General features: G+C 48.1%; 1 protein-coding gene, 2 long non-coding RNA genes and 1 pseudogene across 8 annotated transcripts; 2 read left to right on the forward strand and 2 right to left on the reverse strand.

The window, feature by feature from the left end:
- Positions 1-957: 957 nt before the first annotated feature.
- Positions 958-469,945, reverse strand: KAZN (kazrin, periplakin interacting protein). Of its 5 annotated transcripts, XM_082417173.1 has the most exons (16): positions 469,759-469,945; positions 469,384-469,636; positions 125,557-125,748; positions 69,195-69,331; positions 62,888-63,058; positions 55,125-55,314; positions 52,963-53,093; positions 50,065-50,115; positions 48,464-48,587; positions 25,196-25,401; positions 24,702-24,820; positions 16,652-16,883; positions 15,259-15,360; positions 14,596-14,762; positions 6,327-6,441; positions 958-4,718 (listed from the first exon to the last, which is right to left on the reverse strand). In XM_082417173.1, exons 2-16 carry the CDS (start codon positions 469,619-469,621, stop codon positions 4,557-4,559), a joined length of 2,337 nt encoding a protein of 778 aa, XP_082273299.1. In that variant the 5' UTR covers positions 469,622-469,636; positions 469,759-469,945; the 3' UTR covers positions 958-4,556. The 5 variants fall into 5 exon arrangements, with proteins under 5 accessions (XP_082273299.1, XP_082273302.1, XP_082273301.1 ...); XM_082417176.1 differs by lacking the exons at positions 469,384-469,636; positions 469,759-469,945 and adding an exon at positions 159,439-159,899; XM_082417175.1 differs by lacking the exons at positions 469,384-469,636; positions 469,759-469,945 and adding an exon at positions 153,623-156,202.
- LOC309639834 lies at positions 132,169-139,043 on the reverse strand. The gene is made up of 2 exons (XR_014251885.1): positions 134,052-139,043; positions 132,169-133,904 (listed from the first exon to the last, which is right to left on the reverse strand). It is a non-coding gene; the product is annotated as an uncharacterized lncRNA (long non-coding RNA).
- LOC309639810 (large ribosomal subunit protein eL39 pseudogene) lies at positions 161,125-175,836 on the forward strand (annotated as a pseudogene). The gene has a single exon. The product of its transcript is annotated as a large ribosomal subunit protein eL39 pseudogene (transcript).
- Positions 243,976-262,719, forward strand: LOC309639821. Its single transcript, XR_014251870.1, has 3 exons — positions 243,976-246,708; positions 255,009-260,272; positions 260,612-262,719. It is a non-coding gene; the product is annotated as an uncharacterized lncRNA (long non-coding RNA).
- Positions 469,946-576,716: the final 106,771 nt, after the last annotated feature.

The raw sequence follows: 576,716 nt of genomic DNA on the forward strand, positions 1-576,716 counted from the left end.
TGCACTGGCAGACAGATCCTTAACCACTGCGCCACCAGGGAAGCCCTCCCACGTGCATGTTAAAGTTTGAGAAGCACCGAGCTAGGACACCTGTGGTTTTACCACTGCTACGGACTGAATGTCTGTGCCCTCCCCAAACTCTTATTTGAAAAATTCTAACCCTCAATGTGATGGTATTAGGAGATGGGGCCTTCCAGAGGTGATTAGGTCATGAAGACGGTGTCCTCATGATGGGATTAGTGCCCTTATAAGACATCGGACAGCTTGCTTCCTCTCTCTCTCCCTGCACTCTGGGGGGACACAATGAGAAGGCACCCATCTGTGAACCAGGAAGAGAGCTCTCACCAAGTGAATTAGCTGGCACCTGGATCTTGGACTTCCCAGCCTCTAGAACTGTGAGGAATAAACGTCTGTTGTTTAAGCCCCCATAGTCTCCGTTATTATGTTGTAGCAACCCGAGCTGACTGAGACGACCGCTGAAGATCTATTCTGACAATCTGGAAATGTGAATACCCTGGAAGAGGGATACGGTGAAGCAAGTGATATCAAGGGAGGGGTGACTGGTCCGATGTTCCCCTCCTGACAGCGGGGTTCTGGGACAGGAGGCAGCACTCTGATGGGGACAGTAGGTGCCTGACTTTTCCAATAGGACAGAATGCACCGGAGCTCCATTTTGAGTGCTGCCACCTGGTAATGTAAGTCCTGTGCTGGAAGGTGCGGGTGAGGGTGGGAACACCAACATGGTAGGGAGATGTTGCTCAGCGGGGAGGAACGAGCCTGGGATTTGGAGGCAGGTGACTGAGCTGGAGTCCTGCCTGGTCACGTCTTAGCTTAATGGAGCTGGGCAAGCCCCTCAGCCTTAACCTCAGTTTCTCCATCTATGAAATGGGTTAATAATCACCCCTCAAAGAGACTAAATGAGAACACACAGAGAAAAAGGCCAGCTCATCAATGAAGTGCTGTGTAGTAGTATTTATTGTTACAGTGTTAAAATTCACTCTTGGGAAGACATTCCGGGCCATGACCAGTAACTAAAGGTCAGGAACATCATCTTAGCTCATGGACAACTCGTTTCCTTTGCACCCACAGAGTCCCTGGGGTGTTAGGGCTCAGGAAATTCTCATCAGCCAGCCACTGGGAATGATGTGTCAGAAGATGCTATTTCCCACAAGGCTTCTTTTTCTTGCCATTCCACTGCCAGGAGCCCATTGGACCCTCGAAGGGCAGAGCAGAAGTGATGGTGCCCAGAAAATATGGGTTGTGATGGGAAGGGGGAGAGCTAGGCTTGGAGCACCGAACACGGAAGTCACATCTTGCCAAATCGTCCTGTTCTGCTGGACCCAGCCCCATCCGGTGACCTAGAGATTGGGGGTCACAGTTCTGAGGTCCCTCCATGCTGGCTGGGCTGTGTGGAGACCCCTTCCCCTCGACTTCATCTGGTCCAGGTTCTCCTGTGGCTTCTCCTTGCCTCCTGCAGTCTGGGCTCCGATGATTGCGATGCTGACACGGACAGATTTCTCGGAGAAAAGCCCTGCTCAGCCAAGGACAAGAGAGCCTTGTCCACAGACAAGAGGCGTCTGGCATCAGAAAGCTGAGTCCACCTGGCAGGTGCCGTCTGATGGCTCCGGTCCCCAGCTTCTGGGAGGAACATGGGGTGTCTCTGCCCACCCCGGTTCTCCCCAACCTCTGGCAGCGACTACCTCTTTTTAAGGGGCCAGCACCCATGGGTGCAGGCGACAACAGCTCTCAGAGAAGCACATTCACATGGTTCCGAGGTCCAGATGCCATGTCACTCTTTAAGGACCAAGACCATGACTCAGGACATTTGGACAGGACGTGGCAGGTCACTGTTCTGTGGGTGGCCGCTCTGCCAGCGTTTGTTAACCAGGTACCAGAACCTCTCTGCCAAGTCTGCACCCCCTGCTCTTCTTGCCCGCTCTTGAAGCAGAGTGGACATTTAGGATTTTTCCAGCAGACAGAGCTCACCTGATTTAACTCTGTATGGAGGCTGTTCATTTATCAGCCAACCCATCCTCATGTTGCAAAGCCAGCTCCAAACGCTTGCCTGGCTGCCAGGGATACAGAGCATCCGGGAGGCGAGAATGTGCTCTTAGGGCATCGTTTGGACCAAAAGGGTATCCAAGTTTGCCCACGTTGCCCCAGGCCTGCCGGCCAAATGCTGCGAATGTTTTGGGCAGTGCCATCCCTGCCAGTGACCCGCCCCCCCAGTGGTCCACTTGCCCATCTTGTCCCCAAGGGGATTGAGTCGGGGAACAATGCACTGGTTTCAAATAATCAGACCTGCATTCAGGCGCCTGTCGGTTTGCCATTCCTGCTCACCCTACGGGAATAACTGCCTTCTGGGTTTGCTCCGTCCTGAGAGGCAGATCCTGGGGTGCCGGCTCAGCCAGCCTGGATGATGGCTGGGGAGTGGCCTGTGGCATCAGGTTAGATGGAGGTTTTAACTCCTCTCTCCGGCTGCGGACTCTGCAGCCTCCGATCCCGTGTGTATGGCTGAATGTCATGAAGTTACTGGGTTTGGAACCTCCGCAAAGCTTCACCCCTTGTCCCAGAGCTTCACCCCTCGGGCCCTGGAATCAGAAATGTGTCCCTAGGAAGCCAAACATTCAGACAAAAGGGGGCATCCACCTGTCCACAACGAGGCATTAGGTTTCCGGTGGTGAGAAAAGCTGTGCTTGTGTTAAGGTTGGGAAACCACGGTCTTAGGCTTCGGGGAGGAGGAATTCTCAAGTTCATCAGGCCTCGGGTTGTGCTTTTCCTTGAGGGGAAGTAATTCATTGGGTTGAAGGACGCGCTTTGACGGTTCTTGGAGGCTGACCCGGCTTCTAGTCCTGGACATTCAAACCTCTTATAGACTGTTGGTGCCAAAGGCTTCAATGGAAGTCGAGCATCGTGGTTCCAACAAATGATTTGCTTTGATAACCTAAGTGTAAGTAGAACTCCAATGCCGTGTGCCCTTCCCTAATCATTCCTCAGCATCGAGGTCAATGAACTCAAGCCTGGACACATGGATCAAACTCATTTTCAAGGGTTATGTACGTGGGATTTTCCTCTTTTGGGGAAGTCAAGTCCTACTGGGGGCTCTAGAGAGTCTGAACATTAAACATTTCTTGCCCTCCTTTTGCATGTTGCTCCAATCAAAACAGTTGGAGAGGACTTCCCTGGCGGTCCAGTGGTTAAGATCCTGCCCTCCCATTGCAGGGGGTGCAGGTTCAATCCCTGGTCGGGGAAGTTCCGCATGCCGTGCAGTGCGGCCCCCAAAACAAACAAACAAGCGAACAACAACAACAAAAAACAGGTGGAGAGAACCAGTACAGTATCAGTACAATATCAGTTCTGTGTTGTAAATGGGAAATTAGACACCCACCCTGGACCCCATAACTTCCCACCTGTCTCCTGAGAGGTTACAAAGTGTTACAGACGTTAGCAAGTGTTAATCCTCACAACATCCCTGGAAGGGAACCAGAAGTATTGTAGATGAAGACATTGAGGCACAGAGAGGTGAAGCCACTGGGAAGAAGCCACACAGCAAAACAGTAGTAGAGTCAAGAAGAGGGCTGGGGATCCTCTCCACCATCTTAGTGACCTGTGCGATTCAGCTCGGTTAGGGCACTGGCGAGCACACCTGTGTGTCAGGTGACAGACGTCGCAACAAGGTTTGCTGGGTTAACGATGACAAGCGTTTCCCTGCTCCCAGTCCCAAACCCACTGTCACACTTGGTACAGTTGTCACGGACCTAACTCAGTCAACCCCGATCCTATCGACACGATATCCTTCATCCTGATGACCAGATATCTGCATTTCCTGGCAATGTCGCTGCTCAGCCCCACCCCCGCAGGGATGTCACCTGCCTCCACCCAGGACAGCCACTCCCGGGAGGAGGGAGCAAGTAGCCCTTTAACATGTCCACCCGGATGTGACACACGGCTTTTAGGATGGGAATGACCTTCCCGTTTTGCCTTCTCCCAAGAGAGATTCAGTGACCCAAGTCAGAAGCCAAGTTATTGGTCATGGGGGGCATGTATGCTGGAGCTGAGACCTCCACCAGGCTGGCCAGAAGGGTCCACGTGGTGACCGGTCAGCCCCCAGCTTTGCTAGCTCCTGGTGCTGTCACTGCTGGGCTCTGCGTGTCTGGCTGGAGTCCCATCTGCTCCTCCCGGGAGGGTGTTTTGGGGAACCCTGTGCCTCTTTCCATCCTGGTGGCTCAGTTCAAGGTTCCCGGGACCACTTGAACCGCTCAGTGGCTGAATCACTCCGAGGTGGAGCCTTGATGACAGAGGCGCCGGGCACCCTGACGGGCGCTCTGGGCCAGTCTCCCTCCAGTGAGCACGGAAGTGCACAGCCCGCTCAGGTCAGGCAGGCTGGAGCCCCCTCGTTCCTCGGGGTTCCCATCCGAAGTCACAGCAGTCTGCTGGGATGTCCCGGGGCTAGAGGAGCATCCTCAGGCCGAGATCACTATGTACAACAGCGACAGTCCCTGGCTGTCCTTCATCCCTGCGTCTCTCTGTGTTGGGTCTGGTGGAGCATCGGCTCCTTACACGTTGGTGACCTCCAGGCCATTGTAGCCTTCCAGACGGCACTGCTCGGGCCTGCCCTGGGAGTCGTCGTCTCCGCAATCTTCGTTTTGAAGAGAGCCATAGTCGTCGTGGAAATCGGGGTCTTTGCTGAAGCCCCTTCCTATCTTTCCCAGGGGCAGCTGAGAAGAGAGGAATGAGAACAAAGGACAGGAAGAAGAGAAAAAAAGAACTGAATGTTCTTGGATCTGGGAATGGTGGGGTCTTCAATTTCAATTGCTGTGTGACCTGACCTAACTACTCTGTGCTCCTCCTATTAGTAATAATACTCCACTCCTCAGGGAGACTGAGAGGATTCTTGTCAGTTAACCTTAGGAGAGAGCTCTGTGTCCCCAGCTGGAAGGAACCAGTTTGTTACTGAGGGTGAGGGCAAATAGAGTCTTTCTGATTATCTACCGAAGTCTCTCACCTTCCTCCTCAGCAGGAGGAGTGGGGGTGAGAATGAGTGTGGGCGTGAGGTCTGACTGCATTCCCAGGTCAAGAAGAAATATTCCAGCATTGCCTGGTGTGGCAGAAAGAGTGTGGGTTTTGGAGACTCACAAACTGGGGTTTGGATCCCTGCTCTGCCATTTCCCAGCTGTGTGACCTTGGGCAAGTCACCTGTCCCCTCTGAGCCTCAGTTTTCTTAGCTACAAAATGGGACTAATAATTCCTTTCTCCCAGAGTTGTTGCAAAGAGTGGAAATCCATCTGGAAAGCACACAGCAACGTGCTGGCAGACAGTAGCTATAATCATCAGACACAGTGGCCCCTCAGTAAATAGTTCTCTCTTATTTTGAACAGATCTCTATCAGGGTAGTCATGACAGTGCTTTGTAATTATTTATTTATTTGACCGCCTTTCTTTCTGGACCAGTGTTTCTCAACTTTTTTTCATTACTGCCCCCCTTAAAAAGAACTTTTTAGACATTTTTTCCCTAATCACACTCCCACTATGAAATTTTCATGCCACAGGTATACTGTGCATCTGTTTATGTGCCATGTGTATAGCTGTGCTTCATGCATAAAACGAGTAAGGTTTTTTGTGCCCTCCCTGAGCCGAACCAATTTTGACCCCTTCGGGGGTGACAGCACCCCCAGTGGGAGTGCACAGTCTAGACTGAGAGCATCTTAATGGTGAGGGTGGTCATTTATTCATGTTTATCTCCCACACTCAGGACCTGCCTGGGATGCACTTAGTACCCGAAACTATCCGCTGAATAAATGGAAGAATTTTGGATTATCCGCTTCTGTCGTCTGTGTCTATACACCTCCGTTTAGGAATCTGTGTCGCCCTGAGTCCGCGTGATCAGACCCAACTACACATGTTCTTATGCACCAGAGTCTCATCCGCTGCTCTTGGTCAGGCCATTGGAGTTCAAAATCTAAGTCAGTGGCCCTTAGAGTTTAGGGTGTGTTGGAACCCTCTGGGCAGCCTTGCGGCATGCGGGGTTCCCCTTGCGCCAGAGGCCCTTGCATCAGGAGGCCCAGGTGGGTCCCAGAATCTGTATGTTAAGCATCCACCCAGGTGAGTCTGATGCAGGCAGGTGAGACCTGCACTTCAAGATACAGTGACAAAGGCCCCACAAGGCTGAGTGTGTCTTAACCATCATGCAGGTCCCTTGAGGGTGGCTTCCAGGGCCTCTCTCCCAGCTGCACCTGTGACCTGGCCCATTGGCCCCCCTCCAGACGACACAAAGACCTTTCTTTCCCAGGCTGGGGGACCCCCAGGTAAACACATGGATCGACCTACCCGGCCAGCCTTGTACTTGATCCCACCGCTGTTCTCCTCCTTCCCCGCCCGGGTGATGCTGGAGGCCCTCCCCGGGGGCGTTCCGAATCGCTCAGCCTCCCGGATGCCTGTGGAGCTGAGGAGAGACCCAGTGCAAATCAGCAGGGCTGCGGCAGCCGGGGCTGTGTGTCAGCTACTGCCATCCAGAGACACAGACACTCACTCACTCACACCAGGAACAGTGACCGCAACTGTGGTTTACTGAGTATCTCCTACGCGCCACCACCGTGCTAAGCACTTTACAAACACAATCCTCACAGCACACCTAGAGGCCAGGCTGCCATCTCTCGCTGCCGATGAGGAAAAGGGGCACAGAGAGATCAAGCGATCTGCCCAGGATCACACAGCTGGAAGCGGCACAGCCAAGATCTGAACCCTGGTCTCAGAGACCCCAAAGTCTCTCTTAAGCCCCCAGTGCCCTGCAAACCCTATTAGGAGAGGGGAGACTTGATGGGAGAAGACCCACATGTCAGCTCATTAGGTGTGACTTGAGAAACATCAAGAAAGCTTCCCCCACTCTGCATTTGAAATCTGGGTCCCCCACTGACTTGTTACCCCCATGGCTCCCTTCCTTGTACAAAAGCATCAAAGGCTTCTGTTAGAATTGGACTTGGCAAACGACAGCCTGTGGGCCGGATGCAGCTAGCTGACTGATTTTGTAAATAAAGATTTATTGGAACCCCGTCCATTGGTTTGCACGTTGTCTGTGGCTGCTTTCTTACTATCACAACAGAGTTGTCTACTTGGACACAGACCACGTGGCTCCCGAGTGCTAACATCTTCACTATCTGGCCTTTTATGGAAGAAGTTGGCCAGCCCCTGCGTTAGAATCTTAGTGCTGGTGCGTATGGAGTATGGAGTTGGGGCAAGAAACTGGTTCAGAGCCAGGAGTTCCGAACTTAGTCCTCCCACCTGCCTTCCTTCTCTTTTAGATTTTGGGTGAACCAGTGTGTCTCTTGGACTCCTGTCTTTCTCTGCCTGCAGGGTTCGCCCCAGCATGGGCAGAGCCTTCTGTACCTTCCCTGTCAACCTCACCAATCCCAAGACGCTGGTGTCCAGCATCTTTCTTGGAGCTTTAGTGGCATTGAAATCCTGGCTCGACTCTCTACGGGCTGCATGACCTCGAGCATGTCACTTCGTTTCTTTTTTTTTTAAATTTATTTATTTTTGTTTATTTATGGCTGTGTTGGGTCTTCGTTTCTGTGCGAGGGCTTTCTCTAGTTGCGGCAAGCGGGGGCCACTCTTCATCGCGGTGCGCGGGCCTCTCACTATCGCGGCCTCTCCTGCCGCGGAGCACAGGCTCCAGATGCGCAGGCCCAGTAATTGTGGCTCACGGGCCCAGCTGCTCCGCGGCATGTGGGATCCTCCCAGACCAGGGCTCGAACCCGTGTCCCCTGCATTGGCAGGCAGATTCTCAACCACTGCGCCACCAGGGAAGCCCCACTCACTTCGTTTCTTGAAAGCTGGGTTTCTCTATCTGCCAGATGGGGATCGTATTAGAGCCAACTTCACGAAGTGATCGTGAGGGTTAGTTAAAAAGTGCTTTCGAGCTTAGCTGGAATCCAGTAAATGGCTATAGTGATAATAAGTCATATTAACAGTAAAAACTTATTACAGAGGAATTGGCTCTGGCTGACGGGCGGTCAGGAGGTGGCTTTACAGGAGCTGTGAGCCTCGGCTCAGGCCACCACGGAGGTGGACTCATGAAGAGAAATGAACCTTCTAATATCTTTTAAGCTGCCTTAGAGAAGCTCTGCTTCTTTCGGGGCAAGTTCTGCTGAGAAAGTTCAAGGGAGGGGAGGGTGCTGGGCAGGGGACCGCACTGGCTGCTGGGCGGCAGGTGAAGGTGAGTTCTCAGATCCCCGGGTGCCAGGGCATCCTCGTCACAGGGAGGATCTTGCTCTGCGGCAGGTCAGGAACTGAGGTCTTCATTGATGACCTCCCTCTCTCCTCCATCTGGGGATGGAATGCCCTGGGTCTAGTGGGGAAGCTGTTCTAAGTGCAGAAGCCACGAAAATCTCAACTCATGCAGCCAGCTGTGTTTGCTGTCTTGTGGGAAGTGCATTAAACCCCCCTGACTCATGGAACATCAGCTGTCTGATGAGCTTGGGAGAACTCCAGAGCCCCTTCTTTTGTTTTTCACTGGAAAAGAGATGGAAGTCCAGAGGGGATGTGTGTCTCATCCAAGGATACACAAGACACACAGTGGCAGGGATGGAACTTGAACTTGGGCCTCTAGGAGCAAGATCTAGACCGTGTTTTTCCCACCTTGGGGGTCAGCGTAGGACCCAGAGGAGGAGACAGAATGTGGAGTGGGGTTAATATCAACATTTCTCTTATTAAGGTCATGGGAGGCTTAAATGAGAGGACACATATAAAATTCTGAGAAGGGGCTGGCATAGCATGAGTAACTGCTGTGACCAACACAGGGGTTGAGGGGTACAGACCTGGCTTGAGTCCCTGCTCAACCAGCCCCTAGCTGTGCCCTCATGTGAGCTGATTCCCTTGCTGGGCCTCAGTTTCCTCATCTGTACAATGGAGCCCAGTACGCAGCTCTGGTCTTAAAAAACCATCCCCTGAGCAGAAAGTGGCTGCCTTTGTGGTGTAGACAGAGGAGCACAGGGCAGCTCCTGCCACCATTGTGCCAAAACACCTTCCCTTCTAGCTTTTTCCACCGTGGCTAAAACCGTACCATTCCTCCTACGGATTAAAAGTCACGGAAACGTAAATAGGCCGAGCGCAAGGTTACGGTCTTTGGAGACTTGAAATGTCTTATTGAATATTTCTACTTCCTTTGTCAGACCTTGAGGGAGTGGAATGCTGGAAGGATAAGTTTTAATGAGGGAAGTTTCTGGAAGATAGGGCATCTCTGTTGACTCATTTCCTGAGTCAATGTAGAGGGTGTCCTGGGCACTAAAAAAGGCATCGTGTGCAGGAAGGAAGGTGGCAGGGTGGGAATCAGCCTCTGCCAGTGGGGCTGGCCTGAGGGCTGAGTCTCACCCAATTAAATGAAGGTTTACGAGGCCCGTGAGGTGCAAGATGCTTTGGTGGAGCCGAGTGAAGTGGGGGAGGACAGAGTATTAATTGGCCGCCTACTGTGTTCCAGGCATGATGCCAGGTCCTTCCCCCGAGTCAGCTCCTTGAACCCTCCCGAAGCCCTGGGGAGGAGGAGTGATTGTCCGCATTTCAAGATGAGGGAACTGAGGCTCTAGAAAGCAAGTTTCTTGCTAAAACCACAGATGATGGGAGAGGAGCCAGAATTCAGCCCCCAAAGGCCCTGCCGTGCCCCCTCCTTACATAGGACCACGACTCCATGGACCACACCGCCCCAGGGCCTGGTCTCTGGGCTCACAGTTCAGTGATCATTTGGGGGTGGGGTGCAGCAGAATATTATGAAACATCACCTTCTCGTGGGTGCCTGAAAATCTCAATGGGCCCCTTCCCCCACCTGGCGCAGGTGACCTGCCAGGGGGCCCAGGATACTCCCCCTTGTCTGCTGCCTGGATCTCTCAGACCTGGGTAGCCTGCCAGCCAAGGAGGTAGAGCTGTGACAAGGCCTCTTATTCTGTGTGCTCCAGGGTTGAGTCTATTTGAGTTCATAATGGAATTGCTCTTCCCTGCTGAAATGCTAATGAGAACACTGGAGCAAAGTGACAGAAAGGGGAGCCCCATGGAACCAACTCCAGAGGAAACTGCTTCACTGAGCCGCTCCAGCGTTCCTGTGAGGTCAGGGGGCGGGAACTGTCAGTTATCGTGGGGCATCGCTGTGTCAGGCTCCACGTTCACTTTGTCTCACTGTTTATACTTCGGGATGGAGGCTCAAAAGTCCCCTGGGAGGGGCCCAGGGAGATGAGACCACTGCTTGACACGGTTCCCCTGTTGTTCTGGCCACTCTTTCTCTGCCCTTTAGGGAAGCAGCAAAGCATGATGCTTTGAATCCCAGCTCCTCAGTTTATCGGCTTATGGCCCCAGGCAAGATATGCAGCCTTGCTGTACCTCAGTTTTCTCATCTGTGAAATGGGGCTCACGCACCTGCCTCTAGAAGGTGGTAACAACGTGCTAGGTTCTGAGCCTGGCCTGTGGCAGAGCTTAGCAAATGGTTATGGTAGCTTGATAACCCCACCTTATGACTGTGTCTGGAGGGGGAAGGAGGAGGGGAAGGAGGAGGGAAAGGAGGGAGATGCCGGCTGACTCTTGCATCCTTGGAAACAAAAAGGGGCACTTTGGGGCCATGGGTCATGAGGCCACAGGATGCGGAGGAGTATTTACAAGAGAGATGCAATGTTTGTCTGATGCTTCCGAGGCCTAAAGGGGACTCTTCTCAGGCCTAACCTTCAGAGAGAATCTAAATGAACTACAGGCTGAATCCGCCTGATGCCTGACCCTGTGTTAGTGACAGGATACACCGTCCTTCAGGCAAGTGCTGGAGATGGTGACACATTTTCATTAAGGCTTTTTTTTTTTTGCTCCTGTGATGCTTTGGAACAGCTTGGCTACTCCCTGCATCCTTTTGGTCCACTGATTTATTTCTGTGGATCTTTAACGCACGGTCCTATGACAGAGTTGGTGCTAGAACGGGATTTACCGGGAGAAGCAAGAAGTCAGTGTGTGTCAAAGTAGACATCACAAGATGACGTCAGAAACTGCTCCGCCTCAGTCCCATTGGTCCTATGGTTGTCATGGCAACGAGAGGAGGCTGGAGAACATGATGTCATATTAGAACCTATAAACTCTTGGTAAATGTGCCTTTCCTAGAGTTGGGTTGGGTGCTGATGTTCCCTGACTTCCTGGTCACGGGCCATTAATACATGGGGACTATAATCTCCCAAGATGCTCTGAGCTGACTACACCCCTGTGACTACAGGCATCGCATCTACCGGGTGACGTGGGATCACAGATGTGATCAGGGGTCACGTCTCCTGGGAAGTGGAACCAGGTGCTCATCAGCCCCCACCTCAAGCTTCCTAGCATGGTGGAGGGTCACAGGAGTCCTTGCTGGTAGATTCCACCACTGCCACGAACTCCCATCTAGTCTTGAGCAGGTCACAGCACCTCTCTGAAGCCTGTCACCTTATCCGTAAAAGGAGGCAACGATTCCTTCTCACTCAGCTTCCTTCACAGGGAGGAGGAGCAAATGAAACAAGGGATGTGACAGCACTTTGCTGATGATGACATATGGTATCAGTGTGAAGGGTTGCTGTTATGACCATCCCTCTGTTCCACCCAGCCTGGGATTCAGTCCCAGGGTTGGCCTCTCAAGTCTATTCTGATGGTTCGGGATGTTTCCTCAAACTGGAATCTCTCTACCCAATCCAAGCATTCTGGGAGGACTCACCCAAAAGACCTGCCCTGCCCTTTCTCTTTCTGGAAAGCTGAAATCAGCAACAGAGAAGGAAAAGGAGCAAGAAGGCAGTAGACAGGATGAGATACCTAGACCACTGCAGAGATGTCCTGGGCAAAGCCCAAAGATCTTGGTTAATATAAACCCATCAGACCTTCCCAAGCATCTCACCACCTGCCTGGGGATCACTGTCTCCCTGGTGTTTGGCTTAGCTGGGGACTCTTGTACCAACAGCAGCGGGCTCTAAAATTCCTTAGAAACTCATGGAGTTCTGTCTTCCCCCAGCTAACTGAAAGTCTGATCCCCTGGCCCATGGCAGGGTCTCAGCAACGGGCCACGAGGTTCCAAAATCCCACATCCCACGTGGAGACCTTGACTCATAAGCTATGACCAATACGTGGAGAAAAGCAGCACCAAGGAAAAAGTTCCTAACAGGGAGACAGGTTTGGGGTCTGGTACTGGCACTGCCTCTTGGTTCCCTGGTTGAGCAGCCTCAGATTCCTCAGAGGTAAAATGAGGAGCCTGGACTGAGTCCGTTTCCCTCTTCCTTGTCCTGACATCAGGAGGACTGCTTTCATCTCGTTCCTGAAGGAGTCTCTGACCTCCCAGCAACCTAAGAACCCACCCTATTTGTGCCCCGTTGAAACTTCCCTAGTGCTCACCCACTAATCCTAGACAGTCCTCAACATACCTCCCACCTCATGGGGGGTCAAGGGTTTAATCAGTCACACAAATGTTAGTCACATGGCTAATGTTTAGCTAGAGCTGCCCCTCCAGGGCTCAGAAGATATTAAGACTGTTACAGATCACATGGCTCCAGAAGGGAGGTAAAGGAAGATGGAAAATTCTGAGGAGAAAAGCCTTTTTCCTGCACCTGTTGATTCATGGCTCATGGAATAGTGTTCTTGTCAAAACCACCTCAGCATGCATAAAATGCTGAAAATGTAGATTCCCGGGCTCTGCCAGCAAATTCTGGCCCTGTAGGTCTGAGTTGGGGATGAGGTATCTGCATGTTACAAGAGCACCGATGATTCTGCTGCAGGGTCTATGAGAACTGCTTGGGTATCAGCCTGCCAACAGGGGAGGGCAGTCCAGGGCACCTGGACCCTGCGACAGATGCACAATTTTCTCCCACCTGCATAACATGGGGTGTGGCTCAGCTGCTCCCTGAGGCCCCATGTGGTTTGGGGGTTGAGCACTCAGGCCTGACGCAGAGAGCCTCAGGTTCAAATTTGGCATCTGTTAACAAAATGAGCTAACCTTTAGCTAGACTGACCAAGAGTTAAAAAGGGAGATGACTCAAATTAGTAAAACTAGGAATGAAAGAGGGGTAACTCTACATAAATAAGAGGGATTACAAGGAAATGGTTATATGATCAATTGTATGCTAACAAATAGCTAACTTAGATGAAATGGACAAACTCTTAGAAAGATATAAACTATACACACTACTATATGTAAAATAGATAACCAACAAGGACCTACTGTATAGCACAGGGAACTGTACTCAATATTTTATAATAATCTATAAGGGAAAAGAATCTGAAAAAGAATGAACATATATATATAGATAAATAGATAGATAGATATACACACACACACACATATATATGTAGAAATGAATCGCTGTGGTGTATACCTGAAACTAACTTGATATTGTAAATCAACTATACTTCAATTAAAAAATTTTTTTAAAAAGTAAGAACCTAAAAAAAGATATAAACTACTGAAACTGACTCAAGAAGAAACAGAAAATCTAAATAGACCTACAATGAGTAAAGAGTTTGGATTAGTAATAATAATAATAATAATAATAATAATAATAAACTTCCCACAAAGAAAAGCCCAGGACCAGATGGCTTCACTGGTGAGTTCTACCAAATGTTTAAAGAATAATGAACAGCAATCCTTCACAAACTCTTCCCAAAAACAGAAGATGAGGGAAAACTTCCCAACTCATTCTATGAGGCCAATTTTACTCTGATACCAAAACTAGACAAAAATATCGCAAGAAAAGAAAACTACAGACCAATATCCCTTGTAAATATTGATGCAAAATTCCTCAACAAAATACTAGCAAACCTAATCCAGCAACATATAAAAAGATTATACACCATGACCAATTGGGATTTATCCTAGGAATGCAAGGTTGGTTCAACATCTGAAAATCAATCACATAATATATCACCTTAATAGAATAAAGGACAAATCTGGGCTCTGCCATTTACTAGCTGTTTGACCTTAGGCAAGTACCTTGGCTCCTTCCAACAATCTTCTCCATCTATAAAGGAGGGATAGTGAAACTAATTTATTAGCATCATCATGAGGATAGAATTAGTGCCCATAGCATGTGCTCAATAAATGGTCATCTAACCCTAACCACAATCATTTTAAGGAGAGAGTCCATTGGGAGTTCATCTGTTCAAGTGTTTATTCTCTGGCCACTTTTCAGATGAGGAGACTGAGGTAGGTGGGCTGACATGGTCTGCTCACCTAGATGGTAAAAACCACTAAGACGCCCATCCCTGTCTCCGAACCTTCGTCCCCATAGTCAGCCCTGCCTGGAACAGCCATCTCAACCTCTTAGGCCAGTGTGAATCCTCCCCAGCTCAAACCCCACCCTCACATGGTCTTCCTCATACACGCTGGTCACTCTCCCTTCTCTAAATGCCCATTTTAACCATACTCTTTATTCAAAACCTGACTGCTCCTCTACCTCTTTCTACTCTATGACGTTCAGGCTAAAGCACTGCACTTCTCTGAGCCTCAGTTTCCGGATCTGCAAAAGGAGACCACTGTGTTGCAAAGGAACCGCTGGGATCCAGGAAGGAGGGGCCAGGACCATCCGCTTCCAAAAGCTGCGAGCTGCAGCCAGCTGCCCACACTCACTTGGCCGGGTGGAAGATGGCACTCATCTCCTCCGCCAGGTGCCTCCGGAGAATGTGCTTCCCGCTGGGGATGCCCAGGGCCGTGGCCATGGCCTCAGCATTGAATGTGGGTTCCAGCACCAGCACGGCGCCGTGGACACCACTGTTGGTCAGGTTGTCTGCGTACTCCTGAGGGCAAGACACGAGGCTGGTGAGCCACCCTGCTGGCCTGAGGGGGCCCCACCTCCACGGGGGATATGCCCCCAGCAGCAAGGGCTTGGCCTCCGGGGACCAGTTCATTTAATACTGAGAGGGAACCCCACCCCACTCTTGTAGGGCCATGAGAGCAGCGACTGGACTATTTTGTCACTGACATACCCAGACCTAGGCAGGCAGCCCATAAATGCTTGTTGAGGGAGAAGACGGATGTGGATTCAATCCCACCCTGGCTTCAGAGAGCGAGAATGGCTCAGCATTCCCTGCTGCCCCATGAGATGGGGTGCTGCTGGGGGGATGGCAGGAGGGGGGAGCAGTTCCCTCCTCTTGAGTGACAGGAGGCAGGTTATTCTTGCCAGCCCGGGCAACGATGCCTCAGCCCACGCAGAAATGGGTATTGATTTGCACACACACAGACGTGCATGGGATTTGCCCAAGGGTCACCCCCAGCCCCGCCATCTCCCCTCACCTTCAGGTCAATATCTCGCACCCACTTGAGCACCCGCTGGTTGGTCCAGACCACGGGGTCTACGTTCTGCGTCTCGCAGCGAGCCCGGCGCTCCTGGAGGGCCTGTTGGGGTGGGGAGGGGGGGTCAGCCGGGGGGGTGAGGGTCCACGGTGCTGGCAGGGACCTCAGCATGCGGATGCGAGGCTCCTGGCCAGGCCATCCACGGCTGCTCTGGCCACGTCGATCCTTTCATTCTGGAAAATGCGGAGAAGCCCACTTCCGGGGTGAAGGAGCCTGGAGGCAGAGCCGCCGGCATCCGGAGGGTGGGGCTGCCTGGGACCCACGGTGGCTGCCTAGCTGTGTATCCCAGCCCCCTGCTCACCTGACTTGCAGCAGAAGCTCGATGCGTGTTTGTGGAGGGACGTCCCCAGATGAGGCCACCCATTTCCACACTTCACCATCATGATCTTCCCACTCGTCACCTCCTGTACCAGACTGGGGCTCCTGGGCGCAGGGCCTGTGTCCTCATCACTTCCTGTGCCCAGGGCTCTGCGTTGGGTGTTTGAGAAGGCCATGAAGACCCCTCTTCTGTCCCTCTCCTCCCACCCCTGAATTGCTTGTGCTCTGACGGTGCTCTAAGAAAAGTAACCCGTCTGCACTCAGCCCCACAGACCCCAGCAGCCTGGGGCCCCTCCCTCGGGGGAATATGTGGGGAGAGGTGCCGGGAGGCCTTGGAGAAGCTGAAGCAGGTGCCCTGGGCTCTCTGGCTTGGTGGCACTCAGAACAAGGGGCACTCAGAGTCCAAACTCTACATGCCCTACAGTCCCCCGGTTACCTGTTGGCACTCCCGTTCACTCTCCCGCCTCAAACCCAGCATGGGAACCACACAGGACTCTCAGTTCTTCTGCTGCCACAGATCTGTCCTCTGGGCCTTAGTCTATGCTGTGCCCTCTCTGGGCTGCTTTCCCCCTCATACCTTCTATTGACTGATCCCTGAAATTCCTCCTTCAGGTCTCACTTTAGGTGTCACTACCTCTGGGAGGGCTTCTCTGATCCCTCTGGAAGCTTCTCCTTTGGGTTTTCAGAAAACCCTGGGCTTCTCTCATTGGGACAACCTTCCATGATGTTGTGACCACAAGCTTCCTTCTGGTTTCCCCTGAGAAGCAGTGAGTCTTTGGAGGATGAGTGCTTCCCGTTTCCCCTGAACTGAGCACAGGGTCTGGCCCACCCCCAATAAGCAGTTGTTTAAAGGAGGGAGGGAGAGAGGAAGGGATGGATGGGTGGACAGGTAGAAGGATGGATGGACGGATAGACAGATGGGTGGGCAGATGAGCAAGTGGTTGGATGGACAGACAGTGGATACAGAGAGGAAAGCAGGGCTGTGGAAGGTGCCCCCCCCCACCCCGCTTCTCACCTCCCTGCTGAAGTTCACTTGGTACAGCAGCTCGATTCCCAGCAGGATGCTGATCTGGTGGAACTTCTTGGACACATTCAGGTGCTTCTCCAGGTCCCGCTTCATCAGGGAGTTCAGCATCCGCCCATCGACCAGGTGGTTTTGGAAGGCCTGGGAGTACTGGGACAGGCCGATGTCATTCAGCCAGGCCTTGGCCACCCAGTGATGGTCCAGGTCAGCGGCTTTGGACAGGCTGGTGAGGAGAGACACAGCCAGCGAGAGGGGTGGGTGGGGAAAGGTGGCAGAAACAGAGGGACAGGGAGAAATGGGGCAGAGATGAGCAGAGATGAAGAAAGAGAAGCAAAACAATGGCGGGGAGGGGACACAGACATAGCAATGAACAGGGATGGAGTGGAGAGACAGAGAGGAAGAAAGACAGAGGGCAGAGGTGGGGAGAGGGGGATGGAGGGGAGAGAGAGAGGAGGAGACAGGGAGAGACACAAGGAGAGAGGGACAAAGACATAGGAGAGAGACACAGACACAGAGGAGACAGAGAGATATAGACAGAGAGAGAGGCAGACAGACACAGAGAGACAGAGACAGAGGGAGAGACAGAAACAGAGAGCAAGCCCCAGAGGACAAAAAAGGGATCAACAGACAGGCAGAGGGAACAAGAAGAGAAGAGACCACGTTCAGACACACTGAGAGTGGAAAGGGACAATGACAGAGCCGCAGGGACGAATGCAGCAGTAAGCAGCACCTCTGGGGACCCCGGCACCCCCCACCCCCCAGAGTCACACAGTGACACGTCTTGGAATCAGAAACAAACCCCACGTTTTGCTTATTCCAAGTCCTCTCTCCTCACCGCCGTATCTCAGATGTTCTGTATCCCACCCAGAACTTCACCCAGCGCCACGCGCATGCGCACGTAGTAGGTGCACAACGAATCCGTCTCAAAAGGATAAAAGTGTGGTCCCCTCAGACGTCATTCCCCTGCTCGCCACAGGGTGGCAGCCTCGCAGAATGAATGAGGACAGCGCCTCCCACCTGCGGAGGAACTTTGAGAAACGACCGGAGGTGATGCCGGGTAGGGAGCTGCCTTGCTGAAGTGGGAGCCTCGGGGGACCACAAAGGGATCCTGATGTGAAAGAGAAATAACGGGCTTACGGAGTGACGCCGCCCTCCTCCCCAGGCCTGGGATCTGGGCCGGCAGAGGGAGCGCCCCTCACCCACTCCCCAGCTGGGGTGGGATGGAGGCTGTGAGTAGAGCACCCTACCGGCCAAGCTGGAGACCCGGGTGGGGTTTTCACCCTCACCTGACTCCGCTTCCTCCTTTCTAGTCTCCACCGCTCACTCTACGCACCGTCGTCTCCCCCCGGACTTCGCCTTCTAACTGGTCTCCCTGCCTCTGGGGCCCCTCCAGGCCCTTGCCTAGGATGGAGATAGCGGATCACGCCCCTCCCCCTCCTGCTGGTGTCCTCGATGGCTCCTCGCTTCCTTCCTCCGCTCCAAGAATGTGTACTGAGCAGCTACTTAGCTCCGTGCCGGGTAGATGCGGCCTTACAATGGGCACATCTCCCATCTTCACCCCTTCCCTTCCCCACCCCTACACTCTCCCGTCTGGGGCTGACCTCCATTTCCAGGGCTCTGGATCACATCTGTTAACAGGGACTTGCAAGTTCACATCTCTCCTCGCTCGCCTCTTCTGAGCCCCGGATTCTAACCAGCTGCCCTCTTGACATCTCCTCCTGGCACGGGCATCTCAAATTTAACAGGGTCCAAATGAAATGCCCGTCCTCTCTCCCATCTCCCCATCCTCACTTGCCCCGCCTCTCCCCTCCCCCACTCTGTCTATCTATCAATCACTCTGGTCAGTGTGTCCGTCCCCCTGTCTCCTTTTCTGGGGTCAAGCCATGGCCATCTCTGGCATAGATTTCTGCAGCTGCCTCCTGACTGCCCCCACCCCACCCCCTTGCCCCTTCTAATCCACTTACCCCGTGGCTGCCAGATGGCCTTTTAAATACATCCATCAGATCATGTCACTCTTCTACTTAAAACCCTCTCTTAGAGGAATCTTCAGTGCATATTACTAAGTGAAAGAAGCCAATCTGAAAAGGCTACATACTGTATGATTTCAACTATATGACATTCTGGAAAAGGCAAAACTACGGAGACAGCAAAAAGACCAGTGGTTTCCAGGGTTTGGGGGACAGGGAGGGATGAAAAGGTAGAGCAGAGAAGATTTTTAGGGCAGTGAAACTATTCCGTATGGTACTGTAATGATGGATGCACTCCATTATATGTTTGTCCAAATCCATAGAATGTACAGCACCAAGAGTGAACCCTAATGTAAACTATGGACTTTGGGTAACAATGATGTGTCATTGTAGGTTCAACTGAAACAAATATTCCATCTGGAGGGGGATGTTGATAATGGGAGGCGAGGCACCTGTGAGGGCAGGCGGTTTATGGGAAATCTCTGTAGCTTCCCCTCAGTTTTGCTGTGAAACTAAAACTGCTCTAAAAAATAAAGTCTTTAAAAATGAGGGAGGAAACAGAGACTTTTTTAAACAAGCAAAATTGAAAGAATTCATCATCAGAAGAATGAACTACAAGAAATGTAAAAGGAATTTCTTCGAGAGGAAAGAAAATAATGACCACATGGAAATTTGGACTACACAAAAGAATAAAGAGAACTCCTAAAACTCAACAAAGAAAACAAACAACCTGATTCAGAAATGGGCAAAGGACTTGAATAAACGTTTCTCCAAAGAAGATATAAGAATAGCTAATAGGCCCATGAAAAGATGCTCAATATCACTAATCATGAGGGAAATGCAAATCAAAACTGTGATAAAATACCACTCCATACCCATTAGGATGGCTACTATCAAAAAAACCAGAAAACAAGTGTTGGCAAGGATGTGGAGAAATTGGAACCCTTGTGCACTGTTGGTGAGGATGTACAATGGTATACCTGCTGTGGAAAACAGTATGACTGTTCCTCAGAAAATTAAAAATAGAATTATCATATGATGCGGCAATTCCACTTTTGAATATATATCCAAAAGTATTGAAATCAGGGTCTTGAAGAGATATTTGTACATCCAGGTTCATTGCAGCGATATTCACAAGAGCTAAAACGTAGAAACAACCCGTGTCCATTGATGGATGAAGAGATAAGCAAAATGGGCTACATACATAAAAGGGAATATTTTTCAGCCTTAAAAAGGAAGGACGGGCTTCCCTGGTGGTGCAGTGGTTAAGAATCCTCCTGTCAATGCAGGGGACATGGGTTCGAGCCCTGGTCCCGGAAGGTTCCACATGCCGCGGAGCAACTAGGCCCGTGAGCCATAATTGCTGAGCCTGCGCGTCTGGAGCCTGTGCTCCGCAACAAGAGAGGCCGTGATGGTGAAAGGCCCGCGCACCGCGATGAAGAGTGGCCCCCGCTCGCCGCAACTAGAGAAAGCCCTCGCACAGAAACGAAGACCCAACACAGCCAAAAATAAATAAATAAATAAAATAAAGGGATTCCTTTAAAAAAAAATGCAAAATACTCCATTATATTTAAAAAAAAAAAAAAAAGGAAGGAAATTCTCTCATATGCTACAACATGGATGAATCTTGAGGACATTATGCTAAGTGAAATAAGCCAGTCACAAAAAGACAAATACTGTGTGATTCCACTTATATGAGGTACTTAGGGTAGTCAGGTTCATAGAGAAAGCAGAATGGTGGTTGCAGGTATCCTGGGGGGAGGGGAGAATGGAGAGTTAGTGTTAATGGGTACAGTTTCAGTTTTACAAGATGAAAAGACTTCTGGAGATGGATGGTGGTGATGGTTACACAATAATGTGAATGTACTTAATACCACTGAACTGTACACTTACAAATGATTAAGATGGTAAATTTTGTGTATTTTACCACAATAAAAAAATTTTTTTTAAAAGAAGATGATTGGAAATGGTAAATAATCTCGGTAAATATTTTCCTCATTTGCTAATCTCTTTAAAAGATAATGGCCAGTTTAAAAGAAAAATAATAACCATGTATTATGGAGGATATATATATATGTATATATACAGACAATAGTACAAAGGGAGGAGGAAAAAGCATGTAACACTACACACAGAGTTGTATAATATTATTTGAAGATAGTGTTAAGCTTTCTGTGTATTGTAAACTATAGAGCAATAATTAAAAATAACACAAAAAAGTATAGCTCATAAGCCAGTAGTGGGAACACTCAATAAAAAGCCAGTAAAAGAGGGAAAAAAGAACAGAGTAGATTTGAATAAAATAAAACAAGGTAACTCTCCTGTGGCGCCCCTTTGCAGGGATAAAATCTGAAATCGCAAGTCCTTGGGGTGACCTCACAGGTCCGGGCTCCCCCTCCCACCGGGCTTGGGCTGGAAGCACTTCCGGGACACCCTGAGGCTTTTGCTCCTCGGGTGGTGGGGGTCCCCGCCTCGCCCGGCACCTATTTCCTTCCAGCCCTGCCCAGGTTCTCCCCTCCCCTCCCCTCCTCTCCCGGGTGTCAGCTCCCACCTTGCAGAGGCTGCCTCTGACTGTGCCGTCTGAACTTGCCCCCTGACCTGCTGCTCTGCCTCTAACAATTCCCTTCACAGCACCGATCACACATGGAACTTTACAAATGAATTATCTGAGCCCAGGAACTATGTTCTCTAGGCTCTGAGTCAGCCTAGTGCCGAATGCGTAGCAGACATATCATGGGAAGGACTGAGGGCAGAAAGGTGGGCTCCCGGCTTCGCTCCCCTCCTCCTGCCCCTCGGCCACCCAGACCCACTGGGTCTGCCCCCAAGGGCCAGGGCCTCCTGGCCTCCAGGGCTGTTCTCCACCCTACCCTCTTCACCTGCTTAACTCCTGCAAGACTCTGTTGAGATATGGCTCTCCCCAAAGCCTTCCAGGACCCCTGTGCTAGGTCAAGACCCTCCTTGTGTCCAGAGCCTCTTCAGAGCCCTCGCATTTGTCACACTGGGTAATTGCGGCTCGTCTGGCCAGCTGTCCAATGGACCATCAGCTCCTGGAGGGCAGGACCGGGTGTGGCGTATCTATGAATGCCCAGCCTCCCCACCTGGCTCAGAGCTAATGCCCAACAGCTTCTGGTTTAGAGTCCAGTGCAAGGAAGACAGGGCAAGGCTGGGCGAGGGGGGCACCGGCTCCAGGTTTCCCAAAGGCTGACCAGCACCCAGCTCCTGAGCTGGAACCTTCTGGCCCAAGACAAGCTCCCTTCTAGGATGAGAAGGTGCCTGGGTGACCCGCTCCAGCCTTGTCACTTCAGAGGGACTCTTCCCAGGCCCAGCCGTCATTGCTCTCTTCCCTGGGAAAGGGGCTGAAGCTCACGGCCTCTGAATCAGATGTTGTTGGGCCTTTGATGGAGACCAGAAAACTTCTTTCCCGTCTGAAGGAAGGGTCTGCTCAGCAAATCAATGGTGCAACCAGACATGGGGTGTGGGGTGGGAGGGGGCCCATTTATAATCAGCAGTATCCCTCTGCATGCTGATAATTAATGCACTCCTGCCCTTCCAAATAGTTCTCTTTCCATTAAAGTTGTCCCCGTGCGGCCTCAGCTTGGCAACACTTTCCCAGCTGTTGGTGTGAGCCATTGTAAGCGCCGAAGGTGAATAAAACAGAATGATTTTAAAAGTAATTCAATCATTTTATAAAATTTGACACTGCCCCCTCCTCAAACTGGGACCAAATAAGATCCTGAAATCCGAGTTTGGGCACAGAATTTCAATGTCATCTGGGTCATTATTCAGCACAGAAAACACGAGGCCACTCTAGCTCCATCAGCCTTAGATGAAAGACCTCGCGCCTCTGTACCTCGGTTTCCTCTTCTGTAAAATGGGGCTACTCCTGCTTGCCTCCTGGGCTAAAAGTGATAAGAGAAGGTAAGAGAAGGTAAAGTCCTTAGCACAGGGTCTGGGATGCATTCAGTGTTCCAGAAATAATAGTAGCAGGAGCTACATCATTGATGTTTTGAACACAAAGGCAACTTCGGAGAGTGGAAAGGGAATTGACTTGGAAGTCAGATCTTTTGTAGTGTGACTTTGTGTCCATTATTTCTCTGGCCTCACTTTCTCCACCTTTAAAATGGGGGTAAGAATGTCTATCCTGCCTTGATATTGTGATGGTCAAATAAAATCATGTCCATAAAGTGACGGACAGGTTGTCAGGGGTTGGCAGATTTTGTTGTCAGGATTTTAGAGGTAAGGGGAGCCAGGCCCAGAGAGGGCAATGTCATGCCCAGAGTCACACAGGATGTATTCTCAAAGATGGTCTCACCGGGGTTCTTACCCTAGAGTTCACAGCCCCCTCAAAGTTCCACAGGTGGGTCAGAGAGCCCCAGAATGCAAAGTTGTGAAGTTTTGTGTATTTCTTCTGGGGCAAGTTTCGGAAGTTCTTATTAGATTCTCAAAGGGGCCATGATCTCGCACAGTTAAAGAGCCACTATCCTAATTTAACCCCCTTTACTTCACAGGTGGAGAAACCAAGTCCCACAGAGGGCAAGGTCACAGGGCAAGTTAGAGACAGGCCAGGATTCCTTAGAGAATGGAGCTGTTAAATGAAGGCCCCTCCCTGCTCTAGGAGGCCCTGGGTGTCTAATGCCCAGGCCGTGGTTTTGGAAACAGTCCTGCTTGTGGCTCTCATAAGTTTTCAAAATCCGTTCACATCTGGCCGCTGAGTTGAATCCATCCCTTTCCAGGCGCTACGAGGTTCTGAAGGGTCTGCTGAATTTGGGGGGAACTTGGGCAGCGATCCCACATTTTTGAGAGGTGAGACAGGCAGCCCCACCGTGTTCAAGTAACCATGATCATGTTGGGAATGGGAGGGGTTGGGAGGTGTTTCTAGCTTGTATGACCCAGGATGGTGAGCTCTGGGGGATTGGGGGAAGGCACTGGGTAGGGGTGGGTGGTGAGTGTGAGGTGCTTGTGGGACCCTCAGGAGGGGAAGCTCAGCTGGGTTGCAAGCTCCTGCCCTGCTCCCCACTGCCCCCAACTCTCCACTCCTCCACCCCTCCCCCACCCCAGCCCTGCCATCTAGGAGGGTCCAGACCTGCTGACAGGGCCCTGCGCCTTCTTGCTTTGCTTGTTGTGAGTTGCTGCCTGAGTTTCTGATCCCATCTCATCTCTATTTCCTGTCACCACGGAATCACTCTCCGGGACACCCAGGAATTTGCTTTTCCTGCTTCCAAACCAGCCTTCTTTTCTACCTCCAGCCCCCTCTTTTTTCTGAATCCACAAAGCTGCTTCTGCAAATAATAAATAGCACACACCACCAGGTTTGATTAATTAACTGCACAAAAATGCTGGGGAAACCAGTGAAGGAGATAATTACGCAAAACAGATAGTGTCAGGTTTACCAGCTACTTTTCTTCCCCCTCCTGCTCTCTGAGGACTTGGGGGAAGCGTCCTTCCCTTTTCCCTGGAGCTGCTTGGTGAAAGAGGGGCTCCCCAGTAAGTCCTGCTCACAAAGGTCAGGAGAGAGGCAGGCGGGGGTGGGGGTGGGGGTGGGTAATGAGCAATGGGGGCAGGGCGGCCGCGCTGGGGACACACCTGATGGGCTATCTTCGGCCATTCCCAGGTGCGCTTGCCGATAGACGCCCCCTCCCACCTGGCCCCAAACCAGGCCCATTTCTTCTCTTCCTCCCTGCTTTAGGCTCTTACCTGGAATGGTAAGAGCTGGGCTTTGAGGTGGGAGTAGGTAGAACACACATTTTGGCCAAATTCCCCAGATCCACTGGGGCTGCCCCACCTACCAGACAGAGGAGTTCTGGGGGGCGTGAAGCCCCCTGACTGCCGCACCAGGGAGATCATAGGGCATTTGGGGCCTCACTGAGTTTGTTCTCCATCTTTCTACGGGGAGGGCCGGCCCAGAGTGGGGCTAGGCTGTGCTCGGGCCCCTGCCCAGTGGCGTCCCGGGCCCTGGCACTCCTCCCGCCTGGCCCAGCTCACAGCGCCCGCTCCCTCCACCCGTGTGACCCCCAGGAGGCGAGGTCTCGGGTGGGCTCTCTTCCCCTCCCCCCGGGGCCCAGGCGCCCGCTCACCTCCTGCCCGCCTCGGCGTCCCGGTAGTCCTCGATGGCCAGCCGGAGCTTGCGCCGGTGCAGGGAGCTGCACACGCCCAGGCCCAGCTCCAGGTCCTCGTCACTCAGGCTCAGCAGCACCTGCGCCGGCAGGTGGGGAGGCGTGGGGGCGGGGACCCCAGGCACCGCTCCCCTCAGTGGGCACACGTTCCCGGGAACGTCTGTGCAGCCGCCTCGCCTCCAGCCACTGGCCCATGAGGCCAGGCGGTGGGATCGCTGACCTGGCTGAAAGGGCCCCCCAGTCCTGCCCTGCGTCCCTCCAGCCAGGTAAGGGAAGGTTAGTCCCATTTTAAAGACGAGAAGGCTGAGGCTCCGAAGGGCTGTGTGTCTTGTCGGAGAGACACAATGGTTTACTGGGGTCCCTGGAGCCTGAACCCGGTTCAGCCAGCTCCTCTAACCCGGACGATGGGAGGGGTTGAGGGGGGCGTTCCCACGGGGGCCCGGCAGGTGCCCTACCTTCCCACTCTTGACGTTCTCTGCACAGGCCTTGACGTACATGGGCATGGCCATGACCACCTCCAGCCAGGCCTGGACGGTGCCGGCCTTCCAGTGCGACATGGGCGTGGTCCTGACCAGCTCCACCTGCTGCAGCCGGTCTGTCTGCTCCTCGCCCTCCGACAGGCTGAGGCTCTGTCGCGTGGGGCTGCACTGGCTGTCCGAGTCTGCAACACACAAGCACACAGGGTCGTGGGGCGAGGGGCAAGGCAGGGGCTGCAGGGGGCAGGGACTGGGCAGGCTGTGCCCCCTGAGTCTGCACCCCTGGGGATGCAGGGGGTGGGCAGGGATGTCTTTCCCCCCATACATTTCTTCTTTTCAGAATCCAAACGGCTTTTGTTTTGTTTTGCTGCCCCTCCCCCAGTCCAAAGTAATCTGTGCCCTCTAAAAGAAAAGAATTTTAAAAACTTAATCCAGAAGAGAATAAAAATAAAATAGAAAGTGAAAATCACCCCAAATCCTACGCTACCCAGAGACAGCAGCTGCTAGTATTTAGTTAAATGGTCTTTGGGATACACAAATGCCTACGCTTACAAACAAACACAGATCCCCACATTTACATGATGTGTTCCGTTTTGTAATATGTTGTTCTCATTTACACGACGCAGGACACCCTTCCGTCTCAGCAGAGACTGCACAGGATTCGTCAAAGGGATGCTCTGAATCTATTTCACCCGCTGCCTGTTGATGGGCCTGGGTCGTCCCTCATTTTTCACTATTGTAAACAACGCCAAGGCAGTCATCTTTGGGCAACAGGGTGATTTATATTTTTAGGATAAATGGAGCCCCAGCTCTATTCCTTAACACACCGAAGCCTGTTTCTGGAGTGGCCCTCACAGACAAAAACGTCTCTCCACCAGCATTTTCCAACCCCATTCCTTAATCCATGGTCGGCTGCATCAACACTTGATAAATATACCAAGTTCAGGTGGTGAAGAGTCAACCGAGAAGGGAAAAGAATCTTTCTCTAAAAGCAGGGTTAAATGAAAACCCAAATGGATAAACTCAATACCATGAGAGATGACAAGTATTAAAAAATAAGCCTGATTTGAAATGACTCTATATTATATTGTATATTATAAATCATTCTAATATGTAAACAATGCGTATCCATCAAATCGGCACATAGTAAAACAATGGGTGTGCAGAACACAAAAATGTTATAGTTACTGAGTTTGGAAGTATGAGGTTATTTCCCTTTTGCTATAACTCTGGGTATCATCAAAGTTCCATAATAAACATGTATAAGTTTATAATGAAAAAATTGGAAAAATTAAAAAATTAGGAAGCAGTTATGGATGGGAGTTTGAATGATGCTCCGTTCGTATGTTGGAATATAAGCAATTAATTTAAAAATCTGTCACAAGAGAATAGTTTTGACATGGGAAAATGTTCACAATCTATCGTCAAGTGTAAAAGCACAGTACAAGATAGCACGTACAACGTAATCCCAACCACATTAAAAATATATATATATGATTATATATAATGTATAATATAATTATGTATATGTAATATATACATATATATGTAATATATTACATTATACTAGGTGGGTAAATGTTAAAAGTCTTTATCTCTGGAAAGGAGTGATAGGTAATTGTGCATGAATGTGTGTGTGTGAGTGTGCACTTGTGAGTGTGCCAGTGTGTGTGCATGCTTTTCTAGCTCCCACGTTTTCTGCATTGACTATATTATTTTTGAAATTGAAAAAAAAACACAGCCTAGAAATCTTACTTTTTCAAGTCACAAAGCCCCTTCCCCCAATTCCCTTGCCTCCCTCTGTTGAAACACCTTGGATGACTCTTGGGAAATGGCTACACCAGCTTGGTGGTCACACACTTCTCCTTCATCCCAGGTCCACCGAAACTTTTCTCCCCAATGCTTGGGGGCCTCTAACTGCCCAGCCAAGAGCCCTTCGGGGCCCACAGTCACCTGGCCTGAAAGATGCCATCCCCGGTACAGCAGGGCGCTGGGCAGAGCGACCTAACTCTGGGTGGGCAGAGATGGTGCCTCGTGCCTCAGTTTCCACCTCTGCAAGTTGTCATGATGCTGCTCCCGGCCTTCTGCCTCCTTCTCTGGGCTGCCCTGCAGACTCAGTGACAGTGGGGGTGATGGGGCCTATCTATACTGGATGGGTAGGGGTGAGAGGTCACTGCAGCATCATTATATTTCCCTTCTCAGGTGGACGGAAGGCGACCCCGCACCCCCCAGCCCGGAAAACAGCAGATGGCACAGACTATGTGCAGGTCACCAATCTGAGCACACATGTTGCCATGGTGCCCCGGAATGCGGAAACAGCAGCTGCCTCTGCAGCCCTGACTGGGGGCTCCAAGACCCTGCCTGGTAAGAGAGCTAGCTGCCTGGCTAGGGGCACAGACCTCAGCCTAGGTGTCCCCTCCTGCTGGAACCGTGCTCCCAAGGACAGGCTTGGCTGGCAAGGAAGCCTTTCTGCTTGGGTCCTACAGGTGTTGACCACTGGCACCCAAACAGGGTGTCCTTCTTAGGTTGGAGAGAGCTGAGAACCTCTGCCTTATTCCTGTAGTGAAGTCCTCTCTCTGTTTCATGATTCTGGGAAGATGAGAGACCATGTGTGGCTAAATCTGGTTACCCCAGATCTCAAGACACAGCCCATGTTGTCCATTTGGACCAGCCCTGTGGGAAGAGACCAGGCTTTGGAGTTGAATAGACTTTGGCTTTAGGCAAATTCCTTTACCTCTTCAAGCCTCGGTTTTCCCATCTATAAAATGGGAATAATATTCAATAATAATATCTACCACCTAGGTTAACATGACTCTTGTAAGTTCTGAATGTGAAGCCATAGTAGGCACTCAGTCAAGGGTGACTATTATTGGTAATAAAGGGCTTCTCCCCTGGGGCTTGGGCAATTTTTTTGGCTACACCTAGAATTTAGCAGTCGTTGCCTCAGTCCCTCCCTGTATTCCTGGGATGAAATGTGATTTGAGCTCAGTTCAGGTGCTTAGGGAGGGAACCCAGTCCCACCTGTTGTCAAGCCCACCTGGGCAGAAGTTCATCGTCCCAGTCAGACTCCGGCCTGGCTGGGAGGGGGCACCTGTGAGGGGAGGGGCGAATTTGTGGATTCTGTACCAAGGTGGGGGCTAGGGGTGTGTTTGTGGTGCTTGGCTATATGTCCCCAGTAAGGGAGATCAAGGGGCATAGGATGGGGAAAGACAGGAGAGAGAGAATGAAAGAGAGACTCAAAGAGCAAACCTTCAGGAAGAAATAGTGTTACAGAGACACAAAAACAAGAAGATAAACAGGCTGGAGAGACTGAGTAGAGAGGGAATGACAGATAAGTGGACAAAGAAAAAAAGCAGACTTCCGGGCTGTGTGTGTGTGTACACACTCGTGAGTGTGTGTTTTCCTGAGCTTGGTGTGTCTTTGTGTATGTGTGCAGGTTATTCTATAGCTAACAGGCCTCGGGCCTGTGCGGGGAGCTGGCTTTTCAATTCACATTGTTTATGGAGTCCAGGCTCGAGGAATGCCAGAGGCCAAGCTGGGTTCATATGAGCAAACCACACATTTTGGTTTCTGAGAAAAGACAGCTATTCACCAGCCCACCTCTTTCACCCCCTCCCCGCCCCAACCACCAGGACTGACGCCAAGGGGAAGATGCTGCAGAAGGACGGAGGGTGGGGGGGAGTCTTTGCGGCCATAAACCATTAATTAAAGGCAATTTCCAAAATGTAGGCATTATGGTGCCAGATTTTATGTCTGGGATTCCATCAGTCCTGGCTTTTATTTCCCCTCTGTCTCAGCCCTGAGAGTGGGAATAACTCATGTTTATGGCCAGGAGCTCAGAGGAGGCTGGGGAGATAGAGGGGCTGACCGAGCCCCTGGCAGACTCTGAGGAGGTGCCAGCAACACGCAGCCACTCTGGATCCTTCCGAACACCAGGAGGACCGTGGTGATTCTGGAAGGAGTGGGTCTCATCCTCCCAACCACCCCCGACACGCATGCACCGCAGAACCTCAGCAATTAGTCATTGAGTTCTCCCTCAAACTGGGCCTACAGAGGCAGCTGTGCTAGCCTAGCCCAGGGGTTGGCAAGCTACAGCCCAAGGGCCAAATCCAGCCCTCTGCCTGTTTCCCTAGATAAAATTTTATTGGGACACAGCCATGCTCATTTGTTTACACATTGTCTAAGGCTGCTTTCCTGTTACAATAGCAGAGCTGAGTAGTTGTGACCGATTGGTCCAAAAAGCCTAAAATGTTTACTATCTGGCCTGTTATAGAAAATCCTTTACAGAAACCCTGAGGTTCCGAGGTGGCAATGGACTATGAGAGACCTTGGTTTGAAGCCCAGCTCTGCTGCTTACCAGCCAGATGATCCTGGGGAAGTGTTTTAAGTTTTCTCAGCCTCGCTTTCCCCATCTGTGAAATGGGGTGATAATAATGCTAATCTCACAGGTCTATGTGGGGATGAAAGGAGATGATGTATGATGTAGACAAAGTGCTCAGCCCGGTGTCTGGCATACAGTGCGTGCTCAGTGACTGAGCGGGACCTCTGTCCTCTGCAGGCTCATGTCCCTTACAGTCTAGACCCACTCTGCCCAGTGTAGTAGTCACAAGCCACATGTGGCCATTGAGCACTTGCAGTGTGGTTAGTCCCCGTTGAGAAGTGTCGACGGTATAAAATACACCCTGGATTTTGAAGACTTTGTACAAAAAAAGATGTAAAATATCTCATTTATAATTTTTATATTGGTCACATATTGAAATGATAATATTTTGGGTATATTGAGTTAAAAAATATACATTACTACGACTCATTTCACCTGTTTCTTTTTACTTTTTAATGCATCTACCAGAAAATCTAAAACCACATATGTGGTTTACATTATATTTTACTGGGCAGAGCTAGTCTGGATGGAAGATTTTTGTTTGTATTCTCATTCCGTTTTACCCCCTCTGTTTGTTTGGAAGTGAAGCACCCTATTTCTCTGTTTTTGGTTCAGTAGTTCTCTAAGTGTGGTTCCTGGGCCAGTAGCAGCAGCAACTCCTGGGAACTTGTTGGAAATGAAAATTATAGATTCCCACCCCAGATCTCCTGGCCCCCAGGTGATTCTGATGTACGCTGAAGTTCTAGAACCTTCTTTAATGATTACTCTTTGAGATTTACTATGCATATTTAACTTAAAACCTGGGGTTATCAATATCTTAATGCCCTCTCCTAAATGGTAAGAGTTATTTAACGCATATTACTTCTTTTTTTAAAAAATAAAATAAATTTATTTATTTATTTATTATTTTTGGCTGCATTGGGTCTTCACTGGTGCGTGCGGGCTTTCTCTGGTTGTGGTGAGCGGGGGCTACTCTTCAGTGTGGTGCGTGGGCTTCTCGTTGCGGTGGCTTCTCTTGTTGCGGAGCATGGGCTCTAGGCGTGTGGGCTTCAGTAGTTGCAGCACGTGGGCTCAGTAGTTGTGGCTCGTGGGCTCTAGAGCGCAGGCTCAGTAGTTGTGGCACATGGGCTTAGTTGCTCCACGGCATGTGGGATCTTCCCAGACCAGGGATCAAACCTGTGTCCCCTGCATTGGCAGGTGGATTCTTAACCACTGTGCCACCAGTGAAGACCCTAAAACATATCACTTCTGATCACTCTTCCTGACTTACACTGTATCATGTCCAGTATTAATTCCATCCTTTAAAAAAAAACCCCACAATTTAGACATTGTCATCATGATTACTTTATACTGCTAATATTTGCTTAAAATAATTTACCTACATGTTTACCAGTTTCTTTGTTCATCATTTCTTCTAGTGTCTCAGACCTCACTTCTAGGATAACTTTTCTTATTCCTGAAGAACATGATTTAAAAGTTCCTCCATAAAGATTATTTTGATGGTAAGCTTTTATGACTTATGTTTACCTGAAAAAAGTCTATATGTCATCCTTGTTCTTAAAGAGCTTTGCTGGGTACACAGTTTTAGGCTGACAGGTTTTTTTTTTCTCTTTGCACTGGAAAACATTGCTCCACTATCTCTCTCTCGTTTTCACTAAAGAGAAGTCAGCTCCAGTCTGATTGTTGTTTTGTTAGCTGCTCTTCAGAGTTTCTCTTTGTCTTTGGTTTTCAGTTTCATTATGACGAGGCTAGAGGTAGCTTTCTTTTTATTTATCCTGATTGATATAAATTGTACTTCCTGCATCTGTGGGTTCATTTTTGGAATATTCTCAACCATTACCTCTTAAAATATTACCTCTTCTCCATTCTCTGTTTGCTCTCCTTCTGGGGTTAGACTTTCTTCCCTATCTTATAACCTAGTGCTGTCCAATAGAACTTTCTGTGATAATGGAAATGTTGTATATAGGCATACCTTTTTTTATTGCACTTCATTTTATTGTACTTGCAGATACTGATTTCTTTTTACAAATTGAAGGTTTGTGGTAACCTTGCATCAAGCAAGTCTATCAGCACCATTTTTCCAATAGCGTTTGCTCACTTCGTGTCTCTGTGTCAGGTTTTGGCAGAAAATATTACGTCAATTCTCGTAATATTCCAAACATTTTCATTATTACATTTGTTATGGTGACCTGTGATCAGTGATCTTTTATGTTACTATTGCAAAAAGATTACGACTTGATGAAGGCTCAGATGATGGTTAGCATTTGATAGCAATAAAGTATTTTTAAATTAAGGTATGTACACTGTTTTTTAGACATAATGCTATTGCATACTTAATAGAGTACAGTACAGTGTAAACATAACATTTATATGCACTGGGAAATCAAAAAATTCATGTGACTTACTTTATTGTGGTATTTACTGTGGTGGTCTGAAACCCAACCCATGACATCTTTGAGGTCTGCCTGCAACATACATTGTCCAGTGTGACAGCTGTTAGCCACATGTGGCTATCAGCACTTAAAATGTGCTCATAGGAACTGAGTTATAAATTTAATTTAATTTTAATTGATCCAAATATAAGTTTACATGGCCGTATGTGGCTAGTGGCTAGTGGGTATTGTAGTGGGCCAGAAAGCTCTGATTTCTCCTTCATGGTTTTCATCAACTTATCTCTCTGCATTGCATTCTGGGTAATTTCCTTAGACATATTTTCCATTTAAAAAATTCTCTCTTCAGCTATTTAGTCTGCTGTTTAACCCATCCTTTTTTTTTTTTTTTTTTTTTTGTTACCAACTATATATATATATTTTCATTTCTAAAATTTCTATTTGGTTCTTTTTCAAATTCGTCTGGTCTTTCCAGATAGTCTCTTGTTATTTGTTCAGGTCTATGATTTCTTACACTTCCTTAAATATCCTTAAATATTTAATCTTACATTTCCTTAAATATGGCATACATATTATGTTCTATTTGGTATTGATCATTACTGTATCTGAGAGGGCTTGGAGGGTCCAAATTTGTTGTTTGTTTCTGCTGATTCTCATGCATGCTGAACTCATATTTGGTCTTATTATGGGAATCTTTAGGTTCTAAATAAGAGATGCTTTCCTCCTGAGAGGATGGACGTTGCTTCTGCTGGGGTGGGGAGGAGATAGGGCGTGGGGAGCAGGGACCACTTCACCCCCGTCAGAGAGGCCCTGGAAGAATGAGAGAGTCACAGTTTCTGATGCTTCGCTTTGCACACCCCAAGGTTTACTCCCCTGTCACTGGTCCTGATATCAGCATCTGTGTCCAGGACAAACTCCAGTTTTTGCCTTTGGTTATCACTCACTGCTCCTGTCCTGGTATTAGTTCATGGCCTTTTATTTTTGGATGGAAGTGCCTTGGGAATTTCCCTTATTTTTGATGAGGCCAGCGAGGTATTGAAAAGTATGTTTTGTTTCAGATGTAGTGGTTTTGTAGCGGGAGGTCCTTCAGAGTCTGCCTTCCTCCACACTGCCCTGACTGGACACCCCTCTTGCTATGTGCACTGTTCACCCAGCACTCTTCATGTTCTGCTGGCACTGCCGTGCATGGGTCTGTCCACCTGCCCTGCCCGAAGGGAATCCCGAAGTCAGCAGTCAAATCTATCCATCTCTTTATTACCCAGGCCTGGTTCATGGTGTTGCTTAATACCATTAGTGGTGGTAAAAGCCCAAGTTATGGGAAGGGGATGGACAATACCACTTTGCTTTGTTTTTATTTGAATCTGCCCAGGGACCTTCTCTGCTCAACACCCTTCACTGGCTCCCTGGATAAAACCCAAGTTCCTTACATGACAAGGCTCTGTGTGGCCCAGCCCTGCCGACTTTGTCAGCTTCTCCTCGGTCTGTCACCCCTTCCCTGGGCTTCTTGGGACCACTTCCCTGGTGCTCCTGCCTCTCCCACCCACCATCTCCAATCAGCTGTGCCTGCTCCCCTCTCTGCCTGAAAGGTGGTCTGCTGCTGTCTCCTCTGCCGGAACTCCTATGAAGCCTTCAGGGCTCTGTTTAAATGTCGCCTCTTCCAGGGACCCCTTCTCTGGTCACCTGGCATAGGTCAGTCACCCCCTGCAACACACACCCCTCCACAGCCCTCAAACCACACTCACACAAGCTCTCATTCCAGGTACCGAGCCTGCACTTCTCACAGCTGAAGTTAATTAATGACTGTGTAATTGTTTGATGGGTGTCTGGCTTCCCACTAGATGTCAGCTCCACGAGGACAGGAGCTGGGCCCGTTCTGCTCTCTGGGTGTCCCTGGTACCTAGCAAGGGCCCAGACCAGTGGTGTGCTGGTAAACGTTTAACAACCAGCTCTCGTATTTTTAAGAAGCGCTTTGGGAAAAAAAAAAAAAAAGAAAGTATTTGGTTTATAGCATTTGTTTGCCCATCTCTGTGGTGTAAATATGCCCATTGTGGCCAATTTCAGTTGCCAACATGATGCCCCTGGGCATGGGGTTGGAAATCAGTTTGTGAGCCCGTATGAGCTCCAGCCCACTGCTGCCTGGAACAGAAGGAGCTCTGTACATTTTGGTTAAAAGAAGGTAGGCAGGACGGGAGGTGAGGCCAACACAATGACTGTCTCCAGGCTCACCTTCTGCCGGCCCCACCTCCTTTAGGCCACCTCAGGATGCTGGTTCCTCGAATGTGCACATGGTCTCAGGGCCTGTTGACCTTGGCATTACTGAATGACATTTGGGGCGAGACCATTCTTTGTCGTGGGGGCCGTCTGTGTTTAGCAGCACCCCCGGCCTCCACCCACTAGAGGCCGGTGAGCACGCAGTGTGGCTGCTCCCAGCGCCCCCATCCTTCCGCCCCCCGGGCCCCTCCGTCCTCAGACCAGCCCTGCTCGGGCAGCCGACCCCCGTCAAAACTCCCTGTCCTTGGACAGTGGCAAGGGAGCCCCTGTCGGCACTTTCAAGCCAAACGCTGAATTCTCATTTTTTAAACACTGCATTATAAGGTGAAAAAATGACGTTTTATGGCCTGATAACGGCCGCTGTGTTGGAGGGAGATGCTTTGCTCCAGCGCCCGGTCACAACTCCTGTGAAATACTAGGTGCAAAGGTCAGGCCCTCTGAGCCTGGGCCACCGGGACCGGACAGCGTGGTCTAAACGGCATCAAGTCACTAACTGTGCAGCTGCGGGGGCAACAGCAGGTCCCCAGGTGGGCTGCCACCAATCCCCAACACCCCGACCCCAGGTGGGCTGCCACCAATCCCCAACACCCCGACCCCAGAGCCAAGCAGGCCGTTGGAGGCCCTGAGCTAAAAGCTGATGGCACTCTCACCCCACGTGTCCCTTCAAATACACGAAACCATGTGGTACCCAGAAAAATCCCACAGAGCTCTGCTCTCACCAGTGATAACTACTTAATGCTTAACCCCCCCCCCCCCCCCCGCCGCATACTTCCCTTTCCCCTCATTTGAGCCTAAGTTGTGCTCGCTGTGTCTGTCCCCAGCCCGGCAGGTCCCCTGCCCCCAGCCTCAGAGGACACCCTCCTCCAGCCACTCTTCCTGCCAGCTGCTGCTCCCCACACCCTGGGAATTTTCCAAGGCATCAGGGAATTGACTTGGTGGAGTCGACAGGTCTCATTTCCCAGGTATACGCTTGGCAAGTACTTTCTAATTTTACAGACTTCAGAGGAAAATGCTCAGAAGAGGTCCAGGGAAGGCAAACATACTGTGATCCAATGACAACTACTGTATGCTTCAAAAACATGTATCGAAACGTTCCTTTTTCCTCCTTGCTAACCTGTTGTAATGCTGAATAGTGCCCACATTTGGGAAAGTCCTTCTTAGACTCTAACTTGCAGCTGATGTCTCCTCCCTTTTTTGCTTCCACCAGGCAAGTATTCCAGCTGGCTGCTGGCCTCCCCGTGTATTCCACAGCTAGTCCTCTTTTTCAACCTGCTTTCCTGGCCAACTTCTCTGTTGGTGGATGGGCCTGAAAGGTGAATTCTGTGAGAAACGAGGGGGCTCTTTAAGGCCACGGGCAGGAGGAGGATTCTTCTCCACGTGCCCATGTAGGGACAGTAGCAGTTTGTGTCGGTGCAGTTCTTAGAGGCAAAGCTGGAGGCGATGGACAGCTGTGGGGTCTGAGAACCCCTAATGGCTCTGCAGTTCCACCTCTTCTTCCCTTCACCCACCCTCCCAGCTCCCCTGTGGGCCTCAGGACATCTCTGCTCAGCCTGCTTCCATGAGCCACATGAACTGTGGTCATTGTGTTGGCCGTGAGACCCAGTCCGTTTGCTCGCTGGGCACCACAGCTGAGTCAGATCCGTGAAGCTCTGGCTTGGGCGTGGCCTTTGGAGGCAGTGCCTCCTTTGGGATCATCCTCATCGAATGATGCACCTGTCCGACCTCCTGCCTCCTTGAAATGCCTCACAGTGCCTCCTGGAAGTTTCCCGCACCGGGGGCGAGCGACTTTATTTCTTGCCCAAAGGGCAATAGGAACAGCAAAGATGTTTAAGGGCAGTATTCGTTTAACTTCCTTCAAAATGAAGAGCACTTTGGTGAGGCTTGGGCTGGGGGCCTTCTTGCAACTCAGATGCTATGGGAAATGTCAGGGAGAAAACTGGTGCTAGCCATGGCTGTTCGTCATGCATCCTGAAACACGATTCCTGGCGGAGTCTGGAGCCAGGGCTGGTGGCCACCATGCTCACTGTGGACTGACACCCCTCTCAAACCCACTGATATGTTTACCAGAACCTTGGCACAAGGCAAAACATCCTAGGAAGTTTCCACTCATTTGGGGAAATATGCCTCTCCCCGCTTTTAGATGACCTCCTTTAGTTGTGACACCTCTTCTCTGCCTCCCTCCAGGACTAGATTGTTCTAACGGCTCACGGTTTTACCAGCTTCACTCGCATCTGCCTGGAAAGTGGTGTAGTGCAATAGTCTGCTGGACCCCAATCCTTAGCCTTGTTCCGTCGCTGACTACGTCTCCTTGGGCCATTTATGTTGCCCCTTGGGGCCTCAGTTTCCTTATCTGTAAGGTTGAAACAATAACACAACACACACTTCATATGATTTTGGTGAGGACTATGTTAGAATAATTTATGTCATCTCGTCATTTACATCTGCACCCTCAGCCCTTAGCTCTAGGCCTGGCACATAGAAAGTGGTCAGCCAGTGTTTGTTGAATGACTTAATGAGCGTGTGTAGAGTGCCTACACACACCTGGCACAGCAGGCCCTCCGTGAAGGTCAGCAAGTCATATTGTACTTCTCTCTCCCAGCTTCCATCATTGCCCCCAACCGCCCAGCAGCCAGTCTTTGTCCTCAGTCCTCAGCCTGACCCCCTCTCTATATCCCTGGGTTTCCAGCTTATGGCTTTCTTCACACTGATGACCGTGCATCCCGCTGAAATTTCTGGGAGAGCAGAGCGTCACCCTCTTGTCAGGTCCATCAGCACCTTCACCTGAAGTGCTCCCTCGCCCACACCCTCTCCATCTCTGAGTCCCACAGAGCCCGGCCAAGTCCACGAGAAATGATTTAGCTGGGCTCTCAGGCTGCAGGCGGTCTGACCCCGAGTCCTGCCGGCCATATGGGCCCCCGGGAACTCCGGTGCTGATTCCAGGCTTCTGAGGGCAGCTCCCCCGCTTCTGCCCAAACACCCCAAGCCCTGGGGACACTGCTCAGGGTCAGAAATGAGTGCGGTCCCCCTGCTGCCTGGCTGTCCAGGGAGGGAAGGGCAGGAGGGCCCTCTGGTGAAGGAGGACGTGGGCCAATGAAATGGGCACCTATGGCCTGGGACTCACTGGTCAAGGGGAAGACAAGGACCACCAGGGCTGGACCGGCCCACAGAGAGAGTCCAGAAGGGGAGGTAGCGGAGCCGGTGGTCTGGAGACATATTGGGGCCATGGCATTTTTTTTCCTAAAGGACACTAAACTTAAAAACAAAAGTAGTTTTCAATATTAAAGAATTGGGGTGTATTATATGACGTTCTTGATTTCTCTTGAAAAACCAGGAGCTTTGGAAGCACTAGAGCCCAGCAAGGCCGCTTCCTTTAGACTCGGTGGGCGTGTGCGAGCCCAGTACAGGGCTGGCCGTGAGGGCGCTCACAGAGACGGCTCCTCGTCATCGTCACCCGCAACACTCTGCAGTGGGGCCCCTTAGAGCTGATCTGAGACAGCAGAGACCGGCAGTCGCTCTGCTCGCCCCCGGAGGCCTCCGCATCAGGACAGCGCCGCCTGGTGCTTCACGACGCGTGGGTGTGAACGCACTGCGTCCTCCCCCTCGAGGTGGACACGGGTTCCCAGAGGCCCATGTTATAGATGAGGAAAGTCGAGCTCAGAAACACCATCGGTTGTGTGCACAGGGCACAGCCGGGCCCCAGAGCCTGTGTTTCGTCTCCCTGACCCCAGCTTCCTGTCTCCTGAATCTCCTGCAGTGCTGGGACAGGCAGCTGTCACATGCCAGATGCTTCTACCCATTTCTGATTCCATCTTTGCAACAGCCCTGTGAGGTAGGCAGTCTTATTTTCATTTTACAGAGGGGGAAACTGAGGTCCAGAGAGACTAAGTGACTGGCTTAGGGTCACTGGCTAAGTGCTGACTCTGGGCTCAAACCCAAAGATCTGGCTCCAAAGCCTGGCTCTTTCCTCGACACCCCTCCCTGATTGCTTGGTTTTGATCAATTCTGCTGGGTTCAGGCTGTCACTAAAATGAATGTGTGTTTCTTGCACACACAGGAGGAGACGGAGGGGACCTGGGAATGATTCACACTCCTGCGCTGCACTCTCCGACGCTCGGTTTGTGGACAGCCCTCAGGTTCCCTCCTCCTTGCAGAGAGCTCCCTCTCCTGTCACCACAGGTCTGGTCCCCGCAGTGACCGCTGACAGAGTCGGCCTTCTCCCTGCCCTGGCCCGCGTGCCCCCGACCATGAGCTCCATGCCACCCCCAGAGACATCAGCCTCCTAACAAGGAAGGAAGCTGGCACTGGGCAGGCATGGGGCCAATTTGGATGTGACTCCAACATTGCTGGCCTGTCCCAGGGAAGGCAATTAGTCAGCTCAGAGCTGATAGGGGGAACAGGGCAGGTGGGCCAGATGTCCCAGCAGGATGGCATGCCCATTCCTCTCCATGCCCCAGGACCCTGTGGCAATAGATTTGGCCGTCTGCCTACACCTGGGACAGCAGCAAAACAAACACCTGGGCCTGGCATTTCTCAGCCAATCTGCGGGGGCCCTTCTGCCTCTGCAGATGCTGTGTACTGACCCAGCTTCTTTCTGAGCGAAGCAGATACTCAGACAGAGAGAGAGCCCCACTCCACCCGGCCTTGCGCCAGGCTCACCTCACTTCTTAAGGCCCACGGGAATCCCACGTGAGCCATGGGGACTTTCCATGGCTAAACCACGTTAGGAATGAGGCGAGGCCGCTTAGAGATCACCAAAGAATTACTGACTCAGCATCTCCAAGCACAGAGTAAAGGGGGCTGCAGGAGCCACCCATCCCTGTAGCCCCACAGAGCACTCCACGGAACCAGACTCAAAGGCATGGTTCTGTGGTCAGTTAAGTTTGGGAAACACGAGGTGGAAAGCAGTGAAATGATTTTCTTCACTGCAGAACTTGCTAGAGCCTTGAAAAGCTAATGTTCATTTTGGAGATACTATGCATTGTTTCTAAAACTTATTGACCCAGGGATTTTTTTTTTCCCCCGGCTGAATCTTGTGGCCTGCGCCAGCTCGGGGCACTGGCTTGGGAGTCAGCAGCCTTGGGTTCCAGAACTGGCCATTGATGCCCTGCCTGGCTGTGATGTGAGGGTAGTGGGCGAGAGGCCACTAAGAGCCCTCTCAGCTCTAAGACTCTTGCTCCCTCCGGCCCTCTGCCTGGGCTGGCCCTGGAGGCTGGGGTGAGGTTGCTGAACTAACCTGAGCCATGCTTGGCATCTGTACAAAGGGGGCCTGTTCTGCCCATCTCATGGGGCTGGTGAGAGGCCGAAATGAGATCATTGTCGTCACCATCACCATTGCCATCATCATCGTGGCTGACATTTATCGCTACCTGAGCTGAGCCTTTTATACGTAGTAACTCATTTTCAGCTGCTCTGACAATCTTACTGTCCCTAGTGTACAGCTGAAGAAACTGAGGCACAGCATGGTTACCAGGTAGTAAATGTCAGGACTGAGGTTTGAACCCAGAGTTTGCCCAGAATCTACATCTTTCTTTTTTTTTTTAAGATTTTTTTTTTGATGTGGACCATTTTTTAAAAAGTCTTTATTGAATTTGTTACAATATTGCTTCTGTTTTATGTTTTGGTTTTTTGACGGCGAGGCATGTGGGATCCTAGCTCCCCGACCAGGGATCGAACCTGTACCTCCTGTGCTGGAAGGTGAAGTTTTAACCACTAGACCGCCGGGAAGTCCCTAGAATCTACATCTTAACCTTGACCCTAGTCTGCCTGTGAAAGGGCTTTGTAAAGTGTAAAGGGCTGTGAACTGGGAGTGGCATTGTTCAACGTAGTCTCACTGTGGTTCATCCAGGGCTTGTGCATGGCCTCTTGGGAGGACCTCTGGCCCTCGACTTGCAGGCTTTCAGAAGTTGGGGGGCCCGTGAGTGGCCCCCACTTTCCAGCTCTGCCAGGGTTGAGAAGGGAAGGGGCCTGTACCATCTCTCTCTGATGGGGAGGAGGGGTGAGCAGGGAAGTCCGGGGGTGCCCTCAGGGAGTGACTTTTCCACAAGGCTGGGGCAGGAGGAGGCCTGAGGCAGCCTGTGCCTCCTGTTGTCCTGGAGGGCCCTGGAGGGAGCTTAGATGCGACCTAACCTGTGGATTTCCCACGGCCTTCATGTTGCAGAACTTTTGTCCAAATGAAATTGTATCTATGAGATACACAAGCTGGAGCTTTGGGCTGAAGGGCAGTGAGTGTGGTTGGGGAGGTGGCCCAGGACACTGGGACTCATAAGACTCCACAGGCCACAAGTGGGTAACTACTGCCCTGGCCTGTTTTAGAGGGGACCTGAGGCCCAGAGAGGGAGACTGACTTGCCCATGATCACACAGCGAGTCCTTGGCCAAGCTGGAAACTGGGAGTCCAGAGCTGGGCTCAGGGCTCCTGACTGCGCTGGGCTGGGGGCGGGTGGGCCTTCCGGAGTGGAGAAGGCCAGGCCTCCTCCGGACCCTGAGGGCAGGGTCTGGGCAGAGCCCTGCCAGGCCCCTTGGTAGCAGCTCCACCCCGGACCGCTCCACAGAACACGGCTTGAGCTGCCTTGCTCCCAGTTTAGGGCTCATCATCCGGGTCCAGGGGCACCACTGGCCCCAGGCCAAGGCCGGCAGGTCCACCCAATGCTTGTCAGAAGCCTCTGTCAGCCACAGGTCAGGTAACGTCTGAGACGGTGGGTGCCAGGCTCAGGACTTGGAATTCAGCCAGGTTTGACCTCTGCCCCCACCACTTCCTGGCTGTGTGCCTCTAGGAGAACCTGGGACCCTCTCTGTGACTCTAACAGGGGTACAGCTGGGGGCTTCTGAGGCTGCCTGGGAGGCAGCAGGTACTCACAGTACAGTACACAGTACAACACAGAACCTGCCAGTCCCCTTGGCTCTCTGCTTTGGGGGCAGCCTGGGGTCTTACCTGGGGGTGGTTCCTCCCTCACTGGGGGACCATGGAGCTGCCCCAGGAAGGTGGCCTCCACCTACCTTATGAAGGCCCCCTGGAGAAGCTTCCTCATGGCAAGTCTGTGCTAAAACCCATGGGTAGGATGCTGCCCTCGGCCATTGCCCCATGTGACCTCCTGCAACTGAGTCCACAATGGGGAGCTGGTCACAGATCCCAGGGCCTCACCCTGGACCTTCTAATGCAGTAGGTGCGGGTGGAGCCTGGGAATCTGTATCCTTAAAACTCAAGGCTTGACAACTACTGATCTATGTATGGTTCTCAAACCTTCTCTCATTCTCTTCCTCTCTGCTCACTTTTTTTCTATCATGGGATCCTTCCAATGGACTCTTGCATGTAGGTCCAGTGTGTAACAGATAAGAGCAGAGCTTCTGGCAGAAGGTGGGGCTGGAGGCCTGCCTGCTCGTTCTTTCACCAGCTATGGCCACCTCTTGAGGGATCTCTGAGGAACCCCCATGGAACACAGTTTGCAAACCCCTGCTTATTCCAATTTCTTCCTCTGTTGGGTGGAGAAACTGAGCCCCAAAGAGCTAGTCTGTACAGGACTTGGCTAGTGAGGCTTTCTCAAGTTCTCTTAAGCTTCTTGTTGGTCAGTTGTCCCTGGGGGAGAAGTTGGGGGCCAGTGGCTGATCAGAGACTACATAGCACAGTTACTGAGAACATGAACTCTGGAGCCAGACTGCTGGAGTTGAATCCGGGTTCTGCCTCTTCCTAGCTGTGTGACTTTGGGCAAGAACTTCACCTCTCGGTGCCTTGGTTTGTTCATCTGTAAAATGGGGACAATAACAGTATTTATCTTGGAGGGTTGTTGGAAGGATTATATGAGTGGGTATCTGCAAAGGGCTCGAGGCACTCCTCCCTGCCAGACCAGGCTGGCCTTGGGCTCTGACACACGTCTCCTTATAGACATGCCACCCTGGGGGGACCCTTGGGGCTTCTGCCTCAAGAACCCAGCCTTGGGCAGCCTAATTGCTTCCCATGGTCTAAATTTCTCTGTGCTAGCCACATCAGAGTATGTTTCTATTTGAACTCAAGAAAGACAGAATGTTTTCAGAGCTGGTGGATTCTAGGGGTGAACATGTCAAACCCTCCCTGTTCCAAGGCAGAGAAGTCAGAATTCTCTCACAAAGCAGCAGTGGAAGGGAATCTGGACTCCAAGGGCTGTGCACACAGCTGGAGGAATGTCAGGTTCAGGCAGCCGGATGCCCTGATTTCAGCCCCAGGGATAAGTTTTGATCAAGTCACCTTTGGGCTCAAGATGTATGTCAAGCTGTTTCCACACTTTTTTCCTACCTCTGGTTGAACTTAAATCCACTCAAATCCTGGAGAACACAAGCCTTGGGGCCAGTGCTTTCCAGGCTCCAAAACACTTTCAGCTGGCATTTCTGAGCCCACAAGGAGGAAAGGGTTGTTACACCCACTTCATAGATGAGAACGCTGAGGCTCACAGGTTAAACAACTTGCTTGAAATCAGATGCTGGGCCAGAGCTGGAACGATTACCCAGGCCTGGCCTGGCGCCACTAGTGGGTTGCAAGGGTCCTCCAGATGGAGCAAGGCATGCAATTTGAGATTCTCTTATTTGGGTGCAATTAACTGCTACGGGTAACCTATTAAGAAAGCAATCAAAGTTTTCCAAAACCTGAAACTCAGAAATGCAAACGAACAGTCCGCCATTGTTTTCCAGGGACTTTGCTTCAGAAGCATGGCTGCTGCACCTGGCCTGACAATGTCACAAGACTCCCCTGGGGATGTGCTAGGGAATAGGATTCCTGCCATTTCCAGGAAGGAAAGGTCAAGGTTTTCAATTGCTACTATTTTTGCTTCTTAAAGATCAATCCTCTTGGGATAATTTTCTTGCGGATTCAGTTTGTTGGGGATGTAGAGTGCAGGGCTGCATATTTGCATATTTTTCAGTAACTGGGCTTTAAGACAGCATGCAGCTGTGGTTCAGGTATGCGTTCTCCATACCCTAGCTGCCATCAGGATGTATACCCTCAATCTGCTTATATGGTGACACTTCATTACGACTTAGATATTTAAACAACTTCTAACATACAGTCAAGGTCAAACCCCTAAGTTATTTTTAAGTTTATAGGGCATTCTTTTATATATAAACTTATGAATCTATCCTTTTATAAGATAAAGTTAATTATATGTATTCCCGCTTGATTCTTTATTAGTACATTTTTTTTCCACGGGAAAACGGGAACAGGTGGGAGGTAGGGGAGTGTGGCACGTTCTGCCCCACCTGGTGGGGTTTGAGTTGAAAAAACTTGAGTCGTTTGTTCAGAGCAGATGGGCAGGGGGTAGGATGTTTGGGAGGAAATGCAGGGTTTTGATGAGAGGGCCAGTTGACATTATTTATTTTTAAAAGTTTTTAATTAAAAATTTTTTTTCTTTTTTCTTTTTTTTGGCCATGCCAGGCAGCTTGCGGGATCTTAGTTCCCTGACCAGGGGTCGAACCCGGGGCCCTGGCAATGGAAGCGCGGAGTCCTAATCACTGGACCGCCAGAGAATTCCGAGATACTTTCAAACTCATATCGTCACAAGCCTGATGACCCCATCTGATGCAGCCCCACTACACCTGGATTCCCTGGGAGCCCAGGTTGAGTGACGCACACAGCAGCAGCCCCATAACCTTGGGGGACAGGTGTGGGGCAGCTCCTGGGACCCCCGGGCCATCCTGAGGGGACCCCCCCCACCTCAGGAAGTGGCAGCTCTTGTACGGCGAGGGGTTCCGTAGCAGGGCAGATGGAGACGTCCCCTGCCCAAGATGGAGAGCTTGTGCCAGACCACAGCTCGTTTCTGCTCTGCCCCCCCTGCCAGTCCCTCTCTGGGAGTGGGTTTTCTGGGCTGGAGGTAGAAGGCTAACAGATAGACTACGTCACAAAAGCAAGGAAGTGCTAGGCTGTGGCAGAGGCTACTGGTGGGTGAGGGTGGGGTGGGGTGAAGCTCAGAGCAGGCCCCTCGGAGGCACTGGAGGCGCCCACGTGCTGGGTCCCAGCCCCTCACTGCCCACACGGAGGAGCGGTTCAGGGCACTACAGACTCTGTAGGTTGGAAACCCAGTTCTACTGTTTCCTGGCTCCTTGACCCGGACAATTTACTTCGCCTGTTTATTCATCGATCATGGAGCCGTTGGAGGATTAACTGAGTTAATACACGTCAAGCACACAGTATGGACCCTGGCCCATAGTAAGTGCCCAACAAATGTTAGATGTTATTATTGTTATTACTACTGTTAGGTTACGCCAGTTAGAACCTGCCAGCACGGGTAGGAGAGCACGCAGGAGGGCCACTAAGGACAGCCACGCAGGCTGTGCACTGCACAGCTCAGGGCACCGTCCATACAGGGGTAATGCAGTGTACAACCTGTGCAACTGTCCACCGGCCCTGCAGCCGGGGCAGCCCTACTCCAATTTCTGACTAATAGTGACACTTGAAGTTGGACCATTTGGGGCAAGGTCTGGAGAAGATTAACAAAGGAGGTAGTGTGGCTTTTGAGTAGAGCTATTCGGATTTGAATCAGGTGTGGCCTGGCCCTTGAGAAGGCCACGGGATTGAAGGAGCGATAGCTAGGATCTTGGCCAAATCACTCCTCTCTGGGACAAAGTTTCCCCCATCTGTTAGGCGTAGTGGGTTGAGTTAGTTTGGTGAAGGCAAATAGGCTTTTTTCCTTGGACGCCAACTCTGACTGATTGGCGGTGTCTGTCTGAGGCTTTGTAAAGTGAAAAAATTAAAGGCCACTTTGGGCTGGGTAGGAAGGGTTCTTTAATTGATTAGTGATGTCTGCTTGAGGTCAGGGTGAGGGAAGCTGTGGCATGTGTGTTTGGGGCCATTTGCCCTCCTCACATCAGCCCAGTGGTTCTCAATCCTGGCTGCACCAGAGAAGGTTTAACCATACTCTGATTCAGGGGTGTAGCACCTGGCATTGGTAATTTTTTCTAGAAAGCTCGGCAGGTGATTTTAATGTGTGGCCAGGTTGAGAGCTGCTGGGGTAGATGCCCCTAAGTTCCTTGCAGTCCTGAGCTCTGTAACTTCTCGGCATGGTCTATACGTTATGGTGCTTTGAGCTCTCTTCTAGCAGAAATGCAAGGGGAGTTAAAAGGCTAGTCTTCCGTCAGTCTTACTGCTGGAGAGGATTTGTTGTTAAGTTGGGAGAGCGAGGTTGAAGGCACTGGCTGTGATCATGGATTGGGGTATCCAGGTGGTCTCTTCTCAGGCCACACTGTGGAGTTTCACGGGGGCAGGACTGGCTTTGCATCTGGTGAATCTTGGGTCTTGGAAAAGCCTGGCCCACTCTGGCTTCATTAGGGAAGCCCTGGGGCTCCTTTAATTTCTCTCTAACTCCTCTCAGTCCCCAGGGATGGCGGGGAAAGTCGGGACAATGCAGAGGCCCACTGAGGTCTGCAGGAAGTAATATGCCCCAAACTCATGGGGTCCCGCTCTGGGTCTTTGGAAGGAGCGCCAAGGGGGAGAAGGAAGCAGATGAAAGCTGACTGGGGCCACTGGGCTGGAGAACGCAGGGTCAGGGCGCCAGGCTCGGAGGTGGTGCATTAGGACCACGGGCTGCCCTGGATGCTAACGGCTCCTCCAAATTACAGCCAGGGTGGCAAAGATGAGATATTTCTGGGAGGCCACCCCGGCCTCAGCCCCTCGATGGGCCCAGAATCCAGCCAGCTTTCCTCGGCCCCTCCCATCACCCCCTCAGGACCCAGCCCTGGAATTCCAAGGAGCAGGTCATGCCAGGCTTTGCCTCCCACCCGGAGTAAGATAGAAGCAATCAAATAACATAGAATTCGATCATATTTTAAAATAAGCTTTATTTAGTTTTTTTTTTAATATTTTATATTTGCATCCATGCCTTCGAGAAACCTTTCCCACGGGAAAGGTTATTTTCATCTACTGTTACCCATAACTCATTCGCTATTTGACGTAGTTCTCTTAAATAAATCATCCTTAGTAACTCTTAGAATTATCTCCTAATTTCCAAAAACTGAAATGAAAATGAACTACTAAATCATTACCAGGAGGGGTTGCAATCTTATTTTCTTGTAAATAAAGGGGAAACAATAAAAATCAACCAAAAGAAAAAAATTCATGGGGGGAGAAAAGTATTTCCTAAAATATCTCTCTGCAGAGAAAGATGCCAGCTCCGGCCGCTCTCCCTCGCCGCCAGGCTGGGTGAAACGGCTCAGCCAAAGGCCAGAAAGATCCTTATTAGGTACCCTGCTTACTCCTTTCCAACCCCCCCCCTCAGGTCAGAAGGAAAGGGAGCAGCCAACTGGGGCTTTTCTGTTTGTTTTAGAGACTTTGGACAAAATATCCTATCCCTTCTGATAAGAGATGCTCCAGCATTTAGAATTCTCCTTGTTTCTTGGTAAGAGCTGAAAACGTTACTGCTAGCAGAAAGCACAACTACTGTTGTTTAGAGGGTGTGTGAATTGAGCTGTTAGTATTTAAGGTGGTGCAGAGGCGGGGATTCACAGGTTAAAAGAAAAGGGAAAGCTAGTTTCAGACTGCGGGAGGCCCTGGCTTAGAAGCTCACGTGTTCTCCATCACCCGGCGTTTACAATGCTCACGGTTCCTTTGCTGGTGAAGCCTCACCGGGGCCAACACTGCTCTCCAAAGAGGCAGATGTTCCTGCCAGCCCTTCTCTCCTCGGGTGAGCAGGCTCAGGCTGCTGTGACAAGTTGGAGGAGGGCCCGAGGGATCCCGAGAGACTCTGTGAGATGTGGCTGGAGGAACCAAGCAGAATGGGGAGGGCAGAGGTGCTGGTGCTGGACGCTGTGCCCCCAACAGGCCGCCCCTTGAGATGGGCGCCTCCCCCATGACACCTGCCTGGCCAACATGCAGAATCAACCAAGGATGAGAGAGACACAGCTGCAGCGAGGAACGCGTGCCGCTCCAGGACCCTCGGGGAACCCACTCGGGCCAAGGGTCCCTGTGGTCGTACCCTGTGGTCATGCGGTCGGCTGTCTCGCCCTGTACGCAGCAGCCTTTCTCAAAAGACAGACTCAAGAGAAGGTGACCATGACAGCAGGCATTCTGTTCACTGAGGTCAGTGCTCTGTTATTTTAGATAAATAAATATATATAGAAAGGCCTGGAGAGAGCTACAGGCGGGAAGAAAGGCGGAGCGCACTCCCATGCAGGGATGGGAGAATGGGGGAGAGAGAAGAAGAAAGAACGGAAAAAAGCAAGCTTGGAAGTCCAATGGTCCCTGGGTTCTGGCCACTCTAAACTCTACCTTGCACAGCTCGGCAGCAGCATGATCATAGAACAGACAAGTCAACAGAGAACCCGCCTCCCGCCCGCCCCCCGTGGAAAAATATACATTCCAATATTTACGTAATAATTTAGATAGAATAAGTCTTCTGCATTTGTGCAAATAAATTAAACGGAACAATTTTCTTTTCTTTTCCCCGTAAAGAAAGAAACGGCAACGCAATTTAAAAACTGGCAGGCCGTTAGAAAGAGCCCCTTTGGCCTCTGACAAACCGAGACAAGACAGGGCCCCTGGGCTGGGCTCGCAAGTCTTCGCGGAGAGTGGACCTTACCCTGATGACGATGGCGTTTGGGGGTTAAAGTGACTTGGGCGCACCCCGAGAACAGGGTCTGGTCCCACACGTTCACACCGGGGGGACGGGGGGGCGGCGGGGTGCCATGGGGGGAACATCAAACACAGACTACATCCTCGGGGAGACGGGCTCCAGAAGTAGCAGTTCGGACGAGGGACATTTACAAGCACGGAGTGCACAATAGTTTTGTTATTTACAAATACACAGCAGTCCTTCAAGTTTTCAAGTTTCATAAAAAGGGAAGGGGGGAAGGGACCAAAAAAAAAACAAAAACAAAAACCCCAACGAACCAAAAAGCGAAAAAAAAAAAACATTGAAAAAAACAAAAACAAACCCAGATTAACAACACAACTGTATCGCTCCGAGGACAACAGAGAGTTGACATGTTCACACACGTTTGTAGTATGTACATCAATTACAGAGGTGGTGACGCCGGGGAGGGGCCCACGCGAGCGGGGCTCAGCCGCACCCCCCCCCGCCCACGTGCGCGAGAGCTCCCACGCACACGCACACGCACCGCCACGCACGCCCAGCCGCGCATTCCCCGCTCGCACGCACGTCCACACGCACAGACACGCCCGCCGGGCAGCAGGCGAAGGGAGGCGGGTATCACCAGTCCGCGTCCTCCTCTATGTAATAATCAGGGGCGGTACCATCAAAGAGGCCGGGGTCGAGGGACTTCCGCTGCTTCCCTCTGGCGAAGACACGCGAGATGGAGCCGAATCCCATCTTCTCTTTCTTCTTTTTCCGTTTTTGGTCTTCAAGATCCTCTAGTGACTGAGGAGTCAGGCCGAGTGGCAGAGGTAGAGGGGAGAAGAACAAAGGCAAGCTGAGCTGGGGCAGAAGACAGGGAGGGGTGGGGGGCGGGGGATGGCTGGTGGGGGGCACCAGTGGGTAAGGATGCCAGGGTCTGCCCCTCACTCGCTGAGCGGACTTGGGCCAGTTACAGAATCTCTTGGGGACGACACTAGGACGCATCCAAGACTGTCATGAGGATGTTGCTAAAGTGAGGGTAAAAACGCTTAGAACAGCGCCTGGCACATAAGCAGCATTCGTAACGGCTGCTGGAGGGGTTTGTACTATCATCATTTAAATTCAGTTTGCCTACAGCCTTCCGGTGCTCGTGGAGGGCTTGCAGAATCGCGTCCATGCATGCTGCCACGGCCGACCATAGGGCCCATCTGGAGGGGGCATCGCAAGTGTATTAAGTTCACTGTGGAAAAAGTCCCCTTGGAAAAGGGGGTATAGGAGAGCGGGAAAAACCAGGAAGGAGGAAACCTGAGCTTCATGTCAGCCGAGAGCAAGGACCTCAGACCTTAAGGCCCTAGACAAGACGCAGGACTGGCCTCGGTAGAGCGGGGAGGCAGGGGTTTGGGTTCCAATCCCAATTATGTCACTACCCATGGAAACGTGGAGAGCCCCCAGCCTCTCTGAGCCCAGGTTTCTCGTCTGTGACATGGGGGGATTGTTAACAATAACGACAAAGACGACGATGATGATGATGATGTGGAGGAGGTCCTCCTGTCGGCGTAACTACGGGACTGGGGTGGTGTCTGCAGGAGAGCTTTGCAAACTGTCAAGTGCTTTATACAAAGATGCAGAGTGGTGGTATCGGTCAAAAAGGTGGAGGTTAGACTAGACTAATGGTTCCCCAAACCATGTCAGAATTACCTGAATTCCAGCCACCCCCCCTCCCCCAACCTGGTGGATCAGAATCTCTGGGGTGAAGGGCCCAGGAACCTGCATTAGAAAAATCTTCACTGGTGGACCCTGATGCAGACGAGCAGTCCGGAAGACCAGCATGTGGGAACCCCAGGACTAGAAAGCTGATGTCAGAGACCCCATCTGATCGTCAAATTCATGTTGTTTTCCTCCCTACAGCCCCCTTCTCACTCTGAGGATAGAGTATTGAAAGGTTAAAAATGAATTTTAAAAAGTTTCCTGCAGCAAGGGGCCCAAAGAGCCCAGGGCCCACGTCATTAGCCTTTGGATGCCAGGAGAAGACACTCTCCCGGGATGCGTGATGCACTTAGTAGGTCCACAGATCCAGAAGACGACATGGAAGCGCAGACTCAGGTGCTGAGCCTGGCTGGGGCACCGACCCATTTGTGACTGAGGTAGTGGCTTAACTCCTGTCTGCCCTGGGTGGCCAAGTATGGACGTGGTGGTGCTGAGGGCCGAGGAGAAAAAGGGTGAAGTCACGGTCAAGGTGGGGTGGAGGGAGGGCCTGAGTGGCCAGGGAAGGCACACCTACCTGTACAATGGGGTTGTGCAGGTTCTTCTGAACCGGGCCGGGACTGTCGCCCTGTAGTCAAAGGAGAAGAGGAAGATGAAACAGCAAAGACACATAACACATAAGAGCAGAGGTGGCCTGTGGAGCATGGGGTCTTCCGTGGAAGGAAGCCATCCCCTAGGGACCACCCTGCCTCTGTACTGGGGAATCCACCCTCCACCCCTGAAGCAGACACTTCCAAATGGCTCAATGACGACACCTGGGGTTCAAGAAGATGCTGCCAGGACCAGGGGTCCTGGCCAGAGGCCCTGTGGTGCTCTCCTGCCTGCTCTGGCTTCTTGACCCCTAACACCCTCTGACCAACAAATCAGTCACTCAAAGTCTTCTAAGTTCCTCTCCCAATTGGTCCATAGAGTTAGAACTGAAGTTGGTTATACTTGGTGCTTTTCATAAAGAAGTATAATTTTATAGAAAAAATAAAAATAAAGAATTTTGGGACAGGAAGACTTGGGAGACTATGTAGCCTCTTATTTCCCCCACAAACAACACAATGAATCTCTTATTTTGTGGAGGGCCAAAACAGGACTCATTAGCCTGATTTACAGGTACACAGAGAGGTTCCAGACAGTCCAACATTATAGAGCTAATTAAAACCAGAGCTACAACTCAAATTCAAGACCGTCTGGTTCTCCCTGGTCTAGTGCTCCTTCCTGTGAGTGTGCAAAAGCCCTCACCACATCCCAGAATCAGTCTGTCCTGCCTGGGGGTGGGTACCATACATCATTGGGATCACAAAAGTCATTACTAGGGATACCCCTGGTGGTCACTTCCAGAATTGCAGGCAAAAGGCAAGAAATAAAGCATGTGTCACCTGAGCCAATGTCCATCAATCTTCTCCAGCCTCTCTGTGCTGAGTCCCCACCTCTGCTCTAAATAAGTGACTAGAGCATGAAAGGATGGGGAGGTCCTTACTCCAGGTCAGGCTGTTCCTGCTGGTACCAGGCCAAATGCCTGAGCACAGACAGTTACCCGGAGCTATTTTCAGGCTTTTCCTGGCTTACCTGTGTGCACATCTGTTGAGATGGGGGATGAAGGTGGTTGAGGGAAGGTGGGGATGGAACAAATGGTAGTTTAGTCTTTAGTCCCATCTCAAGGTTTGCAAACAGAACCTATTTGGCAGGCAGCTAAGGTAGGTTGGCCCTGTACAAGGCCATCTTTGCCAAATTTATGGGGAAGAGAATGAGGTCAGAGCCAACTGAAATGCCTATGTGTAGACAACTGGCTTATCAAAGCACCCATTGCCTGGCACCAGGGCCCTGTGTGAAGTGAGCTTGGGAATAAATATGCCAGATCTGCTGCCTGTAGCCTCAGGTATGTGCCAAGGCCAAGCTGGGCAAAAGGCTAGGTCTGAGCCAGATGCAATTCAAGAGGGAAGACAAAGTATGGCCCTTGGGAAGGTATTCTCAGATGCTACGGGGTATCTGGCCCACACTAAGAACAAAGGACACTGCTGGCTGTAGGTATAACTCAACAGTGGTCCCTCAGAACAAGATAGTAACGTCAGAGGCCCCTCTACTGGCCCACCTTCCTCGCCTTGGTTCTGTCAGGACAGCCTTTGTCACCAGGGTTCTCTCCTGGGAACAAGAGAAGAACAGATTGCTTCCTTAAAGCCCCAGTTAAAACAGAATCCCAGCCCCGAGAGGGATTCAGGCCTGAAGTGACCTCCTCCCCATCCTGACGTGGCTTTGCGAGGCCCCGGCCAGCAGCCTCTGTTGTCCATGTCACCACGCTGAGGCAACTTATTTCAAATTTAGTCTTAGCTATTTTTATTAAGTGCTTTTCATTGTTATTATAGATTTGAAAAAAAAAAAAATGCTTCCATTGGGATTACTAGGATAGAATAGTTACTGATTTTTATCAATTGATATTCTACCAGTACCGTTCTGTACTTCTATTAGTCTAATGGCTTTTCTGGTTATTCTCTTGAGGTTTTCCGGGTAGATAATCATCCCACTGGCAAGTAATGGTTATCTTGTCTTTCTTTCGCACTATATCCACCTCATTTCTTGTTTATTATCCATCTCGCTGGTTAATAAAACATTGACTGAGTTTTTGAGAAAGGCTTCCTGTGCATCTGAGGACCCGAATCTACCGTGTCTTTAGGACGCGGCAAGGGAGCCCTCCGGATTATCAATCGCGTGATGGAACACTTGTGAAAAGTGGTCCCCACATCCTGACCCCAGTGTTTCACATTAGAGCCTTGACGTGGCGTCTTCCTGTCCTCAGATGCTTGACCCACCCATCTTTGTTCACCCCCTCACTCCTGGGGAGCCTGTCTGTCCCACCAGCCATCAAGAGTTAGGTGGCTACGGACCTGTGCCTCTTGGCAGCTGGGACCCAGTATGAAATCAAAAACTGTGTGATAAGTAAGCAAAGCAAACATAACTTAGAACAAATTCACCAGATGCCTCTCCAGAGGCAAAACGTGCAAAAACTCCTGGAGATTCAAAAAAAATCTGGCTCATTCCTGCAGGACCAAGAGCTGGCTCTACAGGGAAACAGGGGTGGTGGTGAGGTCCTGAGCCCTGGAAGGTATGGTCTGGGAGGAGAAGCCTACGGTCCCAGACATAGCCCACCAGAGATAAGCCCAGGCTGCTCAGACCCTGAGGCCGACCCAGGCCTGCCTTCCAAGGATTTTCCTTGCCCTCCCGGACACAAGGAGCCAACAGGCCTCATTTCTTTCTCTCCCCACATCCATCTCTTCTTGCAAAAGGAAAGAACAGAACAGGAAATGCCTTCGCCAGAATGCTTCCTGGGTGGAAGAGAGGAAACAGCGGGTAGGTCTTCACCCCCTCCACTCCCACCCCTGAGGTTTCTGGGCAGGGCCCAAGGCCCAGGCCCTGCTGCTGCTGGCCTTACGTTGCAGAGGGAGTGCGTCCGGTGTCGAGGGGAGTTGATGTCGCTTGGCGTGGACGACCGGTCGCCTTCGGCGGCAGATGCGTCAGAGATGACGGAGGGCTGCCGGGAGTGGCAGGGGCTCACCCTGACCGCTGGAAAGCAGGGACAGCTGGTGAGTGGGGGATGGAGAGAATGTCCTTGCCTTCACTGCCTTGCAGGTCAGTCCACCCAATGCCCCCATTATACAGATGGGAACACTGAGACGTAGAGAAGAGACTTGCCCAGCTCTCCGCCCCTCTATTTCACAGCCCCACGGGTCACCAGAGAGCCACAGCAAGAATCTCCAGCCTCTGGATCCAATTAGGCCCCCTCCTAACCAGGGTGAAGGGGAAGGGGCAGGAGTCTCCAGGGGCCTCGGTGACTGTCCTCACAGTGCTCCAGCCACCTGGACGTTCCCTAGGCCTGGTGCAGTCCTAACCCATGGTCAGTACCAGCTTCCCAAGAGAGAAGCCGTGAGGCTACCACCAGCTCCTCTCTTTCTCCCACCCACTCACCCCACACCCGATCCGCAGCAGCACCTCCAAACACAGCCCCAAATCTGGCCACTTCTCTCCAGCCCCACTGCCACCACCCAAGCCCAGGCCACCACCTTCTCTTGCCTAGAAGACCATGGCGGCCTCCCAGAGGGCCTCCTTGCCTCCTCTCCTCACTGCCATGAGAACCAGGCATCCGATCTCTCTTTACCTGGGGGTAGATACGTGCGGTCCTCCTCCAAGCCGAGGGGATACAGCCCTGCCCACCCCACCAGCCTCGGCTCACGTCACACCAGCTTTCTGATGGTGCCCGACATGCGCCATCTCCCTCCTGCCTCACCCTTTGCTGGTCCTGCTGCCCATCAGGCACATTCTCATCCTTCAAGTCTCAGCCTGTCCCGAGAGAAACCTCCCCCTACTATCAGCTCTCCCCACTGTCTTTTCTTTCCCATCAAAGCACCTGTTTTCCGTTGATTTCTCTCCCTGCACTGAATATAATCTGTAATCATTCTTTGTCAGTTTAGTTACGTGTGTTTTCTGTCTTCACACCTACAATGCCAGCTTGATGAAAGCAGGCAGTCTGGGTGTCTTAGCCATGTCCAACCCCAGAGCTCACGGTGCCTGGTGTGTAGTAGGTGCTTAATCAATAGTAGATGAATTTCTGGAAGCCCACCCAAGTCCCCCAGCAGAGCGCTCTCCTGTCTGCAGGCGCTGGATGGAGAAAGCACTTTCTGCTCGACAACACTGAGGACCTACTGTGTGCAGGCAGCATGTGAGCAGGGAGGGCTACATTACTGAGAAAGACAATCCTTGCTGCCAATGGCCATATGGTCACACGTGGGGCTTTGGAGTCAGGGACTTGGGTTTCCAGCTAGGTGACGGCAGGACCCACAGGCTCCAGAAGCCAGCTGCCTGTCGCCAACCTGCATCTGTCACACAAACGCGACCACTCATAGGAGGGACAGAAAATGGAGCCAAGTGGACCGCAGATGTACAGAGGAGTTTGGGGCTTCTACTGTGGCCCATGGGTACAGATGCTGACCACAGGCTGGGCCCCTCTTCCCCTCAGTGCCTGCAGCAAACACCCCTAACACTTATTTCTGGCCCTCCCACACATCCAGTGATTACCTGGAGCTGTCAATCAAGGAGCTCTCACTGTCTCCTCTGCCAAAGGACCCCCATGTGACCTAGACTGGAGAATCAGTGCATCCACTGCCAGACACAGTGATTGGTCCAGAGGTAGGCATGTGACCCTGGCTGGCCAATCAGAGTCCTTCTTTGGGATTTACTATCCACACAGAGAAAGATTTCTCTTTCTCAAGACTTTTGAGCTTCAAGGGCTCTAAAAGCCTGAAACTGCTGGAGACTGTTTTCTGCTTTGTGAAAAGAGGTGGCCTAAAGATGAGGTCGAATGGAGGCAGGCAGAGCTGAGAGATGGATGGAGAGAGTCAGACAGACCCAGGTATTGTCTGAACCTTGGTATCCAGCTATGCCTGAGGTCCACCTCTTAGACTTTTCAGTCCCCTGAGCCATGGCCGCTGCCCCACACCCCCCTAAAAGCAGCTATAGAGTGAATAAAGAGGCTGCCCCTCCCAGTGGGCCAGATGGCCTCCTGAGACACCCCCGGAGCTGTGGCTGGGCCGGACTCACCTTGCCGGTCCCCAGGGTGGGGGGGGTGTGAGTGGTAGAGAGTCTGCTGGCTCTGCCGGATGGCTGCGGTCAGTGGGAGGTCCGCCTGCACTACCCACTCCTGGTTGCCATTAAGCACCGTCTCGCCCGGCATGGCGAGTGAATGCCGCTTGGGGACATCCTTGGTCAGCGTGGCTAAGGACTGCTTGGCCTGGAGAGAGAGCCGGGGGACAGGAAGAAGACGACGTGATCAAGGGGACCTCTCGGCCTACTGCTTGGCCATCACCCACCATCGTGAGAAAGCCATGAATCCAACCTCTGTACCAGGGCGTCTCTGGCTCTGCACTGCGTGCCAATCAGTACCTCACATGAGGGTTTGCTTTGGGGTTAGTTACCCCTTAGTTCCTGCCAACACAAAGTGAGACCACAAAGGGGAACCGAGGACACACTTAGCACTCATTCTTTCGGGTTCTCCAAGAACCAGCTGGGCTTTGAATGAGATGGTAAGAAAATGGTGTTTTGCCTTTCAGCACCTTACCTCCTCCCAAATTCAACCTTCGATGGCCCCTTCACAAGGTGCTGTGCAACACAGGCTGGGGATAGGGCAGACCCGCAACCTGGCTCTCAGGATCACATGAGAATACGTGGGACACAAGGAAACCCAGGGACAAGCGTGGGGCTGAGTTCGGGCAGCTGGGATAGAGAGCTCTTCCTTTCTCTGTCCTGTGACTGAGGTCTCTCCCAGCTTTGGGTTATCTCCCCCATGGTATGTGGGGTTGTGTTAGAAGTGATCTCAAATTATTTGAGGGAGAAAAAGGGTACATATTAGAAATGTATTAATGCGTATTCTTTCTTTCATAGTCGATTTCCACTTCCGCACTGGTTCCCCAGGCTCATGCCAGGGGAGAGGGGGCACACGGGGAGGGGCCCAAGGGCCTCGCACTGAGATTTCCAGTGAATCTGGGGGTCATACAGATGGCAGAGCCACCATGAGTGCTGGCTTTGCCCCTAAGATGAACACAGATGAAATGGAAAAACCTCATCTCATCTCTCTCCTAGCTCCAGAACTTTCCATACCTCCCCCAAGGCCCTGGGCTCCTCCATGCAGAGCAGAGGTCCTTGAGAAAGAGATTCTAGCTGAGAAATGAAGTTCTTGACCTAAAGCCTGATATACCCTCATCGCATTGACCAGCTGTGTTATTTTAGACAAGTCACTGCCTTCTCCGAGCCTTACTTTCCCCATCTGTGTAATGAAAAGCCTGGACCAATCTTTAGGGCTCCCTCTAGCTTGGATACCCCAGGAGTCTATGAAATCACTCCCCTTCCACTGCCAGCCCCCAGGGAATATAAACCCACATGGCAGAGGGAGGCCAAGTTGGAGTCAGCCCCACCCCTCAAGCCAGGTTTAGAAAACTATCATGTGCTCAGTGCAACAGCCCTGGGTCTCAAGTAGGGAGTGTAGGATTAGCTGTGCTTGACAGAGGAGAAACCAGAAGCTCAGAGAGGTTAAGTGACTTCTCCAAGAGTGCACAGCAGGCACAATGTCCAAGTTGGGGCCCAAGTCTGGGAGCCTGGGAGCCCCATGCGGTTTCTATGGTGCCCACGCTCCTCTGGGGCAAGGAAATAACCAGCACAAGTGATGCAGACTCTGAATCCACGAGGCAGAGAGTGGGGCGTGGCTGCTCACCACGGGATCCCCAGCACCTGGCTTGGGGCTGGGCACATTCAGTGAAGCACTCAGTAAAAATCTGCGGAGGAAATGGAAGCAGGCTTCTGCCGTGTCCAGGCGGATGGCCCAGGGAAGCAACTCTGTTAGTTCACTACAGGAACAGCGGAGCGATCCTCCTGCCGAAGGAAGGAGGCAGGCTGGCTGTGTCTTGGAGCTGCCATGTGCCTGCTGCAGGTCCAGTGTCATGGACTCATGTTTCCTGGACCACCGCATCTCACTCGGGACCACATCTGCTCTCCCCTCCAGGTGTCTGTGCATCTGGCCTCCGAGCCCTCCATCCTGGCACCGCTCCCTGCGGGCAGCTGCCCCACTCCCTTGCTGCCTCCTGTCCAATCCATCTTGGCTGCCAGGAAGGTGGACGTGGGTGGGAAATGAGCGCCCAGTCGGTCTGCCGTCGTGCGATCTAACCCTCAGCTCTGCCCTCTTGCAGACATCCCCAGCCACACACGTGGAAAGCACAGGCAAGTCCAAGTCTTCCACTGAAATAAGCAGCCCCTTGGGGCAGCACAGGAAGGCACGAGGAAGAGGCCTGGGCAGGACTGCTCTCCTGTCCCCACCTGGCTTCCCTCTTCCAGGTGGACCTCCCCGCTGTCTGGGCCTGAGAGCGGCACCTTCTAACTCAGCAGGCGGCTTGGAATCATCGCTGCCTGACAATGGGGAGGAGCCTACGGTTAGTCCTGCAGGATGGGGCAGGTGTGCCTGTGAATTCTGAGCACAGGAACCTCTCACAAACTGTCCACTCATGAGTTTAAACCTCTGAGACAGAGCGAAACAGAGACGTGAACTGCAGACAAGGCATGTAAGGTCTAACTTAAAATACGTGCATGTACTCTCTCTCTCTCTCTCTCTCATTGCTGCATTGAATCATCTTCCTGTGACAGTCTGCACAGCATTTCTCTACTACTCTCTTCCATTAAATTCAATTCAATGCTGGGAGCTCCCTCTGCGCCTCCACCCCCTGCTGAGAACCCTGAGCCCGCAGTGCTGAGCTCCTGGGAATTGGAGAATTGGCTCAAACACCCTCATGTGACAAAAGTCAGACAGAACTGGGTTCAAACTCCACTTCTACTATTTGACTTGCTGTGTGATCTGGAGCAAGTTACTCCACCACTCTGAGCCTCAAGGTCCTCTCAGTAAGATGGGGAACTGAGAGGGATCACTTTTATAGGTAAGTTGTGGGATGAGGTGGCCCGGCACAGCGCCTCGGAGCCCAGGCTGTGGCATCCAACGGCCTGGATTTGATCCCAGCTCTGCCACTTCCTAGCTGGGGGATCCTGAGAGAGGCCCCTCACCTCTCTGTGCCTTCATGCCCTAGTCTGTCTGATGGGGATAACATGGGTTCCATGGAGAGCGCTTAGCCGATGGTAAAAAAAAAGCTCAATGAATGTCGGTGACTGTTATTATGAAACAGTTTGCATTTCACAAGTAGGAGTCAGATGTGGAATAATTCACATGAAAGCCCAGGATACTGTCTGGTCTATTGTCCTGTTCAAAAAGTAGCAGGCTGTTAGGATTATTTATGCCTCCCTGAGATCAGACAATCTGGGAAGTGGAAAGGGAGAGCAGCGCGGGGGCCCTGCCCTCCCCCACCCTCAGGTTCCTAGCTGCCTGGAGGCCAGGAGGTACTTCCAGTCAGAGAGCTGGCCTGGCCCGGGAGGGATGCCGTGAGTGCGGCTAAAGGGGACCCTTTACGGGCTTTCCAAGGAATTTGAGCTTGGCTAGGGAAAGTCTCTCCCGCCAAAGGCTGGGAGGATCCCGGGGTTAGGAACCTTCCAAGCAAACACGAGAAGGGTCGTGCTCCCATGGACTCCAGCTGCAGAGACGCTGCATCTGCACCAAAGGGGCATGACGCCAGCTACAAGTTGACTCTACCATCCTCCTCCTGGGCTTACTGGCCGCGACCCTGTCCCAGATCTCAGGCTGCAGTAGTCGCAGGTCCAGCGTGGAGGTGCCAGCATGAGCTGATGAGGCAATACTGGCTCCATACCATCGCCAACAACCGCAGGCCCGGGGTGGAGGGAGGCTCTAGGGGGGACAGTGTCAGGCTCGGGTGGGCCCTGACCTCATGCGTGTGGCCGGGGGTCTGAGCTCAGACCCAGTGTTCAGAGCTGGCTGTGGGCAAGGGCTGGTCTGCTGGGCCAGGATGGCAGTGGTCCGGGGCCGGGAGGTGTGCCTGTGTGGCCAGCTGGTTTCCTCAGAGAGAGGGCAGGAGGGGTGCCAACCCAGAGCACGGCCGTTAAAAAAAAAAACCGCGGTCACCCTTGACCCCCGCCGCTCGACCCTGCCTCTCGCTGGTCCCTCACCGCGCCCTACTCTTGCCTGGGCCTGTGGCGGCTGTCATTTTTACAGATGAGGAAACTGAGGCCCAGGCAGCTCAAGGACACCAGATGACTGGCTAGTGGACGGGACGTGAGAATCCACGACTCCTGGTCCCGGCGCGGCCTGAGGGCAGGCTGGTCTCCAACATCCCTAACAACAGCTAACGTCCACTGAGTGAGGACGGTGAGCCTGCCCCGATTTCCCGTCACCTCACCTCACAATCACCCCAGGAGGAAGGTCTGATATGTGTGAACACAGGCTCAGAAAGGTTAAGTCACCTGTCAAAGATCACACAGCCAGAAAATGCAGGACCCCCAACTGGGGCTGTGTTAGAACTGCACGGCCGGGGCAGAGACAGACACTGAGACGAGGGAATCCCACACTTTACAGAGGAGTGGCTCTCAACGGCGTGAATTCTCTCCCCCTCCGGGGAACACTGGGAAACGTCTGGAGACTTTATTCCCCACAGTTGGGAGGAACTACAGGCATCTCGTGGGTGGAGCCCGGGGGTACTGCTGCACACCCCACAGCGCACAGGACGGTCCCACAACACACTTCTCCGGCCCCAAGTGTCAACAGCGTTGAAGGTGAGAAGCCCCGTCTACAGTGTACATAGTAACGTAAGAAGTCTCCCATTTTGGGGAGCGTTGATAGAAAACTAGGTCACCGGGAACCAGGCTCCTGGCGGGGGGCGGAGTGGGCAGGACTAGCACTTGGGGGGAGCCTGTGATCTCAGGGCTGGCAGCCCTGTCTCCCGCCTGCTCAGTGACTGGAGAGGCCAGTGGGGAAGGCCTGAGGGACGAGCGATGGCTGGCAAGAGGACACGCCTCCTTCAGGCCAGCATCTGGGTGTCCTTTCAGAGGCCTCCCATCACGGAGCACGGGGACTGCCCCCCTCCCAGCTCTGCCTCTCAACTCTCTGGGCAGCTCTGGGTGAGCCTTCTGCACACCGAGCCTGTTTCCACATCTGTAAAATGGGCACAACAAGAATACATAGCTCACTGGAGTGACTGCTAATGGATGTGGGTTTCTTATTAGGGTGATGAGATCGTTCTGGAATTAGGTAGTGGTGATGGCTGCACAACTTTGTGAATGTACTAAAGATCACTAAATTTACGTCATAAAAGGACGGATTTTATAATATGTGAATTATATCTCAATAAAACAGCATATTGAAAATTTTTTACTTTAAATAAAAAAACCACAGGGTGGTCTCCACAGAGCCAGTGCCAGGATTTCACCTACAGAGGTGAAACTGCTCCATGCGTGGTAATGCCTAGTTCGGCCAGAAGTTGTTATCAGAAAATGTCCCCTCCCCAAGGGTTGGAGCCCATCAGCAAGCACCAAGAGAGATGTTTGCTTCTTGGGAAGCCAATGTCCTTTGACTTTTACTCGAGTGAAGCGGCCCTTTTCAGCTGCATAGGGTGTGTGGAGACCCAGTGGAGGCGGGGTTGGGGAGGGGTGATATCTGAATTGGGGCAGGGCCTGCTCACCCCTCCCCAGGAAGCTGCCCCATGGCTTCAGTGTTGTGGGCAGGTCACTTAAGAAATTACCTATCACCAGTGCCACAGCCAGAACTCCTAGATCAGGATTAAGCAAGTGACCCCAGATGGACCACTTGGATACCCTGTATTTGATCAGACTTTTGAAAACTGAAGTGAAATTCAGAGGGCAAAGGGTTTGCGTTCATCTTCCCCAGCAGGGGCCACTGAGTGGACCATTCCAGATGGAATCCTGGCTTCCCCACTCCCTGCGGCTGCCTTGGCTTCGGCCCATCTCCAAGCCTGGCCCTCCACCTTCCCACTGCCCCTGTGAGCTCCTGACCTCCTCCCAGTGCACCCTGTGTGCTCGGATAGCCCGAGCTGCTTTCTGTTGCTTGCAACCCGAGGACCTCAGGCACACACGCAGGGAAGGTACCTTCCCTCTAGTCTCGTCCTGGCCAGCAGTGCAGTGAGGGGATCTGGACAACGCTGCCGGCAGCCCTGGAAGCCTCCAGGCTGTGAAATTGTGCAGATGGCAGGCAACAGAGGGGACCTCCAGGCAAGTGGACGCCCCACCAACACTGGGGCTCTCACGGGCTGTGCCTGTGCTGACGTTACAGCAAACCCACCACCCTGAGCTGCAAACATTCACCTAACTATTCACACTTAGCAGAGAGGCCTGATGCCTGCCAGTGGGAGGGGGTAAGAACCTGAGTTTTGCAGGCCAGAACTAAAGCAGGTCGAGTCATCCGGGCATGGGGAGAGTGGAAGCAGAGGTGAGCTGGCTCCCAATCCTGAAAGACCCCAGAATTCCCCAGGATGCTTGAGGTTAGTGGTCCATGGCAAGGAAGACCCATCTGTCCATCACAGGATGCTGGGAAGACTTGGGAGAATAAAGGTCTCACCTCACCCTGCACTCCCTTCCCAGATCGTCAACTTGAAAGGTTTCTGTGTGGGCTGCACGTGGCAGCAGGGCCGCCAGCACTACCGACCCCACTGGTGGGAAGACCCCAGAGAGGAGACCCAGCAGCTGGAGCTGCCTCCAGCCTGGGCAGCTCTCACCACTAGGGGTCAGCATTGGACAAGGAGACCCAGGAGGCAGAGGGTGGGATTGGTCCCAGGAGGGGCCCACAGATCCTGACTTGCCCTGGGTAACCCCTGCTCCTGAAGGAAGTGACCATAGAAAACCTCCCTGTTGCCATATCATCACTCACCATGTACAGGCCGGGCTAAGTGCTTCTCTTGCATTATTTCACTGAAATCCTCACAAGAGCCCTATGGGATATATGCAATTACCCCTATTGACACTTGATGGAACTGAGGCCCAGACAGGTGAAGGGTCCTGCCCAAGGTCACACAGCTAGACAGCGATGGGGGCTGGATTCAAACCCAGAACCCATGGCGGTAACCACACTGTTAGCCAGCATCAGTGCTCTGCAGAGAACGCCGAGTTCTCGCTAAGAACCATGCGAGACTCCCCCCACCCTGGGAGTTCCCTGCACACTCTCGTCCCAGCCACCACCACATTGAGCCATGGTGGTTTCAAAGGCCCTTTAAGCCACGAGCTCTCTAAAGTTGATCAAACATCTCGTGGGGAAGGCAGAGTGGGATAAAGACCCTCAGCCCCACCCCAGGACCAGATAAAGGTCGCTGAAGCTCAGAGAAGTTCAGTGAGCAGACCAAGGTCACACAGGAGCAGGTAGAACAGAACTCCAGGGCTCTGGACCTCAGTTCTGCTGCCAGGCCTGGAAACACCACCTAGACTCTCTGTCCCCTCATGCAGGCTGCCCATCTCCGAGGAAAACACAGTGGAAGTATTTTGAGGGATTTTTTTGGATTAGAAAAAAACAACATTTTTTTCCTTGAGGACCCAAGTAATATAATAAGACTGATGAAAATAGGGGAAAAAAAAGGAAATAAAAGCCACGTGATCTTAGTACCCAGAGATAACCATTATTAAGTTTTTGGTGTTTTTCCTCCCAAAGGTTAGTGGATGGTTTCCCAGCATCCCCACACGCTCGGCCCCAGGCAGGTGGATGAAAGGCGGTGTGGTTGCCACAACAAGCAGAGGGGGCATCCCAGACCCCGCCCCGCCCCCGCCCCCGCCTCGGCCCCGCCCCCGCCTCGGCCCCAACCCTGCAGACTCCACTCTGGACTCCCAGGTGAACCCACGTGCACGCCCTGTCTCCCAGCACATGACATCACTTCCGGCAGATGCCCCACCGGCCCTGGGTGGGCAAGGGGGCGGGGTCTCACCATGGCCAGCTCCGCCTCCAGCTCCTTCATGCGGTTATCCTTGAGGTCCAGCTGGGAGCGCAGCGCCGTGGCGTGGTCCGTGGCCTCCTTGGCTTGGCGCCGCAGCTCCCACTTCTCGCGCTCCAGCAGGTCCTTCTCCTTGGCCAGGGCTTTGACGGCGTCCTCGCTCTCCTGTGGCGAGAGGCCAGCGTTACAAGGGGCGCGGGCGCGGGGCGCGGCCTACCCTTGGCCCAGAGGGCCTTGACCCCCAGACCAGAGGACGCGCAGGGAGGCCCCACAGCACCGCAGGTGGCCGGGCGCTCGGGCCCTGGAGGAAGAAAGCCCTGGGTTCAAGCCTGGCTCTGCCACAAACTAGCTGGGAGACTGGAACAGAGACAAACTGTTAGTAGATGCTCAGCCGTTATTTTTTTCAACTGATAAATGAGCAAACAAATGTCTTGGGTAAGTTCTTTTAACTTATCAAGTCTTCATTTCTCCATATTTAAAATGGAGGGGGAATCAATACTCCTCATGTCAAAGTATTGGTATAAAGACTAAAATGACTTCATTTGAGGGAAATAGTTAAATGGAGCCTGATAAAAGTTAGGGTCATTAGTGGGTTTGGGCCTCTGTTCCGCTGTTTGGTAACGTGTGTGTCACAGGAAAACGGGGACAGAGGAGACACCTGCAGCCCAGCTGCCTTGGCTGCCACGGGGCCCTGCCACCATCCCACAGGGTGACAGCCGACGACGGGCCAGGCTGGACCCCCACTAGCTGTGGTGTCTGAATGCAGCACAGTCCTCTGCCCGTCACCCCGGCCCCAGCTCCCGGCCGGTCCTCTTGCATAATCTGTTTTCTCCGTGATGCTGAGGCGAGGGCCATGGTCTCCAGCTGTGCTGGCCCAGCAGAGCCAGCAGGCAAGGAACAGCCGGCTGGATCGGGGGCCTGACCTCTGTTGGCAAGAGCCAATTTCAGGACACCAGGCGTCTTTCCCCCAGAGGAAGGGTCCCTGCAGGGGGCCCTGCCCACCCACCCAGCCATGGTCTTCCCATCCACCAAATCGAGAGCCAAACTCAAGGTCTCTGTGCAGCCTGGGACCGCGTTGAGAGGCAACCATCCTGCCTTGTCTAACGGCCCTGTCGCCGAAGGCCTGACTTCCAGATGGCCAGAGACTAGGAGGCCAAGGTCTGGCCCTTTCTGCATGGCCGTCACAGAGCTGTAGCTGTGGCTTAGGTTCCTGGGAAAGAGAGTGAGTCTGGGTCGAATCCTGGCTTTGCAAGAACAAGTTGCAATGACTGTCGTGCCTCAGTTTCCTCGTCTGTAACACGGGATCACAGCACCCGTCCTTGAGGGCGTTATTGTGAGGACTGGATGAGATAATCCAAGTTTAGAGCTCAGAACGGTGCCGGGCACACAGCAGGCACTCACTCATTCACTCAGGACGCTGCTCAAATGTCTCCGAGAGGCCTTCCCTGACTGTCTAGCTAAGAAAGCAGCCCCAGCTGTTCCCAATCTGTTTCTCATACTGGTACCTGCTGCTGCTCATTCAACCAATATTCGTGGATGCCACCAGCAGGCACAAACCAGACAAAAATCCCTGTGCCCGAGGAGCTTACACCAAAAAGCCCGCCTGCACGCTCTAGGTCATCGGCAGACACCCGGGTGGCAGGACAACAGCCTGGCAGACCGCAGCCAAGAAACACTGCTGCGTAAAAGAATGAGTGTTTGGCAGCTGCAGTGACTGACTCTAAAGGCCGTCACGGGACAGCTCTCCCAGCTGGGGTGAATGGAGGACACAAATGTCTGTGTCACCAGCCCCAGGCTTCTCAGTATAGCCTAGAGGAGGTGGTGTGTGTGTCAGGGGCATGATTCCTTCCAGGACGTGTCTGCTAGGGGCCAGTGTGCCTGGGTGTGAAGTCTCAGCTCCATCCACTACAAGCTGCGTGACACTGAACAAGTCATGCCACCTCCCCAAACCTCAACCACCTCATCTATGAGAGAACGACACTATCACATCTCAGGGTGATGGTCAGAAGAAATTGGTAATGCGAGATGCAAAGCAAAAGATGGCACTATTGCAAAAGCCCAGGCAGAGCTGTACTCTCGGGTCCTGGAAGCAAGGTTCTCCGTGCAGAGGGGCACTCCACCACTAGTTATTTCTCTTCTTTCTCTTTGAAGCTGTCTTCAGGTGGGGTCAGTGCAACAGCTGACAGGTATGGCCTCCTGGGTCACATGATGGACCAAACAGCTGTTTCCCCTGGAGCTGGGGACCACGTCCCAGCATCTACCCTCAGCACCTAGCAGCAAGCCTAGATCCTGGAATGTGCCATGAAATGAAGTGTGTGCATCAGAACCACTGAGAATTGGTTGGTGTACAAGAGGCTGCCTACCACATATCCCTGAATTAGGAAGAAGGTCCGCTAGGACCCCCAGGATCATTTTTGTCTCTGTGTCTCTTTGCAGTCAGTAGCTCCACTAGTTGTGAGCAGACTGAGGGTTCCAGGCTGGGGGGAAGGGCTGTAGGTACTTTCAGCCTCGGTGAAAACTCTGACACCCCCTCCCATGATCACATCTCTGGCAGCAGGAGTGCAGGTCTCAGTAGCAACTGTCACAGAATGTTCTGTACACATGTCAAGTACAGTGCTGAGGTTTCAGATGCATTATTTAAACAACCACCTGTGAGGCAGGGTCTATGATTATCTCTGTTTTACAGATGAGCAAACTGAGGCCAGAGAGGTAAAAGAACTTCTGCAGCCCTGCAGATAGTGTGGTGGAGGTCTCAATCCTTGCTGGCAGTGGCGGCAGGAAAGGAACTGAAGGAGACCTGCCTGGGGTGTTGAAACCTGACGGGGATCAAGGTGGCTGGAATTTATGAAGGTAGGACTCGGCCCAACTGTTTGGGACCTTGGATGCCAACCTGGGAGCTGAGGTCCCTCTGGCGACTTGACCTAAGTCAGTTTTCGCCTCTGTAAAAGGGGGATGATGGGGACAATCATACCTCATAGGGTTGCTATTAAAAATAGCAAATGTAAAGAGATTAGGACCAAGCCAGCATACAGTAAGCGCACAATTAATGTTTGCCATTATTGATATTATCCTGTGTCAGGTGGTGATAGGTGGTCTCTAAAGATGCCCATCGTCATAGTCATTGTTAGGGTACTTATCTAAACAGAAACATCTTTTTGATCCGCTTCGCCTTTTATCAGCATCACATTCCATTCCATTCCATTCATTCATTCATTCTTTCACTTATGCCACGCAGCTTGCAGGATCTTAGTTCCCTGACTAGGGATCGAACCCAGGCTACAGCAGTGAAAGTGTGAAAGCACCAAGTCCTAACCACTGAACCACCAGGGAATTCCCGCCTCTTTGCTTTTCTGATCTGGATCGGTCCTCCTTCAAGGTGCACATTCTCAGGGAACACTTCCCCCACCCCGGTTCCTGGATCCTCTGGGACCCTTGGACCTCCCCCCAGAAGGTCCTATCTGGGTTAATTTTCCGCATGGTTCTTGCTTCTTCACTGAGACTCTCCCATCCTCCCGGAGGCAGGGCCCACGGCTGGGGTCTGTGTGTGGTCAGCCAGGACCCGCTCCTGACTGGCCAGAGGCTTCCTGAGAGCAGGTGGCTGTGTGCTTCTCTGGGGTTGCCAGGGGGACCAACACCAGGCAGTGGTAGATGAGAGACCCACAGAAGGGCCCTGAAACCCACTGTGGAACTTCCATGATCAAATGCCTGACTCTGAATCCCCCAGAGGCAATAATAATAATAATAATAACAACGACAGGCATTTTCCCCCCGGCATGCTTTCAGTGTACCAGAAACTTTAGTGCTGACAAGGCTGGGCTCTGAGTAGTTGCTATCATTATCCCGGTTTTAGGGATGAGGCCACGTGGCTAGCGAGTGGCAGAGGTGAGAGTCTAACCCACTGTCTGGTCTTAACCACTGTACCACCCTGCCTCCCAGGCCAAGTGTGATGGTTACTTTTATGCGTCAACTTCACCAGACCATGAGGTGTCCAGCTTTTTGGCCAAACATCATTTCTGGGTGTGTCTGTGCAGGTTTTTTTGGATGAGATTAACGTTTGAACTGGTGGACTCAGTAGCTCACCTTCCCCAGTGGCGGGGGCTGGGGGAGTGGGCATCATCCGACCCGTTGAGAGCCTGAGTGGAAAGTGGAGGAAGGGAGAAATTGCTCTGTACCTGAGAGTTGAGCTGGTACATGGGTCTTCTGCCCTTGGATGGAACTTACAACTCGGCTCTCCGGCTCTCTGGCCTTTGACTCAAACTGGATGAAACCACTGGCTCTCTAGCTTGTAGAAGGCAGATCACAGGACTTGTCAGCCTCCACGATCATGTAGGCCAATTCCTTCTAATAAATCTTTATATATATATTACTTCTCTGAAGAACCGTAAAATACCAAGGAAGCTGATGATCTGAGGACAAGCAGTGTCAAGGACAAGGTCAGCCCGGTGCCCCTCGCCCCTGGGGCCAGCAAATCACCAAAAGCAGGTATGGCTGTGGGCTGGTTCTCTGGCCCCTGCCCTGTGTCCCCTCCCCTCAAACAAAGTTGACCATGTCTCCCTATTGATGGGCATGGGGCCACTCAAGTAAAGGTTCTCCCTGCCTCACTTGCTGAAGAAGGACCAGGCTCCTGGGACCTGCTACGGGCCCTCCAGCTGGAGAAGGAGAAAGGATGGAGGTGGACCAAGAGAGAGGCAGGTGGTGCTATAGTCTGAATGTTTGTGTCCTGCCAAAATTCATATGTTGAAATCCTAACACCTAATGTGATGACATTAGGAGGTGGGGCCTCTGGGAGGTGCTTAGGTCATGAGGGTGGAGCCCTCGTGAATGGGATTGATGCCCTTATAAGAGACCCCAGAGAGGTCCCTTGTCCCTTCTGCCAAGTGAGGACATGGCAGGAAGTCTGCGACCCAGAAGAGGACCAAGAAAGCAGGCAGCCGGGGGTTCCCTTTCCTCCTCTCTGCTTCCACAGGTTGTTGACTTAATGCCACACTCTATCTGCAAGTGACAGGCCCGGGGAGGCCAACTTCTAGGGACCCAGCTCACCTACTATGGAAGGACAGGCAGGGGAAGCTGGGGCCCTGCTGCTCAGGGCTGGCACCCAGGGCACCAAAAGTTCCAGACCACAGTCAGAGGCTGTGGGTGCCTGGCCCAGGGAGCTCCCCCGGGGCTGTTTTCATCCTGGAGAGGAAGGGATCTGTATACTTGGGAGGTGAGAGGGCAGGTCACTGGTAAACACCAAAGTGGGCCATGGGGCTGAAGCTTTTAAATTCAAGTGCCATCTCTGACACTCTAGCTCAGAGGGAACACGCGTGAATGCACTCATGCAACCAGGCCACCAACCACTGGGAGAACCACTCAAACCTCCCACGGCCGAGGAAACTTAACGAGCTTCCCACCTCCGTTTTCTCCACAGAGTACATGCAAACCTTGGTCATAGCTGTTGTCATGTGGTATGATGTACTTGAAGGGCAGTTTTCAACAGTTTTTCCGCCGCGCTCACCAGAGGTTACAACTCTCTCCCTGCAGACACAGCAGCTTACTAAGGCCTGCTTCGTTGTGGGGACTGACTCTTTTTTCTTTAAGTTTTGGGACCCTCTTCGGCATGACCACAGTACATATACCAGACAGATATTTATTGAACCAAAGTCCTTGGTCATCTGACCAGAAACTCCTACTCACCCCACAGAGCCCAACCTATACGTCACCGCCTCTGTGAAGCCTTCCAGGACTCTCTCCCAGGAGGCAGAATTTCCTGCTGTCTCATTGTTCTCCCCAGCCCTCTCTTCACACTCTTATTATGGTACTATTAGTAAGACACAGAGCAGACGTTCACTGAGCACTTAGCATGCACTAGGCGCCATGCTGAATGCCCTGCATCCATCATCTCATACGGTCCTCATCACAGCTCTGCAACGTCTGCACCACGATCGCTGTTTTGCAGATGAGGAAACTGAGGCTCTGAGAGGTTAAGGGAGATGCCCAAAGGCACACACGTGGGGAACCGGGATCTGAACCCAGGCTAGCCGGAATCCAGAACGCATACTGTCACTGACTGCGTTTTCCTGTCCAGGCTGGTTTGCCCAGGAGACATGGAGCCGTAACTAGGGGCTGTGCCTGTTCATCTCAGCGCCCAGACCTGGGCCTGACAAGGGGCCTCCCCAAGTGAGCATAAGCGGACACGAGCAGTGCATCTGTGTTCTGAGATTCAAGGCCAGACCCTGTGCCGGGTGGAGGAGGGGCAGTAACGAGGGGGCTGGTGGGTGGGGGGGATGGGGAAGGGGAGGGGCGGGGGCCGCGTGCTGACCTTGCGGTGCTGCTCGTAGTTGCGGATGAAGTCGCGCAGCTGCTCCTCGCGGCTCTCCAGCGTGGCATACAGCTGCTGCATCTGGCTCACCAGGTCCGTCTTTTCACCCTTTAGGCGCTTTCGGTCGGCTTTCATGGCTGGGGGACAGAGAACCGAGTTAGTTCCCGAGATCCTAGCCGCCTGTCACCCCGAACGCTGAGAAGGGACCCCGTCTCCTTCTCTTTTATGAACAGATGAGGAAATGGGGTTCAGAAAGAGGAAGTTTCTCTCCCAGGCTCCTATGTTACTCAGTGGCATTCCCCAGATTCAAACCTAGGCCCGCCTATCCCTAGAGTCCCAATTCTCATTTCTCAGTTTTACTGACCCAGCCAGGGGAGCAAGTCCTTGACTGAATGTCTGTCCCCGCCCTGAACTGCCTAGGTCCGCAGAAGGAAAGAGCTGGAGGCCTGGTGAGCTTGTGACCCCCCCTGCTCCCCAACCGCTAACCACGGCCCAGGAAGCTGATGGGATCCTTTACTTCCTGCTGAAATGAAATCCCAGGGCCCACTCTGAGCCCAACAGAACTCAGCCCAGCCCAACAGTCCACTGTCTGCACCATCTCCTTCACGGGGAAAAGTGTTTGATTAAAAACACGCAGCAAGTTATGACACCAAAAGTATGAGTAACAGGAGAAAAAACAGATACACTGGACCTCATCAAAATTAAAAACTTTTGTGCTTCAAGGGACACCATCAAGAAAGTAAACAATGCAAGGAATGGGAGGACATATTTGTAAACCATATATCCGATAAGGGGCTTATATCTGGAGTACATAAAGAACTCTTACAATTCAATAATAAAAAGACAAATAACCCAATTAAAAAAATGGGCAAAAGATCTGAACAGACATTTCTCCAAGAAATGGCCAATAAGCACTTGAAAAGGTGGTTGACATAACTAGTCATCAGGGAAATACAATCAAAACCACAATGAAATACTACTTCATACTCACTAGAATGGCTAAAATATAAAAAGAAGACAGTAACAAGTGTTAGCGAGGATATGGAGAAACTGGAACCTTCATACACTGTTGGTGGGAATGGAAAGTGGTACAGCCTCTGTGGAAAAGAGCTGACAGTTCCTCAAGTGATTAATCATAAACTTCCCCTATGATACAGCAGTTCCACTCCTAGGTGTACATCTAAGAGAACTGAAAACGTATGTCCACACAGGAACGTGTATACATATGTTTATAACAGCTGTAATGATAATAGCCGAAGCTGAAACAACCACATGTCCATCAACTGATGAATGAATGTTTAAAAATGTAGTACATCCATATAACGGTATATTATTTGACAATAAAAAGAAGTAACGATTCATGCTACAATGTGATGAATCTTGAAAATATTATGCTATGTGAAAGAAGCCAGTCACAAACGGCCACATGCTGTATAATTCCATTCAAATGAAGTGTCCAGAATAGGGAACCCTATGGAGACAGAAATGAGATTAGTGGTTGCCTTGGGCCGGGGGCTGGAGATATGGAGGAGATATGCCAAAGGGCATGATGAAAATATTCTAATATTGATGTACATCTCTGAATATCATAAAAACTATTGAATCACGTACTGTAAATGGGTGAGTCGTATGCTATGTGAATTGTATCTCAATAAAGCTGTCACACAGACACACAGACAAACAGACACAGACACACAGACACGGTGCCCCGTGTTGCACACAGCCTCCTGGCAGCAGTGTGGCTTTTGCTCCCTCCAGACTCTCCTCACGGCACTGGCTCTGTACGGAAGGGAGTGGAGACGGGCAAGCCTGGGCTTGTGCAGGGCGGGCCCCACTGCTTTCCCCAGGGCCCCCAGAACTCCATCCCCTCCCCCCTCTGTGGAGAGAACACTGAGGAAGGAACTGTGGAGGTGGTGGGGAGGGGGCAAAGCAACTCCTTGGCTCTGGAAGCTTCCAGCCTGAGAAGGCACACAGTGGTTAAGTAATTTGCCCAGAGTCACAGAGCCACACCTGACTCCAAGGCCCAAACACTTGACCCTACATTATGCTGCCTTTACAGAGAAGCCCCCAAACCCCAGAGGGTCCCAGCCCCACGGCTAGCTGAGGGCAGTGATAGGGGGCAGGCAATGGCGGTGCCACCCCATCTTGTCCCGGACAGTGAACCTGCAAACTCAGCCTCTGATATGAAAAAGTACGGCATAAGGACCGAGGACCCTGGGCTCTGGCTCGGTGCCTGACATAAGCTGCATCTTCCCCCGCTACCTCCACCCAGCACCGCCCTGTAGAACAGGGTAGAGGCAGGTCAGCTGGGGCGGTGTTGTCATATGCAAGGAGCCCTGGGGAGACCCCTGCCGTGGGGACCGCAGGTCTTGGGGGGCCCTTTAAATCCCAGCTTTGAGCTTCCTGGCTGCTGCAGCTGGACTTGTCCCCTTCATGGCCAGCTTGGCTGAGCGGCAGCTTAGGTCACCGTGACCGGAATTCCAGGCCTGACTCTGGGCTGGACCCTGCCAGGCTGCGGACCGAGAAAACACGAAAGCTGAATCTCTCGGAATGATGCCAAGTGAAGATCACTTAAAAACGAAGACAAGGTGCCTCTGGAACCGTGGTGTGAACCAAGAAGCTGCTGTGCCGTCTGCCCAGCTTTTCAGAAGCACAAATGTCCACAACCCACTCAGGAAACTCACGTGGAGGAGCAGGACCTGGGAGCACCTGGGGACGCCCCACAGGCCTGAGGTGGGAAAGTGGGCGTGTGTCCCAATGGAGCCTGAACATCCCCAAGTATCCAGGTGCTGTCACCCCAACAGATGGGGGGGTCCCCTGAAGGGGGGAACAGGTATTGTAACTCTTTAGGGAAACAAGGCACTTAGCCTGACAGACTCCCAAGAAATAATTTAAACTACAGACATACAGCTATGAAAATTACACAGTGGAATGCGTCCTTCGTCATAAGCATGCTTTTATTTCTCCTTCAAAACCCTGTTTGACGACCTCCAAACATTCTTAATGCAAGACGAGGTGATGGTCCACGAGCATGACGGTCTCTCTCTGTGACCAGCCTCCTCCTGCCTTGGCCCCAAGCTCCCCAGCGCTCTGTTCTCCTTCCCGGCCACCCAGCTTCACCCAGGTGTGTCCCATGCCAGCAGCCAGGCCACCGGAACCACTGCCATGGTGACGGGTGATGTCATGCCCAGTAGACCCTGCAGGAGACCAGCCTGGCTCCTGGGAATGTGGGGACTCTGGGGGTGAGAGGGAGGATGTGCAGGGAGGGACCGATTTTTCTAACTCAAGGAGGCTGGATGTTTGCATGAGCTGGAGGGTGGAACCAGGGCCCCAACCATGACCCCAAGATGGTGGCGCTTCTCTGGGGCCATCAGTCTTCCCAAGCTTCTGAGGTCTGCCTTCCCACAGCAGACGCCCTCCTCTTTCCTGGCTTGGGATGCCATAGCCCCTAACTCAGACGCGAGGCAGGGTGAAGCAGTGTCAGCCCCCAGTTTAACTTCTGCAAATGTGACTCTTGGCGGGTGGGGACCAGAGAGAGAAGAAAGGTCCCTCGACTCCAGCCTTGGGCAAAGCAGATCCCCTCCTCCAGTGCCCAGGTGACGGGAGGCCACAGCTGACAGGCAAAGAGAACAGTGCAGGGTAATTCTCGGCTTTTGAGCTTCTGGGGGTCGTGGGCCTGGAGAGTAAGGGATTTTACAGGGCACTTCTGAGCACGAGGGGGGTCTCTCCTTATGCACCGGGGCAGCGCCTGCAGTGAGAACCTTGCCAGGCAGTGAGGGACCAGGCTGTCAGCTTTCCCCTCTCCCAGCCTCAGTTTTCCCCCAGCATGCACGTGCTGGACTCTGTGAGCTTCCTTTAACTTCTGAGGTCCTAGACGACTTCGCCTTGACCACTGTCCCCCACAAGCATGTCCATGGCCTTGGCCAACACCACACAGCAGGGCGGACGGGCACTGGTCTGGGGTCAGGGGATCTGGGTTCTGTCCCTGGCTCAGAGTCCTAACCACCGGACGAGGGAATTCCCTGGCTCTGAGACCGCGAGCAAATCACGTAACCTCCCCGAACCTCAATTCCTTAGATATTAGAACAATTCCCATGTGCCAGGCACGGCTCTCAGCCCCCGATGGGTTTTTGTCACTTAATTCTCACAACCACCTTTTGAAGTCAGTTCACATTATAGATAAGGAAGTGGGCACCCAGCGAGATTAAGGAACATGGCCAAGCAGTGAGTGGCAGTGCCCACCTGGCCCCAGCACCCTCCTATCCCACAGCTTTGCTGGCTCCCAAATTGCCAACCCCCAACAAATCTGCACAGCCCAGTTGGCCCCATCTTCTCCTCCAGACTTTGTGCTGGGGGTAGGGCTGCACCTGCCTTATGGAGGACGGAACTGAGGCTCAAAGGGTTAACTGACACACCAAGACCCGCGCAGACCCTGGACTTGCATCCTTGGCGTCTGACCTTGAACCACTCATGCTCCTCCATCACCCCTACGGTGAAAGCACATCGTTGTGAGCACAGAACCTGCATCGATCCATAAAACCAGTGGATGATCCAAATATTCACACCAGTTACTCGTGCTACAAATACTGTTTCTGCAGCTGTCGTACAGTCCCAAGCGGGCTTTCTGAGGTTTCCATTAAAGGCAGTTTGACATTCTTACATGCACCCCATGACTGCTCTGTGACTGCTGGAAGGAGGGTGTGTATGCGTGCATGTGTGCGTCAGCAGCTCTTAAGGAATCCTCCACCAGCCACCCCCTCCCACTTACAGGACCCTCAGCCAGCCCAAGGCATGGTCTCATTCCATGAGGTCAGATTTCCTATTAGTCTGAGCTCAGAAGACTGCTGGCCTGCTTCTGGATTGTCCATGGCCAAGAGCCCTTGTGAAAATTCCAGCCTGGTGGACCCCTGACAAACACTGGGTCAGTGGTGGGGAGGGGTGGCCAACAGGGTCAGGCAGACCTCAGCCTGTGTATGACAATCCCAGCTGCCACCAGCAGGGGGCCCCCTTTCTTTTCCACTCAACATTCCTGATCAGCATCTACAGATTCTGGGAAAGGAGGGGTGGGTAGGTGGGAGCCAGAAGGGCTTGGCAAACCACTCTGAATACACACCCACCAAAATGTTCTTCCAGCTCAACTTCCCTTTGACGGGGAAATTGAGGCCCAGAGAGGGAAAGACTATCAAATATCACACAGTGAATAAGCCCAGGTCTCCTGATTCTTAAGCCAACACAGTTGGGTTAAAAGCATTGGCTTTGGAGTCTGCCTATCAAAATTAATTATCTGGAGAATGGAGGATGAAAGTATAATCATTTCTGCCCTATACAGAACAGACTGCCATATCTTGAGTGAACCATCAGGTAGGGCCCTTGAGCATTTGGGAGAAGAGAACCCAGAAAGACACAGCTCCAGATTCACAGAGCCCTGGATTCCAGTCTGGCCTTTACCCCGTCCCACCCGGAGGGTCTTATTTGCATGTCACTTCTCTGAGCAAGCTTCCTGAGCTGTTAAGTTGGGGGTGATATTCTCTACCTTTAAGGCTCTATGTGACATCACCCAACACCTGAATACAGCAGGTGCTCATTAAATGTTAGCCTCGTTTCCTGTCATTCAGCTCCTACGCCTGCACTCAGGCCCCCAAAACTCTCAGAAGATACAGGTTGACTCGGCTGACAGGCTGGATTCTGAGAAAAGGACCAAAGGAAGAAGCCAGGGCAGGGAGAAGGAGGCCACAGCCCAGGGAAGCAAGTTAAAGATCCCAGACTTATGGCCCTGGGATGGGTATATCCTAGTTCATCTTGCTTTTTCCTGTTTGAGGGCTGAGTAAGGTGAGTTCAGAACAGGTCAAGGTTCAACCTACTTTACAAAGGTTAAGCAGACTTGCCCCAGCAGGTAGTGCTTACGTAGCAAAGGAAAGCCAACCACTCACTTGGATAAATGGCGGCCACTGGTGGTGACTGAGAAAACTGTACCCGCTGAGCCAGGTCAGATGTGGGCTTGGCTGGGCGGTCTGGGGTCTGACCTAGGGCAGCTCTGTTCCTCACAAATGGAAACCCCCCTTTTCTTCTCACTGCCAGGTGAGGTGGGTTGACCAGCTCACATGGCCAATGAGAGGCAGATCAGGCACCTGACCCCAGTACTTCAACGTTCAGGCCCATGGTCTTTCCATAGTCCCCATAGCTCCTCTCTCCAAGTGCAGCCTAAAAAGTTAGGCAGTGTGACCTTTCCAACCTCCTGCCTAGGGCAGGAAAGGAAACTATCTGGAATACAGGTTCTCATTTTCTAATCCTGTGTCCATGCAGACATGACTAATCAACCAGGCTCTATAGGAACCTGGGTTGACTGGGGATGTCCGCCATGGGATGACGGGAGGGAAATGCAGATTTGCCAGGTCTGCCTCAGATAGGGAGGCAGATGCCATCACTGACTGATCAGAGTTGGTATGTTTGAGAATAATTTGGTGAGCCTCTTCTGGGTCAATGCTGTGCCCATTACCACTGCACTCCATGGAACCAAGGTCAACTCCGTTTAACCAAAAGAGAAAGAAGCAATTCTCTCAACTGGTAGAAAACCAGTCCATTCACATCAATGAGATGGTGGTAGACAAACTCCAACCTGCAAGCTTAAAGGTGAGAGAGCAGACTATTTCCCTCAATTGGGTCAAAGGTAGATGAAGGATGACTGAGTTTACTTAATATAAGCTCCTTGGGAACAGGGACCTGGCCTGCCTTGTTCACCACTGTATCCCCAGCATCTAGAACAGAGTCTGGCACATAGTAAGTGCTCAGTAAATACCAGTGGATTGACTCTCAAATGAACGACTGAACAAAGTAGACAGCCGGGGAAGGAGTGGGGACCTGGTCCACAGCCATCACTGAGTAGCATCCAATATTTCCGGGGTCCTGGGGGCAGAGAAGGTTTTACTTCCCTTTATTCTGTCTCTCCTTGCCTTCCGGGGTGGGACACGGCAGGCTAATTTCCCTGTGGCCCCTGATAGGACCCCGAGCCTTGATGTTCTCAGGGCTGACTGCAACACAGCTGCAGTTCTTGCCAAACCACCCAGGGCTCTGTGAACCGTGTCCACGGCCACTTCACGCTCTTCCTGCCACGTCCCAGCAGGACACAAGGAGACTCAAGTGGAGACTCAAGTGGACCAAAGCTTCCCTGCTGACCCAGGGCACCTGCAGAATTTTAAGGAGCTCAATGCTGGGGACAGACCCCAGACACTGTGCTTTGGACGGGAGCGAGGTGTCTGCTTCTCCCACGGGGCTCCCCTGCCATCAGCCTGGCCACAGCTGTGCCTTCCCTTTGCCTCGAAGAGGCCACCCTCCTGCTCGGCTCCCTCTGCCCAACCTGGGGGCCCCCTGAGCCGGCGAGGCTGCCACGTTTGGCTAGGCAGGAGGCTTTGAGACCAGGTCTCCCTTCAGGACAAGGGCCTACTCAGACGTGAGGGTTCTTGGACCGTGCCTTGCACTGGATTTCTCCCAACATCACATGAACATGCAATTCTCTTTCACATCTTTAACAGAAAAACTGCATGTGACCCCTCTTCCCCTCCAGCTCTCATTCTACTTCTCTTCTTCCTTTTGGAGCAAAGAAGTTTTGAAAGACTGTGCCCCCCGTGTGTCCATTCCCCTCCTGCCATCCTCTCTGGCACGTGCTCGTCTCCAGGTCACTGATAACCTCCAAGCCATGAGCCCCACCGTCCTCGCCTATGCGCTCCTTCGCGTGGGGGACGCTTCTCTGCGCCCTCCCAGCCCCTCTTTCCTGGCTTCTTCTCCCATCTCTGGCTGCTGTGTCGCGGTCTCTTGGCTCACCTCCCATCACTCTGACCTCCAGGCATCAGCGGGCTTGGCCCTCCTGTATCACGGTTTCCTGGCTGGGCTCATCCAGCTTCCCAGCTTTAAATCCACCCCTATGCTGATGCTTCCCAGCCTGGACCTCGCCCCAAACTCCACTCTCAGAGCCAAGAGCCTCCCACACCGGGTGTCTAACAGTATCTCCAACTTCACACGTCCAAGAGTGAGTCCCTGACCAGCCCCCTGACAACCCGCTCCTCTCTGTCTCCCCAAACTCAGTTCATGGGGACCTCAGCCTTCCCGCTCCTCTGGACCCAAGCCCCAGAATCTTCCTTGATTCTGTTTCTCTCACGTCCCACACCCAAGTCATCAGCGAGCCACGTCAGCTCTGCCTGTAACATGTTACCAGAATCTGGCCACTTCTCGCCACTCCTCGGTCCCCACCCTGGTCCATGTCACCACCATCACATGTCTGCATCATGCAGTGGCCTCCTAACTGGTCTCCCAGCCCTTTAGTCTACGTCAACTCAGCAGGGAGTGTCCCCTTAACATGCAAGTCAGATCATGTCACTTCTCTGCTCCTCCCCTACGGCCCTTCTCACTCAAGGGCGAGCACAGTCCTTAGAATGGCCCATCAGGGCCATGTGACCTGTCACCACCCCCCCCGGCCCCACCTGTATCTCTGTGATCTCCTCCCCAACCACCCCTGCCCCACCGCGCCTCGCTGTTCCTGGTTCGCGTACATTCCCCGGCCCTCGGCATCTCTGCTCTGGCTGCTGCCCACCTGGGGCACCCTCCTTGCTCCGCCACCTATGCCTGTGGCCCACTCCTGCCTCCTCCAGGTCTTGACTCAAACGTCAATTTCTCAGCAAAGCCTTCCCTGGACACCCTCCTCACTCCGTTCCCTGTTTTCTCTGCTTTGAACTCACCACCATCTAACACTACATATTCTGGGTTTATTGAGGGGAAGTGATGTTTAAGTATCCCTGCCTTTCTGCTGAGGAATGCCCGCCCTTCGCCCCTCTTCAGAATTCAGTGCAGCTTCTTTCTGGGTTTCCAAAGCCCACAGCTCACGCCTCTACTTGCTGCAGGAGCCCTGCCCGCCCCATAGGAAGGTACACCAGCAGCCTGGAAACCAGACCAACAGCTCAGGGCCTTCCCACCTCCCAGACTAGCCTAGAAGCTGCTTGAAGGCAGGTCCTGGCCTCATCCGACAGTATTTCCAGGAGCCAGCACTAGGCATGGGTCTGTTCGGGTGAAGAAAGTGGGGGAGAGATGACTTGGGGGCTTGAGCAGGGTGTGGAAGGGGATGTGGTCATAATTGCCAAATTCTCAAACTGCCCCTTCTTTCCCTGATTCTCCAGCTTAGGGGCTCAAGAGAGGACCACCACAACCAGGGTGGAACACGCAACTGCCACAGGGCCCTGACAGCGACCATCGGTAAGAAAGGAAGAGCAGGTGGGGACCTAGAATGCACACCCAGCCTGGAGCGGCAGCTGTTCCATGACTGAATGGGGCCCAGCATTGCCATACCTGCTGTCTCTTCTAGAAAATTCCATACTCTAGATTATCACAATTTTTATGTTTTAAATATCTCTTTATTTTTCAATACTGGCAATTAATCATACTACCCAGCCACACCTCTCGGCCTTGCATGGGGGCTGGATTGCTAATCTGAGCAGGTGTCCATAGAAGAAGTCACACGGGAGAGATCAGGGTCCAGGCACAGCTGAGGAACCAGGCTCCGTACAGACACCTGGGGTCGAAGCCCAGCTCCACCATTCACCAGCTGTGTGACCTTGGATAAGTTCCCTAATCAATATGTGCCTTTTTTCCTCATGTATAAAGTAGGATAACAGTTTCTACCTCATTCTACTGTGGTAAGCATTAAAGGAAAGCAAAAGCTCTAACTGCACCTGAGGGTGATTGCTTGCCTGTGCTTTACCACCATTCTAAGTGACAGTCTAACAGTCAGAGCCATCTCAGAGGGGGCCGGGTGGTCCTGGGAGGGAAGAGGCACCCTGTTGTGGGAGTTTGAGCAGAGGATGCAAGAGCGCTGGGGGAATGCTGTCTCGGAGCCCGGGCAGGGGGGTGATGGGAGGGGGGATGCGTGCCCACTATTAGCCACCTGGAGAGTGTCCACCTCAAGCACAGAGGCCCAGGGGCTCCCAACGGGAAAAACTTTATTTTTTCGGCCATGCCACACGGCTTGGGGGATCTCAGTTCCCTGACCAGGGATCGAACCCAGGCTCCTTGCAATGGAAACGCAGAGTCCTAACCACTGGACTGCCAGGGAATTCCCCCTGGGAAAAACTTTAGACGGGAGGGTAAGGCCAACCCCCAGGAGGGGATCAGACACCTGCAGAGAGAGTATAATAAGAGTTGCTGGTGACTTCCCTGGTGGCACAGTGGATAAGACAGCACGCTCCCAATGCAGGGGGCCCAGGTTCGATACCTGGTCAGGGAACTAGATCCCACATGCATGCCGCAACTAAGAATTCGCATGCCACAACTAAGGAGCCCACATGCTGCAACTATGGAGCCCACATGCTGCAGCTAAGATCTGGCACAACCAAATAAATAAATAAATATTAAAAAAAAAAAAGGACTTCCCTGGTGGTGCAGTGGTTAAGAATCCGCCTGCCAATGCAGGGGACACGGGTTCTAGCCCTGGTCCGGGAAGATCCCACATGCTGCAGAGCAACTAAGCCCGTGTGCCACAACTACTGAGCCTGCGCTCTACAGCCCACGAGCCACAACTACTGAACCCACATGCTGCAACTACTGAAGCCCGCGTGCCTAGAGCCTGTGCTCCGCAACAAGAGAAGCCATCGCAGTGAGAAGCCCACGCACCACACGAAGAGCAGCCCCCACCCGCCGCAACTAGAGAAAGCCCGCGCAGCAACAAAGACCCAACATAGCAAAAAAAAAAAAAAAAGGTGCTGTTGGGGGGCATGGGACCCCTTTTCAGGCTGTTCATGGTCCTAGGTGGGGGCAGGGGCACACTGTTGCTGCCACCCACCCGTCAGCTCTGAAGACCTCAGAGCTCATCCAGAAGCCTGCAGGGTAAGTGGCAGGTCCAGGAATCCAGGCCCCCGCTTCCTGCCAAGGGAACTGGGAGGGCGGGGGCGGGGAGGGGGAGGTGTTTGTTTTCCAGCCTCTGAAGGCAAGTCCAGGAAAGTCCTCCTTCCTCCAAATCACCACTAAAAATAGTGGCAGGGGATGGGCCCGGAACTGTGACATTCCCTAGACTCAGGGGGCGGAGATTTCTGGAAACGCAGCATCGGCCCACAGGCCCCATGCCCCACACAATGAGGACTATTTTTCAAGGCTCATGTCGGTGCGTGAGGTCATTCTCAGGCAAGACGATGGTGCTGGCTAGGCCCTGAGAGGAGGCAGGGAATGCCCAGGGGACAGGGAGACAGGACACCAAGGTGCAAGCCAGTGTGCTGTGTGGCCTTGGGAGCTCACACACCCTCTCTGGGCTTTGGTGTCATACTCTCAAGATGGTCTAGCAGTCCCTCTAGAACCTTCAGGAAGCTGCCCTGGGCACCCAGTGGTTTGGGGACTGGTCTCATCGTGCCTTCTCTCCAGCAGAGACCCAGCAGGGCTGTTCAAGGTTAGATGCAGGCGGCGAACTGGTAGCAACGATCAGCCTCTTCCCAGGCAAGTTCAGAAGGAGAACGGCCACAGAGAGCAGGTGCCGGAGCTAGACTGTCTGGGTTCAAACCCAGCTTGGCCACTCACTCGAGGCATGACCTGGAGCAAGTCATAGATCCCAGATTTTCACACTGTAAAGGAGAGATAAATAGTTGCTACCGCAGCCCATGCCCAACAAGCACTCATCCGTGTTCACCAAGGTTCCTGCAGGGAAAAGTTACACGATCTGTAAAAGCTCCAGGCTGGAAACTGCCTGGGCAACCCTGAGCAGAAGGGCTGTACCCATTGTGGTCCCTTCACCGGAGCACGACTCCATCGAAGGAGAACGAGTGAATTACAACACACACAACATGAATGAACCACAGAGAAGAAATGCTGAGCCAATGAAGCCAGACACAAAAGCGTATATTCCGTATCACTCCCTTTACGGCACGTAAAAAGGGCAGGATTAATCCACATGCCGAGAAGTCAGGAAGAGGCTCTCCATGGAGGGGATGGCAACAGGAAGGGTACCCAGGAGAGCTTTCAGGAAGCTAATGATGTTCTACTTCTTGATCCGGGGGCTGGTGAGACAGGGGTGTTCAGTCTGTTTCGATTCACCAAGCTGTGAATTCACTTGCACTTTTCTGCAGATATGTCCTATTTTAATAAAAAGCTTTAAAAACAGCCTGTACCTCACAGGACTGGCTTTGTACATGCAACCTGCCCAGAGCGGTGTCGAGTGTAGGGGGCAGTGCTCAGTAAATACCAGCTCTTATCTTCCGGGGGGAGGCGGCCCTCATGCCATCGGGGGCACCCCATGAGTTGGTAGTGAAGAAGGGCAGCTCCAGGTATGGACAAGGTGTGCCCTACGTGAATCCTGCAGGACTCCCGGGGCTCGGGAAGGAACGTGAACTTGGGGTTGGTCCTGGATTCAAAGTCCAGCTCCTTCCCGCAGGGGCAAAGATGATACCTTCTGTGTGCGACTGTGGTGAGAGTTAAGGGACAAGACTTCCATGAAGGGGCACAGACAGAGGTTGAGGGATGAAGGTCAGCGTGGGCTTCCCCAGCCCTGAGGAGGGGGGGAGGGGGAGGGGGGATGGGGAGGGGGAGGCAGATGACAGTGTAGCAGCAGTTACCATTTACTGAGTGTTTTTTATGGGTTGGGTTAAAACATCTTGTACGTTTCACTAAATTTTCTTTGCAACAATCTTGTGAGGTAGTTACCATCATGATCCACAGCGTACAAACCAGGAAAGTGAGGCAAAGATCGGTTAGGCTGCCCCAGCTGGCAGGTAGGCGGTGGATGCAGGATCCAGCCCAGGTGCTCTGGCTCTGAGCTCCTGCTCTTTGTCCAGGTGGGCAGTGGCAGGTGTAGCACGGCTGGGGTGGGTGCCAGCCCTGGTGGTGGGGAGGAGGGGTGTCTGGTGGCCCCATCTCACGAGGTCCCAATTCCCTTCAGGGCCCAGGCCTTGCCGGGGGACCTGCTGGGTCACCTCAGAAAACTGGGAGGGTGGGGGCAGGGAGCTGGGACAGCTCCTGGGAAAACAGGGGTCCAGGTGGGGGTCGCAGCAGGACATCAAGGATTCAGGTGTTGCTCTGCCTCCCACTGGCCGTTGCCTTTGGGAAGCCATGGGACCTCTCAGAGACTCAGTGTTCTCCTCTGTGGGATGGGTACAATGAAACCTGCCAACCTCACAGACTGAGCCGTGCCTGAATGAGCTTTATAAACCATTGAGGGCTTCAAAAGTGTGAAGACGGCTGTTCCTATGAGGGGACAACTTGCCTGGGGGCTGCAGGTGCCCACCTGTGCCGTCTGGGCAGGTACGTCTGTCTACTTCTGGCATAAAGGGTTAACCAGCTGCCATGGCCTCGGATCTGAGCCCCATTCCCAGATCAGCTTTCACAGCCACAAAACTCACATTCTGATCTTCATCGACTCCTAGGAGACTCTCTGAGACTACTTCATAATTTGGCAGAGGAAGGAAGGGTTGTTTTTTATCGACCTCCTAAAGTATCAGTGGCAATAATTATTATTATTATTTTATAAATTTATTTATTTTATTTATTTATTTTTGGCTGCGTTGGGTCTTCGTTGCTGCACACGGGCTTTCTCTAGTTGCGGCGAGCGGCGGCTGCTCTTCGTTGCGGTGCACGGGCTTCTCATTGTGGTGGCTTCTCTTGTTGCGGAGCACGGACTCTAGGCGCGTGGGCTTCAGTAGTTGTGGCACGTGGGCTCAGTAGTTGTGGCTCACAGGCCCTACAGCGCAGGCTCAGTAGTTGTGGCGCACGGGCTTAGTTGCTCTGCGGCATGTGGGATCTTCCTGGACCTGGGATCGAACCTGTGTCCCCTGCATTGGCAGGCAGATTCTCAACCACTGCACCACCAGGGAAGCGTGCAATAATTATTATTTTTAATTTGTTATTGTATCTTTGATTGCCCCCTTTTCTAGGAGGATGGTGACTTCAGTTCACAGAGGTGTGGCAGCGAGAAATCGCAAGAACCAATTCCCTTGTCTTCTGCAACCGTCGGCCTTGCTTCTGTGGTGCAGCCAGAAAATGGAGACCCCCCCCCCGCAGCCACTGCTGTTCCCCAGCAAAAGGCAGGTTCTTGCTGTTCCCCTGGCCAGGGCCCCTGAGCTACCTGATACCACCCCTTTGATTGGCAGGGCGCACGAGTTTTATGGCAAGACTGGAAGTCTACTGTAATTAAGACCTCTATAAAATATTTAGACCACTGTGCCCAGATGTATTAATGATTATACATTTAAATGTTAATGAATGTAATTAGATGAAAGATTAGCCAAGCCTGTCACTAAAGATACATTCAGGACTGATAAACTCTTGTACTGTAAAATTATATGTGTGAGCAGATGTACACTTAGACTTCTCAGATGGACTTTGATTCATCTTATTGAAATAAAAGCTCAAAATGTTGTCCAGAATAGGGAGGGGGAAAGGGAGTTAGCAGGCTGGGGGAAAAGGCAGGGGGGGGTCCGATGGGGAGGACCCTAAAGATTCCGCAGGGTCTTTGGGAATGGTGAAGATCAAATGAGTTAGTACATGTAAAAATTTGCATGCCTCCATGGATGGAGAACTCACTACTCCTAGGAGTATCTGGTTTCAACTCCCATGACCACATCCCAGAGGCAGGCCTAGGCGAATGGTTTAGCAGGGTGACACTGGGGTCTCCCCTGAAACACTAAGTTTATCTGTAAAAGCTGCTTTAAAATAGCAAATCATCCTGTAGGTCAAGAACAAGAGGAGCAGGACTTTACTGTAGCCTTATTAATAGAAAGCCTTATGTTTATTAATTCAAGAAAAACTTACTGTGGGCTGACTATGTGCTGGGCACTGAGCCAGCTGTTGGGGAGCCTGGGTCAGCAAGACACATGAGGTCTTTATTCTGATGGAGATTGTGTCAGAGCAAGGGAGATACATGACAAATCAATTATTTAAACATACACCGAGGCCAGGCTGTGAAGGAAATAAATGCGGAATCCCCGGGCAGCTGTGCTTTGGGTGGCATGGTCTGGAAAGGCCTCTGTTGAGACCCGCAGGATAGAGAAGAAGCCAAACATGCCAAGAATGGGGAAGAGCATGTCAGCAAGAGGAACAGCAAATGTAATGGCCCCGAGGCAGCAAGAGCTGGGCATTTTCCAGGAGCGAAGGCCATTGTGAAGAAAGGGCCAAGAGATGAAGCTGGGGCTGGGCCAGCTCCTGCGGGCCTGTGCAGCTGGCTTGAGTTTGCTCTGAAGGGTAGTGGGAAACCCTGTATTCGTTTCCTGTGGCTGCCGTAATAAACTGCCACAGACTGCGCGGCCTAAAACAACAGATGTGTATTCTCTTGTAGTTCCGGAGACCAGAAGCTTGAAATCGAGGTGTCGGCAGGGCTGTGCTTCCTCGACAATCCTTCCTTGCCTCTTCCAGCTCCTGTGTCGCAAGCCTGGGTGTTTCTTGGCTGGTAGATGCATCCCTCCTATCTCTGCCTCTGTCTTCACCCCTCTGTGTTCTTCCCTTCTCTTCTCTTACAAGGACACTTCACTAACTTGCATCTTACCTTAACTACATCTGCAAAGATCTTTTTTCCAGCTAAGGTCACATTCACAGGTTCTGGGTGGACACATCTTTGGGGGGCGGTAGGGGGCGCTGCATCCCTACGGCAGTCGAGGGTGCATGCGAGGGTGACCTGCCTTCTGACCACTCTGGCTGCCTCTTGGAGACTAGACTGGGGACAAGTGGAAGCAGGGAGGCCAGCCAGGGTTTTGCTGCTGTCCAGGCAGGAGAGGACCGAGACCTGGAGGAGGGGGGCAGCGGTGGAGACAAAGAAGTGAATGGATGTGAGACACGCTGGGGAGGGCTGTGCCAACCACAGGGAAGAGGTCACCAGAAACCCGCCCTCCAAATACAGAGGGGTCAGAGAGGCAGCCCCAGCAAGGTGTGCCCCGACCTGCCCACAGCCAGTGGTTTGTCTGCTGAGTAGGTGCCCCGCAGGGCAGAGGTGGAGGACCCAAGTCACGGTAGCTCAGTCACGCCAGCTCCCCGAGGGCCACCTCAGACCCCACAGTCCAAGCACGAGTGAGCTCTAGGCGCACAAAGCATTGGGAAGCCACAGTGCTCCTTGATAAGTGATTACCTGGCATTGTGGACTATACATCAGTCTCTCGTGAGTTTGGCTGACATGAGTCTATCATGAGAAATCTGCCTTTCGGAGCTAAAGAGCAGAGTGCAGGATTATAGCAAGCAAATGCCATTCCTTCCCCAGTCATCATAGCCCCTGCAACTCATATAAACTTAAAAAAAAAAAAAAAAGGAATATTTATTTAATCTTTACTATGTGTCAGCAGTATTCTAAGCACTTTATATATTATTAATCCTTAAAGTAACCCTATGAAGAAGGTGCTATTATTACAATTAACTATTATTACTCCCATTTTACAGACGAGAAAACTGATGGACAGCAGTTAACTCATGCAGACAAGGTCCCTTCATAGTAAAGCACCAGTCTTCAGAGGCTTAGGTCTCATGTCCCAAGAAAACAATTTAGCCAGAGCCAGGAAGGGTAACAGACAGGAAATCTGGCAGGGGGCTGGTCTCAGCCCCACAAATTGCCCGTGTCCCTTTAGAATCACCAGCTGTGGGACTTCCCTGGTGGCGAAGTCGTTAAGAATCCGCCTGCCAATGCAGGGGACGTGGTTTCCAGCCCTGGTCTGGGAAGATCCCACATGCCGTGGAGCAACTAAGCCCATGCGCCACAACTACTGAGCCCGCGCACCACAACTACTGAGCCCGTGCACCACAACCTAGAGCCCATGCTCTGCAAGAAGAGAACCCACCGCAATGAGAAGCCCACGCACCACAACGAAGAGTAGCCCCCGCTCGCCGCAACTAGAGAAAGCCTGCGCGCAGCAACGAAGACCCAATGCAGCACACCCCCCCCCCCAAAAAAAAGAATCACCAGCCCCTTTCAGACAATGGCCCTCACTTCCCCGTAAGCAAGGGGCATGTTTCAAGACTTTTCCCAGGAGAACAGCTTTCCTGACAGTGACAAATGCTCAGAGTTCCACGCAAGCCAGCAGGTGCCCTCCTGCTCAAGAAGCACAGAGCTGAGTTTCTGAGGCTCTTCTCCTGGGTGCTGGAAATGCCCTGCCATGAAAAGTTAATCCAGCAGAGCTCAACTGGTTAACTGGAGACTTGGTCTAGAGATGGCTTGACATTGAGACAGGTGATAGAATTATTAACAACAAACAAACAAACAACCCATAGGAGCAGCAATAACCATGCCTAATCTCTGCTGTGGGGCGCTGTGCTTGACAAACACCACCCTAGTCCTTCCTAGAAGCACCCTGTGAGGTGGGCGGGCGAAACGGGCAGTCCCATTTCACAGATAGGGAAACCGAGCAAGGTTAGAGTTATCTGCTCACAAATGAATCAGAGACTGGGCTGGATTCAAATCACAGACTTCTGACCCTTTTGACAAATTCTCTCCCTGCAGAATCCCCTGGATGTGGTTGACTCTGCGGCCATCAGGGTGAAGGCAGCCTGAAGGATTCGGGACTTACCCGGCAGGACCAAGGGCGTAACTGTAACCCTTTTCCTGGATCCAAGAGTGGATCTTAGTTCCTGCTCAGCCTATGAGTCTCGGCCGGTGGTTTCCCTGGACAGAAGTCTCCCCAGGAATGAGCTCCAGTTTCCTGAGGCTCTCAGCAATTGGTTCCCTTGAGCATCCTTCCCATGTTCCCCAAGATGTACCATTGTGCTGAGTGTGTGAGACACAGAAGCAGAGGAAACAGACTGATGGGCAAGAAAAGAATTTCTGAACAGCAAAATAACTGTTTCTCTAATGTGCCACAGGGCCTTTGCACTTACCATTTGTGCTGCCTGAAACATCTCATCCCAACCCCAAGCACATGGTGGCTCATTCCCCTGCTTCCTTCAGGTCTTGAGTCACTGTCACCTTTTTGGAGAGGCCTTTACTGTTGCCTTATCTCTAAAACTGCAATGTTACCAGACCTCCTAGCACTGACTATTTTCCTTATATACTTTTTATCTAAAGCTCTTTTCTCATCTGACATCATATATGTTTTGCATTTGTTTGTTTATTGTCTAGCTCCCCTTCCAACTAGCGTGGGCAGGGATTTTGCTTATTTTTTCCCTGCTATTCCCACAGCATTAAGACGAGGATCTGGCACATAGAATGTGCACAATAAATATTTGTGGAAGCATTTAGAAGGGGCCATAGTGGAGGTGAGTGAAGGGACAGGAAGGCAGAAGAGCTACAGGAGGGAGGCTGGGGTCATTGCAGGAGAGGGGAGGGTGTTCGCAAAGCTCTGGATGTGTGTGGGGACCCGATGTGTCTGGGGAACCGCGCTCAAGTCAGCACTGCCTGAGCTTTGCTGGGCGTTGGGAAGAGGTGCTCCCAGGTGAGAAGCTGGCTGAGAACTCTGGCCATAGCTTGCTCAGAGACCATGCTGAAGGCACCAGGGTAGAGCAAACTTGCCTGTTTGCTTTTTTGTGTGTGTGCAGGAGGGACCTCTGCAGGAAGGTTCAGAGGTTTTAAAGAGGGTCTATGCCTCTTGTGTGGTTTCTTATGTCCTGATTCCTGTGCTGTGCCCTGCACTGGGAACCTGAAAGAAAGTAGGGTTGTTTAGCTTAGAGAAAAAAGCTGGAGAGGTTACAACCTATGTCTCCAAGTGTGGAGGCTTCCATCAACCCAGAGTCGAGGCACCAACTGTCCTCCATCCCCCATCGCTGCCAGCAATAGAAGAGACTTGGGCATAACTGGGTCTATTTAGGACAAAATTTCTAACACCTCGGTCGGGGATCCCTGCGGGAGGTCTTTTTAAATAGGATCCTCTTTCTCTACCAGCAGACAGCTGGAGCAGTTGGCAAGAGCAGGTCTCTGGTCACCTACGTTCAAGTCCCAGCCCCTCTACTTGTCAGCTGGGTGACTTTGGGTGAGTGTCTTCATTTCCTGTTTGCTCACCTGTAAACGGGGATGGTGACAATACCTACTTCATAGGCTACTCAGAGAATCCAATGAGCTAACACACACAGAGCACCTAGAACAGTGCTCAGGGTGTTTGCTGCCATTATTACCAGTGGTGGCTGCGAATGGCAGGATCTGATCTGAGGCAGGAGGATGGACAGAAAGGCTCTCCAAAGCCCTGGGGCCGTGGGGAGGAGCAAACGTGCTCACGCAGAAGAAAGGAGCTGTAGGCGCTGGACTGACTGTGTCCACCCCCCACCTTCCCGCCGCCCCTCCCCCTTCTGGACCTAAGGATGCCAAGTGGTCCCCTTCTCCCATCCTTGCCCCTGTGGGCCCAGTGTTGGCCTCGCAGAAGACAGAAGAGCTCCTGCCTTTGAAGGGTTTACAGCCAGGTCAGAAATAAAGGTCTAAATACAAATGATGAGGGTCATTATTATTTTTGCCTGTTCGTTCGTTCATTCATTCATTCATTCAGGAAAACATTATTACTTACCTTAAGTCTGGAAACAGAGATAACTAAAGTCTTGGATAATAATCCAAGGCAGTGAGGAGATCATAAAGGTGGTGGGGCTATGAGTATCAGGGAGAAGAGGGGGTAGCCAGAGAGAGATCATTATCCCTGGAAAGGCCTCTGGGGCCTCTCCCAAATTTCAGATGGTCCAACAGAAATGCAACCAACCACCTCCTGAGGCCGCATGTCCTGGTGGTTGGCACTCAGTGCCCACAGAGCTGGGCCCTTGCCAGACCTCCGGGCATTTTTTTGTTTTTAATAGATCTTTACCGGAGTATAATTGCTTCACAATACTGTGTTAGCTTCCGTTGTACAACAAAGTGAATCAGTTATATGCATACATATGTCCCCATATCCCCTCCCTCTTGAGCTTCCCTCCCATCCTCCCTATCCCACCCCTCTAGGTCATTGCAAAGCACCGAGCTGATCTCCCTGTGCTATGCTGCTGCTTCCCACTAGCTACCTATTTTCCATTCGGTAGTGTATATATGTCCATGCCACTCTCTCACTTCGCCCCAGCTTCCCCCTCCCCGCTCAATGTCCTCAAGTCCATTCTCTATGTCTATGTCTTTATTCCTGCCCTGCCACTAGGTTCATCAGTACCATTTTTTTTTTGACTCCATATATATGTGTTAGCATACGGTATTTGTTTTTCTTTTTCTGACTTACTTCACTCTGTATGACAGACACTAGGTCCATCCACCTCACTACAAATAACTCAGTTTCGTTTCTTTTTATGGCTGAGTAATATTCCATTGTATATATGTGCCACATCTTCTTTATCCATTCATCTGTCGATGGACATTTAGGTTGCCTCCGGGCATTTTATAAGCAAGGAGGGAGAGAGTTTATTCAAGTCTTGCCAGGAGGCCTGGACTCTAGAGATAAAGTGAGCATATAACCACTTTTCTCTGTGTCTGCTTTATGCACAGCGTCTGGGCTCTGACACTAACTGGCCACATAAACAGGGCAGGCCCCAATCTCTGGGGCTGTCTTCTCATCAGCAAAGTGGGAATGAACTTCCTCTCCGTCTCTGAGCCAGGAAGTGTGCTCTGTCCACTAACATGCTAACATCTACTACATTTGTGCAATGCCCTTGACTACCTCGGTGGACACGTCATTTTCTAAATAGTTTTCTAGGTTGTGCCCTCTAACTATGGAACTCTTAATAAATGTATTACTTGAACCATTTACTGATGACCTAAGCTTTTAAAACACAGTGATGGAAGTAAAGGTGCTAAGTCATTATTCTGAAAACTGGTAAATAAAGGGAAAACAGTCAAGCTTTTATCCTGCCTTTCCTATACCGACTGTACCAGTGGGTAACCAAGCAGGAGATGGCGGGGAGCCTCTTTAAAAAGCTACTACGCGAAGAAAGGGGCGACAGACGAGAACACCGCCCTTCTGCCACTTCTGCTGAATGTCTAGATTCAGGCAGGGCTGCCAACATCGCAAAAGAGGGACAATCAGACAGCACATGCCTCCTGAGGGCAGGACCCAACATCTCCTTTGAAGGAGTCTTGCAAAAAATGAGTAGAGAAAATGATCAAGTCTCTAGATGAACTACCAATTTACAGGAAATTCAAAGGACAGAGGAGCACGGTTGGACAGCACCATGGGGATGCAATTAGCGAACTCCAGACCCCGGGAGACCTACCAGACAAGCAACACGGCCCCTTCAACAAATAATTAGCAAGAACACACAAAAAAGGAAGAGGAACATTTAGATAAAAAAACGTTCCAACTAATTGCACTGTGTCCATCTTACTTGGATCCTGATTCTAACAAACAAAGTTTAAAACACGAATTTATGAGTCAACTGGAAATCTGAATCATGGCTGGATATCTAATCTTTATTTTAGGTGTGATAATAGTTTAGTGGTTATGTGTTTTTTTTTTTTTTAAAAAGAGTCCTTCTCTTTTATAGTGACATACTAAAGTATTTATAGATGACATGATGTATCTGGGATTTTCTTCACAATAATACAGGGAGCGGGGGAGTGGATGAGGGTGGGACAGAGTTGGCCACAGGGTGATGGGTACTGGGGTCAGGTCAGGGTCCATGGGATTCATTACACTATTCTACTGACTTCTGTACATAACTGAGATTTTCCATAAGAGAGAAAAATGCCACCAAGGCTAGCGGAGGACAGTTTTTGCCTCTGCTGAGTGCCTTGGACTTTGGTGCTTTATAAAGTTGGCTCCGGGACTTCCCTGGCGGTCCAGTGGTTAGGACTCTGCGCTTCCACTGCAGGGGGCACGGGTTCGATCCCTGGTCGGGGAACTAAGATCCCGCATGCCTCCTGGTGCAGCCAAAAAAGAAAAATAAATAAAAAATAAAGCTGGCTCCTCTGTAGTCTCTGCTATGTGGCTGGCAGCTGTCCCAGCTGCAGGAGTGCTCCGAGCAGCCTTAGCCAAATTCTCCGCTAAACTGCGATGGGCTTAACAGAGGCCTTGGCTCTCTGGAGTGTGTGAAAAGCACACGTCACCCCAGCCCAAGCAAGGGCTGCCATCTGTGCAGAGGGGCCCAGGAGCCGTGGCTTTGGTTCTGTCTGTTCCCAGCCAGGCTTCATTCCCTTCCTGGTGCCCAGTATGCTCTGCAGAGCCGAGACAGGTTCTCAGGGAGTGTGATGTCACGATGCTACCGTCGCTCGTTTCCATCGGGATTCTGGCCGTGGGAGGGAAAAGCCACTGGTGCTACTGTCAGCAGGCACCGTCTCTTCCCCACATCATCCCGGGCTGCAGCCCTGGGTCTGGTTTGAAATCGTCCCCGCCTTTGCAGACGTGCCCAGGATGCTACCTGTGCAGTCAGAGGATGGGCTGCAGGCTGCTGCGAAAAACTGCCAACTCAGCTTACAGCATTTATTTACTTCTGCACAGAGAAAAGCATTTGACCTCTGAAGGAAACATAAGTGAAGAATTTCCTGGCTGATTGTCTGGGGGGGAAATAACAGGAACTGAGCTAGTAACAGCCCAAACAAACAGCACGAAGTGATGAGGATGAAGTGGAGGCCCGGAGGGGGCGGGACCTTGGCACTGCCTCTCCGTGTCCTCAGCCACCACTGCAACCCTGCTGTCCCTGCCCCAGGGCTCCTGGGTCCACAGGGACCACTGAGGACCTGGGCTGACTCTCAGCAGTGCCTTATATAGACCTTGAACTTGGAAGGCAGATGGGGCAAGGTAGAGAGAGCCTTAGACTTAGAGCTGGGTACCGAGATTAGAGGCCCCGTGATACCCTGGGCAGGTCACATTACCGCTGATCTTTAATTCTGCCTTCTCCATGGGGTGCTTTTCAGGCTCACATGAAATGACCTCTGTGGAGTGTTCTGCAAACAGGGAGGTGCTCTACAAACATGGTGGGGCATTACCCCTCCTCAGCAGACAGATCTCACTCCTGCACACAGCTCAGTGAGGACCAGTGTTCCCATCTCATGGCCAAGTGGTCTTACAGCTAGTGAGAGTCAAGGCCTCCTACTCGCAGGCTTGTCTGAGGCCTGCACTGTCCAGGGACCTGCGTAGTTCCGGCAGCCTCAGGCCATGCATCAGCTTGGGAAAGCACCTTCCTTCACGACGTTGGCAGCCCGGGGTCCAGAATCACAACCAGGTCCCAGACTCAGACGGTGAGGTCTGGATGGGTGAGGTTTGGCTCGGGTGCTGGGCTTATGGTAATGAGCTTAGGGCTGAGCCCCCAGGGAAAGCAGCTCTCTGCTTCCAAGGCCACAGCTTAAGACAAACAAAGCTTCCAGATCCTCATTACGCCTCATGGGCAAAACAGTTATTTTATTAAAAAGGGTAAGAGGAAGGAGGTGACTCCTCTGCTCCAGACCCCAGCAGGAGGGACCCCCCAGCTGGCCGGTCCTGCTCTCATGGGCCACCTCTGCACAGGGACCACCTCTGCGCCAAGGCTGGATGCCGGCTCCGTCCTGTGCTGCCATGGGGGGACCCAAGCCTTCTGCACACGGAGATGCTATGAACTGATAACTCCATGGCGGGGGGGGGGGCACTTTTTATGCAAATTGAAGTAGAGGAGTTTAATAGCCGCAGCAATCAGATTTGTCAGCAAGCAGCAACATGTGGGAAAGCAGTAGCTCTGTTCCCAAACAGTCTCCTCTGCTTTGGAATTATCCACTTTTGGGGCTGCTTAAACATCTGCTGTGAAGGCAGGCGGGCAGGTGAGGTAGCTGCCCCTCAGAGCAGAAGCCCAGGGGAAGAGGGGAAGGAGGGAGGTCTCCCACCACCCACCCAGCGCCTGTGTCCCTCCAGCACTCTGCCCCAGGACCTCCCTCCTTCTCCTTCTCCTTCTCCTTCTGAGTCCAGACACAGGTGGCCTGCGCAGCAGCAATGCCCCAGAGAGAGCCCTGGGCTCGAAGCACAGCTAACCCACTTCCTGGCAGAATGCTCGGTGCCTTGATGTTCTCATCCATAAATTGGGACCACAATGTCTAGGCCTCATAGTGTTGCTGGAGCAGTAAATTCCTAGCTATTTAAAAACACTGCTGGATTTGGAGTGCCAGCTCCGGGTTCAAATTCTAACTCTGCCGCTCACTAGTGAGAGTTTTCTCCACAATAAATGAGGATAATTATACTAATAAAAGTAGTTACCGTGTATGGGCTTGTACCATGGGTTGCGAGCATTTTGCACATATTAACTCATTTAATCCTCACGGCAACCCCTGGAGGTAGATGCAACTGCCCTTCCCCCTTCACAGCTGGGGGACCCGGTGCTGCCTGCAGAGTGATGGCGGGTAGCATGCCTGGGTTCATGCCAGGACAGGGACGGCCGGCCTCCAAGCCCACGCCCTGCCCAGCCTCCTTAGGTAACTCTCAGGGTTGTTACCAAAGGCTGCATGAGTGCCTGCGAGTTCCTCGCAGGGGCTTGGCCTCTAGAAGGCACTGAGCAAAAATATAGCTATTGTTGTTATTATTAGTGATATCATTTCTTCCCTGGAAGTTTCTAGAACTGCAATCCCTGGTACTTCCTACCCTTCTTCCCTGCTTTTTCTCTTTAGCATTGAATACCAGCCACCGCACCATATGTTTTACTTATTTATCTTGTTTATTGCCTACTCCACACCCCGAGTAGAGTGTCAGAATGTCATCGCTGTGAGGGCAGGAATTTTTGTCTCTTTTATTAACTGCGGTATCCTTGTCACCTAGAACAGTGCCTGGTACTTAGTAGGCGTTCGATTAATATTTGTGGAATGAATGAATGAATGATCATCACTGCCCTCACTCTTTCGCCGACCCACCAGATTCTGCAATGACACCTGGGCAGTCAGCCCTGGGGATTGGAAGAGATATGACAGGGAAAAGGAAAGGGCAAGACCCTGCCCTACTGTGAGGGGTCACAGGCACGCAGCCTGCCCTGCCCTGCCTAGATTTTTCTTGCTGACATCCAGTCCAATCCAATCAGTACTGAGGAAGCAGCTACCACGAGAGAGGCACCTGCTAGGTCACCTGCAGACCTCAGCAGGGGGCGGAGGGCTCGTCCCTTCCCTCAGCCCAGCGAAGACCCAGCTCAAACCTCCCGTGGCCCGGAAGCCTGGGCCAACCACCTCCAGTCCTATTCCCAGCTTTTGGAATCCTATGTGTTTAAACAAGATGCTGGATGCAAGTGTTTCGTAAACTCTGCTGTGTTTTACTTTTGGTTTTTATCCGCGAAGAGTTCGCTGGGACCCTGGGCTGGCCAGCGGGTAGGGGTGGCAGAGCCCTGCAGCACCCCAAGTCCCACGGCAGTGACATCTGTCCCTGAGCACAGCTCACGGGCCCAGGGCTCCAGGTTCAGACCTCCAATCCTCCAGCCACCCTAAGACCTACCCGCCTGAATATCCGCCAGAGCCCAGCCACGTGGTAAAGCACAGGGAAAGTAAAAAATGCAAGTGCCACCAGGGTCTGCTGGGATGTCTGTCCCAGCGCAGAAGGGACAAGACAGTGGGTCACTGGCTTCCTGGCTGCCGTGGTGCAAACACCAATCCTCTTCAGGTTAAAATGTAAACCCAGAAGGAAATGGGAAGGGGTGGGCAGGACTCTGGCTAACTGGGGGCGCGGGGAAAGTGGGACGGAGTCAGGTCAGAAGGAGGGGCACAGCACCGACAGATGGCGCCTGCCCCCCGACTGTACTGCAAACACTGGCGGTTGTTCAGAATCAGGCAGATTGGACCCCTAGGGGCCGGGTCCACACCCAGCAAATGACAAAGGCAAAAGCTGTAGAACGGATTAAAAACATGCTTTTCCCCAAAAAACACCAATGACGATTTGAAATAAAGTGCACCTGTAAAACTCCTAGGGCGTTTTTGTGCCTGAGAATCTCCTATGCTCTGGGACAAGGGTCGGCTGTGGTCCTTGCATCTTCAGGCTGGCCCTGGCTTGCATGTTCTCCTCCTCAACGTATAAGAGGATGCAAGGTCTCAAGGGAGTGATCTGGACGTATCTACCTCTGTATCCCCAGTTCAGAAGAATAAACACCATTAATAACAGCAATCATGAAAACTGGATCCATACACCTGGTTCCTGCCCCCAGTGAGTGTGTTTTAAGTGGCAGGCTCTCTGGGTTATTTTAGTCAACTCTCACAGCCGCTCTGGCTGGTAGGTACTATTACGACTCGCATTTTACAGATGCAGAAACCAAGGCACAGGAGCTAAGTGACTTGGATGCCAAAAAGGGCAATGCTGGAAGCATCTCCGACCTCAGACTTAGTTTCCCCTGAAATTGACTTCGAAGAGAAGCAGTCTCATTTTCTTGAAGACGGCGAACAAGATTACCAGACGCCTACTACACGCCTGGCCCTGTGCCAGGGGATTCACGCAGGTTAGCTTATCAAATTCTCAAAACGACCGGAGCTAAACTTTATTGTTCCCATTTTACAGGTGAGGAAACTGAAGTTCTGAAAGATCAAGCCACTTATCTGAGACCATGAACAGCCAGAAAGCAGCAAAGCTGAGATGAAGACCACGTCTGTGGGCTCTGGAGTCTGTGTTCTTTCCATTACATGTTAGTATCTGCACACTGCCCAGGCCCTTCCCATAGAGTCTGTCCTCAGATCTAGGAAGCCAGCAGGTACAAGATGCACCAATATTTCAGGGGCCACCGAGGAAGGAAAAACACCGCCAATTATAGTCTGACATATCACTTGGGGGGATGCACCCTGATTTCAGACCAGCTAAAATTCAAAAAGCGTGCACGTCAGAATCAATGAGATATGGGACCTTCTCATATGACCCGTACAACAGCCTTGTGAAATCACCGTGATTGTGCACATGAGGAAACTGAGGCTTAGCTTGGCTAAAGGATTAGCTCAGGGGCATTCCCTGGTGGTCCAGTGGTTAGGACTCTGTGCTTCCACTGCTGGGGGCACAGGTTCGATCCCTGGCTGGGGAACTAAGATCCTGCATGCCGCACGACGTGGCCAAAAAAAAAAAAAGGATTAGCTCAGGATCACACAGCTCATAGGAGATCGAGTCTGGACACGATCCAGGGACTGGGAAGCTTGGCCCCAGGCCTGTCTACTCGCTGAGCTGTGTCTTTGACCCAGGTCTTCCTGGTACCTTCCACAGCACCCAGAGCACAAGAGCCTCAGAGGAAATGTCCTTTAAAGGGGAGAAGGAAGGAACAAAGGTGGGCTTCCTTCATTCCTCCCCCAGCAGGGCTGGGAGCCTAGGCTTGCGGCCCGTAGGCTGATGTCACCAGCCAACGTGTAAGCCAGGGACATTTAGGGACAGCTCCTGGAGCAGACCAGGTGAGGGGACACCGCGGGTGACATCTGGGTGCAGGGGGTGAACACCTACTTCCATGCGATGGAGCCAGTGCAGCAGGCAGGTGTGTTTTACGTAAAACACACCCGCAGGAACATCATCTGACTGCTGACGGGAGTGAGTGTGAGTGTGTGTGTGCATGTGCGCTGATCCTGAGCTGAGTGGCCAGGAGAGGCCAACGCTGTGACACTCAGGCAACGCGCATGACAAAGGACACCCCCCACTTCCACAGCTCCCTTTATGCTGGAACTTGAGGGCGGAGGACACCGCCCAAAAGCAACCCAGAAAGGCGGCCATCATTTGGGCGATCCTCACGTGGCCAAACCCATTGGACAGAATGGATTTTGTTCTGTCGATTAACTTCTGCTGTGTTTTGTTTTTTTAAAAGCATTTCTTAATTTAAAAAAATTTTTATTTTATTTTATTTATTTTTGGCTGCATTGGGTCTTCGCTGCTGTGCACGGGTTTTCTCTAGTTGCGGCGAGCAGGGGCTACTCTTCGTTGCGGTGCACAGGTTTCTCATTGTGGTGGCTTCTCTTGTTGCAGAGCACGGGCTCTAGGAGCCCGGGCTTCAGTAGTTGTGGCTCGCGAACTCTAGAGCGCAGGCTCAGTACTTGTGGCGCACGGGCTTAGTTGCTCCGTGGCACGTGGGATCTTCTGGGACCAGGGCTCGAACCCGTGTCCCCTGCATTGGCAGGCGGATTCTTAACCACTGTGCCACCAGGGAAGCCCCTGCTGTGTTTTTTAAAAACAGCTTTATGGAGGTATAACTGACATAGAATGAACAACCTGTACATTATTTAAAGCACAGAATTAAATGTCTCGATGTATGTATAGACCCATGACACCACCACCACCAGATCAAAACAGTAAATATACTCATGACCCTCAAAAGTTAGAATGGATATTGCCTCAGGCCCCCAAACTAAGTCACCAAGCACCTCTGCTAATCTGGATAATAGAAACGGAAGCCGCTAACAGGTACTGTATGCTCCATTCACACACTACTGGCGCTTCTCATTCTACACGCATCATCCAGCAAAGCCCCGGAGCGTGCACACACCACCCCCGTTATCCCCGAGGGAGAAGGCTGCAGGCTTACCAAGCGCCAGGTGGCCTGAGTCCAAATCCCAGCTCTGCCCCTTCCTGGTGTGGCCCTGGGTACCTTCCTTTACTCCTCGGGGCCCACCCCCGCTTACTTGAGGGTAACTAGAGGTGCTCTAACCCACCTCACAGGTTTTAGGGTGAAGATTCAAGGAGTGACATCCATCCAAAGAGCTCAGGACGGTGCCTGGCACGTGGTAAGTGCTCCATGTGTTAGATGAAGACGATGATGACGGTGGCGATGGTGACTTTTATTTTTGAATGGGGAAAACAGGTTCCAAGAAGTTAAGTGACTCGCCCAAGGTCATTCAGAGAGCAACTGGCCAAGAGGCTTTAAATCAGGTGCTCCTGACGCTGTGCTGTCCTCCCTAGAACACGAGAAGCTCGCAGCCTGATGCAACCAGATGCCCTGGGCTCTATGACTGCAGAGCTGCCGGCCCCGGCACAAACGGACCGGGCGACAGTGTCAGGCGGTCATGTGCACAGATCTCTCTCTGCAAACTCGACTGAACCCATTCTGACTCCTTTTCAACGTGCTGGGTCTTCTCAAACACACCAGGTATGTCTTGACCGGAACAGGGGACATCTGAGGCCCATCTCTGGGCCCCTCTCCTCCCACACCTGGGCAGAGAATTCCTGCCCCAGATGTGTCATCTGTGACCTCCAGAAGCCTCGGTCGGGAGAGGGAACAGCTCCCACCGTGAAAGTTGGTTAGGATTTCAGCTTTGTTGGACCAAGCGGGAAACCGCAGGAAGAAACCACTTCCCATCCTAAATCGGCCTTCAGTGGGACAGACAGGGATCCTCAAGGTCCTCTGGAATGATGACTAACATCATGGGAAAATGCTGCATCCAACAGAGGTCGACCCCAGAGGCTGGGAGCCCTCCAGCTGCTGATGGAGGTGCGAGGCTGAGCTTGGGGTGGAGAGAAATCGGGGCAGCTAACCAAACCAGAGTGGAGGCTCAATTCATCCAGCCGTGCTGGGGGCCAGGCTCCGCACTCTGTGGTCTGTGTGTATGTATGTTCCCTCACAGTCCCGGGTCACTATTCTCCCCTCTTACAGATGAGGAAACTGAGGCCCAGAGGCACCAGCAACTCTGCCGAACGTCACTGAAAAACTTCCCTGCGTTTGGTGAAGCTGGAATTTGAATCCAAGTGTATGTACCGTCAACCCAAACACACAACAAGGATGCTTACCCCTCACCACCACCCAGCTTCTCTGTAGAGGGGCAAACAATACGCAGGGCTAAATATTTTCACATTTACTACATGGCAGGGGCTGGGTCAGGTCCTTATATTCTCAAAGACTCCTCCCGACAATTCCAGGGAGAACGAACCCTGTTTCCCAGATGTATCACCAGAGGCTCAGTGTCCCTACAGCCCAACTGGAAGTGAGGCTCTCCCAGGTGAGGGGGGACACTGGGCTGTGTATCATTAGGTTCCTATTGCTGCTGTAACGAACGAACGCATACTTAGCGGCTTAAACCAACACAAATCTATTCTCCTTTGGTTCTGGAGGTCAGCGTCTGAAATAGGTTTCCGGGACCAGAATCAAGGTGTTGGCTCGTGGCCCCCTCCTCCACCCTCACAGCCATCAGTGGAGCACCTGCAAATCTCTCTCTGATTCTGTACGTCTGTTTCCGTGATCACATCTTCTTTCCTTTCTCTGACCCTCCTGCCTCTCTCTTACAAGGACCCTTGTGGTCACACTGGACCACTGGATAATCCGGGATAATCTTCCCATCTGTAAAGTCCCTTCTGCCGTACAAGGTAACATATTCACAGGTTCCAGAGATTAGAATGTGGACATCTTTGGGGGGCCATTACGCAGCCTACCACATGCTGGGATTGCTGTGCCCCCATCAGCACCCCCAGGGCCTAGAAGGACAGGCAGGAAGGAGTCAGGCTGGACAGGGCAGACTGAGGGTGTCCTGCATCCAAAGGAAAGGCCCAAGGGGAGCAGGGTGTGGGGTGGGGAAAGCCAGGACAGGGTGCCCACAAGCCTCTAGTCCAGGCCTGGCTCCGGCTGGGGCTACATCCACAGGCTCGGGGCTCGTTCCTCGAAGAGCAGAATTACTTTTAAGTTCTAAAAATACCACCTCATTGTTAAACAAACACCGGGGCTCTTGTGATATAAAGCAACAACATGAAAGGCCTGGCAAGGGGGCCCCGAGATTCTGATCTGCAAGCAGATCAGGGCAGCTCCCTCCACTGGAGCAGCCAAAGCCATTTCCGAAGTCCTCATCCTCTTGGATCTCAAGGCCAAGGTCAGGCTCTGGATGGCAGCCAGCGCCTGGGGCTGAAGGCACGGGATGGGAGGAAATTCTGGAGAAAGGGAGTAAACAAACACTTGTGGAGTGCCTTGGGGGGAGGGGCCTTCACATGCTACCCTGTTCTACCCTCTGACAACACTGAAAAGGAGGCATTTTTATGTCCATTGTCCTAACAGTAAAATGAAAGCTCAGAGAGGCGAAGTGACTTGCCTAAAGTCACACAGCAGTAAGACCTGGAATTCCAACCAGCTCCAGCTGACTCTAGGACCAGTGAGTGCCCTTTTGACTTTACCGCCCAAATTGCTGCCAGGTTCAACACACTAACTTAACAAATACTTGTTTTTGTTTTTGTTTTTGTTTTACATCTTTATTGGAGTATAATTGCTTTACAATGGTGTGTTAGTTTCTGCTGTATAACAAAGTGAATCAGCTATATGTATACATATATCCTCACATCCCCTCCCTCTTGAGCCTCCATCCCACCCTCCCTATCCCACCTCTCTAGGTGGTCACAAAGCACCGAGCTGATCTCCCTGTGCTATGAGGCTGCTTCCCACTAGCTATCTATTTTACATTTGGTAGTGTATATATGTCCATGCCACTCTCTCACTTCGTCTCAGCTTACCCTTCCCCCTCCCTGTGTCCTCAAGTCCGTTCTCTAGTAGGTCTGCGTCTTTATTCCTGTCCTGCCCCTATGTTCATCAGAACCATTTTTTTTTTTTTTAGATTCCATATATATGTGTTAGCATATGGTATTTGTTTTTCTCTTTCTGACTTACTTCACTCTGTTCACTCTGTATGACAGACTCTAGGTCCATCCACCTCACTACAGATAACTCAATTTCGTTTCTTTTTATGGCTGAGTAATATTCCATTGTGTATCTGTGCCACAACTTCTTTATCCATTCATCTGTCGATGGACACTTAGGTTGCTTCCATGACCTGGCTATTGTAAATAGTGCTGCAATGAACATTGTGGTACATGCCTCTTTCTGAATTATGGTTTTCTCAGGGTCACAAATACTTGTTGACAGTTGCTCCCAGCAGGATTCAAGGTGGTTGAAAGTGCAGGTTTCTTGAGCCCAGTAGCCTCGGTCTGAATCCAGGCTCACCCAAGCTGGGCATCTTTGCCTCTCTGTGCCTCAGTTTCCTCATCTGTAAAGTGGAGCCAATGAAAGCACCTGACTCCTGGGGTGTTGTGAGGATTTACTGCATGAAATCAGGTACAGTGTTTGGGCAGGAACAGTGCCACACCCCGAGGAAGCCGAGTGTCCCACCTACTCCAACTCTCCAGAGTCTCCTCCATCCTCTGGCTGTTTTCCCACTAGAAGTTAGCAACATCCTAATTATCTTGGGGCTGATACAGAGAGACGGAGCAGAGAGGGCCCAGGCCCCCAAACTGCAGATAATCCCCAAGCCCATGCCAGCCAATCTTTGGAGCACCTTTTAGTCACAAAACCACAAAACCCATCAGTGAACCAGTCAACTAACAGCTGGGGAATGCCCACCTCTGGCTCTGCCCCCTGCTGGCTGGGGGAGCCTCTGGGGCAGTTCTGGTCCTTGGGGGAGCGAGAACAGGGTAAAAGAGTCAGAGGGGACCCAAGCCCCACCTCGTTCCTGAGTGTAGACCCACATTTCCACTTCCGGTCTACCTCATTCCAAACTAAACACGCCTAACATCAGGCTCACGATTGGACAACAATTTACTGTGTGCTTAGCCTATCCAGGTGCTATGTCCCAAATGCCTTACACACATTATTGCATTAATAAGCCCCCTGAGTTGGAAAGTACTACACCCAATTCACAGATGAGGAAGCTGGAGCTGAGAGAGGTTAAGTAACTTGCCCAAAGCCACATAGCAGTGAAATGGCCGAGCTGGGATCTGATGAGGCCTGCCTGATGCCTTTGCTCTGCGAGGCCCCCCCTGGGCCCCAGGTGCCCGGGGTCCTGGTCAACCCCTGAGGCTCTGCGTTCTGCTGCTAGCCCCCAGCTCAGGCCCTGGCCACACATCCTCCGGGGGCTGACGCAAGTGAGCATCTGCCTACTCTCCATCTTTTCTCCCAGCACAGCTTCACCAAGAACCCACCACCTTCTACCCGTGTGCTGCCGGGGACAGAACAGAACTTACCCAGACACCACCCCCCTGTCCTCCCACAGCTGACAGCAAAGAGCTAAGAGTCCCAATACAGAACACTGTCAGAAATCGTGGAATATGCCATAGGAAGGGAAGCATTGGAGGCTGACACTGAGAATAATTGGAGGTTTTGGCCAGGGGGGTGGGGAGGTCGGGGGACAGGACCAGCAGCCTTGGGAGAGGAAGCTCCCAGGACCTCTCTGAGGAGGTGACATTTCAGCGGAGAGCATGAAGGCTGAGGAGCCAAGCGCTCCAGGAAGCAGGAAAGAACATTCCAGGCTGAGGGATCAGCCAAGCGAAAAGGGTCCCCAGGAACGAATGGCCTGCGGGCATCTGAGGAACAGATGGGGCAAAGTGACCAGGAGGTCGCACAGAACAAATGCACCTCCTTCCCAGTGCCTCACACGCAAGGCCCTGGGGCACCAGGAGGCGGGGTTCCCGTGGCCCAAATCTTCCCAGGATGCCTCCTCCTCCGGGGAGATCAGCCCGTCCTCTGGGGACCAGGAGAGGCTGGCAGGAGGGAAGGCTGACTCGGAGGGAGCACACAGGCCCGGCATCTCCCTGCCTGATCTGCACGCCCCTTGGAGGGCGCTGGCTACCAAGCGCATCGCTACAAGACTTCTCCCCTCCCCAGGGTGGCAGAGTCAGGGCGGCTCTGTCTCCCTCTGAAACCCAGAGGGGAGGACGGGAGGGGACCTGGTAGCTTTCTCAACATCTCGTTAAGGCATTCTCTACTCCCGAAGCACCCGCTGTAGGCCAGGCCCTGAGCTGGGTCCCGGCGGGACGGTGATGAAGCAGACACACGCACCCAGGGTGTTAAGATGCAACCACCAGAGCAGGACCCGGGGAGCAAAAGGAAAGCTGTGAGTCCCTGCACTTGCCGGTCTGGGTGGAAGGGGGTGCAAGGGAGTAAGAGAGGGATGGAGGTCAGCAAGGGGACAGAGACGACCTGGTTCCAAAGGAAAGAGGGAGGAAAGCCAGCCCAGTGACCACATGTCCAAGGCACTGGACACTGGGGGCAACCGAGGAGCAAAGACCCCAGGTGCCGCGCCACTTCCGCTGTCAGCAAGAGACTGGAAACAGACATGCATCCTTGGGTCTGCTGCTCAAGGTACAAAGCAGGGGGCGCAGCCAAAGGCGCTGGGCGGGGTGTGGAGGGCTGCAGACTAACCGCCCCTCACATCCAGCTGACTGCTGGCCAGGGCAGCACGGGCCCGGGGTGGCCAGACCTGCTCGTTTTCCCAGAGAAGGTGGAAATCCACACTGTGGAGAATTTCCAACTTTTAAATGGTGGCAACACATTCAAAACATTTAAAAGCAGCACACAGGCTCGAGAGAACATAGGTGTGGGTCACCAGTTTCACAGCCTGGAATAAATGAAGGTAAATAAAAATAGATGACCGCGCTTGAGATGCTCAAAGTTGCTCTGGCTGGGCAGGAGAGGGCTTTTGGCAAGAAGGGCACAATGCTGAAGGCAGGAAAAGAGGAGCAAGGAGCAGAACTGGTGAAGAGAGAAGAGCCTCCACCTGGCCCCTTCTGCCGGGCCCCTGCTTTATTCTCTGTGCAGCTGGTGGGAGTACGTGTGCTGGATCCAGCCTCCTTCTGACAGCAAAGGTTGGGGACAGAGGCACAGCTGAGGGAGGTTATCCCCTGGGCTCCGGGCTAATGGAACTGGGACGAGGAGCAGTGGATGGCAGCCAGCCTCTGCAGGGAACCCCGTGGAAAAGTCACGTGAGCTGCCGGGCTGAGGTTTCCTTGCTGCCAAACAGGACAGATGGGCCCAGCCCAGCACTGGCATTTCCGAGGCTCCTGGGAGGGTCAGACCTCAGTACAGGAAGGCACCTGAAGGTGGCTGCACGGGGCTCAGGGCTCACTTTAAAGACACATGACCATCTCTCCCAGCTCCTCCCTTCCTGCCCAAGCAGCTGCTCTTCCTGGACCTGCGGGCCACCTTCTGTGGTCAAGTGCACAGGCCCAAGCTCCCACCTTCCCTGATGACTTGGCCTCCTCCTGCTGCCCAAGGAGAACTCTTCGTGCTGCTAAGTACTGCTGTGGCAGTGCTGGCCTTGGTGGCCCGTGGCCTGCTCCGTGCTGGGTCTGAAGCTTGGCAGGGTGGGCAAGAAGGTACGGAGACTGAGGGGTCACTTCACTCATGGGGGCTGCTCGTGCCTAGGGCAGCTGGCTGAAGTGACAGTCCATCCCCACGCCCCCCCACCTCGTGGGCAGGTCCTATTACCATCCCCACTTTGCAGATGAATAAACTGATTCTCAGAGGGGCTGAGGGACTGGCCCAACGTCCTGCAGGTACTGTGCAGCGCCAGGATTTGAACCCAGTGCCCCTGACCCCAACTCCCACAAGGCACTGCCTCCATCGATGCCAAGAGAAGGCCCAATGACAGCAGACAAGTGACAAGCCATGGCCTGAGAGGAGGGGAAAGAGAAATAAGCAAAAACAAAAAGACTGTACAACCTTATTTTCCCAAGTAAAAAAATGAATATTCCCGGGGCGACCCTGAGTCATTAGGAGGTGCTAACCTGTGCTCCTCCGAGCCTGGCTGGGAAGGTGGGGCACACGAGGCTCTGGGGAAGGCTGCTGTCCCAGGTGACGGTCACACACGGGGACCCCAAGAGCCAGGGTGAGGGGAGGCGGCAGTCTTGCACACAGTAATGCCTCTGGGGTCGGGAAGGCCCGAGGACAGTGGCCTGCACCCACCCTTCCCTCGATTCCTCAGCCTCTGGTGGGAGCTGTGCATCGGACCCCACCCAGGTCCAGGCCGGCCCTTGGGAACCACACGTCTGTGGGCTGAGTGAGAGCTTCAGGTAACTATCAGAACACGATACACTGGATGGAGTTTACAAATCCAGTCAGCACCACAACCGGACTGAATGTAACCCGGGGTTATTGGATTTTCTGGCATCAGGAAAACCAGAGCCTAGGACAGCAATTCTGAGTGTAGCGTGTCATCACTCTAAGTGCAGCCGTCCCATTTTTAATGACAATTCCCTCCAGCAGGACCGGGCAGGGCCGAGCTACTGGGCAGAGCTCTTTCCTTTAATTGAGTCCCAGCTCAGGGGGGTCAGCTGGGTGGGGAAGGAAACAGAGATGCACCCCCCTCCCCTCCAGGGGTTGGGGGGAAGCCAGGAGGAGGAGGAGGAGATGGAGGGGATGGTGCCTGCCGGCAGCTCCTGCTTCCTCTGAAGGGGGAACCACCCGTCCTCATTCCCCACCTCCCCCGACAGGCCAGGCCCACCTGCTCAGAGCTGGTTTCCCTGCCTCCACTCTGCACCCCCAGGCTGGCTTCCTAAACCCCAGTCTGATTCCGTCACTCCCTGCCTAAAGCCTGCACTGGCTCCCTAGTGCCCTCAGGCTGGAGGGGAAACCACTCTGCACCAGGTGCCCCAGCCCCATTCCCGAGACTTGCCCTCTTCTCTTTCCCACATCTAATCTGCCAGCAAGTCCTGTGGATTCTCCAACCTGTCCTGCAGGAGGCCTGGGATAGCCTTTCACACCACCACCCTCACCCCACACACACTATTCCCAATGAAGCAGCCCGAGGGGCCACTTCAAAAGGCAAATCAGACTGAGTTGCTTCCTTGCTTAAAACCAGTGCATCCTGCCATGTGTGTAATAAAGTCCAAGCTCCGCATCAGGACTTCACATCCCCGCATGTACTGCCCGTCATCTCATCTCCCCATCCCCCCCACCCCATGCCCTCCAGACACACTGGTGGCCTCTGTAACCTCTGTTTTGGGTTAAAGGTCTCTGCTCCAGAGAGGCCATCTCTGGCAATGCAGGCAAAGGAGCCACCTACCCCCACCGTCTTCCACACCTCCCCATTTTATCCTGTATGGCAGGGGTCCCCAACCCCCCAGGTCACGGATTGGTACCGGTCCGCGGCCTGTTAGGAACCGGGCCGCACAGCAGGAGGTGAGCGGCAGGCCAGCGAGCGAAGCTTCATCTGTATTTACAGCCCTCCGCATCGCCTGAGCTCCACCTCCTGTCAGATCAGCGGTGGCATTAGATTCTCATAGGAGCGTGAACCCTACCGTGAACTGCGCAGGCGCGGGATCTAGGTTGTGTGCTTCTTATGAGAATCTAATGCCTGATGATCTGAGGTGGAGCTGAGGTGGTGATGGTAGCGCTGGGGAGCGGCTGCAAATACAGATTATCATTAGCAGAGAGGTTTGACTGCACAGAGACCATAATAAATCAGCTGCTTGCAGGCTCATCAAAACCCTATCAGTGAGTGGCAAGTGAAAACAAGCTCAGGGCTCCCGCTGATTCTGCATTATGGTGAGTTGTATTATTATTTCATTATATATTACGATGTAATAATAATAGAAATAACGTGTACAATAAATGTAATGCGCTTGAACCATCCTGAAACCATCCCCCTCGCCCCTGCCCGGTCTGTGGAAAAATGGTCTTCCAAGAAACCAAACCGGTCCCTGGTGCCAAAAAAGTTGGGGACCGCTGCTGTATGGCACATACTACTATCTTATCTTTTTCTTGTCTGCTCACTAATTTATTACTTGATTTCTCTTTCTGGGCTTGATTCTGGGCTTGAGAAAATCTCTTGATTTTCTCTGCTGGGCTGGGAGGAGGCTGCAGAGTTTCTTCACTCTCCCTGCTACCCTCAGCACCTAGCCCTGGGCCTGGCATGTGGCCAGGGGTCAATCGATGTTTCTGGAATGAAGGACTACCTGAATTTCTCATGCCTGGCAGAGTGCCTGTTAGTGTGAGTTTGATTAAACTGAATAGAGAAAAGGAGCAGTTGCTGCTTCTTGAGGACCTACTACCTACTCAGCTGGGTGAGTGCGAGCAGGGCGTGTGGGACCAGCCAGGGCCCGGCGGAGCCCCCGGCTCCTACCCCCAGCACACAGCAGCCTCTTTACTGAGATTCTGAGTTGAGCTCCTTTCCTGAAGTGACATCAAAATAAGACGACAACAGTTTATCCCCTTGAGGTCCCGCGAGCCCCATTCAGGGAGGGATGGGGGGGCACTGTGCTGGAGCCCCACCACACGAAGAGGCCACTTGCTCCTTCGTCAGCGCTTGCTCAGGCTGCCACCAAGCGGGCCCGCAGAATGTGCCAACCAAGAAAAGCTGCAGGTCAGCACTTTCCGGGATTTGCTGCTTTAATATTAAAATATTCATAAAGAGAAGTAACATCACTGTACACTAGCTTCCTACCTGCGAACGAGGAGTCACACCTATTCCTGGCGCTTGGCCAGCCCCTGGGTCTTTCTGACCTTCTGTCTTTGGCTGCATCCTTGCTTTTTAGAGCGATAAGATGTTCTTGTCATACCGTTACTTTTCACTGCCCCACACCTGGAATCCTCCAGGTGTCTAAGGGGCCCTGGCTCCTTCTCATGGGGAACAGCATTGAGAAACAGAGCCGCAGGTGCTAGGAGTATGCACTGCTACTGCGCGGGGGGTGGGTCACTGCTTTCTTGCCCTTCCATGGTTATGACTTGTAAATCATGAACATATGTCATCACAAATGTATACTGAGGCCTTCCCTGGTGGCACAGTGGTTAAGAATCCGCCTGCCGATGAAGGAGACACGGGTTCAAGCCCTGGTCCAGGAAGATCCCACGTGCGGCAGAGCAACAAAGCCTGTGTGCCACAACTACTGAGCCTGTGCTCTAGAGTCCGTGCACCACAACTGCTGAGCCCACGTGCCACAACTACTGAAGCCCGTGCGCCTAGAGCCCGTGCTCCGCAACAAGAGAAGCCACCGCAATGAGAAGCCCGCGCACCACAATGAAGAGTAGCCCCCCCTCACCACAACTAGAGAAAGCCCGCACACAGCAACGAAGACACAAGGCAGGCAAAAATAAATAATTAATTTAAAAAAATGTAATCTAATCCAACTCTAATCTCACATCTTCCTCTATTCCATATTCCATTCTCCCACAGACAGAACCCTGGTACCTAACAGTATATATTTTCTCATTTGCTCTAATCCATAATAACAAAATAATTCCAGGGTTATCACACCAGAAGTACTGTCAATAAATCTACTAGATAAACTTCAAGATTTGCTTCCTGTTCTCCCCTTCTTTGAAGCCTTTGAATGTATTCTATGGCGTGTACAGTAACTTGTTTAGTATCCGTGATGTTTTACCCTCAGGATCAGTCCCTAGAGGTGGGACTGCTGAGTCAGAGGGTGAATGCAGACGTGATTTTGCTAGCTCTACCTGAACTTTCCTCCACGGTGGTCACGCTATCCAATGTTTCCACCAACCACGTGTGAGAGTACTATTCCCTGCAGGCGTGCCAAAAGAGTGTGGTCATGTGATTTTTGAATTTTTGCCAATCTGAGAGGTGAGCAGTGATATCGCAGGGTTGCTTTAATTTGCACTTTCTTAACCTACTGCATCCTCTTTTAGCCCTGGGGCCAAGTCCAGGGCCCATCCTGAATGTGCTAAGCTGGGCATCCCAGACAGGGTGAAGGTCAGGGGAAGGGGTATACAGCCTTGCTGTGTCCACCCAGCCCGTCATGATCAATGCAGTCAAACGGTGCTCCAGATAAAAGTCTGGCACCTGGGCGGGGAAGGAGCGCTCTGGGTGTCTAGAGAAACCTAAGAAACATGCCCTGCTCATTTCTGGAGTTAAAAAAGGCTCCCTGCTGCCTTCAACCGGCAAAAGGAATGCTCTGGCCTTCTGCTTCGATGATCGGGGACAAGCTGCAAGGCTCCTGCCACGGGGCCAGGCGCTGCCTCAACAGAGCTCAGAGCAGGAGGCCAAGGGTGCCAGCCGGAGGGTGCCCTTGTGGGCTGTCGTTACTCACTGGGACTTCTTTTTCCTGAGTCAGCACCTGCACTTCCCATGGCAGGCTCTTGGGTTACGGGTAGATGTCTTTAGGAATTGAGGTGGTGGAACGATCCGGCATTGTGCCTCCAGATGGCCATGACTCACACCCAGGACTGCCATGGACAGTTGCACAGCTGATGCACTGCCCAAAAGTACCTGGTAGCTAACCTGAGTGGGAGGTAAAATCCAGCTGGTGTTCTGCTTGTCAAATTGTACAGTTTAGTGCAGGGCTGCAGCCACCTGGAGCAGAGGCACCTCTCTACCCCCTTGTCAAACCCGGCTACAGGGCTGCAACCCCCTAGGAATGCGGTCACACACAGGTGCTGCCCGCCAAGTCACCAGGCTATACAGGTCAGTAGGCCTGTGTGCAATGTCGTGGAGTGGGGGGCACCTTTGCCTAACCGTCTACATGCCTTTTTCTAATTTGCACAAAGGCTGCATTAGGCTAGCGGGAGTCCCATTAATTTTAAAAATATGCATTTACAATCCATAGATTGGTGATTGGCCTATACTTCTTGAGGTAAGATCTTTATGTACAGAACTGCTCTACTGGGTCCAAGGTTCTGTTAAAAAATTTAGAAATCTGTTTTAGGAACAGACTGTAAAAAGTGAAGAACTTCAGTGAGCATTCAGGGTTGGGAGTAAGGATATGGGTCTAGGATGCAGCTCCTAGCTTAGCTGGGGCATGTCACTTCCCCACACCGAGCCTGGCCTACAGCTCCCGGCTACTTCCCCTCTCTCCCTGTTCCACAGGGGAGGCTGCTTTGACCCTTCTGGGAACCTGAACCCCCAGGAACACCTTGCTCCACTGGGAGACACCGGGTCCATGTGGGTGGGTAACAACAGTTGCCTGGAAACCCCACCTTGTCAAGGTCTCACGTGCTCCTGCTGAGGTTTACATGGAAGCCACGCAGGCTAGGAGACAGGAGTCTCCTCCAGCAACCCCACCTCCCTCCCCAGCCTGCCACATCCTTCCTTCTGGAGCCTCCACCCGAAAGCTTTGTTCCTCTGGTGTCAACTGGGGATGCACTTCGTGACTTAATAGCGTCCTTCTCCACCTCTGCTCCCTCCTGCCTAACAGGGCATCGGAATGGCTTCTGAGACGTCATACTATGCCTCTCTGTCGTAAAGATCACATCTTTCTCAGGTCCATAAAGAATGGAGTGGCCTGTGGTGCCCTCGTAAATTATAATGCTGACCAGGCGGGCGGCCTTGGAGCACGCAGATGAACCTGGGGAAGGGGAAGGATGCCCTGTGGGCAATGGGGTCAGGGTGTAGGTGGAGAGATGTTACTTCTCCTGTCCGGTAGGACAGGTGGGCCCCTTGGCCACCTCACGGTCACCTGTGTATACCTTGAGCACCCACCCTCCAACACCTTTGCTTATACCATCTTCTGACCCGGAGTACCTGCCTGACACCTGTCCACTTACTCACATCCTGTCTATTGGTCAAGGGCTATAGATCCCCTTTGTCTGGGACAGTCCCAGTTGGCTCTTAATGTCCCAGGACAACTTTTAATAGGCCCTCTTTTTCTTGAAAAACTCTCCCAGTTTGGACAATAAATTATACAGTCACTCTGAACTTAGTAAAAGAATAATAATAAAATAAGAGCAGCTGATATTTAATAAATAAATATTTACTGTTCCAACCTCTTTCTATGAATCATCTCATTTAATCCCCCAACCACTGGGTAAGCGCTACTATGATACTGATGGGGATATTCTATCAATGGGGAAGGAGAGTTGAGCAACTTGTCCAAGTTCAAGTGGAGGGGACACCAAGCCAAGTCTTGGCTCTACTACCCATATGACCTCGGGCACGTCATGCAACCTCTCCAAGCTTATGTTCCTCACGTGGAGAAAAGGAGACTAGAAAGGAACTTTGTAGGATGGTGGGGAGGATTACACAAGGTATTTGCTTTTCTGGTTGATGGCGCATTGTAGGTGTTCAGTGAAGGACAGTTCCTTTCCACTATTCATTTCTTTCCTGAGAACTTGGACCCAACCTAGAACCACAGAGGGTACCTTCCCTTCCCTGTATAAATATCTCCTAATTGCTTGGTTTGAACAGGAAATCCTCTGCTTGCCCTGCTCTTGGCACTCATGCAGAGCATAACATGGCAGAGGTGAAGCCCCCTCTCTTGGGGGCACTGACATCTCCCTATACCTCCCACCCCCAAATTATTCACCATCTCTTCCACTTGCTACCAACAAACTAGCAACAGAGGTCACTGTGCCTTGGCCTCATATCCCCCTTCTAGAAACAGCTCAGAAAGCCCACCTCTGCCTGGGAAAGCCCCCATACTTGCAGGGGAGCAATGCCACCTCCACACACGCAGCCCTCACAGCAAGCAGGGCCTCCAGCACACACAAACTCCACAGTGCTCGGTGGCCATCAATCACCAACGAGAAACTGCCCTGTAAGTCTGCTGGCAGCCTGGGGTGGAGGTGCGGGCGTGGGGGTGTCTGAATTCCAGAAGAGTAGGAAGAAGAAGCCCTCTCCGATGAAGAGAAATCCAACAGAAGAAGAAGACTATTTCCAGGAGCTTCACTGGTGGGTATGGAAGATGCCAAAAAGGGGAAAGGGGAACTATTTTACCACCTTCTCATCTGAAAAGAGAACAAAACAGTCCCATTGACGTGATCACACACCTCCAACCTCCTCCCCGTGGTCATATGGATCAAGGTGCCGGGTGCTTTTGATAACTGGAACATCACCAACCAGACACCTCTTTTGCTCTCCATCCTGACCCAGTGTCTTGAACAGGCCAGTAAGAGTGTTATTCTCAAACCCATTGACCTTGCAGTCCCCAAACTCTGGAGAAGTCGCTCACCTATGAGCTCTGGGCCATGAACATCTAGAAGAAGCATTCTGACTCCGTTCTGATTCTGGCCCTCCAGCAAAGTGCGGTGACCAAGGAAAGAAAGAGGGCTTCAGCAAGAACGGGCCACAGCTGGGAAGGGGAGAAGGCGAGAGGCCCTTGGGGAGACAGACTTTGCCTGGAACAGAAACTGACCTCAAGACGCCAACACAACTTCACAGCGCGTGCGAGGCTTAACTGACGCTGGTGACACTCAGCCCTGCCCAGGTGAGTGGCCGAGAGGGCTGGCACTGGCAGCGCAATGCTGAGCCGGCCCCCGAGTGGGCCTGGGCAGCGTGTGAGCATTCAGCCTCTGCGGCGATTCTCCAAAGCCACGTTCCTCCGGGAATTCCAGCCAGGAAATGGCCCTGCTTTGGCGGAACCTGGCCAAAGCTCCCAGTCCGTCCCTCCGCTGCGTGCCACCCAGGGCCACCCCAGCCCGTTCTGCCCCTGAAGGAAGTGATTCTCCCCCAGTCTGCAGTCACCTGAACCAGGAAGAGGAAAGAAAGGCTTGCGCCCTTGTTTTTTCTCCACTCATGCCAGCGCCTGGCCTGGGGAGGGAGCAGGGAGCACGACGACTCCACGGTCATCCTGGCAGGAGACAAAGGTCGGAGCTTGAGGTGGCACCAACGGGTCATGTAACTGGAAAAGCCAGGCCGAGGGGCGCTGCCCACGCACAGGACCTTCCGGGTCTGTGACAGACTGCGGGTACATTCACGTGGGGTGAGCCCTCCCCCTGCTCTTGGCCCATTTCCTGCACCCCTACTGGGTGCCAGCCCTGTGGGCCCAGCACACGTCTCGTCTCTGCTCTGTCCTGCTTCCCCGGCCTTGCTCACTCCTCAGCAGCAGGAGTGGCACAATCACAGGGGCACAGAGACAAACACACTTCAGGCCCCGACCTCGAGGCGCTCCCGGCCTTACACTGCTGAGCCAACAGCCACCTCCCCAAGAAAGGGACAGTCCCAAAGGCTCCACGTTGCTTTCCATCTTCCACCTTCATCTCAGACCTGCTTATGAGTCCCTTGCCACGTGCTGGGCCCAGTGCTGAACACTGAGTGGGAGATAGAAGGGTTCATAGCACCAGGCTGACCAGCGCTTCTCTAGCTGCATCTAACCAGGCCCGTCTTCAGGGCAGCCAGGAGCCAACGCCGACCGAGAGAAGCACGGCCCAGCCTCTTCCTGGAGGGCTTGGCAGGGGTTAGGGGTATTGACTGGTCCTGGGCCATCCCCCTCCTTCTGCCTGAGCCCATGGGTTCTTGCTAAAGACCTTTCTTTCCTTGGGCACCACTCTGCTGGCAAGGCCTGAATTAGAAAGATTCTTCTAGATCTTCATGGTGCAGAGGTCCTGGTCGAGTAACTTCTCTGGAGTTCAGGGGCTGTGAAGGTCAGAGGCTAAGGGCTGCTGGTTAGCAGTGGGGTGTAGGTCCTGGGCTAGGGTGAGAGTGGGAGGCCCGGCGGCAGTCAGATGCCCAGCTGGTGTGACCCAGGGACACGCCGTTACCAGCACCACTTCTGTGACCGCTTCTGCAGTCAGCGGGCAGCGTCAGGCTGCTGTCTTGGCTTTCTCAGAGGTTGGCTTGTCCTCCCCCTACACAGGTATCTTCCCCTGCCTTCTGAGTAGTATATGCTGCTCACGGTACCTTACGACAGGGGCTCATGAGAACACTCGGCCCGACCCTCCCACCGGATGAGGCCCACAGAGGCTGAGGGCACCACTGTTGGAGAGCCCTGGGCCCCTGACTCAGGACGGCCCGCTCCGACATGCCCCAGTGCCTCGCATTCACAGGCCCAGCCTGTCCCTGAGATGCACATCACAAAGGATTCATCATTTAAAAACCTGTTCACCGCTGAAACAAACAGCAGCGGGCTCCCCACGGGGCTGTGTAGGGCACTGGCTATACCCCGCAGGTCCTAGAGCCTGGCACACCTTCCTTGGCTTAAATTCCACCTTTCAGCAGCTCACTTCTCTGGCTCTCAACCTTCTCAACAGAAAAATGGTGAAGCCTATCTGAGATCATTCTTTCAAGCCCATGCATTCCTGGCCCAGGGAAATATTCAATGAACATATAAAAATTGTATTCATTACCTATACACTAAATATAAATATTAATTTTTAAAATATTATGGAGCCATTGGATTTTTAAATTTTATTTATTTATTTTTGGCCATGCAGCGTGGCTTGTGGGATCTTAGTTCCCTGACCGGGGATCGAACCCAGGCCCTCAGCAGTGAGAGCGTGGAGTCCTAACCACCGGACCGCCAGGGAATTCCCAAGCCATTGGATTTTTAACCTCCATCTTTTCCCTACCATAGCACCTGGCCTCGAGCTGAATCAGAAAGCTCCTTTCTAGATTGTTCTGAGTGTTCAGCTCAGTGCCCCAAAATGCCTCTCCTCCTTTTGTGTCCCCACGTCAGGCTCTGGGCATGAAGCTCACCTGGTTGTGAGCAGCTTCTGTCATAGCCACTGGCCAGCCCGTGTCGTTGGACCTATTTAAAGAGCTGGGCTGGGAGCCCAGGCCACGGCACATGCGGCAGCCTTGGACCTCCCTGGTCTCTGCCTGTTTCTGGAGCCCAGGAGCCCTGGGTGTTGGTGCCCTGATAGGACAGGGCTCTTCCCACCCGGGGCTGGGTCCCCTCTGTGACCCGCTGAGGCCAGCATGAAGGCTAAGCTGCAGGTTGCCTGAGTGTGGCCCGTGGGGCACTGAATGCCCCTCACCCCAAAACGCCTCAGGCTCAGGATTCCTAAGCCACCGCACCCTCTTTTTAAAACACCTTTACTGCTAATAAATAACATACAATAACGTACACATATGTCACATGGACCATTTGATATAACCTGACACACGTTAACACCTGTAAAACCATCACCACAATCAAGATAGAGACGTATCCATCACCCCAAAAGTTTCCTCTTCCCCTTTGAAAGCCGCACTCCTGCCCTTCCTCCCACCCTCCAGGCAACCACTGATCTTTCTGTCCCTACAGATTAGGTTTCATTCTCTAGAGTTTCACATGAATGGAACCATACAGGATATACTTTTTTCTTTCTGGACTCTGGCACCCAGCATAATGATTTTGAGACCCATCATGTGGCTGCATGTCTCGATCGTTTGTTGCTTTATTGCCGAGAGGGATTCAACTGTAGGATATACTGGTCTGTTTATTCATTCCTCTGTTGATGGACTTTTGGGCTGCTTCCAGTTTTTGGCTATTACAAATAAAGCTGCTAGGACCATTTGTGTACAAGTCTTTGTGCAGATATATGTATTTCCTAGGTGAGTAAAAACCTAGGAGTGGCATGGCTGGGTCCTATCTCATCTCACTGTACGATTTCTATGTCCCCATAGTACTGACAATCTTCTAACACATACGACTTAGTTTTTCTAAGTTCCTTGTTTGTTGCTGGCCTTCTCCCTCCCCGTGTGGCAGATGGTATTTTCGCAAAGATGGACACAATAATACTTCCCATACGTGCTTTTTATAGGGTGGAGTCTGGCTGGCCTGTCACCAACTGAATGCAGCGGAAATGACACTAAGTAATGTCTGAGACCAAGAAGCCTTACAGCTTGCTCCTTGATTTCCTGGAACCCTTTCTGTGGGATCCCTGAGCCTGTGGAGGAGGTCTGACTACCATGCTGGAGGGGCCACAAATGCGTGTTTTACTTGTCAGTCCCAGTTGAGCCCAGACACACCACCAAGGCACCAGACACATGAGTGAAGCCGTCTTGGACTCTCCAGCGGAACAGCCCCCCACAGCAGAACCCCCAACCCTCACCCACCATGTGGACTGAAGAATCGCCCAGCTGCACCCTGCCATGTCCCTGACACACAAAATCACGGGACATGAGAAAAATGCTGGTGAGATTTGGGGGCTGTTTGTTACACAGCAGATCCATGAGAAACGGATCTGTCTGTTTGGCTCACAGATACACCCCAAAGGCCCAGAACAATGCCTGGCTAATAGGAGGACCTCAACAAGTGTTTGTTGAATGAATAAGTGAGTGGGGTTCTACGTAAGATTTTATCAACACTGAAGAGATTTCTACTGATCAGAATTGAATGCTGGTGCAGCAGGAAGGGATCTGTGTCAGGCATGAGACTTCAAGTCCAAACACTGAGACCAGCATGCAGTATGAACTTCTTGGAATCTCAGTTTCCCCAACTGTAAAGTCAGGCTAACTCCACCTATGTCGTGGGCCGGATCTGAGGAGAATGTGAAGATGAGGTGGGGGGAGGGCTCAGCACAGGGCCAGCCCAGGAGATCCCGGAGAAGGCTTGCTACGTCTGAGTGAAACTGTGCTGCCCCTGTCTGCCACCCACACCTCATATTTCGCTGAAGGCCCCCAGAGTCCTGCTCCCCCCTCTCCTGTTCAGCCATCATCAGGGGCAGCTCTTCCAGGAAGGAAGCCCACCCCCAGATCCCTGTCTGAGGCCACGACAGCATCCCCTGGGGAGTCAACCAGGGCTGAGGAGAATCACAGTGGAGGTCCCTCTCAGACCTGACCCTGTGTCCATGGCCACCTTGGGCCAGTGCCCACCATGGCTGCCCCAGAAGGAGGGCCAGCTCTGAAGACCACCGCCCCCTCCCGCCCCGGCCTGGCTCACATCAAAGCTCTTCTCCCAGGACAGAGGCCAGTGTGGCTTTCACTTCCTGCCACGGGTTCAGGGCCATGTCCTGACCCCATCACGGCAAGATGGGCCTGCACAGTGATAGAGGCCACAGCTCCAAACAGGGTTGAACAGGGTCTTGGGCAATGTCTTATGAAAGGCATATTAAGAACCTGGCTTTTCTCACACTGCGCTCTGTTCTCCTCCTCTCAGCCGATCAATCTCTGACACTTCCTGGGCGGGGAGTGGGGATTAACTAAAAGCAGCAGCTCAAGGTCTGCAGCCCTTGCTCACTTCTTAAATATGGCAGCCGAGGCCACTGGCATTTCCTGGGACTGAAGTGTGTTCACTGAGCAGCGGAGGGAGAGAAGGTCGGGAAGAGAAGCTCCTGGTTGTGTGTCCCCAAGACCAGCCTTGAAGCCTTTAGTCCTTGGGACAAGCTCCAGAGCAAAGACTAAGAACGAATCCACAAATCCCGGTGCCTCAAGGGGTCCGAGTGACAGCTAAGAACGCTGGGCTTCCAAACCCACATCTGTCCCTCTTTCTCCTCTCTTCCCGATTTCACTCCCTTCCTCCCTACTGCTACAACCACCCCTAAGACCCCTAGAATAAAAAGAGTATCTGCTAAGAACAGAGGTTTGGAAACTAGAGTCACTGGGGATCAAGTCTGGGCTCTCAAGTCTACTAGCCAGGAGATTAGAAAAATCCTTAGTCTCTCTCATCCCCATTTTGTAGATGGGGAGACTGAGGCTAATAAACACCACTCACCTAATGAGGGTTGTTGGGAGGATCAATGGGCTCATGCAGGCAAAGCAATTAGAGTGCCTGGCATAGTCCAAGTGGTAAATAAACGTTAGCTGAGGTGATTACTGCTCAAAAGCAATTTACTATGTGCTCACACCTCAGTCATCCCAACTATAGAACGGGTGTACAAGGTTTTTTCTGAATAGGGAAGAGGTTGGGCTCTGGTACCTGCTTCCTAAACAAGCATCAGATATGTGGAGGTGAGTCCTGGAGGGTGTCTTGAGTATTTTCAAACTAACCAGTCCTTCCTCTTTTCTCAGGATAATCAGAACATTAATACACAGTGGAGTCTACTGAGAATTGGACCCAAAGCATTGAAGGAGACCCCAGAAAGGGTAATTGTTTGGGGGGCCATGGAACAGATTCTGGCCTGGGCAGGCGGAAAGGGTGACAAAGGGGGCCTGGGGAGACAGGACTGGACTGGCTGCCTTTCCAACTCATAGAGTCAAGGGCCCAGGGCAAAAACCCCAGACAGGGAGAAGAGAGAGGACATCAGTCACTCGGGTACAAAAACCTATAAAAAGCAAAGGAGTAAAAAGGGACAAGGTCGATGCCATGTGTTGTCAGTCAACAGACACCAGGACTCTAAGCAGATTCTGGATATGATTCCATTTAAAATGCTCTCTGTGGCAGATCCTCAGTCATGGCTGCCAAGGAACCCCACCTCCCTGGAACCACAGCCTCCAGAGTCTCCGCCCACATGATGCTGGGCTTGGTCATGTGACTTGCTCTGGCCAATGAGACAATAGCAAACATAAAGCAGGAAGTGGCTTGAAAAGCATCCCTGTAATGCACTGCACTATCTAAGATGCTGAGGATGGGGGAACCGGTCATAGAGGGACTCTGAAACTTTTCTGGAAATCTCAAACTACTCCAAAGAAACACCTGTTAAAAAACATGTGCATTAGGGCATGTGCTCTTTTTTGGGAATCCAGCTGCCACGTGAAGCAGCTAACCTGCTAGAGACACACAGCCCAGCCAGAGCTGCAACAGAACAGCAAAGATTCTGGACAATTCTTCCTCCTGACCATAGATTATTTTCAGCTGGATCAAATCTGGACTCCGAGAAGCTTTCAAGGGGCATCTGTTAACTGTGAAAAACAGTCGGTAGTATATTAGGAAGATGTTCTGTCTGTAAAGTTAAAACTCTCTGGAAGCTTCCACCAAATTCTAAGATGTACCAGCTAAGTGTCTTTAACATCAGGGCTGTGGGACAGAGGGGCAGCAGCCCCCAGGGCATCAGGCTAGATGGCCTAAGAAACAGTGGAAGCTTCTATGTATGACTTACTTATTGAAGAGGAGCACATAAATTCAACCCAGGGCGATAGACTGCTCAGAAGATGAACAAGTCTTTGATGCAAGGAATGAGACAAAGAGTGGAGCGCGGATGTGGGAAGGGAAACAGGAAACATTAAGTTGCTTTTCAAACCCACACAGCTCTGGAGACAAGGATGTGTGTGTAAAAAAGCAGGTGGGCGGAGCCATCCCAGCATCGGTAACACATCATTCTATTCAACAGCCACTCAGGCCACCTACCACCCCACTGCCTGCAGGACTGGTTACACTTGCAATGGCAGCCAAAGCATGGCCACACCTGCTAGGAACCTAAAGGACACTGGTGTCCCCTGCTGCTCAAGGCCTAAGACATTCTCTGCACCCCAGAACTCTTCAAGCAGAATATCTGTGGCGTAGATTCTTATCTGCAGGCCTGGTTGGTCATTAAAAAATATATTATTCAACCAACTTGCATTGAGTATGTTGTGGGTTTCTGGGCAGGGCCTGGGTTCCACTTGCCTCTGAATTATCTGAGCCACAGGCACAGGTTCTATTGTGGGGAAGTTTTCATGAAACATTTGTTGAATGAGCAAATTAAATCATAAGGCTCAGTTCCTGCCAGGAGCTCAGTCTAGGACAGGTGACTCATTGTGAGGCAGGGAAAAGGCCCCAACAGGGCTTATTCCTTGTGCTAAAGAGAGGAAACTTGGGCATCATTTCTTCTCCGCCGTGCTCACCAATCATCGACTTTGTTCAGATGGCGAGGCTGGATCTGTGTTGGGTACTGTGCCTGCAGGAGCCTGGCAAGTGGCAAACCAGGCAGGAAACAGACGCCCCTCAATGTGTGCTGGGTCCTGAGGGAGCTCAGCATCTAGGGCTGTGAAATCCAGGGAGGAGGGGCCCTTATTAGTTTCTTCCTGCTGCTGTATCAAATAACTACAAATATAATAGCTTTAAAAGATACAAATTTAGTATCTTATAGTTCTGGAGGTCAGAAGTCTGAAATGGGTCTCAGGAGGCTAAAATCAAGGTGTGGGCAGGGCTACATTCCTTCTGGAGGCCTTAGGAGAGAATCTGTCTTTTCCGGCTTCTAGAGGCCACGCACATTCCTTGGCTTGTGGACCCTTCCTCCACCTTCAACACCAGCAATGGTGGATTGGGTCCTCACGTTGAATCTCCAGCCTCTGTTCTCTGACTTTCTCTATCTCTGACTCTTCTGCCTCTTCTTTCACTCTGAAGGAACCTTGGGATTATGCTGGGCCTACAGGATAATCCCTCCATTTTAAGGATGTCTGATTAACAACCTTAATTCTCCTTTGCCACGTAAACTACCGTATTCACGTGCTCTAGAAATTAGGATGCAGACATCGTGGGGGTGAAGGGGTATGATCCTGCCAACCGCAGGCCCCGGACCCGTCAAGTGGAGATGGTCCAGAAAGATTCCTGGAGGAAGCAGAGCCTGAATCAGGACTTGGAGGAAGAGTGACCATCAGGAGGCTGGGGGAGAAGGAAGAGCAAATGCAAAGACTCAGAGGAGAAAGAAGGGAGAGGATCCACAGGCACATCTAGGAACCACATGTACATAACATGTGCATCCACGTGCTAGAAGGAGACGAGGCTGCAAAGGCAAGGAGAGGGTGGGAAAGGGACATAGGAACATCTTAAACACCTCACTCCTGATACTGCTTCCTCCTGCTCAAAACCTCCATGTCCCTGAACTTCAGGGTACAGCCCTTGGGGTTTACCATGATCATCTCCCACCATCCCCTGAATGCAAAGCCTCCACCTTCCCACCCCTATACACAGGCTGGCCTTCTTGCCTTTGCTCAAGCTATTTCCCCTGCAGTAATGCCCTCTCTGCCCCTGCCAGTGTCACCTAAGGGCTCCAGAGCCACCCTGCTGAGGTCTGAACCTGGCCCTAACCAGGTACTGCCGTGTAATCTTGGCACATTCACAGCCCACCTCATATTCTTGTTGTGAGAATTAAAGGAGCTAAAGTGTGTGGCATATAAAAAGTGCTCAGAAATGCTAGCTGTCACCACCACTACCACCAACAATAACATTTCAGGGGGTCCAAGAGGAAAACTATTTTCATAATAACACTCTGACATTATTTGCCTGTTTTACTGTGTTAGTATTTGCAATGCTGGTGCAAAAGCAATGCTGGGTAAAATGCTGACATCTTAGCAGAAATCGTAACAGTGGCATCAAACTGTATTAGTAGTCACTGAGTTCTTTACACAATGCACTCATAGTTGAAAGAAAGGGGGGGACAGTTTTACTTAAGAATAACCTTGATGAAGCAGTAAAAATAATTAATTCTATTAAAACTTGATCCCCAAGTACATATTTTTTAATAAAATGGGAAGTACACTTAAAGTTCTTTTGCTGCATACCAAAGTACAATGGCTGTCTCAAGGAAAATCATGTGTGCAACTGTTTGAGTTGCTAGATAAACTAGCCACTTTTTCGTAGCTCACCATTTGTACTTGAAAGAAGGGCCAACGTACAAACTATAGTATCTGGCAAACTACTGAACTAAGTGAACACATGAAGTAAGTGAGCCTGTTACTTCTAGGAAAACAAATGACAGTATTTGTTGCCAGTGATAAAACTTGAACTTTTGAGCAAAAATCCAAATTTGGGCAAACCTGATCTGCCACTATGATTTTACCAGCTCCTCAAGACTTAAAGACTTTTCTAATGAGATTGGTGGTGATGTTAACAGATGTGACTTATTGATGTTGGATAATGAAATATGCCAAGATTTGGAGGATGTGCATTGCTCAGTGAACCAATATTTTCCAAGTGATCAATGTTAGATTTCAAAAAATCATGTGTGGGTACAATAGCCATTCAAAGTACCAATTAGACCAATGGTTCTGTCCATCCTAACAGAGCACAAAACCTTCACTGGATAATTCCACACTCAGCAAACCTCTAAGAAACTACCAGTTGGTGAGTTAGTATGAAGTCAAAGAAAAATATCCATAATTATCTAATAAGGCAATTAATACACTCTTTCCTCTTCCAGCTACACATCTGTGTGATGCTAGACTTTTCAACCAAAACAACAAATCATAGTAGCCTGACTGAAAGAGTAGTTAACGAGAACTCAGCAGTCTTCTATGAAGTCAGACATTAAAAAGTTTTTGCAAAATTGTGAAACAATGCTGCTCTTTTCCCTCAAATCTTTTTGTTTAGGAAAATACATTATTTTCATTTAAAAATAATGTTAGCATGTAATGGGTTTAGTACTGTCATTTTTAAATAAATTGAAGATTTAGATACGTTTTTGTTTTTAATTTCTCAAATAGCAAATACTGACAGATCTAAACCATATAAACAACAGCTCTTTGGGGCCATCAATTTTGTAAGAGTATAAAGTGGTCCTGAGACCAGAAAGTTTGAGAAACGCTGACCTAAGAAAATACACAGATTTACACAGATCTTTATAGTGTAGTGTTACGTAACAGTAAGAATGAAAAGAAAACAGTGGAAACAACTTAAATGTCCATTAATAGGAAAGTGGCTAAATAAATTATGGTGCCTCCATTTGGCAGAACATTATGGAGTCATTAAAAATTACGTTTTCAAGGAGTATTTATTGTTGTGGGAAAATGCTCAACACATTCGACATGCCATTAAGTGATTAAAATAGGCAAGAAGCGAATTTTCATGATCATTGTTTCTGTAATGCCTTGATTCTGGGAGAAATCAATGCAACTGAGGGGGCCTGGGGAAATCAAGACACCCCAGAGGGGTCCCACGGGCGACAAGCTCACCACAGGTGTAGGGCTGTGGTCATGCAGGGACTGTGGGGTAAGTTTACTCACGTGACAACACCATTCGTTATTAAACAGTCATTCAGGGCTTCTGCCTTTAAACTCACGAGGAGACCAAAATCCCAAACCAAACATTCCCAGACTCGTCCCCACAGAAACAAAGGAAACTTCTAAACCCCCATTCTCGCCAGACTTAATTCTTTTCGTTGCTTTGATGTTGGAACCATCAATGTTTGCGTGTTTGCTTGAGTTCCTAATCCTCTCACGTGCTGAAGAATTCCAGTTTCAACCAACCCCAAACCAAAGACTGAGGGTGGGCAGGTGGGGACCGGCCAGAGTGGAAGTCTTTGGGGGCTTTGCGTTTTCCCACCGCAGGGACGCTGGTTATTAACAAGTGTTGCCCAACATCTGCCGCGTACTTGGCTTGTGCATTTATTCTCGTCCTTCTCATTATGGGCATATAAATCCCTTTTCATGCCCCAGCCTCCTTCTGCCCACATCTGTCTGCAATTTACTCACCATGTGCTGTGGCTGGGGAGGAAGCATCTTATTTATGACTTTGTAGAATGCCAGGCAGGAAGCTTGAGGTGCTTGCTACCTTGAACTTAGATGGGCTCAGGGGGTCTAAGGTCTGGGCTACCCCAAATGGGAATCAGGCGACCAACATCTCCAAACAGATCTGAGGAAGCCTGCCAAGCCCTGTCTCATCAGATAATCACTAAGTATTTGCACTAATGGCACTTGGCACTGGGCCAAGCACTTTATACCTCATTTAATCCTCGTGACAACCTGTGAAGTAGCTACTACTATTGGCCTCAATTATAAGAAAAGTAGGTATTGTTATTGTTGCCTTCTGCAAAGGAACTGTGGTTCAGAGAGGTTAAGGAATTTGCCCCAGGTCACACAGCTAGTAAGTGACAGAGATGGGATTCATGCCCAGATCTGACTCCAGAGTCTGCTGTCCCCTGACTGAGCTAGGATGGCCTCCTGTCTCTCTTGTCCAGGCCAACTTCACCCCTCATGACCTCATCCAGAGGGGAGATGAGGTGTTTAGTGCAGTGGAAAAAGTTTCTGACTCTGCTGCTAATTAGCTCTATCACCTTGGCCAAGTTACTTAACCTCCCTGAGCCTCATTCAGCTGTCTCCACCTGTGAAAGGGGTTAATACCTTCCAGCAGGACTGGGGTGAATGGTAGACCAAGTGCACAGAACAGTGCTGGAACACAGTAGGTGCTCAATAAGGCTTTCCTTGAATGAATACTGACGAGTCCTTGTTGATGAGATTATTGTTCCTACAAAGCAGTTGCCTTTGGGGGATCTCTGGGTCCCTGAGCAAGGCCCTGAAGACCTTTGGGGATGGATAAGAAATCGTACAGCACAGAGTTGGGAAGAAATGTCTGCATAGCTCTGTGCCCTGTGGGCTAAACAGAGGAGGGTGCACATCATGGTTACCGCCTTCACAGACACGACCTCATTTAATTCACTGTTACTGTCCCATCACTCAGATCAGAACACTGAGGTCTGGAGAGCCGTCTGCCCCAGGAGCTGGGCAGTCGGTGGGTAAATGAGCCTCTGCTCACTCCCTGCCCATACCCCTGGGCACAGGAACAGCAGAGAGAGGTATTCCTCCTCCTCCCAGGTCCAGAAGGGGGAATACAGGTGAGAATTCTTTCCCTGGCCCAGGACACAGAAGGCAGGTGACTCTGTCCTGGAATGAATACCGGCAAAGGAGGCTGAGACAGCGTCTGGCTGCTTCCTGAGGCAGCCTCGACTCTCTGCAGGATCGCGAAGCCTGGCGAGACCAAAGGACATCAGCTCACACGGCCTGGACCCAGCAACACGTGCCCATGGGAGACTCCTGAGACCTGGATCTCCTTCCTGAGAAGGGTGGGGATGTTCCAAGGCCCCCGGGAAGCTGGGAGTGGAGGGAGCTTGTATAGATCTGCCTGGACCGCAGGAGGGTTGCATAGAGAAAGCATGCGTGCCTGGCACAGTGACTTCTGATCACACGGCGTCAGCTGCACCGTGACACGGACCACCTGCCTGCTACGGCCTGAAGAGACCACCCAGAACACTGTCTAGGTGGCCCCACCGGAAACAAAACCCCAACAGGAAAGTGTCTTCCCAGCTTTAAGAGTAACATGTACTGCTGGGAAGAACGCAGACAGGGGCTGGAGCACCTGGGTGAGGGCGCACCGGCGTCCCAGGCTTCCTGGGGGACGGGTGGTGGGGTGTTGGACAGACAGCTGGCTTAGCCAGTGTTCTGCGGCTCACTTCACACCTCTAGTCAGGGAAGCCCACAAGGACAGAGCCGCCTAACCATGCAGCACAATCCCCTCTCCCTCCCCGCCCAGTTAGCCTTGTAGCTGGGACGCGGGTGCCCAGCACTCCCTGCGGCCACGCTCTTGCCAAAGGGAGTCTCTGACCCTGAATTTTGGCTCTTTCCCTGGATCTTTCACAGGCCGAGGGGAGCAGAGATGCCCACCAGCCTGAAATGCGCCCCTGGGATGGTTACAGAAGAGAGAGACAAACAGATTCTTTAAGCCACCCTGTTTTGGGGTCTTTACTACAGCAGCCTGAAATCAACCGAAGGAACAAACCTGCTTTGGCCTCAGAAATGAAGTCTTCCGAGAGTATTTATCGTTCTAGTAAGTGGTAAGTGGAAAGGAGGGTGCCAAGTCTTCTTGCCCTTTCCCCCCCTAGGAGAATCAAAGACACTAAGAGGGGCTCAAGAGATCAAGGCAGACCCCACCCAAGATATTTTCTCCCCCAGCGTTTCACATTGGAGGACTGGGAGGGGATGGCTTCCAACCTTTCTCAAATAACCTTTTGAGACACAGTGCGGGCAGGTGGCTCCCAGGAGAGATGGGTATGGCAGCGGCCAGTACCCCAGGCCAGCTCTAAGGAAAGCAGCTGACACGTGGGCCCACTGGTTTCCTGTCTCCTAAAGCAGTGTCTCTCCTAACTCCTCCCCCCACCCAGGGCTGGATGCCGCGCTCCTTAGAGGGGAGCTCCTGCAGACCAAGCAACGAGAGAAGAGGCCTGAGCCCTCCCCTGGAGAGCCCACCGCGGTGAGCGTGAGGGAAGTGGGGGAGGGATGTGTCCTCCAGCACAAAACCCAGCCTCCCCGCACTGTCCTGTGAGGGGAGGCGCCGCAGGACCCTGAGAGCTCTGGGTAAGAGGCACCCCAGCTGCTTGGTCAGCATCCTCGTTCAGCAAAGATAACTACCTGCCATTCCCACCTCAGAAGGAGGCGCCATGACCGGCAGCGATGGAGAACGTGAGGCGGTCACACTGCGGGAGGGAATGACATCTGCACCCGACCCAGCGAGACGCAGGATTCCACCCAAAAAGGAAGGGGCAGCCTGGGCTGGGGGGCTGGGCGCTGGGAGACTCCCGCGGCCGCATCACTGCCCCTGCAGAGGCAGGACCCTGGCTCCTGGTGTCCTTGTGGCCCCAGCTGGGGCCCAGGCGAGGGAGGGGAGGGAGCTGTCGCCGACTTGTCACTCACCCTGCAGTGCTTCTTTGGCTCTGGCTAGCTCCTGTTCCTTCTGGGCCAGCTGGACCCTGAGCTCGGTGGCCGCGAGGACCTCGGAGGACTTGCCGCCCTGCGACTCCTCCAGGTCCTTCATCAGCATCTCCTTCATCTGCCGGAGAAGGTGGACTTCCTCCTGGAGCCGGGACACTTCCTCCCGCAGCAGTGCTAGGGGAGAAGGGCACACAGTTAGAGCGGGGGACGGTGGCTCCCGCTCGCTCACTTTTCTGGGGACAGTTTGAAGGTGCTTTGGCTTTCCCTGTTTGCTCTGCGTTCAGGGCCTGTCCTACTATGCGTAGGAAAACCCCCAAACGACCTTATTGCAAGGAGGCCCCGCCCCAGCCCTGGACCCCACCCACAGTCTGCAGAACACGCCCGGTGGGACTCCCTGCCTCCCACCACACTCTCTAGGGCTCTCAGGGGTCAGCACTGCAGTCTCAAGCCAGCAGCACTCCCAGTTACGCTTTACGTGCTTTACGTTGTTTACCAAAACCTCCGGAGGCAGGATGCTTCACCCCCATCTCACAGACTAGGAAGTCAAGCCTCGCAGAGATTAAGAAACTCCACGAGCGCATAAAGTGAGTAGGTAGCAGAGGTGGGATGTGAACCCAGACCTGGTCGACTCCAGGCACAGTCAACGCGACAGTGTTACTCAGGACAGCGCACACCCAGGCCGAGATGCTCACCTCACTTAGAGACCGATTAAAAGAGCTTCTGACGTAGAGAATGGACTTGAGGACAGGGGGACGGGGAAGGGTAAGCTGGGACGAACTGAGAGAGTGGCATGGACATATATGTACTACCAAATGTAAAAGAGATAGCTAGTGGGAAGCAGCTGCATAGCACAGGGAGATCAGCTCGGTGCTTTGTGACCACCTAGAGGGGTGGGATAGGGAGGGTGGGAGGGAGACACAAGAGGGAGGGGATATGGGGATGTATGTATACATATAGCTGATTCGCTTTGTTATACAGCGGAAACTAACACACCATTGTAAAGCAATTATACTCCAATAAAAATGTTAAAGAAAAAAAAAAAAAGAGGTTCTGAGATGCTCATGGAAGCAGGTCCCGGAGCGGCTGGCCTTGGCCTGCATCACTAAGCCACGCATCGCTCTCTCCCTCTGCCCCACCCTCCTGCACGCGGGCCCCTCTCTGTGCGACGGGCCAAGCTCCTTCCAGCCTCAGGGCCTTTGCCCCTGCAGGGCCCTCCACCTGCGACACCCTTTTCCCTGTTCTTCCAGTGACACAGCCGCCCCCCGACACCACCCTGTCCCGTGCTCCCATGGTAGCGGGGGATGCAGTCCTCGCCTGTGAGGGTCAGAGGGCACAGCTGCGGCACTGCTTTCGAGGCCCCAGGTCTCCGGTCTGGCTCCCTCGCTGACCAGGAGTGCGGTCACGAGCAAGTCCCTTCCCCTCAAAGCCTCACATGCCCCTTCTATAAAATGGGTCTAACCCTTGTGGGGTTGAGACGCAGGAGGAAGCCTGGTCCAGGGGATGTGCTCAGCGTATACAGCAAGCGCTCAGTGCCGGTGAGACGGGGGCTGCGTCTCCCCAGGCGCCTGACCCTCTTAGCGGCGCCCGGCGTTCTCTAAGGTGCTACAACCTGCACTCCTTGGGGACACGAAGGCAGAGCCAGGACTGGGGTGGGGGGCAGGCCTCGGGGAGCAGAGCTGAGGCCTCGGGGACCCAGGGTCCCTCCACCCCCAGAAGCCCGGGGAAGGGTGGCACTGGCTCCAGCCCCTGCTCCCTGGTCCACCTCAACCACCTCCTCTGAGGCCACCTGGGCCCAGCTGCCACCCACACAAGGGGAGGCCGCCCTGCCCTCCCAGCTCCTCAACCCCCACCCAACCTCCCCACAAAAGCCTGAAACGCAGGGCGCAGGGCGTCCCACCTCACTCCTGCACTGAAAACCCTCCCTGGCTTCCCACCAGCTGCCCCAACAGCCCCTCTGAGGCCTCCCTCAGGCCACCTGTGGGGGGACTTCCAGTTCTGGAAGGTGCTAGACTTGTCCCGCCTCAGGGCCGCTGGAAGAGCTTCCTTCCTTATTCACAGGTTCCTCCCTGTCGGGCAGTCTCAGCCCTACTGTCACTTCAAGAGCCCTAAAGAGGCCCTCACCCGTGGTCCACTTCTGACAGCAGTTTGGACAACCCACCCCAAACCCCTCATTAATGTGGGAGGCCCACCCATGCGTTACCGTGTGTGTGCCCAGTGGGCACAGCTCCCTGAGAGCAGGCCTGGTAGCTCTGCTCTAGCTCATCCGCTGAGGGGTCTCAAGTGCCCTGAATACTATACGATGACACACGACAATCGAATGATCTCCTCCAGCCATCGGTCCACCCAGCAAGAGTTCATGGGCACCTGCCCCAAGCCAGTTGCTGCTGAAGGCACTGGAGACCCCTGGGTGAAGGTCACAGACAGGTCCCACCCTCAGGCTGGTGCTCCCAAACCCCACAGTGAACACGGACTGAAGAAACCCAAACCTGCACCCCGGGGAGGCAGGCTGTCTGCAAGGCACCTCCTGGCTGCTCTGACATGGGCAGGCTGAAGTGCAGGCTGGGAACTGCCCAAGTCTCTTAGCAAAACTGCAAAGTAGGAGGTTTGCACTGGGGGCCCCTCCCCTGCCCTCATTCCAGACAAACATTTGCAGGTCGCCTATACTGCAGGCCTGGCGCAGGGTGTTCAAAAAGAAGGGAACTCCCTTGGCCTTGAGAAGTCTCCAGCAAGTGGAAGCAGCACACGCAAGTAAGCATAATACAAAGCAGGTGTGGCATGTGCTTGGCGCACAAGAACATTTGAAATGGGCCTCGGAAGATGGCAGGGCAGTGAGCAGCGGGGACAGTACGAGCAAAGGCAAGAAGGCTGGAAAGGTCCCTGGGTGACCAGTGACCAGTACCAGGTGAGGAAGAGCAGGGAGGAAGCCAGGAGAGGTACGACAGGGTCAGATTATAAAAGGCCTTAACCTCGACCACCACTCTGTGCCCGCAGCCCTGGCTCGCCATCTCTAGCAGTACTTAAGGCTCTGGAATTTTCGTTCTTGCTCCCTGCCACAGACTGAATGTTTGTGTCCCCACAAAAATCATATGTTGAAACCTAATGCCCCATGTGATGATGGTACCTGGAGGTGAGGCCTTTGGGAGGTGATTAGGTCATGAGGGCGGAGCAAAACACGCAGCAGAAAGACAGCTGTCTATTAACCAAGGGGGAGCAAAACACGCAGCAGAAAGACAGCTGTCTATTAACCAGGAAGAGGGTTCTCACCAGACACGAGTCTGCCAGTGCCTGGCTCTTGGACTTGCAGCCTTCAGAATTTTAAGAAACAAATTTCTGTTGTTTATAAGTCACTGGCTATTTTTGTTCTAGCAACCCCAAACGGACTAAGACACCCTCCTTCCTCAATTCTCCCCAGTCACCCATCCTGCCGGGGACCTGTCCTCACTCAACTGTCACCAAACGGTTATTTCACGATAAGGTGTGAGTGACTGCTAAGCATTCCTATTTATATTTACATTGCTAGGCAAGTGGAAGCCAGGGCTGTTTGATTTTATTTTAGGGGCATGACTTCTGGGCTTCCTTAAACTGCCCAGAGGAAGCCACTGAGGTGGTTTGCGGTCTATGCAGATGGCAGAGGATTCCAAGAGACCTGGCTTCGAATCCAGTCCTGGCCAGGGCTTTGTTGTGACCCTGAGCAAGCCCCAGGATTTTTCCGGCTCTCAGTTGCCATGTACACTGCTTGGGGACGATGTCATCCATTTAGGGTTGCCAGATTTAGCAAAATAAAACAAAGCGAAGCAAAACAAACCAAAAAAGCCCAGGTGCACAGTTAAATTTGAATCTCAGATAGACAACAAATAATTTTTAGTATAAGCATGTCTTAAATATTGCATGGGATGTACTTGTGCTAAAAATTGATTTGTTGTTTATATGAAATTCAAATGTAACTGGGCATGCTGTGTTTTATCCAGCAACCCTACTTCCATTGCAATGAAACGGGGCCATCGTGAGAAAGGGCTGTGCTACGATATTATCTCACAGGAGGAAGGAGGGCCTGGCACAGCCTTCTCTGCCCCTTGCTCTTGGACGAGAGCAAGACGGGGCTGGGTGCCCCTATCCTGAGCTAACAGTGGCAAAGGCAAATTTTTCCTGCGCTCACGTTGCTAATAGGTGTACCTGACACCTAGGCCCCGCCCCTTGAGTCAGGCTCTGAAGAAGCAGGAGGGCAGGATACCCAGTACAGCTCCTGCAGGAACCAAGTCTTAGGAGACCAGGCTGGAAAAACAACTCCACAGAAAGAGAGAGGCTTGTCCAAGCTTACTAACTGCACCTGCCCTGGCTGGACTAGATCTCGCACAGCCTGGACCCTTCCAGGGGCAGAGAGGGGTGACAGCCCTGGGACTGCAATCACAGAGAGCCTCACAAGACTGAAGCCCATTTACAGGCTTCAGGACCATTCATTGGCACTTCCCCTCCCGGGGCCTCAGTGGCCTCACCTGTGAAATGGGAGTGATGGGAATGAGACACACAGGTAATGCACTTAAACGTGCTAAGCACGATGAGTGCTGTGTGTGCCCTCACGCCCTCAACTCCTCTTCCCCTCAAAAGGGGAGCGACCACATTCCTCAGAAGCAGTGAAGAAGTGAGAGTTGGAAGACTTGGGTTGCTGTCTCAGAGGGATTGCTACCTCGCTGTGTGACCTTGGGCAAGTCACTGTCCCTCTCTGGGCCTTCATAATATCAGTGCCGTTAGAGGGATGCACTCTTCATGAATCTAGATGAATGCTACCAATTGTGCATTTCCCCGCTTGGCGGGACGGGGGTCCCTGCTCTGGTCCACAGCCGCACTGCTCAGTGACGCAGCCACAGGCACATGTGGCTACTTAAGTGTAAATTAGTCACAACAAACAACTCAGTTCCTCAGGCACACCCGTCACATGTCAAAAGCACACAGACCACCCCGTCGGGGCACGGAGCTCCTGGTCAGTGCTCGCCCAGGGGCACGAGGTGGGGAAGGGAAGAAGCGGGGTTTGTGAAGCAGCTGGCGCAGCGCGGGCTGCACACACATGGACAGGAGGGAGCCTTGTGCCAAAGGCGGGAGAGCTGCTGGGGAAGGAGGCACATTCCGGGAGAAACCGCACTGGCCCTGGCCCAGGGACACAAAAGGGAAAGATCAATTGTGTACCTTTCTGCTGACGCTGGGCAACCACGGATCTTAGGGCAGGGGGCTGGTGGTGGTAAAAGGGCCTGGCGCCAAAGAAGCCACAGACCCAGCAGAGCTCTAGACCATGGAAGCCGGAAGTAAGCATTGCCTGGGAGACGGCAGCTCTCACACCCCCGGGAAGCCAGCAGTTACCAATGATGCTGCCCTGGGGGGAGCAGGCAGGCCACACAGTGGAAGCCCCCAGAGGCCTCTTCCCAAGCGCGAGGGGGGTGTGGCATACCTACTCAGGTGACAGAGGGAGCTGGGGAGACCCTGCCCCTGCCCCTCTGTAGCACATCTCCTTTTGTTTGTAAGAGCAGCGAGTGCTCGGCATTTTAAAAACGCCATTTCCTGGCCTCCCTTGCAGCTAGAATTGTCTGTGTGACCCAGTTCTGGCTGACGAGATGTAGGAGAAAGTCCCTGAGGAAGACTGCCCTTTAAGAAAAAAGGGCTTTGCCTCCTCCGTACCTTCTTGTCTGGAAAGTGGACTTGTGGTTAGAGCTGTGGCAGCCACGTTGTAACAAGGAGGCAACATGCACAGGGAGCAAAAATGATGTCAAGGGGAGAGAACAGAGCCTGGGGCCTGGCGAGCACAGCTCAGCCCTGCACCTGCGTCTCGAGACCCGGAGCAGCACCAGCTGGGCAGGGCCACCTGGCACAGGAGAGCCTTTAATTTCCCTGCTGATCTACCAGTTCTCCAGAACCAACCACGGCAGTGCATGCTACAGGCTGAGATTGAGTTCAGGTGGCTGCTAAGGGCCAGCACCTCTGGGGTCTGCCCTGTGGCCGCCTCAGCTGTGAATTCTGGGGAGCGGGAGGAGGAGGAGGTGGGGACTGTGGAGGAATCCACACAGCGCAGAAGGGAGGTGACCGCTCCTGGCCCTGGGGAAGAGCCCCCAGTTTTGTGACAAGTCCTTTCCTGGTTTAATTTTTGTGAGCTCACAGGGCTGGGGCGGGAGAGGAAGAAGACAAAGGAAAACACTTACTCTCCGTGACTGTGGGGCACCGTCCAAGAACAGGATGCGTGAACAGGCAGCGAGAGGCCTCGGAGCTCTCTGGGGGAGTTGCCGGTTTACGAGTCTGGCCTTCCCAAGCCAAAGGCCCAAACAGCAATAATACTGTAACCACCGTGTATCACAATGACGATTCCTTTACTAACACTTCGGGAGCACATGATATGTGCTCCAGGCTCTGTTGTAGGTCTGGTACACTCCTTAACGATAACTAGCAAATCCTCACAATAACCTCATGAAGTAGGTCCTGTTATCGTCACCCCCTTCAACAGATGGGGAAGTTGAGGCACAGGATTTAGGTGACTTGAACAATGTCATGCAGAGTCAGAGCGGTCTAGCTCTGGCACCCACCCCAGTCCACAAACTCTTGCACTGTACTATCTTTTTTTTTTTTTTTAATATTTATTTACTTGTCTGCATCAGATCTTAGTTGCGGCACACGGGATCTTTAGTTGCGGCATGTGAACTCTTAGTTGCTGCATGTGGGATCTAGTTCCCTGACCTGGGGCCCCTGCATTGGGAGCGCAGACTCTTAGCCACTGGACCCACCAGGGAAGTCCCTCGCTGTACTATCTTGCAGGGGGAGAGGGTCACAAAGTCCATGGGCCGCCGCAGGCTTGCCCTGATGGATGGCAGGGGAGGCAGGCGTGCCCCCCAGCAGGTATGGGCTTGCTCTTGTTTCCCACATGGAGGTGGGTCACAGGGAGCCGGCCACTCCGTGCATGGCCCTCCCCCGGGGCACAGTTCCCACGCAGCTCCTGGAGAAGGAGGTGGCCACGGAGCCAGCAGGGGCTCTGCTCTGCTCACACCCGACGCCCAGCGCCAGCCCAGTGCTGGGCTCCTGGCAGGCACACAAGGACGGCGCCGAGTGTGGGGCGGGGCGGAGGTGGGCCAGGCTGGTCTGGGTCAGCCACCGGGGCTCAGTCCCGGCTCCCCCGCTTCCTGGCTATTTGACCTTAGGACAAGTGACCTCTGAGTTTATCTGAAATTGGAGCCAAGACCAGTCTCCCAAGCCTGTAGTAAACATTTAACAAAGCAATCATCTAAGTGGAAACATTCCATAAGGTTCTAAATGGGGGTCAGATGGAGCTCGTCAAGATCATTATTATAGAAAAGGGCAAACCTCCCTGATGTTCCGAGGAGAGGCCTTGGCCCCAAGAACCTGGGAGCCCAGACTTGTGGGCCTCCCAACCCGGAAGGGATGGATTAAATGACAGAGAAGGCTGAGTCACCCAGTCTGCAGGGCAAAGGCTGGATCAAGAGCACAGGGGGCTCCGAAGGGAGGGCAGGCTGGAGTGACAGTCCCTGGCTGCCTGTCATGGGTGGACACCTTGGTGAACAGCCAAGCACGCATCTGTCAAAACTCGCTGAACTCAGATGGTGCCCTTAAAACCTGTGCACTTTGCTGTAGGAAATTATACCTAAAAATATACATATACATACATACATATATATATATATGTATATATATATATATATATATATATATGTGTGTGTGTGTATATATATATATGGCAGTAACTTAACTCACTTTTATAGATCCTCCCCCCAAATCCAGGTACCGAGCTCACCGGCCCCCTGCCCTCCAGCAGGCCTCAGTGGAAGGGGAGCCTGAGTCCAACCCCGGGCTCTGTGGACGACCTCCGTTCACTTGAGCTATACCTGCCCTGTGGGAGACAGATTGGACCATGCCCCGCTGGCCCTGGCCGGATGGGGGTCACTTCCAGATGACACGATGCTCTGCTTAATGACGTCATGGTTCCCTTCTGGTCCAAACACCCTTTCTGGCAGAGACGATGGCTGACGGCACTGCCATGTTCTGAGCCCCGACTTTGCAGGATGCCACCCACTGGATTGCAGGCTTCATCTCAGCGGATCCTCATGGCACCCACGCAGGGCTGTAGTGACCCCGCTTGAGCTCGGAGATGTTGGGGGGTGTGGGACGGAGCCCAGGTCGGCCTGGGGGTCGTGCAGCTCCCCCCGCCACGGGCTGCTCCAGCAGCGGCCGGCAGGTCGTGAGTACTCAAAAGCCACCACTGCTGCCGGGACTGCCATTACTGTCATCACTGCCGAATCTGGTCCAGGTGGTAGTCTCAGAACATTAGGATGATGCTTGTTCTAGGAATTAGGAATCAGATTGTTCTTGGAGGGTTAAAATGTTAAGACTGAGGTACAATAATTCATATCAAATCCCCGTAAGAGATGGGCTCCCAGGCCCCAAGACTAAACAGGACCAGATGTATTCGTGTCCCAGGAAGCCAGTACCTGATGGTGGAAGGGAGTCCTGAAAAGGCAGAGTCAGAGAGGGGGTTGCCGGCAGAGCCCACGTCCCAGGCTGAGGGGGTGAGGGTCTTCACCAATGGCTTAAGGGCACCTCCTCTGTTCTGCCTTTCTGTGGGGGGAGCACATGGAGAGAAAGAGGGCAGCTGCATTCCTATATTGCATTCCCTCTGTTCTTGAATTCATTCTTCATCATCATCATGGTGATAATAATAACACTTTTTGAGTCACTCGTGCATGCCAGAATGGTTCTAAATCTTCACACCATTAATTCTCAATCCTCACAATAACCCAAGGTGATGCACCCACTTTACAGAAGAAACTGAGGCATGGAGAAAACATGTGGTTAAACCCAGGTGGTCTGGCTGCAGAGCCTTTTCTGGTCACTACTGAGTTATATTCTACCTCTTCTCCTGCGGTACAGCTGCCAGACTGTGAGCTGCCCCACAAGGCAGGCAAAGCCTATGTGTCCTCTCAGGGCCCGCAGTTACAAGGGGGCCCTCAAACCCTCCTGGGACAGATACCACTGTTTGCATCCTTCCCCCAGCCTGGAAGGCCCGAGGTCGCAGAACCTCTTGGCTAAGCTGACCCAACAGCCAAGGAGGGACAGGAGTGCTGGATTCAAACAGCCCAGGGCAGCAGAAGTAGCAGCAGCAATGCAGCCCTCGGTTCTAGACTCAGCCCCGAAGGTTCCTCAAAGCTCTCTGCAAATGACTGGAATTCCACAGGGACATCCAGCCAGGTGGGACTTGAATGTAACGGTTTGCCTGTGGAGAGAGAAATCTGGGAACCGCAGCCTGGGAAGAGCAGCCTCAGGGCCGGGTCTCTGAGATGGGGGAGGGAAGACGACATCACTTCCTTCTGCTTGGCTGGTCCCCTCACACCCAGCCCAGGCTCCCCTCCCACGTGGTCTCTGCGTGGGGAGCTGAAAACAGCCCTCTTGGTCCACCTCTGTTCATCATGTAGACTCTCCCATCCCTCCCTCCATCCCCCCTGCATGTGGAGACAGACCCACTAGGCCAGGAACAGGGCCAGTGGCAGGCAGACAAGAGCTGGGTCTATGGTTTGCTAGGGATTTCCGTGTTCTCTGGGCCTTTGTCATGTGATCCTGACACTTAAAGCTTTGGGGGTGATGGGACACAATAGAGCACTCACCAAATACAAGTAGATTCTCAAACAATGCCCAGGCACTCCTCAGCAGTATTAATTCCAAGGCTGCTCCAGGGCCTGGGAGAGCTGCCTGGTAATTCTTACTACAGGTGGGTAGGGGAGGGCCTGGCAGGTACCAGGTGATGCAGGCTTTGTCTTTTTCTCATATTTCACAGTAATTGTTTTTTCTTTTAGGTGCTGTTTAACCCGTCTTTCCTGCAGAGCTGTTCCAGTACAGCTGCTGGCCCATAAACATACCTTTCAGCCAGACTCGTCTTGGGCCCGACTGCCAAGCTAATCCTCTTCCACAATCTTGGGGGGCCCACCTTTCCCACAAGAAGCCGTGCCCACCCAGCTCCACATCCTGGGAATCCAATTCTCTCCGGGAAGTGGTCTGCCTCCTTTGACCATCCCTCACCAAGCACTGACTCAGGAATAATCGTGTGCCAGGCACCAGCCCTGGAAGGGTGCCAGTCTCAGGTTCAAAAGCAGAGATGCCTGGGGAAGTGAAGGAATCGCAGACCCCCAGCACGCAGCTCCCTAGTTCTCAGGCAGAACCAAACCTGAGGATCTGTGCTACGGAACATGGTCCCTGCAGGCGGCCTAGCCTGATTCCTAGAATGTGCCCGTTTGTCACTGGAGGTCCTTGCTTCCCGTGTCCACTGCTCCCCAAGCCCGGAAAGGACAGCCTCTGGCAGACTTTCTGGGCATGTGGCTTGACGCCACCATGCCCTGACAGCCAGTAGGAGCCCCACGGTCCTCGGGGGTCTGTGACAGTCACTCAGCAGGTGATTCTAGCTCCAGAAGGAATGTGCACCTCCAAATACAGCATCTATCTGGGGGTGGAAAGGCAGGCCCTCTCCTGTCACCCAGGCGGCCGAGTCCCTGACAGGCTGTGACTGCTTGGTTCCAAAGCCAGGTGCCCAGGCCTCCTGGGGGGCCTTGAGGAGCCCACTCCTATCTGCTTGCTGGGCAGGAGTGATGGGAGAGGAAAGGGCTGGCCTCTCCTCAGGGCCTGGCCAGCTGCCTCCTCTGGCCCTCATTGAACACAGTTTCCCTTGGGACTTAGAAGCAGCGAGCTGGGGTCCATTCATCGTGTCGGGTGGGCTGACAGCAGCTGTCCTGGGATACCCTCTTGGTGCAAAGAGGAATCTTAACACTCTTATCAAGTTGAGCCTTAAAGCCACCGCTTCCCCTGGGATGCTGGCTCATCCCACCTTTTCAAAGTTCTTCATTATCCCCCGCTGGATTGGGCAGCAGACTTTTTGGTTCAGCCGACATCTACGCCTCCAGTCTTTCAGACAGAGCACCTCCATTTCCCTCTGGGGAGCCACCCATTCCCAGAGTCCGTGGTTCAAAGGTGGAGATAAGACCCAGGCTGGCCAATCAGAGAGCTGAGTTGTCCTGGCCACTGTGATTGGTTTAGGAGGGGAAGCGCATGACACAAATCAGTCCAATCAGAGTCAGAGTCTGGACCAGGAGCCGCTCTCTTTAATGATGGATGTGAGGATGGAGCCTGGAGGTGGTGGTGGCCATCCTGCCACCAAGAAGGGAGCGCCAACAAGACAAAGACTGGATGCAGATAATATCCGTGTTGTCCTGGATCACACCACACCTGAAGCCAGGATCTTCTCCTGAATTTTTCAGTTATGTGAACCAGCACCTTCTTAAGCCAGTTTGAGCTGCATTTTCTATCCCTTGCGACTGTAAAAGAATCCTGATAAACTGTTTCTGTCAGGGACCATTTTCTGGGTGCCCAGCATCCCCACAAACTTAAAGGCCACCTGCTATGTGCTAAGCACTCTAAGCTATATGACTGTCCTTCAGAAACCTCACAAGCAAAACGGACAATGGAATTTACCTCCACAGAACCAGTGAGCACCTACTCCCACGTGTGCTTTAATTCTAGCTTTTCTTTGACTGCAGTGACCAGTCCCCCTGGGTTGAAACCCTGCAAGGCACAAATTTTCAAGTTCTGCCTCAAGGCCATTTCCAGACTTTTCCTACCCGAGTCAGCCTTTCTCCTCTTCTCCCACCCGACGAGGTCTGGGAGCACTAACCCCGCAGCCTTCCTCGGCCTGAGGGCTCCGGGTCCCGTTTGGGTGCTGACTACGTGCCTGGCCCTAAGCCTCGGACCACTGAATTCGCTCGCTGGGAGCAGTGCTCCGTTTGCACGTGCAAACGGAGGTGGAGAGACGGAGACCAGGACAGGTGGACAGCCTTGTTCAAGGTTATAGAGTTGTTGTTCCCAGTGGCACAGGGGATCCCAACTCAGATGTCTGTTTGATTGCAAAGCTCATGTTCTTAACTGGCCTAGGCTCCCAGCCCTAAATGCCCTGCTGTGCATATTTCTCAGACTAAACTCCAGGACAAAGAGCGGGGCAGGGCTGGAACTGGGCCTTTTTTTGACCTTTGGTGAAAACAACCGGGTCCCCCAGCCTTGGCTCTCACCACAAGCTTCTCCCGTCCCCAGGGCTTGGCTCCTAAAGGAACGGATCCAGGAGAGGGGCAGTGACCACTGGGCAGCACTGCCTGTTTCCCTCTCCGCCCTCACCACGCAAGACTCTCTCCTCCCACCCCTCCTCCCTCTTCTCCACCCTCCAGGGGAAAAAAATGACCAAAACACAAAGAGGAAAAAGAAAGAAGGCCCAGCACTGGTTACACCCACCAACTTGTAACACGGCAGCCCATCCATGAAGCGAGCACAAAGCTCATTGCAAACCAGGAGGAACCAACTTGACCGAGGCCTTGCGACTGCAGGGGGAGAGCCCAGACCTTGCTTGCTTTCCCACCCGAGTCTGAGTCAGCAGCCAAACACCTGCATCTCAATTTCCTTCTCCACCCATTACCAGAATGCACAGAGCAGACTGAAGCTGCCTGTCCCACTTGTCAGAGATCAGGTTCTCCCAGGCCTGGCTCCCGGCAGGAGAGCTACCTTCCTAAGAAGCCTGGGGGAAGAAAGACATTTATATCCCCATTTTACAGACAGCCAAACTGAGGCCCAAAGGAGGGTGTCTGGAATCTACAGCCTTGACTGCTAGGCCACTGGCTACTATAACCTGGAAGCAAACTGGAAACGTGCTTTGGCTGGAACATTCTGGTCAGCCTTTCTTAGGCATCAGTCAACTCAGGGGTTAAATGCTTCGAAACATGTTCAGCATGCCGAAGGCCCCCGCAGATGTAAACAATTACACAGAGAAGGGAAGTGGGCGACCAGGGCCCAGCCGGGGCTCTCCTCGCATCGCCAGCACACGAGGGCGGCGAGTCTGAAATTCCCGCATCTTCAGATCTGTATCTCGAACAGATCCGGGCTTTCAGAAGAATTTAAACCAAGTCCAGGTGGCAACCTGGACAAAGAGCAAACCTGGAGGACTCACGGTCTCACATGTGGCTTCAGAAGGCGAATGAAGAATGGGTGTCTCCGGCTATGTCTCGACCTCTACATCCCTCAACTTCCTCACCTATAAAACCACAACAGTGATGGCTAAGAGCCGTGGTTCTGGCACCAAATCCTGGCTCTGTCCTTTATAGTAGCTGTTGGACCCCAGCAGATCACTTCCGTGTCCTCATGTGAGGAATGAAGGTCATGATAGTATCCATCTCTCAGGGCTGCTGTGACAGTCTATGAGTAACAGACAAAAAGCTCCAAGAGGGCTTCCCTGGTGGTGCAGTGGTTGAGAATCTGTCTGCCAATGCAGGGGACACGGGTTCGAGCCCTGGTCTGGGAAGATCCCACATGCCGCGGAGCAACTGGGCCCGTGAGCCACGATTACTGAGCCTGCGCGTCTGGAGCCTGTGCTCCGCAACAAGAGAGGCCGCGATAGTGAGAGGCCCGCAAGAGTGGCCCCCGCTTGCCGCAACTATAGAAAGTCCTCGCACAGAAACGAAGACCCAACACAGCCATAAATAAATAAATAAACAAATACTTTAAAAAAAAAAAAAAAGCTCCAAGAAGGGGTCTGGCACAGAGCGAGCCCTCAGCCAATGTTGGCAGCCAGTTCCGATGCCATCGAGAGGATGCCTGACCCCACGGAGGGGGCGGAGAAGGAAGAGGGCGTCTTGGGCTCCTGCAGTGGGATGTGCCCAAGGCCGCGGAGCCTGCAAGCTGCAGGGCGGCACACGGATCCACGTAACTCGCTCCTGACGATTCTCCAGCCCAACCGAGCAGCTGCTCCAGGAAAAAATAAAATATGCTTTGCATACTTTAAATGTTTCACTTATGAAAACTGGCAGGGCCGCCTTTCTAAATTGTTTAGCAGTAAAGTCAGTAATGAAACCGTTGGAGGCTCTCACCGCCGGAACCCGGGTCGGGGAGTCTGCGGGGGGCAGGGGAGGAGGACGGGCCAGCCGCTAGCGCGGAGCCCACAGGGGCTTCCAGAAGGCGCCATCTGGGATTTTTCAGAGGGGCACTGGGATCACGTCCTGGTGTCCTGATGTGAAATTGGATCCTCCCTCTGAAGCCAAGCCCCAAGCCAGCGGGGGCAGAGGGGAGGCCCCTTCCGGCCTGGAACGTTTTCCCACACTCCAAGGGCGCCCCGGTTTCCAGCCAATCGAGTTAATTGAAAAATTACCTTGGCCTGAGAAAGAGCAGGCCCGGGCCACGTGGGCTGGTTCACAGGAAACCCTACTAGGTCTCCGGCGTGCCTGTACTTCAGCAACCTACAGCTGGAAGGCCAGGAGCCGTGCTCAGCATCCCAGGAACCGGGGAAGCTCTATGCGCCGGGCACGCAACCCGGCAACCTCGGAGGGTGGCATGATGCCCGTGTTAGAGGTGAGACTGAAGCGCAGAGACTCAGGGCCTCCTGCCCAAGGGCCACGGTCACCAGGGCTGCCTGGCTCCCCCTGCGATACTTCTTCTCAGGATGCTCTTCCTTCCTGTGCCCCAGGGCCCCCCGACCCCAAATCCTAACAAACAGAGCTGAAACGGAAGCACAGGATGCACAGCAGCTAGCAAGGCCGGCTGGAGGCCTTCTGCCCGGCGTGGAACCAGTCGGCATCTTCATACGCAGAAGGCCGCCTGCACTTGGGCTGATATGGTTAAGCTGAATATAGCGCTTTTAACTTTTTCTTCAAAGTGCTCTCACCTCTTAGGTTTATCACCCAAACCCCTGGGAAGATTACGATGGTGGGTTTTACTGTCCTCATTAAGGGGCAGTCAACCAAGGCCCAAGGCACGGCTCCTCCCCTCAGCCAGCTCACCCAGGGATTCTAAGGTGTGCGAGGCCTGGGCCCACTTCTCCTACCTTGGTCCCCCCTGAACCCCTCCCACCCCACCTGTGCAGACTCCTCGGTACACCCCTGCCTCTCTGGACTGTTTGGTCCATTCCTGTCCTCCTAGGTCCCCAGTCTGTTCAAAGGACCTGGGGCACCCCCATTTCTACAGTGGTCCATCCGGTCTCCAGAGGCCTTTGCAGTCACCGATTCTGAGACTTCAAAGTAGGACCAATGGGGGCCCCACGACTGTGTCCCTCCTCCCATTAGACTACAACTTTCAGGATTTAAAATGAACAAAATCGGGGCTTCCCTGGTGGCGCAGTGGTTGAGAATCCGCCTGCCAATGCAGGGGACACGGGTTCGAGCCCTGGTCTGGGAAGATCCCACATGCCGCGGAGCGGCTGGGCCCGTGAGCCACAACTACTGAGCCTGCACGTCTGGAGCCTGTGCTCCACAACAAGAGAGGCCGCGATAGTGAGAGGCCCGCGCACCACGATGAAGAGCGGCCTCCGCTCGCCGCAACTAGAGGAAGCCCTCGCACAGAAACGAAGACCCAACACAGCCATAAATAAATTAAAATGAACAAAATCAATTAGAAAAACGACCTTATTTCACCTGGGGAGTTTCAGCAGTGTTGTCTATGAACCAAGTATATAACCAAGACACAGAAAATGGGGTTTTTTTTTGGGGGGTGGGAAGGGAGAGCAGTGGGATGAGGAGGGCAAACTCAAGTCCCTGAGTTACCACATCTGTGGACAGAACTTCTCCCCGCATGGGAAAACGCACCCTGCACGCAGAAGCTGCATATCTGACTTCCGGTTTCGACAGACGCTCGTTGAGCACCTGGGCTGAGAGGCAGCGTGGTCGAAACGGCCGGAAACACCTTGGGGGCGAGTTGGTCTGGATTTGAGTCCCAGCCCCTTACTAACCTCTCTCTGCCCCAGTTCCCTTACCTGTAACATGGGGCAATGACAGTACCCATCTTACGGGGTTGTCGTGAGGATGAAATGAGTGACTATACACACAGAGTCCATATAGACACACGCACGGACTGGACGCATAAAAGAACCGTGCTTGGCACAGGCCAAGCGCTACGTGCCAGCGGGCTCTTCCCCCTCCCCCTCCCAGGAGCCACTGCCTTCTGGTCCTGAGACCAGCCCCTGCCCAGCAGCCTTGTCCCTGGATCCCCAGGGGCTTCTCCTGGAAACTCCTGACCTGAACCTCCAGGTAGAACATTCCCCAGAGTGGGGCTCCCAGCAGCTGGGGGCTTGTTGCTGAGGAAGTGGCCCACGAGATCCTAATCTGGAAGCACGAAGCACCCCCCCCTCTCTTTTGCCGCCCGCCCCCCTCACTTTCGCCTGTTTACGGGCTGAGAAAGGCAGAGATGCAGCTTGAATTCCTGCTTTGAGCTGCCGCCAGCTTGCCACCAAACGTTTCCCCCGTCTGTCTGGCCCACTCCACCATTTCACAAAGGTCAAACGCTCACTGCACTCCGCGTGCGGCCTCTTGGGAGAGCAGAGGAGAAAACTATTCGAAAAATGTAGTTGGAAAAACCCCACGGCTCGCCGCCACCACACTGCCCCCCTGACACTGGCGCACGGGTTCACGGCTCACCCCCAGTTCGACAGAACACACAGCCGTGTCCCGGCCCCTCGGTCTTAAAAACAAGTAGGAGGACAGAGGGGCGAGGCAGAATTTCCACTGATGGTGACCAGAGCCTAGGCTGTCGTCCTCGGAGGAATACAAATGACCCTGTCAGCCCAGACAAGGAAATCTCTTGTACAGAATGGCATCTTTCTAGGTCTTTCTGGAGCAGCTCCTGGCAGGAGCCGCGTATTATGTGCCGCAGCACCTAGAAGAGCCCTGACCCACGAGCTAAGCCCAAGAAGCAACCACAGAGCTGAGGTTAGCCCAGGGCATGAGCTTGGGGCAAGGGAAGCCTTAGATCAGGCCGAGACTCCCCTAGGACCGTGCTCTCCTGGCCAGAGGTACTTTCAAGACCAAACATGCTTTTCTTTGAAGCCGTGTTCTTCCACGCCCCTCCCCCGCACCCCAAGAGAAAATGACTCCAGCTAAAGAATAGCAGGTTCTAGGCTTGGCCATGGCGGAATCAAAGCGTCCGGCTTGAATAAAGGAATGAACAGAATGAGAGCGGTGACACCGGATGTGAATGGTCTGGAGCAGGTCAAAGACTTTTCGTTGTTCTATAGACAGCTGACCCGTGAACAACTCAGGGGATAGGGGCACCCACTGTCCACACAGTCGGAAACTGGGGTGTAATTCACAGTCTGCCCTCCGTAACCTGGTGGATCCCACTATCCGTAGATGGTACAGTAGTGTAATATTTACTACTGAAATAATCCACGTGTAAGTGGACCCGAGCGGTTCAAACCCATGTCATTCAAGGGTCGACTGTATTTTATTCTCATAAGCCAGCCTCCTCCTGCCCTACTCTGGTGGGTGGAACTGCTAGATCTTTCTTCTTTCTTCTCCCCAGTCCACAAACTTCAAACCTGGAATATCTGGGCCTTCCACACACATCTTTCCTGACACACCTGAAACAGTGAGGATCGCTGAGGCTGTCTGAGGGGAAGGAGAATGGATACGTGTGGCGGGGTGTACAGGGCTGGCCCAGTGCGGGTGTACACAAGACACACACACCCCCCGCACTTTGTGGATGCCTCAAAACTGCTTCCACAGTTGGGCAAAGCAGCAGAAAATAAGCCAATTGAAGAAGCAGGTGTCCTAACCAGGAGCAGGTGTTAGCATTGTGACTCGACTTGTAACAAGAAAAAGTCCCGTGTGCTGTGGACTTGCTGTCCCATCCCTCTGGAACTGCAGGTGGCTCACCAGCCAGTCCCGTGAGGTCACTCCTTCCCCGGTGGCAGACGGCACATAGCTGCCGACATTCCAGGAATCCACAACAAACCCCATGCGAGCTCTGGTTACTCTTCAGCCAGGAGACCCCAGACAGTGAAGCCCAAACCCAGGAGGCAGGGGACGAGGGGACAGTGGCCCTCTGGCCCTTCTCCAGGTGAGCAGGCAGCACGGATTTCAGCAGAGACCATGGGCAGGCAGGGCCCAAGAGTCTTCAGCTAAGATCCTCTCAGTAATCATGAAAATTAACCCAGGATAACCCCGCTGCCCAGGAAATTGTTCCTGCTCCTGATCTCTGGAGAAACCTATAAATTAGGAGAATTCCTTCCAAATTAGCATTTGCTCTGCACGCACACCTGCAAAAAGCTAATTTGGGGGAAGTGGTGGGGCAGAAACCAGACCTCCAACCCTGGCTGGCCTGGTCTGGAAGGGAGGCGGCTGACTCAAGTTAAACATTTCCAGGCAGAGAAATTCAATCCCCTTTTTCAAGGGGTTGGCATTTAACGTACTGTTTTTCTGTCCACCCTCCTCTTTTTGTAATCTCTTGGCTGCAGGCAGATGTTGATAGGACCCTCTTGCCAAGAGGCGAGTGCTGTTTGTTTGGCCATGGATGCTGCTTATGGATCCCAAAAGGAGTATGTGACCTTGTCACTGGATGTCTCCGGGGCTCCTTCTGACCTAAGAGCTGTCAGCGCAGGGGTGGGTGGTACAGGGTGGGCTGCAGAATTGCGTCCTAATTCCACAGCCCTGGCCTGGCCTAGGCTACTGTGTCGGCCCCACCTGCCCTAAAAGCATTCCATGGAGTTTCTAGCTCCCTTTCTCCTTGCCTGCTGCCAGGAGGGCCCGCCTGATGTCTTCAGGCTCCCGCAGAGTCCTCTTAAACAAACATCAGGAGAGCCAGGAACACAGCTCAGTCTGGGGAACATTCTTCCCTTGGATGTGCAAGGGAAGCTTCGGGCTCCAGCAGCTCTCTCTGCCCTCACAAAGGGTTCCTGGTGGGAGATGAGAGTCAAAGGCTAGTCAAGCTGGGCGGATCAAGGCAAGCTATCCTGTCCTCCAACTTCCCCAGCACAATCTGCTCTGCACAATCTGCTCTGCCCTGGCTGGGAAAAAAGATGCTTAGAGAAAGGAAGCTGGTGCAGGAAGGTGTACTGGTTCATGCGCCACGGTGGCTGTCTTCTCATGTCAGAGGGGTTAGAATGTCAAGGAAATAGATTTAGCGTGTAAGATCCTCAAATGGTAGGACACGGGCCAAGGGTGGATGCTACAAAGAGATCAATTTGGGGCTCAATGTAACAGTGAGTGAATGCTGAAAACAAATCTAAGACTGTCAGGGCTGCCAGAGAGGAAGTACGTTTCCAGTCCCTGCAGGGGTGCCAACTCAGGAGGAACACCTGTCCTGGACTCGATGGGTCCGTCTGTCTCCCTCAGTTAACCACTTTCCCGCAGCCCAAGAAGGGAGCAGCTCCATACTGCATCCAGGTAGCCCGCCCACCCTGACAGACGCAGCTGATTGATTAGTCACCTGACCCAGGGTCTCGCAAACTATTGATGAGGCAGGGACCAATCAGATTCTCTGTCTCCCAGGCATTTCAGAGATTGAAAGGTCATGCAAGAGCAGACGCCCTGGCAGAGCAGTAAAGCAAGGCAGGCAGTTAGGGAGAATCCTTGGAAATTCCTAGGGGGCGGGATGGAGTGAGAGGGCACTGTTCCAGGCTCCCAGCATTGGTGCCAGACCCCACGTGGCTGGCCTTGGACTTCTTGAGGTTGCCTTTGTGTCTTTACAAGCAGCCCTCCTTTGACTTGAGCGCCACCGTGTAAGCTCTGAAACACTAGCACACCCCAGGCAGGGAACCCTGCAGCGGAAGGCAGGGCCCTCTCTGGGGGTGGCCAGGCTGGGTGAAGGCTCAGCCACTGCCATTGAACCTGGCAGTCCTGATGCTGTGAGGGGATGAAGCCCTAGGCCTTCCCCAAGGCCTCTGCTCCCCACCCCCCAACCACGTACCTGCCTTCATCACTGCTAGGCACAGTGCCCGGATCTGGACCGTATGCCATGGAGAACAAAGTAAAAGCTCAGTCATGGCCAGGACTCAATATCGCAACAGGCAGAAGAGTGCCCGGTGGGCACACGCCCTCCCACCCCACCCCCCACACTCTATGGAAAGGCACCTCCAGTACTGCCCACACCAGCCAGACCCCACACTTCCCAAACATCATTTTATTATTTGCAACCCATGTGAGATGACGTATTAATAAAGCCACCACTCCACTTATTAGGTACCCACTGTATACCAGGCCCTGCCGGGTGGCTTCCCTCATTCTCATTCCAAGATGAGGAACCCGAGGCTTGGGAAGATGAAGCAGTGTCCCTAAGGACCCCGGTGTGGGCTTCTCACAAGTTGTAAGTCTCTGACAGCTGCCTCTGAGTTGGGGAGCAAAGCGCTAGCAGATGCCATCTCCAAAAAATGTCTCCTCGACAAGACTCACCTTGCTCCAAAGACTTTACCTCCTGCAGATCACTGACCCTGGACTTGTGCAAACTGGCATCTCTCTGGTGAGCCTTGTATTGCTCCAGTGCCCATTTGGCATTAGGCTAATATAAATGATGTTTACTGAGCACCTACTATGCGCCAAGCACCATGCAAAGCCCTGTGCATGGGCCATCTCATTTAATCCCCAGAAAACCCTACTAGATAGAAATAGCACCCCCAATTTACAGATGGAGAAACTGAGGCTTAGAGGGGTTAAGGAGCTGGGAACGATTTGCACCCAGGCAGTCTGGCTCCACAGCCCCGAGCACTTGGTACACGGTCTCCAACGTCCCTACATTTAGGGCTCCAGGTCCGGGGACTTGTCTTAGTGTGAAGGCTCGCTCTCCTCCTGGGGCTGATATGGAATGAAACGGGGAGCCCGCACCTACGCCTTAAACAACACCAGGTGCAGAGGCAGGCCAACCATGCCATTTTGCTAAATTCTTAGCTTCCCAGGCTGCCCACTCCCTGCCCTGCTGTGAGAAGGTAGCATCTGCCTGCTGGGTATGCTATGAATTCAGGTCATCTCCAGAAGGAAGCAGTCAGTGCTCTCCAGGGAGATGGCCAAGCGATGCAGCCCAGAAAATCTGACTCCTATGGGAAGGCTGAGAGAAGCCAGATGCTGTCTGGAGGGCCCAAAGTCCTCGCTGCTGCCGCTGACCTCGGTGCACTCAGCAATACCAGGGACGTGGCAGGAGGCTGGCGAGGGGGCCATCACAGCACGCGTTTATGCTGGTCCTCAGGGAAGCAGGTACACTGTATGCGGGGTGCTCAAATCAAGCCCCCCCAGGCCCCATACTCAGGAAGCCAACAATCCAGGGGTCCTCCTGCAAGCCCGCCTGGGACAGGTGTGATTTGAAAAAAAAAAAAAAAAAAAAAAGCTTAAACAGAGGGATGGGAGGGAGAGAAAGGAGGGGTCGTGATGACTTATGCCCAGGAGACTATGAAGGAACGTGAGAGACAGCAAGAGTCCAGCTGCTTCTTGAAGATAGACAAGGAAGGAAAAGGGGAGACAGAAGGAACAACTGACAAAAGAGAAAGCCTAGCTCCTCCACAGGGGTCTAGAACAGGGCCTGGCCCATGGTAGATGCTCAAGAAAACCTGCAAAATAATTAACAGGTAGCATCTACATCTAAGGCTTTCCTTTGAATCTCACAACACCTAGTGAGCGAGGGGCACACACAAACACACTGGCTGAAGGAATCAGCTCACATTCTGCAGAGAACAGCTTGTACATCTGCCTCCCAGCTTCCATTCCTCAGGAGGAATACTCTCCCTGACTTTCCTTTGCCTAATACCCCACTATCAGCCAGTGCGTTTCCCTGGAAGCTCACAACCCCTACCCCAACCTATTCTAAGGAAGGGCACATGATCTGGGCCTGCCAATCGGTGCATTCCTGGCTACTGGACTAAGTGATTGGCTCAGAGCTGTTGCATAATTAAAGCTAAGCCAATGAGAGTCAGTCCTGGGATTTTTGCTAGAAATACTGGGGATAAAGGACTCTCTACACTGGAATCCAAGAAAGATGAACGTTGCTTAGACTTGTTAGGGGTCATTTTTGCCACTAGAAAGGATAAAGCCCAAACAGATGAAAGGAAAGCTGGGAGATGACATCATCTGAGCCCCTGGATGCAGCTATGCTTGAAGCTTGACCTACCGCTGATCAATTCAGTTATGGGGAGCTACTGATTTCCCTTTCTATGAGTCAGTTCCAGTAGTGTTTCTATCATTTGCAACTCAAATACTCCTGTAACTATATGACTCTCTGGGCAGGCAGTAGGAAACTAAGAAGTGCAAACAATACAAAGCTAGTTTTTTTTCTTTAACAAATAGTTACCGAGCTCTAAGCATGAAACTCTCTGAGCCTCGGATGCCAGCCTGGGTGCTGGTGATCATGCCTCCATATCTCACAGGGTGAACAGAGAGAGTAGCCAAACCCTCCTATGACCTCTGTTATCTTTAACATGTTAATGCCAAGAGACGCAGGAAACCCACAGCGCTGAGAAAGACAGGCTGTGTGTCATCGATGTCTGGAGCACGCCACACCTGAGCCTCTGGCTGGACTTTGCAGAGCTGCCCCATGAGCCTCACACTTTACAAGGACCCTGCCCAGCCCAGGGAGGCAGCCACGAGGAGCTCCCCACCAGGGCTGGGCCTGGACAGAAGGGGTGTGTCTGGCACCTTCAGGGACAGAGTCCCTTTGTTATTCCTCACTTCAGACTCTGCCACAGTTCAGGACGGACACAAGTGATGCTGCAGCAGGGACAGGAGAGTGGTGGCTACTGTGGACTCCAGCTGGACTCTTGAGTCGAATCTCACCTCTTCTGCTTCCTGGCTCTACGGCCTGGGGCAAGTTTCTTAACCTCCCTGTGCCTCAGTTACTCCATCTGGAAAATGAGGTGATTAATGTACCTAATTTATTTTGGTTGTTTAATGCAGGCAACCCTGCAAAGCAGGAGTCCTTCAATCAGGCTCCCCTGCATGATTTTCATGCGTGCACGTAAGTGACGAGAACCTTACGGTGTTTCAGTGTTTCCCCTGGGAGTGGGGGAGAAGCTAGGGTGCCTCTAAGTGCACAACTACTCAGAACGCTTGTTTGTCCACCTGGCAAACAGTAAGTCTCTGAAAAGAACCCAGAGAACAGAACCAGCAAGTCAGCCCAGGAAGCAGGAGGGTGGAGCTGGCTCGGAGACAGCAAGAGGGTGGGGCTCTGGCCCACGGTCATCAGGCTTGGCCGCAGCCAGAAGCCCAGTCACCTTGGAGAGATGGTCACACAGGGACACACGGCCTCTGGGGGAAGTCACTGATGCCGACACCAAGAGCCCAGCGGGAAGAGAAGGGAGAGGAGCTGCTGGTCATTTCAAACACCCCTGCGGCTGCCCAAACACACAATCAAACCTCCTCTAGCCAGGTCCCAGCTAGCAGTAAGGCCCAGTTAACTAGGATCCTGGCTTAGGTTTGAGGACAAAGAAGCACACAATGAAGAGACTCCCTGATGCAATGGCTTCTTATTTTCTTACACGTGAGCAGGGGGAGCTGTAGGGTCAAGTACAACCACCTGTCTGTCCTAAGATGCTCAGCTTCTGAGTTAGGACCCGAAAGGTCTGCAGAAGCCTAATTCCAAAAAGGGAGTTGTCCAGGCTCTGTCTGCCCTGCTGACCAAGGTGGGGAAGCAAAAGGGCATTTCAGGAAGTTTTCAATGACAGTGGAAACACAGAAAGAGTTTTTGGTGTCTGATTTTCTGAAAATATCCTCGACTTGAAGCATGACGAGGGGAGGGCTATGTTTTGGGCAGGGCTGTTTTACCTACCACTATATCCCTGATACCTAAGAAGGATTCTGGTCCAGACAAGTGCACCATAATTATTTGCAGAATAAACGAACAAAAGAACTTGGGGGGTCTACCATGCTCAAAGATTCTGGAAACTGAAAGGTAAACTGTCCACTTGCTTATGGGCATACAATGACCAGGTGACACAAAGGACGAGGGCCAGGAGTAAAACCCAATGGACTCATTATCTTAGGTCATCAGATCTGGGCCTGTGGCTGCCGGGCCTGAGAACGGGGTCCCGTGCAGGGGAGCGGGGCCAGCAGCGCCCAAGCCACATGCTCTATCTGTCCCACTTCTGTCTCTATCTTTTGGCGGGTCCCAAATTCCAGAAGGAAAGAGGGATATATTTCCTGACCCCTCCAAACCCCAACAATTACTGGTGGGGCTGCAGGCGTTCTCCAGGTGCTGCCCTACCTGCCAGGTGAGGCTCCTCCAAAGGTGCGCCAATACATCTGCCAGATTCGGTGTCTCCTAAGGTTCCTCCAGCTGAGAAATTCACGTCTGCGCGTTTCCTCCCGCTCGGAGCGTTTCCTGAAAGCCTACTGTGTGCTCCAGGCATTCGGAGGGAGGCAGGTGTGTAGGCGCCCTGTGGCCCCCGCCCCCTCCGAGGGTCCAGTTCAGGAGGAAGGCCCCACGTAACGCTCAAGAAATGCTCCTGCAGGACCTGGTCTCCAGATGACCCGCCCACGGCAAGGCAGGACTGTGCACGGAGGGACTGGCATGAGCAAGAAAGGCTGTGCAGAAGGGGGCATGGGGCCAGGACAGGATGGAATCTGGACTTTGTACGGGCTGGAACCATAAGAGAAGAAGAAGGTGAGGGGTGGGAACGAGCTGGCTGGTTCATGGGACAGTGAGGAGACCCTGAGCCCCTTAACAGGAGCCAGGAGAGCGGCTGACATCGTTCGCGGCTCCCAGCGCCACACCCAGGCCGAGCAGGTACTCAACACCTGCCAGGTGGACGAACCAGGAGCTTTGCTGGATCCAAAGAGAGGTTGAGGAAGGGCATCCTTCTGGCTCCAGTTAGGCGTTCTAGACAGAAAACCCCTCCAGAATGTAAGCGCCACGAGGGCAGAGCTGGCGTGGCTCAGCTTGTCAGCACCAGGCACCCGGTCGGGGTCTGATGAGTATTTATCCAGTGAGCGAATAAGTAAACAAATGGCAGATGTGATTTAATAAAGACATGCTCAGTTGGAATCTGGGTGGTGGGTCATACAGGCCATCGGTTGATGCCCAGAGACGTAAATGAGCTGGAAGTGAGGGCAGGGCCATGAGGTCAATGAGATCAGCAAAGGTAGAGGGGGTCAGGAGTCAGGTAGGTGATGCCCTAACTTCTGGGAGGGCAGGGTCGGGGAGGGGATCACTTTCCATATGGCAAAAGCAGCTGGGTGTGGCTGGCAAAGCTGAGTGTCTGGAAGCCACTGGGGTACAGATAGGGAGACCAACTGTCCTGGTTTGCCTGGGACTGTGGGGTTTCCCAGGATGCGGGACTTTCAGTGCTGAAACCAGGAAAGTTCCAAGGCACAGGCACAGTCCCCGAGGCACAGGTCTGCCCTCACCAGCACTGAGGTGGTACCAACCACCTTTGTAAGGTGCCTCCTCCGAGTGTGCAAAGCACTTCTAGATCCAAGGGCTCGGGTAAAAAGCAACCACAAATCTGGGAGCTAAGCCAGGCTGGCACTATGGATCTCATTTCACGGAATAGGAAACTGGGGTTCAGAGGGGAATGACCTGCACGAGGAAGGTCCCACAGCGGATAAGTAGCACGGTCACGTCTGATCTGGCCTCCAGCTCCCCTGCTTTCTGTAAACGCTGGGAAGACAGGAAATAGACAAGTGCTGTCTGTTGAGCACAGCTGTGAGCCGTGCCAACTTCCTCCGGGCTGATGGATGCCAGGGGAAGCAGCAGGGGCCCTGCCCCAAGAGGCGGCCCCAGGGAAATGGGCCCATCTGGCCCTCTGCTCTTCTGGCACAGGGTGGGCAGGCGGCCACCACCTGGGACGCTGGGAGAGAGGATGGGGGTGAGGGCGCTGCTGGCCACCGCTCTGCTTGCCTCCCCGCAACATCCCCGTGATGGCCACCACTTGGGTAAGGCCCGGTCCCCGAAGGCCCTTGTGCAAGGCAAAGGGATCATCTCGCCACACTCCCAGCAGTCCCTGGGTGTGGAAGGGTCTCGGCAGCTCTTGGCAGCTGGTGAGAAGACAGGCCAGGGTACAGAGGGAAGGGGGAAGAGGGAAGGGGAGGGGGAGAGGGAGGAGAAGACAGAAAAGATTTGGGGGAAAAACTTAAGTGGCAGGAGCTTCCTAGAGCAGTCTTGCTCAGTGATTGGTTCCAAGCTGAAGCTGCGTCAGCATCGCCTTGAGGGGTCTGTCAAGACCCAGATGGCGGGCATCACCCCCAGTTTCTGATTCTGCAGGTGTGGGGCAGGCTGAGAATTTGCGTTCCTAACAAGTTCTCAGGTGAGGCTGATTTGCGGGTCTTGGCACCCTAACTTGAGAGCCCCTGGCCTGGTGCATGAAGTGGGGTGGTAGGGGCTGGGGTGGGGGACAAAGGCGGAAAGGTACCGAGGCACTACTGCAGGCTGGGAAGACCGCCAGGAGTAGAGATGGAACATGCTAGAGCCCGTGGTTCTCAAACTTCAGAGAAGATCAGAGTCACCTGAGGGTGGAGGTGACGAGTTTAAAGTGCAGATTCCTGGGACCACTGCAGATATTTGACTGTCCAGGTCCGGTAGAGGGTCCAGGAACTGAAAAACCACATAAGCTCTGAGTGATTTTCACGCAGGCGGTCCAGAGACCACATGGAGGAGCCTTAGACGAGCACAGTGGAAAAACATACCTCAGGCTTCATGAGCTGTGACGGGCCACAGACACATCTGTGGTATCAAGCCCTGACTCAGGGCTGGCTGTACCATCTGCTACAGTAGCCACTGGCCACATGTGGCCTTTCAAATAAAATGTGAAATTCAGTTTTGTGGTCATACTAGCTACATTTTAAATCCAATGGCTACCATATAGGACAGCACAGGCAGAGACTTCTATCAGACAGCTCTGGCCCAAAGAGATCACGCTGTGCCTCCATTTCCCCTTCTGTAAAAAGGGGTTTCCCCCGGTCTCTCCCAGGGTACAAAAGAGAGGAAAGACTCCACCCAGGGCAGCCGTTTCTACCCACACCGAAGAAGGCAGTCCAGCTTGGGGGGGGCGGGCATCCACGTCCACTTCAGAGCCCAGGAGGAAGGAGCCCACAGGGAATGCCAGGGATGGATGTGATCCCCAAAGTCTGAGGCCCCCTTCAAAAGGCAGGAGGGAGCTAGGGAAGAGGGTGAAGAGAGAGAACACCCAGCTTTGCCAAGACATCCAAGTGCCTTTGTAAGTTTTCACATTTGACCCTGGAAACTACTCCACATGACACCTTGCAGTACGGTCCCTTCCTCGCTCTGGGCCTCAGTTCCCTCGCTTTGGAGAGGGACTGAATTGACCCCATCCCTGCCGAGGTTTCCCTCTCAGGGCTCTGCATTCCAGGTTCCCAAATGGCCAGGGTCGAATCTTCCATCATGGGCCAGCTGGCCTCTTTGGATTCTGGCTGGGCCAGAGGTATGCGGTAAGTCTGCTGGAGCCAAGGGAGCAGCTCTGGGCCCCAGGGGCCCTCCCTCCCAGCTGCCCCTGGCTGACTGGATGACAGCGTGCCAAAGATGAGAAAATCCCATGACTCTGAGCACCACAGCCTCTGCCTGGTGCCCCACTGGCTCTCGAGAATCGTCAGCTGATGAATGAAACCACAAGGAAGAAGCAGTGGGGCAGGCAGCCGACACGGCAGCTTGGAAAAGTCACTTCCTATAACCTGTGTAACCTCTTTAAGCCTCAACTGTCTGTCCAGTAAGATGGGGAGAATGCCAGCTGCCTTACAGGGGTCGGGAGAGATGAACAGGAACGCGGGTAACAAAGTGCTTGGCTCCTGGGCGGCCCTCAGTAAGTGACTCTTCATCATTAATAGGACCTTACCCAAAAGAAATACGGATTCTTCCCTGCCCCGGGGAACACAGGACTTCAGAGTTAGGAGTGCACGGGCAAGGCTGAGCCGTAAGGTGAGGGAATAAAGCATACAGGAACGAGCAGCTGTTGTTTTTACTTCTCTCCAGGCCCCCAGGGAGAACTTTCTGAAGCTTCTGTACAATTAAAAGGTACGGAACACAATGCCTGTGATAAAGTTACAGCCCAAACTAGTTGGGAGACCAAGCCAGCCTCCAAATCCGGGCGGCGACAAAAGACGAAGCTGTCAGCACCTGCAGATTGGCCACCGGGCGGTGGGTGTTCCCCGAAGAGGTCCCCAAGGCCCAGCACGACGCAATCAGAGGTTCACCACCACTGAATCCACCAACTCCCCTTCTCCTTAGCCCAGGCTTAGAGTCACCCAGTTCACGGCCAGGACACCAGGTGGGACTCACATACCTGTCATACCTTTCTGGCTGTTAATTTCTTCCAAATTTGGGGCTGCGACAGCACCTGCTGGGCTAATGCCATTTGGTGAGGGCTCGGAGGAACTGCCACAGTCAGCGTCTTCTAACTGGCTTCTCTTGAAGGCATCCAAACAGCAGACAAGAGAAAGCCTGAAGTCCCCACCTTCAGGGCGCCTACCCCAAGGGGAACAGAAGGGGTGGTCTGTGTGAACAGGAGGCGATCCTGACGTTTCCCCTCCCGGACAGGCACTCATCTGATGTGCTCAACACGAAACGCGTTTACGGAGAGTAAATGCATAAAAAATAACTGCACACGCCTGCACGCACACACCTTGTCACCACGGCTTGCCATCCTCTCTGGAGTGTTTATAGCCCTTAGTGACTCACAGCAAACACAGGATCCCCATGGTGATCACTTTGGACAGCTTTAATGACACACTTGGTATGCTTATCTGCTGGGGCTAAAATCTGTACACACGCCAATGTGCCTGATTTTCCACTTTTGCCAACTGGCTGTGTCACAGGTGAGAAAGGCTAGAGCTGGGGCGTGTTTGCTACTTTCCTTGGGCTATGCGTGCCCTGTGGCTTTTGAGATGATTGAAAAGGGAGTAAACTCTTCTTTCTCCAGAATGGCTGCAGGGTTCTAGCAAATTATCCAGTTGACTAAGTTGGAATATTACACAAAACATAAAGACCATTCTGGAAATTTCCTGATGACTCAGAAGGCCTTTCTGATGACTTGGAAGGCTAGCACTCCTTCAAAACCACCTGTCTCATCAAATCCCAATATTTCAAACTTCAAATATTTAAAAAATTTTATACACACACACACACACACAAACACACACACACACACACACATACACACACACTCAAGTCCTTTGGACTCTGGATAAATGGGAATTTCCCCTCCCCCTTATGGCATAGGTAGGCAGCAGGCCCCATGGGTATGAAGGATGCTAACCATACAGATGCCTGTCCAACAACTCTGAGGTGGGTAATATGATCCCATTTTAGAGATGGGTAAACTGAGGCTCGAGACATTAACTAACCTGCTTGGGGACACATAGCTAGTAAGCAGTAGAGCTGGTGAATTCAAACCAGGTTGTGTTTGATTCCAAACCTGATGTCCTGCACTCACTGCTCTGGCAGAAGGAACTTTCAGTCCCCCTTTGTGAGCAGTCACACAGGGTGGAGGGGGCTGGGCCACAGGAAACCTCCCAAGGGAAACCAATCGGAAATATATTCAAGTGTAGTGACTTTCCTTCCTGATTGTCGAGAATAGCCAAGCCCCCAATTACCTCTGTCCCACCCCATTACTGAGGAGGCTCACAATAGACCCTCGTGGTCCTAGTGGGTGACTTTCTAAGAGCATCCCCGATTCCAACGGGGAGATTCAACCTCACACCAACCCAGCAGAAATCCTTTACAGAAGGGATAACTCAAAGCCCACCTAGTGAGGAAATTGCTAAAGGCACAAAGATAAGCAAATGCTTGAGTTGCTTAAACCAAGGAATATCAAGGAGAGGACAAACTTTTTTTTTTTAAGAGATAAAAATTTAAAGGAAAAATGGACCTGACACTTAATATGAGTCTACTTTCTTAAGATCAAGACAAGGTCTTTTCACACTGCTTTGAGGTCTACAATCTGGGGCCAAGTCCTGGCTGTGATATCTACTAGCTGTGTGATCTTAGTCAAGTTACTAATTTTCTGAGCACCAGTTTCCCCATCTGTGGATGAAATGAGCAATTGCACCTCCCCCTGGGTTGCGGAAGGGCTGACTGATGAAGACAAAGCTCGGCGTTTGGTTAGCACCAAGCCTGGCCCCTGGCAGTCCACAGAATGGAAGCCAGGACACAGAAACACAGGTCTGGTCCCCTCCTCCAGGGGACTTCATGTGAGGGGAAGGGGCAAGAGGAGATAAGAACTCAAATGACTAATAAGGAAGGTAGTCTGGGTAGGCTTCAGATATGCCCAGTCTACGAAGATACTAATTTACCAACAACTTTTAAAAAATGACTTGGTCGGGAATTCCCTGGCGGTCCGGTGGTTTGAACTCAGCGCTCTCACTGCTGGGGGCCCGGGTTCGATTCGATCCCTGGTCGGGGAACTAAGATCCCACAAGTCACACTGCCAAAAAAAAAATGACTTGGTTCCTTTAGCCGCCCGGCAGTATCCTCTTGCCTTAGGGACTCAGCACCCACATACCTCACCTCATTCTCCTCTGACCACCTACCTAAATACTAAAAAGCACCCGCTCCCATCACGCTAACCCCTCACCTGGCTTTTTTTTTGTGCATAGCATTTACCATCCCCTGACACATCCTGTGTGTATTTGCCTACTGGAAATCTCCTCCCACAGAATATAAGCTCCATGGAAACAAGGGCTGCAGTTGTCTCGTTGCTGCTACATCCCTGGCAGCTACAACAGTGCCTGGCAGGAGTAGATGCTCAAGAAATGTAACTGAATGAAGGGACAATCAAAGAGGGAATCATTCACGTTCTCAGTCTCAGAAGGCTCAGTGATCACCTGAACACTCTGTGGGGGCTCTGGAAGAATCTCTCCTCCAGTGGAGTCATTCCCACCACACCAACAGGGAAACTGTCAAACAGATTTGGGGCAGAACCAGGTGCAGACCGACACTGTGTCTAATTTCTGCATCTCCTGCTCTGTTCCCTAGTCCAGGCGCAAATGGTAACCTCCCCGGGAAGGGGCCCCACCCTGGAGGCCGGAGCTGTCACCGGCACAGGGTCTGTCACCCTGCTGATATCAGGACATCCCCCACGAGCAATGTCAAGGTGCCAAGCCTCCAACCTGCCAAGCAATCATCTCTCTTTCCCCTTCCCCACACCCCTGAAAATGCCAATTTCCAGACGCTGTCACCCAAAAGAGCACTCTTGCAGCTCCTTAAACCGAGTATCGCGTTAGGCTGGGGACTAATGTGCTAAGATCCTGGGGTGAGTCACCTCACAGCCTGGCGAGAAGGTTTATTTCAGCAATAATTTCAGCTTGCGTTTCCAAGCGCAAAGAGTTCCCATTGACCTCCCAGAGGAAAACCCCTCACGACAGCCAATGCTTTTGAGCACCTGTGCCCACGACACGCTGTCCTCAATGCCAGCTGCCACAGACCTTCTCAGAAACTGCGTTTGGTCTTTAAGAGCCAGACGCCAAAAAAGGGTGAAGGGTGGTAGGGTAGAGAGAACTCAGAACTTTCTTGTTCTGCTGCTGGCCTGATCCTGTTTCACACCAGTGATGCCATCTGTAGATCAGGAAAAGAGATTTCCACTGCTCTCTGCCCTAAAGGGACACCATGAGGGCCACTGGAGTAACAACCACCCCCAGACCTCAGAGACAGGCATTTCTCAGCTACACCATGTCATTAGGATATTGTTATTATGAATACACAAGTGGAGTCTATATAGACACAAAGTAAACCTATTTATCTCCACCCAGCCCTCTTCTACCTGTGTACATAATAACAGCCTCCATTGGCCCAACAGTCAGCCTTGGATCACTGAAGTATTTTAAAGACAAGACAAATGTCATCTCAATACAGTTCAGGAGGGTGGAGATGGAGCAGACAGCATCACATCCTAATGGGAAACTGAGTCAATGGGGGCACTAACAGGTGCCCCACAAGTAAAGCTGACGACTTACATTCATTAGCATCAACTATGACCCAGGCAAGGTGCTTTGCAGACATAAGCTTTTTTTTTTTTTTCTAACATCTTTATTGGAGTATAATTGCTTTACAATGGTGTGTTAGTTTCTGCTGTATAACAAAGTGAATCAGCTACACATATATCCCCAGATCTCCTCCCTCTTGTGTCTCCCTCCCACCCTCCCTATCCCACTCCTCTAGGTGGTCACAAAGCACTGAGCTGATCTCCCTGTGCTATGCGGCTGCTTCCCACTAGCTATCTGTTTTACATTTGGTAGTGTATATATGTCCATGCCACTCTCTCACTTTGTCCCAGCTTACCCTCCCCCCTCCCCATGTCCTCAAGTCCATTCTCTACGTCTGCGTCTTTATTCCTATCCTGCCCCTAGGTTCTTCATAACCTTTTTTTTTTTTTTTAGATTACATATATATGTGTTAGCATACGGTATTCGTTTTTCTCTTTCTGACTTACTTCACTCTGTATGACAGACTCTAGGTCCATCCACCTCACTACAAATAACTCAATTTTGTTTCTTTTTATGGCTGAGTAATATTCCATTGTATATATGTGCCATATCTTCTTTATCCATTCACCCAGACATGAGCTTTTGAATGATCAAAGTGTTAGTTGAGATTATTAATATCTCCACTTTACAGATGGGTAAACTGGGTCTCAAAAAGATCAAGCAACTTGCCCAAGCCCTGCCATTTGCTTCTTCTTTGCATCTTTGCTCTGTTTCACACCAAGCTGTCTTGGTCTCTGACTGCTCTGTGCAACAGGGGAGGAGGTGGGACTGTCTCCAGCAGACCCAGCCCCTAAGCCAACCACCCAGGGACTCAAGCTCCTTCCAGGCCTCAGGGTCCCTCTTCCAGAACCTTGGTAACCCAAGACCTCAGTTGTTCCAGGACACCAGTGGCAGCTCAGCTAATCAGAGCCAGCTGGTTGGTGGTCCCAGCCCCTGTGGCTAGAACTCTGATGCTCAGGATTCCATCTCCTGGGGAAACCAATACAGGCAGTCTGGAATTAGGGAGCCTGGCAGTTGGCTTTTTTCTCATAGGAAAGAAATAATTATTAGGTAAATAAGCCTGGTGTTTCCCAGTTGGTAAGCTTGCTGCCTGGGAGAGGCATTCTGGTGTCAATGAACAGCCAAAATTTGAAATTCCAGTACCATGGCTTCAGGGCTTTGGGGCTTGGGCAAGTCCCTTAAACTCCAGCCTTTTCTGACCTCATCTTCCTGGAGATAACACAGCCTCACTGCCAGCGTGGTGATAAGATTATAAGACACTGCATGTACATTACTGGAACACATTGGGTGTTCAAGAAATACTGAATAATCATGTGGTGCCCCCCCCTCCATTTTTCCTGGAAAAAGTATTCAAACTTGAAACTGATGATGACAGGCCCTTCTCGGAAGCCTTTCCACCTTCCTACTGTGGAATCTTGAGGATCCAGGGGTTCCTGTGCCCCACCCTCCATGACCTAACTTGAGCGGGGAGGGACCAGCTGAGCCCGGAACATTTTAACACTCAAACGGGGCTCTCCGCTTGGTCTCCGCTTGGGGCGGATTAGCCAACGATGCACAATTAGACCACTGCATTTGTGTCTCCTCCGCGGCGATTTCTCTTTCTGCCTTAGTCGTTCAAGTGTACGAGAAATCTCTTCGCTCCTAGCAAATGCGAGCCCTCACTTTCCTCTACGAGGGGTGGCGGGAAGGCAGCGCTCCCCTCGGCACTTTATGGGGCTGCCAGGTGGGTTACAGGTGCGGTCACAGGGGGCCTCCCCAACTTCGCGCGAGGCTGGCCCCTTTCCCACGCTTCCCAGATCAGGCGCGGGAAACGGCCCAAACCTGGGTCTCCAAGCGCCGCGGGATCGCACGGCTCCTGCAGGCTCGGCCTTGACCTCCCTCTGCAACTCTCTAGGGGGCTCTTGCCGGAAAGCCGCGGAGCCCCACAACCCCTGCCCTCATGCTGAAGACTAACTCCGCGTCCCGCGCGTCTCCCCCTGCACCCCGTCCGGTGCTCTGGGTCAAGGGCGCGGCGAGAACTTTGCCACGAGCGGCGGCCCGATCCCGGCCGGGAGCGCCCCCGCGCGCCCGGCCCCGGCCCTCCCCCGGCCTGCGGCCGCGCCGCCCTCCCCTCCCGGCGCGCACCTACCCGGCTGGCTGCAGTCGCCATCCGCTCGGACGGAGGGCGCCCCGGCGCGGGGCCGATCGCCGGGCCCCGCCGCGTCCGCACCCGGCTCGCAGGCTGCGGGTCCCGGGGGGCGCGCCGGCCCAGCCCCCGCCCCGCAGGAAGGCGCCGGCTCGCCCTGAGCCGCGAGCTGGCGGACGCGCTCCCAGGTGCCAGAGTCTGCCGCCCGCATGCCGCGTGCCCGAGGGGCGCTGCCCGCGGCGGCGCGGGGGGCTCCGACGGCGGGCGCCGGGCTCACAGCCCTCGGGGTCGCCGCCGCATCGGGGCGCAGCCGAGCGCCGGCCCCGCCGCCCGCCCGCGCGCGCGCGCCGGCCCAGGTCTCTTCCTCTCGCCGGACGCCGGGAGGTCCGCGGCCGCCGCACACGAAGAATTCGACCGCCGAGCCTCTCACGTGGGAACGACTCTCACTCGCGCGGCTCCTCCTCCCGCTCCTTCCGGGCTGGCGAGGGCCGCCGCTCGCCCCGCCCCCGGCCCCGCCCCCGGCCCCTCCGCGGCGCCCAGACTCGCCCCAAGGCCCGGGGGAGGGCCGCGTCGCCCCTTTGTAAGCCCGGCTCTGGCCGCTTGGTGCATCCCCAGAATGGTCATTCCTGGAGAAACTCAGGGTTAGAAAGATGGCCAGTGTCACAGGGGTCGGGAGTGACAGGCCTGAATCCAGGTCTTTGAAAACCGCAAGTGTGTGCATCAAGGGGACAGCTGCCTGGTACCCCAGTTTGCATGTGTCTCTCCACTCTTCTGATACCCTTGGGACAGCCTTGCTAAAGAGCTGAAGCCCCAGCAAGTGGCCGGGAGAGGGCGGAAAGAGCGGGCAGGAAAAGGGGTGGGAGCTCTGGGACATTTCCTTCACTCACCTGTACTGTGTGACCAGTCCTTCTTTAAGTGCATACAGTACTGAGCACAATGGCTGTGCCAGTGGGGAGGAAAACTGATATATGGTCCATACCTATGAGGAAGTTGTAAACTGGTGGGGGGCACTTCCTCCGTCTCAGCTTCCCCATCTATAAAATGGGGCATCAGGAATCCCCACCCTGTCCGTGCTCAGTGCTACTCCCCTCTGGGCAGCCATGTGGCAGGTGAGGTGGTTCCCAGGGGAGGTCAGGAGCTGGGGCCCCCCGAGTGGGTGGGTGGAGCAGTTATTAGGCCAGTCAAGCCCTGCAGGAGTCGGCTCCTTGGAGGGTCTGCAAATCAGAGCCCACCCACTGCAGCGAGTGCTCCCGTGGCTGACAGAGCTCGCCGTAAAGTGAATTTGCAGCCCTGAACCCCCTTTGATTTGGGGATTACGATGTTCTTTAGAAGGACTAATTATCTCCCCGCAGCCCCGGGAGGCAGGTCCGGTTTCCCCCCGTGGTAGACATGGGAAGGCGAGGCTACGTGGCTACATAAAGAATCACACGCTTTCCGTGGTGTCCTCAGTTTCCCCTTCCAGGCAGCACGCACCCCACCCCTTCTAGGCCTGGCTCAGTCACCTCTGGCTCCCACTGGCCCAGGCCTGAGCTCTGGGAACTTCTAGGTACTGGCATATGGCTCTCCAAACACTGGTGGGAACCAAATTACTTTCCCCCACCCCCCGCCCCCCGCCAATCTCTAAAACCTTCTGCAGGTCACTTTCCTGACCGTGGGCGAGGAGCCCTGCGTCTGAGCAACCACTATGGCCTGGCCAACATCCACCATGGCCTTCCCAGTTTCCACCCCACCCCCTACCTTCCTTGCCCTCCCAATGACTGGGACACTGGCCCAGCTGTGGAGGGCCACAGGGCTGCCTCAGACCCCCTCCCCCTGTTGAACTGGACCCCCCAACTGCCCAGTGGAGGGCTGACAGGTATGCCAAACGCTGGTGGTGCTCCCAGCTCGGGAAGGAAACCACCCATGGGGTTAAACACCCACACAGCTCTGGGAGAAGGAAACTGACCCCACACCAAGTGACAGGAGATTCTCGGAATCCCCCAAGTCCTCTGCCTTTGCTGGGAAAACCATCAGAACAGAACAGAAGAAAGATCGCTCTGAGCCCTCATGGGAGAAGAAGCTGGGAGTGCCCTTGCATTCTGGAGACATCTGGTCCAGGAGACTCTGTTTTGGATGCCTTCACGTTTGCAATAGGGACACGACTGAGTGAGGTGGGCAGTGCAGGGACTGCTGTGGTCTGTTTCGCAGGGCATTTAGGTTGTATTCTTTTTACTTAGAAATTCTTTGCGTATTAAACTTGTAAGGAGGCTCTTCACTTCCACAAAGAAACATGCTCTTTCCCATATTTCTTGAAGTACATGGAACTCTTGGTCAGCCTCCTAGTTTCCCACTTTTGATAGAAACATTCACTTTCCCTTTAACTCCATAACGAGAAAACAGCAGCGCAAGCACAAATATGTAGCACCTGCCACTTGGATTCAATGTCAGGGAGACCTTAGGAGTGATGGGGACTGCGGCAAACAAGAGACCACCAGCCCCTGTAGAGGAGGCAGTAGATTGCTGTCATATAGGAACTTGGCTCTAGTGTTACTAGAGGTTCTGGATTTTTTTTGGAGCTACTAGAAATATGAATTTTTTAAAAATATGTATTTATTTCTTTTTGGCTGCATTGGGTTTCCATTGCTGCATGCAGGCTTTCTCTAGTTGTGGCGAGCGGGGGCTACTCTTCGTTGAGGTGCACAGGCTTCTTGCGGTGGCTTCTCTTGTTGTGGAGCACGGGCTCTAGAGCGCATGCTCAGTAGTTGTGGTGCACAGGCTTCAGTAGCAGTGGCACGCGGCTCAGTACTTGTGGCTCACGGGCTCCAGAGCGTAGGCTCAGTAGTTGTGGCGCACGGGCTTAGTTGCTCCGTGGCATGTAGGATCTTCCTGGACCAGGGCTCGAACCCGTGTCCACTGCATTGGCAGGCAGATTCTCAACCACTGCACCACCAGGGAAGCCAGGAATATGAATTTTTATGTGAAGTCTAAATTTGAAATGTTGGCAACTTTTTAAAACCTAAGAAGAAAGAGGAGAGGGAGGACAAAGAACAACAAAGGAAATATGTCTAGAAGTTTCTATTTGGCCTGTTGGTCCCCTCTGCAACCTCTCAGGACTCTGCACATGTTTTCTACTGACATTTCAATGATCCAAGCTGTTTCTCAAGCCCCCAGCTTGGGGAATTTCTGCTGCTCTCCTTTCTCGGCAAAGTTTGGCCTGGCTCTGTGTGTGTGTGTGTGTGTGTGTGTGTGTGTGTGTGTGTGTGTGTGTGTGTGTGTTTTCCCCACACTTAGGGCCAGAAATTCACATGGCAGTTGGGCACACCTGCCCTTGCTTTCTGGGGTTTTCAGACTGCCCAGGCCTCCCCATTTGGCTTCAGCCTCTCTGTCTCCCTCTCTCTCCCTCTGTCCACAGCTCTGCTAGCAGGCAAACCTCTGACAGCAGCAGCCTGCAGCCTTCCAGAAAACCATCTGCCTTGGGTGGGAGGTCTTTCCTCCTCGAGGTATGTTTCTGATTCTGAGGACACCCTGGGCCCACGAGATGTTTCTGCTCAGCTCGGCAACAGGAGATGCAACAGCCGGGAAGCGACAGCCCATTTTCTGCCCTGAGCAGCTTGGGCAGGCCCTCTAGGAACGGCAGCTCCAGGGTGGTTTTTATCGGAGACTCCAAGCCCAGGTTGGCTTCTGAACGTGCAGCCTTGCAGAAGGGCCCTACGCTGGGGTTAATGTCGTTGCCTTGAAATTCTTAATTACTTTTGAACTAAGGCCTCACATGTTCATTTTGCATTGGGATCTGCAAATTATATAGCTGGTCCTATTCCCAGAAGATCTACCCGGCCTCCCTGGGGGATGCTGATAATTGATGTTGGAGACAGCTGGGCCTGGGATTTGGCCACTCTGTCCTTCTCCAGCATACGTTGTGTCCGGCCTCTGCAAGGCAGAGGGAAGGGAAGATTTGGGTGTGGGGAAAGGATGCAGGAACTGGCCCCATCCAGTCCTCCTGACAACTCATAAGGAGCAAAGGCATAGTGAGAATTCGAGGTGGGGGTGGGGAGGGGTGGGGATAGGCGACCCAGCCCGAGGGTTGGGAGGCTGCTCTAGTTCTAAGCTCTGAGGCCAGACGGTGTCCCCATGACCCTGATCTCAGGCCAATACAGCGCCACCAGAGGAAACAAAAAGGAGGCTGGGGCACAGGGACACAAGGGATCAGTGCAGTTCCCATTCACAGTGTGCCTTCATTGCCAGGGGAACTTCCTTTAGATCACAGGAGCAAGTGACATGACAAGATATATTTGGCTTAAGGAACAAAACCAGAAACATTGTACTGAAGAACTCCACTATATTCAAAATCTACTTGAAATTGAATATTTGAGCCCACTGGAATTTTTCAGGTTTGTTTTTTTTTTTTTTCTTGGCTGTGTTTTTAGTATTTGTAGAGGAGGTTTTACTGAGATCTTCCAGCCAACAGTTCTCTTTTCAAACACCTGGCACTAAGACAAGGCAGCAACTGTGGATTCTTAGGAATCTGCACCGTTTTGTCTATAACACCCTCATGAGTTCCTGGAGTCTGGAGACCTCGGTAGCAATCCCCTAGCTTGTGTATGACTGTGGAAAAGGGTCATTCTGTCTCTGCAACTAAGCGCCCTCACTGGTAAAAGCAAAATGATGGGCTGGGTTAGCAGATGTGAGGAGGGCCTTCCCAGCTCTGCCCGCTATGGTTGAGTGAGTCTTTTTAATCCTTCTTATGACAGTTGTGGGGGTATGTTTGGTGTGTGTTGCTAGTAGTGAGAGCAAGTGTATTAGTTATCTACTGCTGCGTGACAAATCTCCCCAAAATGCAGAGGCTTGAAACAAGAAGCATTTATTATCTCTCAGTTTCTGTGGGTCAGGAATCCAGGATGGCCTGGCTGGGTGCCTCTGGCTCAGGAATTCTGTGCAGGCTGCCGGCAAGGTGCCAGCCAGGAAGCAAAGGCACAGTCAACTCAAGGCTCTCCTTGGGGAGGATCTACTCCCCAGCTCACTCATGTGGCTCTGGAAGGATTCTGTTTCTTGTGTTGGACTGAGAACCTCAGCTCCTCGGCTGTGGGTCTGAGGCCACCCTCAGTTCTTTGCCATAGAGCTATAGATCTACTCGAAAAATCGCAGCTTGCTTCGCTCAAGGGCCTCAAGGGCTTCAAGCAAGAAAGGGTGTGCACAAGATGGAAACCTCTGTCTCTGTAACCTAATCTTGGAAATGGCATCCATCACCTTCTCCCTGTTCTGTTCATTAGAAGTAAATCACAGGACTTCACTAGTGGTGCAGTGGTTAAGAATCCACCTGCCAATGCAGGGGACACGGGTTCGAGCCCTGGTCTGGGAAGATCCCACATGCCGTGGAGCAACTAAGCCCGTGCGTCACAACTACTGAGCCTGTGCTCTAGAGCCTGCGAGCCACAACTACTGAGCCCGCGTGCCACAACTACTGAAGCCCGCGCGCCTAGAGCCCGTGCTCCACAACAAGAGAAGCCACTGCAGTGAGAAGCCCGCGCACCACTACAAAGAGCAGCCCCCGCTCGCCGCAACTAGAGAAAGCCTGCATGCAGCCACGAAGACCCAACACAGCCATAAGTAAATAAATAAATAAAAATTAAAAAAAAAAAAAAAGTGAATCACTAGGTCCTGTCCACCCTCGATGGGAGGGTTTGACTACAGGAGGCAGGGGTCATTGAGGGCCATTTTGGAGGCTGCCCACCCCAGGAGGCTGGGGACACATTTTTTGGAGGCAGGGAGACCAGGACTCAAATCCCGGCTCTGATACACACTAGTGTGTGATCTAGAAGAAATGATTTCACCCCTGGAAGCTTCAGTTTCCTCCTCTGTAAGAAGGAGATGACTGTGGCCACCACCTCATAGGGTTGTGGAAGGAGGTTTCAATGAGAAGAGGCACACGCAGGGCTCTGAATGGTGATTAGCACAAGGTAAACCCTCGAAAAAGTGGGCTTGAGGACATTGCCGGAGGAGGCCGAAGTGACGTGCCCATTGTTTCTAAGCCAGATAAGCATTACCAGCTATTTCCATGGAGATCTGCAGCCTTTGATTCATTTCTCAGAAGTCCTTCTGGCAGGCCCTGGGATGCCTTTGTGGCTGAGGCCACCAGTGGGTACGTACTGATCTCCTCTTCTTCCCTTGGCCATCCCAGTAGGACTCTGGGGCACAGGTGCAGCGGGAAGGATTAGACTGGGATTTTCCCCTATACCTACTTAGACCTCAGTCCTTGGGGGATGGAGGATTTTATCCCCGTTCCATCCTGCCATCTGTCCTGGCGAGGACTTCTTGGCTGGAGACTTTTGTGCGCCTGTCATGGGCTCATTGGTATTCTTTGGTGATCTTTCCTGGGTCCCAAATGACCTGGTGAAGATCCTGATCACCTCTGCCAGCAGAAGCTTAGCCCAAGCCAGGCATTGAAGTATTTTCACTGAGTGCGGCTGGCCTCTGTGCCCTGCCTCTCAGACCATCTTGCTTCCCAAATTAGATTCTCAGCTGCACCAAAAGGAAAAAGTCCTTCCTCATCCAGGGGCCATATCTCTCCCGTCTCCTCTAAGCCTCTTTTTGGGGAGTTCATGTCAAGCAGGGAGGTTTCCGCAGAAAGCTGAAATGTTGCAGCTTATTCAGAATCAATAACATCAAAAATACTACGACTTGGGGACTTCCCTGGTGGTGCAGTGGTTAAGAATCTGCCTGCCAATGCAGGGGAACACGGGTTCGATCCCTGGTCCGGGAAGAGCCCACATGCTGCGGAGCAACTAAGCCCATGCGCCACAACTACTGAGACTGCGCTCTAGAGCCCGTGAGCCACAACGAAGAGTAGCCCCCGCTCGCCACAACTAGAGAAAGCCCGCGCGCAGCAACGAAGACCCAACACAGCCAAAATACTACGACTTCTAATAATAATACTGGCAAACATTTACACAGCACTTACTATATATGCCCGCCACTGTTCTAAAAACTTTAGACATTCATTTAATCCTCCCAACAACTCTGAGAATTACGTGTTCTATTATTATCATCCCCATTTTACAAATGAGGAAACAGACACAGAGAAGTGAAGTCACTTACCCAAAGGCACACAGCCAATGAGTGATGTAGGCAGGACTCAAGCTTCATGTAGTCTGGCTGCAGAGTTCAGGCTAATAACCATCATGCTACCTTGGCAACAGGTGTCACTGAGCACTCACTTCACCCCAGGGACTGTCCTTTCTAGCTCATTCAACCCTCCAAACCACCCTATTCCCATGTCCCAGCTGAGAAGACTGAAGTTTAGGGAAGACAAAGGGACTTATCCAAGATGATATGGCTGTTCAATGCAGCGTTGGGAGTCTAACCCTCAGAAGTGAGGGCTGTTCTCTGGGGGAACGCCTTGCATGTCAGGGTTATGGAGAATGCCTGCCTGTGGGCCCAGTGGAATAGTCAACCCTTCCTTGATTACCTCCTGGACACGGGACTCAGGGAACCCTCAGCAGGGCATCTGGGGATGGGGCCTCTGCTGCCCCCGGTGGCCACTGGAGGTACTTCACCTTCCTCAGCTGGGTGTTGGTGGCTCCTGGGAATGGGACCACTATGTCCACGACCACAATTTTCAGGCCCCGTGTCTCCACTTCCTATGTGTGATTCAAGAGATACAGAGAGCTATGGGCCAGTGAGTGCCCAAGATAAGAATAATGGTTACTGTTTACTGAGCACTACCATCTCTGTGCCAGGCACTCTGCCGGGTACTTGTTACTTAAATGTTCTAATTTAATTTACCAATGCACAGAGATAGAATCACCATTGTTAAGGGTTATTTATAATATTGGATAGAGCACTTTACACATGTTAGCTCATTTTTATCCTCACAACACTACATAAGTACTATCACAATCCTCACTTTATCAATGAGGAAGCCAAGGAACAGAGAGGTTTAGTAGCTTGCTTGAGGTCACCCAGTAGAATAGGATGGAGCTAGGATTTAGAGGCAGGCAGTTCTGGCTCCAGAGCCAGTTTTCTTAATTATTATGCCACTATTTTGTATTATTATAAAAATTAATGTTCTTCTGATTTTACAGTTGAAGAAACCAAGGCTTAGAGAGTGGAAGGATTTGTCTAAGATCACACAAACCGGTAAGTTTAGACCCAGTATTTCAACCACCTCTGTCTTCATTTATTCATTCATTGACGCAACAAATACTGATTGTGTACCAACCATGTGCCAGGCACAGTACTGGGCTCCGGAGGTAAAGCACCATGTGGTCTAGCCTGCCATGGGTACCTGGGGTGTACCAGCATGTGACACCAAGCAGGCCTAAGGCAGGCCCCTGGGAAAGACTGGCAATTTCTGCAAAGGAGAAACTATTCCTCCCTCCCTGGAACCAGGAAGGGTCTGGATTCCTAGATCACTGCTCTCCCAGTTTCATCTCCATGGCAAATACCTGCAGAATGGCTCTTACAGGGACATGGAAAAGAAAACCGATTAGTCTTGGGAGAGGCTGTGGTGAGGGTCTGCGGTATGGAGTTCTAGACTTTTCTTTCTGCAACTGCCCTTTACTTACTAGTAAAGTTGGGCAAGTCAGGCCACCTTCCGGGGGCCTTAGTTTCCCCACCTGTGAAATGGGGATAAGAATACTTGCCTATCTCCCCATGACTGTCCTGTGAGGAACAAAGGAGACCAGAAGTGGGAAAGCCCACGTAACTGCAGAGGGCCAAACACCCAGGCTGTGGGGCCGGTTCAGTTAAGGAACCATTTGGTTATTTGCTTGTTCATTTCATGGGGTCCGTCTGCACTCGGCGTCTGCCATGAGTCCACTCCTGCCCTAGATACTGTGGGGAAGGGCGACAGGCCCCCGAGTGTAGAAAGGTCACAGTCCACTTGGACATTCAGATGAGAAAGGAGAACGGCTGGCAGATATGAGTTTGATTATGACTTTCTGTGCCATAGAGGCCTTACCACTGGGACAATGACGAGTCCTTGCCACCTCCCTCCCCAAGGAAACAAAATGATCTCAAAGACCAGGCTAGCAAATGGCTTCAATCTTCTTGCAGGCAGGGTGAGTGCTGAGGCCCAGAGATGCTGGCCTGGCCTGTCCCTTTAAGGCTTAAAGTGCCAATCTCTCCTAAAGCGACAGCTCTCACCGTGGCCAGAAGCAAGTTGGAACCATGGAGTAAGAACCTTGTGCAAAGGCCTGGGCCTTTCATGTGAAGGTCTCTGAGCTACCTGCAAGTAGTAATTACGCATCTCAGCACCGAGGTGGGGTTTATCTGTTCAAAGACAAAGCTGGCTTCTCCTTCTGAGAGAAACAGAAGTCCAGAGAGGCTCAGATACTTGCCCAGAGACACACAGCAAATCAGGGGCCCAAGCAGACTGACTTCAGGAAGCCCTAGAGCAGTGGTTCTCAAAGTGTGGCCTCTAGACTAGCCGTATCAGCACCATCCCTGTGCATTTATGAGAAACGCAAATTCTCTGCCCCATCCCTACCTCCTGAGTCAGAAACTCCTGGGATGGGGCCTGACAGTCTGTTTTAACAGCCCTCTCCATGTAACCCTGATGCTGATAAAGGTGAGGGCCACCGCCAGTGCCTGGAGGAAGGACTGCTAGGTCTTCACGTCCTTCTGAGCTGGGTGGGGAGGAACGAGGCAGTGGAGCAGAGCAAGGTCATTTTGTCAGTGGCTGTGGCATCACAGCTACATAACCACCCCTCCCCCACCCTGATGGCTTTTTGCACCCGGAGTCCAAACCCTAGGGCCCTCCCTTGTCAGGAGGCCACCTGCCTGGGCTCCGGGAGGCCTGTCCACACACGTCCCAGGCCGCTTTCCTGTAATTACAGGCTTTACCTGCTTGTCCGCCCACCAGAACTCAGGCATGTCAGCCAGAGCGACTCCGGTTTCTCCCACCCTGAAGGCAGAGCATGCACGGCCTCCATCAGCACCTCGGGCTCTGTGTCCACAAGGCCTCCAGCAAAGCCAGGAACGGGCCTGACATTGCCCCCAGCGGCCCCTGTGTGGGCCAAGCTCAGGAGGAAGAACGTTCTGCACCCTGGACATCAGGAAGTAACCTTGGGCCCTGGTCTCCGGGTTCTCAGGGCAGAAATCTGCAACGGCCCCTAGTCCCACGGGGACTAATTAGAATTTGTTCTAAATTCTTCTTTCCCCAGAACTGTCCTTTAAATATCTTTGGAACTGGTTTCAGGAGGCAGATTTGTCGAACAGCTACGTGGAAGGACTGTCATCTTCCCCCTGAAGTTTCTCATTAAAACAAACAAGCAGAAATGTGTTGTCTAATGTGAAAGGAGCTGCATTCTTTTTGTTTTTAAAGATATGACCTTTGAAAGTAGGATGTTTCTCCCAGATTAGGGGCCTCGTGGAGGGATGCTCCTGGATTCCTGGGGTGAAGGACAACCCCACGAGCTGCTGGGTGAGCCCAATCCCACCTCACTTGTAAATTCAAGGCGGGGACAGGTTTTAAATTGATACATGCCCACGACAGCAAGCACACGCTCGGATTTGTGGATTGTTGGAAAGATCCTGAGTTCTGGCTCAGGGCCTTCCAGTTGCCTTGTGCTAAGCTTAACAAGTCCCTTCCCATTTCTTCTAAGAAAAGGGTCCCATGTCTTAATAAATAACAACAGCTACTTTCACTGTGGGCCCAGTGGTATGATAGGCCCTCTAGTGGTTTTATCTCATTTAATCCCTCAACTGCCCTATGAGAGGGGGTACTGTTGTGATACCCACTTTATTTATTTATTTTTTATTTCTATTTTTTTAGGCTGTGCCGTGTGGCATGTGAGATCTTAGTTCCCCGACCAGGGGTTGAACCCGTGCCCCCATGCATTGCGAGCTTGGAGTCTTAACCACTGGACCACCCGCGAAGTCCCATGATACCCACTTTAAAGCAGAGTAAACTGAGGGTAAGAGAAGGGAGCAGAGGTTGCAAACTGGTGGCCCTAGAGCCAGTTACGGCCTGTGAATGTGTTTTCTTTTCCTAGTATTCTACTAAAAAGCATTTTAAAAATTAGTTGCCAAGATTTAAAAATTTGGATAAATTATACCAAAAAAGTCAGATATGTAGCTTTATTTTGAAAAACTCCGGAGGTCTGGTGATAGAACCCCCATTCCATCCCACATGGTAACAATGCGTCCTCCAGCCCTCACCCCCTGCAAGTCACCACATGCGTGCTCCAGGCACGGAGTCCACAACCTGTGGTCTTAGGCCACAGGTGGTGATGGGCAAAGTCAGTGCTTGTCTGGGTCTGTCTGTCTGTCTATCTGTCACTCTTTGTGTATCTCACCAGTGCCCACTTCCAGGAGAGCCCGATGTTAGACCAGAAGGAGCACCGGACAGGGAGTCAGGAGATGTGGGTGTTTGTTCTGTTGACTGAGTGACCTTGGGCCAACCCTTTTCCCTCCCCAGGCCTCAGTTTTCCCATCTATACAATTCGGAGGTTGAACAAAAAGATCTCCCAGAGCCCCTCTGCTCCTATCAGCCTAAGGAAGGCTCCTCTCAGCCGCAGAGCCCGTTGGGAAACTGTCTGAGGGCTTGCAGACAGGCCAGGTGCGGGCTTGCCCACCTGAGCCGTCCCGTGGCCATGAGCACCTCTGGGCAGGGAGACGGTCTCACAGACCCAGAGCTCTGCCATCAACACCAGCAGGGGCCAACGGTCTGACTCTTCCCAGTGACGGAAAGGTGGGTTCCACACGTGGAGCAGCCTCCAGCGCTGCTAACCTAATTGCACAGAGAAAAGAGTCCATCAGGATGACCCAGACTCCCCGCTCTGAAATGCAGGATTCCTGGGCTGGGAGGTGGAACCATCTTGGCTTGTCCCTGCCCAGGTCAGTCTGAGGACAAGAATGCCCGCTAGGCACTGGGTAAGCCAGGTGGGGTTCTGTGCTGCCAAGAGGAAATACTCATTCGAGTCCCAGGAACAGAAAGCATGCATTCTTCCGCCCTTCTCTTTCTTCATCCTACAAACACGTGACAGAGGAGGAAACTGAAGCCCAGAGAAGGGGAGTGATTGCCCAAGGTCACACAGCAAATCAGTGCCAGAGTCAGATGAGAGCTCAGGCTTCTTGACCCCCTTCCTGGGGTACTTTCCATATTCTCTATCACTTGGGAGTTTAGAACCCTCCACCTCTTTGGAATTGGGCTTCAGACGGGGGTTGGAGTGGCCTGCGTGGGCAGAGACTGTCTGTGTGGTCCAGAGTCCTAACATGGGGCTTGTGGATGGTGCCTAAGACACAAACCACTGCTGAGAGAATGGGGACCCGTGGGCCCAGTTGGTGTGAGCTGCCCAAAGCCTCTAGGATGGAAGCTTGGTCTGTAGGAAAGTTTGCAAAGCCCACATTTGGCTCACAGACATATTCTGGTCTTCCCACAATGTGTAAAACAAATTCATGTTAGTTGCCAACACTTAAGAATCAGGGAATTTTTCTTCTTCTTCTTTTTTTTGTTGGTTATCTATATAGTAGTGTGTACAAGTCAATTCCAAACTCCCAGTCTATCCCTCCCCCCACCCTTCCCCCCTGTTAACCATAAGTTCATTCTCTAAGTCTGTGAGTCTGTTTCTGTTTTGTAAATAAGAATCAGGGAATTTCACATAAAAGACAGGATTTCTGGCTTCTTTTGAAGAGTCTCAAAATCTGGCAAAAGCTGGACCGCATTTCCACCTGGCTGTGACTGACAGGAGGTGGGCACGCTCCCTCTCGTTCACCATCTCCACCATCCTTCCCCGTCTCTGTGACCTCCCTGCATCTACGTTTGGGGATTTCAACCCTCCCCCCACCCCGCAGCCTCCCATGCTAAAGTCACCCCCTCTCTCATCCTGGTCACCCCAGGGGAAATTCTGGTTCTCATTGGAGGGCAGCTTTGCCCCACAGGGGACATTGGGCCATGTCTGGCTTATCACAATCAGGGAGGGGAGTTACTACTGGCATCTAAAGGGTAGGGGCCAGGGATGTTGCTAAACATCCTACCATGCACAGGACAGAACCCCAAACAAGGAATTATCTGGCCCCAAACATCGGTAGTGCTGAGGTTGAGAAACTCTGAGCTGAATCAAAAGAGCCCGGGGCCAGGAACAGGATCTGGAGAGGGAGGGTCGTCCATGCTGGGGACTGCATACTGAGCATCATGTTAGGCAAGGGGGGAGAACGCCAGGATGTGCAAAATGTGGTCCCGGCTCTCTGGGTGCACGTGGGGTGGAGGTGGCCAGCTGAGGAGGGGGCACCCGGAAATGTAGAGGAGGGGGCTCCCTCCACCAGGTACATCAGCAGGGTCTCAAGGGCAGAGGTGCAGTCAGGATGGCCAGAGATGGGGAGGTGAGCATTCTGGGCAGAGGAAACAGCCTAAGCAAAGGTGTGGTGGCAGTAGCAGATGCAGAGGCACACATCTGAGGTGAGATGTCTTCTGTTAGGTGGGAGGGACGCTGGGTGGGAAGCAAGGGCATGATGTTGGAGGAGGAGATTGTGGGCAGGATGTAAGGGGTCTCCAAGTCAAGCTAAGTGGGAGAGAGAGGGCAGCCCATGGGGAATCCTTGCAAAGGTAGTGGAGTATTAACTTTGTGACCTTGGAGAAATCACTTTAATTCTCAGAGCCTCAGTTTCCTCATCTGTTCAATGGGTTAATAAGAGTGATTAAAAACTATCACATGTAGAACTCACCATTTGCCAAGGCACTGAACTATATCTGATGTATTTAATCCTCAGAGAAGCCCTACAAAGCATATAGCACTATTATTTCCCATTGTATAGCAGAGGAAACTTCAAGATATGGATGGGTAGATCAACTTTAACTTTCCCAAGGATACTACTAGTAAGGAACAAAGGTGAGATTTGAACCTAGGCAGTCTGGCTCCAGCACATGCTCTTGGTTGTTCTGCTATTCTGTCTCTCTAGAACCTTCCAGGTGAGTTGTCCTTAAGAATAAACGAAATGCTCCTCTTTTCTCTTGTCCGCCATCATATGTGCGGTTGAATTTGCTCCTCGCCATGTCTTCTCACAAGACTTTCAGGATCAAGCGATTCCCGGCCAAGAAACAAAAGCAGAACCATCCCATTCCCCAGTGGATTCCAATGAAAACTGGTAATAAAATCAGGTACAGCTCCAAGAGAAGACACTGGAGAAGAACCAAGCTGGGTCTGTAAGGAACCTCGCATATGAAGTGGCACACATTTATGCTGTGTCAAGGTCAATTGCGTCTTACCATATCAGAACATCACTACTGTCTGAACAGCTGCCTGTGTGATGGGAGAAATGGAATGGGTCGCTCCTCTTGATCTTTCCTCACCACTGCTCACTGTCTAGCTCAGTAATAAATATGTGAAACCTTTAAAAAAAAAACAAATGAAATAAAGCAGGTAAGATGCCCAGCACAATCCTGGCACGGAGTTAGTGCAGAAGCAAGTGACACATTGCATAGTGTCCCAGCCCAGGTTGATGGAGCAAAGCCCAGTTCACAGCATCAACGAAAAGAGGTGCCAGAGACATTCTGTAATGGGCACATCTGCTCTGTGGAGGGATGGGGGTAGAGGAAGGGCGCCCCTCCACTCAGGTGAGAAACGGCTAAGCCAGGTTTCTGGAAATGCATCTCCATTTGCAGTGCCCCCCCCCCCCCCACCTCGCTGGCTCTTTAACACCTCCGGGACTTTGCTCACTCCATGCTCCCTGCCTGGAATGTTCTCCTTTCCACCTCCACTAAACCCCTTCCGTCTAGTCTATCCCTTCCAACAGAGCTCAGAGGATACTTCTTTCTGGAAGCAGTTTAGGACATGCCCAGGCAGAGTAATCACGCCTTGTCTTTGTACCCAGAGCATTTTTTTCAAACTCAGTTTGCCTCCTGGGGCATCATCTCAGAGCGTCTCAGCCTTCACCGGCATGTCCGTCTCCTGGGGATCTTGGTAAAATGCAGATGCAGGAGTGGGGTCTGAGGTTCTGCTTTTCTAACAACAAGCTCCCAGGAGATGCTTATATGCTGTTGGTCCAGGGAACACACTCTTGAGTCCCAAAGTTTCCGGGCACTTCCTGGGGGTCCTTCGTCCTCCACGGACAGGATACTCCTCTGGGGCAGGGGCTTCATTTTATTTTTTATTGTTTGAATTTTATTTATTTTTTTATGCAGCAGGTTCTTATTAGTTATCCATTTTATACATATTAGTGTATACATGTCAATCCCAATCTCCCAGTTCATTCCACCACCACCCCCACCCCCACTTTCCCCCCTTGGTGTCCATACGTTTGTTCTCTACATCTGTATCTCTATTTCTGCAGGGGCTTCATTTTAAAGGCCAGCACGGGGGGTGAGGGGAGGAACGGAGGGAGAGTGTTGACCCGTCAGTGGAGGGATGGCCAGATTGAATACTTCAATTTGACTCACAGCTTCTCTGTTTCAGCGACACCCTCCTTCCAGAGCTTCAGAAGAAGGAGGCATATCGAGTGCCCCATGACTGAGGATAGCCTGGGGTTATCTCATTGCCACCTACCCTCAGGGATGAGCACCTAGGGTCGCCAGCTTGTCCTCTAGAAAAGGATGAGATCACTAGTGAGACAGTGAACACGACGATTTTTAATTTTAAAGATTTCTTGCATGCTTCAACTCATCATCTGCGCTTTCAATTCTTACATTTTGTTTTACATTCTGTGATGCTGAAAAGATATAAACATGCCCTTTTTAACATTTTTATTTTATGGGGCAGAAAGCAAAATGGCTGAACTATACAATGAACTCTGGACTCCTGTTCAGCATTGGGCTACTTCCCCCGGGTCACTGGCCATGCAACAGCTTGCTTCTTTCTTTCTTATCTGCCCCCCACCCTCCATTTTATTGAGATGTAATTGACATATAGCATTGTGTAAATTTAAGGTGTACAATGTGATGATTGGATATATGTATATATTGCAAAATGTTTACCATAACAAGGTTAGTTAACACATCCTTCACCTCACACAAATACCCTTTTGTTGTTGTTGCTGTTATGGGTGAGAACATTTAAGATCTACTCTTAGCAACTTTCAAGTATATAATATAATACTGCTAACTATAGTCACCACGCTGTGCATTAGATCCCCAGAACTTATTCCTCTGATAACTGGAAGTTTGTCTCCTTTGAGCAAAATCTCCTCATTCTCTCTGCCCTCCCCACCTCACCACCCACCAGCCCCTGGTAACCACCACTCTCTTTGTTATTGTGAGTTTGACTTATGTTTTTAGGTTCCATATGTGAGACCATTTGGTATTTGTCTTCGTTTGTCTGGCTTATTTTACTTAGCATACTGTCCTCCAGGTTCATCCGTGTTGTTGCAAATGGTAGGATTTCCTTCTTTTTTTAATGGCTGAATAGAATTCATATATATACACATATATACATACACACATATATACACACACATATATACACATATACACACATATGTGTATGTATATACACACATATACACACATATGTGTGTATGTATATATACACACATATATACACACACATATACATATATACACACACACATATATACACACATATATATACATATATATACACACATATGTGTGTGTGTGTATATATATACACACACAAACATATATATATATCACAATTTTTTTTTTTTTTTGGCCACACTGCTTGGCTTGCGGGATCTTAGTTTCCTGACCAGGGATTGAACCCGGGCCCTCGGCAGTGAAAGCGCGGAGTCCTAACCACTGGACCGCCAGGGAACTCCCCACAACTTCTTTATTCATCCGTTGATGGATATTTAGGTTGTTTCCATGTCTTGATTATTGTAAATAATGCTGCAATGAACATGAGGGTGCGTATATTTTTTCGAGTTACTGTTTTTATCTCCTTTGGATAAATACCCAACAGTGGAATTGCTGGATCATATGGTAGCTCTAGTTTTAATTTTTGAAGAACCTGCATACTGTTTTCCATAGTAGCTCTACCTATTTACATTCCCACAGTGCATGAGGGTTCCCTTTTCTCCACATCCTTGCCAACATTTGTTATTTCTTGTATTTTTGAAAATAGCAGAATATTCTGACAGGTGTGAGGTGATATCTCATTGGGGTTTTGATTTGCATTTCTCTGATGATTAGTGATGTTGAGCACCTCTTCATATAACTATCGGCCATCTGAATGTCTTCTTTGGAAAAATGTCTATTCAGGTCCTTTGCCCATTTTATATTCAGGTCCTTTGCCCATTTTAAAATTGGATTTTTTTTTTTTTGCTATTGATTGAGTTGTGTGAGTTCCTTATATATTTTGGATATTAACCCCTTATCAGATATGTGGTTCACAAATATTTTCTCCCATTCTGTAGGTTGGTTGTCTTTTCCTTTTGTTCATTGTTTCCTTTGCTGTACAGAAGCTTTTTAGTTTGATGTAGTCCCACTTGTTGATTTCTGCTTCTGTTGCTTGTGTTTTGGTGTCATATCCAAAAAAACCATTGCCAAGACCAATGTCAAGGAGCTTTTTTCCCTATGCTTTCTTCTAGGAGTTTTATGGTTTTATGTTTCCATCCTTAATCCATTTTGAGTTAACTTTTGTGAGTGGTGTAAGAGAGGGTTCCACTTTCATTCCTTTGCACATGAATATCCAGTTTTCCCAACACCATTTATTGAAGAGACTGTCCTTTCCCTATTGAGTATTCTTGGCTCCCTTGTGAAATGTCAGTTGACCGGACGTGCATGGATTTATTTCTGAGCTCTCACGTCTGTTCCATTGGTCTGTGTAGCTGTGTTTCTGCATGACTCACTTCTGAGCCTTGCCACCAGGCATGCTCCTGGTGACCTGCTCTAGTTCCAACTCTGTCACCCACGTCAAGGAATGAAAACAAGTTTTAACGTCCACTTAAGCTAAAGCAATTAGGAAGGTCACCCTTCTCGGGGAAGAGAGAGTGAGAAAGAGAGAAAAAACCCAGTATACTTTGAAGGTAATCACATCAACTGTTAAACTGTCCACTGTTCCCATTCAAGTTCCACTGGGCAGTTAATGGTAAGCCGAATTCATGTGGCGTGTTATTTTCTTATTAAACATTTGCCTGAGGTATTTGCTTCATCCTCGTCATTAATATTTGGTTAGCCGACCAAAGGGCCTGGGGACCTTTCTTTCTCCAATGCAGGCCCTTGGGACTGGGTCCTGTTTTGCAGGTGGCAGCGAGACAAGCCAGCAGGAGTGTTCCTACTCAAAGTGCACTTCTTGTCCCCCCAGGGAGCAGCTGGCTTTGGGGCTAGTGGCACCTGCAGAAGATGCACTAATCTGGGATGGATGGAAAACGACTCCGTTTGCACGTGGAGAGACCCGAGCAGTGGCTTCTCCAGCAGGGAATGCGACATGCTGCAGCACACAGGCCTGTCTGTGCTGCGACCTGGAGCGTGTAGACAGCTCGAATCCTGCAAGCTGATGTGCAGGCGTCACAAAGCTGCACTGACAGCAGGCACGCAGCATCGCAGTGCCCGTTATTGAGCAGCTGCCATGCACCAGGCTTTTATATGCAATTCTCTCCTCTAATCCACCACCCAAAGTAGGCCAATTCCTGTGCCCATTTTATGAATGAGGAAAATTGAGGCACATGGGGGGGAAGTAACTCCCACAAGGCCACACAGCTAGGAAGTGGCTGCACTGAGGTTGGAACCTGGGTCTGCCGACTCAAGACTGGGCCCCTATCAATTTTGCAGCCTAACAAGTCCAAGCAGCTTATCACCCAGCTAACCAATCAATCAACCAGCCAACTTCCTCCTAGCATAAGGAGTTACTGGGTGACTACAGGGTGCCAGGCACTGGAGACAGGGGGAGCTTGAGACAGAATCCTGCCCCAGCTGTATGACATTAAGCAGATTGCTTAACCTCCCGGGGCTTTAGTTTCCTCATCGTAAAAAGGAGCAATAACGCTGCCTCCCTCATTGGGTTAAGTGCCTTAAGTATGTGTAGAGTACTCAGAACAGCATCCGCCGCAGAGTAAGCACGCAATAAATGTTACCTATTCATGTGAGATTAATAGGATTGTGATTTTGTAAATGACATTTTGTTTCTGGTACAATGTTTTAAAATTGATTTTCAAACAAAGCAACTTTTTACAAAGCCTGTACCCAAGGGTAGTGGAGGGCACGGCGCACCTGTCTTTCACAGGCCAGCAGGTAGATTCAGACGTCACCCTCTAGCAGCCCTACCTTTAGTCACCAAGAGACAGCCAAGCAGGTCTCAGCCGCCCGTTTTCGTCCTCTCTCCACCCTCTCCCGAGGGTGCCCATCTGCAGGGCTGGGGCAAAAGGGAAATCTGTACTGCTAGCTGGTGCTCAATGGGCTGCAGGGCCACTGAACAAAACCTGCCACTTCACAGCCGCCTTCCTGGAAAAGTATAGTTTGGATCCTGTGTTTGAGTTAACAAGGGTGCAGATGCTGTCAGCAGTTGTTCATGGTTTCTTTTTTTTTTTTTTCTTTTTCTTGCATCTCCTAAGCCTGGCATCCTAAGGGTTATTTATAATTTATGTGTCTACAAGGACAGCTGCCTCAATGTTCAAAACCCAAAATGACGACAACAGGAACAAAATCAGCACATTTTCTGCTCCAAGGGGGGTCTACCTGTCCGTGCCCCTCATTCCCCGTGAGTTTCGACAAGGACTTTTGCTGCATTCACCTGGGCTCGAGGATGCCATTTTGCCGAATGGCTATAAAGCTGGTAAAAGGACCTGTATTTTTCTAACTCCAGCTGCATATTTGGCTTCCTTTGGAAATAACATGGAAGATTAAAAAAAATTGCAGTTCTCAGAACTTCAGATTTTCTAGCCTATAAAGACTGTGTCCATCAAAGCATGTCCTTGGTCCCTGTTTGCCCCCAGCATCCTTGGATAGGCAATGAGTCTAAGTGCACACACGTGACTGTTAGCACAGGCTATCCAGGTGCTGTGAGCTTGGCTGGTCCCTGTGTCCCTATTGGGCCCAGAGAATCGGTCGCTTCTGCACGTGCATATTATATACACCTGAGTAAATTGCCTTTATCAGTTTTATTAGCGGAAAGTGCCTGCTACCGCTGGAGACCCTCCCTGTACTCTGAAGAGAGGGGATCCAAGGGTTTCCATCCCCATATCTCCCTGTGTCACTCTACTCTCCTCAAATGCTGGCCCTGTCTGTTGGGAGACAGACAGGCTGAACCCGTGCCACCCTAAAGAGAGGCAGCTACGGGAACACAGACTTAATAGTCCTTTGAACCTTGACTTTGGACACTGGGCTGTGAGGGAGCTTCTCCCACTGTGGCTGTTCTCGGGGTGTGACTTGGATGGACCCACCCACTAGCAGGCCCTGTCGGCTTCCTCTCCAAATGTATCTTGAATCCAGTGGCTTCCACCCCAACCACCGCCGCCCTGGGCTGAGCCGCTGTCATCTCTCTCCGGGGACATTGCAATAGCTTCCTAGCAGCCTCCCTGCCTCCATCTTACTACCAGTCTGTCTGGTCTCCACCCAAAAGCCGGACTTATAACCAGTCAGACCTGTGACCACCCCCCCCCCTCACCCGCCTAGAACTTTCTGCTGTCTTCTCCTTGCTCTTTGGATAAACTCTGAAGGCCCAAAAATGGCATGAAGGGCATGCTCTATCCCTGCCCCCTACCTCCACCCTCAGCTCCATCCTTTCCCGCTCTGGACTTCAGTCACTGATCTCCGCTGGCCTTGTCTTGTGACCAAGCCAAGCTGCTGCCTACCTCCGGGCCTTGACACGTGTTGCACCCTCTGCCTGACTGCTCTGTCCCTGTCCTTGCCGTGCCCACGTTCCTCTCTCCGTCCAGGTCTCAGTGAGATGTCAGCCCTGCCCACCCCCTTACCTGGAGCAGCCCCTCCCCCCGGTCGTCACCAACTGATTACTGTGTTTTCTCTTTGTCACAGCACTTTTCCATCTCTGAGATCATTTGCTAATGATTGTCATTTGCCCATTGGTTGTCTTTCTCCGCTAGACAGTGAGCAACTTGAGGACAGGGGCCGTTTTTGTCTTGTCGTCACTGTATCTTGGCCCTTGGGACGGTGACTGGTATGGAGTAGATGCTCAATTATTTGTTGAATGAACACGTTTATGGACAGTTTGTGCAACATACCCAAGTGGACACCGTATCCAACCTTGGAATCACGGCGGTCTGGGTAGGAAGACTTTCTTCTCTGAACCAACCATGCCAGCATCCCTCCCTTCTGGTGCCTTCCCATTTCCAGAAAACAGAAGCCAGATGATAGACTTCGGTGGGTAGTAGCTGCACCCACTTGCTAGGGCCTTCCTGTGAACCAGACCCCGTGCCTAAGCTCTTTACAGGCATGCAGACCTCCTGATGACCCTATTGAGTAGTAACTACTGTTGTGCCCATTTTGCAGATGGTGAGATGGAGTCACTGATTGGCCTCAACTCATGCAAAGTGGCAGGACTGACTGCAGAGCCAGAGCTCTTAGCCCCTCCCCAAACGCATCTGAAAAGTACAAGATATCTCGCAGGGGAGCTCGAAGCCGGCCACGGGGCAGGAGTGACGATGGCTCCCTAAGAAGCAGCTCTGAGTTGGAGAAGGAACACTGTCTCTGGAGTCTCTGAGGCTGCCCCCTCTTCTTGGCAGCCCCCACAGCACCACAAAACTCGAAGGTGCAGCCACCGGGGTGAGCAAACCAGAGTGAGCCCCAGCGGCACACAGGTCAGCAGCCTCTGCCTCGCTGACCATCTCGGGCCTTCCTGATGAACTTGGCCTAAGTCCCACTGGCCTGATTTGAAAGCAGCCACAGGGCTGGAGCAGGGGAGGAAGAATGTGGGAAGAAAGACATTACTGTGGTGGGTGGATGGAGCGGGCGGGCAGGAAAGCAGGATTACGGGCTGGCTTTTGTTGGCAGAGGGGAGAGGGCGGTCAGAACCTGCCACTCTGAATGCCCAGGGAGGAAATCCAGGGTCACAAAGGGAGAGTGAAATGAGGACAGCGATTCTTAAGGGGCTGCTCTCATCCCCTGAGGGAGCAGCAGGGGCTGTGGTGTCTTGGGGACATTACAGGGGCCCGGGGGAGAGAAGGAGAGGGGAAGGGAGGGGAGTGGGAAGGAGAATGAAGAAGAGGAGGGGGAGGAAGGCAGAGGAGAGGGGAGGGAGGGGAATGCGTAGGAGAAAGGAGGTTCAAATCCTGGTTTCATGATCTTGGCTAAAAAACTGCATTTCTCTCTCAATTTTCTTGGGACACTGATACCTACCATGTGGGCAGGAAGTCACATATGTCGTTAAAGCCCCTGACCGTGGCTTGGCATATCACAGGTGCTCGGTAATCATTCGTTCCCTTCCTATTTGCCTCCCAATCCCACATTTGGAAAAAGGAGATTGAGCCTGGGACCGAAAACGGCTTCTTTCCTTCAAATCATTCCTCATAGCCCAGATTCAAGTTCACAGGCCTCAGCTACCCTAATACCCAGGCAGAAGACCTTGATCTTTATCAGGTCAGAGGCTGGCAATGCCTGTAGGCTCACCAGGATAAAGGGGCTCTATAAAAGGGTCACTAGGGCTGAGAGGGGACACATCGTCAGATGTGGCCACAGCCCAAAGGTCCCAGGTGCCTTGACCCTTGGCTGGCAACTTGCCTTCCTGATCCCACCTGGGAACCTGACCTAGTGGAACATTCTGTGCTCCTTGTTGCTGGGTCCCCAAGCCCCTCATTCAGCATACACTCTTAGATGCCCCCTCTGATGATTTTAGCCACCCACAGATGGGAGACCTGAGTCACCAAGAGGGAAGGTGACAAGCCCTAAATGACACAGTGACCTAGTATAGAGCTAGGGCTGGAACCAGTGTCTCCTGATCTCCAGAGCAGAGTTCCTTCCACTGTCTGTGGGGGGAGCAGTTCTGAGCCCCAAATCCAAATGCATTGTCAGCTAAAGGCTTCGATGCCACTCTTGGGAGCAAGGAGCAGTCTGGCAGATGCAATTAGATGCTGGAGCGTTGGAAATTCTGGGACATGTTGGTTTTTAGGGCCAAGGATACAGGGTCTTCCATCCAACCAGTAGTTACGGAGTAGCCACTATGTGCCATGTACTAGATGCTGGGGATACAAGTTCCTACCCTCTTGGTGTCTTTTGAAATTGGGATCGTTCTGAAAGCTGTGCCATGTGGCCAGCCTATCACACCATTGCTGTCTCCTCTGGAAAGGACATGAAATCGGTACAAGCTTTCTGCCCAGCCCTGCACCCGTGTGTGTGTGTGTGTGTGTGGGTGTGTGTGTGTGTTCGCACACACCCATGGGCTGCAGCTGTTCCCTGCAAGCCAGAGGTTCTGACTTTGGCCTGAACTCTCTTGCTCCTTCTCCCAAATCACCAAGGCCCCCTCTGCTCTCTCTTGTCCTGCTTTGACTTCCTGATGCCATCCAGTTTTCAGCTTCCGACCCCAACCTGCTGACCGGGTGCTGACCTCGGATGCTTTGCTTTGGCCTCTGGACCCTGGACTGTATCTTGCTCTAACTGCACAGCCACTCCTGAGAAAGGGCCCCCATTCTGCCTTTGTGAGGGGCCATCAGCAAATCTGAGGCTCACCCTGATCCCCAGTTACTGTCAACTCTGGCTTCTGCCTCTCATTCTGATCAGGGAAACTCAGGTGCTTGAGTTGGACAGCTTGGCTTGATCTTCGCCTCTGTTGAACAACGCCCCCATTTTCCTTTCCGTGGCAATTACTGTGGTGTGTCTGCTTACAGAGATGGAGCAAGACTGGCATAATGGGATGTGTGTGGGCGGAGGGACCCTGGGGAAAGGAAGGGAGAAGTCAGTTCATCTGGGTAATGGATTATCGCTTTTACCTGTGTTCACCTGAGGTCTTTCCTCTCTCCCAGACACCATTTATTGAACCCTGGGTTAAGCGATTTACATACATAATCTCCCTTAGTTCTCTCTCAGCAACGCTATGAAATAAGGGCGATTATTATCTCCGTGAATCTTGCTTAGCTTAAGCAAGCGGTTGTCAAGGTGTGTTCTGAGGACAGCTGGGTTTCCTGAGACCCATCTAGGAGATCTGTTAGGGCCTCCCCTTCCCAACCACGTATCTGCATGAGGTTGAATTTTCTTCATAAAGTACAACCAAAATAACATATTGCAACAGCCTGAGTGCAGAAACAGGTATGAGAATCCTGCTGTCTTCTGTGGAGCCAGATTTTAAAGAGATTTGCAGAAGTAGAAAATAATGCTGCTCTTTTCACTAACTTTTTTTGGCTTTGAAAAGTATAGTTCTGATTCATAAAATATGTTATTTATATTAACATGTATAATAGGTTTATTGTTATTTTAAAAACAAATAAATATTTTATCTTTTTCAGTTTTAATTTCTAAAATGGTAAACATCAATAGATATAATCCACACAAACAAAAGCTTGTTGAAGTGCTCTCTGATTTTTGAAAATGTAACCACCAAGGTTCTGGACAAAAGTCTGAGAACTGATGTTTTAAGCCAATGGTAATCATCTCATAACACTTGCCAGTGATTGGTTCAGGTGTTCAGGCCTAAGCCTATCAGCATGTGGCATTCCCTTGGTGACAGCTATTGGTTGGAGAATGGGCATGTGACCTATTTTGGACCAATGAGATGGGTGGAGTGTTTGCTATAAGCTGCTGGGCAAGCTCTTCTTGACTGTCTGGCTTATAGGAACACCTTTCTTTCTCTGATGTTATCGTGACCAGATGTGATGTCAGAACTTCAGCAGCTGTCTCACCTCCAGCCTGAGGAGGGAGCTGATGCCCAGAGGAGGGCAGAGCCGAGAGGATCACCAGGAAAGGAAACAGAGCCACAGATCAAGTCAAACTACATCTTCAGGTGCCCTGTCAATGACGCTAATGAACATCTTTATTTTTTATGCCAGCTGGAGTTGGGTGTTGCGTACTTATAGGTGACAGCACTTCAACTGCTATACCCTGTTCCACATATGAAGAAATGGAGGCTCAGGAGGTTAAGTGAGTGCTAGTGGATGGCAAAGCCAGAATCCAAACCCAGGTCTCTTTGTATTCCAAGCCTCTCTTTTTCCCCTATATGATGTAGCTTTCAAAGTTAGGTTCTTGCCTTTCTCTGCCTAGAATCCAGATCACAAGGAAATGCCATGGAGTGGGGCTGCAGGTAGCCGGGCAGTCTCAGATACTCAGGAGTGTCTGCCCAAGTCCCTCTCTTAGCCCCAGAAATGACAGGTCCCTGTCCCTCCTCTGGGAGTTTTCAGGCTGTCCCTGGATCTTCTTGGTACGTCCCAAGTTCCCCCCAGCCCCCGCCAGAGTTCCCTTCTCTAATGACCTGATGAGGCCTAATGACAGTGTGCTAATTAGAGCTGTTGGTCGCAAGCAACAGAAACCAATTCTAGGTAATTTAAGTAGAAAAGCATGTCTGTCTGGCCAGGTTGCACATCTCCTGCAGGATGGGAGAGTCCAGCTTGGAGGGTTGAAACCAAAATTAATGCCCCAAGTCAAACCACTGAACTAGTCCTATGACCAGTCCACACTGTTGGGCACAGAAACTCTATCTTGCCTGCTGCCACCACTGACGATGGGCCGACAGGTGCTACCACCACAATCTCTGGAAACTGAATCCGAATTTGCACGACTTGCCTCTTCTTTGGGTCACTGGCTTCCGGTTTTAGGGTGAGATGTTCGCGTCTGATTGGAAACTGGGTCACGTATCCATTCCTTAGCTGCAAGAGATGCTAGGAAAGCAAGTAGCTGGCATTTTCAACTTGATTGAGGGAAGCAGGCTCTGCCTTAAAGCAATCGGAGCTTCTCCAAGCATAGGAAGGAGGTTTGCATGCTGTGTGGCCCAAAGGGGTGACAAATGTTTACTGTAGAAAGATACTCAGCAATCTGGAGAGCTACTCAGAGGCTCCCAACCAGTGGGTCCGGTGGATCAAATCTCCTCAGTGCCCAGAAACAGGTTTTTCCCAGGGACAGATACATGGCTTTTGGCAGGGGCTTGGACGGTCAGTCATGTAGCACAGCAGGTCCCTCGGCTCCCTAACCAAGTGCAAAGGCACACTCTCACTCAGGAATAATTAGGAGCATGTATGGGCCCAATGCCTGGCTCCGTCATTTACAAGGAGTGTGCCTCAGTTAACCGATGTAACCTCTCTGTGCCTCAGTCTGCTGGCTGTACAATGGGGATAACTACCGTACCCCACTGCAGGGTTGTTGTGACAGTCAGAAGTTCAGGTATTATTTGGTGCCTGGCTCACTCACGGGGACTTGTCACAAAACAGCTGGGGGTTCCATCATGCACGAGCCCTGCTGCACCTGTCTGAGTCTCACCTGCCACCCTCCATGGTCTCCCTCTTCTCTCTCACTGCACAAAATCTGTTCCATGACAGGGAAGCAGAAGGAAGCCTCGTGTCTTCCAGAAAGCTTCTCTGACTACCCTGGTTCCCAGTGGTCTCTCGCTGCTTTCAATTCTGACGGCATTCACTCATTCATTCGTTCACCCGACTAGTCCTTCCTTCTTATCTTATTACCCAGCCCTCCTCACCCCCCTCCTCAGCTCCTTGCACACTGGCCTCCCTCCTCTTCTTTAAAGAAGCCACCTTCTTTCTCGTTTGCACTCATTGTCCCTTGTCCCGGAACTCCTCTCCTCCTGATAGTTGCCTGGCCAACTTCTTCTTGTCAGTCAAGTCTCAGCTAAAATGTCACCTCCTCCCAGAAGCCCTTCTGATTACCTAAACCAAAGCAGCTGCCCACTTCCCCCTTCACTGGCTCTTATTCTCTGGCCTCAGGTGCTCTTAGCTGACCTAACTACACTCCCAGGGCTGCCCAGTGAGGGGGGCTGTGGCAGTGGTCCAGACCATGGAGCAGGGTGGCTTGGAGAAAGGGATGGAGCTTTCTGATACTGAACGTCATGGCCTGCATCAGCGTCTTTGGCAGCACCTTAGCACAGGGTCACTGCATGATGGAAGGGCGGAAAAGACTTGGGACCCGGGGCCTGCATTGAACTTTCAGAGCCCACCGCCCATAACCCCTGCCTGCCCAGCCCCAGCCCTGCCCTCCAGGAAGATGAGCCCCCGGCTAGGTTATACATCAGCAGACGACAGGGCCCGGCATGGCCCTTCTTGGCTGTCACTCCCTCCCCGACCCACTGAGCCCTGGAGATCCTGGGGGAACGTTGCTGAGGGATGAACTGTGAGGGCTTCAGCAGCTGAGACACAGATCGGATCAGTGTTAATGAGAGGCCCTGCTGATCTGGCGGCTTTGCTGATTAGGCTGCAGCAGCTCTAGACCCAGCCAAAGAAAGCACGTTGCTTATACTAATCAAGGGTGGTCTGCACTTCCTGTCTGGCAGAGTTGCCCAGAGCCTGGAGCACGTGCCCCGCGTGTAAGGCATGGCGGGGGAAAGTCGGGGAGGGTGGGGGAGACCAATGCTGGAAAAATCCAAAGACAGCCCTGTGGCTGCATCCTGGTATAGGCAGCAAGAGGCATGAATGATGGGGGAGAGGCCACCAGTGGGGTAGGGTGGGCAAGAAGGAAAAATGGCAAATGCCAGGAGGGCCCAGTTACAGGCACCCTACTCTGGAAGGTGGGGAGCTGGAGCCTGAGACTCACTTTCCAAAACTCAGCCTCGAGCGATGGTGGGCAGGCTGCATCACGGCCATTCATGGGGCCTAGACTCCGCCTACTGTTCCTAATGGATAGAGCACCTGGGGCAGAGGGCAGCCTCTGGGGCCGTTGAGTCATAAGCTAGCCAGATAAACCTACTTCGCCCCCAGCAGGGCCAGAGGGCTGCATTCTTCAGCCCAAGTAACAGATGTGGAATATTCTGAGTTGATTTCCCCATCATCAATGTGTCATCAAAGGGTCTCAGAACCTGAAGAAATGCATGTGGAGGTTCACTCACTCAATTATTCATTCATTCATTCAGCACCTACTGTGTACCCAGTTCCAGCCACGAGGAATACAGAGATGGATGATGCCGTCCCAGTCTTCAAGAAGCTTAATCTACCAAGGACCACAAACCAGCAACTGAGTGACAGTGCAATCACGTAAGCACAGGCTGCAGTGGGACACCGACCTCAGACTGGGCGGACAAGAAAGCTCCAGGAGGAGACGATGCTTGAGGTGAGTGAGGAAGGATGCATAAATTCAGTGGCTAACGTCTACAGAGCAAGTATGAAGGTGCCATGCAAAGGTCTACGCCCTTGACATCACTAACATGTCCAGTCTTCCCAGTGACCCTACACAGAGGCGACTATTACAACTTACCCATTTTCCAGATGAGCAAACTGAGGCACAAGGAGATTAAGAAACTATCCTGGAGTTGCACAGTTGGTAAGAGGCAAGTCAGGGAGCAGGAGTGGGCCAGGTGCTCAAGGAGAAAGGATTCCTAAGAAGAGGGACCAGCGGCAAAAGCGCGGAGGGGTGATGCAGCGGGAGAGAGGGGGTGACGAGAGGCAGCGAGTTTACAATTGGATTCATGCCCTGCTGATGCTTTGAGTGGCAGCACCCTGGGCTCTGGTGGGTGAGAGACGTGTACATGCGGAAGAGTTAGCTTGAAACCTGCAGCGAGAGGGCCCTAATAGCTGATTAATTATACTCTTCATCAACTATTTAGCACCTCCCTTTGTAGCTGGGTCTTGAGCTGGGCTCTGGCTGCTCCACCAATATTTCAGCTGTGCCTTCTTTTCAGCTAAAAATGAGCTTGTCATTGGCACAACTTTTTTTTTTTGTTTTGTTTTTTACATATTTGTGTGGTGCCCTAGCAAATGTCTAGCATGGGTACTTAGGCTTCCATAAATATTAGCACTTCACTTGTAATCTGAGATGTTGAATTTAGTTTTAATTTATTTATTTTTATTTTTCGCTGTGTTGGGTCTTCGTTTCTGTGCGAGGGCTTTCTCTAGTTGCGGCGAGCGGGGGCCACTCTTCATCGCGGTGCGCGGGCCTCTCACTATCGCGGCCTCTCTTGTTGCGGAGCACAGGCTCCAGACGCGCAGGCTCAGTAGTTGTGGCTCACAGGCCCAGTTGCTCCACGGCATGTGGGATCTTCCCAGACCAGGGCTCGAACCCGTGTCCCCTGCATTAGCAGGAAGATTCTCAACCACTGCGCCGCCAGGGAAGCCCTGGCATAACTTTTGAGACACCTCAGTGAGCAAGGCTGTCTGTTCCTAAGCTGGGGTGAGGCTTTTACATTCAGAGGAGGCCTCCCTTGTGAGAGGGACTTTGCAAACAGCTCTTGTAACTTCCACACAGACTTAAAGAGGACAGATCAATCCTGCCCGCTTTGAGCTCTTACCCTCTCTGGCTTCCAGGTACTGGGGTCTTAGGCCGAGCATCATAAAAAGCTCCAGACACAATACAGCCAGAAAGAGTTTTTCGATTCTGTACTTTCCCAGCCACTGCTGTCTCTGCGGGGAAAGAGGAGGTGGGTGGCTCTGACCACCGGATGGGAAGGAGCGGGGCAACCAGTTAAAGTGAGGGGAAGGGCGGGTGAGGGTCTTCCTCAGTGCTTTTCCCCTTCCATCCTTCAGCGCTCAGTGAGGGCTTTGTTTCCAAAGGGAAGTCCGCAATATATCCCCCTACCAGCTCCAAGGGCCTCTACTTCTCCTGTGTAGCTCTTGTCATAGGGGCCATTTCTCTCTATATTTTAAATGATTATTTGCTTATTGCGGCGTCCTCCTGTAGACTGGCAGCCTTATGAGGTAGGGTGCACGTCTAATTTTGTTCATCATTATATCCTAGCGCCTAGAATTGTGTCTGGCACATAGTACATGCTCATACATGTTTGTGGAAAGGATGCACAATCCTTCCTTCCTTCTATCTCCCTCCCTCCCTCCCTCCCTTTCTTCCTTCCAGAAACTTTCTGTTTGGGTGCTGGGGATACAAGACGAGTCAAATGATTTGGCCTGGGCCTGGCCCTCAGATGGCTGGGCCTGCAGGAGGCCCTCACTGCCCGATGGCAGGAGCTTCCTGGGCTTATCTGCCCACATCTGAGGACGATGAACAAATCTAACCCTCAGCGTGGACAAGGATGGTGGGAGCTGATGCAGAGACAGAAGGTAATTCCAAAGCCTACTTTGGAGACACAATCTGGGGTTTCCCTGCAACCTTCCAGTGCCTTCCCTTTCACTCTGTCCCTTGCAGCCCCTGTAGGGAATGTCTGCAGGGTAGGCGCCTGTGGGCTGTCAGGGGAGGGTAGGATGCTGAGGATGTCTTGGGGGAAACTAGGCTTCAAACAATCCAGGGATTGTAGGATACAAAGAGCGAAAGAGAGAGAGGCAGCTGCCTGTAAAAGACAGATGCCCCCATTCCCATAATGAGGGTGAAGAGAGGGCATCCGGATACAGAGGCATCAGAGATGGCCCAGAGGCAAGCTGCGGGCAACTGAACTCTATTTGCCAGGAGTGTTTTCTCCCTGGAGCTCTGGGCGAATTTAGCGCTTGTGGCAGGTGCTGGGCTGAGTTCCCTGGAGACCTTGAGACTCCATTTAGGCTGGAACGAGAACATAAATGACAGCAGGGCCACCACCCTCTGGCTGGGCTCTGCTTGCTGCCTTGAGAGGGCATTTACTTCTGGATGTCTGCACGGCTCACAGACCCTTTAGAAGGAAGCCAGAGACCAAAGGCAGGAGGTGGGGAAGGGGGGTAGTGTCAAACTCAAGCACTAGGAAGCAGATCAGTGGATCTGCTGTGGGATCTGGAAGTCTATATACTGGAAAAGCCCCCAAGATAAGTCTGATTCACAGAATCCTGACCTCTAGGATGCCTTTAAAAATACCCTTCCCTGTATCTTTAGAAGGCAGACACAGTGAAAAAAAAATTTCAATTTGATAACAGGAATTTAAAAAATTTCAGCTTTTATAGGTACTGAGGATTTAGGTGTTTGGCTGCAACTTGTGCTTCACTCTGTGTATGTCTTTATATTTTAACCTGATAATTAACAAACCCTAACTCTTTTTAATTTTTTGATGTTGTTTATTTATGCCTTCTCTCTCTTTTTTGACCGCGCCGTGCGGCATGTGGGATCTTTGTTCCCCGACCAGGGATCGAACCTGTGCCCCCTGCAATGGAAGCACAAATTCTTAACCACTGGGCCGCCAGGGAAGTCCTGACAAAGCCTAACTTTTGGATCATTGATGGTGTGGGATCTGGGTTATAGCCAAGGGGGTATCTCAGGGCAAGTGAGGAAGAGAGGATGTTTTCCATGGAAGGGATCATGTTTGGATCATGAATGGGAGAAAAAAAAAAAAAGAAAAAAAATTTTCACCTTTTAGACGTCATGGGTTTGGCAGATTCAGTTTCATTATCTTCACTTTCCGAGGCACAATGTCCCACCAGTGCGGAAGTGCCATCCTTGGGCAATGGAGAGCTTCAACATTTGCAAGACAGACTTCTTCATCAGGAAAATGGGCTTTGCACACAACTGAAAAATATTTTCCTTGGGGGTGATGCAGAAAGGACTTTTTGCTCAATCTTCCATTAAAGAGAAATTTCAGTTGCCCAGATCAGCCTGTTTCCACAGCGGAGCATTCCAGCTGACCAAGCTTGGCCCAAACCCAAACTTGCTGAATTGGAAAAGGAAAGGTGATTGGCAAGTTCTGAGAAGCCCCCGAGTGGTTCTCATGGCAAGATTCCTGAGTCTTTTCACACTGGATTCTGCCTCTAGGGTTTGGTTTTCATTTGTAGGTACTTTTCACTGATGTTACTACCGGTTATTGTGTGATAGTCGCTGCATTTTGTCATGTTAAGACAGAGATTGACAAACTCTTTAATAAAGGACCAGATAGTAAATATTTGGGGCTTTGCAGGTCATACAGTCTATGTCCCAACCAGAGATGGGTAATCTCTGCCATTGCAGGGCCAAAGCAGACTTAGACAATACATAAATGAATGGGTGTGGTTATGTCCCAATAAACTTTATTTATGGACACTAAAGTTTGAATTCCATATAAATTTCGCTTATGGAATATTATCTTCTTTTGATTTTTTTCCCCAACTGTTTAAAAATCTAAAAACCATTCTTGGTTGGCGGGCTGAACATTCAGGAGAGAAGGGGTTGGCTTTGGCCCATGGGCTGGAGCGGTGGGGGGCGGTGAGTGTGCAGACTCTTCCAGAATTAGAGCTACACGCCCCTCCCTCCCTGGGAATTCTGTCCTGGGGGACAATGAGTGTTTAGTCACTCTGGACCAGCACCAGGCCCAGAAGCCTTCTCAGCTTGGGTTCCCCCCACAAAGCAGACCCGGAGACAAGGACATGGGTGCAGGGAGTTTATTAGGGATTTGGTCCCAGGAAGTAAGTGAAGGAGCGGGGAAGGGAGACAGGGAGGGTAGGCTAATGAGTGGGTTAATGCAGTGACAGCTGGGGTCAATCCTCTGTGAGCCTCTGAGAGACAGTGTAGAACACACCCAGGACTGTCTCCATGGACGGGTGAAGAAGATGGGGTCTTTATTCTCCAAATCCTGGAACCATGGCCTGACGTGGCTCCTGTGTCTTTAACTCTCTGGAACTTCTGGGCCTGCTCCAGGTGAGTGTCTGGTCCTGTTCCAGGTGCGTTTCCTGTCTGTTCCTGCTGCACTTCCAGGCCTCCTCCTGGTGGGCAGGTCAAGCATGCTCTGGGGCCATAGGATGTGCTCAGGCAGAGAGACCCAGGAAGCCACCGCGTGGGTGGGAACTATCTGCATGTGACCTCTGGGGAGGGCGGTGATGACAGGGCAGGCCAGGGACACAATCTACTCTTTGGGGATTCTCCTGCCAGAGGGTGGTTCACTAAAAGACCAGGCATGATTCTATTATCCTAACGGATTGGTGACCGCACTGGCGCCTTTAAACCGTCCCTAGCAATGCTTTTGTATCGTTTTCTGCCTTAGTCCTGACCTGGCTTCCCTAACCCAGCCCACCCCTTGTTCCCCAGTCGGCCCCCTCCGCTCGCTTTGGACACCAGGATTCTTCTGACACATCACTCTGGTCCCACTTTCCCATGGAGGCACAACTTCCCTCCACCATGAGCTGGAGACCCTCTGAGGCTACCCTGCTAGTGTCTGTTCTAGCCCCCAGGGCTCTGTGCCTGCAGGCAGTACCTCTACTGTACTCTTCCACTCCCAGGGGACACAGCCAACCCAGCCTTTGCTCATTTAAGTGCTGTGAAAGGGCATGGCCTCAGGTCAATTCTATATTCAACATCTAATTAACTACCACTTAATATAATATCTTCTCCCTTTTTTAAAGCATTGACTGTATGTCTAGCCTTATGCTAAATGTTCTCTATATGTCATCTATAATCCTTCTAGCCACCCTGGGAGTGAGCTTTTATCACTCCCATTTAGTAGATGGGATTAGGGGGACCCCAAGGTCCTGAGGTTTGAAAATACTAGAGCTGGGATTTGAACCCAACTCCGTCTGTTTCCAAAGCCCATGTTCTTTCTTTCAAAATAAATTCTTATGTTACATTTGATATGTAGACAATAATATATTTAGGTGGTGGCCAGGGGCAGGGGAAGGGGGAAATGGGGAGTTAGTGCTTAAAGGGTACAGAGTTTCCATTTTGCAAGATGAAAAGAGTTCTGGAGATGGATGGTTGCATAACAATATGAATGTACATTATACCACTGAACTGTCTACTTAAAAATGGTTAATTTTATGTTATGTGTATTTGAGCACAAGAAAAAAATGGAAAAAACTATATGTAATACACATGTAAGGTATGAATTGTAATAATGAAATAAACAGCTGTGAATCCATATAATCAGACGTTACCTATTTGCCTCTCCCTTGTTTTAAACACTTGCGTCCTCCATCAGAGGGTGCTGCTATCAGAGGTTTTGGGTTTTATCAATCCCTTCTTTTAAAAATATCTTTAGGGACTTCCCTGGTGGCACAATGGTTAGGATTCCGTGCTCCCAATGCAGGGGCCCCAGGTCAGGGAACTAGATCTCACATGATGCAACTAAGAGTTCGTATGCCGCAACTAAAGAGATCCCGCATGCTGCAACTGAAAAAGATCCCGGGTGCTGCAACTAAAGATCCCACGTGCTGCAACTAAAGATCCCACGTGCTGCAACTAAGACCCAGTGCAGTCAAATAAATAAATATTTTTAAAAAATCTTATTTAATCAATATGTATTCTTAACAGCGTATTGTTTAGTTCCACTTTTTTTGAGTTTTAAAAAAATACCACAATATACAGTCTTTTGTGACTTGCTTTTTTTTCACTCAACATTACATTCCCATGTTGTTGTCTATAGCCATTTCACTGCTTTCTATTATTCTATTAAGTAAATATATCATTTCTAAATTTTTTGGTTTGCTTGTTTGCTTTTGTAATTGTAAACTATAAGCCCATCATCGTAGACTGAATTATTTTTCAGAAATATTTATTGCTCCTCCTGGGGGAGGATTATACTTTCCTCCTAATGATGGCAGATTTGGCTTTGCAACTTTCTCTGGTTAATGAAATGTGAACAGAATTGATGTGTGTCACCTCCAAGCAGAAGCTTTTAGAGTGAGCGCATGATTTGCCTTGTTCTCTTTTCCTCACCAGTGTCTTAGACGGAGGTGGTTCCATCAGCCTGGGTCCTGGAGTGAAGACGACACAGAACAGAGCCACCACTGAGCTGCACTGGACACGAGCGTTAGCGAGAAATAAACCCTTGTTGATAGCTAGTGAGATTTTGGGATCATTTGTTCCTGCAGCATGACTGATCTATCCTGATACATCACGCTCTTTCCACCACAACACAGTGATTCCCAGTGGAGTAGGCAGGGGGAATGGCCATTTTCCTACAAGACTGAATTAACCAGTAACGCATAAAGCCATATTTAACAGGTTAAATAGGGTTAATATCAACCCCGTCCAGTGTGTGTATTGAGAGTAATTCATTCATTAATAACTAGAAAGTGCTTCGAAGATAATTAGCATTGGGGGGACTGATTGGCACCTCCTACCTGACTTCTGGGGCCCCTTCCTCCCCCTCCCCTTCCTGGTCTTTGAAGTGACTTGCGCACAGAGGGTGCAGGAGGGAGTGAGGGCCGTGCAGAGACTCTCCAGCCCTTGGAGTCCAGGTACTGGAAAGGCCAGCTGACAGGTCGGAAGAAAAGGTCTGAGCAGGGGAGGGGAGGATGTGCTCACGCAAACGGACTCAGCCAGCAGGGACGGGAGAAGCAAATCCGGGCTGAGGCCTCTGTGCCTGGAGTGCAGCTCGGGCGAGGTGAGCTCACGCAGGACCTCACAATGGTGTTCACTGCGCCAGAAGATGACAGGAATGTCCCCGATGGGTTCATTTCCCTTTCTCATTAAAGCAACGGCAAGGAGGAAGGACAAACGGGGCTGTGTTGTGCTTCCCCATTCTCAATTATCATCCGGAGAGGCTGTCGGGAAAGAGGCTCATTTGGTGCCATTTTTATTCCTCGCCACTTTTCTTCATGTTTCTTTCTCTTGTTTCTTTATTCCCAGTGCTGTGGAGGTCCCCTTAACTCTTCCCATCCACAGGGCGAGCAGACTCACGCACGCACATACACACACCACGATGAAACCATAATGGGAGAGAGAGAGAGAGAGAGAGAGAGAGAGAGAGCCGGGCACAGGAAACTAATCTATCCTAATGATAAAGATCATTATGGAGACAAAGAAGGAAGGGAAATAACACATTTCATTCTAATTAGGCCTGAAAGCTCATTACTGGGAACAGGAAAAGAAAGTGATCACGTAGATGCATGCTGAAAAATGCCTCCTCTGGGCTCCACAGCCTAAGAAATAGCAGGGTGAGGCTGATGGTTCCCAAACTGGGGTTCCTCATGGTAGCCTGGGGGGAGGGGAACTGCAGGGAAGGGCTGTGAGTTTTTTTCAAAAATGTAAAAACCTGCTAATGGACGTTATTATTTTGTTCCTGAGAACCCGGCACAGGTGGACAAACTAAAAATGTCAAGTTTCTTTGTTTAGGGCTGGACTTTCATTGGCTCAGTGGTAACTAGCTTGCTGATAGCAGTCAGAGGTCTAACTGGTTGTTGATAACATAAGAATTTCTGGGGACTTCCCCGGTGGCGCAGTGGTTAAGAATCCGCCTGCCAATGCAGGGGACACGGGTTCGAGCCCTGGTCCAGGAAGATCCCACATGCGGTGGAGCAACTAAGCCTGTGTGCCGCAACTACTGAGCCTGCGCTCTAGAGCCCACGAGCCACAACTACTGAGCCGGCATGCCACAACTACTGAAGCCTGCGTGCCTAGAGCCTGTGCTCTGCAACAAGAGAAGCCACGGCAATGAGAAGCCCGTGCACCGCAATGGAGAGTAGCCCCCGCTTGCCGCAACTAGAGAAAGCCTGCGCCCAGCAACGAAGACCCAACACAGCCAAAAATAAGTAAATAAAATAAATAAATTTATTAAAAAAAAAAAAGAATTTCTGGGATTGCAGTGGGGGCCCATTTACAGCTGGGATCACGGCATTCCTACTGAAAGGGACCTCAGGCTCTTCACGGGAAGGCTGATGTTGCTGCCTGGTTAACCACGTCTGTGCTTCATGGCATGGGGGAAAATAAATGATTATTTCATCAGTTTAGGAAAAAACTCTTTCAAATCATGGGGTTCACAAGGAGTAAAATAATAAAAAGAGGCCCTTGGCAAGTAGGGGAAGGGGTGAGAAAGTGGGGAAAGAGAGGAGGAAAGGAGAAATAGCGTTTATTGATCATTTACGTCAAGTGCTAATTGCACTACATAAATAATCTCATCTAATCCTCACAATCACACTGGGAGTGGTGGTCGTGGTGGTTCACTTATTCATTCATTTAACAAGTATTTCCGGGTACCTCCTAGGATCCAGGTATTGTTCTAAGTGTTGGAAACATAGCAGTGAACGAAACAAAGACCCTGCCCTCATGGAGCTTATAATAAGCAAGTAAACACAGACACATATGTTTAAGTATACATATATATGGCTAAATATACATACATATACGTACACTTAAACCTATATATATTTATGTGTGTATATATATGCGTGTGTACATACATATATATACACTTAAACATATTATGCTTGTGTGTGTGTGTGTGTGTAGTTGTCCCTCAGTATTTCACAGGGATTGGTTCCAGTATCCCCGAGGATACCAAAATCCACAGATACTCAAGTCCCTTATATGAAATGGAATAGTATTTACATATAACCAACTCATCTTTAAATCATCTCTAGATTACTTATAAGACCTAATACAAGGTAAATGCTATGGAAATAGTTGCCAACACACGGCAAATTCAAGTTTTGCTTTTTGGAACTTCCTGGACATTTTTTTCCTGAGTATTTTCGATCCTCTGTTGCTTGGATCTGTGGATGCTGAAGCTACAGATACGGAGGGCTGACCTTATTATCAGTGGTTCTCACCTGAGGGCGATTTTGCCCCCCTAGAGGGCAGCTGGAAAGTGGAGACTTCATTGTCATGACGGGGGGTGGGGATGCGCTCCGGCTATCTAGTAGGTACAAGCCAGGTTACCATTTTGATGAATGCTCTGAAGGAAAATAAAGGAAAAGAGTCTTTGGGGGACCTGACTTAGATTGGGGGAATCAGAATACTTCTCTAGGGAAGTGGGGACATTTAAGGGGGACCCCAGATGATGGTAGGAGTCTGCCAGATGGAGAGAAGGGGGAAGAACGTTCTCCGCAATGAGCTCAGCAGGTGCAAAGGTCTGAAGGCAGAAGATGCTGGGAGCTTCGGAGACCCTGGAAGGAAGCCAGCGTGGCTGGGAGAAGTGGGCAACGGGAGAACAGGAGGGGGCGCCCCTCCGCTGTCCCCAGGCTGGACTCCTGCGTTAACACAAGCTGGAAAGCGGTGATTATCTTCTCATTTCCAGGTTAATGAAGGAGAACTTGGAGGTAATGTTATTTTTGTTGATTCTTGATGTCTTATTACAATGTTTTTCGGAGAAGACTCGATACTGAGAGATAATAGCTCCCTCCCGGGCACTTTCACGCGGACAGTAATGCTCTCCCCTCCCTGGCGGACTCCCTGGGTGAGCGCAGCTTTATGCTGCATGTTAAATGCAGCTCGGTCTCCGGGCCCACTCTGCCCCTACCCCATCGGCGGACCTTTTCCACCACCAACGCTCCCTTTGAGAAACACACACTTCTCCTCTGGAAGCTCTTGGATAACAACACTTCCTGCTCAGTTGTGAAACACTGTTTAGGGAAAGGCCAGAGGAGGGTCTAGCCTCTGGCTACGCATAGTGTGATCTCTGGAAAAGCAGCCTCGGCCTTACTTGCAACTTGCTAGAAATGTAGACTCTCTGGCCCCACTCCAGAGCTAGTGAATCGAGAATTTTGCATTTTCACAAGAGCCTCACATGATGGTCATGCACATCAAACTGAGAAGCCCTGCTCTAAATGACCTTCAAAAATGCACTCAGCTCTAGGCTTCTATGACCCCAGCAACAATCATCCCCGATTTGGAGAACTTGACTATATATATATATATATATATATTTTTTTTTTTTCCAAAGCAAAGCCAGGCAGACCATACTTCTGTCACACACACAGTATTAAATGCTAATTTTATTCTTTAATTCAGTGACACATTAGAAAGGAATGTTGTGGTGTTAGATGCTCTTTGGGCTTTGTTATTATTCACAGGCTGCAAAACCCCGGGAGAGTGATATTATCTCTTTCAGGCTCAGTTTCTTCATCTGGGAAATGGGAAAAATAACATCTCCCTAATCAGGTTTGTGTGGGCACGAAAGAAAGCATCTACAGATGTAAAATGCCTGCACCCAACTTGCCGACTGCCCTTTTCTGCAAAGCAGATTGGGCTGGGGAACCCAAGTGATAAAAAAAGGACCTCCTAATCATAAACAGTAATGCCTGGGGGATGTTTACTAATGACTTAAAGAAAGCAAGTGATTTTCAAGTAGGTCGTATGCAAATAAGTGCTATGCTAATTTCAGAATTATAGCTCCGAGTTAAATAGGACCCCTAACTGTCTCTATTAGCAAAAAGTTTTCTGACTCTTAACTGGAATTCTTGTCTGTGTGCATATGAGGGGGATGAGCAAGCTTGGGGGGAGGTGACTCCCTTGAAACTGTATCCAACTCTGTGCACGTATATTCTTTTCAGTTATGCTAGATTCTACCGTGGGGGTAAAAGATGGGGGGGGGGGGTGGTGTGTGTAAACGTGCCCACTGCTTTTGGCTGTGTCTCAGGGTCTCACTTTTGGAAAGAGCACAGCTTTGGGGAAGGTGCTCCAGGCACATCCCGGCCCTGCGCTCACTGTCCTGGGGAAGGGGCCGTCAGTTCCATCAGAGTCCTAAGGAGACCCGGGCCCCTCAACAGAAGAGCTTATGAACCACTGCTGGAGTTACCAACAATGCATCAGGAGTAGCTTGGGAGAAAAATGTCTGGGTTTGAATTCCAGCTCCCCATATAGTCCCTGAACGACCTCTGACAAATCTCTTCACCATTCCGTGCCTCAGTTTCCTCATCTGTAGATGGGGGTGATAGCAGGACCTACCTCGCAGGGTTGTTATGAGACTTCAATGAAAGAATCCATGTAAAATTCTTAAAGAAGATTCTGGAAGTTAGTAGGTGCTCGATAAATGCCAATTAATTTTTTTAACGTTCTAAAATTGCTTTTATATTTGCAATCCTTCCGACCTGCCCTCCTGAGTGCAGAGGGATGAAAGGAAGTTTCTGGAAAGAGCAAGGTTTTGATGGATGCCGCTCTAAGAGGTGGACCTCCAAACGCTGCTTTGTCATCATCCTGGCGCCCCTCAGAGCTGGGGTCTCCCTTTGCACAAACTCCCCTACTCCGACGTCCGAAACTCTGGACCGCTGGAAGTATTAGGTCTAGAACAGCAACCTGCCTTTGTCAAAACCAGCTGTGCGCCCAACCCCAAGTCTGCTTTCCATGCACCGTTTCCCATCCCGACAGCCTCCCAAACAGGCCAGTCCCCTTACTACCAACAGGGAAACCAAGGCTTAGAGAGATTCCACAACTTACCCAGGTGAGAGGCTAAAACACGGGAGAAAGGCTTTAATTCACATTCAGGAATGTCTCACCAAGCCACCCTGCAGAGGTTTCAAATGCGCTTTTTAAATTTCTCTTTTCTAGAAAGATTTGAAATTTTGCTAAATATGCTCTAGCCATGACTATTCAAAATGACCTTCAGAGTCACAGCAAAATTTAAGGTTTGGCCCTAACGACTCAGGAGGTATTTATAGCATGCCAGTGCCAAGGGCAGCTCAAGGTGGACCCTAAGAGACAACACAGGAGGAGGAGAAGACAGTCCCTGCCCCGGAGGAGCTTATAATGAGTCTCGAAGAGGAGGAGGAAGCTGCCGCCAGCACCACAGCCACTAGCAGCTACATCTGCAAACCTAAGTCTCATTTAAACAGCCATACCCAGATCCTGTTACCCAGTGCACCCCCGGTACACTGATGAAGAAACAAACTCAGAGGGAGCAAGAAAGAAGTTAAAGGACTCCTGCGAGGTCTTCCGGGTAGTACGTGGTCGAGGAGGAACTCAAACCCAGGCGATCTAACTCCAGACCCTGAGCTCACCACGCAGTGCCCTGGATCTTACAAACCACAAGACTGTCAGCTCCTAAGGACAGGGGCAGCTCTGCTTTGCTCACCGCCATATCCCCAGGGCTTACGACAAGGCCTAAACACCTGTGGGATGAAAGAATAAATGAACAACGGAAAACCAAGGCGAGGTGGCAAACCGTCATGGTCTTGGTGGCAAAAGGCTGGTTTACTGCCCTCTACCCCATCTTGTGCCACAAGGGCCTCACATGATTTCCATGGTCTTGAGAAAGGGGTTCTTTTTTTTTTTTTTTAACATCTTTATTGGAGTATAATTGCTTTACAATGGTGTGTTAGTTTCTGCTGTATAACAAAGTGAATCAGCTATACATATGCATATATCCCCATATCTCCTCCCCCTTGTGTCTCCCTCCCACCCTTCCTATCCCAACCCTCTAGGTGGTCACAAAGCACCCAGCTGATCTCCCTGTGCTATGCAGCTGCTTCCCACTAGCTATCTATTCTACATTTGGTAGTGTATATATATCAGTGCCACTCTCTCACTTCGTCCCAGCTTCCCCTTCCCCTTCCCCGTGTCCTCAAGTCCATTCTCTACGTCTGCATCTTTATTCCTGTCCTGCCCCTAGGTTCTTCAGAACCATTTTCTTTTTCTTTTTTTTAGATTCCATATATGTGTGTTAGCATGCGGCATTTATTTTTCTCTTTCTGACTTACTTCACTCTGTATGACAGTCTCTAGGTCCATCCACTTCACTACAAATAACTGTTTCGTTTCTTTTTATGGCTAATATTCCATTGTATATATGTGCCACATCTTCTTTATCCATTCCTCTGTCGATGGACACTTAGATTGCTTCCATGTCCTGGCTACTGTAGGTAGCGCTCAATGAACACTGTGGTACATGCCTCTTTGTGAATTACGGTTTGAAAAAGGGGTTCTGCCTTGCTGGCTCAGAGTTTCATATGCCAGTGGTATTTTCTGCCTCCTGTTTCTGCACTGACCAGTTGTGACAAAGATTGGGAAGTGGCTTCTGGGAAGCTATGGGGCCAGTTGCTCTGCTGGCTTTTCCAGTACAACTGGCAACACCCTGCTTATCACGGGAGAATTTACTCTTGAGAATGTGCAGTTTAACCTGGTCATGAGTAACTCCAAGAATACAGCATTGCTGGCTAATGGGACAGAGCAATTAGGCAGTGAATGAAGCTGCCACACGCTCCAAGAATGAGCTCCATGCCCACTTCCCAGAGGCCTCAGGAGCACAAGACGTGCTGCGCTGGAATTCTTTTTCCACTGTTGCTTTCCCCGTGCTGTACTGGGAGCTCCTCAAGGGCAGGCGTTTGGCTCTCAGTTCTCCCAATCCCCAGCATTCGCCCAGAGCCCAGGATAAGTTAGGTCCCACCCCCTTGAATCTGGGACAGCTTGTGACTGCTCTGACCGGAAGAGCACAGGAGAAGCGATGCCCGTGACTTCTAAGGCCTGCAGCTTCCCATTGGTTCTCTTGGAAAGCTCCCTCTTGGAATCCAGCTGCCGTCTCTAAGAAGCCCAGGTGACATGGAGAGACCCCATGCAGGTGCTCTGATCAGCAGTCACAGCCGAGCCCTTCCTTTGAGTCAGACCCGCCCACTTCTTTAGATGAGTGAAGATGCCATCTCAGAAGTGGACCCTCTGACCCAGCAGGTCCGGTTCTCAGCTCTTTGGGTCACCCCCCCAGCTGAGGCCCTAGACTCCATGGAGCAGAAACAAGCTACCCTAGCCCTGTTCAATTTCCTGACCCACAAAATTCACAAGCATAATAAAATTTTTAGCTCAAATTATTAACTCATAATACATCACTGAGTTTTGTCATGCAGCCATGGGAACTAGAACAGCTCTAGAACCAGACCGCCTGGGTGCAAATCCTAGCTCCACCAATTATTACAAACAATAATTTTTGTAAGCCATGAGCCCCCGCAGACCTCGGCTTTCTCATCTACAGAATGCGCGGCGTCCACAAAGACTCTGTCTCAGGAGTTTGCTGCAAGCACTAAGTGGGAAAGTGTACAGAAAGCATCTAGCACGCGTCTGGTACAGCTGCTACTGCACTTATCATTAGCATCAGCTCAGGATCTTATGGGGCACCTCACTTTTGTCATATCACCTCTCCCTTCCCCCACTTCTGACTCCCCCTGAGCATATGACACAACCTCATTCTAAAGCCGGTGCAGACACATCTGCTGTGTGGTTGCCTGCAGGGGTCACATATCTGAGAAGCTGGGGTGGAAGCCCAGGACCATGGTTACTTGTCTTCGAGTTTTGTCATGTGATTTGATCTTTCTGAGCCTCTTTCCCTCATTTATAACCAGGGCTTAGTAAGTCGTAAGGATTCATGAGATAGCGCGTGCAATGTACACAGATTAATGTGGTGGGTCGCACGAGGGGCCCATTCGATGGTGGTCGTGACGACGTGATTGCGTCTGATTGCGCCCTGAGCATGTCTACAGCATGCGGGAGTGTTTACATTCATGTACAGTCACACACGTCAAATTGTATCCCAATCATCCATTCTGGAGCTCGACTGATCTTCAGGGGGGTGATTCTTAGGCACAGTTCTGTGGTATGGACTTTTCAGAGCTAGCCTTTGAGTCAATTTGAGCCGATGCGTCCACTTTCTGAATGACTGTGCCAGTTAGAGATCCAGGCTGTTCCTGACCCTGAAGCCAGAGTAAGTCCTGTCTGATGCTGATGGATTGTGATACCGATGGTTCATACCTGGCTGTATTCCCTCTGGAGAGCTGGCAAGGTGACATTTCTAACATTGATGACATTTTAGTATTATTTACACTTGTAGGTGTAGCACTGAACAATTTACCAACCACTGGCTATAAATAATTTCATTTGACTTCTTAATCACAATATACATAATTATTGGTAAATCATTATGTATTGAGTCTTTTCTATGTTAGGAACTATGCTAAGTGCTTTACATATATTAATTTATTTAATTCTAACAACAACCCCACACAAAATGGGGTGTTTACTCCATTATTTGTGAAATAGATGAGAAAATTGAGGCTCTGAGAACTGGTGACCTGCCCGAGGTCACCAGACAGGTACTGACCCAGCTGGGATTTGAACCAAGACCTGACTCAGTGATCAAGTGCCAAATGCAATGTCATGCCTCCAACAGGTCCTTCTGCTTTTGGCAGAAATGTGTGGGGATTTCAAAGGAGAGGAAAAGGCTCTTCATTTTCTTAGCAAAGTTGAGCTGCAAGATTACCTTCCAAGAAAACCAGGACAAAGTCCTTCAGAAAGATGGAGCCAGGGCTAGGAGGCCACTTTGGGGAGATGAGGCCATTTTAGGCACCAGAAACCAGATCAACATCAACCACGAATTCACCAATAAGTTCATTCACATTCAAGTGACTCCCCTATTTTCAGGGGGATGCGGGAGCTAAAGGTGTCCCCCCTTCCCCCAGCACCTGGGCAAACATGGTGGCCAACAGGAACCTTGGCCATGAAGGCCCAGAGCAAGAGAAGGGGATGCAGAAGGGGCGTCTACACGAGCATCTGGAGGATTCCATCTCTGTCCAGCTGAAAAGCCAATGGCCTTTCTCTTCCTTGTCCAAGCCCGCCAGTGGAACTTGGCGGGATTTCACCATAAAATCTGGAGTTGGGGAAAACTCTGCTCTGGGGAGGCCTATGGTTATCCATCTTCTGGGCCAAGCCATTCATTTGACAGATGGGGAAAGTGAGGCCTGGGGAGGGACATCCCAGACCAAACAGTTAATCAGAGGAATTCTTCTAGAGCAGTGGTTCTTAAGTGGGGATGGGGGGGGGGTGGATTTTGGTCCCAGGGGACATTTGGCAATGTCTGGAGACATTTTTGGTTGTCATGACTGGGGAGAGCTAGTGGGTAGAGCCTGGGGATGCTGGTAAACATCCTACAATGCACAGGACGGCTCCCACAACAGAGAATAATCCAGCTCCAAAATATCAATAGTGCCAAGGTTGAGAAACCCCAGTCTGGGTCCCCTGAGCCCAGGTCTGTGGGGTGATAAAGGCCTTGAGATGTTGGGCAGTTGGGATCAGAATCCACCAGAAATTGTCATTCCATTTTGAAGAGAAGAAGGTTGAGACAGAGCAAATGATTTGTCCACAGTCACCCAGCCAATCCGTGTCAGAGCTGGAATGAGAAAGCATGTCTGTAAGTTGTTCTGACTTTAAATGCAGCCTTCGTGTCCTTTCACTTTGCCACTTTGTACAAAAAAATTCTTCCTTCTCCCCAGTATTGTATAAGCATTTGTTTAATGTCTATATCTCTCCCCATGGGCAGTAAGGTCCATCAAGACATCTGGGGCTTGGCATATAACAGACACTAAGATATTTGTTGAATTAATGAAAATATTTATAGGATAGTCATGTTAACTGCACATGTCCGATAACAGCAACAGCCTTTCTTGATTGTTTATTTCTGAAGTGCCACGTGCTGTTTGAGCAGTTCACATTTGTTAACTTGTTTGTCCCCAGCAGCCTCATGAAGTAGTCGCTATTATTATCCACATGTTACAGATGAGGAAACTGAAGCACAGAGAGGAGAAATAGCTTTGTCCTAGGTGACGCAGCTGGTAAAAGGAGGAGCCAGGATTTGGACCCAAGCTCTCGGAGGCTTTCAGAGCCTTTCCCCTGACCATGGACTTGTGGTGAACCTGTGTTGTGTGTCTGTCCCATGCTCTACCTTTGGAGAACCATCCTTTCCCCATCTCATGGGCTGGGCTAGGCAGAGCTGACCCCATCTGCTTACCTGTCAATCAGGGATTGGTCCATGACTCAGGTCTTTCAAGACTGATGGTGGGGAGCAGAGTATAAGAGAGTGCAGGTGACACTGCTAAAAAGGCCTGGATCCAGCCATGCCTGAAGGATCCACCCTGGTCTTTTCAAATACCTGAGCCATAGCTGTTGCACTTTTTTTTTTTTTTGCTTAAGACAATTTGGGTTGAGTTTTTCTCGCCTGAAACTCAAGGATGTCTGACTAATATAAGTTGGTTTCAATTTGCTCAAAGACCTTTTTATTTTCTTTAGTTCTGATTTCAATGTGAATGGCTTTGCAGTATCCTAAGCGGTAAACAGGGCTTTTCCAAATCCAGACATGCCTATCTGTAAAAAGGCCTAGAAGAGAACGACAACAGCTAACATTTATTAAGCCCTATGTAGCAGGCACTGTTTTAAATGTTTGACATAGATTGCTCATTAATCCTCACAAACACATGATTTTGTTTTGGTACTATCATTATTATCATCTCATTTTACGGATGGGTAGACTAAGGTATACAGAGAGGGTAAGAAATGTGCTCGAGATCACAGAGCTAGTAAGTCACAGAACAAGACTTGAACCCAAAGCAATCTACCTCCAAATGTCCCATAATTAACTGCTACATAACCCCATGTCTGTTTTCCCTGCACAGACATGCATGGAAGTGATGGTCATAAGCCCCGGCTACTACCTGCACACCTAAGGTGTGTCCTCCCAACTACCTGTTCTTTGCTCTGTTGCCAAGAGCATGTTTAATCACCCACCTAGGGCCCCCTCCCCAGCCTGCATCATAATGAACCCACAGCAGCCACTATCACTGACGCCATCCTGGTTGCTGGCTGCATTTGTGCATGTAATAAACACAACTACCACCAGATCAGAAACTGGACGGGCGACAACAGAGGCAGGGACTGTGTAGATCAGACTGGGGACAGAGAACTGGTGACAATGACAATCCCATAAAGACATCTTCTCATCTGCTGTCCTCCTGACTTTGCAGCTAGCCTTGGAGGTGCCCTAGTGAGGTGACCTAACATCTGTACAGATCAAAATCCCATTCGGTTTCCTTCTTCCTCCTCTTTTCAGCCAAACAACTGCTTTTAATCTCCGCACTCCCAGGAATTACGCCACCCCCTCCCCATTACACCAGCACCTCGCAGAGACTGAAGCAGGGGACGTCAGCTGTGAAAGTTTATAGGCAACACATCTTCCTGTGCACCTCTGTTTATGTGGCAGTCACACCTGAACTGAAATCTCTTCCCTCCCAGGAAAGCAGAAATCCCTGAGACTGCACTTCAGATAGATCCCAGAGGATCTCTGTCCTAGTGTTGAGGGCCACAGGCAGCTGTGGGCTGGTGAATGCTTAACCACCAGGTCTGGAGGTGGGGAGGAATGCTGATGTGTAGTGATTGCCAGTTGCCTTGGTGTAAATGCTCTCATTGTCAATTTCAAGCTACCCACGGGAAGCTCACAACATTCCTGAAAAGTTAACCCTTGATTCTCATGAGCCTGGAACAGCTGACTCCAGCACCCCCTGGTCTAGAAAGGCTGGTCTGAGCATCATGCCTCCAAGTTATCTGATTTTCATTATTAGAAGGGAGAGACTGCTTCATGGAAAATAGGCCTTTTTGTTAAAAAAACAAAACAAAAAACCTAATGAAAATGCAAGACAGGCTGATTGACTGAACTCCAACCTCCATGCTTGTCCAGTGAATGATAACAACCAAATAAACTTATAAAAAGATAACACTTCACATAAAATCTCTAATTCTCCAACTCCAACTACAATTTAAAAGGATATCGCCTACCTTTTCTCACTTGCCCATAAAGCCAAGGAGAATCACCAGGGACTCCTCCTTGCAAAGGTACAGGCTCTGCAAATCTGCTCTCCCCGAAAGGCAAGGATATTTGGCAAAGCAACAGTTTGGCAAGTGCAGGTAAAAAACCAAGTAAATCCAGAGTCCCAGACCTAGTATTTTCTCTCATTTTCTTCTGTTTCTTTCCTTTCTCAAGCTTCAAAAGAGGAAGAAAATTCAACTGAAAGCATTACGGGTATTCAAAAGAAGAATAATCAAACCAGAAGATGTCACGATTCTAATCTTATAGTGAGCAGGGGTCACATCAACATTTCTGGGCTGGATCCAAAAAGATGGGAGAATGGAGAAGGGGATCAGTCCTGACAGTTTTGCTTCTGGCATCCAGGGTGTCAGGCAACATCTGCTTAATTGCTGTTACAGGTGAAGAGATGCTGCAGTCAGCTGCATTAGTTAACCTTTCATCCAGCCAGCCAGCCAGCAAGCAATTCATGCCAACATTCCTCTGAACAGTCCAAGGTCACCAATGACCTTCACGCTGTTAAATCCAATGGCCAATTTTCCAGCCTCCCCCTCCCCCCTTACGTGACCTCTCTGCAGCACCTGACAGTTTGATTACTTTCTCCTCCCTGTGACACCCATTACTTCGGGACCTTGCTCTTTACTGGCTTTCTTCCTACCTCACCTGCTGCTCTGTTTCTGCAGAGCTCTATTTGTTGGCTCCTCTTCCTCTTTCTGACCTCCAGATGTTGGGGGCCCCAGAGCTCCATCTTTAGGCCTTTTCTCTATCTACATTCACTTGCTTGGTATCACGGCTTTACGTATCATCTCTACGCTGAGAATTCCTAAATTTATATGACCAGCCCTGACCCCTCCCTTGAATTCCAAACTCTTGGGTGATTAACAGACACCTCAAAATGAACGTGCCCCAAACTGAACTCCTGATTTCCCCCCGCCCCCTGCCCTCGAAACTCGTTCCTGCCCTAGTCTTCTCCAGCTCAACAAATGGTAACACTTTCCTTCCAGTTACTCACGCTTACATCCCTGGAGTCATCCTTGACCTCCCCTTGTTTCTCCTACCCCACATCCAAGCTAACAGCAAGTTCTGTTGACCCTGAATCCCACCACCCTATCCTACTTTGCACTGCCCCCTCTCCGCTCCCTGTCACCATCTCTTCTTGCCTGGATTATTGCAATAGCCTCCTTATTTGTCACCTGCTTTTCTTCCCTAGAGGCTATTTTCAACACAACATAAGCATACGTCAGATCCCATCTCTCCTCTTCTCCGAATTCACAGTTGGCTCCCCGCTTAGCCTCCCCAAGATCAGGAGTTACAGTAATCATGAGCATGGTCCTGACTTCTTCACACAGCATCTGGCCCTGTCCGTGGATTTTTCCATTTAGGCATGCAAGGACTATTCCTTTACTGCACTTTACAGTTTACAAAGCAATTTCACATGCGTGACCCCACTGAATACTCATAACTGTACTCTACAGTATGGCCACTGCTAGTCCCATGGGACCGTTTAAATGTAAATTCATTAAAATTAAATAAAGTTAAAAAAAATCAGTTCCTTAGTCATACTAGCCATATTTCAAGTGCTCGATACCCACATGGGGCTAGCAGCTGCCACACTGGGCAGTGCAGATGTAGAACACTTTTACTATCATGGAAAGTTCTTTCGGACACTGCTGCTACGTAACTCCCCTATGAAGTAACTTTTTTTTTTTTAACTTATTTGGTTGAGCCGGGTCTTAGTTGCGGCAGACGGGCTCCTTAGTTGTGGCACGCAAACTCTTAGTCGCGGCATGCATGTGGGATCTAGTTCCCTGACCAGGGATCGAACCTGGACCTGCTGCATTGGGAGCGTGGAGTCTTAACCACTGCACCACCTATGAAATAACTTTTATTTTCCATTTTGTAGACAAGGAAACAAACCCAGAGAGGTCCTGTAACTAGCATGAGACAGTGGCTGGCCTTGAAGTCTGGCCTTTGGGTTCCAAGTTCCTCCCAAAGCAGTGCAGTTTAAGGGCCTGGTCCCCAAAGACTTGAACCCGAATTCGACTTCTGACACAGGAAGTGAGGTGTTTATCGGCCGGTGATGGCCCCTTGCCATGTTGTCTTTGCAGTATCCATTCCCCCCTCTCCTGGCAACAGCACCCCCATTTTCCCTCGACACCTTCTTTCTCCTGTTCTCAGTCTGTGAGCCTCAGTGGGGTTGACCCCACTCTGATTCCAGGGTCAGTAGGCGAGTCAAGTCTGGTCAACCAGAGGACTGCATCTCCTGCACTCAGCAAATGAATGAAGTCAAGAATTAGTAATGCTATACAACGTCAGGACACACACACACACACACACACACACACAATGTGTGTGTGAGCCATCATGTAGATGGCTCAGGTTCACCGCAGGTGATACCTTTGGTTCAGAATGGGGGGGTGAGGGGAAGATGACCAGAAAATGTCTTCCTTACTCCCCTGTTGCAGACCCGCGGATAATAAGGGGTGGCAGCCCTACTGAAATAATTTGTGATTGATTTCAATGTTGTAAAATGCCAGACTAGAGCTATTTGTACAGTTATCTCCAGCACCCCTTCCCTGCTTCCAGAGAAAGGGAGTCCTTCAGACCCCTTGTCTCAGGGAGGTTTGTGTGTAAAAGGAAAGCAGAACTTACCTGAAGGCACACCTCCCCCCTGACTTTTGTTCCTCAGACAGGAAGCTCATGGAGGAAATTAGGCCAGGGGAGTGGAAGAGGTAGTGCTTCCGGGGGTGGTGATATGGAACATTCTAGAAGAGAGGAGACTGGACAAGTCCCCAAGCCTTGGAAAGGAGAGTCTGCAGGGCTGTCAATGGTGGGGACTTGTGTCTGGTCTCTGCTAACACGGCGAGGAGGTGGCGGGACTGAAGGGGGAACGGCCGCATGTAGGCATCCCGTAGGGGTAGTGGGTCTGGATGTCACTGTTAATGTCACCAAAGGCACACCCAGGCTCAGACAAGAGTGCTGTCCACCTCTAGGGGACCAGGTGGGCCTGGACAAAGAGCAGGTCAGCTGAGACCACGGTGGATGGAAGACTCCAGGTCCATCCTCATATTCCAAACATCAGATATACTCCCTGGATTAACGTGTGACCCCAGGTAGTGGTGTAGGAACCCTTCCGTATGGTGAGTCCTCATTTCTCACCACTCTGGTAGTGTTGGGCTTGGGCAGATTCTTGCACACTTGGTTGTGGAGTAAGGTTCATGTCGGTAATAATGAAAACACCAGAATCACAGCCAGCCACCACTGTAACCCCCATAGCAACTGCCCTGGGTCAAGAGCTGACTATTGACAATCACTGTGCCAAACTCAAACCTCTTGCTATACTTTAGCTCATTAGACATCATGGCAACTCATGAGGGAGTCACTACAACTAGTAGTGACTAGTTGTAGTCACATTTTACAGATGAGGAACCTGAGGACCAGAGAAGTTAAGCCATTTGATCAAAGTCACACAGCAAGTAAGGAGCAGAGCTGGAACTCGATCTTCAGTCTGTCTTAACTCCAAAGCTTGCGGTCTTCTCTTTTGAGCAGAAGGGGCTTAATTTTCCCAGAGTTGAGTCCATGAACCCCACCCTCAATGAATCTGCCCAGCAGACCCCTGGGGGTCAAAGCCAAGGGGTCCATGGCCAGGACCAATCCTGGATGGATTCTGGGATTTTCCAAGAGATGAGACCCTGAGTCCTCAACTCAGTGGGAAACAATCTGAACTTGTGATTTTTCTGACCCTCTCTCACGTTTCCCTGGACACCCTGGGACAGCAATGGGGGGTGGGCGCTGGGTGGCTGCAGGCAGGAATGGCCGAGGGCCGGGGACTGGCACAGCCCGGAAGACGGTGCATGGAGCGAGGCTCTTAATAACGCTGGATTTTTCCAGCAGGTTTGTTTGCTAATTAAACCTGCTTCTCATAGTCTCTGCAAAATGCACGCACCTCACTTGGAAGCCTGTAATTTGCCAACAAGAAGGAGAACAGAAGTGAGTATTCAAACATTACCGCCAACCACGGCTCTGGGATATTGATTAGCAAGACACGGAGATGCAGGCCCACTTTCAACCCCTGGAACCCAAGCCAAATCAATATTTCTTCCCTTGAATGGGGAGGAGAAGACTATTTTAATACGGAGCTTGGAAACAGTCTGGGGGCTGTGACATGCGCCGTCCCCGAAGCCGTGTTCTGCTTCACTGAAAACGCCATCCTAGGTGAAGGTATAAAAATTACAGAACTCGTCAAAAGATATTATAATGCCCCAGCCACATGTCCTAATGACTCACAAAATGACTGGTCTCCAGCAGCAGCCTGTAATTAGAGCCGCACTGTGCTGGATATATATACACGCGGGCCCTGCGCTGAGGTCCCGTAACGAGTCCAGAGCCGGCTGCCTGAATTGTGCTCACACGGCGAAGGCCATGAAAGGTCGCCGGCTCACCCTGAGAGGTGAGAAGACACATCAGAGGTTGGAAAAGCTTGGACGGTCCAAAACGCAAGTGGAGGATTAAAGAAACAAATTGGAAGGGTCAAAACAGGCAGGAATTGGGTAGATGTGGGAGGGGATGATGGAAGCTGGGAAACTAAAATGAGGCGTCGATCCCCAGCTGGCACAGGAGGCAGCTGCCGTGCTTCCTCAAGATGGGCGTTCCCATTTCCCAGAACATTCCGAGATGCGAGCAGGGACTGGTGAAGGGGAGCCTGGCTTCCTGTGCGGAATTTCATTGACACAAACAATACCACTCGGTCAAGATGGAGTGGGGTAATGGAAGAACAAGGAAGAAAAACTAAGCAGACCAGAGGCTCCCCAATTCAGATTTCACTCCTTGGCCCCCTATTTCTGGAAGGACGGGCAGAGGTGAGACTGGCAGCAGAGGAGCCCACTGGAGCCCCCAAACTCAGGGCTTGTCTGGATGATTTGGATCTACGTGACCCCACGCTGCCCAGTTGAGAAGTGGCAGTGGTCAGGGATTTGCTTCGAGCAGTGACCACTGGCAAGCGGTGAAGATTTTCAGCCTCTGGGGTCGGTAATCCTGGGCTCGAATCCCAGGTCTGTTCTGTGTGGCCTTGGGAGAGTGGTTTCAACTCTCTGAGCCTCGGTTTCCTCATCTATGAAATGGCTGCACTCCAGGGAAGGTGTTAGAATAGTGTCTGGCACTCAGTACGTGCCCAAGAGATGTAGCAACAATTACAGATCTTTCTCAGTTTATGATGGACTTTTGTCCCTAAAACCTTTCATAATTTGAAAATATCCTAAGTTGAAAATGCATCTAATACACCTAAACCAACAGAACATCAAAGCTTAGCCTTGCCTACCTTAAACGTGTTCAGAAAACTTACATTTGCATACAGGGTAGTGAAATCATCTAATACAAAGACTATTTTATAATAAGGTGTTGAACATCTCGTGTAATTTATAGAATACTGTACTGAAAGTGAAAAACACAATAGTTGTTTGGGTACAGAATGGTTGTAAGCATATCACTGTTTACCCTCATGACTGCACGGCTGGCTGGGAGCTGCAGTTCGCTGCCCTGCCCAGCATCACGAGAGGTTGCACAGCATATCGCTAGCCCCGGAAAAGATCCAAATTCAAATCTGATTTATGGTTTCTGCTGAATGCATATCACTTTTGCAACATTGTAAAGTCGAAAAATCATAGTGGGAGCGTAAGTCGGGGACTGTCTGTAGTAGTGGCAGGGAAGCCAAATATTTCTAGGGGTGTCAGAACAGTTCCCCTCCAATGGCCTTGCAGCAGCCCTGGCTGTGCTTATGTGAAGTCGCCCCCGTTTGCTCCTGTCCTTCCTGTGATGAAATTGAGTCTCCATCTCCCCTCTGCCTGCCTGAGTCCAGTCTGGAGCCTTCTATACATCACGGGCTCAGCACAGAAAAGCTGAGGGCACAGAGCCAGGCACAAGCCCTCCTGGACCAGGGGCCGTGCTGGCTGATCTGCCTGCTGCCCATCCCAGGCCTCTGTGCTCTCGGGGTCTCCAAAGACGCGGAGTGAAGCTGACACAGAAGGCAGAGTCCTAGCAAGGGCACTCGGCAGTGTGACTCCTGTTATCACTAACACCACAAACAACAGCACCGGATCTCAGTGGAGTGAGGACCACGTGCTACATCATTTCATCCTCTCAGCATCCCTGTGAGATGGATGCTGCAGCTTCCCCACCTCACAAAGCAGGAGCCACGCACAGAGAAGAAAAAGAGCCTGCCGTCCCTGTGGTCCAGGAGGTGGATAGATGCCTCTGGACCCGACGGGCACTCGCCATCAGCGTGGTGGCTGGAGTCTGTCCCGGGAAATCAAATGCTCCAGAATTTCTATTTTGGTCCCCTGGTCTAAGTCAAGTGCAGCTTTTGTCTTCTGTTTCCCTCTCAGCCCGCCTAGCCTAGGTGCAGAATAAATCTCCCCACTCTCGCAGAGCTCACAAAACAACAAATCTTCAAGGGAGAGGAGGAGGGGAGGGAAGCCAAGAGTTGATTCAGAGGCAGGTTTCTGTGGTCCATGGATCAGGGCCCTGGAACATGGTGGGCTCCCCTGCCTGCGGAGGGCCCTGGCTGCCAAGGCCAAGCATGGCAGCCAAGGACGCCTAGGAAAAACGAGCCTGAACTTGGGATTCAGGAGCAGGGCACTGCAAGGTCAGAAGTCCACCACTGTGGGGACGGGGGAGTGGCCATCCGCACTCAGCTCCCAGCTTCCATTCTGTCTTTTCAAATTCGAGTTTATACCATGGCAACACTAGAGTTCTCCAGGGCATCAATCGCAAGAATTCTCCATAGACTAGGTGCCTGGCGCTCACAGAGCCAGGCCTGAGGCCTTAAAAAGGCAGAAAGGACCTACTGACCTCTCTGCGTTTAGCAAAGTTAGGATCCAGCATTTTCTATTGTTTGCCAGGCTCCAGCCACAAAGGGATGATAGGATGAGCGTAGCTCTTACCCCCTAGGAGCTTACGGGACTGAGGCAAGGGCTCTAGCTGAATCCCAAGGAAATCAGAAGCTTGCTTTCTGTTTAGGCTGCCTTGCTTTAAATAAGGTAATTCATTAAATAATCATCTGTGAGCGAAGGACTCACAGAAGAGAAGTGCAGGGGGAGCTCCAGAGAGCTTACTACACAGGGACCTCAGCCCACGGAGGCGAGGTGTGTTGTTCACCAGGGTTTTCAACTGACCGGTGAGCTAGGTCGCAGAGCCTTTAGTGAACACGACCACACATGCCTTTGGTGGCAAAATCAGAGCTGATGGCTGCTGTCTTTTCTCCCATGGTGGAGGTGGTGGCAGAGGCCAAGAGGAGCCCACAGCATAGCTAGCAGTGGCCAGGAATACAGCTCAATTCAATTATGACCGCACAAAATCCTCCCAAGGTCCTACTAAAGGCCAGGGATAGTGCCAGGGCCTGGGGGACAAGCCAATGGATAAGACCCACAACGGCAGTGTCTCCATCAAATCTAAGGTCTAGGGGTGAGGACAGACGTGGACACACAGTTATGATAAAGTGTGGTGAGTGCGGGGCTCTGGGGACATCCAACAGAGGTGACTCCCCAGCAGAGGTGGCCCCTCCAGCATTGGTGGGCCCCCTAGTCTGGAGAATCCAAGAGGACATCGCATCTGACCTGAGATCTTAAGCAGGGGCTGGACAGGTGACATGGGGATGGGAGAGGAGAAGAACTGATGGGCGACAGGAAGCTGGAAGAGAGTCCCAGGCAGAGGGAACAGCACGTGCAGGGCAGAGAGCTGGGCAAGTTTGAGAAACTGGAAGAAAAGCACTATGTTCGTCTCCTGGGGCTGCCGTAACGAAGTACCACCCCCTGGGTAGCTTAACACACAGAAATGTATTCTCTCACAGTTCTGGGGGCTCAAAGTGTCGGTGAGCCGTGCTTCCTCCGAAGGCTCTAGGGAAGAATCCTTCCTTGCCTCTCCCAGCGTTTGGAAGTTGCTGGCAATCCTTGGTGTCCCTCGGTTTATATGGTTTATAGACGCATCACTTGAACCTCTGCCTCTGTGGTCACGTGGTCTTTTCCCTGTGCATCTTCACATGGCCTTCTTATAGGGATACCAGATTTTGGGTTAGGTCCCATCCTTATCCAGTATGACCTGCCCTTAACTTGACTAGCTACACATGCAAAAATTTTATTTCCAAATAAGGTCACATTTTGAGGTTTTGGGTGGACACAAATTTTTAGGGGACACTATTCAACCTAGGACAGTCTGGAGGGCAAGGAGGAGGGGGGCCTGCATGGGGATCGTACATGCAAGGCTGGGGGACCAGCTGTCTCTCTGGCTTGGGAGGGGGCTCCCTGGCAAAAAGAATGGTGTTTGCTGGTTGCAACTTCAAGGCTCCTCCAGTGAAGGAAGGCCTATCTCAGAAGCAGATGGCAGAGGAGGGGGCGGGGGGAGACCAAGAGAAGCCAGTGTGCAAAGATCTTGCTTCAAAATGCACCAAATCAGGAAGATCTGTCATCCCCACTAAGCAGTTGCATTGTAGATTCTATTAAAAGCACAAATGAACTTTAGAAGACAGGTCCTAATAAGCAATTCTAATTATCATCTTCATTAGCTACTCCAGTCCCAGGGCGATCTATTTTCATACTGGGAAGGCACTGCATCCACGTTTGTCTGGGAAAGTCTGTTCCTCTGGCATCTCCAGACGTGGTGTGCGGTGTGGAGAAAGGTGTCTCTGACCTTGGGCAAGGGGAAGAGGTAGAAGGTTCCCCCATGACCCAGAATCTTTGTACTTGATGTTGACTAGTTTCCCATTGCATGTGTCGATACATTTTGGAGGGGAAAAGATCCTGTTGAAGAAATGGCACCTGGGGTCTGCCATTTACTCTGATCAGCAATAAGATTTGGTGTTCCTCGCACAGTGCGGGGCGACACCGATAGCCATTCACACTGAACAGTCACGTGGCAGGGTCCTGGGAGGAGCCTTTTCCATGTCATGACTTACGTGCATCCCAAAACGTCACGACCGCCCTGCGGGAGGGGTGTTAGAACCATCCCATTTCACACACGGGGAGACAGTGGTCCAGAGGAGGGAAGGGGGCAGCCAGAGAGTGGTGCAGCTGATGCATGGCCCTGGCGATCTGAATCAGAGCCCATCCTCAGCATGCAACACCGTGTCAGATGCTGCCAGATGCTGTGCGGGTGAAAAATCAAGCTGTCCTTCTGCCTGGCTTCTGCCACCAGTTCCGCCTCAAGCTTTAGGGCTGTGTCCCGCCCACCTTGGATTTAGTAAGTCCTGTTTGGGAACCATTGTTGAAACAGGCCCTTGACATTGTATTTGCAGCTTTCCTCACTTCTCAGCAGGAACCCGTTCCTGAGGTTTAACAGCTGTCCTGTAAAGGAGGATTTCAGCTCATCTGACACTTCCTTTGTCCTCGAGCTTGTTGGTGGGGGTGGAATCCACCCCCCTCCTCTGCTGAGTGTCTTGATTTGGGAAGATTCTGCTCTCACTGAGTTGAGATGACTTTTTCCTTTCCTGTCCTTTGCTTGACTCATACCAGAGACTCAGTAATTGCCGCCTAGCTGGATGAAAGAAGGAATTTGCTGAGTGAAAGAATGAATGAGTGAGTGAACCAGCTACCTTTCTGCTCTACCCCATCCCCACCCTACGTTCTAGCGCCGCAAGACTATTTGCTGTCCTCAAACACACCATGCCCACTGAATCTCTGTGCCTTTGCCTATTTGGTTCCCTCTGCCTGAAATGCTGTGCCCTCACTTCTACTCATGAACTCCTATTCATCACTCAAGGGCCAGTTCAAATTGACCCCTTATCCTCCTTAAATTTCCTCTGAAATGAACTCCTCAGCTGAGCTAATCGTTCCTTTCTTGGGTTCTCAGAGCACTCTACATGTACACACGAAAGGTACTCGTGGAACTTGGATTGTCTTATGGTTATTTACACGTCTGCCTCTCTCTTTGACAGGTGAGATCCTCGAGGTTAGGAACTGAACCCAACTCATCTCTGACCCCCCAACCCTAGTGTTCAATAAAAGTCTTTGAAAGTTAAACAGAAAATTTGAGCTTTGCATCTCTGGGTGAGTGAAAGATAGGGAAGGACTGAGTCCACTGGGTCCGGTTGTGCGCTTCTGCTTAAAGCTGCCTTTCAAACACAGAGCCACCTCTGTTCTGAAACATTCCAGGTGAGGGCAGAGGTTTCATCAATCATATCTCCCCCTGTACCACCACCCCGAACACAGCAGAGCCCTAACATCTCACTGAAGGGTAGGCTATCTGCGTGAGATACAATCTGCTTGCCACACAGAGGGATGAATCTCTCCCTGCCTTTTCTGGACCACTCAGCAGTGCCTAAGACCCATTTCTGCACATTCACTGGGTGATGCCTTTGGCTGGTCATCAGGTCCTGCCCCGGATGGTAAACATGTGGGAACAACAGTGCAGACAACACTCCAGGTGTTTCAAAGCACTGTTCCAGGACAGACCTAGTTCTCAGTGCTGGCACTCATCACGTGATAGTTGCAGAAAAAGGGATTCAGAGACTCAGCTACAGAAAATGTCTCATCCTGGCATACATGGAACTACAGGAGAGACAGGTCCTACTCAAGATCAGATTCCAGCTTTGTCCCTTCCCAGCTGGGAAGATAAACTCTCTTCCATCATCTACAAAATGGGTACAACATAGTACCTGACTCAGTGTTGTCACGAGCATGAAATGAGACACTGTATGTAGGGGCTATAATACGAACAATTGATAACAATAAAGCCCAGGCATTGTGCCAGTAATCATTAACTGGTGAAACTGGCCCTGTGTCCTGATTTGCAAAGCTGGGTGCACCCTGGACCAGATGTAAGGGGCTCAGGCAGCATCCGCATACTTTGGAGCATACAACAAACGTTAGCTCCTATGATTACCATTGCTGTGTTATTACTGACCCAAAGTGCTCCGATCACTATTTGTCAAAAAGTCTGCTTGCATCTTAGGTACCCTCAGGGATGCTGTTTTTAAAAATTTGTTTAAATCATTTTCACCCCTGGCTGATTTTCACTGTTGTCAGTAGGGAAACTCCCTGACATGACTAATCTCTCTTTGTCCCTGGGCTGGGGTTTGGAAGGCACCACTGGCAAAAATCAGTCCAAAGCAATTAAACCCGTACCAGGTTTGACTGGAACAGGAGCTCGATTGCACTGATATGGGAAACCCTCAGGGGTCTCGGCCCCGCGGCACCCCAGAGAGCCAGGTGCCTCGGCCCAGCTTCAATACCCCAATGCAGGGGACCCTAAACTCCTCCTTAACTGAAAGCTTAGTTACTTCCTCTTCTGGGCCCTTAGCACTTAATTCTACAGTTATTACAGCAATTGTCAGGGTCTATTTTAATGCTGATTTCAGATCTGCGTTATTTTCATTCTATTGTTAGATCCTTGAGAAGAGGGGCCATTTCTTGTTCAATTTTTTTTTAATTGAAGTATAGTTGATTTACAATGTCATGTTAGTTTCAGGTGTACAGCAAAGTGATTTAGTTATACATATATATTCATATAGATATCTATCGATACATATCTATTCTTTTTTAGATTTTTTCCTCTTATAGGTTATTAAAAAATATTGAGTATAGTTCCCTGTGCTATACAGTAGATCTTTGTGGGTTATCTATTTTATATATAGTAGTGTGTGTATGTTAATCGCAAACTCCTAATTTATCCCTCACCCCTTTCCCCTTTGGTAAACATAAGTGTGTTCTCTATGTCTGTGGGTCTATTTCTGTTTTGTACATCAGTTCATTTGTATCATTTTTTTAAGATTTCACATATAAGCGATACATATGACATTTTGTCTTTCTCTGTCTGACTTACTTCACTTAGTATGATAATCTCTAGGTCCATACACATTGCTGCAAAATGGCATTATTTCATTCTTTTTTATGGCTGAGTAGTATTCCATTGTATATATGTACCACATCTTTATCCATTCATCTGTCAATGGACATTTAGGTTGCTTCCATGTCTTGTCTATTGTAAATAGTGCTGCAGTGAACACTGGGGTGCATGTATCTTTTCGAATTACAGCTTTCTCCGGGTATATGCCCAGGAGTGGGATCATTGGATCATATGGTAGTTCTATTTTTAGTTTTTAAAGGACCCTCCATACTGTTCTCCATAGTGGCTGCACCAATTTACATTCCCACAAACAGTGTAGGAGGGTTTCCTTTCCACACCCTCTCCAACATTTATTATTTGTAGACTAATGATGGCCATTCTGAACAGTGTGAAGTGATACCTCATTGTATCAATAGTTTTGATTTGCACTTCTCTAATAATTAGTGATGTTGAGCATTTTTTCATGTGCTTGTTGGCCATCTGTATGTCTTTGGAGAAATGTCTATTTAGATCTTCTGCCCATTTTTTGATTGGTCTTGTTCAAATTTACACCCTCTTCTTTCATGTGTCCGGCATACTCTTTAGGCACTGGTGTCAGTCAAGGTTTTCAATTACAAATGACAGACAACTCAAACCAAACTGGTTTAAATAAAAAGAAAATTATTGGCTCACAGAACTGCAAAGTCCAAGGGTAGTACTACCTTCAGATATGGCTTGGCCAACGAGCTTAAGTGATACAACCATCCCTGCTTCTCTCTCAGCATTACTTGGCTCCCCTCGCTGTGTTGGTTCACTCCTCAGACGAGCTCTCTCCTCCTGGTGGCAAGATGGCTGCCAACAGCTCCAGCCTCATCTTCTCCCTTGTTCAAGTTCATTGGGTAAGCGTGTATCTCTTGTCCAATGGTCTCAGTAAAAGCCTCATTGTGTCTCTCTAGCTCTGACTGGGTCAAATGTTCATCCCTGAACCGATCAATGTGGCCTGGGAACAGTAATGCTCAGGACTGGAGTGAACGCCACCTGAGCTAAATGGATTGAGGTGGTGATGGGGACGGGTGATTTTCTGGAAGGAAACCAGAGTAATGGGTGGTGAGTGAACAGAACACAGCAAAGGTCTACTTTAGCACTCAATGAAGTAACAAACATTAGGGAGGAAGTCGGATCCTTTATTAGAATTCCTTATGGCTCAATGATAATAATACCCCATTGTTACTTCTTTCCTGCTCCTTCTATTATTCTAGGGCAAGAATTCTGTCTTGGGTTTCTCTCTTTCCACTCCTTCTCATAGGAAGGCCTTTTCAAATCACATGCACTAAGAACAAGAGGACTGAGTGAAGGCAAAACAACCCTCTTGGCAACTTGAATCTGTTGAGAGGTAATTGTTTTCATGAACAACCCGAGCACCAAAACACAGACAGATGCTTCATTAACTAGATCCAGTTTCTTCCAGTAATTTATTTTAGGTCCGTTGAGAAAAGACATTACATTTTCAGCTGATAAACTTTGTTTTGCTAAGATGTAGTCTGAAGACACAGTTAACAAACTCAATATAGCATATGCGTGTGTTGAGTATGGAGTATGTGTAATGTGTACGTGTATAGTGTATATGTGTGCGTACCAAACAGAAAACACCTACTTTCTTTCAAATGCCCATGGAATATTAAAAAAATCTGATGACATACTGGACCACAAAGAAAATCTCAATAAATCCCAGAAGGAAGTCTACAGGCCTCTCTCCCTGACCACAATTCCAGAAAGAGGATGAAACATTTAAAAAGGCATGTCTGGCTACATTTACATTGTATCTGGAGAAAGGATACAGGGTCTCTAGCCCAGGGAGCAGAGGTCCTGCTCCCATGTGAGATGGCTGCTGAGAATGTCATGATGTTCTCCTTCACCTAACCTCGCCCAGCAGCCCCGGCTGCCCAGGATTCAGGATTCTGTGCCAGGGGAGTGAAGATTGGGGTAGGGAACATCCAGGCGAGGTTTCAAGGCAGAACGGTCCTACCGCCACATCCTAACTGTTTTTAAATAAACTTTAAAAATCATCCTTACTGATATTTAATGGTTGCTACAAAGGTCTAAGGAAGTATAATGGGGACAGAAGGAGAAATAGTAGGAATGCTTTAGACACTCAGAAAAGCCTAGAAGGACAAAATAATCTCGCCCTCTTTATCAGCTCAAGCAACTGATTATAGCTGGGATAGAGAAAAGACATTGACGTATAAGGGCTTTTGATATCAGGCTATCTTGATAGTCTTAACATACCAAAAGGACATTCTAATTAGATTCAGAGTGGGTGAGTGATAATCAGATCTGGGATCAGATCAGGGTTAAATTAAATGATAATCAGATCTGGGATCAGATCAGGGTTAAATTAAGAATGAAAGAAGTTAAAGATTAAGGAGATCTATACCTCTCTTCCACTTCTCAGAAAGGATTCAAAGTGGATTTTCAAAAATGCATACAGTCATGCAGAGAGTGGGTCAGAGTCTAGACTTTAGAATAAAAAAAGAAGTAGATTTAGATCCCAGCTCGCCCCTCCTGCCACGTGACCTTGGGCAAGTCATCCACCTCTGATTTCTCATCTGTAAAATGGGAGTCACATCATTCCTGCACCTTGAAGGCTTGTCAGAGGGAAATATGGACTAACGCATGAAGAGTGCTTAGTACGGACCTTGCATTGGTTCCAGAACCTACTTGAACTGGCCTGGAAATTTGCCTCTGGTTATGCTAGTGACCACAGAAAAGAGGGAAGCAGGACCAGCTGTAAGGTTCAGCATCCATAAGCTAAAAATAATCAATTACTCAGAATTATAGTTATTATTACACAGACGAGAAAATTTTATCTCGTGGGTCTTCAAAGGATGCACAAGATGAGACAGGGGACAATCTTTGAGATGACATCTTTCCAGTAAAGTCACTGGTGAGTTCCAGAGGCCAATGGAATAAGAATGCAAAAAAAGGTACTTGGGTATCTTTCAATTTTTCTCTAAATTTTAAAGTATGTTGTCTTCAATTCTAGTTAATATTGTCAATACTTAGTTATTTCCATGGAGATCTGTTTTTAAGGGAGAGGCAGACTGAATTGAAAACTTGTACAGGAATGCTCACGGCAGCATTATTCACAGTGACCAAAAGGTGGGAACGACCCAAATGTCCATCAACTAATGAATGGATAAACAAAATGTACTATATCCATATAATGCAATATTATTCTGTCATAAAAAAGGAATGAAGTACTGGTACAGGCTACGACATGGATCAACCTTGAAAACATTATGCTAAGTGAAAGAAGCCAGTCATAGAAGATCAATAGTTAATACAGATCTGTTTATCTGTATTATATGAAATTTCCAGAATAGGCAAGTCTATAGAGATAGAGAGTAGTGGTTGCCTAGGGCTATACACTTAAAGAGGGTGGACTGTATAGTAGGCGAATTATATTTCAATTAAACTATTACAACAAGAAAAAAAGTGGGCCACCCTTGCCATCAGCCATGCTTAAGGGACTTTGAACTGAAACAGCTGGGATGGTTTTTCCCAGATGATAAGCAAAACAGCCTAAGGGGAAAACAAGTGACAAAACATTGCAAAAGATTTCATTGGGACAAAGTCCCCGAATTGCTAATGAATCTGTGGGCATCCTCAAGATTGCAAAAAGAACCGGCCCCCAGAGTTTCTAAGGGGTCCCCTTACAAATCACCGTTAGCCCTAGTTTTTAGAGTCTCACAGTCCCAGGGCTGGGTGGCTGCAGCTTGGTCCACAGGCTTGTGAACGTCAGAAGCAGCTTCCCTGGGTCTGTTTCCTTTTTGGAGCTGCGCACGCATTCCCAGAGTGCTTGCCCATTTGACATTCAGTAATGGTAATACTAACAGCAGTGACTTATAGGTCAGACACGGCGCTGAGTGCTTGACATACATTATTTCATTTTATCCTCCTAATACTCTTTGAGGGGGGTATTGTCACCCCCATCTTACAGTGGAGATAAATGTGTCTCAGAGAAGCAACGTGACTTGTGCAAGGTCTTGACCCCGAGTCTGTGGGACCCCAGAAGCTGTGCTCTTTACCTTACACATTCCTGGCTCTCTTTTCTCCCCAACTTCTAACCTAAATCTCTCCTGGACGTTTAAGCCCATTTTCTCCTGTTCTGAGTAGGAATCGGTTTCTGCTGCAGAAATCCCCATATGTGGCTGAAGATAGATTCCAAAGCATCTCTTAGCTTTCTCTTCTTAATTAAGCAACTCCAATTCACCCACTTCCCAAAGAGAAGCATTGAGTGACAAGAGAGGAAAAAAGTCTGAGCTCCTGTTGAATTGTAAGATCCCTGACTGAGCCTGCAACAGCCTGACAACAAGTGCGTGCTCATATTTACCCTGGAAGAATGGACACGATGGCTGTTGTCGTTATGAGAAATAAGCTAAGATTTCAGAAACACATGAAAAGTACAGGTTCCTCAGAGACTGGGATCTATCTAAGCGTGAAATATGTATTTTTCACATTTGTTTGCTAAATGCATGTGCGAGCGTTATTCTTGGCCACCTCTTCCCTTCTTTGCACCCTGTCTCCAATTTCTGTAGCCGTTATCCTTACAAGAACCATAGAATCTCTGAACACCTCAGTGGTGTTTGTCTCCATCTGATTTTATAGTGCAAGCCCCTGCAGTAACTACTACACAACTTAAACCCAAGCCCCCAAGGATGTAAATCATATTATTACCCACCTGCCATATCCCGATGGCGCATTCCAATTATTAATGGGCTCCTTGTTAGTAACATAAGTAGTAAATGCACCATCATTTTGGTGGCTTATTGAAAAATCAATCCCTCAGCCGAACTGCTTTGACAATAGCAGTGGAAGCAGCCTCTCCCTCTTTTTAAAGGGGGAAGCAGGCTTCCTCTTCTCTTTCCCCTGGAAACTTCCGTTCTGATTGCAGAGCAAGCCGGTGACTTGGTGCAGTCACAAGACCTCAGAGGTAGTTTCAAACTCCAACCCTATCATTCACCCCGTGCACTTGAGTGAGCTGTGCCTGGACTTTAGTATTTCCATTTGGAAAGCGGGATGGATCATTCCTTCTTTGCTTTGGGTTGTGCAAAGTGCCCAGAACACAGGAGCTGCTCAGTGTGAGCTAGTCCCCTTCCAGGATGCATGACGGCCACTGGTTTTGTGTTCTAGGCTGATGCCAAGGCCAAGGCAGACCTAGGACATTTAGCTGGGGCTTGGGCCCTGGCCTGGTTGACCAGAAGGCCACATGCTCAGGTCATTGATCCATCTCAGTGCAAGACTACACCTGGTCACCTGCCCAACCGGTGGCAAATGAATCCGAAGATGAGGGGCATAGACTTCTAAGGGTGAAGTCGTGTGTGTTTTGGGGGAGGTGCTTGGCAGAGCTGGGGTTGGGGCGTTGGCAAAAATCAAAAAAGGTAGCCATTCAGCCTTCGGGTGAGGTGCAAATTCATTAAGAAACTCTCCTGATCAGCGGGGCTGGGAAAGGATAATTCCGCTCAGAACGAGAGGCAACAGATAAAAATACCTGTGGCGTAGCAGGGGGACGGATATTAAGGGAAGGAAGTACAGAGGGGAATCTTCTATTCTTAAAGTCACAATCAATTTAGTGGGTTGGAAACGGGCTGCTAACAGCCCTTGTAAATTCTTGAGTCACAGGACCCCTGGGAACAGGGCTAAATTGAAACCAGTCACCTTCCTACTGCCCACCTCCTCTAAGCCTCGGGTCAGCAGTGCTCCCAGAATAATTGCACCTGTGCGTCTTTCCAGCGGCTTCCAGAACGAGGTGAGTTTCAGCCCACAAAACCATCTAGTGTTACTGTTTCTGCAAGTCTTCTTCCTGAGAACATTGGCTGGACCCCAACAAGCTCGGAAACACCCGAATGACTGGGAAATAGGCCTCTCCCGCCCTGAACTGGGCCTCCCGGTTTATGGAAGGGATCCTTCTCTTCCCTTTAGGAACTGGGAGAGGGGATTCAAATATGGCAAGGGAAACCCCAAAATACAAGGGTCTTCTACAGAACATGCAGGACGCTGTCTATGTGCTCTGGTAGCCCAGAGGACTAGTCCCCATGCAGGCTCCATGAAAATGTGCTGGGCAAGTGCCTTTTCCTCTCTGGGCCTCAGTTTCTGCATCTGTAAAATGGGAAGGGCTCACTCACAAAGGGCCAGGTGGTCTGCTTGGGGGCAACTTGAGGATTCTCGTGGCACTGAGACCGCTGGCCTGAGTCCTCGGGTGGTCCTCCAAGCAGGCAGGTAAGGGGCGTACACACGCAATCCACCAGAGGCCAGGTTAGTTGCTCTTGCCTGAGATTCTGCAGCTTCTCTGAGACTCCAATCCAGGCCAGCCCAACTCAGAAACACGTCTCTGCTCCCCAAAGTTGGCTTCAAGTTGGGGGTTGGCTTCATTCTTCCTCTGATCTTTCCTCCTCTGCTAAGGGCCGTGGGCCACTGATGTTCATCAGCGGCAGTGTCTCAGCCCCAGCGGGAGTTCTTGAAGCAGGTGGAGAGCTGTGGTGGAACCCGTATGAGCCAAGTGGCCCCAGGCCAGGTTCCCCAGCTTCCTCAAGCAGCTAATTCTGGGTCAGTGGCAGGATTGGATGGGGGAGGGGCCAGGAGATGCGGCTGGAGCCCAGGGTAGTCACCAAGCCGGAGCCGATCACTCACCAGGTAAGGAAATTCCATTCTTTTGTTCATGCTGTTCCATCTGCCTGGAACATTCTTCCCCTGCCAATTGGCAGGACTGTGTGGGGAGGAGAGCCAGACTGCCTGGGTTCAAATCCCTCCTCCACCACCTGCTTTAGTTCTGAGACTGTGCAGATGACCTGTGACTCAGATGTCCATCTAAGTAACGGGGCTGCAGGCGGTCCCTACCTCACCCAGGGCAGCAAAGACTCTGTGAGTCGGTGCGTGCACGGTGTTTGGAACAATTCTGGCACCCGGTACAAGTGCTGCCTGGCAGGTCCCGCTTGTCGTTTGGATCTCACCTGTCCCCTCCTGTTGGATGCCCTTCCTGGTCTCAGCGGCCCCTGCACCTTCTCATCAGAGTAACTGCCACACTGTGTAGTGATCATTCCACGGACACTCCCACCCGCTAAACCGCAGAAGAGGTTCCTCCGGACCCTCCAGAAGAGCTTGTTAAGTGAAGGAAGAATGTGCTTGGACTTTGAAGCAAGCCAGGTGAATTCACAGCTCAGCTCTGCCCAGTCCCTAGCTGTGATTTTAGGCAACTCATTTCTCCTTTCTGGCTCTCAGCATCCTCACCTGGAGAACTAATATAAAATCTGGCTCAGTGTTTCTCAAACTTCAGTGAGCAGAGGAATCCCCTGGGGATCTGGTTAAAATGCAGATTCTGATTCAGCAGATCTGGGAGGGGCCTGGGATTCTGCATTCCTGACCAGCTCCTACGGATGCGGAAGCTGCTGGGCCATGGGCCACACTGACTAGCGTGAGGCTAAGCTCACTTCTATACAGATGTCTGGAGGCTGGCACACAGGGACACTCTGTAAAGGGTGGCTCACAATCTTATTACAGGGGCAGAAAAAAAAGTTTCTGATCACAGAAGCTGCAGTCCGTACCCTAGAGCCCCGGGCCCCATTTCAAAGCCACTTCTCTGAAGCCCACATTTGTCATCTTCTGCCAGTGGCATGAACTCTGGGCAAATGTACCAGTGAGACCATCTGGTCCTTTGGAAATATGCCCAGCATTGCCGATACTGGCATGGGCAGAGGCTGGAAATGCTGACCAAGCCTAGACGCGGTGGCACCTTGTGTGAGGGCCAGGAGGGAGGAGGTGGGGCTTGCAGGTGGGGAGAGGGCTGGGACCTTCTGATGGGGGAACATCACAGAGCTGCTGCCCTGCAGGTAGGACCCGGGCTCTGACTCCCGCCCCGTTCGCAGGCCCTCAGGCATCATCTCACCACCATGTGACTCAGGCAGGTCGACTCCCCCTTCAAGATAAGCAAGGCTGCAGTGTGGAAAGGTGCTGTGTCCACATCCACTCGGCCCCAGCTCAGCTCCCAGGGTTGACTGGATCCGCTTCCTCCCTGAGGCCCCAGGAAAGTCAAACCCTCCAACATGGACACCTGGAGCTCTCCAGATGCCGGCCCAGGTGGACTGCCCCATGGTGGAGGGAGATGGGAGGCATGGGGAGCTAGGGATGCAGAGAAAGGGAAGGAGAGGTAGGGAGACCCCCAAGATAGAGCCCCATAGGAAGATACGCCCACAAGATACAGTCCCATGGGAAGAGCTCTCATTTCTTGAGCATGTGGTGTATGTCGGGTTCTCTTCTCCCTGCTTTATGTGTATCGCCTCACTGAGGTCGACCTTTGCCATCCCACTTTCCAGCTGAGAACACTGAGGCCTGGAGAGGCGAAGTCAATGCCCAGGTGGTGGGGGAAGAGCCAGGATGCAAGCCCAGCAAGGTGACCCCAAAGGCCCCCTGACTGGGAACCCCAAATGAGCCCCTGGACCGGGTGCCTTTGTTCCCACTGGCCTCCCGCCTCGTCAGCTCACCTGCTCCCCGCACAGCGTCCTTCCTTCAGGCCCCAGGGTTGGGTGACGTTTGGCCCCTGGGAGCTGGGACAGGGTCAGAGGAGTTGGGAGATTCTGCTCCAGCGGCAGAAGATTCTGTGCCAGGAGCAGGGGCCGAGGATGGCTGGCAGCAGGGAAGCGAGGGGGGCCACCACCCACCGCCGGAGAGCCCCCTAGCTGTGGGGCAGGCAGGATCAGCCTGGTACACACCGGCTTGAAGGATGTTATCCCATCGGCTGGCACCCTGGGCAGCGGTCCCCTGGGCAGGCCCAGCCCAGTGTGACAAGAAGGTGGCAGCAGGATCCACCCGGAGGCAGCTCCATCGCGGTGTGCTTAGGAGTGAGACCCTCTCGAATGCGCCTGCAGAGGCATCTCCCAGGAGGGAGGGGTAAGATGCGGCCTGGAAAGGGATGCACACCAAAGGCTGGCCCATGCGACCGCGGAAGGGCCAACTCGACGAAGGCCCCGTTAGTCCAGAGAGGCGAACATGTGCGAGGGCTGCTCTGAGCCCGGCACCGTGCAGGGCCCTGGGGACGCAGAGTGGAGAATGGCTGAGACGCTGCCCGAAAGTGCTGGAAGGCGGGCCCTTGGCACCACAGCCCAAATTGGGAAACAGGTTTCCTTCTGAAATTTGAGCCAAGAAATCATACAGGCACACCCGTTTCATTGCACGTCGCTTTATTGCGCTTCACAGATATTGAGTTTTTTACACGTTGAAGGTTTGTGGCAACCCTGCATTGAACAAGTCTATCGGCACCGTTTTTCCAACAGAATTTGCTCACTCGGTGTCTCTGCGTCACATTTCAGTAATTCTCACAATATTTCAAATTTTTCATTATCATTATATTTGTTATGGTGATCTGTGATCAGTGATCTTACTGAGCGAAGTAAGTCAGACAGAGAAAGACAAATATCATATGATATCACTTACATGTAGAATCTAAAAAGAACGGTACAAATGAACTTATTTACAAAACAGAAATAGAGTCACAGATGTAGAAAACAAAATTATGGTTACTAGGGGGGTAAAAGGGGGGGGGAGGGATAAATTGGGAGATTGGGATTGACATATACACACTACTATATATAAAATAGATAACTAATAAGGACCTACTGTATAGTAGAGAAAACTCTTCTCAGCACTCTGTAATGACCTGTATGGGAAAAGAGTCTAAAAAAGAGTGGATATATGTATATGTATAACTGATTCATTTTGCTGTATAGCAGAAACTAACACAAAATTGTAAATCAACTATACTCCAATAAAAATTTTAAAAAAATTACTATTGTGACTGGGTTTTTTTTGTTTTGTATTTTTAAATCAAGGTATTTACACTGTTTTTTAAGACATAATGCTATTACATACTTAATAGACTATGGTCGAGTGTAAGCATAACTTTCATATGCCCTGGGAAACTAAAAAAATTTTGTGAGTCGCTTTATTGCGATATTCGCTTCACTGCCGTGGTCTGGAACTGAAGCCGCAGTATCGCCGAGGTCTGCCCGTATATAACTCCCAAGGTCTGGGACATGGGGAACTCAGGGAGGTACACGTTGCTAGGGGATCGGTCTGATGGCTGGGGATGCAGGGCCACCTTCCCGGGCAGGTGACAGCTCTCTCCCCATCTCTGTGGGACTTTCCAGCTGAAACCTCTCCAGTGTGACAGCCTTCTAAGAAAACATTTTCTGGTTTCCTGGTCTGGGCCGTGAATCATGCTAGGTGCTGGGGCTACAAAGAGGAGTAAGACACAGCCCCTGTCAAGGAGTTTAAAATGCCTAATACTTTTTTTAAATTTTAGATTCAGCATATAAGCGATATCATATGATATTTCTCTTTCTCTGTCTGACTTACTTCACTCAGTATGACAGTCTCTAGGTCCATCCATATTGCTGCAAATGGCATTATTTCATTCTTTTCAGCGACTGAGTAATATTTCATGGTATATAGGTACCACATCTTCTTTATCCAGTCATCTGTCGATGGACATTTACGTTGTTTCCATGTCTTGGCTATTGTAAACAGTGCTGCAATGAACATTGGGGTGCATGTATCCTTTCGGACCATCTTTTTCTCCAGATATATGCCTGGGAGTGGGATTGCAGGATCACACATGTGACTGGCGTGGCAGTGAGGTGGAGGGTGGTTGGTGGCAGTGAGGTAGAGTCTTGTCCTACTTCTTAGCTGCGTAACTTAAGCAAGCGACTTAACCTCTCCTAAGCCTTGGTTTTCCCATCTGTACAATGGAGATGATTTTAGTAGCACCTGCCTCCTTGGGTCGGGATGAGGATTTAAGGAGATATGGTCTGCTCGCCATAACTACTTCCTATGCGGTTGCTCAAGAAGGGAGTAGGGTCTGAGAATGCAGACGTCTTGTTGATTTATGTTTTGAAGTGATCAGGGGCAAGCTTTCTTAAAATTAAAGAGAAAGCCTTAGCAGCATATGAAGATCTTAACCAAAAAAGTTGAAAATCTACCCAGGTGCTTTTCTTTACTGCAAACAGTGACCGATTTAGTGGCTTCCAGAACTGTGCCTGCCTGGCTCTGTGACACTATGGGGAAGCTGCGAGTGAGATGAAAAAGCTTGAAGACGCTTCTCCCTCTAAGAAAACAATGGATGAATGATAAAGGCGACAGCCTGGATCTGATTTTTAATTTTGATGAAAATGGTCTCTATCAGAAGCGAATGCCCTCCGGGATCAACAACTCAAAAGAGAAAACAGAAGCCTTTAAATGTGTCCTTTGAGATGCAGAGAAACGACCCCCAGGGAAGCAGGGTGCAGATTCGCTGTGCTTGTCCTCTCCTGTGAACCTTTACCGTTTTGGAGTGCCCCAGTTACAAAGTTCCCGAGGTTTTGGAGCGGCCTCGCCAACCCTACTCCCATAAACCGTGCAATTTTCTTTCTTTTTTTTTATATATATATATATATATATTTTAAACATCTTTATTGGAGTATAATTGCTTTACAATAGTGTGTTAGTTTCTGCTTTATAACAAAGTGAATCAGTTATACATATACATATGTTCCCATATCTCTTCCCCCTTGCGTCTCCCTCCCTCCCACCCTCCCTATCCCACCCCTCTAGGTGGTCACAAAGCACCGAGCTGATCTCCCTGTGCTATGCGGCTGCTTCCCACTAGTTATCTATTTTACATTTGGTAGTGTATATATGTCCATGACACTCTCTCACCCTGTCACATCTCACCCCTACCCCTCCCCATATCCTCAAGTCCATTCTCTAGTAGGTCTGTGTCTTTATTCCCATCTTGCCACTAGGTTCTTCATGAACTTTTTTTTTTTTTCCTTAGATTCCATATATATGTGTTAGCATACTGTATTTGTTTTTCTCTTTCTGACTTACTTCACTCTGTATGACAGACTCTAACTCCATCCACCTCATTACAAATACCTCCATTTCATTTCTTTTTATGGCTGAGTAATATTCCATTGTATATATGCATGATTTTACAGAAGGTGGGGTTTCTAGGAACACACATATGACATTACAGTAGAAATACCTGTGTTAACACGTGACACAAACTTAGCACAGTGCCTGGTACATGGTACACACTCAGTAGACGTTAGCTGCTATTATTTATACTGTTATCGTGTTGATGATGACAGTGGTTAGAATTAATGTATGACAGTGGTAATACACATTCAAATGAGGGGCAGGAGACCTTGGCTCTCATTCCAGGGTGGCCAGTGACCCCGAGACTCTGGTTACCATTTCATGCAAGTCAGCAAGCACGGCAGGACCCCCGCTTCAACTTGAACTGAGTGAAACCTGGCCTTGGGGCAGGGATGGGGTCTCGGCTGCCCCAGCCTCACTTTGCTGGTCTGTAAAATGAGGGCAGGGACTGGAGGACCCCCAGGCCCCGCTGCTTCGATTCCCAGCGACCTCTCCTGACCCAGGCCCTGCTTCCTCAAGCTTCAGCACCAGGACCTCTTAGCTGGCCCTTCTCCACGCACGTGGCCCTCTCGCTGCCTTTCACACTCTCACTGGCTTTTGTTTCCTAGATGCTCCCGGGACACGCGGCACAGATGTCTCCCGCCAACCCTGCCTCCACGTAGCCCTTGGAAGATGCTGCGGACGCCCGGCGTTCACACAGCCCTTGATGAAGTGCCAGGCCGGCGAGATGATGTATAGCGCGCAGGATGGATGGCGACGTTTTAATCACTCGTGCGGAGAGCGGGCAGCCGCCTAATGGAACTGTCGGTCTCAATGACAGCCGACGTCTGTAGCTTCAGACCCTTGGAGTGGATGCTCGTGCTCCCCCCTCGGGGTGCCTCCCGTGGGACTCCAAAATCGGGGCTCCTGGCACCCCAGCGTGCAGCCAGAGAAAGCCACTGCTTTCCTCGAAAGGAGGAATCTGGTAGGCTCGAATATTTCCCCTAACATTCCTGGCTCCCTCTGCACTCTCCAGCCCGCCCACCTCCTGCCCTCGCGACACCTCTGCAGGACGCACAGCGGTGGACACACCCTCCCCATTTTACAGATGAGGAAACTGAGGCTCAGACAGAAAGGACTCAGGCTCAAAGCACATCAGAGGCAGAACTGGATCTGGGTCTCCTTGTCCCACACCCTTATCCTGAAGGTCTGAGCTTGGTGACATCCTCTTGTGGAGAAGAAGAAGATGGTCAGAGAAAGGCAGCAAAAAGGAGGGAACAGACAAGAGAGGGGAGGGCGGGGAAGGCAGAGAGAGGCACGGGAGGGCTTGAGGGTGGAAAAGGAGAAGCAGCAGGGGAGGAGGGACCACACCCTGTGCGTGGCGGCCCCCTTGCCCACTCCTCCAACTCGTATCTGACTTCCACGTGTATGTGACACTCGTTTAGTCATCCAACAAACTTTCATTGAGCACCTACTATGTGCCAGACACTGTTCTAGGCTGGGGATACTGCACTGAACGGAACAGATAAACCCCCAGCCTCATGGAGCCGACGCTCTGGTGTGGGAGGCTGATGGGCAAACACACACAGGGCGCATCTGTTGCTGGAACAACACTCCTTTCTCACTCCCGCGCTGCACAGAAGCAGACGTACCAACTTCACTGTGAACCCGAGGCTCAGATTGGAATGTAGAGGTGGAGTCAAAAGAGCAGACCCTTCCCGGGCCTGGGACCCCTCTTCTTTGGCCTCAGAAGCCAAAAATCAGCTCTAACAAGTAAACCAAGATGGCTGTCGGCAGAACGAAGGCCCTGGTCAACATCCGTGTCTGTGTCCACGGGCTTCAGCTGGAGCCAGCGGAGGGGGCCACAGCCACCTCCCGAGCTGGTGGCCGCCTGCCATGGATTGATAATGGCAACTTCAGAAGCCCTTGGCGGGCTGGGGCGGCTGGCACCACGATGTCTGTGAGGTCAGTGTGTGGCATAAATCCGACAGCTCAAATTCTGGAATTGCATAAGCTTCTCAACAGATTGCAAGCATATCTTTTATTTTTATTGTGCTAGAAACACAAACAAAACCAGCAATGATTTGTCCTTCAATAAACAAAGGCAATAAAAAAAAGGGGGAAAAAAACACTACCCACTTTACATTCCCTGAGCCTACTTCTTGCTGTGATATAGAGCAGGTTATAAAAAGCCCACTTAGAGGGTGCTGTATGTTCCTGCTGCTGTATTGGTCAAGGAAGGGGCCAGAAGAGGCCAGAGGGGCCACGCAGCTTATTTGCTGACAGGGGTCATGGAGTCAAACACAGGTAGGTTTGGATGAGGGTCTGCTGCTTGCTGGCTGTGTGACTTGGAGTCAGTCACTTAACCTCTCTGAAGTGCAGTCACCTTCCTGTGCAGGAAGAATCAAGTTAATAAAGGTGGAATTGCTTAAGTTATTAGCACCTGGCACTTAGCTGGTGCTCAGTGAATCCAACAGTTATTATCACCGTGGTCGGAGTCACTGCTAGCAACAAAATGAGGACGGTAACTCTTCAGGCCAGGCTTACTTGCCGGGCTGGGGTGATACTCACAGGAGATGGTAAATGGGCAAGAGTCTTATAAACTATGGTGCGCTATGCACATAGAAGGCATGATTGTTACTAAGTCCAGTGAAACGACTTTTCTGTGTCAGCCTTGACCACTAACACCTAGATTCTGTGTGTGTGTGTGTGTGTGTGTATTTTATTTTTGGTATCTCATGGTCTGATGAAAACAACCAGTGACATTCTATTTCTTCCTTGACTTGTGTTTTTGTGTTCATTCTGCCTCTGTCTGTGTGCACCTATTTCTCTCTTTCTCATATTTTCCCCCTCTCTCTTTCTTTTTTCTTCTCTTTCTTGGCCTGGGAACTCCTGGGTTACACTTAAGACCACTGGATCTCAAACTCGATTCCTTGAAACCATTCTATAAAAAAAGGCTCCATAGTCAAATAAACTTGGGAAATGCTGAATTCAACAGACTTCTTTATTGCAAAGTTCTTGGTCACTTTCCTATGCCAGTACATCCTGAGTCCACAAGACTGTAGAATACAGCAATCCCGAAGCTTATTTGTCTATAGAACTTTCCTCCCCCATATTGGTTGTGGGACTGTGCCTTACCTTCTTCCAAACACAGGGAGTGCCATTGACCTAGGGCCCCGCTGCTGCCTTTGCACAGAGGCCACGCTTCCCCGGGGCTGCTCCCAGCCAGTGATGGAGCATATAACAGGAATTCAAAGTCAGGCCCAGTCCCGGGAGACAGGGGACTCCTTTGATGGCCAGCTTTGGCTTAAGGATTCCTGGACAGCTTTGCCAAAGCTTCCTTAGGTGGCAGGGCAACCTAGGATGTGTCCGTCCAATGCTTCTCTCTCCATCACATGGGGATGACAGCTTACCACCCTTCTCCAGCTCCCTCCATTTTCCCTCACACAGGCATTTCCCCTAATAAAATCCTTGCATGTTTAATCCCATCTTGGTGTTTGCTTCCTGGAGGACCTGGACTAACACACACCTCTTGAACACTAGCACCTTACTAACATCACAAGGAGTACAGGTTTATCACAGAGGACAAATTGAGAAACTATCAGCCCGCCCATCAAGGACATTCAAGACTAAAGAAAGGAGTTGCTCCCTCCTTCTTTCCGTCTACCCACCCACCCATCCATCCATCCATTCATCCATCCATCCATCCATCTATCCACCCATCCACCCATCCATCTATACATCCACCCATCCATTTATCCAAGCATGCGCACATCCGTGTATCCACTCCCCCAACCAAGCACTATGGTGGGATGTTGAACAAGTCACTGACTTCCCAAGTATGAAGCTGCCAGCTCCTCAGCCTGCCCTGAGTGGAAGCCAAGAAGCCAAGAAAAGACCGTGGAAGAAACTCCATTTTCCCTGTTGGAAAGGGAGTCTGTCATCTGAGTTGATTCCCAATCGGATGGAACAAAAATCTATCCTACAGCTGCTCACATTTTCTCCATTGAGAACAATCGCATTTAAACCTTGGCTCTGTGCCCACAGGGATGCCTATAAGACACACTTCTTATAGCACATGTTCAGCCAGGCTGACAGCCGAGGAAGGATGCTGTCTTGTAAAGTGGAGTTGATAAAAGGTGAAGCCTCTTTTAGGAGTCACTGTCAACAACGGGAAAGGTGAGGAAGGGGATGAAAGTAACAGTTGCCAGGTACCTGCTCCATCCCAGGCCTTTCACTTGCAGCACTTGATTTTACCCACCACAGTAACCTTTAGAGGAGGTCAGTTTAGTTATTACCCCCATTTTACAGATGAGAAGACTGAGGCTCAGAGAAGCAAAGCAACCTGCCTGAAAGGTGAGTCTGGGAAAATACAGTGAGGGTGTGGGTGGGGCAGGGCTCCTACACACACCTAAAGCAGGCTCTGAGGCTGGGCCAGGGATGCTACGGATAGAAACAGGCTCAATCCACATGAGATGTCAGAGGCTTGCTAATGAGAGCTCAGAGCATACACTTCAGAAAAGGAAACTGGATCCAACTGTATGGGGAGTATCGGGGAGGGAAGGGTGGGTGAAGGGGTCCCAAGAGCGTTACATTTTCACCCACCACCACAGGACATCAAGAGATACCATCTACTGTGGATAAGCCAAGAAATAGCAACATACAAATTATCTCAAAATATGGAGATGAGGAACAAAAGAAACAGCTACAGTGTAGGAAGGAGTTCGCTCTGGGGAGCTGGAATAGGGAGGGAGAGGTGGGCACGGGATTGGCATTTTTCATTATAAGCCTTTTAGTACGCTTTGATTTTTTAATTATGTGCATGTATTACTTTAATAAAAGTAAAAATTAAAAAAAAAGTAAGAAAAGCGCAAAGGAAAAAAAAAAAAACCCATTGCGAATTGTACCGCTCCTCTGATCCTTCCGTGTAACATGCCCTAGAATGATAGTACGGCATCAAGGCAAACAGATTTCACATGGAAGTGAGGAACAGAGGGATAATGTAAACAGATGTCAGTTCCATTCAGCACAATAATGCCTTTTAGATATTAAAATTCTGGGGGGAATAGTTCACTAAATGATGCAGGACAATGAGGCATTCCTAGGGCTGCTTCCTCACAGGACAGGACAGAGTTGCCCTGGCCCAGACCCGCACTGTAGGGTGGGCTGCAGGCCAGACCCTCACTCCGCCCATTGTACTGTCTCGGTTTCCTCACTGAAGTCTGCTCAGCCCTGCAGGTCTACCTTGTTCTAGAAATAAGAGACGATACCAGACCGATGGATATACTAGAAGAAAAAGAGAAAACACCAGACTGGGCCATTCATTCATACATTCGACAGAAGATGAAGAAGCATTAACTGTGTGCCTGCAGGGTTTAAAGTGCTGGGTATAAAACAGTGAGCAAACAGACGAAAATTCCCCTTTCCTCTTGGCACTTACATGCTAGCCGGGGGTGAGGCAGAGGATAAAAAAGATAAATCAGTAAAAGATACATGAGAGAGATGATGTTGGGCGCTACACAGAGAGAGAGGGCAGGGAGGGAGACAGGAAGTGCAGGAAGCCGGGGGACCATTCGGGAAGGACTCACTGGGAAGGGACATCTCAGCACAGCCTGAGGGAGGTCAGAGAGCCAGGCCCACGGAAAGCTGGGGAAAGAGGAACAGCAAGGACAGAAAGAAGCCCGGAGGCCAGAGCACACCTGGCCTGTTAGAGGATTGGCCACGATCCTGCAGTGGCTGGAACAGGACAAGTAGGGGAGAGTGGAGGACAAGAGGTGATGCAGGTAACTGGCAGGTCCCATCCACCGCCAGGGAGGCCCTGTAGTCAGAGGTGAGCTGGCAATTGTTTAAAAGCTGACTTTACAATCCTCTCCCCCTATTTGTGGCGTTTGCTGATTTCTATAGTGAGCTCACTGAAGGCAGAGTGGGGAAGTGACGGGAACATCCAGCTCCAGCATCTAGAATCCAGCACCCCATTGCCTGTGCCTGGCCTTTGACCCTTTAATGCTGCAGTGATTTTAAAAAGGCTGCCCCCACCCCCAGGACTCTCCACTTAAATGCTTTGAACAAGGTACGTCCCTTCCAGATTTTGAGCCTTGTGCATTGACACACAGCCCACGTATGGCTCCATTTCTAAGTGAACTACCTGTGACAGTCTGCACAGCCCCACACCTGCCCAGCTGAGTGCACCTCAGGCCTTCACACTTGTTCTTGGCGCTTGGGATGTTCTTCCCTTGATCTTTGCATGATTGGTTCATTCTCAACATTCAGATCTCAGCTCACATGTCCCTTTCTGAGAGTCCTTCTGGGCTCCCCTGCCCCCATTACTCTCTTCACGTCACCCTTTAAATTTTTCTTCACAGCCCTTATAACCATCTAAATTAAGTTATCTATCTACCTCTCTATGTATGTGTGTATCTACCTACCTATCTTCTACAATATGAAGTGGACCATGACCTTTCATATCTGGCATCCTGGCATAGCTATATCCATTCCAAGTGCCTGGATAGTGTCTGGTGCATAGAAGGAATTCATTTAATAAATACGTATCCATGACCTTTCTGTCTGATGCCTACAATATGGGTACCTAAGTAAATTGAGGCCCCTGCATGGGTTTAAGCATTTGCCTTCATCAGGGACTAGTGAGGGGCCTGGTGGAAAAGAGGTAAGTTAGCAAGAGGCAGCCTCCAGGCTAAACGACCAGGAGGATGTGGCTCTTTCTGCCTAGATGAGAGTTGGATTTTCCAGCTCCAGGGCAGCCTACGAACGAATGGCAACTCGCCTTTAACACAGTTCAGAAAATCACACCCAGAGCCCCTCTGTCACCCACCAGGAACGGCGAGTCATTTCAGCAGGCTGTTTGCAGCTCAATTTCTTCTCAGCATCAGGAAAGCCTTCACCCTCGAGTTCGCGTTTAAGAGAAATTGAACATGCTTGCTAAATGTCTCTCCTCCCTTGCACCTGTATTCCTAGAGACATGGATTCTGGAGAGTGGACAATGTGGCCAAAAGTTCAAAAAGGGAGAAAAGGCCAAAAGGAGATGATTCGCCAGCGATTCGGTGATTAGATCCCCCATCCCAGACTTTCTATGGCCCAGCCGCCTAATCATTTCAATGGCTATTATTTTAAAAAAGGAAAGAATTGACCTCTACAAAGGAGCGTGCTCAAACTGGTCCTCACCGTGCCAGTCCTCTCCCAGACTCGATTAAGGGTAAGATGTGACAAAGTGAGACAGCGGCATGGACATATATACACTACCAAACGTAAAATAGCTAGCTAGTGGGAAGCAGCCGCATAGCACAGGGAGATCAGCTCGGTGCTTTGTGACCACCTAGAGGGGTGGGATAGGGAGGGTGGGAGGGAGGGAGATGCAAGAGGGAAGAGATATGGGAACATATGTATATGTATAACTGATTCACTTTGTTATAAAGCAGAAACTAACACACCATTGTAAAGCAATTATACTCCAATAAAGATGGTAAAAAAAATAAAATAAAATAAAAGAATTGAAAGGGATTCTTTGTTTGAAGCAACCAGTGAGAACGACACAGTTTGAGGGGATGCCGGGTGGTAAGGAGGGTCAGGAAAAATAGAGGGCTGCGGGCGGGTTTGGAGGCCCAGCTTGGCATCTGGCTAGAGCTCCTGGACTGACAAGGGCAGGAGGCAGGACAGAGACCATTTGGCTCTTCCTCCCTTGGAATTATTGCAACGATGAGGAAATGAATGAATACAGGCAGCCTGGCTCCCTTTCTTGCCTGCTCTGCAGCCACGTTGGGAGAGAAGGGACCCTGACGTGCCTCCAAGACCCAGTATTTTCTCAACTTTGCTCCTTCATGTCACAAACTGAGCACCTACTCTGTGCTGGCCCTCAGGGACAGAGGGACGAGTAAGAGAAAAACAGTCCCTGTCCCGGAAGATATCATAAAAACAACAGCAACAAAAACCACCAACAGAGAAATAAAAACACAACCGGATAGATGGGATTGTGAGCTCTGCACGAAATGCTGTCAGAAGAGAGAGGCGGGGAAGAATATCTCAGTTGGGTCTTGAAGGATGAATAGGAGTTTTCCTAGTAATGATAACAATCATATCTATAGCTCATATTTATTAAGGACTTGCTTTGCTCAAGAGGGTTTGCTGGGTACATTGCAGCTATTATTTTACATAAAAATGATGCCTAGCATTTATTGAATGTCTTCTCTATGTCAGACACTGTTCTAAGCATATATTAGCATCATTTAATCTTCATTAAATTAAATGATTAAATGATGACGACTCTATGGCCCTCTTCATACCTGGCGTGTGGAAACTGAGGTCAGGGAAGGTGGGGGAACTTATCCAAAGTCTCCCAGCCAGTGAAGAGATGATGTTAGAATTTAAACCCAGACAGACCATTCCAGAGACCCTGGTCCTAACCACTACCCCATACAGCCTTCTCATGAACTTTTCTTCTATGCATCTGAGGAGTGATACAGAGGAAAAGCTAAGCATTAACATCCTGAAGTCTGCTTCCTCAGAAAACCATTTAAAATAGAAGAATGACCCAAACCAGCACTTTAAAACCCATCCAATCCAGACTCAGTATTATAACAATGGCCACTATTAGATCATCATTATATAATAATAATAATGATAATAATTCCACTAGGCTATAAGTTCCATCAGGGTAGGCATTTCTGGCTACTTTCCCCCCCCCCATTCTTATGTTCCCAGTGCCTGGCATAAAGTACTCAATAAATTTTGTTGAATTAATGATAATAAACTTTAAATGATGATTTCTATTACATTTTCATGGATTTCAAGACATCTTCATGTATATTATCACATTCTCATAAATAATATATGTCATAGTAAGGGGTAAGAGGAGGGCATAAGATGCTGCTTGGAGGGACAGGAGAGGTCCTCTTAAGTGCAAACAATGGAGCCGTGGCTGACGGTATCCTGGTTTCCCAGACCCGGGACTTCTGGTAAACCTGAACTCCAGGCTAGTAACTGAATGGACCATCACCAACTGCTTGCTAAGTGCACAGCTCACCAAAGCCTTGAGGTGGGTAACACAGTTGCTCTGGTGTCTCCTAGCAAGGGTTCTGGGGAGGGTGGACAAGAGAGCTTTCATTTTCGGCCTCTCGGTAGCCCCTTATTCTTTCTCCCAGATGTCCATGCATTGAGAAGAACTTAATTAACCACAACTGGATGAAGGGTGGAAAAGGAAACTGCCTCATCATCACCCAGAAAAGACAGAACCCATATGCCCGACAACCAGGGGCTGGCAGGGGTTGGAGGATGGACACACCCCCTCCCCCGCTCCCTTGCCCCTCGTCTGGGATACTTGAGACGTGTACTCCATACCGTCTCCCAGAGATACCAGCATGATGAACGCAGCTGCCCACACTGGTAACTACTCAAGAAAGTACCCTATACTGGCCTCTTTCTCTCCCCTCCCCTCCCCTGTCTCACTCCCCACCACCCCTACCCGTGCTTCTGGGCGCCCCCCCCGCCCCATCACATAAAAGACAAGTGCTCACATACTTGTCTCAGTGTCTGCTTCTGGGAGATCCGGGTCTAAGACTGGGGTGGGGGCAGAGTGGGCATCGACTGTTCTGGCTACCCAGCACTCATGCCCCTTCCTCTGGCAGCCCTTTGTCGCTCTCATCCTGTGGTCTGCGGGGTTGGCTCCACCCCCAGGCTCCAAGGGTGAGTACTTGACTCAAGCATCCCATGCGCTACACGGAGTGTCTAGGCCAGGGGTTGGCAAACTTTCTCTATAAAGGGCCAGAGAGCACATATTTTCAGCTTTGTGAGCCACGTGGTCTGCCTCAGCTACTCAGCTCTGCCACTGTAGCACCACAGCGGCCTTAGACCATACACAGACAAATGAGCGTGGTGGTGTTCCAATACATCTGAATTTTATATAATTTTGAATTTCACATAATTTTCACGTCACTACTGTTCTTCTTCTATTTTTTTTTTCCAACCATTTTAAAGTGCAGAAAGCATTCTTAGTTTGTGGGCCGTGCATAAACAGGTGGTGGGACTGGTGTAGACGCTAGATCCATGACAGAAACTGACCCAATCAAAGACAATCAGCCACAGGATGTCTACTGGGAAATGTGGGAAAGAGGCAATCTTTCCCTGAAAGGGGCAGCCTTTTCCTGTTGAAGCTGCTAAGCTATAAAGATGTATCTTGGAAATTCCATGGGATAGTACGGAGACATTCAGCTTAAGGACAACACATAGGACAAGAGATCCCAGAGATGGGTGGGTTGGGCTGAGGGAGGAGAAGAGGCGGGGGAAGAGAGAGAGAATCAAGTAGTGATGACATCTTTTAAGCCCCAGGATCCAGCCATGCCTGAAGCCAGACACTCTTGGATTTTCACTTTCAAGAGCTAATAAATTCACTTATTTTTGCTTCTGTCTATTTGAGTTGGGTTTCTGCCGCTTGCAACCCAAAGAGTCCTGAGTAACATAGGATTTCAGAGGAGGCTTCCCGGAGAAGGTAAAATTAGAGGTAGCCTTAAAGGACGGGGGTGGGGGGCCGGCCTGTATGTCTGCAAAGTTGCTTGTTACTTCCCTGTCTCAGTTTCCCATTCAGTGGGCAAAACACTCTGTTAACTCAGACTCCAGATGGGTTTCTATTCATAATTTTGTAGAACCTTGGAGGTAAGCTCAACACTTCTTGTCGGATTGAGAGCGCTAACAAGCAGTGCTGTGTGTTAGGCAGAGTAAATCAATGCCTTCATGGCGGTACGTGGGCCAGGCTGCAGGGAAACTCTGCTGAACAGAAGGCAACACGCAGGGCCCACGTCCCCACGCTATGAGATACAAGGAGACTGCAGCGTTTTCCTTTATTAAAGACAGGATTGACGAGTGATGTTGGCCAGACTCCGCCAGGTGGTGGAGGTGGGGGGCAGGAAGGGAGGGGTCCCATTTCCCTCAGGAGGCCATAGCAGCAGAGGGACCTGAAGCTGGGGATTACCCAGGGCGTGAGAAGCACTTCCGGCCCGGGTGGAGGAGGACCGAGGGTCAACGTGGGGGAGCTCACGTGAGTCATCAGGTTGAAGGATGGGCAGCAGGAAGGGGCACGGGAGGGCAGGAGCCTGGTGAACCTAGGCGTGGTCCAGACAATGACAGGTGAGGTAAGAACGAGGCAGAAGGGGCCACCTGGCGTTCAGTCTGCCCAGCATGATAGCGCCTCAGTCTCTTCCTTCCCTCTCAGCTCACTTTGCAGGCTCCTGGGGCAGGCACCTGACTCCAGCCTGACAATTAAAGCACAGCACCCCTGGGCCTCAGTGATCAGTTCAGGGATGGCCGTGTCTCCCAAGATGGGCCAAAGAGAGCTCTCGCTAGAGTTGAAACTGCTACTATTTCCTTTCTGGGCCAAGATGCATAGAACATAGGTCCAGAGCTTCTAATGGCCACTCGCTATGATTCAGGGAGGGCCTGTCTGAGACGGAAGTCAACACAGAGGAAGAAAGAGTCTAGAAGGAGAGAGATTCATGATGACATCATTTGAGCCTCTGGATCCAGCTGTTCCGGAAGCCAACTATCCTTGGACTTTCTAATAATAGGTACCAATAACTACTCTCCCCCATCTTTTTAATATTAAACTTCCCCCCCCTGCCTAACCAAAAGCATCTTGACCAATACATCCATGATGAAAGCTCATGTGCTGGGGGCTAGTGGTTAGTGCCACTTTTACCTGCCCCCACTAGCAAGGGCTGGGGCAGACAGGACCTTTAGGATAAAGTCTAAACTCAGGTTGGCTCATAAGACCCGCTGGTATCTGATGTCTGTCTGTCTTTCCAGGCTCACTTTCTATGCTCTGGCTCTACCTCCTCTCATTCCTGGAAACGGATCTGGCATCTTCCTCTGTTGAGACCCTTACACACGTCATTCTCTCTGTCTGCGACACTCACGTCTCCTTCTGTGGGCGCCTCACGCATCCACCTGGCCATCACCAACACACACACATACGAGATAAGCTGGCAAACTTTTACTCATTTTTTATTCTTGGCTTCAATGTTATTCTTCCTAGAAAGATTTCTGTGATGCCCTCCATCCCTACTGTTTATTACTAAATAATTCTGTTCTTCTCCCCCTATCCTGGCATCCACTAGGCACTGATTAAATATGTGTTAAATGAATCAGTGAACAAGGAACAACAAAGTCATCTATAGCTCTACTACTGATGCCTGTCATATCTCAAAGGGACTTGGGGCATGGTCTCCTGAGGTATCTGACACAGACACTATTAGTTGTTTACCCAATTTCCAGGCTCTCCTTCTTTCTCGATAATAGAATCCCTGTTGTTCAGAGTGACAGGAGACTCAGCTCCAGCTCATGATCGACCTGAACCAACCAGGATATCCTGTCCCCCACTTTTCCAGTCTCCCTTGAAGCAAGAGTGACCATGTAACCCTGTCCCGGCCAATGAGACACAAGTAGAAGTCTCCCGAGGACTCTCCTAACAAGAAAAAGGACAAACATTGCTGTCATTGTCTCTTTTGCTTTCTTCCTGCCTTATATGTGAATGTGGTGCCTGGAGCATCAGCAGCCATCTTGTGACCATGAAGTGACAAACCACCAACCTCCGGGAGGCAACTCGGAAAGATGGAAAGAGGCTGGCTCTGGGTGTTGCTGTTGAGCTATACCAGTCCAGTTCTACTGACCTCTCAGTTTCCTATTTGGTGGAGAACCAAAAAAAAACCCCACAGTTTAAGCTGCTTTTAGTCAGGGTTTCTGTAGCCTTCTGCTGAAAACGTTAGTAACAGATGTGGTATCTTCCTCTTTGTGGGTACTAGGGACTGGTGTCCCAACTTACAGTTGCCAACTTGCTGCCCTGGAGTTCAGGACTCTCTCCTCCTGGTTCTGAGACTCTGCTGAGCGGAGGAACCAATCCCAGAGCTCATGCACTCCCCTCTCAGGCCAGGAAGAATCTAATTACCCAGCGATTATAGTAATTATTCCATCCAATTGATCGGTAATCGCTGTAATTCCTGAACATGGTTTTCCATTAATAGTTTGCAATGTATTTATTGTTTATACTCAAGTAAAATAGGCTGATAATAAGACTATTGAGATGGAATCCCCAGGGTCCTGAATATTTACACAGTGCAGTGGTACATGTTTTAATTGTAATATGTATATTGTTTTCCCCCTTTTTAAAGGGCCAGTGTTTGCTCATAGAAAATGCAATGATTACAATTCTGGCCTGCAAGTTTCCTGAACTGTGACCAGTAGTTCATTCCAGGGATTCCATAGAGAGTGTGATGATCGACTGTGAATGTCTGCCGTGAGCAGGGGAGGGCTGAGTTATGGCACGCATGCTGGCATTTGTCATCTCTGGCTTAAGCACTGGTCTTCTGTTTCTAGCTGTATCAATGAACCCTAATCCTCAGACAAGAAGGGGGCACAGCCAACTTCTATGCAAACAGAGGAGGAACAAAAGGAACCCCAACCTATTTCTAGTGACACTGCAACTCAAGATGGGGGCTCCTGTTGCATCTTAGGAAGGCCATCCTTAAAAGGGCTGAAGGTTTATAAATCCCATAAACATTTCCATTCATCACTGGTTCCCAACCTTCCCATAGTCAAGAGGCTTGCTTTATCCAGAAAGCTTGCCGGCAGAAAGACCCCTGTGAACGTTCTGCGAAGGATCTGAATGGGAGGCTCCTCTGGGGTTTGTTCTAAAGGACCCCTCCCTGGAACCCACTGTTTCCCAACACCCTCTTCTTGAATCCAGTAGCCACTGCCTGAGCACTTTTATCATCTGAGGGTGAAGCAAACAAAATCCCACGCCCAGAACGCTCGGAGCTCATGCTTGAGTCTCCTCAAGTCGGTCACTAGCTCGGTCAGACCCCGAGGCTGCATCAGGGAAGGTTACTTGTGACAACAGGTGCGTCAGGACTGAGCCCGTAAATCCCTGTCCTTTTCCCAGGTGAGGAGAAAGGCCAAGGTATGCAGAGATTTCCACGCGTGATTTTATTCAGCCCTGACAACAACCCCTCTGGGTGGGTTGAGATGGATTCCCACAGTACAAATAAAGACACTGAGACTTGGGGGGCTTGGCGGACCCAAAATCACATGGCATCTGAGCCAGGATTTGAACCCCGTTTGGTCCGACCCCAAGGCTTTATTCTTTTTCCTGCACCGACTTGTCCTCCGTGAAACTATATGTGGGTGATCAGAGCAAAATCCACCTGAGCTCTTTTTAACCCTGGTTCCCAGCCAGGCACACCGGGGATAAAGCCAACAAAATTGGCATTCATCCTTCAACAGGTACATGTTAGCGATGTGGGCATCCCAGTTTCTACAGAAACCAAGATTAAAAAGATAAACCCATCACTGCCTCAGAAGAACTTAGTGTCACTAGGGAAATGGATGTGAAAACTGACAAACCACCGATGTGGGAGAGGAGGGCCAAAGTGTGTACCCAGGCTCAGGAAGCACAGAGGAGGGGGCTGCTTCTGGGGAATAAGGCCTCCCATTCCCGGGGAGCAGCGAGGGCATTCTGTAGAATTTTCTGAAGGCGGAGTAGGCTGGGATGCAACTGCAGAAGCAGACGATGACTCACCCTGTGTTTAACAGCAACTCTAGTTCACAATACAAAATTCACAAAAATAAATCCATATGGCCAGCCTCGGAGCACCTGACAACGCGTCTGAGTTCCTGCCCGTTGCGCGCATCCACAGATCATTCCTACGTGCCCATCATCAGTTGCTGGGACATTTCCCCTTCCTTTCACCTATTCTTTCTTTCGCAACCTGGGAGGAACAATCAGAGGAGGCAGCCTGGGATGTGCAAGCATGGGGCTGCCGCAAAACGTTTCCACATGCTCCCAAAAGGCAGGGGGACTCGGAGGCCGGCATGGACCTGCTTTCCAAAAATTTGGGAATGAGCCCAGGGTCAGCCCCTGCCTTGCTGTGTGGCCTCGGGTGAGCTATTCAACCTCTGGGAGTGTCATGACTATCCACCCAGCTGTCTACTAATTCGGAACATGTTCACCGTACACCGACCATGTGCTGGCCCTTGGGCTAAGTGCTGGGACAGCTGGGTGTCCTTCTGGAGGGCATGGGCTGGAGAGGCAGAGCTAAACTGACAATGGCAAGTGAGAGAGGAGGGCTGTGGTCACAGGGACCTGCGAGTGGAGAGGTGGGGCAGGAAAGCCAGTGCTGAAGGGTGAAGAACATGTAGGATAAGGTCCATAGGAGGGATGAGTGGGGCCTGGGGAGTAAGCAGAGGACCTGGGCTCCAGTCCCAGCTTTGTCGTATACAAACTGTGTGTCCTTGGGCAATTGACTTTGTTTTTCTGTGCCTCAGTTTGCCCCTCTGAAAAATGGGGTGATGATAAAGTGGCTCATTGAGGTTTGGTAAGAATGACATGAGCTCTACCTGCAAAGCACTGACACCTGGATACAGAGACTATTCTATTACATGCAACACTGTTGCAGAAACCACAAGAAAGGAGCAGAGGTGTCATTTTCTAGAACAGCTGAGGAGGAATGCAGCTAGAAGAGACCTGCCAGGTGGAGGTGGCAGCAACTGGGTGGATGTAGGGAGTAATGTCCCCGCATCCTATAGGGTCTCCGAGCATCCCAAGCTTCCTAAGAGCTGGGCTGTGCTCTCTGACCCAGTGCCTTGACAGCTTGTTACGGACGACGCAGGCCTTCGAGTTAACGTGAATCAAAAGGCAGTTCCTGCTTTTGCCAAAGACTCGAACGTTCCCTGTTTAGGCCTGGCGCAGCGGTGAGGGCTGGGGGAAAGCCGTGAGAGAGAAGCGTGTGCTCTGAGCGCACCTCCGAGGGCACAGAGAGGGGACAAAGCAAAAGGATCAGCGTGCTCACAGCCAAACTGCCACAGCCTGCCTCAATACCCAGGCAGAACAGTGTGCACCTTAATAGCCACTAAGAACTTGAAAAAGAATCTTAAAAAAAACCCCTCGTGGTTCATGGAGCCAAACCAATGAATTCACTGCCGCAGAAGGTCATGAAGCTGATGTACAGAACCAGATATAAAAAGGCTGCAAGGACGAAAATGCCAGAGAGGCTTGCCCCGATATAAGAGGAGGCAGCCCTGAGGCCTGGTGAGCCAGTAAGGGCACGAGGATGACGATGATGATGATGGCAGTTCTACAACAGCCCCGGCCACCACTCCCGGGACAGCGGCCACGTGCTGGGGACCGAGGCAGGTGCCTTCTTTTCTTAACCCTCAGAACGTCCTTAGGAGCAGACCGGTCAAGGTCAGGATGCAAGCCCAGCTCCCTCAACTCTGAATCTTGTGTGATTTCCTTCCTCCCGCTCAGAGCTGCTCACACAACAGCTCTGCCATCTACCTTGGGCTGTGTGTGCCCGACCCACCGAATTCTCCATTCCTTCAACTCAGGCTAAAGCTCTGCAAAAGGCACTCACTGCTTTTCTTAAACAACAGCTGTCAGGACCAGAGCCCATCTATTTTTATTGAGAGTGTCTGCAGAGAAAGCTCATGTAAGTCACAACCCAAGTTTCCCTCTCTCCTCCCCTCCCTCGCTCATCCCCTTCCCCTTCCCCCCTCCCTTCAACCTCCTTCTCATCTTCTCAGAGTCACTAACAGGATCTAATCAACCCTCCCCTTGCCCTGCACCCCTTCCAGAATCGGCATCTAAAATGCTGCTTCTGACTCACAGACATAGAAAATAAATAAACCCATGGTTACCAAAGGGAAAGGGGGTGGGGGAGGGATAAATTAGGAGTTTGGGATCAGCAGGTAGAAACTACCGTATATAAAATAGATAAACAACAGGGCCCTACTGTATAGCACAGGGAATTATATTTAATATCCTGCAATATAGCGATCCCCAACCTTTTTGGCATCAGGGACCGGTTTCGTGGAAGACAATTTTTCCACGGATGGGGTGGGGGGATGGGGGGGTGGGGGGATGGTTCAGGCAGTAATTCGAGCGATGGGGAATGATGGGGAGTGATGGGGAGCGATGGAGAGCGGCAGATGAAGCTTCGCTCACTCGCCTGCCGCTCACCTCCTGCTGTGTGGCCCGATTCCTAACAGGTTCCCATATAATAAACCATAATGGAAAAGAATATGAAGAAGAATATCTATCTATCTATCTATCATCTCTCTATCCTTCTATCTTTCTATAACTGAACCACTTTGCTGTACACCAGAAACTAACAGAACATTGCAAATCAACTATACTCCAATAATAAAATGTTGCTTCTACTTTCACCCACCCACTGGCCTCATTTTGTCCCCTCTCAGGTTTTATCTTCCTGGGTTTCTTGGAGGTCTAAGAATTATTCCCACCCTCCAGCCCCCAACCCAAGTGACCTTCCCATACATGATATTATCTGTCCCCCGCCGCCAAACTTCATGAACTATTCCTTCTCTATGGCTTAGTTTCTCCACATGGCACAACTGGCATGTTGGAGGGACAACTCTTCGTTGTGTGGGACTGTCCCCCGCATTTCAGGACCCTGGTCACTACCTTCTCAAAGCCCATAGTTGCCCCAGGCTGGTGACAACCAAAGCCCCCTCCCTCCTTATTTCTAAATCCTTCCTATTGGCGGAGGGGGCCGTGGATACCCACCCTGGTTGACAAGCTCTGCATCTACCCTCTCTAATCTCCATCTTGTCCAAGGCTGTGCAGGAGGTACCACTGGGGTATCTTCACAACCACCAGATAACTTCCTCCTTCTGAAAACGGCCCCCTTCTCTCCCAGAGGTGGCCCCGCAGCCGTGTTTGTGGGACCTCACCGTGGTTCTCTAGGGCTGTCACCTGACTTGAGCTGGCTGCAGTAGACTCTTCTAGGAATTCAGGATTGGGAATCAGAACCTACCCACATGCGTCTGAGGTGATGTGGGCTTGAGAGGTGTGGGGCCGTGTGCAGAGGTGCCGCTCTGCCGAGGCGGGAGAGTGAAGATGGTGTGCAGAGCAGCAAAACGTCCCGCCCTGCTTTCCAGCAGAATCCCCATTTTGTTTGGGAAGCTCGCTGTCTCCATAGGCTGATCCCCTTCATCCCACCGGCCACTGACTCAGAGATGAACGTGTGGTCCACTTAAGGCCAGTGAGGCCTGGGGGAGGGCTGGGGGGCCAGCTCCTGGGAGGCCAACACAAAGGAGATGCCCGGGAAAGAACGGTCCCCTTCTCCGGTTAGAGTCGCCCTGTCCTCGTGAGGCAGCCACGTTGAGACCGTGAGAGGATGGAGCTAAGGAGCTAGTGACGAAGTCAGCTACTGAGGTTGGCCGGGTGGAGAGATGGGAAAAGCCAGAGGCCTGACAGCACCGCACAGCCTCGGAACGAACCCCCCAGGGCCTCCCTCCTCCTCGACTTCTTGTTAGGTGGGGAAATGCATTTTTCTTACTGTGTGGGCTGGTTCAGTCGAGTTCTCTGTTCCGTGCAAAGACATCAGAACCAATGCACGGGGACAAGAGGACCCGGGGCCCTGGAGGGAGAGACGGCTCCCCACCCTGCCTGGGGCCTGAATGCCCACTTTCTTTTTGGATTCTGTGAAATTCCAGTGTCTTCCCAACAAATCCTCCTCTTTGTTTAAGAATCCAGGGGCAGTTTCCCTTGCTGGACCTCAAAGAGTCTTGACGAAGACACACTGTCTCCTCTTCCTCTGAGAACTCTTGCCTCTCTGATTTCACATCCTTACAATGTTTCAAGCCCACGTCTCCAGGCTGACGGCTCCTAAATGATAGCTCAGTTCTAATCTCTTTCCTGACTCCAGTCCTGTGCTTCTGTTTGTCTCATGGAATTTTCTGTCTGAACATTCCACAGCACCGCCACCTCCAAGGGTCACAGGTGAAGCTGCTCGCCACGTCACCTGAGTGGGATGAAAGCTCTGTTTTCCTGGGCTGGGCCGTCAGGACCAAGAGTGGAAGGACTCGAGAAGGGCAGAGCAAGCGTCTGTTGCTGCTCCGTGCAGAACCTGAGAGCTCTGCGAGAAGATCATTACTTAAACAAACAAACAAGAGGCCAGTTTGCTTTAGTGGCTGCAAACTGTTTGAACAAACTAAACCGCAGGCAGGGAGATGGTCAATATTTCATGATGGAAGAGGCAGCACGGTCCAGGGAAAAACAATCATTTGCCTGAAGTCAAGAGCCCCGTACAGAGGATTGGACTCTGCCACTTGGAGTGACACCGTTCCCTCCCCGGGCCTCAATATGCCCAGCTGTGAAAGGGGGCGATTTCAACTGCGTGACCGTATTCGTTTTCTAGGGCTGTCGTAACAAAGTGCCAGACTGGGTGGCTTAAACAACAAAAAATTTATTTTCTCATAATTCTGGAGGCTCAAAGTCCAAGATGAAGGTGTCAGCAGGGTTCGTTTCCTCTGAGGCCTCTCTCCTTGGCTTGTAGACAGCCGTCTTCTCCCTGTGTCTTCACATGGTCTTCCCTCTGTGCGTGTCTGTGTCCTAACTGCCTCTTCTTCTTTTTTTTCTTTTTTTCTTACATCTTTATTGGAGTATAATTGCTGTACAATGGTGTGTTAGTTTCTGCTTTATAACAAAGTGAATCAGCTTTACATATACATATATCCCCATATCTCCTCCCTCTTGCATCTCCCTCCCACCCTCCCTATCCTACCCCTCTAGGTGGTCACAAAGCACCGAGCTGATCTCCCTGTGCTATGCAGCTGCTTCCCACTAGCTATCTATTTTACATTTAGTAGTGTATATATGTCCATGCCACTCTCTCACTTCGTCCCAGCTTACCCTTCCCCCTCCCCGTGTCCTCAAGTCCATTGTGTACGTCTGCGCTAACTGCCTCGTCTTAAAAGGACACCAGCTGTACTGGATCAGGGCCCACCTTAATGACCTCATTTTACCTTAATTATCCCTTTAAAGGCCCTATCTCCAAAGATAGCACATTCAGAGGTACTGGAGGCTAGAATCTGAATATATGAATTTTGGGGGTTAACACAACTAAGCCCATAACAGTAACTTCTAAGGATCCTTTCAAGCTCGTGAGCCTATCACAATCACTCCCATCCGTTTTTCTTCCACTCTCTATTAATTTGGTCAATGGGGCTTCCATCCTGTAGGCATCTAGACTCAGCATCAGAATCATGTTGCATTGTTTTCATTCCTCACCTGCTCCCCTTTCTCCCAAATCTCCATCATGGAATAGACCATGGTCCTACCGCATCTAGAACTCTCCATCCCCAAAATCACGATGCCACTGAAGTCCGTATTCATCTTGTGCCCATCTTGCCTTTAGTCTTTTCCCTCTGTCCGTCTCGGTGGGGCATGTCCCTGCCCTGCCTCAGGCCTTCAGGGCCTCTTCACTGTCCCTCACGGCCCTCCCCAGCCTGAACTGCACGGCTCCTCCATGGGAACCTTCTATTCTATTCAAACCAAACTATCACCATTCCCCAGACCCACCCTGTACCTTCTCACCTCCATCCTCTGCTCAAGCTCTGAGTGCCTCCCTTACCGGGACCTCAATCATCCTTTTGAAATTCTATCCTCCAAGGTTCAATTCAAAGACCACAGAGTCCAGTTGGCCAGGCGTTGCCAACTTACTGTGGGTGAGAGTGGGAAACCCAACTTGATAATCTGTGTGGTTCATTCTATATGCTCCAGCTTAATTCGGACAGCTGTGCTGCCCAGGACCTGGGTTTGCAGCTGGGAGAACAAACCCAACTGTGCTAATGAGGACCAGTGAAACACATCCCATTCACCACGGATGCTTCCGGGCTCTCGGGATACCCAGACGATGTGGCACTTGGCATTGGCAGATGGCCCCCAAGAGCTGAGTAACCCTCAAAAGCGCTGAACCCCAAGAGGAAACAGGTGTAGAGGGCTGAGTAGATTATGCAGCGTTATTCCAACTGTGATTCTTGGTCCAGCAGCACCAGCATCCTGTATGAACTTGTGAGAATGCAAATTCATAGGCCCCACCCCCTCCTCCTGGATCTGAGACTCTGGGGATGGAGCCCAGGAGACTGTGTTTTCACAAGTTCTTCAGGTGATTCCTGCACACGTTAAAGCTGGAAAATCCTTGAAATAGGAAATGAGGTTAGAGGAGGCAGGGAGGTGGGGGTGGACCATGTGAGGCTTCAGAAGCCATGGAAAGGGGTTTGGGATCAACGTACATGTAACAGGAAGCGTTGGGGTGTGTGTCAGCTGGGGTTCTGTAGAGTAACGGAGAGATTTATTCATTTCTTTTAAGGAATTGGTTCACGCAAGTCAAATTTGTAGGGCAGGCTGGAAACTCAGGCAAGATTTCTATGTTACAGTCTTGAGGCGGAATTCCTTCCTTCTTTGGGAAACCTCAGTTTTTGTTCTTGAGGCCTTCAACTGGTTGGATAAGGCCCATCTGCATTCTAGAGGGTAATCTGCTTTACTTATAGCCAACCGATTACAGATGTTAATTTCATCGACACAACACCTTCCCAGCAGCAGCTAGACTGGCATTTGACCAAACAGCTGGGAACCAGCGCGTAAGCAAAGTGACACATAAAATTTAACCACTAGAGACTGTTGGCTCTAGCTCTTCCTGAGGCCTGAGGGTTTCGCTTTTTCTGGGCCCCTTATAGTGAACTCCCCATGACTTGAGGTAAATGGAAGGAGTCCATTATCCTGCAACCACAGGAGCCCGTCACTAGGTGCTTGTAAGAGTTTTGTCTGCAGATAGAGGTCCACTCTCTGAGGGCAGAGGACACAAGTCTACTCTTCTTGGGTCTCCTTTGTGCTGGATTATCTTCAATTCGTCTCTCACCCTTTCTCAGAGCTCTGGGAGGCTGCCCTGTATGGAATGCATCAGTGAGCATCTGATCTCTGGCCTCCAGTTGGCTTTGGCCAATGGGGGACACCAGGAGGAGCCTAGAGGGTGGGAGAAGAGGGGAGGGGTCCCTCACTGCTGTTGGGGGTTGGCTGCATGTCTTGAACTCAAGGCTGCAGCTCCTACTGGCCTGCCCCCTACCCGTACAGGTACACTTTCCACATTCTGTTAACAGCTCCCTACCCTTTGCCCCTGGAGCTGGTATCAGCTCCCTGCTGTGACACCCCTGGGGCACTGCACTGTCCCTGTGGGTTTCTCTAAATTCAACCGCGATGAAGAGTGGCCCCCGCTTGCCACAACTGGAGAAAGCCCTCGCACAGAAACGAAGACCCAACACAGCCAAAAATAAAATAAATAAATAAATTCAAGCTGAACCTTCCCTTGTAAACTGCTCTTTAATTGAGTTTGTTATGGACTAAATGTGTTTCCCCCAAATTCATATGCTGAAGCCCTAGCTCCCACTGTGACGGTATCTGGAGGTGGGGCCTTTGGGAGGTGATTAGGTCATGATGATGAAGCCCTCATGATGGGATTAGCATCCTTATAAGAAGTGACACAAGAGAGATGACCTCTCTCTCTACCTGTGAGGACACAGCAAGATCTGCAAACCAAGAAGAAGGTTCTCACCAGACGCTAGCTAAATCAGCTAGCACCTACGTCGTGGGACTTCCCAGCCTGCAAAACTGTAAGAAATAAATGGTTGCTGTTTGAGCCACCCAGTCTAGGAATTTTGTTATGGCTGCTTGAGCTAAGACAGAACTCTTCTCAAATCACCCAGTTTGAATGCACCATCTGTTTTTGGCCATCTGACCGATAGACCTTGGCAGCCCACATAGGACTGGCCACCTGGTGATTGAATGATACCTACTGACCGAATCAAAAGAGGGAGAAAGACACAGAATCTTCCAGCAGGCTTAGGAGAAACAAACCCTCCAGCATTTTCAGCTAAGGGGCCAAGTTTTAACTCCACAAACATGCTGCTCAAAAGCTTGGCCAAGCAGTAATTAAGGGCGGGGGTCTGGGAGGGAGGAGAGATGGATGACATTGGGTATGGAAGGAGTTAAGCTTCCAACGCAGGGACGGCCAGCACAGCCCACTTTGCAATTTTCTGCCAAAATATTTTAAATGAAACAGCTGTGCATGAGCAAAACTGCTGAGAATTGTTCCAGCTCCAAGCATGAATCTGAATCACTCATGTTCGGTATTTGACGGGCTGTGTAATTGCTCTAAACCCTATTATCTTCCCTAGCAGTTGTTGAAGTGTCATTAGGACACTTCAAATGAAAGGCTAAGTTCTCCTATATACACAATTTTAATAATTACAGTCTTTGTTTTTTTTCTATTTTGAAATGCAAAGCTCCGTTCAAAAAGGGAGGTGCCAGGATTGTAGGATTGCATCAGAGACTTCTGAAGCCAGCCTAGAATGTTATTATGTATTTTTTTTTAACTTTCTCTGGATTTTCCTGAGCAGTTAATCTTTCATGATTTTTATTTTCTGCCCTATGCAGGAGAGAAGAGAGCAAGGCATGCTGGGTAATGGAACCAGAACAGTCGACAAACATTACCGGGCACCTACTATGTGCCAATCACTGTTCTAGGCCCTGGGGACGTAAGGATATGCAAACCTGAGGAGGCCACTGCAATCTTTTCACCACACCAGACTATCTCGTAGTTTATTTATTTCATGTCTCTGCTCTGCTAGAGGGTGAGGGGTTTGTGAAGACAGAGTTGTGTCTTGGTCATCTTTGTATCCAAAGTAGGCAGCCCAGCTCCACAAGTGTTGGTTGAACGACTGAATGACTGTTTACAGAATGCACACAATGGGCCAGGAGCCTCTCTGGGTACAGGGATGTGGCCATGAACAATCTGGGTGCAGTCTTTGCCTTTGGGGGCACATAGTAGGGGTGCAGAGACAAGATACACACTGAACAAGTACATTATCCTCACGATGGATGCCACCACAGAGAAAGGACTCTGGCCCCATTAGTCACAATCAGCACAGAGGTAACCACTACCACTCAGCCAGGGCAGTTAGGGAAGTGTGGTCATGATGGTGAAGAAGAAGCATCCACTGAGAGGTGGGCCGGCACGGCCTGAAACGCCAGTTTGGCCACTGGATCGCTGTTGGAGCTTTTGGGCAAGTTCTCTCTCTAAACCTCAGTTTCCCATCTAGAAATGAGAATGGTACGATTTAATTCTCAAGGTGATGGTGATAGGCACAATTCTAAGACGGTCCCTTTGACCTCTACCCCCTGGTGTCACATCCGGTACAATCTCCTCCCCTTGAGTGTGGGCAGGACCTGTGACTTGTTTCTAATGAACAGAAAACATGGTAAAGGTGCTAGGATGTCACGCTTATGGTTAGGTTATCTATCCTCTATCTATCTATCAATATTTATCTATCTATCTATCTTTATGTCTTAATGTATATGTATATATGTAGGCATCTAATCTTATCTGTCTGTCTATATCTATCTATCATCTATCCATCTATCTCTACCTATCTGTATTTATTTATCTATATCTATATGTGTATATATTGTATCTATCTTTTCTTGATTTTTCTTTTTTTAATTAATTTTTATTGGAGTATAGTTGCTTTACAATGTCGTGTTAGCGTCTACTGCACTGCAAAATGAGTCAGCCATACATGTACGTATTCCCCTCCATTTAGGACACTGCAGGGCATTAAGTAGAGCTCCCTGTGCTATACAGTATGTTCCCGTCAGTTGTCTATTTTATACATAAGTGTCAATAGTGTATATATGTCAATCCCAATCTCCCAATTCCTCCCACCCCACCCCTTTCCCCCTTGGTATCCATATATTTGTTCCCTACATCTGTGTCTCTATTTCTGCTTGGCAATTTCTTATCTATCATTGATCTATGTCTATCCATCTATTTGTATCTGTATCTATCTGTACACAAACACACACACACACACACACACACACCCCTACCTATCCATCTATTTATGCCTCTATCTTGCTTGTCCACACTAGAGAGATCCTTGCTGGCTCCATGGAGTCAGCAGCTGTGCTGAGGAAGCCCACGTGTCAAGGAACTGCTGGCAGCCTCTAGCACCTGAAGGTGCCTCCACCTGACAGCCAGCCAGATACCAGGGCCTCACGCACACAGCCACCAGGAAATGAGTCCTGAAAACAGCTTGACGGAGCTTGGAAGCAGATTCTTCCACAGTCGAGCCTCCCGGTGAGAATGCACCTTGGCTGCACCTTGTGAGACCCTGGGCAGAGAACCCAACTGAGCTGTGCCTGGATTCCTGACCCCCAGGAAACATGAAATAATAAACATGTGTTGTTTTAGGTCACTAAGCTTGTGGTAATTTGCTATGCAGCAGTAGATAACTAATAGACGCTTGGTGCATAGTAGGTCCTGAAAGTTGGAGGTGAAGGACAGCAGAGGACAGATCAGTTCAGCCTCCCTGACCTCCTCTTGCACAACACCGCCCCCTCAACCCCTGAAACCCTAGCTGAGGCGGACATCCTGAGAGGCTCTGGGTCAGCCTTGCTAAGGTGCCTGGGTTTGGAATGAGAAGCATCACCCAAGGGCACCTCCTAGAAGAGCAGATGCTCCAAGTAGCGTGCACTCTGGGTTCAGCAGCCTGAAGGCTGGCAGCTCTACCCTGGAGCTGAGAAGAGGCACTGGAGAAATGATGGATTCCCAATATCTGCTCAGAACACGGGGACAAGGAGGCCAGCAATAACAGACTGCGTGCTCCCTCGTCGCGGCCTGAGGTGGACCGCGCAAAGCTCCGGCCTCGCCACCTGCCTGGAAGACGCCCGTAGTTGCCCAGGTTTGTGGGCACAGAAAGGGAGATGGATGCCTGGTTTGTTTCCAGACTCACCTGATCTAATGTCAGCACCATTTCTGAAATGGCTCTGATTTCTCTGATATTCAGAAAATGATTCACTCTGTCCCTCCCATGCCACTAAGCCCTGCCCAAGTCTGGAATGATCAATACTGAATTTTCTGAGCCTCCAGATCTCTGTCACAATGGAGGAAACAAGACTCACTTCAGAAGGTTGGTGGAAGAGTCTCATTAATGTTATTACCCAGAACTACTCTTAGGTTATCGTACCAGAGGCTGGCCAGGGCTTAAAGATAGCCTCTTACTTAACTCCCTGGACACCCTTGGAAATGGGGGCTCTGGATAACCTGTGCTGCAGGTGAGTAAGCCAAGGCCTGGAGACGCCAAATGACTGCAGTGTCACCACTTGAGATAACACCCAGCACCCAGAGGGGCAAATTCCTGGCTTCGCCCCCACTGACCCCCTTACACACTCTTGTAGCATTTACCTTTATCATGTGACCGCCTTCCCAGTGACCTACAGAGACCCCTATTTTGTGAGCTGGTTGCTACACGGGAAGGGCCTAAGCAGGTAGCAGCCCCATCAGCCCCTGCCCCCTCAGTAGACACTGATGGGGTGAGAGTGTGAGAAGGACACTGAAAGCCCAGGCCCTAATCAGAACAGGCCCCCCAGGTACGTGAAGCCCACTCAGCCATTCCCACCTCACGCCTCATGTCTTCCATCGCTCCTGCTGGGCTGCAGCCCTCCTGGGGTGTGCTGCAGATGTAACAAGCTCCAGGAGCACCAGGAAGCCTCGGTGTGCCCCATGGGCCTGGGGCCAGGGGCGCTGACAGCTGGACACGTGGTCCCTGCTGGAACAGGACCAGGTGAGTGCCCTGGTGGGGTCTACAAGGAAGTCTCTGCATGCCTGGGAGGCCAGTCTCCTGCTTGCCTGTGGTCCGAGCACCAGGCAGAGACCTGGCAGCCGAGACCAACAGAAGATGCAGCCTTCGATGTGTCGTCATACTCATCATCTTTGGTGACCGTGGGAAGTCATCAACTTTAAATCCAAGGAAACTTTCCTTATCGGGCATCAGGGGGGATGGACGAATGATGATTTCTGCCCAGTAGCAAATGTGCTCCTTGACAGCTGATGATGCTGGCCTTAACCATTTACAGAGATCGATGTGGGGTCCAATCAACCCTGAGTCAGGGTGATGCCCTGCCCCCCAGCTCCTCGTCCAATCAGGCTGGTCCCAGCAGGAGAGAACAACTAGTAACAAAGTGGACCCCGCACTAGTTAGGGGACGGGAAGAGAACTCGGCTTCCCTGAGTGCCTCCTATGTGCTGGACAGCACACTCACTGCTTTACCTATGGAATTTCCTTTAACTCCCAACACAAGCCCTGAGTGAGCTACTACTCATACCCACAGTGTTCCATTTGTCTATTGCTATATGACAAACCACCCCAGAACTGACTGATTTAAAATAACAACACTCGTTTGTTTTGCTCACAAGTCTGCAATTTGAGCATGGAGACAACCTGTCTCTGCCCCACATGGCATCAACCGAGGCAGCTCCACTGGGGCTGCAGGATCCACCTCTAAAATGGCTCACTCACAAGGCTGGCAAGTTGATGCTAGCTGTCAACTGGGAGCTCAGTTGAGGCTGTCAGCTTTGGGTCTTGGTTTGTCTCCTTGTAGACCTCTCCACGGGGCTGCTTGGGTTGCCTCACAACATGGCAGCTGAGTTCCAGGAAGTCCAGGTGGAAAACACAAGCCTTCGTAGGTGACCTAGCCACATAGGTGATGTCCCAGACCATCACTTCTGCCACATTCTTTTGGCCGATCAAGTCATTTAAGGCTAATCCAGATTTGAGGGGAGGGACATTAGATTCCACCTCTTAATGGGGGGAGTAGCAAAGTACGTGCACTTATCTTTAATCCACCATACCCATTTTACAGATGGGGAGGCTGAGTTTCAGAAACATTTAACACTTTCCCACAGTGAGCAGCTGGAAAGTAGCAGAGACCCAAGTCTGAACTCAGCTCTGAATAAGCTCTGAACATAAGCTCTTTCTACTCTACCAAGTAGTTCTTCAGACCAGCAAGCTAATACTAATTGTTGGTTGGTTTAGCTAATCGGGTGTATCTTCAGAAATAGGCCCAGAAAGACAATAAAAATAAGACCATGTTTGAATTTCTTAAATCTGTATGAGTTTTCCCAAGCATTAAGTTTCTTTTCTGAGAGCCAAGCTTGGTCAAAGTGTTCACGGGCTAAGACTTCATCAGAACACGAAAACCAGGCTTAAACAGTGTGATCTGGACTAGAAAAATAATCCCTGAATTTGTCCACATCTTCCTTCTCTCTGCCAAGTATTCTTGTCCCACCATCCCACCACCGAAGACTAGTTGGAGACATGTGGGTGTACAGAAATTCTGTGTACAGTTGCTCAGGATGTGCACTGTACAAGGAGATCAGCTGAGCAGTAAATGGGTTAAAACTCAGCCTGTGTTCCTCTCTCTAAGCCTTGTGTCTGGTGTGGGACTGATTCCAGCTGGAGTCAGGGTGCTGTTTCCTAATTTGCTCAAGTTAGCCACGGAGGGATAACCTGCAAAGCTAACTTCAAAGCAATGCTACCTAAATCATCCTGAGGAGAGGTTGAACGTTTCAAGGGAAAGGTGGAGAAGGAGAATGTGACAACTCATGGTCTCCCTTCTAACATCTCAAACAGTTCTGCTCTGGCTCCAAACTTGTATATTTTGTTCAGATAAACAAAAGTTCCCCAGTTACTGGGACCACCTTCTGTAGAGGTGATCATGCAACCTTGGGCTATTTATATGCCCTTTAAAGGACTTGTCCTTCTTGGGTTCAAGTTCTGATTCTTCCATTTACTCACTGCATGACCTTGGGCCAAATCTGTAACATCTCAGGACTTGTCACCTCCCCTGTGAAACAGGAATCATAATAATATGAATTATGAATATTATGAAATATGAATTTCATTAAATCTAAGGCACTATCATTTATAACATGCACCATTATTTTATGGATCACTAAGGAAATAAAGCTGCCAACTAAACTGACACGACTTTGATTCTAAGATTTTTTCAGAGAAAAAAATGGAAACAAAATGTGTCTTGGAATTGATGGAATTTAGTAAAATAGCTTGCCTCACTATATAAAAAGAGTGTTGTGAAGGATTAAATTAAATAATGTGCAAAAAAAAAATACTTTGTAAACTATAAAGCACTAAAAATATTAATTCTTCTTAGACATAGGAACTTTCAAATGACTTCATCTGAAAGACTAATGTACTATTAGATCCTCCCAAGCTTGATATAATTGTCTTAATGTACTCACTAAGCAGTTCAAAAAGCTGCATTTACAGCATTATCAGTCTGAATTGCTCTTCTCCGTTTATAACATTCCCACCCTCTTATGATTTATTTGTGTAGAATCAACTTGTGAGTTTTCCCTTGAATGGGATTCAAGATTTGGGGCTTGATTTACAGTTAGAATTGACTAACATTTGGAAACAATAAACTGTGTTGTCTAAACACATAAAGACCACAAAAGAAAGCTGAAGTGCTAATTACTGTGAGGGGAGGGGATGGGGAAGCAAACGCGCCACAAAACCCTGTTCAGTGTCAGGGTTTTCCTATAACTGCGGGCGGGTCGGGGGACGGGCAGACTCCCCAGGCCACGTTTCCCATGCTGCTCTGGGGGAGGAAACGGTTGAGAGGTTTGGACTGTGGTTTCCCTCTGGAAAGAAAAAGAAATAGTTTGGAAGCCACCAAAGAGCAGTTGATCCATAATTCTTTCAGTTTGAAAAAAACAAATTGGGGCCTTGGGCGTCCTATGTCCTCAGTAGGACAAGGTGGCCTTGGCACTCTATCAGGTGTCAGGAAACGAGCTCTGGTTTCTCGGCCCTGTTAGCCTGGCCGGTCAGGTGTGGAACGGACCAGTCCAACCCCAGAAGGCCATGATCTCCTGCTCGGGATGCACCAATCGCATTGCAGGAAACAGCCCGTCCAAGCCAGCCTAGTGTCTTTGGGGAGGTGGCCTGGTGTTCCCAAACCAGCCATGCCTTGGAATCAGACAGACCCAAGTTTACATCCTGCCCTCATCATTTATCAGCGGTTTGTCACTGGACTCTTCTGTGCCTCCGTTTCCTTATTTGTAAGGCATGATGAGCTCATGCAGGGGAAGTGTCCATCCAAGTGTCTGGAACAGAGTGGACACTTATTAAATGATTCCTATGAGGACAACCCCTCATGGAACTCTCTGAACTGATTTCAACCAATGTTTGCTGGACCCCCGCCATGTGTAGACACTGTCAGGTGTTGGAGATGATGTGATGAGGAGGACAGATCTGGTTTCTGCTCCCACGGGACAAGTCCAGGGCTGGGAGCAGATAAACAAACAAACAAATAAGCAAAATAAGATACACTCAGGTGGGCTTCCGTGGGCTTCCCTGGTGGCGCAGTGGTTGAGAGTCTGCCTGCCAATGCAGGGGACACGGGTTCGAGCCCTGGTCTGGGAAGATCCCACGTGCCGCGGAGCAACTAGGCCCGTGAGCCACAATTACTGAGCCTGCGCGTCTGGAGCCCGTGCTCCGCAACAAGAGAGGCCGCGATAGTGAGAGGCGCGCGCACCGCGATGAAGAGTGGCCCCCACTTGCCACAACTAGAGAAAGCCCTCGCACAGAAGCGAAGACCCAACACAGCCAAAAATAAATAAATAAATTAAAAAAATAAGCAGTTATTGCTTAAAAAAAAAAAAGATACACTCAGGTGATAAGGGGTATGGAGAAAATAAAGCAAGTTACGAAGCTGGAGAGAGATGGGACGTGGCGGGGGAGGGGCACAGTGGTACCTTAGGAAGGGTGGTCAGGGAAGGCCAGGCTCGCTAAGGCACTTCAGCCCCCAGCCCATGATTCTCCAGCCCGGTGGTTCTCAACTAGGGGCTATTCTACCCTCCAGGCAACATTTGGTGATGTCTAGTGATATTGCTATTACGAGTGGGGGTGGCCACTGGCATCCAGTGGGCGGAGGCCAGGATTCTACTCAGCGCCCTACGGTGCACAGGACAGCACCCTCCATCCCCTGCCCCCCAGACCCGTCAAGATTTATCTGGGCCCGAATGTCAACAGCGCTGAGGCTGAGAAATCCCGACCTAGTCCATTACCCTGTGTTATGTTCTTCATGACACTTCACAGAGCTGATGATTCTGGAAATCCCTTAGTGGAAGGGACCTGGCTTAACTAATAGACCCACCATCATCACGGTCTGTAATGGGTGACATTAGAGAGCCGTTCCCCGGCCCCTGCATCTCCCATGATGGCGGGCATGCAGCAATGTCTACCTGTGCAGAGTGCCCTGTGGAGGCTGGCTTCATGTCCCACCCCTCCTGGCCTAGGCTATCCCAATAAAGCTCATTTTGCTAACTAGATATTAAAAACAAAAAACCAAAAATCAAACAAAATAGGAATCTGGGGCTGACTCTAGCCAGTGTTGGGGGAGATGGATTCGGGAATACTTCTAGACCAGTGCCCCTGGAGTCCAATAACAGCCACAGTCCTAGTTCAGTAAATGCAGTCCCTCGCCCCCCAGGTTCTAGACTCTCACATACAGTTAAAGGGAAAAAAATCAGAAGCAGGGAGTAATGCTGCCTCTAACAGGCACAGAGGCAGGAGCAGGAAGTGACAGCTGTCAGCCTGACAGTGAAGGAGGAAGGGCAACGTCACATGGAAGGAGAAAGAAGAATTCGGAAAGCACGGCAGTTGGGAGTTATTTGGACTTTCCAGGCACCTCTGCATTACACAGCATGGAACTGAGACACTAAGGCCAGTTGCACTGTTACTGTCTTCCCACCAATACCCACGCCCCTTATTCCATGCCACCAGAACTGATTTCATTTAGGAGGCAATGTGCTCAGCCCCAAGATGGGCTGAAATCAGTGATGGCCATATTATCCCCCCCCACCCTTTTTTTTAAAGATTTTTTTTTTTTTTTTGATGTGGACCATTTTTAAAGTCTTTATTGAAATTGTTACAATATTGTTTCTGTTTTATATCTTGGTTTTTTGGCTGCGAGGCATGTGGGATCTTAGCTCCCCGACCAGGGATCAAACCCACCCCCCCTGCATTTGAAGGTGAAGTCTTAACCACTGGACCACCAGAGAAGTCCCCATCCCATCCCTTTTTGCCAGTGATTGGTTAAGAGAGGACATGTGACCCTGTTCTAGTCAATAAGGTGTAAGGGCATGTCAGCTTGAGAGCTTCTGGGAAAAATTTTCCTCTCTGATAAAGCAGAGAGCCACATGACTAGAAAGTCCCTTTTTAAAAACCATCACTCCTTTTGTGTTTGGGAAATGGGTTTGTGACAAGGGATGTGATGCTTGGAACTGTGGCAGCCATTTTGTGACCACGAGGAAAGGCTTTCCCCAACATGCTTGAGGATGGAGGGAAGGAAACACAGAAAGAATTTGAGACCTCAATGACACCGTTGAATTTTGTTATGTAAGAACGAAATTGTATTTATTGCTTAAGCCTCCGTTACCATAGCTCAAAGCATCCTAAATAATATGGTTTCTTTTTGTAATAATACTTCTCAGGAAGAGGTTCCTACCTAGAGGTTGATATTTTAAAAATGTGTCATTTCTAAAATGGACAAAGCATCAGTTATTTAGAAACTTCTCTAATCTGGAATGTTATCCCCTACCCTTGAGGGTTCCAAAAAGTACAAAATTGCTCTATTTAAACGCACCCAGAGTCATACAATCTATGACATATACCATCTCTGCTTTCACAGAGCAGCTTAATGCTCATGATCTCCATTCACAGACTCACTGAATCTCAATGTTCAGAAATAGCACTTTGATCCAATTCCCTACATAATCTCCTCATTCATTGACCATCATCTCTGTCCGCAACAGAGGTAGGTCTGGTTTATTTGCCTGGTGAGTACAGGATAAAGAACTGGGCACACATAGCCAGTCCCTCCTTCGTCCTTCCTCTTGCGAGTGAGCTGCCCAGAAGGTTTACATTCTGCTCTGCTCCCGCACAGACTTACAGGGGCAGCCTCTGCCCTGGGGCTTGCTCCAGGCCAGTGCTTCCCGTGTCTGGGTGGGGAAATGCATCTAATTAGGGGCCCTATTCACCTGCTGATATACGTCACATTCTCCAATGTTAGCTTTATCAGTAATGAAGATGATATGTTGGTTTAGCATTGAGTGATCAGAGTCAGTCAGTTCAGAGAACAGATTCTATTCTGGCAACTTTAAGCTACTTTAAAACTTTAAGGTATTTATTATAGGATATTAAATGGGTGATGGTACTGTAGGAAGAGCCGAAGAAACAGATCCTTCAGGAATGAAAAGCCACACTGCCGAACTGAACCATCAACGGATCTGCTGCGTCCTCCATGCATCGCGTGCCGGCAGCCACAGAACTTTACCTCCTGGGCCACAGTCAGGAAGCTGCCCCTCCTGCTGCTTCTCCTGAATCCACACTGGGCCTCCCCAGACCAGCGGCAGCCAAGCGATGTGCAGTAACAGGCAGGCCTCCCACTGCACAGGGACCACTGCTAAAGCGACCATAGAAAAAGTGAGTGCCTCAGGAACATGCCTGCCCTGGAAGTGTAGACGCACCAGGAATGTGCCTCTGACTCAGCCTCCCTTCCAGATGTCATGTGAATTCACCTGCATGGCCAAACCTGAAGCACACGCAGAGCTCTAGCTGCAAGGGAGTTCTGACACCTAGTTCCCAGCTTTCCTGCTTCTGCAGGACACATAGGCCCACAGGAACAAGGGTGGAATTATTGATGAGTTTATAGTCTCCACATCTGTCTGCATGGTGGCTATGGTACAAATGCAAACCAGACTACCCAGGTTCAAACACGGCTCTGCCATGCACTAACCCAATGGCCTTGAGCACACCACATAACTCAGTGTGCGTCAGGTTCTTCAGCCATAAAATGGGGATAATAATAGGAGCTACCTTATAGAGTTATGAGGATTAAATATTCCCTCTGTTCAAACCCTTGCTGCCTGTTATCAGAAACTCAGAGACAGAATCAATGCAGATAGAGAGGGAAGCCTGGACATGTAAAACACACAGAACTGCAGCTGGCACACGGCAAGTGCCATGCAAGTGTCTGCTACTATGGCTGCAAAACTTGGTCCCTCTCAAGCTCCTCCCTGATAATAGCTTAAGGTTAGACATGCATGGTAGTGCTTAGGATGGGGGTGTGTGTTCAGTTCTGTATAGATTAACACATAATTAAATATGTTCAAATTCCTTAATAACAGCACCATCAACAGGCCTGGTGTGTTTTGGGGGTGTCGATGACAGTGAAGAAAATGGAAGGGGGTGCCTGGCCGCACACTCTGACTCCCAGGGTCTTTCCTGCCAATCAGACTCCTGTCTGTTTTCTCCGAGGACCATAAGCCGAGAGGGCCCAAGTAAGAAGGTGTCTGCAGGGGACGACTGGCTTCAACCATAATTCAGTGTCCTGTCAGGAAGCTGGCCTGACAGCTGATGTGAACGAAATATAATTAAACGTCAACAAAAATGAACATGGGGGCTTCCCTGGTGGCGCAGTGGTTGAGAATCTGCCTGCCAATGCAGGGGACACGGGTTCGAGCCCTGGTCTGGGAAGATCCCACATGCCGCGGAGCAGCTGGGCCCGTGAGCCACAACTACTGAGCCTGCGCGTCTGGAGCCTGTGCTCTGCAACAAGAGAGGCCGCGATAGTGAGAGGCCCGCGCACCACGATGAAGAGTGGTCCCCACTTGCCACAACTGGAGAAAGCCCTCGCACAGAAACGAAGACCCAACACAGCCATAAATAAATAAATAAATAAATAAAAATTAAAACAAAAAAACAAGTTCCATTTAAAAAAAAAAAAAATGAACATGGCAGGGCATCAGCTGACATGCCAAGCTGGTCCCCAAGACCCCCTCCCAAGGGATGCCAATCACACCTAGCTGCTTCTCTGGGGTGATGGGGCCAAAAGGAACTGACATCAGATGCTGAGACAAAGGGAGCAGAGGTGTCTGGAGCACCTGGGGGAAGTGGGGTCCCCCCCTTGCAGGGCTGTGGGCTCCCCCTGCGGGCCAGAGGGCCCGTGGTGAGTACTTCCCGCAGTCTGGGGCCTGTGAGAGGAGTGGCCTTGAAGAAAGAGATCAGGGGCCATGCCCCACATCTGGGTTCTGGTCTGGCTTCCAGAACTGGAATACTGAGATGAGAGATTGTTGCCTGTTCCTCCTAAGAATTAGTCTTCCAAAAATGACAGCTACCATTCATTGAGTCTTTACTATGCACTAAGGCTGTGCTGATTGTTTTTTTTTTTTTTAATATAAATTTATTTATTTATTTTTTGGCTGAGTTGGGTCTTTGTTGCTGTGTGCGGGCTTTCTCTAGTTGCGGTGAGCGGGGGCTACTCTTTGTTGGGTGCACGGGCTTCTCATTGCATTGGCTTCTCTTGTTGCGAAGCACGGGCTCTAGGCATGCAGGCTTCAGCAGTTGTGGCTCACGGGCTCTAGAGCGCAGGCTTAGTAGCTGTGGCGCACGGGCTTAGTTGCTCCGCGGCATGTGGGATCTTCCCGGACCAGGGCTCGAACCCATGTCCCCTGCATTGGCAGGCGGATTCTTAACCACTGCGCCACCAGGGAAGCCCCTGATTGTTTTTTAATTGCATTATCTTCATGTGCAGTTATGGAATGTTCCCTCCAGCCCCTGCCCCTGTACCCCAACTCCCATAATCTAGTTGGGAACATGGGAGTCCAGAGACTCCATTTTTCCAGCTTCCTTTGCAACTTAGTTTGGCCACGTGGCATGTTCTCGTCAATGGAAGGTGACAGGTAGAGGTTCGTGACCTTGCACATCACAGCTGTTTAAAGAATCCGGCTCCACTTCCCCTTTCCCTGTCCTGAGGGCTGCAAAGAGGATGGAGAGTCAGCTTCATCCAAGGGGCAAGGCCTCAGTGTCTGGCAGAGCAACAAGGTAGAAGGAACCTGGGTTCCTGGTTCACGGGGTGGAGCTACCCTGGACCACCCTCCTCCAGACTTTCATGAAAGAGAAAATGCACTTGTAGCTTGTTTGCTGCCTTTCAGGACTTTTGCTACAGTATCTTAGCCTGTTCCCCTAACATGCTAATACATCTTCAGTATTCACAGTAGCCTAGCAAGATAGGTATGATTTTCTCCCCATTTTATCAAGGAGAACTCCAAGGTTCAGAGAAGCTGAATGACTTGCCCAAAGTCACAGTAGTATGAAATGGCAGATGTGGGACCCGGTTCCAAATCTGTCTATGACCAAAGTGTATGCCTGGATCCAGTGCTCAGTGCTCACGCCTCCCCCTGCAGTCTCTGTGATGACAGCTCTTTACCTACACCTGTGCATTAAAAAAAATTTACCTACATCTGTGCATATCAGGTTTAAAGAACCTGTTATGTTCCCCCCAAAGAGAAAAGAAAGGAGGAGGCCTCCTTATCTTTCATAAAGCTGAGTGTTGGGGACTTGGGGATACAGGGCATGATAAATAAGGGCAATGAGTTGACCTGTTATTTTTGCCTCCATCCCCCCATTCTGGTCATAGCACACAGATTTTGCTGAGGGGACTTCTTCTGTACTCTCAATGCATGTGGCTCAGCCTGACTTGACTTACCCCACTGAGCCTGAGTCAGGCCGACAGACCCTCTGTCCCTGGTACTGGAGTTTTGGTGGAGACACACAAAGTCTTCACAGGCCCAGAGTCCATTCATTCCAACAGCAGACCCCAGCAAGACCATTCATAGGTCCCTGCTCCCTGGAATTCTGGGCTGCTCTGAGTCCTGACCCTTCCAAGCCTTGTTAATCAGCTCTTCCTTTGATTTGGAGAGCTCCGGCATGTCCTTCTAATCAATTTCCCCTCTGCTTACATTCCTTCTGAGGCTAGTCTATCTTCCTTGCAAAGGCCCTGCCCGATAGTTAGAGCTGCTCTGAGCCAAGGGCAGAGGGGGATGGCACAGACCACGTCCAAACATGACCTCAAGGGTTCCAACCAAACCATCTGGGAGCCCCGGAGCTAGACTCAGAGACCAACAGCACGAGGTCAGGAGGTAGCAGGCCCAGAAATGGGACTGGAGACAGGCGAGAGGCTGGAGAGAGGATAAAGGACCGGGACTGAGCTGGGGGGGGATGTTTATCTTGCTGGGTTCTGGAGGTGCGTTCAGATAAAATGCTCCACGTTAAATAGGAAACAGGATCTGCCTTGGGGCTCTGTATGTCCTGGCATGTGGATGAGACTCTGGAAGGCTCTTGCCTGCTGGCTGTGGCCAGTGGCCCTGAGGCAACACGGTGAAGCGCTGGCCCATCCTGGAGCAGAGGACGGCGTAGTGAGGAGCCCCAGTGAGAACAGCACTTGGAAAGTACAGTCGTAAAGCACTTGAGTGACTCCCGAGATGGAGCTGGATTGATGGGGCCCCGTTATGGCTCTGCCTCATTTTGGATGCAGAGACCCGTTTGGGGCATTATTCATGGAGGACAGCCCGAGCCACGGGCCCCTGGGGCAGAGGTCGTGTTCGAGGAGGGAGAGCGCAGTGTGTGACAGCTTCAGCAACTCACTCCCTGGTCCTGCTTGGAGGGACCTCCAGTGCATGGACTTTCTGATCCTGAGTGTCAGGGCCATCAAGCACACTGGGGGCTGGGGTGACAGTCAGGTCTGGTGCTGGCCAGAAGGTGGGATTGTTCATCAGTCATGGAGACAGCAGGGGACAGCAGTGAAGAGTCAGTGGGTCTGAATCCTCCCTCTGCTAATTCCCAGCTAGGTGACCTAGGACAACTTCACTTCTCCAAGCCTCAGTTTCCTCATCTGTAAAATGGGGATGACAAAACTTTCCTCTTCCAGACATTGTGTGGACGAAGGGAGGCCTTTAGGATAGCACTTGCTGTATAATTAGCCCTCAGTAAGTAGTAGCCATGACAGAGTATTAGGCATAATAACGAAAAGATCTCACTTTTCTTGTAAATCACTTTTGCATTCATAATCGAGTTCTGTCTTCATGACCACCCTGGGAAGCGGACGGGTTAGATGGCAATGTTTCCAGGTTAGTGATGAGGGAACCAGGCCCCGAGAGGTCAAGGGACCCTCCTGAGTCCCCATGTGGGCTGGGGACAGAGCCAGGACTTAAGTCAATGGCATTCACTCCTGGGTCACATCTCATTCTGAGTCTTGATGAGACCCTGCCTTCCAGAGAGAATGGTGATGAGAATAACAGGCGCCATTACTGGAGCTTACTGGGCGCCAGGCTCCTTGTCCTATCAGGCCCCTTGTCCTATTAGTGATCTCCTTTAACCCTGAAAAGAAGCCAGCTGCCCAAACAGGATCAATGTCCATAAAGAAGTCTTCAATGTAAACCATACGCCAACAACGATGCGGGGAAACGGAGGGACGCTGCTCAGCCTTGGCACCGCTGACGTTAGGGGCCAGACGCTTCTGTGTGGGGCGTCCTGTGCACTGTGGATGGTCATGGGAACCCCTGATCTCTACTCACTGCACACACCCCAGTTAACCAAGAATGTCTGCAGGTTCTGCCCCGTGTTCCCCAAATGCCCCTGGTTGAGAACCACTGCAGGGGGAGAACCAAGGAAAGCTTCCTGGAAGAGATCATTTTAAAAAGCAGGGTGTGGCAGAGGGAGGTTCTGGAAGGCTCAAGAGGAGAGCCCTCTTGAGTGTAGAGAAGGGGGAATTTCGGGGAGACCTCGCAGCAAATGTGTGGGCAGGCTGTCACAACCTACCCGGTGAAGCCCAGGACCTGTTGAGGGGCTACATCCTGAGAGGCCTGTTCTCCTCCTCCTGGGAATGAAGGGCGGCCAGTCCTAAATCACATCCCTTCTCTCCCTGTCCCAGGAGCGCCCAGAGGCCCTCAGGCTAAGGGCTTAGCTGCCTCGTGAGCTGTGGATGGGGTGGACGCCACCTGCAACTTCACCTGCATCTGCATGGCTTCTTGCAACACTGACAAGTAAGGTTTGTCCCAACCATGTGAACTTGCTCCTGGCCTTGACTCCCTGGACCCAGGAAAGCAGAAAAGTCCCCAAGGAGCCTGTTGAGGTGCTATGGAGAGAGAATCACAGGGGTGTGGACGCACACTGCGATGCTCTGTGTGGCTTTGGCAGACTGGCTGCCAAGACGTTCTGGAATCATCACAGGGCTCTGCTGGCTGCATGATAGAATGGTTCCTCTCACCACTGCAGTCCTTTTTTTTTTTTTTTTTTTGAGACATAATTCATATAGCATAAAATTCACCTTTTACAAGTGTACACTTTAGTGGTTTTTAGTATATTCACAAAGCTGTACAACCAGCACCACTATCTAATTCCATAATATTTTCATCACCAGAAAGGAAATCCCTACCCCTTAGCAGTCACTCCCCATTTCCCCTCCCCCCGGCCCCAGCAACCACTAATATGCTTTCTGTCTCAATGGATTTGCCTATTCTGTATATCTCCTATGAATGAAATCATACCACACTAGTCTTTTGTGACTGCCTTCTCTCACTTAGCACCATGTTTTCAAGGTTCATCCATGGTATAGCACGTGTCAGTACTTCAATCCTTTTTATGGCTGAAAAGATATTCCATTGTATTGACATACCACAGTTTGTTTCCTCACTCATTAGTGGATAGACATTTGGGTTTCTAACTTTTGGCTATTGTGAATAATGCTGCTGTGAACATTCATGTTTATATGGACATAGGTTTTCATTTCCCTTGGATATATACCTAGGAGTGGAATTGCTGGGTCATATGTAGCTCTTGGTTTCAAGATGATAAAAAACTTGAGATCACAGATTGGGGTATACTTCCGGGTTGGAATTCTGGGCCCCCCTAAGTCCCTGCCCTCTCCCCGTGTGGCTCATGATGGAACTGTCATCCCACCTTCAACACAGCCAAGTCTTTTAGAAGCTATTTATACCCCAGCTTGAGTTTCTTCCCATGACACTGGTTCTCCAGGTACATAGGTATTCTGACAATGTCTCCATAATTCGGTAGAAGAAACATGTCAGGTACTTATAACTTCAATATGGCTTTGGGGACATCTATTATCTAATGCTGTTTTATTAGTTGAATGAAGATATGAAAATAAAGTAAGGGAAAGGAACTCTGATTAGGGTCTCTGAGGCTTCCTGTAAGATATCGTGTAAGATTCCAGAAATGAAACTGAATTTTACATAATTTTTTTTTATTTAGTTAAAGCCTACTTTCCAAAAAAAAAAAAAATTCTTAAGGGGCTTCTGGATAAAAGTCAAAATTTGCTTGTTAATTATATCTTGAGCCCCACCCATGACATGAGAAGTTTTGTTTTCTTGACATTGACTTGATCTGATTAAGTTAATGGTCTGGGAGGTAATAAAATCCCCTCTTTGCAGAGCTAGCTCTGGCCAGGCCCATTTCTGATCATTTTAGCAACTCGACTGGGTCCTCTAAAAATTAAGTAGAAGTTAGCCTCAGACCTGGAGGTGCTTTTCCATTCCTTTACTGCTGGACCACGTCAATATTCTAAAGAGGTTTCGGGTGTTACTCCTTTTTGAATAATTTATCATAGCTAATGAAAGCTTCAAAAATCGGCTAACATCAAAGCAAAGCAAAACAGTCATTCCCACAGGTGTCTCAAGGAAGCCTTTCTGGGCAGAAGAGGTGAAAATACCTATTTCAGCTTCTGCAGCCCTCAAGTAAACGGGTAGATGGAGTTCATCTCCATCTAAGGAGTAATCATGGCACACCTACTGTGAAAGAATTAGATACAAAGTAGTATTAAGAGAGTGTAGTGGACAGGATAGGATAGGTTATGTTGCGGTAACAAACAACCCCACCAATGTCAGAGGTTTAAAAGAAGCATTTCTTTCTGCATCTCTGTTCATCTAACCCTGAAAAACAAAGCAAAGCTCACGTACAGGGGCTGCTGATTTCTGTTTGAAGAGGAGGATGTTTGCTGATGGACTTCGCCAAGTTGCCCGATGCTACACTACATAATTATTTTCTGTGTTATAAGCCAAGGACTTCATGAGACAGTGAGCTCTCTAATACGAGTGCAAGCCAGGTAAAGATAGGACTGTGTTTTCTACTCCTTTTCCGTCAGCTTTGGTGTCTTACCAAAGGGCCAAGCATGCTGCAGGTGACCCAAAACTGTGTGAAAGGGCTTCCCTGGTGGCGCAGTGGTTAAGAATCTGCCTGCCGAGGCAGGGGACACGGGTTCGAGCCCTGGTCCGGGAAGATCCCACATGCCGCGGAGCAACCGAGCCCGTGCGCCACAGCTACTGAGCCCACGTGCCACAACTACTGAAGCCTGTGCTCCGCAACAAGAGAAGCCACTGCAATGAGAAGCCCGCGCACCGCAACGAAGAGTAGCCCCCGCTCACCACAACTAGAGAAAGCCCGCGCGCAGCAACGAAGACCCGACACAGCCAAAAAAAAAAAAAAAAAGCAACTGTGTGAAAGGCAGCAGAGCAGAGCACAGAGACAGAGGTTACACTCGTGGGTTTGAATCCTGCTTCCAGCACACCTGAGCTGTGTGACTCAGTTTTCTCAACCTCTCTGTGCTTGCCCTAGTCTGTGAATTAGGGGAAATAATAGTCCCTCCTTCCTGGTGGACAGTGAAAAGTAACTGAATTAATTAATGCCCGTCAAGCACCTAGAAAGGTCCCTGGTACCTTGTGGGCACCATATTAGTATTTGATAAGTAAATCATAAGAGTTAGCATCTTCTGAGTGTTGATTGAGGAACTGAACTAGGGATTATTTTATTGAATCCTCGTAACAATTCAATGAAGTAGGCATATTATGATGACCATTTTGCAGATGAGGAAACTGAGGCTTGGAGAGGTAACCTTCCCGGGGTCCGATAACTTAGTAGAAGGTGGAGACAGAATTTCCACCCAGGTCTTCCTGACTCCAGGGCTGACAGCCCTTGCCTCGAAGCTATAGAACATCTATTTGCAGAATGAAATAAAAAAGGCTTAGGTGAGCAATGCAGTGCCCGTTTTTCTTGATCTGATGCATTGTAAACTCTGTACTTTGTCTTCAATTAGTCCTTAACATTCTTGTTCCAACATACTTTCTAATCCTCTCCCATCGATCCATTTTTGTAGACTTTTGTCTCCTGGAATGGATTCTAGAATTCCACTGCACTGTCCTCCCGTTAGCACTTCTTGGACAAAACATAAATTAAAAACAGCACCACCCTCTCTCTCCCTTTCTATCTTCATGTGTGTTACTCAACTGGCCACCAAATGATACATCCACACACTTTAATTCACAGCTTTGGAAACCCCTAAGGCCATGGTCACCATTTTCCACACACAGTGGATCTGGGAGCTGCTTTCTCCCGCTGAGCTGCCTGAAGTCTTGCTTCTCTGCTGCAGATGCAGAAAGGGGCAGGTCACACCATCTTTTCAAGCCTCTTTTTTTCCTTCTGTCAAGTTTGTGTCTTTCTTAAGAAGCTCCCCCCTTCCTTTCTCACTCCTTCAGGTGACAGAGGGTGAGGATTGTTAATATTATGCAAAAGGCAGTTCTTTGAAGAAACATCTAATGAACAGACTTTCATGGTGTCACGCTTGCTAACGGTGGGACAGTTATCTTCCGAAATATGGCAACCCACAGAGCTGAGCCGAACTCAGTTCTTTTGTGCTCTTTTGCAACAGAAACGCACCCAGAACTCTCCAGCAGACTCAGGGCTGTTGGAAGAACTGTCAGCTCCCCCAGTCTGTCTCACACACCCACAATGTGCCATCTCTGTTCTAGGGACTGGGGATCAGAGCTGGACAGGACGAGGTCCCTGCACCCACGGGGCTCACATCCAGGTGGGCAGGCAGACGTGTGGTTGTCATGGCTGATCTGAATGCAGGAGAGAGGCACGCGGTCTCACTGAGATGTGGGCCTTGAGGGGCCTGAGCTCTGGCTGGGGAAAGCCCAGGTTCAGGTGGGGAGGGGGGTGCCGGACAGCCCCACGCACAGGTCAGGGCCCTCCTGGATGGAGGCGTATGATGCTTGTGTGCAGGAACGATACCCCGAGGCTTGTGTCCATGGGATTACAGAGCCCTGAGGGAGAGAAAGGGCCAGAATCAGAAACCGGAGGCTGGAAAGTAGCTGATTTGGCATTTCTGATCGGAGAAAGACAAAGTGCTGATGGGAACAGAGAAGAGGGAGGGACTCCAGACAAAGGAATAGATTTCCTTCCATAAGGAGCTCCCCACTAGCGGAGGCGGTGGGGAAGGACAGGCAATAAACAAACAAGCAAACCTATAATATATAAGGTAGAAAGAAGTACAAGGCAGGCTGTGGGGATGAAGAACGAAGTGCGAGAGAGGGGCTCCTGTTTCAGACAAGGCTTTGTTAAAGGTGACATCTGAGCAGAGACCAGAGTGAGGGGGGGATAAGGAGAGGAGCAGACAGCATGTGCAAAGGCCCTGTGGGAGGAGAATGCTGGACCCATCACAGGAATAGCACGGAGACCAGAGGCTGGTGCAGAATGAGCAGGGATGCGTGGCAGGAGAAGAGGGCAGAGAAGTAGATGGGAACCAGATCCCTTGGGCAGTGGCCGGGGGAGGAGGTGGGCAGATGTAGGTTTCATTTCGGAGGTTCTGGTGGATGGGAGAGAGCATGCACTTCGAGGGTTGCCATGAAGCCTGAGTGTGCAAATAAACTGTGGGGAGAAAAGCAAATCTGTGAATCAAAAATATAAAGGGCTTTCAAATCCATCTCCATGAGCCAGACGGGCACCTGCTATGTACCTTGCACATAGTAGAAAAGTTTGCAGCTGGGCTTAATGCACATTCCCACCGGCTGTAAGACCTGGGTTCCTGCTCTCCCGGTGGTCCGTTTGCACATTGCTCTCAGTGTAGCGTGTGCTTGCTTGTGCTGCCTCTCACGTCATCCTGCCCGTGAGGCGGTGCTGTGTTACCCAGTGGTGTGCTGGAGCCGGCCGCCCGGGCTCCTCAGCCGGGCATTCCTTCCCAGCTCTGCCACCGGGGACGTCAAGTTAGTAACCTAAGTATTTACCCTGTGGAAACTGATGAATGCCACAACCAGCTGTTCCCTCTGCCACCCTGGAGAGAGCTGGTTGTTAAGCACTTACCAGCACACCACTGGCTATACCCATTTGGTAGAGGAGGCAGCCAAGGCTCAGGAGGGCAAAGGCCCACAGCATTGGGATGCTCCACGTCCAGAGATCTGCTGCCTCTTGACAGCTTGTGGATGATTCTGGTAGCAGACACTCCAGCGACAGTACATCATTTTGGATGCCATGGGAAGTTTTAGGGATTTCCACACCCCTTTGGTTCCTAACTGCGTCTGGTTTAGATTAAGGCCAGAAATCCCCGTTGAGCTTTCCATGAAGTGGGTGACCCCTGTGCTTACCCCTGATGGCCACAATCACAAGAGGGCACCTAGGAAACCCTGTTGGAGGGTAGGTGGGGGGAGTCACCTCCAAACCAGGCTGTATCCTTAGGAGCCGGGAGAGGAAAGCAGGGAAGCAGAGGCTCAAGGTGAGACTTTAGCAAATGCCACTTCTATAACTGCTTGTGAACAAAAGGTCAGGCCCTGTGGTATTACTTTTGATTACGCTGAGAAAAACCAATCCAGTTTTTAATTTCCTCAAGTGGAGGCTATAGGCTATGTGGGTTCACAGGGCGCCGAGAGAGGAGGGGGCAGCCTGAGATGGGGAGGCTTGTTTTCCCGAGAGACCACCTAGAGGGCACTCTTTGGGGCTGCTCAGGGGTCCTGTCTACCCCAAGTTCTCACTGGCTTCAAATACAAACTGGGCCCTCTTCTGACCTGTCTTACGCCACAGAGGTAAGGAAGGCTCCACTACAGGAAGAATAAGAGCAAGCATTTATTGAGCACTTACTGTGTGCCATGTACTTTATATACATATTTACACACCGACACACGCCTATTACTCATGTCATCCTCACACGCCCTGTGACTAGAAACTCCCTCTATCCTCATCCCCACGTTACAGCAGTGCGAACAGATGCAGAGAGAGGTTAAGTAATTTGTCTGAGGTCACACAGCTAATAGGTAGGAGAGCTGGGTTTGAACCCAGCTAGTCTGGCTCCAGATTCCCAGCCCCTAAATCACTAAACTGCATGGGATAGGGGGATGCAGAGATTAGCCACGACGCCTTAGGAAATGCTCTGAACGTGTACAACATCTCCTCAAAGGACACTGGGAAGATGCTGTGGGTGCCCGGGGCTCCTCCAAACCCCTCGCTCCTCTGTCCAGCAAAGCCAGGCTACCTCCAGAGACGCCAGCGAGGTGGCCTGATTTGTTGCCCTCAGGGTTTCTTGACGGGGCCGCTGCCGTAGTCTCCTGGGGGTCCCTGCCTCCAGCCTTGCCTCATCCACGTCACTGCAGAAGGGTGTCCATCTCCATCATCCCCCTGTAGAGAACTGTCAATAGCTGCCCTGCCTGAACACGGCACACGGCCTCGCCGGCCCGACTGTCATCTCCCTCTGCTGCTTCCCCAGCACTGCCCCACCAACCATGTCCAAATGCCCACTGCTCTCCCTGCCTCCGTGCCTTTGCACATGCTGTTCCCTGTGTTTGGAGCACCCCCCCCTTTTTCTGCACCCGCTAGTTCCCCATGATGCTACTCAAGGTTCCGCCCCTTCCTGGAGCCACCCTGACTTCTAGGATGAAATAAGGGACCCTCGGGGCTCCCACTGCACCCTGGAGACAGGCACAGAACTCCTCCACCCCTGTGTGGTCACTGATACTCTTGTCTGCCTGCCTGCTGGGCTGTGAGAGTCTTTGGGGGCAGGGATCGTGTCTCGTGCATGTTTGTTTCCTTACCGCCCAGCACAGTATCTGACACTCAGTAGGTGCTTAATAAACACTGAATAAATGAATGAATGGATGGATGAGTGAGTGGCTGGCCACCTTTGGATGATCTGCCTTTTCAACCAGGTAGCAATTCTGACTCATGTCCTATATCTGACAGCCAAAGGCAGCCCCGTGCTTTGACGGTGAGTGAGGGCGAGAAAGGGTGTTTGAAGCGGAGGGTCAGGGGTAACATGAAAGGGCCCAGAGCAGGCGTTTTGAAAGTACAGTCACAGTCATGACAGTCGAAGTCCCCGCAGACAGAGGTCACAGGGGCGAATGCAGCTGCTCCTCTGGAAAGGCGCATCCCACTCCCACGCCGGGAGATCACACAGCAACAACAAGAATCCCCCCCAGCCGCTGCCACGGGATCAAGCGCAGGGCCCGCGGGGCTGTGTGTGCAGAGATTAAAGGCTGGCGGTGCTCCTTCCGCCCGGGGGGCCCAGGAGCCGCTCTCCCACGGGCGACAGGATGGATTAAGGCCTCGGATGTTCCGGAAGCTTGCCCAGCTCCGTAACACCGCCTGCTTTTGCATTCTCCCGGGGCTGAGTCCTCGCTCACGTCCTCGTGGAGCCCTGGGCGTTTTCAGTGCTGGGGTATTGGGAACTTTTTGGCCAATTGGAAGGAGGTGACAGGGAGATGGAAGGCACGTCCAGCGAACCGGGTGACAATTCCTCCACCAGGTCTCGAGACTCGGGGCTTGGAAACCACGAGGAGGCTCACAGGTAGAGTATGCTGGTCCCTTAGCCCAAGAGAGCTGCCGAGGAGCATTTTGAATAGTGTCACCAACCAGCTAATACGTTTGGAAAGAGTTGTCCGAGGATGAGGCCCATAGTGACATTTCGGGATGGAAAAAGGAGCAAGCTGAGTGGTTTCCGACACGGACGTGTCCCTGTGAGGTCTTCCCAGAAGAGCCCCTGCCAACGCCGCTCGCCTGGCCTCCGCGTGTCTGGAGGATTTCCCCACACTTTGGTCCTTCCTGATGCTCGGCAGCGTTCAGGACATGAGCGCTGGTCCCTGGGTAATGGAATCTTAATAAACCGCGCCAGGAGCACGGCTGTCCAAACAGATTAACAGCGATGGGACAGAGTTCAAAGAGGGACGGCTTGTGATGACTGAGAGCATCTCGAGGCCGTTCAGTTAGGCACACCATGAGCGAGAAAGGAAAGGGAGGTGGAACAGGATAAGACTTCAGAAGCTGAAGAAGCAGGACCGGTAAAATGCCAGGCTGCCTCCCCCAGAAGCCATCTGTCCTTCCAGCTCCGGGAAACCTGGCCGGCGGGACTTGGACAACGACACCAATGGTTTCTAAACAAAAGAACCGTCACACGTTTTAAGTTAACAGGAGCCCTTCACTTTTCAAGGTGCTGTAAACATCCTGGAATCAGAGAGCGGTGATGGTTACACAGCCTTGTGAATAGACTAAAAACCACTGAATCGTACACTTTAAAATGGCGAGTTTTATGGTATGTGAATTGCATCACAATAATAAAAAAGTGGGAAAAGCCCCCTTCTTCCATATCCCACCATGGGTCAGGAAATGCAAGGTACAGCAAGATACGGTGACTTGGTTATAGGAAACCATATTGCAGCAAGAATGGAAACAAATAAAAGAACCCTTTGAAAAATTGTGAAAAATTGGGTACCTGCAGCGTTTTCAGCCAGGGGACATCCTTCAGTTACACCAACATATTTACTGTGCGCCAGATACCTTCTAGACTTTGGGATTAAAGGAAGATGAAGAGACCAGGGACCTAGGCCTCAGAGAAAGAATGGGGAAAGAGACAGGAAAACAAATCCCTAGGCAGGAGGCAGAACATGTCATGGGCAGTGAGGGGCTCTGGGGGTTTGGTCCTAAGGACACGCATAGGAAGGTGAAGTCCCAACAGGTCACGGGGACCAGGGGACGAGAGGCAGAGAACCACAGGGTTTGGGATGGACCTTGAAGGACAGGGGGCATCCGAGAGGTGGAAATGCTTCAAGAGGGTGGTCCAGATGGAAGGAACAGCAGCGGCAAAGGCTCAGCAGCTGGAAAATACAAGATGTTTTAATTTGCCTGCAAAGCAGGGTGTGTGGAGGGCAGCAGAGGAAGGTAGGTCTGGAAAGGAGTAGGGCTGCGTGTACAAGCTGACGGGAATGGGGTGGACTTGGTCTGTTTCAGGTGTGTCCTTCCCTGCCTCTGGGGTGCTTCTGGCTTTAAATAGTGAGGTGGACAAGATTTGCTTTGAGGTGCCCTCCTGGCATCCCCCGCCCTCAAGGTCCTCCACTTTGGCCAGCATTGCCCCCGGAAGAGGTGCAGTGAATATTAGATGAGAGAAAGAATGAGTGAAGCGGTGAACAAATGAATGAGTGCTGCTGACATGTAAGACTCTCATGCCCATATCCAGACTAACCTGTCTATGTCCCATCCCTTCAGGACTCTGCTAGAAAAGAGCCCGATAATCTAGTCGAGCGTTCCCGGGAAGGCATAGCAGGAAGTTAATGGTAACCCTCTTGGTAAGATGACGGCATCTGTAAACCCAGGGGATTCTGAGGGCAGCACCTTAGGCACAGGGTGTGCTGGGCAGAGGTCTGTCTGTCTACACGCCTCAGATCACACTGCCTCTCTGCTTAGGCCTGACCTGCTTAAGCGTCTCAAAGATGACGCAGCTGTGGAAGAAAAGCCATCTCTGGCTTGCAGGTGACAGTGGGCAGCAGCGGACTCATGGTGGCCAGGCCTCTGCGTTGCATGCTTCCACGGGGCGCTTCAGGGCCTGGTGCTCTCAGCACTTGCTGGGTCTCCGTGCACGTTTTATTCATGCGGACAGGTGACTGCAGCTCACGCCTCATCACGCTAACAGCCTGATGTAGGGAAAAGAAAACCTTACGAGCATTTGTGCCGCATCGATCTTCTTGGCCAGAGACTGTTCCTGAAGGAACGGGAACAGCTGCCACCTCAAGAATTCCGTGTACCCGCCGTGGCTTCCCTGGAGCACCGCTTAGTATCTGTGGTTAATCACAATTCATTTGGGCCAAACATTTCTCTTCCGTGCCCCACTCCCGTTGGAGTCCGAACCACCTTTTTCTACCTGCCACATACTTGTCTTTCGGCTGTGCTCTTCCTGGAGAGAGAAATCTGGGGCTAACCAAGCAGGTGAGCTGATGGGGCTGGAAGCCTGGGAGCCACGGCTGGCCCATCTCTAGTTCCTGGGGGTGGGGCTGGGAGTGAGGACGGTGACACAGAGGCAGGGCTGGCTTCCTGAGCATGTGACCTGTGCAGCTGCGCAGGACCCCACGCTTAGAAGCACTTCGTGCTTGGTTTAATGCTCTGCTGTTGCCGTCTTGAAATTCTTAATACTTTCTGAACACAGGGTCCCGTGTTTTCGTTTTTCATGGACCAGCAAACTACATAGCGGGTCTTGCACACGGAGGCCAGGCTTTCACCTCTGATCGGCTTGGTTTTCTTCTGGGGCCACTGACATGGTCCTTACTCTGGCTGATCCTTCAAAAATGTTGAATCATTGATACTGATCCTTCTACTGAATTAGCTCCCTTCATGTGTCCCACGTCCACTGCCCTGGTCAGGTCTCACCATCTCTTTCCCGGGCTACTGTGGATCCCTGACTGTGCTTCCTTCCTTCAGCCTCTACCCACTCTGAGCCATCCAGAATGATGCCGGTCAACAGGGCTGTGATGAGGCATAGCTGTAGGGGTGCCAGCATCTAGGACCCACAGTGAAAGGTCCCCAGAGCACCCCTGGAGTTCAAGGCAGAGGCCCCACGTAGCAACTGTTAATTGCAGGACAGCCAACATTAATTGTGCCCATATTCCAGGTACCGCACTAAGCACTTCACCTGCTTGGACTCAAAACATTTAATCATTACAACCACCCCAGAAGCAGGTATTAGTACTCCTGTCATTTTATGGGTGGGAAAGATGACGCTCAAAGAGATTAAGCCAAACACACCAGGTAAGAACAGGGATTCCAGAGACAAGATCTCTGGTTCAAATGCCAGCTTGGTTATGACTACATCTTGACTTTGGGCAAGTTATTCAGCTATGCCTTGGTTTTCTACTTATAATACGGGAATTATAAGAAAAACACCTACTTCATAGAGTTGTAAATCTCAGGATAAAAGAGTCAATATAGGTAAAGTACATAAAACATTCCTTAGTATTGGCCAAGTATAATATATGTGTTAATACACATATCGATAATAACAACCCAAGGTCCCACAGGTAGAAAGTGGTAACAGTAGCAAAGAACCCAGAGAATCAAAGCTCCAAGTCTGTGGGTTTAATCACTGGGCAATACTGCCTTCCACGAAGGGAACCAAGCATGCCATGGTGAAGGATGTTTGCAAAGCATGCCTGATTCAGTCTAAATCTAGAGATGCTGAAGTAAAGAGCCGGAAATTAAAAAGCAGAAGAATGTGATTCCAAATGTTGACTCTTATCCCTAAATATACGCTGTGCCTTGAGCTCAGAAATGGGTAATTTCGCAGCACTTCTAATGGCACTTCACTCTTTACTAGAAAATTCACCATGGCATATTTCCGTAGACTAACAACATCGTTACAATATGAGGTGTCAGCACAACATCCTTCTATTCAATGTCTTGCAGGAGAGCAGGGGAGAGTGCCAGGGTTATGTGAGAATTACAGGGTGTGCAAACTGTTCAGGCACCACTGTATACAAAGGTAGTTTTTTCTTTATCCTGATTTAGTGAGTCAGGAAAGAGAGCGAGTGAGCGCATTTTAAAGACAGGCATCAGGTTATTTAGATTCAGGGCAGTGGCCTTTTTCCATGCAACGCAGATGAAAATGAAATGTGCTTACAGTGGCTCCTTATTTGAGCTAAATTTTCTTGCCATCTATTCAAGGTGCCAAATTGCCATGACTGGTTTGGCCCAGCGTGGGGTTTCAGCTCTGTGCTCCCAGAGGATGTGCAATTGAGGAAGTACGTGCCCCAAATTAACTCCAATCCTGGGGAAGAACGGATCGCTTCAGGGCCATATGCAAAAATCACACTGCCATTCCCCAAACTACAGATGTCCTTGAAGCCAGTGACAGCACCGCCCAGCTCAGAAAATATTCACTATAGAGTCACCAATGGGAGAAGGCATATGAGGCAGAATTGTTAATAATTATCAGCCAGTACTGCAGGTGGCCAAGATATGAATGACATCAGATTTAGAAAGGACATCAGATTTAGACTGTTGTAAGATGAAGTTGGGGAGTCATGCTACGTAGGAACTTATTTGACTAAGTAAGTGGTTTCATAATAAGAATTATAATTATAATAATGATAAGAATTCCCGGACTTCCCTGGTGGCACAGTGGTTAAGATTCCGCCTGCCAATGCAGGGGACACAGGTTCGAGCCCTGGTCCGGGAAAATCCCACATGCCGCAGAGCAACTAAGCCCGCGAGCCACAGCTACTGCCCGTGTGCCACACTACTGAAGCCCGTGCGCCTACAGCCTGTGCTCCGCAACAAGAGAAGCCACCGCAATGAGAAGCCCACACACCGCAACGAAGAATAGCCCCCGCTCGCCACAACTAGAGAAAGCCCACACACAGCAGTGAAGACCCAATGCAGCCAAAAATAAATAATAAAAAAAAATTCCCTTTTATTGAGCACCTACTATATACTAGGCATTTTGCTAAGTGCACTATGCATAGGGATGTCATTTAATCCTTACAAGGATCCTGCAAGATGGTTATTACTAGTCTCATTTTGCAAATGAAGAAACAAGTTCAGAGATGTTGAGTAACTTGTTGCATAGACACTAAGTGGCAGGGTGAGGTTGCAATCCAGATATAGCTGGCTGTAAAGTCCATGTCTTCTGTCTCTTCACAGTGCTCTATGCTATTCTTATTTTTTCCTAAGCTCAGCTAGGCAGCAAGAAACATTGCCACTACTATACTAATAACAAAGAACAACAATGAAAGCAATATCAACCACTTTAAGAGCTAAGAGCTCAATGTATATTATTTAATCTTCACAACATTTGTATAAGATAGGTATTACTTTCATCTCCATTTTAGAGATGAGGAGACTGAGGCTTACAGAGGGTAAATAATTTGTCCTGGGCTATATAGACAGAGAGTGGACCATAAGGTCTGCAGTGGGGCAGATGGAGAAAAGATGAGAAGGTGTTGGTCAAAGTCAATGCAGGACGGTCACTGGGGATAGGGAGCACCATGAAGCTTCCACTGAGCTTCCATAATGCCAGAAGAATGGACTTCTCCTGAGGTGTCCAAGCGTCCAACACGGTAAGACCTGGCAGCCATATTTGTTCTCTCTGACACCACCCTCAGGCCATAGCTGACTGGATCCTGGGTGAACATCTGACCCAAGCCATCCAGTGAGGTTCTTCCTCTCAAGAATCTGAACTGAGAGGCACTGAGCCTGGTGCCTGTTGAGTGCCGAGTCTGGTCAATGGCAGGAGTGTCCAAGGGATGGTCAAAAAAGTCCAGTTATGGAGGTCCATGGGGCTGCCCTGCTTCCCAATGTTCTTAAGGCATGGCTGTCAACATTTTTTAGACTCCATGAGACACACTAATATTCCTCCCATGAATTCCTCTTCTACTTAATTTAGCTTGCATTGGTCCCTGTTACTTGTAGCCAAATGAACCGTAGTTAAAGACCACCACCTCTTCTTAAGCACTGTCTAGAAGCTTGACTAATATTTGCATCTTAATCTCCTAACATACCTCTAAGGTATTATCTCATTTTATAGATGTTTTAAAAATGTAGCAACATGGATGGACCTAGAGAGTATCACACTAAGTGAAGCAAGTCAGAGAAAGACAAACATCATATGATCTCACTTATATGTGGAATCTAAAAAAATGATACAAATGAACTTGTTTACAAAACAGAAATTGATTCAAAGACATAGAAAACAAACTTATGGTTACCAAAGGGGATGGGATGGGGGGGAGGGATAAAGTAGGAGTTTGGGATTAACAGATACACACTACTTTATATAAAATAGATAAACAACAAGATCCTACTGTATAGCGCAGGGAACTATATTCAATATCTTGTAATAATCTATAATGGAGAAGAATCTGTAAAAGAATATATATATACATATATTAAACATGCATAACTGAGTCACTTTGCTGTACACCTGAAACTAACACAACATTGTAAATCAACTATACTTCAATTTGAAAAAAAAAGGTGAGTAGTCAAGCTGAGCTTGAAATCAAGATGTATTAGATTTCTAGAACTATGTCTGTTTAGTTGTCTGAAGAGGCTGTCCTTGGGCTTGGTGATATCACTCCAGCACAGCAGCTACATTAATTCCCGCCAGTCCCAGAATTGCCCTTGTTAAATTTCCAGGTTTCTCTGATGCAGGAGCAGTCACTTGAGTTATTGTGCCTCACCTTTAATCCAGAGAGAGAGGAGGAGGTGCTGCAGAAAGCGTGTGCCTCCCCAGAGCCCCTCTGTGATGGTCAGTGTCATATGCCCACTTGGCTAGTCTACAGTCTCCAGTTATACAATCACTCACCTAGGTGTTGCTGTGAAATTATTATTTATTTATTTATTTATTTATTTTTGGCTGTGTTGGGTCTTCGTTTCTGTGCGAGGGCTTTCTCTAGTTGCGGCAAGCGGGCGCCACTCTTCATCACGGTGCGCGGGCCTTTCACTGTCGTGGCCTCTCTTGCTGCGGAGCACAGGCTCCAGACGCGCAGGCTCAGTAGTTGTGGCTCACGGGCCTAGTTGCTCCACGGCATGTGGGATCTTCCCAGACCAGGGCTCGAACCCGTGTCCCCTGCATTGGCAGGCGGATTCTCAACCACTGCGCCACCAGGGAAGCCCAAAATTATTTTATAGGTGTGATTACAGTCCATAATCAATTGACTTTAAGTAAAAGAGATTATCCTAGATAATCTGGGTTGGTCTGATTGGATCAGTTGAAGGGCTTTAAGAGCAGAGCCAAGGCTTCCCTGATGAAATTCTGCTGTGGCAACAGCTTCGCCCTGTACCCAAGAATTCCAGCCTGCCCTTCAGATTTCAGACTTGCCTTGCAATAAATGTATTGCCTTCTGATAAATCTCTTAATATATATCTCCTCCTGGTTCTGTTTCTCGAACTGAACCCTGACTGGTACACCCTCCTTAGGGGCCCCCTGCTGTCCACAGGTGAGGACCCACCTTTGGACATGTTCTCTACCCACCTCTCTAGTTTGGTCCTTAAGATCCTGATGTATCACACTCTCCCTGGCTCCAGACTCAGACTCATGCCCCTTCACCCCTATAACACTCCCCACCAGCACAGGTCGCTCATGCTTCTAAGCATTTCTTTCTGCCAGGAATCCCACACCATGCCTGCTTGCCAGAAAATGCCTACCCTTCAGCCAGGACTCAGCTCAGGCCCACCTCCTCCATGAAGCCTTCCCTGGATTCTTTAGGCAAGCCATGGTGCTTTTCCCAGTATACTCAGACTGACAGCAGTAGGATCATTTCTTAGCATTTTTCTTTTTCCTTGGCTTGGCAATTCTCTCTTCAAGGACAAACAGTGTGCCTTTCATGTCTTATCTGTAGCTTCTCTGGTTCAGGACCTGGCACACAGATAAATTTTTGTTCAATAAATGCATGAAGGCAGGCATCTGTGCCTAGGGCCTGGTTTTTGCAGAAGGTATGTTCTGGGGCAGAAAGAGATCCAACCACACATGGCTTCTCAGGGTCACCTTGAAAAGGACAGTGGTCTTTATCAGTTCTCTGCTCATGGGCTCTTCCTCTTTGCAGGGGCTCAATCTGACAGAGGAGCTTCTGTTGGTGAGATTTCCCTGGCCTCTCCGCCTGGCTTGGGGCTCCATTATTAGGGTGAATTCCTGCATGACCTTTAAGATTAAAACTAAATGTTCTGATCTTTCCCCAGACAGGTATTAGGTGCTGGAAATGGCATTTTGCAGGGACTATGTTCAGTAGCAAATTCCAAATATCAGCCTCATCACGTTCTGACAGGTTACAGCCCATCTGAGCTGGGGTTACTCTGTGCATTTCAAGGCTGGGCACTGTAAGGGCAGCAATTTTCTCTTTTACACGCTGGCTCCAGTGGGCACCGCTCCTGAGTCCTTGGAGAAGCTGCCGTCAAGGGAAATGAGACCCTTTGGTGTTGCCTCTCTCTGCTGGGACTGCCAGAGGGAAGAGGGTCGTCAGCAAACAAAGTTTAGCAGGGCTGTCGGGAAAAATTAGCCTTTCTGAAGATGCTACCAGGCCTTCTGCCATCGTCTGTGATGAAAACATTTGTGATGAGGTTGGGGGGAATGCCTCCACTCCGGGGTTCCTCCAGCAACTCAGGGAAACCACACATGCCCTTAATCAGGAAACACATGAAGAGTTCCTAAATTTGGACTCCTTTGATTAAAGGAAAGACCTAATTAGATAATTGTCTCCATGGAAACCTAGGTATATTTATTATTGCTTTTTTAAGCCTCTTCAGTTACTCGGAGGAGGGAACACACTTTCACTGTTGTCCAAGTTCGCAAGGGAGCCGCGTCTCAATGAGCTGCTAAGAACCATGAATAAGCAGCCGCTCACTTTAGGTAAATACATTTGCATAAGGAGGGTGGAAGTCTCATTCTCAGCATTGCAAACAACTCCTGGTTCCAAACAATAATAATTGATGCTAATAATAGCAAATGTGTACAGAGCATTCTTTATATGTGCCAGGCAGCTGTAACCCTTTACAACAGGTCTGTGTAGCTGGCTCCATTCTTACACCCACTTTACAGATGAGGACACCGAGGCTCAGGGAGGTGAAGAGACTTGCTCAGACATAGAACTAGAAATGGTAGAACCACGGCTGGAAGGCACACAGCACGGCCCCAGGAGCTCAGCCCACATGTGAACTAACAATTATTGATGATTTTTATTACTGAGGACTGAATTCGTATTATTGTATTAAAAAAATTCAAGATTGTCACTTGCTCTCTTGATCGGTTTTAAGGGGACAAGTGATTACTGGGTGAAATGAGTAGCCTCATCATTACCATTCGACCTTGAATTTGTTTGAAGTCTGAGGAGCCCACCTCTTGGTTGCACACCAGCCCTCCCACCCCAGTTTTCAACATCTTCATACGCTGTTATAAATTAGGCCAGTTTATAGCTGTTCAATTTGCATTCAGATCCTGCATTTGTAAAGGCCACCTAGGCACAGATGTTCAGAGTTGTAAATACTCTGTTCTGATGTTGACCCTGTGCTTAGAAAATGCAATGATTCATTTTAAAATTTGGGAGTCAAAAAGTCTTTAAAATGGGGGTATGATTTCTTAGCACTTGAAACTGAGGTTTACTCCTTTTAATGCACGTTTTTCACTCCCGGGCTCCTCCAGCTCCCCCTCTCCCTCCACTTGGCATCCTCTGGGTTCTTCTAACTCTGCTGCAGGCCTGCAGGAGATGTTTTGCTTTTCCAAGAGCACCAGATCCTCTGAGCTTTTCTCCTCTTCTCTGTTTCTAAGTCAAGATAAAGATTACTTCTTAACTTTAAAGTTTTATCTATTTCTCCCCCAGTCAATAGTAGAGATCAGGATTCAATCCACTCCTGGCTGGTGATCACGTCATTGTCCCTAAAACGTCAGAAGGAAAGTCTGCACGTGCACAACAATCACTTTTCAGTGTTCACGGTGTGTCAGGCTCTGTGCTAAATATAATGAAAAATTTCATTTTGCTCATGTATCCTTAGTATCTAGAATAGTACTTCACTTTAATTGCTAAATGCCTATGTCCCACGAAAGACCTAAGACGTTTACTTATAATATCTTGCTTAATTCTCACACCAGGATTGGTTCAAGATGGCGGAGTAGAAGGACGTGCTCTCACTCCCTCTTGTGAGAGCACCGGAATCACAACTAACTGCTGAACAATCATCGACAGGAAGACACTGGAACTCACCAAAAAAGATACCCCACATGCAAAGACGAAGGAGAAGCCACAATGAGACGGTAGGAGGGGCGCAATCACAATAAAATCAAATCCCATAACTGGTGGGTGGGTGACTCACAGACTGGCGAACACTTATACCACAGAAGTCCACCCACTGAAGTGAAGGTTCTGAGCCCCATGTCAGGCTTCCCAACCCCGGGGGTCCGGCAACGGGAGGAGAAATTCCTAGAGAATCAGACTTTGAAGGCTAGAGGGATTTGATTGCAGGACTTCAACAGGACTGGGGGAAACAGAGACACCACTCTTGGAGGGCGCACACAAAATAGTGTGTGCATCGGGACCCAGGGGAAGGAGCAGTGACCCCGGGGGAGACTGAACCAGACCTACCTGCTAGTGTTGGAGGGTCTCCTGCAGAGGCGGGGGCAGCTGTGGCTCACCAAGGGACAAGGACACTGGCAGCAGAAGTTCTGGGAAGTACTCCTTGGCGAGAGCCCTCCCAGAGTCTGCCATTAGCCCCACCAAAGAGCCCGGGTAGGCTCCAGGGTTGGGTTGCCTCAGGCCAAACAACCAACAGGGAGGGAACCCAGACCCACCCATCAACAGTCAAGTATATTAAAGTTTTACTGAGTTCTGCCCACCAGAGCAACAGTCAGCAATACCCACCACCAGTCCCTCCCATCAAGCCTCTCAGATAGCCTCATCCACCAGAGGGCAGAGAGCAGAAGCAAGAAGAACTACAATCCTGCAGCCTGTGGAACAAAAACCACATTCACAGAAAGATAGACAAGATGAAAAGGCAGAGGGCTATGTACCAGATGAAGGAACAAGATAAAACCCCAGAAAAACAACTAAATGAAGTGGAGATAGGCAACCTTCCAGAAAAAGAATTCAGAATAATGATAGTGAAGATGATCCAGGACCTCGGAGAAAGAATGGAGGCAAAGATGGAGAAGATGCAAGAAATGTTTAACAAAGACCTAGAAGAATTAAAGAACAAACAAACAGAGATGAACAATACAATAACTGAAATGAAAACTACACTAGAAGGAATCAATAGCAGAATAACTGAGGCAGAAGAATGGATAAGTGACCTGGAAGACAGAATGGTGGAATTCACTGCTGCGGAACAGACTAAAGAAAAAAGAATGAAAAGAAATGAAGACAGCCTAAGAGACATCTGGGACAACATTAAACACAACAACATTCACATTATAGGGGTCCCAGAAGGAAAAGAGAGAGACAAAGGACCAGAGAAAATATTTGAAGAGATTATAGTCAAAAACTTCCCTAACATGGGAAAGGAAATAGCCACCCAAGTCCAGGAAGCGCACAGAGTCCCATACAGGATAAACCCAAGGAGAAACACACCGAGACACATAGTAATCAAATTGGCAAAAATTAAAGACAAAGAAAAATTATTGAAAGCAGCAAGGGAAAAACAACAAATAACATACAAGGGAACTCCCATAAGGTTAACAGCTGATTTCTCAGCAGAAACTCTACAAGCCAGAAGGGAGTGGCATGATATACTTAAAGTGATGAAAGGGAAGAACCTACAAACAAGATTACTCTACCCAGCAAGGATCTCATTCAGATTCGATGGAGAAATCAAAAGCTGTACAGACAAGCAAAAGCTGAGAGAATTCAGCACCACCAAACCAGCTCTACAACAAATGCTAAAGGAACTTCTCTGAGGGAAACACAAGAGAAGAAAAGGACCTACAAAAACAAACCCAAAACAATTAAGAAAATCGTCATAGGAACATACATATCGATAATTACCTTAAACGTGGATGGATTAAGTGCTCCAATCAAAAGACACAGGCTTGCTGAATGGATACAAAAACAAGACCCATATATATGCTGTCTACAAGAGACCCACTTCAGACCTAGGGACACATACAGACTGAAAGTGAGGGGATGGGAAAAGATATTCAATGAAATGGAAATCAAAAGAAAGCTGGAGTACCAATACTCATATCAGATAAAATAGACTTTAAAATAAAGAATCTTACAAGAGACAAGGAAGGACACTACATAATGATCAAGGGATCAATCCAAGAAGAAGATATAACAATTATACATATATATGCCCCCAACATAGGAGCACCTCAATACATAAGGCAACTGCTAACAGTTATGAAAGAGGAAATCGACAGTAACATAATAATAGTGGGGGACTTTAACACGTCACTTACACCAATAGACAGATCATCCAAAATGAAAATAAATAAGGAAACAGAAGCTTTAAATGACACAATAGACCTGATAGATTTAATTGATATTTATAGGACATTCCATCCAAAAACAGCAGATTAACTTTCTTCTCAAGTGTGCACAGAACATTCTCCAGGATAGATCACATCTTGGGTCACAAATCAAGCCTCAGTAAATTTAAGAAAATTGAAATCATATCAAGCATCTTTTCTGATCACAATGCTATGAGATTAGAAATGAATTACAGGGAAAAAAACGTGAAAAGCACAAACACATGGAGGCTAAACAATACGTTACTAAATAACCAAGAGATCACTGAAGAAATCAAAGAGGAAATCAAAAAATACCTAGAGACAAATGACAATGAAAACACGACGATCCAAAACCTATGGGATGCAGCAAAAGCAGTTCTAAGAGGGAAGTTTATAGCTATACAAGCCTACCTAAAGAAACAAGAAAAGTCTCAAGTAAACAATCTAACCTTACACCTAAAGGAACTAGAGAAAGAAGAACAAACAAAACCCAAAGTTAGCAGAAGGAAAGAAATCATAAAGATCAGAGTGGAAATAAATGAAATAGAAACAAAGAAAACAATAGCAAAGATCAATAAAACTAAAAGCTGGTTCTTTGAGAAGATAAACAAAATTGATAAACCATTAGCCAGACTCATCAAGAAAAAGAGGGAGAGGACTCAAATCAATAAAATTAGAAATGAAAAAGGAGAAGTTACAAGAGACACCACAGAAATACAAAGCGTCCTAAGAGACTACTACAAGCAACTTTATGCCAATAACATGGACAACCTGGAAGAAATAGACAAACTCTTAGAAAGGTATAACCTTCCAAGACTGAATCAGGAAGAAACAGAAAACATGAACAAACCAATCACAAGTAAAGAAATTGAAATTGTGATTAAAAATCTTCCAACAAACAAAAGTCCAGGACCAGATGGCTTCACAGGTGAATTCTATCAAACATTTAGAGAAGAGCTAAAACCCATCCTTCTCAAACTCTTCCAAAAAATTGCAGAGGAAGGAGCACTCCCAAACTCCTTCTATGAGGCCACCATCACCCTGATACCAAAACCAGACAAAGATACTACAAAAAAAGAAAATTACAGACCAATATCACTGATGAATATAGATGCAAAAATCCTCAACAAAATACTAGCAAACAGAATCCAACAGCACATTAAAAGGATCATACACCATGATCAAGTGGGATTTATCCCAGGGATGCAAGGATTCTTCAATATATGCAAATTAATCGATGTGATACACCATATTAACAAATTGAAGAATAAAAACCATATGATCATCTCAATAGATGCAGAAAAAGCTTTTGACAAAATTCAACACCCATTTATGATAAAAACTCTCCAGAAAGTGGGCGTAGAGGGAACCTACCTCAACATAATAAAGGCCATATACGACAAACCGACAGCAAACATCATTCTCAATGGTGAAAAACTGAAAGCATTTCCTCTAAGATCAGGAACGAGACGAGGATGTCCACTCTCACCACTATTATTCAACATAGTTTTGGAAGTCCTAGCCACGGCAATCAGAGAAGAAAAAGAAAGAAAAGGAATACAAATTGGAAAAGAAGAAGTAAAACTGTCACTGTTTGCAGATGACATGATACTATACATAGAGAATCCTAAAGATGCCACCAGAAAACTACTAGAGCTAATCAATGAATTTGGTAAAGTTGTAGGATACAAAATTAATGCACAGAAATCTCTTGCATTCCTATACACTAATGATGAAAAATCTGAAAGAGAAATTATGGAAACACTCCCATTTACCATTGCAACAAAAATAATAAAATACCTAGGAATAAATCTACCTAGGGAGACAAAAGACCTGTATGCAGAAAACTATAAGACACTGATGAAAGAAATTAAAGATGATACCAACAGATGGAGAGATATACCATGTTCTTGGATTGGAAGAATCAATATTGTGAAAATGACTATACTACCCAAAGCAATCTACAGATTCAATGCAATCCCTATCAAATTACCAATGGCATTTTTTATGGAACTAGAACAAATCATCTTAAAATTTGTATGGAGACACAAAAGACCTCGAATAGCCAAAGCAGTCTTGAGGGAAAAAAACGGAGCTGGAGGAATCAGACTCCCTGACTTCAGACTATACTACAAAGCTACAGTAATCAAGACAATATGGTACTGGCACAAAAACAGAAACATAGATCAATGGAACAAGATAGAAAACCCAGAGATAAACCCACGCACCTATGGTCAACTAATCTATGACAAAGGAGGCAAAGATATACAATGGACAAAAGACAGTCTCTTCAATAAGTGGTGCTGGGAAAACTGGACAGCTACATGTAAAAGAATGAAATTAGAATACTCCCTAACACCATACACAAAAATAAACTCAAAATGGATTCGAGACCTAAATGTAAGACCGGACACTATAAAACTCTTAGAGGAAAACATAGAAAGAACACTCTTTGACATAAATCACAGCAAGGTCTTTTTTGATCCACCTCCTAGAGTAATGGAAATAAAAACAAAAATAAACAAATGTGACCTAATGAAACTTCAAAGCTTTTGCACAGCAAAGGAAACCATAAACAAGACCAAAAGACAACCCTCAGAATGGGAGAAAATATTTGCAAACGAATCAACGGACAAAGGATTAATCTCCAAAATATATAAACAGCTCATTCAGCTCAGTATTAAAGAAACAAACAACCCAATCCAAAAATGGGCAGAAGACCTAAATAGACATTTCTCCAAAGAAGACATACAGATAGCCAAGAAGCACATGAAAAGCTGCTCAACATCACTAATTATTAGAGAAATGCAAATCAAAACTACAATGAGGTATCACCTCACACCAGTTAGAATGGGCATCATCAGAAAATCTACAAATGACAAATGCTGGAGAGGGTGTGGAGAAAAGGGAACCCTCTTGCACTCTTGGTGGGATTGTAAATTGATACAGCCTCTACAGAGAACAGTATGGAGGTTCTTTAAAAAACTAAAAATAGAATTACCATATGACCCAGCAATCCCACTATTGGGCATATACCCTGAGGAAACCATAATTCAAAAAGACACATGCACCCCAATGTTCATTGCAGCACTATTTACAATAGCCAGGACATGGAAGCAACCTAAATGCCTATTGACAGATGAATGGATAAAGAAGATGTGGTACATATATACAATGGAATATTACTCAGCCATAAAAAAGAATGAAATTGGGTTATTTTTAGAGACGTGGATGAACCTAGAGACTGTCATACAGAGTGAAGTAAGTCAGAAAGAGAAAAACAAATATCATATATTAATGCATATATGTGGAACCTAGAAAAATGGTGCTGACGAACCGGTTTGCAAGGCAGAAATAGAGACACAGATGTAGAGAACAAACATATAGACACCACGAGGGGAAAGTGGCGGGGGTGTGGTGGTGGTGGTGGGATGAACTGGGAGATTGGGATTGACATGTATACACTAATATGTATAAAATGGATAACGAATAAGAACCTGCTGTATAAAAAAATAAATAAAATAAAACTCAAAAATTCAAAAAAAAAATCCTCACACCAACCCTAGCAGGTAGGTTTCTAATTACTATCCCCATTTGACAGATGGGACACCTGAGGCTCCGACATGTTCAGTAACTTGCCAAGGTCATGCAGGTAGTGAGTGAGTGAGTGGGAGGACGTGGGTTCATCCATTCACTCAACAAATAGTTTTTGAGCTAACGAAGAAATGAACTGACAAACTAGCTTCTCTTGTATTCCAGAATGGAGGAGAGACACTGTAAACCTCCAAATAGAAGAAGTATCTACTGGTTCGAGAGATGTGCTAGGAATAAAATAAAACAGGGCGATGTGAGGGAAGGGAGGCTGGGGAGGCAGAAGCCTCTCTGAAGACGTGACATCTGAGCAGAGACCCAAAGGTTGAGATGGAGGGACTGTGCAAAGAGCAGCAATCAGGCTAGGGCTTTGAGGCAGAGGCAATATCAAGTTCAAAAGCCCTAAAGAGGGAACATGCTTGGCTTAAAAAAAATAATAATAATTTAGCTCTGATGCCCCAAAGCCTTTGCACATTCTAAAGCTCTCCCTTTGGACATCTACAACACTTGGAATAGTATCAGGGACTACCTCATGGGTTTGTTGGGAGGAATTAATCAGATCAACCTTGTCAAACACTGAGCAGTGAGCCTGACACAAACTAAATGTTACCTGTTATTGCAAAATTATCATTAACCCCAGGTACACTGCAATTAGCATCAGCAAAGGAGGAGATGATTTATATCCCATCACTAGCATTCTTGCAATGTTTCTGAAGGATGAGTAAGTAAACTTCCTGCATGATGTTTGCCTGTCACTTCACTTTGGGAGAGGTCACTGGTAAATCGGTTGCTCTCTGTTGAATGATCGGGTTGTTAAGAATACATAGTGCCTTAATCCCAGGAAAAGAATAACAAAACCAAGCCCTTCCCAGGAACCGTTCAGAGAAGAGAGCCTGTCAAAAGGAAATTAACAAAGTGCACAGCAGATAATCAATAGCAATCAGCCCAGGAAATCAAAAAGAAAGCAATTGCCCTGAAGACCTACATCTTGTTTGTTCAATATTTGTGCAAGGTCAGGAGCCGATTCCAATCCATTATGGTTCTTAAATTCAGAGGTAAATATATGCATGAGCTTCCGGCAGCACGTGGGGGGATCTGTTTGTCATCCAAGAGAGCAGCATGTGCAAAGACCCAGGAACCCCTGGGAGTGCTCCTTGGAACTGCCTGGATCTACCTTCCAATGCCAGGGGCCAGGAGCCTGAAGGCACCAGGAAAAGCCCCAAAGGGAAGCCGGAGGCGCCCACACTGCCCCTTAGCAGCGGGACACGCAAAATGAGCCGTAGGGTCTGTGGTCTGAGAGGTTAGCCTAGAAGTTGGACGTGGAGGATTGTGTTTCCAAAGGTGACTGCGGTATTTCCCATCCCACGTGTTCCTTTGTGATGTGATCCTCTCAAGAGGTGGAGACTTAATTCCCCTGACTTTGGATCTGGGTGGTCCCCGTCCCTCGTTCTGGCCAGTATAACTCAAGGGAAGTGACATTGGATAACTCCCCAGTCTGGGTCTTAAGAGAGCTGCAGCTTCCACTTTTGTCACCGGAACACTCACTCTTGGGATTCGCCACCCGGACGAAGGAGCCTAAGCTAGTCACGTGACGAGAGGCACCCGGAGAGAGAGGTCTTAGGCTCCCAGGTGCCCCCACCCAGGTGCCAGACACGTGAGTGAAGCCACCTTGGGCGTTTCAGTGCAGCTGTCATCTGAACACATGCTCATGAGAGACCCTGCCAACTCCACGTGGAGCAGGGCCGTGGAGTCCAGCCTCGCTGCATCCCTTACCCACAGAACTGTGAGCAAATAAAATGGTTATTTTAAGCCACTAAGTTTTAGGGTTGTTTGTTATGCAGCAAAAGAGAACTGAAACGTGGGGTAACCAGCACCGGGGATGCGTGTGTGCCTTGGGGGTCTTCTGACTCTGATAAGTTACCACCCTAGACTCGTTCCCCAACCAAAAGGGATTCATTTGAGAAAAATGCAGGATGAGAAGGAAAATAGTCAAAGACCCAGAGAAAGGCTGACATAGGCCATCAGGACTGGATCATGGTCTTGTGTCCTCTACCAGATTAAATATTTCTGTCATCTTAGAAAGAGCAATGATTCCTTCCCTCCCTTCCTCCTTAGCGTCTCAGAGATGCTGTCTGCTTTCATGGCATCTTTGTTTTCAAGACCAGAATGATTTTATATCTTTGGTCTCATCTGTCCTCAGAACTTTCTTTTAAGGAGTTTGGGGCAGTATTTCTGTCCCTTTATTAGGTCTTTAAAAAAGTCTGTCTTCCTTCTCTGCAAGAACATATTGTGTTCATGTGGCAATGATCACAGCGGGTCATACTTGGCAGGATGTGGGCTCACCCCGCACCCTCTTCCCACAGTGAGGACAGTAGGAAGGGCACGGTCACGTGGGCGAGAGCCCAGGATTTGGGGATTTCCAGTCGTTTATGGGCTTATTTGGACACTGAGCTGGTATGAGTCTTAAGATGTCTAACTGGACTTCTTACTCGACTTTTCCCAGTTCTTCGGAATGCTCTAGTCTCAAAGGCAATTCCTGCTTCTATTTGGGGGAGGGGAGGAGGACTGTTTCCCATTCGTAATTTCTGAAAGATTGAAAATGCATGTTTCTTTCTCAGCAACATCGAGGGCCTGGTTCTTTTTAAGGCCTAACTACTTTGAAAATTCAATTTCCTAACTTTGACCACTTTGGGTCAGATGATAAGGGAAAATTACAACTGGGGCTTTGGAGATGTTTTACTAGTTTCTTTGTTAAACTCCAAACGAAATCAATCCCTTCCTCCTAACCCTCCTAACCCACAGGACTGCTGTGCTGTATAGCTCCAGGGAAGACATTGACACTGTAGTCTAAGTGATGGCAGCTCAGAAAATGATGCACCCATAGCACCCACCAGTGTTCCCAATCTCACCAACGGTACCACCTCCTTACAGGTTCTTAAGGCAGTCACCTTCATCCCCCACAGCAAATCAACAACCAAGTCATGTCGATTCTACCTGTTAAATAGTTCACATGTCCCTGGCATTCTCCTTGACTCTCACTACATCCTAGTCTAAGTTAGTATCCTACCTCTTGCCTGGACACACACATTAACTCCCATCATAGTTCCTACATTCATTCTTGACCTTGTCTAATCAGTTCTCCACACTTTAGGGAGAAAGATCTTTTAGGATGCACATCATCATGCCCCTTCCTGTTTAAGCCCTTCTGCTGCTTTCTCTTACTCTTAGGCTGAAGTCCAAACTCTCACCATGGCTTCCTGCATGATCTGGCTCAGTCCATCTCTGCCACCGTCTACTTTTCTCTGTGCTCCTGGCTCCCTCTGCATCAGGACATTTGCACATCCTGCCTGCTCTGGCTCCCCTTACCACAGTTCCCTTGAGTGTATCCCTGTTCAACCTCCATCCTTCAGTTACACATCACCTCCACAGAGGGACCTCTTCTGACCACCGAGCTGAGTTACGCCCACTGCAACACTTGCCATCCTATAGCCCTGTCCCAAACCCGGCACGCTCCCAGTTACTTCTTCAAAATCTACCTATCCTGCCAGACCATTAGCCTTGAGCAAGTCTATCACTTACCACTGGAATCCCATTGCCAGCACACAGTGATGGTCAAAACATACCCGGTGAATGAATGAACAAATGAAGAATCGGTTTTGATTTCACTCATTCACTGAAACTTTAAGACCCTCCCATTGGTCAGACATTCTGCTGGGGGCCTGGAAGGGTAAACATCTGACCAAGATACAGTTTCCACACTCAGTGGACTTTCCAAACCTCCTGACGTCAACCACCTGGTTCTAGAATTCAGATGGAGGCGATACTGATGATTCCAGCCCAAGCAAAACCCAATTGCCACTAGCAAGCCACACTTATCAGGATCAAGGATTGTTGACAACAGGGCCCGACTCGGGCTGCTTTTCCTCCTGCTGCTGGTGACGACGTGGTGGGCTCATTCTACCGCTAACCGGCAACAGAAGCAGGTCCAAAAGGGCTGGGCCTTGAAATGAACTCCTTGCCTAGTCCTTCATTCATTCATTAACTCAAAAGCTTTTGTTGAAAGTCATCTGTGAAGAACGCTGCAAGGCTCTGGGTAAGAGGTGACTGCACGTGGGCCAAATGTAACCCTACCTGGTAGTACTTGGCTAACATTGTGAATGAGCTGCCAGTGATTGAAAAATTTGGAAATTTCTCAGATCTGGACTCCCCAGCTTCTCTTGAAGAAGCAAACCATTTGGCCGCACTGGGCCTGCAGTCCCACAAGCTTACAACCAGCTGGAGCTGAGTGGAAACGTCCTCCTTTGGATGGGGCCAGCTCTCTCTGTTGGATCACTGCTCCCAACCAACTTCACTGGGCTCCATCACCTGCCAGGCTTCCATGGGCATTGGAGTGGGTGTTCCATGCTGCTCTAGGATTATTGACAGGTCAACAAGCAATGGTGTTTATCCTTGAGGATCTCAGAGGGAAACTTCAAACTGTGCCCCTCAGTCCAGGTGGGACACATGAAAAATAGGGAGAGCGGGAGACCTTGGAGAATGACCACTTGAAATCCTATGTTTGTTTGAATCTCCTATGTTTTGCATTTTATGGCAGGGACCCAGTCTTAGGCAACTCCTCCATAGACTGGCAGTATCGATGCAAGCACAAGGTCTTGCTGCTGAAGTTCTCTGAGCCTCTGTTTCCAAGTGCATAAAGTGGGGGTGATTTTACCTCCATACAGTGTGTCACAAAGTTATTGCAAAAATTCTTTTAATTCTGGGGACTTCCCTGGTGGCACAGTGGTTAAGAATCCGTCTGCCAATGCAGGGGACATGGGTTCAAGCCCTGGTCCGGGAAGATCCCACACCTGTGCGCCGCAACTACTGAGCCCATGAGCCGCATCTACTGAAGCCCAGGTGCCTAGAGCCCATGCTCCGCAACAAGAGAAGCCACTGCAATGAGAAGGCCACGCACCGCGCCAAAGAGTAGCCCCCGCTCGCCGCAACTAGAGAAAGCCCGCGCGCAGCAACGAAGACCCAACGCAGCCAAAAAGAAAACAAAAAAATTCTATTAATCCTGCCCGTAAAGCGCCAGGTTCATAAGAAGTGCTGCATACATGCTAGTCTTATTAACATCTTCACAAATTCATTAAGAACAAATAATTGTCTCAAAATAGCAGTATACATCGAAGCCTCATATCCAGATCTTTTTTCATCTTTATTTATTTATCTTTTATTATAATAGGAGTCCATGCTCCTCATAAAAATGCTCAGAGAAATTCATACCACAGAGAGAGTGGATTCTCGGACTTTCTAATTGCTCTGGTTCTCCGTTCATTCATGAATATTTACATCTCCACGGTGACATAGATATACATGCATTAGGACCAAATCGAGGCTATGGCATACAGCTGGTCCCTCTCTGCTCGAACTTAGCCCTTAGGCTGAATAAAAGGCTTGGCAAGGAAAATTGGACTTTGCAGCCACCTTGGTAATATTCTCTGGCATGAAAGTGACATTTATTTCCCTCTGGGTTATCACTCCAGCACTGCCTTCCATGTCCTGGCAGTTCAATTAAAATCCTGGAGTCCTGGCCAGGAGGTCCTATTTTCACGTGGTCACCCTCTGACATCAATTGCTGAGGTTTTTCAGTGTCAGCTGAGCGGTGCCTGCTCCTGTCACCTGGTGTGCACTGACCCGCCCATGGACCACACGGACCAAGTTAGGAGAGGCCCATGGGTGGGACTCCCACTCAGACCAGGACCATGCAAAAGGCATTTTCCCTGCAGTGGGTATCTGGCTGCTCTGAGACACTCTTCCGGGCTGGTTTTCCCAGGAAGGACATGCCTCCGGGTCCAGATCTTTGACCCCTGACACTTATTTCGGCCCTGCAGTGAGTCAAAATACTACGTAAAAACTGGAGATCTTGCAACAGGGATAGCACCAAGTCCCCAGGCTCTGTCTATCAGCAAAACAAAATCTCCAGCAAAATAAAGGCTCAGGGCTTTCTTGCCCTGCAGGATTCAAAGTTCTCTCTTCTCTGGGTTTCGGCTTTACAGAGAGAGCTGTCCTTGGCTGTGGGTTTTCCGTAGGTGTTCTCCCGCTCAAAGTCATCAGTTCAGATGGAAAACAGAAGAGACGCAAAAATGTGGTGGGAAATTGCCAACAATGGGGAGATAAGAATTTGGCTATTATTAGCAAATCGCTCTAATCTTTCCCCTCAACCTTCCCCATACTAAGGATGCTTACGAGGTGTTTAACTATTAAGGGACATGCAAGATGGAAATGAAGAAAAGTGCACCCGTTTCTGGCTTCTCAGGATCTGTGATTCCTTCTCATCTTTAGCACGGAGGCACATCTTCAGTGAAGCTTTTGTTGATACACACCCCTCATCCCACACACCAATTGATTTAGTCTCTCCTGCCTTTATTTTCCTCTAGACCTTGTGTATTTCTCCCTTAGAGCAGCGACACCTAGAATAATGGCTAGTTTACTGAGGGCTGATTGTATGTGAGGCGTAGACACTTACAGATATCATCTCATCTGATCCTCTCAGTGATTCTATGAGCAACCATCGGTATCTCCAGTCTACAGATGAGGAGACCAAGGTTCAGAGTGGCTAACGGCAGCAACGCACCGCCCACTGTGCTGTGTGGCCTCCCATCGTCAGGTACTTACTGACGCCTCTGGACTGTGAGCTCTGGCGGGGGTGGGGGGCGCCATCCTCGGCACGTCTGTCTTCCCAGATGACTGCCTGGTGCACACTGGGCGCTCAGTAAACGTACTGAAATGGGCCAGTTCTAAAAAGTGCAGCTTTTTAGAATTACTTCCTCTCTAGCTTCGCAAAGCCTCTCTCTGTGATCCCAGGGCACTAGGCAACATGCTTTTATGATAGGTTCTATAATATACTAAGATGATGGTATCTTTCTTTTCTTTCTCTCCTCCCTCCCTCCCTTTCTTCCTTCCTTCCTTTTCTTCTCTTTTCTTTTCCTTTTTCTTTTTTGCCTCGATTTCCCTGAGACTGTGAGCCTCTCAAAGCCCTTCCCTTGTCCTTTCATCTTCTATCTCGAGTGCCTGGCACTGGGGGAGGGAGGGGAGAGCCAAACATCTCATCTCACAGGTGGTGGCTTCCTGGAGCCTCTCTGGGAAGATTTGTGAGACCCCAGACGGCTCATGAGGAAGGCAGGCCCCTATCAAATAGCAGTATCTGTTGTGAGTGCTGGCAGGGCCCCATGTCGCACAACTCTGGCCATCAGGGTACAGGGCTGGGAGAGCTCACTTAGCCAGGACAGGGTCTAGAGAACAGCCATTCTCGGTCACAGGGGTGCAGAAATGGAAGATGGCAGGGACAGCACCCCAGCCCAAGAAGACCCTCATTCATGCAGGTGGCCAGCAGATCCAAATGGCTTGGTCTGAAGACCCAGGAGGAGGATGGGCAAGGATGGACATATGTGAAGGCAGAGGGAGGCTTCCTCCATTCATTTATTCAATAAATATTTGCCGAGAGTCTACCAAGGGCCAGGCGCTGTCTCGTGTGCAGGGGATAGAGCTACGGGCCAGACAAATGCGGTCCAGACTCTCAAGGAGCGTGCAGGCTGGCGGACCGGGTGAGGAAGGGTGAATCTAAATATACAACCGCAGATCAGGATGACGCTTTTTACCAACAACTTCCGCCTGCTTTAGCTGGCGCTCTACCTTCATTTATGGACGCAACCGATGATTACAGAATGCTCACTCTGTGACTCAAGGAGAGCTGGGTTCTGTTCACCAGCAACAGTCAGTGATCTGGGAGGAAAGGAGCCTGAACGTGAACATGGGGAGGGGTCAGAGGATCTTCCTTTGGGAAGCCTTTGACCATCATTTCTGGGGGTGGGTAGGGATGCGTCTGGGAGGGTAAAGGTTCATCCCAGATGCCCCCACTCCAAGGAGAGAGAAGAAGAGTCTGTTAAATGTTGGTATCTATGGAAACACAACGTCTCTGGATCAGAGAACAGACCAATCGTTACTCACAGATCATCTTAGCAGGTCTGGTTCTCCCTGCCCCTACTCCTCCTGGGTGACGATGCAGAGGCCGAGGTCACCTGCATGTGCAGTGGTTGCACCACAGGAGCGGAACCCCGACATTATGACACTCAGAGCTTATACAGGGTGGCCTGGGAACTGCCCCTTCTCCTCTCTGGAGAGAGATGGAGAGAGAAGCCTGACCCTCTAATGTAAACACATCCTCTCTGGGGAGAGGAAGGGAAGGTCCGTTGGTTTTTATTGCCCTTAGAAAGTAAACAAGTGTCTCCAGGGAAAAGAAATCTTTAAATTCCTCCAGAGCAATACACAATCTCTGGCTTCCGAGGCATGTTTGCCATTTAGTCATCTTTTGATTCAGCTTGCCAGTAGAAAGCCTGAACTACGCAGAAGTATGAAAATATTCATGGCCCAACAAAATCATCATTGCGGTGTTTCCTAAATGCCTAGGGCTGTTCTAAGCTGCACACATACACACACACACACACACACACACACATAGACTCATTTCATCTTCTCAACAACCCCATGAAGTAGGCATTACCGTTATCCCCCTTTTACAGATGAGATAACTAAGGCCCAGAGGAATTTATAAACCTCATGGAAAGCCACACAACGATGAACTTTGAATGCAGGATGTTAGAGCCCTTGCTTGTCACCACTGCACTGGCTTCCTTTGTCACAGCTGACAAAGTCTGGGGGGTCTGAATGGGAAGGGAAGTTAGTTCCCACCTCAGAGAAGGCTCGCACAGCTTCCATACAGATCGCACCAGTGAATGTCACTCAGGACCCTCGGGGAAATGCCATTGCTTTTCCCATCTCTGTGCAAAAGGACTAAGAGCTGCTATCTCTGTGGCTTTTAAAATATTTTTTCTGAAGAGAATTATGCCATAAAACAAGCCTCCAGCTTTCCCGAAAGCCATTCTATAGCATCGTCCGTGACAAATGGATGAAAGGCAAACCGGGCAGTGCCCGACCTTTTCAACCCCAGCATCCTCTTGTCATTTTTCTCTGATGGGTTCCTGGTTCTGAAAACTTTTGTTGACTAAACATGTTAAATTTTAATTTGTCAAGACAACTCCATCCCTGGCAACAGTATGGGGTGAGGGGGAGATAAGGAACTTTGGAGTGAGGGCTGGATCTGAAGAGCTCTTGATCTAATTATTTTTCCTCACTGGAGGCACCTTCTTGCTCGGTTTCCTCATCTGCAGAGTGGGCATGAGAATAGTACACCCTCCACATAAGGTTATTGGGAGCGTCCACCGAGCTGCTCTCTGTACAGCACTAAGCACAGTCCCGGAGACGGGGGCTTGCCAGCCAAGAGCAGGTGGTCTTAGTGTTCCTGAGGTCAGCCCGCCTGCAAAAGGTCCCCATGGGCCTCTTCCTCCACTGCCCTTGGAGATAAACTAGTAAAATCTGCATCTGATGAATGGGATCACTTGTCTGGAAGTGAACCAGCCACAGAACTGTTTGTAAATATGTGACTTGAGGTAATGGGGGACCCTGAAAACTCCTGTCTAGGCGACTTGGGTGTAATCCCCAGAAGACAGTATCAGAACAGCGTGTGATTTTGTAAAGACAAATATTGCAATGGTACTGCACCCACCTGGGGAAGGTCTAGGTGCTCGAAAGAAGGGTGGTGGGCGTGGGGAAGAGCAAGAGGGGAAGCAGAGGGGGGACCTTGCAGGTGCCTCCCCACAGTCAACACGATGTCTGAGGTCTGGACACTCCCGGGACTGCCACGTGGGCCTGGCTGCCGCAGCTCAGCGACCCCAGCTGGCAAAAGGGTCCACCAGTCTACCTCCTCCCATTCTTCACTCACTGATTGGGGGATGGGGGGTTCCTTCTGAGCACGGCCTGGCTTCCCACGTAGATTCTCCCTCAGCTCGGACAGGCTCTCTGCCTGGTTCCATTCCTCAATGTAAATAAAGGCAAGGGATATGACTTAGCCACTCTGAGCCTCAGTCTCTTCATCTGTAAAGTGGGGATATGAACAGTATGTACCTCACAGTGTTGTCTGCAGGATTAAAGTACAGTAGCTAATCTAGCAACTGACAGCACAGCTGACCTGCAAGTGTCCTGGCCCTCATCTCTCCCCTAGCTTCAAGGCGTTGGGGCTGCTTTTTGCAATTACTGGCTGCTCTGCCTGAGGCTTTTTTCCTGGTCTCTGGAGCCGGTTTGCTCAGTGCCCAGGGTAAGTGGGAGGCCAAACCCAGCTGCCAGCATCTATGTCCGTTTGCCTGAGGGTCCCTTTGTCTGTTCAGGAAGCCCTGGAGCGTGACTGAGGGAGTCGGTGGGGAAGACCCCAGCTCCCCCGCCCTTCAACTGGGAAAACTCTGAGGCACGTGTCCTGCACAGTTTCCAGAACTCTCCAGCAGGACTGGGTTCCAGGTGCCCTCAGGGGCAACTTGCTTGATTACGTGCCCTTACTGGCTTCCCTTCTTCCCTGGCTCACTCTCCTGTTCCCCTATTAGGGTTTCATGGGAGTCACTTCCAATTTATGCTCTTTGAATCCTTGTCTCAGGGTCCACTTCTGCGGGCACCTGAGCCAAGACGACCTATACATGATGCACACTGGCTTCCGGTGCAAGTTCGGTTAGGGTGTTGCTCAGATCGCCAGCTGGGGGGGGGGGCACGACTAACCAGCAAGTCCAGCTGCTGCCCCTCTGCAGCCACTACTGCACTCACACCTGGGCCGAGGTTCCCCGGAGCTGTTCTCACGATGACCTAGCACGACAGGGGGCCTGGTGCAGCCCATTCCTGCAGGACACAGGCCTGTGCTCATGCGCAGCCCTGGATGAGTCTTTCTCAGAGCTATGTGGGGGTCTGAGGCGCTTCTAACCCAACCCTCTTTCTATTAGTGGCTCTGGGCATTTGGGATACATTGGTTAATAAAAGAGGCAAAAGTCTCTGCCCTCACGGAGCTTACGTTCTATCTGGGGAGCAGATAACAAAGAATATGATTAATAATAAATAAATCATATATTATAAGGTTGGGGGAAGGAAGAATAGGGAAGGGATACCGGGAAAGTGTGAGTGTGTGTGTGTGAGAAAGGGACCTTTGAGCCAAGACCTGAAGGAGGACAGATTCAGCTGCGGGGCCTCTGGAGGAAGGATGCTCCAGCCCAGACAGAGGCCGGAGGCCTCAGACACGCTGCCAGCAGTGCCGTGGATTCCTGCCCTCCTGCGGGGCTATCTGAGGAGGTCCACCGGCCCATAGTCCGTGGAAATCACCACTTGGTCCTTCTTGAGATGTATCCCACCGCAGCCCAATAAACCAGAGCCTTAATTTTAAACAGGTGTCAATATCCACCCCCTGCCTTAGGCACAGGCATAACTGGGGCTAATAAACCACGTTATATCAGCTCACACTGTTTCAAAGGAACAGACCATTTGTCCATTTGTACCCACTCGTTTGGCAGATTCCTGCCTCGAGTAATTACAGACAATTACAGCGCCCCCCCCACCCCAGTTCTCGTTACAATTGAAATCAAGCCCCTGAAGAACAACACTGTTGCATTTAACTCCGAGGGGATGAGGGAGCTAGGATTCAACACCCAATCCTGCGCTCAGATGGTTTCGCAAAGTGCTGATGCTAGCCAGGGGCTAGCTTCATTTCAGGGGCCCCGGCCAGGCAAGAGCGTGGGTGAGTGGGGTCCTGTAGGACATGTGAACCAATCAGACAAAGTGTGATGCTTGCAACCCAAGTCAGCAACACAAGCGAAGAGACGCTCCTTACCAGGGCCTGGTCTCAGAACCTGCCTCAGGTGGAAACTGCCTCTTAACCAAGATGCTACAAGGCATGTTTGGGTCATTCATAGGAGCACTGTCTTCGGTACCAAGAATGCCAACCCCCTCGCCCCCATTCCTCATGGCATGTCTCACATGCTGTTGATTTACTTACGTGACTGCTGTATTGGCAACATTAACTGTCACTTTTATTAGTAGAGCTACCAAGAGGCCTCTTATGATCAAGACTCAATGTCACATGAGGATGGGGAGAAAGTCCATCGAAAACTCCCACACTGCCAAGTTCTGAATGGCTCTGTCTAAGTGAAGCATCGCAGAAATGGCACCTGATTAGTTCACAAAAGACCTGGTACAAATAAGTTAAATAAAGGCACTTACTGTCTTCATCTTCTCAACAATCCAGAGAAGCAGGTCTCATTCTCATCACCATCAGTGCAATAAAATGCCTCCATCTGGCCCATGGTGACCTCTCTGACCTGTCCTCGGGGGTGGAGAACCCCTGTCTGAATGTACTTTCTCCTCTCCTTTCCTGCTGCCACCATGCCAGCCAGGCCCCCTGGCACCCACCTGGAGCCCTAGAACAACCTCCTACCCAGGCTCCTTGCCACCACTGCTCCTCCCTCAAGCGACCCTCCACTAAACATGGGCCAGCCCCTCCTGGCATACCTCCCATCCTCCCCGGCCGGGATAAAGCTCACGATCCTCGGCGTGGCATTTAACGGCCTCCACCATCTCATGCCCACTGCATCTCCGATCACCTCTTGAAGGTCCCTCGGCCCTCACAATGCTTGCTGTTCCAGAACCACTGCTCTGAAGTATTAGGTAATAAAAGGAGCCACCACCATAGGGACTTCCCTGGTGGTCCAGTGGCTAAGACTCTGAGCTCCCAATGCAGGGGGCCGGGGCTCTATCCCTGGTCAGGGAACTAGATCCCACATGCTGTAACTAAGGGTTCACGTGCCACAACTAAAAAGATCCTGCACGCTGCAACAAAGACCCGGTGCAGCCAAATAAATAAAAATAAATAAATAAATAATAAAAAATAAAAAAGAAGCCACCACCAGTTCTGGGGTCACAATCATCGTGATGCAACACAACTTGCTTCTCTGAGCAGGTGTCATGAGTTTCACCATTCAAGGTGTCAGATGCCTTGGCACCAAGAAATCCAGAAACTAGAGGCTTGTCCTGTGGCAGAATGAAGTTGCACGAGGATGGATCAGATAGAGACATCAGACACGTGTATCAGGTGCATCACAATTTCTGCTTCCTTTCCAAAGCTGAGTAAAAAAAAAACAACAAAACCTGCCACCCAGATGTTAAGTAACTCCTAAATCCCTCTTTAATTCACTGGGTAAACTCAATGCCACATTGAGAGAATGCCTTCCTCTTGGTGTTTTTAGCCTTGAGAATGGAGGTCTGCAGTCCTAGGCTTGGGATTGAGAAAAGAAAAGCAAGGATTTGCACAGGCAAATCCTCCTATGAGATGTTCTGTTTAACGGGATAATTGACAGGGAAACAGGAGGCAAGGAAGATTATTTGGGATTTTGTAGGTTGGCCTTACAACCAAGATAACCACCTGACATTCCAGTGTTCTTCATCCTTCACGACCTTCCTACAATGGGGAGGGCGGGCATGTCCCAGAGACCATTTAACCACTAAATTTTTATTGAGTACCTCCAGGTGCCAGGCCCTGTGAAGGGGGCTGAGATGCTGCAGGAAACAATCAGAGCAGGTTGAAGCTTGCCTTCTGGAGGGAGAGACAGATACCAAACTAGGAACTAGGGGAGTCAATTAATCACTGGGGTGATGCAGAACCGTGGGGGCAGAGGGGGGAGGCCTACTGAGATCTGCAGGCATGTGCACATCTTTTTGAGGTGACATTGGACCTGACACTTGCATGACCAGCAGCAGCCAGACATGCACAGGGCTCCAGGAAGAGGGTCCCGGACCCAGAGGGCAAACCAGTTAGCACAAACGCCTGATGCAGGAAAGTGCTAGCGTTCTCCAGGATACCAGTGTGGTAGGGGCTAATGAAGGGGAGGAGAGTGGGTCAGGGTGAGGCCAATGGCTGGTGGGGGAGGCAGGGTCTCCACCATTTAGCTGTCTTGTAGAGCCGGGGCCAGCAAATCACAGCCTGTGGGCCAAATCTGGCCTACTTCCTGCTTTTACGAATAAAGTTTTATTGGAAGCAGCCAGGCCCGTTTGCTGACAGTGTCTGTGGTTGCTTTGGTGCTGCCACCATAATTTTCTGTCCCAAGTTGAGTAGCTGCAAGAGAGACCATGTGGTCCACAAAGTCTAAAATATTTACTACCCGGCCTTTTGCAGAAAAAGTTTGCCAATCCCATTATAGGTCATGTAGGACGTTTGGATTTTACTACATGACCCTGTGTAATTAAGTAGCCACTAGAGGGTCTTATACGTTTGACTGATATGTTTTAAAAGACTATTCTGGCTGTCGTGTGGAGGAGGATTGGGAAGGGGCAGGAAGGACCAGGGAGAGCAGGGAGGGGGATTTTGTATTTCCCTCCCACCCACGCTGCAGACCAACCGTATTCAGACTGCGCCAGCGTGGCCAAGTTCCTGCTATGTGTTAGTCATTGTGCAAAGTGCTTCCAGAGACCTTGTTTCTTTATTACGATGTTAAAAAAAATAATGCATTTAGAGTGCTTAATTAATTCCATGCCTGGCACACCAAAGTGTTGAATAAAAGTTAATAAAATAATTTGGAAAAAATTGGCAAGTAGCATCAGTCTGCTGTCAAAGGTGGGATTCTTCAGAAGTAGATTCTGAGACAAGGTCTGGGCACAAGCGACGTATGGAAGATGTCGTCCAGTAGGAGAGCGAGGAAGAGGGTGGGGAAGGAAAGGCAGGCAAGTGAGGGTTCATTTCAGGCAAACGTGTGCCTGGGGGAGCCTCAGCCTGAACCCACTGGGGCGGGGGGCCCTGAGTGTAAGTTACGCCTCAGAGTGTGTCCTGCTGTGATCGAGGGGGCTGGGCTTCCATACTCCCACACCGGTCAGTCACTGGCTGAGGGCTGCCTTGAACGGACATCAACTCCCAGGCATTTCCAGCTCTGTGGGCATGTGGGCAAAGCCACTCCAAAGGCCAAGGGCCATTTTCGGAAGAGGTGTCTCAGGTACAGGACATGGGAAGCAAAAGCATGCAGAAGCAGGCAGAGGGAGGGGGGTTGTGGTGCACAAGAAAAGGCTTAAGGGGATGTGGGTGGAGTGTTGTCGGCTACACGTACCCATTGCTCAGATGCAGAGACCAAGGCTCGTGGACCAAGGCTTCTTGACTTGCTCTCCAGTGGGAGTCAGGGTTGCAATCTCAAGTCTGACTCCAAATCCCACCCGCTGCCCTCTTTCCTAGCAGACCCCTCCTTCTTCCCTCCAGTGCTCATGAAAAATTAAAGCCCTCTGATGCTTCCTACTTCATGAAACCATCCTGCAGCTATGCTGGCTGCACTCTCCTGCAGATTGTCTTTCGATGCCTGTAATTACTTAATCAGAAACAAATGATGGTCGTAAAAATTGGGAGTGTTCGATGTCCTCTAAATAGCCAAGGAAGGTTATCAAAACACCAAAGTTCGGACAAATATAACTTCTTTTATAGAGTCTCTCTAACAGCAGACTGTAAAACAGTCCTCTGCAAGAGGGGCTGGGAGATAAAGAATTTCTTCTTCCGGCAGTAATAAATCAAACAACACTCCGTGGACAGTGGAAATGGATTTTTCTCCCTCTTCACACAGCCACTACCAAAGCCACAGCACGATGCTCCCACAGTGACAGGTTTCAACTTGGCCACATCAATTATCAAAATAAGAAATGTCAGGCCTTGGCATGGCAATGGCCCTACATATGCCCCCTCCCCGAGGCCTTTTTTTATTTTTATTTTTTTAATTTATTTTTTTAATTTATTTTTAAAGTTTTTTTTTTATTTATTGATTGACTGATTGCTATGTTGGGTCTTCGTTTCTGTGCTAGGGCCTTCTCTAGTTGCGGCAAGCGGGGGCCATTCTTCATCGCGGTGCGCGGGCCTCTCACTATCGCGGCCTCTCTTGTTGCGGAGCACAGGCTCCAGACGCGCAGGCTCAGCAGTTGTGGCTCACGGGCCTAGTTGCTCTGCGGCATGTGGGATCTTCCCAGACCAGGGCTCGAACCCGTGTCCCCTGCATTGGCAGGCAGATTCTCAACCACCGAGCTACCAGGGAAGCGCCTCCCCCCCCCCCCCCCCCCCCGAGGCCTTTTATTTAAAGTTTAACAAGACTCAACTAGGCCAAAGCCCAGAGTTAATCTCCAAGAGAATCCTGCCTCCCTTCTGAAAATTCCCTGCAGTTGCTCAGGGGAGCCTAAGTTAGCGCAGGACTAATTCCAGGTGCAGGTGATCTGGTCAAATTAAAGTCTGTGTGGATCTCTCTCCCTCTCTCTCTTTCACTTGCTCTCGTGATCACATTCTCACAGTCTTTTTCATTCATTTCTGGGTTCACATGACACTGGTTAAGAAAGGTTGCTTTCCAGAATAATATGAATAGCCAATACAAGGCTACACCTTTTCATCAATTGAAAAACAAAACAGATGCTCAAAGTCCCAATCTCCCCAGAGGTTCTGATTCCTCCCACTGTTTCCCACCCCATCCCAAGAATGGAGGCATGAGGATTGTGGGAGGACAGACTGTACAGCTGGCCCTCCGTATCTGAGGGCTCCGCATCCGCACATACAGAGGGCTGACTGTATTGTACCATTTTATATACTTGAGCATCCACGGATTTTGGTACCCGAGGGGGTCCTGGAGCCAATCCCCCAAAGATACCAGGGGATGACTGTATAACAAAGTAGATTCAACAGCCCAAGCTCATGTCCAGCTTCTGCCTGTCTCACATTGACTAACATCTCATTGGCCAGAGCAAGTCACATGGTCAGGTCTAAAGTCAGGGGGCCAGGAAGTCTACTCGGCCCACCACGTGGCCATGGCAACAGTGTGGGTAAGAAACATCACTCCAGGAAGCAAACACTTGGGACCAGAAATTCAGCCTACCACATGCTCCAGTCAAGGCAATGTGGTCATTGTCGTCTAATTGCTTTCCTCCTTCCCTTCTAAAACAGAAGGCAAATCATGGTGACAAGGGATTATATTGTTCATATAAACAATTAGACCGGACATGCTAAAACATGAATTCTTAATCCATACTCAAGATGTAGAGGGTACTCCTAAGAGATGACATCGGAAGAGACCCCTGAGCCTGTAGGAGAAATTCTGATTCCCCCAATATGACATCAGAGTGATATGGAACTATTACAAACTTTCATCTTAGTCAAAAAGCAATGATTTGCTTTCTAGACTGTCCTCCGTGTAATAAAACTACTAACAGTAAATCAACTACACTGCAGTAAAATAAAAATTTAAGAAGATAAAACTACCAATAGCATGTCATATTTGTTTAACAATTTACTATGCACTTTCCACAAATTTTATCTGTTTTTCCCCATAAAACGCTATGGATTTGTTGTTGCCATTTTACTGATGAGGAAACAGGCTCAGAGAGGTTGCTTAATTTACCAAAGGTCATTGTTGGAATGACCTAGCTATTATGTGGAAGACCTAGGACTCAAACCCAGACTTTAGATTATAATTCCTTTGTTCATTCCCGTATATTTCAATCCTTCCTTCCAGTTTCAGTAGCCAGCTTTATCTTTTTTCTGTCATCACTCAGAAATGGGACACTGCAGAGAAAGCAGGAGCAGACAGGTGTTGAAGTTAGCTATGGGCTGTGGTAACACATAATTCTGTGTCCCGTATAGAGTATGGTTTGTGAACACTGAAAAAAAAACCAAATGTGCATTGTAACGATTAATTTCCCGTGGGCACTTGGGAGGAGAAGAACAAGGCTAGGTGATGTTTAAGGTGTACATCATCCAGAACAGCGTCCCCAGCCTTGAAATCCTTTCTCTGCAGATTCCTGAGCTTCTGCAAGGGGGATTCAAAAGTGAGTTTCACAACCCTTTGGCAGACAGGCAAGGTGCAACAATTTTTCCCTCTTGCAACAGAATACGCGAAACCTCAAATGCACAGATTAAAAGGTAAAAGGACACTTAACCAAAAATGTCTGCAGAATGACAAGCTTATCCCTTACCCCTCCGCTGGCAGAAATACAAAGGGTTTTCTTCTGTTTTTTTCTTTTCAGTATTGAAATGTGGCCAAGCCAGTTATGATAAAGAGATTAATTGTTCTTTCAGCAAACTCCTTAGTAAGAAGACATTCAAAACGCATGATTTCCCCTCATATTCTCAATGCACAGATCTGGGGAGGCAGAAGAGAGGAAATGGGGCTGATCTGGTTTCATTTCAGACCCTGGTGGTGCACGAGGCTGCCTCGTGAAGGAAGAGGTTTGTTCCCGCTGCCAGCTCATGGCTGACTTTGACTGCAGTGTATTTTAATGAGAAATTAGTGAGTAAGGAAGGCACTGCTGGGGTGAGAGCCTAGTCTGATACCAGAAGGGTCATTTCTAAAATGACCCTTTCTAAAACCTCACCCCCAAATATGCTGTATTAATAATCACATTGACCGGAACCCCCTGGGGCCAGGCAGAGGCTTTTCTGAAGCTGGGCCGACAGGAGACGGAGCTGGCTTTCCTAACTCTTGTGCAAACCTGCTTGCCTTGGAACGAGGACTAAATCAGGCAGAAACCAGCCTGAGGTGGAGGGCGAATAAAGATGCCTAACTGGCGAGGAGAGCTTCCAGTGGGCTCTTCTGAGGGCAGGATGTCCGCTCAGGGGCTGAAGACCACAGGCTCTAGAGTCGGGAAGACCTGGGTTCAAGTTCCGACGCTGATCTGGGACAGGCTGGCTTCCGTCCCTGAGCTTCCTTGCCACGTGTGCTTCACAAGGGCTTGTTCTGAGGACGAGGAGCCGAGTCTTAGTCTGTTTAGGCTGCTGTAACAAATCACCGCAGACGGGTCATTTTAAACCGTAGACATTTACTTCTCACAGTTCTGGAGCCTGGAAGTCTGACATCAGGGGGTGCACATGATCAGGTTCTGGTGAGGACCCTCTTCCTAGTTTCCTCACATGGTGGAGAGAGGGGGAGGGAGAGGGGGAGGGAGAGAGAGGGAGGGAGGGAGGGAGAGGGGGCACTCAGGTCTCCTCATCTCCTCATAAGGACGCCAATCCCATCATGCGGGTCCCACCCTCACCACCTCATCCAAACTCAATCACCTCCCAAAGGCCCACCTCCAAATACCATCACATTGCAGATTACAGCTTGCAACATGTGCATCCTGGCGGGACACGAACATTCAGACTATATGCAGCATGAGGTACCAGCAGAAACCAGGAGGCACCGAGCCCGGCAGAGACGTAGTGGACATGGCCTCCCAAGTTCAGGTGGAGGGTCCTTGGTATAATTCTAGAGACAGGTTGGCCGTGTAGCCAACTTCCTCTCCAGCCAGTGGGGTGTGTGGAAGCCTTCGAGGCCTTTTCTCCAGCCAAGAGGTAGCTTTGTGTGCCCGCTAATTCCCTGGGTTTCTCCTAAGGGGGGGCAAAGTCCCCCGAACGTGCACCTCACTTGGCCACTGCTTCCCTCCTTGCTCTTGATTGGAAGCTAAACGCCACTTGAGTGATCATTAAAGCACCATTGCCAGGGGCACCTCACACAGCGTGGGCACAGAGGGCCTCCAGGCCAGGAAGGGGCTGCCCTCCACCCCGCGTCCCTGCAAAGCGGCAAAAGAGCAGCAAACCTCAGTGACTATGCAAATCTGGAGCCTGCGTCTCATTTCCTCCTTTGAAACTTGTGGGAATCTGCTCCGAGACCTCCCTCTTAATGAATGTTAGTTACTTCTGGAGATCACAACTTCCCAGGAGTGCTTTATTCTCTCCTTCTTTAAAAAACAACAACAACAAAAAAACAAAACCTACAATAATGTAATGTACAAGTTGACTTTTAAATTTTATATATACATGTATTTTTTTTTTTACAGAAAAGTTTTCAAAATGTTTTCTCACCTGGGATTAGAATTGTACCTGATATCAAAATCCCCTGGATGGAGGGGTGGGGGATGAGGGGGAGGTGAAAGGGAATTTAGGGACAAGCACAACAATGGCATTCTGCGAGGCTTGATTAACTTAATTTTTTCAACTGAGGAAATCCATGTCATTGTTCCCATTTTATAAGTGGAGGCGGGAGCAGAAGTTCAGAGAGGTTATGTAATCTGTATTAGGTCACACAGCTGGCAGGCAGTGGAGATGGGATTTGAAAGAGCATCTACCTGGTTTCAAAACCCCTTCCCTTTCTCCTGAGCACACCTTTCCCTCTCCCTGCACGAGAACATTTCCCAACCGTCATGAAGTGTGAACTTCAGCCACGGACTCCATCCACCCCAGCATGAACTGATAGAAAAATCTGGATCATGGATTTGAATTTTGTGGACCTGCTTAATTTACAAGGTTGGAGAGGCTGCGTTTTATATCTGAAGATGCTCAGCACGATCTCTCCTCTGGCCTCCTCACTGTCCCACGTAAATCATCGTCCTTCCTTGTCTGCGTCCAAGCCCAGGGAGCTGTCCCCGCATCCTGTCCCCCCAAACCCACTTTGACTCTCAGGCCCAGGTCAGGGGCCCTGCGCCAAGAACTCTTCCCCGTGGCTGAAGTTGACATCCGTCTCCCTCTCTGAATCCCCAAGGCCTGTGCCAACTTATCACAGGCTGGTTAGAGGGGAACCCCCAAGTTCTGGCCAAGTGTCCCCGTAGAGGGGAGCCCCAGTCACCCATACTTGGGGCCCCCGCTCTGCCCCTCACTCACTCCTTCTGGCTGGTCAGTCTGGGAGAAGGAAAAGGGTCTGCCCGGAGCCTGTCTGCCCATAGGGCATATGCATCCTGGTCTGTTCTCTGCCACAGTTACTGAGAAAGACTATGGCTGGAGAGCTGGGGGCCTGTGGTCCTTCAGCCCAGCCTGCCACTGGGGTGGAGAATTGGCCAAAACCCAAGTCAGATTTCCCAGTCAATCAGCTCTGTTGGTAATGATCGTGATCTCCATTTGTCTTCCTCCCATGTCTTTAATTCTCAGTTGAAATCAAACTGGGGATGGAAAGAAGAGTGTCCTCTTCAAACACAGCCCCACCAATACTGTCTGGTATTATCTGTGATTGTTTCATGTGTGTAAACCCAGTTTCTGAGCATGAACAGGAGGTGCTCAATACATGCTTGCTGAGCGAGCGAAGAGACCACTTGAAGGCATGCTTCCTGGATCTCCCTCAGTGCCCTCCAATCACGGACACTCTCAGTAAACTCTTGGCAATTGACAATAACCAAGGTTTGCTGCTCTCTGAGCTGTGGTGATTGTATAAATTAAAAGTGTTGGTATCACTAATGCACTCTATATTTGGCAACATCTTCTATAAAGTGAATTGTGACCCAGCCTCTCTAGTTAACTCCGAATTGTCCAAATGCACAGTTAGGCTGCAGCAAAACTCTGTTGAGGATGTGTCCCCAAAGGTAGCCATTGTTTATTTTGTTAGATTTGGGGAAACCATGGCATCTAACAATGATCCTCAGGAAGAAAGGTGCTGTGATCTATTAGTGATGTCTGCCTGGAAACCATAAGGAGGAATGGTATTCTGTGTGTCAAGCATTTGCCATCCCAGGACCAGAGGAGTTCAATGATGCCTGGATTCAGGATTGAGCAGCAGTGTAGCCCAGCAGTTAACAGCATAGATTCTAGCAGCAGACTGCTGGATTCAAGTCCCTGCCCTGGATGTGTGACCTTGGGCAAGTCTCATACCTTCTCTTTGCTGCAGTATTCTCTGCTAAAAATGGAGACAGTAATAGTACCAATTTTATAGAGATGTTATGAGGATTAAGTGAAATGATCCGAGAAGTTCTGGTAATAGTGCCTAGCACTGAGTAAGTGCTACATTGTGTCAGCTATAAGTAAGATGGTGATGAAGTAAAAAGGTTAGAATTCAGTGATAATAAAGAAAAGAACGGCCATGTCTCTTAACAATGCAAATTAAAAAGGTAGGTTTCAGAACAGGCATGCAGGTATACATTAAACCCATACGTATACATTATATCCACATGTATATACAATATCTAAATGTGTCTAAAGGCCTGGAAAGACCCAGGGATTAATGAATTATAGCAGGGTGGGAATTTAGAGTTAACTTACAATGAGCATGTATCATTTCCCTGAGGCAATAAAGCTATTAAAAAAATCCAAACCAACAAGCAAACACACAAAGCATCACATCTCTTCTTTGAAGGAAAGAGGCCAGAGTCTGGATCACATTATAAATGAAGTCTCCACGTGACATTTGAGCCCTAATCGTGATCATGCCTGGGAACAAAAATGGTTCTTCCGGGGTTAAGGTGCGCCTGGCCATTAACCCAACAGACTCTGTTGCTTGTTTCCAGTTAGTCTCATGATGTGAGAACCTACTGACCAAATCTCTAAAATCGTGTGTTTTCTTAAGTGCAGACACCCTGCTGGCCACCGGACCCAGCAGCTTGGGCTCAGATGTAAACCATCTTCAGGAGATTAGAGCAGGTTTAGAGGTTTCCTGAATACAAGAGTAATTAACAAGTCTTTGAATTAATCAATCCTTCCCAGGCCTTGGGCTCCTCAAGGCTATGCAGAAGGAATGGAAGATAAATGGGTTTTGTTTTGTTTTGTTTTTTTTAAAGAAAAAGAAATCTTGTCATGTACAGAAATCAAAGGAGCAATTGTTTTTTAAAATAGAAAGCTGGGGCTTCCCTGGTGGCGCAGTGGTTAAGAATCCGCCTGCCAATGCAGGGGACACGGGTTCGAGCCCTGGTCCGGGAAGATCCCATATGCCGCGGAGCAACTAAGCCCGTGAGCCACAACTATTGAGCCTGTGCTCTAGAGCCCCCGAGCCACAACTACTGAGACCGCGTGTCACAACTACTGAAGCCAGCGTGCCTAGAGCCTGTGCTCCGCAACAAGAGAAGCCACCGCAGTGAGAAGCCCGCGCACTGCAGTGAAGAGCCGCAACTAGAAAAAGCCCGTGCGCAGCAACAAAGACCCAACGCAGCCAAAAATAAATAAAAAAATTAAAAAATAAAATAAAATAGAAAGCTACTGAGCATCCCAGATTATGAGTTTGAAAAGAAAAAAATGCCCAGTGAAGAGCTTTTCCAGGTACACGGCGTTGCTTTGGCTGAGGCCTCAGTGTTCACATCTGGAATATGGAGCACCTAGAACTTTGTTCCTCCTGTGAATGCAGGTAAACAACTGGCCTAAAAGATGGGCTGAGATATTCAGCCTCTGGTGCTGGAAATGCAGAGGTTGTGACTGCTCTTCTTTAACAATACCCTGAACTGGGAACCAGGCAGAGGAGATGCAGTCTGTGGCTACAGCCCATGGGCACTGTCTTGAGATTGTTCCATGCATTTTCTAGGATCTCATTTCTAAAAACCTTTTATTATGAAATTGTGACATACTCACACAAAGTTGCAAAAGTAGTACAGCGAGGTCCCCTGTATTCATAATAAGGCTTCTGCCATCTTCATAGCCATAATACAGTATCAAAACCAGGAAATTGATATTGGTGCAATGTTGCAGATTTCACAAGTTTTTACACACACTCTTTCTTTTCTTTTTTTGGTGGTGGGTGTTCTGTGACATTTTATCATATTTATGGTCCCTGAGGACTGGCCAAAGCTCTCAGGGCAGAAAATGGAGAAGCCAGAGCTGTCTGTTAGCCTTCAACATGAAGAGGGGCTGGTGGCCTCTGTGGGAAGGCCTTGAGCACCAAGGCAGAAGGGCCTTTCTCAGAAAATCCAACTTCAGGGGAAATACTCCCCCTTCCCCAGCAGAAACTGTGGGGACGCCTCCCCTGCAGCCTGTTCCCCTCCATTAACTATGGCAGAGCCTGCAGATCCAGGCTGCACCAGGAGTAGCTGCCTCTTCTGATGGGTCTGTTACTTCCCCTTATGACTAATTCCTTGATTCAAGTCAGCCTCCTTGTGCCAAGCCGAAGCCCTCTCCTGGAGGGGGAGTAAGAGTGGCTTAAGAGCACCTTCTCCACCGAGGGTGTTCTCAGGCAACTAGCCTAGTGAAACATTCAGTGGCTATATCTGATGAGGCGTTTTTAAAAGAAATCTTAGCATGTCTGCCCATGTTTAGGGTGGTGCCGGATAAGAACTTATGAAAGGATTTGGAATTTCCACTTAGAACATCAAATAGGTCTCAGCTCATTAACTAATTGCCGTTGATTGTTAGTGGCTGCCTGTAGCACTGTGTTGAGAAGGATTCTGAGGCTCAGACTAGTCTCAGTGGATAGGAATGCTGGGATCAGTTAGTAATGTCTGCCATGGGGAGTGATGGCTCGTGGGCCATGTTTATTTATCATCTCTGATAGAGTCCTTTAATAGCAGGAAACTGAGGCTTAGAGATTAGAGTGACTTGCCTGTGGCCAAACAGAAAATTGGAGACAGAGCAGAGAAGAGAACATGTATCTTTTGACTAATTAGTGTTCTTTTTCCTACACAGTTCAGGAGACCTTTCTGATGCAAAGCTTTCTCCTCAGCGGCTATGGCTCACTCAACTGAGGTTGGATATCATCCTTTGAGCTAAGGATAAACATCTGCCTGTCCCAGGGCCCTGGAAGCAGCCTCAGCAATCCTGGGCGTGACAACATGCCTTAAGCTTATTGAGCAGTTACTTGCACCAGGTCTGTGACAAGAGCTTTACATGCACTGGCTCCATTAGTCTACCCAAAGACCTTTGAAACATAAGCTCATATTAGTCCCATTTTACAGAAGAAGAGGTTGAGGCTGAGAGACACCAACCTCAACAAAACTAACATAAGTTAACAGATAGGGAACATTCATTCTATGCCAGCCACTTACAGGTGACTTACAGGCAAACCCCCATTGAATCCTCCCAACAACCATACAAGGTGGACCAATTATTATCCCCATTTTACAGATGAGGTAACTGAGGCCCAAAGAGATTAAAGAAAAAAGAAGTTAACAACTCCCCTCACCAACCTCCCCCCCACCAAAAAAAAAGAGATCAACTTGCCCAAAGTCACAAAGCCAAGTAAGTTGTTGGACCCAGGTCTGTGGACTCCCAACCATGTGACATGACAATATTTTCTGCTTTTTCCAGAGGGGGGCTCATTCCTGAGCTGAGTTCTTCCCACATTCCTGTAAGCTGAAAACTGTCAGAAGGATGAGAAAAGTGTTTTGTTTTTTTTTTTTTTTATTGCCCGTGTATCCTTGAGGGCTCCTTTAGATTCATTTTTTAAAAGATGATTTTCTGGGAGAAAACCCAGTGGATTCTGAAGAAATCTGCCTTTCTTGGTTAAAAAGAACTGGGTGGAACCTGATACACTGTGTCCAAGTCACAGGCAAGAGGGACTAGAGGATGGGCCGGTCTCCAAGCCAGCACTGGATGACCGAAAGCTGAGCTTCTCAAGGCACCTCCCTGGTCATCTCACCATCATATTGTTCAAGGGAGGAAAGAACAAAAGTTGAAATTTTTGAAAATCAGGAACACGATCAAGCTGAAAACCTTGAGAACAGTTCTCAGACCAAAGGAGTTGTTCCTGGGGCAAATATCAACCTAATACCACCTCATGTCATTAGGAAGGCTGTTACCCAAAAGATGGAAAACAGCAAGTACTGGTGAGATTGGGGAGAAACTAGAAGAACCCTTGGGCACTGCTGGTGGGAGTGTGAAATGGTGCAGCTGCCGTGGAAACAGTTTGGCAGTTCCTCCAAAAGTTAAACCTAAAATGATCGTATGACCCAGCAATGCAACTTCTCGGGATATCACATCGTCACATTGTTCACTTGAAACATATACAATGATATTTGTCAGTTAGTCCTCAATAAAGTAAATTTTGAAAAAGAAGGGAACTATATTCAATATCTTGTGATAAACCATAATGGAAAAGAATATGAAAAAGAATGTGTATATATATATATATATATATATATATATGTGTGTATTACTGAATCACTTTGCTGTACAGCAGTAAACAACACTGCAAATCAACTATACTGCAATTAAAAAAAAAAGAGAAAATCACCTATTTTTATTGACCTTAAAAATGGCGACTGTAATAGAGACGCAGATGTAGAGAACAAATGTGTGGATACCAAGGGGGAAACGAGAGGGGTGGGAGGAACTGGGAGACGCGAATTGACACATATACACCATTGATATTATGTATAAAATACACAACTGACGGGAACATACTGTATAGCACGGGGAACTCTACCTAATGCATTGTGGTAACCTAAATGGGAGCGAAGTCCAAAAGGCAGGGGATATCTGTATGTGTACGGTTGATTCATTTTGTTGTACAGTGGAGACCAGCGCAACATTGTAAAACAACCATACTCCGATAAAAATTAATAAAATAAATAAATTAATTTAATAAAAAGGTGATTGTGTCATGAATTAGTCACAAAATACCTGCACTCACACCTGCACACAGGCCCACCAGGGACTCCGGGGGTGATTCTGAGCTTTGACAGTCTAGTTTGGGGTGTGTGCAAACGGCATTTCAAAACCAAGCCAGTTCATGACAAATCATACTGCGCAACTAAGACAAGATTCTTCCTTCAGAGCCAAGCCCGGTTATATTTCATTTCTGCTGGATTATAGCTCCATGAGGGCAGAGACCGCTGATGTCCCCAGGGATGCACAGAGCCGGCTCTTGAAGATGGACTGGTGACAAATGAAAACGGTCCGCCTCCTATGCAAAGGCCAGCTGTGCCAGATGAGAACGGTGGCGACAGCAGCCCGGAAAACAGTGTCTGAGACGGCATTTGTCTTAATGACGCTCCAGCGGATGAGCTGTTGGTCTCATCAGCAGTGGTGGCGACTCTGGTGACGACTAGGGCCCCTCCTCCACTCCTTCACTGCATTTGACCACTGGTTCCCCATCCAACCTACGGACATCACAGAAATGAACGCTTGCCAAGTTTCTGACCCCGAGAAGCAGTGGAGGCCTGTGTGGAGTGCTGTGCCATCCCGAGCAGTCACTCAATGGTGAGATGAAAAAAGCCTCCTTTCGGTTTTATTATGACATTAGTGACTGTTAATTAGAGTGTTGTTGCAGCAGCAATCACTTGCCCCCATTCTCACAGTGCTAATTTCTCTTGGCTTTGCTACCAGCAGAGAAAAAAAAAAAAAAGCCCCCGCTATTGTTCTGGGGGATTCTTTATTTACCTTATTGTACTATCATTCCTATCTATTTTGAGCTGCTTATCATCTCAAAACAGTTGTGGAGAAGCCCTTTTGTTAAAGGAAGAATGTGCTTTTCTTCTTTCATGATAGAAGCCCATTTGACTGCCGGGCTAGTCCTGCCGCTCGGGTCCGCAGGGCACTGACTGGTTCTGTCTGGTCTTCTGGCCAAAGCTTTTGGTTAGGACATGAGGCGATTCGATGGCCTCATCAAGACCTCCTTTCATCTGCGTCATCTCCTGAGGCTTGAACGACGTGATTAGTCTGTGATAATGTAACACTGCCCACGGGTGGCCAGGAACCGCCCCACTGGTGCTACAAGTCAGGACTGTGGCTACCCTGGGGGCAGGTAACTGACTGTGAGGGACTGCTCGATTTACGTGGGTCTGGCCACTGTGAAAAACCTTCTGGCTGTTTATTTATGAACTAACCACCTTGGTCTCCTTATCTGTAAAATGGGGCCAACAGTTCCTACCTTATAGGGTTGTGATTAAGACTACCTAAGATGGGACTTCCCTGGTGGTGCAGCGGTTAAGACTCCATCTCCCAATGCAGGGGACACGGGTTTGATCCCTGGTCCGGGAAGATCCCACATGCCACGGAGCAACTAAACCCGTGCACCACAACTACTGAGCCTGCGCTCTAGAGCCCGCGAGCCACAACTACTGAGCCCACATGCTGAAACTACAGAGCCCACGTGCCACAACTACTGAAGCCCACGCGCCTAGAGCCCGTGTGCTCCACAACAAGAGAAGCCACTGCAATGAGAAGCTCGTGCACTGCAATGAAGAGTAGCCTCTGCTTGCCGTAACTAGAGAAACCCCACGCGCAGCAACGAAGACCCAATGCAGCCATAAATAAATAAATAAATAAGCCCCATAAACGACATGACAGCCTCTCCATTAAGCAGGTCCCCGGGATTCGCTCCAATAAGACAACATTGCTCATGGGTTGGGGCCCAGGCCCTGGGGGAGGTGCTCAGTGCATCTTATTTGCTTCTCGCCAGGACTCTGCACAGAGACCAGCAGAGGTATTTGGGTGTCCAGCTTCATTTTCCACTCCTTCTGGTACTAGCACCTTGACTTTGCTTCAGGGAACTACCCTGACCCCATGCTTATTCCCTGTATTTGGGTTAAAATTGGCCCCGCCCTTTGTCCCTGGGGCGGGCACCTGACCCAGGCCGGCAATCAGCGTATTCCAGCATCTTAGCCATAAGGGACCTGGGATCACCCCCAGGACTCTTGGAGCTACTGGGAAAGTAGCTCCCTCTTCCCACCACTGATGCTAAAATGGTTTAAGAAAGCCAGGAGCAGCAAAGGGTAGAGAGAACCCCAGAGGACATGAAACCAAAGCAGCATGAAGGACAGCAGGATGGAGCGCTGAGGAGAGAGACAGCTGATACTAGTGACAGCTTACGACTCCTCCAGTCTGGGAACTAAGTAAGGTTTTGTTCTGTTTTGCTTTGGTTAAGCAAGCTCAGAAAGTATTTGGGCTGTGATCAAAGTCCTCACTCTCCCCACTGCAATGACCTATGATGCAATCCCTATCAAACTACCCCTGGCATTTTTCACAGAACTAGAACAAAAAATTTCACAATTTGTATGGAAACACAAAAGACCCCGAATAGCCAAAGCAATCTTGAGAACGAAAAATGGAGCTGGAGGAATCAGGCTCCCTGACTTCAGACTATATTACAAAGCTACAGTAATCAAGACAGTTTGGTACTGGCACAAAAACAGAAATATAGATCAATGGAACAGGATAGAAAACCCAGAGATAAACCCACGTATATATGGTCACCTTATCTTTGATAAAGGAGGCAAGCATATACAGTGGAGAAAAGACAGCCTCTTCAATAAGTGGTGCTGGGAAAATTGGACAGGTACATGTAAAAGTATGAAATTAGAACACTCCCTGACACCATACACAAAAATACCTGTGAGTGCACCTCTTGGTGGAGATTATTTAGGTCCGTCTGACCCTGACCCCGGCTCCTTCCTGTAGCCACGGCCTCCTCTGAGTCCCCGCCTGAGAAGCACAGCTCTGTCCCAACCACCGTGCAGCTCAGCTGGCTCCTCCTCCTCCTCCCACATTTCAAAACCACCAAAGCTAAGACCTCAAAGGCTGCACACCTCACATGTGCATTCACTGCGTGAGTGCAGGGGCATCTGTTGGACCAGACTCAGTGCTGGGTGCTCTGTGCAATTACAAAGAGGGGAACCTCTGTCTCGGAGCCACGGGTGCTTTTACGATCTGGGCAGGCAGGCAGGACACACGCTGAACACCAGTGACTCCCAGGGTAGATGCTGGCTCTTTGCCGTCTCTGCATCCCTGGTTCCTGCCCCCATGGCTGCCGCAGGAGGGGCTCAGCAAATGGTTTTTGAACTGTGCTCAGTGGCTGAGATAAAAAGGGACAGGGCAATTCAAAAGCAAGAGAGTTCACTTCTCACCGGATGGGGTGATTCAAAGAGGTGTCATTTGAGCTGACACTTCATGGGGGCTTTGGTAGGCAGAGATGGGGAAGGCTCATTAGGGAGAGCAAAGCAAGGGAGAAAAGGTACAGGGAGAGAAATCTCAAGGCTTATGCTTCCAGAATTTGAACAAAGGGAAATGAAATTGGTTACTGGCTGGTGGACGCATCGGCTCATTGTTTTTTTCATTCATTTGTTCCTTCATCCGTTCAACCATGCATGCTTGAATGCACTAGTTAATTCAACAAATGCTCATCCAGGGCCCTGAGTAATCCCTGGTACATGATAGCTGCTCAGTAAATGAACGAGCTTCTATTCTGTAACTGCTATGGTGCTCAGCAGTGGGAACACACTAATGCATAAAATGGGCAAGAACCTGGTCCTTGCCATCCCAGAGCCTGTGATCTTGCAGCTTATTCACAAATATCTATTCAGCATCTTCATTGTGGCAGGCACTGTTCTAGACGCTGGGGACGAGCAGTGAATAGGACAGACAAGGTCCCTGCCTTCATGGAACTGACACTTCAGGGGCGGGAAGGAACCCTGCTAATGCGTTTGTCCTTTTGTTTATCCTGCTCTGAAAGTTGGGGGGAATTGCTGCCTGAATTGGGTTCTTTCCAAGTGTGAGGAATTTGCTCGGGGATGATTCTGTTTTTCTGCATAGTTATCTCGCAGCATCAAGAAGGTAAGCATGTCTTCCTACAAGGAACATCCTAAAAGTACCCCACAAAACCCCAAAACACACACACAGTAGAGAGGCAACACTGAGTTAGTTAACAGAAAGGCACGATTTGGGTTCTGGCTCAAAGAGCAAAATTTAAATATATTTCAGGGCTCCTCATCAGTTTCTCATAAAACATGCCACCAAACTGAAGTTTATCCAGGTTTACTTTTGTTTCATTTGCCTTGAAAGAGTTTTTGTCTCAAAGGGCCATTCTGGAAAGCTGACTCTGGGTGAGGAACCGGAAGCTACTGGCCAGGAAGCAGTGCCCCTCTGCTTCCTCCTCATGGAAGTTCAGCGAGTAGTTCAGCATCTTTTAAGAGAAAACAAAACCCCACAGGTTCAGAAATAGCAAAACCCTAAAAAAACTACCCTGTCCCTTTCACCACGTAGATTGTTATTGTCTCAATTCTCTAAAACCATGGGAGATTCTGCTGGACATTCTCCTCCCCCAGACCCAAGAGAAGGTTCCAGAATCATTAGAATCCTACAAGGCAACAACCCAAGAAAACGTTGTAGGTCTCTGGGTCCCCAAATGCCCATGGGATTTGCCTGGCCTGAGGTAACCGTGATGACCTGTGCTGCCAGCCAACCCCTCCTCCAGCATCCTTCCCTCTGACATTTATTGAGCAGTTATGTGCTTCAGGCACTGTCCTGAGTACTAGGGAGGTGAAGATGATCAAGATAGGATCTCCATTCTGAAGTAGCTCACAGAGCGGGAAAGGCAATCCCATCCATCCATCCACCCATCCATCCATCCATCCATCCACCCACCCACCCATCCATCCATCCATCCATCCATCCAACCATCCATCCACCCATCCATCCATCCATCCATCCATCCACCCACCCATCCATCCATCCACCCATCCATCCATCCATCCATCCGTCCACCCATCCATCCATCCATCCACCCATCCATCCATCCATCCATCCACCCACCCATCCATCCATCCATCCATCCACCCATCCATCCATCCATCCATCCACCCATCCATCCGTCCAACCGTCCATCCATCCATCCATCCATCCATCCATCCACCCATCCATCCATCCATCCATCCATCCACCCATCCATCCATCCATCCACCCATCCATCCATCCATCCATCCACCCATCCATCCGTCCAACCATCCATCCATCCATCCATCCATCCATCCATCCATCCATCCATCCAACCATCCACCCACCCATCCATCCATCCACCCATCCATCCATCCATCCATCCATCCACCCATCCATCCGTCCATCCACCCACCCACACATCCATCCATCCACCCACCCATCCATCCATCCTCCCATCCAACCATCCACCCATCCACCCATCCATCCATCCATCCATCCACCCATCCACCCATCCATCCATCCACCCTTCATCGACCCACACATCCATCCATCCATTCATTGATTCAAAAATCAAGCACCAATTAAATATGGGCTCTGGACACAGTAGGGGCAGATAAACCACCAGCTCCAGCAACTTGGGACAAGTGCTCAGCCAGCACACAGGAGCCCATAGGAACATAAGGAAGGAAGTGAGGGACTTGACTCTGCTCCAGCTGCTTGGGAGTATGCATCCCTCAGAGAAGACTTCCTTAACACTAAAATCATCACCCACAGAGCCCTCCCTCACTCACTTCCAGGTCTGTGAACAGAGGGCAGGACCACCAGGAAATGACAAAACTGAACTCCCAAACGCTCCATTAGTCCTAGATTTAGTAATTGGAACCCCCAGAGTCCCGTAAAGGTGGACTCTTTCACTCTTCTGGGGGCTGGAAGGAAGGTGAGCTAAGGGAATTCCAGGCAAAGGAAGGAGAAAGAGCAGAGAACAGCCTGGTGTGTGGCTCCAAATGACAGCACATAAAACCTAAGGTGAGGGGGCTGGCAACCAAGGTGGGAGGGTCTGCAGGGCCCAGACCAAACTATCGAGGGGTTTAAAGAAGTACAGTGATGTGATAGGGTTGATATTTTTTTCAGGTAAAGGGTAGGATGGAATCGGGTTGGGGGAGACTTTTGGCGAGGAGACAGTCGGTGGTACTAATCTAGAGAAGAGAAGCACGCCTCTGCAATTGTGGAGAGAAGGCAAGGATGAAGAGGAACTGGAGGAAAGTCGGTGAAGGAGTCCGCATGGCTTTGGATGACAGGGGGCCCGTCAACCCCCCTCCCTCTCCCCAGCAATTCTCTGTGCGTCAGCTTGGAGGCCCCTGGCCTAGCAATATGGTCTGTGTGCCTAGGGTTGCAGCCCTCTGCACAGCACAGCATCTTTGGTGCTATTACCCACCATCCCACGGGTTAGTTCCCGGAGCTGCAAGGATTTCTGAAGCCATAGCTCCCTGGGGAGGGACCAATTTGCCACCTGGGGGCTCCCGGGTAGTCACCATAGCTTCGGCGTGCCCAGCTTGGTTCTGACCAACAAAAACCCAGCCTTGAACAGTCAGCTCTACCCACCACCAGAGCCTCCCATCAAGCCTCTTAGATAGCCTCAACCACCAGAGGGCAGACAACAGAAGCAAGAAAAACTACAATCCTGCAGCCTGTGGACCAAAAACCACAGTTACAGAAAGATAGAGAAGATGAAAAGGCAGAGGGCTATGTACCAGATGAAGGAACAAGAAAAAACCCCAGAAAAACAACTAAATGAGGTGGAGATAGGCAACCTTCCAGAGAAAGAATTCAGAATAATGATAGTGAAGATGATCCAGGACCTCGAAATAAGAATGGAGGCAAAGATTGAGAAGATGCAAGAAATGATTAACAAAGACCTAGAAGAATTAAAGAACAAACAAACAGAGATGACCAATACAATAACTGAAATGAAAACTACACTAGAAGGAATCAATAGCAGAATAACTGAGGCAGAAGAACGGATAAGTGACCTGGAAGACAGAATGGTGGAATTCACTGCTGCGGAACAGACTAAAGAAAAAAGAATGAAAAGAAATGAAGACAGCCTAAGAGACCTCTGGGACAACATTAAACGCAACAACATTCGCATTATAGGGGTCCCAGAAGGAGAAGAGAGAGAGAAAGGACCAGAGAAAATATTTGAAGAGATTATAGTCGAAAACTTCCCTAACATGGGAAAGGAAATAGCCACCCAAGTCCAGGAAGCGCAGAGAGTCCCATACAGAATAAACCCAAGGAGAAACACGCCGAGACACATAGTCATCAAAGTGGCAAAAATTAAAGACAAAGAAAAATTATTGAAAGCAGCAAGGGAAAAACGACAAATAACATACAAGGGAACTCCCATAAGCTTAACAGCTGATTTCTCAGCAGAAACTCTGCAAGCCAGAAGGGAGTGGCATGATATACTTAAAGTGATGAAAGGGAAGAACCTACAACCAGGATTACTCTACCCGGCAAGGATCTCATTTAGATTTGATGGAGAAATCAAAAGCTTTACAGACAAGCAAAAGCTACGAGAATTCAGCACCACCAAACCAGCTCTACAACAAATGCTAAAGGAACTTCTCTAAGTGGGAAACACAAGAGAATAAAAGGACCTACAAAAACAAACCCAAAACAATTAAGAAAATGGTCATAGGAACATACATATCGATAATTACCTTAAACGTGAATGGATTAAACGCCCCAACCAAAAGACATAGACTGGCTGAATGGATACAAAAACAAGACCCATATATATGCTGTCTACAAGAGACCCACTTTAGACCTAGGGACACATACAGACTGAAAATGAGGGGATGGAAAAAGATATTCCATGCAAATGGAAATCAAAAGAAAGCTGGAGTAGCTATACTCATATCAGATAAAATAGACTTTAAAATAAAGAATGTTACAAGAGACAAGGAAGGACACTACATAATGATCCAGGGATCAATCCAAGAAGAAGATATAACAATTATAAATATATATGCACCCAACATAGGAGCACCTCAATACATAAGGCAACTGCTAACAGCTATAAAAGAGGAAATCGACAGTAACACAATAATAGTGGGGGACTTTAACACTTCACTTACACCAATGGACAGATCATCCAAAATGAAAATAAATAAGGAAACAGAAGCTTTAAATGACACAATAGACCAGATAGATTTAATTGATATATATAGGACATTCCATCTAAAAACAGCAGATTACACGTTCTTCTCAAGTGCGCACGGAACATTCTCCAGGATAGATCACATCTTGGGTCACAAATCAAGCCTCAGTAAATTTAAGAAAATTGAAATCATACCAAGCATCTTTTCTGACCACAACGCTATGAGATTAGAAATGAATTACAGGGAAAAAAACGTAAAAAAGACAAACACATGGAGGCTAAACAATACGTTACTAAATAACCAAGAGATCACTGAAGAAATCAAAGAGGAAATAAAAAAATACCTAGAGACAAATGACAATGAAAACACGACGACCCAAAACCTATGGGATGCAGCAAAAGCGGTTCTAAGAGGGAAGTTTATAGCTATACAAGCCTACCTAAAGAAACAAGAAAAATCTCAAGTAAACAATCTAACCTTACACCTAAAGAAACTAGAGAAAGAAGAACAAACAAAACCCAAAGTTAGCAGAAGGAAAGAAATCATAAAGATCAGAGCAGAAATAAATGAAATAGAAACAAAGAAAACAATAGCAAAGATCAATAAAACTAAAAGTTGGTTCTTTGAGAAGATAAACAAAATTGATAAGCCATTAGCCAGACTCATCAAGAAAAAGAGGGAGAGGACTCAAATCAATAAAATCAGAAATGAAAAAGGAGAAGTTACAACAGACACCGCAGAAATACAAAGCATCCTAAGGGACTACTATAAGCAACTCTATGCCAATAAAATGGACAACCTGGAAGAAATGGACAAATTCTTAGAAAGGTATAACCTTCCAAGACTGAATCAGGAAGAAAGAGAAAATATGAACAGACCAATCACAAGTAATGAAATTGAAACTGTGATTAAAAATCTTCCAACAAACAAAAGTCCAGGACCAGATGGCTTCACAGGTGAATTCTATCAAACATTTAGAGAAGAGCTAACACCCATCCTTCTCAAACTCTTCCAAAAAATTGCAGAGGAAGGAACACTCCCAAACTCATTCTATGAGGCCACCATCACCCTGATACCAAAACCAGACAAAGACACTACAAAAAAAGAAAATTACAGACCAATATCACTGATGAATATAGATGCAAAAATCCTCAACAAAATACTAGCAAACAGAATCCAACAACACATTAAAAGGATCATACACCACGATCAAGTGGGATTTATCCCAGGGATGCAAGGATTCTTCAATATACGCAAATCAATCAATGTGATACACCATATTAACAAATTGAAGAATAAAAACCATATGATCATCTCAATAGATGCAGAAAAAGCTTTTGACAAAATTCAGCACCCATTTCTGATAAAAACTCTCCAGAAAGTGGGCATAGAGGGAACCTACCTCAACATAATAAAGGCCATATATGACAAACCCACAGCAAACATCATTCTCAATGGTGAAAAACTGAAAGCATTTCCTCTAAGATCAGGAATGAGACAAGGATGTCCACTCTCACCACTATTATGCAACATAGTTCTGGAAGTCCTAGCCACGGCAATCAGAGAAGAAAAAGAAATAAAAGGAATACAAATTGGAAAAGAGGAAGTAAAACTGTCACTGTTTGCGGAAGACATGATACTATACATAGAGAATCCTAAAACTGCCACCAGAAAACTGCTAGAGCTAATTAATGAATATGGTAAAGTTGCAGGATACAAAATTAATGCACAGAAATCTCTTGCATTCCTATACACTAATGATGAAAAATCTGAAAGAGAAATTATGGAAACACTCCCATTTACCATTGCAACAAAAAGAATAAAATACCTAGGAATAAACCTACCTAGGGAGACAAAAGACCTGTATGCAGAAAACTATAAGACACTGATGAAAGAAATTAAAGACGATACCAACAGATGGAGAGATATACCATGTTCTTGGATTGGAAGAATCAACATTGTGAAAATGAGTATACTACCCAAAGCAATCTACAGATTCAATGCAATCCCTATCAAATTACCAATGGCATTTTTTACGGAGCTAGAACAAATCATCTTAAAATTTGTATGGAGACACAAAAGACCCCGAATAGCCAAAGCAGTCTTGAGGCAAAAAAATGGAGCTGGAGGAATCAGACTCCCTGACTTCAGACTATACTACAAAGCTACAGTAATCAAGACAATATGGTACTGGCACAAAAACAGAAACATAGATCAATGGAACAAGATAGAAAGCCCAGAGATTAACCCACGCACCTATGGTCAACTAATCTATGACAAAGGAGGCAAAGATATACAATGGAGAAAAGACAGTCTGTTCAATAAGTGGTGCTGGGAAAACTGGACAGCTACATGTAAAAGAATGAAATTAGAATACTCCCTAACACCATACACAAAAATAAACTCAAAATGGATTAGAGACCTAAATGTAAGACTGGACACTATAAAACTCTTAGAGGAAAACATAGGAAGAACACTCTTTGACATAAATCACAGCAAGATCTTTTTTGATCCACCTCCTAGAGTAATGGAAATAAAAACAAAAATAAACAAGTGGGACCTAATGAAACTTCAAAGCTTTTGCACAGCAAAGGAAACCATAAACAAGACGAAAAGACAACCCTCAGAGTGGGAGAAAATATTTGCAAATGAATCAACGGACAAAGGATTAATCTCCAAAATATATAAACAGCTCATTCAGCTCAATATCAAAGAAACAAACACCCCAATCCAAAAATGGGCAGAAGACCTAAATAGACATTTCTCCAAAGAAGACATACAGACGGCCACGAAGCACATGAAAAGATGCTCAACATCACCAATTATTAGAGAAATGCAAATCAAAACTACAATGAGGTATCACCTCACTCCTGTTAGAATGGGCATCATCAGAAAATCTACAAACAACAAATGCTGGAGAGGGTGTGGAGAAAAGGGAACCCTCTTGCACTGTTGGTGGGAATGTAAATTGATACAGCCACTATGGAGAACAATATGGAGGTTCCTTAAAAAACTAAAAATAGAATTACCATATGACCCAGCAATCCCACTACTGGGCATATACCCAGAGAAAACCGTAATTCAAAAAGACACATGCACCCGAATGTTCATTGCAGCACTATTTACAATAGCCAGGTCATGGAAGCAACCTAAATGCCCATCAACAGACGAATGGATAAAGAAGATGTGGTACATATATACAATGGAATATTACTCAGCCATAAAAAGGAACGAAATTGAGTCATTTGTTGAGACGTGGATGGATCTAGAGACTGTCATACAGAGTGAAGTAAGTCAGAAAGAGAAAAACAAATATCATATATTAATGCATGTATGTGGAACCTAGAAAAATGGTACAGATGAGCCAGTTTGCAGGGCAGAAGTTGAGACACAGATGTAGAGAATGGACATATGGACGCCAAGGGGGGAAAACTGCAGTGAGGTGGGGATGGTGGTGTGCTGAATTGGGCGATTGGGATTGACATGTATACACTGATGTGTATAAAATTGATGCCTAATAAGAACCTGCAGTATAAAAAAACAAACAAAACAACTAATACTAAACTTTCATTGGGTTATTTGTATGGAAATATGTTAATATAAATGTTTCAGACATTACATGAAATTTCTAAAAATCTTATATTTGTATTTGTATGGAAATATGTATGGAAATATGTTAATATAAATGTTTCAGACATTACATGAAATTTCTAAAAATCTTATATTTGTATTTGTATGGAAATATGTATGGAAATATGTTAATATAAATGTTTCAGACATTACATGAAATTTCTAAAAATCTTATATGTTCTGGTATAATGTTATAAGTAATAATCCTAGTTATTACTTTAAAATGTATATCTCAGAAATAACTAATTTTCTTGTCAACTGCATTATTATGAACTTTCATCAAATCTTTTACCGTGGTCATTTTTAAGTCTTTTGTCATTTACAGACAGTTCTGGGTGTACTCTGATGATTTTGCAAATATGTTCCTATAAAAGGGTTTCATCTTCAAGAAATTCATGGAAAAGACTCTGACAAGTACAGGTTTCTGATAACTGACTGTACTGCTGAACTGAATGAATAAGCATTTTCAGAACTCTGATGAAAAACTGATGAACTCATAAAAGTGCCAACAAAAGATCAAGATGAAAAAAAAACAATTAAGTACATGGGACTGAGTGAACTGATGAGGATGAGTATAATTTTTGTGACTTTCTGTCTGAATTAAAAAAAAAAAAAAATCCCAAAAGGACTCAGAGGCAAAGAATATACAAATCAATTTTCACTGCAAAGTAAAGGAGCTGTTACAGTGGAGGATTACTGGACTGAACGTCAATATTATGACATAGTATGAGTGTGTTTCATGTTTGGTAATTGCAATCATTGTTGCTTTTGTTGTGGTCATCCATGTATAATGCTTGGTGTCAGCCTATTTATCTCTTGTAAAAATAAAATACAGTGTGTGTGTGTGAAAAAAAAAAAAAAAAAAAAAAAAAAAAACCAGCCTTGCAAGGCAGATGGTCTCCTGCTTACTGCAGATGTGTTTAGGTGCCTCCTCCAGGAAAAGGCTGGTTTCCTTCCCCATTCTCACTGCACAGCAAACTGCCCAATAAAACAGCATCCCACCTCCCCCTCCCTCGACCAAAAGGGCTCAGGGTCACACTGCATCCAGCAGGACTCTACAGGCTCACTTGGAACCATAAGCCCCCTGTCTGCTTGTAAAAGCCCCACAACAGATGTAAGCCTTCCAAAAGTGTGCACAGGAATCCCTCCAGGGCTCTGCACATGTTCTGAGGCTAAGTTGGGGACACTGTAGTTTTTCTGCTCCTTTGAATGTCCTATGCCTTTTGCTCAGCTGGTTTGCTCCTTAATCCATTTAACCTCTTGATTTGAACTTCCAACAATAGCGAAAAAAGAGGGAACTGAGATGTGAAGATGGTCCAACATCTGGAAGGTCTTTGGAACCTCCTAAAATGAGAAAACTACATCTTCTACTTTGTGAGTCACGTCTGAGAGTTTCCCCACCCATCCAAAGGGGAGGGAACACTCTGGCTTATGGAAGAGTTTTGGGAACTCAAGGGCTTTTAAGAGGTGGTCAGTTATCATAGGAACATGAGAATGTTCTTCCAGAGAATGAAAATCCACCAGAGAACGCTCCCTCTCTCTCACATTCACTTCTGACATCAGCACCCAAAAAGGTTAAGCTATAGGAGTTGGCAGTGGAGGACAGCCATTCAAATATTTTCTCATTTTGCACAATCCTGGACTTCAAATTTGGCTCAACAGTTGAAACTATTTCTTATTTAGATCTACATTTCTGGCACAGCATAGAGTGAAAAGAACATTGCTCTTAAAGCTAGATAAGCCTAGTTTTGAACCCAGATTCTGCCCTCTACTTGCTGTGTGACCTTTGGCAACTTGCTTAACCTCTCCGGGGCTTGATTTCCTTCTCTGCAAAAGGTGGAGCATAATCTCTACTTCACAAGGATGTTTTCGTAAATGAAATTTGGTCCATAAACCTCTTTGGGGGGAAGAATAAGATCTCATACAGAAAACACACAGTTCCTCGGGCTTCAGTAAATGCTCTAGAAGTCACCTGCCCCACATTCGTCCTCTTCCTCTGAAGCTCATTAGATGTACATAAAAGTCGAACTAGACTCAATCAACTCCAGTGGTCACGAAGCCAGGGAGAAGCCTCTGCCTCTCTGAGTGAATGGCCACAGGTTTATGATTTATTTGTTGATTAATTGTATGCTTGGAGACCATTCCACTTCTATTACCTCACTGGCATGACAAGATAGACAAGGGCTGCCAACGTCAATATATTAAGACTGAGTGTGCTGGGGCGGCAGCCAGGGTTCACGGCAGCGCTGTGTCATCTGTGCCGTGGCCCACAGGTGGCTTTTGTATGATTGCTTCCTTCTCTCTGTTCTTGGGGAGAGAAGGTTCCTGCACCCCACGGGCAAGTGAGGCTGAAATTGAGGGGGTGCCTTTGGGATACCCACCCCATCCCAGTCTCAGCCAAGTTTCTCTAACAGAGGCCCACTGGGGCCAGCTGAAGTGAAAGCGGTCATTTATCACACTGAGCTGGGTACATTCTGTGGGGCCCAAGGGAGAGAAGGCTAGCTCCTGCCACTTGAGCACCAGGAACCAGAAATCCTGCTGGAACCAAGGATGGTGGGCAGAGTTGGAAGAGAGTCCCCTCCCTGGTGGGCACACCCTGTATAATCCACTCGCCTTGAACCTGTGCACGTGATGGGACTTCACTCCCATGATTAGGGTACAGTCAGTTGACTTTGAGCTCATTGAAAGGGAGAGCATCCAGGTGGGCCTCACCTGATCAGGTGAGCCCTTAAGAGGGCCTGGGCCCTTCCTAAGTGCCTGGAAGCCTGAGAGGGCCCAGAGAGGGGGCCACATGGCAAGGAACTGCAGGTAGCATCTAGGAGCTGAGAGCAGCCCCCAGCAAACAGCCATCAAAAGAACAGGGGCTCAATCCTACAACTGCAAAGAACAGAATTCTGCCGGTAACTACATGAGCCTGAAAGAGGACCTGGAGTTCCAGAAAGGCACACACCCCAGTGAATCCCTGGTTTCAGTCTTAGGAGACCCGGAGCAGAGAACCCAGTTCAGCCACGCCCATACTTCTGACCCTCAGAAGCTGTGAGATTATAAAGGTCTGTCTTTTAAGCCACGAAGTTGGTGGCAATTTCTTACGCAGCAGCAGATAACAAACCCCCAAGGCTTTCCCAATGCAGCTGCTCTCCCAACCCTTCTCCCCTCAGAGCACGCTGGCGTCTGTGTCTGCTTGTCCTGCACATCTGCTTCTTTGTTCTGTTCCTATAGACCAGATCTCTTTAGTTCTTTCTGAGCTCTGCAGATGAGGCCCATCCCACATCCCCCAGAAGGATTCACCCATTTGAAAGATACCTGCTGAGTGGCAACTCTGTATCAAGGCTTATTCTCCGTTCGGGCCACAAGCCCTCTTTGAAACCCAGTTCCAAAATCCGAGAGAGAGTTGGCCTGGCTCAGCTTGAGTCATTCAATGGCCAGGGTAGCAGGGTCATACTGAGCCAGGTGTGGCTGCTGTGGCCTTACCTGTGGATGGTGCAGCAGCTCTGAAAGGATGGGGTCATCGTTGGGGAGGTCATTGCAGGGTAGGTGTGGTGGGTAATAACCCCCAAAGGGCAAGGATCAGCAAACATTTTCTGTAAAGGGCTAGATAGTAAATATTTTTGGCTTTGAGGACCACATGGTGTTTGTTTGTCTAATTACTCAACTCTGCTGTTATAGAGTGAAGGCTGCCTTAGACAATATGTAAACAAATGAGCATGGCTGTGTGTCAATAAAACTTTATTTACAAAAACAGGCAGTGGGCCATAGTTTATTGACCTCTGTCCAAGAGTTACAGTAAAAGCGAAGTCCTTCTTTCCAAAGCCCCTGGTTTCTAAGGTCAGGAGGCAGAAAGTTAGAGGTAGAGGTGGCTACTTCGTAAAGCCCTGGGCCACATAGCTCCTACTCCTGCTGTAGCAAATCACCATAAACTTAGTGGCTTAAAACAACACCACCTTACTGTCCTTTTTTTTTTTTTTTTTTAATAAATTTAGTTTATTTTTTGTTTATTTTTGGCTGTGTTTGGTCTTCATTGTTGCACACGGGCTTTCTCTAGTTGCAGCGAGCGGGGGCTACTCTTCGTTGCGGTGCGCGGGCTTCTCACTGCGGTGGCTTCTCTTGTTGCGGAGCACGGGCTCTAGGTGCGTGGGCTTCAATAGTTGTGGCATGCGGGCTCAGTAGTTGTGGCTCGCGGGCTCTAGAGTGCAGGCTCAGTAGTTGTGGCTCATGGGCTTAGTTGCTCCACGGCATATAGGATCTTCCCAAACCGGGGATCAAACCCATGTCCCCTGCATTGGCAAACCACTGCGCCACCAGGGAAGTCCCCATCTTATTGTTCTGTAGGTCAGATGTCTGGATGGTATTTTTTATGAGCTAAACTCAAGGTGTCAGCAAAGCTGTGATCCTTCTGGAGGCTCTAGGGGAAGAATCTGTTTCCTTGCTTTTTCCAACTTCCAGAGGCTGCCTGCATTCCTTGGCTTGTGCCCCCTTACTCCATCTTCAAAGCATATGACTCCAACCTCTGCGTCTCCTCTCTGACACTGACTCTCCTGCCTCCCCCTTGGAAGGCCTCTTGTGACTACCTCAGGCCCACCTGTATAATCCAGGATAATCTTCCCATCTCAAGATCCTAATCATCTCTGCAAAGTCTATTTTACCACGTAAGGTAACATATTCAGAGGTTCCAGGAATTAGGACATGGACATCTTTGGGGGGCCATTATTCTGTCTACCACACCAGTGGGCCACCTGGAGTGTTACAGCTACCTGCTAAGTGTTCTCCTTTTTTCTACCTTTGCTTCCCTACAGTCTGTTCTCAATTTAGCAGCCAGACAGAGCCTTTTATAATCTAATGAAATCACATCCCCCTCTGCTCAGCCCTCTAAGGATTTCTGACCTCCCTCAGAGTCCAAGTCCTTACAGCGGCCTCTAAACAGGTAAACAGATAATAACTTTTATTGTTCAGACTGGGAACTTTTGCGAGTAAAGCTCAAAATTAATCTGGTATTTTGAGCTTAAGCTGGGACTGTCTTGGGCAAACTGGACGTGCCATCACCCTGCCGTGCTTCCCACTCTTTCAGTGACCACGTGCCCTACCATGTTCGCCCCCTCACTCCTCCACCACTCACCTCCTTCCATCTTGAGGTGCCCTGAGGTCTCAGGGTCTCCGTGCTTTACCCCAGACATCCACACAGCCGCCCCCCACCTCCTTCAAGTCTCTGCTTAAATGTAACCTCCGCTGTGAGGCTGTCCCAGAACCTCCCAATTTAAAGTTGCAACGTTTGCTCCTGTCACCCTCCCTGCCCGCAAGATTCCCTCTCCATGGAGCTTGCCACCTTCTCGCCTACTCTCAAACGTGCGCAATGCACTCACGTCCTTACTTATCTTCCGGGTTGTTGAGCTCTTCCATAGGAACATCAGCAATTGGAAGTCAAAGATTTTGTTCTGCCTTGTTCACTACATCCTCAGCACTTAGAACGGCTGCTGGCACACAGTTGGTGTTGGAGAGATATCTGTGGAGTGAATGAATGAATGACATGGAGCTACAGCTATGTCTCCTCCAATTCTGCAGCCTAAATCTGTTCTGGAAAATGTATTTCAGACCAAGGGAGTGAATATATCGCTCCTCTTCCTTGACCATCCTGAGCTGCCCACCAGAGTCAGCACCAAAGCCATGTGAGGAGCTTGTTAAAAATACACGCCCCGGGCTTCCCTGGTGGCGCAGTGGCTGAGAATCTGCCTGCCAATGCAGGGGACACGGGTTCGAGCCCTGGTCTGGGAAGATCCCACGTGCCGCGGAACAGCTGGGCCCGTGAGCCACAATTACTGAGCCTGCGCGTCTGGAGCCTGTGCTCCGCAACGAGAGAGACCGCGATAGTGAGAGGCCCGCACACCGCGATGAAGAGTGGCCCCCGCTTGCCACAACTAGAGAAAGTCCTCGCACAGAAACGAAAACCCAACACAGCCATAAAAATAAATAAATAAATAAATAAATAAATAAATTTAAAAATACACGCCCCTGAGCCCCACCCCAGCCCCAACAGGACAGGGGCCCGGGCACACACACACACACACACACACACACACACACACACACTTTTTCTTTGGCTGTGCCACATGGCTTACAGCATCTTAGTTCCCTGACCAGGGATCAAACCCATGCCCCCTGCAGTGGAAACACAGAGTCTTAACCACTGGACCTCCGGGGAAGTCCCAAGGAAACTATATCTTTAATTTTTAACAAGTACCTCCCCTGTCCCAGTTTTAGGCACATGGAAGTTTGAGAAAACTGACTTAACAGGAAGCACATACCCTCCACCCTATTCCTTCTCTCCGGACCCTGTGGACAATTTCCCGTTGTAGCCTGGCCTCATCTATCTTTCGGAAGTAAGGCAGTCAACAACGGCTGCCTGTAAGTGAGCAGGTGGGCATGGGATTTCAGCTGGCCCATCCCATCTCCAGATGGCATTCCTGCCGGATATTCCACAGCTTTTTTTTTTTTTTTTAAACATCTTTATTGGAGTATAATTGGTTTACAATGGTGTGTTAGTTTCTGCTTTATAACAAAGTGAATCAGTTATACATATACATATGTTCCCATATCTCTTCCCTCTTGCATTTCCCTCCCTCCCACCCTCCCTATCCCACCCCTCTAGGTGGTCACAAAGCACAGAGCTGACCTCCCTGTGCTATGCGGTTGCTTCCCACTAGCTATCTATTTTACATTTGGTAGTGTATATATGTCCATGCCACTCTCTCACCCTGTCACATCTCACCCCTCCCCCTCCCCATATCCTCAAGTCCATTCTCTAGTAGGTCTGTGTCTTTGTTCCCGTCTTGCTGCTAGGTTTTATTCTCTGTAGGAGACTCATTCACCTGCAGTGGCTCCACATTCCCCCCACCCCCCAGGGCTTTTCTTCTTCTAAGGTCGCAGGTGATTGTCGCCAACCTCAGGCTCAAGCTCAAGGCTTACAAATCACAAAGTGCCTGGGATAGTAAGTGGTTATTTCACAGCGAGCTCCTTTTACAACGTATAAAACCAGAAGCGAGAGGAGAAGCTTGCCCTTAAAATCGTTGGTGTTTCTCCTTTTTGGTGCAGGAGTGGCTATTACCCCGTGTGTTGCTTTGGAAATCCGGAACAGGTGGTGGGGATAATGGAAAACGTCTGATAAGTAGCTTGCGCGTCTCCCGCTGCTTCTCCCTGCAGCAGCCGGCTGATGTTTGGGTATTTGGATCTCAATCTGGGGGACTGCCATGCGAAAACGGGTCATTAGGTGTGCTGGGGTTTGGCGTGTTATCTCGGAGCCCGGCTGTTTGGAAAGCTGTAATACCTGGGCCTTGTGGACAGTGGGTGGTCTTGGGGTTCAGCCCAAGCACCCAAGGTGGGTGAAAAGCAGGGTGGGGGGCTTCCCTGGTGGCGCAGTGGTTGAGAATCTGCCTGCCAATGCAGGGGACACGGGTTCGAGCCCTGGTCTGGGAAGATCCCACATGCCGCGGAGCAGCTGGGCCCGTGAACCACAACTACTGAGCCTGAGCGTCTGGAGCCTGTGCTCCGCAACAAGAGAGGCCGCGATAGTGAGAGGCCCGCGCACCGCGATGAAGAGTGGCCCCCGCTTGCCACAACTAGAGAAGGCCCTCGCACAGAAACGAAGACCCAACGCAGCCAAAAAAAATAAAGTAAATAAATAAATAAATAAGTCAGGAGCTCTTTGAAGGAAAAAAAAAAAAAGCAGGGTGGGGCTGAGTGGAAGAAGGAAATCCCACTCCTCCCCTGTGGTCCCTTCAAAAATAAGCGCCTCTCTGCAAACAACAGCAGGACCTGTTCCACGTCGTAAAAGCTGAGATGGACGTCATCACACCTACCACTGTTTTGACGTTTCAGGCCTCAGGAACTTTATGACCTACGTGGAGATTGGGGAACCCAACTGAGCTGCAGGGAGTCGTGGCTAGAAAAGGGAGAAGGAGTTAGTGGTGCATCTAACCTCAGACAGGGAGATGCTCTGGACACACAGCCAGGTCAAGTTGCCCGGAAGGAGGGCAGGCGTGCCCTAGAAGCCTCATATCACATGCAACAAGAGCTACCACTGGCGGGTATGCACCAGGCCTGTCCTCAGCACCTGCCATGCCCCATCGCATGCACTGCAATGAGATAAGCCTTTGCTATTCAAAGTGTGGTGCCTGGGCCACCCGTCTCAGCATCACCTGGGAGTCCACTAGAAATGCGGCATCTCAGGCTCCTCCCCAGGCCAGCTGAGCCCTAATCTGCGGCTAACAAGATCCCTGAGTGGTTCTGGTGCACCTAACAGAAGCACTGAGTTAGGTGCTATTTTATCCTCAGTCTAGAGGCGCGGAAGCTGAGGGAGGCCCAAGGGATTAGTAAGGGGTGAGGTTCTGACTTGAGCTCAAATATTCTGACCATGATTCTACAGTGCTCCCCCTAGAGGAGGGAATGCTTGAGTTGGGGCTCCAAAGGGCAGGTGTTCAGAGGAAGCGCATACTGGGCAGGGGGCATGGCTGAGCCAAAGCAGGAGCTGCATGCGACCCTCCACGTGCAGGGGACAGCAAGCATTCTGGACCAGCAGGGCTTGGGCTGCAAAGTGAGCAAGGACAAGGTTCCATCTGGAGAGGCCTGCAGGGGCCAGACCCCCAGAGAGGTCGTTAAACACAGCTCTGATGTCTCAGGCTACTATTTCCCCTGAGACCCCCCCCCCCAACCCTTGAACATCAAACAGGCCCTGGGAGAACATGGGACCCCCTCCCCATCCCTTGGAGAAGCGTTCCTTGTGCTGAACCTTCCAGAATGCCTGTGCACTCCTGCAGGAAGGGCCATTTGGACATCTCACAAGGAGTACCTAGCCGACTTGGAAGGCTGCTAGGTTCCACCCTCTGGCATGTGGCTGCTTTTCTGCGGTCGTTAAAGCAACGGTGGATAAGGTGCTGCAGAGGCGGCTGGAATATTTGCAAATCAACCCGGCATAGGGGTAGAGTGGGAAAGACCTCTGTCTCCATTTCACCGAGTTCAAACACAGGGTTGTGTATTTGAAACAAACACCATTTTCTCCGCATCAGCTAAGCTTCTCTGGGACATGTCTTGTCTTGCTTTCATCGTAACTCCGAAGCCGGGCTGCCAGGAACATGCATCAGCCATTCCACAGTCACTCCAGCTGCTTAGTTACCCACACCCAGTGCGGCGGGGTGGAAAGTCCCTTGGACGGAAAGTCTGGGGCTGAAATCAGAGCTAATGGCTTTGTGGCAACGGATCTCGAGAAACACTCTTCAGGGCAAGTGTTAAACACTCAGCCCCTCACTCGACTGCGTGAGAAAGTGGTTTTTCAAGTCTGAACCCCCCGTGGGGCTGTTTGGAGCCACATGTTGGAAGAGAGGGCTGCAGCTCTTTCCCCAAATCTCGTGCACTCTTCCACGCGCTCACTGAACGTGAGGTCAGGAAAGAAGGTATGTTTCCATTTCTCTGCTCATTCAGAAAATATTTACCGAGAAAATTAATTTGCAAAGGACACTGGGAAGCCACTGGATGTGCCTTAGGGCAGAGTTGCCAAATTTTCTGTTCCTGGCACTCTTAGAGTCTTGGTAATTTTTTCATGGCACCCGTAGGCCAAAAGAGATCCCTGAAAGTTTTGTTTATTTGGTAGTTAGAACCAGAAACTTAATAAGTATTTATTAAGTTCTAACAACTTAATGGTCAGATGAAAAAAATAATACATATACCTTGAAGACAAAAACAATAGTTTTATATTGTTTTTAAATAATCACAAGTACTCACCAATGGAACATGTGTGCCTGTTGGGCAGTGCACAACTCCTACAACCTTGAACTCAGACTGGACTCCACCAGTCATTTCCCGTTACACACTGATTTTGTTGGTATTTGCTTTTGATCAAAGTAACTGCCCAAACCCCTGCTTCACAAAGAGATGACGTCATCAAAAGGAATGTAGCAGAATCTGTCAACAGTGACTACCTTGAGCTAGCAGCTCACTCAGTGTCCGGCAGATGTCGCTATGCTTTCTTGGAAAATTGGAAATATCCCACAGCACCTCAGAGACTTCACTTTGGCACCCACAGGTTGCCTCGGTGCACCGTTTGGGAACCATGACCTGCCAAAGTCTGCCACTTAATAAGTACTTACCACGTGTTTTGTATAGACAATTTCATTGAATGCTCATAACCACCCATGAGGTAAGTACTATTGCCATCCCCTTTTACAGATGAGGAAACTGATATTCAGCAAGATTAAAGCACTTGCTCAAGATCACCAGGCAGAGCTGGGACTCACCTTCAGGCCCAAGAGGAGCCAGAGCCCAAACTCTTCACCTCCCTACCGCCAGCACAGCCCAAGGATGTGGCTTCAAGTCCAGGCTCTGCTATTCACCAGCTGTGTGTCTCTTTGCAAGTTTCTCAACCTCTCTGGTCCTTGAGTCCGTATCTGCTGTTTGTACATCTCAGGCAGCTATTTTGCAAATGGATGGTCTTTATGACAGGGGATAAAGGATATATGGAGAAGGCTCCGCACTAACCCAGAAGCAAAACCTCCTAGGAAGAGAAAGGGAAAGCGGGAGCAGAAAAGAGAGGAGGGGAGAGGAAAGACCTGCCAAGGGCTGACTCTGGAGCAAGACTTTCAGGCCCATGAAGAAGCCGCACGACTTGGGACTGGGCACCTTCAGCCTGTTGCTTAGCGGAGCTGCCTCGGGCATCTTGACCATCGGCCTGCAGCTGACAATGCCGAGGATGATGTGTTTTTTTAAATAATCAAGTTGAAAATGGATAGGAAAATGAGTGCTGCTTGATTAGGACTTTTAGTCATAATTGCTCAAAAGTAATAATAAAAACCCACCGGCCTATTTAATTACTAGGCAGCTTCTTTTCTTTTCATTAGGCATTTCCATTTGCTCTGGATGGTATTGTAAAGTGTTTATCAGTGCTAATGACGCAGTCCTCCAGAGCCCCATTTTGCCAACAGGGCTGTAAGTGAAGTTGTTTAGAAATGAATTTCCTGTGCAACAATACATCACAAAGGAAAGCGAACAGAACAATAGCCAGGGCCTTCTCCCCAGCTAATGGGATGTCACTTGCTGGGGTCTTCGGATCCGCTAGGCCTGAGCATACGGGTTCCCTGCTGTGCCCACACTGGCATCAGAGCGCCCACGCACATGTGGAAGAGGCCGCTATCTTGGAGGGAATGAAGATGAAATCGGAGACACCTGAGTCCCAGGCCCAGCTCTGCCCCTTATTAGCAAATCAGGAGGGAACGTTCTCCCCCAGGTCTGAGAAAGCATCAGTCCCTCTGGGCCCTAATTCTCAGGAAGAGATGTGGGCAATTGCATGGGAACATCTAAGGACCTCACCTCCTGGATGCTTTTTTTCTATAAGGATAAAATTATGCAGGAGCTGGTCATGAGAGGTAGTGTGATGTAGCAGTCAAGAGCATGTACTTTGCTTCTGACTGCCCGGGTTTGAGGCCTAGTTCTGCTCTTTTCTAGCGAGTAATCTAAGGCAGATCACAGGAAACTCTCTCTGCCTCTGTTTCCCCACTGGGTAAATGGGTTTTATAAGAGTACATGTCCGGAACTCTACTTAATACTCTGTAATGACCTGTATGGGAATAGAATCTAAAAAAGAGTGGATATATGTATATGTATAACTGATTTACTTTACTATACAGCTGAAACTAACACAACATCATAAATCAACTCTACTCCAATAAAAATTAGGTAAAACAAAAGTACATGTCCCAGGGTTGTTATAAGGATTAAACGAATTAAAACATGGGGAAAAATATGTAGTCAGAACCCAATACATCAGTGAATAAATGCGAGCTATCATGATAAAATGATAATTTATGAGAGGGGTCAGCAAACTTTTTCTATAAAGCAGATGGTAAATATTTTGGGCTTTGCAGCCACACACAGTCTCTGTCACAAGTGCTACACAGAAACAAACGAGGGTGACTGCGTTCCAATGCAGCTTTATTTATGGACACTGAAATTTGATTTTCACGTGTCATGAAATATTCAAATGTTCTTCTTTTGGTTTTTCCCAACCATTTAAAAATGTAACCACCATTCGTGGATCACAGACCATCCAAAAAACAGGCAGCAGGTAGTTTCCCAACCTTGCTTTAGGATCTTAATATTATTTATTTGCAGTCAGTTAAATCTCTTGTCTGAAACAAGTTCCTTTTTCTCTTGTTCTTCACTTAGAGACAGTGACACGTGCAAAGGAAAATATCTGGGGACATAAATGGAGCAGGCCCTGATTCTAAGGGTGAGCTCTTCTACAGAGTTCAGTTCCCGAGCCAACATATAGGTCTGAATTCACGCATCTTCCAATTCTGGAATTCCCGGTTCTTCCTCCAAAGCTCTTGATAGTGTTGGAGAGGGTTATTCTATAGGCCACATGCTTAATACAACATTTCACAAAACCCATTAGGATCTCCGATAAAAGCATTTAGTGGAACCAATTAGCGTGGGAGAGAAAAAGGCAGCTTGCTGTGCTGGGTCCGGGAACAGCCGGGGGCTTTCCAGGGCTGTTTGCTCCGTGGTGTAGGGTCTTGGTTACGTCCCCAATTTTCTTATGGACACTCAGTTGGTCAGTTATATTGGAAGAAATGTGGCCAGATAGAGGGAGCCACTAAGTCTCCTTGGGTCACTGTGGAGACGAAGAAAGCCTGGTCTCTCCCCCATCTCCTTGCTGCCCTGTGTGGCCTTCAAAGGCCCTAGATATGTCCACAGGCCCCAGAACCTGCAGTGACAGTGTCCCTCCCCCACCCTGACGCTGTACATAGGGCAGAGGATGGGCAGGAAAACTTGTGGGCAGTGTTGGGGTTCACGTGGGGAGCCACTCTTCATCTGTCACACAGAAGGAACATCAGAAACGGTCTTCCCAGTCATTGTCTAGGGATATCTGAATAAGTGACCTTTGGAAGGTTCTAAAACTGCCTATTGGTAATCCAAAAGAAGATTTTATTGAGTGCTTAAATGTGGGCCAAATGCACACGTTTGTTCACTTAATTGTCACTAAGGACCTTACGAGACAAGGACTATCACCGTGCCCATTTTACAGATGAGGACACTGAGGTTTAGACAGGTTAAGGAATTTGTTCAGGGTCATAAAATTTGTAAGTCCCGGAAGCAGGATTTGAACCTGTGATTCTCTGAGCCCCAACTCTGTGTCCTAAAGCATCAGGCTAGGTTTGCCACACTCGCGTGTGGGTTCAAGACCTCTGCAAATGCAATGCTACTGCAAGGGAAAAAGCTTTGAACGCAAAAGCTAAGCATCTTGAAATTTGGTAGTTACAGGAACTGGGTGCATTAGAATCATCTGGGGAACAATTTGCTAAAATGCAGTTTCCTGGGCCCCATCCTTGATACCCTGAGTCAGCATCTCTGGAATCTGAATTTTAGCAAGCAACCGGGTGATTCTGAGAATCGCTGAGCTAAGCCAGTCAGCTTTTACCAACTTAGTTCATAATTATTCATCCCAATAATTCATCAAGAGGGTCCTGGAGCACTGGAGAGCACACTGACTCCGGAAGCCCTGGGCTCATGTCTAAGGCTTATATTTTGCTCTCCTCTACGCTTGCATCCCTCTGCCCAGTGCTGGATTATCCCACTGGCAGGTTGAGCATGAAAAAGAGAAAAGAACATTTTGGGGAAAACACAATGGGAACAAGTGTTTTTTTTTTTTTTTTTTTTTGAAGATTACCTTAGTTGATTTAGTTGATCCCTCTTCCCAGTTCTTAAGAGTGTCAAACACTTGTTGCCATGTTATATATATATATATTTTTAAATATCTTAATTTTTAAAAGACATCACAGGAAAAAAACCCCACATCATTTTGTCTGATGTCCTCACACGTTTTGTGGTTTGCACCCAACGCCGGTTTTGTGGGAATAACACTTGTCGATGTGCAAACCGTGGCTCAGAGCACAGCCTCTGGAGGCGGGGGCCCAAGTCTGAATATTGGTGCCACCACTTACCAGTGGGGTGACCTTGGACAGGTACCGCCAGCAATTTGTACTTAACAGGGTTGCTTTCAGGGTTGAAGGAGTTAAACTAGGTCTGAGGTTCTCAAACCTGAGTGTGCATCAGAATCACCTGGAGGGCCGATGTGTCAGGTCTGGGACGGGGCCTGAACATCTGCATTCCCCAAAGTTCCCTGGTGATGCTGCTGCTGCTGGTCTGGGGACCAAATTTTGAGAACTACAAATAGAGGTAAATAGTTACAGTGGTGTCTGGTCCACAGGCACCACAGTAATTGTTACGTAAGTGTTTACTGTTTTTGCTTTGTTCTATGTAGGGGTGTGCCATAATCTTAGCAGGGCTCACAGATGCTTTTTTTTTTCTTTTTTCTTTTTTTCATACTTTTCCAAGGAGTATTTATTATTAGTTAAGTCATGATTCAGGATCCCAGGGCAGGGATCACCGTGTTCCCAGGTCAGCACCCTGGGAGAAGGACGGGGGACAGGAGACGATGGGCGAGGCTAGTTCAGATCTTCCCAGAAACGTGCCTTCTGTCTGGCAGTGGTCCAGGCTGACACCCAGGTAGTTCCGCCAGCAGTTCTGGCCTTCATTCAGGATGTGGAAGTACCTGCCAAAGTGAAAATCTGGTAGGTCTTGATTCTGGTCTTGATGTCTTCATCCACGGTGCTGGCTCCTCTAGATGCCCCTGAAGTGAATCCAGCTCAACGTCCTGGGGCTCACAGCTTCTAAAGGTCCTTGTGCAGCCCGGCCCAGCCCGGCCCAGCTTCTGTCCACCAGACAGACACTCATGGAAAGGCGGCTGTGGAAAGCACTCTTTCTCTGATGGCTCAGGAAGAGAGATCAAGACCGAGGAAGGTGCCAGAGGATCCCAGGGGCAGCGCACACATCCGCTGAGATGCTGGGAACACATCTCCCAGGGGACACCTCCTCCTGGCAGGAAGAGGGGGCCCCTGGTGATGGGAGCCTCCACCAGCCTGCTTGGACCCCGCATGTGCTCTGGCTCTTCTGGTCGTTTTGCAGGGTGGCACTCCATCTGCAACTGCCAAGCACCTGCTGTCTGTGCTCCTCTGGGAGCTGCCTCCTCAGCAAGAGCTCAGGTACCTCCACAGCAAGGGCTTGTCACAGACCTTTCTAGTCCCCGTGGGTGGCCTCACCCGGGGAACCAAACCATCGGAAGCCTCATTCACCAAGCCGGTGGCAGGTGAAGTGACTACGCTGGCCTTCAGAACCTCCCCCTGCCCAGCCCCCACCTGTTTGAATGTTTAGACTGTCACCACACAAGGATGTTCACAATGCTTGGCGCAGCCCGGATGCTCCCATGAATCTGTTCATCGGCTTTGAATCTGTCCAATTCCCTCCCTTAATGAGCAGATAATACCTGGGGCCTCAATACTCAAAGAGTGGTCCAGGGACCAGCAGCATTAGCATCACGAGGAGTGTGTTAGAAATGCAGATTCTCGGCCACCCCAGACCTGCTGAATCAGAATCTGCATTTTATCAAGATCCCCAGGCGGTGTGCATGGCCATTCCAGTCTGAGAAGTGCTGAGCTAAGCCATACATTGGAGAAGGCAGCCATGAAAAACTGGGACTTGAATCTTGGCTCCCCAACTTGGTAACTGGGTAATTAATGTGAGTAATCCCCTTACGTTCTCTGAGCCTCAGTCTCCTCATCTGTAAAATGGGAACAATAATGACACAGCTATTCTGAGGCTTAATTCATTCCTGTAGCAAATATTTGCTTGCCCACTATGTGCCAGGAACTATGAGAGGTACTGGAGATATAATAGGAAGGAAAAAAAGACAGCCTCCTTCCTCATGGAACTTAAGGTTAATTAGGGGAAATACTGAAGAATTACACAAGCAAATGACAACTTACATTTTCAGCAACTGTCACACAGGAGAGGTACAGAGTGCCATGGAGAGCCTGGGGAAGGGAGTCCTGATGGACTGATGTCTGCACTGACACATAATGATGAGTAGGTGAAGGTCAGGAGGCAGAAGAATGTTCCAGACTGGTAAATAAAAGCACCTGGCACAACATCATTCTCAATGGTGAAAAACTGAAACCTTTTCCACTAAGATCAGGAACAAGACAAGGTTGCCCACTCTCACCACTATTATGCAACATAGTTTTGGAAGTCCTAGCCACGGCAATCAGAGAAGAAAAAGAAATAAAAGGAATCCAAATTGGAAAAGAAGAAGTAAAACTGTCACTGTTTGCAGATGACATGGTACTATACATAGAGAATCCTAAAGACTCTACCAGAAAACTACTAGAGCTTATCAATGAATGTGGTAAAGTAGCAGGATACAAAATTAATGCACAGAAATCTCTTGCATTCCTATACACTAATGATGAAAAATCTGAAAGAGAAATCAAGGAAACACTCCCATTTACCATTGCAACAAAAAGAATAAAATGCCTAGGAATAAACCTACGTAAGGAGACAAAAGACCTGTATGCAGAAAACTATAAGACACTGATGAAAGAAATTAAAGATGATACAAACAGATGGAGAGATATACCATGTTCTTGGATTGGAAGAATCAATATTGTGAAAATGACTATACTACCCAAAGCAATCTACAGATTCAATGCAATCCCTATCAAATTACCAATGGCATTTTTTACGGAACTGGAACAAATCATCTTAAAATTTGTATGGAGACACAAAAGACCCCGAATAGCCAAAGCAATCTTGAGGGAAAAAAACAGAGCTGGAAGAATCAGGCTCCCTGACTTCAGACTATACTACAAAGCTGCAGTAATCAAGACAATATGGTACTGGCACAAAAACAGAAATATAGATCAATGCAACAGGATAGAAAGCCCAGAGATAAACCCACGCACCTATGGTCAACTAATCTATGACAAAGGAGGCAAGGATATACCATGGAGAAAAGACAGCCTCTTCAATAAGTGGTGCTGGGAAAACTGGACAGCTACATGTAAAAGAATGAAATTAGAACACTCCCTAACACCGTACACAAAAATAAACTCAAAATGGACTAAAGACCTAAATGTAAGGCCAGACACTATAAAACTCTCAGAGGAAAACGTAGGCAGAACACTCTATGACATAACTCACAGCAGGATCCTTTTTGACCCACCTCCTAAAGAAATGGAAATAAAACCAAAAATAAACAAATGGGACCTAATGAAACTTAAAAGCTTTTGAATAGCAAAGGAAGCCATAAACAAGATGAAAAGACAACCCTCAGAATGGGAGAAAATATTTGCAAATGAAGCAACTGACAAAGGATTAATCTCCAAAATTTACAAGCAGCTCATGCAGCTCAATATCAAAAAAACAAACAACCCAATCCAAAAATGGGAAGAAGACCTAAATAGACATTTCTCCATAGAAGATATACAGATTGCCAACAAACACATGAAAGGATGCTCAACATCACTAATCATTTGAGAAATGCAAATCAAAACTGCAGTGAGGTATCTCCTCACACTGGTCAGAATGGCCATCATCAAAAAATCTACAAACAATAAATGCTGGAGGGCGTGTGGAGAAAAGGGAAACCTCTTGCACTGTTGGTGGGGATGTAAATTAATACAGCCACTATGGAGAACAGTATGGAGGTTTTTTAAAAAACTAAAAGTAGAACTACCATATGACCCAGAAATCCCACTACTGGGCATATACCCTGAGAAAACCATAATTCAAAAAGAGTCATGTACCACAATGTTCATTGCAGCATTCTTTACAATAGCCAGGACATGGAAGCAACCTAAGTGTCCATCGACAGACGAATGGATAAAGAAGTTGTGGTACATATATACAATGGAATATTACTCAGCCATAAAAAGAAACAAAATTGAGTTATTTGTAGTGAGGTGGATGGACCTAGAGTCTGCCATACAGAGTGAAGTAAGTCAGAAAGAAAAAAACAAATACCGTATGCTAACACATATATATGGAATCTAAAAAAAAAAAAAGGTTCTGAAGAACCTAGGGGCAGAAAAGGAATAAAGACGCAGACGTAGAGAATGGATCTGAGGACACGGGGAGGGGGAAGAGTAAGCTGGGACAAAGTGAGAGAGTGGCATGGACATATATACACTACCAAATGTAAAATAGATAGCTAGTGGGAAGCAGCCGCATAGCACAGGAGGATCAGCTGGGTGCTTTGTGACCACCTAGAGGGGTGGGATAGGGAGGGTGGGAGGGAGGCCCAAAAGGGAGGGGATATGGGGATATATGTATATGTATAGCTGATTCACTTTGTTATACAGCAGAAACTAACACAGCAATGTAAAGCAATTATACTCCAATAAAGATGTTTAAAAGAAAAAAAAAGCACCTGGCACATAGTAAGTGCCCAGCAAGGATGGGAGAACGTGTGTATTAGTTATCTATAGCTCTGTAAGAAATCCCACCCCCTGCCAACTGCTCTGTATTTAGAGTTAAAATTGGGTGTGCAGTTATCATCTATCCTTTGGTAAATTATAAGCTCAGTGAAGGAAGAAGCGTTGTTTGGACGTTTTTTTTTTTTTTTTTTTTTTTTTTTTTTTGCAACCATCTCCTATGTACCTTGTACTAATACAGACTCAATAAGTACTTTTGAATTAGTTTCTTTTTTTTTGGTGTCCCCAGGCTTCTCAGTCATTTTCTCATTCCTAATGAAGACCTAGGATGCTGGAGAGCTGGGGCAACAGCACTGACTTCTTCCCAACTTGACAGGGGAGGTGAAAATTGATGAAGCAAAGTGAGGAAGGACAGAGGAAGTTTTCAAAGTAATTGGAAAAACCAGACAGACCATGGAAGAATTGTAAGCAGAAAGCCCAATCAACGTTAAAGGGACAGCACATGGAAGGGATGAGGAGAGAAATCCAAAAGACCTGGGTTGGAAACAAATTAGTTTTAACGGGACATTTCAGTTCTGGGAAAAAATGGGAAGAGCAAGGAGAAATAACAGCTCAGGTGATAAATATGTGGAGGTATCATCTGGGCACAAAATGGGGCAGAAGGAACCAGAAAAGCAATTGGTTTAATTTTTTAGATTAATTGTGAGCAGTCAATAATGCGACTCATCTGGGGACCCGGAGGCGTCTAACCTCTGCTGAGTAATCTATTTAGGTTGGTAATTATTGTTTACATTCATGGAATTAAGGCCATAAAACAGTGGTTTAGAGAAAGCCCCACAGAGCTGGGGGACCGTAATCTCAGCTTCCCACAGCACATCTGCGCCCTGGAGTGAGGCATCGATACTGTGGTTACTGGGCAGCTACGAGGAGAAAAAAGATCTTTCTTTCATCTCTTGCTTTGTGGCTGATTCACTGCCAATTCCCAAGAATTCACCTTTTCCCCTATCTCATTTTATTAAAATTCAAAAATTGGTTGGGAGATTAAAAAAGTACGAAAACTAACAAATAAGAAACTAATAGTGCATCTTCTCACCATCCAGAATGAATCTCTGTTAATTTCTTGCCCTGTGCGCTTTCTTTGTTTGCGGTTTTTAAGAAAAATTACATTTTTTTTGGTAAACATGAAACACGCTTCTTTTAAAGAAATCAACAAGTGCAGAAAATTGCAGACACGGAAGTGCAAAGAATACGCCCCATTCTACCATATTCGGTGGACGTCATTGCAAACATCTTTCTACGCTCATATGTGTGTAGAAACCTCATGAGAGCAGGGGTTTGGTCTGTTTCCATCACTTCTGGATTCCCAGTGCCTAGAACGGTGTCTGGCAAATAGGAGGTGCCCAATAAGGTATATGTTGAAAGACTGGCTGAGTGAACACACTGTCAGATCAGTCATGGCAATAGTACAGGAAAACCGCCATTCAGGAATATGCACCACGCTCGGCCTGTGGTTCTGATTCACCATCTACCTCCCCAGCCCCACCCTGCTGATGTTCACCCCTGGGGGCACATGGGTCTCAGTGGGAAAGCAGGAATGGGTGCAGAGGATTGAGGGTGAGATTGCCAAAGACAGGTTGGGGGCTGTTTATGAGGCCTTTTTGTAGCAGGCAGTAGAGTTTGAACGTTCCATCTCTTTCCCCGACATGGCGTATAGACATATGGTAATATCTGTACAGCTCACTGGCATCAAACTGATGAGGCTCTACGAGGCCACAGGCCATGTCAGCCAGCTCGGGCCCCCTCTGCCTGCTGCCTGCTGAAGACACTGATAGCTCGGTGTACCTGCAACCCCTGCACGGTCCTCTGTCCTAGCCGGGCAGCTCTGATGGATGCATTTTAAGGCAGGGCTCAGATTACGGTGTAAGAGGGTCACTCCGGGGACAGTGTGGAGGTAAACAGCAGGGAGGGGGCTTCAGGTCCGGATTAGGGTCTCGTTGCAATAGCTCAGCATCAGAGGAGGCAACTCTCATCGAGGGCAGGGCAGCAAGGTCGGGAGGAGGAAATCAAGATGTTTGAATGATGCCTGGGATTTGCTTCAATCTCACACAGGACTGGGAGCTGGGGAAGGGGAACCAGGTTTGGATGGAGCAGGACTGGCCAAGGGTTAATGGTTGGGTGATGGGTACGTGAATGTCCCACTAGGCTGTGTACTTCTCTGCACGTTCAAAATTCTCTTCAGTCAAAAGTTAAAGAGGCAGAGAGACACAAAGTCAAAGATAAAGTAAAATCATTTTCCCCATATATATTTTTTATTATAGAAAAAAGATATGCTCATTGGGAAAAGAGCTTCAGCAACCTAGACGTGCAGGTTGTCAAAAGTAACAGTTACAATGTAAAAATATCTGGATGTATAATTTTTTGAAGGTAACATGTTTATTGAAGACGAAACAAAACAAAGTTGAGATGAATGAATATGTCTTCTCATCCAACCAAACCTGGACCATGAATGATGTTCTTCTGAGTTTTAAACTTGCCTTTATGTTAATTAGATAGAATATTATAACCATGTAATGATCTGAGAAGGCTACAATGTTTAAGATTTGTGAAGCAGGGCTTCCCTGGTGGCGCAGTGGTTGAGAATCTGCCTGCTAATGCAGGGGACACGGGTTCGAGCCCTGGTCTGGGAAGATCCCACATGCCGCGGAGCAACTAGGCCCGTGAGCCACAACTACTGAGCCTGCGCGTCTGGAGCCTGTGCTCCGCAACAAGAGAGGCCGCGATAGTGAGAGGCCCGCGCACCGCGATGAAGAGTGGCCCCCGCTTGCCACAACTAGAGAAAGCCTTTGCACGGAAACGAAGACCCAACACAGCCATAAAAATAAATAAGTAAATAAATAAATTAAAAAAAAAAAAGATTTGTGAAGCACCTAATTTCTTTTCTTTTTTTTTGTACCTAATTTTTAAAAACAACATCCCACTTGCTCTGAAGTGGCTATGCAATTTTATTTTACAAAAATGGATCAACGACCTCACACCACTCCCTAGTATATGTACTATACTATATTTAACCATTGCAAAACCTGCTGATGGATTGATAGACAATCAGGATTTCAATTTACTCTTAGAATAAACACTGCTGCGGTAGGCAGTCTGGTACACAAATCTCTGCAAAACCTGCTTAGCATTTTTGAAATCCTAGAAACGTGTTGAAAATCTGAAGAGACATCCCCAAGGTGCCTTTCAAAAAACACTGTACTGATGTGTACTCCTGCTGTCAGACTAGTAATGTCATCTTTGAGGTAAATATCCAACCACAACCGGATCTCATGCATTCAGGGTTCTTGTCTGGCCAATTTGCAGCAGCACGGAGCTTTGTGCATCTCCATTAGAGGTACCATCAAAACTACCTCCTGGTCCTGGTTTCCTAGGAAAGCTAAACAGTGCTCTGTGCAATAAGAAGTGCCTGCCTCTATGTAGATAATGCAAATAAAGGCAGAGGCTGGCCCAGCACTGCGAAGGTCACCCGATGGTAAACAGGTTGGGGGTCTCCAAGGTCATCCACCAAGAAGGCAGCGGAAAAACACCTTCAAAAGTGAAGATGAAGCAGCGAGAGAAAACAGGAAAGATTCCCAAAGTGAGTGAAGGGCAGTCCATAAAAGGGATAAGAAAAGCAAAGACAGGAAATGGAAAAGGAGATTGCAGAGGGAAATGTTTCCGGAATGGGAGGTAGGAAAGGTCAGCGAAGGAAGATGGTATTGTCAGAGCAAATGAGCAGAAGTAATTTCCTGACTGTGCAGGTAGGTGCCCTAAATTAAATGTATTCCCGGCTTCAGTGATGATGAGGCTGGTTCCAGAAGGAGATGAGAACACTTGGGGGCAAGAAAGAAAAACGTGGGGAGGAAGCAGAGTCACCGTGGCATTGGACAACTGAGAAAGACACATTAGGGACTCTGGAGGCCTTGGGGATCTAGCTGGGAGCTCGGAGGACAGCTCAGGCTGAACCAATGGGGCCACCAAGACTTGTCCCACAGCTGAAGAGGCTCCCAGGAGCCAGGAAGGGAAATTCAATCATTCTTCTCTCCAAGCTACAGCTGCAGCAGGTCGGCGCGGAGGTTGCCAAGTCACAGAAGTGCCATCTTCCGGGGCACCCTCTAGTCATGTTGAGATGTGGCACAGGATACAACCCAGAATCCAACCCTGGGTTCCAGCCTGCCACTAGCTGGTGGCTCAAGGCACGTACCTTAAATTCCCTGAGTTTTCGTTGCCTCATCGACCATGGTGGGGAGGGAGGCCCTTTAACTCACCGACCTCTTCTCCCGGGCTCTCCCTCCTGCTCACTCCAGGGCCTCTGACTTCCTTGTTGCTTTTCAAACACACCACAGGACCTTTGCACTGGCCTGGCTCTCTTCCCTCTTTCTCATCTTTCCTTATATATCATCACCTCAGAGAGGCCTCCCCCGGACACCCACTCCCCTTAAAACTGCACCCCCCTCCTTCCTTTCATGTTTTTCCTCCATAGTGCTTATCACATTCTTTTCTTCTTCTCACATCTTTATTGGAGTATACATGCTTTACAATGTTGTGTTAGTTTCTGCTGTACAACAAAGTGAATCAGCTATGTATATACATATATCCCCATATCCCCTCCCTCACTCTCACCCTCTCTATCCCACCCCTCTAGGTTGTCACAAAGCATTGAGTTGATCTCCTTGCAGCTCATGCAGCCCAATATCACAAAAACAAACAACTTAATCCAAAAATGGGCGGAAGACCTAAACAGACCTTTCTTCAAAGAAGACATACAGATGGCCAACAAATACATGAAAAGATGCTCAACATCACAAATCATTAGAGAAATGCAAATCAAAAGCCTAGTGAGGTATCACCTCACACCGGTCTGAATGGCAATCATCAAAAAATCTACAAACAACAAATGCTGGAGAGGGTGTGGAGAAAAGGGAACCCTCTTGCACTGTTGGTGGGAATGTAAATTGATACAGTCACTATGGAGAACAGTATGGAGGTTCCTTAAAGAACTGAAAATAGAACTGCTTATCACTTTCTAACAGACCACTGAAGACAATCTACTTATTTATTTTATTGCATGAATCCTCCCTCCAGAATCTCAGCTCCATGAGGGCAGGGGGTTTGTCGGCTGTGTTCTGCCCTGTCCCCAACATCCAGCACAGGGGCCTGGCCCATAGCATGCACTCCACATATATTTGTTGACTAAGGCAATGGAGCTATAAATTCATAATAATAGGAATTATTTCATTAATTCAACCAATATTTCTTCATCACCTACTATGTTTTACGCTGGACATAAAACCCTGAGACCAGTAAGCAGACAGACGTAATAGCACTTGTGCAAAGTTGAGCATGATTTAGTCACATGACAATTGTGTAGACTGTGGCCACAGTCCCAGATTCCCACATTCCTGGAAACCATGGCTTCATTCTCAGAGACACAGACAATCCTAGGTCTAAACCCAAAGTCAGTCAGTAAAGTTGAAAAGTGTTGACCTCAAACTCCCTGCTTTCTCTTTCTATACCCTGCCGACCAAGCCCTCCTAGCAGGTGCACCTGGGGAACCCTCTTGCCTCCGTCACACCCTCCAAGGACCCCGGGCTCCTCTCCGTCCTAAGATTTAGGCAGAAAGGAAAGGGTAGAGGCTTAGCAAGTGAGGAGTTAAATCAACCTCCTAATCTGGGGCCTCCTCCACTGCCTCTGGAGCGTGCGGATCAGGAAGGCCGATGGCATTTGCCTCGGCTAAGTTGTCCTGCACTTCCGGCTTAGCCTAAACGCCCACAGCTTGAGAAGCAAGTGGCAGAAGAGATCAAATATTTAACAGCTTAGAGGCAGCACCACAAGCAAATGAAATGTTAGGGCTACGTACAAAGGGAGAATCACATATAATTCAGAGAAGATTATTCTTGCCAGAGCCCAAATTTGTGAAAATCGTCAGCAATTCTCCTCGTTTTATTACAAAAAGGAGATTGTGATATAGTGAAACTCTCTGAAAGAGAAAAGTCCCCACAAGGATACCAGCGCGCCGGGTTGGGCGAAATCCAGGGTGTACTAGTTGAAAAGCAGATGACGAAGGGGCCACTCAGGCACCAACTGGAGTTGAGAGGGAGCTCTGCTCACCACCGTCTGAAAGCAGGACGAGTGGCAGCACGAGACACGAGGGATGGCACTTAGGGGAAATGAGCGACACTTTCTCTACAGAGAAACACGATCACCCATTAGCAGCAGCGCTGTGGGCATCTGGGAGATAAAGGGCATAAACACATCGAAAATGAGACTGGACGGAAACCAGACTCCCTGGGGTATTTGCTTCTCTGCGCTCAGCCCACGGGTGGTGACCAGCAGCTAATGCCGCCGGTCTTTGGCGTGGTTCCCTGAGTTGCCACAGTGATGGGGCCCAGGCCAAGCAGAGGGACCCCTCGTCTCAATGGCTGCAGGCCTGGCCTCTGACCGATGGGCTGGGAGGCCCAGTTTGCTCTTGTATTCTGATCCCAGGAGCAGGCTGGGAGCAGGAGGCAGGGCGACAGTGGCCAGACTGGCTTCCTAGCGGACGTGGCGTGTGTGTGCGTGCAGCAGAAGAGCATCCGCATTGGAGCTGAAAGGCTTGGCTGGAGCCCTTGATGCGCCCAGTTCAGCTGTGAGTCCTGGGCCTCTCTGGGCCTCCGTTTCCATGTCAACCCACATGCATGCTCTGAGGGGCACTGTAGTGGGTCGAGTAGCGCCCACTCTCCCCGGCCAACGCAAATTCACATCCACCCAGAACCTTGAAATCTCATTTGGAATAAGGATCTCTGCAGATATTATTAAGGTAAGGAGAGAGGTGAGATCCTGCTGCATTAGGGTGTCCTAAATCCAATGACAGAAAAGAAGACAGAGAGACACAGGGAAGAAGGCCATGTGAGGTTGGAGTGATGCTGCCACAAGCCAAGGAACACCAGGAGCTGGAAGAGGCCAGGAAGGATTGTCCCCTGGAGCCCTCAGAGGGAGCCTGGCCCTGCTGGGGCCTTGATTTTGTACTTCTGGCCTCCAGAACTGGGAGAGAATAAATTTCTGTTGTTTTGGGCCGCTCAGTTTGTGGCAATTTGTTATTGTAGCCACAGGGAATTATCACGGCCACAGGTAAAAGACGCCTGTGACCTCATATAGCATGGCGCCTGACATATAGCAGGTGCTCTTTTTACTTCTCCCATTTAAACTGTCACTGCAAACAGCACTTCCATTCGCAATAAGATTTGCCCAAACTTACCCACTGCTAACTCTGAGGAGTCGTATGCCAAGCCTCTGAGGTTCTACCCTAGCTCTCAGTCACCTGGCAACAGGTACGAACCCCACTGTGCGCCAGGCCCGGGGGGCTTCCTGATGCTTTAGGACAAGCCCACGGGCCCTGCCTCTGCCTGCCTCCCCTTCCCCTCTCCCCTCACTGGGTTGCTGCCACGCTGACCTTGCAGGTCCTGGGGCCTTCAGAGGACTTCCCACTTCAAGGCCTCCTGCATGCGGATCCAGGGACGGGCACGCTTTCCCCGTCTCCCCCACCCAGGCCCCTCCCCTGGCTCGTGCCCACTCATCTTCTCTGTCTCAGCCGCAATGACATGTCCTCCGGGGAGCTCCACGGCCCCTGACCAGTATCCTCTACTTTGTAAGAAGGACTCTCCTTTGTGGCACTCCTCCCACTTCTTATGAAGTTTTGTCTCTGTATTTCTTTTTAAAACTCTCTCCGGCTAGAATGTCCACGAGGATAGACACGTGTCTTTCTGATTTGTCGTCACATCCCCAGTGTGTTGTACAGGAAAGCTCTTGTGCTGCGGGTAAATGTTTATTGAATGAATGAATGAATGAATGAATGAGAGATGGATTAAAGAGATGGATGAGACACGCTTGTGCTGAGCCCATATCCAGGGAGCGGAGGAGGAACGGTGGCTAGGACACAGCAATGCTGTAAGGCGGTGTGTGTGTGCCCCCAGGGGGACCAAGATGAATCACAGATGCTGGGGGACAGAGGGCCGGCGCGCGGTGGGTCATCAGGGAAGGTGCCTCTCCCTCCGCGGGCAAGGGGCCTCCCAGCTGGATCTTGACGGACGGGGCTGGAGCAGAAGGCATTCCAGAGGAAGGGAGCGTGTGCATCAAGGCACAGAGAACAGACAACGCAAATGCCTGAAGGGAGCTGAGGTGAGAGCATTCCCCTCCACCCTCTGTGGCAGAAGCTATTCTTTGGAGAAAATCTGGCAGGGAAGCTTCCACTTGTACAACAGATTTACAAGCTGAGACGGGCTGCAGCCGACAGAGCCATGTTTGGGGCTGGAGGGGCTCTCCCCTCAGTCCCCCGGCCTCCCTGCCTCCCCCAGTTCCGGCCTCCATCCCAGGGGACCCGACGAGAGGGTCTGGTTTAACCAGGGGCAGCAGAGAAGGCAGAAAGGAAGGCTGCAGGCCAAACACTGAAAGTCCAGCCTGCAGGGCTCTGACCGAGGCCGGGCCGCGGGCTTCGATGACAGGAAAGACCTGCTCACAGGCGGAGAATTAATCCAGCGCTAAACCCAGGGTGGATGCGAGGAGAGACTGCAGCAGGGGCTTCCTGCAAAGGTCCAGGGGGAGGGTTAGCAAGTCCTGACTGCTGGGCAGCAAGATTGGAAAGGGGGAAAAATCTGCTCAACTGACTGTGTGTCCTTGAGAGGAAGGAGCTGGAGATGACTTGAAGGATTCATGTTTAGGCAACAGGGGCTTCAAGAGAACGCAGTGCTGCCCAGCGAGAAATGTCTGGATAAACCTGGGCTCGTTAATTTAAACGTGTCACAACCACTACCCACACTCTGTGCTCTGTGAACATAGAACACTGGGTGGGAAGTGAAGAAGCCCCCCTGGCACACCACACACACACATACATAGACACACACAGACACACACACACATAGACACACACACAGGCACACATGTACCACATGCATACACACACCACACACACATACAGATACACACACACCACACACACACACACACACACACACATTTTCTCTGGGCTTAAGGAAAAGTAGTGGATCTTGGCAAAACCCTGGTCTGCTCTTTTTAAAGCTCTCCTGATGAAGAAATCTGAACCTTTCAGTGATTCAAGGGAAACGTCCCTCCCTTTATTTGCTGACCGCAGCGCGATTACAGACCTTCAGGGGAGCGCTTTCCTCCCAGGCCTCAGAACATGCTCCAGCATCCAGCGAAGGGAGAAGTGGGCTTACATGTTTGGGAACAAGAATCCGGGACCTTGTCACCCACCATGGCCTGGGCCTCCATGATGGAGATTCAGAGACTTTTAAGTGAGAAAAATCTTCATTCCTCAGAAAGGCCTTTTAAATACGGCTTACCCCAAAGGGAAAGGAAAATGAAGCTGCGATCCTCTTAGTTCAATCAGAAATATGGTTCCGACTACACATTGCTGCAGAGCCTTTCTGAGTAAAGGAAAAATATCAACCTGAATTAGGCCCTACAAGGTGATATGGTCTTCGAAAAAAAATGTGCTCTCGAGATGGGAACCATCCATTACTGATTTATCCGCCAACTCTGAACACGGAGCAGCACACAGCCTTGGGTCTCTGCATGCCGTGGCTTCAGACGAGGCCCTGCCAAGGAAAACGCCTGCAGTGCTTGCTTCTGACAGCTCTGCCCTGAGTGCCGGGAGGCCTCTTCACCTGTGTCATTCTCCGCACCAGGTGTCGCCTCACCTGGTAAACATGGCCAACCTCCCTTTGGAGGTAAAGCACTGGAGGCAAAGACCACATCTCTCCATCAGCCTGAGAGCTCTCGGGAGGCTGGGATAGGTTCGCCCGGACATGGGTGCTGGTGGAGATCAAGGGCAACACTCCCAAAGGCTTTGGGCTTTTCCTACAACCACTCTGATGCTGCACATGTAGACCCTGGCAAAGCGGCAGGATCAAACACCAGCTGGAGTGAGGCACCTCGGCCTGAAAGGCGAGAGGTCCAAGGACCTCCAGGGACCATGGATAAGGGAGCCTGTGCTTCCTCAGGTCAGATGCTCATCAGAGAGGAGACAAATGTGGGCAAATGATGCTGGGGCTGCTCTGACTGCTAGGACTCTGCAAACCCAGTTTGGGGCCTTTCTAGCTATGTTATTTAACCTCGTTGGGCCTCAGTTTCCTCATCTGTAAAATGGGGGGAAAAGTTCTTCAGAGGGAAAATTGTGAGGATTAAATGAGATAATGCAATAAAGTAACTGCCATCATGCTTGGCACATTACAGGCACTTCATAAACATCTGTGATTACTATCATTATTGTTCATATTTTATTTATCTCTGAATCTCTGGTTGCCAGCGGTCACCAGCGTTTGCAAGGGGCTCAAGAAGTGTAGCTGAAAAAAACCCCCATGATTTAATGAAGATCTTAATACATTTAAACTAAGAGGTGGCTGGAAGGACGAGTAATCATTTTCTCAAATTTAACCCCAAACCCCTTCCCAGTTTTCAGCGCCTCCCATCTGGGCAGCGTGTTCACTGTTCACCAGTCTGCTGGCTCTGAAATTTAAATCTGTGTCTTTAAGGCCAAAGCACACAGAACTTGCTTCCAGAAAGCACACAAAGCAGTAATTTGGTAAACACATCAAACACAAATGCCCTTAAAACCATATTTTGGGAGAAAACCTCCCTCAAAGAACCTAATTTTGTTCCCTCCTCACTCACGAAGGAAAGAACAATCATCTTTCTGGCGAATGTCGTCCTGTGCATCACCAGGCAGGTGTGAGCCAGGCAGTCTTGGTACATAAGTGAATGATCCGCACGCAGAAATGAGGCCGCTGGCTCCGAGGGGCTCTCTCTTCTTTGCTTAAGGATGGGTCTGGGCAGTGTGCGGAGCTCCCTGAGGTGTGGGGTGAGCTTCTTGATTTGTTCATGTTCCAGTTCCGACTCTGACAAGCTGAGAGCCTGTGGGCGCTCACTCAAACTCTGTGAGCCTCAGTTTCCACGTCTGTACAATGGGGATTTCAACATCTTAAGCTTAAGCTCCACCTGCTCCTCTCCTCGGTATTTCCCTCCCTCACCTCACTGTAGCTGCAGCGTTCTGAGACATCATGTCAGTCCTCAGCGCTGTATCATATACCTGTCATACCGGGGCACCCCTCCCACCACCTCAACTTAGTAACTCCTACCTCACCTCCTCTGGGAAGCCTTCCCTCACCACCCTCAAGCTGGGTGCGGCCTCCTCTCTGCTCCTCTTACACTCTGCTCTTACATGCCTCTTCTTGTGTGGTAGGCAGAATTCTAGAATGGCCAGTAAGATTCCCACCCCTGCTAGTGTACACAACTGTATAATCTCTGTCTTTGAGTGTCAGTAGGACTTCCAATTGGCATTTCACTCCTGTGATGAGATTACGTCATATGGCAAAGATAAAGGGATTTTGCAGATGTAATTAACGTCCCTAATCAGTTGACTTTGAGTTAATCAAGAGGAGATTATTGTAAGTGGGCCTGGACTAATCAGGTGAGCCCTTTAAACAAGAGTCTAGAGGGGAGAAACAAGAAGTCACAATATATGATCTCCTTAAATTGGAGCAAAGCAATTGGCCTTAAAGGAGCAAAGTGCCGTGCCACAGAGAGGGCCACATGGCAGGGAATGACAGTGGCCTCTAGGAGTGGAGGGAGGGCCTTGGTTCTACAACCACAAGGAACTACATGAACTTTGGAACTTCTTCCAACAACTACATGAACTTTGAAGAGGAACTCAGGCTCCATGAGAGAACACAGCCTGGCCAGCATCTTGATTCTAGCCTTGTGAGAATGTGAGCAGACAACGCAGTTCAGACCTGCCTGGACTCCTGACCTACAGACCCTGTGAGATAATAAACAGTCATTGTGGCAAGTTTGTGGGAATTTGTTATGCAGCAACAGAAAGCTAATATGCCCTCCAAGCTCTAAATCATACTCACTGAGGGTAGAAACCATGTCTTATTTGACCTGTCTTAGCAATTGGCATATAGTTCTATGAATGAATAAATGAATGAATGAGCAATATTTTAGAAAGGCAATAGAATGAAGTGGTTAGGTGCATGATTCTACATGACCTGACTGCCACTAGCTGTGTGACCTTGGGCAAGCTGCTTGACTTCTCTGGGCCTTGGTTTCCCAATATGTAAAATAGGGATACTAATGGTACATACATACCTTACAGAGTTGCTATGAGGATTAAAGAGCTAATTTATATAAAAGCATCTAAATTGTGCCTATTGTGAGCTAGGAGTTCTAAGAGTTAAGTGTAATTGCTATTTTATGATGAGGAGGAAGGAAGCCCGGTGGGAGTGGGCAGAGGGTAGAGCAGCAGTGTGCCAAAGGAAGACAGGACAAGACTGGGCGATGGGTGGCCAGGTTCAATGCTCAGCCGTGTCACCTGATCATGGGTAAGCCATGCACCTCTAAAAGTCTCAGTTTTCTCATCTCCAAAATGGGAGTGACGATCCTGCCCACCTGTCTGGTTGGGAGGTTCTCGTGGGAGAAGGTCCCTGAAGGCACTTTGCAAATTATGAAAATGTGCTTATTAGCTATTGGGAAGCGTGAGAAGATGCTAAGAACACAAGGGGTGGGGGGTGTCTGTAGGCAAAGCAGAAGAGGTGACAGTGGGCTGAGGTTGGAGGAGAAGGTTTGGGGTAGAGCCCCCCGGATCACAGCCTGAGGACCTGCTGGAAGGTGTGAGGGTCTGCTCTGAGATGGTGAGAGAATTAAGGTGAGGACAATCCTTTGCACATTGTGGGCATTTAATAAATGCTTTAGGAACTAAAACTGGAAAAGGACCAAGAGAAACAAATTGTTAACTGACATGGCCAAGCCAGTAAAAACAATCATGGACGCTGAAAGCTCTGTTTTCCTTGAAACTTCCTTTAAATGCAGAATCTCGATTTGAGAAGCCGGTGGATCCTTGGCTGGATGTCTTGGTTATTGCGGTAAAAAGGTTCTGAGAGGAAATGCATATCTGAGCCTGTCCTCAACTCACAGCGTCATCGAATATTAAAGCTGGGAGGGACAATGAGAACCTCTCTCTAACTCATTCTTACAGACGGGGACACTGAAGGCCAGAGAGTCTTGGCACTGTGTTACCAACTGCCCCAGATGCCACCTAATAACCACTCCGTGGATAACCTTCTGCACAAAGGGGATAATGGAGCAGAAACACCCAGTATTGGGCCTGGACGGCAGTAGGTCCTCAGTACCCCACCCCATTCCCTCCCCATGCTGGGTTCCATGGTGTGCCTTTTCAGAGGAGCACGAGACCTCCATTCATCAGGAAAACACTCAATGAGCAACTGCTCCGCACCAAACACTTGGGGGCCAGGGATGTACAAGACAAAGCTCCTCGGGCTGCAGAGGTGCAGCACCACATCCTGGTGAAACTAGGTTTTGGAGCCAGACTGCACGGCTCTGACTCCCGGCTTCCCTGGCCGTGCAACTTGAACAGTAGCTTCCTGTGCCTCAGTTTCTGCACCCATGAAATGGGGATAATAACAGAACTCAGGTCCAAGGACTGTTTTCAAGAATAAAGGATGAGATGCATGCAAAGTGCTAACTCCGGGCTGGCCGGGCCCAGGTGCTGGTGACTCATTGTTATTCCTCAAGGGGCCTCCAGGGGGCAGGGCATAGCATTCTCACGCAAAATGAATCAAACTTCAGAATTGCGAGTAAATTCTCTTCTGCATCCATCGGGCAGCCAGTGGACAGCTTCAATACTGTCTTTCTACCCACAGAACAAGAAAACCAAGACATACCCACACATCTCTCCTCCCACGGGAAGATCACAGAGCAGGCACGGCACCCAAGCCTGGGATTGGCAGCTGTTCTTACACACAGTGCCCCCTCCTCAAAGACCTTCAAGACCTCCGTGTGCAGCTCAGGAGAGGAAGCAAGTGACATGAAATGAGAGGAAAGAGCACGCAGAGTGGACTGCAGCGGTGCCTGCTGTCACCACCAACATCCCCAACCCCGGGCCGCTCGCTGCTGTGCACCTTCATTATGCTACACACCTGACAAGAGGTTCTGGGGGCAGACTAACATGCTGCTGCTTAGAAATGTTTTCCCTTTCCTCTGACTTCCTTTAATAGTGCCTCTCCAACACCAGCAGTGAGCAATTCAGTGCGGAGCCAATTACCCGGCTAATTGAGAACAAGGATGCTTTAACACTCTTCACCTGCTCTGAAGACGGTACCGCCAGACGCCTCTGGAGAAGGGATTTGTCCATCAAGTGTCCAAGCAGAGGGCAGTGCCAGTACCTACTTGGGAGTAGGTACTAAATGGTAGGAACAAAGTAGAACTGGTAGAGGGTGACCAGATCGCCATAGATCTGGACCCCAATCATGGGCAGCCTGCATCGGTCAGTCCCAGAGGTCAAGACTAGGAAGCATAGTTAAGAAAGGAAGAAAGATGTAAAAATGGATCCAGTAAGAAAAAAAAAAAAAGTTCATGAAGAACCTAGGGGCAAGACGGGAATAAAGACACAGACCTATTAGAGAATGGACTTGAGGATATGGGGAGGGGGAAGGGTAAGCTGTGACAAAGTGAGAGAGTGGCATGGACATATATACACTACCAAACATAAAATAGATAGCTAGTGGGAAGCAGCCGCATAGCACAGGGAGATCAGCTCGGTGCTTTGTGACCACCTAGAGGGGTGGGATAGGGAGGGTGGGAGGGAGGGAGAAGCAAGAGGGAAGAGATATGGGAACATATGTATATGTATAACTGATTCACTTTGTTATAAAGCAGAAACTAACACACCATTGTAAAGCAATTATACTCCAATAAAGATGTTAAAAAAAAAAAAAAAGGATCCAGTAAAGCTTACTCCATAGGATGAGTGTCAGAATGCATCAAATTAATGCAGGAGTTCTCAGCTATGGCACTTATCAGCATTTGGGGCCAGATAATCCTTTGCTGTGGGGACTGTCATGTGCACTTGCAGGATGTTTAGCATTATTCCTGGCCTCTACCCACGAGATTCCAGAGCACCCTCCCTCTCAGGGGTGACAACCAAAAATGTCCCCAGATATTGCCAGATGTCCACTGGGGGATGAAATAACCCCTAGTTGAGAGCCACTGAGTTAATACAAAATGACCATAATGCCAGCTCCATAAATGACGGTGATGAGCACTGAAACCATGATAATCAGGTGCATTTGTCTATTAGGGAAGATTGCAAAATGCCCCCAATTCTTAACCCTTAACCTTGGCCATGTGACTTGTTTTGGCCAATGGAATGCCAACGAACATGGAACAGAGGCTTGAAAAACACTTGTACAATTAACCTTGTCCCCTCTGCACCTCCCCTATTACCATGAGAACAAGCCCGAGCTAGCCCAGGGAAGGATGAGTGAGTGGAGCAGAGCTTAGGAACCCCAGTCAACCCAGCAGACAGCCCAATGACCCACAGTATTGAGCATGCTCAGTCACGATCAGCATGATCTAGCTGACCATCCCAGACATGTGAGCAGTATAGGCTTATTGTTATTTATATTTTGTGGTTGTTTGTTACACAGCATTAGTATATAAAAGCTAACAGATACACGAGCATCTGTGAGGAAGGTGTCATCTCGTATCACATTTAGACACTAAAGCCCCAATACCACCAGGGCTGGGAATACCTGGCTGCTCTTTATCATGGTATATGAGGGAGCATGGGAAGAGGGCAGGGGTAGGGAGGAAGTATTCACTCTGCTGCTGCTGCAGGGTGAGTTTTAGCTGTGGATTGCACTAGGGGAATGTTCCAGCCTGCCAACATCTGGGCTATTTCTGCCCTGGACTTCTGACTTACATCGTTTCTTTCCTCACTAAGGTGCAGTGTTGATTCCCTGGGTAATAACAGATGATTGAGCAACCGTCAGGCACTGGGTCCAGTGAGAACCTGGGGTGACCTGTCATGAAATAAAGAGCAGCTCCCAGTGCACATTGCTCTCAGGCAGGTCCTGGGGGTCCTTCAGAGCCCAAATGATTGCAAAATGTTCCATTTCCCAGTGCCTGTTTTCCCTCTTGTCCAATAGGGTTAGAACTCCACTCCAACCTGCTTTCTGGAAAGCATCAGAAACTTCTGCAATGAGAATGGTTTAATTCCAGCATTGCTGGCATCAACCTGAACCAAGGAAGCATCTCAGTGGCCTGCAGTTTAGGCCAAACACAGAGACGAGGACTGTTGAAACCTGCAGGTCAGCCTTGTGATGTCTCCTTCTCCTTGACCACCACCCTAGGCCCAGACTATGAATTCCCAAGTCCCATGGGATCTTCTCTGAATGGTGTTAGAACCCACTTTCTCCATACTCACTGCCAGCTATGAGCCAAGAGCCAAGCCATCAACATCTCGGACACAGAGGACTCTTAGAGCCTCTGAATGGGTCTTCCCACACCCACTCCTGCTCCTCCAATCTCTTCTCTATGCTTTGGCCAAGGAAATCTTTTCCATGGAAACTGGATAATATCTCTCCCGGGATCCAACCCTTCAATGGTTTATATTAGCCTTTAGGTTAAAACTCAAACTTGGAGCCTGGCCCCTGTGCCCTTTCTCACCTCATCCTGTATTCTTCCTCCCCTCATTCATGGAGCTCTAGCCCTCTGGCTTCTTTTCACCTTGAATTCCCTGCATCACGCTCCTTCTAGACTCAGGATGCTGCTCCCATGCCCTGTACCTCCCCTGTATTAGTTATCTAAGATCTGCTGCGTAACAAGTCACTTCAAACTTAGTGGCACAGTTTCTGAGCCTCATGTATCTGGCCACAGTTTCCTACATCCTCTGCATCTCTGTTTCAAGGTCTCCCATAGGTTGCAAGGTCTCAGCTGCGGCTACAGGCATCTCAAGGCTCAACCAGGGAGGGATCTGCGTGCAAGCTCACTCACATGGTGGTTGTGGTTGTTGGTGGATTCAGCTCCTCGTGGGCTGGTGGGCTGAGGGTCCCAGTTTCTCACTGGCTGTCAATCAGAGGCTGCCCCCAGTTCCTTGCCATGCTGTCCTCTCCATCCCTCACAACTCAGCAGGTTGCTTCATCAAAGGGAGCAAGTGAGAGAGTGCCAGCAAGACAGCAGTCATGGTCCTTTGTAACCTTATCCTGGAGGTGACGTCCCATCACCTTCACCACATTCTATGGGTTAGAAGCAAGTCTCAGGTCCCAACCACACTCAAGGGAAGGGGATTGAACAAGGGTGTGAACACCAGGAGGTGGGTACGATGGGAAACCATATTAGAAGCTGCCTGCAGCACCTCCCCACCCTCAATTAACTCTGACCTTCAAACCAAAATGTGGCCCTTAGTTGCGTTTATCCCCTCAGTAATTATTTATTAAAGATTTACTGTGTGCCAGGCACTGTTCTCAGTCCTGAGCATATAGCAGGACACACAGCACACCAAAGCCTTGGCCTTACGGGACTCATCCCACTGGGGAAGACAAACAATAACAAATAAACAAAGAGAAAAGTGTCTGGCACAGCGTTTCTATGCTGGGAACGCTAATCCAGCATGTTAGGTGCAAGACTTCTGCACGTGGCCTCTACATACAAGCGAAACTAGACTAAGCACAAAAGAAGGTAGACCTTATCACCTAGATTCCATTATATCTTTCCCAGGGACCCCGGTGGGCTTTGCCGGCGACACCATGGATGCTACGGATTTTCTTCTTTCTCACTGCCCTTGACTCAGCAGAGGGGAACTGAAACACCATAATGACATCTACTGTCACGCCATCTTCCTCTGGACTATGACACACAAGAGAAAGCTGTGTGGCTGACACAGTATTGGTGCTCTGGCCGGGTGTCAGGCCTGAGCCTCTGAGGTGGGAGAGACAAGTTCAGGACATTGGTCAACGAGAGACCTCCTGGCTCCACGTAATATCAAACAGCGAAAGCTCTCCCAGAGATCTCCATCTCAACGCTAAGACCCAGCTCCACTCAGCAACCAGCAAGCTACAGTGCTGGACACCACATGCCAAACAACTAGCAAGACAGGAACACAACCCCACCCATTAGCAGAGATGCTGCCTAAAATCATAATAAGGTCACAGACACCCCAAAACACACCACTGGACGTGGTCCTGCCCACCAGAAAGACAAGATCCAGCCTCATCCACCAGAACACAGTCACTAGACCCCTCTACCAGGAAGCCTACACAACACACTGAACCAACCTTAGCCACTGGGGGCAGACACCAAAAACAAAGGGAACTACAAACCTGCAGGCTGCGAAAAGGAGACCCCAAACACAGTAACTTAAGCAAAATGAGAAGATAGAGAAACACACAGCAGATGAAGGAGCAAGGTAAAAACCCACCAGACTAAACAAATGAAGAAGAAATAGGCAGTCTACCTGAAAAAGAATTCAGAATAATGATAGTAAAGATGATCCAACATCTTGGAAATAGAATGGAGAAAATACAAGAAACGTTTAACAAGGACCTAGAAGAAATAAAGAGCAAACAAACAATGATTAACAACACAATAAATGAAATTAAAAATTCTCTAGAAGGAATCAATAGCAGAATAACTAAGGTAGAAGAACGGATAAGTGACCTGCAAGATAAAATAGTGGAAATAACTACTGCAGAGCAGAATAAAGAAAAAAGACTGAAAAGAATTGAGGACAGTTTTAGAGACCTCTGGGACAACATTAAACACACCAACATTGGAATTATAGGGGTCCCAGAAGAAGAAGAGAAAAAGAAAGGGACTGAGAATATATTTGAAGAGATTTTAGTTGAAAACTTCTTTAATATGGGAAAGGAAAAAGTCAGTCAAGTCCAGGAAGTGCAGAGAGTCCCATACAGGATAAATCCAAGGAGACACATGCCAAGACACATATTAATCAAACTCTCAAAAATTAAATACAAAGAAAAAATATTAAAAGCAGCAAGGGAAAAACAACAAATAACATACAGGGGAATACCAATAAGGTTAACAGCTGATCTTTCAACAGAAACTCTGCAAGCCAGAAGGGAGTGGCAAGACATATTGAAAGTGATGAAAGGGAAAAACCTACAACCAAGATTACTCTACCCATCAAGGATCTCATTCAGATTTGACGGAGAAATTAAAACCTTTACAGACAAGCAAAAGCTAAGAGAATTCACACCACGAAGCCAGCTTTACAACAAATGCTAAAGGAACTTCTCTAGGCAGGAAACACAAGAGAAGGAAAAGACCTACAATAACAAACCCAAAACAATTAAGAAAATGGTAATAGGAACATACATATCGATAATTACCTTAAATGTAAATGGAGTAAATGCTCCCACCAAAAGACATAGACTGGCTGAATGGATACAAAAACAAGATATATGCTGTCTACAAGAGACCCACTTCAGACCTAGGGACACATACAGACTGAAAGTGAGGGGATGGAGAAAGATATTCCATGCAAATGGAAATCAAAAGAAAGCTGGAGTAGCAATTCTCATATCAGACAAAATAGACTTTAAAATAAAGACTATTACAAGGGACAAAGAAGGACACTACATAATGATCAAGGGATCAATCTAAGAAGAAAAAGACATAACAATTGTAAATATTTATGCACCCAACATAGGAGCACCTCAGTACATAAGGCAAATGCTAACAGCCATAAAAGGGGAAATAGACAGCAACACAATCAGAGTAGGGGACTTTAACACCCCACTTTCACCAATGGACAGATCATCCAAAATGAAAATAAATAAGGAAACACAAGCTTTAAATGATACATTAAACAAGATGGACTTAATTGATATTTATAGGACAGTCCATCCAAAACAACAGAATACACATTCTTCTCAAGTGCTCATGGAATATTGTCCAGGATAGATCATATCTTGGGTCACAAATCAAGCCTTGGTAAATTTAAGAAAAGTGAAATCATATCAAGTATCTTTTCTGACCACAATGCTATGAGACTAGATATCAATTACAGGAAAAAATCTGTAAAAAATACAAACACATGAAGGCTAAACAATACACTGCAAAATAACCAAGAGATCACTGAAGAAATGAAAGAGGAAATCAAAAAATACCTAGAAACAAATGACAATGAAAACACGACAACCCAAAACCTATGGGATGCAGCAAAAGCAGCTCTAAGAGGGAAGTTTATATCAATACAATCCTACCTCAAGAAACAAGAAACATCTCAAATAAACAACCTAACCTTACACCTAAAGCAATTAGTGAAAGAAGAACAAAAACCCCCCAAAATTAGCAGAAGGAAAGAAATCATAAAGATCAGATCAGAAATAAATGAAAAAGAAATGAAGGAAACGATAGCAAAGATCAATAAAACTCAAAGCTGGTTCTTTGAAAAGATAAACAAAATTGATTCATCAAGAAAAAAAGGGAGAAGACTCAAATCAATAGAATTAGAAATGAAAAAGGAGACGTAACAACTGACACTGCAGAAATACAAAGGATCATGAGAGATTACTACAAGCAACTATATGCCAATAAAATGGACAACCTGGAAGAAATGGACAAATTCTTAGAAAAGCACAACCTTCCAAGACTGAACCAGGAAGAAATAGAAAATATAAACAGACCAATCACAAGCACTGAAATTGAGACTGTAATTAAAAATCTTCCAAGAAACAAAAGCCCAGGACCAGACGGCTTCACAGGCGAATTCCATCAAACATTTAGAGAAGAGCTAACACTTATCCTTCTCAAACTCTTCCAAAATACAGCAGAGGGAGGAGCACTCCCAAACTCATTCTACGAGGCCACCATCACCCTGATACCGAAACCAAAGATGTCACAAAGAAAGAAAACTACAGGCCAATATCACTGATGAACATAGATGCAAAAATCCTCAACAAAATACTAGCAAACAGAATCCAACCATATTAAAATGATCATACACCATGATCAAGTGGGGTTTATACTAGGAATGCAAGGATTCTTCAATATATGCAAATCAATCGATGTGATACACCATATTAACAAAGTGAAGGAGAAAAACCATATGATCATCACAATAGATGCAGAAAAAGCTTTTGACAAAATTCAACACCCATTTATGATAAAAACCCTCCAGAAGGTAGGCATAGAGGGAACTTACCTCAACATAATAACAGCCATATATAACAAACCCACAGCTAACATCGTTCTCTATGGTGAAAAACTGAAACCATTTCCACTAAGATCATGAAGGAGTCAAAGTTGTCCACTCTCACCACTATTATTCAACATAGTTTTGGAAGTTTTAGTCACAGCAATCAGAGAAGAAGAAGAAATAAAAGGAATCCAAATCTGAAAAGAAGAAGTAAAGCTGTCACTGTTTGCAGATGACATGATACTATACATAGAGAATCCTAAAGATGCCACCAGAAAACTACTAGAGCTAATCAATGAATTTGGTAAAGTAGCAGGATACAAAATTAATGCACAGAAATCTCTTGCATTCCTACACACTAATGATGAAAAATCTGAAGGAGAAATTAAGGAAACAGTCCATTTACCATTGCAACAAAAAGAAAAATAATACCTAGGAATAAACCTACCTAAGGAGACAAAAGACCTGTATGCAGAAAACTATAAGACACTGATGAAAGAAATTAAAGATGATACAAACAGATGGAGAGGTATACCATGTTCTTGGATTGGAAGAATCAACATTGTGAAAATGACTACACTATCCAAAGCAATCTACAGATTCAGTGCAATCCCTATCCAGCTACCAATGGCATTTTTCACAGAACTAGAAAAAAATATTTCACAATTTGTATGGAAACACAAAAGACCCCGAATAGCCAAAGCAATCTTGAGAAAGAAAAACGGAGCTGGAGGAATCAGGCTCCCAGACTTCAGACTATACTACAAAGCTACAGTAATCAAAACAGTATGGTACTGGCACAAAAACAGAAATATAGATCAATGGAACAGGATAGAAAGCCCAGAGATAAACCCATGCATATATGGTTGCCTTACTTTTGACAAAGGAGGCAAGAATATATAATGGAGAAAAGACAGCCTCTTCAATAAGTGATGCTGGGAGAACTGGACAGCTACATGTAAAAGAATGAAATTAGAACACTCCCTAACACCATACACAAAAATAAACTCACAGTGGATTAAAGACCTAAATGTAAGGCCAGACACTATAAAAGAGGAAAACATAGGCAGAACACTCTATGACATAAATCACAGCAAGATCCTTTTTGACCCACCTCTTAAAGGAATGGAAATAAAAACAAAAATAAACAAATGGGACCTAATGAAACTTAAAAGCTTTTGCATAGCAAAGGAAACCATAAATAAGACGAAAAGACAACCCTCAGAATGAGAGAAAATATTTGCAAGTGAAGCAACTGACAAAGGATTAATCTCCAAAATTTACAAGCAGCTCATGCAGCTCAATATCAAAAAACCAAACAATCCAATCCAAAAATGGGCAGAAGACCTAAATAGACATTTCTCTAAAGAAGATATACAGATTGCCAACAAACGCATGAAAGAATGCTCAACATCACTAATCATTAGAGAAATGCAAATCAAAACTACAATGAGATATCACCTCACACCATTCAGAATGGCCATCATCAAAAATTCTACAAACAATATATACTGGAGAGGGTGTGGAGAAAAGGGAACCCTCTTGTACTGTTGGTGGGAATGTAAATTGATACAGCCACTATGGAGAACAGTATGGAGGTTCCTTAAAAAACTAAAAATAGAACTACCATATGACCCAGCAATCCCACTACTGGGCATATACCCTGAGCAAACCATATTTCAAAAAGAGTCATGTACCACAATGTTCATTGCAGCTCTATTTACAATAGCCAGGACATGGAAGCAACCTAAGTGTCCATCGACAGATGAATGGATAAAGAAGATGTGGCACATATATACAATGGATATTACTCAGCCATAAAAAGAAACAAAATTGAGTTATTTGTAGTGAGGTGGTTGGACCTAGAGTCTGTCATACAGAGTGAAGTAAGTCAGAAAGAGAAAAATAAATACAGTACGCTAACACATATATATGGAATCTAAAAAAAAAAAAAAGAAAAGGTTCTGAAGAACCTAGGGGCAGGACAGGAATAAAGATGCAGATGCAGAGAATGGACTTGAGGAAACGGGGAGGGGGAAGGGTAAGCTGGGACAAAGTGAGAGAGTGGCATGGACATATATACACTACCAAATGTAAAATAGATAGTGGGAAGCAGCCGCATAGCACAGAGAGATCAGCTCGGTGCTTTGTGACCACCTAGATGGGTGGGATAGGGAGGGTGGGAGGGAGACGCAAGAGGGAAGAGATGTGGGGATATATGTATATGTATAGCTGATTCACCTTGTTATAAAGCAGAAACTAACACACCATTGTAAAGCAATTATACTCCAATAAAGATGTTTAAAAAAATAAATAAACAAAGAATTCTAAATGGTGATAACTACTATGGGAAAAAAGCAGCAGGGTAAAGGTGACGGGGGTGGGGGGCAGGGGCGATCATAATAGGACTCTCTGCTTCAGAGCCCTGAAGAAAGTGAGGATCAATCCATGCTGATACCAGGGGAAAGGGGTTCCTGGCAGATTGAACAGCCAGTGCAAAGGCCCTGAGGTGGAACCAGCTTAGGGTATGCAGGAACTAGCCAATAGGAGGTAGTGTTGTTAAGCTCTAGCACAGTGGGTAAGAAGGAGAAAGCCAAGGAAGAGGAGTGAGGTTGGCCCTGTGGGTCACGGAAGGACTTTGAGCTCTTCTCTGAGTGAGCTGGCAGCCTCTGGAAGTTTTGAGCAGAGCAGTGATTGATCACATTTAACAGTTTAAGAGATCCCTTTGATTGGCCAGAGTAGAAGCAGAGAGACCTGTTCAGAGACAGCTGTAGAATCCAGGAGAGAGATACGATGGCTGAGACTAGGGTACCAGCAACAGAGATGAGGAGAAGTGGGTAAATTCTGAACATACTCTCAGACATCTGGCCTTCTCTTTGGTGGCACTTACTGGAGTTGTAAATAAGTAGTTGACTGTGCAATGTGTCATTATTTGTCTGTTTCTCTTTTCAGTATTAATTCCACAAAGGCAGAGACCATGTCTGGCATGTTCTCTGTCTTTAGAGACTGGGACATGGTATGAATTGATGGAGGGGATGATTTTACAGTGCACAACACATGATACGTGATCTCTGACACAGTAGGTGTGCACGTGCCATGCAGGTAGAGTGGAGAGTGAGGCAACGTCCAGACACTTCCCCTGGATTGAATTCTCATTCCACCTCTTACTCCCAGTTCTGCTTTGGGCAAGTGTCTTCATCTCTCTGAGCCCTATTTTCCTCATGTATAAATTGCAGTGCAGAAAACCTATCTCAGTTAATAAGAAACACTGATAAGAAATTGAAGGGACCTCCCTGGTGGCGCAGTGGGTAAGTCTCCGCGCTCCCAATGCAGGGGGCCTGGGTTCAATCCCTGGTCAGGGAACCAGATCCCACATGCATGCCGCAATTAAGAGTTCACATGTCACAACCAAGGAGCCCGCCTGCCGCAACTAAGACCTGGTGCAACCAAATAAATAAATAAATATTAAAAAAAAAAAAAGAAATTGCACGTGACATTGACTAGCAGCTGGATGACACTAGTACACATGAGCTCATTTTCCGGCTGACCTTCCGTCTAATTTGACCCTATTAGACGGGAACGACTGGAACAGCTTTCCTCAACTCTGTCCCCTCTTCATGACTGTGTCCTAGAAGCAGTGGCCTCTCGGATACTGGCCGGTGTGCAGATGATCACCTCCCTGTACGAAGGTCTAGCCCCTAATTCTTATCTTTGCTCAGTCAACTGAATGCCTTTCCTTGGTGGGTCGTTTGGTACAGCTTTTGCTTTCTTAAGAAGCACTGGGTCCTTCTCAGGGGGCACTTCGGCCCTTGCAGGACTTGGTCACTGGCAGGCCAAGAATCACCTCTTCAGAGCTGTCTCCCTGGACTTTTTAGTCTAAGTTTTCATGGCTCTGAGTCAGGAGTTCAATGCCTATGGTGGCTCATTAAGGTCGGTTTCTTTACCTCCTCCCTCACAAATGCCCTTGGACGTGGAAGAAACAGAACCGGAAGGACAAACATTTTGCATGTTAGGAATCTGGTCTTTCATTCTAGAATTCAAGGCTAGAATTTGGGCTCTGGAGTGAGATCCACGTGGTTTGAATCTCAGCTCTCCATACATTGGCATGTGCCCTGGGGAAGGTCACGTAGCCTCTGTGCATCTGATTCCTCATCTGTGCAATAAGGTGGCGATGGACCCTCACCTCCTCGGGTGGTTGTGAGGATTCAGTGAAAAGAGGTAGGTGGGTCACCTGCCACAGTGCCTGGCGCAATGCTAAACCCTCAAAAAAACTGGTGTCTGCCGTCTTCATCTTCACCATCACCATCATCACAGTTGCCACCCAGCATGTCCCACTGCCCACTATGAGCCAAGTCAGGGTGTCTGGATACAGAGGGAATAAAACACAGTCCTGGCAAATGAGACACTCATAGGCTTGCTTATGTCAACGTTCCAAAAGTAGCTCTAAACTTAAGGACCTGGTGAGGTCAAATGAAATGAAAAAACAAAAACAAGCAAACAAACAAAAAATCTGGTGACAGTCTACAAATGGGTAACTGAGCAGGACACAACCCCCCCCCCCAAAAAAAAAAAACTCCTTGAAATGATTCAGCCACCAGCTGAATATTCCTCGGGCAAAGGGAGATAGCGCGGGGTGAGAGCCAGCTGCTTTTGGCCGGACGGTGATCCTCGTGAATGTGCCATTGGAGCCACGCATGCTGCCGTGGGTGAGCAGAGCTGCGGGCACCCTCTACTCCACTGATCAGGGTCTTTAAAAAGAGCTTTATGTGGCTTGGAGCGGAGACCGTGTGAAAACCCTCTGATGCCAACCTTACACAATTCTTAACCAGACACTTGGCACATTTAGGAAGAAAAGCCAAGTCCGTGGGAATTACTTAGGAAAACAAGATCTTAATATCCCCCATGTGGTAATTAAAGGAAGAAAGGTTTTGTGCTTTGATGTAATTAACAGGGACCCAGGAGGGTAGGATCTAACTCAGCTCCTTGGTCAGGATCAGACTCTGAGGCTGTGAAACAGAATCGGCAAAGCAGGAGGTCGCTTGTTCCCGCTAACTACCCTTCGAGTTCTCCTCCCTGGAACTTCGGAATCCAAAATCCTAAATCTGACCCCACCATGGGCATCCATGCAAACTTGGGCACCTCGCTTTTCACATCGACGGAAAGGCACAGCCAGGTCTTTGGTGGGGGTGGGGGAGGGTGAAAAGCCTTCAATTAGAGTGAATCAAGCCTTTCTGGATGCATTGCTAAAATGCCCCCAACTGGGAGGGAGAAAATCCAAAAGCCTGAGCTGGTGAGGAGAAAGCAAATGCCACGGTGGCTGGATCTGGAAATGGCTCACACACACAGACCTGGAGCTTCAAAATGAACACTTAGCGTCCCGATTCAAGTTCATCAACTCTTGGCAGGGTGATCGATGCTGCAAGCTCCATGAAAGAAGGGTCTGTGTTTTCATCTTTCCTGCACCTCCAATGTCTAGTGCGGTGCTTGGCATGCAGCGCCCCGAAGTGTTGGATGAACTGTATTTAACTAAAGAGGAACACAGACCAGAAACACAAAACCTTTTCGGACTTCAAACAACTACTCAAAACACTGATGACTTTGGTGTCAATGAATCAGAAACATATGGTCTAGGTTTCCTGATAATTTACAGGACAAACAAACAAATATAAAAGAACAGGGGACCTGGGGACAAAATCTCAGAGTTTGCAAAGCATCCAAAATGGCAGTTGACGACTCCAGAACGCTAAAAAAAATGCTCGGGCTCGTCCATAGCATTAGAGGGTGAACTGGGGCGTTAGGTTTGGGAATGAAAAGAAATAGACTTCAAAGGAAGAGCCACACCACCATCAAATGGGCTTGGAGAATTCTGGGAAAGAGACCTGCAAACACCAGGAAGCCAATGGAATGGCCTGGCCTAGATCTCAAGATGAACAGTGCTTCTCAACATGTTAGAAGGCAGTACGTTGCCTCCATGATTTTTGCAATGTGCACTTTCTGGCCCATCCTCAGGTGCTGTGGTTGAAGCAGAACTGTAACGGCCTCCTATCCTCGTACCTATGTTCTCGTTACCTCCAAATGCAAAGTTTTCACCTGGTGCCATGAAGCCAGGTTCTCCCCTTTCACCCAAGGGGAGTTGTGTCTTGTGCTCCCCATTCTACTCAACAGACCTCACCATCACAGGCTGCATCTTCAACTGTCAAAAGAAAACATTTTACACACCCATCACAGCTTGGTGACACCCAGGCAAAGGGTCTCTAATGTCAGTGCACACTGGCTGAGAACCATTTGTGGTGGGCAGGGGTGGGGGGCATGAAGTTACAACATACCACGCAATCTGTGGCTTTGGAAGTAGCCAAGACAGAAGAGCATGGTCCCAGGGAGAGGCCAAGGGTGGGGGCTTGGTCTGAGCAGGGATTTGCTGGCTCCATGCACAACTCGGCCCCAGTTTATACACCATCCTTCCAATTGCTGGCGTGTACAGGGGAGACAAGTGGTGATTTGGTACAAATTTCTACAAGAAACAGCCCAAAGTGCATTCCTTTATCAATCAGGAAATGGGTGGCACATCCAGACTAGGACAATCAGCTTAATAAAGGGTGTTGGGGGCTGTGATGGGCTGAATTGTGTCCCCCCAAATTCCTATGTTAAAGTCCCAACCCCCAGTACCTGTGAATGTGACCACATTTGGAGATAGGGTCTTTAAAGAGGTGATCGAGTTAAAATAAGGTCACTGGGTGGGGTCCCGATCCAATACGATTGGTGTCCTTATAAGGAAGGGGACAGGCACCAGGGCCATGTGCACACAGAGGGATGGCCAGCTGCAGGCCAAGGAGAGAGGCTGCAGAGGAAACCAACCTGCTGGACTTCCAGGCTCCAGGACTGTGAGACAATAGAGTGCTGTGGTTTAAGCCCCCAGTCTGCGGTACTTTGTTAAGGCAGCCCAAGCAAACCAATACGGGAACCACACGGGACAGAGCAGTAACTGGGGCTATAGACAGTGGAGCTGTAACCACCTGTGGGCCCAGACCAGTGACAAGTGGAGAGGGCTGCCATGCAGTGACCTTTGGTGGAGGGATACGGCCCATAGCCCCAGGGCGACAGCCCAGGGAGGGAGCCAGGCCAGTGAAGACCCTGACCTCACTCTCCTCCTCCCTCTGAGCTCCTGCTGGGACTCCTTGTAGGTGGAACTCACTGATGCCATCTGTACAGGTCCCCTCTGTGGCAGAGAGCAGGGGACAAGGGTAGAGAGGGCCCTGGAGGAATAAATGGAAAATATCTACAATCTCTACAGAGACTTCCTACCCGAAGAAAGGCACATGAAGCCATGACCATAGGGTCTGTCCTGAAGAGCATGAAGCCTTAGGTCTCACCTTGCTTCCTGCGAAATGTGGTCAATCACCCTCTTTGGCCCCATGGACATACCTCTCAGCTTTGCGGAGGACTAACTGGATTTTTCAAATGCACATGGTGGGTCTGTGATGATGCCAGGACTTGGTGACACCAATGGCATGCCAAGTTGGCCTGGCTCACCTTGTCCATCCAAAGATGTGGTGCTTGCCTTCATGGTACAATGGAAGCTCTAGAACTTGGTCCACAGGGACCCTGTGCTGTGGAACTGTGGGTGCTTATGGTAGTTGGGATGGGGAACACTTCTTCCCTACTCTAGATATTTCCTTCCATGTGAAGGGTCAGCAGATGATACAGTCCTCTAGGCCTCTCTCCCACTTTTTCACACTCCCCCAGGGGAGATGAAGTGACTCATCTGATGGATAAGTTTGGAAGGAGACGCGCATGCAGAGCCCAGCTCCTCCTTTCTTTTTGGAGGTTGAACTGCCCTCATGCTCCTCCAAGACCTGACGCTGGGTGGAGGAGTCTGCCTCATCCTGGGACTGAGTATGAAGAGGCCAGCTTGGTTCTCATATATAAACTACCCTCTCCTAGCCTCTTGTCTTCCTCTTTTCTGGAGAACTGGTCAACCTACTCCTGACCAACCTCCTTCATGATGTATACTGAGTAAGGAGCCTGTAGTTTTCAGGTATAACCTCAAAGGCCTCAACATATACCAAAGTTCAAATACTTGCCCTTCTATTTACACAGTAGATGGCCTTGGGAAAATATCTTCACCTCTCAAAGCCTCAGTTTCCTCATCTGCAAAATGGGAATCGTAATAGTCCTTACCTGATAGGATTATCTTTAAATAGGATTATTTGCTTAGCACAGTCAGTATCTAGAACACAGTAAGCAAAAAACTGCCAAACAAAATTTCAGGTGTGTGTGTGGGAGGGATACATGGGTGAAGGATTTTAGGGGTAAATTCCTGTTTTTCTCATTCTTGGGTGAAGAAAGATGAAACAGTAAGAAATGAAAGTGATGCCAGGAGGAGGGTACAGACCAAAAGCACAGGTTTAAACACCTCAGCGGAGCCCATCAACAAAGGCCATTTTACATTTTAATTAAAAAGGTTTGTTGCCAGGGGACCCTCAAAAAGCAAAGAGTACCAGACAGAAGACGGGGAGGTAAGAGGTGGGGCCTCACCCACCATACACATCTTCCCAACTCCAGCCCTGAAAGAAACACACTGGGGGTTGGGGATGGGATTTCACGGGGAGTGTATGAAGCCCCTGAAATTGTGGGTAAATTTTTGTGTGTTTTCATCTTGTTTGGTCAGCTGGGGGCCATCCACACTTTTTGATTTTTTATTCTTAACATTTCGGGCATCATAAAACCATAAAACCCCTTGAGAATGTGATAAAAACTGCCAACCTTTTTGATGAAAAAATCAACACTCAAAATTTTGCCAACAATCTCAGAGCATTCTGGAAACCTGTCAGCCCCCTGAAAATTTTCTAAGTTCAGACCCGCTAGAAGTAGGTTTCTTCCCCAACCTCCTGAGCTGCCCAGGCCTCAGAGTCTTTTAAAAACACCAAATTGAGGACCTAAAGAGAAATGCCAAGTAAACAAAGGACACAGTCCCTCCTCCCCCTCGGGCTTCTCCTCCTCCTCGGTCCTGCACTGTGAGCGCCGGTGATGAATAACCAGACAGCAGACCCATCTGTTCATACGGGAAAATCGACCAGAGGCCAGGATGTGCGGCAGCATAAAAAAGAGAGGGGTGGGGGGCCCGCAGTCCAGCGAGGCCAGCGGGGAGACACACCCAGGGGAACAGACATCGGGAGACAGGGATGCTGAGATGCGGTGGGGGAGGGGCGGGATGTGCACAGATGCTCTGTGGAGGTGGAGGGACAGCGAGGAAGGAACCAGAACGGTCCTGAGATGAATGGGCAGGGGGAAGGCAAGGAAGTCACCTTCTTCCTACAGCCTCTGACTGTGGATCCTGGCAGAGAGTGCCTGGAGGACACTTCCCCGCTTTTTAAAAATTATACTAATGATACACGTTTTAAATTATATACCCAGGCCCAGAGGGCACGGTGGGGGGGGGGCACATCTTTTGAAAAGTCCGATAAATAAATCAGCAGCCTTAATTGAAACCTCCTCTGGCTTCTCCACTGGAACAGACTTCCCTCTGAAGCCCGCTTGCGTTGCCCGGCCCCTCTGAGCGGGCGGAGGTTTCCCGTGGAGAGCAGGGACCGGAGACAGAACTGTTGAGAAGGCGCCCCCAACACAGATCTGGATCCACTTCTTAGAGGCGCTGATGCCTTGCTAAGAGCCAATTACTGCTCATTCCCTTCTCGCGAGTCCCTTCCTGGCCCCTTGACCGGGACTCTTAAAATAGGGGATAGGTGCCAGGAAGCCACCTTGTCACAGTCTGTCCTGTGTTCTCGCTGTCCCTGCTGAGTTGCTTTTTCAGATACGAGGCAGACGCACATGCTCAACTTCTATCCCAGTGACATTTGCAAGCAGAGGGTGGTTGTGAGGACACATTAGTCACGACAATATTTTTTTTCAGCTGAAACAGTCGATCCTCTTAAGTAGTATACAAACGCCTCCATCAGACACTGGGAGGAGAGGAAGTGAACTGGGGCTGTAAGCACAGTCTCTATTTTATCAAGAATGACCCGGGCAAGTCTTTCTAGTCCTCATCATGATGTCTTACTGCTGTTGCCATTGTCAGTCATACTGCTGGCAGCACCACCCCAGGAACTGGCATTGCCATGTATGGTTTTCAAAGACTTTTCACAACCGTAATTCCTTCCTGTGGCCCACAAGACCCTATGTGATCTGGTCTCTTTCCAGCATAACCCTGCCGACCCCTTGCTCCCTATGACCAGGCCACGCTGACCTTTCTGTTCCACGAACACACTGTTCTCATTCCTGCCTCAGGGCCTTTGCACTTGCTGTTTCCTCTGCCTGGACTGCTCATTCTCCAGATCTTTGCCTGGCTCACACCAGCTCACAGGAGCAGACTGTGCACATCTCTTCATGACATCAGCTTGAAATCAGCCATGGTGGGAGTAATTATACCATGGAAATTGGCAAATTAGAAATCAGTGCTTTTTTTTTTAAAGACAGGATTGTTAAGCATTTACCAGTGCACTGCTGACGGGCTCCCCCTTTGGTGCTTCTTCAAAGAAGCCTTTTTCTACTACCCAATGTAAACAAGCTTTCCCATCCATCATCCCTCTCCCTCATGTTGCCTGTTTTTATCATTGTCGTAGCTTTTACAACCTACAGCTGGGTTATTTATTTGCCGCTAAGTTTTGGATGGCACAGCCCTTCCCCACTAGGCTCTAGAGAGCAGCCTGGTTTTTCCTCCATCATATTCCCCTGGCCTAGCATAGGGCCAGGCACAGTGCTCAATGCATATTTGTTGAAATGGACACAGGCCTGACAATAAGCCCTTTCAAGCCTCGAATTAATTGGGGAGGGCTTGGGAGGGGCAAGTGTTCGTCCCCCAAAAGAGTGAGCCTTCAAGGCGTGGGATCCAAGAGTGATCCAGGGTCCAAACTGAGATCTGCAAGGATGTCCCTGCCTTTTAAGTTCACCACCAAGGACAGCTCTCCCAGGGGTCAGCTAAACGGTCGTCTCCTTTGGTCTATCAAGGATTTCATGACCTAGACCTTCTGTCAGGGACTTCCATGGGGTTGGAGTTCCACCTCTGTCCTACTGGGGGACATCCAAGAGCCACCTGCTGGGGCTTTCTCTCCAGGTATGTGCTGCGGCCAGAGGACGGCAGAGCAGAGATGAACGGCGCTGATCTCCTGCAGCTCCGGCCATATTTGCTGTCAAGTCCTCACGTCCCCGTCACCCGTTTTCATTTTCTCAAGGACTCGTGGGGAGGCAAACGGACTTGTTTCCTATCTCCTATCAGGATTGGGGTTTGCCAGCTCCAAGTGCGTGAACATTCTTTGCATTTTAATTTAGCCGACTCTGCCCGCCTGCTCTTTCACCAGGCCCCACACTGTGTTCTGGGAACAGGCTGGTGCTGGCCCCAGGGGGTGACGTTTTAGCGGCAGAGGCAGATACATTGAACAGATTCTCACAGGGAACAGCTCATCCTAGGTGCTATCACTAATAGAAGTCCTCCCAAGTACTAAAGAATGATGCCCAAGGGGGAGCCCCGGACCACTTTGTGGAGAAGATGGCATCTGGGTAGGGCCCTGGGAGACGAGCTTGCTGAAACCCCACGGGTGGGTCCAGCTGCCCACCCCAAGCCCCCGTGCCCGGCCGAAGGCCAGATGGGATGACGAAGGGCTCGGCAGGTGTCTGGGCGCACAGATGACATCAGCAGCAGATGCCCCCGCCACTAACCCCACCCCGGCTCCCACACCTCTGGGCACTTTAAACGCCTCCCACCCCCACCTGAATGCACTGATGGCGCATTTCCACCACTTTGGCTAAATGGGGCTTGAAGCTGAAACTGGAGCTGAATGGGCTACAGGAAAATCATTCAAATGTGTCCAAGAAACAGACCTGATTTTGCTGACTGAGATTCACAGCTGTTCCATAGGTATCAGGTATCAGGCATGGGAGACTCTCAACAGTCTTTGGGGAGGATCTTGGAGAAGCAAAGACACAGGCGAAAACCTCACCTCCCACTCCAGGGAAGGGGGGCTGGGATTCTCTGGCAGCTCTACCTTGTTGACCCCCATTTTTTGACTTTTTCCGAGGGCTCTGGGCTCTGGGAGGCAGCCTCTCTGCTGGGTGGGTCCTTTGGTGAGAACCACAATAGAATGAGGTATGAAAGGAGACAGGGGTGACCCAGCCCAGAGGGCACCATCTGGGGGCAGTGTCGCTGGGTCTCCAAGACCACGGTCTCAACATAAGAGAACTTGACGTTTCAGAGTTTGGAGCAGGGCTTCCCTTTATCAAATAAGAGCTTTGTCTCTGGGATCCTTCACACCAACACCTTCCAATGAGCGGAAATGTTTGATGAATCGTTAACTTTGGGGGTGGGAGGAAGGACTAGGGAGGGGGATTCCGGCTGTGAAGCTACTGGGTTAGGATGATGCGTCCTAAGGTGACCAGAAAGCCGTGAGAGACTGTAAATCAGTTAGAAAACAGGCTTCAAGGTGTGCTACTTACTTTCCAAGAGAACAGAGATGATCAGAAAGACAAAGGAAAGTGGTTATGTTTCCAGATGCATCAAAGTTATATACCGTTATGAAAAGGAGGTGATTCTCTCCTTAACATAACTGTCTCCAAGACGAGCTTGATGAATCCCGGGAATTATCACCTGGGACCAAGAGTGTGAGAGCCCAAGGATAGACACCCCATCTGTGGGTAGCTGCATTTACCTGGCTCCTGACCTCTTCCTTCTCCCCTGCTGGTTTCAGGGCACACCGCTTCCCCTGGTTGACCTCATGAAGCTATGGTTCTCAAAGTATGGCCCCTGGGTCAGCAGGATCAATCTCACTTGGGAGCTTGTTAGAGACAGATTCTCAGTCCCACCCCACACCTGCGGAATCAGAAACTCTGGGCGTGGGACCGAGCCATCTGGGTTTTATCAAACCCTCCAGATGATTCTGAAGTGCCATCAAATTTGAGAACCGCTGGCAAAACAAATGGCAAAACCACCCCCAAGAGGATGCCAGGGGAGGAAGCACTGCTTTGTCGCTCAGACTCCTCACCTGCCCAGCTCTGTTCATGGCATCTCCCTGCCCGTCTCCCTAGCATGATGTGTAAGACCCTCCACGACCTGGCTCGGCCATGCCACCCCTGCTTACCCCTTTAAACTCAGCAGCATGAACGCAGTTATAGCATACAGTTTCCCACCTTCTCACCAGGCTCAGGCTGTCTCCTCTCTCTAGAATGCCTATATCCTTTTCCCGATGTCCCCAGGCTGGTGATCCCACTGATTCCCTACACAAGTCCTTCAGCACACTGTATAATAATTCCCTATTCATGACTGTGAACTCCCCGGAGATAAATGCTGCTTTATTCTCGTTCTTCCTGCTTTCACGAGCGCAGGATTTGGCACATGGGGGAGTGCTCATCAATAATTCTGGAAGGAATAAAGGGCTCAGACACTAATACTGGGAGGAAGGAGGCGAGGGAATGGTCCTCAGCCCCTTCTGAGGTCTCAGGTTCACATGGTAGGAGCTACCCCAGCAATGGGTGGCAATTAAAAATACTGTGCATGCAAAATTAATTTAATAGCTAAAGGAAAACTGAATTATGTATAACATGTTGTGTATTAACACGTCTTTTGGAAGGTTTTTAAAAACTGTATTCACCAAAACAAGCAAGATTTATAAACAAAATTTCAGGCTCACACCTCTTGTATAAGTCAAGGTACATGCATGCTAGCTGTGGTGGGAAGTTACAGCCCCCCTAAAAGCTCTGGCCTGTGGAGTGAATGGTGCATGGAAGCGGGCAGAGGCCAGGGAATGAGGTGGCATTCCACAGATACCCGGGCTCCTTGCTCCTGCATTCCTCTCCTGTAATTCCTTAACCTTCTGGGCAGAGGGCAGCCTGTGGGGATTGGCCTTCCTGCTGACAGTACAAAAGGATGTTCTGTCCATTGGTGCCTCACTGGACAATGATAGAGCGGTGTCATAAGGGGAAGTTTGCACATCTGCGAGGCGAGCTGGAGCTGTCCCCAAGGCCACAGTGTAACAGACTCAAATCTTCAAATCTTCTTCCAGCATCTGTATGTGGGTACAAAGCAGTCACTCACTTATCTGGCTGTTCAATGAAGGGCAAACAACACGATATGTTCACTGCGGTAGAAAGTGCTAGAAAGATGTACAAGGCACACTCCCTGCCCACAGGGACCTTCTCGTCTAAGCAGAGAGAAGACAGGGATCCAATAAAGCCCAGACTTGGCCGACTGTGAACACTCATGTGAGTGGTAAACTCTCAGAGACAGAGAACAGGTGGGGTTACTTCCAACTCTCTGCTTAAATGCCCTATCATCTCTGACCTCCTAGATCAGGCAAATTTCGCTCTAATATGTTCCCTTCGCACCTCATGTTTGCCTCTTTATAATACAATTTACAATAGAATCGCTGTTACAAAACAACAATTTCTGCTTCCAAAGTGTGTTATTTGCAGTGTCTTAGACCTTTCAATGATCCTATGATAGGTACCACTATCAGCCCCATTTTACAGATGCTCAAAGAGGTAAAGAGACTTTCCCCTGATTTGTACAGCCTACAAGGGGCAGAGTCAGGCTACAGGGCCCAGACAATCGACCTCCAAATCCTGCACTCTCAACACTTCCCAACTTCCTTCTGGCCAATGTCCATCCCACTTGTAGGTGGTCGGTCAACCAGCGCACGGGCCTATCTGCTGTGTTCATCCTTGTATCTTGTGGCACCCAGCACAGCGCACTTGGGAGGTGCTCAAGAGATGTTTGATGAAAGACTAAACAAATGAATGAACATTCCAGCTGACTAAACAAATGAATCAGAACAGGAAGGGCGAAGGAAGGGAGATCGTCACAATTGGAATTCTGGATTCTTCAGCACGCCTGACCACCTCCCCTTCCCTTTCTTTCTACTTTCCAGATGCGCTTTTTCTTCCTTCTTTTCTCAACATTCCAACTAAAGGGCACCGGGCCCACTGACCCCTTGCTTGGTCAGTGACAGACGGACGAGAGGAGGCAGCTGGGCGCCGCCGGAACGAGAGGAGGCAGCTGGGCGCCGCCGGAGTTTATTTCAGAGCTGTTGAGGTAGAGGGGGTCAGCTAGCAGGCTGAAGCCCAATGATGTCTTAAAGGCACAGAGCTGGGCAGTGATTTGCAGCTTCAGCACAACAGAGGTCCTGCTTTTGGAGGGAGACCGATAAACAACGGCCCCACAGCTTAACAGGATTGAAATATGATGCTATTCAAAGGGGCTGTCGAAAGGATGAATAGCCCATCTCCTTCTAGCTTGGTGCTAGGAGTTAAAATCACTGGCTCCTGCCTCGAGTTAAAATCACGCTTAGCCTGCATGCTACATTTTAAATCTCCGTTAAGTGCAGACCATCACCATCACAGTATGGGGCAGGCTCTCCGGGCCTCTCTGCACGTTAGTACAATTCTCCAGTTGGGTCTTTTTTAGTGGGGACCAAGCTGAGTGCCTGGAGAGCAAACACAACTCAGTACACAGAATCTAGAAATAAATATCTGGTCCCTTTCTTGGAACACACTTCCGGACTTGTCTCTAAACACTCAAGAAAAACAAGGTGCCTCCGAAAATAAAGCGACAGTTAACTGACTCCATTGAACGCCGAGTGACAAGTATGGCAGAACTGAATCCTGCCACACATCCTACACACAAACAGATTTATGGGGGAAGATGGAAAGTCAAGGTAAGGGTGATGGAGTAGGTTGTTTAAACAAAGACAGTCTAAGCTTCTACGCCAGCAGTGGTTGGGCTCCCCATTCAGGCAGGCACACCCGGTGAGTCTGCTTTGCTGTCCAAGTTAGATTAAAATAATACAAGACAACAAGTCTGGCACCTACAGATTTAAGAGTTTCATTCTCTAACTAGGATACTCCTTCTCTGAGTGGTGGCTCTCAACATGCAGATGGGACCCAGAGATGGTGGTTCTCCATGTGGTCTGCTGAATGAATAGCAGTTTGCAATCCTGACTTGTAGACTGAAAACAATGTGGCTTCCTTGCTTCCTGGTGGGAAGGAATGATTAATTCTGTCCTTCCCATTGCCGGGAGAAGCAACTGCCTCCCTCCCTTAGAAGGTGGGCTTTTCCCCTGCTTTATTGAGGTATGGTTGACAAATAAAAAGTGTAGATATTTAAGAGATTTAAATTGTGATGTTTTCATATACATCATTTAGAAATGATTACCACAATCAAGCTAACAAATCCTTCACCTCATACAGTTACTTTTTCTTTTTAAATGGTGAAGACACCTGAGGTCTACTCTGTTAGCACTTTCAAGTACACAGCGCAGTATTATTAACTCTAGTCGCCATGCTGTACATTAGCACTTATTCATCTTACAGCTGAAAGTTTGTACCCTTTAAGCAACATCTTCCCATTCCCTCCTGCCTTCAGTCCCTGGTCACCACCCTTCTACTCTCTGTTACTGTAAATTCCACTTCCCCTCCCATATATACATGATACCATATGGCATTTGTCTTCCTCTGTGTCATTTGTCCGGCTTACCTCACTTAGCATAATGTCCTCCAGGTTCATCCATGTTGTCAGAAATGGCAGGATTTCCTTCCTCTTTTTTTTTTTAAGTATGAGATATAATTGACATATTGTATCAGTTTTAGGTGTGCAACGTAACGATTTGATATATGTATATATTATGAAATGATTACCACAATAAGTTTAGTTAACATCCATCACTGCACAGAGTTACAATTTTTTTTTCTTGTACTGAAAACTTTTTAGATTTACTCTTCTTTTTCTAAAAAAATTTTATTTATTTATTTATTTATTTATGGCTGTGTTGGGTCTTCGTTTCTGTGCGAGGGCTTTCTCTAGTTGTGGCAAGTGGGGGCCACTCTTCATCACGGTGTGCGGGCCTCTCATTATCGTGGCCTCTCTTGTTGCGGAGCACAGGCTCCAGACGTGCAGGCTCAGTAATTGTGGCTCACGGGCCCAGTTGCTCCGCTGCATGCGGGATCTTCCCAGACCAGGGCTCGAACCCGTGTCCCCTGCATTGGCAGGCAGATTCTCAACCACTGCACCACCAGGGAAGCCCGAGATTTACTCTCTTAGCAAATTTCAAATATGTTATTTTTAGCTATAGTCACTTCCTTCCTTTTTAAGGTTGAATAATATACCATTGTATATATATGCCACATTTTCTTTATCCATCTGTTGACAGACATTTAGGTTGTTTTCATATCTTGGCTACCGTGAAAGATGCTGGGATGAACCTGAGGGTGCAAATGTCTTTTGCAGATAGTGATTTTATTTCCTTTGGGTGTATACCCAGAAGTGGGATTGCTGGATCATATGGTAGTTCTATTTTTAATTCTTTGAGGAACCTCTATACTGGTTTCCATAGTGGCTGTACCAATTTACATTTCCGACAGCAGTATACAAGTGTTCCATTTTCTTCACATCCTTGACAACACTTATCTTTTGACTTTTTGTTAATAGTCGTCCTAATAGGTGTAAGGTGATATCTCACTGAGGTTTTGATTTGCAGTTCCCTGATCAGCGGTGTTGAGCATCTTTTCATGTACCTGTTGCGCATTTTTATGTCTTCCTTGGCAAAATGTCTATTCAAGCACTTTGCCCAATTTTTAATAGGGTTATTTGAGTTTTTATTATTGAGTTGCATGAGTTCCTTATATATTTTGAATATTAACCCCTTATCAGATATACGGTTTGCAATTATTTTCTCCCATTCTGTAGGCTGCCTTTTCATTCTGTTGATTGTTTCCTTTGCTGTGCAGAAACTTTTTAGTTTGATGTAGTCCCACTTGTTTATTTGTTCTTTTGTCGCCTGTGCTTTGGATGTCAATTCTAGACAATCACTACCAAGACTGACATCAAGCTTACCTCCTATGTTTTCCTCCTGGAGTTGTTTTATTAGGAGTGGCAAATAGGAAGGAGGTGATAGGGAGGTAGATAGTTCTCTTGTCCTGTCCAAGTGCCAAAACATTTTGAGGATCATTGCCCTTTGGGGAGGGGAGACGTGATCATCCCCACTTAACCTCCTTAATCAACACAGAGCCTTCCGACACCAAAGTCAAAGTCAAGGGTTGTTACTTAGTGACCTAAGCACATGCATCTCTCCACTCCGTTTTAAGATCCAAACTGGTCAAATTGATGCCAATACCTGAATAAGGAACTGACAGACAAAGATCAACTGTGATGGGCTCTACTACCTAATCAGGTGGTCTGGATAAGTGCTTTCTCCCCACCTGGCTCATCTCATGATGAACTCTCCATAAAGAGAAAAAATAATTATGCATAAACAGGAAGACCGCAAAACCCCATAAACCCAGAGTTAACTTCTGTTAATATTTTGTTACTTATTCCTCTACACATGCATTGAAAGATGTCTGGAAGAATGGATACACACACACACACACGCAATGTACATAAATGTACTATATATATAAAATACAATACCCGTAAACTAAACAAATATATATATTATGTGTATGTCTACATATATTTGTATAGTATGTATGCCTTTGTATACTCACATACATATATGTGATCATAGTATATACTTATATATATATACTTACATATACTTATAAGTATACTTGCATGCACTTATAAGTATACTTATATATATAAGTATATACATAATATAATACATAGTATATCTTATATGCTTACATAGTATCTATATCTTATATACTTACATCTTGCTTGGTGCACTTATCAATACACTGTGAGTGTATTTAATGAACTGGCCACATATTTCTGAGACACCTAGATGTAAAGTGTAAAATCAGGCGAGTTTCTTTTCCTGAAATTTGAAAGTACCTAACCATCCATCAACAGTCAAAAATCTCCAAAACTCCAAAAAATTTAACCTTCCGTTAAATTTCGAAGTCAGCGATTGTTCTGTCAGCAAAGTAATCCCTAGTCATGACTAAAAATTATATATCGGCTTTTAATTGCCACATCATTATCCCTATAGACCTGAGACATAAATGTAAATTCAGTATTAGCAATTAAAATATGCATTTGTTTTCTAAACAGCCTTATCCAGCAAATGACTCTGCAAAATCAGGAAGAATAATAATGGATCAGGAGTGAGGAATAATAACCAGGTATCCCCATCATCTCTGTAAATCACCGTGCACACCCTGTGCAGGGTGAGTGTAATTATACACAAATAAGATGAACCGCAGGGCAGCCTCCGGCGTCTGCCATCTTGAATGAATTACGGATATTCAAGTCCTATCTAAGAGAGGTTATTAAGGAGGTTTTATGGCTGGCCTACAACAGGAGTCTGAATGAAAGCCAACTGTCCTGCCAAGAAAGGGCTTTGGGTTTGCTTGGGAAGCAGCATTCCTTTTTGGTGAATGGCTTTGGCTTAACCCAGAGTGCAACTTTCCCCTCTTTGATGTAAAAGAACTGGAAACGGAGAAAGAGCGTGAAGGAGAACTCTCTGACATTGGCAGGGGCTGCTGTCACCCCAGGTCAGTCACTGGAGCCGTGAATGGCTTTGGTGACACGGAGGAGCCTGGCGTGATGCTGCATTGCAGACTGACCTTGGGGAATTCCCCCTCGGTCCCCAACAGGAATACATAGATGGGGGGCACCCCCTCTCTCCCTGATGTCTACTTCTGCTTTGTGGCCTCTTCAAATCCTGGGTTTCCAAGTAAAAACATCAGACGGCCAGCCGTCTCAGGTTCACTGCCATACAGGATTGCACCAAGTATATGGTTTTTTTTTTTTTAATATATTTATTTATTTATTCTTGGCTGCGTTGGGTCTTCATTTCTGTGCGAGGGCTTTCTCCAGTTGCGGCGAGCGGGGGCCACTCTTCATCGCGGTGCGCGGGCCTCTCACCATCGTGGCCTCTCTTGTTGGAGGAGCACAGGCTCCAGACGCGCAGGCTCAGTAGTTGTGGCTCACGGGCCCAGCTGCTCCACGGCATGTGGGATCTTCCCAGACCAGGGCTCGAACCCGTGTCCCCTGCATTGGCAGGCAGATTCTCAACCACTGCGCCACCAGGGAAGCCCCAAGTGTATGTTTTTAATACTACAAGCACTTGAGAAAGGGAAGACAAGGAAGAAGCCCAGCAGGCCCAAGACGCAGAATTCATGACGAAGGCTGTAAGTGCCGAGCATGCAGGCCGTCCTCATTGCTCACAGACGGCAGCCAGTTACCGGCGGCAGGAAGTGACAGTGTCAAGGCAGCAGGTTGCTTTGGCCAGAAAGGGAGCTTCCTGCCACCACACGGAGCAGTGTCTCTGGAATCCCAGAATCCTGTCCGGCTCTGAAAACGGACTTTGTCAACAGCTCTGACGGAGAAGTCTCCACCATCCAGGGAGGCTGTTTCCCAGAGAGAAGTCGAAAGCCCTGCAGGCACTTTGCTGCTGTTTCACTCAGTTTAATGAGAATAACCCCGTGAAATAGTGTTCTTTTGCTCAGTGACACACGTGCCTGGCTTCGCATGGAGCATTTGTTTCGCACTAGCTGGTCTGGGCGGGTCCCCTGCCGTCTAAGGGTCTCGCCATACACTCCGCCCCTGGACAAACTGAACATTGTGAACCGAGGCTTTAGCGCATCCCTGCCGGGGTCTACGCGGCCCCGAGGGAGAGGGCTCTTCCAGATTCCCTGCTCCTTGCCATCTGGTGAGGCAGACTCGGATGGCGCTCCGGGCTCTGGGCTACTGGGAGGGCACTGCACAGGTTTCTTTTTCCTCTTGGCCATTTTAGGTTTTCACTGGGAAAATAACTCCTGATCATTCAGCAGGGTCGACAGAGTCCTGCCGGGGAGCAATCCAGGCAGAGCTCCCTTTCACATTTCATCCATCTACTAGCTACAACCCCCAGGAACTTCAAATGCAGGCACTCCAATGGCAAGTGTTTGCTGGGCCAGAAAGTGTTCCCACACTCTTAACATCCTCCAGGAGCTTTGCCCAAACCTTGTGCAAGTGGTGAGCTCATGGACCAGGTTCATTGTACAATCAAGAGCGGGTGGGGAAAGGGGTTCTCGCTCCCCTAGGATGTCAGTCATGGGCCAGACCAGATCCCGAGCAGCTCTCCAGCTGTAAGTTTCACAAAATCTGATACACAAGACTTAGCACGGTTTTACCTACAAACTCTTATTGGTGCTTTAACAAAATTGAGATATAACTGACATAGACTTGGCATTTTTTTGTAAACAAAAGTTATCTTGTCCAAATTTGTCATCTCAGTTGTGAAAGGGAATATGTGCACTACATGTGCTACTTTCTGTATCTAGAATAACAAGTAACTGTATCCATGCATTGGGCGATGATGGACACTTGAACATTGGTGACATCCCCACTGTGAGCAGTCCTGCTGGGTTTCCTTCATTTGCCAAGATTCCTCCATTGAGATGAAGTGGAACCAAAGAATTCCACGGAGCAGCCCTCCTCTGCTACTGCAGGATTTTTGACCTCTTGTGTTTTGTAACTGCTTGGCCCATATTCTAATTATTCACTCCCACATTGATTTCTGCCACTAGAGGCTGGTGGACAGGGGTCTCATTTGTTTCCTCCTTGGTGTTCGCCCAGGGGCAGATGCTGCCTGGCACACGGTGTATTCTTCACACATTCATTCTATAGTTCATACCAAGTGCCTACTCTGTGCCTGGCACTGACAAGCACAGTGGTAAACAGGACATGCAGCCTCTGAAAGAACTTGAGAGTCTGTCTAATTCAACACTCTCTTTTAATAAATGATGAAACAGGTCCAGGGAGGGAAAGTGCCCAGGATGCCACAGCCAGAACCAGACCCAGTCTAGCACCTTCCCCCGGCCGGACCAACTAAAATGGTGCTTGACAAATAGGCAGCATGTCTATGAGTTTGTCTATTTGGTGCCAGAGGCTGGATATGAAGACCAGTAAAAGCAGGAGGGAGGGAGGGACATAGTAACAGCAAAGGATTTGGGGAGAAGAGACATGAATGGGGGTAGAACCAGGTCAGGTTGGTATACTCCAACATTAGTGGCAGGACGTTAAGTCCCTGCCCCCCAGGCAGCAGGGGCACTGAGGAACTCCAGCACTAGTTGTTGGTACAGGGCCAGGGCACAGACTCTGGTCTCCACATTGAAAATGAAGAGAATAATGCTTGCCTCTTGGGTTTGCATAATAAAAAATGAAGAACAGAATTTGCCTATCAACTTAAGCTCCATGAAAATGCGTAGAAAACTTCTAAAATATGACCCATTATTACACAGATAAATCACACAGGTCCCTTGCCTCCTACTTGCAGCTTAGTTTTATGCCGTAAAAAAGCAGATACAGGGGCTTCCCTGGTGGCACAGCGGTTGAGAATCTGCCTGCCAATGCAGGGAACACGGGTTCGAGCCCTGGTCTGGGAAGATCCCATATGCCGCGGAGCAACTAGGCCCGTGAACCACAACTACTGAGCCTGCGCGTCTGGAGCCTGTGCTCCGCAACAGGAGAGGCCGCGATAGTGAGAGGCCCGCGCACCGCGATGAAGAGCGGCCCCCACTTGCCGCAACTAGAGAAAGCCCTCGCACAGAAACGAAGACCCAACACAGCCATAAATAAATAAATAGATAAATAAATTAAAAACTCCATAGGTGAGTCCCACGTGCAACTAAGGTTGAGAACTACTGCAACTGGGCAAGAACAGGGGCTACATTTCAAGTGACAGGTGAAGGGAATTAGCATTTGATAAGCACCAGCTGTATTTCAGGCACTCAGCAGTCTACATAGTTCCTAAATAGTAAACAACGTAACAAAGTAATAATACCTGACACTTGTACAGCTTCTTATAATCTTAAAAAAAAAAAAGCAGATACAGCTAGTGACTACTTCCAGGATCAAAACCCAGCTCCTTGGCAAGATCCAAAGGCCCCACTGGCTGGAATTTGTCTGCATCTCCAGACTGACCTTCCCCCACTTCAGTCCTACATCCCGGCCGCCGCAAACTCCCTGAAGTTCTTCTCATGCACCATTTTGTTCTTGCCTCTCTGCTTTTGCCCAGGCTGCCTAGAGCATCCTTTTTGTCTTCTCCGTGGTCCACGCCCGCCCCAATCCAGCCTCGTAAAAGGCTGCCATTTTGACACTGAAGGAATTACCATAGCCAACTGAGATTTCCTTTAAAAACCAGCAAATCAAACCACAGTGAAAATAAGCTAGGCTACTTTGGATGCTGATCACCACAGTGTAAGTTGATCAATTCTCCATTTGGAAGAGAGCAAAGGCTGCCTTATTGGAGCAGCATGACACACACTCCATGTTTGTCTATTGATAGGTCTCCGGGTACCTCTCATTGAACTAGTTCTCTTGGGGGGAATTCTCTTCCTGAGCCACCTCTGCCAGGAGTTCCACACAAAATGGAAGAAGAAACCCAGCCAGCCACGGCTGTTGATAGCCTGGTTAATAAGCTCTGCTCCAGCTTCTCTTCCCCACAAGCAGAATCCCAGATGGAGCCCAGGCTCAGGCACTCATGACCCAGATGGCGGTCCTGGGCCCTGCAGACCCTGGGACTGAGGGTCTGCGTTGAGGTTCATTGCTGTTGCGGTCAGAGTCGCAGACCAAGAGGTCGCTATAAAAGCCAAGGCCAGAGCCAGGGCCTTTCCTGCGGGCCTCCTGCTGCACCCTGATATCAGGCAAAGCAGAGAAAGGGACCACCCAGAATTAATGCTAGGTCATTTTTGATGGAAAGAAGGTGAGGGTGAGACTGACTTTGCTATGATTTTGGGGGTGTTCCCACAGTCTATTAAGAAGCAGTGGCAGTTCATTAATATCAAAAGAAGTTAAGAAAAGGTGGAATAAAGAGATCATTCCTCTTTGTCCGTGAAGGAAGCTCCCAGGTCGGGGTGGGGGAGGATTGGGGAGAGAAGGGCGGGAATGGAGAGAAAGGGTGTCATACGTCTGCCTAGAGTCCCTCCCAGAGATGTGGGATGGTGTCGGCTCTGGGAAACTGGTCAGACTGAGGTGGGTGTGCTTGGAAATTCTGGCATGGCCTCCAAGAGTGGCAGACTGAGTCGATGGGAGGGAGTGCAGGGCAAAGAGAGGGAGACACTCACATTCAAGTTCTGTCACTTACTAACTGCAGGCCTTGGGGCATCTGGGCCTCAGTTTCTCCATCCGTAATCAATAAAATGGGAATAATACCTACTTCATGGAGTTACGAGAACAGGATACACACAGGTGCGTACACACACACACACACACACACCCACACACACACACACACAGCACACCTATAACTCATCATCTATGATTTCCAGCTTGAGCTTCTTTAAAGGGAGAAACAACGACCTCTTCTGGAATTCTGTGGTTCTTCCTCTCCTGCCATCATCTTCTATTGTTGTCTTGACCACATCTAATTGAACAGCATTTATTTATTTATTTATTTGGTTGTGCAGCATGTAGGATCTTAGTTCTCCAACCAGGGGTTGAACCCGTGTCCCCTGCAGTGGAAGTGCAGAGTCTTAACCACTGGGCCGCCAGGGAAGTCCCTGAACAGCATTTTTAAAACGCAATTTAGTCCTATCAAGTCTTTACCTTAGTTTCATTAAATAAGTGTACAACTGGCATAAACGGGATTGGGAATAGCCACAAGTAACCTTTGGCAAGTAAATGACCTGGTTGCTGGGAGCAGAGGTGCCCTGGCAGGTTGGTGAGGGGACTGCTGGCTAAGAGCATGCAGAGGCCCCGGGTCTCAATGGAAAACACTGTCGGTCGCTCTACCCATATACCCTTGCCCTTAGTACACGGGTGTACACTGGCCTGACTTCCAGCTGCCCCTGCCTGCAATTCTCTGCCTGAGGGCCTCCTCTCCCTGCTGGAGCTCATTTTGCCACCTGCATAGCAGGTGACGCTGAACAACAGAAACTCTCACACCAAGCATGGATGGGAACTGGTGTATAAATACCCCAGCCCCCTCACCTGTAGGGCTGGATAACCCTGAGGCACGTTCTACACGGGTTCCCCGAGTTTCTCCAGCGGGATTAAGCCCCAGTCTCCCACAGCGGTACCTGGATTGGAAGCTCACCCTTGCACGGCTGCCTTCCCTGCCATGTCTCATTTTCCTGAAGCCCTTCTGGTGTTCCCACACCTCTCAGTAAATATTTTCTCTTGAATCCTTGACTCAGTTTGCTTTTGCGGAAGCCCAAACTATACCAGTCTCGGATGTAAGCTTTGCTCTGGGAACAGAGAGCACAGGGCAATGTGGCACTTTAGTTACATGAAGGTCCTTGTATATACAACTCCATCTGTGGGGGGCTGAACAGTAGCCCCCAAAGGTGTCCTGATCCTAATCCCCAGAACCCGTGGATATGTTCATTTGCATGGTAAAAGGGACTCTGCAGATGCAACTAAATTAAGGATCTGGAGATGGGGAGATGATTCTGGACGAGCCAGCTGGGCCTGATCCAATCATGAGGGTCCCTATAAGAGGGAGACAGGGGCTTCCCCGGTGGCGCAGTGGTTGAGAATCCACCTGCCAATGCAGGGGACACAGGTTCGAGCCCTGGTCCGGGAAGATCCCATATGCCGCGGAGCAACTGGGCCCGTGAGCCACAACTACTGAGCCTGCGCGTCTGGAGCCTGTGCTCCGCAACAAGAGAGGCCACGACAGTGAAAGGCCCGCGCACCGTGATGAAGAGGGGCCCCCGCTCGCCGCAACTAGAGAAAGCCCTTGCACAGAAACAAAGACCCAACACAGCCATAAATAAATAAATAAATAATTTAAAAAAAAAAAAGAGGGAGGCAGGGGGAAGTGAGAGTGGAAAGCAGGTTATGTGACAACAGAAGCTGTGGGAAGCACAGTCAGAAAGAGAAGGTGCTGGCTTTGAGGATGGAGAGAGGCACGATGAGCCAGGGAAGAGAGGCAGCCTCTAGAGGCTAGAAAAAGTAAGGAAACAGGTTCTCGCCCGGAGCCCCAGAAGGAATCAGCTGTTGATACCATGAGTTTAACCTCATCAGACTCATTCCAGACTTCCAACCTCCAGAACTGTAATAGAATAAATTTGTGCTGTTGTTTTTTTTTAAGCCTCTGAGTTTATGGTCATTTGTTACAGCAGGAAAAGGAAACTAGTGTGCCATCCAATCCTTGGCATTACTTTATAGTGGATACAATTTATCCCCATTTTGCAGATGGGAAAACTGGTGCTTGCTCATGGGCGAAACAGCTTGGCCTCAAGGTCGAAGAGCTGATAAGTGGCAGAGCTGCGATTAAGATCAGTCTGTCCAACCTTGACATTCAAGTACCCCCCCACCCACGATTCCAACATTGATTCCAAGAGGCCAACCTGCAAAGCCAGCCCCCTGAGGTTGGGCTTCCTGGGTCTACGATGTCCATTAAAAGGCTCAACAAAAAAGAAACATGACAAGCCTTGCAAAAGTGACAGGAGAAGCTCCCAGTAGCTTGATATGGGGCCAAAGCCTACCTAGACACCCAAGTAATAACCTGCTTGGATGAGGCCCAGGACAGGTTCACTCATTCTATTCCAGAGTGAAGCAGGATAGCCAGGGCTCCAGAGAGAGTACACCTCTTACCATATTTCAGAAGAAATACAAATACTCCATTAGGTAAGAAAAATGGAATTGCTGCTCAATTATTATTCAGTAATCAATATGTATTTTTTTGAGCTCCTACTATGTAGTAGGCATGTGCTAGATGCTGGGGAAAACCAACAAATAATAAATAATAAGAAACAATACCTGCCTTAGTGATGTGGAGGATGCAGGGGCAGGAGGTAGCACACACATACATGCCAATAACCAGGATACAACAGGAGGTGCAATGTATTTCTAAGTCAGCCTGGGGAACCATTCCTGAGGACCTACTATGTGCCAGACGATGAGCTGGAGCTGGGAGAAGATAAGGCAATCCCTGCTATGATGGAGCTAACAGCCTGGTGATGTTAACAAACAGGTAATGAATAAGTATCATTCATTCTTCATCATTTATTTGACAAATATTTGCTGAGTGCTTCCTACATGCCAACACTGTGTCACAGATGCCAAAGTGTTGAAAACATACAGGAAACAGCGGAGGCTGAAAGGAGAGAATGGTCAGTGCTTCTTGGAGGGTTCAAGGAAGCCTAATGGTAACATGAGTTGAGGTCCAACAGCTGAGAAGTGTCCCCCAGGCGGAGAATGGGTGAGAAGTATTAGCTTCACATCTCTGCTTTAATATCCCATTAATCTAATTTGTGCGTTCGACCTATGCATCTTCTTTGGGACAGGCCACAACTGTCAAATATGGGTGGTAGAGTTTAAATTGTGGCCTTCATTGTTTCTTTGCACTTGCAGAGCAACTCAGTGCCCAGGGAATTGAACTCAGCCTGTTTTTCTCAGGTTCATTCCCACCACTGAGACACTGGCAGTTTCCAGTTCCTGGGAAGGTTCCGGGGGCTCAGAGTCTACATGGCTTTCAGCTCACATTTTCCATCCCATCATGCATTCAGCAGGCTCTTCCTCTCATATCTGATAGGAAACTTGCAGTATGTCAGATGTGACATATAGGGTTTTAAAACAGCCAAGGGAAATATAAACAAAGAGATCTGCTTTTCAGACTCTGGTATGAACAGTTCTGGAAAAAGAAAGGGAGAGAGGATTTTAATGGACTTCCTGGGAAACCAGTTCAAATGAGAGAGACCAGGTGCTGGTGGTGGAGCAGCTGACACTCTGTATGCATCTTATCTTTTATAATAAAAACAAGTGTGACATCTACCTTGTGTTGAGTTGTCTGCATTTTGAGATCTCCTGGGTCTGGAATATCATAAGCATAGACATAGCCAAACACATCCGGGGTGAGTAAAGGAAAGAATTTATTGAGTTTCAGGGTTGGGTAACTGTACGTTCTTTTTAAAACTCTTCTTTTAAATGAAATTTTTCTCCATTAAACATATATAACAACAAAATGTGGTGTATATACACACAATGAAATACTATTCAGCCTTAAAAAGGAAGGGAATTCTGACACATGCTACAACACGGATGAACCTTAAAGACACTATGCTGAGTGAGATAAGCCAGTCACAAAAGGACAAATATTGTTTGAGTCCCCTTATATGAAGTACCTAGAGCAGTCAAAATTCACAAAGATAGAATAGTGATTACCGGGGGCTAAGGAGAGGGAGGAATGGGGACGGTGTTTAATGAGGACAGAATTTCAGTTTGAGAAGAAAAAATTCTGGAGATGGACAGTGGTGATGGTTTTACAACAGTGTGAATGTACTTAATGCCACTGAACTGTACACTTAAGAAAGATTAAAATGATAAATTTTATGTTATGAATCTTTTACCGCAATAAAGAAAAATGTAACAACTGCAAATGCCACTTTCAAGTTGAAATAGTAGGATTTTGGAGCTGAAAGGGATTGTAGCCATGAGCTGGTGAGTCTGGAGTTTCTTCAATGTTGGTGTTGGGCTGGCTGCAGTGAATCAGCCCAGGGGTAACCCAGCCGTTCCAGTCCTAGATATTTACACAGGAGAAATGAAAATATAATTCCACAAAAGACTTGTATACAAATGTCCACATCAACTTTATTCAGAATAGCCCCAAACTGGAAACAATCCAAATGTCCATCAATAGGAGAACAGATAAACCATTGTGGTATATCCGACCAATTTACTACTCTCCAGTTATAAAATGAATGAACTATTAAAACACACAACAACTTGGATGAATCTCAAAAATATTTTGCTGAGTGAAAGCAGCCAGATATAAAAGTATACATACTGTAGGATCCATTTATATGAAGTTCTAGATTAGGCAAAACTAATCTATACTGATAGAACTCAGAACAGGGGTTGCATGGGGGTAGGGCAGTGTGGGGAAGGGGCTCAAAGAGATTTTCTAGGATGATGGAAATATTTGGTATCTCAATAGGGTGTGAATTCCCTGAATGTAATTCATTTGAGCATTTGACAAAGTCATCAAACTGTATACCTAAGACCTATGCATTTTGCTGTATGTGAGTTATATCACAATTTTGAAAATATATAATTATAAAAAATATCACCACCAGAGATTCTGGTTCAATAGGCCTGGAGTGAGAGCCAGGCATCTGTAGGTTTAAAATATCCGCAGAAGAGGTGCACAGTCAGCTGGGTTCCAGCCAGCCCACTCCCTCCTGCCATGTTGGTCTAAGGTGGGAACCGCCTTCCCACAGCCCCTTCTCCCTGCATCTTTCACCCTTGAAGGAGGCAGGTGGTACCTCCTTGAACCTTGGCTCACAAATCACAAGTCACTTCTTAGATGTGCTCAACAAGACTGGACCATGTCCCTTCTCATGTGGAGTCCAAGGACAAGGTCCTCAGGAGTGCAGACTGTGGGGTCTGACTGCCTGGGTTCAAATCCTAATGCTTTGACATCTTGGGGGCCTTTGGACCCAGGGAGGGACTGCAGCTCCCAGGGTTGGCTAATTCCTAGAGATGGCAAACAACTTGCCTCTGACCATGATCTTGATATGCATACCTGCCAATCCAGAGCCCATACCCCCAACCAGCTCCTTTATCAAACTCTCACATACCAAGTCAATATTCCCCTGTCCTGAGTCACCCTGGGCCGGGTACTGGAAAACTAGGGGCCATCTGTATAGCCCGGAGCCTGCTGAAATTATTCAGACACTCCAATCCTGTGCTTATTCTACATACTTAACCCTGCCTCACCTACTGTTTCTGAGCAAACCCTAATGAAGGCTGTGGCCCATGCTTCCTCCTTGCTTACCAACCTTGGTACTTCCTCATGTGGCCCTGCCCCCTTCTCTTGGGAACCATTAGTAACAAACTATCTTTTCACCAGCAATTGTCTCCTGATCTGTTGGCTTTGCCATACATGAATAAAGCCAAAATTCCGGGTACACTTCACTATAAGCATGAGAAGAGTGCCTGGCACATGGTAGGCCTGCAAAAGGTGGAGTCTTTGAGTAACAGAACCCTCTGCTACTTTTTCACAGCACTTACCGTGATGGGTAATTATATATTTTGGGGGGTTGTTTGATTAATATCTGTCTCCCTCTCTAACCTCTAAGCTCTGAGAAGAAAGGCCCATGTCCATTTTTTAGTCATATGATAAACCCAGCACCTTGTCAGGGCCAGGCAAAGAGGAGAGCTTAGCAAAGACCTGATGAACGAAAGAGTACCCACTCGTTGTGCAGTTAAGCCATCCTTTCTTTTCTTTTCTTTTTTTATTTATTTATTTTTTTGATGTGGACCATTTTCAAAGTCTTTATTGAATTCACTACAATATTGCTTCTGTTTTATGTTTTGGTTTTTTGGCCACAAGGCATGTGGGATCTTAGCTCCCCCACCAGGGATCGAACCCGCACCCCCTGCATTGGAAGGCGAAGTCTTAACCACTGGACCACCAGGGAAGTCCCTAGCCCTCCTTTCAGAGATAGTGAAATCTAAGCCAGGGAAGGGAGGTGATTCACCAAATCACACAGCATGTTTGGTTGGAGCTAAGGTGTCAGGCCCCTTGACTCTCAAGACCCCTCTCCCATGCCAGGCAGTCGCCCCCAAATCTGGGGTGTGACTTTGTAAGCTGTGGGGAGTAGCCCAGGCCCCCAAACAGTTCAATTCTGCACATGCAAAGCTGCGTGGCTGTGCAGGAAGTCCTGCGTTGCCTCCTTGCTGGCCTGCTGTCCTTTGCTCACTCATCGACATTGCTCTCAGTCCTCACAGAGTTTCCCGTGGCCACTCAGCGGCTTTTTGATCCATTGGTGCAGCCCTCGAGACTATGTCCGACTTGGCAGGCCACCTCCTTGGTCTCTCTTCACAGAGAACAGCTGGCTCGTGGGATCCCCGTCAGTCATTCCCGAGACCTGGAAGCGGCCTCCTCTGTGTATGATGTAATTGCCAAGCTTATTCGCAACTCTTCCCGGAGGGAATTCTGGAGCAGTTTCCCTTGGCTTCGGGGTGGTGGGTGTCTGTCATCACCAAGACCTAGGAATGGGTCCCTGGGGTGACTTAGAGGCTGTCATCAACTCTTGGAATTCTTGGATTCTACTCCTAAACCCCCAAGCCAAAGAGACTGGCTGCTATTCTCATGGGTGAGCTACTCATGGACCAGTCGACTACTACAGCTTGGAAGGTTCACTTAGGTTGACCATGGAGATATTTCTGTCTCCAGTGGGAGAGTCTTGGGCATCACTATTTAGGTTCTAAGAACCATTTTAAGTTAAATAATGTCCAGGTCTCCAAAAATTAATATATTTGATTACATTCAGAAGTCCCTGAACCCAAGAGATAGCAGCATGAGGTAATGGAAAGGGTCTAGGTTTTGGGGTCAGACACACCTGGGCTTAGGTCCCAGGCTGGCCTCTTGGCAGCCCCCATGACTTAGGTCATGAGACTTAATTTCTCTGATTCTCAGTCTTCTTTACGAAATAAAAATGATAAGATCTGTTATGCAAAGCAAGGCACGCAAAGCTCTTGTCACAGTGCCAGGCACACAGTAGGCACTAAATAAAGGCTGAAATATGAAGATGATGCTTTTGATGATAACACTCCAACTGTATGCATCCTGACAGCTTACTCAGCCCTTTTCCTATACATTGTATGTATATATGTTTACTTATTTTGTTGTTGAGATATAATTCTCATGCCATAAAATTCACCCTTTCAAGCTATGTAAGTCAGTGATTTTTAGTATATTCACAAAACTGTGCAAACATCACCACTATATTATTCCAGAACCCTTTCATCAGCCCCCAAAGAAACCTTATACCTATTAGCAGTCACTCCCCATTCTCCCCTTCCTCCAGCCCCTGGCAACCACTAATCTGCTTTCTGTCTCTAGGGATTTGCCTGCTCTGGGTATTTCCTATGAATGAATTCACAATACGTGGCCTTTTGTGTCTGGCTTTTTTCTCTTAGCATAATGTTTTCAAGGTTCGCCAGACATAGCATGTATCACAACTTCATTCTTTTTTATTGCCATATAAGATTCCATTGTATAGCTCTACCACTTTTGTTTATCCATTCATCTGATGGACACTTGGATTGTCTCTGCTTTTTGGCTCCCATTCCTTATTTTATTTGACCCTCATAACCTTCCCTGTAGGAGAACAGAGCAGGTACAGTCTTGTCCACCACAGAGATGGGAACTGAGGCTCAGGGAGGTAAAATGACCTCTCTAAGGTCACTCGGCTGGTTAGACACGTGCTAGGGATGCAGGTAAATCCTCCTGATCACGTCAAGCTCACTCAGTGTCTCAGAATGAAAAAGAAGGGCAGTGATTTTTGTGTTTCTGTGTAGAGGGAATCCAACAGCATATAACAGAGCATTTCCCTGCCCTTGAGGGCAGAGGCATGAGCATAATTAAGGATCATCTTGCTTCCTAACCCCAGCAGGGGAGACGACACCTGATTCCAAGTGGATCCGTGCCAGCATCTAAGGAGGGAAGACAGCCCGTCCTTACCAACCAGAAATCCAGGCACAATCCAATCTCATCCTCTGGCTTCGCCTGGGGATTCTCAGTGGCAGGTGCTGGTTGCCCTCCCTCCTTCATCCAGACACATCACCTCGGATTCTCCACTGTTTCCTCTACACCCTTTGCCCCTTTTCAGTTCTCTTGTGCTTAGACCTGGAGAGCCAACCATACGTGAGAGCAAAGCCAACAGCAACGGCACCGGCAATCAGAGCAAACGAAGATGGAAATAACCCATGTGGTGAGAGGGGAGTCTCTATCCTATCCCAGACAGGGCCAGAAGTTTCTCTGGACAACCTTGGCTATTCTCAGAAAATTCCCTTTCTCACATGTAATGAACAAACAATGATTGAGCATGTACTTTTATTCGACATTCTTTCACCAAAATATTTACTCTGCTCCTACTGTGTGTCAGGCCTGGAAGCATCAGAAGACAACTCAGAAGAAGAAATATGGGTCCAACTCTGACATTCAAATTCTCTTGATGGAGACAGATCAGAGGGATGCAAACAAAGGAGAAAGAAAGGAAATAATAAAGGAAGGAAATGAGAGTGGGGAGGGGGTGGAGTCGGGCTGCCCCACCTGACCAGGTGCTTCACTGGTCCAGGCATCGAGGGTATAGCTGTGAAAGACCCAGGAGTGTCTTCCAAGTGGAAGGGCCAATACTGCAGGAAAATACAGCCAAAGTAGGAGGGGAAGATTTCCAGGGGACGCCCCCTAAAGGCCCTATGGTCCCATCCTCTCTCCAGTCGTCTCCTACCACCACATGTCTGGGGGTCACCCTTCAGGCCCCCCCCCCACTGCTGAGCATCTGTACTCCTCTGAGGATGTGACTTCTGGGGCGCTTTCCCAGCTGCCCCACCAGTGTCAGGTCAGGGTGTGACCGAACTTGCAGAGTGAACGCAGCACAGACTGTGACAGCCTGTGGCCTTTGCTCCTGCATCAGTGACATCCCTGGAGGAGAAACAAGCCAGCTGTCCCAATGGGTTACACAAAACAGCGTAGTCAAGTCACTCTGTCCAAATAACTGACACCAAGTGACTGACCCCACTGCCAGCACAGAGCACATCGGAATGAGGGAGCGAGGATGCTTGATGATAAAATTGCACTCAGCACATCTGCAGATAATTGACTTTGTTTTTAAACCAAACCTCCGTCTATCTCCAGCTAAGGGCCCACTCATGCTGCCATAGAAACATCGACAGTCAGCTGAGAACCAGTGGCCGAGACATTCGGCCTCAGTCCTCCGCTAGAGCTTAGAACTGCCCAACTCATCCTGGTGAGCGGCAAGGCCTGGGGCTACAAGAATAAAATCCATATAGGCCATTACAGAGCATTGAGTAGAGTTCCCTGTGCTATATAGTATATCCCAATAAAATTTTTAAAAAAAGAATAAAATCCACCCAGGGAAGGTAGTATCCACCCCAGGGGGGTAGACAGTATCAAAGGAGAGGAGAGGTGTATATAAGCCACCAAGCACCAACCTGGCAAGTACAAAGGGCCCCTCCATCCCAGAGTCCAGGGTGAGCCTTGATTTCAGCAATGAATCCATTAAACTTAACAAATCCGTACCCAGCTGGCTGACGGTCATTTTGGTGACCACAGTTGCATTTAAGAGAGAATGCATTTTACAACTTTGCAGGCAAGATCTCCTTAGCATAAAACAGGGTTCACTTCTAATTCTACTTTTCACCTTCAATACCTCTTCATGTAGATACAAAAAGATCTGCTGAAAGGTCAGGGTCAGTGACATAGGCCTGGACCTATGAATCGGAAAATTCTAGGCTCAGCTCTGCTGGTGACCACCTGTCCGTCTTTGAGCAAGTCTCTGCCCCTCTCTGGGCCTCCGTTTCCCCATCCATAAGGTAAGGAATACAGATTAGATCTAGAACTTCAGTGTGCACGAGAATGACCTGAGACGACTGTTGAAACTCACATCCCCAGGCATCACCCAAGAAAGTTGGATGCAGTAGGTCTGGGGGCGGGGCCCAGAAATCTGCATTCGAATCAAGGTCCAGTGGTGAATCAGATATGGGAGGACTAAGGACCACAGTAGGGAAACCCTGGACTCAATGACCCATTAGGGCCTTTTGAAAAGATTCTGAATACTAAAGGCATTAATATTCCTCAGCCTGGGAAGAGGAAACTCAAGGAGTAGCTGGGGAGGAGTGTACTGGCACCAAGAATGCAGGAAAGATTTTGTATGAAGAAGATGTGGACCTGCACCTATTCCTGGTGAGTCTTCATTTACAAACACTCTGGCATCTCCTTGCCTCCATTTCTTCAGCCCGCATCCTTGAGGCAGCACGATAAGCGATGGATGAAACAGCATCTCTTCACCTGCCTTTCTCCTCCAGCTCCTTCTCCTACCAGCCCTGATGATCTGGAAAGGCCCTTGCTCTCTAACATTCAAGATTTCAGGTACTCTTTAATCAAACTGCTTTCCCATCGTGAAGGCCTTTATTCAATCCACTGTCAGTTCCTAATCCAAAATAATCAAATCATCACAAGCTTGCGATTGCTGCTTCTGGGAAGGAAAGAAGAGGGTCAGAGCGCCTGGACACCCTGAAACCGTCACCTGGGGTGTCCAAGGAGCTTTTCTGGGGGTGGTATCATGGCTCTGTGTCCATCTGGGGTCCAGCACTGGCCAACCCCTTGCAGAATCCACCTTTCGCCACGACTGATAGTGGGGCGGGGAAGTTTCAGGGCAGCTTAGCTTACTACTGCCTTTGACAGGAAGTAAGGGACAGTGAAAATCCTTTGATGGGTCTCCCTCTCTTGTACCCTGAAACCTCTAGCTCACAGTGATGCAAAAAAAAAAATCAAGGAAAGGCTTCACCCAGGCTGTCAAGCATCTGTCATTCCTTAGGGTCACCTTGAACTTCGTACACCTTTTCCATGGTTTGAGAGTTCCCTGCCTTATGAGCCCACATCTTTTCAAATCACAAACAAGAAACTTTCTTTCTCAGCCTCCTTCACATGTGACCTGGGCTCCAACAATCGGACTATGCCCAAGCTGGGCTCGAGGTAGAAGCTTGTGGCCAGGAGAAATGGGTACCGCGCAGATGTCGAGCAAGGACGCGGCCACTCCATCCGGTTCCTGGAGACGGCCGTGACAGCAGCTTAGAGGTGGTGCTTGGCATCCGGCATCAGAGCTGCACTTGTGCCCAGTGGTGGCAGCACTGGTGTCTTCACAAAGCAATTCTGTGACAAGTTCTGGGCATAGCACCTGCTATGCTCCTGCTTTGTGGCTGCCCTGAGCCCGGTGGTCTGACCTCCTGGAGATTCTGCGAGTTCCGGACAGCCTTTGTCTGCTTAAATTTGCCAGAGAGCAATTCCGTCATCTACACCAAAGCACCTGGATACGGGTGATACGCTAGATGCAGCCAGAGGGGGTGGAGAAGTGATTCTTTGGGCGGGATCTAAGACGACTGAGCTTTTAAAGGTCCTCAGCTGAAACGCTTCAGAAAGAGATACACAGCTATGGAACCAATCTGTTGAAAGGGAGGGCTGGGCCCAGACATGTTCAAAAGCTCTTCCTTCTCTGGATGCGACAAAGACCAGTCCACGTTACAGCCTGGCTGGGAGTACCGGCCAGAGGATACTGGAGCGGAAAACTGACTTTTTTTTCTTAATCTACTTGTCAATTTGGAGGCAATGAACGGAAACAAGTGAACCACGCAGTGAAGGCTCTGGCGGGGGCGGGGGGGGGGCTTTTGTGCCCGAGCTGGCGAGGGAATGCAAATGAACTCAGAGCTGCTCTTCTCATTGTGGTCTTGACCTCTCTGACGTCACACACGTCAAATTAGACAAATTCTGCCAGTTCCGGCTTCATAAATAACCCCGTGGGGATGACATGTCTCCCCAGAGAGAAAAAGGACAAAATGCTCAGGCAAGGATGTTCATTTCTAGGCTGCAGAAGCTCCAAAGGCTAACAATAATTAGAAAATGTTTTTGTAATATTCTCCTCTCTGAAGAGAGTAACATAAGGATGCTCAAAGACTCGGGCTAATGGGAAAACAGAAGGTTCTGCGAAGAGCTCCTTTGAATCCATGCCCCTTAGCTCGCTCCCTGGCAAAGGCGGACACACAAATGAAGGGTCTGGTTTTCCAATTTTCAGAAAATACAGGGCAAGAACTTTCTGGATGGAAATGAGTTTGAAAAAGAAAAAGTAAGGAAAGGAGTGAGTTAAAAAGGAGTTTTTCGTTTTTTACTTTTAGATTCCTTCCCAAGCATCATGAATTAGGATATTTTGAATAGTCCTTTAAAAAAAGGGATGGGTTCCTTGTCCACTAGGGAAAACCCTACTGCCCTTCTCTGAATGTCTGAAAGGTAAGAAAAGTAGAGGGTGGGTACATCTCATAGCCTGACACGAGCAAATCAAGAGTGTGTGCCCAGGGAGCTGGTGCAAAGCAAGTCTTTAATACATGTGTGAGTGAAAGAATGATGACATAAATGTCTGCCGTTCCCCAGGCCTACAGCCCAGCACCCACTTCCTTTCTGTATCCACTCATTCATTGAATAACTACTTATTGAGCACCTACTATGTGCCAGGCTCTGTTCTAGGAGCTGTGGATAAGGAAATGAACCCAACAGAAGTGTCTGTCCTTCTGAAGTTTATTTACATTCTAGTAGAGGAAGCAGATTATAAATAAGATACATGTAAGGAAAATATATATATTAGATAGCAGCATGTGCTATGGAGAAAGAATAAAATAGGAAAGAGGGACAGGAAGGGGGTTGAAATCTCATGATTCCACAACAGCCCTATTGTCCCTGAAAGAAACCTAAAATTGGACAAGAGGCCTAATTTAAGTATTCCCTCCTCCAGGAAGCCTTTGCTGACCACGTAGCCCATTTATCAGTGTTTCACTAACCTCTCAATGCCTCTGTCTACCCAGGGTTTACCAACTTCAGCGCTATTGATATTTGCGGCTGGATCATTCCTTGTTGTGGGGCCGTTCTGTGCACCGTGGGATGTTTAGCAGCCTCCTTGGCCTCTGCCCACTAGATGCCGGTAGTACCTTAACCCCAGCTGTGACAACCAAAAACGTCTCCAGACGTGGCCAAATGTCTGCTGATGGGTAAAGTCTCTCCTGGTTGAGAACCACTGGTCTACCCCTTGATATTCAAAGTATGTCCCTGGGCCAGCAGCATGGACATCGCCTGGGAATTGATGAGAAATGCAGAATCTCAGGTGCTATGCCCAGATCTACTTAAATCAGCATCAGTATTGTAACAAGAGCCTTGGGTGATTCACATGCACATTAAATATTTGAGAAGCAGTGGTCTACACCGCTCATTTGACCCTCAGAGGAATGATTCTCAAACTCCTGGTGTGCGTCAGAATCACCTGGAGGGCTCGCTGATAGTGAGGATGCCCTGGTCCCTCCCCGGATCTATGGGATCAGAATCTGGCGGCATAGGCTCATGGCATCTGGGGGTTTAGCCAGCTGGCCAGGTGACTCTGATGTTCACTCACACTTGAGAATCTTTCCTTCAGACCAGTGGTTCTTGAAGTGTGTCTTAGAAATGCAAGGGGGTCAGTAATCTGTTTCAACAGGCTTCCAGGTGATTCTGAGGTTTGAGAACCACCGTCTTAGACTAGGAGGTCACAAACACAATTGCCTTCAGGGGCTGGACGTGCACACATACGGCTGGTAAAGTTGAACTATCCTGGGAGGACTTGTAGTATACTAGAAAGATTAAAGCATTTGAATTTTTAAAAAAAGAAAGAAAAAAGAAAACTTGCTGGCCAAATAAAACACGTCTGTAGACCAGACCAGCTAGGGGGCCATCACTTTGCTCTCCTGCAAGACATGGCATCTTACATGGCTATTTTCTTTCTAAGAATACCTGGTAACAGTAGTGTGTTTTTTGTTTTTAAATTGCACACATGTCTATAAACCTAATAAATAGGTTTTTTCTTTTCTTTTTTTTTATACAGCAGGTTCTTATTAGTCATCAATTTTATACACATCAGTGTATACATGTCAATCCCAATCTCCCAATTCATCCCACCCCCTGACTCCTCAAGTCTGCAGTAATCTCCTTGAGGACAGATCTCTACTCCGTGGTCACCTGTAGGTGGTACCCAAGGAAAGTTGGTCGGCCATTGATTAATTCTCATCGCACCAAACTGCTTCAAAACAAAGGCACAAAGGATGGTTTCAGCTAGGAGAGGTTTGAGTGTGGAAGGCCAGGTTCTTGGAGCCTCCATTCTATTATTTGAAAATCAAAAGGGTTGGATTAGAGCAGGGTTTCTCAGCCTTAGCACTGTGGACATTTGGGACCAGAGAGGTCTTTGTTATGGAGGGACTGTCTTGTTCAGGTAGGATGCCTGGCAGGACCCCTGACCTCTACTCACTAGATGCTGACAGCAGTTCGCCCGGTTATCACAACCAAAATTGTTTCCAGACACTGCCAAATGTCCTCCAGGGGGCAAATTTCCTCTGGTTGAGGACCACTGGATTATAGGTAGGAAGGGGCAAAAAGAGGAGAGAACTCAGCCTCAACGTTTAAGCCAAGGTCCTGTCTTCTCAGGGCGGCCCCGGCCAAGGATAGAGCAAGGAGGGAGTCCAAGGGCTGGTGTCGCCGCCCAAAACACAATTCCTCTAACAGGCTGTCTGCTCTGGACCTCCCTTTGGGCTCCCGAGCTTTGTCAGGGCTCCATAGAAGCCCTCACCACCACCACGATGCTCTCGCTCCCCTCGCCTTTCACACATGCGGCTCCCCGATAACCTTCCACACTCCTAACTCCATGCCCACGTCTGCTTCCAACATGCAAAAGTCAGTAACATGCTGGGCTTGAGTTCTGAGCCTGACCGGCTCGCCCTCCATGTCCATTCAAATACCTGCAGAGCCAAGAACCCTTGAGAGATTCCAAACAGACTGAAGATGCAAACCAAGTCCGTCCTCCCAGAGAAGGGAGTAAGGGCTTCCCAAGTTGGGGGAAGGGAGGGGGTGGATACACCCCAGACTGGGCTCCTTGCCTTCAGTGAGGGTCCCCCCCCCACCTTATTATAAATATCTTAACAATGTCCCTTCATTCCCAAGCAATGGAAGAGTCTCCTTGACCACAATGCGTGAAAAGATATTTATGAATAGCATAAATCTTTGAAAATCCCCCTCTGTCCAAGTCCATGATAAATGTTCTCTGTCTGAGGGGGTCTCCAGGGTCTCTGCTCGCCTCCTATTCTGCGTGCTGCTCCAGGAGAAGAGAATTCCAAACCCCAGCTCCTTTTAAATACCTAACCGATTACAGTTACAAGTTGATGTCAAGCGGCATGCGCTGCACCCAGCTCCATGCCATCAGCACGCACCTATCCTATTTTGTATGTTTTTCAAAAATAAGAGCTCTTAGATGCCCGTGGCAGGGGGGAGAGCACAGTCACAGCCTGAATTCCTGAGGCAGACTCTCCCCTCACCTGGACATGGGGAAGCGGCTGCTGACAGATTTTATTTATTTATTTATTTATTTATTAATTTTTAAATTTTTTTTTCAAGGTAACAGTAGTGTGTGTTTTTAAAAATTGCACACATGTCTATAAACCTAATAAATAGGTTTTTTCTTTTTTTTTTTAATACCGCAGGTTCTTATTAGTCATCAATTTTATACACATCAGTGTATACATGTCAATCCCAATCGCACAATTCATCACACCACCACCCCTCCCCCCCGCCGCTTTCCCCCCTTGGTGTCCATACGTTTGTTCTCTACATCTGTGTCTCAATTTCTGCCCTGCAAACCGGTTCATCTGTACTATTTTTCTAGGTTCCACATATATGCGTTAATATACGATATTTGTTCTTCTCTTTCTGACTTACTCCACTCTGTATGACAGTCTCTAGATCCATCCATGTCTCAACACATGACCCAGTTTCGTTCCTTTTCATGGCTGAGTAGTATTCCCTTGTATTTATGTACCACATCTTCTTTATCCATTCATCTGTTGATGGACACTTAGGTTGCTTCCGTGACCTGGCTATTGTAAACAGCGCTGCAGTGAACATTGGGGTGCCGACAGGTTTTTAAAGCAGCATCAACCTCCTGCGAGGAAGGAAGGAGGCAACACCTCCTGCTTCACAAAGAGACGAGCGAGGAAGGGAGGGGAAACAGGAAGGCAGGCAGGAACCACGCTCCTCAGCCAGGCGTGCTCTGGGGAGGGAACACGACACGGGCCACCCCCCTGAGTCCACCGGCTCATCCAAAGAGCTCTGCACTGAGGCCTAGGAGACCTTTGCAGGTCACGGTGAGGCTTCAGACCTCCGCCCCCTCATCTGAGATACGGGGCCAAAACTCCTCCTCCTGCCTCTTCTCGAGTCCTCGAGGAGTCACGTGAGAACACCACCTTGAGTGCATGTGACCGAAGAGCCTTGTGAGACAAAAGGAAGAGAGGGACTGAGTGGCCCCCTAGACTCTCGGGGGGCCTTCTTGGTTCAGTGGACAGTGGCCTCTGAGTCTAAGCCACAGACAGACGTCTTGTATGGCCTGAGGTTGGCAGCACCGCAGCAGAGCCCCTGCCACCTCCCTGCCCACAGCCACAGGTGCTCTCCTGTGCCCCCTCCTGCTGATTCAAGACAGGGAGGCAAAACGGGGCCTGGGGGCTGTGGGCAGGGCTGGCCGGGCGGACGAGGGGGTCTCCTCTGAAGGCATGCCTAGGATTTCCAGAGCTCTGGATTTCACAAGAGCAATGAAAGGATAAGAAACTGCCTTTCTTTTTTTTTTTTGTCTTGTCTTTCTATTCTTATTTTTTTTGTCTTGTCTTTCTATTCTTATTTATCTTTAAAGTTTATTTTATCGAAGTATAGTCTTGTCTTTCTTTTGTCTTGTCTTTCTATTCTTATTTATCTTTAAAGTTTATTTTATCGAAGTATAGTTGATTTACCATATTGTGTTAATTTCTGCTGTACAGCAAAGAGATTCAGTTATGCATATATATACGTTCTTTTACACAGGGAACTATATTGCAATATCCTGTGATAAACCGTAACGGAAAAGAATATGGAAAAAAAGGATATATGTCTAACTGACTTTCTTTTAAAAATGCTGAGTTTAGGAGCCAGGGGGCTGCGAACGTCAAAGAGGTTGTATCATATGAGCTGGAAGGGGGCGCCCATCACTTGGCGGATAGCTGGGACAGAGGATGGCCACCGGGCCGCTGAGGGACCCACCCAGAGACATTTGGGCAGCTTCTGAAGCAGGACGTCGGGCTCCCACGGACCAGAGCTAATGAGACGTACTCAAGAGTTTTTACTCAAGATCCTTCTACTTGCAAGAAAGGAAATTACAATCAAAGTTCTGAGTTTCTTGGAGACTGTGATTCCCTCCCCCTCCCCCTGCCCCCCCATTTCCTTCTTGTTGACTTAAGAAATTTCTGTAGAGGTGCAGAAATGTCTCTCTGGAGCCATAAAATCACAGCATTTTACAGCAACATCAGAATCAGCGGAGTTTTTTTTTTCCTAGTTCTCTTCCTATCTGAACGTCAGTCACGTCAGAGTTCATTCCTGCACTGGGGCTTAAAGGATTTTGATTTTCAAAAGGAAGATGAAGAAGATAGTTTTGGAGGTGTTAAGTGTGGAGCGTCAGGGTGTTTTTCTGGTTTGGCTCCAAGGAACAATTTGATCACCAAGAGTTGTATAGAATGGCATCTAATCTGAAAATGAAATCTATTTTCATTCTTTTTCCTTTTCTTTCTTTTTTTTTTCTTTAATTTTGAGGAGTCATCTACAGGGAACAGAGAAGCAGAACTTCAGATAGCAATTATCTGGATCAACGTAAGGACACCGTTTCGAAGATTTTCAGTGGGATTCCATCCGTACAGGCGCCATCGTGGTTCCCACAGAGAAGGCCCTTCCTATTTTCTCTGTTTGTTCCAGAATAATTACAACCTGGAGAGAAATCTGTCTGGGGTGAAAGTCAGATGTTTGGTTCAGATAAAACACAGCCAGCCTGACTGGAAAAGCACAGTTTATTCAGCGTCCCTGAATAAATTGTGCTGTGGATTAATTCAGACCCTCAAACGCACAATCAGAGGTACAAGGTTACGAGAATAGCACAATCCACGAATGTTCTTGCTAAAACAACAATTTCCTCAACTTCTGTGCGCTGAGAGAGTTGGGGGCCAACTGACCATTGGCTAAATAGGTCCCCAACATAGACTCACCTTCAAGTCTCCTCATCAGGGCAATTCAAACCCTTCTCCAAGAGAAGCCGCAGAACAAGTGCTCTGAGGAGGCTGACTGTTTCAGCTCCAGAGAAAGCGAGGGTTCCTCTTACTGCAACACTCCTCATCTGTCATGTGGATATCAGGGCTGGCAATGCAGTTAATATCTGTAGTAGGTTGAAAGGGGTCTCCCCCATCAACTTTAAGTCTACCTGGAAGCTCAGAATGTGAACCTCATTTGGAACCTTATTTGTAGATGTAATTAGTTAAGAATCTAGAGATGAAACCTTGGATTTAGTCTGCCTTAAGTCCAATGACTGGTGTCCTAGTAAGAAGAGGAGAGGCAAAGAGACACAGGGAGAAGGGCACATGAGGATGAACAAACAGACGTTTGCTGGAAACAGACACTGGAGCGATGCTCCCATAAGCCAAGGGACGCCAGGAGCCACCAGCAGCTGGCCGAGGCCCGGAATGATCCTCCCCTAGAGCTTTCGGGGGAGCGTGGCCCTGCTGAAACCTACATTTTGTACTTTTGGCTTCCAGAACGATGAGCGAATAAACGTCTGGTGTTTTAAGCCACCCAGTTTGTGGTAATTTGTTATGGCAGCCCTAGAAAACGAATATAATATCTTAGTTACGTGCCACTCCCCAAGTTCTGATGCTCTAGGTTTCTCCCTCTGTAAACCTTTTCTCCTTCGTGCAGCTTCCAAATTGCCGAAGGAAGATGAAATCTTTGGATCCCACTGGCGGGAAGTGAGGAGCTGGGTTTTACCCGAATGAAGTGTCTGTGTGTGTTAACAGAACAGCAAGGATACAAAGAGCTATGATGGTAATGCTCGATGAGGATTCAGCTCTTGACAGCGGGCCAGTACCGGGCCAAATGCTCTATGGGCCTCTTCTGGTTAAATCCTTGGGAGGTAAGGGCGATCTTCACCTCTGCTATATCTCATACAAGGGAAACCATGACCCAGAGCAAGTTTCTTGAGCGAGCAGAACCGCCTTTGATTCCAAGGCCCGCAGAGCCTGTGTCCTAAACCACCATTCCGTCTCCCCGTCTCATTCCCAACCCTAACAAGCACCCAAGGGTTGACTCTTGTGACATCAGGCTTCTCGACAGGATATATAAGTGTATAGCACTTCAATAATTGATTTCGATGGGAAATGAAACCATCGCATCACCTATCCATTAATCACTTAGCAGCAGAGCCGATAAATGTCATTCTATTGATGCCAAACTGTTCCATGGGATGAAGAGGCTGCACAGCAGACAGTGGTAAGACATTTCCGGTGCAATCTCTTTTTTTTTAAAAAAGGCAACCATTGGATATATTTGGCAGAGAGAGTTCTGCTTAGTCTGCTCAGGTGCTCATTTGAACACCCTGTTGTCCTTTTCACAGGAGATGCTGTTGGTGTGATAAAGGATGGGGCTAGTCATAGCCTCTGGTTATAGTGTCTGTATGGATGGAACCGCCTTTGCAGGGGCAGGGGTGGAGACAGGGACACACAGGCAGCTCCAAATGCCTCACTGAGGATACAGAGCCGGCCTTGTTTCCGGGAGGAGGAATTGTTTGTGCTGTTGCTTCTCAAACATTGGGAATCAGAATCACCAAAGCGCTGAACAGAAATACAGATTCCTGGGCCTCACTGCCAAAGGAAATCTGGGTGGGGTTGGGAATCTGCCTGTATTAGTCATAGTGATCGATTGATAACAAGATTACCAGAGGATGCCGATGCATGAATGGGGGGAGGAATCACTGAGGTTTTCTTTCACTAAAGCAAATACTGGTCAAATTGATGTCAAAATAGTTGCTCCTAGCAACGACCATTCTACTTTCTGTCTGTATGAATTTGACCACTCTAAGTGCTTCATATAAGGAGAATCATACAGGATTTGTCTTTTTGCAACTGGCTATTTCACTGAGCATAAAGTTCTCACGGTTCATCCATGTTGTAGCATGTGTGAGAATTTCTTCCTTTTGAGGGCTGCATAATATTCCATTGTAGGTAGATCCCATTCATTCATCAGTGGATACCTGATTTGCTTCTACTTTTTGGCTATTGTGAATAATTCTGCTATGAACATGGGTGTACAAATATCTCTTTGGGACCATGCTTTCAATTATTTGGGGTATATACCGAGCAGAGGAATTGCTGGATCATATGATAGTTCTATTTTTAATTTAAGGAACTGCCATTCTGTTTTCCATAGAGACTGCACCATTTTACAATCCCACCTACAGTGCATAAGGGTCCCAATTTCTCCACATCTTCATCAACAGTTGTTATCTTCTTTTTTTTTTTTTAAATAATAGCCATCCTGACGCATGCAACTCATTTTCTTTCTTTTTCTTTTTATTTATTTTTGGCTGCGTTGGGTCTTTGTAGCTGTGCACGGGCTTTCTCCAGTTGCAGCGAGTGGGGTCTACTCTTCATTGCGGTGCGCAGGCTTCTCACTGTGGTGGCTTTTCTTGTTGTGGAGCATCGGCTCTAGGTGTGCGGGCTTCAGTAGTTGTGGATCGCAGGCTCTAGAGCGCAGGCTCAGTAGTTGTGGTGCACGGGCTTAGCTGCTCCGCGGTGTGCAGGATCTTCCTGGACCAGGGCTCGATCCCATGTCCCCTGCATTGGCAGGCAGATTCTTAACTGCTGTGCCACCAGGGAAGTCCCATAGCTAATTTTCTTTTAAGAAGAAGGATATAAAATAAGTTGGTATCCTTTTTTTGAGAGGGAATATCAAACTCTATTCGAAAATATATATTGGCAAAACAACCCTGAACACTGGCTTTGCAGGGGACTGGTTAAGGGGTGAGGTGACAGATTGGCGATCAAGAAAGAGAGAATGTGCTTCTGTGCTCAGTAGGCCTGAGCTTGGCCTTAACTTTCCCATGTCTTGTCGGGATGCCTTGAACAGTCAATTTCCCTTCCTCTCTCAGACTTGGTTTCATCATTTGCAAATAGGAATAAGAAGGCCTAACATGTACTTTTTACAAAATATATAAGTATTGGCAATAATGAGTGAAAAGCACCTGGCACATAGTAGGTGATGAATAAATAGTACCATCTTTAGGAAAATAATGGAAAGTTAAAGAGAAAGGGAAAGACAGCAAACTACTTCCTCCACTTCTCGAACACATCCGCACTTATACTCACACATGCACACATGTACACACACGCACAAACATGAACACTCATACACACACACACACACACACACACACACACACACACACACAGAACCCAGTAAAAGTATCTGACCGAAAAAGATTGGTCGGTATTGGTAAGATAATCACATTAAGAAAAACAGAAACTGACATACACAGACATTTTAAGACCTAAAATATGTTTTTGAGGGAAGAGCTGCTACAAATGGTACCTGGGACCTGGCGTGCTAACTGAACACCTAACGTCTGGGCCTGAAGACGACACCTATGCAGACCCAGACACGCTCAGACAGTCATTAGCTTCAGAAGCTTCCCTCCCTAAGGCTGACCAACAAGCAAACTGCCCGGCCTGTGCTGGCAGCAGCCCACTGACCTGATGCTGCAGATGGCCCCAGGAGTCTCTTTTGGACTTGGGTCCACACAGATGCCTGTAACAGGGCAATCACTCCCCAGGAAGCGGCTGCTGTCCAGTCCGTCCGGTATAACCTCTGCTAAAGCCTGTCCCCTGTGGGGACGGGATAATGAAGTAGATGCAGCTGACCTCTCCCCGGGAGCCTTCTCTTCTCTCCTTCCTGACCCAGGGCACACAAAGACACCCCATAGAACCCTATGGGGTGGGTAAGATCACAGAACCACTTTATGAATGAAGAAACTAGGGCCCACGGAGGTAAAGAACATTCCTCAGGATCGCACAGCCGGTAGATGGTGAAGCTGTGATTCCACCCCAGGCCTTTCGAGTTCAGAAGCCAGGCCCTTTATGGGGTCAGCAAACCCCGGCTCACCACCTGCTTTTGTAAATAAAGTTTTATTGGAACACAGCCAAACCCATTCATTTTCCAGATCATCTACGGCTGCTTTCCTGTCACAGTGACAGAGTTGCAGAGTTGCAATAGACATCACACAGCCCACAAAACCTAAAATATTTATTTACTATCTGGACCTTTACAGAAAAAGTTTGCCAGCCCCTGCTCTTAACCATAGCAACATTCAATTGGTCAAAGGTCCAGAGGCCTCAGCAGACAATGCATGGAGGGTTAGAGAGATCTTCCGGATGGAATCATCAGAGGCAAGACCCATCCTCGCATCCTTTACTCACTGCCTCTGACCTTTCGAGTTTAGAATCATCCCTTCCCATTGGCTCAAGAATCACTCAGCTTCTCAGTGCCTCAGTTTCCCCATCCACAACTGGGGAGAACGGCATCATTTCCCTTGTAGAATTTCCACGGCATTTAAATGAGCTCTGTGAGATAAAAGGCTCGCAACAGGGCTTAGCACAGAGTCAGCACTCTACGAACACTTACTTCCCTCTTTCCTTGGGCCTCTAACCCACGACGTTATTCTGTGACTTCAGGTGGCCCTGGTACCTGGAGGATTCACCTGCCGCCCGCCTGCCATTCCATGGGCCATGAGGCCAAGGTACGGCACAGGACTCTGCTTTCTGGATAGACACAGAAGCAAAAGGCGAAGTACAGCATACGCAAGGGGCATCCTACCTGCATGGCCACAGACTGTGCCTCATGGGCAAGCACTTAAGCAGAGGTCACAGCTGCCTGGCTCTTAGGCTGCGGGGTCGGGGTGTGGACTGCTATCACATAAAAGCCTTCCAACAGATTCGAGCCAACCGCGTGGCACTGCCTGACCACCCCATCTATAGCTGGAAAGAGCAGGGCTCTGCTGTTGGCCGACCTGGGTTTGAATCCCAGCTCTGCCTCTCGTCAGCTGTTGTGACTTCAGGGAACTAACTGCCCCTCAGTCTTCTCATCTGAAAATGGGGCGCAGTGTGTGGCTTTAACAGTGTCTGCCTACAGGGTAGAAAGGAGAAATCTCATGGGAAGTGTTCAGCGCACTGCCCGGCACACAGGGGGCAGCTGACATTATTCATCTTACCTTTAAGGCCCCTAACCTCTCCCGACGGCGGGGTCCGTTGCACAGTCGTCGGGAGAAGGCCATATCTGTGTTCAGAACACGGGCAGTTGCTGGTGGCTCGGTAAAGCTCCAGCTTCCGCGTCTGTCTTTCTCTTCCCCTCCCAGCCCCATTCAAGCAGGGGCTAATCGCATTATCAAGATTATCTCCCAGTAGTCACAGAGCTGCTGCCCTGGGACTCGGGTTTAATTCCGTTTTAATAACAGGCTCCTAAGCACATTTGAAAACAAAATTATGATGCCCTTTCATCCCTTCAGCTGGGAAAAAAACCTTCCTAATGTACAGTAACGTATTGGGTTTTGTGTTGCCTATCGTTTCATTGTTTGGATTTTTTATTTTAAAGAATGTGTATTGTTTTGGAGATTGTTGGGGGCTGGGATTCAGGGTTTTTCCCATTTTGAAATGATTTCCCTGGCAACAAAGGAAACAGCTAGTCTTCCCAGATGCCAGGACCTGCCTTATTTGAAAATTGCCTTGTTGTAGGGCCATAGAGATCACGCTTTCCAAAAGCAACAAACTCGCTTTAAGATGATATATCCAATTCAGGGACAGGCTTGAAATGCTTTGTTCATCTTGTATTTACGGAAAACATAACATTTTACTTTCCCAGGCAGGACTAAGGAGGTGGATGACTTTCTAGAAGTTTCCATTGATTATAAAGGATACAACATATAGTGTTGCCTGTGGGAGATATGAATGGAAAAGGAACTAATTGGGCTTAATGGTAAGCAGAGAGGCTAGGTAACTGACGACCTTTATTCCCGTATCTTCTAACACTTATCCCCCCTTCCCCCCCCCAAAAAAAAACAGTGTCCTAGATTTCATCAAGGCTAAATGGCATCTCTTCTCCTTGGTGACCTATAGAACTACCTGTAATTCCACCATCAGCAATACATTCCTTTGGCTAGATCTGCCTTTACCTGGCAGCCTCCTTTAAAACATAAATATCATCAAAGCAAAAGTAAAAGTTCTTGCAATCTCTAAACATTCCTGTGTGGATTAGGATAACTCCAGGATTACCTGGAATGCCCTGAAACAGCCTGGAGTGGACATACTTGGTAGAGATGGTACTGCGGGGAATACGGGGTGGGGAGAAGGAATACGGGGTGGGGAGAAGGAATACGGGGCTACTGAGAACTCACCAGTGGACAGTGGCCTAAGTGTCTTGTTCTGTGAGTGCCCTTCTACTGCAGAGAATCGAAACCTGGTTCAAGTGATGGTTTAGGGGGCCAAAGCCTCTGACCCTGTGTGCAAAATGTCATTACATATGTATTTTTTCCCCACGTCTACAGTTCTTATCAGATTCTCAAAGGCAAACCAGGTTGAGTTGGTCACAAGCAGCTACCTCCCAGCCTGAAGACCCCCACTGTGGTTGCTCCCTGCCCCAGATTCTCACCAGCACTCAGGCACATGAAGCTAAATTATTTAGAACTGAACAGAAACATGAGGCTTTCCTTTCTGACAAACAGCTCTGCATCAGAGCCGCCAAAATGTCACAGTTTCCTCATCAGCAGAGAAGCAAATTGTTCTAATCTATATGTGTCTCAGCAGCTAAGCCTGCTTATAATGAAGTATTACCCAAGCACTCTCTGGAGAAGGCATTTCAGACATCCAGTGATTTAAACCACCTCTGCTAAGCTCAAACAAACAAAAACCTATAAAGAGGGATTTCACTAATTCACTCTAATGACCGGGAGACCCAACCAAATACGCTACATTATCAAGGGGATGAGAAAAATAATTAAAAAACGAAGGAGCTGGTAGGTATATAAATTCACTTTATTGAACCAGGAAAATACTGCACCGCAAGTTACAATTTACTCAATGCCATGATTCTTGGCTATAGTCTGCTGGTGGATCAGTCAGCCCAGGTAGAGAACCCAGAAAGAGCCAGACAGGCATCCCTAAATCCTCCCAGCCTCCCAGGCTTTGCTTTCTCCACTGCAGGGAGGAGCCAGGTGGAGATGGGGAGTTGGGATCTTGACTGGAACCCAGATGAGAGGTCCTCAAAATGTGGCCCCCAGGCTGGCAGCAGCAACAGCACCTGGGAACCTGTAAGAAATGCACATTCTCGGACCCCACCCCCAGACCTGCTGAGTCAGAAACCCTGGGCCCAGCAGCCCTCTTTTTTTTTTTTTTTTCTTTTACATATGCAGAATGTGATATTGTAGTGACAATACTGAGGTTGATTGTTACAGACATATTTAAACTCTTTGAGTATTAAATGGTTACATCCTTATTATTTATATAGAACATTGGCCCACAAATAAAAATAGAGAATAGCGGCTGGAAATTTATCTCATTCAATGTTCAGAGATAAAAGGGTTAACCAAATTCTTTCCATTATTTTCTGCCGATAAGTCCTTTTTTTTCATATTGAAATCTGATGGCAATTGAATTCTGGCATTTTTTTCCCCAAGCTACCGTATGAAGAGGATGCTGAAGGCCATTGCAATGCAGCACACTGCAACATAAGGACTCTTCCATTCACCTGCTGCTCTTGGAGTGTCTCCCGGAGAGGCAGGAGGCAACTGCAGCTCACCGTGGGGACACAGACACTGGTGGCAGCCATTCCTGGGAGCTCCCTCCACCACGCAGACACTGGTGCTGACGGGGACCACTGTGGAAGCCCCAGCAGTCCTTTTTATTTAAAAAAATTTTTTTGGTTGCGTTGGGTCTTCGTTGCTGCGCGCGGGCTTTCTCTAGTTGCGGAGAGCGGGGGATACTCTTCGTTGCGGTACACGGGCTTCTCATTGCGGTGGCTTCTCTTGTTGCGGAGCACGGGCTCTAGGCACACGGGCTTCAGTAGTTGTGGCTCGAGGGCTCTAGAGCGCAGGCTCAGTAGTTGTGTCTCACGGGCTTAGTTGCTCCGCAGCATGTGGAATCTTCCTGCACCAGGGATCGAACCCGTGTCCCCTGCACTGGTAGGCGGATTCTTAACCACTGCGCCACCAGGGAAGTCCCACCCCAGCAGTCCTTTATAATGGGCCCTCTGGGTGGTTCTTAGGCTCAAGTTTGGGAAGCACCTGCCTGAGTTAGTTAAGGGCTGGTTGCTCAACAAAGCTAATAGCTTCTGCTTTCATTACTGATACCACCAAAGACCTGGGTGAGAGGGAACTGGAGTCCCTGGAGCAGAGAGACTATTCTGCCAGCCCTTCTCCAACAGGGGGGTGGGCCAGGTGCACACAGGTATGAGCAGCTGTGGAACAGAGCTGCAGGTATACTCAGTCTCTCAAAGTGCTTCTGTAAACATTAACCAAAGAGGTGACTTGGGCCTTGGAAGGCCAAACTTCTCCTCGGAAGCAGCAGAGAGCCATAAAATGTCCTCCGTCCAGGAAAGAGGGACCCAGGTGTCTGTCCTGGGGAGACCAGGAGGATTTAGGGATGTATTTCAGGCTCTTTCTGGGTTCACTACCTGGGGCTGACTGATCTACCAGCAGACCATAGCCAAGTACTCATGGCATTGGGTTAAATTGTAACTTGCTGGGCAAGCACACTGCTGGCAATGTCTGGAAACACTTTGGTCAGCACACCTGGGGGTGGAGCGAGTGCTACTGGCATCTATGGGTGGAGGCCAGGGACGCTGATAAACATCCTGCAGTGCACAGGGCAGCCCCACAACAAAGAATAATCCAGCTCCAATGTCAATCGTGCTAAGGTTGAAAACGCCTGATTGAGGTGAAGTATTCACTCTTGACCGATATTTATTGAGCACCTACTGTCTTCCAGGTACCATATTGGGTAACATGCGCCTTCAATCATTTACTCCTGAGACAAGATGTCAAAACTCTATAGGATACAGCCCACAGGTGTGGGCAGTGCTTGATGTTTTTTGGTTTTTTAAATATATATGGAATCAGTTGTTAACATTTAAAACTCAGGAGATTTCATATGAAGTCTGGGCTTCTAACTTTTCTTAAAAAAATCACAAGGATCTGGCCACACTGGGCCTGCATTCGCTGATGGAGGCAGTTGACTGGAGCCACTGCCTATTTCAGCTGCTCTCAAGTTTGCCACGGTCCCCGCCCTCCCCAGGGAGCTGTATCAGCTGCTGTTCGTCACTGCCCTCCTCACCGCACGTGGCACCCGCAGGTGTATGAACTTGTTACCTCTGCCTCAGAGTCTTCCTCCACATTCAAGCTTCCAACCTTCACCCCAGCAATGATATGTCCCAAACCTGCATCCGCAAAGCTTTTGTTCACCCAACCTCCTTCCCCCGAATTCCAATTCCTACTGGACTGTCCAGAAAAGAATCTTCTCATAGATCCATGACATTGCTGAACCACCCTCCAAAGCAGAAATGATGGAGAACACCCATGATCTCATCAGTAGCGTCAGCACAATTCCTGTTTATCTGTCAATTTCTCCTGCAATACTATAAATTCCACATGGCCAGGTATCCAGATATTTATCTCTGAGTCAGCAGAATTTCTCAACCTCAGCATTATTATATTTGGGTCAGATAATTCCCTGTTGTTGGGGGATGTCCTGTGCATTGTGGGTATTTATCAGCATCTTTGGGTTCTCCTCACTGGAGGCCAGTAGCACCCCCATCACTCTCAGTTGTGACAACCAAAAATGTCCCCAGACATAGCCCTAGGAGGGCAAAGTTGTCCCCACTTGAAAAATCACAAAGCTGGTGTATGTCCTGGCACACAGTCAGCAATGAAATGTTTTCCGGATGGATGGATGGATGGATGGATGGGTGGATAGATGGATGGATGGGTGAACCAACAAATAAATATATGACACCAAGTCTAAGGAGCAGGGGGAGGAAGAAGGTAGAAAAATCCAAGGCACAGCCAATTGAAAAATAATGAAGGTGAAGTTAATACAATGACTCTGAAATGGCAATTTTAAATGAGAGCAAAATGGGTTACAATCCCACACAAATTTTCAGGGTTGCTGCTAGTTATTTAAAGTAAAGAACACTTTACTTTGTCATAGATTTACAACAGGACTAAGATTACATGGCTGGGGTAGGACCTTACACACTTAAAGATACAGCTTCCTAAACAGAATTTGTCTTCTGCAACTTAGCTTTTTTATTTTTGTTCCTGAAGCTGGCCCTCATTTGTGGTCTGGTGATCTATTCTGTGCAGACCTCATTTTAGGAGCAAAATGTTCTTTCTGTAACAATTAATTTAAAGCAAACAAAGGCAAAGTTTGAGAAACTACAGAGTGCTGAATGATTTTCCCCTTGCGGAGACTATTTCCGGTTTGAAAGCGTCTCATGGGATCACCAGTGTCATCCAAAGTACCCCTCTTTTACTTAAAAGAGTTGAAAATGTGAGTAGGGGGCTCTGAGTTCAGACACACTGGCCCTTGAATCAGGGCTAAGATGCATTTCCCAACCATCAAAACTCATGAGCTACATTATGATTTGTCTTTTCTTCTAATGCTGGAGTTCAAATGGTTCCTTTAGACCCTGCAATTATTCTTTTGGGAAAAAAAAAAAGCCCCAATCAAAATTTTGGAAAAATAAACCAATCAAGTATTGTTGTTCTTTTCAATGATGCTTCCACAGAATAACGTTAATCAAGACTGAGTTAATGGTTTTGTACCAGGTGATTCCTGTCTGTTTTCAGAAGCATTTTTCATTTCAGAGGTGGGAGGGGGTATAAACCCTGCCCTTCAGGATTTATACATATAACCCCATCTGTTTGGTAGAAAAGATTAGGAGGAGACAGGCAGATTTCTTACTTATTATATTCTGGTCCCTGTTCATTAACAGATATGGAAGTTAAAGAAAACCTCTCCAGTCGTCACCAGCAAACTGACAGGCAGCTCACATGTACAGAGACCCCCCCGCCCAGAAAAAAGGAAGGCTAGGACTTCCTGCCACCAAAGCAAGTCTAAATATTTCTTCTAAACACTGCAGCTAGTGAAAACAACATTCCATTTTCAACAACAGCTTCTTTCTCAAGGTTCATAAAGCCAAACACGGCAAGCTGAAAATGAGATGAGGAATTACCAGGAAGTGCTTTAGCTCTAATTGTGATCAAGCCTAATTTGGTCATTTAAAGAACAAACGGTTTTATCTTAATGATGTTCTTGGATTTAAAATGTGTTTAATGAGCTTTAGTGACTTTCTCTGAATGTGAAATTCATACAGTTTTAGGAGAACCGCCTGACCTTCAGCGTGGCAGTTTCCCTCTCACTGTGGCACACTTTTCCGCTCCATATGCACTGGAGCATTGGGGGACAATGTTTGATCTGTCCTCTTTTTGATTCCCTAAACCACAGGCTCTCCATCTGGGGAGCCACAGACCCCAACAGAGGAGAAGGGCCCTTGGTGCCACTTAACGGTCCCAAAATCCACAGGTGCACCAAGCACTACTTTTGGATGGGCTGACCAAGATACCCGTCACATAAACGTGCGTGGTTTTCAGTTGTATGAAAAGGCTGTTGATTAATAAAGTACAAATTTAACTAAAACACTACTGAATTCATAGCCTCTGTGTTAGTTATTTTTATCAGTCAAAAGATATTAAAAGTTGAGCTACATCATATGGGATGGGAAGTGTTTTGATAAAAAAAAAGTTCTCATAGACAATACTAGAAATCACTACTTTCATTTTTGGAACCATTATAATTCTGTAACGAATTATAATGTTTGGTTTAATGTTTCCTTGTAATTAATTTTTAATATGTATTTGGTATAATGGTATATGACACTGGATGTCCCACAAAACCTATTGGCTTACCCTGCCACAAATGTGCATTGCATGCATACACACACACAAATAGTCATTTCTGTCACTTACTCTGTTACTTGCTGTGTGACTCTGGGAAAGTTACTAAACCTCTCTGGGCTTCAGTTTCCTTATCAGTAAAATGGGGGTGCCAGTAACAGCACCTACCCTTGTGGGATAGTTGAGAGGATTAAATGGCATAGGATTTAGGGGCCAAGCGCTGTGCCTGGCACATACTAGGTTTTTCAACAAATGGTATCTCCCTAAACTTTATCCTCTTTCCTTTAACATCATTCCACCAATTCACACTACATTAAAATGTACAAACAAAAAGCAAGTAGGCACGAAACACTTTTGGATTTTATGGAATCATGATGACTATTAGAATGAAATTATGTTGGAGTGGGATTTCTGGCTTTCTCTCCACCTCAGTTCATCATAGTTCATGCCGTATATTTTTTCCTAACCCTGAGCTAAAAACCACCCATTAGCTTCATTGGTTGCCTTTAGGATTGGTCTGTTTTAAAGAGGATACTTTAATATTAGAGTAATGTTTCTGTAATGTGCCGGCAGACAAACCCTAAGACCTTCCTTGGGTTGCACATGTGTATAAACACCCTCAGGCACTGTAAAAGGCAAAATGTGAATTTGGCCTATGGCAGTGGATCAGTCAGGCTCCGGGTGTAATGTAAGCCAACAACAACCTTCCCAATATTAAGAACTATAGAGAAAACTGCCTGGGTTAAAATCCCAGTTCTACCAGTTATGTGCTGTGTGACCTTGAGCATGTCACTTAACCTCTCTGTGCTTCAGTTCCCCATCTATAAAGTGCAAAAAACAATAATGCCTTCCTCATCTCTTAAATGTAAAGAATTTATGACTGGGTCTGGCATAAAGTGCCCTGTCAGTGGTCTGAAGATTATATCTTCTAGAAGGGTATGAATCAGACACTGTGAGGTGCCGTATCCATCAAGCCTTGGGAACAAGGCTTTACTGGGCTGAAGAACTCAGGACCTGGTTACCATCAGAGCAATAATATGATGCCTGCTCCAGAGTAATGGATGTGTGCTTTGCTATGCTCAGATCCAATGGCAAACAATTCAGGGCGTACTCCATTATTCTAAGTGGTTTGGGAAACCATTCTGGAAAATCCGAATGTGTGGACAAAACTGATGAATGAATTCAAATTCCTTTGCTGCCAACTTAAAAGAACTGGGTGCACCAAACTGCCTGTTTTTAATGTAAGGCTATGAATGGAGTCGTCTCAGGGCAGAATGGCCTCATGCCCAAAAGATTCAAGTAACCTTAACCATTTGCAATTCACCCACTGGGACATGACCCAACGCCTATACTTCACATTAGCAAGCTCTATTATTTTTCCACTTTTACCATTGTGACTTCCATTCTCTCACTCCTGTAAATATTCATGGAAGGAAAACCCTCTGAGTCGAGGGCTCTGTCCTTGTGTTAAATGATGGACTGGAAATTACTCCTCTCTGAAGTGTCCCAGTTCCAACCCCTCCTTCTCAGAATTCCAGGGTAGAGACGTTCAGCCCAGTCCCTCTGCAACTCTAGTCCCCTCGCAATAGTCTGGTCCAAGATGTATGCTGCGGGGGGCAAGCCGGGTTTGTCTTAGATCAGCTGAGATCAGCTGCCCTACCATTGGGCAAGTTCAATAAACCTGTGGATATCCATCAATGAATCTATGCTCCCTAAATGTCACTATTGAACTTTCTCTCTTTTTTATGTTTCTCAGTCTCCAAATAAGATTTCCTTTAAAAAATGTTTTCCATTATAAATTAGTAACAGCACATTCCCAGCATGAAAAACTTGATAAATACAAGAAAGTTGATGGGGGAAAAAATGACCTCTATTCCCATACCCAGAGCTAACCACTGTCAATATTCTGCCATATTTCCTTCTAGTTTTTTTCTATGCGTAATTTTTTCCCCAGTTTTATTGAGATTATAATGGACATTTAATATATTAGTTTAAGGTGTACAATATAATGATTTGATATATGTGCATATTGCAAAATAATTATCACAATAAGTTTAGTTAAAATTCATCACCTCATATAGTTACAATTTTTTTCTTGTCATGAGAACATTTAAGATTTATTATCTTAGCAACTTTTGAACATCAATACAGTATTGTTAACTATAGTCCCCATGCTGTACATTACATCCCCAGAACTTATGTATCTTATAGCTGGAAATCTGTACCTTTTTTATCCCCTTCTACCCATTTTGTCCACATCCCCACAGCCTGTGGCAAGTACCAATCTGTTCTCTGTATCTGAGTTCAGTATTTTAAGATTTCACATATAAGTGAGATCATAGAGTATTCATCTTTCTCTACCTGACTTATTTCACTTAGCATAATGCCCTCCAGGTCCATCCATGTAGTTGCAAATGGTAGGATTTCCTTCTTTTCCATAGCTGACAAATATTCCATTGCATATATATATCACATTTTCTTTATGTATTCGTCTATAGATGGACACTTAGGTTGTTTCCATATCTTAGTAATTGTAAATAATGCTGCAGTGAACATGAGGGTGCAGATACCTCTTTGAGACAGTGCTTTCATTTCCTTTAGATACATGCCCAGAAGTGGAATTGCTAGATCATATGGTAGATCTATTTTTAATTTTTTGAGAAGACATTCCATAGTGGCTGCACCAATTTACATTCCCAATTTCTTGGTTGTGATCTTTACATACATGGGATCGTTCCATCCATACACCTTCATACCCTGCTTTCTTCACTTGGGCTTCTTGTCTTGGGCATGTTTTCTGTGTGGCTGTGATTAGGGTTAAATTGAAAAGTCCCTATGGAAAAGTTCCAACTTAGTTTAGTTGAATGATGGGGAGAAGGGACTCATTCTCGTCTTGGTTGGGATGATTAGGGTGGTAGAAGAAACTGAAAGGCCAGCTGGGAAGGAAGGACCCTCGAGTACTGGGAGGAGATGGGGGTGAACGAAGCTGACGGTGGGGCGAGTGATAACATGGAAATTCCTGCTAAGCTTTCCTCTTGGGGTTCCTGCAGAGTTGACCTTCAGGGGATTGGGGTGGGGGAGAAATCACAAACTCATGGGCCCCAGGACACAGCTAGACAGACTTCAGAATTGTTCTTTTCCATCTGAATTTATTGCAGCATTTGCTAATCAGAAGGGGCCAAAAAAAGATGCAGGCTTACAGCTTCTATCAAAAACACATAAGATTTCACCACACCAGACCGGATTCCCACATGGCAACAATGACACAGACGTGAGAAGCCACTTCAGTCTTCAGCCCGGGCGTGGCCCTTCTAACTGGTTCACTGCAATTTCCACTCCACCCGCTTCATCATTTACTTACCAGCCTAGAGTCTGCAAGCACTGCAGTTTGCAACCCACATCCTAAAGTAACTTCTGGTCTTTTGATCTTCCCCCAATGTTAAGACAATCCAGTAAATTCCATTGCTGGTTCCTAAGTTAAGGATAGAAATGGACAAGTCCTTCTCTAGCTCACCCTCCTAAGCCACCTGTGGAATAAGGGAAGCCCTTTTGAAATAAAGACTTGAACAACGACTCCATGATCCTTATCCTGGGCTGGGGAGTGTGTGAACTAGGAAATGCAGTACCGCAGCAAAGGTGGTCCAGCATGACAGAAGGCGTGTGGGTTCGGATTTCTTTCCATTACTTTTACATAATTTTGCAATCGGCTGTGGGCTGCTTTGACCATTATTTTTTCACGCAACAGGAATGATTATTAAAATACGTTACTCTTCTATATTTAAATATAGGAATGGCTTTTTAAAATGAGCCCAGGGAAATACCTGCAGCTTAAGATGTAACTACAACATAGGCTTAATTAACATTCCACCACTCGGAATCAATAACTGCCCAGGACTCAGCCTTCCTTTGCCATGTGATGGATATGGGGACAAAACGGGCTGACAAGGGTGTGGAGAGAGGATATAGAGACAGTGGAGACTTGTGGGACGCTCAGTAAACAGCCTCACATGCCCCAGGGGTCCTGTCCTCAGATGTATCCAACTTACACCTTGCAAGTTCTTGGGCAACTGTCACAAAAGAGGCAATGGAGAGAGACTGAAAACAACAGAGTCTCTGAGAAAGGAAACAACCAACTGGAGGTTATTCAGTTGTAAGTAACTGAAACACACTCAGTTCTCAACCAGAGGTGACTGTGTTCCCCATGGACATTTAACAAGGTCTGGAGACATTTTTGGTTATCGCGACTGGGGATGGGGGATGTTTCTGGCATCGAGTAGGTAGCGGGTAGGGATTCTACCTGTTCAGTCCCTGAACAGAGAATTATCTGGCCTCAAATGTCAGTAGCTCTGGGGTTTGAGAAGCCCTGCCTGAGCCCAACAAAGAGAATGTGCTGGAGAATGAGGCATAGGTAGTCAGATTGCTACTGCCCCCCCCAATATCCATGCCTCCTTTTTACCATAGTAATGACACGTTTTTACAATAAAATTGACTTTTTTGAGGTGTATAATTATGAATTTTAAAACCTCTATAGATCCATGGAACCACCACCACAAGCAGGACATAAAGCAGTTCTATCACCCCCCAAATTCCCTGGGACTGTCCCTTACAGTCACACCCTATCCCCACCCTTAACCCTTGGCACCCAGGAACCTACCCTCCATGTCTTCTGGAGAATGTCATATAAATGAAATCATACAGCGTGTAGTCATTTGGGACTGTTTCTTTCACTCACCATAATGCCTTTGAGATTCATCCAAATTGTTTCATGAATCAATAATTCATTCCTTTTTATTACTGAGCCGTTTTGCATTGTATGGATGTACCGCAATCTGTTTATCCATTCATCTGTTGAAGGACATTTGGGTCGATTCCAGTTTCGGGCCATTACGAATAGAGCTGCCATAAACATTCATGTACCGGTTTTTGTGTGAACATAAGTCTTTATTTCTCTGGCATAAATATCCAGGAGTAAGACTGTTGAGTTATATGGTAGATATATGTTTAACTTTATAAGAAACTGCCAAACCGTTTTCTAGAATGGCTGCACCATTTCACATTCTCACAAAAGATCCAGGCGCTCTGTATCTTTGTTACATTTGGTGCTGTCCATCTTTTTATTTTTTAAAACTTTTGTTGACATATAGTTGATTTACAATGTTGTGCTAGTTTCAGGTGTACAGCAAAGTGATTCAGTTATACATACATATATACATATATATTTTAGCTTCTTTTCCATTATTGTCCATCTTTTTAATTGTAGCCACTCTAATAGATGTGTAGTGGTACTTCATTGGGGTACTAATTTGCATTTCCCTAATAGGCAATGATGTTGGACATCTTTTCGTGGGCTTATTTGTCATCCATATGTCCTTTTTGGTGAAGTGTCTGTTTTCATCTTTTGCCCATTTTAAAACTTGGGTTGTTTGCTTTCTCACTGTTGAGAATTCATCATGTATTCTGGATACAAGTGTCCTGTCAGATATGTGATGCGCAAATATTTTCTCCCAGTTGGTAGCTTGTTGCTTCATTCTCTTACCAGTGTCTCTCAGAGAGAAAAAGATTTTAATTTTGATCAAGTCTAATTTATCAATTTTGTCTCTTATGGATTGTGCTTTTGGTGTCACATCCAAGTGTAACAGAACTTTTAAGTGGCTCATGGCCACACCTAGCTTTTCTTGTGTCGAAGCGTGGCCATGTCACCAAGTTCTGGTCAATAGAATGTGTTCCTGAAACCCTCCTTCAATGTCAGCTGGTGTGGGTCCTCTGGTCCTTCTTCTAGCCGCTTCTGTCTTTCTTCTCGGAGTGACGTTGTGACAGCTGGAGTACTGCCCTGGCCCTTTAGGCTGTGAGCCACATCCTGGGATGGCACGGTGGAAAGCTGAAGACAAGGCACTTTTGAGGACTTTGCGGAGCTGAGCCCTCAAGCCAGTCTTGGATTGCCCACTTCTGGCTTTTATGCGAAAAAAATAATGAACTTCTTTTTTTACTTAGACTACTGTTATTTTGGATCTTTTAATCATCCTTGGCCAAATCTAGACTGATCTGATGCAGGAGGATACAGGGGTAGTTCATGTAACTCACCTTGGTGTCCTGTGGGCCACTGGGAGCTAAACTGGCCATCTGATGTTTTTGACTGCCCAGTATACCTCCTTATTTTGGTATTAATAATCTAAGTGTTCCTCCTGATTCTGGTATTACCACCTCATTGTATCATTTGGATAAAATGATATGGTTTGAAAGGGACTGATTCTACTTCTTAACTCGATGACCCAGGCCTAACCAGTCAGATTCACAGTGGAATTGCTTCACTGAGGGACAAATGACCCAGGACTTTTGCTGGAACCATTGGGAATGAGGCCCTGTGGTTCATCTGGGGAATATGAGTTCACCGTTACCCACGGCCATTTTGCCACTAAAAAGAGAGCCTACCTGAGAATACAGCCAGCTCAAAAAAAAAAAAAAAAAAAAAAGCAGAGCCGAGACACGGATGGAAATGTGCTGAGACTCAGAACAGGGACCTGGGAGCTCAGTTAGCCTTTCCAAACAAAGTGGCATTCAATCTCAGACCTGAAGCAGGAAGAGGAGTTAATATGTAAAGGGGATGGAGGTGAGGATATAGAGGGTGAGGGTAAAGAGCTATCTAGGTGGAGCAAACAGCATGTGCAAAGGCCCAGGGGCAGCCTTACTGCCAGGTCAGAGCACGGGTTGCAAACTTTCTGTCTGGGCTGAGCTTGGGAGTGAAAGGGTGGATCTGTACCAAACTGTAGCTCTCAGGGTTCTTGCCAAGGAACCTGCAATGCACTGGATGGACACTTCTGAAAAGTATTAAGACAAGAAGTTACTAATTACCTAGGGAGGTGACACTGCTAACCCAGCAGAGAAACCAAGCATAGCAAATCTCTCCCAGGTCTGCCCCTGCTGATGGCTACAATTAGAGACCGCCCTGGTACCATGGAGTGCTCTGGACCCTTTGGCATTTCAGAGGCCTTCAGTGGAATGATGGAAATCCCAAATTGTGGCCTCCGGCACGTCAACAGAACACAGGCTTATTCCACCCGCCCTGAAACAGCAATATCAGAGCGAATCCCAGCAGGTCCCAGATGGGTGAAACCTGGCAAACACAAATTAGACCCTAATGTTATTAAGCAGCATTTAATGTAGTGAATAATTTTGAGCTTTATTATCTAAAATATAAAGGGGTGTTTTTAAACTTAGCTGAGCAGCAGACTGAGTTTTCAAAAATACTGCTGTTTCAGGCCCAACAAACCGAGAGGCATTTCTCCAACAACCTTTGTGGCTTTCCAGATTCCAAGCTGTGTCAGTGGGTCCTGCCTCTCCTCCACAACCCAGGGTGCTTCGCAACCACGCGTTACAGATAGACGTCCCCGGCCACCATCCCTCCACACCACCTTCTCTCTGCCCTCCTAGGGATGGGGAAGTGGGAGCAGGGAATTACAAATTCTGGAAGCCAGTAAGATTCATGGCTGATCGATGGAGATGGGCAGCCCTGTAGGCAGTCACCGGGAACGTGAGCCTCACCTCCTTGCCCTGGATGGCAAGAAAAATCAAAGGAGATGGGTCTGAGTGTCCAGCGGCCATACGGACTGGCCGACTCCAGTTCATCCACAGGCCTACTCTCCGCGTTGCATACCGAGTTAGGAGAGGAGAAACGATCCAGCCAGGGTTATAAAAAGCCTCTGAAATTTACAAACAGCTGCAGAGAGCAGAGATCAGGGGCTGAGGAAGAGAGAAAACTCAGCCTCTCGCCGGAGCCATCTAAGCCCACCTCACCCACAAATGGCCTCTCCTCTGCAGGGCATTTATACCCTCCCAAACCAGCCTATAGCCACGGGCCCCAGTGCCCCCTATGGGGCCAATTTCCAGACACTGGGCACCACGGGGGACATTTGACCACTAAAAGTGTTGATGTTGAACGTTAATTTTTAATGTTTCAGAAAACCGTTAAGCTGGTTTCTATTATGCATTGTATTTTTACAGCTGGCCATTTCATTTCCAGCTTGGAAAGTGGCTGGAGGAATCTCACTGGGGATATTTACTAGCTTCTTTGCCCCAGTCAAGGCTTAAAGGAGAGGCCCAAATAGGAGGCCTGCTCTCACTCCATTCTGCCTATGGAACCCCTGGGGGACCAGAGCCCTGACTGAATGCATCAGCCTTTGGTGTTCACTGGGCTTGGGGTGGTGTGTCCAGCCTTCTAGGCAGAGGGACCACACAGGGATGGCCTGAAGAAAGAGCATATGAGAAGCGTTTCAGGGACAGAAGCGACTTCAGGATGGGCAGTAGTACTAGGTGATGCCAGAGAGGGAGGCTGGGGAGGCCCCCAGGAGGACAAGAGGAACCACTGAAGGGTCTTAAGTGGAGAAGTAGCAAGTTTAGATCAGTCATGTAGAAGACTGGCTGGAGAGGAAATGGTGGAATGGGGTGAAGCGGGGGCTGCAGAGCATGGAAGATACGAGGCATTTTTTAATGCAGGTGACAGATGGTGGCGGCCTGTTGCATGAATGTCCGTGGGGATAGAGAAACAGGACACAAGACCCATTCAAGAGGTACAGGAAACCTCATCCTTGGAGAAAGGCCCTCACCTCCCTGCTGCCTTCCCCTCCACAAACACACACAGTGGTTTTCTACTGTGGCAGGGTCTTGCCCTAACAGGTCTCAACAGGACAGCCATGTCTCAAAGCAACCCTGATGATTTATAGCGCACGCGTAGTGGGTTGAATGATGTTCCTTCCAAAATTTATGTCTACCGGGAACCTCAGAATGCAACTTTATTTGGAAATAGTAACTTTGCAGATGTCATTAGTTTAGATGAGGTCATACAGGATTCGGGTGGACCCTAAATCTAATGATGGAGGTCCTCATTAGACGAGGAAGGGACACTGAGAGACGCAGACACACGGGGGCTGCCATGCGAAGACGGAGGCAGAGATTTGAGTGATGAGTCTACAAGCCAAGGAGCACCAAGGATGGTGGGGAACCACCAGAAGCCAGGAGAGGGACAGGGATCATAGTCTCCCTCAGACCTTCCAGAAGGAACCGACTTTGCTGACACCTTGATTTTGGACTTCTAGCTTTCAGAACAGTGAGAGAATACATTTCTGTTCTTTTAAGCCACCCGGTTTACAGTACTTGTTATAGCAGCCCCTAGAAACTAATAGAACACACACATGTATACATATAGACATATGCATGCACACACACACACACACATTTATATATGACGGTGGTTCCTTTCTTTTTTTTAAACATCTTTATTGGAGTGTAATTGCTTTACAATGGTGTGTTAGTTTCTGCTTTATAACAAAGTGAATCAGCTATACATATACATATATCCCCACATCTCCTCCCTCTTGCATCTCCCTCCCACCCTCCCTATCCCACCCCTCTAGGTGGTCACAAAGCACCGAGCTGATCTCCCTGTGCTATGTGGCTGCTTCCGACTAGCTATCTATTTTACATTTGGTAGTGTATATATGTCCATGCCGCTGTCTCACTTCATCAAGCTTACCCTTCCCCCTCCCCGTGTCCTCAAGTCCATTCTCTACGTCTGCGTCTTTATTCCTGTCCTGCCCCTAGGTTCTTCAGAACCATTTCTTGTTTGTTTGTTTGTTTTTTAGATTCCATATATATGTGTTAGCATACGGTATTTGTTTTTCTCTTTCTGACTTACTTCACTCTGTATGACAGACTCTAGGTCCATCCACCTCACTACAAATAATTCAATTTCGTTTCTTTTTATGGCTGACTAATATTCCATTGTATGACAGTGATTCTTAACTCTGGCTCCCCATACAATCACCTGAGGAATTTAAAGAAAAAAAAAAAAAAAGAGACCATATCCAGGCCCCACTAGGACTTATTAAACCAGAATCATTGGAAGGTGGAACCAGGTATAATCATTTATAAAAGCTCCTGGGTGACTCTGCAGAGAGCCAGCCTCGAGAACCAATGTTGTATGGAGATACCTGAGCAGAGTGGTGTTCTGGGGTCAAGTTACCCACGTCCCCACCATTTTCACCCTACGACCTTGGCAGGGCCTGTGACATTTCTGAGCCTCAGTTTTCCTCATCTGTGGAATAGGGATAATATTCTCACCTGCCCATTGGGATTGTTGTGGCACTGAAATGAGTTAATGCCAGCAAAGAACTCAGCCCAGGACCTGGCATGGAGTAGGTACGCAGTAAATGTGAAAGCTCATATGACTGCATTCCTCTGAATATAATTAGGTCAAAAGTGACTCCACCCACGCCCATTTATATCACCTCTTACACTTTCTGATGAGCTCTACACAGGTTACCATTTTCACTGCACACTTCCCATTACACACTCAAAGTACAAGGGAAATCCCAACACACAGATACACGGAGAGAATATACAACCGGCTCACAAAGGAATGAGGAAGTCAGAAGGGTCCCTGGGCTCTCCAGGCAGCCGGGCATGAAGTGTCAGCTCACATTCCTTGAAAACGACAGCCAGCCACTCCAGAAGTCTCCTTTGAAATTATAGCTTTCAAGGTTTTGTCTTCCTGTGAAATGTCTGAACTTCAGGTCGGATTTCCCCTCAAACTTATTAGCTTGCATTTGGGGCAGGTGGGTGGCATAACTTTTATCATTTCCTCTGTATATTTCCTCTGGTCTTCTCTCTCTCCTCCCAAGGAGGCTGGCATCTCGCAAATTAGCTTCATCTGAACATTAAATGTTTAGGTTCTCCTTGTTCAAGCTGAGCAGTGACGTGTGGGCTCAGGCTTGCTGGGAGAGAGTCCGCTCCTTGAAAGTGGTATAAGCCTCTCTCCCTTCCTTGTAGTCAAGTCAGCAACTTGCCCAGCTCTCCCACTGGTGATCAACAGTGGTGGAAAATGCCTTCTCTTGCCTCTGTTTCCCTGGCTGTGAGGTGGGGGAAATGGTGGCCCCTGCCTCCCAGGATTGATGAGTGGATCAAATCTTTCCCACAGGAAACTGTTCATACAGTGCTGGCGCCCAGTGAGTGCTCCGTGCCAGCGGCTGTTGTTACTGTCATGATTATAAGGGTTTTTAGGGACAGAGGAGAGCCAGAATCACCTAACAAACACAAGGAGACTCCAATCCAAATGACTCAAGGCATGGCATAGACACGACATCAGTTCATTTCACCTTCTTTGAATGTGTGGGTGTCAGACACATTGTCGTCACCATCCAGGTTATTCCCCACCAGGACCTTCTTAGAAAGGCTGACCTCTGGGTTTGATTTTTCATTATAATTAGGAATTTTAGAACAGAATGGTAACTTACATCTCATCCCACCCCCTCATTTGACAGATGAGAAACCTGAAGGTCATCGTATCTCGGAAGCACTGGAGAGGGGAACAGAATCCTGGTGTTCTGGTCGCTTGTCAGGGTCCCACTAACACTGTCTCTTCCACTCTCTTCCCAATCCTTCCTCGTTCAGCAGGAATAGTTGCGGTGGGGGAAGAGAGTATAGTTTTACTCCTCACCTTACTTGACAACCATGATTTTCCACATGCCAACAGACCGGAATGTAAACAGGCACCGTTGAGAGAATAAAACAAATCAACGTGTTGAGAACCAGTACATCACCAGTGACATCACCTGATTCGGGATCGCTCAGCCTTGGCACTGTTGACGTTTTGGGTTTGGGGCCGTCCTGGGCACTGTAGGGTTTTCAGCAGCATCCCTGGCCCCCACCCACTGGATACCAGTAGGATCCCTCCCTGGTTGTGACATCCAAAAATGTCTCCAAACACTGCCACATTGCCCTGGTTGAGAACCACTAGTCCAATTACAGGCAGACCTCGGAGATATTGCCGGTGCAGTTCCAGACCACCGCAGTAAAGTGAATATCACACTAAAGAGAGTCACACGAATTTTTTGGTTTCCCAGTCCATATAAAAGTTACATTTACACTCTACTGTCGTCTATTAAGTGTGCAATAGCATTACGTCTAAAAAAAACAACGTACATACCTTAATTAAAAAATACTTTACTGCTGGGTCTTCCCTGGTGGCACGGTGGTTGGGAGTCTGCCTGACAATGCAGGGGACACGGGTTTGAGCCATGGTCCGGAGGATCCCACATGCCACGGAGCAACTAAACCTGTGCGCCACAACTACTGAAGCCCGCGAGCCACAGCTACTGAAGCCCGCAAGCCTAAAGCCCGTGTTCTGCAGCAGGAGAAGGCACCGCAGTGAGAGGCCTGCGCACCACGGCGAGGAGTGGCCCCCGCTCGCCACAACTGGAGGGGGCCCGCACGCAGCAATGAAGACCCAACTCAGCCAGAAATAAATAAATAAATTTTAAAAATTAACAACTTAAAAAAATACTTTATTGCTAAAAACGCTATCATCTGGGTCTTTAGCGAGTTGTAATCTGTTTGCTGGTGGAAGGTTTGAGATACTGTGAGAATGACCAAAATGTGACACAGAGACGCCAAGTGAGCAAATGCTGTTGGAAAAATCGTGCTGACAGACTTGTTTGATGCAGGGTTGCCACACAAACCTTCTATTTGTAAAAAACTCAATATTTGCAAACCACAATAAAGTGAAGCACAATAAAACGAGGTGTGCCTGTATTTCATATCAGCTACAACCCGTACACAGCTGTACCTGAAACGTGTAGACCCCATGAGTGCAGGAAGGACTGCCTCTCCTACAATCTCCTTAGAGAACATGGCAAGGGGACAGGATTGTTCAGAGGGGCCTAAGAGACATCACCATTATGAATAACAGGACAAACAGCAGCAGAGAGGGTAGTAACAGCAGCCGAAGGAACCCCGACTTAGTGCTGGGTGGGTGCCCAGCCCTGACCCAGGCACTTGCCAGGGATCTCACATCAACCCTCATGGCTCTGCGGGGCACCCCAGACGGAGCAGTTAGGGACTGGCCCAAAGCCCCAGAGCTAGGCCACTGCACAGAAGATGTCTGCATTTCAGAACAGTGTGCTTAAGTGATCCACTACATCACCTCACCCAGTTAACACCACCAACCAACAAACAAACTGATATTTCTGAACGCTTAGCATTAGCCAATACACGTGACTTGACTGGACATTCATTACATCCCTTCTCCATCCCCTTCCCCATCATACCCCATCATGGTACCCTATGGAGTAGGTACCATTCTCATCCTCCCATTTCACAGATGGGAAAACTGACATTTGCAGGTTGGGGGAACCTGTCCAAGTTTACTCAGCTATTACAAGATGAAGCCAAGTTCTCCCTGAAGCACCTGGACTCCACAGCCTGATTTCTGAGCCACTTACCTCCTAAACATGTTTGAACGTGCACGCAACAAGCAAGGGTGAACTTTCAAACCTACCCATCCCTTGAGTGGATGCGTGCTGAGGAAGAGGTGTCAGCCGGCTGCAGGGGGAGAAAAGCGCACTGGAAGCATTCTGCACATTCCAGCCCTGGGAACCGTCTTTCCTTGTCAGCGCTCTGTGACCCTTAGGACCCCCCTCTAAAGCCTGCAGTTAGCTCACCAGAAAGACCCGCCTGCCCCCGCCTGCCATCCCTTATGAAAGGCAGCTTCACTAACAAAGCCAGCCTGTCCTGGGCTACATAAACAGGATGTAACTGAATGGGTGGGGGAAGGAAGCTGAGCTGTCCAGATCCACAGCCCCAAACACAGGCAGGCAGGCAAGAGCTCCCCGCCCCACAGATGACAAGGGCTGGTTCCTCGCCTTCAAATCAGCATGCTATTGAGAGACCAGGGATTAGAAGAGATAAGATGCTTTGTTTAGGGTGCTGCAGGCTTAACAGAACCTAAATATCCAACCTCTTGCTAACGTATAATCCATTTTCTGAAGACAGATTCTCTGTGTATGGTTATGAAATGGAAATTTTTAAGACAAAAGAGGAAAAATCCTTAGTGCTCTTTCATCTTCTATCAGCCAGGCTTGATAAAAAATGGAGTTGGGAGGCATTTGGTACATACCACCCAGGAGAAGTTTCACTCGGAAGGAATAGTTCAACTGTGAGCGTCGTGTAAGTGCAGTATTTTGTGCACCAGTTGCATTACAATAAATGGCATCGATTGCCTTCTGGATACACACACATAACTCCTTGTGACGTTAATAGGAAGTAGGCATGCAAAGAGAGGGAAAAGAATGGGTCCCTCTCTGCAAACTCCATATTTAACAGTAACCCCAGTCCCACAGTGCTGGACACTCCAATGGGGAGCCCCTGAAAGCAAGAAAGGTAAGCAGGATAACATGGAAATCAGAACAGAACAGTGCACAACCCAGAAGTCACGTTCTGGGTTATGCAATTGTGGCATTTTTCTTTCCACTCCAAATTATCATTTTTTGGTTGGCTTCTTAAAAACAGAATAGTAAAAGCAGGCTGGTTTCACATCTGTCAATTCAAGCTCTCTCTTAACCAGCATTAATATCATGGGAACTTATTTTCATAATCATGTCCCCAAGGCACAGTAGGAACCTAAAGTAACTTCTAAATCATCAAAGGAAGAATGAATTATGTTCTGTGAGTATGAGAGTTGAGGACTGTGTCTTATTCTAATGCTTTATACAGAGAATATCTGTATTAGTTTCCTACTGTTGCTATAACAAATTACCACAAACTTAGTTGTTTAAAAGAACACAGATTTATGACCTGACAGTTCTGGAGGTCAGAAGTCTGAAAATGGGTCTTTTAGGGCTAAAATCAAGGTGTCTGCAGAGTTACGTTCCTTCTGGAGGCTCTAGGGGAGAATCTACTTCCTTGAATTTTCTAGCTTTTAGAGGCCACCTACATTCCTTGGCTCATGGCCCCCTTCCAGCAACGACATCTCTCTGACCTCCGTTTCCTTCATCATATCTCCTTCTGACACTGACCCTCTTGCCTCCCTCGTAAGAATTCCTGTGATGATGTTGGGCTCATTCAGACACTCCAAGATCACCTCCCCACTTCACATCTGCAAACGCCCTTCTGCCACGTGAGGTTCTGGGGACTAAGACACGGACATCTTTGAGGGAGCCAGTATTCTGCCTACTGCAGTGTCTCATAACCAGAAGAGCTGATCATTTGAAGTGTACCTTTTCCTCCCTCCCAAAGAGGGGACCATCTTTATAAAGAGGGAGTATCTTGAGTTACCCTCTCAGCCAGGTACGGAGATACATTTGCTCAGCTCTGGCCTCACACCACACCTGGCTCAGCTTGAAAGAAGAGCACCAACAAAGGTGGTCGAGGTCGAGAATGCAGATGATGCCTGTGGGACGAAGGCAAACAAGGGGGCCTCGGCAGGGCTGGTACGTGGAGCCTTGGCTTCCTGTGCTGAGTCCTAGCTGAGAGCAACGCAAGTTCACTTGGATGGGGAGAGATTATTATCTGTGGCTTCGGAGGTGGGGCAGGAAAATGGGCAGAACTGAGATGAGCAAACTAAAAAAATAAAAATCAAAATAAAAGACAGCCCCAAAGGAAGGATTCTCCTGCTGTTTGACTTTCTCAGAACATTCTGGAACTCCTGCCTAAATCTTCAGTCCACTTACTCCTTTTAACACAGACAATTCCTCATCATTTGTATGTCGCTAAGCCAGCTTTTACCACAGAAGCATTTTTCCCATGTAGATACCAGGGTTAAGTCTTTCCCTGATAAAAGGATTCTTCTATTTATTGAAAGATTTACATCTAATTCCCTTAAAAAGCAACTGCTAGAGATGTTATGCTTCATAAAATTTTGATGTAAAATAACAACAAGTATCCCCCGCCCCCAATGCATTCAAAACAGGTTTTAACTGATCACACTACTGTAAACATTCTCCTGGGTCGGGGGAGATGCCACCCCTACCCCGCCCCAGACAGCATTAGCTACATTAAGTGAGATACACCTGTAAACGACAATGGGGGGAAATGAGAATTAGAGCAAAGCTCCCAAGAAACCTGAACTCGAGATGGGGTTGCTTCACAAAGCTGCTCCCTTTCCTGCCTTTTTTTAACTTAACAGTTTGGCAATCATGCTGTGGTTTGACAGGGAACTGTGAAAACGTGTCACTTTGTCATCTCCAAACTTCTGAATCCAATCAAAATAACATTTATTAAAAACCTGGGCAGGCTTGCCAGAATTTGTGCTGTGATATTAAGAGAGTTGACCTCCCCCGGGTCTCTGTCACCACTTTTCTTTCTTCCTTTATAAAAACAGCAGACAGCTTCAGATACACAACCCACAAAGGTGCATTTTATCCACAAGCTTCCTCAGCAACACAAGGGAGCCACTGCCTGGGGATCTTCTGGGGAAAATCCAACCAGCCCAAGGACGCAGGCTCGTGTGCTTGAGCTCCCTCTCAAGCACACAGTGTGATGTGAGAAGTTGTGATGTGCACAATCTGGAGTCACACGTCTCCACCGCGCACGCCAGAGCCGCCTGCTGGAAGCTGGAGAGTGATACTGCAGCGGCGGCGGCAGAGCCCTGGGGTGGGAGGAAACAGGACCTGGAGCCAGAGGGCCTGACCCCCGTCTCTGCTCCACCGCTCACCAGCAGTGCCACCTCTTCCCGTCTGTGCAACCTTTCCCAGGCTCAGTCTCTCCAGGTGTGATGTATCAAACAGGACTCTTTTGGTTGCAGTTGATGAAGATTTCCAGCCCCAGCTAGCTTAAAAATAAATAGCGTATATGGGTGCATGCAAATGAAATATACAAGGATGAGAGACTTGATCCAGGCTCCAACTATGCTCGTATGCTAGTTCCTACCACCTCTTGGCTCATATACCACTCAGCTCTTACCTCATGGTAGCAAGGTAGATGCAGCAGCTCCACCCTTTTAATCTCCCAGGTCCCAATGCAGAGAGGGTCACTTCCTAGTAACTTCCACAGAAGCTCTCGAATTCATTCTGCTTGGACCTCTAAACTAATATTGGTGGTCAGGGGATGTAACTATACTATTTGGTTTAAACAGAAAGATGTGGAATGAGGGGATGGGGGGGATAGAGGATATTCCACGAACCTCATAGCCTAAGAGTCAGGAAAAGATGGATATTCAGACCCAAAGTGGGGGCTTTTGCCAGAAGAGCAATGGATTTGGGGTAGGGGGTAATTAATGTGTACTACTAGTGAAATTATGTCATAAAATAATGACTTTTATATTTATTGTGCCCTTATATGCTTTATCTTACTCATTTTTTGCAGCAATCCTTCCAGATAAGGTATGTTATTATCCCACTTTTTTATTGATGAGCAAACAAAATTTCAGAGAGGTTAAGTGTCTTCCCCATAGTCACACAGCACATAAACTACAGTGCTGGAATTTGAACCCAGGCCTGTCTGACTTCAGAGTTCATGGTTTGTCTGCTGGACTACACTGGTGTTGAACTGTGGTCCAGGTGGGGTGGGGAATACATTAGAGGGGAATCATGGACACACCTTATATTTATACAATTGACCCTTGAACAACACAGGTCTGAACTGCTCGGATTCACTCATATGTGGATTTTTTTTTTCATAAATACGGCAGCTGTATTTTGGTTTTGTGGTCTTTAACTAAGTATGGGCAAAGTTTCTGTTCGATTAGTGATCACGATACGTGGAATCAAAAGACCTAGGGTTTAAGTCTTGAGCCTATCCAGATGTTTCATCTTCCTGCCCTTGGGTGAGTCATTTATGAATTCCTTTGTCTCTGAAGCAGAGACAGCAGTACTTGGATTCTCAACTGTGGGAGGGTTGGCACCCCTAACCCCCGAGGTTTTCGAGGATCAACTGCATTAACGTAGCGCTTTATCGTTTTCAAATCACGGCCACAGTTGGCATCTTGCTGGATCCTCACGATGGCCCTTTGGGGGAGAGGTTATTCCTATAATCTTGTATGGTTGAGGGTACTGAGAAAGGCAAAAGGACTTGCCTGAGGGCCCTGGCTTGACCCTGGACTTTTAGTCTGAGTTATTTTCTCTCCACTATGCACACTGTTGCAGAGACACAGGAAACACCCACTGGCAGTTGGCATAAAGCTGGGCTGTGAAGGACCAGTTTGAACGCAGCATCGGGAGAGAGCCTGGGGCATCCTAGGGACGGTTCGTTTTAGTGGCCCCACGTCCGTGTCTTTTCCCTTGCTCTGCTTTTTGTTTGAGGATCCATCCTACCCTCTTTGTGGTCCACAAATGTTAGGGGAGGTGTCACAGTGCTGTACTGGCCCGAGAGCCCGTTGTGTGCTTCTGTTCCCACACTGCACGTCCAGTGGCGTTGCACTGGTTGCTTAGAATCACCTGTGGCAGGAAAACTTACTCTAGAGGAATCAGCAGATGCTGCACTTTTCTTTTTGTTGTTGTGTTGTTGTTATTCTTGGTTTGTTTCTTGGAGAGCCAAGTGCTACTCATTTACCAGCCTGCCACTGGGTTTATGCCAACTTTGGGTCCACAGCAAGTGGCTTGGGTCTAAGTAAACAGCATATCCCGGCGTGTGACTCTCCCTCACCCCCTGCCCCGCGTCCGCTTCAGGGACTGCATCAGAGTTAGGCATATGATCCAACTGATGCAATGAGACCTAAGTCTGGGACTTTGTCTCGAAGACTGGACAGAGTTAGCTCTTACCCACTGGGTGTGAGCAAGGAGTCAAGGTACTTCGGAGCCAGTGGCAGCCATCTGGGGACAGGAAGGGAGAAGACCGCTATGGGCGACAGAGTCAGCACTGCGGAGGCAAAGATGCATGGGGCTGGGTCACCTCAGCCAGGCTGCGGCGTCGGTCCATGCTGGAAGTGCACACAGCCCCTGAGGTTTTCAATCAGGGGAGACCCTCACCATTTCAGCCAGCTTCACCTGGGATTTCTGTTCTTTGCAGCTTAATCACATTGTAAGTGACACAGTCGCACATCAAAGGGACAAGCCTACAGAGGAGGGGGCTGCCAAGGAGAGCAGCTGCGAATAAGGCAAACCAATGCACAGAAAAGGCTCTCAGGGAAAGAAGAAATGCTTCTGACAGTGTCGGACACTGACAATTAGACAGAAGCCAACCTCAACACCGTCCACTGGTTTTCCATGAGATCTCTCCAGATGGTCCAATGATCGGTGCCTTCAAGATGAACGTCTAAGATGTGACAGTACTTCCAGCTTTGTTATGGCTCAATGATGGAAGCACGACAGGTCGGTGGCAAGAACGCAGCTGACGGGAAAGGCTCTCCTCATCTCTGAAACAGGGTTGGTGGTACCCACCCCTTGCAGGGTTACTGCGGAGATGAAATGAAATCAGGCAGGTTTGTGAAAACAGATTCCGAAACAGGCCCGGCATTCTCCAAATGAATTCCATTTACATGTGCATCTGAACTATTAAACCACATAAAATGCCTTCGTTTCACTTGGGACAATAAATGAAAACTCTTTTGACATTTGAAGCATTTCATGTCCCTGTGCTCCCAGAGAACGGTTCCATTTAACTTGAAAGGGGTTTTCAGTGTAATTCACATTTAATGTTATGAAAGCATTTCTCCCTCACATTGGGCTTTATCTAAATTTTTAAACGAGGCCTAATTTACAGGCCCCAAACGACTTGGCAAATTCCCTGCAATCTCATTGAAAAAGTCCTGGCTGCCTATATGCTGCGGGTGAGTTCAAAGACCGCTTTGTCTCGGGTGCCAACTAAAACTAAAATTACTCCGCCAACAAAGGGTCGTCCTTTCAAACAAACCCGCAGAACGCATACGCGCACACGGCACCCAGAGCTGCCCCCGAATCCAACCCCCCGGCAGCACGAGCAGGAGGCCGGGGTGCCCTTTATCATGTTCTATAGTAGTGGAGGTGGGGTGCCCCATCCCAAGCGGAGAAGATAACTTCAGTGAAGACCCCAAATTTGTTCACAAGTGGACGAGGGGGCGACAAAGTCAGCTCGAGAGAGACAGGAAGAGAGGAAGTTACATATCTATCCTGCCCACCCTGTCATCACCTGTCGGACACAGCATCTGTATTTACACGTAACCCAAATGCCAAGGAGGGGCCTGATGGGCATAGAACACACCGGTGCACCCTGAGCTCGGCCTGCTCCCAAGGCACCTGGATGCACCCGCACAGCACATGCCAGGCCTGGGTGCGGAGCTTCCTTCTGGGTGGTTGGTTTTTTGCAGGGGGTCACGCTACACGGAACACGAACTGCCCTCTGCTTTGTCAATGGCTGTGGAGTCTCAGGGGAAGCAAGCTGGGGTGGGAACCATTTCACAAATATTTATTAGGTACCTTCTAGAAGGCAGGAATGTGCTAAACCCTAGGGATGCAAAGGCGATCAAATCAGACACAGCCCCTGCCTTCACAGAGCTTACGGGGCAGTAGGAAAGAGAGCAGATTCCATCAATAGCAACACAAGGGGAGGGAGGGAGGGTCGAGTCCTTAAATCCCTGAGTCAGATGGCAGCAGGTCTGCCTGTGCAGAAATGCCTCCTCAGGCTTCCCAGATCGCTAGCTCTACGTTCTCGCCCACGCTGCGTGCTCTGGCCCAGCTTCCCCTCTGACCCCATCTCTTACTGACCCCCTCCTACTTGCTGAGCTCCAGCTACATCGGCCTCCTTGCACGCCTCAAGCGCACCAAGAGGCTGCAGCCTCACAGGCCTTTGCATCTGCTCTTCCTCCTGCTCAATGCTTAGATGCTCACCCCCAGGGCTCGCTCCTTGCCTTCCCTCCCTGCTCTCTGCCCTCCCTAACCCAGACCTATAGGAGCCCCTTCCCCCCTCACTCCCTGTCTCCCTTATCCTGCTGATTTCCCTTAGCATCACCCAACATATTATAGACACATATGTTTACTATCTCCTTCCCCTGCTCGTCCGTCTGTTCACTGCTTTCTCCCCAGGGCCTCCAACAGCACCCGAAACATAGAGTAGATGCTCAACTTCTATTTCCCGCGAGTCATGATAAGAGACTAGAAGCGTTATGGGAGCACACAGTAGGAGTACAGTCCCTGGCAGAGCTTGGCAAGCCTCCCGGAAGCGGCCCTTGAGGGTCCGTTGGGCTTTTTTTTTTAGTGAAGAACAGAAAAGACGACTGCAAGCAGCATGAACAGCTTTGAGAAGTCCGGGAGAGGCTTGGAGAACGTTGGCGTGGCTGGAAGGCAGGCCATCGGAGACAAAGGTGAGAAATGAGAACAGGGAAGGGGGCAGGGTGGGCTCTACAGTGCCTGAGGAGCCACAGAGAGCCATAGAGAGGGTTTCCAGAAGCAGAATCACACAGAAAGCCTTACATTTCAGAAGGCCCTCTTGGGCAGCAGTTTGGAGAGAGCAGACAAGACGATAGGCTGGAGGTACAGTTGCAGGGGGGGTCAGTGGGGAGAGATGCTTAGACCCCGGCCAGGTGGCAGCCCTGGAGAGAGCAAGCCTGGCTCTGGCTCAGGAACCCTGGTGTCCTTGGAAAACGTGCTTGACCCATTGGACCTCCACTGTCTTATCTGCCAAATGGGCATACTGAACAGCACAATCCGCAGTTGTAGGAATTTGTGTCAATAACGTCGCTTCTGCTGGAGTGCAAAGTTAATTGTTCTACAGAAGCGAGCTGTTATGACGATGACTAGCTTTACTGGCTAATGGCTGAAGCTTTACGTTTTCATCCTAGCATAGCACTTAGTGAACGTGTGGGAATCGAAACTCTGATGAATCTGAATAATGGTGCCATTTGATTGACAGCGCAAAGTCATTAATTCAGGAGAACGTGTACAGACAGTGCGAGAGGAACAGAGCAGAGTGAAAGGCCTCTAATGGCACTTGCACGCTCCCAGCAGGGCTGAGTCCGATTGGCCGGCACCTTCATTCTTCAGCTCCACCAGGTATGATCAGCAAGAAAAGAATCTTTAAGCGCTGTGCCAGCTCTTCTGGCTCAAGTCAATCCTCAGAGAATAGCATCTGGAGCTCAATCTATGACATATCAAATATCCCTCTGAATCTCTTAGGTCCCCTGAAAGACAAAAAACCAGTAGGTGTCTAGGTATGACTATGGGTGCAGCCAGGGAGAGAACGTCTCAATTCCTTGGCCAGCTCAAATGACCGTCCCGACCCCACACCCTCTCATTTCCAAGTTAGCTGGAAACAGTACATGAGAGCGAGTGTGTCTGTCCCTGGCAAGAAATCACACTGTATCGCGTCAACCTCCCGTCCTCTTTCATATCGACTCATTGCCTGCTGAATTGAGAGACTTTTGAAAAGGAGGATGATAATTGAAATTTCACATCATTACATTTTAAAATAATGCTTTTAGCTTCCCCCAACTTCAGTCAAAACTCCATCTTGTCAAAATAATCTTAAAGTTTTGGTTTTTTTTTTTTTTTTGTTCAACAAAGATTGATGAAATATCACTGGAAATCTTTTAGCTGCTAATTATAAGTCAAGCCTCTTTGGGGCTTTTGCGGGATATCTCTTTGACTTCTCTAAGTGATTAGTTTGGTCCTCTGCTTTTAAACTGTTCATTTTCCACTTGTGGAGAAGAGTGAAGTTTCTTCCCTGGTTTTAATTACAGGCGGAGCGTTATCCTCGGATAATATGGAGGGAGGCTGCGTGATAGGAGGGGACCACTCTATTAATCAGGGATGAATCTAGTATATGCTGAAGGCTTGTACCCTGTCATTACATTACCTTGTTGGTCTAATTAGTGGTATTACCCTCTGAACTGTGCGCAGAAGCTTAAAGAAATTCAACACACGCAGAAAACACGCTCGAGGGGACAGCAGAGAAGGCCTAATAAAGCATTGCTCATCGCACCTTGGGTGCTGCTGCTAATTTCTTCCATGATTATTACCTGAGGGTGGTAATCCTCCAGGGTGGGAGGGTGGAGGCGCCCTCCAGGTAACGCAGGCTGGGCTCATGCAGGTTTCTTAGAAATGGTAGTGTTGCCTGTGCTTTGGTTTCTGGCAGGGACCAGCAATTTACCTGTGGTATTTAATGTAGAAAACCAGACATCACCTCATCAAAAACTAAATGTTGTTCCTGTTTGTTCAGGTGAAGTTTTGGGCAATGTCTGGCGGGAGCAGGGGTGGGGGGGTAGGTGGGAGGCTTGAGCTGAAGGGAAGGAGAAGGTCTTTCCCTCTCGAGTCACTAACGTACCTCAAAAAGCAAGATTCTTATGAAAGGCTGAACTTGACGGTATTAATTACCACAAAGCCACAAGCTCCACCATTAGAGTGTAAACTCCTTGCAGACAGGGACCAGGTCACGTTCAGCACACGGTAAGGACTTAATAAAGGTTTGCTGAACAAATGGATGAACTCTCTCTACCGAGTCCTTAGCTGTCAAACGCACGCTGTTTGGCCGTGCACGGTCTATGGGGTTTTGGTTGAATCCTCAAATCTCTTTTTTGTTCGGGAATTTAAAAAATATATTAAAAAATTGACATCCAAAGAAGTTAAGCAAATTTTCTAAGGCCAGACGGCTACTTAAGGAACCAAGTCAGGATTAGAACCAGGTTTGTTGGATTCCAAACGCCTCCATTACAAGATGAATCAGAGTGACTAGATCAATGCATGATCTGAATTTCATTTCAGGTGAGGCTTAAAGGGGAAGTGGGGATTTTGACAGGTATTAATTAATATTTTACAGAAGCATAAGAAATCTCAAGGGTACCTTATTTTGCTAAGTATGATACCGTTTATCACTGTTGTGGGTTTTTTTTAATGGCCCATGGAGGCCTAATATTAAACAAACCCATACTTTCCAATCAAAATATATCAACACAGTCTCCCCCCTCCCAAGATGGAGTTTCAGCAGGCTCACTTTTGGGGACTTTTGATTAGTCAGCATTTATTAAATGTCCACTGGGTTTCAAAAGAAGTCAGAAGCATATCTGACCTCAAGAAGCTCACAAGGCAAAGGAGATTCTTCTTTTAAAACTGCCCCTTTGACTGATGCCGGGGAGGGGAGATGCTGACTTGGTAGCTGACCATCTACAATGGACGAGGTTGGATTCTGGTCCCCACGCTCCCACACTTTATGCCTTGCCTAAGCAGGCTTTGTAAGGTTCCTTGGGATTTGCAGACTTGCACAGCCCAGTCTACAAAGACGCCTTTGGGAACCACTGTGGTCCTAAGAGGTAGTTAGGGGAGGAGACGTCCCAGTGGTTTCTTATACTCCATTGTTTTGCAAACCAGAGAAGGCTAAAGGCACAGCAGAAGTTAGGAGAGTCAGAGCTCTACTTAATGAACATACGGATTTAAACACATGTAGCTTCTGCATTTAGAAGCAACAGAAATCTATCTGTGAAATGCAGCATATATTTTTCAAAAAAAATACATTTGCAGCACAGTCACCCTGAAGACCCCGGCGACGGTCTGGGTGCTACAGGGAGTAGCCCCCCTCTTTCCACCCTCCAGCCCACCGATTAGCCCCATTAGCAGATGACAAATGACTTGGGTGACCTTGGTCCAGTCCCCAGTAGACCAGTGCACAAAGGATTCAGCCTCCGTCTCTAGCAATTGTCTTTTCCTTTGGCAGCTCCCCTGGGAGGTCAAAGCTCCAGCAAAGCATCCTCCCTGGAACTGCCCATCTGCTCTGTGGTCCTCCTCCAGGAAGTTCCTATACAGAGAGGCTGCCGGGATGGCTCCAGCTTTCAGGACAGGCAGAGGTGGTGAATATCCACCTATGCCACTGAACTAGCACATTGATGACGACGATGAAGACCCTTTCAGTGAAGTTTACTATGTGCAAGGGGCTCCCTGAGAGATTTCCAGGTGTATCATCTCCTGGGATCCTCACAACAACCCAGAAACATAGGTATTATTATTATTTCCATTTTAAAGATGATAAAACTGAGGCTTAGTGAGGTTATGTACTTTGCTCAAGGTCACACACAGTAAGTGGCAAGGCTGGGACTTGAACTCACAATGGTTTGATTCCAAAGCCTCTTACCCATTGTGGTAACCAGCCAGCTCCTGCTACCCTACATCCCTCTTGATCCATTTCTTCTGAATTTGTGGTGCTGTACGCTCACAGAATACAAATTTACTTTCAAGTTAAATCCTCGCAACATGGGAATCCCTCAGTGGATTATCTACACCAAAGCATCTTCCTGATGGCAGGGATTACCCACATGGAATTGAGGTTCGCTTCCAAGTGACCTGCTGGTAGGGACTCGGGGGGCAGAGTTCAATTCCTTTCCTCACCACTTATATACTGAGTGACCTTGGGCAAGGCCTTAGCTCATCTAAAAACCAAGGATAATCCACACTAGTACCTCACAGGATTGTTGAGAAGGTTTAAAAATGTAATCCACCTCAACAAAGGACACCACTTTGTAGGTATGTAGTCAAGTATAATAAAAATTAAAGGTGCTTAGCACAATTCCTGGAACATAATAAGCACTAAAAAACCAGAGCTAGTTTTATTTCTTCACAAAGTCCCCAAATCAAATTTTCACAGTCCATTTTAGCCAGAGATATTCTCTCTCCTTTGAACTTCTAAAGGATGTTAAAACTTCTCTTAGAAATTCCCTTTCCAACTTGTATTATGTAATTTATGCACATAATGTTTTCTCCTCTTTCAAAAAAATATTAGGTGAGAGCCTATTAGGTACCAGGCACTACCAAATGACTCTGCATTCACCATTGCATTCCAACCTCAAAGTGAGCTAGACTCTACTGTACTGTGCTGTTTTTCAGATGGGGAAACTGAGGCCCAGGGAGGTTAAATAACTCGCCCAGGGCACATAGTAAGCAGGCAGTGAGGCGAGGACTCAATTCCAGGCCATCCACTCTGCAGCCTGGACTTGTCACTGTTTGTTGCTATAAACGCGAGACTGTGAACATCCCAGATAAGGATCTAGGTCCCAACTACTGCCCACCTTCACCATCCGGCACAGTGATGTCCCATACTAGGGACTCGGTAAGTATTGTAGAAAGAAGGGGAAAGTTTCTGCAGTTACACAGTCACGAGTTTCCTCTGACAACACGTGCCCAAAGTCTACACAGCAGGGCTCCCTCATGGACTGGCCGAGACCCAGGAAACCTATCCCAGCTTCCCGCTGGGAACACGGGGGCGGGCAAAGTGGATATTTTGCCAATAATAACAATGATGATAATTACAGTAATGATCACACCCCACACTCGTCGGTCGCTTCTGCTACGCTGCGCGCTGCTATCTGCGCCTTCCATGAATGCACACGTTTAATAACCTCAGCAGCTCTCTGAAGTGGGTACTCTTATCAGCCCCAGTTTACGCCTGAGGAAACTTTCAATTTAAATAGAAGTTTTGGAGCTTCAAACAATTTCAAAGTTATCTAATTTTTCCGCTACGCTTATAATTTAGGGAGAAGCAGATGGCACACTTGCGGAGACAGCACACATACACATATAGATGTATGCATATATACATAGATCTTTACCATTACACAAATGGGCAAACTGACACTTAGGGTAAGGGTTGCAGTAAATTGATCTGAGGAGCTGATCAGATCAGAATAAGCAAATCCATCGAGTCAGAAAGCGGTTAAGTGTTTGCCATGAGTATGGGGGCGAGGGAAGGTGAGTGACTGCTTAACGGTACAGGGTATCTTTTCGAGGTTGATTAGAAAGTTCTGCAACTAGATAGTGGTGATGGTTGCACAACATTGTGAATGTACTTAATACCACTAAATTGTATACTTTGAAATGGTTGAAATGTTAAATTCTGTGTTATGAGTATTTTACCACAATAAAAATAGTGCCTTTTTCATCGTACATGGGGTAAAATCCAGATTCTTTATCTTGGTTTACAAGAATCTTCCAAATCTGTCCTCTCCACCTGCACACTCACTCTCATTCTCTCTCAGCTCCCACTGTTCACTTCTCCCATCACACCCAGACCTGGAGTGTGGCTACTCCCCCTCCGAGGCATGCATCACCCCGCCGCATCTTTACTCCTGCAGGAAGCCCCGCCCAGACCCCCTCGTACACTTTCTGTGCCAAGAGAAGACCCACTTGTCCTTCAGGACTCAACTCAAGCACAGCCTCCTGTGACGTCTGCAACTGAGACCTCACTTCCACCCGGGCAAAGTGTCCCTTGTTGACACTTTTACACACCTTGCAGGTACGACTATCATGGTACTCATCACAGTGTACTGTAATATAGGCTTTCAGACTAGAGAGGAGCACTTAATGCTGGTTAAAAATGTAGGCTTTGGGGGTCACTGGGACACTGTTCAAATCTTAACTCTACCTGCTGTGTGAGCATGGACAAATTAGTTAATCACTTTGAGCCTCAGTCGCGTCGTTTGTAAAAAGAGGGCTAATAGTAATACTTGATGTGAGGGTGAAACACAGAAATACATAGATAGCTTTGAGAACGGTGCCTTGCCCTTCCGAAGCACCCAGTAAATGTTAGTGTCATTATTATCCCCTTCGTCACCATCATCCTCCCTCGGCCCCAGTAGCTTACGAGCTCCATGAGCCCAGCACAGGACCTGCCATAGAGCACACACGGGGCAATATTCCAGTGTTTCCACGGACATGAGCTATACACCTTACCAACCAGATCATGCAGCCCAAGTAAAACTGACCAATTAGTGGGAAGCCAGTGCTGGACTCAGCAGTCACATCTCGGCACTTAAGGACTTTCTTTGCTTCACAACGAGAGCTTGAAATATCAGTAGGCAAGCTATAAATAATGGGAAAAAAAATAATGCAGAATTTAACTGAGGGTTTGTGAGTGCATCAGCGGGGCTCTCTCTCCCGGGGAGGATTATGCAGGAGCTGTCGGAGATAAGACTTTGGTCGGGCGTATGTAAGGGGAGCGCAGATAGCAGTGGGCACTCAGGGAGTCCCTTCTGCCACCACCAAACGGGCAACCTCATAGATCAAACCACAGGATAAATGAGGACATTAAGGCTTCACACACTCTGGGATTTGTATTTGAAATGCCAAGATTCCTACTTAAACTAGCCCCTCCTTGAATGATTTTTTTGCTGTTGCTTTCAAAAGAAGTCACTCTTTGGCACCACAGGTCTTCAGTGGGAGGCTTTGGGCCATACTTTTCAATACTCACAGCTGATATTTATGGAATCCTTAGCACATGTGTGCCAAACACTTAACACAGGGCTTCACGTATATTAACCCACTTAATCTTTATATAAAAACCCTGTAAGGTACGAACTATTATCAGCCCTGTTACATAGATGTATGTGAACCAACAAGATGACATGCTAGGAGGTGGTGGCATTGGTAGTTAAACTCAGGAATCTGAGTCCAGCTGAAGGAATGCAGTCATACAAACAAGGCTGTTGTCTCGCAGGGTCCTTGAGAGACTAAAGAGAAACAAAATGGGAAGTTCTAACATCCACAGTGGCTCATGACACCAACAGAATGACCAAAGGTATGAGCCATCTTATCCCCTGAACTTGTAAGAGGCAGCTCAAACAGCCCTCTGAGGAGCTGGCTGAAGAGTGAATAGCTATCTGATGGACACCCACCACTATATCACAAATGGTTGGGAGAAAAATAAATGCAAATGAAGCCACGGGGGCAGAAAACCAGCCTTCCCAAGTGTATCTTGCCTGCATTGAAATGCCCTGATTCTACCTCTGAGCTTAATATTTCATGAGAAAGGCAACACTGAGATCGCCACTCCAAGAAACCCAGGGGAGGACAATCAGGATGACAAATGCAACCCTCCCCCTCGTATCTCAGAAATGCCGGGAGGTGTGGGTGATGGGCTGAAATACCTAAACAAACCAGAGAGTGAGCCTGTGGCTGAGGCTGATTAATGGGTAGAGGGGTCCAGCCCTCACCTTTATTTACATTGCTTGGAGCACATAAACCCCAAGAAAATTTAGTGTTTTAATTTGGGCATCTGGCTTGTGCTTTTCTTCTCTTCTCTTCTCCTCTCTTCCCCCCCTCCCTCCCTCCCTTCCATTAATGCGCAGATACTATAAGGCTGCAGAGTCACCGGCTTATATTATCTCTGCTTAAGCCAGGAAAGACAATATTCCCCAAACTAAACAATCTAAGATATTCTTTAAGGTGGACCTGATTGACTTGGCGATACTGCTAAAGGTCACCAAGTGTAGAAGTTCAGAAACGGGAGGGCCTTTAGCCAGGTCTCATCCAGCGGGCTCATTCTGACCGATCCAATGTCCCAGCCCCTGAGCGGCCGTCTGGGACACCTCTCCCAAGTTGTGGAGGTGGAGGTGGGAGTGCAGGACCCGGGTCTTTGGTCAGACAGTTGGCATCGCAAGTCGGGGCAGAGGTTGGAGCTTCCCTTTTTGTCACTCTTTAGGCTCGGGTACAGTCAGGGCTAGCATCCAGTCCTCTTGGTTCCCCAGTGGGTCCTTCCCCCTCTGCTCTTTTCTCCTTCGGCTTCCGCCAGAAGGCGAGCACCTTACACATCCTAGTATCCTAGTGCCAAGGACCCGGCCTCATCAATCAGAAAACGCGCCTAGTGGAGGCTAAGCGAGCAAGTAAACAAAGAACAGCCTAGACCCACCCCGGGGCCTGCTGGGAGGCCGTACATGTACGCACGTTGATGGCACCAGTTTACGACCTTTACGACATTTCTGGAGGACTTTACGACATTCCTGGAGGACGTGCCAAGTGCCAGGCGGTGTGCTCGGCTCTCCAACACACCCTCTCCTGTGACCTCACAGCTCTGGGATGTCGGGATTAGTGTTATCCCTGGGGGCAAACTGGGGCCTAGACTGCAAAGCAGCTTGCCCACCACACACAGCTAACACGTGTTAAGAGAACAGGCTATGCATCCAAGCAAGGGACTCGAGATTTCTGTCCTACGCTATAAACGCTGAACTTACCTGTGTCAGCATCTTAATTTGTTCAAGTCATTACAGTGAAAGCCAGTGAGACGCTTTCCTAGTCATTACTATCTTCTCAACTTTCTCTCCGTTGTACCCAAATGACAGCATACTGTTACTGCTAAACTTTTGTCTTCAATGGCCCATCTGAATGCAAAACACAAGAAAGGGAAGATCACATTTGGTGTTCTTCCTATTTTTTTCTCCCGAACTTCTAAACCCAGTGTGGGAGTAGCTTTTCCAACACGCCTGGCAGATGGTCATCTAGGCTCTGATGATGACCACATCCCTCTGGACAGCTCTCCTGTGAGCCAAAACTTGCCTCTCTCTGATGTTCCCGCCTAAGTCCCTGGTGGCCCACCAGCTAAATATTAACCAAACACAAAAGAAAAGAAATGAAAACCATCTACTGGGTCTTCCAGTTGATTTTAATTGCAGGTAATAAACCACTGTTAAAGGGAAGGTTTATAATAAGAAGGTGCCTATTAGCTTAGGGTGTTTGCAGTGGAACAGTGAAATGATTTTGTGAATGCCATCTTCTCTAATAAATCTGAATGCTACTGGAGAGATTAGGCCATTATCCAGCGCTGGCATAAATAGAAAATGATATGATGGATCACATGCTTGAGGGGTTTTAGGAGTTAGCCGGAGATGGGGCAGGATGACACTAGTTAGCGATGGCAGTTGGCCAATCAAATCATATTGCCCGAAATCTAGTTTAGGGCCAGTTTTGTTATTCTGACTATAACCGGTGTTTTCCAATATCCATACCAGGAAGTCACCATAGAAATTTCTGCCTAAATAAAGAAGGGTTTTCTTAAAGCCAAGGGTCCAAATCATAGATTTATCTGATTGTGTCACAGCGAGGCAGAGCTGAGTTTGAGGAAAAGAAGAACCCCTTAAAATCAGAAGACTCAAGGCCTGGGGCTGTAGCCATAATTTTCCAAGGCACTTATTGAGCACCTAACTGCACATGGCATTGCTGAGAGCCGCATTGCACAGGGCTGAACACACATGTCCAGATAGATGCATTCTGTAGCCACAGTCCCAAGCTGTGGGCCACAGAGAGTCTGGGTGGCCAGAGAGAGTGACTTAGAGGAAGTCCAAAATCCACATGTCTCCAATGTGCCGCCTGTGGACAGAATGAAGCATTTTTATTGCATGTATGTGCCATTATCTTTTTTTTTTTTTAAAAGGGTCATGCACTTGTTAAAAGTGCTTTAAATGTATTTTTATTTTTTTATTTTATTTTTTAATTTTTTTAACATTTTTATTGGAGTATAATTGCTTTACAATGGTGTGTTAGTTTCTGCTTTATAACAAAGTGAATCAGTTATACATATACATATGTTCCCATATCTCCTCCCTCTTGCATCTCCCTCCCTCCCACCCTTCCTATCCCACCCCTCTAGGTGGTCACAAAGCACCGAGCTGATCTCCCTGTGCTATGCAGTTGCTTCCCACTAGAGTGAAGTAAGTCAGAAAGAGAAAAACAAATACAGTATGCTAACACATATATACGGAATCTAAGAAGAAAAAAAAAAGGTCATGAAGAACCTAGTGGTAAGACGGGAATAAAGACACAGACCTACTAGAGAATGGACTTGAGGATATGGGAAGGGGGAAGGGTAAGCTGTGACAAAGTGAGAGAGTGGCATGGACATATATACACTACCAAACGTAAAATAGATAGTATGTGCCATTATCTTTCAAATATATGCAGATGCAGAAGAAGCAGCTGCTTAAGAATGTTACTGAATTCAATGCATTCTTTTGCATTTATGTATTTTCCCAGAGAAATAGATAAAAAATATAACTGCTAATATGTAGGGGACAGAATTCACTGAAAATCTCTCTCTTTATCTCTCTCTCTCTCCATCATTAAAAAGAATATATGTAAAAATATGGATGGCAGGGCTTCCCTGGTGGCTCAGTGGTTGAGAATCCGCCTGCCAATGCAGGGGACACGGGTTCGAGCCCTGGTCTGGGAAGATCCCACATGCCGCGGAGCAACTAGGCCCGTGAGCCACAACTACTGAGCCTGCGCGTCTGGAGCCTGTGCTCCGCAACAAGAGAGGCCGTGATAGCGAGAGGCCCGCGCACCGCGATGAAGAGTGGCCCCCGCTTGCCGCAACTAGCGAAAGCCCTCGCACAGAAATGAAGACCCAACACAGCCAAAAATAAATAAATAAACAAATAAAATTAAAAAAAAAAAACAAAAAAAACCCCACATACACATCCACATCAAGCTCTCCCCACACACATTGACTTGGACCACATGCTTCTCAAATTTAAAAAAAAAAAAAAAAAAAATGGATGGCAGAACATTAAATCCAGATGTAAACCAATGTTGGAATAGCCATCTTGGCTAAAGTTTAAACCATTGAAAACTGGCTCCTGGCTAATGTGAGAAGCGTGTGCATGCTCACAAGGGAAGTGATAATTTTGTTGATACTAGTTTGGGTACCTTATTATCTGTTTCATCTGAATACCACCTACCACCCCAGCCTGCCAGCCTTTGTGAGTTAAGCTTTTCAGTCCTTAACCCTCCCTGTCCATTCTTGTTGCAGACATCTGTATGATTTCTCATATGAACCATTTATGGATTCTGACCGTAACCTCAAATACAAGTCTAGGTACATGTGTGTTTAAAGGGCTGGAAAGCATTCTCAGCAGGACATCATAAGAAGTCTGGCTCCTCCCAGGGGAAAGGCCTCTAAGCAACACAGAGATATCAGGAGAAAGACCTGGGATCTGGGGAAAAAACGTCCAATCTTGCCTATGGGGGACAGAAATCAGCTGGAGAAATAAAGAGAATTTCATTCCAAGGTGGGAGAATTCAGAGTTCAATAATATACTATGCTATTAATAATGAAGAGTTCTATCTATTGAATCCCAAAGTCCACCAAGCTTTGTGCCAGGCACACTATGTGTTATTCCATTAACCCAGGGAGTAATTTTCCCCCCAGGAAAAAACACTGGGCAATGTCTAAAGACTTTTTCGGTTGTCACGTTATAGGGGTGCTATGAGCATCTAGCGGTGTAGACCAGGGATGCTGCTAAACATTTAAAAACGCACAAGTCAGCCCCCACGCAAAGAATTTTCTGGCCCAGAATGTCAACAGTGCTGAGGCTGAGAAACCCTGCACTAAACCATCCTAATCACTCTAGAAAGGAGGAATTATTGGCCTCGTTATAGAGGAGGAAACTGAGAGCTGTAATGTCCCACAACCCAAGTCATATCGCCCGGATCTGGATCGGATCTGTTTCACTCCCTTAAATCCAGGTATCTGCTGTATTATCTTGAAGATGGAAATGACCTCCTCATTTCCTAAATAAGGAAACTGAGGCTCAGATGCCAAGTGTCTCGCTCTGTATCTCACTGCTACTGGTGATTCTTTGTCCCTTCACAGTTCAAGGTCTGTGATGATGACTAATCACAAATGACTTCACCTCAAACCGTGAAGCTGCCAACAAATGTCTCTTTCTCTTGTCCGTTAACCATTACACCCCTAGTAATTAACTTCTTGTTTCTGCTCCTTTAACACTGTAATCTGGTGGTTTTATTGCTCACGTCTAATTCACTAGCTTAATCAATCATTATTAAGCTCCTTCTGTATGCTAAGCACTGTAAAGGTGTGGGATATAAATGGGTCAGAAGGCAAATGGAAGGGAACTGCAAGTTCAGGGGTTGGCAAATTACAGCCCAAGGAGTGCCTGTTTTTGTAAATAAAGTTTTATTGGAACACAGCTACGCCCATTCATTTACTTATTGTCTATGGCTGCTTTCACATTACAGCAGCAGAGTTGAGGAATTATGACAGATATCCTATGGTCCCCAAAGCCTACAATATTTACTATCTGGTCCTTGACAGAAAAAGTTTGCCAACTCCTACACTAGCTCCATCATTCAAGCCACAAGAGCAAGCACTGAAGTGAACTCCCAACTGAATCAAGAAGCACTTTCTTTCATCTCCCTGTGCAGCTATAATATCTGTTGGCAGTGGCGGGAATCCTAAGTGTTTAATGCTAATACACATCTAAAACTCAAAAACACTGGGTAATGTCTAAAGACTTTTTCAGTTGTCACATTGTAGGGGTACTACGAGCAAACATTTTGATCCTTAAAAATACTTTCTGATCTTCTAGAGCCTATTATAAATAGATCTTCAAATGCATTTCAAATGTATATTATTTCTATTTTGCTATCAGAGGTTTGGGAAGCCTTTAGCGACTGTTCCTCGTCACACTGAAATGAAACAGAGATCAGAGTCCCAGCCAATAGATTAGCTGCTTAGGTGTCAGTTGACTACAGCGGGTTGTCTGCTGCGCTACAGAGGCCTCCGGGTTGATACTTCCTCTCCACTCTCCTTGGGTGCACAGCAAAAGACCCCATTCTGATTTTCCCTGAGTTTTCTGCCACACTGTTGGACTTCGGTCTGTGGATGAGATTCCACTGATCTGAGTACAAGGTCTAGATGTGAACTTGGAGTAGCAGGAGGTCCACCAACTATATAGGCAGTTACAGCCACAACAGCATTGAGAACATGTGCCTACACAGCCAACAGTTTAGGTGGACAATTTAAACCAACATGTTTTGGATGGATGTTAACTCAAAGACTCTGATAAAAGAGATCCTAAAGGTTTCAAAGTGTCTCCCTGAAGGGGCAGTGAAGAGAGAGAAATTAGGCAGATTTACTGTGACGGCTACATCCTGCCCCCGACACTCAGAGAGTATACACATCCACATGCTAAGACCATAGGTCCCCTCACAGACGTGCTTCCCGTATTCAAAAATCCTAAATGACGGTGGTGTCAGGTGGAAAAAATTGTCCTCCATACGAAAGTCATTCCCAGATCCAATAAGACAATCAGGAAGTTCCCCGGGTGCAAACCTGCTCCGGTTTACAGGTCCCTAACTGTTTTTAAGGGAGGCCAGAAGAAGAGAAACGCTACGTTCAGGCATGAATAAGATAGATCATTGAAAGAGAAGTCAAATGACTGAAAACCCCACGGAGAGGATGAAAGAATTTAGTGTAAAAAATAAGATTAAATCTGTAAAACTGGATTGTCCCTTTACCATGGGTAGACACTGGACATGGGAGCTCAGAGTATGAGAGCACAGTCTTGGGGTGATGGTGTCACCATCCAGGTCTTACAAGACAGCATGGCCCATGCTCAAGAGGGCTTGGCCAAGGCAAGGTCAGATCTCACCTAATCATAAGTTCCAGGGCAGCCCTCTGCCACCATTGTGCAGTCACAGTGGGATCTTGCAGTGAGAGAAAGAGAGGAGAAATTGGTTCAATGACAAGCTCAACAATCTTGAACAAATCAGTTTAAATCACTGTCCCTCAGTTTCCTTATCTGAGAAATAGATTGCTGTGTCTACTTCAATTCCATCCTATGGGCCAGTTGGTAGGATCCACAGAGACAATGCCTGTGCAAGTCTCCGTATACTGCAAAGATCTGCAATGATCTACAAAGATCTGGGTAGTGATATACTCTAGTGCTTCCCTAGTGCCTCCTGGGTGCAAAGGAAAGAAGAGTGGATAAAAGCAGCAGAACCCTGGAAAAAGGATTCTGAGCATTGGCTTTGTGAACTGAGGATGCTAGACCAAGCTTTTGCTTTAGAGGCAAGGTGATAACACTGAAAGTGTTGAAGGGTGGATTTTGAGTTATCCCATGGTGGAACCAACCCATGAATCGACCAGCTGAGTTTTAACAAGGTTCTATTCTATTGGTCCATGATAATGACCCACACTGTAGAAAAGCTGACCAGAAATAACGATCCTTCTCCAGAGGACTTCCATTAAGACTTGAACATGCCTCCTTGCAGGGCTGCCTGGTACCAAGTCAAATTGTGAACAGAGCAATCCGAGCACGTCTGCTAGCTAATGGGCTAACAGTCTCTACAAAATGGCAGCCAGGCCTTGCCTTTCTGTTAACTCCCAAATCTAAAGCTGTGTCGAAAAATATTCCCAGTTTTTTCTTGCTTCGCATGGTAAACCTTGTAGGAACAGGAAAAGCAATCTACTTGATGAATGCATTAATTAAGATAATCAGTATACATATAATCACAGGTCAGTTCTCCCCAGCCATCATTCATCAAGCTCTATGGTGCCACAATTGCACTCTCCAGGGTCAGTATCAAATTTCTAAATTTCATACCTTGCTATCGTCAGGAAATGGTGAGCACAGAATTTCAAATGGCAAGAATGAGGGGGAAAGGGTGACATAAATCCCACTGTGTTCCAAGTTGCACTTACTGAATTAAAGACACCATCCTCAATGGTTTAAAAAAAATTCAAGTTAATCAAGGAAAATGAACTAATTCATTTGTTGCAGCTGACAAGAAGCCCCAGCCTTGGCCAGGAAGATAATATATACAAGGGGTGAGCTTACTTTGAAAGATACAGAGCTATACCTGCATTGAAATTCATATCTTTTCTTGTTCTATTTGGAGAAAAAAACCCAACTATTATTCAGGGTCTAAACCCTGTATCATCCACATCTTCTTTCTCCTTAAGAAATGCTCTTTGAGGGAGAAGGTCCCAGCCAGCAGCTATTCTCTGCAGTATCCAATCCCAACCTACCCCCAAAGGTGCACTCTAATAATCTCTCATGGGCAGTTTAACCTTAGTAGAGAATTTAATGTATTTTCCCAGCATGCTTTTCTTACATATTGCCACTGTCATGTACATCTGTGAAGGCTTCTGTATTTGTCACTTCATCATCTATTTTCCCATTACACCTGTCTAGACCTTTATTATAAAATGTAATTATACTTCCATGTCAGTCACACCTACTAGCCTACGAGCTCCAAGATAACTTGCTCCATATCTTATTAAATCTGTGGTCCCTGAACCTATGTGCTCAATCTCTCAAGCTAGATGGAGACAGAGAGAAGAAAGGAGGAAAGGAAGAAAAGAAAAAAGAAGGGGAGTGGGAGGGTTGGTCTGTAAGCAAAAAGACAAAGCCATCCTCCTGGCATGTCTCTGTGCTGCCTGGCACAATATCTCAATATTCTTTTTTTTTTTTAATTTATTTTTGGCTGTGTTGGGTCTTCGTTTCTGCATGTGGGCTTTCTCTAGTTGTGGCGAGAAGGGGCTACTCTCCGTTGCGGTGCACGGGCTTCTCATTGCGGTGGCTTCTCTTGTTGCAGAGTATGGGCTCTAGGCACACGGGCTTCAGTAGTTGCAGCACGTGGGCTCAGTAGTTGCAGCACGCAGGCCCTAGAGTGCATGGGCTTCAGTAGTTGTGGCACATAGGCTCAGTAGTTGCGGTGCGCAGGCTTAGTTGCTCTGCGGCATGTGGCATCTTCCTGGACCAGGGATTGAACGATTGAACCCGTGTCCCCTGCACTGGCAGGTAGATTCTTAACTACCACGCCACTAGGGTAGACCCCAATATTCTTGCTGTAGTGAAGCAGGTGGGCTCCAGGGTCAGCTGAACCTGTGTTCCAATCCAGCAGAAGACCACTGTCTAGATCTTGGAAAAGCAACTAAACCTTTCTAAGCCTCGGTTTCTTCATCTGTAGAATGGAGGTGAGAACATTATCTAACTCGCTGTGATAGGAAAGTCAGATGGGAAAATGTCATCAATCACACCCCACAGAGTCTGGGAAAGTCCAGAAAAAAAAAAAAAAAAAGCCTCAACAGATGCTGGCTATTGCTATCACTATCCTCTTGGATAATCTTCACAGTCTCTGCAGCTCCCCAGTTCTGATCCTGCAACATCCCTTTTCCTAAAAATGAGTCAACCCCCTGCTAAGAAGCTCTGGGGGCCACTGTCCCCTTTCCATGAAACTTTCAGTCCTCTCTGTGACTCCCTCCAGCTGAAGCCCAGCAGCAAGGCAGAGAGAAGGGAGATTCTCACATGTGAACATGGCTCGGCCACTGAACTGCCCTCTTACCTCTGGCCAGACACCAGTCCTTCCTGGCTACAGACTCTCTGGCAGTGACAAAGCATCTTTCGTACGGGGGAGCGCTGAGGATTTATGATCAATGACTTAGTGTCTGACATGCAAATCCTAACTATAATTGCCACAACGCCAGCTTTAGAACAAAAATGATTTCTTGGGCAGGAATGGGAAAAACTATGCAAAGCTGTACAGCATCCTGGCTGGGACAGCAGGGAGTCTCTGGAGGCACGTTTACTTGGGTTTATATCCTGGCTCTGCCACTCACTAGCTTGGTGACACTGGGCAAGTCACATAACCTTCCTGGGCCTCAATTTTCTCATCTGTAAGGTGGCCAACCCAGGACTTACCTCAGAAGGTAGTTAAAAGGATTAATTGAGATAATACAGGGAAAGGGTTTAGAACAGTGTTGACCTATGGCAAATAAACACAATTAAAACCATCTGTCATTAAACCAATGATCTTCATGTAAAACACGACAAGTCGACCGAATTCCGCACACTCTGTAATTTAAAAATCATGGATTCATTCATTCAGTCACTCAGTCAACAACTATTTACTGAGCTCTTGCTATGTGCCAGGCACTGTTCTAGGTGCTGTGAATGGAGCAGAAGACAAACAGATGAAACTCTCTGGTCTCACAGAGGCGCCATCCTAAGACTCACAACTGGGGCCTCCTCTAATGCCTGGCATACAAAGTGGTTCTCAGCCAGGGATGACGTGGCCCCCAATGGACATTTGGCAACATCTGGAGACATTTTTGGTTGTTACAACTGGGGTGTGGAAGGTTCTACTGGCATCTAGTGGGCAGAGGCCAGGCATGCTGCTAAACATCCTACAATGCACACAATGCCTCCCCCCCAACAAAGAATTATCCTGCAGATGACAACAGTGCCAAGACTGGGAAACCCTAGTGTAAAGGAATCTGTGAGTAGTTATAGGTCTTTTGTTGGGCGTGGTCTTGGGCCACTGGGGGCCACCGAGGCCACTGGGAGAGAACTCGGAAAAGGGAAAGATATGGGTAGGAGGGAGAATAATAGGACCACAGGATACCAGCTTTGCCTGGAATCATCCTTCCCAAGAGAGAATGCATACAAAGTCTGAGAAGTAGGAGGCCCCAACGCCAGGATCAGTATGGTTCTTTTCGTTGGTGACAGGTGACCCTTGGGTTGCTCACCTTGCAAGCAGGACCCAATTCCCTCTTTGTCAGTTAACCTCACACCTAAGGGAGAGGTACTCCTGCTTCCCGATGATTTCATATAAGGTCCCAGAAATTATCATCAGTTTAGGAAAACATTAATTAAGAATGGAGACAAGCCTACAGCTCCGTCAACCTTCTTAATGAACAAACCGAAAGATATTTCTGATTTAGGAGACAATACAGGTTTAAACAGCGGAGAGCCCCGGTGGGTTTGAATTCCTGGATCAGTCACTACCAGCCGAGTGACCCTGGGCATCAAAGTGAGATGAGTAAGAGCATGGACTCCGGAGCCAGAGCCTGGTCACTTAATGGCCCTTTGGCAAGTAATAGATCATTTTTGCGCCTCGGTTTTCTCATACGTAAAATGGGTACAATGATACCTGCCTTATAAGTCATTACAAAAATTAAATGCATTAATTCAGAGAAGCACGTAGAACAGTACCTAGCTCCGAGCAAGACTATGTCAAAGCTTGCTGTCATCATCACCATCGTTGTCATTACTATGTCATGGTAGACAGGTGACTTAACCTCTCTGAGTCCCAGTCAGTTTCCTCTTTTCAAAAATGGGCACAACAGTTGTCACTTAATTGGGCTCCAGATACAATTATGCATGTTAAGCACTCGGGAAAATACTTGACATGTTGAAAGTCCTTATCGTTATTATTTATTGAAAAGTTTGACAAAGCACTGAAACTAGTTCTAATTTAGTCCTACATTACACTATTCACCTTCACTGAAAAGAAAATTACATGGTATCAGGATGGTTCCAGAACCCCCAGTGTCTTGTGATGTACCCAAGAGGTGAGCTCCGAGAGCCATAATGAAGTGCCGAAGGTGAGTGTAAAATATTAGCTCTGGACCCACCTTCCTTTAGAGGGCACTTTGCTCTTAATGATTCACATTACTTCAAACAATCTGTAGAGCTGAGACAATATTGGGAATGGAAGGCCTTTACATCCCCTTCACTCCAGCGCTTGCTCTGGTGGAAGAGGAGAGAAGGGGTAGGAGCTGGGCGGGAAGCCCCTCCTCCCATTTCTCTCCATCCTCCCAGCCTGACAGCCCATCACAGAAGGGGCAGAGGCCTCGGGGGCGCTTTGCTGGCAGACCTGCCTGTTACAAGCTCCATACGAGCTTTTGTGCTAGGGTCTCAACTCATTGGAGGGTGAAGGGGACAGGGGCTTTTCAGAAGTCTAACCCAAAGGTCCAGCAAGGCCAAGTCAACAAAGATACTAAAACAAATTGAGAACCAATGATATCCCATCACACAGAAGCCACCTGCTCAAACAGTTGTTCTTGCCAAACTCATTAAAACTACATTCAGCTTCTTTCATGTTTCTAGCAGCTCAGGATTTCAAGGGGGTAAGCAAGAATGCCCACAGAGCACAGCCTGGAGTCTGCCACCGAGATCTGAGGTTGCATCAAACAAGCAAGAATGTTCTGGTCTCATCCAACCACATGGGGAAGAAGAAGAGATTCCTTTGCCTGATCTCCCTCCAGCTTCTCCACAGTCAAGATGGGTCTGGCAGGGGACCTTGAGGATGGTGACATGAGCCAGTGGGACGCTTACCTGCCCTGAATTGTCAGGTACAATCTGCGGCAATGGATGGTCACCCTCTTGGCTTCAGGGAAGCTGTCTTTTCCTAAATGATTCTGCCTGAACCCTCTTTGCCTGCATTTCCGATGACTAGGACATTGCAATGACTGCTGTTGGTGGCATCCCTTGTCAACCCATGTGTTACTCACCCTAATATCCAGCCCAAACAGTATGGACTAATTTTCATTTACAAGATCACTTACAAACCCATTCCCTGGCCTCAGCGGGCAGAACGAGTTCCATTCTTGCCTGATGGATGGCAGGGGGTGAGAAGCCAAGCACTAATGCTCACACAAACCAATACTGGAAAAGGTCTGAAAAGCACTGAGAAATTCATGTTGATTTCACTTGCCTTAGCTATATAACTCAGGAATAAATATAAATGAAACATGCAGTGAATATGGCCGGGACCCAGGCTTGACCTTCTGGGCCCCATATGACTTGCACGGTGAGCAGGAAATGTTTCAACGAGCACTCCCCACCTGCCAAGGCCATCTGCGAGATGCTCAATGGCAGCCAGGAAGTCGCAACTTATAAGCTACAGGATTCCTCAAAAGTGCCAGCAGTCTTGGGGAGTAGAGGGGAGATAGGCATGGGGAGAACATGCCTTGTCTTACACTGGGAGGATGTGTGACTAGCCTCCTATTATAAAAATCAGATTGGCTCAAACTTAGTATCAAAGAAGTTTTGAAAAGCCTCAGTAAATCCTGAAATGCTGGAAGTGTGAAATTAACCAGAACCAGAGACTTGACTTAAGGGGTCCTCCAAAGGCATTTTCCAAAGACAATGGAAAGACAGTAAATAATAGTCAATCAATAACTAATTTCAACCATGCTGTACTGATCTGTACGTAGTCTCTTTGTGACCATGCATGGTGATTTTCAGGAAGAATTTTGAAGTCCCATCTCATGACAGCCTACCAGATTAGGAAAAGACAGACAAGTCTCTTTCAGCCCGTTGATATGGCTGGAAAACCAAGCCATAGGTACTGGATGAGCTTTGTAACTCACAGGTGAGCTAACAGAAGGCCCCCGAGATTCTGCCACATTTTGTTCCATCCTCTCTGCCATGTGAAAATCCTCTTCTCAAAAAAGATAAACGTCTGCTTGGGAAAACAAGAGTATGTAGAGGCAGAACAAATTGGGAAGGGGATGCCAAAGGGGATGCTTTGATTTTGAAAAGCAACAGTGTCTAGCATCTCTGCACACTACTCACACATTCAATTCAGTCCCAAGGTAATTTCTACTTCACCAAAGAGTTTCCAGTGTTATAGTAATGCTAGATAAGAGCCATCAGACCTGAAGTAACAGCCTATTTTAATGCCTGGGGAGAAAAAAATAAAACTTGCATCTATTTATGGAAATTTACAAAGGTGTAAGAAAATGACACTTTTCCCCATCCCCATCTAACAAATGCAGTAAACAGTAAGTCCTCAACACCCAAGAAAGATGCCATGAGCATTTCCACTTACATAGGCATATAAATACAATTATTTCCTTAAAAAAACAAACCACAAAAATATTGGCAGTAGGTATACATCCTACTGGGCGTAGGTATTTTACGTTATATACAGTTAAACACCTATTTGAATTGGGTACGATGGAACTTAATTGTTTTATTTTATGCATAGCAAAGCGACCAATTGAATCTAATATTAGCCATTCATCAGATAAAACATTTTCAGAGAAACAAACTGCTATATTTTCCCTTCAAAGAATAGCAAGCATCTTAAACACATTTCCCAGAGATGTTACGCCGAGGAAAACAGCTTAGAAATGTGACTTTAAACAAATCCGTTCTCTGGCTACCGACAACAAGACAAATTTGAACAACTGCTTGGCTCTATTCTTTCCAAGGCTCCTTCTGTCCACCTGTCAAAGGCAGTTGTGACCCCACCAACCTAAGAGGCAGCTCTGGAGCCTTGAGATGTGCCACCTTGCGCGGATACCCTATGCTTCGCATGCCAGCATCCTCATTAGGGATTATCCGACTCACTTGAAGCAGGGAGAGAGGAGATGGGCTGGCTGCCAAGCGTTTCTTTCAACACAGATTCTGAAAGAAGATCCTGCAAAGTGCCGAAAGCCCAGATTTTCAGCAGTTCACTTTCTAGACTCTGTTACATAGCAACCATGCCAGCTCACAGAGGGTACCAACCAAGTTAATATTTTGTTTAAATGACACACTGCATTAACTCTCTAGGAAAACCCAAGTTTTCTTCATTAACTTACCTACTGTCAGATATCCTCACTGGAACCAAACATCCACTGGTGGATTGATGAGCTTCTTTAATTTATTAACTAAAATTTTTTTAACAAAAAATCTGAAAATGGATCTAACAGTTTCTCAGCAGGGAGAGCAAAAGGTGACTCTTCCCTGTAACCATTTGGGCTAATATTATTAAAAGGAAATTAGCATGCACTTAATATGTGCATAATGCCCTTTAGTTAAATGATGACTTATACAGTTGCGTTTTGAAAGGTACTCATTTCATTGAAAACCTTGATTTGAAAAGTGATAACTCAATAACACTAAATGCTCATAGGGTTTGAGCCCATTGACTTGCACCAACGCAGACAAAATTAAAACAGAAGACTAATTCGGAAGAATTAGGAACCCCCAGGAACTGAGCTTCTGTGAGCCTTCCTGGAGGTATATGACAAAGAAGCATGAGAAAGCCAATCAACCACACTTTGAAATTAACTTGAGCGAGCCCAGTGCTTTCCTTTAGGAATACGAAAGCACTAGCAAAAGAAACTACCAGACCACCTCTGCAGAAGGTTTCGGTTCCAGCAGAATGCTGCCACATGTCATGAGAACACAAAACAAAACAAAGCAAAATAAAAACAAAAACCCAAAACACTCACAGAGGCTAAATAATGTAAAAAGTACTGTATTGAGGAACTGTTGCCATATATAAGTAAATGATGCCCCACTGGATTTATATGGGGGTCTTGTTTTCTTTTCAACCATCACATTAGTTTAAATTGACATCAATTTAGAGGGATATGTGGCCAACCATCAAGCTGAGTTAAAATCTTCAACATTTTATTTTCTGATTATAAAATCATTAAACTCCCCCTAGTAAAGGTTTTGAAAAATACCAATGGTACACAGAGGAAAAATCAAAACCATCCTGCATCCAACCACCCACAGACAGCCCCTGGCCTGGGCAGGCATGTTTCTAAGAATATGAGGAAGCTGCTGGTTTTGTGTGTTTTTAGGGATATCAAGAAATCCAAAAGCCATTTTTCCATTTCCACAGCCTTGTGCATTTTTGTAGGAAAAAAGAAAAAGGAAACAGTCCCCTGTTGCTCCACTACAACAATTTAACCATCAGCCAAGTATCACAATTTCTAAGTTGAATGTGAAGATCATTGCGGCACCGACCTCCTTAGCATGCTCAGACTGCAACGAGACCCAGGACTCAGATAAAAGCCACTTAACTTTTCCTCTGCTGAGAAAGGGGTGGATGGTGGGAAATAAACTAGCATTGTTCAGTCCCCCTTACCATGGCTTTTGATTCTTAGCAAAATGCCAGTTCTGCGCTATTTCTTTAAGGTTGAAAGAGTCCCTGCCTATAAAAAGTAAAGCATGACCATGCAGTCTAACAACTTCCCTTTTTTGCCCAGGTGCCAGCAGAGAGCATCTTCCACACACAATGACGTAACAAGGGATAAATGACAGAATCACCAGATACCCACCTTGAAAACTGTGCAGCAAGCACCAGGCTCACAACACCTTCCCACCATGACGTCATGCTACTTTGGTACCAAATTACTGCCCCAAGATTCTTGACGGACTCCTGAAGTACCAAGTTAAGATCTGACTTGGAATTGAACAAACACTGCTAATGTTCAGGCTTAACATCTCACACCAAAAAAAAAAAAAAAAAGCACACCTACCCCAGGAAGGTAAAGAGGAAACAGAAGCTGATGGAGAGAAGGCATTAATATGAAAACAGACTCTCTCTCTCTCAACACTTCGGAGAAGCCTTTGAAATAACAACAAAACTAGAAAATCTTTCTAAGCCAGTGAGCCTTTGGTACCTCATACTTCATCAAGTGACATATTTACACAAGTGGCCCTCCTGGACTGGATATTTTTTCTGTCATGTTCTGGATTTCAGCAGTTTAGTTTACAATCAAATGATATTAATAACCGGTGACAACGTTTCTTAAAGGGCAATTAGGCGAAAAAAGAAAAGACATCCTGAAAATCCAGCCTACCCTTTTACTTTTTAATTCACAGAAACCAAACAGTATTTTTTTTTCTTTTTTTGGATGCTTCCTCCACCTTTAACCCATGCATGAGAGTTTCAGAGCTTCATCACTGTCAATGTCAACACAGACTGTCCTTTTTTCCCTCCTCCTAACTGCAAAGAGTCCCTTCAAGCGGCGGCTACCTGGAAATCCACCATCTACGCCTTCATTTCGCCAGGAGCCCATCACTCAGCCTTTGAGGTCTAAGATTTCCCCCCCCCCACCCCTGGAAAGTGCTCACAGTGTTTATATTTGCTGGAAATTTAAACTCCCTGCTGAGCACAGCATCTACTGTTGCATCGATATATTCCACTGCCTGCGCGATCTCAAATGGGGAGAAAATAAAGTCCAGATGCAATCGAGACAAGGGATTTGGCATCCGTGGAGAAAAGTGCAAACCAGTCCAATCCTCTACCCCAAACGCGGCAGCAGAGTCTGGAGCTCCCTCTCCGGGAGTCATTCCAAAGGAAGGAGCCTCCGGAACTGGGGGGGAGCTGTGGCATTCACCCCTGCCGCGGCTGAGGGCAAAGGCCCGGGCATGAAAAGTTTGCCCACGGAGCTGGGGGCTGTGTGCCATCTGAAGGGCGCTTTCTGCTGCCGGTGGGGACGCGCCGGCTGCGCCTCGCTCGCGCTGGCCAGGACAGGCGTGACCGTGTGAACCCGTGCACGTTGCGCCCGGGTGTTCCTTACTGACAGCAGCCTGCAACTCCCAGCAGGGGAGCAGCGCCGGCCACCGCCGGGCGGAAAGGGTTACAAGCCACAATGCAAGGCGGCTTCGCCGCGGCCGTGGGGGCACCGAGTCCCCGGCCCCCTCCGGGTCCGGGTCCTGCTCTCTCGCCTCTCCTCCGCCCCGGGCGCCGTACGATCCCTACCTTGGGCGCTGTGCTGGTGGTTCTCCATGTTCGCCGCTGCCGAGTCCGCCGCCGCCGCCGCCGCCGAGGCGCTGGCCGCTGCTCCCGGGCCCGGGCCGGGGCCGCCGCCGCCGCCGCTCAGTTCCGCCAGTCTCCGGTTGGTGGCCGTGAGTTCGGCTCGCAGGTTGGTCATCTCCTGGCTGGCCGACTGGACCGCCCCATCGATGCGGAGCGCGAGCAGCTTATTGTCTTCCATCATGCTCAGGATTTTGGCCTGGGGGCGAGAGAGGTGACAAAGAGCTGCATGATGCGCCGGGGGCGCGCGGCCGGGCACCCCCGGCTCTACCTGTTGGGTCCCCCGCGGCCCGGCTCCCCCGAGCCCCGACCCCTAGGCACCGGCAGCGCCGGCTCCTCCGGCGCAGGAATGACAGCGGCGCCTCCAGCCGGATCCGCGGCGGTAGCGAGGCGGCGGGGGGAGGAGGAGGAGGAGGAGGAGAAGGAGGAGGAGAAGGAGGAGGAGGAGGAGGAGGAGGAGGAGGAGGAGGAGGAGGAGCAGCGATCGCCTAGACCCCGGCGCCGAGAGCGGCTCGGAGAAGGACACCGCGCGCCGCCCGCACTCTTTCCGTGGAGCCTACCATTCGCTGCGCGCTCGGGAGGGGGCCCGGGCCGGGGGCGGGGCCGCTGCCTCGGCCTCCCGCGCCCCCCACTTCGGGGACACACCCCCCGGGGGGCGAGGGCGGCGGAGGGCGGCCCGGCGTGGGCCGAGGTGGCGCCCCTGGCTTGGGGTGGGGGGCGCCAGCTCCAAGGCCAGTCCTCGGTCCCCTCCTTGGAGCCGTGGGGCGGCCCCCGCCCTGGCGAACTCGCTCCTAGCGCGGCGCAGGGGCTGGGGAGGCGGTGGGTGCTTGGGAGAGAGGGCTGCTCGGAAGAGGGGCCCGGGAGGGGAGCGGGGATGGAGCTCCGGGGGAGGGAGCCGCATGCCCGAGCTACGAAGTGGAGTTCCTGCTTTGCTGGTTCCTTAAAAGGTGGGTGGGAATTGTTCAGCGGGAAGCTGGGCTAGTGCCCCACGTGCCTCTCACTGCCCACCTCCACCCCCAGCTCCGGCGCCCCAACCTGCGCTGTCCCCCCTCCTCCGAAGGAGCACCCCGTCCTTCCCCAGGGTGGACCAGTAGCGCTCTGGCCTCCCCACCGCCCTGAACCAGCGTGTGCCGCTAAGGTGGTCCTAAGCTTCTTAGCTGCGCTAAATATTGGGGGCAAACCAGGAGGGAAGACTGGAAGGCAAGGCGTCAGGGGGGCTTCCCTCTTCCTCCTCCTACTGGGAGTAGGAGCCTTGAGGCCCCGCTGCCTCAGTTTACCTGCTCCTTCTTCCTGGGAGAACAGAGGTAACCTTAAAGTTGATACACCCATCAAGGGCCTCTTTTCTCCCCGGAGCACAGGCTTTGCATTTTTCACTGGGGCCCTGGATTCCAGCCACCAGACCTTGTTACCATAGCAAGCTTCATTCCATGCAAATAGGACCATTTAAAACAGCCAGTGTAACCCGGAACAACTGAACAAGCGTGCACCACCATTCCAGCTGGGTCAACCTCAGGAGGGCAGCTCAGAGCCAGTTGCAGAAGCCGATGATGGTCTCTGGCAGGCACAGAGCTTGCTCACCCTCCAGACTCAACAGCATCTGTTGGAAGCCTACTGTGTGCAAAGCGCTTAGGATGCATTAGCATCTCTTTGGAGTAAGGGTTATTATTCCCAATTTAGACATGAGGAAACAGGCTCCGGGCAGGGTTAAGCAGTTTACCCAAGGGGCCTGCAGAAATCAGGTGAAACCAGGACTGGAAATAGCAGTCATCTGATTCCAAGTTAATCCCACTGTGCCTTGGATGCTAGAGGTTTTTTTTTCCTTTTATATGTAACCATAAAAACACAGTCTTGCTCCGTCCCCCTGTGAGCACTAACAAGCTTTTGTAAGAGAGCAGGACAGTGTTAGATATTGGAGCCTGTGGCAGCAGACTTAATTTTTCACTTGTCCACTCTACTCAGCTAACTGGCCAGCTGGGTCTTGCACCCCTGACCTTAGTCTCATAAGCACAAGTTCTGAGCCACTGGCCCAAGAAAGGCACTTAGACAGGTTGGTAGTTTTGTAAACCAGGATTTAGTTCTTTGAAGGCTTTCAGTTTTGTTATGGAGGAACCATCAAAAATAGAACTTTGTGGGTCTTCAAGGGAGGGGTGTCATGTTCAGCCACTGTGGAAAGCAGTTTGCTGGTTCCTCAAACAGTTAAAGATAGAATTACCAATATGATCCAGCAATTCCACTCCTGGGTATACACCCCAAAGAGGTGAGAACAGATACTCAAACAAAAATTTGTACACAAATGTTCACAGAAGCACTATTCATAACAGCCAGAGGTGAAACAACCCAAATGCTTGTCAACAAACGAATGATTAAACAAACTGTGGTATATCCATCCAGGGAACGTTACTGAGCCATGAAAAGGGATAAAGTATTGACACGTGCTACAATGTGGATAAACCTCTAAAACATTACGCTAAGTGAAGGAAGCCAGACACGGAAGGTCACATATTGTATGATTCCATTTATATGAAATATCCAGAATAGTAAATCTATGGAGACAGAGCAGATTTGTGGTTACCAGGAGTTGGGGGGAGGGGAGAATGGGGAAGAACTACTTAACAGGGACTGAGTTTTATTTTGGGGTGATGAAAATGTTTTGGAACTAAAGAGAGGTTGTGGTTGTACAACACTGTGAATGGACTAAATGCCATCTAATCATTCCCTTTAAAAAGGTTAATTTTATGTTATATGAATTTCACCTCAATAAAAATATGTAAGCAAGTACCAAAAAAAGAGGAAAAGGGCTGTCCTGGAAACAGACCTACTGAGAAAACAATTAAGAGCAGCTCTATTTGAAGAGCTGTGTGCATGCTCGTATGTGTGTATGTGTGTGTGTGTGTGTGTGCGCTCACACCTCTGTAGAGCACTCATCGGTAGGCACAGCAATTGATCTGTTTACATGTCTCTTTCCCACTTCACTGAGAGCTCTGCGTGGGAGAAGGAGGGTGGTCATTTTTTACGTGTTATTTCTCTTTGCATCCTTGCCACCTAACCCCCATAGGACGCGCTCTGCAAATGAATGTGTGTGAGCAGTTTGTACAGTAAACAAACTGACCAAGTGTTACTCATTTTCCTATTCAGTGAGATTATTCCCACACACCAGAATCTTCAAATCAAGTCAAAACAAAACAAGCCAAACCTGAAAATCTAACCAGGAGAAAAGAAAGCAAAGACCCATTCCTTGGGCCCCTTCTCATTTCTCTCTGACCTCCTCTTCCCCAACTGTGGTACAGCCTCTGAGCTTTCAAGAAACTCTCCTTAGAAACTCCTGGGGTGCCTCCTAGGATTTTAAAGAATTTTAGTTTTTGAGATTTTTTTTTTTCTAAAATGAAAAAAGGGGCTTTTCCCAGCTGTGTCTCCTTACGTTCACTCACATGCAAAAGGATCAGATCTCAGACATAAAGTCTGAGATTAATTACCCTCTAGAATTCACTTGATTTAAACTGAAAAGTTTACTTAATCTACCTTTCCCCCTCCCCCAACTTCCACCAGCACTTCTACCTAGGTGATCTCAGGTAACAAAATAGTCACAGAATCTGTGTCCTTTCCCACTTGCCTATCTGTAGGGCTAATATGCATTTACAGTTCATTTATTGGGGGACACGTATAAACTGTTGGCTGACGGGCTCCAGAGCTGTCATCCATAGCTCTCTCTGGGGTTCGCAGCTATGAGAATTTGACAGTACTGTGCGTTCTGGTTCAAGATTCTCCCTTCTGCATGTTCCTAAAGTAGCCCCCACCTCCCACCACAGGAAACTGATGTTAAGAACCAAGCCAGAAAACGTGTTCACTTCATAGGGACCTGCTGCTGTTTTCCCAGTGTCACCGGTTGTCGTCTCTCGCCATCAGCCAAACCCCATCCAAGGCTCAGGCAGTGCACCTCACCTCACTCACTCACTTATGCAGTCACCAGCCTCCGTCAGTATGTGCTGAATGTCCGATCTTTCTGAGCAGAATGAACAAACTATGCCATGCACATTGGGTGCCTGGGCATTTTAGAAAGTCTGTAAAGCCATCCCAGCTCAGAGAAAGAAAATTCCTGATAAGAACCAAGGCAAAGAGCCTAACTCATTGCTGACAGAAGTGTCATACCCACCTCCCTTCTTCCATAAATAGAGTGACTTTATAATGTAATGTCCAGACTGGGACACTTTTGAGAGTGAAAGAGGGTGCTATGAATAATGAAGCTGAGACAAGTGGCATAAACTGGCATGGTCCCAGGAAACCCAGTATATACATATGGTTGCCCCACCCTACAACCAAATGATGCTATTTGGTCCTAGAAGGCAACTTTGGGATCCTTTACTCCAGCAACCTCATTGTTTACTGAAGGAGGAACAGAGACTTTGGTTCTCCAAAGAGCTGGTGGTTGACTGCACAACTTCTTCTCCCCACCCCCCATAACTTCATATCCACGAAGACTCTTGCTTCCGTCATTAAAACCCTTCTCATCCTAGGTCTCCCCAGGAATTCTCGCCACATATTACTTTCCAAAGTACTTTCACATCTCTCTTCTTCTCTTTGCAACAAATCCATCAGGTAGAGGCGGTACCTGGAATCTGCATTGGGCAGATTAAAACACTGAGTTTAAAGGGTTTGTCCTAATGTCACGAAACTGGACTAAAACGTCCTTGAGACAAGCCCCATATCTGCATGTCCTTCCTCCTCTTAGCCCCTAGTACTCAGTACAAATTTGTCAAGTGGATGAGCTGGGACCAGGCCTAGGGTATCCCCACATGCGGCCTCCTTTTCTCTCTGAGTCAATCAGGCATCCGGTTTCTGTCCGGCTCAGGGACCGGAGGCAGCATTCAAATGCTTCTCCTTGCAAAGTTAAGTTCCTACACGGGACCGGGTGGCACAGGGGAGGCCTGAAAGAGAAGCCCCGGAGTCAGCGTCCTGAGAAACCTTGATGCTTCTTTGGGTCGGCATGTGCCTGCCCATAGGAGCCAGGAAGAAATGTGGTCCTGCCTCTATCACTTCCTGCAATCAGTGGCCCTTACCAGGCTTTATGAGGCGCACCTCTGGACAGCAGGCTAGTGTCAGTGTTTCTTAAAGTGAGGCTGAAGGCCCCTTGGTGTGGCGTCCCCAGAAGATGCTCGTTAAAATGTAGACCCTGAGCCCTAATCCTGACCAACCAGAATCTCTGGGGGAGGTTCTGGGGATCTGCATTTGCCGCGAGGTTCTCAGGAGTATCTGGGGCACAGTGAAGTTTCAGACTCACTGCTCTAGGCACCCAGGGCAGGTGCTCATAAATCTCGTGCACATGTGTCAGATACATAAATTCCAGGAACCTCTGAGCCCCAGGAATGGCTGCGAGGGCTCCCTGCTCTTTCCCTTCTCCGTGCTGTCTGTCCCGTGTCTTCCCAGCCCCCTCCACCCGAGCGTCCCCAGGGAATCACCCTCTCTCTCTGCAGATGGATGCTCTGTTTATTCAAATTGTCGCATGCGAATCCCGGCCAATCTAGGAGATGTATCTTTTGTACATTTACATGGTTTACTTTGGCTGAGTGGGTTTTAACATGTGCTCTGGGGGAAAGGGCAAAGCATCTCTCAGACAGAGGCAATCAGGTCTCGGGGCTCCGCGTGAGAAGACCAGGCGGAGGGCAGAGTCAAGGACATAGAGGAGAGTGTGCAGGTGGTGAACCCTAACAGCTAAGCTATATTCCCTTCCCAGCAGTGCCCACCCACCTACCTCCGTGAGTCACCCTCAGAACCACGCTTATGAAATGAAGGGATACAGAGAAAAAGAAACCAGGAGGGAAAACAGGGCAGAGGATTGTGGGGCTTAGGGAAACAGCCCGCAGGTTTAAGATGGGATGTGTGTGTACAGGTGTCGATGATAGAGGTGTGTGTGTGTATACATATAGGTATATATGTACACTATACACACCCCCCCCACACACACACACACACTTCAGTGTGGACACCGAGCACAGTTACTAGTGTGAAGCCTGCCATTCTCCTCTTGACTTCTCAAGCAATTTCTCATCTAAAAGTTGGGAAGTTGGTCAGGTGCATCCCTTCTCTGCATGTATTTAACCAACCAGGTCACTTCTGCGTATTTTCCATTTGCAAACAGTTCTTGAATTATCACTTATAATTCAGAAGCTCCTACGTATGAAATAGATAAATATTAACTATACATAGTAACCATAGACAAACACATAAGCATGGATACTTATACCATCTAGCTTTTGATAGACGTGCACTCCCCCCCGCCACCCTTGAAGGTTCCTTGGTTTTTTGTTGTGTTTTTTTATTTGGCGTGGTATGGGGCTTACAAGAGAATGTGCCTAATGGTCCGGTCTCCTGGCTCCGTCATAGCCTCCGTGGACAAATAGTAACAGCCAAGCAAAATACAAAACCCTGAGACAAACATGTCCACCTGTAGAGAGTCATCACTACACCCCAAAGAACTGGTCCAACCCCTAGGTATCTTGCAGGACCTCCTGCCCTCTCATGTCTTGGCTATCTCCATGCATTGGGGATTTTACTTCCCAGCAGCCCAGAGTGGTCTCTAGAAGGTGGCCTCAAAGGGCTAAAGAGGATAGACTCAAGTCTTCCGGCCATTCAGTCTTCAGCTCTAATTCCTTGTCTCAGCAAAGCATCCTCGCTACAGCCTAATGGCCAGGCTATGCTAGCTGACGTCAACAGTGATCTTACCCTTCCCTGAGGACCAGAGTAGCTTCATCTCCATAGGCTCTGGAGTTAGTCAGATAAGCGTTCAAGAACCAGCCTTGCCACTCACTAGCTCTGTGACACTGGATGAGTTACTTAACTTCTCCGAGTCTCCATTTCCTCATTAGTAGAATGGGATAATACTGGGATAAGATAGGATAAGTCTATCTACTTCATAGACTTGTTGAGGAATTAAAGGAGGCAATGCATGGGAAGCAATGGGCAGTGCCTGGTGTCTGGAAAGAACTCCGTAGATGTTGTCAATGATGCAGACACAGATGGTGGAGATGATGATGGTGATAATGATGGTGATGGTGACAGGGATAGTTGTAGGGCAGCTCCCATCCTTTGGACACCCACAGCGGCCGCCACTGTGCTCATCCACTGATTCCCACTAACTCAGGCTGAATCATCCCAACACTGACAATAGGCATTATGACCCCCTATCAGCAGATCAGAAAGGAACCCTCAGGCTTGGAAGGCTTGCTCACACTCACCCAGCTAAAAAGTAGCAGAACCAGATTAAAACCCAGGTGTGTCTGATTCTAAAGTCTCTGCCTTTTCTTTCTTTCCTATTTTCCCCTTCGATCCATGAATGCAGTCTCATCCCGTTGTATGCTGATGCACGGAGGGACCTTCTGTGTCCCAACCCTACGCCCTTCATTCTCTGCAGAGGCACTGAACTGATGGAGAAGCAGGCAAGGGAGCTGCTCCTCAATGGTCAGTGCATTAGTTCTTCCAGGCCCTGGGGACCCATTTGGTAAATTAGTTCTTTTGGTTCATGAAATGATACCCCAGTGGCTTGAAATACTTTACAGACCTACCCTCAATGGATAATTTATTCTTTTCTCACTGATGGTATTATTCTTGTGATCTCCATCCTATAAAAGTTGTTTTCTGTGGGGGGAAGGGGGCAGGGATGAGCGTATATATATTTTTTTAACAGAAGTGCATTAGACGTAGTAAGGAGCAGAGTGGATTTTTCCACAAATGGAATTTTCAGGACTTCTTTCCCCCCATATTGTGCTCTCTCTCTCATTTATTTAACTAAATGCTATCTTCAGCAGGAGAGTTTTTCCACTCATTTCTTCTCCCACCCCTACCCCTGGCTAGACTCTTGTGAGTTTCTGGGTCCTTCTTAGTTAATTTTTTTCTACTCCTAGGATACCTTACTCACTGAGCAAGTCCCTCCTAAGGATCAGTGCTCCCTCTTCCAGACAATAACGAAGAATGTGACCCTCGGTCAAGGCCACATAGGAGTCACTATACTAGACACTAACCAACCAAAGGAATTAAGACCCTAAAGCCCCTCGACAACTCATTATAGAGGCGTCTCAGATACAGCGATGTGTACGGTCTTTTTCAGGAATTAGAAGTAGTTGGAGTAGGAAAGGGCCTTGGAATCTTGCCCCTTGAGTCAACACTAAACCTTCCCAGCACTAGAGTGCCCTGGGAAAAATATTTATTAGCCAAATAGTATAGACTGTTCAATCCAGTGTGTCATGAACATCTGCCCTGATATCAGGATTATCTATCCGGTTGTACACATAATTAGAAGACAGCTATCTTATCCAACATTTGGCTCGTTGGGATAATGTGTCCTAGCCAGTAAATTGTGAAGTTGCCATATTTATCTTAATGGACTGCCCCTTTGTTTACCTGCCTTATTTTATGCTGGGGAGATGTAAAATAATTCATAATCCAATATGTGGAACCACAAGGCCACATTATTAGGCGTGTGTGCAGTTCAGGAGGGAACTGTATTTGCTCAGAGCAATGTCAGTTACAGCACTTTCCATCGGCATCCTCAGCCATCTTGGTAGTGAAACGGTACTCTGACACCTTTGCCCAGGAACAGCTAGCTACCAATATTTTTCCTTTTGGAAAATCAAAAAAAATAGATTTGATTGTAAAGGGGGCGAGGGGGAATGTAAAAACAAGTGCTGAGGGGAGAGGCTCACTCTTACTCTTTGCCAAGTGCTCCTTGGCACCCTGCACCCATGTCCACAGCCCTGGACCCTCCGTCCAGCACACTGGTTTCATACCTGGCCCCTCAAACCATGGGGATCAAAAGACCAACCATCCATCTGTCCAGGCTCTGAAACAGCTGCTCTGTATCAAAGAGATGAGACTGCCTGGAAAAGAGAAACAGAGCCGCGTTCTTCCCCCAGCCAGTGAGGAGCCCCCAGGGAGCCCTGCAGAGAAGTCACTTAACACTGCGATCCTGATAGCTTTGGGGAAGAGTAGTAAGCCTGAGTCCTCCAGGCAGCTTCCGGGAAGACAAGAAAGACAGACCTAGGTTCTCATCCTGTCTTTCATTAGGAGGCGTCAAATCATAGTGTGAACTTCAATGTCTGCTACAAGGTGGACCAGTCCAGGGCCCTGGCTACCCCACAGAGCTCCTTAGCACAAATTAGAAAAGATGTGTCCCCTTCTTGTAGGCACACGTAGCCCTGCCTGAGGGCGCAGATCCAGAGAACGGAGCCCTAGCAATCTTGTGTTAGTTCCCTTTGGAAACTTAGCAGGAAATGATCACCAGTTGGATATTCACCTTAAATCAGAGGGGTTCTATGATGGAACTAGGGGTTTTTCCTTAAAGATTTTATTATTATTATTATTATTATTGTCTTAGTTCAAAGAAACACATACTTTTACAAATCTATGTACACTTTTATATGAACACTGAAGGAAGTTATTTTACATTTTTCATTAAATTCCAGTGAGAGTATAAACCCTTTCTTTTTGGAAGCATTCTAGACTTTTTTCAGAAGAGGTTAAATGAGCTGTCAGATTCAGGATCCAGTTTTGCCTGAAAGTGTGCATGGAAGGGGTGCTAGGATAATGACAGTAATGATTCTAGTGGGTTCTTACATTGGCGCTAAGTACTTAACTTACGTCCTTTACAACAACCCTCTGGAGGAAGACGCTACTATTATTATTCCCATTTTACAGATAAGAAAACTGAAGCTCAGGGAGGTTAAGTTACCAAAGATCAGACAACTAACAAGTGGCAGGGCTGGGACTCGTGTCAACGGGATGCCAGTGGACTCCACTTTACTACTATTTTGTATCACCCCCTTATACCCCAACTTGCCACTTGTACTGTTGAAGCGAAAAGCATAGTAAAGATGGGACTTATATACACCACCACACTGAGGATGGCAATGGATCAATAAACCCTTTTCTGGAGAGGACGGTGGAAGGGGAACAACGACCGTGAGTGCAGTCATCTGTCATCTGATCCAGGAATTCTTAGCTTTACTATTGTGAGGAAACTCAAACATCCCTGCTCAGTCCTGTGATGCTCGTGGCTTCAGCAGCTCTGATTTCCTTCCTGCATACCTCTGTCACTCTAATTATCAGCAAGTGAGAAAAGAACATTACCCAGTTGATGGACAGATTTTAGACCTGGAGGGGACCTCAAAGTTCATAGGTCAACACACTTTCTTTACAGATGGAGATACTGAGAGTCACGGAGATAATGTGACTTGCCCAGATGATCCAGCCATGGAGTAGCAATCCTATTATTCCAATTTGTTTGTGTTTTTATAAGTGAGCACATGGCCATGGGAGATGTTCAGTAAACATCTTTTGAACTGAAATAAATTGTGACATTTGATTTATCCATCTGAGGGGCACATCAAAAAAACAAACTAGCTCTATTTCTGTTCGTGCTGTTGTGAAAAGCTTCCAAACTCAATATGGGGTGAAATCCGCTGCTATGAAGTGTCCCTTTGATCTTTACACTACTTTTACTTGAAAATGATAGCAAACTTGGCAACCGATTCTTCCAGAAATTAATAATCAAACCTTAAAAATCTTCTTTGGTTTTTCCAACAATTTAAAACAAAAAGAAACTAAACATTTCCTATCGTGTCTCTCCCTCTCCCTTCCGATGCCCCGCTAGGGAACAGCTGTGTCTATTTAAGATTGATTTTGCTCTCTCAGAAAGGATCTGGTTTCCCTACACACGGAGCTGCTGCCTGGAGATGGCATGTGCAGTTCTGAGAAGGTGTTGGGGTTCAGCTGACTCTGCTGTAATTCTAACAGACGATCAGCAGAAGCCGGTCTTCTCCTGGAGGTTGGGTGACACGACACCTTGGATGACACAGGTGTGGTGGGCTGGGATGTCCTGCTGCCTCAGTAATCATTTGGTACCCCCTCCTCATTCCTCTGGCCTCTCTGTGGTAGGTTGAGTTATTGTTCCTAATTCCTCACTCCCTTTCGATAATAGTATTTCCCATCCTGCCCTCTCCCTGGCGGCTTTTAAGCACCTCTCACCAGCATAGGCGGACAACCTTTCTCTGCCCCACTGGTATTAGGCTTGGCCACGTGACTGGCTTTGGCCCCTGCAATGTTAGCAGACTTGCAGCAAGCAGCGACCTGAAGTGTATGCATGGTTTGGCCTGGCTTCTTGTGCTCCTGCAATCCTCTATGAGAAGAGCATGGCCCTGGCAACTGTCTCTTTAGTCTCAGCCCAGATAAAGACACGGGGAACAAACCTGAACCAGACCTACAGCCTGGAGTAAAACCCAGCCAAACCTGAGCCATACCCTCAACAATGTGCAGATGCATAAATGAGAAAAATGAGTATGCTTGTGAGCCCCTGAGATTCTGAGGCTGTTTGTTACACAGCAAAAACTGACTAATACATTACTGAAACTAGCACCTTGACTTAAGGCTGTCATTCCGCCTGCAAGTGAAAGAAACTCAATGTGGACTAGCTTAGATACCAACGGAGAATTTATTGGCTCACAAAACTGGGAAAATGTAAGTGGTAAATCAGAAATTCCAGAAGCTTAAGTAATGCCATCAGATCTCTGTCTTTCTTACTCCTCTTTTCTCATTCTCTCCTATGCAAGTGGACTTTCTCTACGTAGAGAAGTCTGGGGAACATGGCCAGAAGCAGCTCCAGGCTTACTTCCGTCTATATTAGCTTTGTTAGTCTCAGAGGAAGAAGGTCCTCTCTCCCGGAGAAGAGCTGGCCTATCCCTGGGCCAGGCATGGCACTAAATGATTGACCAGGCTTGGTGTGTGTGCCCATCCTGGAGGCCCCAGTGAACCAGGCTGGTGGTCCCACCAGAGGTGCAGGGAGTGGGAAGGAGCACATGCTCAAGGGAGGGGGAGTGGTTTAGCAGAAGGAGATGAGACACTGGGCAGCCCCAGGTGATGGAGGTCCACACCCACCACACCACTGCACCAGCAATAAGATGATGAACGCAGGCCTGGGCAGCGAGTTCGGTTGATGACCCGGCCACTCACTCAGGCTCAGCCTCACCTTCCTAGGTGATTAGCTTTAGGCAAGCTGCTTAACTTCTCCAAGCTCCAGGGTGTTCTATTCTAAAGTGGGGATAACAGATGCCTAACTCATTATAGGATGGTGACGAGGATTAAATGAGAAATTATGCAAAATCCTCAGTCTGTCTAGGGGATACCACAGTGTTTTCCCTAAGGCTCCTTGTCAGGGCCCTTGCACTTACCCACCCAGGGCCAGGATTTTCAGCTGCTGAAGGCTCACAGCTGCACCCCTCACCAGCAATTGCCCTCTGCGGCAGGGGCCTGCCTCATCCAAGGGTACCCCTCCACCCAGGGGCCAGCCCTGGGCCAGTGACTTGGATACAAAAGCCCAGCCCCTTTGCCTCCATTTGGGACCCCTCTGAAGGGCCCCCCCCCCAGCTCCAGAGCCTCCTCTAGGTATCGGGGGCAAACCACACTGCCTGCCAACTTTTCCCTCTGCCCAATTCTGACTTCCTCACTCTCTTACACGAGTATCTCCCTAGAGCACTCCCCAGTAAACTGCACGTGGAGAACGTAATCTAAAGCATCCTGGTGCCTAGTACACAGGGAGTGCTCATGGGGGCTGGTTATCGTCATTGCCACTCGCTTATTCATTCACTGACTCGGCCACCACCCATCTGCCAGGGGCACCCTTATAAGAGACGGGATGATGTACTAGTTAAGAGCACAGACCTGCCTTTGGAACCAGACTGCTGGGGATCAAATCCCTGGTCTACCTCCACCAGGACTGTAACCTGGGGAATGGCACTTGGCTTCTCCGTGCTTCAGTTTTCTCACATGTAAAATGGCAATACTAATAGTTTCTATCTCACCGTGTGGTTGTGAAGATTAAATACGACGGTGAGCCTACACAGTTTAAAACTGCACTGGGCCCAGAGCAAGTGGTTCCTAACGTTTGCTCCTCTGCTTTGCCCTGGGTGGTGCATTAGGTGCTGGAGATCTAGGCATGGAGAAAGCCCAGTCTCTGCCTTTACACTGTCACAGTCTCGTGGCCAAGATGGATAAGCAAACAGTGCAAAGGCTCAGAAATATGAGAGTCCTTGGTTTGTCTGAGAAACAATTAAGGACTTGTAAGGACTTGGGCTCTTACCCTGAGTGAGATGGGAGCTGCTGAACGGTTTTGAGCAGGGGAGCGACATGAGATGATTTATGCTTTAAAATGCTCCCATGGATGCTGCCGTGTGGAAAAGACTCTAGGGGGACAAGAGTGGAGGCGGGAAACCATTTAGGCAGCTATTGCTACGTCTAGTGAATTGTGATGGTTGCTTAGAAGATGATAATGGGGTGGGAGGAAGGGGGGAGGAGCATGGAGAGAGGTGATTGGGTTCAAGAGAGATGGTGAAGGTAGAGCCACGGGATTTGCTGACAGCTGGATGTAGCACGTGTGAGGGAAAGGCAGGCGTCAAGGAGGAGTAGAATGCTTTGGATTGAAGCGACTGGAAGAGTGAAAAATTCACTTACTGAAAGGGGAAGGCTGTGGGAGATGCAGGTTGGAGAGGAGGGTGTATGCTAATTTTGAGATGCATATTCGACATCCAAATGGAGGTATCAAGTGGACAGTGGGATACATGCGTTTGGAGTTCGGGTGATGGATTTGAGCTGGAGATATGAATTTGGAAGTTGTCAGCATCTAGGTGTCATCTAGAGGCGTCAGACTGAATGAAATCTCCTAACAAATGCATGTTGATGGAGAAGGAAAGGCCCAAGGACTGAGCCCTCCACCTTAGAGGTCAGAGGCATAAGGAGAAACAAGAAAAAGAGACTGAGGGGGAACAGTGAGAGAAGTGGGAGGGGAAAAGTCATTGTGATATCCTGAAAGCCACGTGGAAAAAGTGTTTAAAGGAGGCCTTGTTAGAACCTTCTGATAGGCCAAGTAAGCAGGACCAAGGATCTGAGAATCCTGTTCACTGGCAGCCCTGGTGAGGGTTTCATACGGAGGTTGGGAGGATGAGGTGGGCTGACATATATAAAGAACTAGCCGAAAACCTGGTGCCTCATAGATGCTCATTAACTATCAGTCCGTTTCCTCCTAATCCTTCACCTAGCACGCAGCTTGTCCAACTCGTTTACCCTTAACCCAGCCCACCCCCATCTATTCATATCAGTCACACAATTTCTCATTCTGCATGGCTAGGCGATCAGTACATTTGAAAGATACACTCACAGGTGATGGTGAAAAGGGAGCCAACTGCAACACCATCTGGGTACCTGAAGTCCCAGAGATGGCCAGTGAATTTGCAAATATCCTAATCGTATGCCGTGAGGAAGATGTTGGATTCCTGTAGCTATGAATCACGATTGGTACTAATTATCCCTTACTTGGAAATTAAATGAGCAGATTTTTCTCCCCACGTGGCAAAAGGTCAATACGATGTCCTAGAATAGAATAAAGTGAATGGACCCAGTATGAAAGGCAGCAGGCAGCCTCACACTGGGTTCCCTGCCGCTTATTAATACCAGCGAATTACATTAAATTAGAGGAGAGGCTTTTCACAGGAGCTCTAAGAACTCCTGCCTGGCGGCACTGCCATGTGAGACACCTGGATTCTGCTCCTCACCCAGCAACACACCAGCTACTCAGTTTGTTCCCATTAATTTTGAATCTGATGATTAAGGCATGCTTTAAAAAAAAAATAGGCAGTGGTCAAATAGTATGCTTATCTTAGCATTTCTAAGTATACTCAAGAGATAGTGAAAACCACAATTTTAGAGCATAAATATGTGTCAGTTATTGTACCAAATACTTTACGTTTCTCTCCTCATTTTATCATCTTGACAGTTAATTATTATAACAACTCCATGAGGTAGGTATTATTAACACCATTATAAGCTAAGGTTCCAAGGAATAAATTCCGAAGGTCACATCGTCAGTAAGTGGCAGAGCTGGGGTTTGAACTCAAGGACGACTGAGATTATAAAGCTGGAGCTTAAACCTCTGTTCTGTGCTGCCTTTTAGGAAAAGATTTATGTCTTAAGCAGAACATTTAGGAGCTTCTGCTATAACATTCCACTTACATTTTTATTAGTCAGGCACCAAGGATAAAAAAAAGAAAGAAAAATGAAAAGTCTTGGTCCCTGCCCTCAATAACTATAGATTATACTCTCCTGTAAAGTGGGAGTGATAGCACCTGCCTCCGAGGGTCATTGTAAAGTTCAAGTGAATTAATGGATATGAAACCATCCTATTTCCTAAATAGAATAAAAGTGTAACAGGAAGCTGATTTAAAATAACAAATTCATGAAGTGCATGAATATCAACATATTTTAATGCGCTGAATCAAATCCTAACAAATGACCAAATTTACCACTCTATCCTAAATTGCAACTTCTATATGAATGGACCAATTTTTTTGTTTCACTTGACACAAATCTGCTCTGCTCCTATGACTTGATTCATTTAAATTCTTTCCTTTTCAATTAAATAATCACCCAGAATTTAAAAAGACGTATTTCCATTAGTAGACTCCCAAAGAGATGACCTCTGAGATCACAAGGGTTTATGCAAATTTTGCAGATTGCTTTTTATCTTCTTGTGTTATTACTTTCCCTAAAAATTCTGTCAGTCAGTGTATTTAAATTCTTTTCTCATCTCCTCATTGCACCGCTATTTACAATAATGAGTCACAGCTGAAAGGGACTGAAATATCATGGGCTTCTTTTAACATATGCCAACAAGAAGGGTGCTTCACAGTTGGAAAAGCCTAATGCATGATAAGGGCGAGGTTTTCCTCTGCTGGTGTGAAATGGAACTAAATTTCCATTAGTGACTTTCCAGGCCTTGTCCAATTTTTTTTAATACAACCTGATATTCTCTATGAATAAAAGCAAACATGTATTAAATGCTCACTATGCACCTGATCTATAGGATCTCAGTAAATCTCCCAACCAGTAGGAGATAACTACTCTTACTATGTCCACTTTACAGTTGAGAAAACTGAGGTTTTGGAAAGGCAAATAAACTGTCCAAGGACGCATAGCCAGTGTGTCATAGAGGCGGGAATTGGACCCAGAGCTTGGGCTTTTGACAATCAGTCTCTTGGGCCCAGCTTTGCCAGCTGTGGGACCTCGGGCAGATAGATCACTTGCTTTCTAACTTTTAGTTTTCTCATCTGTAAAATGGGGATAATAATAATCTCAGCCTTGTCCTTTCCAAAATTGCTATAGGACTAAAGAGGTCACTGGACGGGAAATGTTTTTTAATTGTCAAGAACCCAATGACATGATGATCATCATTGAAAAGTGAAAATAGTGGGGGAAATCAATCAACAGAACTGAAGATCACTCAATAAGTGGGTTCACATTTAAGACTAAAACCAGCTTTGTTCAAAGAACCAACTGCCAGCACTGCCCCTGTGCTGACCATTAGCTGCTGAGGGATTGGCCCCAGGGGCTCTCATCTCCCCAGTGACCCGATCTCTCTGCCCAAGTACAATAATACCCTAGGAAGTCAGCCCTTAGCAACCCTCCGAAGCTACTTCTCACCTCCCCTACATGCCAATGAGATGAGTTTTGCCACCCTCTTTGATTAGGGGCACATTTCCAAGCTAAGAGTGTCTGTGGAAGCAGTCTTTATGCTCAGACTTATTAAAGCCTCCGCTGGCTTAATGAATTACTGCAATGCAATGAGCCCATAGATAGCTTGTATTTAACTTCTATGTGGCTGTTTCAGAAACCAGCTTGAAAAGCAGAAATCAATGACTGTGACAAAGTCTCGATACAATTTATTTTGAATGTTCAGTTTGGGATTTGAGGTATACTATTGTCAGATATATTTTATGCTCTCGGATGAATTTTATACTTACTGATTAAAGGGGGTTAGCAATATCAGTAGGATACAATTTGACAAACCTTAAAAGAAACGTTGCGAAAGGGCTCCCATCCATTAATGCTAGTTTCCAGCCAGATTCGCTTCACATTTTAATCAGCAGCACCAGTAGTTGCATCTTCAAACTACCAAAGGGAGGCCCTATTTACCAGTTCTTAAGTTAATTAGTGAAAATCCATTTAATTAATTATACCCACTGTGAATATTTGATTTGGCAGTAATTGGGTAGGAACCAGGTGGTATGGGAGGAGTGGACAAATTGACTAGGAATCTTCCCATTGGAGACCTTGGTCTCAATAAGTATTATTTGCTCTTGAATTTTTTTTTTTTTTTTTTTTGGTAATCCACCAGCTACTATTTAGAAATAATGTGTTCATAAGCGACACCTGCAGATTAACATAAATTTCCTATTTAGAGGGGTGTCCAGGCAGAACCCAAAATATGAATTTAAATCTTCAGCGTTCAGTGACAGCAGACCATAAGACGTTCACAGAAACCAAGATCAGGTAGCTTTTTAAGTTTTCAGATTAATAAATTTATTACACGGATGCCCACAAAATAGGATTAAGGTTGGTGTGAAAAAGAGCATGAACTGATGGATATATCCTATTCAGAATATTCCTTTCATTTGTCCACTCATCCATCATCAATATGTTTATATATCCATAATATCCATCCATCCATCCATCCATCCATCCATCCATCTCTCCATCTACCCATCCATCCATACAACCACCCATCTACTCATCTGTCCATCCAACCATCCATCCACCCACCCACCCATCTATCCATCCATCCATTCATTCAACTATTCATCCATCCTTCCATCCTTCTAGTCTAACTAGCATTTACTGTTTACTTTGTGTCAGACACTCTGCTAGATTTTTGTCACAGATAACTTCATTTAGTTCTCACCCCAATCTGTGAGGTCCAGTAGTACTACTATCATCTTTATTTAACAGATGAAGAAATTAAGGCTCAGTGACACAGTGACTTATTCAAGTCATACAGATCATATGGGAGGGGTAGGGACTCGTGTTCATCTTCCAATTATACATCAAGAGCTGTTTTTCCTACCACTGCTAACCTGGCTGCCTCAGGTAAGAATTCTGAATTGTCAAAGTTTAACCAGCTTAATATCTGAAGAGAGAAATGACTACCCACCCACCACACATTCATCTAAGGGGATGAGTTTTTATCCATTTACATGCCAGGCATTATTCTAAGTCCTGGAGATACAACAGTCGACAAGAAAGGCACAGACATTGTCCCCCCTCACCTCACAGGCTTGCAGGATAGCAGAGAGACACGTAATGGACAATTATTTGGTAGCACTGCTCAATGTCTTGAAAAACATTATCCATAGGATAGGAGAACAATCAGAACTTTCAATGATACATTACTAGGTCTTTAAGATTCTTACATTACTAGGTCTTTAAGATTCTACCTCCTGGGTATCTTTCAGCTCTGTCTCCTCCTCTATTTGAACACTGCCATGGACCTAGTTTAGATAACTGGTTACCTGTCACTTTGTCACCTAGATTACTACAACGGCCTCCTCAGTGGTTCCCTGATCACTTCCTCCAGTCTTGCCCGCCCCCTCCCCAACCAACTGACAATCCACCCTGCTGTCAGCGTGGCCTTCAGGAGATATTGTTTTAATCAGCTCTTTCTTTGGCTTATACCCTTCAAGAGATCCTCACTGCCTTTAGGAATAAACCCAAACTCCGTAGTGCAGCATAAAGGGCACATCTGGACCCAGTTCCTGCCTAGGAGAACATTCACATGTGCCATGTGCTCGCAAGCCTGCATATTTCCACCCACCATTCCTTCTGCTTGAGCCCCCTGTCTGGATCCCTCTCACGCCTCCCCTTCCCTCCCCTCCCCCTCCTCCTTCTTCACCCCTCCTCTGTGCACTCAGAACCAGTTCCCTTCTGAAGTCTTGGTTGAATGAGAAAGCCCCTGCCCTGTTCTCTTGGAGCATTCCAGAAGCATTTCCATCACAGCACTTCCTCCAGTATCCTGTAACTGTCAGTTTCCTCTCCTAGGCTGAAAGCTCAGGCGGGCAGGAACGAGTCCTGGGCCACAGTAGGTGCTCAATGAACGATGGCTGAAAGTTCATGTGGACAGAGGTAACTTGTCCCTGGATTTGTGGGAAAGAGAACTCCCTCTATTTCATGGCTGTTGATGAAGATCTGGGAGATATCGTGGAATGCAGCTTCCTTGGGTTATGAAGAAGGAGACCAAGGCTTGAGGAGGCAAGTAGACTTGCCTAAAGCCACCCAACTATTTGGGGACTTGCTTCCATCCTGTTTGGCCTTTACATTTATTTTTTCCCAAATAGGAAACTTTCCTGACTCTCTCTGGAGTTTTTGAGATGCATACCTAAATTTTCTCATTGGAAACTTTAGGTCATGAATTCACTGTTGCTTAGAATAGTAGACATTTTTAGAGGAAAATCAACTAGATCAATAGGAATGGTTGGACCGAGATAAATAAATCAGAGCTCTGAGCCACCTCTGGCATTGATAATATATTTATCTTAATAAAGATATTTTCTCTTAATTAGGCTGTTTTCTGTTTCAAGTAACAGTTGCAGGTGCCTGTATCTCTCTTTCTTTCCTTACCCCCCAAAAGTGGAAATCTTAGGAGTAAAATACACTGGCTAACAAGTAAAAAATCATCTTTATATACAGAATGTGAGAATGTTATTCGCCAGGTTTATAACATACTGGAACTTTGCTTGGTTGAGTTCTGACCTGTACTCATTTAGTTTGGGTTTAAGTGTATTTCTAAATGCTTCCATTTTGCAGAAAAGAGGTTTATGGGAAAACCTCAAGTAGATTCCTGAAGATGTACTTGGCTCTTTACAAAGCTACTTGATTTCTTTTTGATGAGTGCACTATGCATTCTTCGGAATTGTTCAGCTACATTTCCCTAAATACACATAAGGACTTAAAGGCAGAGTGTGGGAGGCTCTAAAAGTTCAGGAGAAGTGGGTTTATTGACTCCAAGGAGAGAGGAGCTTAATGAATCAGAAGCCTGTTGCTTCCCATGCATGAAATAGGACTTCCACCCTCTCCCCATCCGTCAGTGCTGACGAGCACTAGAGTGGTCTGTTAACATTTTCTGGTCTGTTACACCGTTGCTTCTGAAGGGTTTCTACAGGTAGAATGTTAGTTCTTTGGGTGGCAGGGAACACTTTCTCTATTTCTTCAGTGTCTTGACTCCACAATGCCCAGAAGAATGCTCGGTATACAGTAAGCACTTAATGCGTACATAAATATAAGTGCATCCAGTAAGTGTATGTGCTTACCTAAATAAATGGTGAGTCCAAGCAGGGGTACTTTATTCTCGAGTCTTGCCACCCTTGGCACCTCCAGTATTTCCCATTTCTCTTTCCAGAGCAGGAGCCAAGAAGTCACAAATAAAGTTCACCCATGTACTTCTTAAAGACCTCTAGATGCTCTGCCCAGCCTGGGGCTGTGGCTTTGTATTTAGACAAAGCCCCAGGAATGGCCTCACTGTGACAGAGCTGCTGGCCCAGGACACACGAGGCCAGAAGGCAAACTGAGCTGTAAACCTTTAAGTTCCTGCTTCCCGGGCCTGAGCTTAGAGCCCAAAGTCATACAGACCAGAAGTCTGGGGACAGAGAGGCAATTATAGAGGGTCTCCCCCAGGGAGACTAGATGAAAAAGAAAACCTTTTGAAGCCCGGAGCCATTTTCACCCGGGAAGGCTCAAGGAGCAGGGCACTGTGTAGTCCTTTCTCCTCTTCCCCTGGATTCTGAACTGGTGCCAGCACCTCCTGAGGCCCCTTAGTCTGATGGCTGGCCACGTGAATGCACAGTCTTTGTACGACGCATCACTAATCTGCATCCAGAAATATGAAGCCCCAGTGTTCCACTGGCTGTCATTGAAATAACCTGTAATGCTATGTTTGAATGTAAAATGTTACCTACTGAGTCATTCAGAAGTTTCCCACCCACCCATTAAATGATAAAAATGACTCAGCCTGCCCCATAAGGGCTGGTCACAGCGAGGCAATGGGGATGATGTAAGAGGTACCTTCCCCAAAGCTGCAGAGGCGGCCTTCCCATAGCACTGGCTGGGTCCTATTACCCCATGTGTGGCTTCCCCAGAGCTCTACAGGAAATCAGAATCGCCCCTCTCGGCCTTTGCACTGGAGCAGGGGGTGGCTCTCGGTTCAATTCTAGATGGAGTAGTTAACACTGAACTTACTGTCAGCATGCTCTCTGGTGCCAAGTGAATACAAAACTTGCGTCCTCTTCTCTGCCATCCCCACCGCTTTGGTCTAGTTGCCAGCCCAGTCAGAGGGATGGATCATTTGATTAAGAGTAAATCTCTGTGGGATCTTGGTGGAGGGGAGGGGCTGCTCTTCACCCTGGCCTGCATTCTCACATCCTGTAGTGCTCCCAATTTGAGCAGCAAGAATGAATGCAAAATGATGGCTGTCTTTATTGGGAAGGGGAGTCCCTGCTCTCAGGCTAGTTTCCTCAGCCTCCGGCCAATTTGCTGAAAGACTCGCAAGGGTCACATCGCATAGGTGCACACGGTCATTGATTTCACATTCAAACAGGCTTTGCCAAGAGAGATTAACCGCCGCAAAGAGCCCATTTTACTGAATTAGGCCACAGCAAAATCAGAAGTTTAAGAGTACTTGGCAGTTTTTGCAGAGTGAATTTGGTGAGCAGAGGACAGAGATGCAATACATGAAAAAGATGAACAATTATGGGCAATAATAACTAGTTTCTTTCTCTTTGGTGTAATTATTACATGGAGGCAGCATTATACCAAACCTTTTTAACACTAGACCTAATTTCGTTCCTCAATAGAAGTTAAAAAAAAAAGCATCCTGAAAAATTGGTTGTGCTCTCACAGTTCTTAGTTTTGAATTCTATGGACATTTCTGAAAGGTTATACTTGGTCTTGGTTTTTAAAACAAAACAAAACAAAATATCCAAGTAGAGTGAAGGAGTTCTGTCACGTGTAGACCCTGGTGGCTGTAAAGTTGGGGTTTGGGGGGATCATTCAATTGAGTTCATAGCTAAGAAAACTGGCTTGTGCATCAGAAGTTGGTTAGGGGCCTCCCTGGTGGCGCAGTGGTTGAGAATCTGCCTGCCAATGCAGGGGACACGGGTTCGAGCCCTGGTCTGGGAAGATCCCACATGCCGCGGAACAAGTAGGCCCGTGAGCCGCAACTACTGAGCCTGCGCGTCTGGAGCCTGTGCTCCGCAACAAGAGAGGCCGCGATAGTGAGAGGCCCGCGCACCGCGATGAAGAGTGGCCCCCGCTTGCCGCAACTAGAGAAGGCCCTCGCACAGAAACGAAGACCCAACACAGCCAAAAAAAAAATAATAATAATAATAAATAAATAAATAAATAAATAATTTATTTAAAAAAAACCCCCACTGCAAGCCCCAAACTCCTTTAAAAAAAAAGAAGTTGGTTAGAAGTTAAAGAATCAAGTTTACAGAGGACAGGGAGAGGCGGGCGTGAGGAACTCAGGTAGGTGGGCAAAGACTCAGAGGTCAGGAGTAAAGTAAGGGTTGTGAAATCCAGGTGAGTTGGTCATTTAAAACAGAAGTACTGGGGAAAAAATGGAACCTTTGTACACTGCTGGTTGGAATGAAAGATGCTACAGCCCCTTTGAAAAAACAGTTTGGCAATTTCTCAAGACGTTAAGCACAGAACTGCCATAATACCAAGCAATTCCACTAGTAGGAATCTAACCAGGAGAAATGCAAACATATGTCCACACAAAACCTTGTATATGAGTGTTCACGGCAGCATTACTTGTAATAGCCAGAAAGTGGAAACAAACCAAATGTCCATCAACTGATGAATGCATAAATAAAATGTGGTCATACAGCAGAAGCTAACACACCATTGCAAAGCAATTATACGGCAATAAAGATGTTTAAAAAAACCCTAATATTAAAATAAATAAATAAATAAAAGGTGGTATATCCACACAATGGGCTACTATTTGGCAATAAGAAGAAACAAAGCACTGATACGTGCTACAACATAAACTGACCTCAAAAACGTTATGCTCAGTGTAAGAAGCCAGACACAAAACAACAGTTATTGTATGACTCTGCATCTGTGGAATGTCCAAAATAGGTAAAAGCAGAGAGACAGAGAGTATGTCGGTGGTTGCCTGGGGCTGGGGGTGGGAATGGGGAGTTAACTGGGCTGATGACAATATTCTGAAATCAAGTAGTGATGGTGGCACAACTCTGTAGATAGAGCAAACATAATTGAATTTCACACTTAAAATGGGTGAATTTTAAACTGGTAGGTAAATTATACCCCAATAAATCTGTTAAAAAAGAAAACAAAACAAAACAAAAGCAGCGGCATGAAGGAACTCAATGAACAAAACCTAGGGATGTGAGCCTGACTCCTAGGACCAGGGAACCTGAGATGGGAATCCTGGCTTTAATCAGAAAACTGATTTGAGGATTCAGCTCCAAGCTGGTCCCCACGGTCTGGCTGCAGTTACTGGGTCTGACAGTACCCTCCTAACTGATGGGATGTCCCTAGGCGTCACGGACTTCTAATTTCAGACAGAAGATTTCCCAGACTGGGTAATGATGGATACTACCGAGTATTTCAGTGGTAAAAGGGGTGGTAGTGGTTTCGTGGTTACTCTTGAAAACTTGTATTAAATAAGTCTTTGGCTTCCCTGGTGGCACAGTGGTTGAGAATCCACCTGCCAACGCAGGGGACACGGGTTCGAGCCCTGGTCTGGGAAGATCCCACATGCCGTGGAGCAACTAAGCCCGTGCGCCACAACTACTGAGACTGTGCTCTAGAGCCCGCGAGCCACAACTACTGAGCCCGCATGCCACAACTACTGAGCCTGTGCGTCTGGAGCCTGTGCTCCACAACAAGAGAGGCCGCGACAGTGAGAGGCCCGCGCACCGCGATGAAGAGTGGCCCCCCGCTCGCCGCAACTAGGGAAAGCCATCACGCAGAAACGAAGACCCAACACAGCCAAAAATAAATAAGTAAATAAGTCTTTGTACTGTAGAACTTCTGAATCTATTGTATTAATCTTCTAAATAATTTTTCCCCATATGGAACAACTATGATTGTTACACAAGACTAGTGCATTAGACTTGGATGTAGTCAGAAGAATTAGAAAAGAACACACAGCTATAAAGGGGATAACTTGAGAAAAAAACAAGTGGGCAGCTGTCATAAGTTTATCGGGGACCCAAGCAAATACTTGTGGATTTGCTGTGGCGTGTTTTGCCGCTCCTTCATCTGGCAAACATGCATCAAGTGACATCTGTGTGTTAGTCACATGTAGAGTGCTTGGATATCATGTCTGGTAACTGCCGTAGTTGCCCCAGTATAAATAGAAATGCAAGACACATAGTAGGTCCACAATAAAAGTTATGGCTGAACTGATCAGAGTCTAGTCGGGGAGGAACCTAGGGTCTGCTTTTGTTTTCTGTTGCTAGAAACAAACTCCACAAATGTAGAGGAGTTACTACCTCAGTCCGTATAGGTCAGAAGTCTGGGTGTGGCTCAGCCGAGTTCTCTGCTCCGGGTATCACAGGGCTAAATACCAATGCCACTGGGCTGTGCTCATCTGGAGTCGGGATCCCCTTCCAAGCTCATGTGGTTGTTGGCAGAATTCAACTCCTCACGGTAGTAGGATGGAGGCCCTCAGCCCCTTGAGGCCACCTGCAGACCCCTGTCTTGTGGCCCTCTCCAAAGGCAGTTCATGGGATAGCTGTTTGCTTCCTCAAAGCCAACAGGGGACTCTCTCTTGCTTTGACTCTTTCTTCAGGTGAAAGAGGGCCGGACCCTCTTTTAAAGGGCTCACCTGATTAGGTGAGGCCCACCCACAATAAGCTCCCTTTTAATGAACTCAAAGTCAACTGAGTAGGGAAAATCCCTACTCATCTGGAAAATCCCTTTGCCTTTGCCACATAATGTAACTCTACTCACATGAGTGAGATCCCATCATATTCACACATCCTGTCCATACTCGAAGGAAGGGGATATTACAGGTGGGTACACCAGGGGTGGGGATCTTGCGGACCACCTTAGAGTCCCGCCTGCCACAGGAGCTTATGTATAATGGTAGAGGGAAGGCCCTGTGAGGGGTCAGAGGAGAGGGCTTTTAACTGCTGAACTCAGTGAGGGGACAGCCAGGAAGTTTTCACAGAGGGGGTGATTTTTAACAGATTTTAAAAGGTGGTTGACTCAAAACAAAAACAAAAACAAAAAAAAATCACTTTTCCACGTTGTATAGCTTTTTAATATGAGCATATGATACTTGTATACTAACTACCAGTTTTAGGTTTTAAACGAGAGACTTGTACACATGAAAAATATTTAAGCACTTACAAGGACATTACATGAAAAATAAGTACACTTGGTTCCTGGGGAGGGAAAGGGAGGGGAATGGAAGGACGATGCAATTAGGGAGGGTGCCCAGAGGCCTCCGCCTGCATGGGTAAAGCTCTGTGTATTAGCTGGGAGGTGGGTTGGCCAGGGTTCTTTATTTTTTTATACTCTTGATGTATGCAAAGTCTCATAATAATTTTTTCATGTCTCCTTCTCACCCTGGCCCTCCACTATGCAAATTCTCTTCCTATAGGAAATGTTGTTGACAGTGTCTTAGTTATGTTTTCATGGATATTGTATATAATAATAACAGTAATAAAATAGTAATTACTTACAGCACTCACTGTTCTAGCACTAAATATACATTAATTCATTTAATTCAGACACCAACCCCATGAGGTCACTTTTACTATCATCCCATATTAAAGGTGAGGTCACTGAGGCACAGAGAGGTTAAACAACTTAACCAGTGCCACCCAGTTACTAAGTGGTGGGGCTGATATTTGAACCTAAACAGTCTGGCTGCAAGCACTACACCAGGCTGTGTTCTATACGGATCCACAATCACAGATTAGAGTTTCTATTTTTCATTCTGAAAAGGAACTAAGTAGGAGTTCACCAGGTAGAGAAAGTGAGGGAGGGCATTCCACGCAAAGGGAATGCTATAGAGTGAAATATTAATTTCAGGACATCCCAGTCGGGAAGGGGAGCATTAGGAGATGAGAGTAGCTGAGAAGGTAGGAGGCTGGTACTAAAGGCCCTCAGATGCCATGTGCCTGAGTCCTTTCAGGCTGCAGTAACAAAATACCATAGTATTTTGGGTAGCTTAAACAATAGAAATTTATTTCTCACAGTTCTGGAGGCTAGGAAGTCCAAGATCAAGGCTCTAGCATGGGGGAGTTCTGGTGAGGTCCCTATTTCTGGTTCATAGCTGGTGACTTCTTCCTGTGTCCTCACATGGGGGAACGGGCAAGGGATCTCCCTGGGGTCTTTTTTATAAGGACATTGACCCCATTCATGAGGGTTCCACCCTCATGACCTTAGCACCTCCCCAAACTCCTCCTAATATCATCACAATGGGCACTGGGATTTCAACACATGAATTTCAGGGGGACACAAACATTTAGACCATACACCACGTTAAGGAATTTGAACCACATTCTGAGAGCAACTGGGCACCACTAAGGGATTTTGGGCAAGAGTGACAATCAAATTTGCACTTCAAAGCATAATATTGGTAGCTCTATGGAAATAGGCAAACAAAACCCAAGATAAGGAGGCCAGTTGGGAAGCGCATGCAATGATCAGAGTGAAAAATGATGCACTTGAACTATATGGCAAGGTCAAGAAGATGAAGAGGAATGGATAAATCTCACTACTCTTCAGAGCATGGAGCTGATGAGAGTTGAGAAGGAGGGAGAGTGAGGTGCTCAGGATGATGAGATACTGCGGGTGACTGCCAAGCTTCTGGCTTACGGGTGGGTGGCAGGGGGAGTGGCACCATCCAAGGAGATCAACCCAGAAAGAGGATGAGTTCACCATGGCAGGTATGGGATAGCTTGGTACAAATGTTGACTATTCAAGGCAGGTGTTTAGAAAGCAGACCCCAATAGGAGCATCTTATGAACCATTATTCTCAAAGCGTGGAATGCAGGAACACCTGACGGGAATCCCTTGGAATATGGCTTAATGTATCATACGAGGCTCCACCAAGGAGCTAGAATTTCTGGGAATGAGGCCTGGCAATCTTCATCTTTAACAAACTCCCAGATGGCTCTTGAGGGCGCCAATAAGACCCTAATGGGGGTATAACTGGCCCCAGGAGCCACCTGTGATTGGCTGTGCTCCAAAAAAGGGCTGATCACATTCTAACTGTATAGTAAGTTTTCACTAGATTGGGCGAAACTTAAGGCTGGAGGCCCCAGTGCTTGGAGAAGAAACCCCCTCACTTTGGCAGGCTTCACATTTGCACAGGGAGCAGCCATCATCTGGCTCTTTTGGCAGCCATGGGTATGCTTTTGTCCTTCTGATTTGACAGTTCACCCTGGTGCTCCTGTGCCCACCACTTAGCAAACATGTCAAAGCACCACTTGCAAAGCCTCTTAAATGATCCACAACACTGTCTTCCACAAATCCCCTCAGAGATGAGTTGCCTTAACTAAGCACACTCCAGAGTTCTATGCGATTGAGTATTTGGCTTGCTGATCATTAAAACAGCCCTCTCTTGCTTTCAAAGGGAATGTCTAGAAGGCACTGCCATATGGACATGTGGGAAGAATGCAAGCTCTTTCATTAATAAACACGTACTGCAAGGGTCCAGAAAATAAACACAGGGTGTTCTCTGCACCTTAGTAGGTGCTCAATAAACATCAGCAGAAATTGGTTGAAACTACCCATGCATTCATGAGACTGGGGAGAAATACATTTTCCTGAACATCTGCTGTTATTTCAGGCACTGAAAACCTGATGGAAGAAAAATCCACCAGGGAGTCAGAGGATTTTAGGATCAGCTTAGGACATCAATGAGAATCCTCTGCATAAGGTCTCAGGAACCATGACTACTTTGAAGAGATGACAGGTCTTACAGAGCCAATCCTGCAGTTTGCTGAGGTCTATATAGTTAAATTATCCCAGTGAATCAACCTACAAAATGTCTACGACTTTAGAACTAATATCAATTACCCAGAAAATCAAAGCCAACATACTTTTCTCCACACTCCAAGTATTTTAGATGGGTTTCCCTCCACTTCCCTTATTGTTGGGATCTGGTCTCAGACGCTTTGACTCTCAGGCAATTGTTCATAACTAATTCACTCCTTTCTAAATTAGAAGGTAGCATGGGTAGCTCCAAATTAGCTGGAAGATTTCAATCTATTTGCTGATCAAACAGAATGGCAGTCTCGCACCCCTGAAGGAGTGGATGCTCACTTAATAAAAGATTAAGATGTTACCACTTATCTGGTAAGTAATTTTGTGGCTTTGATGGTGAATCAGTCTCCAGGGCTCCTGGGTTTTTCAAGGGCTTTCTCTTTGGGGAATCACTTTTTTACAATAAGGACGAATTTTAGGGGCTTTCTGAAACACTTTCCACACGGGGAAAGCACGGTTGTCCCCTCCCTGATTGATGGTAGCTTCAGCTTTGTGGAAGCAGAGGCGTCCCACCTGCAGCCAAGGCTCTACTTTCCAGCGACACACCCTGCCGCCCCCCCACCGCACAGCTGATTGGCCCACGCTTGAGCACCTGACCCCAAGGCAGCCAATCAAGCCAGTCCTGAGAAACAAGCCTCCCAATCATAATTTCCTTCATTTTTTCCCCCCCATCATCCTGGGCCTCTTGTGTCCTTTTGGGTCCCCCTTCAAATGCCTTTTCTGGCCCTTCATCTCTTATCAGCTGTGCCATTACCTGGAAGTTACTGGTAAACTCCAGAGTGGTGCCCTGCCTGGAACATTCCCATTTCATTGGGTGTTTGACGCAACTCTAGGATTTGGCCACACCCCGCGTCCCGTCCTCCCCGCCCTCGCTGCAGCTGATTGGACATGAGGGGCACCTGACCCAAGGGCAGCCAATCCATGGGCTGGCCACCATTGGACAGGCAACATGGTTGGAGTGTTTTTCCCAGAAAGGTTGACGGTGCTGTTAGAACGAAGCAGATACGCCACCCCATCGTGGCTGCCAGAAGGACTCAGAGAGGAGAGGAGTTTTCTGTCCTCCTCCTCCCTCTTCCTCCTTGCTTCTCTTCCCCCTTCTCCTTCCCATTATCATTGTTACTGTTACTTAGCATGTTATTTGTGCTGGGCACTGCCCAAAGCGCTTTATATCCTTGAACATCTTTAGTCCTCACAACAACCCTGTCAGGTAGGTACTATGATTATTCCCATTTCTCAGATGAGAAACAAAGAGGCTAAGTAACTTGCCCAAGGTCACCGGGTTCTAAGTGGTGGGGTCAGACTTTGAACCCAGGCCGTCTGGCTCCCAAGTCTGTGCATTCTTATGCCTCCCTTAGAATAGGATCCTGTCAGAGAGGATCTGTAAAGGTCTGTAGAGGTCGTCTCATCTACTAATTGTCATACTATGGGATTTCACAGACCAATAAAAATAAATAAGCACAGAGGATGGACCTGGGGTTGCCCGCTTCTAATTTCATCAGGAGAGGACAGTAGGAGTGTAAAAACAAAGTACTTTCTTCACCATCGCTAAAGAAAGGCCATTTAACACAAAAAGAGTAGGGAGGCCATAACCTCAGTATAACGTACAGTCCTTTGAACTGAATAAACCAGGCCCTATGAAAAACTCACTATATTGACTTATTTTTCTAATTATGCTGCTCAGCAGTTAAGACTGAACCAGTGTGGCTCTTGGATTGTCACTGGTTCTCTTCCAATTCTCCATATTACCTGTGAAGAAACAGAGGCTTGGACAGAGTGAGTGACTTTGTCGAGGCCACACAGGAGTGGCAAGCAGATCTGGAGCTTGATTTCAGGCTTTTTGCCTCCTGTGGCTGAACAGTATTATTTCCTGGGGTGAGGGTGGGGTCATCTCCAAACAGTGAGGACTGAACTCTATGAAAGTTGTGCTTTCTGAGCCCTCAGTGGCAATGGTTTGGAAGCCCTGGCCTTGGGCGTAGGATCCTGGCTTTGCGAATGTATAGTGTCTTCCGCTACTGACCTGTTTCAATTTTCACAACTACCCAGATAATTCTGATCCCATTCTAAAGATGGAGCAACTATAGCTTAGAAGGGTTCTGTGCCACTTGTAGGCAGCCTTCCTGGAGGTTCCAGTATCACCTACTCGGAGGGTGCAACTTGGCTGTCCTGGAGGATGAACTGTGAGACCTGCCTTTCCAGGGGTGGGGCTGTCATTAACTTGTCTCCAATTGGTTATTTCTGTTCCTCTATTTGTTAGGAGGAAAGCTTCTGTAGTTGGTGAGCTGATTCGCCCAACATGCATTTACTATCAAACACGTATAATAGATATGTTTCCTTCTTCTACTTCCAGCCCTAGAAGGGCCAACCCTATCCATCCAGCATCCCTGCTACCCTCCCCTCAGGCCCAGCTTAGCTGATTGGAATATGAAACCCAAGCGACTGGCTTGGACCAATGAGATTCCCTGTGAACCAAGAGATACAAAAAGGAGTTCCAGTAAATAGCAGATGCCTGAACTAAAAGATCATGTACCCTTGGATCACATCTCATTGGAGCTCGAACAATCATTTTGGGCCTGGGCAAGATGAGAAGGCAGAGGAGGCACAGAGGGGTGGGAGGAGAAGAGGAAAGATGAGAAGTGGGAAGTAAGAAGAAAGAAGAAAGAGAGTCCTGAGTCCCTCCTCCCCATGAGACTTTGGATGCTTTTAAAAGCCCCACTTTTATCTTGAGCTACTTTGAGTGGATTTCTGTTCTGTGAAACAAAAAGATCCTTAACCAGGACAGCCTGCTTTGGACCATTCGGGCTAGTTGTTGGAGCACAGAGAACTGTGGGTCAGAGCTGTCAAGAAGCCCATGTTCCAGCAGGGGCAGGAGGCAGCTCCTTCTGTATGCACACACTCACAGGTCCACATGCTACTGTGTGAATCTGACATCCTTTTATGCTGAAGATGGAGGCTCCAAGACTTTCTCCCAAATATCTGACCCAGAAACAGGGCATGGCTCCATGTTTGAAAAGAACAAGAAACTACATGAAGCCCAACTGAGAGAGCATTTAAAAATTCTATCAATATTACCAGTTTGTATTTATCACAATGGATGGCTCATCCTAGGATCTCTTAATAAAGATTAATCCTTGCTAAGCTCCTTGGTGGCAGATGAGTGACAAGCAGTAAAAATAAGAAGGATGCTATGTATCTGCCTCTTGGGAGGTTAGGTTGCTCCTAAAGCACACACGTTACTGGCACCTGAGGCTGTGCTCTGCTGGTCCGTTTGCCTTCTGAATTTTACTGGTGGTGTTCATTTTGGTGCCTAGTATAACATGATGATAAAATACCACTTCTACTGTGGAATCACTACTGAAAACAATTGATCACAAGTCCTCCAATTCAAGGTGAAGAGCTGGACCTTCCATGCAGAACGTCTGTCACCCACCTCCAGGCTACCTAAAGGGAGGTTGGCATTGTTTTACATTGACACATAGCTGTGGAACTCGAAAATGAGACAGGATTCTTCATTTCCTGTGTCACTGTGTTATCACAAGAGCAGCAGTGGGTCCTAGGAAGACTGCTCCCCTCCTTGACATCAGGGTTTGGTGGTGCTCACATCAGCACAAGTTAAATCTGCAAAGTTGTTTGTGTTCTTCCAATGGAGGGCATTTATGAAGGTCAAATCCTATTATTAGTGCACTTGCTGGTTTCTTATTCTGGAGTCAACCAGTCATTGATTATTTACTGAATGCCAGGCTCTGCGGCGGGGACCGGGAATACAACCATTAATTTGATGTAAAGTCACCCCCCACCTTCATGGAACGCACAGTCTAGTGCAAGGATGGAAACTGGGTGTCTAGGTACGGGAGGGGGCTACTGCACCCTAGAGACTTGTTTTATTTGGCCCCCAGGATGCTTTGAAAACCTGGCAGATCTGGCCACAGACAGTGGGCCCATCCCCTCATGGCCACAGTCAGCTGGCACTGAGGAATGGTTGCCCCTCCAGCTGGGAAAGCTCCCTTCTTCCATATGGTCCTCACCAAGGTCAACTGTCACATGACAAGCATCACCATACTTGCCCTCCTTATCTTATGGTAGGAAAATATTTCTTTGTGTCCTTGTCTTATGAAAAGTAGGAAAACAAAACACCTGGACTATTTCACCCATTTATATCATGTATCTGGCACCTGTGGACACTTACATTTTTGATCTTTGGTCCAATGACTTCAAAGATTTTCCCTCCAACTGGTCCCCAATTAGATAGTTGGGGTACACAAAGAACTTTAAAAATAGCTTCATTTAATGAATGCAAAAGGTTGGGGTCAATGCAGGTGACTCCCATATCATTCTAGTTTAAAAATGAATGCTGTCAGCAGGTGTTGGGGCTATTTTAAGATTCACACTGATTTTTTTTCATATAGTCTCTTCTTGCAGTCTGCTAAAATTTCAACTTCACTGTTTGCCCATGGTATTTCTGTTTTTGTTGGTTTTAGGACAGATTCCTTTTTTCCCGGTGCTATTTCATTTGTAGCTTTATTTTGCTATGTGTATTATTTGTAGATGGATGCAGTCCTAAGAAACTCCCATCCCCATCTGCTGCTCTTGGGCACAAAATGGATTCTTTCAGCTTCCAAATGGCCTGCCATTTATTGCTTTCTGAATTTGGTGACAAAGTGTCCTTTAAGATAAGCCAGATCAGCCATGCAAGTGTCCTTAGGACTATTTAAAACTGGGAACTGAGAGCTACCTGTTAGTAGAATCAGGAATCAGAACATCAGGGACAAGTGGGCCATGGAAGCTCATGTAATCTCATTGTCTTTGCTTAGAGGTTGGGGACACTCAGGTCAAGACAGGAGCCAAGGGACTCAAGGCCACCTGTTTGCCAAGGTAATTATAAGAGGAAGATACAGACAGGAATTCTTCCATGCACATTTAGTTGACAAAGAGCTACTATCATTTTGGGTAAAAGAGAATATAAATTAAGAAAAACATCCTGGAGAAAAGATTTTTTGGTCTTCCGTGGGTAAGTGTTAAAAAGAAAGGAGAAAATTTTACTCTCAGCTGATTTGCTTGAGGTTTAAAAGACACACCCCAACATAAAGTTTTAATTTTCATGTGCATCCAAATTAATGGTATGTTGTAAATGCTTAACAGCTGCCCTTCTGCACAGAAAAAGCTGTGACCTGTGATTTGCCCATTTCTGTGGTGCCAATATTCCTTCCTTGCGGCTGGAGTATTGGCATCCCAGGTAACGTTGCTGCATGCGGAGCTGGGAAGCCAGGCACACAATTGGCTCTCCGAGGTCACTGTTTCTGTAGGTGTATAGTTCAGGGGCCACCTGTATCTTGATTTCTAGGCAACTTTCCAATCTCTCTAGTGTGATGCCTCAGAAAAAGTATGAGACGAGCCCATCGCCCACATCACTGAATGTCAGGGTCACTTGTCTAGATGGTCAGTAAACACTGATGGAACACCTACTGTGTGTCTAACCATGTGTAAAACCCTGCGGATTCAGGAGTGAGCCAGACAGACACAGTCCTTAACATGCTTGGAGCTGCTGTCAGGCAGAATTCAACAGGCCTCTTACCTGGTGGCTGGGCTGTCTGCCCTTGTATACCTAGCCAGCTTTATAAAATAAAGCAAATGACTCTAAAATGCCTGGGAATCCCTTTTTTTCTCTACTGAAGACTTGCAATCCCAACTCCCCAACACAGCATTTAGATGTCCAGGGATGTTGGAAAATATTCCCATCTCCAAAACATCTTTAATGTAGATTCCATGTAATTCCCAAGGTAAAGCTACTTCCTATAGCATTATTAAGAGTGGAGGCATTTCCCACCACAACTGCAGGAAGGTTGGAGATCTCTTATTTCTTATTTATTTATTTATTTATTTATTTATGTTTTGGCAAATCATTTACCAGGGATTGCTAAACGATCTTTTTGCCTGTTGTTCTACATTGGCGTTGCTGAAAGACCATGTCCCCGGTGTTTTGCCCAAAATATGTAGGTGCCAAGGCTGCAGGTGCAGATAAAGTAAGCACAGGTTTCCCTTGTGTGAAGCTTTGTGCAAAGCAGATTTGCTGTTCAAGCTCTGTGCCCCATTCCATTGCTAATCAGAAAGGGGACTTCCATCCTTGGGTTAAAAACACAATGAAATTGCAGTTGTCAGTTTGGACAGCAGGTCAGAGACCCAACCCCAGAACTCTTGAAGACCTGTTTGATGACAGTCCCTCCATGGCTATAACTATAACTATTAATAGCTTGTTCTTTGAAATAAATATAACCCCTAGAAAGAGCTAAGGAACTCTCACTGTAGCAGGACTGGGGGCCAGAGGGGCTGGTCTTTTCCATTAAATGTATTCAAAGAAGCAACACTTCGGTTTGTGCAGGTCTGGGCTGGTTTGTGACTCAATGCTTATGTACAAATAATTGACTGCTAATAATGATTTGTTATCATAGCTGAGGGTTAGTTAGAGGGCTTAGGAAAGCAGGAGGGGCCTTCTACCAGTTGAGTCGACTTAGATAAGAGAGAGCAGTTTTAACCTACGTTTAGAGGGAACTTGGCTGTTGAACGTTTCAATGGGGACACGTACGTGGGTCAGCTTATCCTGCAGTTCCTTCTTGATTTGGCTTGAGGGAGAGAAAAATTAAGAGTGAGAGTTTGAGACATTCCCCAGGGAAGGTGGGTTCTCCCATCAGGAGGCAGCTAAATTCATCTGCGGATGAACCTCAGGGCCATCTGGAGCTCAACTGTGAACTGACATTAGGTGTGTATGCTTGGGTGTCACAGGGTACAAATCAAGCCCCCCACACTCTGCCCAGGTTCACGCTCTTTGCCCCTGTATTTGTGTGGCTCCGGCTGGGGGCCGTGCTAGCCGAAGGCTGCCTTTTAATGAATGCAGCTGTATGCCAGGTACTGCTTCATTCCCACGCACCTCCATGTTGATTCTTCACAAGAATCCCGGAGTGGTTACTGTGATCCCCATTGTAGAGATGAAGACACTGAGGCCCAGAGAGGTGAACTGATTCCCCCAAGCTTCCTCAGCTGGGGAGGGGTGGCTCCAGGACTCGAATCCAAGCCTGTCTGGCTCCAATACCCTTGCTCCTAACTACCCTTCTGCCTCCTCTTATTCCCAGAAGCTTGGGTTTGGCACTTAAGCAAGGGGCTGGCCCAGTGGTCATCACTCATGGTTGCACATTAGAATCACAAGGAGAAGCTTTTTTGAAAACTACCGATGCCTAGGACCATCCTAGATGATCAAATCAGAATTCTGGAGGTGGGACCCAGGCACTGGTAATTTCAAAGGGCTCTGCTGGGTGGGTCCACAGTTTGGCCCAGCCTGAGGGCTGCTGGTCCAGCCCAGTGGTTTTGAGATGGCGTTTGGATTTGAGTTGTCCACCACTGCAGATGGGCAGTAGAGCCAAGCTGTGGACTTGGGAGCTCCAAGCCCAGGAGAGGGGTTTCAGAGCATCTGTGCAGCCCAGGTAAATTTGCCTGCTGAGCATCAAGGGGGAACCTTCATTAGCCGTGTGGCCCTGGGTCACTTAGAAACTGAGTTTCCCAACCTGGAACACGGAGGTCATGCCCTCTCCCTCATGGAGATCTAAGGCCAAGGTTACAAACTGGTGACCAAGGAATGGCCCAGGGACTGGCCCTGACCCACTGACATGTTGACCTTCACTTGCACGGGGTTGAACTTGGTTTTCAATTAATAACCATGTTCTAAGAATCATGAGATTACACAATTGTACTTCAATTAAAAAAAATCACACAATTACATAATAAAAATCTGTATTTCCAACTTTTCTTGGAAAACCGGAAAACGTGCCTCTGTGCCTCAGTTTCCTCATCTCTGTAATGGGGTCTGTGGTCCGGTGGGCACAGTCAGATAGGGCTGAACCTTAGCTTCCTCTCTGATGGGGCACAGGTGCCCCCAGCACCCCCTGGCCCCAGCAGCCTTATTGTCTCACACCAGCCCCGGGTGCTCATTTTCTTTCCCGGACTGGCCCCAGGGCCATGTGAATTGGTGACCCCTACTGAGCGTTAAATTAGATAATATATTTTTAAAGGGGTAACCGTTGAAATTCTTCTTGCTTGTATTTTATTACTATTATTCTCTCTCTTGCCCAGCTATTCTAGTTCTGCCGCCTCCCTTGGAATGCTCAGGCCCGGTCTTGCACGGAGGCATTCCTGGGGCTTTCCTCCAGCTTCTGCGATGGGAGGAGGGAACCCCTCTTTGAACATGTCCCTGGTTCCCCCTGAACAAGCTGCCACACACCAGCTACCACAGTTTCCACCAGAAAGCACAGGGAGTGGTTTCCCTGGCAACCCCCAAGTTGCCGCTTCAGGTTGGCACGCTTTGGAATTGGAGACCAGAGGGGGCAGGGGCCAGAAGTCGAGGCGGCGGGCATGGAGGGCAGGGACGGGATGCAGGTCCCAGGAGGCGGCTCCTAGTTGCTCCTGCCTGGCCCCCTTTCTGCAGGGAGGTCTCTGCTCACCCAGCCCCATCCTTCTGTGACAGGAGGGAACCACCCAGGGTCTCCTCCCAAGCGAAATGTTAATAGGGTGCGAGAGGATGATGGCAAAGAAAGAAATGCTGCTCAATTGGAGAAACCTTTGCTTTTTGGGCTGAAAGCATTCTGAACCATTTATATTTATAAAGAGCAAATTATATTTTAGGGGCACCAAACGAATATTCAGATTCTCAGCTTTGAACCAAGTCCCAAGAATCTTGGTTAATGGAGCTCCGACAAATGGTGGCATTTAGAAAGAGAGAGAGAGAGAGAGAGGCACTTCATAATGTTCTCTGACGGTGATGAGCAGAGAAGAGAATACGGTGTCAGTGCCCCGTGGGGAGGAGGAGGGATTAGAAGGATTCCAGGTAGCCATGAATCCTTTTCCTAATCTCTGGGTGGATTATACCTGCACTGCCCTCCTTCGGTAATTACCCTCCCTGTGGTTAAACATGGCTTGCCAAGGCCTTTGCTGTTTCTGCTGGGGTTTGAGCCTGAGGACCAGGCTGGGCGGCTAGGATGCTTCAAACTTGAGAATCCCTCCCTCCCCCTAACTGCCCCCACCGCTGACTCACCCAACCCAGGCCTCTATTAACATATTAAAGGCCTTGACCTAGAAAGGAATGAACACCCAGAGCAGAAAACACTACACCATTGCTATAGTGGTGCCCTGTTATTTGTAACCAACCAGCCGATAGGTATTTATTGAGTGCCTTTGTACAAGGCGCTGTGCGCAAACAAATTGCACAGAGCTTAGCATCTTTACAGAATATTAGATTTGTGCCGAGCCTAGCTGCATAAATAGAGATGCCCCAAATCCTCGACACGGGTTTAATTTGATTCCTCCCATTCTAGAGAGCTGTGCAAAGTTTTACAAGGAAGATGGCGCGCCAGTAATTGTTCCTCATGGTAAGGAAGTGGCGAAGGAGAATCATCTTCACTGTAATCAGTGACCTCCCACTGTAATTAGAACTGCAGGCAGGGGCTTCCCTGGTGGCGCAGTGGTTGAGAATCCGCCTGCCAATGCAGGGGACACGGGTTCGAGCCCTGGTCTGGGAAGATCCCACATGCCGCGGAGCAACTAGGCCCGAGAGCCACAACTAGTGAGCCTGCACGTCTGGAGCCTGCGCTCCCAACAAGAGAGGTCGCGACGGTGAGAGGCCCGCGCACCGCGATGAAGAGTGGCCCCCGCTCGCCGCAACTAGAGAAAGCCCTCACACAGAAACGAAGACCCAACACAGCCAAAAATAAATAAATTAATTAATTAAAAAAAAAAAAGAACTGCAGGCAGAATCTGTGTATGGCAGTGCCAGTGCCAATGTGGGTTTGGTGGATACTGGCTTGGTGATGGGTCCAAAGGTGATTGCCAAAGGGCAGAAGAGTAATAGGGCTAATGGAGTTGAGACCCATGGGACCTTATCTTTTTATAGTCATAATATATTTAATGTAAATGGACATTCAGATTTATGTTGACCTATTTGCATTTCAATTTACATCCAGTGCACTTGCTGGATAAAGTAATACTTCTGGGGAGCAGAGAAGTGTGAACAAAGCAGAAACGATGGCGGAGGGAATGCTTTAGGAGGATTGAGTTTGGGAGGGGGAAAGGATGGCGTTTGTTTATTTATTTATTTTTTTTAACTTTTGGGTTTATTTATTTATTTATTTATTTATGGCTGTGTTGGGTCTTCGTTTCTGTACGAGGGCTTTCTCTAGTTGCGGCAAGTGGGGGCCACTCTTCATCACGGTGCGCAGGCCTCTCATTATCGTGGCCTCTCTTGCTGCGGAGCACAGGCTCCAGTCGCTCCGCGGCATGTGGGATCTTCCCAGACCAGGGCTCGAACCCGTGTTCCCTGCATTGGCAGGCAGACTCTCAACCACTGCGCCACCAGGGAAGCCCAGGATGGCGTTTGTAAAAGAGGTGTTGCTGGACAGAGCAGAGGAAGCATCCTGGCTGGAGGAGAGCTGGAGAGAGCTTGGTTCCAGAGAATAGGGCATGGGAAGGAGGCACCATCCCCTTGGGTTGGAGGTCTGCCTAGCTGAGGAATTTCAGTCTGATCCCAGGGTTGTGTCTGGATAAGCAGGAGTAGGGGCTGAGAGAGAGAGAGAGAGAGCTAACTAGCAGTAGGGCAGGACGCCAACCTCTCACACGGCCCCCACGCCCCATCAGAGTGAGGCACCACCCCATCTCCTCCGCCCGAACACTGGCTTCTCCCCACCAGACATTTTATGCACCCGTGACATGTAGTGATATTGGCAAGGGTTTATTTAGAAATCAATGTGTGACAAGCACCTTATGGTAATGATCTTATTTCATGCTAACAGCAAAGCCCCTGTGAGGGAGACCTTCTCATGATTCCCTTACTAGAGGAAATTGACCAAGCTGGTGATGCATCAGAATTTGATTGCCAAGGGGCAGAAGAATAGCAGGAGCAGATCCCATTTCAATAGGAGAAGGATATCTGGAGTCCAGAGATGTGAGAGCTGCCTAGGGTTACAGAGCCTGTAAGTGGTGGAGCCAAGAGGGTTCACCCAAGGAGGCTGGCGGTCCTGGTTCCCCCAACTGGCCACACCTTTCCTGCTTCTTTGCCCATCACCTGGGATACCCTCTGCTTCTCCCAACTCGTGAACATTCACCCTCCACCAAGACTCAGCTCAAACAATGCCTCGTCTCTCATGTCCTCCCCTGCTCGGCCCCATCCATCCAGGCTTCTCTCCACTTGGCCACAGTGAAAACAGCTCAACGTGGACAAGCAGTGGCCATCTCTCCCTTCCACCATCATCCTGGAATCCGGACTGAAGAATCTGCAGGAAACAGGGTAACCTTGTCTGCAGTCCCACTGTCTGTGTGCTGAGAGCTCCACTGTGGGTTCTGATAACTGGATATACTAAGGATGGCGTTCACTTTTCTCCTTTGTTATCGTAAAGAAAATGAGATGATGGGAACTCAGGCTGTTTATGTTTTGGCTGCTACTAATGAACTTATTCTTAAAAAAAGAATCAAATCCAAAAATGTCCGTAGTCTAAATTAGACATCTCTTTAAAGCAGGAAGAATATATTGTACCCATTGTTGGCTCTGGCACACTGGGAAGAAACAAAATAGAAAATGAAGAAATATGTCCACTTTGCTCCAGCCTTGTAGAAACATGCCAACATTTTTTCCAGCCTTAGGGTTTCTGCATTGGATGGTCTATCCACCTGGAATCTTTACACCCAGATCTCTACCTTCCTGGTTTCTGGACCTCAGGTCTCAGGTCAGATGTCTGGATTACCTTGGCTAATGTTCTTTCCCATTCCATCCTCTTTTTTTTTTTTTTTAATATTTACTTGTTTATTTATTTTTGGCTGCATTGGGTCTTCGTTGTTGCACGCGGGCTTTCTCTAGCTGTGGTGAGTGGGGGCTACTCTTCATTGCGGTGCACGGGCTTCTCATTGCGGTGGCTTCTCTTCTTGTGGAGCATGGGCTCTAGGCACGTGGGCTTCAGTAGTTGTGGCTCTCAGGCTCTAGAGCACAGGCTCAGTAGTTGTGGCGCACGGGCTTAGTTGCTCTGCAGCATGTGGGATCTTCCCAGACCAGGGCTCGAACCCGTGTCCCCTGCATTAGCAGTCAGATTCTTAACCACTGTGCCACCAGGGAAGCCCCCATTCCATCCTCTTTTGCATTACTTTGTTTTCATTTTCTTCCTAGCGTTTATCTGTCTCTAAAGTTTTCTTGTTTATGTCTTTCCTTATTTGTTGTGTGTCTCCCTATTAAATATGAGTTCCTTGAGGGTAGAGAACTGGTTTGCCTTTTTCAACTCTGTGTCCCAGGTCCTCAACAGCGCCTGGCACAGGTAGGTGCTACGCAAGCGCGTGTGAAAGGAGTAGTTCCCGCCGTGCAATAGATGTGCTCCAAAACAGGTGTGCATAGGTAGGAATTTTGTAAATTGAACCATGAACTAAATTAATAGCAGGAGGGACTTCCATTTCCAATCTGAAGACTTCCATGACAAAACGTCTAGAAATATGGGACAAAGTATAACAAATCCCTTCTCAGATGCTTCATTGAACTTGCAAAAAAAGGAAATTTCCAAAAACCAAGAATTAAGAAACTGAAAACCAGAGTGGTGTGTGTGGGCTGAGGTCATGGCCGTTGAGGATGTTGGCAACCTTGGGACCCAAGAGGCTTGGTTTTCAGTGGAGACAGGAGACAGGCCTTGGACCTGCCCAAGGTGGGAAGATGGAATTGAGGCCAGTGCCCACCTGGGATTCTTGAAGGGTTATGGATCATGGGGGGAAAGTTACCTATTGTCAAAAGGAGATGGCAAGCACATGGTCTGCTCTGTTCTAGATAAAAAAGCTTTGTCCAGAGAATTCTCCACAGCAGTTTGTCTGCTCATAAGCTCAGGGTTCAAATTTACATTGCCCATGTGGTCCAGGAAACCTTAAGATTAGAAATGCAAAGCAGTTCTGGCCAGACCTGCCCTATGTCTGCACCGCAGGCATGAAGGGCAGCCCCAGAGGACTTCTCTCCCAAAGCATGGTCTTTTACTTGAGAAAGACCTTCACCTCCAGGGACTTAAACTTACATTCCATTGGCCAGAATTATTTCTCATGCACGTCCCCTCTCCCAGCTGCAAGGAGACTTGTGGGTTGAGTATTTTTAGCTGGGCACACTGCTGAGGGAATAATTTTGGATTCTGCTTACAAGAAAGAAGGATAAATGGACACGGGCAGGAAGCTGGTGTTGTCAGCACTAGGTGAAAGGATAGAAAGACAGAAATTAAAGTGTCATGATAATATGATTACCTACATAGAAAACTTCAAAGACTCTACTGAAAAATTATTAGAATTAATAGGTGAGATCAGCACGTATGCTCCTATAAGATTGGTATACAAAAATTAATTACATTCCTATAGACCAGGAACCATTTACGATAGCTGCAGAAAACACTAAAGTATCTAGGAATAAATTAGAGTATGACAGCAAGTTACGAATAAAATAATGAAATTATTCAAAGACATAATGTTAGACTTAAATGGAGAGATCGATCATGTTCATGGATGGGAAAAATCAACAGCATAAAGATAAAAGGAGCTAATACCTTAACACCCAACATTTCCACTCCCATGGAATGCCTTAGAGAACTCTTGTGTGTGTACTGTAGACAATGAAAGGCTTTTTCAGAGCAGGGTTGTTTTAATAGTGAAAAGTGAGAAACAACCTAGTTTCTATCAAGAGAGTGTAAGTAAACTTGGTACATTCATCCAGTGAAATAATCTACAATAGTGAGAATGAATGAACTGTAGCCAATGTACCAGCAAGGATGGATTCGAGAATAGAGTGTTTTAAGCTAAAAAGCAAGTCACAGAAAGAAAAATACAGAATTATTCCCCTTATGTATTGAAGACATGCAAACTAGAAGTATACATTGTTTAGGGACATAAACATGTGAAATGATGAAGAAATCCATGGTGATGCCAAGCACCAAGTTCAAGGTGCTTATCAAGTTCAAGGTTACTTTTGGGTGTTGGAAAGAAGGGGATGTCTGGCCCAGACTGGTGAGGGTTCTGGCGGGAGCTTCAAACGTGTTCCTAATTTTTTAGATCTTAATTTGAGTAGTGGCTTCACGGATGCTCATTGCAGTATCCTTTATACCTTTTCATGTAATTGTGAAATATTTCAAAATAAATCGAAAAACTTAAAATTAAAAAACACATCAGGGAAACTCGTTTGATTCCTGTAGTCAATTCACAAATGATTTCCAGTTCAAAGGATTTTTAAGGATTATCTATTCCAACCCCTCCATCGAATAGATGCTGACACTCAGACCAGGAATGATTGAGTTTTTCAGGGACACATAGCCAGTTAATGGCAAAGTCAAGACTAGAACTCAGGCCTTTCCTTACATATAGAACTGTTTTATAAAATGAAAGATCTCTGAAATCTACTGGTTTTGTAGGTTAGAATTTCTATTTATTGAATTTCTTAAAATCGTGATAGATGGGATTCCAAATATAGAAAGGAAATAGGCCAAAGGTAGGTGGCATTGAGAAAGTTAAGGAGAAAAAAAACGCATCATCATTTGGTAACATCAGGATAAACCTACTGACAGTTTGGTTCACAGGGGAAAATCCTGGTGCAGGAAAAGACACCTGGGGTTTAAAATTTATGCCAATTCTGAGATTCTGAGAGTCTCTGACCGGGGTCAGAGGGCTGGATCTGAGCCTGGATTCTGCCTCTGGCTCACTCAGTACACTTAAACGAGTTCCTAACATTTCAGAGCCTTGTTGGCCCCAGGTGCACAGGAAGGGGGCTGAAGAACGTGCTTTTTCAGGTGAATTCCAGATGCAAGAGAGTTTAATCTTGGGAAGTAAGATTCAGTGGCTACTCTTTGCAACTGGGACTGGATGTAACAGCAGGAAAGATGCTTCTTGGGGGAAAAAAAAAAAAAAAAAAACAACTCCCTGAAGTTGATTTGCCAAAACTGATAAACATCCTGCACATCTGTTCCTGTAGGAGTGCGGGGCCTGATTTTTCTAGGAAAGTCTATTTAGACCCTAACACAGATAGCATTTCTTTTTCAAGCAACAAGAGTGATAAACCGTCTTAGTATAAAATCAATAGAAAGCAGTTTAGTTGCCTCTGGAATCTTCCAGGCAGCCTGTCCTTTTAGTCCCCTCTATAGGAAAGATCAAATGAGAAGTTACCAGCTTCCTTGTGTGTTTTAGTTATTTGCTATGTAAATTACTGAAAAACATTTAGGAAACCATTGAGAACTGGGAAGGGCTCTTCTCTGCTTCTGGCACCTCTCACTCCCTTAAAGGATGAAAAAAAAAGGGGGGGCATCAATTAAGCTAGTTGACAGGGCTGAGGACCTGGGGGTTATTTTTCTTAAGCACTATGTCATTACCTCTTAAGTTTTGGAAGAATAAAAGGGGAGTGTATTTCCATTTTCTCCCTGGAAGCTTGTTTCCCCATCTGTCATGCAACCAGAATGAAATGTTGCATTAAGAATGCTCAAAAATGATTGGCTATTGAACATGCATGTTATAAAAGAATATTGCAGGGGGAAAGAACTGTGGTTGGAAGAGAAAATGTTCTTTGCTGCAGTCTATGCTGGGCTTGGACAGAGAACTGAGAGTCAATTTCAAGCACAAGCTTCCTGTTTTATATCACTGACATTTTGCATTTTTGCTTGTGAAACCCTGAAGGTACATTGCATAAAAGCCACCACCATAATAATATCAGCTCGCCCCTTGTGGTGTGGTCAGTAGTATCAAAAACCCAATATTCCTAGTTCTCCCAACTTTTAGGTCTGTGGTACATCCACACCTCCCTGCCTCAGTGGAGCTAAGTGGGGCCATGCAGTGATGTGCTTTAGACAATGAAATATGCACAAAAGTGCCACGTATAACTTCCAGTGGAAGATTTAAGGACCAGCATGACTGGTCACTTTCTCTTTCTTTCTTTTGTATGTGACATACAGGTGGCTGCTTTTTTGCCTCGTCTCCTGAGTGGCTTCAATGAGCAGAGACCCCTGTCTACCTGTATGAGCACATGACATGAGTGAACAATAAAATTTTGTTCTTTTAAGCCACTGAGATCTTGTCCCTTTTGTTACTGCAGCACATCCTTGCCTGTACTGACAGATATACACATATTAAACTCTTGCTAGGGGTCGGGTAATACACTAAACACTGTGTGTGGATGATCTCATTTAGTTCATACAGCTAACTTGTAAAATGGATATGGTAATTATGCTCCTTTTACTGATGCAACATCGTGGACACAAAGATATTAAGTAATTTGCCCAAGGTCACAGAGTGGGCATGTGGTGGACCTTGGATTCCAGCCTGAGCAATCTGTCTCCTGCAATGAAAACTACAAGGCTCTGCAGGCCGTTTAGGGAAGTTGGAATGTTGCATATGGGAAGAAGAAAGAACATTCTTTAACACCAGCCTTTGACCACCTCCCCTCCCACTTTGCTCCCTCTGTGAATAAAGGTGGTGTGTTAGTAAAGGCAATGACTCCTTAGGACCAGGTACAGAATGGCAGGGTGGAGCTGCTCTGCCCTTGGGGAACAACCGGGGCTTCTTTCTAAAGGCAACTTGGAAAACAAATCAAGAGATCATAAGAAATATCTTGGGGCATTTTGTGGGGGGAAATGTCTGGTATCAACATTCTGATCTGGTATTTATCGTATCAGAGCCTTTGCTAGGCTTTGTGGACTCAATGTTCAGTAAGACACAGTCCCTGCATGTGTTGAGCATGGGAGACAGATAGAGATGAATGTGCCCTCTGGAAGAACAGAGGAGGGCACTTTGAACAGCCTGGGTGCCCAGGGAGGCTGGATTGGGCGTCAAAGGGCAAGGAATGTCCTCTGAGCATCTTTAGTTCCTCCTCAACCACTGGACAGAGATATGATTCCCAGGGATTCATCTAAACTCTTCCTGAAGCTGGTTGCATTTTTAGCCCGTCGTACTACTTCTTGCCTAAAGGAAAGCTGTTTAAAATTGGGCCTCCTTTAATTTATCCTAAAACCGTCTCTTTTATGTTTCCAGGCAAGAAGGGAAACACTAGTATTTTTGAATTTCATGAAGAAGCCTAAATTGTTCCTTTGCAGAAATTTATGATTTTTATACATTTGGATTCTACCCACTCATATTCTTAGTCACTTGGGATGAAAGGGAACCGGCTTTATCCCCTTTTTACATTTGTGAGAAGTTTCTTTAAGAGGAGGGCTACAAAGCAAAAAACAAAAACAAACTCAGAAAACCTCCAAACCTCAAAGTGGTTTATCTACACTGTAGTTGTTGAGATTTGAGATACTCTGAGAAAATCTAGAAGAAAAGAAAATAATCCCCCAACTCTATTCAGAAATCTCCACGCAAAGCATTTTCCAAATCAAAGGAAGATTTCGGTGTTTGTTAGTTTTCCAAAATTATTCTCCTTATAATGAGATTTTTCTTTAAACTTCTGATTTCCATTGGTGCTATCTGAAAGGATAAGAGCTCCCTTCTAACCTCTGAAAAAGCTGTTTCTAAATTGGTTGGGAAAATATGCATTTCATGAAGTCATAAAAATAATGATCCTTTGCCTAGAGGAGTCTGATTAAACATGCTTTTAGACCCAATCTTAGAGAATCAATTCATTATCTTAATAGGCAACAAAGTGTACAAATATGAGTAGAAACCTACAATTAATTGTCTTACTAACAATGCCCGGGTAGTCCTTTCATTTAATTGGTCATCTAATAATTATGATTCCTCGTTTGATTTATTTGCTTACACAAGCAGCTCTAATATATGTAACTTTCCATGTTCGTATTTCTAATGTATGAAACACTCCTAGTACGGCAGCCTCCAATGACCTGATGCTGCAAAAACGGGTGGCGCTTACGTTAAGATGGAAATGACTATTGCACAAGACCTATAATCTTGTGATTCGTTTGCCCCTGAATCAGTGTAGCAATTATGAAGCCATTTCTGTAGCAAAATGAAAAGGGTGTGTTATTAAACACCAAGTGGGACCCCACCCCTGTGAAGGAGGCCACCCTTTAATGAGCTGATATAAGTTTCCAAGGGTAGCAGTGAGCCACAGAACACACAAGAGGAAGACACTGCCGCTCTCTGTCTTCCAGCTCTCTGGCAGGATTCGCTCGCTCCAGGACCAGCCAGTTTCACAGCTCACAGGTCAAGGGCAAGCTTCCCTGAGAGCAGGGCCAGAGGACCAGGGGTACTGGGGCTGCTCTGCAGGAACTGATCCGTCACCGGTCAGGCCAAATTCTTACATCTTATTAGTTCAAGAATGGCAGGCTTCTTCCTTCTCTCTGGCCAGCCACATGCCTTCATTTTACTGAACAAACAATTTTATTTTCAACATCCTTTACGCTGATGAATAAACCCTCTGGTGTAGACTTTGAAGGACTTATACAACACCCCCAGAGTGTGTATTCATAATTAAAGCATCCCAAGTACTACCTAGCAGCCCCTAGGATGTAGTTTACTGTTAAATTCCATACACGCCAAATCACAGTTTGTGATAAAGGATTTTTATTTATTTATTTATTTTTACCTTTTGACCGCACCGCGTGGCATGCGGGATCTTAGTTCCCCGATCAGGGATCAAACCCGTGCCCCCTGCAGTGGAAGCGTGGAGTCTCAACCACTGGACCGCCAGGGAAGTCCCTGTGATAAAGCATGTTTAAAGTACATACGACACAGACCGAATAGCCTGATTAAAAATGAGAAACTGAGGCTTAGAAAGGAGAAGGAGTCCCCCAGCTAGTTCTGAACCTGTGCGCGCCATCACGCTGCTGACCAGCAAGTCACACTGGATACACCTTGAAAGTAGGTATCCTCTCCCCGCCCCCAGAACTAGTCTTCTTTCCTGTTTCTTCCATTTTTTCTATACCCACTAGCAGGGCTGCCACTTATGTTTGGGCAGAAAAGCCATGCACGACTCCAGACAGTGTGGACAGCGCCCACTGGAGTTGTGCAGTGGTGGTGACTCTGTGACCTCAAGCATCATTTCAGTTTGCTGCTCCCCTACCTGCCCAGGGTGAGTCAACACCAACACTGAGCAGGAGGTACAGAAAAAGAGCTGCATTTACGGTAGATTTTTCTGGGTGCTTAAAATACGAACTATATATATGGATATTTATAGTTGTTGTTACTTTGTTCTTTTTTGGTGCACCTGGGATTTGTATTGCTGTATTCACAGGTCTCATGTGAGTAAAACAAGCCTCTAAACACAGACCCGGGAGCTGCTGCTTTCCCGACTAACTTCATGCAGGCCTGGCTGATTTGTCAATCCCTGCATTTTGGAGGAAACATCTTAACGATGAATCGGAGAGGCTGGAGACCGCCTCAGCAGGCCTCTGCCTTGAAGTCTGATTCCTGGGCTGTCAAGGCAAATAACCGGAAGTTTTGACTGGATGCTCCCGATTATCAGATGAAACATCTCAATGGGACAGAGAAGGCCACCATCAAAGATGAGTCTGAACAGTTATCTAACCTTTCAGCCTCAGGAAAGGAAAACAAATGTCTTTTTCTCATGGAGTTGAAAATCGAGGATCAAGAGAGTTTAGAACCCATGACTCAGGGGCCAGAAACAGACAGCAACACTTGTAAGAGTAGCAAGGTTTTAGCCAGATAGGAACTAGCTTTGCCCCAGATGGACACCACGTCTTCTGAAATGCACAGAGCCCTCCCCAGAGCAAATCTCCTTTATTCTCCAAACACCTGGGCAGTTTAAGAGGCAGCACAAAGAGGTGGGTGATTTACTCAAGGTTCCCTGGTTCATCAGTAAATTCTGGACTGGTGCCCTGGCCCCAGGTGCCTTTGCATACAGCCTCTCTGGAAAATGCAATTTGGGGATTCACCTTCACTGTATGAAACTGAACTTGCCTCAACCTCAATGTTTTTCTGAATGAAAATGGGGAAAACATACATTTATGTGTCCCAGGAAAGAATTTACTGTCTATCCACAAATCACTGATGCAGAAATCAGTTCTTTCTCATCTCTCTAGCCTCTAAATTATGTCAGGTGTCTATTTTGGCTGTGCCATTGCCATCTGGAAAAGCTGGCTAATTTGTAGCTATTTCATTTGTCCTTGGGGGAAGCAGAAGCATAAGATAAATGGTTAACCTTAACTTGGTATCTGTTGACAGACAAGTCCAGAACTATTGAAAACAGCTGGATCTTGGGAGCACTACATTTGAATACCTCCTGTGAAAAGATAATTGGCTTATACACTTGAGTAGGTGGGTAAACACTGTTCCTGGGTCTGTTGCCTACTCCTTAGAAGTAGTGCAACTTCTTGCAAAGAATTTGCATCTGATGTGGACCTTAAGCTCCTCTCCTTATTATCTGATTATTAACAGGGCTTTAAAGAGTGGAAAAAGGAGAGGACTGAAAAAGCATAAGCAGGGGCTAGAACCTCTCTTTTTAGATATAGATATGCATGCTTTTATGTATTATAAGTACACTGTGATCCAGAATTTGCTAATACAGAGAGGAAAAGGTATTAAGACTTACATCAGGACAAAGTAAATTTATTTTCCGAAGTGGCAGGAACCTACTACTTAACCCAACTTTTAATATTTTCCCAATCTAGAGGTTACAAAGAGGCTGCCCACTGCAGTATATTGACTACAGACCTGACTTACTTGATAACTCTGTTCTGTGTTTAAAAGAGTCAAAGAAGAGCCACAGGGCAGTTTCACCTGACAATCCAGAGTCCTGGCTGCACTGGCCGCATTTTGTGTGTGGCTACCCCCTTTGGATGTGGCATATCTTTTCTAGTTCACTATGGTCCCATTGCCCAGCCTGCAAACTCTTCCTGGCAGCCTGAATAACCCTGTGAGCCTCAGTCTGTCCTCCACAAAACGGGGCGATCCCGTCTGCCTCATTTAGATGATGTAGGCTCGTCTCAGAGATAAAAGTAGGCGGTGAGCTCTTCTCAATGCAGGGGTGATTCATGGGGTATCCAGCACGTAACTGGACCATCTGGCATTCATCTTTAAGGCCAGTGTCAACATATGTCTCATTAAAAACCCAAAGCAAAACAAACTCCTACTCCAAAGCACTGATGCAAAATGTAGATTTTACTGAAGGTCTCTTGGGGACAATGAGGTGAAGTGACATCATATTTCACTCAGCAACACTTCCAGGGTCTGTCAATCCCTTTATTATGTAAAGCAATTTAGTTTTCTCTGGGCTTCTCACATTTCCCCTCTTCCCCCAGCACTGTAGAGAATCCTAGGTAGAATGCTGAGGGTAGAGAGGGAGTTTACACGCCCTGGAGGTAGGGGGAGTCCACTTATCCACATATAATTGGGACCATAGAAAGGTGACTTAAAATGCTTTCACTTAATGTAGGGGGTGGTTCAAAATAAGCAGTGGGGTGACTGTATGATTGGGATTGGGACTTCATCTTGAGCAATGAAACTAAAAATGATGAAAATTAATTTATCTTGCATTTAACACAATTTAGGTTATAATTGAAACTAGGCACTAATTCTTAGAATCAACAGAAAATGAATCAAGTAGGGATTAAAAGAAAATTCTGGTATTTTTGTCCCACCAACTAGAATACTCTCGTCCTTCACATTTGACATTCATAGCAGTATCATAAAGAAAGTCAATTTTGCAAAAATATCTAGGGGCCTTATTAACCATGGCCAAGGACCTCTCTTAATCCTTTGATATCAGTCATTCTCTTTGTTTTGGAATAACTTTATATTTACAGAAAATTTGCAAAGATAATACAGAGAGTTCTCGAATACCCTTCACCTAGTCTCCCCCAAAGCGAATATCTTATAGAATCATAGGGCATTTGTCAGAACTAACAAATTAATACCAGTACCTTACTATTAACTAAACAATAAACTTTATTCAGATTTCACCAGTTTTTCCACAAATGTCCTTATATTGTTCCAGGATCGAATGCAGGATATCTCATTTAGCAATCATCCTCTTTTGAAGCATATTTTTAGCATCATCTTCTTCAATGATGACTGGCCTAGTTCTGCTATATCTTTGTCAGTGACTTGCCTGCAGTGTGATTCATGCAATCCTTCTACGTCACTTTTATTGACGTCACAAAATCATAGATCAGTTGAATATTTGCAATTCTACTTAGCGAGAGACTGATAGTAATAAATTGTTGTTTCATTTTTTGGGGTGTGGTAGGGGAACTTAATGCTAATGTTAAGCCAGATTGGTTTTCAATCCATATGCACTGGTATAGTCCTTTGCTTGTTAAAATAGCAAAATATTTCTCTGAGTTTTAGTAAGTAACTATGCCTGGAGTCTCCGCATCTCTCTAATGCAGCAATTAAAGGGTAAATTCCTGGCCAGCAGAGGGTACCCACGACCCTGTTCCAGGGGGCAGGAGTCTGCTCTGAATGGTGGGTGGGTGCCTGTACCATATTGGATGGTAAATATTTGGACTATCATCCTGGCGCTAAGTAAGAACGGGGGATAATTCTCTTAGTGATCAGTTTATGGAGAAATATTTTTGTAAAATGAGAACTTTTCTTCCTTGCACCCTTATAACCCCTGGGGCTTGGAGCACAAGGGCCCCTGAACCTAACATTTTCTTCCTCTATTGTACACTCTCTCTAGTGATATCCTTTCCATAAAGGATCACACCCGTTTCCAGAAAAATAAACTGAAAAAAAGCATACAAAAAAGGTAATTTGCCTAATCTACTAAATCATTAGACAGTTGAGCTGAGATAGAAAATTATAATTTTTTATTCTGTTTTCCTTGAACGCATATCCTTATTGTGGTGAATATGAAGCAAAATCTAAAAAAAATAGATGCCTCAGTTCCTCAGCCGGTCGTTAATAAGTGAGCCTCTTAGCAGAGGGTTCTGCATGATCCAGCTGGACCTTGAGGCCACCTCTGTCCCACTCAGAAATTCTTGCCCTTGGATTGCCTGGATATCTGTTTCTGTATAAGAACATTCGCTTCTTACTTGTGCTGATTCACATGAGTTTTCATTCCTTTCCATCAGAAAGGCTTGAACATGAGGGCATGGCTTCTACCAGATTACTAGGGGGCTAGACATCCCCCTTCCCTGCATTGCACCCTTGAGTGAAGCCTTGTGGTGTCAGGACACTAAGGTGAAAATGTAAACTGGACAATTGGAGAAATGGGGAGAATGAGAGCTAACATCTGAGCAGCTCTTCAGAGTTTCCAAAGTGTTTTCAGCATTGTTTTACTGGGTCTTCCCACCAGCCTGGTGAGGTAGAGGGGACAGGAATTATAATCATCTTCAATCCAGGAGCTGTAGGAACTGAGGCTTAAAAAGGTCCAATGTCTATGTTAGGGCTACTGGAAATGAGTGGCAGGACTCAGTGGAATCCAAACTCCTTGATAGGTTGGACAACTGCTGGTTAGTACCCATCAGACAAGATCTGCACTGTCCAAGGTGGTAGCCACTAGCCACAGGTAGCTATATATTTAGATTTAAATTTGTATTAAATAAATGAAATAAAATTAAACATTCATTTCCTCAATCACACTAAGTGCTCAAGAGCCACAGGTTAATGGCTACTATGTGGGACAGAGCAGATATAAAATGCTTCCATGAGGGTAGAAAGTTCTATTGGATAGTAATGATCTACATTAGTTCAGTGGGGTCCTAAGGAACTTTGGTTTCCTGATGGTGGGAAAGGATTAGAAAGATCTTAATTTGGGAGCTTCCTCAAAATTTAGGCTCTGTGGCATAAAAAAGAATGAAATAATGCCATTTGCAGCAACATGGATGGATCTTGAGATTGTCATACTCAGTAAAGTAAGTCAGACGCAGAAAAACAAATATATGATATCACTTCTATGTGGACTCTAAAAAAAGGGTACAAATGAACTTACATACAGTACAGAAATAAAGATGTAGAAAACAAACTTATGGTTACCAGGGGGTAAGGGGGGGAGGGATAAATTGGGAGATTGGGACTGACATATATACACTACTATATATAAAAGAGATTACTAATAAGGACCTACTGTATAGCACAGGGAACTCTACTCAATACTCTGTAATGGTCTATATGGGAAAATAATCTAAAAAAGAGTGGATATATATATATGTATAACTGATGCACTTTACTGTACACCTGAAACTAACACAGCACTGCAAATCAACTATATTCCAATAAAAATGAAAAAAAAATTAGGCTTTGTGGAATGTTACTATCTACAGTCTGTAAACATCCAGCCATCAGCATAAGAAAAATGTTCATTCACTCATTCATTCATTCAACAAATATGTATTGTACACCTTCTATTGACACCATGCTAGTGTTGGGGAGATGACAGAGAGCAAGGCAGGTGTGGTCTTTGTTCTACACCTTTTGTTCTTTCTTTGTTAGAGTTCATGATCTAGAGGCTATCTATTGTACCTGGGAGATGCTAGAGGCTGGATGGGACAGTTTGCAGGTAGAGGGAAACCAGATGTCCAACTTCATTTTCCCATGGAGAAACTATTGGTGCTCTTCTCTGTTTCACATTCCTGACACACTCAGACCTGGGCTTTCACACTCCCCCACCTGCCTGTCACAATGTCAAGTTACCACCTGTGCCTCCAATGGAGCCTGGCTCTAAGGTATACACATCTGGTAGCTATTTGTCTCTACTCAGCCTCTAAAAAACCAAAATAGTACTGGGGCCTCCAGGACCTCATCTACTCTCCCTAGACACATGTTATGAAGGACATTTACGTGAGCAACCCTCTTGCACAGATGTACCCCTTTCCTTCTCAATCACAAAAATATAGGTGCTTGAGAAAGAGTACAAAGGCATTATATATGGATAACCTCAAATGAACTTCAAATGTTTTAAAACAGAAAGAGAAAAAGAAACTATTACTCAGCATTGGACCTTAGGTCATTATTAATAACAAACTATTTGTGACCCATGTTGAGATGGGGTTGAAAATCATGCTCTAGTCTGCACGTCACTCAAGCCAACTGGAGAGGCCCTGTACAGCTGAATCCTTCTCTGGCCTGCTCCAGTTCTAGTTCAAGTTAATTAAGAGATTGTTTTGACGGGTCCAGAGAGCTTTGGTCATTCAATTTAATAAATATTTATAGGTCGTTTTATTTCCATCAAGTTGTCTTGGAGATCTGGGCTCCTGGTTTGGTCCCACAATGGGAAAGCAGGTTACCCTTGGTTTCGGTTGATGGCTGAGATCTGGAAGCCACAGACGATCACTCTCAATGTTGTGAGAGACAAATTGGGGAGCGTGAACATTCAGGGTGAGGGGTCTCAGAGATGTGGAACAGAGAAGAGCGCCAAGTTTCTCCATAGTGTTCAAGCAGCGGTCTGGGATACTTCTTTCACTATGAGGACATGATGGAGTTGATATCATGGTTTCCCAGTGCATGAAACCAACACAGGATACCAGCCCATTGGTAATGTTTTGCAGGTCTGTTCAGTATCATTATTTCTACAGAGACAAGATGGGGCTGTAGGGGTGACTCAGGGTTGGAGACTGTCACAGTAAATGACCAAGGGGTTGACATAGCCTGGGATGCTGGTGAGAGTGATATTGAAGAGGGTGTCTCTGGAGTTCAGGCAAGCTGGCTGATTCATGAACTCTGCATAGACCAGATGACCAGTTAAGCAATGAGAAGTCCCAGAGAGGACAGAGTCCATTCACTGAATGAAGGAGAAGGGGGCTGGAGTCAGAAGAGGGGAGCCCCAGACTCAAGATCTAGTTTGAAGAGTAGGGTAGTGTGCAGATGAGGGATTCAGGATGTGACTGGTGTGAAACGGAGGTGGGGGTCAGTGGGGTTGAAGAAGATGACGTCAGTGATGGCTCAAAGGGGCATGTGCGACATGGCCTCTTCCTTAAGTGAGTTTCAAATGTAGTGGTGAACATAATCAGAGAATCAGAGACTTTGAATTGTTTAGGTACTTGCTGAAGATTCCATGGGTTAGAGGACTTATTACTGGCTGCTCATCCTGGGAAAGAGGGTATGGAATCTAGAGGGTGTCATAAGTGGCTGGGACTGGAAACCTGAGTATTTGGATATTGATACAGTTTTAACTGACTTTTCAAGAGTTATACACACTTGGAGTTGGATTGCTTTCCAGGGACTGCACTGGAAATGGGCTGTCTATCTTTAATCATATATCAACAGCCATTGGAAATATTTTGTTGAGAAGCTGAGTCTAGGCTCAGAGGGAAAGGGTACTGTATGAATTAGTGACATCTGCAATAAATACAGGATGGAAGAGTGGGGTTTTCCTTGCCTAGGACACTTGACCCTTCTCGATCCTGTCCTTTTGAAAAGGGTTTCCTGGAGCAGTCAGGGAAAGGCTCTCGGGAAGGACACCTCTACCCCAGCACAGTTCAGGCTAAGGGAAACCCATAATGAAACAGAACTTTTGGGACCATCTATAAACTCCATGACAGTTTATCTTTGTTGGCTGGGTTTGCAGCCAGAGGCAAGGATGCTTCATTGCAAGTCTGAAAGACAATCCCCCCACTGGGTTTCTTTCGTAACCATAATTCTTGTGTGTGAGCAGAATTAGAGAATAATCAAGACACAGTATGTGGAAGTCCCCCAAAGAAGATTCCTGGTAAAATATACGAGCATTGTTTATCAAAAGGAGAGAAAATATGAGTCCTAGCCTTCTAGAAAACTCCATGAAAGCTGGTGAAACCTGAGTATAATCATGAAGGACACAGGTGGAAACAGGGGCTGTGGGGTAGAAAGTAGAGACCATGTATGATGTATTCCCCTGCTAATTTAAAAGCAAAAAGCACAGCTAGATAAAATCTGTTATGGGTCTGAATGGACGGTGGTGTGAGGGAACAGCCACCGTACTGCCGATACAATCATAAATACCTGGAACCTTGAGACGGGATGCAGAGACATGAGTTTGGAAAGATTGCTGGCCTTGGGACATCGAGATGCTGATTCTTTAAAATTTTACCAATATCCAATATTCTGAGTCAGTTGGCTGGGAAAAGGCCACCCAGTCTGCCCATAGGACGTGGGGAGTGTTCTGCTGCCTTGAACTAGGAACAGGTGAATTTTTTTGCCTGTAGTCGCTAGACACAAGGCCTTTTCAATGTATCTAATTTCCGCCCCCCCCCCCACTATTCTATGTCTAATAACTTGTCCTGGGGTATTGTGTTTATCCCAGAAATGTTAATGACTTCATAACTCAGTGTGAAATGCTCTGGGCATTTTTTGTATTATTAAGGATCCTATGAAGTATAAAAAAGGAAATGTTCTCAAGGTGCCAGGCCACAGTTAATACTTAAGTCTCATTTTGGAGAAAGGAGAAGAATTGAGCTTTTAAAAAACACATGTTTTCAACTGGGAAAGCAGTTCATTTAAGCATAATGACAACCGTTGCCCTTTGGAAATAAGGCACAGGTCTTCAGAATGTCCCTGGATGGTGAATTTTATCTTCTTTCCAAAGCCTGTCTGAGTCATGCCAGAACTTAGGCACCAGGAGTGAAGGTAGGGCTGTGGTTTTGTTGAACTGGGTTGAGGACCCTGGGCCTTGGGATTTGGAGGGGTGGAGTGGGACGGGACACTGGTTCTGGTAGCTGAGGAGTGACCCAGGGGGTCAGCCGGCAGGGTGGAAATTAGGAGCAAAGAAGGTGGCGAGTTATTTTAAGAGAGACGGGGGCTCCCACGCTCATAGTCAGCTCAGCACCATCCTCCTTGTACCACTTTCTTGAAATCAGTGAGTTTCCAATTTTTTTTTTTTTTTTTAAAGCCAGGGAATCTGTTCTTTTAAGCCAGGGAATCTTGTCCTTTCAGGAATCGGGAAGGGCATGTGAAACCAACAGAAGTTGTTCCTCTGCTCTGGTTGAAATGGTGATGGGAGATGGGAATCCTGTGCCCCCAGGACCTTCCCTACCTCATTCCCCTCTCCCAAGGGGAGGCTCCAGGGACCCTCGGGGCTCCAGGGAACACAGTTTGGAAATCACTGTCTAAAGTACTTTGAGAAGAAAATGTATGTGAAAACATCTTGCAAATAGTAAAACCCCTTAGAAATCTTTTTGTCATTATTAGTTCAAAGCGTCCCTTGTTCTATCGAACAAGTCAGGTAGTTTGAATGATAATGATGATGATACAATCTTTCACAGATAAGGAAAACTGAGAGGCTTGGGAAGAATAAATTATTCAAAGTTTTACGGAGCTGGGCACAAACCCTATCTGTGAAGCACAACCTTCCTCTGCAAAACCCCACCTCACCCCCTCGAATTTCCTACCTCCACCTTCCTCCCATCCCCCACTCCACCCAGAAGAGCCTTCCCTGCACCTGGGCCTCCGGAAGCCTTTCCCAGATTAAAACGCTGGCTTCACAAGAGTGATCCTGATTACAGAGGGTGCCTGAACTTCGGGGGCCTATCAGCGCTTGTGTCATGATCTGTGGGGCTTGAGAATCGGGTGGTCCCCAAGCATTAGGGTGCATTTAAATTCAATGGGGTGATCTCACGGGATCTCTAGTATATGGGAGGGAAATTCTACAACTGTTTCTGTCTTTGACAGCTTGGGAGAAGCTCAGCTCAAGATAGATTTGTTTGGATCTGCTCTTAAGAAATTTCTGTAAACGACATGTTGAACAGTTGGCTGCAAAAGAATGGATCTTGGGCTCTGTAGGGGGCGGGAAGTTTATACCCTGAAACTCATTTGTGCAAAAAAAAAAAAAGTTGCTTCCTTTAAATGCCCTTATCTTGCTCAGGAGGCCTGCATTCCACCGATGGCAGCAATGGATAAAACCTGCATCCTCCCTGTTGGAGGTGGCTCAGTCTCTTTTGGATTAGAGCAGGCCTTCTGGGGTTAACTCAGTACGCTTTGGGTAAGCGTTGGATTTTCCATCATTCCTCCTGTGCCTGCTTCCTCTTTCTGGGAAGTTCTGGGCAGAGGGAAGCCTGCCCGCCCTCTGGCCCTGGGGGAAATTGGTTTGCTTGTTATCTTCTGTGTCTTTGCTGGTTTCCACGCAGGACCGTTGGCTTCACCTGGCCCCTAGGGTTCCAGTGTTGGGAACTGCAGAGATGAAGTTGGTGCCATCTGGGTTTTCTGGGTGCTGTGCTGTCACCGACTGCTTAAGTCTGTGGTCGCTGTCCTAGGATTGGGCCAAGGGGTCCCACCTCCTGTTTGCTCTATTTTAATCCCACTACTTCTCTTGGACAGTCTGGGTGGGTTTTTTTTTTTTTTTTTCTTCTTCTTTCTTCATGAGAGCGTGTGGCTCCAGAAGACAGCCCCTGGTCCACTCACCTAGATACCTTCTTAGGTCATTTTTAACCTGCTGCCCAAGTACTACCATGTAGGACACGGAGTGTCTCTAACACTCTGAAGTGCCCTGTCTGTGCCTGAGCACAGGACAGCAATGAGCCCTGGGTTCCTCCACCCTCACGTGCTGTTTCTAACACCAGGACGTGTGTCTACTTCTTCTCCTTTCCCTTTCCCCCTCCTCCATCAAGGGCAGGCTTTCTCGCCCTATCTGCAGGAAACAGCCCCTCCCTCCCTCCCTCCGTCCTGTCCTTCCTGCACCAGCTTTGGTGCATCTCATGCTCTGAATCCAACACTCTTGGATTTCTGGAATTTAGGAGCCACGCTTCTCTATCATAAAGCCTATATTTTGGAACCATTATCTCGAAATCATGTTAGCCTCTTGGGATATTGTGATTTATAATAAGAAATATGTATTTGGTCTTTGTCCCAGGTCACTGACACAGGGCTCCTCAAACCCTTGTAAACTCCTAAGGGATAAAACTACTAGAAGCATCTTTTGTTCTAATGAGGAGACTCTGGGTGCCTCCAGAATGGAGGCTGGTCACTAGGAAGACCAAGCCATGATTAGAAGCTTGGGATTTTCAGCCCCACCTCCACTTCTCTAGAGAGAGGAAAGGGGCTGGAAATAGAGTTAATTGATCATGCCTACACGAGGAAGCCTCCATGTAATCCCCAAGTACAGGGTTTGGAGAGCTTCCAGACAGGTGAACACATCTGTGTACCAGAGGGTGCTGTACCCCTATTCCATGGGGAGAGAAACTCCTATGCTCAGGACCCTCCCAGACCTCACTCTACGTATTTCTTCATTTTGCTCTTCATCTGTATCCTTTAATTATATCCTTTAATAAACTGGCAAACGTAAGTAAGAGTTTTCCCTGAATTCTGTAAGCTGTTCTAGCAAATAATTGAATCAAAGAAGGGAGAGGTCATGGGAAGCTCTGATTTTCAGCCAAGACGGATGGATGTTGGGATTAACCTGGGGACCTGCTTGAAATTGTCATCTGAGTTGGGGGGCAGTCTGGTGGGACTGAGCCCCTAACCTGTGGGATTTCCAGGTAGATGGTGTCAGAATCAGGTAAATTTTAGGACAGCCAGCTGGTGTTGCAGAATTGCTTGTTGTTGGGACCTCACACACATTTGGTGACTAGAGGTGTCACAAGTGAAGTGTTTGGTGTGAGTAGTAAAGGAGACACACAGTAGGGAAGACCTGTGTTTTTCCTAACACACCTGTGGACTAAAAAACCCCAAGCTGGAAATCAGAAGTTGAACAGTGGCTCTTTTTTTTTCCTTTTTTCTTTCCTGTTATAGCAATTCTAATCTCCCCTGGAGGTGTTGGGTGCTTCTCTTGAATAGAGGAATGATAATGTTCAAGGAAGCATGAGAAAGGAAAGCAGGTTAATATATTTCAAAAAATATTGGAACTTCTCTGTGGGTCCAGTGGTAAAGAATCCACCTTCCAATGCAGGGGATGCGGGTTCGATCCCTGGTCCGGGAACTAAGATCCCACATGCCGCGGGGCAACTAAGCCCGCGCGCCACAACTACTGAGCTCGCGCGCCTCAATGAGAGATCCTGCATGCTGCAAACGACAGAGCCCATGCCCCTGGAGCCCGCGTACCACAACTAGAGAAGAGAAAACTGGCACGCCACAACTAGAGAAGCCCGAGCGCCGCAAAAAAGAACCCGCGCGCCACAACGAAAAGATCCTGCGTGCCTCAAGGAAGATCCTGTGCACTGCAACTAAGACCTGATGCAACCAAAATAAATAAATAAATAAAATATTAAAAAAAAAAATTTTCCTTGTTACAAGTGCATTAATAGATGAGTGGTAACCCAGATGGGGAGGGAAGGGGCCTGACTTCCTCTGACTGATGTTTCCTGTTTTGTAGTTGGCACCAGCCTGTGAAAGGGACATGAGGAAAATGGAGCCGATTCAGAGGAGAGAAGTGACAGTAGGGGAGGAATGATAAAATACGTCACTGAGAGATGGATGAAGAAACTGGGGATGTGTAGCTTGGAGAAAAGGCTCAGCAGAGTGAGGAGAGCCGTGTTGAGATATAAGAGAGACTGTCATGTGGAAAGGTAAGAGGAGTGTTCTTGGTAGTTTCAAGCACTAGAACTAGAATAAAGGAGCAGAATTAGAGTGGGGCAGATCGCCACTAAATGTGAAAGGAATTTTCCAAGAGACAAAGATGTCCCAAGTTGGACTGGGCTGCTCCGGAAAACCAATGAGTTCTCTGTTATTGGAGGTGTTTCAGGAACAGGGTGGACTCTGCCAGCTGCTAAAACAGGTTAGCTAGCTTTTATAAAGGGGTTGGATGAGATGACTCTTGAGTTCTTATCTCATCTATGGTGGATTAAAGAGGGTAGTTTCTTTGATACCCCTTCCGTCAAGAAGTGGGGGTCTATGTCCCTTCCTCTCGAATCTGGGTGGGCTTCATGACTGCTTGAACAATAGAATATGGTGAAAATAATGCTGTACCAGTTTCTAGGCTCGTGTGCTAAGAGACTGGCAGCTTCCACCTCATGTCTCTTGGGACATCTGCTCTTGGAGCCCTAAGCTGCCGTGTAAGTAGTCTAACCTAAAGTTACCATACTGTGAGGAAGCCCAGGCTAAGCACATGGAGAGGATGCCCAGAGAGAGACAGAGACTCTGGTCCAGCCCAGGCTCCGGGCAAGTGAGTGAAGAAGTCTTTAGATGACTCTAAACCCAGCCACCATCTGACTGCAACTTCATGAAAGACCCCAATGGAGGACCACCCAGCTGAGCTTGGTCAACCCACAGAATCAAGAGACATAATAATAAATTGTTTTAATCCATTAAATTTTGGTTTCTCAAGCAATAATAGGTCTTGGCTCACGAGCGTAAGACTTCATAACTCTATTAACTGCATAGAAGAGGAGGATTAGACTTAGTCATAGGTGAATTTGATGAAATTATCCGAAAGATGTTAGCAAGAACTTTGCCCTACAATATCTCCCCTGGTAGCCTGCCATGTTGCCCCAAATTACACAGAGAGCAAATCACTTCTGGTTGACAGGCGACCTCTTTCAAGATTTATACAATTTGGTGGAGAGAGAACACCTTAAATCTAATCAGCTTTCCCACACCTTACTATAAAGTGGTTTTCCAGTGACTGACAATAGCTCCAGGGGAGTGAGGTTTTGGTACCCAGAATGAAAGAGGAAATGAGGGATACATGTAAAAATAAGGCTCACTATGAAACTGGTAAAAGACTGGAGCCAAGATCAGGGACATAAAAATGGAAAAGGGACAAAAATTATTCATTTACATCTTTGTCTATTTCAATTTGTCAGTTTTATCTGTGGCTAACCATGAGGGTTCTTTGTTCTCAGCAAACTTTGTAGCTTGCATGAGTACTAAAATATTACTGACGATGGTGATGATGAAATGTTTTATTTCCAGCATCCAATGGACCTGGTGCATGGCTGTAACACATGTCTATACATAAGGCCTTGATTCCTTGATCGATGACTCTCCGACATATGTTGGAATGGACCGCAAGGAGTTCCATATATGCTTCCCCATCTCTGCTGCAAAGGGAGTCTTCTTTTACCCTTTGTTCTCTCAACTGGAGCAGCTGGGAAAGGACTGGCTCATCTGCTCTTAGGCAGAGGAAAGGTGTGGATAATTAAAGTATCAATCTTACCTACTCAGGAGAATTTCCATCCTTTCTTGCAAAATGGCACTGCTGGGGTATTGAAAGCCAGAGAAGGGAAAATGTTGGGGGCATTCCAGGTTGGAACTCTGATTGAGGAAATGGTATCCTAAGTGGCAGTTTAGTAGTGTTGAAGGAGTACAATTAGTGATAATGGTGACAATGATGACAGCTGACATGCCCCAAGGGCTCACTAGCCACCAGGCATTATCCTACTACAGGCATCATCCCCCTGCTTTATAACCAGGCTATGTGGCTTTGCTGTGAATAGCACAGCTCTGAGATCCCAAGACCTTGGTTCAAATCCCAGCTCTGTATCTTCTTAGCTGAGATGGGCAAGTCGCTTAAACTCTCTAAACCTGTTTCCCCACAGGATTGTACTGAGAATTAAGGGAAGTAATGAATATAAAGAGCTTTGCACAGAGCCAAGCATAAACATCCAAAAATGTTAGTTATTCTATATGCCATATTTTGGGTTCTTCATGGATTGAATTGACCCTTGCAGGTTGATCTGGTAACCCAAACAATATCCCCAATCATTTTTTTCCCTATGGGAAATGGCATGCTAAATTATATATAGGCAAACTATGGCCCTTGGTCAAATCTAGCTGTTTGTGTATGACTCCCAAGCTGGGAATAGGGTTTGCATTTTTAAATGGCTGAAAAAAAAAATCAAAAGAAGCACAATATTTTGTAACATGTGTAAATGATATGAAATTCAGATTTCAGTGTCCATAAATAAAGTTTTATTAGAACAGAAACATGCCTTGTTGTTTGCATACTGTCTATGGCTGTTTTCACCCTGCAATTGCCAGTTGAGTAGTCTCAACAGACATGTCATGGCTCACAAGCCTAAAATATTTACTACCTGGCCCTTTACAGAAAAAGTTTGTCCGACCTCTGTTTCAAAATGATAAAAAAGAAACTAACTTCCAAGCAGTACGTGAGAACACAGCTTTCAAAACTGGCTATTACATCCTCCTCTATGTGTTTTGATATATTTCTATGCACACATGCACACACCTATTCAAACACACATCAGTACACATATGTGTGGGACCATCCAGACACATGTCTTCTGCTCCGACCCTGAGGTGGCTCTGGGTGCCCCTGATGGGTGACTTGCTATCCAAAGCCCATGTTATTTTACTCAGCATCTGTCCAGCCTGGGTTTGTAGGAGAGCATTGGAGATAAGCGTATTTGGCCAAGTTGAAAATGGCTGGCGCTTTCCATACCCTGTTAGGTCTCCAAAGAAATCTATGAATATTTGAGCACTTTCTTTATGGTAAAAATTTCCATTTTCTGTATGAGCTCCCTCTGCTAGAGTTTTAAAGAACCTGTTCTCATCACAAAATCAGGCACAAGAACTATTTATCATACCTATGAGAATCAACATGAAAAAAAAAACCCTTAGATGCTGCTCACATTTCTTTTGCCTTCTCACTCTTGGGCTGCTATTAAACTTTAATACATATAAAGTTTGCTGGGTTTTATAGAGTTGAACAGTGAAGGTACAGTGCTGGCAGACTGACATGCCTGGAGGTTAAAATCCATCCAGGTTTGCAGTTATATAATGAGCAGTTGCCCTAATCACCATAAGAAGGCTTTAAAAAATATTGTCTACTTGAAAAAACTAGCACCAAAGACTTTCAAAGCTGAAAAGAGCCTGGTGATCAACTGCTCCAATCCTTTGTTTTTAGAGACAAGAAAATTTAGGGTCAGATCAGGGAATGTGCTTCCTCAAGGGCCCATAGGCTCCTTTGTGGAAAAGCCAGGTCTAGAATGCTGGTCACTGGCTCTAAGCCCAGGCCTCTCATCCTGCCCCCATGCTTTCTGGATAACACACTGATGCACATAAGTAACATCTAGTAAGCCATTTGGATATACACTTTCAAAATCAAGCACTGCTTTCCCTTAGCTGTTCAATTTGTCTGACATACGTGGCATTTTTATTCCATCTCATGTGGCGCTGTCACGACCCCTTGGGTTCCTGCTTCAACATCATGGTCTCTGACACTTCCTGGGGCTGCCAGCACATTCTGCGCAGCCTCAGGACCACACATGATGCTCATGGCCGTTAGATTTCTGTGCCCTAAGATCTACCAGCCCATCCTTCTCCTTGTACTGAAGAGAAGGCAAGGGGTCGGGAAGGCAGATGGCATATGCCGTGAAATATTTAGCTAAGCAATGGAGCTATGAGACTCAGCTAAGAAAGTGCCCGAATGCATGTGAACGCTGCTGGTTATGGGGCTGGAAAAGGACACAGTGAGTTTCTCCCTCCCTGCAGTGATGTATAACTTTGTAACATTTAAAAATGTGGGTCTGATCTGTATCTGTATCTCTCTCTCTATCTATCCCTATGTGTATGTATGTATTTATATATGTATATGTGTATTTGTGTATATGTAAATATGTATTTGGACATTGCCTCTCTATTTTCCTCTTTTCATTTCTCAAATAGGGCACAAGCTCCTCACTGGGAGCTCAGGGCAGGGTGGAGGGTTGCCAGATGCCTGCCAGACATTTCTCTTTTCAGCTTTGTTTTGCCAAAGCTTAAAATCACAGAGGTGGAGAGTTTTGGGGAGAGGAGTACCTCTGAGAGAGAAGCGAAGCGAGAGAGCCTTTGAAAAGACTATTCAAAACAGTCTTTGAATAAAACTATTTCCTTGGACCAGAAGCAGAAGAGCATTCTGAGAATCAGGGGAACCAGCGCCCTGCTCCCTGGCAGGGCCCAGACCCAGAGGGGTGACGAGCACACCAAGGGGCAGGGTGAGGTGCTTCCCAACCTCACCACGATCCCCCAACCTCCATGTGTGGCGTGGGAGCAGCAGCCCCAGGCCAGAAGGGATGGGTAGACTGGGATGATGTGTGTCTCCATGGCAACCAGTGTGGTCTGGTGACTCACAGCTCGTAGATGCTGGTGAGTCAGGGGAAGGACTGGGGGATGGGGGACTCTCCCAACACCTTGGTGCTTGGAAAAGACCTGTTTGGGTAGGGATGGGGGAGCTCTGAGAACTGTAGCATGGAATAGTCACAGTTGAAATTAAGCCGCTTGGAAGAAGATAAAGGGATCTGATACTTATTCCACATCTGAGTCTGTGGACTGTGATTCATTTATTCCATTGACAGTTGAAAAACAAAAATCTATATTTTCCCCGTGAGTTGTCCAATGCACACTAAGTGTCCAGGTAATTGTGGATGCACTCTCTATTGTTTTGTTGTAGCTACTGTCCGTATTCCATGGCTCCTGTGAAAGGATGGGCCATCTACATCAATACGTATTTGCATTTCTTCTCTTCTTGGACATTTATTAAAACTAGGCTTTAAAACAACACTGAGGATTACTGCATAATCCAAGACGCCGACCTCTGACACATGTCAGAGGTTTAGATTTGCAGGCAAGTCTTCTGAAGAGCCTGCCCCTTGATACCTTTAATTGTTACCCTTGTTTGTTGTCAAGTTACAAGAGAGCTAAGGTAGCAGCAGCGAGAGGCTGTATCTGCTTAAATCTCCGAGCTGAGCCCAGCTCTTATGCTAAAGAGCAAACTTGGGACTTCCCTGGTGGTCCAGTGGTAAAGAATCCACCTTCCAATGCAGGAGACGTGGGTTCGATCCCTGGTCAGGGAACTAAGATCCCACATGCCGCAGGGCAACTAAGCCTGTGAGCCACAACTACTAAGCTTGCGTGCCTCAACTAGAGAGCCTGTGTGCCACAAACTACAGAGCCCATGCACCCTGGAGCCTGCACGCCACAACTAGAGAAGAGAAAACCTGCACGCCACAACTGGAGAGAAGCCTGCGTGCCGCAGCTAAGACCCAACGCAGCCAAAAATAAATTTAAAACAAATAAATAAGTAAATCTTTAAAAAAAAAAAGAGCAAACTTTGAACCAATAAGGGATTTCAGACATAAATAGGTCTTGGATGGTTTGCTCCTCTAAAGATGGGATGCAGACCTTATTTTTCTTTAAGTTAGGTCTGTTACAGCCATCTCACTGGGGAGAACAAAGCAGAGATGGTGGAGGTTGTGAAAATTGTTTCTTGCTTAATGAATGAAGCTGGCGTGAGGGCAGAAAAACTCATTGGCAAAGGGAAGGGGACTTCTGTGCAAGTCACGGTATGAATTAGTTTTTATTTTTTTTCACGTGTCTATGCCACTTTTGGTGAAGAAGGCCTGTGTGAGAGATTTGAAATAACGGAGCTCAGTGTACATTCCTCAACACAAATTTACATCTATGTTAGAAATCTCAAAAGTGCACATTCTTTCAAATTTAGCTGCAACACTCACTGAAATGTGCTGATGTCTACAGATATGAATTTCTTTTTATGGTGCACTTTTATCCACTTTAAAAAATGTGGTTTTTCGTGTACATTTGCCAAAAAAAAAAAAAAATCAATTCTGATAACCCGAAGCACAATGTAGTAACTTAACCTCTAACTGGAGGGTGATGTAAGGCAAATACTCAGTAACCGTGCTTCCTTCCTGGCCCTGACTTTTTTTGTTTTTTTAAAGCAAGGAACGTGACTTTTTTTTTTTTTTTTTTTTTAATGGGATTTATTTATTTATTTATTTATTTTTGGCTGTGTTGAGTCTTCGTTTCTGTGCGAGGGCTTTCTCTAGTTGTGGCAAGCGGGGGCCACTCCTCATCGCGGTGCGCGGGCCTCTCACTGTTGTGGCCTCTCTTGCTGCGGAGCACAGGCTCCAGACGCGGAGGCTCAGTAGTTGTGGCTCACGGGCCTAGTTGCTCCGCGGCATGTGGGATCTTCCCAGACCAGGGCTCGAACCCGTGTCCCCTGCATTGGCAGGCAGATTCTCAACCACTGCGCCACCAGGGAAGCCCCTCGCCCTGACTTTTAAAGAAAGGCAATGATTCAAAAACAGGATGAAGCCAACTCAAAGTCTGGGCTGGTCTCCTTCTGAGAGTAGGTGGTTCTGGGTTCTCAGTTCTCAGTTCAAAGCCAGGTGTCTCCTCTGAGTTGTTCCATGGCACGGGCCACGGTTCATCATCGCAGGCAGGAGTCTCAACTAAAGACAGCGCAGTGTTTTTAGGAGGAAGTTTTAAAGCACGATTTTAATTTCTCAGCGTGACAAAGCTCACATTTCACTAAATGGCCTGGCCTGACTTAATCCCGAGTTCATCAAACCCAACTTTACTTTTTTTTCTGTTTTTATCAACAGTTTTCACTTTGGATAGAGACCATGAAGGAGCCAACCCGAGGACAGCAGGATTCTGAAGGGTTTGTCACGAGGGTGACATTTCTGTTTAAATATCACATTGGCCACGCCAAGTAAAAAGGGATTTGGCTGAAGCAGACGCGGGCGCCTCTGTAAATGTCAGCGTCCACACTGACCGGTGTTTGGGGGTCATCCTCAGAACCCTGCCCCTGGAGCCTGGTCTTTATTTCCGTTTCTCCTAATGCTGTTTGAGATGTAGGCTACCCCCCCCCTCCCCTGGCATTGATTAGCTCCCACGACCTTGTGGCAGGACACACATTAGCTGATCTGGGCTTTGCCTGTGGGCTGTTAGCAGGAGTGGGGAGCCCATGGGAGGCGATTTTCTTTTTCCCTCCCCCTCCCCCTGGAGCAGCCACTGCACATGTGTCTCAGCTCCAGCCTCTCACGCGGCCCTTCTTCCCGAGAGAGCACAGTGATGTCTGAGGGATTGGGGTTGAGCGAACGAACAGCGTGCCTCATGCTGGCATCATTCTGCGCCTCCGGTTTGGTCCCACTCTTTTCCTTGCAGAACACTGTTCGTTTTGAGCTGAGACCGGTTAGGCAGGTGTTGAAACAAAACCACCTTTGGTTTCGTGCAAAAGAATCGAGGTCTGTAGGCAGTTGTGGAGGCTGATCACGTGCTGTTAATGGTTCAGTTCAATTTCATACAGAAACCAGGGCAATTCCGGAGGTGGCCGCGTCTGGAGGGAGGCGAACCTCAGCCAGGCTGTGCTTAGCTCTTGCCCGGACGCTTCCAAGCCTCCTCCCCTGCACCACAGCTATGCTCTTGCTCGGGAAGAGGAGCTCTTGCACGGGAAGAGGAGCTCTTGCTCGGGAAGAGGAGCTCTTGCTCGGGAAGAGGAGCTCTGCTCGGCTTCTTGCGCATGGGTGGCTGTCCTAGAAGCTGCTGCTTTTTATAGTGAAGCACGTTGAATCGGTGTGCACCTGCACCTGTTCCCCTGAGCTCCTGGGTGCCTGGCATCCTGCACAGAACCGTCCCCAGGCTCCTGCAGATTTGGTGCCTGTTTCTCTCTCGTTCCCACTGTCCTTCCCTCCCGCTCCTGCTGCTTCCTGCTGTCATGGTTTTCCGTTCCTTTCAGTCTTGATATGTCTGTCTCTTCTAGCAGGCTGTGGCCACTGGTGGGACGAAACCACGGGGACCATGCCGTGGTCATCTACAGCCCCGTGTTTCCAGCCTGGCCATACCAAGTCCATCATACTGCTGTCTGTGGAAAGAACAAATGCCAGGCCTGGACACCACTAGAACGTGTGTCATCCACGGGCCACACTGGAAGCACCATCTGAAGTTCTCTGTCTCCATCTTGTCTTCTTGTCATCAGGCTGTTCACGTCACTATGTCCTCCCTCACCCCACTTGCATAGCATCTTTCTGTTACCACCTGTGGTATGACAGAGGAGAAACCTGTGTTGGATACCTGGGCCCACAGAAAGCATCCATGCCATCCTGTGGCTCTGCGTGTACCTGGGAACACTCTGTGGCTCCAGCTTCATGCTTGGCACAGGGAATCCTCTGAGACTGTCCCAGGCCCATCCGCTCCTCGCTCAGACATTTCTCCTGCTGCTGAGTCATGCCAGATGCAGGGGACTCCAGGGTCTTCCTGGTTTTCTGAGGTCCATCTGTGGGCTGGTTTGCCCCCAACTCTCTGAGGCTCCCAGAGTGTTTCCCCTGATTAGGGCCCACTGGCACCCACACTTTCTCTGCTTCCCCTCTTACTCTTTCCTCTTCTGGATGGTAGGATGCTCACCACTGAGGTTTCCGTATCTTTCGTCTTGTGCCCCGGCCTACGCTCTTGAAATTCAAAGGTCAAAAGTAGACTTGGCTCTGTCCCAGGCCAGCTTTCCCCAGGGGCATTGAACGCTATAGGAGTGGGAATACCAGGGAGAGGGGCAGAGCCTCAACTGATGACAGACACCTGTGGGGTATCTGTCGCTCGGCACACTCAAGTCCCTGCTGTTTCTGCTGCTCTCAGCTGCTTTTTCAACACCTGCTTTTTGCCTCCTTTTTTCTGCGACTGTGTCATGCTTCCCGCATTTCCCCCCCCCACCCCCGCAAAGAACTGGCCTTTGACGCCATGTAATGCAAAGCAGAAGCCTCCTTTTTTTCCAAACTTCTAAACCACGCCTCCATCCTACACATGGCCCCTCCTCTCCTTCTCCGTGGAGTTCATCTTGAGCTGTGTAGCCAGGGGCTCTTTCTTCGACCCTAGAAAGTTTTTGTTGTTTATTATTTAAACATAAAATGAATTTCCAGTTATTTAGAACCACAGCCAGTCAGAGCTGAATGGGACTCAGAGGCTCAGATTATTTCTAATCTCCATCTCCCTTATCCCCTCTTCTCCATTATGTGGCTAAGAAAACACTGCTCAGAGGGACAAGATACCTGACAAGTTTGTATAGGGTCCCAAGACCAAGAGGATCACAGAAGGTGATCAGAACAGATGATGTTTTACTTGCATACCTCTTTCCGGCAATTTTAGTTCCAGCATGTTCCAGCATAGTTACAGCATAACAGCACCTGTGTTGGCTTTCAAAATATGAATTACTAGCATTTATTGAACACCTAGTATTTGCCTAGAAGTGTGAATAACTCTCAAAATAGAGTATATCTGTGGAGCCGCCTGATAACCCCATTTTACTGATAAGGACACAGAGGTTGGCCCAAGGACAGGCAGTAGGCACACACGGGAAGCGGGATGCAAGGCCTGGTCTGTGCGACTTCAGGGCTAGAGTTCTCACCAGCGACATCATACAACAGCAATGGAAGGACTGCATTGATCAGCCCAAATATGGTAGATCAAGAGATGAGAGCAGGTCATCTCTTCCTTGGCAAATCCATCGCTTGGAACACTAACAGGCTTACATTGCTAATGCTTTCTCACTTTCCCTTTAAAAATGCCTTCCAATAGACTCCAGCTCTCTGATAATGACAGATATTTACTACACCATTGGTAGATGAATAAGCTAAGGCCAGAGCAGCTAAGTGGCTTGTTCAAGGTCTTACAGCCAATCAGTGGCAGATCTTGGACCTGAATCAAGGACTCTGATTCCAAATAGAGTGAGTTAAAGAACCTAAAACACCCATCACTAGTTCTGGAGCACACAGTAGGTGTTTGGCAAAATTAGCTTCGTTTCCTTCTCTCTTTTTCCCTCACATGGTTCCCAAGGGCTGAGCACACGTTTACAGTTAAAGCAATCTACATTCTCTGCATTGTTTTAGGCAATGAAAAAATGTGAAGCCATCCAGCCACTTTGCTGCTGCTGAAAAATAATCACTGGATGATGGTCCCCTTGGCAGCTCTCTGGGCCTGGTATTTAAGCAGCATCCAGTTCCAAAGAACTGCCCTTTAAAAGGAGATTAGAACTGCACATCCACCTGGAAGGTAAACAAATGTTCTTTTCCACCCAAATATTTCCAGCTTTTGCTTTAAGGTATTTCTCATGATTGGAGCCCAACATGTTCTATATGCAGAATTGGGAGAGCTTAAGCTCATACTGTGAACCAGAAACTGTGCAAAGGCAGTTCACTTTTGGTTCCTGAATTAGCCTTTTGGTTGCAAGTGACATGAACTGAGCACATAATCACAAGGGGTTTTTATTGGCTCATTAGTTGAAAAGTTGGGGTAGTCTTAGCTTCAGGTATAGCTGGATCTAGGGGCTCCAACAATGTCTTTCTCTCCTCTCTCTCACTGTCTTTCTGCCTGCTTTCTTCTTTGTTGGCTTCACTCTCACAGATGCTCTCCCTCATGGTGGCACGATGATCACTACCTACAGTAGCAATATGCGTACCGTCCACCAGCCAGGCAACTCCCAAAGGAAAAGAGAGCTCTGTTTCCTAACAGCTGGATAAAATCACAGAATTGATTCTCATTGGCCTGACTCGGATCACATGATCATCTCTGAGCCAATCACTGTGGCTAGGGAAGGGAAAACACTGATTGGTCAGGCCTGGGTCATGTGCCTCTCTCTGGATCCAAGTGGTGGGGTGGGTCCACTGAAACCACTATGACCTGCTAGTAAACAAGGATGGTTCTCTCAAGTAAAACCAAAATTCTGTTACCAGAGAAATAGTGAATGAACACTTGGCAGGCAGAACAACAGATGACCACCTCAATTAGATTCCTTACTTCTCAGAGAACACAGATGATTCCAAAAAAATTTCGCTGACTGCTTTTTCTCACCAAGAAAGTCATGTGCAGAAATTTAAGGGGATGGAAAGAAGAGGAAGCTTGGTCCCAGTTAAGAAAATAGAGCTGTGGCTGGGAGAAGTTAAGGAACTAAGAGATAAGGACGGATTCGTTTCTCTTCCTTGAAAATATGAAGGTGAGATGGCACAGCACCTGTCCTGAGGGAGCTGCTGACTGGGAACAGTCAGAGCCGCAAACCTACAAGACAATATACCTCAACGCAACTAAATTGCTTTAACATCAGTCACTCTCTCCTAAGCCCTTTATTCAGTGAATATTGAGGGTGTACTGTGTGCTCAGGTGCTGTTTGGGCCTTAGGGATACAGGACTAAAGACAGGCAGAAGAAGGCAGACACGATTCCTGCTCTCGGAGCTTACGTTCTAGTTGGGAGAGAAACAAAACAAACAAGTGAGCCAGTTCGTGAGCAGAAGCCCTTCATTTATGTGTGACAACTGCCTGGAAGAAAGTAAAGCAGGGTGATGTGTAAGAGAGTGACTGGAGATGGAAGTGAGGGGCCCTTTGGATAGTCAGCAAAGACATCAAGAGGAGGTAACCGCTGAGACTTAAGAATAAACAGCCAAGAAGACCCCATGGGGATGAGGGCTCCAGGCAAAAGGCCTGAGGCAGGAATAGATGCCGTGTGGCTGAGGACCAGAAATAGGGTCAACCGACTGGAGCACGGTGAGTGGTGGAAGCAGAAGAACAAAAGGACAGAGAGGAGGTAGAAGCCAGATCCTGTATGGAGGATTCTGCTTCTGAATTTCCCTAGTGCTTTATTTACGGGCATGTTTTGTTGCTACATGCAGCGGGAATGAGAGCCAGTTCCGCGTCTGATTCAGACAAGGTTAGGTCTGCCCCCACCTCTCCTATGGCTCTCACACTGCCTGACATCTATCAGACACTCCGTGAGTACTTCCTATAGTGAGAGAGTGTGGTCCAGCGGAAAGAACTGGATTAGAATCCTGGTTCTGCCACCTTGTAGCTGAGGAACACTGGACAAATCGTTTAAACTCACTGGACCTCTCATCTGAAAGTCGGATAATATGGATCTCATAGTGTTTTCAAAACGAAGCAAGATCATTTGGGAGAGAATTCACAGTGAAAGCTCTTTCATTAAATAATAGTTTTTCTTCCTGATTTCACTGGCAAGAATGGGAATTATGGCCTAGAGTCAGGTGGGTTTGGTGAAAAATCTGCCTTCCTAACTTGTTCATTCTAGAAGACTGCACACATGGGGATATCAGCTTGGAAATGGAGCATAGTGGGGAATAAAAAGGATAAAAAGAAGGTCAGAAGATCAGAATGGCACAGTATACACATGAATGATGACAACAGCAAAAGCGATAATTGCCTTTAGCTCACATTGCGAGCCAAGGATGGGCTAAGTCTTTCTGTATGCCATCTGATATAAGCTATCAACATGAAACAATGGCCCTAATCAAACATCAACCCTATCAGACAGGTTGGTTTGTTAGTCCTATTTTATGAATGAGATTCAGGAAGGAGGCACAGGAAGATGAAACCACTTGTCAAGACCATATAACTAGTAAATGGTTGACCCTGTCCTACCCTGACTCCCTAGGTGAAATTATTCATATGGGCACAGATCCTTGCTATGTTTTTGCTTTTTTTTTTTTTCCTTTGCTCAGATGGTTCTTATTCCTCACAAATCCCAGTGTCCTCTGACTTCAACTGGTTAAATATGCAGCATCTTCAAATGAGGAAATTAATGATACTGAACCTCAAAAAAATTTCTTTAAGGAATTAAAGACACCCCTAAGAATGGTTTCCTAATTGTAGCAACCTGCTACATTAATGCTGAAAAACTCATTTACAATTTGGCTATTAAATGACAAACCATTACCACCATTTTTATTGCTTTATATTCCCTAACAAATCTATTATGTAATTACCTTGCATAACAGTATCATTTTAGGATGTAAAGTTGAAATAAGGTCCCTATTTTAAAATGCTTACTATTATATGTTTTCAATATCTAGTTTATATAAAATATCCGGCATTGAGAATGAAGTTTTCTCTTTTGTTAACCAGGGATCAATAAATAGGTTTGTCCTCCCTTATTTCATGAATTGGCTTCTCTTTTGCCCTCTGCAGCCCAGTAGAAAGAGGGAGAAACTGGACCTAGAGGCTGCCCATTCTTCAGCTTGGCAACTCACTCGTTGACAACAATTGGGGATTATGAAAATGGCTACTATTCCCAGCCGCTCAGTGAGTCTGGGCCCAGGTTTAAACAGAAGCATATCCACAAAAGAATGGGGATTTATGGGTGACTTGAACAATTTCTCCCTGCTGCTGCTTTTGACTGTGGGATTCCGAGAAATCTCCCAGACAAGGATTGGAGGTGGGGCGGGCAGCTGCTAGCACAGAGGCATAAGACAATAAGATATATACAATGCCCAAAGGAGAAGCCAGCTCACACCAGTACTCCTTTTCCTAAAGGCGGAAGAAATTGGACTTGTTTCCAAGGGAAAGGGGCAAAGGAGTGAGCCTGGAGAGGTGCCCAAGGGGGCTGGCTTTCGCATCGCTGTGGATAACGAGACGGGAATCAAACTGTGAAGAGATCTTTTCTAAGTAAACTCAATCACATGCGATATTTTCTTCACTTTTTTGTTCCTGGGGCTGATTAGGAAGACAACCTGGGGAGGACTGCACTCCAAACCCGCCTGCTTTTCAGTCCCAAGAAAGAGAGGTATGCTGCTTCTCTCAGCAGGAAAAGAAGAGTCTGCCTGATTACCTATGTAAGGTGTCATTGCAGAGTACGGTCTCAATTGTCAGATCTGAATAAACTTGTAACTCTTTGCAAATACTGCCATGAATAGGAATAAGACAATCTGCCGTGTGACTTTACCTCCGTCTTAATTTCGCTCATAAACTCAGACAGGTGGAATCTGGGCAGAGAATGTGCCACTAAGAGTTGGAAGAACGGCCAGCAGGCCCTGGCTTGCTGTGTGGCCTTGGATGGGAGCTTGCCCTTCTCTCAGGCTGTTTTCTTGCCTGTGAAATTAGGGGACTGGGGCTGCTGGGTGCTCAGTAAGCCTTTCTTGAGTCAATGATTCATAGCATGCTGACAGTCCAATGTCCTGAATCTTCCGATGCAGCTAATTCAGTGGTTTTCAAAGGGGCGTTCTCAGTGCCACCCAGGGGACATTCGGCAACGTCTGAAGACATTTTTGGTTGTTACGCTGAGTACAGAGTGCTACTGGCATCCTGTGGGTAGACGCCGGGGGTGCTGCTTAACATCCTACAATGCACAGGACAGTCCCCACAGCAAAGAATTATCCAGCCCCAAATGTCAATAGCGCTGAGTTTGAGAAACACTGCCTTAAACCATCAATTAGACATAAACTCACATCATCCCTCCAAGTCAACATGCATCCACAGGAGATGTCCTGGGTAAACTTCCTCCCCATGCCCCCTGAACACACAACAAGTCATCCTAAGCGCTATGTCTGTGCGAATTCCTCGGGGGAAAGACACTCCATGAATCTGGTAGCACCTGGGATGAAAACTTGATGTTAACATGCATTTGCACCAGTAGGGAGAAAAGCAGAGTGCCTTCCATGTTTTCTCTGGGAGGAAAAGTCTATCTTGACCTCCCTTGCTGCCTCCTGAAAAATTCTTCTGTGGCCTCCCCCAGCATCCTGAGTTATGCAGAGAGGATAAACAGCTTTGTTTCAGTCTTCAGAATTCTAGTGTTTAAACTAATGTATTTATTTATGCTGAATGCAGTGTTCCACCCAGAACATTGTGAATCTTTCTTCAGGAACCCAGAGTGAAATCAGCCTCCCCAGTCTGGCTTTTAATACGTGATCGTCGAAGCCGCTGGTTTCCACTCTCTGCATTAACGAGACCTGACTTTGTGGATCATTTAATATTTATCCAAAATATTTGACACACATACAATGACATAATCGCTCAGTCCCTTAGCCCGACATGGTTGCATAAGCACCTACCAGCTTTAAAAATCTACATTTTTCAGAATATGTTGTCAGTTAGTATAATGTATTCTGGAGCATAGATTTCTTGCCAAAATAATTCCGCCCGGCGAATGATAAATGTGTTGTGATTATTTCTTCAGCTTTTGTGAAAGCATACAGTAGGGATAGTGTCTTGAAAGCAACACACAGACCAGAGGAACACAGTGCTTCTTTGTTTGGTTCTGCCATATTTAGAATTCGTTCCCTAAATTCTTTCCTCAAACTCTCTTTTACTAGTTGCTACTCCCTGAAGGGATTGGTGCTGGCAATGGAAGGCTGTGTTCAGCTAATCAGTTCTTCTTGGCTCCAGTATGTGTCTCTTTTAGTTAAGCCCACAAGAACTTAATGAACTGCTGTGTCTCTCCTGGTAAAGGTCATTGTAGCTCAGGTTTTAAAGTAATCTCATCTTTCAAAACTGGCTTGACAAATGGAAAACTCCAGAGCCCTAGATGTCTGCTATTTCTGGCTTCTTCCAGGGTAAATGGGAATGAATATCACATGGAGCTTGGAAACTGGGATTCCCCCAAAGAACGCTAAAGCACATGATGTTTGATTAAAAATGTAAATGGTCAACTCGTAGAGTGTTGGCCAAGGCTATAGAATTAAGGAGGATCACCAAAGACCACCAAAATCACCATGTGTCTTGACCAGCAAAGAGACCTCTTGGGCAACTTAAGTCAACGTGTGCATTTGAGAAGCTTCCCTAGGCATAAAAAGCAGATGATGGTCTGCTCCAGTAGCAAACAGTCATCCTTGACTCTCCAGTTTTCCTCCCTCCACCCTTCCCCATCCATTACAAGCTCTGTTGGCTCTACCTCCAAAGCATCTCCTGAATTAGTCTACTTTGCTTCAGTCCTACAGTTACTCTCATCCAAGCCACCATCCATCTTTTTCCTGAATGTCTACAATAACTCTCTCCCACTCTACCACAATCCATTTTCCACACAGCAGCCAGAATAATCTTTTAAAACTGTGAATCATTTCATGTCACTCCTTGCTTAAAGCCCATCAATGACTTCCTATTGTTCTTAGAATTGATTCCTGAGGGCTCACTATGTAGGGTTGCCTGATGCAGCAAATAAAAATACAGAGGCCCAGATACATTTGAACTTCAGATAACCAATGAACACTTTTTTAAAAAAGCGTTAAGGGGCTTCCATGGTGGCGCAGTGGTTGAGAGTCTGCCTGCCAATGCAGGGGACATGGGTTCGAGCCCTGGTCTGGGAAGATCCCACATGCCGCGGAGCAACTGGGCCCGTGAGCCACAACTACTGAGCCTGCGCGTCTGGAGCCTGTGCTCCACAACAAGAGAGGCCGCGATAGTGAGAGGCCCGCGCACCGCGATGAAGAGTGGCCCCCGCTCACTGCAACTAGAGAAAGCCCTCGCACAGAAACGAAGACCCAACACAGCCATAAATAAATTAATTAATTAAAAAAAAAAAAGCGTTAAGTATGTCCTTTGCAATATTTGGGACATACTTATACCAAAAATTATTTGCTGTTTATCCAACATTCAGTGTAACTGGACGTCCTGCATTTTATTCGGCAGCCTTACTTACCAGACTGCCAATGGCCTGGCACCTGCCTACTTTTCCAACTTCATCTCACACTCCTCTTCCTCTCACTTGCCCGAGCATCATTAGCCTCCAAGATTTCAAGCCTTTCCAGCTTCTGGGCCTTTGTACTAATGTCTCCCTCTGCCTGGAAAGTTCTACCTTTGGCTCTTTGTATGGCTTTCTCCTTTTCATTGTCAGGTCTCAGCTCAAATAGCCCTCCTTAGAAAAGCCTTTCTTGATCACTCTATCCAAAAAGAACCCCTTTCCCCATCCCCTAGAGCTCTTTATCATCTCATGTTGGGTTTTTTTGTTTTTTTTAATAAATGTATTTATTTATTTATTTTTTGGCTGAGTTGGGTCTTCGTTGCTGGGTGTGGGCTTTCTCTAGTTGCGGCGAGTGGGGGCTACTCTTCATTGTGGTGCACGGGCTTCTCATTGCTGTGGCTTCTCTTTGTTGTGGAGCACAGGCTCTAGGTGTATGGGCTTCAGTAGTTGCAGCATGCGGGCTCAGTAGTTGCAGCACGTGGGCCCTAGAGTGGACAGACTTCAGCGGTTGTGGCACGTGGGCTCAGTAGTTGTGGCGCACGGGCTTAGTTGCTCCACAGCATGTGAGATCTTCCCAGACCAAGGATCGAACCTGTGTCCCCTGCATTGGCAGGCAGATTCTTAACCACTGTGCCACCAGGGAAGCCCCTCATGTTGTTTTATTTTCTTCATAAGGTGAGTCTATATTTATTTTTCATCTGCTTGCTTGCTTTTGGCCTGCCTCTTCTAGGGGAAGAGGAACAGGGCTTTGTTAGTCTTGTTCCAGAGTCTGGTCTGGTGCATGGCAGAAGCTCAGGGAATAATTTGTGAATGAGTGAATGAATGTTTATCCTTTTGCTCTTAAAATAAAATCCAGTCTTTTCCATGGCCTACAAGGCTCTTTGCCTTTTTGTTTAATATCATCTCAGATGGAGTCCTTTCTAAGGAAGTCTAGAAAATGTAAAGCCCACAGCAGTTTCATCCATTGGGTGAAACAGATCATATCCACCTCCACAATGGACAAGCCACATTGATTGGTGGAAAGACTGTCAGCTTGGGTGGTAGAATCTCAGCTTTGACTTTGGCTAAGTCACTTCCTCTTTGAGCCTCAATTTCCTTATTTATATTACAGGGATATCCAGACATTATTTGTAGGAATAGAGTGAAAAATTAAATGCAAAGATATGTGTAAGCCACCAGTATGGGGCCTGGCACACAGTTGGCCCTTAATAAATAGATGTTGAATTTGCCCATCACAAAGGGCTCTCTCAGATACCTTGGTGGTACATTGTGCTTCAGAGGCTGTCAAAACCCTCCACGTACTGTGGAATCTCCTGCTAACGCTATATACCTCTCCTTTCTCACTGCCCTGTCAACCTATTGTCTGTGATCCTTGCACCATTTCCACTGGTTCCAGTAAGCCCTTAGCTCTGTTTGTACAGCTCTGTGTTGTCTGCTTTCTTAGAGGATAGGACAGGCAGGGGTTGATCCCAGAAAGACCCTTTCTAGTCTCCGGCTTGCACCCAGGTTGGTACCCATTCCTGTCTGATCAGGTGCTGCTCCTTAAATATCCTCCAGGCTGGATCTGCTACAGATGTTGCCGTTGCCATGGTAACTATTATTGGCCGAGATTTTCTCAAACTGTGAAGGGAGAATAGCAGAGGTCCAAAGAGCAAACATAATTACTCTTATACTGGGCTTCAAGTGTGCCACATAAATGTTGGATGATGCATACCTGGACACTTGGGTCCTTTAAACCCTCTTCTCATGATAACCAGTGACATCATATGGATTTGATGGCTAGTGGAGAGAACTTCCATTGAAACCAGGCCATTCACTAGGTTTTTGTTATGCTGTAATCAAAAGTTGTTATCCATCTTTTAGGAAATTTTTTTTTGAAGTTTGAAATCGTTTTATTAAGATCTTAAAGTACCTCCATAGTTTAGTATTATAGTTTTAACTTTGGCGTGGCGATTTTAAAACATGCCCAGAAATTCTCACCCTCTCACTGAGAGCTGAGAAATATGTCTCCGCTCCTTGAATCAGGGAACAAGTAAGTTTGGTAACTTACTTGTCACCAACGGTATGCAGTGGTATGCAGTGGAATTGACGCTGATGCTATGCGACTTCCAAGGCTGCTTCACAAAAGGCCTTGTTTGCACTTGTTTTTGGAGTCCTGATTGTCATGTAAACTTGCCTACCCCGAGGCCACCATGCTGTGAGGAAGCTCAAGCCACTTGGAGAGATCACAGGTAGATGCTTCAGCTGACAGCCCCTGTGGAGGTCCCAGTCATAGACAGCTGGCATTAGTCACCAGACATGTGGCACCTCCAGATGTTGCATCTTCCCACCTGGGACATCATGAAGCAGAGACAAGCTGGTCCTACTATGCCTTGCCTGGATTCCTGATCCCTAGAACCTGAGAGCCTAATTAAAAAGATCCTTTTAAGCCACTAGGGTTTAGGATAACTTGTTACTCAGAAATAGTATCTGGAACAGATGGGCTGGCTGTCATTGGTTGTCTCAGGGGCACCAGAAATTCAGCCTGTCCAACATGGAACCACGACTTTGTCTCTCCTGGTACAACCTGATGGCTTTGCACAAACACCCTTGGGCTCTCCTGGAGTAATATTCCCAATGCCATTTAAAACAAAGTCCTTCAGTTTCAGGAATAATGATGCTTCAGGGATTCCTGCAACAATGGGGGAGGATGCGGAGGCAGGCAGCACTGTGGGATGCATGGTGCTGGGGCCACAGGAATTGGGTCCATTTGAGGGGGGTCTTGGGAAGATTTTGTTGTGAGCGTGGACTTCAAACCTTCATTAGGCCTTCAGAGCTTTTATGGGACACCAGAGTAAAGTGCCCATGGGTATAATTGTTGACTGAATTCCATCAACGAACGATTCATTGCCCTGAGGCTTTCAATTAGGAAAAGAAATATGGTTTCAATTTGGGATTGAAAAGACTGCCCTCCCTCATATTGATTTTGCTAGGTGGTGTCCATTTTAGCAAAAATCTTATATGGGTTCTGTTGTATTCTCAAAAAGAATTTGGTGTTATCGGTGTGTTCCCTGGTGGATGCACTCACTGCATATTTAACATTTGATTCCTGGAATACAGGCTTTTGGGTCTTGCAGCCATCGCTCTGCAACTTTTGTTTCCATAGAAACTAATGTTTATGTTTATATCTATGCAGACTCTGTTTCTATCAGATTTTACTTCTTGGAGCAGCTGTTGTAGGTCTTTTCACCAAGATGGATGTTAGTGATAGGGAACAAAGCCCCCATTCTACTGAAATGAGCATTTTGTTCATCATTATTATGGGCTCAAAAGTCAGTGGTTCACAATGAAAATAAAAGGGGTTCAAGGAGGGATCTCAAGCAGCAGCATGGTGTAGAAAGCAAGGGATCCAGGGCTGAAGATGAGGATCCTGTGTGCAATTAAACCCTCGCTCTGCAAATAAATAGGGACTCTATCGATCTCTCTCCCTCGGGAAATCTAACACAATGTACATATTTAAGTGCCAATCTGTTCTCTGCAGCCAAAGGATATAGAAGCTAAGTGGAATGAAAATCTATGTTTGGGAAAGCACCATTCTGGGCATCTCATTTATGCTGATGCACCACAGTGGGATGGCTAGTTAACTTTCTCCAGTGTCCTTACCAGGGCTTGGTCTAATAGTTCCTGAGCTGCCTCCGAAAACAATATATTCAAAGTCTCCTTTGCAAAGCCGAGGCCACTGTCAAGTCTAACAGGCAGCCAACATATCTTTTCCTATTTAGTCTTTGCTTTGTCATGACTGACAATTTGTATGTACATATACACAATTTTTTCCCTTATTTTGTTCATCCATTCAACAAACACTGAGTTGCCACACGTCCCAGATGCTGCGCTTGACAGTGAGTGATCACAATGAGAGCTAACATTTATTGAGCACTTATGGTGTGTCAGCGATCCTCATTTAACCCTCACGACAACCATATAGGTAAACATGATAATGGCCCCCGTTTTTACATTTGAAGAGGCGAAAGCCCAGAAGGTAATTTGCGGAGGTCACACAATGGGGGAGTGGCAGGCTAGGATTGGGGGCTCTAGGGTCTGCTGTCTGAACAACAATACCATTCGGTTCTCTTCCCTGCTCTGGAGTTAGTAGGCCAGTGGGAGAGACAAGTGCATACAAACGATTACGGCACATGATACACAGTAATAGCATTACATGCCATATATGCCACCATAGAAACCTAGAAAAGACATGATTAAGTCTGCCCAGAGAAGTGTAGCAAGGCTTAAGAGAGGTGGGTTATATCAGCTGGGTCTTAAAGAATGACTAAGAATTCCTCAAGTAAGGAAAAAAAGTGCAGCCCAAGTGAAGGAAATAACCCAGTATGTGCCATGGATGCACAAAAGGACGAGCTGTATCATCTTTGTGGTCTTCCCTCCACTGGTTACCTAGTTAACCTTTTATTTTATTCTAGTCTATTTTATTTATTGTAGTAAACTATATACACATATATATAAAATTTACCGTTTTAACCATTCTTAAGTGTACAGTTCAGGGGCATTAAGCACATTCACACTGTTGTGCAACCATCACCCCCATTCCTCTCCAGAACTCTTTCATCATCCCAAACTGAAACTCTGTAACTATTGAACAGTAACTTCCCACTCTCCCCACCCCCCCCACCCCCAGTTCTTGGTCACCACTTTCCTGCTTTCTGACTCTATTCGACAACTTTAGTTGGAATCATACAGTGTTCATTTTCAGAGTCTGGCTCACTTGACTGAGCATAATGTCTTCAACCCTAGTTAACTTCTGAGGGTGTGGATTCATGTTTTCATGGCTGTAGTCAATACTGCCATACAATTGTGGACGAGGTCACATGTCACAGCAGGAGGAAGTATAGTGGACATCTCTTGGCTTGTCTCCCCAGAACCTGTCTTCTAGGACCTGCCCCTCTTCCTCCTTCCATCCACTTGCTTACAAGGGGAGGAGCCATATTCAGACCTACCCTCCTGGTCATGGTTGATCGGATCAGGATGGCCTCTGATCTAAGCTGGCCCAAAACCCTCTTCTCTGGGAATTTGGAAACGGGACCAAAAGAATTCCACCGCTATGGCTATTCTTGGAAATGGGGGAGACTTCAAGTGGTAACCTACTAAAGGTGGCTATTTCCCACCGGGGCGGCAGGGAAGCAAAGAAGCCCTTTTATAGAGTGAGAAGCAGAAAAAAGATGAAGGAGAAGCCTTCCTGAATTCCTTACCGAGCTGCAGCTTTGGCTGATGTTTCCTTCCTGAGGTTGAGCTTCTTACTGTCTTTGGGATCTAAGGGACACCCTGTAACCTTGAAATCAGATCTCCTTTCTGTGTACACTATCTCAAGTCACATTCTGTCACCTGCAACCAAGAGTTCCAGTTGATTCAGGAAGAATATAAAACCGCTGCTCTCCTGATCTCCACCTGAGCCATGAGCTTGGTCATTAGGGAGAAAGAAGAAACCCAATCTGCAGCTCTTTACCTGGGGGCAAAAATCTTGATCAATTGCAAAGAATTCTGGGACTTTTGAAAAGACACCCCCAGACAATTACAAGGTGATACATTAACCCAAAGCTCTGAAGGGAAGATGGGTTTTTACAGAAGCATCTTCCTACAAATAACTCTTCCTCGCAGATTGCCCTCCTCTCTCCTCGGGCAGCAGCTACCATCACATCAGCTGCTTCTACTCCATGCTGCACCTTCTCCCGACTTCCTTTCTAGAATTCAGTTTTCCAGCTAGAACTCACTTGTTGGAAATGCTTACTCAGTGCCTTCTTTCTCCACAAGCAGAATGCTTGTCATTAATCCTCATTATGCTGGTTTCATCTCTTTCCATGAATTCCCCTGCCTCTTCTAACATCCTGTAGTATTTTAACTCAAGGCCACTGGCTTTCTTAAAACTCCTCTCTCTTCCAGCTTTAACTCAATGGTGAGTTTGGCCAGTGCCAGCCGCTGAATTAAACTGGACTCAACATTGACTCTTGCTTCCCTATCAATCACCCCTAAGTCTCTTTCCATTTTGCAGTTCAGAGACACTGTAATTTTGACAGCTGCAAACACAAACCATGATACTTCGTCCTCAGTGTGGCAAGGGCTGGGGGGGCATCTTGAGTGGGAATATGGTCAGGGCTGGGATTAGGGTGAAATGAGCGAGGCAACTAGGGCACAGAATTTAAGGAGGCGGTCAAGCTCAGGTGCCAGCCTGGCCCTCACAGGACCCTGGTAGTAAACAACTCCTTAAATTCTGTGTCCTAGGTACCTCGCATATCTCATCCTCGTTCTGGCCCAGGTTTCAGCTCACCACTATCCCCTGGTATTGTTAAGATGCTACCATGTGATCGGACTTGAGGGGTGAGAAGTTATCTTGAGAACGAAGCTATTCCAAGTCCCGAGAAATGTGATGGGCTCTGGCCCGACAGGGACGTTAATGACATCAGTTTGCCGGATCTGGTTTGCATCTTAAGCTTTGTGATCCTATTCTTGGATTTCTCATCTGTACCATGGGAAGAATGACTCTCCTCTGCTTTCACGGAGGTTAGGCAGGTTGGCTCTGGGGGCCGGAACATGTTCATCGTGGTGTCAGGCATCCGGTAAGTTGCTCTAAGCAGTTTACATATATCAGTTCATTTATCTTAATGACACCCCTCTGAGACTGGGATTGCTATTGACCCATTTCTTAGGGGAGGGAATGGAGGCAAAGACACATAGCTGGCAGGTGCAGAAGCCAGAATTCTGAAACAACATCTGCCCCAGGGCCCACATGCCTGCATTAGAGACTCATTCCTTTGGCTCCGTAAGGCTTTGAGGTATTCTGAAGGCAGAACTCAGAAGGCAGTGCAGGAGAGGGGAATGCTCATGGGTTTTGGACCAGGTGAAGCTGAAGTGAAAATTCTAGCTCCTCAACTCATTAACTGTGTCACTGGGCAACTCTGTCTGAAAGGTGTCTCTAAAATAGGGACCGTAAAGTTACTGGGAGGAGGGACTGAGATGATGCTTGTAAAAGCCCTGTGCAATAGCTGGTATGTATTAAATGTTCTGCCAACATTGGTCATTTAGTTTTGCTGTTGCTGTGACCCACCTTGCAGGGAGGTTGTGGTCATCATACAGTGCCTGGAACATACCAGGGGCCCAACTGATATTGGGGGTTTTCTCTCCTTTAAGAGTCCCTGAATAAAATGTAGGAAGCACCAGAAAGGGAAACATTTTAAACTGACCTTTTGCCAACCAGGTGACATTTCGATAAGCACCTAGGCACTGGATCTACCAAGTACCTGAACCAAAGGCTCTAAAAAAAAAAAAAGCAAATTGTTTCTCTGCCCCCCCTACCCCTACACTACAAGAGGGTGGCCTAAAAAAACTGGAATTCAGGATTAAGTCTCAAGTGAGTGTGAGCGATTTTAAGTTCTCTGAGGGCAGAGGCGTGGTTGTCCTCTTTAGTTCTCTATCCCGAGGGTGTAGCCCAGAGCATGACACAGAGTAGGCACTCAGTTAATATGTGGAATGAATGAACACGTCAAGACTCTTCAGCTCAGAGAGACGCATTATTAGCAGAGGAATGTCTTGAAGGGGATGGAAAGGATGAGCACAGATTTCATCTAATTAGAAACAGACCCATAAGGGGCATTCCCAGCAGGGACATTTTAAAATATAACAACTTTGTTGAGATATAATTCACATACAAGAAAACTCACCCTTTAAAAAGTACACAGTTCAGTGGTTTTTGATATATTCTGTGTTGTGCCACCATCGCTACTATCTGATTTCAGAACTTCTTCATCATCCCTAAAAGAAACTTGTACCCATTAACAGTCTCTTTCCATTTACTCCTTTCCCAGCCCTTGGAAACCAGGAATCTACTTTCTGTCTCTATGGACTTGCCTGTGCTGGACCTTTCATGTAAATGGAATCATATTATATGAGGCCTTTGGTAATAGGCTTCTTTCACTTAGCGAGATGTTTTCCAGATTCATCCACATTGTAGCATGTATCAGTACTTCCAGATCTTCTTTATGGCTGAATAACATTCCGTTGTTTAGATTGACTAAAGCTGGGATTTTGGTAGAGATTTTTGTGTTGAAGCTGTATGTCAGTTTGGAGAGTACTGTCATCTTAATATTAAGTCTTCTAACCCATGACATGGGACAATATTTCCATTTATTTCAACCTCCTTTAATTTCTTCCAACTCGTTTTGTAGTTTTTAGTGTAAAATTCTTGCACATCTTTTGCTAAATTTATTCCTATTTTATTCTTTTTGTTTCTATTGTAAAAGGAATTGCTTTCTTAATTTCATTTCTGATTATTCATTGCTAGTGCATAGTAGAAATACAATTAGTTTTCATATATTGATCTTGTATCCTGCAATCTTACTGAACCCATTTATTAATACTAACAGTTAGTTCTATGTGGTTTGTGTGTGTGTGTGTGTGTGTGTGTGTGTGTGTGTGTGTATTCCTTAGGATTTTCTATATACAAGATCATGACATCTGCAAATAGATTTCTCTTTCTAATCCAGAAGGTTTTATGTTCTCTTCTTGCCTAATGGCTAGAACCTCCAATACAATGTTGACTAGAGGTGGTGAGAGCAGACATCCTTGTCTTGTGGCTGCTCTTAGAGGGAAAACATTCAGCCTCTTACCATTAGGTAGGATACTAGTTGCAAGTTTTTTGTATCTGCCTTTGAGCAGATTGTGGAAGTTCCCTTCAATTTCTAATTTGTTGAGTGTTTTGATCAGTTGCAAAGAACTCTGCTTTGGGAACATGTGAAAGACATGTTCATTCATTCCACATATTAACTGAGTGCCTACTCCGTGTCATGCTCTGGGCTACACCCTCGGGATAGAGAACTAAAGAGGACAACCATGCCTCTGCCCTCAGAGAACTTACAATCGCTCACACTCACTTGAGACTTAATCCTGAATTCCAGTTTTTTAGGCCATCCTCTTGTAGTGTAGGGGTAGGGGGGGCAGAGAAACAATTTGCTTTTTTTTTTTTAGAGCCTTTGGTTCAGGTACTTGGTAGATCCAGTCCCTAGCGTGTTGAAAGCGTGTTGGAATTTTCTCAAATGCTTTTTTGGCATCTATTGAGATGATTATATGGTTTTGGTCCTTTATTCTGTTAACATAGTGGATTACATTGATTAATTTTTGTGTGTCGAACCAACCTTATATTCTTGGGTTCAAACCCACTTGGTTGTAATGTGTAGTCCTTTGATATACTATTAGATTCCATTTGCTAGTATTCTGTTGAGGATATTTGTGTCCATATTCATAAGGGATCTTGGTCTTTAGTTTGCTTGTACTTTTTTTGTCTGGTTTTGGTATTGGGGTAGGTAATACTGGCCTCATAAAATGATTTGGGAAGTGTTCTTTCTTCTAATTTTTGTAAGAGTTTGTGAAGAATTTTGCCTTAATTCTTTTTTAAACATTTATTAGAATTCACCATTGAAGACATTTGGGTCTGGGATTTTCTTTGTGGGCAGTTTTTTGATTAGTCATTCGATCTCTTTACTTGTTATACTGGTCTCTTCAGATTTTGTATTTCTTCATGAGTCAGTTTTTATAGTTTGTGTCTCCTAGGAATTTTTCCACTTCATCTAAGCTTTATCATTTGTTGGCATACAGTTGTTCATGTTATCCCCTTTATTATAATCCACTTTACTTTTGTAAGGTGGTTAGGAATATCTCCTCTTTCATCCCTGGTTTCAGTTGTTTGAGTCTTCTGTCTTTCTTTCTTGGTCAGTCTAGCTATAGGCTTGTCAACTTTGTTGATCTTTTCAAAGATCTTTTCAAAACTTTCAGTTTTGTTGATTTTCTTATCTTTCATTTGTTTCTGCTCTTATCTTGATTATTTCCTTTGGATTTAGTTTACTCCTTTTTTTCTAATTTCTTAAGGTAAAAGTTTATGTCATTGATCTGAGATCTTGCATCTTTAAAAAAAAAAATAGGCATTTATAGCTTTAAATTTCCCAGGGGGCTTTAAAAAATAAATACAAGGTTGTACTACTTAAGTTCTGAGACGTTATTGAGGCTAAAATGATAAATAAAACAAGTAAAGTTTAGATTGGTGTTTCTCCAAGTAGTCTGTAGTCAAGTAAGTTTGGAACTAGCTGCCTTAAGCAAAGTGAAAGTCAATTCCTTCACTGCAAGATGGCTCTGGTCCTTTGATCTGCCAGTGTATGGTGTGAATCTCCCAAGGGAGCTGAGGTCCTTGGGTTTCCTAGATTTTATATGCCCGAGGAGTGTCTTCAGGGCTGGAGTTCTGCAGAGCAGGGCAGCAGTATCACTTTTGTGGACCTTAGGCATTTTTGTCTTTGTGTGTCCTTTCCTTCATAGAAAATATTAAAAACTATATTAAACAAGTACTTTGACATAAAGCAAATATAATCCACGCCAGATTTATTGTTTTATATTCATCATTATTGTATTCACCTTTTCTTGTGAGTTTAAAAGAATTTGAACGTAGAACATTTTCCTATGCCTTGAACGGTACTGTGGGTCCCAGACCCTGTGCCTACTGGGTAAGTCAGGTGGGTGCAGAGAACCCCCAGGAGAAGTGAGAGACCTACTCAGGTCAGTGGGTGTCTCCGGACAAGGCCTGGAATACAGCTTTCTGAGACCCAAGCCACATGGACCAAGCCAGGGTCATTGTCAGGACTACTGCCCTGAACCATTTTCAGCATTTAGAAAAAAAATGTACTCGGTCAGGAGTAGAGAGCATTTTCATATGAAATAAAATAACCTCTCTCTGTGTCTATACATGCCCCTCTCTCTTTAAAGGCTTTGGTTTGCTTTGAAAAGGAAGGAGAAGGAAGGGGGCATGAAACATGCACCGGTTCTAACCCAGTTAGACTGCAGAACAATCGATAATGAGACAATGGGCCACTGTTGTTCAGAAATAAGCCCTTGTGCACAATCAGTAAGCCTACAGTCAGCTCCTCACACAAAGAAAGGCAGGACAGCCACTGTCATGGGATCAATATCTCCTAGTTTAGGAGGCATTGATCCCATGGCAGAGCCTCAAGGCAGACTTCTCCCTACCTAGGACTTGCAGCATCCACCCCAAAAGCAAGGTGTGCAAAAGAGGTGCACTTGGTCATGATAGGGATTATAGAATGGGTCTCAGAGGTCTCTGCATCGAAGTTCCCTTTTATATTGGGAAAAGTTGGGAGAAGCAGAAGCTATTACCATCCCCAGGCTGAAGGGGGAGGGGGAGGGAGAGATTTCTAGAATCTGAAGAGCTGCAGCTATGGGGGAGGGGCCGCCCCACTGGAGCGGTGGTCTAAGTAAAGGTTTATAGCCACTGCCAACCCATGGCTTATAGGGAGGGAGCCGTGGGAATAAATACCCTGACCCCTCTTTCTTCCCACCTTCCATTTTTCATCTCTACCCTCTGATCCGGAAGCCAGAGGACAACGTCCAATTTAGCATGTTTTAGTTTTATAAAATACATTCAACAGATAATGAGCCTAAGCCAACTAGAAAGCCAGAGCAATGAGCCTGCGTGATATTCTACCCCGGGGCACAGAGCAGGGAGGAGAGGGTGGAGAACGGTCTGAAGTGGCAAGTGAACAATAAACAGAACAGCACAATGAACACGGGGACAGAGCAGCCTGTCCTTCGGGCCAAGAGCTCATGACTGAGTGGAGGGAAATAAAAGCATGCTGACAACCAGCCACGTGTTACGTGCCATGTAAGCTCAAGGTGCTATGGGAATGCGAAAGAAAAAAGCTGAAGACGGGGCCCGTGAGAGAAGTCAGAGGTTTCCAAAGACAGAACCTTGAACTGAGTTCTGGATGTTGAATGTGAATTAAGTGAAGGAGGCACAGCTTGTAAAAGTGCAGGCATGGGAGCCATAAAGGACCGTTAGCAGAAATAGGTGCCAGGCTTCGAAGTTTGAGTTCTAACCAGAAGGCAATGGAAAGCCATTAAAATGCATTACGGGTCCACAGACAAGAGATTGTGGTGACTTCTTTCTAATGGTGGGTTTTGGTCACTCTGCCTTTTCCTCCACATAGTGGACACTGTATTTCACCACACACTGGTTTAGTTGCCCAACAGTTCCCAAGGGGTCACTCCACGGTCAATGCATTGATCCAGCGGCTCTATTGGAACCAAAGTCCTACCCCTGTTAATGTTCCAGATCCTCGATTCCCCTTGGCAATCTAGTCTTCCAAATAATATATCTTCACAGGCTGAATGGGATAAGCAGTCCTCGGCAAGCAGTATTAAATTCCCTACCATTTCACTCTGTTTTAAATTCTGTTCTCATTCATATGGCCAACTTTAAACTCAAATAAATTATTTTCCCGGTTATTCATTCTGAAGTTGAAGACCCCCGGAAAGTAATAGAAACTCAAGTTCCAAGGTAGTCAAATGACTGATTTACTTTTGTGAAGTATTTTCCCTTTTAAAATGACTTGTAACAGTTTGCCACTATTCAAATCCCTTTAAGTTTTTATAGTTGAATTTGAAAAAAAAAAAAAGATTTTTTTCCTTTAGGAACAGAACTAGGTAAAGCATTGAAAAGACCAAACTCCATAAATGCAAGAAAAGCACCCATTCCCTTATATCTCTCATAATTGAGATTCAATTTCACTTTCTTCTCTGTCTCTGCTTATTAGTCAGAATCCCAGAGTGAAAAGGATGGAGCTGGTGTTTTATTGCTATCAGACTTGGAAAAAGAATGAGCCTTATGGGGTTTTCTGTACCTCCTTTGTGCATGCTCTCTGATTGTCTAGCGTTCTTTTGGTGGATATTTAATACCGGTAGATTGAATCTTGGCAAATAAAACACAATGTTGCATTCAAGTATATATAATACTTTTCGTCTAAGCAAAAAGAATGATAAAGATGTATTTCTCAGTTGTCAAGTTCTAAGATCAATGCAAGGAAAGGGAGCCAGCAGCTCCACAGATTCCACGTGAAGTTGTTTCTGCAGCTTCCTCTTAGCTTCTAGGTTCTGAATTCCAGCCCTTTTGCTAAGCCTTTAAAATGCTGATTCTACATGTTCTGCCGGTAACTGAGTGCATGTGAATGTCATGCTTTGCACTCAGGCACACACACATTTTCACGTATGCCTCCACTCTGAAGAGCTGCTTCAGTGTGATTTAGAGCGCCAAGAGGCATTCTTAGAGCTCTGTTTCAGAGCTGAAATTTTCAGGGGAAGAGCAAATTAGGCTTCTATTTTCTTTGTCACCATTCCGCATCTATCATTTTAACAAATGTATCCAAGAGTGATCACAAACCTTTTCAAGAGCAATAAAAATTAGTCTTTCAAGAAGTTACTCTGGTCTCCAAAGGAAAAAAAAAACCTTATATTTCTCTGGTTTTTATAAAAATAAAAATATCGAGGATTATATAGGTTTGCCTCCTCACACCTTATTTACCATCCTATGAATATCAGTCTGAAGAATATATTCACTTGCATAAGCACCACCCAACAGCACTTGATTTCCTTCCCCCATAGAATTTTTGCATTCCTTAATGCACTTTCTGCATTGTTTCAAACATTCCTTGTTTCCAATTTGATTCTTGATAAGCAAGGAGGAGAAATTCAGAAACTTCTGCTTGTTAGATTCACAGCAGGGATTTTTTTTTTTTTTTTAATATGGAAACTACGGCAGAGTTTGATTGTGTGTGAACTGGCAACCAGCAGCCCCTTTAAAGCGTAATTTATGAAAAAAACCCCAAAAAAACACATGGCAACAGGGTTCCTTCTTCTTCATTCTCTTGACTCAGTGAAAAGTGAGTCTGTGAAAATAAATAGCAAGCCTTGGAAAATCCTGTCTAATAAACGCAAAATGCTGGATTGGGTAAAACATACTTTTAGAAAACTCCTTGACTATTAAGAAAAGAAAAGAAAAGACACAGTATTTTACTCCTAAGGACCCGCAATTCAGAGTTCCATTTACCCAGTGAAGACAAATGATGGAGAAAGAAAATCCCCTTTACCTTCAAATGATATAATTCCTGGATGCATTTTGCAAGCACTTGACTTGCTCTGCAAGACCTAAAGGCAATTTCATTTTCTAGAAACCCTTTTCTACCCTAATTTCCTAAGCAAGTCACTGGTGGATCACTGAGCTGCATGTTCTTGGGCATCTCATCTCCTCCTGGTTTCCTGAGGCTCCTTCTAATAAAGCAGGAGAGATAGAGACCCAGACACACACAAGGAGCCTAATATAATCACTTCTGTCAAACTAAAATTCCGACTCATACTAATTCACTGTGACCTATCATTGGGAATTCAAGAAATAAGCTGGATCTACACTGTTAATTTAAATTATTCCAATGTGCCCCATCTACCAGAAAAGAAATGAACATGAATTTCTTCTCTTTGCCTGTGGGTGTGGACTGAACCATCTGAGTAAAGAGGGGAGTTAACACTCACTAGGGGTGAGGGCCTTGATGGAAATAGGGCCTGAAGCCCCTGCCCTGATCTACGGTTGTAGCCTTCCTCCAGTGCTTTCCAGGTCTAAAGGAAGTTCTGACTGAGCCAAAATGATTACTGTCAGGACTTCTTTATGGTTTTCTTTTAATCACCAAGCCTGGATAAAATTGCCTATTGATTGACCTTAAATGAAATCTACTTTAACCTGGGAACTCCATTAAAAGGATAATTCAAGAGGCCACTTCCCTACCTGCTAGTTCATTGTTAAACTGACTGCCCGGGAATTAATGATGCATACCATTTTGGGAGGCTTATAATTCCTTCCCAGTTTAAATATTTATCTGAACTCCTCGAAGCCTTGCTCTATCCTCCTTCGCTACTAGCCTACATTTCGTTTCTTCTTCGCTTCTCAGAGAAATGAATTTTTGGTTTCCCCTCCTTAGAGTCAGACTTACTGGTGCTCTCTGGGCCCCCAATTCTACTGAGTCCGTTGTGGGGGCAGTTCCTCGACTTTCTTGCCTCTCCACATCCACCCAGGCTGCCTCTCAATGACCAGAGGGCATCGGAAATGCTACATGCCTCCTGCAGTTTCCTTGAACACTGCACGAAATACATTTCAATATATATTGGAAGGGGTCATATTTTGGAAGACATTGTCCACTCTGGACTGACTTATTCCAGGAGAGTCCTAGAAATAATGCCTGCTGGAGATTTTGACTTTGCACGGACAACACAGATTTGCTTAAGATGTCAGAGAGCAAGGCGTTGGGGGCAGAGAATCTTACCTAATGTCAGCAGAGAGGCACAATAAGAATATCTGACTTTCTATGCTGGAGATTGGATCAGATGCTGTGGGCATCCACCTGTCACCTCCCTGGACATCTGAAAGGGGATTTGGATGACACCCAGATGGACAGAAGTAAGGGGAACTCAACATTCCATCTGTTACTACGTAAGAAGCCTGTATCGACCATGACTCATTGAACGTGACTGAAGTAAGGGGGAAAAAAACTCAAATGCAACAACATGGGCTGTGAGAAAAAAGCAATATCTCAGAGTAAGAGAAGGTAGCATCATTTCCCTAAGTCCGTTTCTGTACTTGACAAAATTATACACGCCTACGATGTGCCTGGATACCACCCACATGTGTTCTGTCCATGGCATTTGTCATATTATTAAAATTGCTTGCTTAATTGTTTAGTTTCCTCATTTGACTCTACCATCTGTGGGGACAGAGACTTGATGGCTCTCCATCAGCTCCTGGTACCGAGTTCAGTGCTATCTCAGTGGAGGTAGTCAATACATTTTGTTGCTGAATGAATGACTGAAACATCCGTAACGTTCAGAGGAAATGTATGCTTCTGAAGATGATTTACTCCAGCAACCAGAAGAGAAGTTTAGAAAAGGTTAGAAGACAGTGTAAAGAGACATGTGTGTGGAGAAAAGGAGCAGAAAGTCCTAGGAGAGAAGGAGCCGAGGCTGAAGAATGTCTGAGGCACAAATCTGACCTAGAGACAGGACTGCGTTGACAAGGACGTACTGAAAGGAAACACATGTTGCAGCAGCAGAATTAAGATTCTCTTTTGAGTTGAAAAAGGACAGAATCAACCCTGCAGAAAACCAAATCAGTGACTTGCATAGGAACTTGAGAAGGTCTCCCAGAATGCAGAACACGATGAAATTCTACAAAGAAATGAGATATAAAAATATAAAATATAAGACACCTTCCTGGAGCCAGAGAAGACCTTTGGCAATGGGTAGAAATGATACAGCATGTTTCAGGCAAAATTAATAAAAAGGGTACCATTTCTAGACACATTCCGGCAAAACTTAAATTACAAGGATAAAGACAAAAGTCATACAAATATGAGTCTGACACAAGAGGAAATGAAATGCATGATGAGGAGAGAGAACTTCTCCCCATTCTTCTTGCCCCACCCCTCCCCCCTCCCCGAGGGTGCAGAGCACCCTGAGGGGTGAGTTTGGGAGATGAATGAGGCTGGAGTAGCTCAGCCCTTTCTCTCTTCCCCCTCTCTTTGGGATCCGTTACCTGCAGAGCGCACCCTCCCCACCATCATTCTCTAGCACCATCACTACCTGCACCATGTACTGCTTTCCTCATTCATTCTTTCAACAAATACTCATTGAATCTCTACTTCATGTTCCCTGTGTGGAGGATTCTACAGAGAAAGATCTTGCCCTCAAGGAGCTCATCACTAGAGAGAGACAGGCAGTAAACAAAGACCCAGATAAATATACACACCACAGGGTCAGGCAGTGCTAAGAGTGATGAGGCAAAACAAAGCAAGGCAAAGGATCAGGGAGATTAGGACGGAGAAAGGGTGCTTGCTGCCTTATGGAGAGGGTGGTCAGAGAAGGCCATATTGATGAAGTGACATTCAACCTGACCTGAAAGAGATGGGGGGCAGCTAAGGGAAAATCTTGGGGAAGAGCATCCAGGCAGAGGGAATACCCAGTACCAAGGCCCAGAGGAAGAAGCGTGCCTGGCCTGTTTGAGGAGTGTTGAGACCAGGAGGGTGGAGCTCAGAGACCAAGGCAGAGAGAGGAGTTGCAAAGGCAGGGGGGAGGGGGAGGGTGTCAGTTTGCGTAGGACAGAAGGGTCATGGGGGAACTTCGGGTTTTCTTCTAAGTGAAATGAGAAGCCATTAGAGGAGCCTTCATTCACGATGCCACCGTTTGAAATTATCTTGTGTTTTCACTTGTCATTGTCCGCTCCCCCCTCTAGAATATAAGCTTTGGGATGGCAACTATTTTCTACACCTTCTTCACTGTTGATTTCCCAGTCCCTGAATGACACCTGATACAGAGAAGGTGCTGAAAACTTATTTGTTGATGGAATGAATGAATGAATGCGTGAGTGAATGAATGAAATAGAAACCATGAATAGGCAGAAACTATAAGGTAGAGAAAAAGACAGAGAGTAGAGGAGAAGCAGCTAATTGCCTGAATTAACGGTGGTGCCCTAGTGTGGGATCCCCAAGTTCCATGGGGTCCTGAAGCTGTCTGGGTCCAGAAGAACCCAAATCCCCATTTCCCCCAAGGCCTAGCTGATTGATTCTTCTTGGGTTACCTTGTGTACATAATCATGTGATACACCTCTTATCAACTCTGAGCAACCTCGCTGGGGCCCCAACTGGGCCAGGCCCTCCTTGGAGCTACTGCTGCCCCTAACCTCCCACAGCAGTGCCCATTTCAGTCTGGGTTGTGGTACATCCCTTCTGGCAGGTTCTCTCTTCTTGGTATCCCAGGGACCTAGTTCAGTGTTTGGCACAAAGCAAGCATGTGGCCCATATTTATTAAGTCTAACTGAAGAAGATGCTGAATATCAATGATACAAAGAAATTAAAAATGGAGAGATAGGCGAAAAAATTAACAAATAATACAAGCAAAAAGATTAAAAAGAAAAAGCAGTGGTGGCAGTATCCATTTCAAACAAAGTATAATTCAAGGGGAGGAAAGCATTGTTAAACAGAACAAAAGGGGACATTTATATAGATAATAGGTATAATCACAGCATTTATAAATAGCCAGGCACTGACAATGTATTAGATAACATTCAACACCCACTCCTAATTAAAAGGGGGAGAAAACCTCTTTGAGAGCTAGGAATGTAAGTTCACTTAATCAGCATGATAAATAATATCTAGCTTAAACCATCAGGTACCATCATATTTAATGGTGAATACAGAAGTTATTCTCATTAAAATCAGAGGAAAGCCAAGTGTTCATGGTGATATCAAGAGTATCATCTGTAAATCTCTTAGAGTTAATCAGTGTTTGATAAAGTGGATGGATTAAATATAAAACAGAGAAAAAGAAATAGCTTTACTTGTATCAGCAATAACCAGTTAGAATATCTGAAGGGGAAAAAACTCACTTTCCTAATTACGTTAGCAAACCAAAAATACATAGAAAAAAATATTACGGGATCCCATTTTATTCAATATGATGAAAACCAGAAAAATCTTTTTTGAGATATACAAAATAAGACACAAACAAATGTGTGAACATATCCTTCTAGAAGAAAAACCTAAAGTTTGTGACTATGCCAATTCTCTTTAAATAAATGTATAAACTTACTATTTTCTCAATCAATCATTTAAAAGGCAAGCTGCAAAAGAAAAGAAATTGTAATGAATTCAGGAAAAGGATAAATTTCTTCCTTATATAAAGAACTCCTAACGATCAAAAAAAAAAGAGCTTTCACCCATTAATAGAACAAAAGGCCAGAAGATATGAACAGATAATTCACACAGGAGCTCAACTTGCCTAGTAATCAAAGAATTAACAAATCAAGTCACTGCCTTTTTATGTCAATCAAACTGTCCAGGATGAAAAGACTGAAGGATGGAGAGGTTAAGAATATCTGTCTTCCTCCTCATGGCCGCTGGTGACTTAAAGTGCCACACTCTTTCTCAAAAGCAATTTGACAATAGATAGCAAGGATTTAAAATGAGCTCAGTAGAACTACCATACGACCCAGCAATCCCACTACTGGGCATATATCCTGAGAAAACCATAATTCAAAAAGAGTCATGTACCACAATGTTCATTGCAGCTCTATTTACAATAGCCAGGACATGGAAGCAACCTAAGTGTCCATCGACAGAGGAATGGATAAAGAAGATGTGGCACATATATACAATGGAATATTACTCAGCCATAAAAAGAAACGAAATTGAGTTATTTGTAGTGAAGTGGATGGACCTAGAGTCTGTCATACAGAGTGAAGTAAGTCAAAGAGAAAAACAAATACCGTATGCTAACACATATATATGGAATCTTAAAAAAAAAAAAAGGTTCTGAAGAACCTAGGGGCAGGACAGGAATAAAGACGCAGGTGTAGAGAATGGACTTGAGGACACAGGGCGTGGGAAGGGTAAGCTAGGACGAAGTGAGAGAGTGGCATGGACATATATACACTACCAAATGTAAAATAGATAGCTAGTGGGAAGCAGCCACATAGCACAGGGAGATCAGCTCAGTGCTTTGTGACCACCTAGAGGGGTGGGATAGGGAGGGTGGGAGGGAGATGCAAGAGGGAGGAGATATGGGGATATATGTATATGTATAGCTGATTCACTTTGATATAAAGCAGAAACTAACACACCATTGTAAAGCAATTATACTCCAATAAAGATGTTAAAAAAATAATAATAATAAAATAAAATGAGTTCACATCCTCTGACAAAGAAATTCCATTCCCAGGAAGTCTGTCCTAGAGAAACAGTCAGATATGTGGGCAAAGATTCATAAACATAGAAATTTATTCATGGGAGAGATTAATATTAAAATTGTATTTTGAATAATATTTGAATTATGAGAAAATCCTCCTGAAATAATATTAATTGAAAAAGTGATTTCAAAACAGCTTATTTAATTTGATCTCAATCTATATAGATATATAGAATATACATAGGTGTGTAGAATACACACAGATGTATAGACATATAGAATATACACAGATCTATCGAATCCCAAAATATTATCAGTGATTATCTCTAGTGGAATTATGAGTAATTATTATTTTTGTTATATCGTTTTATATTTTTTCACTTTTCTAAATTTTATACAATTATAGAAATTACCTCAATAATAAGCAAATGCCAATGTTATTTTCAAAAAACAAAGAAAATAAAACATATCAGTACCAACAGTTGCCAAGGTATTTCATTCCTTGAGGTGTGGGATAAAAGTTAACTCTAGCGATATCTGTCCCCCTTATACTCTCTCGGCCGAATTCAGGGAAATTCAATTAAGATAATTGAAATAAACATTTATTGCACCCTTAGTGTGTGTAAGGCACAAGGCTGAGGGCAGTGAAGCAGTGCAAAAATGAACAAGACAGGGGTCTGGTCCACAGGTACAGAATAATCAAGTAACAGGAGATGGACTCTACCTTGGAAGCCCATAAAACATGCTGACTGGGACAAGGGGTGATGGGAAGCCAGAGGCAGATGGAAAGGACCAGTGGCAAAAAATGTCTGGGGCAGAAATATCGCACACCTCTCAGACATCACAGGAAATGCAATGAGGTGGAGAATATTTTATTTGCTGTGTCTCCTTTCAGGGACAGCATTTTGCGCGGTTGGAAGGAAGAGGTAGCTGATGAAACAAACAGCCAACATTTGGACAATTCTTACCATGGGCTGGGTGCTCTGCTAAATGTTTTAATTGTGCTATTTCATTTAATCCTTACACCAAGCCTATGAGGTCAGTCTATGATAAACCCCACGTCTTAGATGACGAAACAGAGGCCCATCAGTTACATAATGTACTTATGCTCCCACAGCCAGCACATGGTGGAACCAGGATTTGAATGCAAGAGGGTTCACCTCTGAGATCTTGCTCTTATTTTTTCCTGCAGAATGGAGCATGCACGTGTGGGCTGGAGCTGAATTGTTCAGGGCCTCAGATGGCATGAAAGGTCACCGTTCTTTCTCAGCATCTAGCTATCCTCCTTCTCTTCCTCTCATCACCTGAAGCAGCTTTGAGCCTTGCCTCCAAACAGGTGACTAGTGAACAGATATTTAAAGAGTAGTGTATTGAAATTTTGCCAAACTATTAGCCTCTACATGATACTGAAGAGCCTTAAGTCTGGACCTCTGGAAAGCCTGGAAGAGAGAGAGGTTTCCTTCATGAAGGCTCTTCTATAATCCCTGCTATGAGTTACTAATCTGATAAACACTTTCTGAGCATCTAATATGCAAGAACACTGTGCTAGCTGCTGGGGATACCCTCATGTCTCCTTAGTCAAAATCCTCCAGTCCGTGCCTCTCCTCTGAACCAACAACCCACACGAGCTCTTTCTTGGAAGTCCCAAGGAAATTCAGCCTCACACATCCACACTGAATCTGCTCCAACCCTCCTGTACCTTCAGGGAGCTCTTTCCTGCTGATGTAGCACTAGCTACCCAGATATGCAAGCCAGAAATGGCCTTTTTCCTTACAGCATCCAATCCATCCTCAAATCTTATCCAGTCTATCTCCAAAATATCTACTGCTCTCCACCTGTACTGCCACGACCTAAGTCCCAGCCACAATCATCTCTCTCCTGGACAATCACAATACCCCCCTGAAGGTATTCCTGCATCCATTCAGTTGCCACACAGAGAGACCTTATCACCACTCACCCCGCCCTTAAAACCCTCCAGAATTTTCCTTTACATTTGGACAAAGACAAAATAAAATCTTTGGCTCCAGCTCCCACTTAGTTCATCCTGTCATGTCTCACTCTTCTCTCCTCCACATATGAGTATGAAGATGGGTGAATGTGTGGACATCTGCATTTGCATTCCAGGCTGTTAACATTGGTCACCTTGGGGCGTGAGGCTGGGGATGAGAAAGGAGGTGGGTGGAGGGAGATTGTCCATTTTATTGAGATACAATTGGCAACGTAACGTTATAGTAGTTTCAGATGTACAACATAATGGTTCAATATTTATATGTTTTGTGAAATGATCACTTCAATAAGTCTAGTTAACATCCATCACCATGCATAGTTATAACCTTTTTTTGGAAGGTGGTCAAAAGATAAAAATCTTCCAGTTATAAGATAAATTAGATCTGGGGATATAAGGTACAGCATGGTGAATATAGCTAATAATACTGTATTATATATTTGAAAGTTTCTAAGAGAGTAGATCTTAAAAGTTCTCATCACAAGAAAAAAATTTTGTAACCATCTCATATATTTTTGAATTGTTTCACTGGTTGCTATGAGCATGAGTTAACTTTATAGAATCAGGAAAGGAAATTAATAAAATACGTTTACATGTTGGCCATTACTTAAAGAATGGGAGTCATTTAGATAACTATATGGAAATCTTTATTGTAATGATATTTGCCTTCTTTTTCCCAATAGTATCCCAAAGAACCAGGTCAAACAAAACAGGAAGCAAGGAGCTGGCCTGACCGCTCATGTTGGATCAAGGGCTTTCGACCAAGTGTAAAAGAAAATACTAACCTTGTTGATTTAGCCCCAGCATCCTGAAGTGCTGTGAGAGAATTCAAGACTATAGCTGTTAGCGTTGATTTACGGAGTCTCATCTAGACCATTTTCAGCCCCACCAAAAAAAATTGTTGGTATTCCTGAATATACATGCAGCTGATGGATTCCTCTGTTTCAACTTGGCCACAAGCAAAACCACACTGAATGTGAATAATTGCTTCAGATAAAATGACAGAACCCATAATTTATAGGAAGCTACCAAGGAATTTAGGATCGAGGTGAAACTCATGGCCCTACAAGTATAATATTATGCCCGGTGCTTCCCAGTGGTCAGTACTTTGGAATTCAGCCAGGCAGTTTGTGAAGTTCAGCACAACAGACAAAGCACAGAATTCTCCTCCCAAACCAGAAGGTATTAGTGGCATGGTGTCAAATATTATTACCTAGTTAAGAATTGATTATCAAAATGTCTACCGGCTGAGTCTATCTGACTCAACCATCTTCACTGCACATTATCTTTTATGGATCTTAAATGTACAGGCTATTAAAGTGGCTGGCTTCTCTTATAAAACAACACAGAGAAAAAGGAATAATGTTTTCCAGATAGCTTCTACGTGAGAAACAGACAATAGTGAAATAGTCAACTACGATTCTAAATTTTCATCATGGAAATTTTACTTTCCATCTTCACTTTATTTTCCTGGAATCTGCAGTAAGCACCACGATTTCAAGCTGTGATTAGTGGGGACCAAGAGTCCCACAGCATATATCATGTTCTAAATGATTTCATTTATGACCTACCCAGAGGGTCTTAACTGAGAGTTGGTGGAAGGGAAGAGTCAAGGGAGGGTTCTCAAACTTTCATGGCTAAGTTGGAGTCAAATCTATTTGAAATGGGGAGAAATCTTGATTTCTTTAATGTTATTTTTTTGCTTATTTTCACATGGATGTGTAATTCCTGGAATAGTAAGGTCTTGGAACAGGATGACTGGAAAATGGTCCTCTGAAGGCATATCTGGATTCATTCAAAGTAGGTGGGACTAGAATTGTTGAGAGAGATTTTAAGATGGTAAAGAGTGAAATGTGAGAATGGTGTTTCTTTGACTATGAAAGGTCTATAAAAGATTTAATACCCTTGTTTAATATCCTCATAGTTGCTTATTTTGCTTTCCTTTCAGTAGATTTGATCTGTCTTATAATTTCTCTCACTCCTGCAATCAATGTTGGCAAGTTCTTTGCGATATGTGAGAGATTGATTGACTGATGGGCTCAATTCTTTACCCCTTCCTGGACCTAAACCCTTTGCTGTGTAACTTTGCATCACCCCCTCACTGTGTGTGTACCCTTTGCTGTGTAACTTTGCATCACCCCCTCACTGTGTGCGTACTCTTTGCTGTGTAACTTTGCATCACCCCCTCACTCTGTGTGTGTGTGTGTGTGTGTGTGTGTGTGTGTGTGTGTGTGTGTAGGTGATATTCTGTTCCGTATCTTGACTTTGGGCTCAGTCATGTGAGTTCTTTTGGCCAAGGAAATGACAGCAGATGTAAGACAAGCAGAAACTTAACCATGCATTTCTGCATTTCCATTCACTCTTTGCTCTTGCTGTGGAAGCGTGCCTGGGCTAGCCTGCTGGAGGAAGAGGCACGTGAAGCAAAGCTGAACAACCCAGCTGAGGCCCTGGACATGTGAGATGGCAAAGCTGCCTGGCTTCCCTGCAGCTGATCACGAACTTGTGAATGAGCCCTGCTGAGCCCAGCCTCAGGATCAGAAGAGCCAGTCAGCCAGCGCACAGACCCATAAACCAAAGCAAATGTTCAATGCATGCCACTGAGGTTTTGAGGTTGGTTGTTATGCAGCATTATTTGGACAATGGATAAGAGATACAAAATGTAAGTTACTTTTCGCTTACACTTGGTTCCAGGAGGAAACACAAGCACAGAATATCTTCCACAAAAAAGTTGTCCTTTTGTTCCTTCTTTGATTGGTTTACGTCAGTGTGTTCTTCCTGTTGCTGTTAGCTCCTAACTTTGGGTAGGAGGCACCCCTGCTCACGTTTCTGCTCCTCTCTGAAGCACAAGCGAGAGATATCACCTGGGTGCATGGAGGAGTAGGGTCCCACTTTCTATCTTCATGTGACTATTGGTGGCTTCAATATTCTTATTTTGATGTGACTCTCCCTTGCTGGAAAATGGCCTGGAATTTGGGAGGGTTTTTGGTTGGAAGAGAAATCAGGTTTGAGATCCTGAGGGATTCTAGCAGCTGAAGTGTAAACTTGGATGGAACAAAATCAGAATAATAATAGCTAATGTTTATAGCGTGCTTCAGCATGCCAGGAAGGAAAGCTTAGAGAAGCTCTTTGAATATGTTCATTAATTTTAAGCTTCAGGAAAACTTTACAAAATAGGAACTATTATTAATTACCACCATTCTACAGATGAGGAAACTAAGGTACAGGGAAGTTATGTAACTTGCCCAAGGACACTTACCCAGCTAGTAAGTAATGTAAATTCAGGCAGTAAGATGCCAGAGCCCATGGCCTTGACCACAAAATTATATTAGCTCAGACCAGCTTGGAGCACATGGGGATCACATACTTGGTACAAACATAAACCCTACTCCTCTGACCCGTCAGCAGGCTAGTGAGGTCCCCGCCGTGTGCCGGCTGTATGAGGGCGTTCTCCTGCATCTTCACCCCCAGAACTAACAACTCCATTAAGATCCCCCACCCTCACCCTTGCCCAAGACTCCTCCCCAATCTTTCCCCTTCTCATAATTCATTAGCCTATGTTTATTGAATACTTAGTATGAAACAACCCCTCTAGGGCTTTACATGTAATTTTTCTATTTAACACATACAACCAATTATGGGGGTATAATATTATGTCCATTTTACAGATGAGCAAAAAGGGTCTAGAAGAAAGTAAATACCTGATCAGCTCACAAGAGGCAGAGCCATGACCAATCTTTTAAGACTCCAAAGAACCCACATTCCTAACCATGAGTTCTATCTACTGTCTCCATACAGGGCTTTCTGATTTAGTGTTTGTTCTGAGTATCTGCAAGAAACATAACTTTGCATTTCTATACCTGAACCTACTTTTTCTTTGGGCCCTGGTTCCCCTACTGTAGAAATTTCATCTCCGCCTGGAGTGCTCTGCTTTCCTTCAGTCAGGAGGGAGAGAGGGTCAGGTGCTGAGAATCTGTTTCTCAGTTGATGTCATCTGTCCAGGAGGTAACCTCCTTCCTCTCTGGTCTTTGGCCATCCATCCACGCAGCTCACTGCTGCATCCTCCTTGAGCCATCAAGCGTTACATCATGCCTGCTGGCTCTCAGGGCTGCATTTGTGCAGTTCTGGGGAAGTATGACACTGTCCCTGGCCACTCTGGGCTAAGGAAAGTTGTGAGGGTGTCTTGGGCCCATCTGTCTGGATACTCCATGCAGTCATGTAACTTGCTTCTGCACCACTGGACCTGTGTGGCTCTTCACTGACCTGAGACTTCCAGTGCTCTACCTGCGGATGGGAGCTCCAGAACATTCTCCAGGCAGTTGGGGCCCAGGGTGCCTTCACAGGCATCCTCCAGCATCCTCCCTCACTTGCTCCTACATCCCACTTTGAAGCATACCACTCACTTAACGTTCTCTCTCATCATAACTTCTGGCTGCCCTACGTACACATTTCCCATTTTTCCAAGTGGGTAGGATCTTTTTTTTTTTTCCTGAGACTATCAAGAACCACAACAGATGCTCAGTAAATTACTAATTTCAAAAAATGAAGAATCTTGCTGTATGATGCTCCAAGAAAAATCACTTTGCTAGTTCTATTCTCTGCTGTCTGAGAACTTGGGATCAAAAATAAATCTTCTAGGGGCAAACATGATGCAATCACTAACCTCTGAGGTTGAGTAGAGAGAACTTGTAACCTGCCCTCTTACTTAATTGGACTAAGTTCTCATATTTCTTAGAATTTTCTAGAAAATTGGCACTAGCACTGTGCTACTATGTAATAATCTTAAACAATAATGATAACAACAAAAACATTAATAATAATAGCTAATATTATTGAGGGCTTATTATGTACCAGGTGCTTTAAAAGCTTTTTCATTTACTAGCTCATTTCACCTTCACAAAATCCTATGATGTAAGGACTTTTATCATCCCCGATTTTACAGATATGGAAAATAAGTGGGCAGGTAAATTGCCTAAGATGACACAACACGTAAGAGGCAGAGGATTTGAATACATAGTTGGTTGGTCACTGCAGCCCTCCCTCTTAAACATTTGAGATTGACCTAGTCATTATAGGCTTACTCAACTGGATTAAAAAGAAAAGAAGAGAAGAGGAGAGAAAAGAAAAGGAAATAAAGCTGTGTTTATAGAATACAAGACAGGAAATACATACAGGATGGAAACGCAACTGACCAAGTGCACATTCATTTATCCTAGAATATTTTGTCAATGTAAAATCCTCCTAGAGCTTCCCTTATCCCTTGCACATCTGTGCAACCCCTGTACATAGTATGCCTTATATTATTGTGGTCATGACACCACCGTGCCCTTGTGTTCCTGGATGCCTATCTCCCCTGCTAGAGCTAAAGGAACTGAGGGCAGGGATGGCGCCTCTGTGAGCACAGTGGCAGCATGTGCCAGGGGCTCAGTAAAAAACTGCTGTGGGCTGTAGCCACCTGCCTGTGGTGTAGGACCTGCCCTACCTGTAATGGTCTCCTTTCCAGATTACAGGTGAATGGCTCAGTTGGCTGCCCTTGCCCCACGGTGGGCACCTGCCTGTGAGCACAGAGGGTGGATACTCTCTGTGACATGCAAAGGCTGGCCGTCTGGATAGTCTCATCTTGACTCGCCTCTTTCTGTCCTTGTGTGTGGCTCCCCAGCGCTGGTCACAGAGATGCCCTCGGGCGTGCCAGTTATTTTTATCTCATCTTCTTATCTTGTGTCTAAAGCAGTGACTCAGCTCTTTAACTGTCCAACAAATGTTTGTTGAATTGAATTTACTGTCAGAGCTGTCAACTTCTTGATGGACACTTGGAAAAATGGTTTATGTGTCCTTAAACAATGGTGAACAGATGGTCCAGACTATTTGGATCGGGATCTAGTGAGATATCAAATCAAGATGTCCTTCATCATGTGGTCTCTGCTTCCCCTTGAAGACACAATCCTTTCTAAGTAGCCATCATCGCTTTCTGCTGAGTAAATCTAAAATAAAGCCCATCCCCCTTGGAATTCCCTGGCTGTTCAGTGGTTAGAACTCAGTGCTTTCACAGCTGGAGCCCTGGTGCAATCCCTGGTCGGGGAACTAAGATCCTGCAAGCCACGCGGCATGGCCAAATAATAATAATAATAATAATAATAATAATAATAATAAAATAAAGCCCCAAGCTTTTGTGCATGTGTCCAACCAGCCATCTATTCAGCAACAGCCCCTATGTCCCAGATCTCCTCTGGGAAGTGGGGAAACCAAGATGAAGAGGACCCTGCCACTGCTCTCTATGAGCTCACCATCTAAGTGGTGGGGGAGGGGAAGGGAACGCTCTAACAATGATGTCTCCCGAACTGGAGATAATTATAAAAATGCAGTAGGGGCAATGCTAGAAATATGTATAGGGTGTCTAACTCTGCCTGGGATTGTCAGGAAAGAAATCTTGAGAAGTAGTCTAGAAAAGGAATGCAAATGGGAAGGGAATTCCAGGCAGAGGGAACAGCACAGGCAAAATCATGAGGTGAGAACTGTGAATGATATGGAAAGCAAACCAGGAGCAGGGAGTGGCCACAAAGGAGGTTGCAGCAGAGGCTGGGTTGGACGATAGAAGATCTTATCAACTCCATCAAGAAAGCAGGACATTTCTCTCCAGGCTTAGGGGAGACATCAGGGAGTCTTAACCACTGGGAAACATATTTCCATGTGCATTTCAGAGATCACCTGTAGGAGACAGCTCTGGTGTTCTGTGTCACACACATCCCTCAGTCTGCTTCTGATTTCATCTGTAGCTGCAGTGGACAGTTTCTCAGAAGCTCAGACTCACCTATGGCCTGTGTGTCCTTTTAACTTTCTATCCCAGGGCCTCTTCCACCACCAAAGAGGCCTACTTGGCCTGAACACAGGTCTGGAAGAGTAGGGCAGTTAATGCCATCAAGGGCAAACCTGAGCCGATGGAGTGCAGGCTGGTGGATAAATGCTCCAACTTCCCATCCTTCAGGTGGGCAACTGTTAGAGGCATTCTGGGTGCTTCCCCGGAGGTCCCAGTGGACCTCCATAGCAGCAACCTTGACAGTATACCCTATATTGATTGGATTTTCCTTCTTACCTGATTCTTTTCCCTGCTTCTCCACTCCTGTTTTCTAGGATCTCCTCCCAATCAACCACCTGTAACCAAGCCCTTGCCTCAGGCTCTGCTTTCATGAGAACCAAAGTCAAGACACATTCTGGCCATGGCTGAGCCTGGATATGGTAGGGAGGCCAGCTAGGTGCCTAGGGTACCGGTCATGTGAGATACTACAGAGGCCTGAGCCAGGGCAGTAGCTGTGGAGCACAGGGTATGGATGGAGCCTCAGGACACATGGGAAATAATAAAGTGGGAAAGATGTGCTGGCAGATTGGATGAGGATGAGTGAGAAAGTGTCTATGGCTTGGGAAGAAAGAGTAAGAAGGTAAAATGCTAAGGAAAAGGATGGTCATTTTAGTTTTGGATATGTTGAGCTTGTGGCATATTTAAGAATAGGTTGTCCTATGGAGAGGGACAAAAAGAGTGACCTTTAAAATTTTTCATTCATCTTATTGGCCCTCAAGTGCCTGAAACTGCCATCCATCCATCCATCTGTCCATCCGTCCATTCATTCATCCGTCCATCCGTCCATCCAACCGTCCATCCATCCATCCATCCATCCATCCATCCATCCATCCATCTCATCTCTATATTGATTGAGTGCTTTGTAAGTACCAGGAAGTGTTCCCAGTACTGGGGATTGTCTTGGCCTGGATTGTCCAGAAAACAGAGCCTGAGGCAGAGATTAAAATACTAATGCTTCATTTTCAAAGTGCAAGCCCAGGGCAGTGAGAATGAGGGAAAGGAAGTGAGCTGAGTAAGAATGTAAATGATGTGTTATTGTGTTGACTTTTACTTGATGACAAGCTGTGGAGAGACAAGGTTAGTTGTTCAGCAGATGCATCCATTTGCCATACAGAATTCTCCAGATGGCATGCAAGGAGAGTAGTTCCTGGGGGCAAGAAAGGAGAGGTGATCTATCTGCTGACTCCCCTGCCTCATTCATTTCCTATTTCTTACTGGTTGTAGTTTCTCCCATGGAGAGTCAGCTCTGCTGGACATCTAGTCCTTCAGGTGGGCTGCCTTTTGATGGTTTCTCAGGAAGCCAGATCCCATACTCTGCACCATGTGCTTCTTTCACATTTGGAAGTGGCAGAAATGCTGGGCATGTGACTGGTTGGTCTTCTGCAGAAGGCAGAACCAAGTGGACTTGAGTGGGCTCAGTAGGGCATGGTGTGAACCAAGTGACTGGCAGCTCCAAGGGAATCAGAGGAGATGCAAAAGATTTGTGTTGAATGCAGGGGAGAGCAGAAACAAGACAGGATTTTGCCCCGATGAAAAGTAAATTTAAGAAAGACAGAGAGGAAAAAGGTGGATAAGATAACCTAGGTAGTCCTTTCCAGGTTGGCGACATTTGCATTGAGACATGAGTGATGAAAAGGAGATGGCCAGACACAGGTCTTCAGAAAGAACATTCTAGGCAGAGGGGATGGGAGGTGCAAAGGCCTTGAGGTGGGAACAAGTTTGGTACAGTTGAAGAACAAAAAGAATGGCACCATAGTTAGAGAAAACTGAACAAGGGAGAGAGTGGAAGGAAATAGGCAGGAATTGGGTCATGTAGATCAAAGAGCCTGGAACCCCACTGCTGGTGCCATCATCATATGTCCACACATTTCTGACCATCTTTCATCCAAAAGGGGGTTGATGGGGTTTTAGATAGGAATTAGGTTTCGTTTGGAAGTGGAATGGCAATGGCGATGGCAGCATTTGAGAGTCAAGTCATCATGGTGAGGAGCTTTTAAGCAAACTGAATACATAATATCTGAATTGCATTGATATATTAACTGTTACAATTTATAGGAAATTGTTATTATCAGTAATTATAACTATATCAAGAAAAGTAATTACTGATAAAAGTTTGAGAAGTTCTTGGCTACATACTGCTTATTCCCTGCTGTCTGCTCTCTGATAGCAATTCCACGATGCCACAGAGCACTGGGTGGGAAAAACATATTTAATCTAATAAAGGTCACCCTCACATCGCTCCTGTTCTGTGACCTGACATTTACTGAATCATCTATTATTGCCCAAAGAACAAAGACGAGCTTCACTAAGCAAAGGGATGATAAAGTTCACTTGAAAATTGGGGAAGAAATGGCAAAACTGCTTGAGGCCAAGGGCACAATTACACACAGAAATCAATAGCTGTTAGCCAACGAGGAGGAGGAGAATGAATAAACACAGTAAATAATGCTGAGAAATGACTCTGCCAAGCAGCCAATCAAGTAGGAGTCTAGGAGCATAGCTAAGAGTTCCTGCACTGGAATCAGATGGGTCTGAATGTGAATCTCTGCTTTGCTAGGTGGGCATCTCATGTATCCTTTGAAATCCTCAGTTGATGCATCCGCACAATGGGAAGGGTAATACTACCTGCTTCCCAGGTTGCTGGGAGCACCACAGGACAGAGTGAATATGAGCTCTTCACGTGTGTGTATAGTAAATGCTCTAACAATGATATCATCATCACCATTGTCTCAGTCTTCCTTCTCCTCTTTCTCCTTTAATCAAGGTTTATCAAAATAACACAAAAGATTGGCTAGTGCAGTGAGAACTCTTCCAAAGCCTTACTTTCTCAGACTGTTTGAGAAGAGAGGAATAATTTTTTAAAATCCCACACAATTATTTATTGTAAAAAAGACGTCCATCGGACTTTCCTTTGCCTCACATCACTGACAGTTAAATGAGCTTATTCCAACTCATGTTCAAACTCAAAAAAGTT

The sequence above is a fragment of the Balaenoptera physalus genome (genome assembly GCF_965194825.1).
Source record: "Balaenoptera physalus genome assembly, chromosome: 1".
Taxonomy (NCBI): Eukaryota; Metazoa; Chordata; class Mammalia; order Artiodactyla; family Balaenopteridae; genus Balaenoptera; species Balaenoptera physalus.

Bases quoted from the DNA above. Each gene is read 5' to 3' on its own strand.
- KAZN (XM_082417174.1), bottom strand. From the start codon at position 153,875: ATGAGTGCCTGTCCGGGAGGGGAAACGTCAGGATCGCCTCCTGTTCAC. The intron at 48,588-50,064 runs GTAGGTGTGCCT...CTGACTCCTCAG, and splicing joins TGCACAACCCCATTGTACAG to TCACTAGAGGATCTTGAAGA. The intron at 4,719-6,326 runs GTAGGTCGATCC...CTCTCTTCTCAG, and splicing joins TCAAGTACAAGGCTGGCCGG to CTGCCCCTGGGAAAGATAGG.